Consider the following 487,587-nt stretch of genomic DNA (forward strand, 5'->3'; position numbering starts at 1 on the left):
GGTTAATCTGTTGGCTTTGCGGGCGCACTGGTAGATCCCAGAGAGTAGCCTTTGGATGGGTTCATCTAACAACAGGGCTTTAAATACTCACGCTAGAGCGTTTAAGAACTTTTGTTGAGAATACAGTCTTCAAGAACTAAGTTCGTTGTTGTTGTTAAGTTTGTTTATTTATTTTGAGAGCGAGAGAGAGTGTGCACGTGCGTGCACGAGATGGGAGGGAGCAGAGAGAGAATCCCAAGCAGGCTCCACACGGTCAGCACGCAGCCCGACACGGGGCTCGAACTCACAAAACTCTGAGATCGTGACCTGAGCCGAAACCAAGAGTCGGACCCTCCATCGATTGAACCAACCGGGTGTCCCTTCAAGAACTATGTTCTAGTCAGCATGTTTTTCTGGAAGCCTTGGTCTCTCTCGCTTTGCTTTGCTCAGCGCTGTTTTCCCGCCTTAGCGGCTAACTAGAAATGGCTCTTGTTGCTACAGCTGTCCCCCTGCCCTCGCTGACTCGTTTTGTATCTTTGCATTCTTAGGCCACTCACCTCTGCCAAGATAATTTTAGAATAGCATTTTTGGTGTGCTCTGGTAATGGGGAGGGCATTTAAATCTCCTCTGAGTGGAAAAATCCACTTTTTGTGGGAGTCAGAGGCCAAAACCCTCTCCCTCTTGGGTGGCCAATTGTACTTCCCCAAAGCACAAGCATCCAACCTTCCCTTGTCCTCACTCTTGTACTGCAGGTTGTATCTGCCTCATTACTCACTGTTTAATCTCCGAGCACATTAAGCTTTTCATGCTGACTGAAGAAAACTTGAAACAAGGCAAGAACAATAGAGATAAAGAAATCACTCTCCAAGGACAACATTGGTCACATTTCAGCGTGTTGCCTGCGAGTCCCTCAAGGTTCCTCCCCCCACCCGACTTTATTATTATTTTTTAATATGAAGTAGAGAAGCATACTGTTTACACAGTTTCCCTACTGATTTTTTTTTGTGCTGGACATTACAATAAACTTTCCTCTGTGACTTGTGGCATTCTTTGTAGACATAGCCAAAATGACCTTCACTGGGTTTTTGTGTATTACAAAAGTAAAACATGTTACTTATTAAATCTGAAAGCACAGACAAGCTTAAATAAAAGCCCACTGAGACCATGCATAATCCCCCCACTCAGAGACAATCTCTGCTAATATTTTGATGCATTTCCTTCTGTATTTAGGAATCTGTATGTCTGTGTTATAGATCTGCAGAGAGAACATGTTCTAGGTACCATTTTTAACCTGTGTTATTCACTTAAAAAGACTTTTGGCTTATCTTGTTAAATACTTACAATTGTGGGGTTGCGAGAATGGGTGAAGGTAGTCAAAAGGCACAAACCTCAAATTACAACATACGTAGGTTCTGGGCATGCCACATACAGGCTGGTGACTATAGTTGATAATACTCTATTGTCTATTTGGATGTAGCTAAGGGAGCACATCTTAAGTTCTCATCACAAGAAAAAAATTTGTAGCTACCTATAGTCATGGATGTTAACTAGCCTTATTGCAGTGATCATTTGGCAATATATACAAATATCCAGTCATTATGTTCGACACCTGAAACTAATACAATACATCAATTTGATCTCAGTTGGAATGCCTGGGTGTGCCTGGGCGGCTCAGTTGGTTAAGCATCCAACTCTTGGTTTTGGCTCAGGTCGTGATCTCGCAGTTTCATGAGTTCAAACCCCGCGTCGGGCTCTGTGCTGGCAGTGGGGAGCCTGCTTGGGATTCTCTCTCTTTCCCTTGCTTTCTGCCCTTCCCCTATTCATGTTTCTCTCTCCAAATGAATGAATGAATGAATGATATACAATTCTACAAATGTTTGCATAGAATCCCAACTTATGGATAATTTATTTATTCTGACATTTTCTTATTGTTGGACATTTAATCGGACTGTTGGACTCAGTGTGAAATGGTTGCCCCATGGGCTAATGCTTCGTGCTGGTAGCTGCTGTCTCTTCCTTTCTCTTCCATGAGCCTGGAGTGCCTACAGGTCAGAGAGAATCTGTGAGCCACCTTAGTCTCCAGCCTGTTGTCCCGTACTTGGCACATGGTCAACACTAAACGTTGGCTAGATGGGTGAATTCTTCCTGAACTCAGATGACCTGAGAGACACTACACCCAAAGTATAGAGTGTTTGAGGTACAGAACAGAAAATTTGCTGGCCTTGGAGGAGCTGTAGTCCCAGGCTTGAGTTTCAGTCTGTTCACCTCTTCTACCTCTGGTTGAGTGTCCTCCAGGACCATGCCGGTTAGCACATGTTTATTCTTTTTTTTTTTTTTAATGTTTGTTTATTTTTGAGAGACAGAGATAGAGCATAAGCGGGGGAGGGGCAGAAAGAGAGGGAGACACAGAATCCGAAGCCGACTCCAGGCTCCGAGCTGTCAGCACAGAGTCCGACATGGGGCTCGAACCCACAAGCTGTGAGATCGTGACCTGAGCCAAAATCGGACGCCGAACTGATTGAGCCACCCAGACGCCTCTGGCACCTGTTTATTCTTGAAGTACGCATCTCTAGGTGTTATCTGCATGTATCTAAAAATGAGAACCATAGCCCATTCTCATTATTTGGGGGGAAAGAAAGTACTTTAGAAGGGGTGACGTATGGCGTCCTAGTAGAGAAAACTCTGAATTTGAAATACATGGAGCGAGGTTTGGTTCCTTGCTCGGCCACTCAACTTTGCAATCATGGGAAATTCATTCAACCTTCCAGGCTTTAGCGTCCTTCATTATCAAGTGGGAAAATATGAATAATACACATTCTTCCTCCATATACAAGGTTATTGTGAAGAACAAGCATCCTATAGATGTGAGCAGGACGGGGTGGGTAGCAGGACTGGTGTGGGGGCAGGAGGCAAGGAAGCCTTTTGGCCTCATCTTCACACATAGTCTCAAATTTAGATTTTTAAAGACTATACACCCACGTGGACATATAATATCCGTGAAATATTGCCTTGCATTAGTTGCATTGGCACATGTGTGTTAAAAGCAGGAGTTAGCGAAGCATATGTCCCACGATTTTTGTAACTTTCTTTTGCTCTTGTCTTCACTTTGAGTATGTTGGCAGCCTCAGTCAAAGGAAGTGGCCGAGGCCTCCTGACTTGTGGGAAACCCTCCCAGCATGCCACAGCACCTCGTAAACCATACACCCCTCTGAAGGTGCTGGAAACAAAATTGGAAGAGGGAAGAGTTGGGCTGTGCTTTGGTGGAGAAAGTGATGATGGAGAGAAAGCTGGAGAACGGACAGGAAATTCCGGGGAATTGGCTCCCCCGGTGTCCTCTACCTCAGGCTTCTCCAACCAGAAGCAGAGTTGGTGAAGTGAGAGCAACAAAGAAAATCTCATTTGAAAGGTTGCCTTTCTTTCCTCAGAGAAAGTTACTTTTCCGTTTGGGGGCGTAACGGAGATTTCCAGCGTCAAAATTTTGGTCCAGAAAACCCAAAGGCAATTACCTGCCACTCCCAGGGAGTATCTGGGACCCCGTGAAGGTACTGATGGTAATGGTAACCAGGTCACTGTGTTCTAGGGGGCAAACCGCAGTGGGCCCAAGGTCCATGGTTTTCCATGTGACTTTCCGCCTAAAACTCATTTTTAGGCCATCGTTTGTTACAAGGAATAGTCTGTATCACAAAGCCCATAAAGTCCTTGCGATTCCAAGTTTAATCGTGCAGTCCGAAAGGAAGTTACCTCACAATTTAATAAGGCAAAGCCAAGCACTTTAGCGGTATATTGTGTCTTATAATTGGCTTGAGTTAAGAGTTCTTCCCTCTCATTTCTGGGAAAGTGGGGCCCGGCTGCCTCCCATTCAGAATTTTCCAGGGCGGTCCTGAGTTTGAATTGTCTACCAGCAGCTCTCTTACGGGGGCGTCTGGTTCTGATTTCTGGTTCTAGTGGTGGCTGTGTCGCTCTTCACATGAGGAAGCAGAGCGCAGTTACCTGAGCCTCTTCCCTCAGGTGACTGTCTCCCTCATCATCTATGTCACCGTTGCAAGGTTCTCAAACTTGTCACAGAGGAGGAGAACCCGGAACCCACGGTTCTCTTTGCAGAAATTCATCATAAGCTGCTGCTCTCTATTTTACGGCACAATTTGAACCAGAAGTGCTTTTAATGGTGGTAAGTGTGCATATTTCATGTGCAATATCTTATCGAAAAATAAGGCGCTGTGGCTCAGTCGGTTAACCTTCCGACTTCAGCTCAGGTCACCATCTCACAGTTCGGGAGTTCAAGCCCTGTATCGGCTCGGTCAGGGCAGAGTCTGCTTCGGATCCTCTGTCCCCCTAGCTCTCTGCCCCTCCCCCACTTGCGCATGCGCTCTCTCTCTCTCTCTCTCAAAATTAAACATCAAGAAAAATAAAAATAAAGCATATGCATGAATTCATGATATGTTACTACGAATAGTTTGACCCTCTTGACCAGCTCTTTTGGAAGTCCTACCAGGGCCCCCTCACTGGCCAGTCCTCTGAGCTAAGTTTCCTTAAATCACGGATTGAGTAGCAGTTGACACAGGTGAGGACTCTCTCCTGAAGTACTTTCTCTCCACGGCTCCCAGGACGCCACTCTACCTGGTCTCTCCCTGCCTCACTGGCTGCCCAAGCTGAGTAGGACGAGTCTGCTTCCCCAGTGCGCTGTGGGAAGGCCATGACCCAGGAAGCAGTTGTCTCCTTCCCTGAAAACAACCATGTCTGCTCTCCCCGCCCTCTGTGGTCCTTCCCTTCTCTTCCCTCCTCAGGATTCTGTAAATGAGACAAGAGAGGGTCCAAGCAGCACTTCTCCAGCCCCGAGGGCCCACGGGAGGCAGAATGGTCTCAGGTGGGGCCGGTTCCCACCTCCATTAAGTCACTTACCTGCTTCCTCAGCCTCCTCACTTGTAAGATGGCAATGACCGTTGTTCTAACCTCCCCCCTTTGCTGTGAATATATTTTTAAGGGTTTATTTTTTTTGGATCACTATATTTTATTTTTAATTATTATTTTTAAAATATAATTTACTGTCACGTTAGCTAACGTTCAATGTATACAGTGTGCTCTTGGCTTTGGAAGCAGGTTCCCATAATTCATCGCTTACATACAACAGCCAGTGCTCGTCCCAACAAGTGCCCTCCTCAATGCCCATTACCCTCAGTTTGTTCTCTGTATTTAAGTGTTTGTTTGTTCGTTTGTTTTGAGAGAGACAGAGAGAGTGAGAGCAGGGGAGGGGCAGAGAGAAAGTGAGAGAGAGAATCCCAAGCAGGTTCTGTGCTAGGTCAGCACAGAGCCTGATGTGGGGCTCGAGCTCACAAAACCGTGAGATCCTGACCCGACCCGAGATCAAGAGTTGAACACTTAACTGACTGAGCCATCCTGGCACCTCTAAATGTTTATTTTTGAGAGAGAAAGAGAGAGCACCAGAGCGCACACGTGTGAAAGCTGGGGAGGGGCAGAGAGAGCAAGACGGATGATCTGCCACGGGCTCTGAGCTGGCAGTGCAGAGCCTGATATGGGGCTCGAACCCATGAACTGTGAGATCATGAACTGACCCAACGTCTAACGCTTAAATGTCTGAGCCACCCGGGCATCCCTGTTTGTTGTCAACAGTAAACACGCTAAGGCAGCGGTTCTCCATGGGGGATGATTTCGTGCTCCAGTGTACATATGGCAACACCTAGAGACATTTTTTGGGAGACGGCACAAGTGAGGCGAGGTGGGTGGGGTGGAGAGGTTTGCAACAGGCATCTGGTGGGCAGGGGCCGGGGAGGCTGCCACGCAGCCTGTCGTGCATGGGACAGCCCCACGACAAAGAAGGATCTGGCCCAGCAGCTCAATAGTGCTGAGGTTGAGAAATTCTGGAATAAGGCATGAAAGCGCTCAGCTTGACGCGTAAGGAATGTCATTGTTGTCATTGTTGTTGCTCTTATTCATCTGTGCAGCTGCTCCGCTGTCGGAACCATGAATGTGCTTTCCATTACTGTCAGAAAGAAAATTTGTTTTAGCCGTTCGATCTGTATTGCGAGAATGCTACCCGAAAGCCCAGACGTTGGTGGAAAAACCGCACGTGTGCTGAAACAACATGGCTGGATGAAACCAGAAAAGACAGCAAATCGACTACCTATCTGAACCGCTAACTAGGGGAAGTGATACATTGTACAAATGACTACACTTTTTGCGAGTTACCGCCAATCATCCCTGCCAGTTAGGTGTGTTATGCTCCCTTTAGAGAAGAGAAAACAGGTTCACAGAAGTAACATGACTTGTCCCGGTGAAAAGAGCTGGTAAGTGATGGATCCGGGCTATGAACCCAGGTATTTTTTTACTCCACGAGTTTGCCACTAGACTGCTGCCCGTGCCCCCCTTTCCCAGGGCTGACCAGGCCTGGCTGTGCTCTGGAATCGGACCAGATAGAGCCTGTTCAGGTAATGTGTTTGACAACACGAAAAGAGTCGCTACCTTGAGGTGGTGGATTGGTTAGTGCTTATTTGAAGATTTTTATTTATTTATTTTTATGAAGGTCGTAACCAGCTTTAAAAAAGAGATACACACAGAGGCCCATGTCACAGTGACTTCCACGATCCTGGTGCCCATCCCAAACTCTTCAAGTCAAGAGTAAATTAAAACCACACGGGATTATGATCTAATTAAGCAGCTGGACTGGTGGCTCTTTGCTTTGTGAAAACACTGTCATGAATGTCATTCTGGGAGTGATATTCCTACCTCTTTTCTGCTGACCAGACCTAACGCATACACGGACAATCACGTGCATGCACACACACACACACACACACACACACACACACTCATACACACACGCACATGCGTGAATTCTTCACAATGTCTGGTTCTTTCTGAGTCCATTTACTCAGATATCCGCTTTTTCTCTCCTCTCTGAAACAGGTTAGCATCTTAATGGAGGGTAATTCCATTAAGGAGAGAGACTCTAGTTGGGTAGAGTAAGTGAGGAAAAAGTTTAGCAAGGAGAAAAGTCACAGTTCTGAAATGAGCTAGTGTTTGACATCGGAAACGGTCTTTTGCTTTCTTTTTCCTTTCTTTTCTTTAATTATTTTTTTGGAAAGAGAACAGCCACGTGGGGAGTTACAGAAAAATGCCTCAGACACTGGGCAGTCCGCACTGTTACTCTGGGCGAAGACAGTCATATAAGCAATAACATCTGGATGGGGTCAAGTCCCCTTTGAAATCCGAATATACCCTAACAGTGCTTATTTAAACATTGTTTGTGTTTGAATAATGGCAAGAGTTAGAGCTTGCGAGGGACTTTATTTTTCAGGCTTTTGGAATTGGGCACAGAGAATGTCTGACGGGGTGAAGGAATTTGGAGTTGAGTGGGGGGACTCTGCGGGGACATGGGACACTCATTTACAGTCCTTTTGGATTTTGGCTAAGTTTCTCTTTTCTTCACTCAGCCACTTTAAAACACACAGTCCCTGAAAAAGACGCAGACCAACCAATGGGGAAGTTGGTGGTTATGTAAGGATTTGTGGCTTTGGTGGCTGAGGGGCCGAGAAAGCTGGCGATGAGCTTTCTGCCGTGAGCCTGTGAGCTGGGCCCGCACTGACCATGGGCTGCCGCTGTGCCGTGGATGAGGTAAGGCCTTCCAGAGCATGGGACGCTGCTGGGCCCATGGAGAAGCCTTCAGGCTCGCTTCACGCTCTGTCAGTGCTCCCACCTTGTGCCAGGGCTAAAGGTTCTGAAAGCCCCAGAATGATCCCAGCAGACCAGTTCTCCCCCCCCCAGAATGCCAACCCCTGCTAGGCTGGGCTGCACACATGTCCCACTCTCAGGTGACCAGATGTCTTGGTCCAAAGGGCCACCCCAAATACTCATACAGGGAATCCCCAGACCCCCTTCCCCCATGTACCTGCACCTAGCTGGCCGCTTGATTTGTATTTCTCCTACCAGTTTGTACCCTTTTGAAGGTAGGCCACAGAAGGTGGTTGGCCAGAGCCAGATTCTGGAGTCAGACTGGGGTTCCCTCGTCACTAGCTCTGGGACTATGGGCAGGTCACCTAACTTCCTTGGTGGACTGAATGTTTATGGCCCCCTAAAATTCTTACGTTGAAACCCAATCCCCAATGTGATGGTTTGGGGAGGTGGGACCTTGGGGAGGTCAGGAAGTCATGCGGGTGGGGTCCTCATGATGAAATTAGTGTCCTTATAAAAGAGACCCCAGTGGGCCCCCTCAACCTCTTCAACCATATGAGGATACAGTGAGCAGATGGCTGTCTATGAAGCAGGAAGCGGCCCTCACTAGACCCCAGCACCTTGATCGTAGACTTTCCAGCCTCCAGAACTGTGAGAAGCAGATGTCTGTTAATTATGAGCCACTCGGCCTGTGATGTTTTGTTATAGCGGCCTGAACTAAGGTACCTGGGCTTTAATTTCTCACCGGAGTCAGGCACAGAGTTGACACATGCTCATGCTTCATCAGTGAAGCATGCTTCATCAATATTTGCTGGATGAATTTGCTGTCTCTTAGAATCACTATGAGAACTACATTAGAGAAGTTAAAACAGCATAGTGCTGGGCATGTCATCTGGGTTTAATACTTGCTACCGTCATATAATGATATGCAACGTATCGTAACTGATGCACATTATAAAAGAATATTTGCTTATGTAATAATAATATCTAATACATGTGTGTGTGTGTGTGTGTGTGTGTATATATATATATATATATAGTCTTACGTATAACAGGTTTTATTCCAAATGCTTTTATTAAGGAACTTATTCCTTTCAGCGACTTGATGCAGTAGGTGCTATTATTATCCCCATTTTACAAGTAGGAAAACTGAGTCATGAGAGGTTAAGTCATTTGTCTGAGGTCTCACGACTTGTTAGTGGCACCGCTGTGATTCGAATGGCCCAGAGTCTCTGCTCTTCTATCAAGCAGTATGTGTTTTTGAGAGCCAAGAGGCATCTTGCATGGAGGTCTAACTCAAGGGGTATGAGGTCCATGCAAGACATTCCACGAACTTGTTGGTGAGTTGGTGGACAAGACACAGAAAGATACCCAAGGGAGCAGGTTTAGAAGCTCTCCAACTGATTCCAAATTTCGGCCACGTATGCAATTGTATGACAACTGGTATGTCAGGGGCACCTGGGTGGCTCAGTCGGTGAAGCGTATGACTTTAATCTCACAGTTCGTGGGTTCAAGCCCCGCATCGGGCTCTCTGCCGTCAGCACGGAGCCCGCTTCGGATCCTCCGTCCCCCTCTGCTCAGCCCCTCCCCTGCTTGTGCTCTCTCTCTCTCTCTCTGTCTCTTTCAAAAATAAATAAATGAACTTAAAAAAAAAAAAAGGAAAAAAAGACCGGTGTGTTAGATTGATGCTTTTCAAAACTTAATGTGCATTCATATTAACTGAGGATCTCGTTCAAATGCAGATGTTGAGACAAGGAGTCTGGATGGAGGCCTAGGTTTTTCTGGTGTGTGTGATACAATTAACCGACCGTAAAATTCACCATTTTAAAGCGCACAATTCAGTGATTTTTAATATATTCGCAAGGTTACGCAACTATCACCACCATCTAACTTCAGAACCTTTATCACCCCCCAAAGAAACCTTGTGACCAATGGCAGTCATTCCTTGATTCCCCTCCCCCTAGCCTGACAAACTCTAAAATCACTTCTTATCTCCATGGATTTGTCAGTTTGGGACATTTCGTATACATCGGATGGTCCAACTTGTAGCCTTTGTGTCAAGTTTCTTTCACTAAGCATGATGTTTTTCAAGGTTCACGCATATTGTGGCACGTATCAGTACATCATTCCTTTTTTTTTCCCCTTCTTAAAAATTAAGTTTTTAATTTTGCTTCCAGTATAGTTAGCATAGTGTAATATTAGTTTCATGGCATACAGTATAGCGATTCAACAATTTCATACATCACCCAGTGCTCGTCATGATAAATGCGCTCCTTAATCCCCATCACCTATTTTACCCATCCCCCCACTCACCTCTCCTCTAGTGACTATCAGTTCTCTATAGTTAAGACTCTGTTTCTTGGTTTGTCTCTTTTTTCTTTGTTCGTTTGTTTTGTTTCTTAAATTCCACATATGAAACCATATGGTATTTGTCTTTCTCTGATTGACTTATTTTGCTTAGATACTACTCTACTCTATTTTGCTTAGATACTAGCTTCCAACCATGTTGTTGCAAATGGCAAGATTTCATTCTTTTTTATGGCTGAATAATATTCCATTGTACATATCCGCCATATCTTCTTTATCCATTGGTCTGTCGATGGACACTTGGGCTGCTTTCATAATTTGGCTATTGTAAATAATGCTGCCGTAAACATAGGGGTGCATCTATCCCTTTGAGTTCACGTTTTGGTATTTTTTGAGTAAATGCCCAGTAGTGCAATTACTGGATTATCGGTAGTTCTATTTTTAATTTTTTGAGGAGCCTCCATACTGTTTTCCTTGGTGGCTGTACCACTTTGCATTCCTACCAACAGTGTACAAGGGTTCCTTTTTTTCCACATCCTCGCCCACGTCTGCTGTTTCTTGTATTGTTGACTGTAGCCATTCTGACCAGTATGAGGTAATTTCTCACTGTAGTTTTGATTTCTTTTTCCTTTTGATGGCTGATTCCACTGTAGGTATATACCACATTTTGTGTAACCATCCATCAATTGATGAACAAATGGGTTACTTCCATTTTTTGTCTATTATAAACAATGTTGATACGAACCATTCTGTACAAGTTTTGTGTGGACACGTTTTCAATTCTAGTGGCTAGATACCTAGGAGTAGAATTGCTGAATCGGTTCTGTGTTAGCCGTTTTTGAGGAACTCCTAAACTGGTTTTCAGAATTGCTACCCTATGTTACATTCCCACCAGGTATATGAGAGGTCCAGTTTTTCATTCTCACCAACTCTTGTTATTGTCTGTTTTTTTAAAAAAGTTTATTTATTTATTTTGAGAGTGAGGGAGCACAAGCAGGGGAGAGGCAGAGAGAGAGGGAGGGAGAATCCCAAGCATGCTCCACGCCATCAGTGCAGAGCCCAGTGCAGGGCTTGATCTCACAAAACGTGAGATCATGACCCAGGGAGAAATCAAGAGGCGGACACTTAACCGACTGAATCGCCCAGGCACCCCTGTACTGTAGCCATTCTAGTGGCGTTAAATGGTATTTCATTGTGGTTTTGACTTGCATTTCTCTAATGACTCATAATGGTGAGCATCTTTTTCACGTACTAATTTGGCCATTTATACATGTTCTTTAGAGAAATGTCTATTTAAAGCCTTGGCACATTTTAAATGCATTTTTAGCAAAAAGTACAGCTACAAGTCATTATTAAAATAACATTAGCTTTGGGGCGCCTGGGTGGCTCAGTTGGTTAAGCGTCCGACTTCAGCTCGGGTCACGATCTCGCGGTCCGTGAGTTCGAGCCCTGCGTTGGGCTCTGGGCTGATGGCTCAGAGCCTGGAGCCTGCTTCCGATTCTGTGTCTCCCTCTCTCTCTGTCCCTCCCCTGTTCATGCTCTGTCTCTCTCTGTCTCAACATTAAATAAAAAAAAATAAAATAACATCAGCTTTAAAAAAGCCTAATCTCTGCACCCACTGTGGGGCTCATACTCATGACCCCGAGATTAAGAGTTGCTCACTCTACTAACTGAGCCAGCCAGGTGCCCCTCCTGGGCACATTGTAAAATGGGTGCTCTTTTTATGGTTGAGCTGTAAGTGTTCCGTATACATTCTGGATGCTAGATTTTTTTTTTTTCAAAGAGAGGATTTGCACATATTTTCTCTCAGTTTAGAGGCTGTTTTTACTTTCTTGGTAGTGCCTTCTGAAGCCCAAACTTGGTGATGCCTCCCTTTATCTATTTTTCCTTTTGTAGCTTGTGCTTGTGGTGTTATATCTAAAAAAAAAAAAAAAAAATCATTGCCTGATCTAGGGCGCCAAAGATTTTGCATTTCTAAAAATTCTCAAGTAATGCCAATGGTGCTGGTTCAAAATTCACAATTTGGGCAGCAAGAAACTAAAGCACTTCTTTTTCTTTTCAATGACCTGATGGAGTAGGAGCCAGGGCTCTCTTTGGATGGCTTAGTAATCAGCTCTGAATCAAACTGGAGTTTTCCTTAGTCTGTCAGGGCTCTCCCACGGGCTCCCGGCTGGGGCCGGAACATAGCAGTGGACTGTCTTCCCTTGTTGTTGGAAGCTCTGAACTTCAGAATTTGGATCAGTTCAAATCTAGTACCGCAAACTCTAGGTAAACAATGCTGTCACCAGGCTGGAATTTGATTTGTCGGAAGTGTCACTTGAAGAAGTGGGCCTTTGTCTGTAGCCCTGACTTCAGAGAAACTTCCACCCTAGCAGCATTTGCTGTAATGACCTTTGACACCTAAATGGCAGGCGGCACTGTGCGTCCCAAACAAAACTGCAGAGCATCTGAACAGGACAGTTTTTGTCATTCTCCCAGGCAAAGCTCAGTTTCAGAATGTAATGCTCCCTTTAATGAGAAGTTTATTAGCAAAAAGTTTAGCCTGGTGTCTTCTGCTTTGTTTTCTTTTTGTTCTTTAAATTTGGTTGCTGCTTAAACAAAACCGCTTTCAGATCCAGAGCTTCAAACGTAATCCCGGGTTATTGATGTCCTGTTCTCTGGCCTTTGTTCTCTGGACCCTTTTCTTTCATGTACTAAGTGAAGGTGACCCCCACTGCCTGCCCCGACTCCAGAAAGTCCTCCTCGGGAGGGTCTTTGGCCAAAGGCTCAGCCAGCCTGGCCACCAAACAGGAAACACTGGCTGTGGACATTTTGGGGCAGTCGTGGGAGTTAGTGGGTGACATTTTCCGGGCAAAGTCAGAATGAGTCCAACCCTAAGGCACTCGAAGGAAAGGGACCATGGGGTCTGTTCCCCTCCTTGCAATCTAGCTCCCACCAACTTGGCCTTCCGTCCACTGCTCCAGAACCATTTCTCAACAATCCTTCCCATGCAGCCTTCTCTGAGCTGCTTCTCCTTGGAATGTTTGCTATGTTCACTGTTTAGTAAGGAAATGTGGGTGGGATTCATGTATTCATCAGCCATTTGTTTGCTGCTTCTCACATATTCATTGAGCCCCTACTATGTGTAGGTCTCTGTGCTTGTCACTGGGAAGATTACAAAAATTGTCTTTGCCCTCACAACGTTTATAGTTATAGACTATACTACTATCAGTTGTTATAGAACAGCTGATGGAGACAGCTGTTCTAATTCGTTAGTTCAGCAGATATTTATTGAGTGCATACTATGTGTCAAGCACTATTCTGTGTGCTGTGGCTAAAGTAGTGACAAGGACAGGCCAGGCTTCTGCCCTCATGGTGCTTACAAGTGCAGCCAACAGGTAGCTTTAACACAGGGCAGTTCAGTTAAAAAAGGGTCAACTCTGCTGTTCTCATTCATTCATTGACTCGCTCACTCATTCACTTACTCCTTTCAGAAGTAGTTAGCAAACTCCTACCATACAACGGTCACCCTGGGAAATTCTGGTGAGTCCAGAAAGACCAGGTCCTTTCTCTCCGGGTACTTATAGTCTAGTGGGGGGAGTTTGGCCATGAATCAAATAATTATACTAACAAATCTATAATTACAAACCGAGATAAACTATTTGAGGAACACCTAAAGCAGAGCCATCCTTGACCAAGACACATCCCTGAACTTAACTGGTTGAGTGTACCCACTCAACCATTAGCATCTCTACCTTCTCCCTTGACATCAGCTTTCCCTCTTTTGTTAACCATCTTGTGGTAGAAACTTCCCGAAGTAATAGATGTACTTTTCTGCTTTTAAGAACGGTGTATGTTTTTTTTTTAAGTTTATTTATTTTGAGAGACAGAAAAAGAGCATGGGCAAGTGGAGAAGAGGTGGGGTGAGAGGGAGAGAGAGAACCCCAAGCAGGCTCTGCACCGTCAGCACAGATCTCACAAACCGGGAGATCATGACCTGAGCTGAAGCCAAGAGTCCGACGCTTAACAAACAGTCACCCAGATGCCTCAAGAACAGTGTGTGTTGAGTGTAATTTAATCGTATCTCAAAGAGTCGGCTAGTATTTATGGATCTGCTTTTATAGTATTTAGCATCAATTATCTGTCTTTACTGGAGTCGATTATTAATTTGGAGTTGGTAGGGATTTTCTAATTTTATCATTCCTTCTATATTTATTGGCTGGCATTCTTTTGTAAAGAGAGCCCCTTCATGTTTGCTCTCCACTCCTTTTTCTCTTTCTTTTCCTCTCTTTCTTAGGGTCTATGGACTCATGGATTATTTTCCTTATTCTGTCCATTGCCATCATTATTTCTTTTCATGCACAAATTGTCCTGAATTTGGTCAGTGAGAGCCTACTTTATTTATTTATTTTTTAAATATATGAAATTTATTGTCGAATTAGTTTCCATACAACAGCCAGTGCTCATCCCAAAAGATGCCCTCTTCAATACCCATCACCCACCTTCCCCTCCCTCCCACCCCCATCAGCCCTCAGTTTGTTCTCATTTTCCAAGAGTCTCTTATGTTTGGCTCTCTCCCACTCTAACCTCTTTTTTTTTTTTTTTCCTTCCCCTCCCCCATGGGTTTCTGTTAAGTTTCTCAGGATCCACATAAGAGTGAAACCATATGGTATATGTCTTTCTCTGTATGGCTTATTTCACTTAGCACCACACTCTCCAGTTCCATCCACGTTGCTACAAAGGGCCATATTTCATTCTTTCTCATTGCCACGTAGTATTCCATTGTGTATATAAACCACAATTTCTTTTTTTTTTTTTTTTTCAACGTTTTTTATTTATTTTGGGACAGAGAGAGACAGAGCATGAACGGGGGAGGGTCAGAGAGAGAGGGAGACACAGAATCGGAAACAGGCTCCAGGCTCCGAGCCATCAGCCCAGAGCCTGACGCGGGGCTCGAACTCACGGACCGCGAGATCGTGACCTGGCTGAAGTCGGAGGCTTAACCGACTGCGCCACCCAGGCGCCCCTAAACCACAATTTCTTTATCCATTCATCAGTTGATGGACATTTAGGCTCTTTCCATAATTTGGCTATTGTTGAAAGTGCTGCTATAAACATTGGGATACAAGGGCCCCTATGCATCAGTACTCCTGTATCCCTTGGGTAAATTCCTAGCAGTGCTATTGCTGGGTCATAGGGTAGGTCTATTTTTAATTTTTTGAGGAACCTCCACACTGTTTTCCAGAGTGGCTGCACCAGTTTGCATTCCCACCAACAGTGCAAGAGGCTTCCTGTTTCTCCACATCCTCTCCAGCATCTGTAGTCTCCTGACTTGTTCATTTTGGCCACTTTGGCATGAGGTGATATCTGAGTGTGGTTTTGATTTGTATTTCCCTGATGAGGAGCGACGTCGAGCATCTTTTCATGTGCCTGTTGGCCATCCGGATGTCTTCTTTAGAGAAGTGTCTATTCATGTTTTCTGCCCGTTTCTTCACTGGATTATTTGTTTTTCGGGTGTGGAGTTTGGTGAGCAGTGACAGCCTACTTTAAATCAACTCTTGTATTCTTTAAAAAAGAAAAAGTTTTTTTAGGGTATAACTGAAATACAGTAAACTGCACATATTTAAATTATACAGCTTGGTGCATTTTGCCATTTGCATACACCTATAAAATTATCATCACAATCAAGAGAATAAGCATGTCATCACTTCCCAAAGTTTCCTTATGCTCCTTTGCAATTCTTCCCTCTTCCTGCAGACTTCCCCCTTCCTCCCACCCCAGGCCCTCAGGGAAATATAGATCTCTTTTCTTTTACAATACAGTAGTTAATGTATTTTTGAATATGATCTAAATGGAATCATACAGGTTGTACTCTTATTTTGTCTGTTTTTTTTTTTAACTCAGCACAATTATTTTGAAGTCCGTTCAAGTTGTAGAGTGTATTTATGGTTTATTTCTTTTTATTGTTGGATAGTATTTCAACAATAGTATTTCAATGAATAGTATTTAAATGGCTAAGCACCATTTATTTATTCACCTGTGGATGGACATTTGTTTCCAATTTTGGGCTCTCACAAATAAAATGGCTGTGAACGTTCATGTATAAGTCTTTGTGGGACATATACACTCATTCCTTTCTCTTGGTAATTAGCTAGGAGTGGAATGGCTATATCTTATGCTATTCTAGGTGTCTGGTTAACATTTTAAGAAACTGCCAAACTGTTTGGCCAAGTGGCTGTACCCTTTTACATCCCCTAGCAGCATATGAGAATTCTTGTTCCTCCATATCCTTACCAACACTTGACATAGCCAGGTTTTAAAATTTTAGTCATTCTAATACATTTGTAGTGTCATCTTATCATGGTATTAATTTGCACTTCGCTAATAACTAATGACATTATGCACATTTTTATCTACTTATTTACCATTCATGTGTACACACACACACTCACACATACACACAGATCTGTCCACATGTTTTTCTCTTTTTAAAACTGTATTGTTTCCTTGTTTTTCATTTTTGTGTGTTCTTTAGTATACAGAAGAGTCTTGCCTTAACAGTAGGAAATACTTAGTCCTAAAATGAGTACTTCTCCACCACAATTAACTAATCTCAAAAGCAAGAGCCCAAAAGATCAAACTCTTTCTTACTGATTTGACTGTGCTCCAGAACAAAGCTCAAGGTATGTATAGGAATATAAGAATATTCAGCAACCAAAGTAAAAATTTGCAGTGTCTGGGATCATTCCACAATTACCACCTTACAAAGAAGCAGAAGAATATGGCCTCTAATGGAGAGAAAAAAATTAATTGCAATTGACCCAGAACTAACACAGATGTTAGAATGAACAGATAATGGTACTGAAGTAGTAATTATAACCATAAATGTATGTTGAAAAGTTAAGTAGGAACATGAATAAGAAAAATCCATACAGAATATTTAGAAATGAAAACTATAATGCATGATAAAAAAAAATCACTGGGAGTAACAACAGATTTGATATTGCAGAAGAAAATATTTGTGAACTTGAAGACATAGCAACAGAAACTGTTGGCAGTGAAACACTGAAAGATAAAAGAATTTTAAAAATAAAAAAATCATCAGTGAGCTGTGGGAAAGATTTAAATGGCCTAATATATATGTAATTGGAGTTCCCAAAGGAGAAGGGGGGGGAAGATATTTGAAGAAATATTGGCTCAAGAATTTCCAAATTTGATGACAAACCACAGATATAAGACTCTCAATAAACCCCAAGCATAAGAAACATGATGAAAACTGTACCAAAAGATATCAGAATCAAATTAACTAAAACCAGCCTTAAAGAAAAAATATTAAACATAGCCAAGGGAAAAAGAAATATGTACTAAGGAGCAAAGGTGGGAGTGACAGCAGATATCTTATCAGAAACATTGCAAAGGAGAAGATAATGAAGCAATATCTTTAAATTACTGAAAGGAAAAAGGAAGACCCTGCCAACCCAGAATTCTATACCTGGCAAAAAAATCTTTCAAAAACAAAGATGAAACACGGACTCTTAAAGAATTACAAAAGCTGAAAGAATTCATCACCTGTGTCCTTAGCACTATAAGAAATGTCAAAGGAACTCCTTCAGGTAGAAGGAATGATACCAGAAAGAAAAGGGATCTATACAAAAGAATGAAGAGCACTGGAAATGGTAGCCACATTGGTAAATATGTAGGAACTTTTTTCTTATTTAAATATCTTAAAAAGACAACTGACTGTTTGAAAAACACCAATGTTGGGTGGGGATTGTGACATAAGTAAAAGAATAATGAATGACAACAACTGTTTAAAGGTGGGGAAGGGAGAAATGAGCCATATAATTATATGCCGACTACAAAAAATGTACTTTAAATATGAAGAAAAAATAGATTAAAAGTAAAGATATACCATATTAACACCAAGCAGAAGAAAACTGGAATAGTTGTATTAATAGCCAATAGATTTCAGAACAAAGAATATTCCCAATGATAAAGGAAGTTGGTTGATAAAATGATAAAGGACTCAATTCATTAAGAGGACATAACAGTTCTAAATGTTTATTACAGCTTTGAAATACATGACACAGGAAGCTGGAGGGGAATTTTGAAATAATTTATCTAGTCAAACTGCTTTCTCTCTCTCTCTCATTCTCCCTTCCCTCCCTCCCCCCCCTTTTTTTTTAATTTCTCATCTTCTCCTCCTCCTCCTCCTCCTCCTCCTCCTCCTCCTCATTTTACAAATGAAGAAACCATGTCCTGAGGTAAAATAACTGCAGAGGTACACATCCAGTGAGAAACATCTTCACACTTTTTTTTTAAGTTTATTTATTTTGAGAGAGAGAGAGAGAAAGTGGGGGAAGGGCAGAGAAGGAGATAGAGATAGATAGATAGAGAGAGAGAGAGAGAGAGAGAGAGAGAATCCCAAGAAGGTTCTGCACTGTCAGCATGGAGCCTGATGTGGGGCTTGAACTCACGAACTGTGAGTTCATGACCTGAGTGGATGTCAAGAGTTGGACGCTTAACTGACTGAGCCATCCAGGCACCCCAGCTCTTCCTAATTCTTATCTAGGGCCTTTCCTTCTTCACTGCACTTTACTGAGCTTGAACAAACATTGTCTTTGAAACATTAACAACTCTTAAAGTGAAGGTATTAATGATGCATAAATAAACAGACCACTAGATAGAAAACAGAAGTGTGACCTAGACACTATTCCTCATTTGTTGACAGTTGATTGGCATCAGCCAGCACAGAAACCAAACAAAAGGGGAAACTCCTGTCTTGTAGTTTGAGAATTGTTCATTGAATTCCTGCTTTTAGGAGAAGTCTGAGGACCTTGGGATAGGAATCCTTTTTTAGTAGTCATCATAACTTTCTGGCACTGGGTGGGCAAGACCCCTTAAGTACATGACTTTTTTGACATGAATATACTGGTGAGGCTTCTCTAAAATAGTGGCTGCCATAGGCTGCCTCCTGCCTGTGCTGTCAACATACCCAATGGCCCAGTTCTGCCAGCTGGCCCATGAATTCGCATGGAAATCAATTACTAGCTGAGCAAGAGCTATGGGAGACTCTGAGTGCTGACCCGTGCACTGGGATAAAGACAATCAAATGCAGGGTCATCTGAGGTCAAGCCCATGGCTTTGGATAGCCATTTGTCATGTAGAATTGGTCAGAGAACCATAAACACAAGAAGCAATGAGTGAAGTTAACTAATTATACACAACTGTGGCCATAGCTTGGGCTGATCAGACAGGGCAAGGCAGAGGCAGTTAGAATGCAAAAGTTTGTTTAAAAACATAGCTTTTCCCAGCCAGAAATGGTGGAGTCAGCACTGGAAAGACATGAGTGGGAGTTAGAGCAGCCGTCTTCAATTTGGGGGCCATGGAACATGGGTTTGGAGAGGAGGGTAATTTCAAGGCTCCCCGACAATTAGACCAATGAGAACTGCATTGTGTCAGCCTAGGGTAACTACCATGACAGAGTCAAAAACAGAAGGTTATAAAAAAATGCTTCTCACTGAACAGTAACTCTGGGGTAATGTAATCCAGAGCTCCAAGGAAGAGAGGTTGGCTGCTGGACAGTCAGCCAGGTTAGTTTATCCATCTCATTTATTAGTATAAAGCAGCGTTCAAAAGAAAAAAAAAATCTCTACCATCAGTATGCCATAAAGACTTTGGAGTTAAACAGGTTTGAGTTCAAATCTCTTCTCAACTGCTAGCAACTATGTGACTAGGTCAAATTAATCAATTTTTCTGAACCTCAGTTTCCTCAGCCATAAGAGAAGGAGGATTCTATGTGCCTCATAGATTGTTGTAAGGATTAGGACTACTATACGCATGTACGTAAGGTCCTTCACCTGTAGCAGGAGTTGGTAAAATGGTCCTCTTCCTGCTCCCGCTCATTATCACATGGGTGACTTTGGGCAAGCTGACTTCTCCTTCCTTTGCCTTTTGTTTAGGTGGGGTTTTTTGTTTTTGTTTTTGTTTTGAAAGAGAGAGAGAGGGAGAGAGAATGCAAGCAGGGGAGAGGGGCAGAGGAAGAGAGGGACAGAATCTTAAGCAGGCTGGATGCTCAGTGTAGAGCCTGACACAAGGCTCAATCCCACAGCCCTGGGATCATGACCTGAGCTGGAACCAAGAGTTGGACACTCAACCAACTGAGCCACCCAGGTCCCCCTTTGCCTTTAGTTTAGTTTCGTTTAGTTTTGTCTCAGAGTAGAAAAACTAGGAACGTAACTCTGGTCACTAGACCAAGCTGTGCCACCTTGGGTGCTAAACCAGAGCTACCACCTGGGAATGAACACTAGAATCCTTTGTCCCCTGTGGAGTATATAATACTGCCTCCCCCTCCACCCAGGTGGTAAAGGTGGATTTAACCCTTGGGGTTTTGTTTTTTTTTTTTGAGATTAAATGTGAAATTGCAAAGGCCAGGTCTCTGCATTATATACATACTGAGCTAGTTCCTCTAACCCTAAACTGTGTACCTAAACTATGTAAACTATGGCCACGATTAAATATATTTAATTATCTATAAAAAGCAATAATATGTCAACTGTTCCACTGCAATTCAGTTAATTGATTTCATAATTATTATACATACATTCTATTTGATTTTGGCAATGGGCTTTAGGCAGTTAAGGATGTTTATAGAGGAATCCTGCCCAGCAGTGGTAGTTGCCCTGTTTATAATCCCATAGGACCCCATAGGATCCAACTCTCTGAACAACAAACATAAAAACAACAAGTCTCAAAGCAGACCCAAACTCCAAAATAAGAGACATAATCACCCCCTTCTCCACCTTTACTACTGTGTTTTTTCAAACTTCTGCTGGGTTAGGTAGAAACTCTTCTAATCTTGTCAGCTAAAATTTGGCCTGGGTATCTCTCTTTTTTTTAACATAAAAATAAAATAATAAAACCAGGGTTAATGCCTCAGTTTTTCCCCCTAAAAGGTATAAAGGAGTTGACATTGGAAATCTTGCCTTCTGCATACTGCTTCCTGACAGGGTCTTTGCAGAAGTCCCACAGTAGAACATACCATGTAGAGAGAATAAAAGCTTGAGGGTAATGTATTAGGATTCTTCAGAGAAAGAGAATCCATTAAAAAAAAAAGATTTATTATAAGGAGTTGGCTCATGTGATCATGGGGGCTAATAGATTCCAAGATTGCCCATTGGCAGGTTGGAGACCTGAGAGTAGTTTGAAGGCCAGAGAATCGGAAAAGACAATGGTGTGAATCCAGTCCAAAAGCCAGTGGGATTAAGACTCAAGAAGAGCCAGTGTTTTGGTACAAGTCTGAAGGCAGAAAACACCCGATACCCCAGCTCAAAGGCAGTCAGGCAAGATGAATTCCCTTTCATTCAGGAGAGGATCAGTCTTTTTGTTCTCTTTAGGTCTTTGACTGATTAGATGAGGCCCACCCATGTTAGCGTATAGCTGCACACCAGACTCTAAGCCAAGGGTGGGTGATGGCCCAGCAAGATTGAAGAAAAAACAGAGAGAGTGATTGAGGTTTATTGGAGGGATTTATGTCCAGGGAATCCAGGAGCAGCTGACTGGACAAAGCACCTGATTCTTGGATCGACAGGCAGCAAGCTCTTATAGTATAGCAGCTTAGCGTGGCAACTCTCTGTAGCCTTTCCCTTCCTTGCACAGCCAGCATTCCAAGGAGATGAAGGCCTACTCTCTGGACATTCTTGTTACAAGGGAGATGCTCTGGGTTGGCCCCTCCCAGAGCACCCAACCTTACATGCTGAACAACACATTTTTCTGTACATTCTGCATGGTGGGAATAGGGAGGGAGGAGAGGATCTCTATATTCTCAAGAGAGGGATGAGCAGGACATTCAGGATGTGCTTGCACAAACTAGCTATCCAGTATGTACCAGGAAGGGCAGTCTGCTTTATTCAGATCATTGATTTAAATGTTACATTCATGCAAAAACACCCTCATAGTCGTCTGGTTCAAGATGGCACCATAGGAAGATCCTGAACACACCTCTTCGCACAGACACACTGAGATTACAACTACACATGGAACAATTTTCTCTTAAAAAAGCCCTCAAAGACTGGCTGAGTGATGACTACACATTAGGTGAACAAGAAGAAAACCATATTGAAGTGGGTAGGAGATCCTGGACACACTGTCATCATAAACCCTACCCCTGGGATGGTGTCCCATGACTGGGAAGGAACTTGGAACCTGGAGCCTCTCTCTGAGAAGTGAGGGGTTCATACCCCACATTAAGCATCCCAACTTTTGAGATGTACACTTAGATAAACCTCCTGAACACCAGGCTTTGAGAACCCACAGGGCTCATATCCTGAGACCCACCGGACTCTAGCAATCTAAGAAGTCTCTCTTAGAGAGCTCACAGACTCGCCTGCCCCAGGCCCAGCTTAGAGGCAGCCAATCATGCCCAGACTTAAAGTGAAGGAGACTTGCCTTATATTAAAGCATCGGCCTGAAGGGCAGGCGTCTCATTTAACACTCATATCTAGGAACCTGCTGGAACACACTCTCCCAGGGATGGAGTCTTGAGTGCTATCTTCACACTTTCTTAGCCATTCTCCAGAGCATCAGTGTTTCTTGGTGGGGAGACTTTGTATGCATCTGGTGCTCCAATTCTTATGGCTGCCTCCAAGGAGACACCTCTTGATCGGGTGGTTCTGGAGACCAGAGGAGCTTGTGCTCCTGGTCACATGGGATTATAATACTCAGTGTTACCCAGAAAGGAGCTCATACACTAGTCTGGCATCCTCATTTTTTGCAGCTGGTGTCAGGGACACCTCTACATCACCAGACTCTGTTGGCCAGTAGGGTTTATGCTTGTGGGTCCCAAGGATTGTAACCCATGGACAAAGAGTTCTTAAATAGCTACAACCCTCAGGGCACAGCAAGCAGCGAGGGGCTCAAGAACTCCCATCTTTCCGTGAAGTAGGCCTATTAGCTAATCGTTTGCCCCAGGGGGAAGCCCCTTGATCACTTGTCTCTGGTGGCTATTGAAGGCTTACACACCTGGGCCCTACAGGCCTATGGCAATCAAAGAGATGGTTCTTGGCAGGCTACCACCTACAGGACACTGTGCAGTCTTTCTGTGAAGAAGCCTTCTTGGCTCCCTCTGGAACATCAGCCAGAGGGTACAAGCTTTGGGTTTGGCACACTTTAGTGGCCTGTGGAGCTGCTCTCAAGGAACATAGGTTGCGGATGCTATCTTGGCACTCTCCCTCTGCTTTGCTCCAACTTCCCAGTATCACCTAGAAAAGAACTTCCATATTTATCTGGAGATCTAATTTCTGCAACTGCCACTCAGAAGACACGTCCAGATGGCCTGGCTCTGGGGACCAGTGGGCATATTCATGCCCAGAGGACTGTTTTTATTTGCATACTTTTAAAAGCTGATGCCTGAGGGTCTGGCTTTCAGTCAGCCTGAATCTAAATGCCGAGATCCTCCCTTTTGGGACCCTGACAGGTCTTGGCAGTCCTCAACTACTGGGAGCTATTTAAAATATAATACATTGCTGGATAAGCACAGAGGCTTGAGAGACAGCCAAGAGCTGAGGCAGAGTTGAAGAAGGGTCATCTCCTACATGAGGCCACGCCTTCAAGACTGGGAGAGGTGGTTGTTACATTTCCTATATAGAAGCCAACACAGAGTCAAGCAAAATGAAGAAACAGAGAATATGTTCCAAGTGAAAGAACATGATAAAACCTCAGGAAAAAACCTTGATGAAACAGAGATAAGTAATTTACCTGATAAAGAGTTCAAAGTAATGGTCATAAAGATGCTTACTGATCTCGGAATAAGAATGGATGACCATAGGGAGGATTTCAACAACAACAAAAACAACAACAACAACAACAAAATAGAAAATATAAGAAAGTACCAAGTAGAAGTCACAGAGCTGAAGAATACAGTAGCTGAACTAAAAATATACACTATAGAATCTCAGCATCAGACTAGATGAGCAGAAGAAAGCATCTGTCAACTTGAAGACAAAGGCAGTGGAACTCAATCAGATAGGCAAGAGGCAAAAAGAATGAAGAAAAGTGAAGATAGCTTATAGGGCAACATGAAATGAACTAATGTTTGCATCATAGGGCTCCCAGGAGGAGAAGAGGGAAAGAAAGGGACAAAAACCTTACTTGAAGAAATAATGGCTGAAAAAATTCCCTAGCCTGAGAAAGGAAACAGACATCCAGATCCAGGAATCCCAGGGAGCTCCAAATAAGAAGAATGCGAAGAGACCCACATGAAGACACATTATAATTAAAATGTCAAATGTTAAAGACAAGGAAAGACTATTAAAATCAGTGAGAACAGGGGTGCCTGGGTGGCTCGGTTGGTTAAGTGTCGATTTTGGCTTAGGTCATGATCTCGTGGTTTGTGGGTTCGAGTCCCACGTTGGGCTCTGTGCTGACAGCTCAGAGCCTGGAGCCTCCTTTGGATTCTGTGTCTCTCTCTCTGTCCTTTCCCTGCTCACACTCTCTCTCTCTCTCTCTCAAAAATAAACATTAAAAATTAAAAAAATAAAATAAAATCATCAAGAACAAAGCAACTTGTTACATACAATGGAACCCCCCATAAGACTACCAGCAGATTTTTCAGCAGAAGCTTGGCAGACCAGAAGGGAGTAGCATGATATATTCAAAGTGCTGAAAGAAAAAAAAAAGGCGCTTCCAACCATGAATACTCTACGTGGCAAAGTTATTCAAAAGTGAAGAAGAGAGAAAAAGTTTTCTAGACAAGCAAAAGCTAAAGGAGTTCATCACCACTAAATCAGCCTTATAAGAAATGTGAAAGGAATATTTTTAAGCTAAAAGGAAAAGGTACTAATTAGTAATAAGAACACATATGAAAGAATAAATCTCACTGGAAAAGTAAATACATGGTAAAGGCACTGGATTAATCACATAGAGCTAGTATGAAGGTTAAAAGACAAAAGTAGTAAAAATAATTGATTACGATAAGTAGTTAAGGGATATACAAGGTAAAAAAGATATAAAATATGACATCAAAAACATAAAACACTGGGTGGAAAGGTAAGAATAATGTTGAGTTGTACACTAGGATCAAACTTAAGTTATCAACTTAAAATAGATTATTATAGATCTAAGTTGTTATACGTAAGCCTCATGGTAACCACAAAACAAAAAATTATAGTAAATACACAAAAGATAAAGAGAAAGGAATGTAAACATATCGCTAAAGAAAGTCATTAAACCACAAAGGAAGAGAGCGAGAGATGAAAACAACCGAAAGGAACTACAAAAAACAGCCAGAAAATAATTAACAAAAGGGCAATAGCGCATACTGTTCAATAATCACTTTAAATGTAATTTAAACACATACGGTGCCTGAATCATTGGCCTTAAATGGTACATTGGACCAGATGAGCTTAATGGATATTTACAGTACATTTCATCCCAAAGCAACAGAATATACTTTCTTCTCAAGTGCACATGGAACATTCTCCAGGACAGATCATATGTTAAGACTGCAGTCTTAATAAACTTAAGAGAATGGAAATCACGTCAAGCATCTTTTCTGACCACAGTGGTATGAAACTAGAAATTAATTACACAAAGAAAATTGGAAAAGTCACAAATATGTGGAGACTAAGCAACATGCTACTGAACAACCAAAAGGCCAAAGAAGAGATCAAAAGAAATAGAAAAAAAGCACTTTGAGACAAATAAAAATGGAAATGTAACATAGCAAAGTTTATGGGGTGCAACGAAAGCAGTTCTGAGAGGAAAGGTTATAGTGATAAATGCCTATGTTAAGAACCAAAAAAAAGTCTTAAACAACCTGCCTTTGTATCTCAGGGATCTAGAAAAAGAGCAAAGTTACTAGAAGGAAAGAAGCAACAAAGATTACACCAGAAATAAATAAAATAGAGATCAAAAAGACAAAAAAGAAATGAAACTAAGAGTTGGTTATTTGAAAAGCTAAACATAATTGACAGGTTTTTAGCTAGACTCACCAAGAAAAAAAAGGATGCAAATAAAATCAGAAAGGAAAAAGGAAGTGTAACAACTGATACCACAGAGATATAAAAGATCATAAAAGACTATTATGAACAATTATAGGCTAAAAAAATTGGACAACCCAGAAGAAATGGATAGATTCCTAGAAACAAATAATCCACCAAAGCTGAATCATGAGGAAATAGAAAACCTGAGGACTGATGACTAGTAAGGAGACTGAATCTGTAACAAAAATCTCCCAACAAGTAAAAGTCCCAGACCAGATGGCTTCACTGGTGAATTCTGCCAAACAGTCAAAGAAGAATTCAAACCAATCCTTCTCAAACACTTCCAAAAAATAGAAGAGGAAGAAACTCTTCCAAATTCATTTTATGAGGCCAGCATTACTCTGATACCAAAGCCAGACAAGGACACCACAGGAAAAAGAAATTATAGGCCAATACCCTTGATGAACAGAGATGCAAAAATCCTCAACAAAATATGGCAAATTGAATTCAGAAGTACATTAAAAGGGTCATAAACCATGATCAAGCGGATGTGAGGGGATGTGATCATAAACCATGATCAAGCAGATCCAGGGATGTGAGAATGATTCAATATTCACAAATCAGTCAGCGTGATACATCACATTAACACAATGAAGGGCAAACATCATATGGCCATCTCACTAGACGCAGAAAGAGCATCTGACAAAATTCAACATCCATTTATGATAAAAACGCAACAAAGCAGATACAGAGGGAACATATCTCAACATATAAAGGCCACATATGACAAACTCACAGCTAGCATCATACTCAACCATGAAAATGTAAAAGCTTTTTCTCCAAGACGAGAACAAGACAACAATGCCTAATCTCACACTTTTATTCAGCATAATATTAGAAGTCCTAGCCACAGCAATTAAGCAAAAAAACAAAACAAAACAAAAAACAAAATAAACCCAAACATCCAAATTGGAAAAGAAGAAGGAAAACTCACACTATTTGCAGATGACACGATATTATATATAGAAAACCCTACAGACTTCCTCAAAAAAAAATGTTTGAACTAATAAGTGAATTCAGTTAAGTTGCAGGATACAGAAATCAGTACACAAAAATCCGTTGCATTTCTGCACACTAATATCAGAAGGATAAATTAAGAAAACAGTCCCATTTACAACTGCATCAAAAAGAATGAAGTACCTAGGAATAAATTTAACCAAAGTGGCGAAAGACCTGTATATTGAAAGCTATAAGATATTAATGAAAGAAATTGAAGAAATTAAATAGATCTAAAATGTTCATGGATTGGAATAATTAATATTGTTAAAATGCCCAAACTACCCGAAGCAATCTACAGATCCAATGCAATCCCCATCAAAATTTCAATGGCACTTTTCATGGAAATAGAAGCAAAAAAAGAAAAAAATCCTAAAATTTGTATGGCACCCTAAAAGACCCCAAATAGAGAAAACAGTATTGAGAAAGAGCAAAGCTGGAGGAATCATGCTGCCTGATTTCAGACTAGATTATGAATCTTCAGTAATTAAAACATTATGATACCAGCATAAAAGCAGACACATATATCAGTGGAACAGAACAGAGCACCCAGAAATAAACCCACATATATACGGTTAATTTATGACAATAGAGCCAAGGATATGCAATGAAGAAAGTATAGTCTCTTCAACAAATGGTGTTGGAAAAATTGGACCACCACATGCAAAATAGTGAAACTAGACCATGGTCTTATACCATGCCTCTAAATTAACTCAAAACGCATTAAAGACTTGAATGTAAGACCTAGAACTCCTAGAGGGAAACAGGCTGTAAGCTCTTTGACAGTGGTGTTGGCAATGATGGTTTTCAACCTGACTCCAAAGGCAAGGGCAACAAAAGCAAAAATAAATAATGGGACTACATTAAACTAGGAAGCTTCTGCATAGCAAAGGAAACCATCAACAAATGAAAAGGTGACCACGGAATGGGACACAATAATTGCAAATCATATATCTGATAAGGGACTAATATCCTAAACAGAAAGAATTCATACAACTCCATAGCAAAAACAAAAAAACAAAAAACAACAACAACAAAAAAAATAGTCTGATTAAAAAATAGGTAGAAGATCAGACTAAGCTATACAAATGGCCAACCGACACATGAAAAATGCTCAATATCATTAACAATTAGAGAGTGCTAGTCAATACCACAATGAGATATCACTCCACACCCACAAAAATGGCTAGAAGACTGGAAAAAACAAGTGTTGGCACAGAGGTGGAGAAAAGTGAACCTTTGTTTATTGTTGGTGGGAAGGTGAACTGGTGAAGCCACCGTAGAAAACAGTATGGAGATTCATCAAAAAATTAAACATAGAACTAGCATCTGATCTGGCAATTCCACTTTTGGCGGTTTATCTGAAGAAAAAAACATTAATGAGAAAAGATATATGCACTCCTATGATCATAGCAGCATTATTTACAAAGCCAACATATGGTAACAACCTAAGTGTCCATGGATGAATGAATGGATAAAAAAGATCACCCCCCGCCCACACATACAATGTAATATTATTCAGTCTTAAAAAATTGCAATCTTGCCATTTGTGACACCATGGATGGGTCTTAAGGGCATTATGCTAAGTGAAAGAGGTCAGAGAAAGCAGAGAAAGACAAATACCATATGATTTCACACACACACACACACACACACACACACACACACACACACAAGCTCATAGATACAGAGAATAGATTGGTGGCTATCAGGCGGGGGTGGGGAGGAGGGGGAGGGGAGAAATGGGGGAAATGTTTTTGTTCAAATAAATTGAATTAAAAAAAAATAATATAAGAAAAACATCCTCACAGAAACACCCAGAATAATGTTTAACCAAATATCTGGGTACTTCATGACCCAGGCAAGTTGGGACTAAAATTAACCATCACAGGTACATATGGCCCTACCTAGTCCAATGATTGTAGTTAATACAAGAAAGTGCCAGACAGCATGGTGACACAGAAAATATGTCCTTTGAAGTCAGTTGGACGTAGGGTCAAATTTAAATGTACTTCTCATTACCCCATCAGTCTTCATTGTCTCATTAATAAAATATGGATCATATCTATTAAGGCTCTAAGTTTAGCTGAGATGATGTATGCAAAGCCTCCAGTAAACAGTAAATACTTAACAAGGGGTGGCTATTAGGATTAATAATATTTAATCTATGATGGTACTTACAGCATCAGATGTGTGATCTTTAGCTTATCAGTTGTGTTCTGTGCCTTACACATTTTCTTCAGTCTGTGATCAGCACAATCTCATAGGAAGCCCAACTTTCTATTTCCAAATGCACTGCTTAATTTCTCAGTGTGTGGGAGATTGGATCGCTTTCTAGCTACTATCCACTGCAGGCACAATATCTAGGACCTACGAGATTTTCAAAGGCCAGCAAAAATTTTATGTTGAGGAGTCCCTTCTAAAATATACAAAGAAAGCTACAAAATTGTAATTAAAATGTTTAACTAAATATCTATCAAGGGGGTCAGTCGGTTAAATGTCCAACTTCGGCGCAGGTCATGATGTCCCCGTTTGTGAGTGTGAGCCCCGCGTCGGGCTCTGTGCTGACGGCTCAGAGCCTGGAGCCTGCTTCGGATTCTGTGTCTCCCTCTTTCTCTGCCCCTCCCCCACTCGTGCTCTCTGTCTCTCAAAAATACATAAGCATTGAAAAAAATTTTTAAAAAGGTCTGTTAAAAGTAATCATATGTCAACTTGTCAACTGCAACTCAATCCACCTTTTATTACATGGAAATTCTCTTTGATGATGGACGCAGCCACAGTTTAGGATGTCTTCTTTGATGTGGGGGTGGGGCCTTCAACAGTAAGAATGCTTAGAGTCTATAAAGGTCTTAAACTAATCCTACCAAAGACCAGGGAATGTGCATTGGAATGTGCATGCAGAGCAAATGGAAGAGGCTTTGAGAGAGGAATACGGGAAGGACTGGGGACTGACCGGGTGTGCGGGCCACGGCCAGCGGGGCTGGGAAATGGATGGTTCTGGAGACGCAGTGTAGACAAAGGGGGAGTAACGGAAGCCCTCTGGAGGTTCCTACCACCTGCAGAGCACCCCCAGCCCTGCCACTTGAGCACTGAGGTCAATGGAGACAAAGATTCTCCGCCTGACCAGCTTTTAGCAAGCGGGTCAGGGAAAATGACCAGAGGGAGACGCAACAAATAACTGCTGACAGCTCGAACCCCAAGTAGGTCCAGCTAGGTAGGGACAATTAAGTCGGAGCTGATGCCAAGAGCTCGTCTAGCCCTCGTGGTCACTCGTCCTCTCGGATCACCGTTGACGGTCACCTTCTGCGTTCCCTTTCTCTGGCTCTCGTGCTGCCACCCGTCTTCACTGAGCAGAGGACTCAATGGGGGAGGCTTATCCTCCTCTCTTTAGACAAAATAAATAAGGGCCAATTGCTATAACTGACCCCAAACAACCATGACACAAGGGCCCTGCTTGATGATTTCCTTTGATCCTTTCCTCAGTGTCAAATGGCATGTAATTAGCTCAGCAAAGTTCATATTTGTTATTGTTTGTGGGTTTTTTTTTTGAGACTTTTCCTCTCTAGCCTAGACCTCAGTCTCCCGACATTTTCTTAAGGGAACCATTTATGATTTATTTTAACAAACCCTTATATATGAGCTTGTATATAGCTTATACATATGCTTGAAACATACCAAGCATGATTTTAGGTTCAAGTACCAAACTCTTTTATCCTCGTTAACCACTCTATGAGACAGGCACCTGTAGTTATCGTCTTCATCTTATAGAGGGGGTAAAAGTGGAACAGAGGTTAAGTAACTTTTCCAAGGTCACCCTGCCTACAAAAGGCAGAACGAGGCTTGCCCTGAGCCCTGGCAGTCCCTTAGCCAAGCACTATCCTGCCTCATTTCTTTCACTGTGGCTCTCCTCAGACTCTCTTGAGATTGTGAAAGGTAAAATTAGTCATGGCACTCTAATGACGATATGGGAAGGAGTCACCGCTCACCCCAGTTTTGTTCTCGTATTCTGGTAGCAGCTTTGCTTTTAAGTCTTGAATGTGTCCTACGCTCCTTCCTTTCCCATACTTCCCTGTTCAGAGGCTCACAGGTTCCTCAGGTTGTGTCAGAAAACCCAGAGGAGCAAGCAGGGTGGGACAGGGTGAGGAGAAGGTTGACACCACCAAGAACATCGGTGTGTAAGACATTCCTCCCCTGTCTGTGAGCCTAGAATTTAGGTAGATACCTTGATGGTTTGCATTTTTTGTTTGTGTATTTATAAGCATGGAAATGGATTCTGGTTAAGAAAAAGAGAAGAAAAGAAAAAAGGAAAAGAAAAAGGGAAGATATTGGAAGGATTCTGGGTGGCTCAAAGAATCAAGAAGGGTCGACTAATATGGCCAATTAGGCTTCAGAAAGGACTAGAACGCCTGGAAGATTTCAGTAGCTGGACTCATGAATGGGTTTTTAAAGGTCCTTTGAAGGACTGTATTCTCTCTAGAACCTTCCTGTCCTTGTGTCACTCCAGCAAAGATTTCATTCCTAGCAAAGAGAAGCTCCTTTCACAGGGAGGGCTGTTGGTCAGGCTGTGGGCATGGCACATGGAGCAAAGGATTGGGGAGCTCCTTACAGGGAAGGCAGGAAGGAGGAACAAAGTCTGGGCAGGCAAAACCAGCTGCCGTCCCCTCCAAACCCTGTGCCCTACATGGCCGAGCCCCAGCGTCTCTGTGGTTGAACACCTCTCCTCCCTATCCTACTACCTCCCACATCCGTCTGTTTCTGATTTCACCTTGTTTATCTGATCCTGAGTCCTCTCTGTCTCCTACCTTGATGGTTTGGGGCTGGTGCCCCCTGTCCCCCACTGCGCGCTGCTTACCGTCAGCTCAGCCCTAGTGCCGTGGGACGGGGGCCTTGCGCACACGTTATTTCTTTTCTTGTGTTTGTGCCTACAGATCACTGGCATTTTTATTCTATAATCATTAACATTGGACTGACATTTTCACTCCCGTCATCTCCTCTAATCTCAAAACCCCTATGGAGCTGGCAGAGCAGAAATTATTTCCACCGTCCTGCAGGCGAGCAAACTGGGGTCTAGACAGACTGGCTGGCTCAGTCACAGAGTAATTAAGAAGCAGGCTACTATACTTACACCTAGGGCTCCCAACTTTGTGATTCTGAATTGCTTCCCACTTCTCCAACTGTTACAGTTTCCAGCTTGCTGTGCATCTCCCCAGAAGGGAATCTGTGATTAATTTAATGAACATCCTCTTATTTTTGAGAGACGAAAGAGAATGAGCAAGGAGATGGAATGGCAAAGGGCAGGAGACCGTTTACTCTGGTGAACATCTCTGCTCGTGAAACAAGAATGATGTGTGTTCATCCCAGGGCGTTCAGGGTAGCCAGTGTTTTCGTCCACATGGCATTCATTTTTTTTTAATCCCTTGAAAAATAACAGTCACAATTCACTCGGTAGATAAATAAGATCCAGCTCTTGTTTTGGCTGTTCTTAGGCTGACACCCACAGCTACATCATATTTCCTTCAGCCTTCGTAGGAAAGTCCCCTTGCCATTTAGACCTCTGTCAACACCCGTGGAAAACTAAGCGCAAATGACAAATAGGTAGCTATTATCGGTCTTGTCAAACCTCAATCCCCGTTGAGTAGGCTCACATGTGCTGATTTTCCGAAACTCGTTTAGCAGATACCGCAGGGTGTCTGGGAGGCCAGTGGCCTGGCTGGAATGGGTGTTTAGCGATCCTTAACGCTACCCAGAGATTATCCTGGACATTCCTCTAGTGCCGAAGTCCTAGGGGTAGTGACCACCTCTAGGCTCCCTCTTAAGTTACTTGGGGAGACATCTGTGAATTCTTTCCCTCATTCAAAAGATATTTCTTAAGGGTCACCCGTGTGCCAGGTGCTGTTCTAGGGGCTAGAGCGAACAATTTACATTTCCTGCTCTCACTTAATAATCAAGTGCCTACATAGGTATGCATACGGGTGGGAGTGAGCGTATGTGTGCATATGGATGTGCAAAGGGTCTGCAGTGTCTTAAGGCAGGAGTCACAGCCTTACACGCTTTCATAATCCAGGAGCTGAGATACGTGAGTAAGACCAAGGGTGTGCGATCAGCATAACAAAACCCCTCAACATTTAGTGGCTTAAAACAACGCTCACTTAATAGTAGGATCCGGGGTGGGCTCAGCTGGCCAGTTTCTCCTCTGGTGTCACCTGGGCTCATTTATGTGGCCGCACTCAGTTGCCAGCTCAGGTCGGGCTAGGTAGCCTAGAATGGCCTCCCTGTCCGGGGTAATCCTGGGTTGCTGGGCAGAGTGCTTCGGTTCTCCTCCTCATGACCTTCCCCGCAGGCTAGCCTGGTTTGTGCATGGGGTGGCCTCAAGGTCCCCAGCAGCCAGAGAAGATAAGCTTCCTAGTGCAATCACTTTGCAGGCTTCTGCTTGTGTTTACATTTGCTAGGTCGACAGGCAAGCCCAGAGTCCTGGGGTTGTGGAAGATAACGATGACAGGGCAAGGATGCGGAGAGGCATGAACCCCCCGGGGGGCCATTACCCGAGAGATCTATGGAGGTATCACACAACGGGAAGGGGCCAGCAATACGAACACCTTGACGCATGCCTCTCCAACAGGGAGTGGCTACTTTCTGGGCTTGGTGAAAGCTCTACTTTCTCCGAGGGAAGGTAGGCCCTGGGGTAGCCAGATCTCTGGAATTTGATTTTACTTTTTCTAGCTTTTTGGGGAGACAATTGACATTACGGAAGTTTAAGCGGTCCCACATGATTGTTTAATGTATGCAGGTACTGCAAAATGATTCCCTGACGTTTGTTAACACATCCATTTCTTCGTGTAATTACATTTAATTATTATTATTTTGTGGTGAGAATATTTAAGATCTATTCTCTCAGCACCTTTCAAATATATAATACAATATTGTTAATTATAGTCATCATGCTGAATATTAGAGCCCCAGAATGTATTCCTCTTATAACCGGACGTTTATGTCCTTTGACAAACATCTTCCCTTTATCCCTGACACCCCCCCCCCACCACACACACACCCCTGCCCCCCTGGCAACCAGCATTCTGCAACCTGTTTCTTTGAATCCAGCTTTTTTTTCCCCCCCTTAGAGTCCACGTATGAGTGAGATCATACAGTATTTGTCCTTCTCTGACTTATTTCCCTTAGCGTCATGCCCTCAAGATCCATCCGTGTTGTCTCAAAGGGCAGGGTTTTCTTCCTAGATCTTCTCAATTTTAAAGAGAAGCCAGAAATCCAAGGTTGTGTATAAATTCTTGCATTTAAAATATTGCCAGTTAATTTTCAGCTAAAATTTTACAATCCTTTGTGGCCAAACCACAATCCCCTTCAATCCTTCACAATCCTCTGTGGGCTGAATTTGACTCACCAGCCTCCAGTCTGTGACCTTTGTCAGCAGGAGTGGGGACACCACGGTGCAGGGTGCATTGGTTCTCAAACATTTGGAGTTTTCAAATAGTAAATGAAAAACTGCAAAGAGTTCCGAGAGGATGATCAGTTTTTATTTTCGCCAACTAAGGGCTTTTTTAAAAGCCACTGTCATCTTTAATTCTCTAAAAGAGTCAAACACCCAGAACTAGTTGACATGAACTCAGAATAAATGCAGTGTTCCAGTTATGATGGAATCTCACACCAACGTATCCCTTTATTTCTTTAATTATCGCACATATCTTTATCATACACGAACAATTTTGAAATAACCATATATTTTCATTTCTTTTTTTTTTTAATTTTTTTTTAATGTTTATTTATTTTTGAGACAGAGAGAGACAGAGCATGAATGGGGGAGGGGCAGAGAGAGAGGGAGACACAGAATCGGAAGCAGGCTCCAGGCTCTGAGCCATCAGCCCAGAGCCTGACGCGGGGCTCGAACTCACTAACCGTGAGATTGCGACCTGAGCTGAAGTCGGACGCTCAACCAACTGAGCCACCCAGGCGCCCCTTCATTTCTTTAATCAACATATACATTTACTATAATGCTTTTTTCCTTCCCTTATATATTATTAAACAGTCATTTGTTTTATTAAAGATGGCATAGCATTATGAAACTTGCAATATTGCCCTTATGTTCCTCATTTTGCATGAACTGGAGAAGCTGTGTTAGGGCTGTGGTCCAGTGTTAGAAATTTCTGGTAATGGCACCAAGAGCGCTGGCTAAGGGATCAGAGGGGTCTGAGTTTTCATCCCAGTTTCACTTTTTGGGACTTTGGACAATTTTCTTAACCTTTTTGAGCCTCAGTGTTTTCATCTGTAAAATGAAAATAACAATAACGATAATAATATGTATTGATGAGTTAGGATAATACAAACTGCCTTGCAATAGCAGGTACATAATGAACATGGCAGCTATTGTCACTCTTTCTGTTCAAGGAGTCCGACTAGTTCGTACATTTATTTCCCTGTAATGCGGGTGGTTGTCCGCAAGTTCGGAATCCAGGGGCCAGTGCTGGCTGGGTCACTTCGTGGCAGCAAAGTCCCCTGGGAGCCGAGTTTGATTCTGCAGCAGGGGTCACACACACAGAGGGCATGGGGCATTCCTGCCACCACCTTCACCTCCGCAGACAGGGCGAAGTGACGTGCCACTGTTTGCCACCAGGATGCGCTGACTTTCAGAGTCCTTCTCAAGAACCGTTTCCACGGATTGGAGTTCTGCTAGCAGTGAGGCTTGTTTGCTCTTCCTCTTTCAGGTAAGTCAGGTGAGGCCGGCCCAGCTCTGCCTTGGTTTACAAGGTTATTTATCATGAGCAGCTGAAATTCTCTTTCTCTGCTTTTGAGGCAAGGCTGCATGCCCATGGGGATCCAGACTCTGCATTGAACACGCCTGTCCCCCACTCTTTGCTTCTTCTTAATTCGTTGGAGCTCGGGGGGAGTGAGCGGCACGAGGGTGGCACCAAGCCCGGGGACAGTCAGACGCTCACTGCACTGTGCAGCTCTTGACACAGCTAGGTATTGAAGGGGCCACCACCTTTTCTTTCTGTTGGTGACCTCCTTACCCGGTCCCTGCCCTGTTCCGGCAGGTGAACGTGAACAGGGATGCTAGACTTGCCTGTGCTCATCTTGAACCCTGGCGTTCCTGGTCCTCCCCTGAGAATTGCGCTGACTTCTTTGGATTCCTGACTGTGTCACGAGGGTTGGGATGCTTCATGTTCCTGATTTCTCTTCCTCTGTTCCCCACAGAGAGAAAGTGAGAAGAGCGGAGCAGACGTAGACTTTAGGGTTAGACAGACTTGGGCTCAGGTGCTGCTTACTAGCTTTGCGATAATGAGGAAGTTAGCTAGCTTTTCTGGACTTCATTTCACTCATCTGTAAAATGGGTCTGAGAGTGCCTGTCACGTAGCGTTTTCATGAGGATTAAATACGATGTTACTTTTTTCCCTGTTACAAACGAATTTATTAAATTGATTTAGACATACGTAGGTCAAATAATGCTTTCTGCAGACAACAATTACGAACTTTGAAGCCTTAAAATTAGTAGCTCTCAAGCATTATCACGTTCCTCAGCAACAGCATGATAAAATAATTCAACAATGTAGGAGTACAGAAGTCTAGAACTAGCTGAATGTCATATTATTACGGAAAGAGACTAGCAGAGTGCTCGGGTGCAGAGTAGGCATTTAATGAGCCCAACCAGTGTCCATCCCACTTTTGCTCCCTCCAGGCAGAGTTTTAGCAATGGGGATAAGGCAGGGAACAAAACACACAGCTCCCTGCTCCCATCAAACTTACTTTCTACAGCAAGTATTTGTAAGTGCGTAGTGCTCACTGTCTAGACAACAGACAGGTAAACAAAGGAACGGAATATGTCGGATATTGAAGTGCTCTGAAGACAACATATCGGCGGAAGTGAGGGAAAGGGGTTAGGATGATGGTGGGTGGGGGAGGGCTCTCCGGGAAGGATGCTCAGCAAAGACCTCGCAGAGGAGGAGATGGTTGGGCCAAGACCTAGTTAACAAGATGGAGCCACACATGCCAGATGTGAAAGAGGCACTTTCTGAGCAGAGGAGTCAGCAAATGCAAAGTCCCCGTGAACAAGCATGAGCCCGGGTGAATGTGGGTGAGAGGCCAGTGTGGCTGCAGTGAGGGGAAGACGGAAGAGAGGTGGGGAGGCAGGCGGTGCTTTGCAGACCGGGGTAAGGTGTTTAGAATTTATCTGAAGCAGTACTATTTCTCTCTCTACCCCTCCTTCCACATCCAACCTCAGCTTGAGGGATCTCAGCCCTGGACCAAATCCTGATTCCAGTTCCCCGCGTCTCAGTGGGAAGGACCTAAGGTTCTTTCCCTGATACAGTCAAGGTGCCATTCATTCCCAACAATTGAGACTCATTCACCTCACCTGAACTTGTCCTGATCACCGCCTTGTGTCTTGCACCTCAGCTTTGGGCTTCCAGGTTTGCACGTAGGTTTTGCATATTCATGATGTCTTCTGGACTCTTACATACTTCCTCTCTCCAGCTAAATATAAGGTCCTTCAAACAGAAATACCCCTCCTTTTATTTCTTTGGTAACCCTCCGTTGCCTACTTTCATGTTCAGTTGCTGAGCGAATAAAAGCTCTCCTCTTTCCGCTCTAAAGTAGCCCTTCCTTCATCACTGTTAATACCACCTTCCTGTTTTATGCTCTCTATAGCTTTATCGCCATCTTAACGTATCTGCTTTGTTTATTGGCTGCCTGCCCCAACAAAAATGTAAATGCCAGGAGAGCGGGGGCCCCACCTGTCTTTTCACTGGGCCAAGAGCAGTGCCTGCCCAGAGGAAAAGCTCGGCGAATGAATGAGTGAATCTGCACCAAAGACTTGGTCTCCAGTGGATGATGTTGGCCAAGTTAGAACCATTGATCAGGTGAGCCTAACTTCATCGTGCAGGGGAGAAAGTCTGGTCTGGAAAGTTATTTTATGCCTTTTCCCTAGGCTCTGATTCTTGGAACTCAGACTATAGGGGTCTGCCAAAGGCGTGTTGCTTTGGGCCAATGGCAAAGTCATTAGTGTCCTGTTGTGTTCCTGTAGGCTTTTTCTTGGTACTCGATCTAAAGGTGGAAAGTTTTAGAGGAGTAGGAGCAGCTATCCTGTGGTATACATGTTCTCTGAAACTGTGGCTTCATTTGTTTAATTCATTCTGACCATCTCCCTTCTAACTGACCATTTGCAATCTGCTGGGACTATAGCAATGACCTGGGGGTTAAGAGGAAAATAATGGCATGTCGATGAGGGAGCCAACTCTCTGAGCTCTGACACCCCACTCTGCCTCCCCCGTTGGCTCAGGGAAGATGTGGTTTATATTAGTGACCTGGAGAAAGTTCATGCCCTCTGGAAAAAGTATGTCCATGAAATGGCAGAGTGATTAATGGTTTATTTACAGCACTGACATCCAGCCTGTCAGGACCCTTCAGTGGCCTTTGATGTAAAACATACCGAGAGGCCTTGGGTCGTCCTTATCTCCTCAGAGGAGAGAAATCAGAAATGAAGAATGGTGGGCTGAGGCTCCGAATGCTGGGCTTCAGGGGTCTGAATGGTGAAAACAGACAGGGGCCAGGAATGGGGGTGGGCAGCACTCAGCAGGGTGCTCCAGTGTCTTTCTCCAGGCACTCGTTTTTCCTTTTCTTTCTTGTATCTTCTTCTTCCTTGGGCATCCCCATGTCAACTCAGATCTCTCAAGTCACACAGGATAATGATTTCACAAATTACACATGAATGTTCCCAGGAGTAATGTCATGCATGTTTGTATTTCTAAGGGTGGGTGGGTGGGCAATGGCTATGCCTCAGTATGAAACCATTAATGATCATTTAAAGCTCTCTGGCCTCTGGCTGAAGGAGCCATGTTTCTTTAAGAGAACAAAAGAACCCAAGATGATTCCCAATCGCCCAGGACAGAGGACAGGGTTTGCAAACAGGCAGCCTACAAACTGAATCCAGCCCACAGCTGTATTTTGTTTGGCTGCAGAGAGCTGAAAAACTTTTTAAATAGCTGCCAACATTTAACAATTAAGATTTCAATTTCACATAAAAATCTGGATTTCTGCATTCTCCTGGAAGACTGGAGACCTGGAAACACTGGGTTTCTGTTTCCTTACAGCAAAAGGGGCTAAAACTGAAGAGACATGGCTCCCTTTAACTGAGGCAAGGTCTCTTTTTATCGTCTTCCCAAATGTACTGTGTGTCCATCACCATTTATCACTCTGCTTGAGCTGTTGTTTCATTTACCCGTAGCCCACTGTATGGGTACTTTGGGTGAGTTATTTAATCCAAATTCTTCAGATCTCAGTGTTTTCACCAGTAAATGGGGATAGCAGAGCCACCCTGAGAGGGTCATTACAATCTTTACAAAGATTTTGCAAATAAAGAGCTTAGCGTAGCACCTGGCACATAAAACGTGTTCAGCGTTGTTCAGCCGTAAAGAAGAATGAGATCTTGGCATTCATGATAACATGGATGGACCCAGAGGGTGTTATGCTAAGTGAAGTAAGTCAGGCAGAGAAAGGCAAATACTGGTTTCATTTATATGTGGAATCTAAACAAACAAACAAACAAACAAATAGAAATAACTCATAGATACAGACACTGGTAGATGCCGGAGGGTAGGGAGATGGATTGATGGGCAAAATAGGTGAAAGGAATTGAGAGGTACAACTTCCAGTTATAAAATAAGTAAGTCGTGGGGATGAAAAGTACAGCATGGGGAATACAGTCAATATATAATAACTTTTGTATCGTGACAGGTGGTAACTACACTTCAAGTGGTGAGCTTTTCATATGTATATAGTTGCCAAATCATTATGTTGTACACTTAATGCTAGTATAATATTGTATGTCAACTACACCTCAATTAAAAAACAGTTTAAATCTGGGACTGGGAATAAGCCCAGCCATTTGTAATTTGAATAAATAGGCCCTCAAATAAAGTAAAAAAAAAATCAGCAAATGGTACTGATTATCTTACTGTAGACATGAATTTAAGCCTTCCACTCAGTAAAATCCCTCTGGTGGTCCCTTGTTGGTTCTGAAGCTAAATTATTCAAGTCGATGCTTTAGAAAAATGTTCTGCCTTACTTTATCTGTGAAGGCCCCTCTGAGGTCCATAATATTCCAAAGCAGCCTGGATTTTGGAACTTTCAAGCATTATTTGAGAACACTGCTTGCCAACAGTCACGTTCTGAGGTGAGAATTTCAGAAGCACCAAGTACCCTATCATTTCAGGGTAAGTTAGTATTGAGCTAACCAGAAATGCATCTTGCTAAGAAAGAAAAGATACAAGAGAAGAAAGAAATATCCCATAAAAAAGGATGTGAAGATATTCTCCAGAAGCTCTCTGGCTGCTAATTCTCTATTCTCCTGTGGAAAAAATGAGGCAAGGCAGAGCAGCAGTTGGTCTAATGAGTCATGACCCATAACGAGACACATGTGGCCTCAAACACTTGACTTCTAGCAGACTTTCTGTTTGCCTTCCTTATTTTGTAATTCTTCCCATGGTCCTTCCCAGGCCATTACCTACAGCATGGGAATCTGGAGGAAATGGTGCTTGGTACAGTTTGATATCTGACTACAAGTAATCCTGTCTATGGCCATGAAACTGCCCTTGGATGCAAGAGACAGGTTGGGTCCTTTGGAATTAGGTCTACACTAAAGAGATTACCAACTCTTAGTTATTGTTCCCACATTATTTCCTGAAGTGAAAGAGTGCTGTACTTCTGGATGTGTGGGTCCAAGATGTTGTTTTCCATCGTGGTAACTGTGGTGTGCTTACATTTGCATGAATTAGAAATGCTTTGGGCTGCAAGTAACAAACAAAGGTACTTTGTTGTCTCCCTCCACAGTAAGTCTGGTGTGGGTTCAGTTCTTTCCTACAAACAGGGGCTCAAGTTTTTGCATATGGTCAAGCTACACTTCCCAGTGGCACCCATAGGAGAAACCTAGAATAAAACTTCAGAAATAGAAAAAGAATACTCTAGCATTCTGTTCTGTGACAGAAAAAATCCTATGTTGAGAATCAGCTGGTAGCCTGTGGATGAACTCCACTGGGGCTTTATTTATGTTGTTTTGTTTTCTGCCTCAGGTGGGAGAAGAAACAAATATGTTGAGAGTTTGTTGACATCCATCAGTCTAAGGAAGGGAGTATCCATGAACTTGCATAACGTGGCAGACATCATCTGAGATTTCTGGCTGCAGGGGCAGTGGGCTGGCGACTGGATAAGCAAAGAATGCAGTGACATGCTCTCTGTTGGGTGGTTCAAGGCTGTGGTCGCTGGAGCAGTAGCTGGCACGTGGTGTCAGACCCCTTCCTGGGAAGGGCCCCTGGAGTGGTGTCAGAAGCCCCTCGGCAGCTAGCACAGCGCTCGCCTTGATAGCCGCAGTTGCAGAAGGTGCGAAGCAAATTCCCAGAGAGAGGTGATACTATGGGGAAGTGGTAGGCCAGGATCTAGGCCAGTATTTCTTGCCCTGAAATCCCTGGTCTGGCTGTACCAAATCACGTGGGCAGATTTCTGGACCCTGGTCACCAGCCCTACATTTAAGAATATTTGGGGAGCATGGCCTGAGAATATGCATCTTAATCAGGATCTTCTAGGGAATTTTAAGGCCTAAAGAGACGAAGGTGCGATATGAACTGTACAGCCAAGACTCCCGAGGGGGTCAATTCAGAGAAGCGAGCAGACTTATTCATCAGATTTAACCCTATAGGAGGAGGTGCCATTCCAGAGCTCAGGCTGGCAGGGAAGAATCTCAGGTTTGTACTTTAAGAGGGCTGCGTCTTTTAGAAGAGAGCTGAAGGCCTCAAGCTCAGGACAAACTCTTCCCTCAGGACTTTTGTGTAATTCGAGGGCTAAACTAGATGGGAGACCACAGACATAGGCAGCAAGCCTTCGAAAATCAGAATTTGCCAACCTTGCAAGACAAAAGTTAGTGGTGAGGACCTGCCAGGGACAGGGGCTGTGTGTAATACACCAGGCTCTCAATGGAAATTCGTAAAGGCCAGAGGAAAACAAGAAGTATATTAAAATTATGAGGGCAAAAAAGAGCTGTGATATAACACCTCATCTATTGACCCAAGAGAAGACAAGGGTACATCCTCTTTGAATGAACTTACCGTCATCTGGAGCCTCTACAGTTTTTTATATGCAATGTCCTTCATTAAAAAATCACTAGTCGGGGCGCCTGGGTGGCTCAGTCGGTTGAGCGCCGACTTCGGCTCAGGTCACGATCTCGCGGTCCGTGAGTTCGAGCCCCGCATCGGGCCCCTGTGCTGACAGCTCAGAGCCCGGAGCCTGTTTCAGATTCTGTGTCTCCGTCTCTCTGACCCTCCCCCATTTATGCTCTGTCTCTCTCTGTCTCAAAAATAAATAAACGTTAAAAAAAAAAAATTAAAAAAAAAAATAAAAAATCACTAGTCATGCCAAAGACAGGATGACAAGAATAAAAACCAAGTAATAAAATAGATCATAGAAATGGGTCAACACTGGACTTAGCTAACCAGAACTATAGCATAACTATAGCTACTATATTTAAGAAAACAGAGGCAAAGGTAGAGAAAATATATGATGAAAGAGAATGTCACTAACTAATAGGAATCTATAAGAAAGAATCAAATCAAAGTCTAGGAGCAAAGTATAATACCTGAAATTAAGAACTCGTTAGATAGACTCAACAGCAGATTAGGCACAGCAGAATGTGGGATTAGCGAACTAGAAAACAGCTTTATTGAAAATAACCAAACTGAGACACAGAGAGGAAAAAAAGAATGAGACTGAAGTAAAGATCATTGACATATGTGGGCATATGTGTAATTGGAGTCCTAGTAGAAGAGGACAGAGAAATAATAGGCTAAAAGAATATTTCCAACATTGATAAAAGATACTTACAGGTTCATGAAATTTTTGCAAACTCCAAGCAGAATTAACACAAAGAAAACTACATCTAGATTGATCACAGTAAGACTGTCGAAAATTAAAGACAGAAAAATCTCAAAAAGAGCTAGAAAAAAAACCCTACACATTATCCTCCAAGGAGCAAAAATTAGTCTAACTGACTTCAAGATAATGGGAAGACATTTTTAGTGCTAGGAGAAAAAAAAACTGTCAACCCAGAATTCTATATTTAGTGAAAGTATTCTTTAAAAAAAAAAAAAAAATTTAGACCAGAAACATGAAAAAATTCATTGCCAGAAAATCCTCAATAAGACAAATCCTAAGGAGAATTTTTGAGACAGATGGAAAGTGATTACAGAGGAAAACCCGGAATTGTAAGAAATAAAGAGCAACAGAAATGTTGTTATCCAAATGTGGATAAATACGAATGAATATTGACTGAATATTAATCACGTAATATATGTATAGAATTAAAATGCAGGATAACATGAATGTAAAACTTGGGGAGGGTGTAAATGGAGTTAAAGGTTTTCTAAAGTAGAAATGGTAAAAACAGTAATTTAGATTATAATAAGTTAGGGAAACATTTTAACCTATAGGTAAACACTAAATTAGGAGTAAAATGTATAAAAGAAAAATAGAATAATAAAAGGTTAATCAAAAGAGGGCAGAAAAAGAGGGAAAAGGGGAATATGGGTTACATATGAAATAAATGGTAAGATGGTAAATAAAACCCCCAATATAACATTAACTACCCTAAATATAAATGGACTAAATACTCAAATGACATTGTTTTAATAGTCAGATGGCAGACAGTGACATTGCAGGTTGGAAGATGGTCATCCATATATTGCAATGGGAAACACATTTGTTAAAACTGTGTCTGAGCTTATGTGGCAAGAGACCAAGTAGCTACCAGCCCTGTAAATTTAGAAAAAAAGTTTGGAAGACACAGAATGCTAATAGCGTGTGTTGGTTGTGACTGGCTGCATTTACCAAATTATCAGAAGAAAGAGATGAGTTCAGATAAGGATTTGTTGATTTGAAAGCATAAATAAAAAGGAGTCTAAGGAGTCCAGGGTTTGGGTATTGAAAGATTCGAAAAGCCATCTGGTTTTACATGCCAAATAATAGGAAATAAGGTGGAGAAACCCTTTAAGAAACAATGGCTCATTAAAATTCAGATTTATAGCAAGGATCAGATTAGGTATATGGCTTTCCTATCCAATCTGGATGGCCCAAAGTTGATTGCCTTTGAATTAAGTGAAAGTTATGAGGGCAAGAAAGCAAAGAAATCTATCAGGATTGAGAGTTACATCTAAGAACTGACATGCATGCAACTGGCTGGAAGGAGATAATTGAGAAACATGCTATAGGTTTGAAGAAATTTTATTACCAAATAAATATGAAGAAAGAATCATGAAGCTAGCCTGAAAAAGTCTTTTCTATTTGAAGCTTAAAACAATATTTAGGACCCTCAATTTGAACCTTCAGAAACAAGCTTTGACAGATGGGAAACCCCTAGGAGGGCATACTTTCCCATGACTGTTTCAGATATGTAGCCAAGGAGGTCATGATGGGCAAGGAAGAATGTCCCAAAGGGTAGACCCTGAGTGATTGAATAATAGATCTCGAATGTTTATCTTAAATAGCAGAAACACGATTTAATCAAGAAAATTGTCCTATTTAGAATAGAGATTTTCATAGTATTTGCCTAGCAAAATAATATCATTGCTAGGTGATAATTATACTGAGTATTAATTACCATGCTTCTTACTTAAGAATGGGAATTTTGGGGCGCCTGGGTGGCGCAGTCGGTTAAGCGTCCGACCAGCCAGGTCACAATCTCGCGGTCCGTGAGTTCGAGCCCCGCGTCAGGCTCTGGGCTGATGGCTCGGAGCCTGGAGCCTGTTTCCGATTCTGTGTCTCCCTCTCTCTCTGCCCCTCCCCCATTCATGCTCTGTCTCTCTCTGTCCCAAAAATAAATAAAAAACGTTGAAAAAAAAAATTAAAAAAAAAAAAAAAGAATGGGAATTTTTATTGTGGTTATTCCATATCCTCTCCCCACTGCATAGGGTGTGTGTGTGTGTGTGTGTGTGTGTGTGTGTGTGTGTGTGTGTGTAGGTGATTGGATCACATGTGGGTGTGATTGATAGGAAGGAATCTGTACCTCTTGGAGCTCCTGGACTCTGAAGTGTTTGGATGGGACTTTGGGTTTTCTCCCTTGGGAACCCCAAATGTTTGTTGTTGATGTGGGAGGACAGGTGAAATGGATATTTGGTGACTAAAGTGTTGGCCAGTGGCCAAGAATGGTATGTGCTCACCTAAACCTGTTTTCTTCCCGAGGCCAAAGCCACACCCTTTGCTCAGTTTCCCTGGTAGTTGCTTGAGGCCAAATGTCTGTGTTATATGGGAAAACTGCTTTACGCCACTTCTAGTCTTGGTCCATGGAAACCTCCCACAGGATTTTTCATATTCTGTCTTCATCCATAGGACAACTGGATGTCAATGCCCAGCGTGACTTTGGAAAGCGTAGGTTAAAGGTAGAGCCTCCATCAACCTAGGTCTCTGAATGACTTCATGGAGTCTCCCCACAGCCTCGCTCTCAGCTGATTGGTCTTTACAAACTTCCACTGTATTAAAGTCACCGAGATTTTTGAGTTTATTTGTTTCAGCAGCTAGTATTATCTTAGCTAATATACCGGCATTGCGTACGACTCGTTCGCCATATTCTTTGACATCTCTTAACTTCTAATACACACCAGCGGCACAGAGAACAAAGAATGAGCTTTGACAGCTTGGCAACTGATACTGCAGAACAAAGTACATTATTACCTTGCTGGGATTTAGACAACTCACAGAATTGTAAAGGGTAAAGCATATGGTCATGGATTACTCTGCAGCCGTTGGGCAAAAAGTCATTTTACAATTCTATTCCTGAGCCACCCCTCCCACCCCCCGATTGCCTTACAACTCTTTTCATAATTCTACCATGGAAATGGTTGCAGGGGTTGTGGAGACAACTTCCCCTTAATATTATTCAAAAGCTTTAGTCTGCAATGGATATACTTGCAACATGTCCCTCTTAAGGCAATTTTCTGCAATGGGGTCAACATATTTTTCCACAAAGCACAAATCCTGGAAATGTCTGACTAACTCTAGCATCATGTCTTAAGGGGGGTGAAATAGTTTTACTATCTGGCCCCAGGAATGTAGGCCTCCTAATTTCAAGTAATTCATCTCCTAGGGGTGTTTTTGTGTGTGTGTGTGTGTGTGTGTGTGTGTGTGTGTGTGTGTGTGTGTTTTGGTCAACTATACAGTCATCTTATTCTGCAGCCAGAAGCAATTTGTTTCTCTGAAACCATCCAGCTTACAAGTTTTGCTTTCCAACCAGGAAGGGCGTTGCGGTGAACAGTCCTGTGTGACACAGACTGATTCATTATTGCGTTAGGGAAATAGTTTCTGGTCATCCTATTAGAATATGAATTTGGCAGCTGGGTGAGACTGCAGTTTGCAAAAGAACAGTGGATAAAAGGGTGTTGTTGAGCCTGTGTGTGACCATGTGTATCTGTCTTTTATTATGCAATGCGACTAAAAAATATAAGCAAGATTCTCAGAGCCCTAACATGCATGATTTGTCATGCAAACGGGAAGCAGGTTTTCCAGCAAGGCTGAGTAGAGGCGCAATTAAACTGTGACGGGGAGGAAGCATCACCTAATTGGTTGACCTTCTCAAATATAGAAGAGCAGGCAATATGAGGTCGTACTCCACTTTTGTCAATTACAGGGAGCCCCCTGCCCCCTGGGCCCCACACCTTCCACATGCTGGAGGAAGATAACTTCAGAAAAACTGTGTAGTTGGATCATAATATGCCGTTCATTCGAAATATCCAGAAATGAGAGTGTGAGATTTGGGAATCCAGTGATAGAATCTTACTGTTCTACTTTGCCACGAGGCTGAGACTGATCTGCTGGCCGACTGATTCATTCATTCAGCATGTATTTATTGAACGGCTGCCATGTTAGAGGTTCTGAGCTCGGCCTGGGAATACAGTGGTGAGAAATATGGAGAGTTTCTGCCCCTGTGGAGTTTACAGTCCAACTGGGGGTACAGATCAATAGATAGGAAACACTCTGAAATGGGTAGTAGAATTGCTCAGGCAGGCCAGAGAAGGGTCAGCCAACCCAGCTTTATGGAAGGGTCAGGGAAGGTTTTTTGGAAGAAATGATGTCTAGACTGTGACATAAGCAATGAGGGGGAATCAGCTAGGCACCCGGCTGTGTTCAGGGTCAGGGTTGGAGAGAATTTGGTGGAGAGAGCTGGCTAGAGAGTTTGAGGCAGAAGGAATGAGAGAAAGTATAGTGTGGGAAGTGGGGCAAAAGTGACAAGTGACAGGATCCTAATATAGGAGGAAGGAAAAGTTGAAATCTGAGGGAAGGCAAGAGTCAGATCTCACTGAGCCTCATGGAACATTCTGAAGTAGGCTCGACTTCGTTTCAAGAGAGACGGGAGCTGTTGAACGAGGCTTAAATTAGCTTGCATTCTTAATGAGTCCTGTTTCTGCAGAGGAAAAGAGATAGAGGGAGGTAAAGACAAATGGGGAGCCTCACCAAATCCGCACAGTGGAGAATGCAGCACTTCCGTCAGGAGAGCCTTGGGGCTCACAGATCCCCAGGACCCATTTGTTGGAGTGTCTTTCTTCCAACATGAGCCATGTGCCAATTTTGTGCCATTTCCGGTCTCCAGCTATCTAACTTCTCTCGACGATCTGTGCTAACGAGGTGGAGATGAGAAGTAAATGCTGCTGAGTGATAGGTAATCCTGGATCATCCACTTGGTTTCAGAACACGAACAGGCACACGCATGAGCGTGCCCACACGCACGCTCATACTCATCTACACGCACACTTTCTTTACAAACAGCTTTCTTGGGTGTAATTGACACCCAAGTAGCTGCACAAACTACCATTCGACGAGTTTGGGCGTATGCGTATGCACGTGAAATTGTTACCACGATCAGGCCATAGACATCTATCAGCCGTGGACTTTTCTTTTGCATGCTTCTTTGGTTTTGTTTGTTTGCCCGTAGAACCCTCGACAGGAGATCTACCCTCTTAACAAATTTTGACGTGCACAATACAACATCGTTCACTACAGGCACAGTGCTGTACTGCTGACATCTACAACTTCGTCGCCTTGCGTGATGGAAACTTTATCCTCATTGAACAGCAACTCTTCATTTTCCCTCCCGGCCCCCGGCAACCGCCACTCTGCTCTCTGCTTCAGTGAGTCCTGTTCTTTCAGATGCATGTCAGAAGTATTTGTCCTTCTGCGTCAGGCTGGTTTTACTTAGCACAGTGTCCGCAAGGTTCATCTATGTTGTCACGAAGGCAAGATTTCCTTCTTTTTAAAGGCTGCATGATATTCTGTTGTTGCATATTCATTCTTAAGCCGTCGTGGCACAGGGCTTAGGAGTAGGACTCTCTACACCAGCACCCGGGAAGCGGAGAGGGGTTGTAATAACGATGGGAAAATGGGCACTGCCGGCTACTTCCTGGCACATTCGCTTGACACCCGCTAGCTTTGGGAGTCATAGCATTCTTTAATGCAAAACGGTGTTTCTCAGACTATCTTGCATGGAACCCCAAGTTCTCAGGCTTTCAGTATGCAATGTTGAAAAATGGGATCCCATGTTAAACAATTCTAGGTAGCATGAGGTGAAGGTATTTATTTCTAATAAGTAGTAAGTAATTTCTTTTCTAAGAAATGTAAGGCAAATTTAATATGCTAAGGTGCGTTGTGACTCTGAGGGAGGACAATTTCTTTCTTTTTATTTATTTATTTATTTAAAAAAATTTTTTTTAACATTTATTTATTTTTGAGACAGAGACAGAGCATGAACAGGGGAGGAGCAGAGAGAGAGGGAGACATAGAATCTGAAACAGGCTCCAGGCTCTGAGCTGTCAGCACAGAGCCCGACACGGGGCTCGAACTCACGGACCGTGAGATCATGACCTGAGCCGAAGTCAGACAATTAACCGACCAAGCCACCCAGGTGCCCCTCTTTCTTTTTTTTTTAATTTTTTAAAATGTTTTTATTTATTTTTGAAGGAGAGAGAGGGAGACTGAGCATGAGCGGGGAAGGAGCAGAGAGAGAGGGAGACACAGAATCTGAAGCAGGCTCCAGGTTCTGAGCTGGCAGCACAGAGCCCGACGCGGGGCTCGAACTCACGAACCATGAGATCATGACCTGAGCCGAAGTCAGATGCTCAACCGACAGAGCCACCCTGGTGCCCCAAGGAGGATGACAATTTCTAACACATTTTAAACTCTTCTCCAGAGGTTCTCCTAGCCTACTTGTCCACAGAAACCATTTCATTTTCTCGTGAGAGCTTTGTGTAGCACAGGACTGATTGCAAGGGGCTTCAAGAGAGGACATGCTTATCTCCAAGGCTGAGAGTGACTCTGGGACAGAGTGGTCCCAGGAGCCCAGAAGCTTGTGATTTGCATGTGTATCTGCGACAGAAACACGATGTGGCAAACACACTAACAGCCATTGGATTCTTCTCTCCAGGAGACACAGTTTGTCTGTTTGGTGATTCCACCAGGGAAATATTCACAGAGTGAAGTAACAGGACCAGAGGAACAGCCGTTCCTTTGTAAAAACAAATACAGGCACCCCTGCTCCAGCAAACCCCATGGAGAGTAACTTGCTCAATATTTTAATAGATTTTAAAGGAGGATTTGGGGTCTTAAACTTGACATTGGGAAGAAAAAAAATAATCTGTGTTAAGAAAGAACACGTGTGAGACAAATGTTGAGCAGCTGAAAATCATGGGTAATTTTGACACATTTAAATTTAAATTTTAATTGAAAAAATGATTTAGACAATGTCTCTTAAAAAGCTCCCCTCCCCCCACCCCAAATCCTTTTGAAAAAGGCAAGCAGCTCCCCGTGACATCTGCCTAATGGCGTGAAGTTCTGAAAACAACAGAAGTGTGAGAGAATCCTGAGACACATTTGTTGATAGGTCTTAAAGAGAAACAAACCAGATCTGTAGTATTTCCCCTGAAATGTACTTTCTCAAAATATTCTTACTGATCCGTGTAATTTTCACCAGCTCTTCGTATTTCACCAGTGTCATCGGAAGGGTGATTCAGATGAAGTGAACAGATAAAGAGTACTTATGAATAATATTACTAGTAACAGCACCCAAAGGATAGAAAGTTTCAACTGTTTACATCAGAAGACCACCTTCAAATTTACTATGAATCATTGAGCCAGGCTGTCAAAAATTGTAAAAGAACTAGTCGAATGCGGGGAGGTTAAAGCAAAAAGATAAAGCCTGGATTTTATCAGGAAGAGAACTTTTTTTTCTACTAGACTACATGCCAAGTACTTTCCATAATAACTTTTATTCATAACAGCTCTGGAAGTTTCATATTAGTGCCAATTTACTAACGACTATATTGAGTTCAGGGAAGTTAAGAAACTTTCTCAAGTCCTTATTATATAGTTAGTGTAGTGTTGAATTCCTATCTTAACCCAGATTCATCATTCAGTGAATGCATGATCTCTATCCAATGTTTCTGCTTCTTTTTATTTAAAAAAATTTTTTTTTAATGTTTATTTGTTTTTGAGAGACAGAGAGAGACAGAATGTGAGTGGGTTGGGGCAGAGAGAGAGGGAGGCACAGAAACTGAAGCAGGCTCCAGGCTCCGAGCTGGCAGCACAGAGCCCGACGCGGGGCTCGAACTCACAAGCTGTGAGATCATGACCTGAGCCGAAGTCGGACACTTAAACGACTGAGCCACCCAGGCACCCCCGATGTTTCTGCTTCTAATGGCAAAGTTATTCCCACCCAAATAAATTTAATTTGAAAATAAAGGATAAACAATCTTGGACAAGCAAGAAAAGTTCTGCTATTTTTAAGTCACGCAGAATCCCTGGGTGAAAACAGGTGAAAGCAGGAACGAAATAATTTCTGCAAATCTATTCATTTTATTCGGCGCACACTTATACAACCCTTACCAGGCATTGGTTTAAGCACTTTGCAAATGTGGACCTCCTAAGAACCCTGTGAGATAAGTACAATTAACATCTCTCTTTTACAGACAAATAAGCAGAGAGATTAAGTAACTTGCTCAAGGTTACCCAGGTAATAAGTGGCAGAGCAGAGTCCAATCCAGGCGGTCAGAGTCCAGAGTCCAGGTTTTGAATCTGTTAGGTTGCTTCTTTGCAGTACTAGGCGCGGGTCAGATGTGCAGGTTTACAGCGTGTTTACTTGCGTACTGTCAGATGCACTTTAGGCAAAAGCAGGTTTTCAAAGCTTTCCTGAATACTACCAGGTCAAGGAATATGAAGCCTGGATGTCTATATCCGATGTGGATCTCTTGACCCTGCACAACCTGCACGGGCTCTTCTCAGGGGTGGTCTAATTTCGTTGGCCATGGTGAATCAAATCGACACCAGCTTCCCACTTTGGTGGACAGTGAGTGGTGGGTTTGTCTTGCCTCCAGGGTCAGGACCATCTAAGTGGCAGAGTAATGAAGAGAATCACTTTGCGCTATTCCATCATTTAAGCCACATTTTGCACTGAGATACTAAGATGTTCCCCCAAAAAACCCAGGTTAGGAGTAAGCCTCACCACTACTAACACACACACTCACTCACTCTGTCTCTCACACACGACTGAGTCAGGATCCATATGAAGAAACACCTGTGCAGAGGCCCGATGGAGCAGAGTTGTGCTTGGGATATGGGCTGAGAGCCCTCCCAGAAATGGTTTTAGCAGAGTTGAGGCTGCAAATGGCCCTATAAATAACTATGGCATTGAAAACTAAGGAGGTGGATTATAACGTAGCACTTTCGAATAGGAGTCTATTGTTTGACAAAGTACTTCATGGTCTTAATATATTCCCCCTGAATTCCTTTTCCTCCGTCTAGGTCAAAGAATAAATAAATGTGTTTTTTTTTTTCATTTACCATAAGACAAGTTATATAAACTATGAAGCAAAAGATAGGGAAAAATATAGACATAGTTCTTTTTAAATCATGAAGTAGACACTTCTGTTTTCTTTGGCTGATCATTTTCTTTTATATAAAATAAAATGATAAAAACTTCCTTAGGGGTGCCTGGGTGGTTCATGGGCTTAGCGTCTGACTTCAGCTCAGGTCATGATCTCATGGTTCATGAGTTCGAGCCCCACATTGGGCTCTATGCTGTCAGTGTTTCACCTCGCATTGGATCTTCAGTCTCCCTCTCTCTGCCCCTCCCTTGCTCGCTCTCTTTCTCTGTCTCTCAGAAATAAAAATAGACATTAAAAAAAAACTTCCTTTAACTTCTATTTTCCATTGGTCTACTAACTTTGCAAAAATGTCCAGTTGTTTCTTTTTAACATTTTCCCCTCAGAAAGGTCTCAGGCACAGGATCTAAACCGCCAAATGTAAGCAATTCTTTTTTTTTTTTTTTAATTTTTTTTAACACTTATTTATTTTTGAGACAGAGAGAGACAGAGCATGAACACGGGAGGGGCAGAGAGAGAGGGAGACACAGAATCCGAAACAGGCTCCAGGCTCTGAGTGGTCAGCACCAGAGCCCGACGCGGGGCTCGAACTCACAGACCATGAGATCATGACCTGAGCCGAAGTCAGCTGCTCAACCGACTGAGCCACCCAGGTGCCCCCAAATGTAAGCAATTCTTAAAAGATGCATGAAGTCTTTGGAGAAAAAATATTTTCAAATAGTATGTTTAATCTGAAGAGTTTTATTTAATATATGTCTCCTCATGGCCCAAACCTAACAAGTATTAGATCTACACAGGTCTGGAATTTTCTAACCACAAACACCAGAAAACGTAATCGTGTGGCCTAAGCATTGAGACCCATTCAAAGAAAGTCAGTTTCTGGAACGCCCTGGGCGTCTGTAAACAAGAGTGCTTGCCTGTCGAAGTTCTGCTCAAGAAGAGAACGACCACAACGCTAGGAATCAGGACTGACCCTCAGCATTTCCAGATGTGGAACCAAGTGTCAGCATAAATTCTCCCAGATTTGTTTCGAGTCTGGGCTTGGCCGGTGGGGCTGCCCGGAACACACATGGAGAAGGTGCTGGGGTAGCCACCAACCTTTCGTGTGAAAAGGCTTTGTGTGAGTGCCACCCAGCATATATCTTCTGTGAAAGCCAGCTCATAAAGACAGAAAGCAAAGCCATGGTGCTGGCTGCTTTGGAAGACCCTAGCTACTCCCTATGCCAGAGTGGGAAACACCAAGAAAGTGAGAAGAATGGACACCCAGGAGAGAGAACCCCATCTCTCACTCCTGTACTGTAAGCTTTGTTTTCAAGACACAGAAATAGTTTTCTCACGAGTGTTTTCTTCTCCACGTTTCCATGTGTATATACGGTTATAGAACCTTTATAACCACAATTTAAATTGTTGATAACAGTCTCTTTTGTAGCTGTTATTTTAATTCATCATTCCCCTGCTATTGGAAATTGAGCACCTTCTAATTGTTTAACACAGTTAATAATCTGTAATTAGCATATCCATGGATATGATTGCTTTCAAGCCATTTTATGGTGTTTTCCTATTGTTCCAGAGTGTCTCTTTCACTGGGATCTACGTGAATCATTGGTATGCATACCCTGCTAGCTCTTTAGTCACACCGGCACTTGGAAATCCATTACCAAGAAAGCAAAAAAAAACAAAAAACAAAAAAACCAAAAACCCCCCCAAAACCAAAAATCTACAAAACTGTCCATTCAGTGAAATCTGAATACAAATCTGTAGTGAGATCTATGCAAGCCTTTAAAAATCAAAATGACTTCTTAAAATGTGAAAGTGTAAAAAGTAGACAAAAATGACCACAATGGCAACCATGCTAATAATTCCATAACCACATACACCAGAATAATACTCTTGTACTATTTTCGTCCAACCCTTCTGCGTTTGTAGGGATAAAACAGTACAGCAAAATTTAAAAGTGCTTACTTAGTACCAAGTGGTTTAGTAAGAGTTTTATGTGACGTATAACTCATTTAACCCTTGGAAACACCTATGAGAAGCCACTATTATTTTTCCTATTTTACAAATGAGGAAATTAGGCATCTGAGAGGTTAAGCTGGCAAGATCACAGCCAAAGGTGACAGTGTTGGGACATGAACCCAGGAAGCTGGGTTTTGGAATTTATGCTCTTAACCACTACACTTAGTACCTTTCCAGAGTGCACACATAAGTCTGTATTTGGCTTTCTTTAGGAACATTATATAAACATACTTCCTCGTGTATGTGTGGCTACATAGACTTTACAACAACCATTTGTGAATTATCGCATAATATTTCCCGTAATAATTCAACTAACCATTCTTCCACTCTTAGGAATGGAAATCCTCTAATTATTTAAAATTATTAATAATTTGGGGCACGGGGGTGGCTCAGTTGGTTAAGTGTCCAACTCTTCATATCAGCTCAAGTCACGATCTTGCATACGTGAGATTGAGCCCCTCATTGGGCTCTGTGCTGAGCTGAACGTGGGAGTCTCTCTTTCCCTCTCTCTCTCTGCCCCTCCCCCACTTGTGTATGCAAGCTCTCTCTTTCTGAAATAAATAAGCTTAAAAAATTTTAATAATCTATAATTCTTCTATGAACATCATTGTTTTCTAGCCATTTTTTCCAGAATTTCTTTGGCATAGATTCCCATAAATGGTATTTCTAGGTCAAAGGGTGACAATTTTGTGACTCTTGATACGCATTTTAAGAATGATTTCCAGGGGCACCCGGCTGGTTCAGTCAGTTGGAGCATATGACTCTTGATCTCAGGGTTGTGAATTCAAGCCCTAAGTTGAGTGTAGAGATTATTTAAAAATAAAATCTTAAAAAAAAGCGATTTCCAAAAGGGTCTTTCCAATTCACACCACCAACATGACTATATGAGAATATCAAGGGGCGCCTGGGTGGCTCAGTCGGTTAGGCGTCCGACTTCAGCTCAGGTCACGATCTCGCGGTCCGTGAGTTCGAGCCCCGCGTTGGGCTCTGGGCTGATGGCTCAGAGCCTGGAGCCTGCTTCAGATTCTGTGTCTCCCTCTCTCTCTGCCCCTCCACCGTTCATGCTCTGTCTCTCTCTGTCTCAAAAATAAATAAACGTTAAAAAAAAAAGAGAATACCAAATTCTTTGAAACTTACCCAGAATTGGATATTGTCAATTATATTTGTAAATCGCTAAACTTAAAAATGACCCTTTTTTTATGTTAACTTTCATTTATTTGATTACTTGTAATGTAAAACATGGTCTAATTGAATTTTGTTGAAGTAGAATTTATATACAGTAAAATTTGTCATTTTTAGGTATATGGTTTTGATAAAGGTTTATAATCGTGTAACCACCACCTTAGTCAAGATATAAAATATTTCCTTCACCCTGAAAAGTTCTCTTTGTAGTCAATCTCCTCCCTATTTCCCCAGCCCCTGGCGTCCTCAAATATGTTTTCTGTTCTTATAGTTTTTCTTTTTCCAGAATGTCATATAAATGGAATCATATCATAAGTATGATTCTCTTGTGTTTGGCTTCTATCAGTTAGCATAATGATCTTTAGATTTAGCTGTATTGTTACATGTATCAGTGGTATGTTCCTTTTTTTAGCAGAGTGGTACTCTATTACACAAATGTGTCATAATTTGTTTATGCATTTGTCAGTTGATGGACATTTGGGTTATTTCCTCTTTGGACAATTATGAATAAAGTGGTTATAAATATTTGCAAACAGGTTTTTATGTAAACTCTCACTTTTTTTTTCTAGTGTTTATTTTATTTTTGAAAGGAAGGGAGAGCACCAGTGGGAGTGGGGGGTGGGGGGAAGGACAGAGACAGAGGGAGACAGGGGATCCAAAGCAGACTCTGCACTGACAGCAGAGAGCCCAATGCAGGCCTCGAACTCACGAACCGTGAGATCATGACCTGAGCTGAAGCCTGATGCTTAACTGACTGAGCTACCCAGGCACCCCTCACCTTCTTTTGAGAAATTTTGTCTATCTAATTTTCTTTACCAGTATCTAGGGATTTGGATTTCTATTTTTATCAGCTCCAGCTTGAAAAAAAAATTTTTAACTCTTTCTCAAATGTACTTTCAACACTTGTTTATCCTGGTCTTTAAAATTGTTTGAAAACTGTAGTTCTAAACTCTAAAATGCAATGAAACCAGTCAATCTCTTCCCTTACTATTTATTCTATTATCCTTCTCTGCTTAGACAAGTATCCCTATGTTAGAATTGTGATATTATATTTTCTTCATTGGTAGGTGGTTTGAATTTTTGACATTGACTTTCCAAGTCACTTGGAATTAATTTTGATTCACAAGGTAACATCCTTCATGTTTATGAACATGTTTATCTATGTAATACTCTTTGCAAATATGATCCTATCACAGAAGTCCATAAAGGGCAGCAAGTAAAGTCAGTCTGTGTGCAAAAGACCCACCCAGTGTGTTCTTCGAGGCATTGAAGAGATGGAATTAGGATAGGATGCGGTTTCAGAGGAGTTAAAGATCAGATGATGTATTAGGGTTCTCCAGAGGAAAAAAATAACCAATAGGATATATCTCTGTGCATCTATGTATATATGTTTATTATAAGGAATTGGCTCATGTGATTATGAAGGCTGACAAGTCCTATCATCCGCCTTCTGCAAGCTGGAAGCCCAGGAAAGCTGGTGGTGTAGCTCCAGTCTGAAGCTGAAGATCTGAGAACCAGGTGTGAGTCCTAGTCCAGAGCAGTAGGAGACCAATTCTCCAGCCCAAGGAGTCAGGCAGAGAGCAGATCCTCTCTCCTTCATGTTTTAAAATTTTTTTTTAAATGTTTATTTATTTTTGAGACAGAAGGAGACAGAGCGTGAACGGGGGAGGGTCAGAGAGAGAGGGAGACACAGGATCCGAAACAGGTTCCAGGCTCTGAGTGGTCAGCACACAGCCCGACGTGGGGCTCGAACTCACGGACCGCGAGATCATGACCTGAGCTGAAGTCAGATGCTTAACCGACTGAGACACCCAGGTGCCCCTCTCCTTCGTGTTTTAATTCTATTTGGACCCTCCAAGGCTTGGCTGATGCCCACCCACCCTGGGGAGGGTGATCCACGTTACTCAGTCCACTGATTCACATATTGATCTCATTAGGGAAACAGCCTCACAGACACACCCAGACGTGATGTTTAGCCACATAGCTGGGCCCTTGTGACCCAGTCTAGATAACACACAAAATCGACCACTATAGATAGGTACTTTCAGTAGAAGGACGATTCAGGATAAGCATTTCTGTTTGTATCAGTAGTTATAGTTTCTGCAGCCCCAGGCTTTATGGCACCACCCGGAGGGCCAGAACGTCGATTTGGAATTTTAGGACTTATCCAAATCATGTACTAATTGGACTTATTGCCCGTCGGCCTGTATCAGGAGTAGCCAGGCCAAATCTGCCCTTGATGGCGGATCTTCTGAACGTGATCACAGTCCATCCAAAAAAGTCAGTTTAGAAAAGCTCCCTGTCTCATTTTACATCTCCAGCCACGGACATTCTTTCTGCCCTTTGTCCAGACTCACGGAGAAAGGAGGCCGTAGTTTGCCTCGTCCACTTGGGCTGTTAGAAGGGAGAGAGCTGGAGCAAGAGGGTGGAAGAAAGATAGTGTGCCAACAGTGGCTACTAATCAGCATGTGTTCAATGTCTTGGTCTGTCTCCAATCACGTTAGCAAAAAGCCCTTCTTTGTCTGGAGGTGGTGGGGGGGGGGAGGAAGTGAATAGAGAGGCAGGGAGAAGGGAACGGATATCTCCTCTCCTGTTGTGTGGTTGGCACTTGGGTATTCTGAACATAATATCCCTGTGGTTTGGCGTTCTCTCCTCAGAGGCTTCTTCATGAGGGTTCAGGAGTCAGCCCAGTTTCAAATCCTGGCTCTCCCACTTGTTAATGAGATTGCAACTTTGCAAATATACTTCTGTGTATCCATATATGTTCACAGATAAAAAAGAAACACTAGAAATCACTAAACGAGGAAGAATCGCCACCCTCCTGGGAATTAGTGTGGCAATGGCGTCATCAATAGTGATCGAACCCTAAGGAGAAGGTGATCCTGTCCTAATAATGCCGCTGACATCGCGTGGCCAGTTGCTATATGCTGACACAGTGAGAACATGTCATGACCTCCGCACTACAGCTCTGTAAGGGACATGATTATCAACTAATTTTACTAATGATGAAGCTGAGGCTCTGGGGATGTTGATAATTTTCCAAATAACCCTATAAACCTCTGAGGTAAGGGAGTTGGGATTTGAATCTAAATCTGTCACATTCTGGAACATGAGTTCTAACCTTCACACTATACTTAATAACACTAGCGGGGGCCACTAGGTCATTTCACCTTCCTCTCCTGGTACTTTTGCTTCCGGTGCTAAACCTTGGAGGGTTTGTGTTTTATTTTAATAAGGGTGGTCATTTCTCTAACATCTCCCCCCCCTCCAGTCCCTATGAATATGCATCCTCTCTGTATAGGCCCAGAAACAGTTTGCTCTCATTTTCTCAATCACGCGATGTCTTGTTATTTTCACTTACTCTTTACAAAGGAAACCAATCCAGGGGCATGGAGGAAAGGACTTTCTCAGGACTAACCCTTATATGGTTTTATAAGGCCGGCCCCAAGGGTGCCTCCAAGGCTCCATTTCAACCCCGCTTTTATAGTTGGTATCTCCCCTGTGACCTTGGATCTCATGCTTAAGAATCTTTCTTGACCCCATTTAGTGGTTGGACAAAGTGAAGGGCAGATCCCTTTCTCTATGAAGTCTTATAACTTTCTCTTGCCCAGGGCTGGCTTGTTCGTGGGAGAGGTGTTTAAGTGGACTGCTACAAAAGTAGCCTGGGGTGAAAGAGATGGAAAGTATTTGACATCTTCGATCTCTTGTCAGATTAGGGCAATGAGTGAGATGGGGCTGCCATCAGAGGGTAGAAACATAAATGGGGGTGGGTGAAGGGGATTAGGGAGTTTGCATGGAGGTTGGTGGGGTTACTTGAGGGGAAAGAGGAGACTGGACCTCTCTGGTGTCATTTGGTAATTTAATGTTGGCTGTGGAATCCACTGGCTATCAATCTTGATGAGCTGCCCTGGCCACACAGGTCATGTGGAAGCTCCCTGACCAGAGCTCTTCATTTGCTCTTTGTGCATGAAGCCAGGCAGCCTGTTGGTTTCACTGGGTTTTTTTTTTTCTCATTCCTGTTCTTGCCGGCCCAACCACTCCCTTCTACTTGGGGTAGAAAGATTCCAAGGCAGGCAGGGGTCTGGGTCTGCTGGTTTATATCAGCATCTGCTGTTTGCATTGAGTAATCCATGGATATCAGCTCTCATGAGAAGTATAACGACAGATTTAGAAATCTGTGGGAATATACTTCTCTTTGCATCTTTGCTATGCTTGCCTCGTTGTAAGGTGCAGATAATTTAAGACAAAAGAAATCTAGCCTTGGAATGTGTAGAAAGTAGGGGAATTCACCACTTCAGTGAATCTTCTAGTAAATTCCTCTGGTTAATCCAATGATTATATAGGTATATGTATGTAAGTGTGTATATACACACACACACACATACGTATATAAGAATTTTTAGCCAGTGGTCTTATTTGAATTGGAAAAGTGTTGGTCAGCTAGGCGATTCTCTTCTCTCCTGAGTACTCTCTAGTGATGCACCACTAGACATGAGCCTTCCCCACGGGGTGTCTCACATCTGTCACCTTTGGGATAACTTCCTTGGCCACCTCCTAGGAAAACAAAACAAAAAAAAAAGGTGCCTTCGAAACTCAGGGTTGAAGTTAGCATTCGTGCTTTTACATATACCTCCCGTTAGAGGACGTGACAATCAGCATTGCTCTCGCTATTTAGACTATCTGATCAAGTGTGAAAGAGACATAGGCCTCCATGTTTAGTGCTGAGCAAGTCTCAGTAACAGGATGACCCTCCAGAAAACCTGGGCAAAGAGGGTGAAGGGGTCAGAAAGAAAAAACACGGTAGCCTAGGTGTGTCGTGTGCAGCTGGCAGATTTGTGAGCCTGTGTGAAAACCCCCTCTGGAGGCGCCCGCCATGAGTGGAGGGGTAAGGGGTTTTGTGCTGAAAACAAGCAAATAGTGACTTCTAATTTGGTTCACAAGTTCTAATCAGTTCACACGTTGCTGAAACCCCAAATCTTCTGGCCTCTTCTCAATTTCCACCCAACTAGCAAGCTCCAGCTCTGACCCTGGGGCCAGGGTGCTTTTCGTCTTTATGCTTCCTTACTCCACCTCCTCCCTCTGGTTTGTAGTCAGCTTTTTCTCTCCAGCTACTGAGTTCCCTCGAGAAAAAAGTTTTCCCCCACCTGGGCTCCCAGCCAGCACCTGATCAAAACTTGCCCTCCTCACAGCGTTTTATTCCACAGTCTAGTTGGTCTCTTCTGGTATCTGTCCCTGGAGGCATTTACATTTTTTCCTGCAGTTTTAACAATCAAAGTTATACTGCACATCATTTAAAGAGTCAAATCCATCTATAACGTGTTCAGAAGACAGAGTAGCCTTTCCCACCCATTTATCTGTCCTCCAAGCTCCCACTGGCAACCCTCTTAGCCTTTCTTGTGGTCCTTCCCTTCATATCCTTAACATGGCTCTACTGTAACTTCTGGATTTTTCAGTGTGAAACATGATCTATGGACTTCCAACTCTGGAAGATGACCAGAGCTCTTCAGTGGCTTGTTTGCCCCTCTTTCCCACCCCTCTAAACTATGCCACACGTAAACTTTTTTTGTCCCCTGCCTTCTCAGTATATCATAATTTGGGTAATATTGATATGTAGCAGCAGATGACTTTACAAGTCCTATTTATACCCAAGTCATGTATGATGACTTTCCTGGCACAAATTTTTGTGGTCCTTCTAGTTAATGATGGTTTTGTGTTTACATTTGCTTGGTGTCTGTGCCCTTGTCACCACTGTATTCCTCAATTCTCCCTCCATTGTGTAACTCAATATCTTCACATCTCTTAGGTATTCTATCAATTTTGTATGTTCCAAAGGGATTTCTCCGGAAGCCCAACCGGTAGGCCTATTCACAGCTGTCATCTTGGATCTCCCTTCATCATTTTCCTGGATATTCTCTTTACCTCTCTTTTTTTGGGGGGGGTCTCCTATTTCCTATATCCTATGTCTGCCTCTTCCTTGGATTACTTCTTTGTTTTGGTGAAATATTTCTAAGAAAGATGCAAAGGAAGTTGCATTTTTGAGATCTTCAATTCTGAAAATGTCTTTGATTTCCTCTTTCCCTTCATTTATCTCAGCTACTCAACATTGAATCCTGTGTTAGTAATTGTTTTTCTTCAGCGTCTTTAAGGGATGACTCCGTTGTCTTCTGGCTTCCAGTATTGAGAAAGCTGATGCCCTTGTCGTTCTTGATCCTTTGTGTGAAGCCTGCTTTTTCTCTCTGGAAGCTTTTAGAATTCTCTCTTTGTTTCCTATCACTTTAGATAGGGTTTCCTAGAAACAGACTGAGGCAGGTTTTGAGTGCATGTGATTAATTGAGGGACAAGGTAAATGAAGAAAAGAGGATGGGGCTGGGGAAAGAGCTAAGGGTGTGGTCTCAACTGGAGTCTAGCTTTGGCCCAATACCATCGAGCACAAGTTGTGCCACATACTTGGTCTCCCTTTGGAGGCAAGGCCATTGATCTTTCAAACCTTTCAGTCAGTCATGTGGTGTGAGCTCTCCCGTGCAGAAGCTGGAGTCCTGGGTGGAAGCTCCCAGGAGATACAGCTGCCACTTGGTTGAGAGAAGTTCCCCAGAGAAGGGGGCTATGAGCCTCGAGAAGCCAACACTCACAGCTGGTGGATGTGCTGGCCCAGTACAGGGGTCTAAAGAAGACACCAACAATGTCTTCTAAACATGTGTTCTGAAAGTCACAAAGACGGTCTTTCACTTCAGAAAACTCACATGCTGCAGTTCGGGGAATTTTCTCCTATTATTTTGTTGATAACTTCATCATCTCTGGAACTCTTTTTATTCAGATGTTGAAGCTTCTGGAATAGTTCTCTGATATCTGTCCTCTCCTATTTTCCTTCTTTTCTTCAATTCGTTCTTCATTTATCTTTTTTTTTTCTTTCTTTTTGCTATCTTATTTTTAATTTTTGAGACCTCTTCTTTGAATTGTGTCTTGATTCAGGGCACCTGGGTGGCTCAGTCAGTTAAGCGTCCAACCGTTAGTTTCGGCTCACGTCGTGATCTCTCAGTTTCAAGCCCTGTGTCCGGCTCTGCGTTAGCATCGCAAAGCCTGATTGGGATTCTCTCTCTCTCATTTCCTGTCTCTCTGCCCCTCTCCAACTTGCACTGTCTCTGTCTCTCTCAAAATAAATAAATAAACTTAAAAAATTAATTGTCCCTTGATTCTTTTTCATATTCTTCTTGTTTCTGTTAAGAGACTAATAAATAGGGTTTCCCCCCAGTATTTTCCCCTGCCTTCATAGTCTCTGTTTCCCAGTTGTTTTCCTCTGTTTATTGATTTTTTTCTCCCCTAATCTTTTAAAATTGAGGCATTCCCACCATATGTCTGCCTGGCTGAATGCTCATATTTCAGAGTAGGACACTTAAAAGCTGAGTGGAAACTCCAAGTCATTGGCGTTATCAGCTGTGGGCTTCATGGTAGGGTGAGCTGGATGGGCCATTTTCTGGGGAACCCTAACCTTAGCTGTTTTCCTTTTTTAAAAAATATTTATTTTGGGAAAGAGAGAGAGAGAGAGAGAGAGAGAGAGAGAGAGAGAGAGCAAGTGGCGGAGGGGCAGGGAGAGAAGGAGAAAGAGAGAATCCCAGGCAGGCTCCACACTGTCAGCCCAAGCCTGATGTGGGGCTCGAACTCATAAACCACGAGATCATGACCAGAGCCAAAATCAAGAGTCAGATGCTTAACCTACTGAGCCACCCAGTCACCCCTAGCTCATTTCTTGTGAGTTAATCAGATTTCACAGAGAAGGATCTGCTAATGTTCTGCATGAAGGATATAAACCTGGTTTCCATAAACCTGATTTCCAGTGTTTTGTGAGCCAAATAGCAGCAGACAAACGGTTGAGTTTAACATTCAGGACATGTTCATTTGGTAATTTTTTGTTTGTTTATTTATTTTTTTTTACATATCATCTCCACCCTCAGCTGTGGCTGGTGTCCCCTAGTCTAGAGACTATGCTTTACCTTTTCCAGATAAACCCCCAACCTTCTTTCAGAGTCGGGGAGAGTTGGCCATGTGGCTCCATGGGATAGCGGAAAGGACACAAAGGGTCTAATTGCTTCTTAAACAGATTTTCCTTCAATACCACCTGTGTTGGCCTTACCCTCCCCCAACTTCTAGAAGTGACTGATTCGCCAATTCCTAAGACTTGTGGGTTCTTCGCTATAAATTGTGTCTCCACTTCCCTCACTTAGGGTTTATTTTTCTTGAGTGCACTAATCAGTCACTACTCATGCATCTATCTGCTTTTTAATTTCCAAAATTTTGTTTCTATTGTATCCTCTCTGGAATTCTTTGTCTTTATGTGCTTATGCCTTTTTTCATCCTTTTACTACTATTTAAGAGGAATTTCAGGAGGGAGTAGACATTAAAGCATGCTTTCAATTCAACATCATTAATTGAAATCCCCAGCAGGATCTTATAATCTTTCTGTCAGGGGAAAGAAATTTCCCAGGGAATTTCTTTCAGCTCCTTACTATTTATCTTAACCATGTTGAGCCTGGCTTCTTCATCAGGAGGGATTGTCCTCATAATACAAGCCCTCTTTCTAGTATGTACTTCATATCTGGGGCATAATAATAATTTATTTTTTGGTAAATATTTATGCAACATCCTACACCCAACATTATGGGTTCCCTCATGGGCTTGTCCTTGAGACAAGCCTCAAAGGGCTTGTCTGATTGAGGAGGGAAAAAAACAACAACATATTCACAGTACAACAATGGGTTGTTCTAATGTGTTAAAGAAGCAATGACCCATTCAGACATTCTACAATGAAATATTTTTGAAACAGCATATTCAATACTCCATATTAATGTTTCACTAATTCACATGCCTAATCTAAGTTCCCTCGAGCTACAAACACTTTATGAGCCATGGTGTTTTGATCATATGCCTCTAAGGTACATCGCAATGTTGAGGAGCTGGCTAGAGCTACGGCACCAGAAACAGCTGTGGGGGTGAAATGCAAAGCTATTCCCCCTTCCTTTCCCCTCTCTCCACTTCTGAAGGTCATGAAAAAGACCAGGGCCTGTAATCAGAAGAAAGAAATTTCAAAAGTTGGGAACTACAAATAAACGATCTTCTAGCATGCAGTGTTGGTGCTCTGCCCACATAGCCTTGGCATTCACCTCTACCCACCCCAGGCTGCTTGCTGTGAACATCTGGAGCTCTATTCCTGTAGAATTTTTTATCTGATTGCAGATTCAAACTTGTGCATGGGTCAGAAATACCAGAGTTAATACCCTTGGGAGTCACCCTCGACTAAGTGACAGACTGGGGAGGGGGGTGTTTTTGGTGGGCAAACTTCCCAGCTTTCTAGTCCCTCTTAGTTAGCTGGGTTAAGTCTGAGGCATATTCTATACTATTTCCCACAGCTCCTAGGAGGATTTGATTCCAGTTGCCCACCCTGGCAACTGGCTCAGAAATGCACTCTTCATGCCTTCCTTCCCTGTCCTGTTCCACTTCTCCGCCTCTCTATCAGTACTTCCCATGGTCACCCCATAAATAAAACACTTGAACTCAAATTTTTGCCTCTGGTGAAACCCAGACCAGATATTCCCTAAAGGCTAATGTATCTCCGAGTGGTCATATTCTTACTCTAAGCTTTACGCAAGTAAAACGAACTCAAGAGCTGTACAAGTAGAGTGCTACTCTAGGCACACAGAACATTAGAAGAACTCAACAGCCAACAGCTTACACAGGAAAATCTTGGATCTGGAAAGGATTCAGATGGTAATTTAGTTCAACCTCCCACTCAGAACTAGAGCAGCTCATTCTAAAAATCCCTGGCCAGTGATCACCCTCAAGTCCCTATTCAAATACTACAAAACACAACAGACTATCTAAAGAAACTCAGCCCTTCATGTTTAAGTACCTGCCTTGGGTTGACTGTGGTGGGCCCTAGAAAAGAACGAAGGTAACAAGTGATAACAAAAAAACATGGGTAGTTATCTACAATTTAGATGATCATCTATAAGAATACCAGGAAAAACCGCCTTTGATAAACATTCTCGAGCCATTAAGCCAAGCATTAAACTGAGCTGTTTCTTTGTCACTGAATTTCTAAAAGATTTTCTTCTTTACTTTCTAGCCCATCCCTATTTTCCCTAAATAGAAATTTTCCTTCCTCTCTCTCTCCCTCTCATTTTCTGTTCGAATGAGCATCTCTTGACAGCCACCCAGTAGACCCTCTTGACACTCAGTAGACGGTAAGCAATTTTCATAGCACATGTTCACTCCTAGTCACATAAGCCTCATTAGAGACTCCTTATCACAGAGTTGCACCCCCCAGGCAAACAAAAAAAGGCTAAGAAGTAGTGTGAATACACAACTTAGTGCGAAAAACAGGAGCTGCTTATACAAAGTGCAGCAGCGAACGCAGTCTTCTGTAGAGGATGCTAGAACGCTGGGCTGTTTGCCATTCTTCTCCTCCCCTTCCCCCCCACCCCAACAGGAGCTGCTTCCAGAAACGAGGGATATTGACATGCAAGTTACTAAACAGAAAGAAATCAACCAATCTAAGAAGTCCTAGAGGCCAGCCACAAAATTTTACAAGCTGAAAGCACACTGTAGTAGCATGGACGTGAATGTGAGGTAGGGTGGTGGGAAGAGCGTGTATTTGGGGCAGATTTGGGTTTCAGTCCCAAATTATGTGAGCCTAAGCCACTTACCTAGTCCCTCTCAATCCCAATTGCTTCAGTAAAATGGAGATAGTATGAGCATTTCAAGGGTCCTTTTTGAGAGTAAACAAACATTTAAGTATGTTTAGTAAAACATCAGGTTATAAGGTGATGTGCCGATGTTAGTTATCATTGCCTGTTCTTGAGGCTAGACTGCATCAGGTAACAACACCAACGATACCCTACTTCTGTTTAAACAACCCAGTCTGAGTCGGGTAGCCTTGGTCAATCCAAAGCAGCGATCAATTCTGATGAAAAAATAATCACTCTTATCATGGTTAAGACTATGACTTACAGGCACTTCCTGCATATCAGATACCATGAAGCACTTTTCGTTATGGTCTCGTTGAATTCTTAAAATACATGCATCGAATGAGATATTATTATTCCTGTTTTAAAAATGACAAAACTAAAGCTCAGAGAGGATAAATTGTTTGTATGAAGGCCACGATGACCGTGTGGTAGAGCCAGGACTAACGCTCGGCTCTGTCTGATCCAAAACCCATGCTGCAGACTGTCAATCCCTACTCGGGAAACCATAGCGGAGGAGGTGGGGTGGGGGCAGGGACACCCCCAAAGGGGAGGAAGTGGAGCAATTGGAGAAAAGGCATCGACCAGGGGCAGCCAGGGAGGCCAAACTTTGTACTCTGGTCCGGGTAAATGAAAAGTTTGGCCAAGGAACTGGGCGGGAGCCTATTGGGTCATGTTGTTAGATGTGTTCTGTTAAGGGGAAAAACACCACGAAATGTCTAGTTGCGAGGAAGTCAAGACTCAACCTGGAGTGGCCATGGCAGAATGGGCTTTATTATCTCATTGAATACACAGTCCAGAGAGAAAGTACTTACAAGGTTAACTGGGCCAATTGATGATGTCTTCAAGGATCCGGGTTATTTACATCCTATTGCCCTGCCATTCACAGAATGTCACCACACCTCTGCTTCAACCCTGCCAAGTTGGGTGCTGGTTGCAATGGTTCTGACATGTCATGAGGAAACTATATCCAGCGAAGAAGAGAGGTGTGTCTGTCTATGTGTCTGTCTCTTCTTACTCTGAAGAAAAACTGTTCCAGAAGCTACGAAGGACTACCCCTCAGGTTCCATTTGTCAGACGGGTTAGATGGTCATGCCCAAACCAGCCCATGGAAAGGGGGAAAGAATGACTATAATTTACTGAAACTGACCGGTATTCACCTTCTGGAACCAGGACTAGGATGAGGGGTTCCTTTCCCTGACCACATGGTGGTGAGGGCACCTAGACAAAATCAAGGCAGGCCACCCACCCCACAACACACACCCACGTGAGATTGCGTGTGTGCACGTGTTTGCATGTGCAAGTGTGAGCTCTTGGAGACAGGATCGCCACAGCAGGACAGGGTCATCACAGCGGGCAGCTTGTGTCTCTTCAATGTGTCTCCTGAAAGCAATGAGAAGGGAGTCAGCTTTCCTGTAATGAGACCAATAAAAATTCGTTTGCCCCCAAATCTCCAAGCCAGAGGTCTCTCCTTTCTCCCTGAGCATCTTCATTTTATTATTTGTTGATGCCTTTTGCCTGGAATGCACCCCCTTCTCCACCTGGTCTAAATCAGGCCTGGCTTAGTTACCACCACCTCCAAGACCACTGAAACCTCTCTCACCAGTGCCTATGGTTAGACACTTATTCTCTATAGAGCCCTTATTCTCCAGCTCTTTATTTTCCTTTTTTTTTTTTTTTTTTTAAATCATAGAACTCTCTACCTACATTTTTTAAAAGAAATATCCCGGGGCGCCCGGGTGGCTCCGCTGGTTGAGCATCTGACTTTGACTCAGGTCATGATCTCGCAGTTCATGAGTTCAAGCCCCACATGAGTTCAAGCCCCGCATCAGGCTCCGTGCTGACAGCTTGGAGCCTGGAGCCTGCTTCAGATTCTGTGTCTCCCTCTCTCTGCCCCTCCCATGCTCATGTTCTGTCTCTCCCTCTCTCTCTCTCTCTCTCTCTCAAAAATAAACATTAAAAAAATTTTTTTTAAAAGAAATATCTATTGACACCATAGAATCCAGTTGAGGAAATCCTAATGTCAACAATTCATCCAGCAATGAAATATTATTTAAAAGAAAAATGAAACAACAACAACAACAACAACCATTTTTGGGGAAACAGCATTCCTTCCTAAATATTTCCATATTTGTAGCTCCTACCAGAAAAGCTGCTCTCTGTCTTCCCTTAGACACCAGAGGAACAAAGTCCTCCTTGCTGCATCCCGACGACACCCCCCTGTGACCATCCCCAGCTGCTTCCTTGGTAGGCATTAAACATGGTGGAGCCCATCCTTTCTCATCAGAAGGGTGGGGGGCGGGGGCGGGGGAACGAGTGGCCTAATATTAAACAGAGCTATATCACGTCCTGAAATGAGCAGCGCAAGAAGCCCAGCATTAAAGACATAAATAAGCTGCAGGTTTTCAGAAACTCGCCAGCAACCCTCTGAAACAGGAAGAGCGTACTTAGAGCTGTCCGGCTAACTCTCAGCCGTGAGCCTTATGCTCAGGTCTGAGGCTCCATAGCTGCTGAAACCACTAGCCTTGGAGCGGACTCCAAGGGCACCGCACTGAGAAGCCGCCTGAGATCCCCAGGCGTGCGGATGGGGGAAATTTCAAGATAACCTCTCCATTTGCAGCAACAGAAGGGGGTTATAAATGTCATTCCTTTTCTGGGAGATGTGGTATCTGACTCCATTAGACTACCAGCAGGGCTAAAAACAAACAAACAGAAAATGAGAGGGCTTAGGATAATGGAATAGAATCAGGGCTGCTACTTTAGTCGGGACCCTTGCACCCTGCATTCCTGGACCCGAGCGTGACTGGGATTTGGAGCCATGCTGTTCAAACGTGGAAAACGCCGGAACAAGGTTGCAGGCACCACTACAGGCAGACTAGGCTTTGGGCCTCTCAAGTCTGAGAGCTTCTAGTTTTATGTGAACGGCTATTACAACCAGTAGAGTTAAAACAGATTCCTCATATGAAAATGAATGATGGTCAGGGCCCGGCTGATGGCCTATTTAGTCCAGCAGCGTCTGATACCGTAAAGTTCCCATCCCATGGAAGACGGGGGATCATTCCTTGGAGTTCACAGTGATGAGGATCAAGCCTGGGGCGTAGACCGCTGAACTTTATCAGCCAAGAGAGAAATGTTTATCAAGCACGATGTGCTCAAAGACACAGAAGATGTGTCTTCTTCAGAATTTATCTTGAAGAAAACTGTCGTTGTCAAAACCTTAACGTTGCCACAGGCGTGTATCAAGTTAAATAGTGATTTGGATGATAGAACAAGAACACACGACGCTATCTGAGCGGCTAGTGTGTGTAAGGCATCCCACCTGTGGGTGGGCAATGAGGTGGCGTGGCCCACGGAGGCTTCGTGGAGAAGGTGGGTGAAGGGGAAGAGAGAGGGGAGGCTTAGGAAAACTGCAAGGAATAGCCTTGTGGGAGCAGTGCGGTTTCATACTGGGGGTTTCATTTAGCCCCGTGCCCCTCCACGCATAATCATCTGCCTGAAAATCATTCTTACCATGATCTTCTTCTTTTTTTTTTTTTAATTTTTTTTTTTTTAACGTTTATTTATTTTTGAGACAGAGAGAGACAGAGCATGAACGGGGGAGGGTCACAGAGAGAGGGAGACACAGAATCTGAAACAGGCTCCAGGCTCTGAGCTGTCAGCACAGAGCCCGACGCGGGGCTCGAACCCACAGACCGCGAGATCGTGACCTGAGCCGAAGTCGGACGCCCAACCGACCAAGCCACCCAGGCGCCCCACCATGATCTTCTTTTTGTGGCTGTTCTAAAATTTAGTTGTTTCTATCTTTAAAACAGCTTTGTTGTTACAATGGAAATGCAGTAAGTTGTCCGTGTTGAAAGTATATAACTTAACGTTTTGACATACAAGTACGATTCTGTAGCCGGCTTAGTGAATGTACTCATCACCCCTAAAAAGTTGTAATCTGCTTTCAAATAGGAAGCCAGAAACGTGGCTTCAAGACCCTCATTCTATTCAGATTCTAAAAGCCAGTTCTTCTCCTGCTCTGATATGGGGCCCCTTCCTCTCCACCACGGAACACAGATTTCATGTTTTAATAAGAATCGCAAGAGTCATTTTTCACTGGAAACATTTGGCAGCCTGGGTTGGTGTTTATTACTTTATTATTCCGAAGGACAATCCCAGTGTGGTAAGTGTTCACTCTGTTCCCATTTCAGAGACAGAGGAAGCAAACCTAGGAGATCAGTTAATTGCCCGGGGCTGACAGTCGGCAGGTGGCAGAGATGTTATTGGATCTCCAGGCAGTCTCTCTCAGGCCTAGACTCATCTGTATATGCTCAGAGACCTTTATAAACCTTTTCTGGGGGTATAAGGATCCTTCCATCTTGCACACGGGGAAGGAGGATATTGAGGGTCGAGTCCATAATCATTGGATCGTGGAGTCGATAATACAGTGAGCTCAGTTTGGCTGATTCAGCTTTGAAAAGTTAGACACTGTCAAGTTACATTCCCTCCAAGGGTGCACATGGTTTACCTTTTCTGCACAGCCTCACCAACACGTGTTCTCTTTTGTCCTTCTGGGAACAGCCATCCTGGAAGATGTGAGATGATACCCCGTTGTGGTTTTGATTCGCAGTTCCCTGATGATTAATCTGGCCTCCCGTGTTCATTTCAGTATTCCCTATAATACCCAAGATGTGGAAACAACCTAAATGTCTTTCAATGGATGAATAAATGTGTGTGTGTGTGTGTGTGTGTGTGTGTGTGTGTGTATACACACATACATACGTAATGGAATATTTTTCAGCTTTAAAAAAGAAGGAAGTCCTTCCATTGTGACATGGATGAACCTGGAGGGCATTATGCTAAGTGAGACAAACCAGACCCAGAAAGACAAACACTGTATGATCTCACTTCCATGTGGAATCTAAGAGTCGAATTCATAGAAGCAGAGAGCACAGGGGTGATTACTAGGGACTGGGGATTGTCAGTTATACCTCCATAAAGCTGGGCAGGGCAGGGGGGGGGGCAGTTAGACCGTGACTTCTTCTCTTCTCCTTCCTATAAAAGAGCTTTGGTGGTCCTGCGTGGGAAGAAGGCAGAGGTTCCTTTATCCAGTGGTATCCTTGCCATCCCACTTTCCTGAAACTCAGCCAGGATCTTTCCTAATCAACAGAAGAAGCCCATCTCAGAGAGAAGAGAAAAGATGGGCATCTTCCTCTCACCATCTCCCCTCCTGGCCTCCACCACACATGGGAAGGAGGCCTCTGCTCTGCTCGCTGCTGTATAAATGTCCTGTCAAGCTGTTTATACTCGCAGTGCATTTTCTTGGCTTCCCCAGCTCTGTTAATTGCCCTCAGTTCAGGAACCTTTGAAGGATTGAGAGCCAGATTGCAGAAACATACCAGTGTTTATCATGAGTGACTTTCCAGGGGATCCCCATAACAGAAAAGGGCCGGTCCTTTTCTTCCGAAGCCAAAGCTTTGCTGCTTCAAGTCTGGGCCTAACTCTTGCTCCCTCACCGGCTCCCTTTGAGATGGGGGCCTCCAATGTGCAGGAGAGAGCGGATTCCTACTCGTAGGCTCCAGCCCCCAAAACTTGCATGAAGCCGCATCTCATGACGTGAAATGCCTGTGTTGGGCGAATGGTTTTCTGGCTGCATGTTTCTGCATCACCATAGGCCACCGTCAAGCCCTTCCAGGCAATGCCTCATGTGTCCTCTGGATACTAATCTCACCCCACTCCTCCTTCCCGGTGGTGTTCACTCGTGTGCTTCACTATTTCTTTGGTAACAAGGAATGCAAAGGTCTGCATATATACTCAAGGAGGGTGTTTAAGAGCACAGAAAAGCACCATGTCAGGAAGAGCCTTCTGTTGAGAGACTCAACAAAATATGGGTGCTGGAAGGACGGCAGGAAGGCACCCAGTGGTAACCCCAAGGTAACCCCATCGGGTAAGGAAGCTGAGGCTTAGAGAGATGGTGTGATTTAATCAAGTTTACACAGCCAGGGGTAGAGCAGGGATTTAGACTCTGGAAGCCTGACTCTTAACCACAAGGCCACACTGCAGAAGAGGTCCTGAAGCTGACCCCCTTGGGAGATGCATGGGATCAAGACTGGTGGGGCTCGGAGAGGGCATCCCAGTTTGGAGAACAGGAGGAAAATAGTAAAAGAAATGTAGTAAGAAAATCAATGAATGCATCCTTAGGGAAACTCATTCATTCAATAAATTATATAAATTGAGTTATTCATTCAATAAGTATTTATTGAACACTGTGAAGGCACTGTGCAGGCTCGTAGGATTCATCAGGGAGCAAGCAAAGATCCCTGCATTCATGGAGCTTGTATTCTAGCTCATGATACAAGTATAGTATAAGTTGCAGAAGTAGAGACACACAGCCTATAAGGAAGGATTAGGAGTGTGAGGTGGGATGGAGTCAGGGAGCGGTTAAAATCAGGTGGTGAGGGTCAGGTTCATCACTCGCTGCTCCAACTCTCCCTTCTCTTTTCATCCATCTGTTTATCCGTCTATCCACACCAGACTCAGAAACCATGGAATTCTTGAGGCAGTGTCTCGGGACAAATTCTTCCTGCTGCGTTGACAATCTCAAGCTGCTGGAACGATCTCTGAACCAGCCTGGAAAGTGCTACAAGCTCAGGAGGTTGTGATCTGGGCACAGGGCTGAGCACGGTCGCTGATGTTTCCTGCTCCCCAAGCCAAGCAGGGCTTGCTGTCTTCCTGTTTACCACATCCCACTTTGCTTCCTTCCCCACAAGAGGGTCAACTACTAGGACAAGGCTGGGTACAAGCCCTGTATGGTCTGTGCAGCCAATCGCTCTGCTGCAAAATGACCCTCCAGCTCAGAGGAGGCATCAAAGGAATGCAGAGTGTGACTCAGGAAGGGGAGTGTGGAAATCCACTGAAGAAATACAACCCATCCCCAGCACCCTGGCCTGGATTCCACAGTAAACAAGTCAGACAGAGAGTAGTACATGGAGAGATGTGTGGAGAGAGTCACTGTCTCAGAGCGGAGACACTGCCTTTAGAGTCCCATTAGGGAACTCAAAATGAACTAACGCTCTTTCTAACAGCTCTGTAACGGGGATGCAAAGGAGCTTAGTTTTGGTCTAGACAGGCAGCACATGATTGCACAAGGGGTTAAGGTGAGAAGGGAGGACTTCTTTAATCCTCCCTTTGTCACCTAGAGGGTGCTCCATCCCATTGTTGTACCACCCCACACTCTCAAACATCTCCTGACCTACAACGAAGTAGCGAATCAAATCACAGGCGTGTGTCCACGCAGGGTCCTCCCTTGCACAGTTCTTTCCTGTTGACCTCACCCCCGTGACTGTTAGCAAGACTTTTCAGGGGAAGGGGAATAGGAGACCACACAAGGATGTCATGAGCCGGTTGAGACAACGTGAAGGTCAGGTGTTGAAAACTTGCAGAAAACGAAGGGCCCTTCCTAGTCTAATATTGCTTAATTTCAAACACCTGAAAACCACTTGACTGGTTTCAATGACACACACACACACACACACACACACACACACACACACACACACACAAAGGTGGAGAGGAATGTGAGGACATATTGCTGGCACGTTATAGAGGCATCTCACACACCTGGGGGTTGGGGGGGGGGTGGGGGGGAAGAGTCAGGCTTCAGCAAGACCCGGAACAGGAAGCCATGAGCTGAGCCCGCTCTGAAGACCTCTCTCTGCTCATCTGTCTCTTCCTTCTTTCTCTGCACGCTGGCTTTCTCGCTTTCCCGGGTACCTGCAGAGGCACCCCTGGCTTCGCACGGCATCCAGTTCTTGAGAGGCACTGACCAGGGTCTCTGGACCCCAATTCTAAATGCCTCTGGGACAGATTTGGCCCACCTTAGGTCAGCTGTTTACCCAGGGGGGACCAGAGTTCTTTATCACAAAAATGGCACAGAGGTTACCAGCAAGGAGAGGTGTGGCAGCAGGGCAGGAAGGAGAAAATTTTCTGAGAAAGGGGGTTAGCTGGGCAATTATTTCAATGACGACGGTGGGTCCTCGATACCTGGAGAAATATTTCCAAGGATGAAACGAATTGGGCACCATTGATTAAAACACAAGCATGGCTACCTTAACGCAGATGGGTATTTATTTCAATTTCCCATAATGGTGGTGGCAAACGCAGTCCACCAGTGAGAGGGCAACTCCATGGTGTCAGGATCTATGGGAGGCAACCTCTAAAATGGCTCCCAACAATCCTCACCTCCCGGTTTTTATGCCCTTGGGTAATCACATCCCCTTGAGTGTGGGCCCAATGGACCCGGTGACTCCCTTCTAGCAAACAGTACACGGCAGAAGGGGTGGGATGTCAGTTTTGAGACTGGGATACGAAAGACCACCGTCCATTTTGCTAGTTCTGTCTCTCTCTTGCTTACTCTGGGAGAAGGCAACTTCCGTGTTGTGAGCTGTCCTATGGAGAGGCCCGTATTACGTGATGGCTTGGATCAACCTCCAGCTGGGACTGATGACTGCCAACAAGTACATAAGTGAGCTTGGATGCGGATCCCACCCCGGTCAAGCTCTGAGATACAGCAGCCCTGGACAAAACCTTGACCGCAGCCTTGTGAGAGAGCCTGACCCAGAGGATGCAGCAAAGCCATGGCCAGATTCCTGCCCCCAGAGAAACTGAGAGATCACAAATGTTTGTCATGTAAGCCACTATATTGTGGGATGAATTATTACAGAGAAACAGCTAATACAAGGTGCCAGGCTTCTCCCTTCTTGTGTCTCTGCCAGTTTTGGGTGTTGCCCTCATTCGCACGGTCCAAGATGACTCACTAGCATGCTTACTCCCAGCTGGCGGGAAGGGGGAAAGGGAATGGGAGGGCATTGCCTCTTATTTTTCAGGGCATAATTCAGAAGTCACACGCATTGCTTCCACTCCCCTCTCATTGGCCAGAGCTTAGTTGCGTGGCTTAGCTACCCAGGAGGATAGAGGAGATGGTCTTGTGCCCAAGTGAGAATCAGGGATTCTATTACAATGGAAGAACAGGAGAGTGGGTCCTGGGGGATAATTAACAGTCTCTGCCACAGGCACCAATGCCACAAATATTTGTTTGCTTTGTGTGTGTGATGAGGTTACAGCCATATCTCTGTGGTTCCTGGAGGCTGGGATACATAAAGCATCATGAAGAACCCAGGGAGGTGAGAGATCATGGAAACTATCTCCATTGACCTGGTGCAGAGTGTGCACAGCAGGTGACAGTTTGCTGATGAGATCCATGAGCCAGAAACCTAGTCCCTGTGTGTCATTTCCTCAGGGTCACATAACTATTTAGCAGCAGAGCCACTATGAGCCCCAGGGCTTCTGCCTCCCAGCTCCCAGCTCCCTCTACTTCTAAATGGCGACTCTGAAGTCACTATTTTGGGTAGGACTAAATGTGTGGTATGAAAATGGGGGGAGAATAACACACAGCAAGAGGCTCATGACAATCAAATGCCGACCTGGCATTTTTCCCCCTTTCCAAACCAAAATGGTTTGATTTTTTTTTTTAAATAAAAGTAATTTTATTTATTTTTTTTAATTCTGAAATTAAAAAAATTTTTTTTAAATGTTTGTTTGTTTATTTATTTATTTATTTATTTATTTATTTATTTTAATATATGAAATTTACTGTCAGATTGGTTTCCATACAACACCCAGTGCTCATCCCAAAAGGTGCCCTCCTCAATACCCATCACCCACCCTACCCTCCCTCCCACCCCCCCTCAACCCTCAGTTTGTTCTCAGTTTTTAACAGTCTCTTATGCTTTGGCTCTCTCCCACTCTAACCTCTTTTTTTTTTTTTCTTCCCCTCCCCCATGGGTTTCTGTTACGTTTCTCAAGATCCACATAAGAGTGAAACCATATGGAATCTGTCTTTCTCTGTATGGCTTATTTCACTTAGCATCACACTCTCCAGTTCCATCCACGTTGCTACAAAAGGCCATATTTCATTTTTTCTCATTGCCACATAGTATTCCATTGTGTATATAAACCACAGTTTCTTTATCCATTCATCAGTTGATGGACATTTAGGCTCTTTCCATAATTTGGCTATTGTTGAGAGTGCTGCTATAAACATTGGGGTACAAGTGCCTCTATGCATCAGTGCTCCTGTATCCCTTGGATAAATTCCTAGCAGTGCTATTGCTGGGTCATAGGGTAGGTCTATTTTTAATTTTCTGAGGAACCTCCACACTGCTTTCCAGAGCGGCTGCACCAATTTGCATTCCCACCAAAAGTGCAAGAGGGTTCCCGTTTCTCCACATCCTCTCCAGCATCTATAGTCTCCTGATTTGTTCATTTTGGCCACTCTGACTGGCATGAGGTGATATCTGAGTGTGGTTTTGATTTGTATTTCCCTGATGAGGAGCGACGTTGAACATCTTTTCATGTGCCTGTTGGCCATCTGGATGTCTTCTTTACAGAAGTGTCTATTCATGTTTTCTGCCCATTTCTTCACTGGGTTATTTGTTTTTCGGGTGTGGAGTTTGGTGAGCTCTTTATAGATTTTGGATACTAGCCCTTTGTCCGATATGTCATTTGCAAATATCTTTTCCCATTCCGTTGGTTGCCTTTTAGTTTTGTTGGTTGTTTCCTTTGCTGTGCAGAAGCTTTTTATCTTCATAAGGTCCCAGTAATTCACTTTTGCTTTTAATTCCCTTGCCTTTGGGGATGTGTCGAGTAAGAGATTGCTACGGCCGAGGTCAGAGAGGTCTTTTCCTGCTTTCTCCTCTAAGGTTTTGATGGTTTCCTGTCTCACATTCAGGTCCTTTATCCATTTTGAGTTTATTTTTGTGAATGGTGTGAGAAAGTGGTCTAGTTTCAACCTTCTGCATGTTGCTGTCCAGTTCTCCCAGCACCATTTGTTAAAGAGACTGTCTTTTTTCCATTGGATGTTCTTTCCTGCTTTGTCAAAGATGAGTTGGCCATACGTTTGTGGGTCTAGTTCTGGGGTTTCTATTCTATTCCATTGGTCTGTGTGTCTGTTTTTATGCCAATACCATGCTGTCTTGATGATTACAGCTTTGTAGTAGAGGCTAAAGTCTGGGATTGTGATGCCTCCTGCTTTGGTCTTCTTCTTCAAAATTACTTTGGCTATTCGGGGCCTTTTGTGGTTCCATATGAATTTTAGGATTGCTTGTTCTAGTTTCGAGAAGAATGCTGGTGCAATTTTGATTGGGATTGCATTGAATGTGTAGATAGCTTTGGGTAGTATTGACATTTTGACAATATTTATTCTTCCAATCCATGAGCAGGGAATGTCTTTCCATTTCTTTATATCTTCTTCAATTACCTTCATAAGCTTTCTATAGTTTTCAGCATACAGATCTTTTACATCTTTGGTTAGATTTATTCCTAGGTATTTTATGCTTCTTGGTGCAATTGTGAATGGGATCAGTTTCTTTATTTGTCTTTCTGTTGCTTCATTGTTAGTGTATAAGAATGCAACTGATTTCTGTACATTGATTTTGTATCCTGCAACTTTGCTGAATTCATGTATCAGTTCTAGCAGACTTTTGGTGGAGTCTATCGGATTTTCCATGTATAATATCATGTCATCTGCAAAAAGCGAAAGCTCGACTTCATCTTTGCCAATTTTGATGCCTTCGATTTCCTTTTGTTGTCTGATTGCTGAAGCTAGAACTTCCAGCACTATGTTAAACAACAGCGGTGAGAGTGGGCATCCCTGTCGTGTTCCTGATCTCAGGGAAAAAGCTCTCAGTTTTTCCCCGTTGAGGATGATGTTAGCTGTGGGCTTTTCATAAATGGCTTTTATGATCTTTAAGTATGTTCCTTCTATCCCAACTTTCTCAAGGGTTTTTATTAAGAAAGGGTGCTGGATTTTGTCAAAGGCCTTTTCTGCATCGATTGACAGGATCATATGGTTCTTCTCTTTTTTTTTTTTTTTGTTAATGTGATGTATCACGTTGATTGATTTGCGAATGTTGAACCAGCCCTGCATCCCAGGAATGAATCCCACTTGATCATGGTGAATAATTCTTTTTATATGCTGTTGAATTCGATTTGCTAGTATCTTATTGAGAATTTTTGCATCCATATTCATCAGGGATATTGGCCTGTAGTTCTCTTTTTTTACTGGGTCTCTGTCTGGTTTGGGAATCAAAGTAATACTGGCTTCATAGAATGAGTCTGGAAGTTTTCCTTCCCTTTCTATTTCTTGGAATAGCTTGAGAAGGATAGGTATTATCTCTGCTTTAAACGTCTGGTAGAACTCCCCTGGGAAGCCATCTGGTCCTGGACTCTTATTTGTTGGGAGATTTTTGATAACCGATTCAATTTCTTAGCTGGTTATGCGTCTGTTCAAGCTTTCTATTTCCTCCTGATTGAGTTTTGGAAGAGTGTGGGTGTTTAGGAATTTGTCCATTTCTTCCAGGTTGTCCAATTTGTTGGCATATAATTTTTCATAGTATTCCCTGATAATCGTTTGTATCTCTGAGGGATTGGTTGTAATAATTCCATTTTCATTCATGATTTTATCTATTTGGGTCATCTCCCTTTTCTTTTTGAGAAGCCTGGCTAGAGGTTTGTCAATTTTGTTTATTTTTTCAAAAAACCAACTCTTGGTTTCATTGATCTGCTCTACAGTTTTTTTAGATTCTATATTGTTTATTTCTGCTCTGATCTTTATTATTTCTCTTCTTCTGCTGGGTTTAGGCTGCCTTTGCTGTTCTGCTTCTATTTCCTTTAGGTGTGCTGTTAGATTTTGTATTTGGGATTTTTCTTGTTTCTTGAGATAGGCCTGGATTGCAATGTATTTTCCTCTCAGGACTGCCTTCGCTGCGTCCCAAAGCGTTTGGATTGTTGTATTTTCATTTTCGTTTGTTTCCATATATTTTTTAATTTCTTCTCTAATTGCCTGGTTGACCCACTCATTCGTTAGTAGGGTGCTCTTTAACCTCCATGCTTTTGGAGGTTTTCCAGACTTTTTCCTGTGGTTGATTTCAAGCTTCATAGCATTGTGGTCTGAAAGTATGCATGGTATAATTTCAATTCTTGTAAACTTATGAAGGGCTGTTTTGTGACCCAGTATGTGATCTATCTTGGAGAATGTTCCATGTGCACTCGAGAAGAAAGTATATTCTGTTGCTTTGGGATGCAGAGTTCTAAATATATCTGTCAAGTCCATCTGATCCAATGTATCATTCAGGGCCCTTGTTTCTTTATTGACCATGTGTCTAGATGATCTATCCATTTCTGTAAGTGGGGTGTTAAAGTCCCCTGCAATGACCACATTCTTATCAATAAGGTTGCTTATGTTTATGAGTAATTGTTTTATATATTTGGGGGCTCCGGTATTCGGTGCATAGACATTTATAATTGTTAGCTCTTCCTGATGGATAGACCCTGTAATTATTATATAATGCCCTTCTTCATCTCTTGTTACAGCCTTTAATTTAAAGTCTAGTTTGTCTGATATAAGTATGGCTACTCCAGCTTTCTTTTGGCTTCCAGTAGCATGATAAATAGTTCTCCATCCCCTCACTCTCAATCTAAAGGTGTCCTCAGATCTAAAATGAGTCTCTTGTAGACAGCAAATAGATGGGTCTTGTTTTTTTATCCATTCTGATACCCTATGTCTTTTGGTTGGCGCATTTAGTCCATTTACATTCAGTGTTATTATAGAAAGATTCGGGTTTAGAGTCATTGTGATGTCTGTATGTTTTATGCTTGTAGTGATGTCTCTGGTACTTTGTCTCACAGGGTCCCCCTTAGGATCTCTTGTAGGGCTGGTTTAGTGGTGACAAATTCCTTCAGTTTTTGTTTGTTTGGGAAGACCTTTATCTCTCCTTCTATTCTAAATGACAGACTTGCTGGATAAAGGATTCTCAGCTGCATATTTTTTCTGTTTAGCACACTGAAGATATCGTGCCAAGCCTTTCTGGCCTGCCAAGTTTCAAAGGAGAGATCAGTCACGAGCCTTATAGGTCTCCCTTTATATGTGAGGGCACGTTTATCCCTTGCTGCTTTCAGAATTTTCTCTTTATCCTTGTATTTTGCCAGTTTCACTATGATATGTTGTGCAGAAGATCGATTCAAGTTACGTCTGAAGGGAGTTCTCTGTGCCTCTTGGATTTCAATGCCTTTTTCCTTCCCCAGATCAGGGAAGTTCTCAGCTATAATTTCTTCAAGTACCCCTTCAGCACCTTTACCTCTCTCTTCCTCCTCTGGGATACCAATTATGCGTATATTATTTCTTTTTAGTGTATCACTTAGTTCTCTAATTTTTCCCTCATACTCCTGGATTTTTTTATCTCTCTTTCTCTCAGCTTCCTCTTTTTCCATAACTTTATCTTCTAGTTCACCTATTCTCTCCTCTGCCTCTTCAATCCGAGCCGTCGTCGTTTCCATTTTGTTTTGCATTTCGTTTAAAGCGCTTTTCAGCTCCTCGTGACTGTTCCTTAGTCCCTTGATCTCTGTGGCAAGAGATTCTCTGCTGTCCTCTATACTGTTTTCAAGCCCAGCGATTAGTTTTATGACTATTATTCTAAATTCACTTTCTGTTATATTATTTAAATCCTTTTTGATCAGCTCATTGGCTGTTGTTATTTCCTGGAGATTCTTCTGAGGGGAATTCTTCCATTTGGTCATTTTGGATAGTCCCTGGAGTGGTGAGGACCTGCAGGGCACTTCCCCTGTGCTGTGGTGTATAACTGGAGTTGGTGGGCGGGGCCTCAGTCTGACCTGATGTCTGCCCCCAGCCCACCGCTGGGGCCACAGTCAGACTGGTGTGTGCCTTCTCTTCCCCTCTCCTACGGGCGGGATTCACTGTGGGGTGGCGTCGCCCGTCTGGGCTACTTGCACACTGCCAGGCTTGTGGTGCTGGGGATCCGGCGTATTAGCTGGGGTGGGTAGGCAAGGTGTACGGGGGCAGGAGGGGCAGGCTTAGCTCGCTTCTCCTTAGGTGATCCACTTCAGGAGGGGCCCTGTGGCAGTGGGAGGGAGTCAGATCCGCTGCCGGAGGTTTGGCTCCGCAGAAGCACAGAGTTGGGTGTTTGCGTGGAGTGAGCAAGTTCCCTGGCAGGAACTGGTTCCCTTTGGGATTTTGGCTGGGGGATGGGCGGGGGAGATGGCGCTGGCGAGCGCCTTTGTTCCCTGCCAAGCTGAGCTCTGCCATCCGGGGGCTCAGCAGCTCTCCCTCCCTTTGTCCTCCAGCCTTCCCGCTTTTCGAGCAGAGCTGTTAACCTATGACCTCCCAGACGCTAAGTCGCGCTTGCTGTCGGAACACAGTCCGTCAGGCCCCTCCGCTTTTGCCAGCCAGACTCGGGGGCTCTGCTTGGCCGGCGAGCCGCCCCTCCACCCCGGCTCCCTCCCGCCAGTCCGTGGAGCGCGCACCGCCTCGCCGCCCTTCCTACCCTCTTCCGTGGGCCTCTCGTCTGCGCTTGGCTCTGGAGACTCCATTCTGTTAATCCTCTGGCTGTTTTCTGGGTTATTTAGGCAGGTGTAAGTGGAATCTAAGTGATTGGCGGGATGCGCAGTGAGCCCAGCGTCCTCCTACGCCGCCATCTTCCCTCCCTCCCAAAATGGTTTGATTTCTAACACCTAGTGAATATGATGCCAGCTCTTTCCATCACCATAAGCTCACCCAGTGCCATATCATCTGCGGGTGTTAATTTTTTTTTAATGTTTATTTATTTTTGACAGAGAGAGAGAGAGAGACAGAGCGTGAATGGGGGAGGGGCAGAGAGATGAGGGAGACACAGAATCTGAAGCAAGCTCCAGGCTCTGAGCCATCAGCACAGAGCCTGACGCGGGGCTCAAACTCACAGACTGCGAGATCATGACCTGAGGCGACGTCGGACGCTTAACCGACTGAGCCACTCAGGTGCCTCAAAACATTTTAATTTAACTGAAGCCAGGTGAGAAGAGAAAGGATTTGTCTCTGTTATAATTCCCCACAAAGAAATGAATATGTAAGGGACGGTCTTGTGAATTTTGTTTAAAAATGGTGGGGTTTCCCTTTCAAAAGCATCGTACTAATGAAATCCTTTTTCTTGGAAGATTATCTCCACAGCGAAATAGAATATTACACAAGAAAGCTTCCCATAAATGTTTGCTCAATGAAATTACAGGCTTGATTTCTTTCTAGCAATTAATGATGCATATAGAGGAAACTTCTGTCACTCCCTCCCACTCCCTGTATCCATTCGCTCATTTTTCAATTAGGAATAGAACCCCTGGGTTTCACTGGATACATTGGTGCCCAGCAACTGACTGTATTATCCACTTTCATTTGTGGCTTTGTGACCACGTTTGGGTCAGTGGCATGTGAATGGAAGTGATGCATGCAACGTCTGAGACTTGTGTGGCAGGGGCATTTGTGTGACAGTGGCATTTGGAGCAGCATTATTAGATCTAGAAACAGAAGCCACATATTGAGGAAGGTAGAGATTCTAAGTGCATGGATGAGTTCACGGATCAGGACCACCTGCTTCACGTTGGACTTTTGCATTAGAGGGAAATAAATTTCCATCTTATTTAAGGCTTTTTTTAGTTGGGGTCTCTTAGTTTGTACCTTAAGTAATACATAAAGTTATGTATTATTCCTAAGTTTGAGATATTGTCCAGTTGATAGCTTTTCCTTTCTTCTAAGACTGTGTGTTCTATTTAAAAATGTGTAACCTAAAATGTACGAAGTATTTTAAGAGTTGGCTAAGATTTCTCCAAGGCGATCCCTAAATAGGATGAAGGACAGCCCATCCCCCCCCCCCCCCCAGAGATCTACTCTTCTGTTTCTCCTCCATAGACAATGACATGGATTTTCGTCCATTACAGATATCTTTCCGCTTTGTCAACTAGAGACTCTACTAGAAAATTAGCGTTCTATGTCTACACAAAACGTTTTGTGTGAAGGGTAGGTCTTTAGAAAGAAGGCACCCTGATGTGCTGCTTAGGTGGCTCAGTGGGTTAAGACATCAGACTTTGGCTAAGGTCATGATCTCATGGTTCATGAGTTGGAGCCTCGCAACAGGCTCTCCGCTGTCAGCACAGAGGTGTCTTCAGATCAGAGGTTTCTTCAGATCCTCTGTCACCGTGCCCCTCTGCTTCTCCTCACCTCAAAAATAAATAAACATTTAAAAGAAGGCAACCCGATTATATTTTATGAGGTGAGGGTGTAAGAAATTCCACTTGGGTGATGGAAATACTTACTATTCGAAAAGAGAACACATGTGACATTGTGAGCACCCACAAAATATCCACTGAGAGTAAAGAAATGACTTATAAAATGGACGCATGGCCCTTCGGTGACTATATTGAGTTTTCAGCCTGAGCATCTATTCCCGAATACCATGTTCTCCCCACTGTCTTCTGTATATCTGTCATGTGTTGATTTTCAAGAAGTTTTTCTTATCGATTTAAGTATAGTTGACACACAACGATACATTAGTTTCAGGTGTATAACAATAGTGATTCAACATCTCTGTACATCATCCTGTGCTCCCCACAAGTGCAGCTTCCATCTGTCACCAGACTTTGTTATTACAATATCATTGTGTTGACTTTGTAATGACAAATCCTTGACGTAGGGTCGTGTTCTCTCTCTGAGGATCCAAGAAGTATCCTTGGCATTTGCTTCATCCTTTGTAGACCTGACTTGCTCCTACAACTATTATAAGGTACCATCTTGGAATCAGGTAACACCAGTCTGCCTTATACTTATGAACATACATGCAAGGAGAGTTGTGTGTATGTGTGTGCAGTGTATGAATAGGTATAATTGAATGAATTGAACATCAAAAACTCTAACTGGGATCCACCTTTTCTTTTCTTACCATTTTCTAACAGACACTCTGAGGCTTGAATTGTTCTTCGCTGCCCCTTGGGTGAAATCTCAGGCAGATCCAATAGCTTTTTTGGGTTAATTTCAGATCTTAAAGTCCAGTCTCACCCAGCATTAAAACTCTGAACCCAGTGAGAACTTTTTCTCGTCGTCCTCCAGCTCTGAGGTGCCTTGGGCCAAGTGCCTGCAGTGGAAGGGGCATGGCCATTTTTTTTCTCCCTTCCTCGTTGCCTCTCCTCCTCCTCTTCTAGGTGTCGTTTTTGCTCTCAGGCTCAGGATGGGGTCTGCGTGTCGGGTGGGAGGTCCGGTGAGTTAGGGAACGACAGCAAAGTTGTCACTGCAGGTTAGCATTGAAGCCCTCTGTGTTCTGCGTGCCCCAAAGCCTCCTCTTTCTCTGGGTTCCTTGGGACCCTCAGCACTGAGGATCTCATATCTGTGACTCCTTTGAGGCAACATCTCTCTTGGCTGGCCGCAATTACCCCCCACCCCAGTCTCTGGCTTCTGGTTCACTCTCCGTTGGACCTCCAGGAGGCCTCCTTGTGCAAGATCCCTTCAGAGTTGACCTATCAGCAGCTCCTTTCCTTAGGGGGCCACATCTGGCTTGAGAAACATGCGTGCATCCTTGCCCTCCCCATCCCAAACTCAGCAAGCTCCAGCCTCTCTCAGGCAAGCTGCCACTCCGCTCCACACTCGTGTTTACACATCTCAGCTGGGACTATCAGCCTCCCCAAATTCCAGGGAACACGGGCCATTTTGTCTAGCGGGTTGCTTTAAGGACCCCACTGCAGGGTCCTCATGAGCCTTTTCTCTTCACGTTGAACAAGAGAAGGATCTGGCTTAGATGCCCTACACACACAGTCCTGCTGAGGGCTGGCCTTTTGGTCCATTTCTGACCTGACCCCTCACTGCAGGAATTTCCATAACCCGGCCATGACTGTAAGAGCCATTTCCTTAAAACCCGTCTTTCTGGTGGTGGGTGGTCCGATGGGCAGTTGCCAGCCATCTTGTGTCCAGCTGCCTGAAGCCATGGGCAGGAGGCGGATGTGTTTTGGAAGACGCCTCCCAGCTGCCCCCCTGGACTAGGCCATCATCACATTAGCACCAGCAACGTGCCAGGCCCTGGGAGTTCTGCATGGCAGAGCCAGGCTCGCTCCGGCCTGGGGTGGGACAAACAGAGCTCAGTGAGGAGGCTCCACTAAGCCACCTGGGCTTGTTCTGATTGATGGTCCAGCAGACCCCCCACCAAACTGAGCACCCACGTAACCAGTGCTTGGTGATTCAGCCGCTGCTTCCCGGTTAAATAAACTTGGGTGACATTTTTTTTTTTGTTTTAAACGGAAGATCCTTGCTTAGTTCATCTGTTGATAACAACTCCTTTTCTGGGTCGTGGCTGAGGGCCAAACCAGACGATCTTCTGCGGCTCCTTTCAGATCAGGTTTCTGTTGGTGGCCGGGGTGGGGAGGACTCAGGGCACATTTGTCTCTGCAGCCAAACTCCATTTCGGCCTGCATTTGAGAGGTGGTACCGTTGCGGTTAAGGACCCAGACTCTGGAGCCAAACTGCCTGATTCAGTTACTAGTCGTGTGACCTAGAACAAACAAGATATGCATTGACCGATACACCTCCCCATTTCCTTTTCTGTGCAGTTAGGGCAAAAATCCATGGTGTTCAGAACAGGGCTTGGCACACAGCAAGTTCTCAATAAGATGCCTCTCTCTCTCTCTCTCTCTCTCTCTCTCTCTATATATATATATATATATATATGTATATATTTTTTTCTTTTTTCAACTTGTAGCAAGAATTACTACCAAACTCTGCTCGTTGGGCCAGAGACCCTTGCGGTGTTAGTGAAAGACTTGACCCTCGTGTAGCACACTACCTACACTTGTGAGTTCATCGGCCAGCCAGCGGCCTCAGCTCCGAGCTCTAACCACGTGCAGTCAGCTGTCCTCATTAAGCAGGAGATGGTTGAACTCTTCAGTTACACCCCTGTGTTGTGGTTCTGGGTCGGCTTGCGTGGCCACAGATGCCAAGAGACCAGCACAGTTGTGCGTATGATACGTGTTAAGCCGACACAGATGCCGACTGTGGACATACTACATCCGGATTGTGTCCCACAAAGACCCAGGAGCATTATTTTAGGGATCCTCGATTGTCTTAGCTCAGGCTGCTGGAACAAAATACCAAAACCTGGGTGCGCTTATGTAAGGTAATCATGCGTGTGAAGGCACTTAGCACAGTACCTGGCAAATAGAGCCGCTGAATTAGCATTCTGAAAGTCGGTAACGTGCTTACCGTTAGGATCAGTGTTGTGATGGTTTCAGGCAAGGCGCCGGTGACTTCGACCAGATTCCTCGTTCCTGTCCTGGGAGTTTCTGATTTAGTAGATCTGGGATGCGGCCTGAAATTTGCATTTCTAATGGGTTTCTGGGTTACCCATGCTGCTGGTCTGGGGACCTCGCTTTGAGAACCACTGACTAGATTGTACCCACCCCAGCCAAGTCCTCCCCTTTCCTGTTTCTTTCAAGAGAAATCAGGGGCGCACAGAATGGGCACCTTGACCTTGACCTTATGTGTTGAGCTGAGGTTTTCAAGGATGCTAAAGGAGTAGACATGCCTGTGGGGATCTGCCTGAATAGCAGAAGCTATTCACTGTGGAAAAAGAAGTTCCCACTCCTCAACTTTGGGGGAGGAGAGAAGGGGCCCCCACTCTACCCTTCCTCCCACTGACAGCCACATGTTCCCAGGCATGAAAGTTTGCCCAGTTTTGCCTGAACTTCAAAGGAAGGTCTGCCTGCCAAATGTCTGCACGTGCTGAGCAGCCACAGAGTCCAGGAGCCCCTGGAGTTGCTGCGGCATCGGGACAATTGTCTTACCTTGGCAGAGTGGGGCACCAGCATTTCTATGCTGCCCTGCGTCCCGGGCAGGACCTTGCGTGCAGTGGAACAAATGGCTGTGTTCCTTTTATGCAACCCGGCAATACAGCTGCAAGGGCTCAGTGCACGGCACGTCTGACCTGCATTTGAAGCACTTTGGGGGGCTTACAGACAAATATTTTCAGAATGACTGTGGGAAAGGCCCAGCTGGTGGGGTGCTGGGATTGCAGAACGGTTCCCGGTCACTGCTGTGCCCACTGTCGTCTTTCAGCCCCAGGGGGTGGGCTGGGCAGGAGGGGGCAGCCGATTTCTTTGTGGGGTTGGACTTCACTCGACTTAACCACTTTGCCTCATGGGCGGTTTGGAGATGATTGGCACCACGAGCGTTTGCTGAACGAAAGTCTATGGGGTCCACTTCCGATTCCACCCAGGACAGAACCCTCTGCTGGTGCTGTCTGGACGTGGGTTATGGGAGCTACCCTTCAGGGGACAGCAGGGCTAGCTTCCCGGGTGTGACCTGTGTAGCCTCAGTGGGTCACATGCTCAGAAGGGTCCATACCCACTTTTATATTCTAAGGTCACTGTCTTGAAATTCTGAGCAATTTTTGAAGGGGTCCTAAGTTTTCCTTTTGCACGGAACCCTGCATAATATGTAGCTCGTTCTGGGGAACAGCCTCAACCAGAGAGTAAGAACGGAGGCGTGAGGGAGGAAGCAGATTTTGATTACAGCTGCTACATCAAGTGAGATTTCAGGTCTACTCTCCTGAAACCCTGGAAGCTGTCTGTCAGGATGGACTACTCGGGTTCTCTAACCGCAAGTCAATCCATCCAACTCCTGGCTTCCTGGAAGCTTCTTTGAGGAATCTTATCGAGTGTGAAGACTAGCATGGTGGGTAGAATCGGGGAGAATTTTTTTCTCCGGTGAAGATCTCATTTCTCAATGAACAGGCTGTGAGAGAGATCTGGCCACTCTAAGTCAGTATATTCAGATGGAATTTCGACTGAGGTGTCGTCCTGTAGTGAGATCATCACTCTCCCAGAGCACTGGCCCTACCTTCTACCTCCTCCCCTCGCAGCACTTGGCATACGGTAGGTGCCCTCATATTTGTGGTCAATGATGATGGTACTGACCGTGAACTCAGGTTTCCTCTTCATCTCCTCTGGAGTCCCACAAAGCGAGAGCCATCTATCACCCTGAAAGATCCTTCCTAGTGATTGCAACTGCTTTCTTCAATTCAGGCAGGGAGTCAACCCCAAACAAACCAAACCAATCCTCCAGAGATATTTAGAGCCCCTAACTCTATGGGTTAGGGGCTGTTATTCCAACAGTGCTGTGCAGTCAACCACCCCAAAACTGCGTGACTTGGAACGACCATTGTTTTCTCTCATAAATCTATCAGTGAGCTTGGCTGATGGAGGTTTGGCTTGTCTTGGGAGGCTCTGCTTCAGGCTGTGGGTCCAGCTGGACTTCTTTGGGGAAGTTCTGCTCCTAAATGTGTTCTGGGCCAAATGTGTTCACTTGGGGCCCAGAATGAAAGGTGGCGATTACTTACGGGAAGCTTCTCTCAGGGCTTTGGCAAAGGTACAGAGGGCAAGTGGAGAAACTGAAGGTCTTTTAAGGCCTAGATTGAGAATTGTATCCCGTTACGCCCGTTCACATTTTATTGGCCAAAGTAGATATATGACGTAACTCAAAGAGGCAGGGAAGAATTCTCCACCAATATGAAGTCAAGGCAAGGATTCGACTGTGGAGGTAAATTCAATGTACCACACTAATTCCATTTTCTTTTTTCTTTTTTTTTTTTTAACATTTTTATTTATTTTTGAGACAGGGAGAGACAGAGCATGAACAGGGGAGGGTCAGAGAGAGGGAGACACAGAATCTGAAACAGGCTCCAGGCTCTGAGCCGTCAGCACAGAGCCCGACGCAGGGCTCGAACTCACGGACCGTGAGATCATGACCTGAGCCGAAGTCGGCCACTTAACCGACTGAGCCACCCAGGCGCCCCACTAATTCCATTTTCTAAAATACTCTCTCTGTATTTCAGTCATACCATGGGGCTATCATTTCTTGAGGACAGAACATCAACAAGATGTTAACTAACCAGGTGCCAAGCAAATACCAAATGGAATTAAATGGAAATACATACCCCATACTCTAAAATGCTTGGATTTTACCATGTAAACCAGTTCATTAAAATTTCCTGGAGAATATGGGGCACCTGGGTGGCTCAGTCAGTTAAGTGTCTGACTTTGGCTTCGGTCATGATCTCATGGTTCGTGAGTTTGAGTTCTTCATCGGGCTCTCTGCTCACAGCTCAGAGCCTGGAGCCTGTTTTGGATTCTGTGTCTCCTTCTTTCTCTAAAAATGAATATACATTAAAAAATTTTTTAAAAAATTTACTGGAGAATGGTATGAAAATGTAGATAGTCTATCCCAGACGACATGACAAAGAGGACTGGGTTCCAGGAATCTGCATTTTCATAAGCACATCAGGTGAAACAGGCCCACGTCTGGGAGCAACTGTCTTAGTCCTTAACTTTGCAATTAAGCTAATCCCTACTAGGATGCTAGTAAATGTGGTCAGAGCTGGTGAACTTTCTAGTGAAGGGAATTTAGTAAACTTCTATACAAATTACTTATTTTTCTGATCTCCCGTATCCTCTGAATTTCTGCACAAACTAAAGTCTTGGCTATGTCACTGACTACTGGTTTTGCAAATAGCTTCTCAGCACATTTATTTTGGTGTCATCTTTAGATTCTTAAAATGAGCCTCTTGTGGTTATGCATAACTGTAAAGGGATCCGTTATTTTTGCTCCTTCAGTAGTCATTCATTTTCTTTCGTTACGTCACTTGGATTTGCTTCCAGTAATCACACCTTCCCCTCTTTCAGTCAATGTCTTTACAGCATAGCTGACCCCAACCGTCAATGGCCAGCTCTGGTTCTAAAGGAAGACACATGAAGTCATTATGATTCTTGTGAAGGGCCATGTTTCTCAGTCTGGACCACATTTCTGTCTGCAGTTTGCTAAGCTGGTAGGAAAAAGTCTGGAGCTGCTGGTTCTTCTCTTGGCCCCCACAATAGCTAAAGCCTGCCCTAGAGTGAAGTCGGTACGAAGGAATGCAAGCAAAGGCTTTTAGCGACAACTCTGAGCACCTGAATCTAACTGTGCCTGAAGATGTACTTCCTGGACCTTTTCACTGTGTAAGCCGATGCATGGTCTGTGTTGGGGAAGCTAGTGTGAGTTTGGTCTCTTTCATTCGCAACTGATAGAGTCCTGACTGACATATCATAGTCTTGATGGTGTGAAAAAGAAGACCACCAGCAACTCAGACTGATCCGAGCTTAGCAAAGCCTAGAATTCACTCAGCAAGCCACACACACACACACACACACACACACACACACACACCCTACACGATATATTCTGGTAACTAGACCAGACTTGGGGACCAAACTTCATTAATAGTTATTGAGGACGTCTAAAGCAAAGTAGATTGAAAAATGAATGCAGCTATTAAATATATGGGTGTCTTCTAAGCCAGGCCTAATCACGTTATTAAAAATTACTCGCTCATATTTACATCTGCAACGACAGTTACGTTTTCTCTCCCCCTGCTCCCGCCGGTAACATTTGCGGTGGCTTCTTCCCAGGTATTGCATAGAAGGATCTCTCCAAGATAATTTCTTTTTTTTTTTTTTCTGTTTGGCTGTGATGAAAAGACAGAAGCCTAACTTTGGACAGCAGGAAATAATGCATCACTTTGAACACGTTGTCTTTCTATTATAAATATGATGATATGGTTAGGTGGGACAGTTTCAAAGAGACAGGATGTTACCTTAAACATTTATAAAGCTGTGGTTAAAATAGTCTCCTGAAACTACCTTTTCAACTCATGGAGCTTACATAAATATTTGGCTGCTGGTGACAGGCCTAATAAATCTGTTTAGAATGTTGCAGCAATATTTACTTACAAAGTAAAGGCATAAGCCCACATTGGCCAATAATTTTAAAAAGGAGAGATGCTACTTTTTAGCACCTTGCATAAATATTTGCAAGACCTATAAATCCAAGATAACCCTGCCTCTTCCCTAAAGCTATTTACCGCTTCCTACCATGTTCCCCCTAAATGCCCCTTTTAAGTGTCTCTCAGTTCAGTTGGAAAAGCTTGACATTTACTTGAGCTGTTTTGGAATATATCAACAATTCTGGGCTATAATGGAAGCATTCTTCAATTTCCTCATGGCCCAAAGTTCTGCAAGATCCTTTCAGGCTGGGGGGAGTGGGGGAAAGAACAGAATCTTCTGCCTCTAAAGCTTGCGAATCAGAACATGAGCATTTGAGGAATAAATCTTATTATGTCTGACCAGGAACTAAAGGATACAATTCTCTTTTTTTAAATTTTTATTTATTTATGTTCAGGTGGAGGAGAGAGAGAGAGGGGGAGAGAGGAGAAAAGAGAGAGAGGAAAGAGACAGAGAATCCCAAGCAGGCTCTGCACTGTCAGCACAGAGCCTGACGCAGGACTCCATCCCATGTACTGTGAGATCACGACCTGAGCTGAAATCAACAGATGCCCAAAAGACTGAGCCACCCAGGCACCCCAAAGGATTTGCTTCTTGTTTGTCCTTCCATGTTATAGGGATTATAGACAGTGCTTGAAACAAAAGAAAGAACGATGGCTCGTCAGAGCACTGTTTGCCCCAGAGAAGCGAAGATGTAACCTAAGCGTTTTGATCAAGGATGTTATGCAAACTGCAATTGGGTATTTAGAAAATAGAATGAGCTGCCATCTGACTTCTCTCTGGCTCTCCTCAAGAGCTGAGTTTTTTTCCTGATTTCAAGAGATGACTCCCCAAGGGGAAAGATACCAACAGTGGCAAACATCTCTTTACGAAGGTCAGACAAGAAAACAAGCTCTTGATTGCCCAAGGTATCCCTGTTTTTTTTCATGAGTGAGTTTTTCAGGAACTTTAAGAGGTATTTCCTGTTTATCGTGTGGTAGAGAAACAGGCTGTAGAAAACTCATGCTAAGCACAAATACCAGAGTTCTTAAGTATTTGATATTTGCACATTACAGTGATGTCATCAGGTTTAATTTCCAGTAAGAGGCAATAAGCAAATGGCCACAGTGTACAAGAAAAAAGAGTAATCGACTTATGAAAATAGTATTTCAGAGTAGTTCTAGACTTATGATGAGGCCTCCTGGTCTGAACATTCCTGAGGAGGAGAACAAAAGAACTTGGCTTTGGTATTTACATTATCTAGGGGTAGGAGAAAAGACTGACAGGACGACTTTGATGTTCTGAGGAGGATAGGAGGTGATTTGGTATTTATTCCTTTTTAGTATGTGAATGTATACCAGATGGCCCATTTGAAATAGACCCCATTTTAAACCATTTTGCATGACGTGGGGCCATACAGAAAGTCTTCATTTCCTCTCTGGCAGTAGCTGGTGTGAGATTCCACCCCACCCCCCACCCCGCCAACCCCTCCCCCCCCCAGAGTGGCAGGGCTGCTGGGCTTGAGTCCTCTGCCAGCCCCTAGGAACTCACCTACTGATGCACCACCACCTGCTAATGGCAGACTGCCACGAGGAACTCTAGTAAGAGAAGTCCAGGCCAGTGACTGCCATCTGGGTCACAACATTTTCTCCCGTCTCCGGGAATGGTAGGTGCCAACAGGACTTTCTCAGTGGGTTTCACTTATTCCTGGGAGAATTGGGAAAGGCCTCACAGAAGATTCAAGGAACGAATTAGTCAGATGGGCTACGTGCTATAGGAAGCTTCCCCAGACATGGCAGTGGACTCTCGGGGACACGAAGTAAGCAGACCAGCGTGCCGGGGGTTAGTGCGTATTCCAGTTTGACTTGAGTTGAAGCCCGAAAGAACATGGTGTCCGTGAGGCCTACGGAATTTGAGGGTGGCTGTGGGGTAGGAGGCCTCCGGTAAGAGATAGGGGTTGAGGATGGAAAGATGTCAGACGAGCCTAAAAGGAACTTTGGAACCAGATTGTGAAAGTTCTTCCGTGTTTCGTCTCTTCTAAGTGGTTTTCAACTCTGGCCCTGATGCACTGGACAGCCCATGAAAATATTTAAGAATCATTATCTTTACATATTGGAAAGGTCAGCCTGCCTGCAGTATGGAGTATAAATGTGTGAGAGAGAGGGGCTGGAGAAAGATTTGTTAGGAATTTATATATTTTTAAATGTTTGTTTGTTGTTTATTTATTTTGAGAGAGAGAGAGAGAGAGCAGGGGAGGGGCAGAGAGAGAGGGAGAGACAGAATCCCAAGCAGGCTCCGCGCTGCCAGCATGGAGCCTGACAAACTGGGAGATCATAACCTGAGCCAAAATCAAAAGTTGGACGCTTAACCGACTGAGCCATCCAAGCACCCCAGGAGTTTATATTTCTAAAAGTGTCATCGGTCCTCTTAATTCATGGAGATCACTTCGACTTTCTTTTTTATGATCGAGCAATGCTAAATGCACATCTAGGACCTGTGGGATCCTAAACATTATGGGGAATGGGTTCAAGGAGTTTTCAGTTAATGGGAGGGCATACCGCAGGTAACTTCCAGAAGTCACCCACGTCTTCAGCAAAAGGTGAAAGCCTAGGTCCTCACAGACCGAATGTTGGACGTAGATGAAACTACGTCACTCGTGATGTATCTGATACATTTCTAAGCATAGGGAAGATTCAGACGCTAGATGACCCAAAAGACAGACAGTGTCTAACACAATTATTGTCTATCAGTGTATTTGTTAATGTAAACATGTCCTTCAGAGGATTAGTTTCCTGTGGCTGCTAAAACAAATGACCTCAAACTGGGTGGCTTAAAACAGCAGAAATGTGTTCTCTCACAGTTCTGGAGAGAACTACAGAACCCAAAGGCAAGGCGTCCACAGGGCCACCCTCCCTCTGGAGGCTCTAGGGAACAGTCTGGGCTTTGCCGCTTCCAGCTTCTGGTGGCTGTGGGCTTCGCCTGACTCATGGCGGCATCACTGCGTCTCTGCCTCTGTGGTCACATTGCCTCCTCCCCTTCGGACTGTCTCCTCCTCTGGTGTCTCTCATAGGGATACTTGTCACTGGACTTAAGACCCATCATCCAGGATGATCTCCTCTCAAGAGCCTTCACTTAATTACATCTTCAGTATTTTCTAAATAAGGCAGCATTCACAGGTTCTAGGGATTAGGACACAGGTACATGTGTTTTTGGGACCATGATTCAGCCCAGTACAGAAGGCAATACATTCGTTTCTAGACAGAGGTTCATTCCCTCCTCCGTGTGAGTTGGGACAGCAGGCCATTTCCACTCTTTGTTGGCGCTGTTTTGGGGACTGACTGTATGTCCCCACTGGGCTGAGGGGGCTGACAGGGAGTGGGAGACACTGAGAGGGGTGGGAGAACACAAGGACACTGACTTCTCTTAAAATGTAAATCCGAGGGGCGCCTGGGTGGCGCAGTCGGTTAAGCGTCCGACTTCAGCCAGGTCACGATCTCACGGTCCGTGAGTTCGAGCCCCGCGTCAGGCTCTGAGCCCCGCGTCAGGCGCTGGGCTGATGGCTCGGAGCCTGGAGCCTGTTTCCGATTCTGTGTCTCCCTCTCTCTCTCTGCCCCTCCCCCGTTCATGCTCTGTCTCTCTCTGTCCCAAAAATAAATAAAAAACGTTGGAAAAAAAAATTAAAAAAAAAAAATGTAAATCCGAATACTATGGAAACAGGGACTAACTTTCAGACGAGGTCCCGCTTTTTCTTATTCTTTCTTTCTCTCTCTGTTGTTATGGGTGTGCTTTGTTACAGCTTTTTAACTACCGCTGCTCCGTTGTCAAGTTTCCCTTTTAGCGCATATTACATGCCGCCATGTTTCTCAGTGAGTTTGCAGGTTGACCTTTACTTCCTTACCATGAAATAAGGGCAGAAAGACCTTAGTCTTCTCTGTCTCCTCCCCTCCAGCACCTAGAAGAATCCCCGCAGCCTAGAGAACCCTTCAAATTGTAGTGAGGCTTTGTTTATGTGGTAGGAGTCGGACGTGAGATCTGTCAGGCTGTTTCAAAACACAGTCGCCTTTATTTTACCCACTTGAGTTGAAAACTTACGTCCACAAAAAAAAACTTGCACACAGATGTTTATAACGGTTTTTTTTTTTTGTAATTGCCAATATGGCTTCCCTTACTATGCAAAGTAGAATATTCCTATGAAAGCTCTCATAAGCTCATGAGAATATTCCTATGAAAGCTCCCACAAGTTCTCATGGCCTAAAGCAAGGAAACAATTATCATTAATTTGTATGGAAAAATTTTGAGCATTCCCAGACCCCCCCAAATAACGTCTCTTGGCTCTTCTGATACCTTAGGACACATCTTGCTAATGGATGCACAGAATGAATGGAGATAATGCACAGAAGCTTTATCGCAGACACAGTTCAAAGCTATGGCCGGCGGCTTGATGCTGAGATGTTCGGTGTAGTTCCCAGGGAAGAAGCTTGGGGGCGCCACTCCCACTGCTCAGTGCACAGCTGCCTCTGTATCTTGTAATCACAAAAAAAATGCTGGACACTATTTTTCCTTTTTGCCTTTTTTGTTTTTTGTTTTGTTTTGTTTTTGTATAAGTGGAAATTCTCTTCAGATTTCTTTTGGTTAGTGAAAACAGGTACTGATGTAGGTCTTTCATAAAAGCAAAACTTCTGGAAAGCAGGGGATACCTGTGCTTGGAGGCAACCAACGTGTGCTTTAGTAGGTGCACGGATAAACTGCTAAATCAGATGACGGAATCGTATTCCGCTCTGAAAGAAATGAGCTATACAAGCCACAAAGAGACATTGAGGAATCTTAAATGCATATTACTGAGTGAACGAAGCTAATCTGAAAAGGCTACATATTGTGTGGTTCCAACCATACGATATTCTGGAAAAGGCAAAACTGTGGAGATAGCCCAAAGCTCAGGGATTGCCAGGTGATGGGGCAGGGAGGGGTGAATAGATAGAGCGCAGAGAATTTTTAGGGCATTACAACTACTATAATGGTGAATGCATGTCATTATGCATTTGTCCAAACCCATAGAATGTGCACCACCAACAGTGAGCTGTAACATAAACTCTGGGTTTTGGTGATTATCACGTGCCACGTCGGCTCCCTGATTGTAACAAAAGTGCCGCTCTGGTGGGGATGTTGACGACAGGGCATGCGCGGCAGGGGGGAAGGGGATAAATGGGAGCTTTGTATTTTCTCCTCAACTTTGACTAAAGCTGCTCTAAAAAATAAAGTCCGTGTATTTTTAAAAATCAACCATCTTTTTTTTTTCCTCTCTGCCAGAAATGTCAGTGATTCATAGGGACAAGTCTCATTTTGGAAAGTATCTCTCAAGCAGATTTTGGGTATCTTATCTTTTCCCTCTTGAGGATGAAACCCAAGTTTGATATTCAGACCGTTAGATAAATAATGTTTTTGGATTCAAATTTGAGACTAAGAAGTCACTGAACCAGCCTTTCTTCTGAAAGGTTAGTTCTGGCCAATTCAAAATGTTGCCCTTTGGGGAGTGTTCATGGGACAGGAGAGGGTAATTCTAGAGCCCACCTCTTAGGGAGATCCCACGGAGGGAGGGAAATGTCTGGGCATGGGGGTTACAAAGAAGGCCGTGTTCCCCTCCAGGGCTTCCTTTCCCTGGCTGGGGGCAGAGTCCTCCAGGCTTATTCTATGGTGACAGAACTTGAGTGTTTGCTATCCAAAAGTGATGTCATACCCACCTAACTTGCGGTAAATCATGGGTTTGGTTGGATTGGTTGCATTTCAAGACTAAGAGGAAAATTGGAGGATGGAGTTGGTTCCTTTTGATCACACCCTGGCACACAGACAGAAATCAAATAGAAGAACCAGCTGTCATCAGGTAGGGAAAATATTGGGATAAAAAAGTAGACAGTGAGGCATCACAAGGAAATGCTGCAAGGCTGACTTAGCTTCGGTCAGCCACCAAGGTCTGTTGAAGGTCCACCAAACACTTCCTTCTGCTCTCTGCTAAGTATCCCAATCCTCACTAAGGTAGAGTCAGGGCTAAAGAATCTCTGAAACCATCTGAATGCTTGGGAATAGCCTGGCCTCTCGGGGCCCCAAACGGCCCCTGCATGCTTGCTAACTTAAGGCCATGCTAACCTGACGGTTCTGACGAACACACACACACACACACACACACACACACTAGACTCCCTCATCCTGTTCTTTAACATTTAAAAGCTTTAAACTTTTCAGATGCGTTTCAGAGGTGGAATCTTCATAATATAGGTAGAGTTAGGAAGTGATTTATATTAAATAAATTATTAATTTATCTGACTGATTATTGCTAAATCACTTAATAATTTATTAATAGCACATAGTAAATGGATAATATTGTTCACATAATAACCAGCCTTATCAGTGCCAGCCACAGTGGGAGGTGGAGGGACAGATCAGAGATGACTCAGGCACAGGTCATACCATATCCCCAGACACTCCTGGCCCAGGCAATTAATGGGACAAACTCCCAAGTAACAATAATGCCAGGCAGGCAGACAGTAAATGCCATCAGAGCAGCTCCAATGACAAGCCTTATCAGTGCCAGCCACAGTGCAAGGCAGAGGGACAGATCAGAGATGACTCAGGCACAGGTCATACCCCCAGACCCTTCTGACCCAGGCAACTAATGGGATGAACTTCCACGTAACAATAATGCCAGGCAGGCAGACAGTAAATGCCACCAGAACAGGTCCAATGACAAGCGGCAGGGGCTCAGAGGGAGGAGTGGGGATTACTTCCAGCTGAGACAATGGAGGAGGTAGGATTAGTGATATCAGCAGTGGGTTTGGAAGGCAGGATTGGGTCTGCAGACTGATGGGAGGACAAAGTATCTTAGGGAAACACTTGATTACCAGTTCTGTTGGAGGAGACATGCCTGCTCTGTGAGCGAGAGTGAAGAGGGCTGGGAGAGGGTCTCAGAGAGAGGGGGGCAGTCAAGACAGCCCCAGCAGGGCCAGGCCCAGAGCAGCACTCCCAGAGATGGAGTCTGGGAGGAAACCTGGGGAACAGAGGAAGGAGAGGGAAATGGTCTCCAGTTGGAAGATTTCTTAACATTGTCTCTTTCTTTTCTTTTCTGATAGGAGAGTTCTGGCCATGTGTGCAGACCGGGGTGGGGCGGGGGGGGGGGGGGGGAGAAGCGAGGGGTGAAGGAGGGGGATGGGTGAAGAGGACAGGAAGAGCTGGAACAGAGCATGCAAAGCAGCTTTATTTGCAATTGCCCCAAAGGGGGAGCTCAAGTCCTGCCCCCAACAGGGGAGCAGTTCAGTACATCATGGTGGATTCATTCATTCATTCAATGGGATGGTCGGCAGCAAAGAACAAGCGAAATACTGGTATGTTAGGAGCAACACGGATGAACATCAGACACAATGCTGAGGGAAGGAAGTGCAAAAGTGGAATAGTGCAGGCACAAAAGAGTTCCCATTGTATGACTGCATTTATAGGGAGTTCAAAGATAGTCGTAACTAACCTGTGGTGAAAGAGGTCAGAGTGGTGGTTACTGGAGGAGGGTATTAGCTGGGAAGGACTACAAAGCGGCCTCCTGGGGGCTGGCTGTGTCCCACATCTTGACTGGGTGGGGAGAGCACAGGTGTGCACCTGTGTAAAAACGTACTGCATTCTACCTGTAAGAAGTGTGCACCTCATGTAATTTATTCTTGAGAGAGACAGATGGACACAGAGAGGAGAAATTGGACAGAGCAAAGAGGCAGATGAGAACAGGATGGAGGCAGAGCAGAGGAAGGTGTAAACATGTGGGGACTTTAAGGTAGAGTGAAGACAAATTGAAGTATTATCTCTAGGTCCTGCAACCGTACAGGTGTGAGCAGGTACATGCTTTCCCTGGAGCGGTGGTCGTGATGGGGGTGAGAAACAGGATCTCCCTGGAGTGGTAGTCCTGATGGGGATGGGAAGACAGGATCTCCCTGGAGTGGTGGTCCTGATGGGGATGGGAAGACAGGATCTCCCTGGAGTGGTGGTCCTGATGGGGGTGAGAAGACAGGATCTCCCTGGAGTGGTGGTCCTGATGGGGGGTGAGAAAAAGGATCTCCCTGGAGTGGTGGTCATGATGGGGGTGAGAAGACAGGATCTCCCTGGAGTGGTGGTCCTGATGGGGGTGGGAAGACAGGATCTCCCTGGAGTGGTGGTCGTGATGGGGGTGAGAAACAGGATCTCCCTGGAGTGGTGGTCCTGATGGGGGTGGGAAGACAGGATCTCCCTGGAGTGGTGGTCCTGATGGGGGTGAGGACAGGATCTCTCTGGAGTGGTGGTCCTGATGGGGTGGGAAGACAGGATCTCCCTGGAGTGGTGGTCCTGATGGGGGGTGAGAAACAGGATCTCCCTGGAGTGGTGGTCATGATGGGGGTGAGAAGACAGGATCTCCCTGGAGTGGTGATCATCATGGGGGTGAGAAACAGGATCTCCCTGGAGTGGTGGTCCTGATGGGGGTGGAAGACAGGATCTCCCTGGAGTGGTGGTCCTGATGGGGGTGAGAAGACAGGATCTCCCTGGAGTGGTGGTCCTGATGGGGGTGGGAAGACAGGATCTCCCTGGAGTGGTGGTCCTGATGGGGGTGGGAAGACAGGATCTCCCTGGAGTGGTGGTCATGATGGGGGTGGGAAGACAGGATCTCCCTGGAGTGGTGGTCCTGATGGGGGGTGAGAAACAGGATCTCCCTGGAGTGGTGGTCCTGATGGGGGTGGGAAGACAGGATCTCCCTGGAGTGGTGGTCCTGATGGGGGTGGGAAGACAGGATCTCCCTGGAGTGGTGGTCATGATGGGGGTGAGAAGACAGGATCTCCCTGGAGTGGTGGTCCTGATGGGGGTGGGAAGACAGGATCTCCCTGGAGTGGTGGTCCTGATGGGGGTGAGAAGACAGGATCTCCCTGGAGTGGTGGTCCTGATGGGGGTGGGAAGACAGGATCTCCCTGGAGTGGTGGTCATGATGGGGGTGAGAAGACAGGATCTCCCTGGAGTGGTGGTCCTGATGGGGGGTGAGAAGACAGGATCTCCCTGGAGTGGTGGTCCTGATGGGGGTGAGAAACAGGATCTCCCTGGAGTGGTGGTCCTGATGGGGGTGGGAAGACAGGATCTCCCTGGAGTGGTGGTCCTGATGGGGGTGGGAAGACAGGATCTCCCTGGAGTGGTGGTCCTGATGGGGGGTGAGAAGACAGGATCTCCCTGGAGTGGTGGTCCTGATGGGGGTGGGAAGACAGGATCTCCCTGGAGTGGTGGTCCTGATGGGGGTGGGATGACAGGATCTCCCTGGAGTGGTGGTCATGATGGGGGTGAGGACAGGATCTCTCTGGAGTGGTGGTCCTGATGGGGATGGGAAGACAGGGATGGATTCTGCAAAGAGATACTCTACAACACTTGGTAACTGACTGTGGTGCTGAGGGAGCATCCAAAGGAGAGGAGGTGGTCTAAGATGCTTCCTGAGGCCCGGGGCCTAGATGCATGCCTGAGATACTGTTGTGTCCAGGAGAGTCATTGACTCACCTACCAAGGGCTCATCCCATTGGTGGAAAATGAGTACACATCTAATTCATGGGGCTCAGTCTTGTGCCAGTGTTATTTAGCTGTTGGCTCTAGCTGAATCACCAGGAGCATTTGGGGTATCAGCAAATATCTCCAGGAATATTTCAGTTTAACAGGAGCTCTCCGTCTTGCCCTTGATGAGACCGAGTGAAGCGGGATTTGGGGTTTGCAGTCTGTTAAATGCAGTCGCTCACAGTGGAGCCGATGCCGCTTTGAATCATGGGTTCAACAAAGAACACACAACGAAGGGCCTGTGCCTCCCCATCCTGATTGGTGAAGCCAAGTCAGCAGCCCGGGGCAGAAAGCAAAGGTAGGGAGATGGGGCAAGCCCACTGAGGGCATAAAGCTTCACCTCTCCCAGGCAGCATCAGAAGAGCCAGGGAAGCACAGAGTGCTTGGCCATGCTCTACCGTTGGCCTCATGTCCTTCCTACGGCACCTCGAGCTCCACTGGGATGGAGTCCTTTTCCTAGGTGACGGTGAGGTGCAGAAATGTCAGCCCCCTGGGAAAATTCAGGAAAATGGGCTCTCAGGAATGCTGGAGAGCTGGAGGCAGAGATGTTGTCCAGGGTCCACTGGGCAACTGCCTTCTCCCTGCAGATGAGGATGTGGTCTGGCTGCTTCCAAGTACAGGTCAGGTCCAGGAGAGCTTGTAAACAGTTCCGCAAATGCAAGCACATAGATTGTTAGCGTAAGTTCTTCCTGGGGGTGGGACGAGCCTGAGGCTAAAAGGACAGTAGTTGAGGGAGGCCTGGGCTGTTTTCTCAACTCTGGCAGAGTCCCATCTGCAGAGTGCGGCCGGCAGCTGTGCATTGTAAGGGAACCCGGGAGCAAAGAACTTCATCAAGATACACTGCACCTGCTCCTGCTCGATGTGACCACTTCCCTTCCCTTATGCTCTGTATCTTGGCTAAATAAACAGGACTGTAGCATGAACATCACACGCAACACGTGTATGAGAGCCCTTCAGTGAGTCCTAACTCACTAGACCTGTGCTCTAAGGTACAGTGGCTGCGTGTTGGGCTAGGGAGAGAGGGGGGCACGAAGGGATAGGGGTTTCAGGGGACTCAGGGAACACAGCAAGCATGAGATGCACCACTGGCCTTCAAAACACTTACAGTCTAAAATACAGACAGCTTAACATGGGCCCCAAAGACACAAACATGAGACAACTCAAGGCCAAGTGAGAGGTAAAGAAAAGAGGTGTTGAGAATTGACGGGTAGGGAGAGAAGAAGGGAAAGGAAAAGGGAGGCGATAGACCTGCCAGCAAGGGAGTCCTGGGAAGGAAGACCGCATGATGAGGGGACACTTGGTCTGGGTCTTAGGGGAAGCTGCTTAAATTTAGGACCAGCAGAGGGATGGGAGAACATTCCAGAAAAAAAGAACTGGTGAGTAGAAAAGCGTGGAGGTGGGAAAGCGGAAACAACGTTCAGGCGCAGGGAAGGAATAGTACGAACCTCAGAAGGTTGTTGAGGTTGTTGTCAGGTTTAATGAACCTAGAATGAATCAAGTTCAGTGTCTGGTACATGGTGGGCACTCAGCAAATGTTAGCTACTCTTATCGTTATTACAAGGCGGAGGTGACAGGGTTCTCTGCACTTGCCACATGAGTGACAGGACTTGCGTGACCTCACGGGGCCCCCACGGTAGAGAGTGCCGGTTGCCCACCCAATGTCTGTTCTCTCCCTCCTCCTTGCTACTCGACGCTTCATTTTATTTAATATAGCAGTGGGCCCAGATTCAACACACACACGTGTGCGCACACACCTATTTTTCTTAGCTTCCCTTGTAGCTACGGGTTATCATGTTCTGGACAATGAGAAGTGAGCGCTGGGTGTACCCTCTCTAAAGCTCTCTAACTGAGCTGACTCAACAAGCAGACGCTACTCTGGACTTCGTATTCTTCCTTCTTCTTCCTGCCTAAAATATAGATGTGATGGCTGAAGCTCCAGCAACCTGGTTGGACCATGCGTTGGTCTTAAGGGCAGAAGCCTTGGACTAAGGCTGGCTGGAGAGACAAGGAACAGAAGAGTAGGTGGCGCTTGGGGCTCAGAAGATGACGGAACTGTCTTAAAAGGTCTATCCCTTAACTTCTCATTACGTGATAAACATAAACACCTGCGCTGTTTAAGTCACTGTATCTCTGATACTCGCCCCAAATTGCAAATCGGAAATGGTGCATTTCCCCTTGACCAAAAAATTTGATTAGGAGCTAGAGCTGGTTGGACCGATGCCAGAATCCCTGGGGAGGCAACTGGTTCCTTCCATGCCCTGGCTGCTCTCCTTTTCTCTCTCTCCTGCTAGTACCTGCAATGGGCTGAATAATGGACTCGAAAAAGATACGTCTGTGTCCTAATCTGCAGAACCTGTGAATGTCACCCGATTTGGAAAAAGAGACGTAACTAAGTTAAGGATCTTGAGAGATCACCCTGGATTATCTGGATGGGTCCTCAATCCAGTGCCAAGGGTCCCTATCAGAGACGCACAGAGGAGAAGACGGACAAAAGAGGAGTAGGCAGTGTGACCACTGAGGGAGAGACGCAGTAAGGCAACCACAGAACAAGGAAGCTGACAGCCACCAGAAGCTGAAGGAGGCACAGCCCAGACTGCTCCCCAGAGCCTCCAGAGGGAGAGTGACGCTGCTTGAGACCTTGACTTTGGGCTTCTGTGTTTCTCCCCAGAACTGTGAGAGAAGACATTTCTGTCGTTGTAAGCCATCCAGTTTGTGTCGTTTGTCGTAGCGGCCACAGAAGACTCATACATACCCACCGGCAGGCTGCATCTCAGGCTCACTTGCATTGTGCAGGGCTGGGGCCGTGAGTCCTTTCCCACTCCTCAATCCTTCTTGGCCCAGATGGATATGCTCTCACGTAGAAGCATGGAGGCCAGGCTGCTCTCCCTTCCTGAGGGAGAAGAGAGGGAAGCAGGCCTACAGCCTTGACATTCCCTGCATATTCCCCTTCGCAGGCTCTGTAAACAGCTCTCTTCCAGTGGCAGCTGCAAACCTACCATCCACAGAAGAGTAAAACCATTTGGAGCCATCTGGAGGACACAGCCAGGCCCCCTCTGCTCTGAAATGTCTCCGAGTTTAGAAATCTAAACACATATTCCAGTTTGTCAGACTTCCTGAAGGACTGGGATGTATTATAAGGTTGCATAATGCCGCTAAATGGCTGCACCTCTTGGGCCTCCTCCTCCCCCACGCGGGGGCCAAAGTTAGGAGAGGAAGCAGGCTGGAGACGACTGGGGCCAGAGGGTGGGAAACAGAAGGGCTGAGAAACATGGGTAGGCTCGCCCAAGAACCAAGAAACTTCCGGTGGGCTGTGGAAAGAAAACCTGCCACGCTACCTTTGCCAGAACCGGAGACCGACGTAAGGTGCTGGTTGCGTGTTGCTGTCGATCACGAATTTGAGTCCAGGTGCTTTCTGCAGCCAGCTGTGTATCCTGGACCAAATTCACTTGTAAGATTTGTTTCCCTTATCCGCAAAATGGGGCTGGTAACTGGGCCTACCTCTTCGAGTTTCTGGGGAGACGAAGTGGGAGAAAAGCACCAAAAGTGTCTTTGGAAGCACCTAGTGCAAGGTACGTTTATAGTATTCCTAGAAACAGGGCTTGAGTTTCAACGGAATCCATGACAATAAAGGCACTAGGCGTTTCTGGTCATAGAAATCTATCAACAATACACCCGTTTCCTGTGGACAAATTGTTCAATCCCAGACTTTCAAGGACTTCTCTGTTTCCTTTTTTGTTTGTTTTGAAACAGAGCTGGCCCCAAGCCTTGTAGCCCAAAATTCCTCCCTGCCCTCCCTCCTGTCTCCAATGCCACTGGAAGAGCTTTACTTCTCTAGAATCCAGAGGGTTCAGCAAGCTACCTGTTGAGGACCAGAGAGTAAATACCGTAGGCTTTAGGTTTCACGCGGTGTCTGTTGTATATTCTTTTTAAAATTAAAAAAATATATATGTTTTATGTTTACTTGCTTTTGAGGGAGACAGCACGAGTGCGGAAGGGACAGAGAGAAAGGGAGACACAGAATCTGAGGCAAGGCCCAGGTTTTGAGCTGTCAGCACAGAGTCCGATGCGGGGCTCGAACTCCCAAACTGAGATCAAGACCTGAGCCAAAGTCGGACGCTTAACCGACTGAGCCACCCAGGTGCTCCTCCTTTAAAAAATGTTTAACTTGAGAGGACTCTGCAGGCTGGATTTGGCCCAACCCCTGTCAGCCCCTGCTGGCTGAAGTCTTAAAGAAACTTGGAGCTGGTCTGATTAGCTTGCTCATCTTCATAAATGAGGCTTTGGGAGGTATCTAAGAGGGAAAAGCATTTTTTGCCTTCTCTCTCTCTCTCTCTCGCTCGCTCGCTGTCAGGAAAGGAGGAGAGGGCAATGGTGGCTGCAGAGGGAAGGGACCCATCACAGAGATTAGCTGGCTGAGGGACAGAAAGTGGGACCTGGAAGTCTGCCTCACATCCCCACACTGCCTGATGCTGCCCGAGGCCAGCCTGCTTCCGACCATTCAGCCGCCAATGAAGAGCAGGTGAGAAGCAGACTCACATCTGTGCTTCAATGTGGCATTCATCCCACTACCCAGAAATGCTGTCATCTCTCGGCAGTCCAACCCAGGAAGACCCTCAGAAGTTAAATGCTAAAATCCGATTTCATCAATAATTCACTTCTGTTGATAGGTTCCCCTCATCTCGTAACTTTTCACTCCCAGCAGCAGAAGACAGGCCTGTAGTTTTGACCCCGACAGCAACAAAGAAGCTCTCAGGGTGATGGAATGAGATCATGAGTGTGAACCCCAGGGACAGGAGGTTTCCATCTGCATTGGGTGGAAAACCGGTTTGGGAAGGTGCTGGCCGTGGGATACAGCCTCACAGAGGGGAAAAGAAGGACGCTACAGATTGATGAAATTGAGCCTGGAAGGAATGCAGGCTACTCTTTGATCCAAAGGGAAATGGCGCCTATGTCAAGTTGGTCTGTATCCAAACTCTCAACAGGGAAAACAATTATGAACAGGCTCAACCAAATTTGGAATGATAATTCTTAATGGCTTCCACTAAGGTGTGTATTTCAAGGGATCTTTGCTTCCCACTAAAAGGTCATTCTTTCCCTGAGTTTCTTTATGCCCAATGTATTTGTGATGTTTCTCCAGAGCAACAAAACCAATAGAATACGTTGTGAGTGAGTGAGTGAGTGAGTGTGTGTGTGAGAGAGAGAGATTTATTTTAAGGAATGGGCTCACACAACTGTGGGGGCTGGCAAATTCACAATCTGTAAGGCAGACCACAGGCTAGAAGCCCAGGGCAGAGTTCAGCGTGTAGTTCAAATCCAAAGATAATCTGCAAGCAGAATTCTCTCTTCCTTGGGAAACTTCGGTCTTTCTCTCGTAAGACCTTCGACTGATTGGACGAGGCCCACCTGCATTATGGAGGGTGGTTTGCTTTACTCAAAGTCTACTGATTTAAATGTTAATTCCATCTAAAAATACCTCCACAGCAACGTCTAGACTGGTGTTTGGTCAAATAGCTGGATACAGTAGCCCAGCCAACTTGAAACATAAAATTAACCGTCACATCCATCATCCTATTTTTTTTCCTTTGGACTCCCCAAATTAGCCACAGGTACTGGATAATCTAATTGTGACTGTACCACACTTTATCTGGGATGATGAAAGGGAACAACAATAGATTATCCCCAAATGGCAGATTCTATCCATTAGGCACGCATTTGGCTGTAGGTGACGCAGAATTGGAAGAACAATAGCTCACAAGGAGAGTTTCTTTTTCTCCCATATCCAGAAATCCAGTGATGCCCTAAGAAGCCCATATTTTTTCTGTTCTTTACTTTGCTGCCTCAAATGCGTTGGGTTCTTTCCCTCACACTCATTGTTTCATGTGTGTTTCAGATAGCACACCGACATTCAAGGCGCAGAACAAGCAGAGTGGGGGAAAGGTGGTTTGGGGCTGCGGCTTGCCCCTCTACTGGAAAAGCAAAGGGGCGCCTTGGTGGTGCAGTCGGTTAGGCATCCGACTCTTGGTTTCGACTCAGGTCACGATCTCACTGTTCGAGAGTTTGAGCCCCACATCGGGCTCTGCGCTGATAGAGTGGAGGCTGCTTGGGATTCTCTCTCTCCCTCCCTCTGACCCTCCCCTGTGCTCTTTCTCTCTCTCTCAAAACAAATAAACGTTAAAAAAAAAAAAGAAAAGCTTTCCCAGAATCCTCCCCGGCAGTCTTCCGTTTGTTTCATCAGGTTGACTCCTTGATTGCCAGGAAGGCTGGAAAAGCAAGTACTTCCAGGGCCGGGAACAGTGCCGTTCCAAACAGAACCAGGGTTCTGCTCATAAGAAAAAAGGAGACATGACGGTTTGCAATTCTTTTTATCTGGATTTGCCAAGTGTTTCCCTACTTATGCATGCGGTCATTCCTTCCGTAAACACATCTTCTATATGGTGGATTTGAGATACCGTGTTGACAATGACACTGCCCTTGCTTTTAAGACAATTAAGTCTGCGGCCGTGGCCCAAAATAAACCACTCTTTATGCGAGAGATGGGTCGGAGGGGGGGATACCTGATTCACTGGTCAGGAAAAAGTGGGTGGAAAACTGGGAGAGCTTCAGAGAGATAGCGCTGGTTACAACCGGGTCTCCAAGGATGACCCAGAGCTGGCCTTGAGGATGAGCAGGCGGAAATACAGCACAAGCAGAGGCCTGTGGTGGGAGAGCGGGTTGTGTGGTTCCGTCAGGGTCTCTCTGGGAAAACAGACACCTCTTGGAGTTTATGCAACAGAGGGAATGTAAAGCAGGGGCGCGGCTATGCGGACGAGAGAACTCAACGGGATGACGGGGCAAGGCAGAAACGGGCATCGGCAGGAAGCCACAGCCACCCCTGCTAGAGGGAAAAAAGAAGAACCCAAACCCAGAGCTGAAACCACAGCGGGCCTGTTGGGGGAGAGCTGGAACTAGAGAAGACACATGGTTACTGCTGCACAAGTCCCCAGGGCAGCAAGGAGGGGAAGGCCCTGCCCTCTCCTTTCTTCTTAGCCTCCATCATTTTCTGGGACATCTGAAACACTGCCACTGCAGGGGTCAGTGGCGAAGGGTGAAAACAGAGCAGGGAAAGCGCGAGGCTGGATTCAGGGCAAACAGGCCCAGGACCGGTAATGCATCTTTGGGTAACTGTGAGTATCAGTAATGGACAGTAATGACAGCCAACATTTTTAAGCGCTTACTAAACGCTAGTAAGTAGGCTAAGCGTTTCATGTGTGTCGACCTATTAATGTAGGATAGGTATGTAGAGAAGAATGGCAGGAGACGGTGTTGCAGGATGGAATTAAAGGCAAGGCTTACAGGGGCGCCTGGGTGGCTCAGTTGGTTGGGCATCTGACTTCAGCTCAGGGCGTGATCTCATGTTCTGTGGGTTCGAGCCCCATGTGGGGCTCTGCGCTGACAGCTCAGAGCCTGGAGCCTGCTTTGGGTTCTGTGTCTCCCTCTCTCTGCCCCTCCCCGACTTGCACTCTGTCTCTCTCTCTCTCTCTCTCTCTCAAAAATAATAAACATTAAAAAAATTTTTTTTTTTTTAAAGCAAGGCTTACATCCCAAAGAGCTTTTATACCACACCAAGGGGTTTGGACTTAGTTCTGAAGGCACCAGGGAATCAATGACAGACTGAAAGCGGAGGAATTGTATAATTTTATTTGTATTTCTCAAAGATCATTCCGTGACCGTGTCTGAAGTTCTGAGCATTGCTAATTCGCCGAAGTAAATAGTGGGGCTATGACGAAGGCTCCTTGGGGGTGTGACCAGCTTCTCTTCCCGCCTTCTCTGTTCCTCTGCCTGGAGCGGACAGCATCACTTCTGAACACTTGTGTCATCTGTTGACATAGTAGGATCTTGGTTTACTTTAGCTCAGCAAAACTGGAGCAGTAGAACCTTTTTAGAGCAAAATATTTATTACTAATCTATACGATGGTTATAATAGCTAATGTGTTATTATAGTACCTCGTTAACACACTGCCAAGGGAATCTATATCCCAGCAATGGCTTAGAGATCGTCTTGCTCTACTCCTAGTCCCTTAGAGAATATTTGGTCCTTCTGCCTTGATTTTCAGCTTTTAAATAAACCAGTGTCATCTGTCACTGGCTGTGGAGGTGGCAGTTAGAGACAGCACCGCAGGTTGACTTGAAGTATGGACACAATGTTACCACAGAGCTAAGTCTGAGGGCCTTAGAAGATACATTTAGAGTTTCTCTCTTCCCAGAACCTCTTTTGCAGGTGAGAAAAGTGAGCCGCCGCGAACGAAGCGACTAGCCCAAGGATTTGAAAGTAGTTAGTGGAGGTAGGACTAACAATCCAGACTCGCAGACCAAAACTTCTTTCACACTTGGCTTCATTGCCAAGGTGTGTCGAGCTCTTGAGGGGCTTCTGTTTTCTGGGGTATCCCGGTGGCTCAGTGGGTTTAGCCTTTGACTCTTGATTTCCACTCAGGGCGTTTATCTCACAGTGAGTTTGAGCCCCACATCCGGCTCTGCACCGACAGCTCAGAACCTGCTTGGGATTCTCTGTCTCCTCTCTCTCTCTGCCCCTCCCCTGCTCACTCTCTCTCTCTCTCTCTCAAAAATAAATAAACATTCAAAGAGCCATTCAAGTATTTGTAATGCCACTAAAGTTTGAGAACCATTGCTCCAGACCCATTAAAAAAAAAAAAAAAAGCTGCCGTTTTCTTATTACTGAGAAATAGTGCTCAGGTGACTAAAATATCACCTCACCCGAAGGTAAGCAGAAGAGGGGGTTGGCTCAGGAACCAGTTTAGGAGGGGACTTCAATTTCAGGCATGGGTATGTCTAGGGGCTCACTGTAGTAGTCAGGCCTCCGCCCCCTTCTGTTTCTTGGATCTGCTTTCCTCTGGGCAGGTAGGTTTCCTGCAGACAGCCTCCTCCCATGAGACGACAAGGTGGCGACCAAGGTCCAGGCTCATAACCTGTCTGCTCAACGTCACTAGTGAAAAGAACACATCTCTTTCCCATTAATATCAATGAAAAGCCTAGGCACTGAATTGCACTGGTCAGCTGGAGTCATGTGCCTGTCCTTGAACCAATCACTGCAGCCAAGGAGAATGAAACACTCTGGCTAGGTCTGACTCCTATGCCTACACTGTGTCATAGAATGCGCTCAGCCCCTCTATTGTCAAATCATACATTTGGAGAGGGAAGGCAGTAAGATTCCTCAAAGCAAAACCGACGTGCCATCAATCCAAGAAGAGAGAATGGGTGCTGGGCAGGCACAAAACCGAGATGCGTTCTGGATGCCGAGATTTAGGTCCAATAACAGAGTGGATTTCTAGATAATATTGGATATCACCCTGTTGTACAAAATAATCCCCTTTTGGGAAACTGAACTTTCCGTGTGCAACACACATGTGCCCACCATGAAATTCAGAGAAGCCGATTGTTTCTTCAGATTTGAGTCTGGTTTTATAAAGGTTCTGAAGAATATTTAAGGTCATTCTGAGTAGAGGACTATGCCACTCCATCCTGTCCCACCCCCCATGGATTGTACCCGAGCAGTTCTCTGGGAGACACTCTCTTAACAAAGAGGCTCTCCCCTTGGCTCTACTTTAGAGGCGGCCATTCCAACTAGCTTAACAAATTCGTATTTAACAGGTCAGGTGCTCAAGGATGAGGAAGGAGCTTGAGGCAAGGTGAACGTGTCTGCTCAGAGCTCCAAAGACACAGGGTTCCAAATGAATGTGAGCATTCAAACAAAGAAGCAGCATCCCCTTGGGCATCATTGTGTATTTGGGGGCCTCACTGGACTTTTCATGCTCTGTGATAAGTTAGCCAAAGTAAGCCAACTCCAGTAAACAAAAATATGTAAGGTTTTATTCCACTGTAATACAAAATCTCATCGATCTACTCACTGCCTCTGTTCTTTTGGGGCCAAAAATACATAAAACGTAGCCATGGGGGTTTGATGAAGCATTGTCTAAAAACCACCATCTTCCTTCAGAGAGCAGAGATAAATGGAGAACTTTGTAAGCATGATCCCAAGGCAGAAACCTTTTTTTTTTTTTAATCTGAAACTTTTTTTGAGTATATGACGAAACAGTATACTACTAAAAAGTTAATGGTCGGCGCACCTGGGTGGCTCAGTCGGTTGAGCGTCGACTCTTGATTTCAGCTGAGGTCATGATCTCATGGTTCGTGGGTTCAAATCTCCAGTCCGACCCTGCTCTGACAGTGGGGAGCCTGCTTGGGATTCTCTCTCTCTCTGCCCCTCCCCAACTCATACGCTTTCCCTGTCTCTCTTTTCTCTCTCTCAAAAAAATAAACATTAAAAAAAGTTAAAAGGTCAAATAGTAAACTTTGAAGAAATATATAACTTGTATTAAAATCTGATAAAAATATCGTTTACATATAAAGAGTTCTTATGAAGAAAAAAAATGACTATCACAATAGAAAAATGGGCTGGGGCACCTGGGTGGCTCAGTCGGTTGGGCGTCTGACTTCAGCTCAGGTCATGATCTCACACTCCGTGGGTTTGAGCCCCGAGTCAGGCTCTGTGCTGACGGCTCAGAGCCTGGAGCCTGCTTTGGGTTCTGTGTCTCCCTCTCTCTCTGCCCCTCCCCTGCTCATGCTCTCTCTCTGTCTCAAAAATAAATAAAAACATTTAAAAAAAAAAAAAAAGAAAGAAAAATGGGCTAAGGGGATGAATAGCCAGTTAGCGAAAGAAAAACAAATGGACAAATGCATAAATGAAAACTAATCCATCTTACGAGTAATTAAAGAAATTAAACAGCTGGTGCCCCAGTCCTAGAGGTTGGCGTCTCTGTGCACCTGAGACCCGCCAACCCCCAGACTGCAGGGAGGCAACGGAGGGTGAATGTATTCAGTAAACCATCATTTCAAGTCTACTAAAAGTTTGTTGTTTTTTTTAATTTTATTTTTAGACCCGACTTTGAGACTATCAGGTTAGCAGAAGATTGACAGTCCCCGGAGTTAGCCCCAGGTGTAATAAGATGGCCCAGCAGACTGACAAAACTTGCAGCAGCCACAGGGGCTTGGGAAGGTTACAGTACGACAAGAAGCCACAAATCCACAAATCACACACAGCTTTGACTCACCACCTCCAGGAACTTCTCCTAAGGAAATAGGTTAGGAATTTGCACAGGTCGTTTTAGGACATTTAGGAATTTAGCTGCAGGTCGTTTATAATAACAAAATCCTGCAAACAACCAAGCTACCCAGGACAGGGGAATTAGTTAGACATATGATGACATAGTCATTGTATGTATTGTTAAGTGGGGGCAGCAAGTAAATCATAAAAAAATAAGAGTGATTTTTCATTTGGTTTTGAAAGGTTTTCTTTTATTTTTAAGTTTATTTATTTTGAGAGAGACGGAGCAAGCAGGGGAGAGGCAGAGAGAGGGAGGGAGGGAGGGAGGGAGGGAGGGAGAGAGAGAGAGAGAGAGAGAGAGAATTCCAAGCAGTCTCCACACTGCCAGTGCGAGGCCCGACTCAGGGCTCAAACCCATGAACCATGAGATCATACCTCAGCTAAAATCAAGAGTCAGTTGCTCAACTGACTGAACCACCCAGGTGCCCCTGGTTTTATAAAAGTTTGGGGGTTTAAAAAATTTTTTAAGTTAATTATTTATTTTGAGACAGAGAGAGCACAAGTGGGGGAGGAACTGAGACGGGGAGAGAGAGAGAATCCCAGGCAGACTCTGCACTGTCAGCACAGACACCGATGTGGGGTTCAAACCCACGAACCATGAGATCATGACCTGAGCTGAAATCAAGAGTTGGACGCTCAGCGGACTGAGCCACTCAGGAAGAGTAGTTGGGAAAATGTTAACAGGGGTTTTCTTCTTTTTTGCCCATCTGGACTTTTTATCTAAAATGAACACAAATGAATATTATTAATTTCAAATTATATTAAATTTTATGTTATTTCTTAAAAAAATTTGTTTAATATCCATTTATTTTTTTTTAATTTTTTTTTTTTTAACATTTATTTATTTTTGAGACAGAGAGTGACAGAGCATGAACGGGGGAGGGGCAGAGAGAGGGAGACACAGAATCAGAAACAGGCTCCAGGCTCCGAGCTGTCAGCACAGAGCCTGACGCCGGGCTCAAACTCACGGACCGCGAGATCGTGACCTGAGCTGAAGTCGGCCGCTCAACCGACGAGCCACCCAGGCGCCCCTTTAATATCCATTTATTTTGGGGGGACAGAGAGCGCGTGCGAGCAGGGGAGAGGCAGAGAGAGAGGGAGACACAGAATCCAGAATCCGAAGCAGGCTCCAGGCTCTGAGCTGTCAACACAGAGCCTGATGTGGGGCTGGAACCCACGGATGGTGAGATCATGACCTGAGCTGAAGTTGAATGCTTAACCGCCTGAGCCAACCAGGCTCCCCAATCTTTTTTTAATAAGAAAAAGAAAAGACTAAGGAATGTTAAACTGCTTAATTTAACAGGGGCCTTTCCTTGGGCACATCCTCCCTGCTGGAAGAGGTATAGAAACTTCTGCTTCCTTCCTGGGGTGGCCCTACAAATCCTTCAGAAAGATAGAACTGAAACACCCATTTGCCCTACTCACGGAGGCTTCTGATTTCATGGTGGGTATTCGTGCCTGGCTCCCCCTGGGTTCGAGAGAGCCCCTATAGCAGCAATAAACAAGCTTGGCCAACACAGAAGGCTTTTGATCTTTATGCCTAGACAAGAGATTCCAAGGCTTAGCTAAGGCTTGCTCGCCATGCCAGTGTGAAGAAGGAAAGGGGCCTTTTCACATGGACTTCGGTTGAGTTTTTCTTTTATTTTAAAAATACTGTGTTTCTTGAATTCCCCTCACTGCCTTTGCACACAGATATTTATCAGCTCTTACCAAAGAAGAAAAATGGAAGGAGAGACAAAGGGAATTCAGTCGATTCCATTTGTCTCCAGATCCTATCTTGTGTATGTTTTAAGTCGGCTACTTCATATCTCCTTCTGGATTCTAAAACCCCTTGATAAGATTTCCTTTTAGTATCTCTGCGCTTTTCAGGGAAAGAGGCTCAGAGCTGGTCAGACCCTTTCATCTCCAGCTGATAAAGCTGTATGTTTATTTAGATTCAGTCATATTGAATCCATTTCAACAATTACATATTACCACCCCCTGCCCCTGAACAATGGATGTTCCCCTCCACGGCCCCCCCCCCCCCCGCTCCCCTTAGGCCCACGGGGGAATTCCAAGGAATTTAAGAGATGGGAAGCAGAGGTCTGGGATGGAATGGGAGGGAAAACAATTTCTAAGGTCCAACTGGCATACGGTATTTCCAAATGCCGCTGCTCTTCCCAGCTCCTCCTCCAACCTCGCCTCACCTCGTTTGATTTCATATGCTTTTGTTTCATTTCTCAGCGCAGACCCTGCATTGTTCTGATCATGTCTCATCTGGACGGAATTGCAGTGTTCTCCTCTCCCACCTGATGGATAATTTCCTGCACACGTTTTGCAGGACAATCTGGTGAACACTCCTTCCTCCTACTGAGCCAAAACGTTTCATAATTCTTTAGGGCTTCATAGGAGGATCCAGCTCAGAAGCTCCAGTGACTCACTGAGGATGAATGTTTCCTCTGGTCTTATCTTTCTTTCTTTTTTTTCTTCTAGTTTCTTAGTACATGGCTTGAGCTCTACCTGGGATTGTTGGGTCTTGTGGGTTGAATTCTGCTTCAGAAATCGGGGGACTATATGGTTATGGCCATCTACCTCACTGGTGACTTTTTCAGCGCCTCCAAAAGGGTCACGGGGAGGCAACGTACTTTCTTTCCCATCTGTTTAAAATAAGACCTCCAAGAGCCACATCAGGCTGGATGAGCCTAGTTTATGGAGTGCTTAGAAATCCCTGAAGGACAACCCATTCCCCCCAAAGTCTCTTCATAGTTAGCAGACCGGCAGCTAGAAAGCAGACACTCTACTTAATGGGGTAACCAGTTCCTCTCCTGGTTCTAAAAGTCAGTTTGTAATGGAGTCGTACCACTTCTGGCTAGGTTCCACATACGTACTAAAATCTTTGCTTCTAACGATAAGTAAATAGTGTTTTTCTTTACCTTGGAAAAAATTAGACACACTTTAGAAGTAAGGAAAAGAGACATCCGAACTCCAGAGGGAATTTCTGGGGGTGATTTATATGGTATTTTCCTTGATTGTGGCGATGGCTTGACAGACGTAGACATATGTCAAAACTTATCAAAGTTGACACTTTATTTATTTATTATTTTAAAAAAATTTTTAATATGAAATTTATTGTCAAATTGGTTTCCATACAACACCCAGTGCTCATCCCAAAAGGTGCCCTCCTCAATGCCCATCACCCACCCTCCCCTCCCTCCCACCCCCCATCAACCCTCAGTTTGTTCTCAGTTCAAAGTTGACGCTTTAAATGTATATAGTTTATTGTGTGTCCATTATATATATTCAACGTTCCCCATTTCTGGTGCCAAGAGTCTGCTGTCCTGTCTTGTACTGTTACTAATAAATAGGTGTTGCAGTTGAAAACAAACTTCACGAGGAAATAAGGTTGGTGCGGGCAAAACTTTTTAAAGTGGCCCAGTGTCGCATTTGTATCCAACTGTTCTGCCTACTTTCAGAAATCTAAGAGAATTTAAAGTGAGATCCTATTTCTGGGAAGAGTTTTAAGGGGAAGATGCCATCAGAAAGAAAGAAAAGTGATAAAATCCCCCCAGAAATTATTTAGGGCAAGGCTGTATACAGGAGACAGCTGGGAATCCACTCTTAAACAAACTTTAACATTTCTAGCCTTAGCTCGGGCTATCTCAATTGTTTTCATATGGTTAACTTCTCACCCGTTTCGAGGCCTATGATTTAAGGCAATATTTACTGGTCATGTTTAAGGCTAAAATTTCAGACGAGGCTCTGTGGATTAGAACAGGAAGCGTGAGGCAGGAAAAGAGAAGAGTCAACTATCACCTAACAGGTGAGAAATTGCTTTTTCTCTTTCACTATCAAAAGTACACTGATTTTGCTAATTAGAGCAAATGTTAAAACTGTTTGTAGACTGGGAACAGACCAAGGGGGCACAGACCAGGAAGGTACTTGCAGTGACTTTTTAAGAGTAACACCTGATTACACGTGCTGAGAAAGAAATCAACAGCAAGGCTCTGCTCTACGTGGTTTTCTCTTGGTTTGCTCTCTCCACGGTGGGGATCCATGAGAGGGGTCAAGGGTTGTAAAGCAAGTACACGTCCCACCTGATGATGGCCAGGCTCGTTTGTGTGCAAAATGCTTGATGCTCTCTACATGTCGTGGTTACCTAAACTTCACACTTTGAAATAGGTGTATCATTCCCATTTTATAGAAGGACTTCCTAAAGCAGAGATGTGAAGCAACCTGTCCAGGGTCAAGTAATTCCAATACAAATATGGATAGCAATACTAAAAACAAGTACCTATATAGCATTTACCATGAGCCAGGGACAGAAAAGGGGATGGAAAAAGGACAGAGGGAAAAAGTGAGAGCAAATGACATCACTTGAGTCTTAGAGATTTTTCAGGTCCTCTTAATGTTTGTGTATTTTTGAGACAATGTGAGAGACAGAGTGCAAGTGGTGGAGGGGCAGACAGAGGGAGACAAAGAATCTGAAGCGGGCTCCAGGCTCTGAGCTGTCAGCACAGAGCCCGACTCGGGGCTCGAACTCATGAACCGTGAGATCATGACCTGAGCTGAAGTCAGACGTTAACCGACTGAGCCACCCAGGTGCCCCTCGGGCCCTCTTGACTGCTGAATTTCCTAGTTACATGAACTAATACATTTCCTTCATTATATAAGATGGTTTTATTTAAATTTCTTTCATTTGTTACCTTAAAAATACTGACACACGCAGAAAATATTCTTTTTTATTTTTTCTTAAACTAATAAAATTATATCCATTCCAAATTTACTTTTAATGATAGTACACATCACACTTATAATATTATGAAGGCAAATAATTGTGATTCTTTATACACTTACAGTTAGAATATTGTTCTATGTATTTTTAGGTGAGTCGTACTATGGAATATGGCATCATTAGAGAGAAAAGTAGGAATTTAAAAAATGAATATTATACTTCCTATTGTAATCAAGACAGAACTAAAGGAACAGAGACATGACTTGGATTGAAATCCACTAGATTTGAGAATAAAATTAGACTCCCTGTTGAAGATGGATCCCTTGCACAACACAAAAGATTCACCAGGATTGGTAAAAATTCAGGCGACATTCTAGAATTGCTCTTTAAACCAGAATGCATTTGAGTGTTTTCTTATAAAATATATTTCAATCAAATAGATTTCAAAGACTAATTTCTCTGGGGCAGGGGGGTTCCCATAGAGTCCTATTCACCCCCATATGCTTCCTTGGTCCCCAAATACCTGAGAGTTCGTCTTTAGGGGACCATCCTTTTGGATTAAATAGTCCCTCTTTCTCTGGTTTTCCTTGAAAGAGCTTCTTTGCAGGATGATATTACATGGCTTTCATCTTAAGACAGTAATTTTATAGCAGTTAAATTCGTGAATTTAAGCCAGAAAACTTGGGGTCCAATCCTGGCTTCACCATTTATCGGCTATGTGCCTTTATCTCTCTTTACTTGACCTCTCTCTTCCTGTACTTTATCACACCCCCCCATGTGGAATGAGGATAATAATAATATCTACCTGGAGCGTTGCTGTGGGATTAAAGAAGATAACACACATAAGGCTGTTAGCATGGTACCTGGCACATAGTATGTGCTCAGTAAATGTCAGCTGTCATCCTGAGCGTGAGACATCCTGGCTGTGTGAAAAGAGTATTGAGAAACGAGCCAGGAGCCCTCATGCTAAGTCTGCTTCTCCAAACACTGTCTGAGTGGCATTGACTGAGAGCCCTTCGATTTTCGTCACCTGATAAATAGCAATACTAATGCCCCCCATGCCAAGTTCTCAGTAGTGGCAAACCTGAGGCGAGTGTTTTGAGGATAAAACAAGCTAATGGAGATTAAAAAGAGGCTTGGAAAGAGTAAATGGGCTTCACAAATAATCAGTACCAGCAGGGAGAAAGAGTTTATTCATTCAATCACTTTTTACCAAGTGTCTACTGTATGCAAGGAGAAAATACAGTTTTATCTTTACACAGGTGGTAAATCCTGCTTTGCGATGGAGGACATTCAGAAGAAAGCGTGAAAACCCGATAAAATTAGGGAAAATATAAGAGGTGGGAGATGAAGGAAAGATGAAACTTACCTTCTTTACATTTTTGCAACACGCTAATTCCACAAAGTTTTCCTGAACCTTTTCCTGGTGCGGCCAACCCAGAGTCTGTCTTAATGCAATGTATTCTTCAAACGAGGCCCCACAGAAGCTAAGTTGGGCATGGATTTCGAAACTGGGAGAGAAGCCATTTCCATATGTCGTGCCCATGGCTTGGAATTAATGCAAGTTGCTCTCTGAGGAACAGTGCATATGTATATTTAATTGTGGCAAAATACACATACCGTAAAATCATTTTTATGAAGTTTATTTTTCATTTATTTGTGAGAGAGAGAAAGAGAGTGGGGAGAGGCAAGAGCGAGAAAGAGAGACAGAATCCCAAGCAGAGAATCCCGATGCTGAGCTCGATGCCACGAACTGTGAGATCATGACCTAAGCTAAAAACCAAGAGCCTAAAAACTCAACTAGCTAAAAACTCAGGAGCTAAAAACTCGACTGACTGAGCCATCGGGCACTGCCCATGTTAATCATTTTTCAGTGTACGTTTCAGTGGTATTAAGTACATTCATAATGTGCTAGCATTACCACCTCCCATCCCCAGAACTCTTTCCATCGTGTTCAGCTGAAACTGTACCCATTAAACACGAACTCCCCTGTCCCTCTCCCTCCAGCCCTGGCAACAGGCATTCTAGTTCTGGTCTCTGTGAATTTGACTACTCTAAGTTCTCCACATAAGGAAAATCATACAGTTGTTGTCTTTTTGTGACTGGCTTATTTCACACACAGCTCTGTTTGTTTGTTTGTTTGTTTGTTTGAAGGTCTAAGATCATTGTCCCTGAAAATTTGGGATTTGGTCACAGTATTATTATTATTATTTTTTTAATTTCTAGGCTCTCCAGTTTATGATGGGTTCTCTCTCTCTAGGTTTTAATGCACCCAGGCTTAAGTAAAAGGGCGGAAGTTGCCACTCTGTTTCTTATGACTTCTAATCAAAATGGCGGTGTCTTCTAATCAAAATCAATTGGCTGCTCTCCATTTTCGTCTACTAATTTTATTTTTTTTAATTTACATCCAAATTAGCATATAGTGCAACAATGATTTCAGGAGTAGATTTCTTAGTGCCCCTTACCCATTTAGACCATCCCCCCTCCCACAACCCCTCCAGTAACCCTCAGTTTGTTCTCCATATTTGAGTCTCTTCTGTTTTGTCCCCCTCCCTGTTTTTATATGATTTTTGTTTCCCTTCCCTTATGTTCATCCGTTTTGTCTCTTAAAGTCCTCATATGAGTGAAGTCATAAGATTTTTGTCTTTCTCTGACTAATCTCACTTAGCATAATACCCTCCAGTTCCATCCACATAGTTGGAAATGGCAAGATTTCATTCTTTTTGATTGCTGAGTAATACTCCAACATATATATGTGTGTGTGTGTGTGTGTGTGTGTGTCACACACACACACACACACACACATATATATATATAAATATATATATATAGTCCATCGATGGACATTTGGGCTCTTTCCATATTTTGGCTATTGTTGATAGGGCTGCTATAAACATGGGGGTGCATGTGTCCCTTTGAAACAGCACACCTGTATCCCTTGGATAAATGCCTAGTTGTGCAATTGCTGGGTTGTAGGGTAGTTCTATTTTTAGTTTCTTGAGGAACATCCATACTGTTTTCCAGAGGGGCTGCACCAGCTTTCATTCCCATCGTCTACTTTTCACATAAACAAAGCCTTTGGGAGAATGGGGCGGGCAGCGTCTGAGCTGTGGAGTTTGTCCAAGGAGTTTAATGGAGGCTCCTGAAGTCCGTATAGCAACGTGAGAAGCAGCAGCTGTTCACCCCCTCTGAGCATCCATTAATGATGTGAAGTGCATTTGTTGTCAAGGCAAACAAATTCTGAAATGGGAACATTGCAAAGAGGGTCCTGACAGAGGCTCATCAGCAGGGGGCAGAGGCCAAAGGTACATAAGGCCGGTGATCCTGGAGCCAACAGACAGAGGTAGAATGCCAGTGTTGCCTGAGGAACAGGCCTCCACACCCCAAACCCAGAAAGAACATGGGGTCTGTGTGTCCTTATCTGCTACATCTGGGCTCCCTATGTATTCTCTCAGTCCACCTCCTTGGTACAGATGACTTTTTAAAAAGCACACGTTCCAGAATTAAAAGCATGCCATTCCAAGTGGTGGTTGCCTTCCTCAAAGTTGCCATGCCTTGGGGATGTCATCTTGCCCACCAGGGTCATCCTGGAACGCTGCTTCGAACAGGCCTACAAGCAGAGACAAAGTCTGGTGAGCTTTCTCACTGGTGGCAAGTCAAGCTTCGGCTTGGATTTTGAGATAGATGCTTAAAATCTGATAAATGCAGCATGTGGTCAACCCGGTTATGTGGTGGGGGGTAGAAAAACCAGGCACAAGCTTAGCTGATGTTTCCTGAGGCAGGGCATGTACTTTTCTGAGTGTTCTGGATAGCTTATCTTAGTTCACTGTCACAATAACCCCATGGATGGGAGAATGCATCTCAGTTTTACAGAGTAGGAAACTGAGGTACAGAGAAGTAAAGTAACGTGCCCAATGTTACACAGCTACTGAGGGATGGAGTCCAGCTCCATGCAGTCTGATTCCAGAAGCCTTGCTCTTAACCATTCATTACACTGGCTCCCTGATTTACTTGAGTGGCCTAGAAACTGCTGAACGGAGAGGTTGCCAAAGGGACTTCCAGACTCAATCTCTTACTTTTCCCCAGGTCCACGAGGCCTGGAGTCTCAACATCACAGTTATTCCTTAGACATCTGTTTTCACAAAGGCTCCTGTTAAAATGCATGTGCATTGCTTTGGAGAACATTTATTCAGATGTGTTTAATAAATTAAAACACTCAGAGTTGAGAGGTGGAAAACAGGACAATGCATTTTGATGAAGCAAGAAGTGGTAAGAGATCCTAATCCTAGAATTCCATGGGATGAGAGAAGTCTGTGCACTCCATCCAAACATCCATCCATCCATCCATCCATCCATCCATCCATATTTAACAGATTATTTATTGAAGGCCCATAATATTCTAGGCATCATGCCAAAAGCTGGGATCCAATGTTAAGCAGAAACAGACCAAGCCCCTCCTAGAGTTCAGATTCCAGAAGGGGAGAAGTAAACCTTGAACTGTGATAGGATCTGGGAAAGAGAAGGACAAGATACTATGAGAAGAGATAACATAGGGCTGGAATAGAATGATCTGAGGACACTGTGTGTTTGGAGGGGAGGAAAAAAAAGATGCCAAAAGAGAGGCAGAGAGGGGGCTCAGCATGGCACATGGTGCTGAATGCTCACCAAAATTCAGCTCAATCTCCAAGTTACCGTTCCCTTGATGTTTGGTGATAGACAAGTACATATATATGCAGACTGCTTTATCCCTGTGAGGAAGTTATTATGATCATACAGTGTGCTGTTAATTAGAGGGAAAGAAATAATGACCAAGCATGCATTCAGCCTTGACTCTTTTTCTCCCTAACTTGCCTGCTAAGGCACTTGAATAACCTTGACTTCAGTTGCCTCAGAGAAAAAATGATGAGGTCAAACACTGCCTCCAGTCTCTCTTCAGAGTCTGTGTTGTGTGGTTATGGTAGGAGCCCAGAGGGCTACCACCATCTGTCTTCCATTCTCCTGGAGTTGCTGTGGAACCTGAGTGCCGTGAGAGGCATCCATAAAGCAGCATGGCGGCAAAGGCATATGGCACCAGGGAGTCCAAGATGGGGTGGGGAGAGGAGAGGACTTTCTTTGCTCTGTTCCTGGAGGGAGGAGAATCAGACAGAAAAGTCTCAACACTGTATACTATAATCTGCAAGCTGGGTTCTTTTAATGGCAACCGAATCAATTCATTTTGCAAACATCCCAGAAACAACCAATTTTATGAATCGGTTGGCAAATTCATAAAATAAAGAAGAGTGCAATCCCAACTACTGCCAAGAGCACACATTTCAAGCAGTCATTTACTAATAATGTTAATACTAATAACAACTGTTAACATTCATTTAGCATTTGCTATGTGCTAATTGCTTCACATTCATTTTCTCATTTACTTCTCACATTAACTCTAAGAACTAGGTACCGTGAGGGGCACCAGGGTAGCTCAGTCAGTTAAGTGTCCGACTTTGGCTCAGGTCATGATCTTACGGCTCATGGGTTTAAGCCCCATGTCAGGCTCTGTGCTGACAGCTCAGAGCCTGGAGCCTGCTTTGGATTCCATGTCTCCCTCTCTGCCCCTCCCTCGCTCGCTCTCTGTCTCTTTTTCTCTCTCAAAAATAAGTAAACATTAAAAAAAAAAGAAATAGATACTGTGCTATTATCCCCATTTTACAGATAAGGAAACAGAAGTCTAGAGATGCCATGTAACTTGTCCAGGGTCACCACCCTGTCAGTGACACAACCATGGTTGGGACTGAGGTCTGGCTAATCCCAAAGCCCATGCTCTTAAACAGTTCTCCCTATTGCTTCCACGGTAAAAGATGCTGACATCCAAATATTTACCAATCTCTTACTTATTCATTAAGAAAGTAGATCTCTACAGACCGTGAGCCCAATGTTGCTAGATTTCACAGGTGAATAAAATTTTTTAAATACTTGGGCGTGTGACAAAGGGGTGTCAAAGTTTTGCTTTGCTAAATCAGTAACTTTTTTTTTTTTTGTAAGTCTATTTCATCATCACATTAGAGAACGGATAACTTGAAAATCAAAAAATTAAGGAGGAACTAATCTCAGAATTTCAAAGCTGACTAGATTTAACTCAATGAACAAATCACTGCATGGTTCCTGCTTTTCTCATGTTGTTTTAAACCAGTGTGAGCAAGGGCCCCAAAGTACTGACTGGCATCAGTGCAAGAATTAATATTGAGAGTATCTATCCATTGGCAGCTTATTAGCAACAATTTGAGTGTGAATATAGCTTGGATAAAAAATAGGATGGTATTTTGTGTTTCTTAAAATCATTTGCAGCTCAAACTTCCCACTAACTTCATCTGGTTTCTATCCTCTCCCACCGCACAATTAGTCTGAATAGTTGAGGTTTCCCTATTGTCTCCAGAAAGGTTCTTGGAGACAAGGTCAAAGTAAGGGCAAGTCTCATAGGTCAGAGTATTCTGTTTTGAGCCATATAAATGTGTCTTCAAATAATTTTTTTTTAAGTAAAATCCCGTGTCTCTGAAGTTATTTGGTTTTCAAACCAAATGGGTGAGTAGGTCTTGGGTTCCAACCAGAGACCATTATTTTAAAGGTGACCAATGATTTTTAAACGATAATCAATCACAGTGCAAATGGACAAAGAGAGTTCACTTCAGCTATAGGGAAGGCAAGGCTCTAATCAATGAGTGGGTGGGTCTGATTTGTTTGGGGCCAGTGACCTTGCCCAGCTCTGGCATTTTTTCAGACCTTTTTTTTGACCATTCAACCCTACACAGTTCTTAGTTTATGAGTCACAGGTCACCTTGAGGGCAACATCTCCCTTTCCTGGGGGTTTGTATGAAAATTCTACCATGTAAGCTGAGTGCCATCATCTTTAAGATTCTTTCTTTTGACATTTCAGGGACAAGCTGTCAGAAGTGTATGAATCATCTTAGCCTCTTCCTTTTTAAATAAAGCAAAGCATCCTGTGAGGAAATGCCACTCAGTGAAATTATTTCACATTAAAAATAAAATGCTGTACTTGATACACTTATAAGATCAGTGAGAGTATCATCGGTCTTAAACTGGTCATAAGTCTCCATATCCTCAAGTCACTTGGATAGTTTGGACAGGATAGACAATTATTCAAATATTTCCAGATTTTGAGCTCGTATTTCGCCCTCAGTTTTCAGAGCGATTCTGAAGACAAATAAAAATCAAGATAAGGGCTTCAAAATTTTTAGTAAAAAATTTCCCATTAGTATAGCCTAGCGTCTATGGACTTCTGGAAATAGACACCCCTGAATCCCCATGTGGGTTCTATCACTTATATTTATAGGACCCTGGGCAACTTAACCTCTCTAAGTCTCTGTTTCCCTATGTATAAAAAGGAATGAAGTGAGGCACTACATGTGAAGTTCCTGGCACTATGGCTAATGCATAATGAAAGTTCAAAAAAATGTGATCTGAGTTCACCAAATAGTCACTCTGCCCCTCTGTATTTCCCAAATTCCCTTGATATTAGTTGGAACAGGTGGACCATGAACATACGTGTCATATTGGGTTGAAGCAGTAAAAGGCTGGTATGTCTCCTCTCTCTCTCCCTCTCCCCCTGCCCCGGTGACCGTCAAAGCCCCACGTCGAGATGGCCACATCACAGGACGGAGGGATCCTGGATCCCTGAGTTACCACTTGGAGGAGAACTCCTGCTGAGACACATCAGACTTTCTGGTAGAGACACAGCCGACTTTTTCATATAAATGCCCTGATGTTTTGAGGGTTGTCTGTGTGTTCACTTTTGTTCATTAGCCTAACACGGCTAGTGATTGAGATGCCTATGTACTTTCATTCAAATCACCAAACCACATTCCTTCTATCAGGAGCCCGCGTTGCGGGAGCTACCTCCGTTCCTCTGGGGAGGAAATTCAGAGAAGCCTTTCTAGCTCGTGCATAAGTCACCCCCTCCTGACTCCTAGGAGGAGAAGCTCATTTTCAGAGTGTGGCTTCCAACCATCCAGTTACTCAGTCACTGGGAAGAAACTGCCTACCTGATGGCTATGGGTTTGCAAGATTTCCAAACTCTCTTCTCAGATTATTTCTACTCATGACAAGCATCTATAACTTTCCATGGTCAAATGTATGACTCTTTTTTTTTTCTTTTAGCTTAAATAGCAAATTTAAGACCTGAGTGAAGGCTGGGGGTATTAGTTTCCTTCACCTGCCTCAACAAAGTACCACAGACAGGGTGGCTTAAACAACTGAAGTTTGTTTTCTCACAGTTCCGGAGGCTGGAAGTTCAAGATCAAGGTGTCATCAGAGTTGGTTTCTTCTGAGGCCTCTGTCCTTGGCTTGTAGATGGCCACCTTCTCCTTGTGTCTCTGTACATGTCTGTGTCCAAATTTCCTCTTCTTATAACACTAGTCATATTAGACTAAAGATAACACTAATGACCTCATTTTAACGTCATTACCTCTTTAGAGACCCTCTCTCTAAATATAGTCACATTTTGCGGTACTAAGGATTAGGACTTCAGCATATGGATGTGGGGGGAACATAATTCAGCCCATCACACTGGGCAACCAAGATATCAATAAGAAAGGAAGCCAGAACACTGGAGCTCTTCAACTTCCTCACTGCGTGCATCTGAGACAAAGGACTTGGACTTGGGGAGAGTGTGGCCCCAGCGACATTACTGGCTCCCATCACAAAGCAGTAGCAATCATTCTGCATAGTTGCTCATTTAGCTAATTTGAATGATCTCAAGATTGATCACTGATCTGCCTAGAGCCAGCTCAAAGGAGATAGCATTTAAAATATCATTTAAGATAGGGGCACCCGGGTGTCTCAGTCAGTTAAGCGTCTGGCTCTTGTTTCCAGACGCTTTCGGATCTGTGACAGCACAGATCCTGCTTGGGATTCTCTGTCTGCCTCTCTCTCTCTCTCTCTCTCTCTCTGCCCTTCCATCACTCGCATACGCTCTCAAAAATAAACAGGCATTTTTTAAAATGTCATGTAAGCTAGACATATGAGTGAGCTTTTCATTGGTTTCTCTTCCCCCAACTTAGCAAACAATAGCAGAACATATAAAGGCAAAAGAATATTCAGTTTCCAATTTGTTCTTTAGCTCTCAGGGTTTGGTTTAGTTTGTGTTTATCAGTCAGCTGGAACTGGGAGACCGGATCAGCCTATTTACTGATTTCGTCGAATGGCAGGTTAACGTGCCTCCCTCCGGGCACACTGCCAGTCCTGCTGGGGAGAGACTGTATCCAAATAAATAAAGCTTGGGCCATAATCTTTTCCAATCAGATGAAAATATTTCCTTCTAAATTGATTTTGCTGCAATTTTCGAACGTGTAAAAGACCAGTTTGGTGTTTCATACATACTTTAGGGTCATTTCACTCTTTCAAACTCATGCATTTGTGTAAAAACATAAAAGGAAGTTAAATAAAGACCCTTAGAGCAGGGAGATGTGATTAATTGCTGGCCTTTTTAAGACAAGCCACTACACAAAGCCATGTAATAAATTAATAATGCCTCAGATCATGAGTTAATAAAGACGGCTTGTCTAAAAGGCAGATAATAATTTGTAAAGGCCTGTGCAGGCAAAATGTCTCAAATAGCCCCTAGGAGAGAAAACGATTGGCAATAACATCCCCCATGATAGACCTTGCTTATTACTGTAAGAAATTTAACAAATCCTTCTCAGATTCCAGAGCTAATTCGAGTTTAGATTATAAAGGAGACTGTTTCTTTTGACTCGCCCAGACTCTGGGCAGGGATGGGGGGTGATTTCATGGTAGTGTTGGGGAGAGGGTGGGGAAAAGACCTAACAAAAACGTCAGTGGTCTGGGCTAACATACCAAATATTCACTGATGGCCCATAGGTCTGCAAACGAGCATCATGGGAAATAAAGCAGGTCAGGAAGTCGGTTATGCCAAAGGGGCTGCTGCTGTGCTTCCAGTGGGGGAGGGAGGGCCAGGCTGTGGATCTGCACTCTCCCAGGAGTCTGAGGGGCATCGGACTCCTGGGCAGGTTCAGCCCTAGGCTCAACCCCACTGACCCCTCCCCTGGGAGCACCCTCTCTGTGCTCCCAGACTCCCTCCTAGGAGCCTGGCCCTGGTCAAAGGGGCTCCACTCTGAGACTGGCAGCTGGTCAGCAAGACTGCTGAGAGCCTGCGATCAACCCAGAGGAGACCAGATTCAATAATTGAATCTGCCTGTTTCTCTGCATGCACCTGCATTCAGCACCAAAGAGAAAAAACAATCACGTTCCGTCTGAGCTGGGGGCCCAGACGTCAGTCCCTTTCTCATAGCTGCTCACTGCCTGAGGTTGATTTGTGCTCATCACAGACCCCACCCTTCTGTGCCCTGGCCACTCTGGTTGTTGTGAGGTTGAAGGAGGTAATTTTTACAAAATGCTTAGCGTATGCCTGGGACATGGTAAGGGCTATAGAGGATTTTGTTAAAGTAATAAGTCAGAGGCCAATAAAAACTACCTGTAATGGTACCAAGTTAGCTCACTCACTGACTTCACAATTCCTGAACAGAAGCCGCTCAAGAGCTGCTGAGGTCAGATTGTCTCAATATCTTGGCTCACATCCTGCTCTGGGCGAAGAAAATCTGTGGGCTGTTGGCAAAAAGGGACCAGGCGCTCATTACCGTTAGCAATATAACAAATCAATCTCTGATCCCAGAGCTGACTCCAGTTCCGGTTAGAAAGAAGACTGTTCCTTTCGACCCCCAGGAGTTTGCGCAGGGCTGGAGAGGCTGTTTCATTGCTCCGACAAGACCCATGGTGTTCCGGGGCCAGCATCCCCAGGATGAGCTGATGGCCAGAGTCTGCGACGAGGATCCCAGAAGGCAAAGCAGGTCAGAGTCTGTAGGCTGGGGGTGGGGGTGGGGGGGGTGGAAGGTTATGCCGCAGGGGTCTGCGGCCAAGCTCCCAGCGGTGGAACAGGGGCTGGCTGGAGTCTGTCAGTGCTCAGGGACAGCGGCAGCTGTCGTGTCCAGCCCCATCCAGGGTCTGAGGAAAACCAGCCCAGAGTGCTTGTGGGGAGAGCCCTGTGCTCAGGATGGGGGCTGTGGATTTGAGTCCCGACTATCATGAACGCGTCCTTGCATGTGGCAAGTCATGTACCCTCCAGCGGCCCCTGTTTACTCATTGGTAGACTGAGAACCGGAGAGGGCTTTTCAAGTGTTTTTAGCGGTCTCCCCTTTTCTTCAATCCAAAGCTCAAGTGGAAACTCAAGGAGCTGAGCGCTCTGGTTGGAGCAGACATGAAGGCAGCTTCCTCTCCATGCCCCATGCCACCCAGGGGCTCACCCAGACAGCAGAGCTTAAAATCCACACTTTGGAGCAGTGCTTCTCGCATTTTAATGCGCATTAACATCACCCAGACCCTGTTGAAACAGATTCTGATTCCGAAGTTCCAGGGGTTGAAGGATGGGGGGGGGGGGGGGGGGGGCTTGCAGAGGGTAGAGGGGTTGCGTGGGCAACCCCGTATCTCAGCCATGCCCGAGGCTTACTTACCAGGGTAAGCAGGTACATTTGGTCAGTGGACCCTGCTTTGAAAAGTGAGATCCTCGCTGATTAGCTCTAAAAGCCTATAAATTCTTTTGCCCCCTACCTCAGTGTACGTCACTACATGGGGTCACCTCCAGTGATGGTTCTCAACGGAGTAGGGAGACGCCAAACACAAGCTTGCTCTCTCCTTGCTCACTTTTGGACTTTACAGTGACTAAGCACAGTATTGGTTGAAACTCGGGAATGCTAGATGTTCTGGGAAGTTTGGGGCTGTCCCACATGACAAAGAACCGTCCCGTATCCTGCATATCTGCCTTTTATCTAAGCTCGGCAGCTAACAAAAAGCTTTCCCCCCACTTCCTCAACTTTTTATTTTGGAAAATATTCACACCTACAGAAAAGATGCAGGAATAAATAGTTCAAGGAGCACCCGGGTAGCTCTCACCTACAGTCTCCAATTGGCAATGTTTTTGGCATCTTTGCCTTATTACATTCTCTCTGTGTGTATTTATACAAAATCTCTCTCTCTCTTGCTAAATCATGTGAGATTTAATTACAAACATCATACTACTTTTTTTAAAAAAATTTTTTTAACGTTTATTTATTTTTGAGACAGAGAGAGACAGAGCATGAACGGGGGAGGGGCAGAGAGAGAGGGAGACACAGAATCGGAAGCAGGGAGCCATCAGCCCAGAGCCCGACAAGGGGCTCGAACTCAGGGGCCGCGAGATCGTGACCTGAGGCGAAGTCGGACGCCCAACCAACTGAGCCACCCAGGTGCCCCAACATCATACTACTTTAGACGCCTAAATATTTCAGCTTATCTTCCCTAACTAGGCATTCTCTTGCATAACTATAGGTATCACAGTCAGGAAATCTGTAATTGATACAATTTTACTTCAGTAATTAACAGTTCATATTTCTAAATTCCCCTAATCGTACCAATGGTCTCATTATACCAACAATGTCTCTTTAAAAAAATCCAGAATACAAAGATCTTGCCCACATGGATTCCTCATGTCCACTGGATGTCCGTGAGGGTAAAAAAAATCAATCAATCATCAATCAACCAATCTCTTTGTATCTGAACCTAGAATCTAACTTTATGAATAAACACAAAACCATTTTTCTCTGGTTTTAATAAACATTGACTCTTACACAAATGCAACTACTAGGAAAATTAAGGAAGAATGCACGTTGTTTTGTCTGGGCATTTAGTTGAAATTGTTTGCCATTTTAGAAAATCACACCCCTGTTGGCAATGCCGCCTATGGGGTTTGGGTTGCCAACACCACATCTGTGTCTGTGTTTGTCACTGGGACCCTCCGGTGTAAGCATTTGACTATGTTATCATGGCTTCTAGTTTATGCCCCCTTATTTACATACTGAGACACGTATTCTTTTATCAGAAGTTGTTTTTATTTCTCTTCCACTTGTTTTAATGAGGCATTATAGGTAGGTATGGTAACAATACATTTTATTTCAGGAAAATAGAGGAGGTGTTACAAAGCACTTATTTATGTATTAAAAAAATTTTTTTTAATCTTTATTTTTGAGAGAGACAGAGACAGAGACAGAGTTCAAGTCGGGGAGGAACAGAGAGAGAGGGAGGCACAGAATCCGAGGCAGGCTCCAGGCTCGGAGCCCTCAGCACAAAGCCCAATGCGGGGCCGAACTCATGACCCGTGAGATCATCACCTGGGCGGAAGTCGGACGCTCAACCGACTGAGCCGCCCAGGCGCCCCAGCACTTATTTATTTTTAAATTAAGGCAGCTACTTTCTTTTGAACAAAAAAGTGGCATAAGCAATTCCAAGTATCCCCCCACTAATATGAGAGCTCCCCCCGACCCCCGACAGCACTCCCCACCCAGTGTTGGGACAAAAGTGTCTTCTCTCTGGCCAGTCCTGTCCTCTCCTATGGCACCTTCTTTACAAGTCGGGCATGGAATCCACTGAATGGCATCTGCTTACGGTCGAAGAACCAGGTCCGGAGGGAGCAGCTCAGCACTCACTTTGGGGAGATGCTCTCATCCGGGTTAAAGTCAAATGCTTGCACTAACACAGGGCTGCTGACCGCTGCTCTTGAATTAGGTAAAATGAATGTGCTTTGTCCTCATTTCCAAGCTGCTTCCATGTAAAAGTCCTTTTACAACTTTTACAATAAAGCTCTTTTCATTAAAACATACTCCGTTCAAATAATCTTGAAAGGAAAGCTCACCTAGCCCCAAGTGTATGGGATAAACACAAAGAGAAAGGACAGGTTCTTTGCCGTGACCATGTCCAGGATATTCACAAGGGCGAAGGGTGAGCTCAGCCGGGGAGCACCGCTGTGCTGTCTGCACCCAAACTTCCACCTGCTGCCCGCCAGCCCGGGAATGGTCAGCTGGCCCCTGGTTCGCCGTCCACACCGGGTCTCCCGCAAACAGTGGGAGTCCTAACCTTCCTGTCCTCACCTTTCTGTGCTCCTCACAGAACATCTTAATCTTTTCTAAATTATTTGGTCTTTTATCCTTGCCTATGGTTATTCTGTCTGTCCAGCAGTAGTTTTTCTTTTTGGATCTTCTCTAATTCTGGATCGTTCTCCTATTCGTCAGCATCCAGCTTCCGGGAGAGAGCCCTGAGCCATGCAGCTGGTCCAGGCCAACGGGGTGGCTGGAGTGGGGCTGCCTGGGGGGTCGGTAGACTCATCCATGTACCGGTCCTGCACCACAGGCTGATCGAGGGCACCGCAAACACCCACCCGCAGACGGTCCCCCTGTCCCCCACCACCCCCCCCCCCCCGTGCCCGCCCACTGACCCTGCGCCTGAGGCGGCAGGAGGCAAAGGAAGATCCACTAAGCATTTATTACATAAAGGCATTGTTGACCCCCATTCGGAATGTCTAAAATTTGAAAGACTGACCGTACCAAGTGTTGGTGAAGATGTGCAACAGCTGAAAAGCTCAAACACAGCTGGTGGGGATGTAAAATAGTACAACCACTTTGGAAAACAGTATGACATTTTCTTAAAAAGTTACACATACGCCTCCCATATGATCCAGGCATTCTCCTCCTTGAAATTTGCTCAAGAGAAATAAAAGCATTTGTTCACACGTTTATTAAAAGGCCAGAAAAACGAAAGTAAGAATGGCACAAAAGCTCTCTTTGCAAAGAGGGGTCATTCGGAAGTGAATACCCCCAACTATGGGCAAGGGATGTTATTTTACAGGGTCCCCCCCCCTTTTATCCTTTGTGGTCCTCATAACTGTAGGGGCTGAGTTGTTGATTTCTGTGGGAAACATGAGTGGGGAGTTGATAGTGTTTGTTTCATTCTTAAGAAAAACTTTATGTTCAAGGGAGTTTCTCTCACGGTCAGGTGTTCCCAGCCCTGTTGCACAATATGTGTGCTTTCCTACAATCAGGGACTCAAGTCCTAACCTTTCCCTCTCTACCTACTTAACCGTATCTTTCCCTATCATAATGACCTCTGCCCAAATGTTCACAACAGTTTTACTTGTTTTTTTTAATTATTTTTAATTGCATCCAAGTTAGTTAACATATAGTATAATAATGATTTCAAGAATAGAATTTAGTGATTCATCACTCACATATGACACCCAGTGCTCATCCCAACAAGTGTCCTCCTTAATGCTCCTTGCCCATTTAGCCTATCCCCCTACTCAAAACCCCTCCAGCACCCCTCAGTTTGTTCTCTGTATTTAAGAGTCTCTTATGGTTTATCTCCCTCCCTGTTTTTATATTATTTTTGCTTACCTTCCTTTGTGTTCATCTGTTTTGGATCTTAAATTTCACATATGAGTGAAGTCATATATTTGTCTTACTCTGACTGAATTATTTCACTTAACATACTACATTCTAGTTCCATCTATGTTGTTGCAAATGGCAAGATTTCATTCTTTTTGATCGCCAAGTAATATTCCATCACACACACACACACACACACACACACACACACCACCTCTTCTTTATTCATTAATCACTTGGTGGACATTTGGGCTCTTTCCATACTTTGGCTCTTTGGCTCTTGTCAATAGAGCTGCTATAAAGATTGGGGTGCATGTGCCCCTTCAAATCAACATTTTTGTGTCCTTTGGATAAATACCTCGTAGTGGAATGCTGGGTCATAGGGTAGTTCTATTTTTAATTTTTTGAGGAACCTGCATACTGTTTTCCAGAGTGGCTGTACCAGTTTGCATTCCCACCAGCAGTGCATAAAGGTTCCTCTTTCTCTGCATCCTTGTCAACATCTGTTGTTGTCTGAGTTGTTCATGTTAGCCATTCTGACAGGTGTGAGGTGGTATCTGGGGTTTTGATTTGTATTTCCCTGATGATGAGTGATGTTGAGCATTTTTTCATGTGTCAGCCATCTGGATGTCTTCTTTGGAAAAGTGTCTATTCATGTCTTTTGCCCATTTCTTCACTGGATTATTATTTTTGGGGGGGTGTTGTGTTTGATAGGTTCTTCATAGATTTTGGATACTAGCCCTTTATCTGATATGTCATTTACAAATATCTTCTCCCATTCTGTTGGTTGTCTTTTAGTTTTGCTGATTGTTTCTTTTGCTGTGCAGAGGCTTTTTATCTTGATGAGGTCCCAATAGTTTTTTCTTTTGTTTCCTTTGCCTTCAGAGATGTGTTGAGTAAGAAGTTGCTGCAGCTGAGGTCAAAGAGGTCATTGCCTGTTTTCTCGTCTAGGATTTTGATGGCTTCCTGTCTTACAGTTAGGTCTTTCATTCATTTTGAGTTTATTTTTGTGTATGGTGTAAGAAAGTGGTCCAGGTTCATTCTTCTGCATGTCGTTGTCCAGTTTTCCCAGCACCACTTGCTGAAGAGACTGTCTTTATTCCATTGGATATTCTTTCCTGGCCAAATATTAGTTGGCCATATGTTTGTGGGTCCATTTCTGGGTTCTCTATTCCATTCCATTGATCTAAGTGTCTGCTTTTGTGCCAGTACCATCCTGTCTTGATGACTACGGTTTTCTTTTTTCTTTTTTTAATTTTTTTTTTAACGTTTTTATTTATTTTTGAGACAGAGAGAGACAGAGCATGAATGGGGAAGGGGCAGAGAGAGAGGGAGACACAGAATCGGAAGCAGGCTCCAGGCTCTGAGCCATCAGCCCAGAGCCCGACGGGGGGCTCGAACTCACAGACTGTGAGATCGTGACCTGAGCCGAAGACGGACACTTAACCGACTGAGCCACCCAGGCACCCCGATGACTACGGTTTTCTAATACAGCTTAAAGTCTGGAATTGTGATGCCTCTAGCTTTGGTTTTCTTTTTCAGGATTGCTTTGGCTATTCGGGGTCTTTTCTGGTTCCATACAAATTTTAGGACTATTTGTTCTAGCTCTGTGAAGAATGCTGGTGTTATTTTGAATATTTTGAATATGTAGATTGCTTTGTGTAGTATCAACATTTTAACAATATTTGTTCTTCCAGTCCATGAGCATGGAATGTTTTTCCATTTGTGTGTGTGTGTGTGTGTGTGTGTGTGTGTGTCTTATTCAATTCCTTTCACAAGTTTTCTATAGTTTTCAGTGTATAGATTTTTCACCTCTTTGGTTAAGTTTATTCGTAGGTATTTTATGGTTTTTGGTGCAATTGTAAATGGGATCGATTCCTTGATTTATCTTTCTGCTGCTTCATTATTTTTTTAAATGTTTTTATTTATTTTTGAGACAGAGTGAGATAGAGCATGAGCAGGGGAGGGGCAGAGAGAGAGGGAGACACAGAATCTGAAGCAGGCTCCAGGCTCTGAGCTGTCAGCATAGAGCTCGACGCGCAGCTCGAACTCATGGATTGTGAGATCATGACCTGAGCCGAAGTTGGATGCTTGACCGACTGAGTCGCCCAGGCGCCCCTGCTTCATTATTGATGTATAGAAATGCAACTGATTTCTGTTCATTGATTTTATATCCCACGACTTTGCTGAATTCGTGGATCAGTTCTAGAAGTTTTTGGGTGGAGTCTTTTGAACTTTCCATATAGAGTATCAAGTCATCTGCAAAGAATGAAAGTGTGACTTCCTCCTTGCTGATTTGGATGCCTTTTATTTCTTTGTGTTGTCTGATTGCTGAGGCCCCCAGCAGTTTTACTTGTAATAGCCCAAACAGGAAACAACCCAAATGTCTATCAACAGATGAATGGATGAACAAATTGTAGTGTATCCATACAATGGGCGAATACTAAACAATAGAAAGGAATGAAACTATTGACACACACAAAATCAGTGGCAAATTTCAAAATAATTTTGCCTGAGTGAAGGCAACCAGCAAGAAAAAGTACATGCTGCATGATTATTGAAAATTAAGCAATTAAAACTCTGGAAAAATATACACTAATCTACAGGAGTGGAAAGTCACATAGCAGTTGCCTGGGGGTAAAGGGATTGGGTGGGTGGGTAGGAGGTATTAGAAAAGGACAGGAGGCAACTTTTGGGGATGCTGGTTATATTCATTATATTGACTGCGGTGATGTTTTAGAAGTATATACATGTCAAAATATATCAACTTGTACATATATGTGAACTTCATATATCACTTATACTTACATAAAGCTATTAAAGAAAATAGAGTCGTTCCCTCTCTCTCCTTTCTCCTCTTCTCTGCCCTCCCCTCCACTTTCCTCTCTCCCTCTCCCTCCCCCCTCTCACCATTTCTTCCATATCTCCCTAGATTAGTGCTTAAGGGCACAGACTCTGGAGCCAGGCAACCCGGTTGGTGATCCTCATTCCGTCACCGAAGAGCTACATATTCTTGGGGGAGAAACTTAACCCATCACAGACCGTGAGATCATCACCTGAGCCAAAGTCGGACGCTCAACTGACTGAGCCACCCAGGCGTCCCCCCATTACTTAATTTTTACAACAAGCCTATGAGGTGGCTGCCACCAAGGTCCAGATGACAGAGATGATGAAACTGAGGCTTAGATTAAATGTCTTGCCAAAGTCGCCACAGTTATAAGTGGAGGAGTCAGGACTTGAATTCAAGTTTGTGCAAATCTGTGACCCCCAAACATTAGTATGCATCAAATTACCTGGGGGGCTTATTAAAACACAGATTGCCAGGCCCCGCCCAGCCTACACCCAGCAAGTTTCTAAATCTGGGGTGGGGCCTGAGGATTAGCATTTGTGGTAAATTCCCAGGTGGTGTTGACACTGCTAGTCTGGTGATCCTATTTTGGGGTCCATTGTATTTGTGATAGGCACTGGTTTATCCTTAGAAAGCATAATTCTTAAGTTGATGTCTTGAATTTCACTAATTTTAGTATATGTGCTGCCGAAGCGAGCGTGAATTTCGCTAAAAAAGTTAAGTAAAGTCGTATTTTTTATCAGAGGAATAGAGGGAACGTTTCACATTCATCATCCCACTGATAATGTTCTAGGGCCCATTATGACTTCAGCTCAAAATCTTACTTACAAGCTAGTGGTTTCAAGCTAGTGCTCAAGGAAACGGACTGTCACCTACATCCCATGCTCTGGTTAGGCTTCTTTCTTTGTTTAGATTGGTGTTATTTTGTTAATTTCTGTCTTTTCCCACAAAGGTCATTTATTTCAGAACTTTTCCTGCAAAGGAATCACGAATCTGAGCACTAGAGATATTGACATTGTAGATTTCAATTGCCAACAGGTGGGGAGGCACAGGAGACCATCAAGCATCAGCTTGGTAAACGGGTGTGACAGTTAATTTTGTGTGTTAATTTGACTGGGCCGTGGGGGTACCCAGATGACACATTATTTCTGGGAATGTCTATGAGTATTTCTGGATGAGATTAGCATTTGAATTGGTGGACTCAGGAAAATAGATTGCCCTCCTTAGTGTGGGTGGGCATCATCCTTTGAGGGCCTGAATAAATAAGAGATACAGGAAGAAAAAAAAATCACCCCTTTTTTCCTTGCCAAACTGCTTGAACTGGGACATATCTCATCTTCCTTGGCCATCAGACTCAGACTCATAGTTTTTGAGTTACGCCACCAGCGTTTCTGGGTTTCCAGCTTGCAGACAATCATGGGATTTCTCAGCCTCTATGATCACATGAGTCGACTCCTCATAATCTCCCGCTCTCTTTCTACATATTTATATAAACATACATACATACACACATATGGGTTTGGGTACAGTGAACAGTTCCTTGCCAATGGGGAAGAGATGCTAATTGCAGCATTCAGTGGCTTCCCAATTGATCAAGCTCAGGGGGCTGTGGTGAGGTGTGAGCCCCGAAGCAGGGCCTAGAGTGTTGGGTGGGTCCTTCCAGGTGCACCAGAGCATTTATGGAAAGCAAATGACAAGCTAAAGACCTTTCATTCTCAGTTAAAGTCATACTTCGAGAACCAGAAAGTTGCCATGGCAGCCCCAAAGAATCTTTTGTTTTATTGTAGCCACGGGCCCATACTGCTAAAAGTCAAGCACAAAATTTACTAGGGAAGGTTGCAGAATTGCAGTGTCATTAGAATTCACAGCCTTACCAAGTTTCTTATGTAAAAGTTAGAGACACAGCAGGGTGCCTGGGTGGCTCAGTCGGTTGAGCTTCTGACTTCAGTTCGGGTCGTGATCTCACAGCTCGTGGGTTCGAGCCCCGTGTCGGGCTCTGTGCTGACAGCTCAGAGCCTGGAGCCTGCTTCAGAATCTATGGCTCCCTCTCTCACTCTTTGTCCCTCCCCTGCTCATGCTCTGTCTCTCTCTCTCTCTCAAAAATAAATAAACATTAAAAAAATTTTGTTAAAGTTAGAGAATTGGTTGAGAAGGAATGAGACACTGAAATGTGGAGCGAGGCTATAACACTCCAACACGTTCAAGTCACTCTGGCCAGTGGATGTACATTTCTTCTGTGCCTGAGAAGACTAGCCTTCTTTGGGTGAAAACCCTGTGGTAACTTCCCCCACAGGATCCTTGCAAGGGGTGCCCATTTTCCTCAAGACACAACACAGCTACCCTTTGTTGCCATAGACCAATAACTAAACTCAAATATCAACATGCCCCAGGGTGGGGAACATGTGAGGAGAAGGTAGCCAAGACGCATTGCATTGCAAGATTTTACTAAGATAGAATGGCAGAAGCCTAAATAATATGTGTGATAGTGGATTTTGTAAAATATACTACGTCTTTTCTTTTTTGAAAAAACAAGGTTCATTTTATGGAAGAGTTATGGGGAGATTAGCCTCCATAGAAACTAAAAATGCATCGTAAAGCTACAATATTTGAAGAAGAATGATGGTAGTGCATCAGTGAACAGAACAATCAGTTGAACAGAGTCCAGAGACATACCTAAGTAATGAATATTAATTTGGTTTATGAAGATAGTAGTATTTCAAATAAGTGATCAAAGAACGAATCAACCAACCAACCAACCAACAGTGTTGAGACCATAGACTAGTGACCTGGGGGGAAATGAGAGGAGAAAGAGAAAGAGAGAAAGAGAGAAAGAAGGAAAGAAAGAAAGAAAGAAAGAAAGAAAGAAAGAAAGAAAGAGGAAGCTGCGTTCCTACATCATTCCTTACCTAAAGTAAATTCCATTTTGGTCTATTATTTGTGACACATAAAAAAATCCATAAGAACTTTGGAGTAAAAGGCAGATCCTATCCCCCTGGAATAGTGAGGATCTTTCAAAGCATGACATAAGACCCAGGGGGTATGAAGAATAGACTTATCAATGTGACTGCACACACACATTTTGGATAGCGAGACTCACAAAGCCAAGAGACAGACGACAAACTGGAAAATATAACTGCTACCCATTTTGCAGACTGAGATTCATTTGTTTAATTTACAAAGAAGTGCTACAAATCCAATAAAAAAAAAAAAGCAGTGAAAACCAAGCAGAAAACGCTCTGTCTTCCTCTCTCTCTGCCCCTTCCGCCCTGCCCCCCAAAAAGAAAAAAAGCAAGCAGCTCACACCAAGATAAATACAAATAGCTACCCACGACACAAACGGATGTTTAACTCCGCTCAGAATCCAAGAATATATGTAAACACAACACAAGGAAACAGCACAAAGATGGATGATGCCCAGTGTTGATGATATCTGATATCGATGACGGGGAACTGGCCTACTCTCTTGCTGGAAATACAAATCGATTCCATTTCTGAAAGTGTAGCTAGTTGAATCTATCAAAATTTAAAATGTCTATGCCCTGACCCAGCTCTAAAATATTTATGAGAGAGGTGCTCACACAGGTGCACAAGATACTTACTGCTGGCCTGTTTGTATTAGTGAGACTCATGCTGGAAATAATCCCAATGCCCCTCGTTAGAGAACCGGTAAATAAATCATGTTCTACGCAGGTGATAAAACGCCGCAGGGCTGCTTACAGCAACGAGGTAGAACTACACGCAACACCGAAAGACCTACATCGTATATGATTAAGTAGAAAAAGCAAATTGCCAAACCGGATGTATCGTATAATATCACTTATATTTTAAAAAGCGGACATACATATAAATGTATAGAAGAAGTCTGGAAGACATGCTAAGAATTGTTAACAGTTCTTACCAGTGGGGAGTGAGATGGGGAGGCTGTGTCTGACAAGGATTTTCCCGTTTTATTTCATACGGTTGTCATTTTAGAGAGCATATATGAATTTTCGATTAAAAAAACATATTTCTGAGGCGCCTGTGTGGCTCAGTTGGTTAAGTGTCCAACTCTTTATTTCAGCTCGGGTCATGATCTCATGGCTTGTGAGTTCGAGCCCCGTGTCCAGCTTTGTGCTGACGGCTCAGAGCCTGGGCCTGCTTTGGATTCTGTGTCTCCCTCTCTCTTTCTCTCTCTCTCTCTCTCTGCCCTTCCCCTGCTCATGCTCTGTCTCTTTCTCTCAAATAAATATTAAAAAATTTTTTTAAAAAAATTAAAAAAGAATCTTCCTAGGGCACTTAGGTGGCTCAGCAGGTTGAGCATGTGACTCTTGATTTCAGCTCAGGTCATGACCTTGAGGCTTGTGAGTTCTAGCCCTGCATTGGGCTCTACACTGACAGTGCAGAGCCTGCTTGGGCTTCTCCATCTCCCTCTCTCTCAGCCCCTTCCCTCCCCCTCTCGAAAATAAATAAACATTGGGGCGCCTGGGTGGCTCAGTCGGTTAAGCGTCCGACTTCGGCTCAGGTCACGATCTTGCAGTCCATGAGTTCGAGCCCTGCGTCGGGCTCTGGGCTGATGGCTCAGAGCCTGGAGCCTACTTCCGATTCTGTGTCTCCCTCTCTCTCTGCCCCTTCCCCGTTCATGCTCTGTCTCTCTCTGTCTCAAAAATAAATAAAACGTTTAAAAAAAAAAGAAAATAAATAAACATTTAAAAAAAGGAATCTTCCTTTCTCTTTCGTGTTTGGTGCTCCCCTCTTTAATAGATGCCTTCTTCTCCATCATTCTGATTGCTGCCTAGAACAATCACTGTTAAGCTCCAAGTGGGTACGAGGACCCAGGAAACTTGAGAGAAGTCACTGGCTGAGCGGAGAGGTAGGAGACCCGGGTCCTTCTTCTCAGTTCTGCCTCCACCTGAGGGTGTGACCTCGTGTATCTCACGTAAGCTCTCTGAGCCTCGTTTCCTTTGGGAGACGAGGCCGGAGGGAAGGTTTCTTCTAGGGTCTGTGTCATACCGATGGCCTGAGAAACGACCTTCTCCAGTCCAGCAGTTTTCCAACCCCCTCCCTCATCTCCTGGGGACACATCTTCTGCCTTATACGGGAAGCTTCCAGCGCTGGGAGCCTGGCAGCACCCACCTTTCACACGTAGGTGCCGCTCACACTGATGGACACCAGAGGGCTTTTATTGCACCTCAGATCTGCTCTATTTTGGGGTTGCTATCAGCCATTTCACATCTCAGACTTGCCTTTGTTATCTAAATGGCCTATTTGGGGCTGGAAAACAGATGCTTGAGCCATCAAGGGGAGCGGTCTTTGTCTAGGTTTGAAGTGTTTCTCTGAACAGTCCTGCCATTCAAATGCCTGGATGGCTCCCGAGTTGAGTCTAGAGACATTGTGGGTTGGATCTCCTGTATGTGGAAGGACTGCAGTCCCAGGCCTAAAATGCCATAAACAACTCCATAAACATGACATTGGGCATGTGTGTGTGTGTGTGTGTGTGTGTGTGTGTGTGTGTATGAGAGAGAGAGAGAGAGAGAGAGAGAGAGAGAGAGAGACTACCTTTCACTGAGCACTTCCTGCTTTCCCACCAGCTTGCTTAGTACTTTCCATAGGACCTACCACCTAATTTCCCCAAATCCTAGGAGCTACATGTTCTTAATCCCATCTCACAGGTGAGGAAAACTGAGACTCAGAGAGAGAAATTAACTTGTAACCATGTTTATAAGAGACCAGCTTTTTAAGAAGTTGAGTCAGGGGCACCTGGGTGGCTCAGTCAGTTAAGCGTCCAACTTTGATCTCGTGGTCCGTGAGTTCAAGCTCTGCATGAAGCTTTGTGTTGACATCTCAGAGCCTGGAGCCTGCTTCAGATTCTGTGTGTCCCTCTCTCTCTCTTCCCCTGCCCTGCTCTCACACACACACATACCCACTCTTTCTCAAAAATAAATAAACATTAAAATTTTTTTTTAAAAAAGAAGTTGAGTCAAAGGGTATACACAAAAACCTTCTTCACCCATAGGGCACCCAAAGACTGCCTTCTTCACCCAAAGGGCACCCAAAGACTGCCTTTTGTTTTGCTTTTAGCCAGGACAAAACAGGTCACCCAAAATACCCTAGTGAATACTGGAGGAGAAGGCAATTCATTGCTAGTCTTTTCTCTATTCTTTCCCCACCCTCACCCCCATCAACCACCACCAAAATATGATTATTTCCATTTTCTTTCTTTGCCGGATATTTGTTTAAATAAACAAAAGCCTTACGGTCAGCAGTATTTGCCAAGTCGTGGTGGCTGGGGGTGGGGGTGGGGGGGCAGCACTGAGGAGAAGGGGTACGCAGCGAATGTTTAAGTGTCCTTTAAACTATGGTCTGTGTCCGTGTCAGAGGTTTGCACAAAGCTCTGAATCAATTCACTGATTTGGACACATTCTGGAGGACAATCAATGTGTCCTGAAATACGGGGCAAGGAAACAACTTTACTAGAGTTCGTTTTTCAGTGACGAGTTCCCCCTTATCTCGAGTGGCTCCATTTCTAAAATGATAAGCACATGTCCTGCCACCGTTGAAAATAAATGTGTTGAGACAACACACTGCCATGGCGGGGGGTCCGTGTGCCAAACAGGAAGCCGCGGAAGTGCTTCCATACTTCTTCGGGAGACAAATTGCTCTGCCATTTTCATTAGCAGCAACTACAGAAGATAATATTTTACTTGCTGGACCTATAAAACCCTCACTGGGGCCCAAATGTCAGGGTAATATTTCTTCCAGCTCTGTACATTCTGCTGCAAGACTAGGACGGGGCGGGAGCAAGAATCATGGAGTTCTCTGGAGCATGAGATGACGTCCCCCAAAAAGGCCCAGACCCCACCTCTACACTGTTTGGGTATTGCCTTTACTGTTTGTTGGCTCCTCTGTTCGTCTCTTTCTCACCAGGAAAACCCTATCCAGCCTTTGCATCTTCCCCATGATGTAAAAGCCCCACATTGCTTTTTCATGAGCCTGAGAATTATTCTAGAGCCCCCTGGCAAGTTTGGTAATATCCCAGCAGACGATACACATAAGCTTTTTTTTTTTTTTAATTTTTTTTTTTAATGTTTATTTATTTTTGAGACAGAGAGAGACAGAGCATGAACGGGGGAGGGGCAGAGAGAGAGGGAGACACAGAATCGGAAGTAGGCTCCAGGCTCTGAGCCATCAGCCCAGAGCCCGACGCGGGGCTCGAACCCGCGGACCGCGAGATCGTGACCTGAGCCGAAGTCGGACGCTTAACCGACTGAGCCACCCAGGAGCCCCAATACACATAAGCTTTTTAAGAGGACACAAGAAACTGCTTCATCAGGATCAAATGTGAAAGGCCTCTTGGGAGGGCAGGGATTTTTTGTCTGTTGGCCTCGCTCCGCATCCCCATTACCGGCAACAAGGCAGGGCACCTCCTTGGTGTTGCAATAACTGTTTGTTGAATCAGGAAATAAATTGTAGCGGACATTTGCAGCTGTGGCCTGCTTGCATTCATTCTTTTTGTACTGCTAAGAGCACCTGGATGTTTCTTTGGAGACATTTCCCATTGTCGCTGCACCTGGCTCAGGTAGAGCTGGAACATGTCCAGCTCCAGGGGTGGTACATGTCCCAAGCCTGAGCCATGGTCCACAGCGATTGGTTCACGCGGGCACAGGATCTAATGAGAGTCGATCTGGAGGATTTTTAAAAAAGGTTTCTTTTATTTTTGAGAGACAGAGAGAGACGGAGTGTGAGCGGCGGAGGGGGAGAGTGAGAGGGAGACACAGAATCCGAAGCAGGCTCCAGGCTCTGAGCTGTCAGCACAGAGCCCAACACGGGGCCTGAACCCATGAATCACGAGATCATGACCTGAGCTGAAGTTCAATGCTCAACTGACTGAACCACCCTGGCACCCCAATCTTGAGTATTTTATGGGGAGTCTGGGGATAGGAAGTTTTTTGTTTCTTTGTTTGTTTTCCCCCACTGTAACTGCTACGTCTCAGGATATTGTGAGCCAGGAGCTTTCAGCCTTCACTTAACAGAGAGGTCCTGCCTGGGAGTTCACCCAATACACAGAAAACAGAGCCAAGAGATAGAGACAGAGACAGAGAGACTGACTTCTGTGAACATTGTTTAACCCTTGGATCTAATTATACCTGGAGCCCAAAGGCTCCTGGAGGTTTTAAACATAGGACCCAATAAATTCCCTCAAGCCAACTGAGTTTCTGGAAATCTAATATTAAAATAAAATAAAGAACCAAATTAAGGAATGTCGATGATTTAACCATCCTGGTAACTATGGTTTCTATTAGAGTGTCTCTATACTTCACTAATACTAGTCAAGAATCAGGCTCTGCTGTTTTTAAGAGACCCCAAAATACAGCAACTGAAACAAGAGACTCTTTTCTCCCATGCAGAAGCCTGAAGGGCAGTACAGGGCTGAAACTGTGGCTTCACTAGAATTCTGCCTTGTTTCTTTGTCACCCTCAAAATGTAGCTTCGTGCTCTCATGGCCCAAGGCAGCTGTTTGAGCTCCCTGTCATCATGCGTCTTCCCACCAGTGGGAAGAGAAAAGGAGGAAGGGGAAGACATGTAGGTCCCTTTAAAGCCACCATCAGCTTGGAGAAACAGGTGGGTGGATCAGAAGGGAAGCGGGAAAATAATCCCTCCTCCCTCCCTCTCTCCCTCCCTCCCTCCCTCTTTCCATCCATCCTTCCTTCCTCCCTTCCTTCCTTCCTTCCTTCCTTCCTTCCTTCCTTCCATTTCCTTCCTTCCTTCCTCCCTCCCTTCCTTCTTTCCTTCCTTCCGTTTCCTTCCTTCCTTCCATTTCCTCCTTCCTTCTGTTTCCTTCCTTCCTTCCTCCCTTCCTTCTTTCCTCCCTCCCTACATTCCTTCCTTCCTTCCTTCCTTCCTTCCTTCCTTCCTTCAGTTTCCTTCCTTCCTTCCTTCCTCCTTCCTTCCTTCTTTCCTCCCTCCCTACATTCCTTCCTTCCTTCCTTCCTTCCTTCCTTGCTCCCTCCCATTTCCTTCCTCCCTTCCACTTCCTTCCGTTTCCTTCCTTCCTTCCTTCCTTCCTTCCTTCCTTCCTTCCTTCCATTTCCTTCCTTCCTCCCTTCCTTCCATTTCCTTCCTTCCTTCCTTCCTTCCTTCCTTCCTTCCTTCCTCCCTCCCTTCCTTCCTTCCTTCCTTCCTTCCTTCCTTCCTTCCTTCCTTCCTTCAGTTTCCTTCCTTCCTTCCTTCCTTCCTTCCTCCTTCCTTCCTTCCTTCCTTCCTTCCTTCCTTCCTTCCTCCCTCCCTCCCGTCCTTCCTTCCTTCCTTCCATTTCCTTCCTTCCTTCCTCCCTCCCTTCCTTCTTTCCTTCCTTCCGTTTCCTTCCTTCCTTCCATTTCCTCCTTCCTTCTGTTTCCTTCCTTCCTTCCTCCCTTCCTTCTTTCCTCCCTCCCTCCCATCCTTCCTTCCTTCCTTCCTTCCTTCCTTCCTTCCTTCCTCCCATTTCCTTCCTTCCTTCCACTTCCTTCCGTTTCCTTCCTTCCTTCCTTCCATTTCCTTCCTCCCTTCCTTCCATTTCCTTCCTTCCTTCCTTCCTTCCTTCCTTCCTTCCTTCCTTCCTCCCTTCCTTCCTTCCTTCCTTCCTTCCTTCCTTCCTTCCTTCCTTCCTTCCTACAGTTTCCTTCCTTCCTTCCTTCCTCCTTCCTTCCTTCCTCCCTTCCTTCCTTCCTTCCATTTCCTTTCTCCCTTCCTTCCTTCTTTCCACTTCCTTCCATTTCCTTCCTCCCTCCCTCCCTTCCTTCTTTCCTTCCTTCCGTTTCCTTCCTTCCTTTTCCTCCTTCCTTTTGTTTCCTTCCTTCCGTTTCCTCCTTCCTTTTGTTTCCTTCCTTCCTTCCTCCCTTCCTTCTTTCCTCCCTCCCTGGATTCCTTCCTTCCTTCCTTCCTCCCTTCCTTCCATTTCCTTCCTTCCTTCCTCCCTTCCTTCCTTCCTTCCGTTTCCTTCTGTTTCCTTCCTTCCTCCTTCCTTCCTTCCTTCCTTCCTTCCTTCCTTCCTTCCTTCCTTTGGTTTCCTTCCTCCCTCCCTTCCTTCCTTCCTTCCTTCCTTTGGTTTCCTTCCTCCCTCCCTTCCTCCCTCCCTCCCTCCCTTCCTTCCTTCCTTCCTTCCTCCCTCCCTTCCTCCCTCCCTCCCTTCCTTCCTTCCTTCCGTTTCCTTCCTTCCTTCCTTCAGTTTCCTTCCTTCCTTCCTTCCTTCCTTCCTTCCTTCCTTCCTTCCTTCCTCCCTCCCTTCCTCCCTCCCTTCCTTCCTTCCTTCTGTTTCCTTCCTTCCTTCCTTCAGTTTCCTTCCTTCCTTCCTTCCTTCCTTCCTTCCTTCCTTCCTTCCTCCCTCCCTTCCTTCCTTCCTTCCTTCCACTTCCTTCCATTTCCTTCCTTCCTTCCTCCCTCCCTTCCTTCTTTCCTTCCTTCTGTTTCCTTCCTTCCTTCCATTTCCTCCTTCCTTCTGTTTCCTTCCTTCCTCCCTTCCTTCTTTCCTCCCTCCCTACCTTCCTTCCTTCCTTCCTTCCTTCCTCCCTCCCATTTCCTTCCTTCCTTCCCCTTCCTTCCTTCCTTCCTTCCTTCCTTCCTTCCTTCCTTCCTTCCATTTCCTTCCTCCCTTCCTTCCATTTCCTTCCTTCCTTCCTTCCTTCCTTCCTTCCTTCCTTCCTTCCTTCCATTTCCTTCCTTCCTTCCTTCCTTCCTTCCTTCCTTCCTTCCTTCCTTCTTCCTTCCTTCCTTCCTTCCTTCGGTTTCCTCCCTCCCTCCCTTCCTTCCTTTGGTTTCCTTCCTCCCTCCCTTCCTCCCTCCCTTCCTTCCTTCCTTCCTTCCTTCCTTCCTTCCGTTTCCTTCCTTCCTTCCTTCAGTTTCCTTCCTTCCTTCCTTCCTTCCTTCCTTCCTTCCTTCCTTCCTCCCTCCCTCCCTCCCTTCCTTCCTTCCTTCCACTTCCTTCCATTTCCTTCCTTCCTTCCTCCCTCCCTTCCTTCTGTTTCCTTCCTTCCTTCCATTTCCTCCTTCCTTCTCTTTCCTTCCTTCCTCCCTTCCTTCTTTCCTCCCTCCCTTCCTTCCTTCCTTGCTTCCTTCCTCCCTCCCTCCCATTTCCTTCCTTCCTTCCTCCCTTCCTTCTTTCCTCCCTCCCTACATTCCTTCCTTCCTTCCTTCCTTCCTTCCTTCCTTCCTTCCTTCCTTCCATTTCCTTCCTCCCTTCCTTCCGTTTCCTTCCTTCCTTCCTTCCTTCCTTCCTTCCTTCCTTCTTCCTTCCTTCCTTCCTCCCTCCCTCCCTCCCTCCCTCCCTTTCTTCCTTCCTTCCTTCCTTCCTTCCCTTTCCTTCCTCCCTTCCTTCCTTCCTTCCTCCCTCCCTTCCTTCCTTCCTTCCATTTCCTTTCTCCCTTCCTTCCTTCTTTCCACTTCCTTCCATTTCCTTCCTTCCTTCCTCCCTCCCTTCCTTCTTTCCTTCCTTCCGTTTCCTTCCTTCCTTCCGTTTCCTCCTTCCTTCTGTTTCCTTCCTTCCTTCCTCCCTTCCTTCTTTCCTCCCTCCCTACATTCCTTCCTTCCTTCCTTCCTCCCTTCCTTCCTTCTGTTTCCTTCCTTCCTTCCTTCTTCCTTCCTTCCTTCCTTCCTTCCTTCCTTCCTTCCTTCCTTCCTTCTTCCTTCCTTCCTTCCTTCCTTCCTTCCTTCCTTCCTCCCTCCCTCCTTCCCTCCCTTCCTTCCTTCCTTCCTTTGGTTTCCTTCCTCCCTCCCTTCCTCCCTCCCTTCCTTCCTTCCTTCCTTCCTTCCTTCCTCCCTCCCTCCCTTCCTCCCTCCCTCCCTTCCTTCCTTCCATTTCCTTCCTTCCTTCCTTCAGTTTCCTTCCTTCCTTCCTTCCTTCCTTCCTTCCTTCCTTCCCCCCTCCCTTTCTTCCTTCCTTCCTTCCTTCCTTCCTTCCTTCCTTCCTTCCTTTGGTTTCCTTCCTCCCTCCCTTCCTCCCTCCCTCCCTTCCTTCCTTCCGTTTCCTTCCTTCCTTCCTTCCTTCCTTCAGTTTCCTTCCTTCCTTCCTTCCTTCCTTCCTTCCTTCCTTCCTTCCCTACTTCCTCCCTCCCTTCCCTCCTTCCTCCCTCCCTTCCTTCCTTCTTTCCTTCCTTCCTTCCTTCCTTCCTTCCTTCCTTCCTTCCCCCCTTCCTTCTTCCCTTCATTGAGCACTATGTACCAGGTACTGTGTTGCGTGCTGAGCATACATACCACATTGAAAAAGACAGACTCAGCTCTCACATTCCTGGAGCTTATACTCCTGAGTAGATTATTTACAATGACAGGGGTCCAATTTTAGGTGGTGGCAGCTCTCAGAGTCATCTGGGACTTCATTTTTACAAGATAGAGAAAGCCCAGTCACCCCCAACTTCCAAAAGGCCAGAGACTTTCAATCTTCTCATCCCCGTGCTTCCACACCTGGACCAGATCTACTACCTTTATTTCCATTTTGAGTGACATTACTCACATGCACGTATTATTTTTCTCCACCATATGGATGGTATAAACCATTGATCTTTAAAACGCCCTTGAAGACTTTGTCTCTTTTCAAAGGAATTTCAGGCAATTGCAGAGAGATGAAAAAGGTACTTCTTTCTCTATAAAATGGAGACATTAACGTTACCTGCTTTATAGATGTGTTGTGAAAATTAAATGAGATACTACATGTAAACTTCTTAGCATAGTAAATATGTTAACTATTTCTAAAATCATGTTTATTATATTTTCTGATTAGAGAACATTCTTTCTCTTTCTAATTCTATTTGGGGCAGCTGGTAGAGAAAGTGTCTGGATGAGTTTTTTGTTTTTGTTTTTGCTTTGCAATGCGTATATATTGCTTTTATAGGCAGCGATTTCATATTCAAGCAGAACGACTTCTTACGTTTGTCAAATGAGATGCACTTATTATAAAGTATTTCGACAGTGGAGAAATGTACATTTTTGATGATAACTCCAAATGAATATCATTAGGTGAATGGTATTTCACAACTTTCTAAATAGATGTATCAATTACAATGTTTTCAGCATCAAAAAACATATAAAATTCAGGGGCACCTGGGTGGCTCAGTCAATTAAGCATCCAACTCCTGATTTCGTCTCAGGTCATGATCAAGGTTCATGAGTTCCAGCCCCGCATCAGGCTCTGTGTGCTGACAGTGCAGAGCCTGGTTGGGATTCTCTCTGTCTCCCTCTCTCTCTGCCCCTTCCCCACTTGTGCTTGCTCTTGCTCTCAAAATAAATAAATAAATAAATTATATATACATATACATATATATATGTATATATGTGTATATACATATATATATATATACATATATATATATGTATATATATGTATATATATATATACCTGATTCTAACTGGTTTTAGCACATATGAAAATGTATGGATTTCCATAATTGACATCCAGAGACAAGGTGGCCTGACATTGTTTCATTTCCCCGTGACTCTACCCTCTGTGGGTGGGGACATAAATCTCAGGATGGCTTTACTTGTGATAAAAATGGCTGTAGCAGCACCAGGCTTCTCACCTTACCACCACCAAGTCCAGAGGGAGAGAGTGTTCTGTGGTGAGTGTTCTCTTAAAGCTAGGAAGCCTCGGGAAGCCTGGGTGGCTCAGTCGGTTGAGCGTCTGACTTCGGCTCAGGTCATGATCTCACGGTCCGTGAGTTCGAGCCCCGCGTCAGGCTCTGTGCTGACAGCTCAGAGCCTGGAGCCTGTTCAGATTCTGTGTCTCCCTCTCTCTCTGCCCCTTCCCCGCTCATGATCCGTCTCTCAAAAGTAAATAAACATTAAAATAATAATAATTATAAAAAAAGTTAGGAAGCCAATTTCCGTTGGCCTTAGCTGGGTGACAAGCCCATGCCAGATTCTGTGCCTGGTTGCCTTTGCCCCAAGTTCTGTGGGATAAGGAGAAATGGGATTATCCTGGGACCAACCACCCATCCCAGAGCTGGAGCTGGAGCTGGGTTCCAAGTCCCCTGGAGAACACAGGTTGCCCTGTAGGGAAATGGATGTCTGAATGAAAATCCAGGCACTGTGTGGAAGGAAGAGGAGTAGAAAGGGGAATGTAGGCTAAAGAGAGATTGAAAGGGAAGCAGACATAGGTAGAAATATTTTTTACAAAAATAGGTATCATACACGCCATTTTAAAATGCCATAATAGATTTAATATCACTCGAATTTAGCATGAGAAAAATAAAGCTAAAGTAAATCTCAAGGAATTGCTGACCTTTAGTTAAATGCATCTTTACCACAAGAGATATTATTTCCTTAACAGTCCCACCTGGGGAAAGAAGGTTAAGAAAAGCAATGAAAAATGTTAAGAGGTTGGAGTCATTTTTTAGCTGCAGGTTTCAATTTCAGGCAGTATTGAATGACTCACGGATATGAAAGATGAGTCAATCCTGAGACATGTGCTTCCTCCCATCTCGTTGCCGCTCACCTCCCCATGTTGGCTCTATTACTATTTTTACAATATTCTGTTGTGGAAATACTACTCCTATAATCGCTTACTATCATTGGTTCTACGTTCAAAAGAATTGCATGTTCATGATGACTCCTTTTCACCCCAGCCTGTCCTTCCCCAAACACTTTGACTCATCTCTAAATTGCCTGGGCTTCATGACCATGAATATGTTTTTCAAAGAAGACCCATGGGTACATATTCTCTGAGTTCCTTCATGTGTCAGGATATTTGTCTCTGGCCTTCATTCTGGAACTTTTCTTGGATGGGTGGAATTGTCCTGAGTCACACTTTTCTTGGCAATTCTAGCTGATGCTTCATTATATTCTGGCATGGAATATAGATTAACCAGATAGAGGCCAATCTGATTGACTTCCCTTACTTTTTATGTCAGTATGCCACGAGACTTTTCTTTTTCTCAAGCCCTTGAAGTTCAGCAAGTGAAAAAGGCTATGTCTCAGTGTTGACCATTCAGTATCTGTCTTCCTGGGTCTTGGCGTGCTCTTTCAATCTGCAGATTCATTTTTTCATTTGTCAGAGCAATTTGCTTGTTTCATGTCTTTGTATATTTAGTCTGTCCTATTTGTGGGTTCTCTACTTTAGGAACAAAAAGGCTCAAATTGCCTATGCCTTTCACATGCATTCACTATGTTTATCTCAAGGGTTTTTTTTTTTTTTTTTTCCTGTGTCTGTAATTGTGCTTTAAGCTGTGTCTATTTGGCTTTTTGTTCTTGTTGTTATTTTTATATATTTATTAGCGCCATGGTAATGTTGTTTTGGTTTTTGCTTTGTTTCCATAGAACTGAAATCTCCATTTTTTCCCCCTAGATCATTATCTCATTGCATCATTTTCTCTCTGGGTCCCCGTATATTGAGTTCATGTTCTTATTAACCTGTTCTATACCTCAAAACACTCAGGGGAAACAATATGTTCTGCTAGTTTGCTTCTTAGATTTAGAGCTTATGATGAAAATTCTTAAGATTTTTAATAATTCAAGGATCCAGGGTGAGCACAGAGTTGGAAGTTACACTGCTCGAAAATCTCCTCTTTCTTGCTTGTCCTTCACTTTTTGAAGTATGTGACATTAGGCTGTACACATTTCCTTGTTTGCTTGCTACTGCTGACTTTCTTTTTTGCCTGGTTTTCATTATTTCTGCTTATATTTTATATTATATATTTATATTATATATATAATATATATATTATTTATATATTATATATTATTTATATATATATTTATATATATATTTATGCTCTCTATAAAGTCAGGAAAAAGTGATCTTCATTTTAAAAAAATCAATGAGATCATGTGAGGTTCATTAAAAACCTTGAAGTACTATGCAAATGCTATTTTTAAAAGGTGAAATCATGGATTTTTTTTTTTTTTAAGTTTATTTCTTTTGAGAGAGAGAGAGTTTGGGAAAGCAGGGTAGGGGTGGAGAGAGAGAGGGAGAGAGAGAATCCCAACCAGGCTCTGCACTGTCAGCACAGAGCCCGATGCAGGACTCGAATTCATGAACCGTGAGATCATGACCTGAACCCAAACCAAGAGGCAGACGCTCAACCGACTGAGCCACCCAGGCACCCTGAAATCATGACATCATAAGGTTGGAATAGACCTAGGATCTTGTGTTTTAATCCCACACCCAATTCAGAAACCCTCCAACGACATCCCCAGTGATGGCTTCCGCGGCCTTCTGTGAGAAGACTCATTTCTTGGCAAAGCCTGCTGTTCAGGGGATGGACAGCTCTCAGAAATTGTAAGTATGTCGATCTCTGAAGGCGAAGTGTGCTTTCCTGAACTTCGACCTATAGATTCTACCTCGGCTTAGCAGGTGGCATAATGGACAGCACTTGAAATTGTCACAATGGAGAGACACTGGCAGACTGAAAACAAAAAAGAATAATGAAAAAATGTATGCGCTTATATAGGAACAACACGGATCACAAAGACTGGTGTGAATTATTTTCTATTTGTACCCCAAAACCCGGCAGCGAAAGTGATTTTCGCTGTGAAACTGACGGGTTAACTTTGTAGCAAGTTTTTTTTTTTTTTTTTTAATCTGGATTTAACTGAATTCGACAAAATGTTGTTCCAAGTTCATAGATAGTTGCTCCCACAATCTTAAAAAAAATTAAAAGGAGTGTTGCTGATATCTGGCCATTTATTGCCTCTCTCTGCCTCTCAGGCTGCTGAATAAGCACTCGTTGAGTGAGAAACACCTTTCCCAGTGTTCAGACCGCTTCTCAGGAGGAAACAACTGGAGGACCACTTCCTAATCAACACACTTCTGCGTGGAACTGGCAAACGACCCATTTGAAACGTGGTTGGGATGAATAACTGTTCTTGTAGCCAAATGCTTTCAAAATACTTCAAGAAAAACCTGTCCAACGATGCTGATTCTAGCCTACTGCAGAAACGCATTTATATTTTATACACTTGTTTGTATTTTCGTCAGCTCCGATTTCTCTTAAAAAAGCTTAGGAGTCTCTGACGGTCTTTTGTTCTCCTCTCGAGAGTAAATGTTCCTAAGGAATTCGCGTGGTACTTCCATCCTGATGGCTTAAGGGGTTAGATAAGAAGCAGATGCGGGCACAGGGGTGGTGTAGCGACCCAAAGTGGCAAAGGTCAGGAGACCCCTGACTCTCTCCAGCCACACCCCCGCCTGCGCTGAAGGCAGACACATTTTGTTCATTCTTCCCACAGCCCCCACAATGAAGGGTGACGTCTCTGGGATTGGAAAAGCGCTTGAGACCCTCTGGTGGAGTTTTATTTTTATTGCTTATTTATTTTGAGAAAGAGAGAAAGTGGGGGAAAGAGGCAGAGGGAGAGATAGAGAATCTTAAGCAGGCTCTACACTCAGCACAGAGCCCCATGTGGGGCTCGATCCCATGACACTGGGATCACAACCTCCGCTGAAATCAAGAGTCAGACGCTCAACCGACTGAGCCACGCAGGTGCCCCTGGAGTTTCATTTTTAGATCAACGTACACAAACTAGGTCATCCTCATCCAATTCCACACTTTCAAAGAGCATTTCTTACAATCTTAAGTATTTTTCCCGAGTACTGGGTCAAATTGTCTTCAGTGACAAAGGTGATGACCTCAGGCTTTTTTTTTTTTATGCTTCTCCCTTTTTCACATCTGGGAAGGGGCAGGTCTCTTCCATGAGCTCTTGTCCCTCCATCACTGATCTTGTGTGTGAGAGCTCAGAGAAGACAGATCTCTTCCCCAGTGCAGGCCTCTCCCTTAACCTAACGAAGGCTCACCTTGTTGGAGAGCATAACACGTGCTAGGCCCTTGGCACACAACATGTCACTGAATGATCTTAGCAACCCCTGAGGTGGGTTCTATCTTATTTGTCCTTCACATGCTGGGAAATGAAGGTGGAGAGAGGTTAAACGACTTGCCCAAGGCTACTCATCTTAGAAGGAGAACTCAGATTTACATCTAGACAGTCTGATTCTAGAGTTTGTCCTCTTAAACCCTACACAATGCTGCTGCTTTACACATGAGTATAGGGAGTGCTGATGCATAAAACACATTGATATCTGCGAAGAGTGAAACGTTTGACTTCTTGCTGATTTGGATGCCTTTTATTTCTTTTTGTTGTGTGATTGCTGGGTCGAGGACTTCCAGTGCTATGTTGAACAACAGTGGTGAGAGTGGACATCCCTGTCATGTTATCCAAAATCTATGAAGAGCTAACCAAACTCAACACCCAAAAAACAAATAATCCAGTGAAGAAATGGGCAGAAGACATGAATAGACACTTTTCCAAAGAAGACATCCAGATGGCTAACAGACACATGAAAAGATGCTCAACATCACTCATCATCAGGGAAATACAGGTCAAAACCACAGTGAGATAACACCTCACACCTGTCCAAATGACTAAAAGTAACAACTCAGGAAACAACAGATGTTGGCAAGGATGCAGAGAAAAGGGAAACTTTTTGCACTGTTGGTGGGCATGAAAACTGGTGCAGCCACTCTGGAAAACAGTATCAAGGTTCCTCAAAAAAATAAAAAATTCTAACCTATGACCCAGCAATTGCACTACTAAGTATTTATCCAAAGGATACAAAGATGCTTATTCGAAGCGTACCAACAATAGCCAAGTTATGGAAAGACGCCAAATGTCCATTGACTGATGAATGGATAAAGAAGATGTCACACACACACACACACACACACGCACACGCACACACACACACCCATATATACACGATGGAATATTACTTGGCAATCAAAAAGAATGAAATCTTGCCATTTGCAACAACGTGGATGGAACTAGAGTGTAGTATGATAAGTGAAACAAGTCAGGCAGAGAAAGACAGATATATTTCACTCATATGGGATTTGAGAAGCACAACAGATGAACATAGGGGAAGGGAAGGAAAAATAAGATAAAAACAGAGAGGGAGGCAAACCATAAGAGACTCTTAAATACAGGAAACAAGCTGACGGTTGTGGAGGGGAGGTGGGTGGGGGGATGGGTTAAATGGGCAATGAGCATTAAGGAGGGCACTTGTTGGGATGAGCACTGGGTGTCATATGTAAGAGATGCATCACTGGGTTCTACTCCTGAAGCCAAGACTATACTCTGTGTTAACTAACTTGAATGTCACTTACACACACACACACACACACACACACACACACTGTCAGCAGGCTCTGCTGTTCTCTCTGGTAATTCACTCAAGTGATTACCTCCAGTGAACCTCTCATGAGCACCTCACCGGGTGCTATTCGAGGTGAGAAAAGTGGCTGGCACAGAAAGATATCTGCAGGTGGCTTATGACGCTGGCATAGTCTCACACAGGTTCACAGGCCTAATGGGATTTCCATTTCTGGCAATGTGGTGGATTGCATTACATAAAACCCTCCTGCTATGAAACACCTGGAAATGCAGTATAAAATAGAACCAGCGTCCCTTTAAATGTCCAACTGGGCTCAAAAGAAAGGAAAGGAAATCCCAGGAACCAAAAATGAAATGGAAGCTAAAAACCAGAGTACAATCTGCACACTAAAGCTGGGGCTGCCTGGGGATATTTGATGATCTCAGAAACCAGCGAGCTTGGGATTTAATGGTTACTCTGCGACAGAAGGAAAAATTGATATCCCACATAAAGCTGCTACCCTTAGTAAAAGGGTAAGAGAAAAAAAGACCCCCAAAAGACCAAAGGAAATGATAGGCGAGCTTGCGTTTCTTGGAGTGAGCTTTGGCAGGGTTGGGGTGGATTTGAACACTCAAACCTGCCCTCACTAGCTTTGGGATTCAAAGGTGCCCTTGCTATAGAGTACTGAGGACTGCTGGATGTTATATTAGCATAGAAATAGTTCTTACATGCTCCCAAATTTCCTGGCAAAAGCCGAGGTAAAGCTTCACTGGAGAGACACCCCCAATCCTGGAGCCCCAGGATTCCTGAGGATCAAATGCGACAAGATGAATTCATAGTCCAACATTTCAAAAACCCCAAACACATGAACAAATGCCAGCAGGCATATGAATAGAACATATAAATCTTTCTGAAACTCAGATATCATATACAGACTATAAAATAAGAAACTTACAAGCGATTAAAGGTAAGAAGGAAGTAATGAGAGAAAAAGAAACCATCAGAATGACCAGCAGACTGTGTTAAATAAAATTTTGAGAAATGAGCAAAGTTACAAACTCAAGGGCTCAAGAGAAGAGCAGTGGAGCCCTTGATCCAGCTCTCTCTGACATCAGACACAGATAGAAATGAGAAAACTTTCCACAAGGCAGCGCAGGAAAACAAGATGGTCCTAGGAAGGCAGTCTTGGGTCTTTCACTGGAAACAACGGACAAGAATAGTCCTTTCTGTGGTGAAACCAGATAATAATTATTTTTGGTTTTGTCGGCCATATGTCTCCACCGCATAGCCTTCTTTGCGTTTTTGGCAATCTTTAAAAATGTAAAGACTTTCCTGAGCTCCCAAGCTGCACAAAAACAAGCCTCGGGCAGGAGTTGGCCCTGGGGCTGTAGTTGTGGACTCCTGTGCTAAGCCATAAATCTGTAGCTGCTCGATGTGGGCATTTTCCATTGTCCAGGGAGATTCAGCCTGAGACTGAAATTGCGTTACCAGGAGGAGGACAGACAGAACAGATTCCCGATGACATGTTTTAGTATCTGGACCCACCATGGACAAAGATCCAACCCAGCAATTTTTAGTTATGTGGACCAATAAATATTCCTTTTTAAAAAGCCACTTTGCCTTGGTTTTATGCCACATACAAACAAAACAACATGCACATTTCACAAGGCACTCAGAGCTCACTGTAAAATCTCTCTGACCTCTTTGTGTGTGATTATCTGCCTGCCTACACAATATCCAAAGCGCGATCACTTTTGTTCGGGAATTACTTCAAACCAAGTGAATGAGATATTATTTTACAGTCAGTTCTGTGGAGGGAAAGAGAGGAAAAAGGAAAACAGTACTTTTGTGTGTGTTGACCACTGTATTGTTTTACGTGCGGTCTTGCTGGAAAGCCACAGCAGCTCGGGGAAATACACATCAACCCCATTTTCTAGGTGAGGAAACTAGCCTCAGAGGTGAAATAATAGTCCGATGCCACACTTAGGAAGTGACAGGTCTGCTGCTTGGATCTAAGACTATTTGGCTCCAAAATCCATGCTCTTTTACAACCCCACATTGCAAATGTCCTAGATCAGAAAAAGCAAACTTTTTCTGTAAAGGGCCAGATAGTAAATATTTTCGGCTTTGTGGGCTACAGCCTGTCAAAACAACTTTGAATGCCGGGGGAAAGCAGCCAGAGACAAAACGTAAATGAACAGGCGTGGTTATCCATTACACTTTTTTTTTTTTTTTTTAAGTTTCATGTATTTATTTTGAGAGAGAAAGCAAGCGAGCAGGGGTGGGGCAGAAGGAGAGAGAGAGAGAATCCCATACCATTAACGCAGAGCTTGACACAGGGCTTGATCCCATCAACTGCAAGATCATGACCTGAGCCCAAATCAACAGTCAGACACAAGCCGCTGAGCCACCCGGGTAACCCTAAGCTTTTTTCTTTTCTTTCTTTCTTTCTTCTTTCTTTCTTTCTTTCTTTCTTTCTTTCTTTCTTAACAAAAACAGGTGGTAGATGGGCTGAATTTGGCCTGTGGGCTGTAGATTGTTGATACCTGTGTCCGATGACCACTGTTCTCATAGCAAATGAGCCTCCCTGAAAGGAGCTCTTCCTCTCCAAACACTACCCCGAAATCAGCAGTGCTTTGTGTAATACTGCATTGAGAAATTCCATTAAAATGCCAACTTGGATGACCTAAATCATGCATCTGGAATTTATCAGTTACTGTCTCTCTTTTTTTTCTTTTTCTTTTTATGTTTATTTTTTGAGAGGGAGAGAGAGAGAGGCAGAGACCCAGAGCATGAGCGGGGAAGGAGCAGAGAGAGAGGGAGACAGAATCCGAAGCAGGTTCCAGGCTCTGAGCTTTCAGCGCAGAGCCTGATGCGGGGCCCGAACTCACCAATGGTGAGATCATGACCTGAGCCAAAGTTGGATCCTTAACCGACTGAGCCACCCAGGTGCTCCTCGTTTACTATCTCTTAAAAGTATTAGGAATCTATTCATGTTTCTGTCCTGTTTCCCAGACTAAATTGGAAGTTCTAGAAGGCTAGAGGTTGTTCATTCATTCTGCAGACGAGGGGTCAGGAACTATCATCTAGGAGTCAAATCCTGCCCATGGGCAAACTGTGGCCTGGGGACCAATCCTGCCCCCTTCCCAGTTCTTATAAATAGTTTTATTGGAACATAGCTAAACTCATTCATTTATATAGTGGCTGCTTTTGTGCTACAGTGGCAGAACTGAGTAATTGTGGCAGAGATCCTACAGCCTACAAAGTCAAAATTATTTGCCATGTAGACCTTTACAGAAAAAGTTTGCCAGCACTTTCTCTAGGCAGAAGTTATTATTCCCTTAACTGGTGTCTGAGATTTTTCTCAACAGGGAAACTGCCTTTGCTTGGGAAAAAATACCTTGCTTAGTGTGTGGGTTGCAGAATGGCCAGTACATAGGTATTTGAAGGAGCCCAAGCAGAAAGGAAAGGATGCACCATTCTACATGTGAACATGAGAGGAATTTTGTGTTTGGGCTCCTAAAAAAGATGGAGGGGGAAGCACAGCGGGTGGCAGAGAAAAGATTGGAGAGAGGAGCTGGGAAGTTTTGGGGGAGTGGGAATGTAATATGCCTGGTGGAGGGGGTGTGCACAGCAGGGATGTAGAAAGACCTAATACATGATTTTACGTGTTTCGTTCTGTCGTATTGGCCACTTCACCCCTCTCTGTGATCATTTGGTCGTTAGTAAAATGCTCTGTTTATATGGTTTACATGGTTGCTTTTGGGGTGGGGAGAGAGTAAGGGAGAAGCTGTATGTTGTATGGGGGCTGACACCAGAGAAGAATTGAAGAAATAGCTACCATAGAACAGAGCAAGTTTGGACAAAGTCAGGACGTACAAACAGAATGAATCATGAGACTGTAAGAACTTCTCCCCCAGTTTGGAGAATCCTGAGAAAGTGCTTTAGGTTTCCCTCATCTATAGAGCTGGAACTTGATTCAATCTGACATAGAGTGTAGGGACTGGGAGACCCTAGCGGATAGCTGAGTGAGACACATACCCAACAAGGGCTGAATCCATCATTCTCCTTGCTTCCAGGAACTTCTGGGACATGACTCAGAAACAAATGTGTAGTAAGTGCTCCGATAGAAAGATGCTGTGAACCCACGAAGGGCAAAATGATCTACTCTGTCTGTAGTGTCGGAGAGGGCTTCCTGTAGGAAGTGATGTTAGAGCCAGGTCTTGAGGGGTAAGAAGGAGTTAATGGCTCAGATTAAAGAAGGGAGAGTCTTCCACCAGAGGAAACAGGAGATGCACAAGTGTGAGTCAGAAAAAGGCATGTAAGGAAATAGGAAATTTCCTGTGAGAGAAAGTGAAGAGGGCAGAGCACGCAGAGGTGAGTTGGGTCAGGTAATTTTGTGTACTTTTCTTCTCCATAGTGCTTGTCACACAAGAAAGGTGCTTAGGGTGCCTGATGGTCTCAGTTGGTGGAGCAGGTGACTCTTGAACTCGGGGTTGTAAGTTCGAGCCCCACGTTGGGTGTAGCGATTACTTAAAAATAAAATCTTAAAGAGGCGCCTGGTGGCTCGGTTGGTTAAGCGTCGACTCATGATTTCTGCTCAGGTCGTGATCTCACAGTTCGTGATATCAAGCCCCGTGTTGGGCTCTGTGCTGACAGTGGGGAGCCTGCTTGGCATTCTCTCCCTCTCTCTCTCTGCCCTTCCCTCACACACACACTCTCTCTCTCAAAAATAAATAAATACACTTAAAAACTCACACACACACATAAAATCTTTTTTTTTAATTTTTTTAATGTTTATTTTTGACAGAGAGAGAGAGACAGGGCATGAGTGGGGGAGAGGTAGAAAGAGAGGGAGACACAAAATCTGAAGCAGGCTCCAGGCTCTGAGCTGTCAGCACAGAGCCCGACAGGGGGGCTTGAACTCACAAACCGTGAAATCATGACCTGAGCCGAAGTCGGATGCTCAACCGACTGAGCCACCCAGGCACCCCCAAATAAAATCTTAAAACAAAAACAAGGAAGGTGCTCGATAAAATTTGCACTCATATAAGTGAACGTCTATTATTTAATAAGAATTGCGATTTGATGGGGTATCCCTTTCCTTTCTTGTTGCTCTCCTAAGTTATTATTTTGTGGCCTGATAGCTGTTCTTACTGTGAACATGTGTCTTGAGTGAACATCACGATATATATCCAAGACATGATGATTGTAATTGACTATTTCTATGGCTAATTGTCGTATCTTAAGACAAGCACAGGATTGTTTAAAACCTGATCCTGACACTTAGTGGAACACATTCTGTCTAATGGCTCCGAGCCTTAGTTTCCCTCTCCATAAAAAGAGGAGAATGATATCTATGTGGCAGAATTATAGTGAGAAGTAAATGACACGACATATGTAAAATTGTCAGCCCGATGGCTGTCACGTAATAGGTGCTCAGTAAATAGGAGTTCCCCATATTTTAATTAGATGGATTATTTTGTACGTGATTCTTTGATGATTGTTTAAAGTCGGGTTGTCCAAGAAGGAACCACTAGTCACACATGGCTACTGAGCACTTGAAATGTGGCTAGCCAGAAATTGGGATGTGCTGTGTTAAATATGTACCAGGTTTCAAAGACTTAGTACGAACTAAAGAACGTTTGGGCACCGGGGTGGCTCAGTCGGTTAAGTGTCTGCCTTTAGCTCATGTCATAATCTCATGGCTCATGAGCTCGAGCCCCGCATTGGGCTCTGTGCTGACAGCTCAGAGCCTGGAGCCTGCTTTGGATTCTGTGTCTCCCTCTCTCTTTGCCCCTTCCCACTTGTGCTCTCTCTCTCTCTCAAAAATGAATAAATATTAAAAAAATTATAAAAATAAAGAACGTAAAATATTCCATGAATTCATGTGTATATTGAATGCATATTTAAATGATAATATTTTACATAGATTAGGATAAACAAAATAGATTCTTAAAAAAAACTCACCTGTTTCTTTTCAATTTTATGACATGGCTACAATAAAATTTAAATTTACATCTGTGGTTCACCTTATATTGCTACTGGACAGTTACTGGTCCAGAGAAATGATGAAATTCAATTGCACGGTCTCTCTAAAGCCCCGATGATCAATGAGATATTTCCTTTCTTTTTCATCTTTTGCTATAAAGATCTAGTTGCCTAAAATTCAATGGAGTTTTGAAAGTAGGGTTAGGTACTTAATCATTAGAGATTAGGTTAAATGTCTTTGATGTGAAAGAAATCCAGTTGTCAACATTTACTTTTTTTGCATCTCACCACCATCTGTGTAACCTGAATACCCTGTCCTCTAACATTACGAGTGCGTGGGAAGGTTCAGGAGCTGTCTCTTTCTCACTTCTGATGGGCAGAATCCGGAAGCCCAGCCGCGTGCTATGCTCTTGGTCCCTCCTGGATTGCACAGGGATTTGTTTTCTCTTTATGATTGACAGCACCTTCGCTTCTGAAACTCCTCAACCTTCTTAGAAACCACACAGGGATATCCCCGACTGGAGAGGAGATTTTTTTTTTTTAACTCTCAATCAGCAGTGGATCTTGGGTTTGATATTAAAATCATTGAAGCACACATATAAGTGAGGAAACCCAATATAGTATGTATGGTCTCTATCAAAAGAATCCAACGCACTAGCTATCTTTGGGCTACAAGAAAGGGCTGAGACACTTTTCCATACTTTGTATCTCCTCTTCCGCCCTACCATCTGTGGTTCCATCTGCTGGGGAAGCAGAGGGGTAAATGAGGTTCTTGTTAAGCACTTAGGCAGGTAGAGACAGAGAGACAAAGGAGGGTGAAGCCAGTTTTATTATGAGGCCACATCATTTTCAGTCTCCATTTCCTTCTCTTCCAATCCTCAACGCTCCCTCCCAACCCTAATACTCCCCCACAATGGCTGCCTTTCTCTACGGACACCCATGGCCTCCATATTGCTAGATCCATTAGATATTTTTAGTCATATCCCAAAGATGTCCTTGACGTCCACATCACATAATCCAGCATCGTTCCAGGGGGCCAGAGCTGTGCTCACTGTCTCCCTTGCCTCATCTCCCAACCAACACTCTTCAGCAGGCTTCCTCCCACCAGGCCAGCACTCTTCCAAATGGCTCCTTCAGAAGTGACCCATGACATACACAATGCTACATTAATGAGCGTTTCTCAGTTCTCTTCTTTCTTCTCCTTTCACTAACGTATCACTCCTTCTATCTTGTTCCTTGGCTTTCCAATGCAATCCTTATCTGATTTGCTCCTAGGTCTTTGGACAACCCCCCTCTACCTCCTTTGTAGGCTCAATTTCTTCTTCCTGGGTATAATGTGTTGGCTTCCCAAGACTTGGCCGTGAACCCTATTCTCTTCCTCTATACTACCTCATTTGGCCGTTAGCAGCCATAACCACATCCAGAGTTTTCAACAACTGATAATTCTGATAATTTCCAAATTTATAGCCTTAGCCCAGAATGCTTTTCTGACCTCTAAACCCATATACCTAACCCCTTACTTGACATCTTATAGTGAATGTCTCAAAGATCTTCAAAATCAGCAAGGCCCAAACTAGACCCCACAGGCTGGTTCTCTCTAAGTACTTTCTTTTTCAGGGAATGATAGCATTATTCATTTCTTACATGAGCCAGCAATCAGTCACCTTTGAAACCCACTCTTTCCTTTGACTTTACTATCTTTTCCATTAGACCGTCAAATCCTGATATTCTAATGTGCTGATAATCTCTCAGATCCCTTCACTTCTTTCATCCTTTCTGCCAACCCCCAAGCCCAAGTTACCATTATGTCTTGCTTCGACTGCTTCAGTAGCCCCCTATCTTCTTTTTCTCTTACTCCATTCCAAATCTAGTCACCAGACAAATTTGGCATATAACTTCCCAGGCCCATTGAGTCTTCTCCAACCTGGTTTCCTTCCAGAGTGTGGAAGCCTTGGGTGCTTTGGTATATGTCCTGGGAGCTCCATGATTCCTAAAAGCACTAGGATCTTGTAGGAGTTCAGAGAAGTTACTTCCAACAAGTGTGTCAGGGGAGGCTCACGAAGGAGGCTTCCTTTTTTTTTTTTTTTTAATGGTGCTGCTATGTAAAATATTTTTATTATTTTCTTTTTTTTAATGCTTGTTTCTTTGTTTATTTAACATCCAAATTAGTTAGCATATAGTGCAACAATGATTTGAGTAGAATCCTTAATTCCCCTTACCCATTTAGCCCATCCCCCCTCCCACAACTCCTCCAGTAACCCTCTGTTTGTTCTCCATATTTAAGAGTCTCTCATGTTTTGTCCCCCTCCCTGTTTTTATATGATTTTTGTTTCCCTTCCCTTACATTCATCTGTTTTGTCTCTTAAAGTCCTCCTATGAGTGAAGTCATATGATTTTTGTCTTTCTCTGACTAATTTCACTTAGCATAACACCTTCTAGTTCCATCCACATAGTTGCAAATGACAAGATTCCATTCTTTTTGATTGCCGAGTAATATTCCATTGTATATATATAACACGTCTTCTTTATCCATTCATCCATTGATGGACGTTTGGGCTCTTTCCATACTTTGGCTATTGTTGATAGTGCTGCTATAAACCTGGGGGTGCATGTGTCCCTTCGAAACAGCATACTTGTATCCATTGGATAAATACCTAGTAGTGCAATTGCCGAGTCATAGGGTAGTTCTGTTTTTAATTTTTTGAGGAACCTCCATACTGTTTCCCAGAGTGGCTGCACCAGTTTGCATTCCCACCAGCAGTGCAAAAGAGATCCTCTTTTTCCACATCCTCGCCAACATCTGTTGTTGCCTGAGTTGTTAATTTTAGCCATTCTGACAGGTGTAAGGTGATATCTCATTGTGCTTTTGATTTGTATTTCCCTGATGATGAGTGATGTTGAGCATTTTTTCATGTGTCGGTTAGCCATCTGGAGGTCTTCTTTGGAGAAGTGTCTATTCATGTCTTTTGCCCATTTCTTCACTGGATTATTTGTTTTTTGAGTGTTGAGTTTGATAAGTTCTTTATAGATACAAAGGAGGCTTCTTTTGACTCTGAAGGATGGTTAAGCCCCTATCATGTGGATATGAGAGAAGGCCATTTTAGGGAGTTGGGACCATGAGCATAAACAGGGAGATGACAAAAGACAAGTATTGATTAATTGAACAATTAATGATTGGGCATTCCTTACGAGCTAGGCACCATTATGAGTGCTGAGAATACACTGGTGAGCAAAACAGACATGGTCTCTGCCTTCATGGAGCTTATAGTCGGAGGTGCCATGTGGGGAGTGTTTGGAGCACAGAGCACATGAAGAGAATTGCTGAAAGAGTGAGGTAGGGCCAGATTATGGAAGGGTCTTGAACAAAAGACAAGTTTTAGCTTTCACTCTTTTGGTCAAGATCCATAAACTCAGATGCTTCCAGGGGATAGTCAGAAAATGTAAAGTAGGGACGCGGTCTGAGTGTGGTCTGGGAACAGGCAAGAGGAAGAACTGGGATTGGGGAAACTGGAAATCCCAGACTCTATCCAAAGCAGTGAGTGATTACTCAACCACAGCAAATTACTGCTATTCAGAACCTCTGCTATCAAAAGAAAGAAACTCAGGATTTTAGAGAAACTTTTGGTTTGGTAAATTTTGGTAAGTAGTTCAATTCATTGGTAAGTATTTCATTAAGTTTTGCAAGTACCGTAAAGGTCAATCAGAATGTGACTGTAGGCTGTATTCGGCTTGGGAATTACTAGTATGTGGGCTCTGTTTCAAGCAAATGGAAGCCCATAAAGACTGCTCGTGTGTAAAAGGGATTGAAAATTGGAACTTTTAGGCAGAGAGCCAATGAGAAGTGGCCTAAGAGATAAAGAATGAGGGTCTGGATTAGAGTCTGGGCAATGAGAAAGCAGATGGGCCTCTCCCAGTAGGATTCTTTCATAGTCACTGAACCCCAAGCAATGTACCAAGCTGGAAAAAAAACATTCACAAAGCTCTCTTCCAGCTAGATGTGGCCATATGGATAATTCTGGCCAATGAAATGACAGCAGGCTATTGGATAGGGCTTCAGGAATAGTTTCTAAAAAGGAGTATGCCATTTTTGCCCTTTCTTCCTTCTACCTTTTATCTTTCTGGGATATGGACATGATGACATCTGAAGCCCAAGGAACTATCTGAAGCCAGAGTCAAAGATGATGGAGAAGACAGATGGAAGGGGTAGGGTCTCTGATATCTCAGCCTGGACTTGTCTACCTCAGGATTTCTACTTGAAAGCAAAATAAGTTTCCTATGTTAAACCTGGTATAGATACCAGGTCTGTATAATGTATAGAATTAGTCAAACCTAATTTTAACTGAGAAAACAACTCACTGAATTAGAGAGCGAGAGAGTAGCAGGAGCCTGGGTTTGGGTGGCAGATACTGGAAAGACAAGAGTCCACAGTGTTTCAGGCACTGTTCTGAGTGCCTTCCACAATGTTAGCTCATTGGACGCTGACAGCCACTCTGTAAAGATTCTGTTCTATAACCATTTTAAAGACGGGAGAGCTAAGGCACAGAAGGATTAAGTAGCTTCTCCAAATCTCCCAGCTAGTAAGTGGTAGAACGATGGGCCGTCCAAGTGGTCTGCTCCAGAGCCCACACTTGTGACCTCCATGCTGTTCCACCTTCACCCGGCATGTGGTCTGTTCCTACCATTGCTGCCCTGACAGCTCTTCCCACTCACTCTCTACGTGTCGCCCTCCAGCCACAGGGCGTCCTCTTCTTGAAGATGCCAAGGCCCTTCTTGCCTCAACGCAAGGCCTTTGTCCTAGCTGCAGTTTCTGCCTAGAAGACCCATCCCTCTGATTTTTGCTTGACTAGCTCCTTCTCCTCATTCTGCTCTCAGTTCAAATATCACCTCTTCTACGAGGCCTCTGTATCAGTAGTTGGGTTGCAATGCATGCTTCCTGTGCATAATTATAACCATGTCCACATTTGCAGACATTTACGGTTGTGTTTCTACATTTAAGCTAACTAGAATGGTTGATTGAAAAAAAAAAAAAAACCACCAAAGCCTGGAACTTGAGTGCTAGTCAGTCACTCATGTGTGGGTGAGGGGCACACCAAGGGCAGAAAGGACACTTTCTACAAAGACCACTGCAAATACATGAGACTAAAAATATCAGAGTCGGGGCGCCTGGGTGGCTCAGTCGGTTAAGCGTCCGACTTCAGCTCAGGTCACGATCTCGCGGTCCGTGAGTTTGAGCCCCGCGTCGGGCTCTGTGCTGACAGCTCAGAGCCTGGAGCCTGCTTCCGATTCTGTGTCTCCCTTTGTCTCTGCCCCTCCCCCGTTCATGCTCTGTCTCTCTCTGTCTCAAAAATAAATAAAACGTTAAAAAAAAAATTAAAAAATAAAAAATCAGAGTCTTTTTTTTTTTGCCTGTATAAATGACTACCGAAAACAATAACTACATTTCCCGATTTCTTTTGCAGCAAATGTGGCCATGTGACAAAGTTATGTGAGACCTAAATGGAAGTTCCCAAGTGGAACTTCTTGGAAGGGATGATCAAGGCAAGGGCAAGGCCGTCTTTGGTCTTTCTTCCTCCTCGTGGGCTAAAATGTGGATCTGAGAGCTGGACCGCAATTAGCCATATTGGCCAGTAATGTGGAAGCTACATGATCAAGAAAGTGGAACAGTGATATAGAAAGAACTTGGGTTGGGGTGCCTGGGTGGCTCAGTTGGTTAAGCATCCCACTTCAGCTCAGGTCACGATCTTGTGGTTCATGAGTTCAAGCCACGTGTCAGGCTCTGTGCTGACAGCTCAGAGCCTGGAGCCTGCTCAGATTCCGTGTCTCCCTCTCTCTCTGCCCCTCCCCGCTCACACTCTGTCTCTCTCTCTCTCAAAAATAAATAAACATAAAAAAACTTAAAAAAAGAAAGAAAAAACTTGGGTTTTTGGATAATTGGAAAAACATACCTGTCACATGGAAAGGGAGGAAACAATCAGCTTTTTATAGTATATACCACTGTTAGTTTTAGTTTTCTGTCACTTGCAACCAAATATAATCCTAATCTAGGAGGTTATTATATACTAAATGAAGCTGGAAAGATAAAGCAAAAAAGTGAGGTCATTCTAAGGAACACTAAGAAATGTGAACTTCTTCCTGAAGCAATGAAAAGAGAGTGAGTGTTTTTAATAGTAGCTGAACAAGATTGGATTCACAATTTTTGAAAAATTACTCTGGGGAGTGAAAACATTCTCGGGAAGCATGGATTAGAGGTGAGAAGACTTGAGTCAGGGATGGCAGTTAGGAGGCTGTTGTAAGTATTTCCAACGAAATGGTGATTTCTGAACCACGGTAACAGATGTAGCGTCAGCTAAAGAAGGTAGATTGCAAGCAGATAGAAGGCGTAGAACTCCTGAACTCAATTTATTGATGTGCTGGCTGAGCAGAGGGAAGCACCTTACTTACTTCCAGGTTTCTGGCTCGGGCAACCACATCACTCATGAGTGGCAGGCAATAGAAGGAGCTGTTTCAGGACACCTGGGTGGCTCAGTGGGTTAAGCATCTGACTCTTGATTTTAGCTCATGATCTCACAGTTCCTGAGCCCAAGCCTCCTACTGGGCACTGTGCTGACAGCGTGGAGCCTGCTGGGATTCTCTCTTCCTCTCTCTCTCTCTCTCTGTCCCTTCCCCACTTGTGCTCTCTCTCTCAAAATAAATAAACATAAAAAAAGAAGAAGAAGGAGCTTTACGGAGCTGTGAAAGGGAGACCATCGCTCAAAAAAATGGAAACCAGGTAGTTGCAGATTCCGGAAACAGTGTTAACCTACTTTTAAGATTGCAAGTTCATATGTCAGGTCTTTTTGGCAATCAAAAACCTGAACCAAACAGATTTGGCTCAAATTTTGGACAGACGATGCCCATATGGCTTGACCGTGGATCCATTTTGTAACCTCCAGACCCTCAGTTACTTCATTTATAAAAGGGCCTGATCATAAAGACCTCACTGGGTTTTGTGGAGAATAAGTAAAATCCCCAGGAGAGCACCCAGACATAGTACCTGGCCGATAGGTGATAGCTGTTGTCATTTGCTGCCTGTTGAATATTCAGGTCATGCATGTGGGAGTATTTTTCCTTCTCCATGCTATCGTGTTCCCCCCAAATTCATGTGTTGAAGCCTTAAACGCCAATGTGATGTTGTTTGGAGGTGGGCCTTTTGGGAGGTAATTAGGTTCTGATGAAGTTACAAGGGAGAGCTCCCATGATGGCATTAGTGCCCTTATAAGAAAAGGAGGAAACCTGAGTGTTTTTCCTCTCTCCATTAGGTGGGGATACAATGAGAACATGGCCGTCTGCCAACCAGGAAGAGGGCTTTCATGAGGAACCTACCTGCCAGCACCTTGAACTTGGATTTCCCAGCATCCAGAACTGTGAGAAATACATTTCTGTTGTTTAAACCACTCTTAGAGTGTTGTTTAAGTTTATGGTGTTTTGTTACAGCACCTGGAGCTAAGAGACCCTAAAGGTCTTTTAAATTGTTACTACAAAGCCCACAGTGTGTTTCAGTAAAATCGCAATAGACAGTATATTCTCAGTAAAAAACAAAAGTAATAAAGGAGCATCTATGCCAGTCCAGAACTGGCATGAAGAACCTATTTAAGTTTATCTTCACTTTGATTCTCTTCCTGCCCTGAGATCTCTCTCTCTCTCTGCTTCTCCCGCTGGCTATATACTCCATCTAGAAGTTTTAGGAAAAGATTTTAAAAATTAAATGTCCCTGGGGCACCTGGGTGGCTCAGTCGGTTGAGTGTGAACTTTGGCTCAGGTCATGATCTCACAGCTCGTGAGTTCGAGCCCCTTATCGAGCCCACTGCTAACAGCACAGCGCCTGCTTTGGATCTTCTGTCTATCCCCCTCTCTGCCCCTCCCCTGCTTGCGCTCTCTCTGTCTCAAAAATAAATAAATCTTCAAAAAAAAATTAAATGTCCCTGATAGATTTTGGTAAATTCCTTAATGTCTTAATGTGGTATAAAAAATGATTCCTTCTCTTTTGCAAATCTTTTTTTTTTCTTTGAAAGAATCTCAGTTGACATTATTGAACCAAAAAAAAAAACCAAAAACCCAGCATGACATATATAATATTAACCAGCTATAAATCTGGAAGAAATTCAAAAACCAGACAGAAGTCTTTGATTTTTAAAGCATATTTAATCACGTTTTAAAGCAAAATGAAAGACCACAAATCTATTCAGACTTTCCAAACAGTAAAGAAATAATTTTTATCGAAACCTTGTAACCTTACTTATGCCAAAAGAAATTGTCCCTAAGCAGCGCTGACAGCCCTGTCTGAGACGTGAATCTGAAAACACTGTGTATTTTTTAAATTATACTTTGGAAGCATTGAATGTACTCAATGAAATTCCAGAATTAATCCACTCCAGTTTTGCAATAGGCACTGACTCATCCAAAACTCCTTCCCTCTTTCCTTTTGGGCAAAGTCCTCCCCTACCCCACTGCCCAACACACACACACACACACACACACACACACACACACACATTTACAGTTAGAACCAGTGACCATAACACATCAAAATAGTTACAGTTAATCCAATAGACTTTCATTTCTGTTTCCTGCCTCTGTTTTTCCATCCCAGATGGATGGAAAAAAATCTTATTTGCCACCTGGAATATCTCCCAGATGAACTGAGCTACAGAAAATCTCCCAATCTAAGGTGGTAGGTTGGCTCTTCGTGCCCACAAATCCAGGCTGCTCAGCAGTGTCTCACAGAACGCCAAGAGAACTGAGTGTTACCGATCCTCACAAATGCCAAAATTGCAGTGGGTCGACATTTATTGTGCAGTCATCATAGAACAAATGATTTATCTAGAAGGAGCACAGCCTTCCGGTGAGATGACAGTCCATTTTACTTCCAGTGCTGGAGAGGGAGGGAGAGTTCATGAAACAAATTAGCTTCAAAATCCATGGTTTTAGCTCATAATATAGTTCTTTATAAAAAGTTTAACTACCCTTGACATATAATTTACATACTTAAAATTCACCCCTTTAAAGTGTACAACTCAGCAAGTGTTAGTATATTCACAAATTTCCACAACCGTCACTATTATCTATTTCCAGAACATTTTTATTACCCCGAAAGAAACCCTGTACCCACCGAACCCACCCCCACTCCTCCAACCCTTCAGCCCTGGGCAATCACTAATTTACTTTCTGTCTCTACACATTTGCCTGTTGTTGACATTGCTTGTAAATGGCATCATGCAACACGTGGCCTTTTGTGTCTGGCTTCTTTCACTTAATACTTTTAAGATTCTAGATGAGAATTCTTGAGGATAATTTGAATTTCTCTTCTAATACCCAGTGTGTTTCTATGTTGAAGTGCTTTCCATTCATAATTTCACTTCACCCTCACATATGCAATTATATCCACTTTGCAGATGAAGAATGGGGGCTTTAGAGAAGCCAAGCAACTTGTCCAAGTTCAGACAGCTAATGAGCAATAGAGTAGGATTATGGTCCAGAGCAATTTGACTAGAAAGCTGGTTATCTTAAACCTCCAGGCTCCACTGCCAGAATCCTTATGGATGAGTTCTGATTTTGCTGGCCTTTCTAGTCTCATAAACAGGAAAAAGTACACGGTAAAAAAAAAAAAAAAATGCTTGAGCAGTAAGGCACTTCCCTAGGGGCTGGTCTTGGGTGAAATGGGTCTGTGAAATGCAGCATAGCCCATCAGTGAGCTGAGTATCAGTGAGCGGTGGCTGGACAGGTAGGGCCCCAGGGGTCCCAGGGGTCCCAGGGCCTTTGAGGAGAGTAACCCCAGAGCTCCCAGCCCAACTTCCAGATGGGCAAATAGTTTGGGGTGTCTGGTTGAAGCTTGGCATGCCATAACACGCCTCCTTGGGTCTTTAATTGGTGGGCTAATAGATTATTCACCAAAAGAAACTGGTCTTTTTTTTTTTTTAACGTTTATTCAGTTTTGAGAGACAGAGAGGGACAGAGCACAAGTGGGGGAGGGGCAGAGAGAGAGGGAGACACAGAATCCCAAGCAGGCTCCAGGCTTTGAGCTGTCAGCCCAGAGCCGGACGAGGGGCTCGAACTCACAAACCGTGAGATCATGACCTGATCCGAAGTCGGACGCTTAACTGATGGAGCCACCCAGGCGCCCCAAGAAACCGGTCTCCTTGATGAATCTGGAAGAAACATAAAAGAAGAGTCATCTTGCTCGTCACTATGTCTCCATAGCAAGGTTCATAACCCTAAGAACCTGGGGATGAGATTCACTTATTTCTGAAGACTGTCCGAGGAGTGCCAAAATATCCAAACAGAAATCTGTCGAAGGCTGTCGATTTTCATGTTCTTCCCCCCAGAAGAAGTGACATAAATTATAGCTGAAATCCACCGTTCAGTCTTCAACCTCATTTCGACTATCTGTTTCACCTCCTACCTGGAAATTTCGAGACGCCAAAAGGCCAGGAGTCACCAGCCTCTTTTCTCCTTGTTTCCACCCTCTTCACTCTGAGAGGTCTTGCTATCCACAAACTGGGATCCAGTTTGGAAGTGGCCGTACGGGTTGAGAAGAAGCAAAACAGAGGGGCTGAGTAATTCTTCCTTAAAATACTTGGCCCTGGATACATTCTGGATGCAGGTGCAGAGGAAATGATCTTTGGACGATGATGAATTATGAGGCACACGGTTAAAATGAAGTCAGCCAAGCTCAAATGCTCAGATCTTCATCCTGGTTCGATTTGAGGCTTGAGTTAAAGTCTTTCAAGGTAAGAAGAGAGCATCATTCTCCCCTCATGGCAGGGGGAGGGGCCGTCTGTCTGCCGTCTCTGTCAGCAGGAGGCTTTGCCTCAGATGAGCAGAATCTTCTCTGACGTTGCACCTGAGAGAGCTTCTCTAAGAAGATCTGAACTCACACGAAAGCAGGTCTGAAATGCTGGGCTGCCAATTCCCAGGTGCAAGGCAAATTATGTAACCTCTCCAAGCCTTGTTAAATGGGAATATCAATGCCAACCTCTTAGGGCCGTTAGAAGGATTCAAGGAGATAAAAACAGACAAAGCCCGTGGCAGAGTGTTGGACGTGTAGTGAGTCCCAGTGAACACTGGCTCTTGTTCTCGTAAATTTCTCTCAGGTATTTGGAAGTACATCCGGTGCGATATTACACCGTATCGCAGCCTACTGAACACGCATATATGGCTTAGAGAGGCTGGGAGGCCACAAAACGGTGAGCTGCCCTACATGCTTTCTCGCATGGACACTGCATCTGAAAGGGAGAAGCTTTCAGGGGGCTTAGAAATGGAAGTGTTTTTGAATTCAGCTCATCAGATCTCCTTGGAGGAGGAGGACGGGATTAGAGGTTGGGGTCAGGTAAGAAATCCAAAGAATGGCAGATGCTGAGGCACGATGCTGCTTCACTTCAGAGAAGGGGAGGGGGGTGAGGCAGGTCTAGGACCTGGGGGTAAGGGGGAGGGCAGCCTTGGCCACTGTCAGCCCCACGCCCCCTGGGAGCCTGTTAGGAACAGGTTCCCCTTCTCCCAAACAAAGCCGCCCTCCCCAGGACCCATGGTTTGGGGGCTGGAGCTCCGTCCCCACTCATGCCTTCCAGCAGGACCCCGACTTCATGGCTGTAAACAGTGGACTTGGGCCGGTCTGAGTCTGGATACGGCCCAAGAGTCGGGAACCGGGAAGGGAAGAGCAAGTAGGCTGGTGTCCTGGAGGGCAGGAGAGGAAGAAGGCATGATCCCAGCAGAGCATTTCTCGGCTTGGATTTGTGAACTGGAAGCGCAGGTTGGGCTCCTCGGGACCTACAGCTGATGATGAAGGTTGGGCTGGGAGATGTTAGTAATCAAAGCCTGTGAACGCCGGCGGGGGGGGGGGCAGAAACAGGGTCCGGCAGGGGGAGAGGCCTCCTGCAATGCACGGGGGGCCGGGGGGGGGGGGGGGGCGGGGTGGCGGGGAGCTGGGGCAGGTGTTGCCTGTTAGAGGGTCCAGGAAGGTGGGAGCCTCTATACCCCCACCAAACTTGGGCTGGTGGGGAAAGAGCGTGACCTTGGGCAGCGGCTGGCTCCTGGCAGCTGAGGCGGATCCTGAGGGAGCTGCCAGCTGCAGGCTATCTGCCCAGCACGGTGGTGTGGCCTGTGTCTACACAACCACTTCTTCCCGCTGTTCACAGCCCATTAGCACTGAATTAGCAAATACTGAAACGTGGCTCCTACCAGGTGAGGTTCTGCAACATTGTCACCCACAGATCAATACGTGACTGTTTCTTTTTGAAGACACCTTAAAAAAAAAAAAAAAAAAACATTCTGCGGATGCCTTAACCTTGGCCAACAGCACGATAATTCAGACGTGAACAAGCTTATCTAAGGCGCGTGTCTTCTCCGTGAGGCTCCTTGCAGCCTTCTCGAACTCGAGAGCGCTAGACAACGCATCAGCACTCTGCCTGGGGGGCCGTTTGAAAGGAATCACAGAAATGCAAAAAAGGTGGCACTAAATAGAGCACGAAAAAGGACACCTGTTTTAAGTATGGGAGTGGAAAGATGGCGGAGCCGTCCCCCCTCGTTCAGCCTCCGCTGGGAACGTGTGTTGGGCAACCCCAATTTTTTGTCACTCTGTGTATCTGCAAATGACCGGGAAAGCCCTGTGAGTATTGACTTTGGGGTCACAGCTACAGTTGAGCAAGTAGGCAAGTTCATAAACTCAGACTTCATGAATCATGAGGATCAATTGTACTTAATATTTTTAATTTAAATATTCTTTCTTGTCATTTAAATATTTACTTTCTGAGTAGTAGTATTAAATACCTATTTCCTAGGTAGTAGGATTGATGAAATCATGGTTTAATTGTATAGGATGTATTTTTTTCTGACGTATGTTAATTTCAATACATTACTGTTGAAATTAAATTGTTGGTCTTTCTACCTCCCCAAATCATCTCACGCATCCCCAGCAGTGCACAGACCTCAGGAGTCAGTGACCCTCTCGAGGCTGGGTTTTGTGGGCACCAGGGATTTGCTCTGCGGGTGGTGTGGCCCCACCAGATCTCAGGAACCCCTTCTCTCCTCAGGTTTCTGTTGGAATTATTCATTTGTTCCAGGATCGCTGGGCTAAGAGAGACTTCTCTTTAATATTCCACTCAGCATAAGTTATGTTTATCTTTGACTTGCTAATAAAGAAACAGCTTGTGTTTAATGTGGATCGATTCAAATAAGAGAATTCAGCAACTTTCCAAACCCACCAACTTCTTCCTGTGTGGTTAAATGTTCCCATATTTGATGAGCACGGAGACAGGAAATGACAAACAATCTGGATGTTACCCTGAAAGCTATTTTTTTGCTTTAAAAATCTTAATAAGAGATTTCTCCCATTTATTTTTCATAACTTTGTGGAGAGCAAGAATAATTTCTGTGACAGAGCTGGTTTTTAGGCAAAAACACCATTTAATCTTTAAGAATCAGGTTTTTTTTAAATTTTTTTTTTTTTACCGTTTATTTATTTTTGAGACAGAGACCGAGCATGAACGGGGGAGGGGCAGAGAATCGGAAGCAGGCTCCAGGCTCCGAGCCATCAGCCCAGAGCCCGACGCGGGGCTCGAACTCACAAACTGTCAGATTATGACCTGAGCCGAAGTCGGACGCTTAACCGACTGAGCCACTCCAGTGCCTCCCTCCCCGCCGACACACTTTTTTTTTTTTTATTTCAGCTTTATTGAGGAATAAATGACAGATAAAATTCGAAGATATTTAAGTGTGCATCACGATGATTTGCTAATATGTTCTGAAAGCATTCCTCCGTCTAGTTAACGAACGCATCCATCACCTCACATTGGTCTTTTTGTATGCGTGTGAGGACGTTCAAGTTCTACTCTCCTCGCACATTTCAATCGTGCCATACAGTGTTGTTAGCTAGATAAACTATGTGTTACCCTAGAGCCTCCCCTCACACCTGATTCAGCTTACAGCTGAAAGTTTGTCCCTTTTACGAGTCTCTTCCCATTTCTCCCACCTACAGCCCCTCCCATCCGCCTTCTTGCCCTGTTTCTGTGAGTTTGATTTTTCCTTTTAGAATCCGCATAGATGTATAATATGCAGCGCACTATTTGTCTTTCTGGGTCTGGCTTATTTAGCATAAGGCTGTCAAGGGCCATCCACGTTTCCGCAAATGGCAGAATTTTCTTCTTTCTCATAGCTGAATAATATTCTATGCATACGTGTACCACATCTTTATCCACTCATCCATTGACGGGCACCGTTGTGTCCATATCCTGGCCATTGTGCATAATAGCTGCAATGAATGTGGGAGTGTAGATACCTCTTTGATATCCTGTTTTCGTTTCCCTTGGGTGTATACGCGGAACTGGAATTACTGGGTCATCTGATAATTCTACTTTAAACACTTTGAGGAACCTCTACACTGTTGTCTACCAAGTAATGGCTCTGCCATTGTACATTTCCACCAACAAAGTACCAGAACTTATTGTCTCTTGTCTCTTTGATGACAGCCATTCTGACGGGTGTGAAGTAACATCTCATTGTGGGTTTGATTTTAATTTCCCTGATGATTCATAATGTTGAGCACTTTATCGGGTGCCTGTTGGCCATCTGTGTATCTTCTTTGGAAAATGTCTATTCAGTTCCTCTGCCAATGTTTTATGTGGTCTATTGTTGTTTTTGCTATTGAGTTGTATAAGTTCGATATATATTTGGTGTATTAATTCATTATCAGATAAAAAATTTGCAAGTATTTTTTCCCATTGGGTAGGTTGCCTTTTCATTTGTTAACGGTGTCCTTTGCTGTGCAAAGGATTTTTAGTTTGATATTGTCCCACTTGTTTATTTATTTTTGCTTTTGTTGCCTTTGCTTTTGGTGTCAAATTCAAAAAATGTCATTGCTAAGACCAGTGTCAAGGATCTTACCCCCTGTGTATTCTTTTAGAAGTTTCATGTTTTTAAGTGTTACATTCAATTCTTTAATTCATTTTTAAAAACTATATGGCTTTATTTTTTCAGCTTATTAATTTGTGAGAGAGAGAGAGAAAGAGAGAGTGAGAGAGTGTGTGTGTGTGCGAGAGAATGAATGGGGGAGGGGCAGAGAGAGAGGAGAAAGAGTATCCCAAGCAGGGTCTGCACCACCAGCATGGAGCCTGACATGGGGCTTGAATCCACAGACCGTGAGATCGTGACCTAAGTTGAAATCAAAAGTCAGACACTTAACCGACTGAGCCACCCAGGCAGCCCTCAATTCTTTAATCAATTTTGAGTTGATTTTTGTGTATGGTGTAAGATCGGGGCCCAGTTTTATGCTTTTGTATGTGGCTGTCCAGTTTTCTAACACCATTCATTGAAGAGACTGTCCTTTCCCTGGTGTTTATTCTTGGCTCCTTTGTCATAAATTAGTTGACCATATATGCGTGGGTTTATTTATGTCATTGCCCTTCACTGTGTTTTCTGATGGGTATTGATGCCCGTGTCTGGCTTTCTTTTGTAATGCTCCCCCAGTTAATTACTTCAGGAGAAGGAAAGAAAAGTTGCTAAAAATACAACATAATTGATAGTGTAACTCACTAGCCCTCCTCACCAGGAGGGACCCTCCCACTCTGAATGTGGATTGTAGATGAAGGGGCAGTCTGTGGTCCCAGCACTTCATCATCTGGTAGAGTCCTTCAGGGTAATTCTGTTCCCCTGGCTTCTGCAACACTTGGCTTCCCTTTCTGGTTTTACCCCATGATGGCGACAGTAGGTTTTAGTCTTCACGGAATACACATTGGATGTACATTTCCCTTGCTTTGCTCTCTAAACCACAACTTTCTCTCTAGTAAGGCACAGCATATCACTGTGTTCCAAACAGGTTACTGGTATATGATCCTCAGACATCAGTGATGGTCAGGTGGCCTCCTGGCCATCAGAGGTTCAAGTTGGAGCCTCCTGAACCTCTGAACTTGAATGCCTCACCCACAGTCTAATAGAGAGTATAAGAATCATCTCTTTCTCTGTGTGCCATGACATGACAAGGGTGGGGAGCACCACTCTTGACCAAGGTTCGTTGTGGCCTTGGGAACCTTGATGGGTCCCTTAGTGCCTTTATCCTTAGGCACGTTTGCCTGACTCTCTAGTACCTGGTGACCAGTCCTGAGAACAGCTGGCCCATCTTTAGACTTGAGACTGGCCAGACTTGCTTTATTCTCATGGCAGTGACTGACTAGCTCACTCCCCCTCTTGGGCTCAGACACAAACCACATTTCTCAGGCCCCTTTCACCTGGGTGGGCATGTTAAGACTAGCTGTTGTTGATGGAATGTCAGTGGAAGTGGAGTGTCACTTCTGGGTCAAGACCACTAAGAGCCGTGTGCCTTTTTCACACTTTGCTCCTACCGTCTCTCCCCACAGTGTCCTCGGACATGGCATATGTTGAAGATGGCAGCTAGGTCCCTAAATGACTGCCTTTTGTCCACTCATCCCACAGGCTCTGGGATGGGATCACATTGCTCTGATGTGGGCAATAAATGTTTTGTGTTAAACCTTAAGACTTGAGATTTATCTATTATAATAACTAGCATTATTTCCAGTAATCATTACACTTTCCTTGTCATAGACATGCATGGTCTTATGAGCTGAATTGTGTCCCCCCCCCCCACCCCCAACCCCGCCAAATTTATGTGTTGAAGCCGCAACCCTTACTACCTCAGACTGTGATCGTGTTTGGAGGTCAGGTGTTTAAGGAGGTGACGCGTGAGGTTACAGTGACGCTGTGAGGGTTGGCCCTAGTCTAACATGACTTGTGTCCTTATAAGGGGAGAAATACACGCGGGGGCCAGTGCACAAAGGGACAACCGTGTAGCGATGCCACAGGGTGGTCCTCTGCCAGCCAAGGCAAGAGGTCTGCGAGGAAACCAACCCTGCCAACATCTTGATCTTGACTTGCAGCCTCCGAGACCATGAGACAATAAGTTTCTGTTTCTTAAACCACCCAGTTTGTAGTGTTTGATTATGGTAGTCCTAGCAAACCAACGCACATGGTCAAGTCTTCTCACGTATCGCCCTTGTATGTCGTCCTGTTTCCTTCTTATTCCCCAAAAGATTTGCTTGTGCTTTTAACCTGTGAGCAACCGTGGGTCCTCAAAGATGCCAGTTGCCTCAGCTTTCCTGTCTCTGCCATAGGTATCTTTCATGACCCACTGTCCATTTTGCTAGTTCTCGTGTGAATCCAAATACACCCATATTGCTTGGGCCTGATATTTTCCACCTTTCTTAACTGTCTTGGTTGCAGAGGTTTATTCAGAAGTCTTTACCGAGGGCTGCTCCAGATCTGAATTTAGCCTATCCCTAGACCCCGCAGGAAGCTAGGTGGGTTGGGTGAACACAAGCTCCAAACATTTTTGCAAGATTCTCCTATGAATGCATCACTACTCTAAGCCTGTCACCAAGACACCCTCTCCACTAAAGGTTTCTCTGACATAGGATCTATCTCTGGAGACTGTGAACACAACCCTGCCTGGTGTGTGAGGGCAAGGTCAGCAGAATCATGCGTCTCCCTTACCGCGCTAAAGCTGGGACCTGCCTATGGAGTCTATGAGCCTGTCTAATTGTGGCAACTGTCACGTTGAGCCAAAACCAAGTACTGTGGATGGAAGCAAGAGGCATAATTCTGGGCAGCCCATAAAACCCAAGATACCACCTCGCAAAAGCTTTGCAAAAGCTCTGGCTCAGAGCTTTTGAATAGGCAACCACTCCCCTGATAGATGGGGCTTCCAAAGTACACACGGAGCCACCTGCTTGGCTGGTTGCAAGCATTTTACTGTTCAGCTTGGGCAATTCGTTTAATGCAGCTCCCTCTACTGGGCTATTAGTCACCCTGAAGTTTTCATGTCCTAAAACCATAGGAGAAAAGGACCTGACCCAGTTCCCTGTTGAGGAAACAGCTGATAGAATCAACAAGGAACGGCTCTTGCCTGATGTGAGAATACTGAGGGTGCCCTTGGAGGTTTTGCCAATCCTCTATGAGTGGTCTGGCACCTTAGATCCCACTTTGCATTTCAGTAACTTGACATCTGAGAAAAAAGAGGCAGGAATTCTGACTGGTCTTCTAAGAGTCAAGGGATAATATGGTTACAGCATTTTCTTCTAGGCACAAGTATGATCTCAAGTTCATTTCTACAGGAAGTAGACACGCATGAGGGACAACAGGGCAAAGGTGTTCCAGAAAGGCAAGCCAAAACATATTTACAAAAGTGGCCCTTCCAAAACAAAGAGGCCAAAAGGAAAGCAGGCAGCTATCCCGAGAATCTCATCTGGACCTCAGTGGGAGCTCCAGGCTTGGACCGACGACTGTGACCTTTGCAGAACTGTTACATACTCTTACAAAAGGACAATCCAGACTCCATCCTGTATGCTCTCCTTCTCTGGCTGCAGTTCTAGGTCAACAGGAAGTTCTAAAGCAGGGGAGGAGGTTGTGAAAGTCCCTGCGAATGTGTATCCTCTCTCTACACAGCCCGGGGCCATCCTGGTCCGAGTTCAGCACATGGAGTGAAGATTGCTCTCAGGTGAGCCACAGTGGCGAATCTACCCAGTTGCACACTCCTTTATGTCTGCATCTTAATGTAAGCGTCCGTGTCAGGGGTTGAGGGAATACAATTAATAGCACCTTTCTTCCCTGTCCCAGGAGTCAGGCAAATGGAGATCAAAATGACAGTCGTAATAAAAGCTGAGCTGGAGAATGTGGCTTGACACATCCAAGCCAAGTAGGCTTTCCAGTCTCTCCTCCTGTGCTGAACGTACTCACCCAACCGCAAGCAGCAACTTCCCGGCAAAGCCCTGCCTCTGTACAGTTTATGGCACAGAGGAGCAGAACGGAAGGGTCCCCACCAGGAAATGACTGAGTCACACTGTCACGATTCCTGAACTCAGTGATCGGATAAGTCCTCCCTCCTCCCCTGGGGAGATGAATAAAGGGCTGGCAAGAGCCCAGGAGTGATACTCCAGTGAAGGAACCATCAAGAGAAAGAAAGTGTCCACCAACCATCTCCTCTGGAAGCCTCTGTGTATCCTCACCCTCTTTCCCTCTGTGCAGGCACCACGGGCACACGTGGGCACACTCACACACATTGCCAGGACCTCCCACAAAGACGGAGTCAGGAGCTCCACCCTGGGCTTTCGAAGCTTGCGGTTACATCTATGACTTCCCTTATCATTCTGCACCATAATTATTTTTTTTTCGCCTCCTGCATGAGAGCCTGAACTCCCGGAAGGCAAGACGATACTGCATTACTTTCTGATGCATCTCAAGATCCCTAGTGCCTAGTACATAGTAGGTGTTCAAGAAATGTTTCTGGGATGCATGGACAAAACACATGAATAAAGAATAAAACAGTGGGAACCCAGAGATGTAGGGCTTTTTTTCCCCAGAAATAAGTGAAGGCTTTGGCTTGGTCTGCAGGCAAAGCTGCCTCAGGCCTGGCAGTTATCTTAGTAAAGCCCCCAGAACCGAGCAGCCCCACAAAGGCCACCGGAGCGAACCAAATTCCTCAGAATGCCGGTGTTTTGCAGGTTCCATCAGCATCCCCACTGGATCTCCACAGCCTGGCCCGGGCCCCTCAGCCTGAGTGCAGACATCTCCTGTGGGTCCTGTGAGGTCGCTGTCAGCTCTCCACCCACTCCCGCCGCTTCCCACCCTCCCTCCTCTAGGCTGCGGACCTTCTGGGTTCTGGCTGGAGACCCGGTTTGAGGATCTCCAACTTGGAGGAGTATGTAAGACACTCTCATGACTGAAGCACAGCTGTTAATAAAGTAAGAGCTAAATATTCACCTATTACACATCATACTGTTGTTTTTTGGGTTTTGGTTTTGGTTTTTGTTTTTGGCCTTGTATAGACTTGAGTAGCCTCTGGTCCAGAAAATGTACTCAGAAATACTGGTTGGATAATTACTTGTTCAAAAGCATATGTCCAATTACGTCAGTAACAGGTATAGTCGCTTAGACGTTGAAAGAAGGAAGACTGCGGAAAGGAGGTTCTGTAAGACCGACTGACTTTTTTTTCAGGGACTTGGGACACAGAGGTTAAGACATGAAAAGCAGCCCAACAGACTGGCGTCGGTGTTCCACCTCTGCCAAATCTCTGACAGGTCCTATAACTACTCTAAACTGTGGTTTGCTTTTCCGTAATCCGGAGATACTAATTGTATCTTGCTCATAGGACTCTTCAACGGGAATTAGATAAAATAAAACATTACATGCTTAGCATGCTATCAGGCACATAGTACATGTTTAACATAAATATTTTTTTTTCCCCAAACTGTAGATGTTGTTTTTGTTATTTTTATGAGTTAAGATTCTGGGGGCAGTGCAGGCGGCCAGCGGGGGAAAGATTATAATAGGTTTTCCGGGGCCTGTGTGGAAGGGGTAAAGCCCAGGCAGGGTGACCCCACGCTGTGCCCCAGATCTGTGAATCTCCAGATGTTCACAAATGGAATGGTTTTCTGCAAAATGAAGATGAGGTATGAATGGGGTCAAGGAAACTTATAGGACCTCACAGGGAGAGTTAGGGGCCGGGTGTTTAATCACCAAATCCAGCTCAAAAAGAAACCCTGACAAAGGAGACTTGTGCTCTTTCCTGGAAAGTTTGCTCTTGGGATCTCACACAAACTCCATCCTGCAAAGAACAGGAGAGAAAGAGACACCCAGCCGGCCCATCTCATGCCTCCTGCTGGCCAGCCCAGCTGTCCCTCAGAGCCTGCTTCCGGCCTCGCTGGTGACAGGAGACACATTCTTCGGCCCGGGAGCCATCAAAGGTCTTAGAGGGATGCCTTGTGTCTGACCTGTCCGGGAGAGTAAACACTAGGGGGAATGTTCTGGGGATGCTGCAGGGCGAGGTCCGCAAGTATGGCCATGGAGGGAAGCAGCTCGTCCACACTGGGGACCTTCAGGGGTTGCAGAGAAGCTGGGGCCCTCGGAATGCCCGTGGGCTATTTTAGGCCAGCCCCAGAACTGGAGTCAATGGAGGTTTTGTTTATGTAACATCTGCAGAAAGCCCTTTGGAGAAAATAACCCTGGGTCTGCAGGCCAGGCTGCAGCGAGCAGGGGTGCGGCTGGGAGCTTCCTGTTGTTCTTGGCCAGGCTGCCCAGCTGTTTGTTTGGCTCTTCTCTTGGAGCCATTAGCTTCCGTGCTGCCTGCTCCTTCCAGTGTCTTCAGCTCCCTTCCTACAGGGCAGCATGGCAGGGTTGTTCCCCGGAGGCGGTGACTCGGGCTCTGTGCCCAGAGCGTTGCCCCTCCCCTGCCCCAGGCTCCCCGGCCACTCCGCAACCTCGGGGTGTCCTTCCTGCACACTCCCTGAGCTGAGCGGGTTCACTTTCAGATCTAGTGTGGCGAGGGAAAGGCGCGCGGCCTGAGGTCAGCAGACGTGGGTCTGAATCCAGATCTGCCACTTGATTGCTGCTTAATCTAGAGCAAGTTGCAAAATCCCCAGAGTTGTTTATTACGTGCAAAAATGTATATAAATGCATAAGAGCTGAATAATATGCGTTCATTCCCCTCACACCAGGCTGGCTCAAAGGCGTTAAGACTATCTTATCTGTTTGAAGCCCAGATTCCCTTGGTGCTGTGGTCTGAATGTTTGTGTCCCTCCAAAATTCATATGTGGAAATCCTAACCCCCAAAGGTGATGGTACTGGGAGATGGGGCCTTCAGGAGGTGCCCAAGTCAGAGGGTGGAGCCCTCCTGAATGGGATTCGTGCCCTTTATACAAGAGGTTCCAGAGAGATCCTGGCCCTTTCCGCCATGTGAAGACAACGCAAGAAGTCTGCAACCCAGAAAAGGGCCCTCACCCCACCCTGCGGGCACCCGTCCGGTCCCCCGAACTGTGAGAATTAGCTTCCTGTTGTTTATGAGCCACCCAGAAGGTGGTAAAATTTGGGGCCCCTGGGTGGCTCAGTTGGTTAAGTGTCCAACTTCGGCTCAGGTCATGATCTCACAGTTTGTGAGTTCGAGCCCCGCGTCAGGCTCTGCGCTGACAGCTCAGAGCCTGGAGCCTGCTTTGGATTCTGTGTTCCCTCTCTCTCTGCCCCTCCCCCACTTGTGCTCTGTCTCTCTCTCTCTCTCTCAAAAATAAATAAAATGTTAAAAAAAAAAAAAAAGAATAGGTAAAATTTACATACATGAACATGTACCAATCTCAAATGGACAGTTTGATAAATCTGTTTACCTCTGTATCCACCCATGTAAACTACAACTCAGATCAAGATACAGACTATTTCCATCACCCTTGTGTGAAAAGTCCCCATGTGTCCCTTTCTAGTCTGTAATTTGCTTATGCCCAATCTACCTGTCTTAGTCTGCTAAGGCTGCCATTACAAAACACCACCGACTGGGTGGCTTCAACAACAGAAATCGATTCCACACAGTTCTGGAGGCTGGACGTCTGAGACAGTGTGTCAGCACGGTCTGGTTCTGGTGAGAACGCTTTTCCTGACTGCCTTCTCTCTGTGAGTTCACAGACCTCTTTGTGCATGTGGAGGGAGCAAGCTCTCTTGTGTCTCTTCTTCTTTTTTTTTTTTTTAAGTTTATTTTGAGAGAGAGAGAGAGCGAGAGAGCATGCGCACCAGTGGGGGAGGGGCAGAGAGAGAGAGAGATTGGGAGAGAGAATCCCAAGCAGGTGCAGAGCCCAATGAGGGGTTCGATCCCACCAACCGTGAGCTCGTGACCTGAGCCTAGATCAAGAGTCGGCCGCTTAACAGACTGAGGCACCCAGGTGCCTCTTTGGTGTCTCTTCTTATGTGAACACTAATCCTATCAGGTCAGAGCCCCATCCTTATGAAGTCATTTAACCTTAATTCCTTCTATAAAGGCTCTATCTCCCAGTACAGCCACACTGGAGGTTAGTGCTTTAACACGTGAATTTGGGGGAATCCCATTCTGTCCACGATGCTACCACATTATACCCTGGCTGATAGTTACTACGTCACTTACAATACAAAACTAGAACCAAATGCCCATCAGGACAAAACTAGATAAACAAATGTGGGTAATCTCATACAATACTGCAATGAAAAAGAACGGGCTGCTTATTCATAGGACCCATTCTGAGTATTCCTCCGAGCAAGTTACGAGTGAAACACAACAACAAACGGGGCTTCAAACTTGTAAACTCTGATCTCTGCCTGGACTTCCCCAAAGGTTGGTTCATTTAGACCAAGTTTAATTATACCCTCATGTCTGAAAGCAAAATTTCAAGTCTTTCAGGACTTTGCCTAGACACAGGCTCTCCTCCCACTTTGGGGTTGTGACAGAGACCCCAGCTCATTGCCTGAGTGGCTTCCAGTAGAGCCTTGTTAATATGAAACATAGCTTTCTTGGGGGACAAATTGACTTTGATTTTAGATTTTCTGGTGTTTGCATTGAAGAACACTAGGCTAGCCGGTTGGCTACGGAAAAAGCAGTTGTTTCAAATTAGTTGCAGTTTTGAATTAAGCCAATGTTGGCTTAACAGGTTTTACCCCAAGATGTTTTTCTATACGTAGGGTGTCTTGCAAAGTCACCTAGAAAGATCGTGGTAGACTTCCACATCCATCATTATTTGGCCTTACGCTTTGTAAGATACCAAAATAAATTTATTTTTATTCTCTTTTAAGTTTATTTATTTATTTTTGAGAGAGTGCGAGCAGAGGAGGGGGAGAGAGAGATCGGAGAGAGAGAATCCCACACAGGCTCCACCCTATCAGTACGGAGTCCAACATGAGGCTCAGTCTCACCAACTGTGAGATCATGACCTGAGCCGAAATCGAGAGTCAGACACTTAACTGACTGAGCCACCCAGGCTGCCCAAAGTAGGTTTATTTTTAACAGTTGTGCTGCCAGTTTGGGTTAAACTAACAGGCGGAAGTGTTTTTGCAAAAAATCATCTCGTTTTTAGGCAAGGGCTTTTAATTCACTCAAGTAAGAGATTTCAAAGTGAAGGCAGCTAGGACTTGAGATCTGAGGTAACTAAGCCAAATAGCTCACCACTCTGCAAAACGCAGCGTCTCCCAGGCCCTAGACCAGGTTTGCAGCCCCTGGAGGTTTCATCCCGGTCTCTGTGAGTCTGGTTTTCACCCAGGGGCCTTGCTTGCCTGCTGTCCCAATTTGCCTCTGGTTTTTGTACTGGCAGGCTATTAAAATGGACAAAAGCAGAGAAGCCAGTGAAGAGGAAGGGTCTGTTAACATCAGAAAGACCTGGGTTTGAGTCCTATATCCTTCCTGCCTGGCTGTGTGACCTCAGGCAGGTTCCTGAACTTTCCAAGCCTTAGTTTCATCACCTGTAAACTGGGGATGATAATGCCTACCTCTGAGCATTTATAAGAATTTAGAAGCAATATCTGTGGAGTATCTGGCATATAGCGGTTTACTCATTAAAAAAATATTTTTTTTGCATAAAATATCTCTTGACCGTGTGTCAGATACCACGTGTCCCACTTTAACAGTGGGAACAGAGTGGTAAATACAATGATCTCTGCCTTCACGGAGCTCAAGGTTATTCCATAAACAGTCACTCTTCCAGCTGGTACATGAAAAGACGCTCAACATCACTAATCATTAAGGAAATGCAAATCAAAACCATAATGAGACATCAACTCACACCTGTTAGGGGACTATATATATATATATGACTATATATATGAATATATATATATATACACATATGTATTTATATATAACACATAATGGCAAGAATGTGAAGAAATTGGGAGTCCTGCACACCATTGGTGGGAATGTAAAATGGTGCACCCACTATGGAAGACAGTATGGTGGTTTCTCAGAAAATTAACAATAGAGGGGTGCCTAGGTGGCTCACTTGGTTGAGCTGCCCAGTCAGTTGAGTAGCCGACTTCGGCTCAGGTCACGATCTCATGGTTTGTGAGTTCAAGCCTTGTTTCAGGCTCGTGAGTTCAGCCCACTTCGGTTCCTCTGTCCCCCCCCCCCCCCGCCAAAAAAAATAAATAAACATTAAGAAGAAAAAAAAGAAAATTAACAATAGAATTACCACATGATCCAGCAATCTCACTTCTGGGTATTTATTCAAATGAATTGAGATCAGGATCTTGAGGAGATATTTACACTCTCGTGTTCATTGCAGTGTTATTGACAATGGCCAAGATGGGAACACAATCTAAATGTCCATTGATGGGTGAATGGATAAAGAAAATGGGGTTAACGCATACAGTGGAATATTATACGGCCTTAAAAAGGAAGGCAATCCTGCAATATGCAATAACGTGGGTGAACCTTGAGGACATTATGCTAAGTGAAATAAGCCAGCCACAGAAGGACAAATATGACATGATACCACGTACATGAAGTATTAAAGTGGTCAAACTCAGAGAGAGAGCAGAATGATGGTTTCCAGGGGCTGAGGAGGGGTGGCAACAAGGAGTTGCTATTCAATAAATATAAAATTTCACTTAATACAAGATGAATAAATTCTGCAGATTTGCTGTCCAACATGGTACCTACAGTCAACACTACCTGTATAGTACATTTGAAAACCGTTAATAGGGTAAATCTCATCTGCAGTGTTCCTACCACAATAAAAAAAAAGATATGTGGATTATGATAATGTTTGCATAGCTTTGTAAATCTAAATTTATGAAAATGAATTGTGCTTCATGGTACATAAACTATACCTCAATAAAGCGTTTTTTTTTTTTTAAATAGTCTGCGGCATATTATTCGATGTTAAAAAGAATGAGCTATCGAGCCATGAAAACACATGGAGGAAATGTAAATGCGTATTACTAAGTGAAAGAAGCCAAATTGAAAGGCTATATAGTGTATAATTTCAACTCTATGACATTCTGGAAAAGGCAAAACTGTGGAGAGAATAAAAAGATCAAGGGTTTCCAGGGGTGGGACAGGGAATAGGGAGGAATAGGCAAGGCACAGGGGATTTCTAAGGCAGTGAAACTACTCTGTGTGATATTATAATGGTGGACACACGCCATTAAACATTTGCCGAAACCCACAGAATGTAAACCACCCAGAGTGAGCCCTGAGGTAAACCATGGACTTTGGACGATTAGGATGTATCCATGTAGGTTCATCCTTGGAACAAATGTACCACTGTGGTGAGTGGTGTTGGTATCTGGGAAGGCTATGCACATGGAGGGTGGGTGGTGCGGGAGGCACGTGGTAAATCTCTGTACCTTTCTGTCCATGTTATTGTAAGCCTGAAATTGCGATGACAAATGAAGCCTTAAAAATGTAAGGGCCCTGTCTCTTTCAAGTCAGCTCCATGTTGCCCCTCCCAAACCTCCTTTGCCTGTTCCACTTTTTTCCCTCATAATCGCCTTCTAACGTGCTGTATGATTTATTTACGACACCTCATCCATTCTAAGCTGTGTGGTTGTTTTTCACACTGTAACATGCATGAAATCAGGATGTGTTTTATAACCATAATGGTAAAGGTAGCATTCTTTCTACCTTTCTTCAGTGGCACATGGAATAATGGTGTATCTTCTATTACAGCCATCTTAGAGACGATGAGCTACAGTGTTGTTATTGTTTCTTGTCTGTATTCCCCCTCTAGAATGTCAGCTCCACAAAGGTAGGACTCTTTATTTTGTTTGTTGCCGTATTTTAGGTGCCCAGAATAGTGCTTGGTATGTAGTAGGTCCTCCATAAACACTTATTGAATGAATGAATGAATGAATGAATGAATGAATTGGTATTGTACCTACTGTTGAAAAACTGACAAAGGAGCTGAAATTAAAAGGCAAGATGAGCTATTAGAACAACCTATTTTCCGTTCTATCCCCCAGATACGGGGAAAAGAGGCTAGTTAAGAAGAATGTTAGTGGGTCACCAGGGCTCATCCTCCAGGGTAAGAAGAGACCTACAGAGACCTTTGGGAAGGTTGAAAAGAAGGTTACCATGGTTAGCTCAGTCCCAGAACCTTCTGTCCAAACTGTCTCTCCACTGAAACACTAATTGATGACATTCCCTAGAGATGCTGAGGATAGCCCAGACTTGCAGGAAAAATGGGTAGAGGACCCCCAGCCCCCCTCCCGTTGGCCAATTAATCTCTTTCAACATTCCCCAGCGGTCCAGGAATTACCTATCCCCAAAAGCAGGCTCAGCCTTTTTGGTGGTTTACAGATCTTTGCGTTGGCCCCCCTGAGCAGTGAGTGACTGGAGGCCCCTGAGTTGGGGGTGGGGGGCGTGGTTTCCTGGCCACTCTGGAGGGGCTGCTCAGCACTCATTACTGATGGCCCAAGGGCACGATTTACACTGGGCCTGGGAGGGCGTGCCTGGGAATACTTAATTTCCTTGTGAGACGGAGCCCGAGCTCTGGTCCACATTAGCCAACATTTACCGACCCTGCCACAGACTGCCTCTTTGTTTTCCTTTAGTTTCAGGGGACAAATCTGATATTGTCCCTTCTCTCGCCAGCCCTCTAGAAGGGATTGAAGGGTCAGGGAGCTGAGGAAACCCATTTGGGGGTCGAGTAAACTTCCCATAGAATGGAGACCCCTTTTTTCAAGGAATTTCCAGCAGCTCCCCCTTTTCTCTTTCTCCCTGGGCCACTCATCCATTAGGCACAGCACCTGGGGCCCAGGATACCCTTCAGGACCCACAAAAAATGTTTTCATTACTTTTAAAATCAGAAGGGAAACATAGACTCTTAGGATTAAAAATGCTTTTATTTTGGCCTCGCAGCAGAAAAAAAGAACCAGAAAATTCTTTTTTTTCAGCAGAAAAAAAGAACCAGAAAATTTTGCTTAAAATAACACATAAATAAAATGTTGAAGTATTTAAAGTTACACCAAAAATAATTTTTAAGTTGGACTTCATTTTTTTTTTTTAATGTTTATGTTTGAGAGACAGAGACAGAGTGTGGGGGGGCGGCGGGGTCAGAGAGGGAAGGACACAGAATCCGAAGCCGAATCCGAGCTGTCAGCACAGAGCCCGACGCAGGGCTGGAACTCATGGACTGCAAGATCATGAGCTGAGCCGAAGTTGGACGCTCAACCGACTGAGCCACCCAGGAGCCCCTAAGGTGGACATTATTATCAGGAAGAGGCCCACAAAAGTCACGTTGCCACCCTGCTTATTACCAGATTAGAAAAGTGATCTTCTAGGGCGCCTGGGTGGTTCAGTCATTAAGCATCTGACTTCGGCTCAGGTCACGCACGATCTCACGGTTCATGAGTTGCAGTCCTACATCGGGTGAACACGAGCACCGCTTCGGTTGAGCCCTGCTTCTCTCTCTCTTCCCCTCTCTCTCTCCCTCCCTCTGCTCCTCCTGGGATTTTCTCTCACTCTCTGCCCCTCCTTCACTTGCACCCTCTCTCTTTCAGAAAAGAAAAAAAGAAAAGTGATCTTGTCATTTGTGAGAGGTCTGATGGATGAGGAACATTCTGGACTGTGGCAAATGGGCCAGGGGAATTGTCACACTATGGTAAGCTTGGTGCTGGACGTTTTAAGTACATCATCTCACTGAGGCCTTACAACACTGGAAGGCCAAATTATCACCCAATCTTGCAGTGAGCTTAAGACACAACTCACTACTCAGCCCCCCAACAACTCACTGTATATTTCCCTTTCTTAAAAAAAAAAAAAAATTCATTCAGGGGCGCCTGGGTGGCTCAGTCAGTTGAGCATCCGACTTCGGCTTGGGTCATGATCTCGCGGTCTGTGAGTTCGAGCCCCGCGTCGGGCTCTGTGCTGAAAGCTCAGAGCCTGGAGCCTGTTTCAGATTCTGTGTCTCCCTCTTTCTCTCTCCACCCCCGCTCATGCTCTCTCTCTTCTCAAAAATAAATAAACGTTACCAAAAAAATCATTCATATATTCATTAATCTTTCTTAACTACTTGATCTAAATATTGTTTGGGGATCTTTTTTGAAATGTCTTTTCTTTTTTGATATTTAAACTAGAACTGGAAAGATGGATCTTGACAGCCAGAGGCCTAAATTAGGTTCTGAATAAGTTGTGACTGTATTCTAAGGTGCCCCTAGGCTCTCAGGGTGTTTGATTACCTAAGGCAGCCAGCCTTGAGAATGGATAGTTTCTATCTATCTATCCATCTATCCATCTATCTATCAATCTATCTCTCTATCTATTTTAAAAAAAAAAAACAAAACGTGTTTCCAATGCCCAAACATAATTTAAAAAACAATTTCACAATCAGAGTTTGGTTGCGTTGGCCTCCTTGCAAACACCCACGCTGTCCTCAAAATGTGGCCTACGGACCATTTAATTAGGGAAAACAGAAAACAAAGTTTGCCCACTGGAAACAAAATCCTGCAAAATCTGGCCCTGGGAAAACAAAGAGTGCTGACTTCAGGGGCTCTAGTTTCTTGATTGGACCACTTGGTGCCTTCGTTTATTCAATGCCTCTGAGGGCCTGCTGTGTTATGTGTTACATGTTGTTATGCGCTAGCAGCTGGGGCTGAAGGCATATATGGGATTTAGTCCCAGCTCTCAAGTCACTCCCAGTCGAGTGGAGACCACCATCCTGGACGAAACCACCACACTCTTCCGTGTGGACAGGTCCAGAGGCCTCCAGCCGTGTTCTCTGTTCTGCACACGTCGGACGGAGGGATCCCTTCAAGCACCTGTCAGATCGTGCTCTGTCTCTGCGAAGCGCTCTGTCACTATTCTCTGACCCGTCTCCTCCTCCTCTTCCCCTTGGTGGTGGTGCTGCCCGCATGCTGGCCTTCTTGCTCTTTCTAAAGCAGGCCAAGCCCTCTCCCACATGCGTGGCTCTCCGCTTGCGACTCTGTGGGCCGGGAATGCTCATCCACCAGAGATCCACGTGGCTCACCCCTCCGTCCAGCCTTGACTCAGGTGTCGTTTCAGTGACGCCCTCCCTGATTGTCCTGTTCCATACTGCAGCTCCCACGTGCCTCTTCCTGGAATCACTTCATTCCGCATTTACCAGCCTCTAACCATATTGTGCGTCTTACTAACGTTCACAGTCTGTCTTCCCTTTGCGCCTTAAGAGCAAATATTTGGTCTGTTTCACACCCGGCTGTATCCCTAGTGCTTGGAATAGTGCCTAGCGTATACCAGTTGCACAATAAGAATTAATTTATTTTTTGGCTAAATGAGGCATTGATGGAAAGAAAAGAAATGCCCCACAGGTATGGTATTTTGAGGGCACGGGAGAAAGTCCTGTCTGCTTACGGAAATCAGAAGACTCGCTCAAACAGTAACTATGCTTAATTCCAAAGGATAAGTAGCACTTAGCTAGGTGAAGAAAAAGGGATGGTCAAGTAGAGAGAACAGCGTAAGCAAAAGAATGTGCCTCTTTGGCAACTGCAGGTAGTTTTGGTTCAACAGAAGCTTGCGTATGGAAAGGGCAACAGCGCGAAACAAGGTTGCAAATGTAAACCAGTTCCAGCTTGTGTCCAGCTAAGGAGCGTTGACTTCCTCCTTCAGGTGATGGTAGCCATCGAAGGCTGTTACACAGAAGAGAGACACGATTGGATTTATGTTTCGAAAAGACCCCTTGGGAAGTCCTGTGGGGAAAGCACTGGGAAGAAGCTGGGAAGACGGGCTTCAGAGGTGGCTTCAGTGGAACTACGGAAGATGACTGAGCCATGCCGCGGTGACCAGGTATGACAAGGGGAGGGATTTAAGAGATACCGAGTAGCAGATTCTAGAGGACCTAACGACCGGTGATCAAGGAAGAGAGGGGAGCTGGCTTGAGAAAGCTAGCTTTTTCTTCCAGAAAAAGACTGGAATATGGGTCCCCGGGTGGCTCAGTTGGTTGAGCATCCAACTCTTAATTTTGCTCAGGTCATGATCCCAGGGTGGTCGGATCAAGCCCTGCTGAGCATGGAACCTACTTCAGATTCTCTGTCTCTCTCTCTCCCTTTGCCCCTCCCCCACTTGTAAGTTCTCTCTCTCTAAAAAAAAAAGAGAGAGAGAGAGAGAGAAAGACTGGAATGACTCCCCCAAGTGTCTTTTTTGGCATTTGAGGTAAATATATAAGTTCATCCAACAAATATTTATTGAGAACCTACTACATACCAGGTATAAATCTAGGCACTGGGAATACAGCTTTGAACCAAATAGAAAATGCCCAAGTGGAAGAGACTCTCAGTAAATAAATAAAGGGCTGCTATAGTTTTGGGTTGTAATAAACCTTAGGACAAGACATAAAAGCATGGTAAAAAGATGGAACGCAGTGTTAATTTCATGCAAGAGTCAGGGGACACTTCTCTGAGGAGGTGATGTCAGAGCCCAGGAAAGCCAGGTGAAGATCCAGAAGAAAAGATGCCCAGGCAGAGGGAGTAGTGGCTGAAACAAGGGATGCTTGTTTGACAAACAATGAGAATGTCAGTGTGGCTGAAGATCCTGCAGTTAGGTAATGGGATAAGGGGGGTAGGCAGGGGCTAGATTCTTACAGCTTCCACTATGACGGTGAGTGTGGCTTTCATTCACAGTGTGATGGGAAGCGATGGGATGTCTTTGAGTAAGGGGGAGACACCATTTGACTTTTGTTGTTGCTGCTTAAATCACTCTGGCTGTGGAGGGCAGAGTGCGTTCCGGAGACATGACAATGAAAGCAATAGTCTGGGCCAGAGAAACCGGTGGCTGAAAGTGGGGTCGCTGCAGTGAAAGTGTTGAGAAATAGATAGGCTTTTCTTTTTTCTTTCTGAGGATAGAAAAATCAGGATTTGATGATGGATTGAATATGGGGAAAACAGAAATCAAGAATCACTCCTACGTTCTTCACCTGAGGAAATAACATGCACGTTAGCACCCTTTACCGGGCTTGCGGAGCATTGGGCAGGATTAGGTTTTAAGGCAACTGAGGAGAGAATCAAAGGTTTTCTTTTGGGCATATTTCCCTTGGAAAGCCTATTCAACATCCAAGAGGAAATGTGGGAAGACGGCTAGAGACACAGGTCCAGAGCTAATAGGGAAGATGTAGGTTAAGATAAAAATGTCAAGGTCTTTGATGTCATGATTTTGAATGAGATCACCATACCAGGGAGTGAATGCAGACAGCCAAGAGAAGGTGGTCCAGGACTGATCCTAGTTCACTCAAGATAATAGTAGTTGCGTGGAGAAGGAAGAGTGGCCTTTGAAGAAGGAAGAGATGTCGGTGAGATAAATTTGAAAGGATGGTGTTCCGAATGCCAGTTGAAGAAATTGTTTCAAGGCGGAGGAATCTTCTGTGTCCGGTGCTGCTGGGAGGTCTCCTCAAATGCGATCTGAGAATTGACCACCGGACATGGAAAGATGGAGATCACTGGCAACCGTGACAAGGGTGGCTGTAGCACAGGGGTGGTGACAGAACACAAGGAGACCGGGAAGTGAGAGAGTGAACATAAGGACTATAGATGACTCTTACAAACGTCTTTGCTTTAAAGGGGTACAGAGAGACGGAGGAAGAGTTGGATGGGGCCGAGGGGCCAAGGGGATTTTACTTTGTTTTGTTTCCGCAGCATCTGTACGTGCCGATGGGAATTATTCAATAGAGAAGGGAAAGCTAACGATACAGGAGAAAGAGGGGTGAACTGTAGGAGTCAAACCCTTACGGAAGCAGGAGGGGAGAAATACAGTGCACAGGTGGAGGGAGTTGTCTGAGGAACAGGTACCATCCCACCGGCTGGAAGAGGAGGAATGGCAGGACCTAAGGGCACAGGTGCTTGGTCCTCCCAGGAGTCCTCTCTAGTTGTTTCTATGTTCTCCGGAAAATATTCAGCTGCGAGTGGGGAAGTGGGAGGGCTGTTGGAATTTTGAGAGGCCACGGGGTCAGGAGAATAAGTTGGATAGCAGATGCACTACGATTGCCAGACCACGGTGAGTGCTCACCTCAGATACACAGTCCTTAAATTTTGTCCAGCTTTATTGAGATATAACTGACACATAACATTGCAGAAGTTTAAAGTGTACGATGGGCTGATTTGATACACTTCTATATTGTGACATGATTACCGCAGTGGTGTTAGTTCACACCGTCGTCGTGGTCGTGTCCTAGAATTACCATTTCTTTGCTGTGGTGAGAGCATCTAGGAGAGGTCCTCTCGTAGCAGCATCCAAGTATATAACAGAATTGTCAACTATAATCACCAAGATGTAGGACAGATCGCCAGAACGGACTCATCTCATCACCGGAAGCTTGTACTCTTTGACGTCTCCCCCGCCCCGTCCTCTTCCCCTCAGCCACTGGTAGCCACCACCCTCCTCTCTCTGTCTTTCTTTTCTTTTCTTTTTTTTTTTTTTTAATGAGATATTTTATTACGTGACTTGCAAACTGGTGGTTCCAAATTTCCTCCAAAAACATTTATGGAGCATCAACAATAAATTCAGTGGGTAATGGAGCAAGACGACGACGAGGAAGGGCAGTTTAAACTAGATACGTTCCCATTTCCCCGAAAACCAAGATCGCTGTTCTGTATTCACATAGCGCTACGCACCTTCCTGTTCTTTTTCCATTATCTGATCGTCTTCCCCGAGTTCCGGAGTGTGCAAAATTAAAAGCCGGAAGGTAGTCACAAGTTTTAATACTCTCACTACCAACAGCTCTCGGGAGCTCCACACTCTGGTTTCTGCGAGTTTGGCTCTTTTCGGGCCCCCGTATAAGTCAGATCATACAGCATTTGCCTTTCTTTGTCTGACTTACCTCATTCAGCCTGATGCCCTCGAGATCTATCCGTGTTGTTGCAAATGGCGGGATTTCCTTCTTTCTCGTGGCCGAACGACATGGTTCTAAATTTCACGTGAGACCAGGCAGTGTGATTGTGTGTTTAACTTCACGAGTGTTGCCACGGGATGGCAGGTGTGAAGTAGGCAGAGAAGAACAAATGGTGTTGCTTGGGGAGAGGGTGGGGGTAAAACATCGCAGGGTAGGAAGACAGAGAGCTCAGCTTGGCACGTATTTGGTTTCAAATATCTAAGGCGATACAGATGAAGCCAGTAGAATGTTGGAGATGAGGAGTAAGGCTGTAAATAAAGGTTTGGGGATCACTCACTGGTCATTTATGCACAGTGTGTCCCATGTGGCAGACGCTATTGTAAACCCTGGGGTGCAGCAGTGAAGCAACGACAGAGCTCGCACGCTGATGAGGAAAGCCATTGCGTGTAGCTCAGAGGTTTCCACAGAGAGGGCTATGCAGGTCAGAGATGTGCAAGATAATCCTTGCGCATGCGGGAGGGAAATATTTGAACTTCCACTTACATATTTCGTATGCTCTTTAAAATCGTCTTTACAGGTGTCTTATTAATTTCATAACATGTGAATATAGTAGTACCTATATTATTAAATAATACATATGTATACGTTGAGAGATCTCCATGCTCCGACATGATTTACCGATGGAGGTGCGTGATAGAAAACATTTGGAAACCACTAGCCACATGTGAGATTGTAGAGAGAGACTGTAGTTAAGTGCCCCTAAAACTGACACTGTTGACGATATATAGAAGGGATTAGAGGAGCTTTCTTCAGGGCACAGGCCCAGGATTATCCCGTCCTGTGTTGGGAATTAAAATTCCTACATGATGAGCCTTCTATAAATGCAACAGGATAAGAATGTCAAGGAGAACTTTATCATGATTGTCTTGTTGAAAAACAGAACAAGCTGCCATTGGGCAGAAGAAAGATTAGGCTGGTGAGGCAAGCGGTGGAGGAGTGGGGTCCTTGCAGGACCCCACTGACTTGACAGAGAAGGTTGGACCATGAGACCCTGAAGTGACTTAGAACTCCAAACGTCAATGGGTGTGCGAAGAATGAGCCATGAAGTTGAAATTATAATAATCTCTTCAGGCAAGGAGTTGGAGAGAGGAAGGGTGAATCATAGCCTTGCATCTACAAACAGAGGGGTGATGGTCTGCCCAGATTGTGGCACAGGGGGAGCTGGACAGTGTGTCAGCATTTCCAGCTGGCTTCGTGGGAGACAGTGCCTGAGGAACAGCTGTGAACATTTTGGTTCCCGTGGTCGGTATTTTCCTGTAGTGGAGAAGAGTGACTCACAGGGTCCCCACAGGCCGATGAAAAATCACCCTGGAGAGGCAGCTCAGAATAGTGGAAAGTTACCCCACGTATCAATAGCACCAGTGTTTACAGGCTAAGACGCTGAAGGCCAGAGAGGCCAAGTTACCAGCTCAGAATCACCCAGCCGATACGTGGTGGAGCCAGAATTCAAAGATGGGGTTGTCTAACTTAAAATTCCATGTTTTCGATAGGATTGTGCTCATATGTGGAATTTAAGAAACAAACAAACAAGGGGAACAGAGAGAGAGAGAGAGAGAGAGAGAGAGAGAGAGACAGAAACCAAGAAACGTTCTCTTAACTAAAGAGAACCAGAGGGGTGGGGGTGGGGGGTGGGTGAAAAGGGTAATGGGAATTAAGGAGGGCACTAGTAATGAGCACCGGGTAATGTTTGGAATTGGTGAGTCACTATATTACACACCCGAAAGTAGTATTATTACACTGTATTTAACTAACCTTATGTTAACCAAGGCAGTCCCCGATGTGACCCATTATTGTACACCTTGCTTCTGCTCACAGACCCTTGTCCAGAACTCATCACAGGGCCATACCGAGTCATGAGAGGGGTTGGAGAATATCTTCCTCCCAGGGAGACAGGTGCCTAGCTAAAACCCAGAGATTCTGTTTTGTTTTTTTTAAGTTTTTTATGTATTTATTTATTTTAAGAGAGAAGGTCGGGGGAGAGGGGCAGAGAGAGAGGGAGAGAGAGAGAATCCTAAGCAGGCTCCGGCACTATCGGTGAGAGCAAACACCTGAGCCGAAGTCGGATGCTTAACTGACTGAGCCTCCCCAGGCACCCCCCAGAGATTCTACTTCTAAGAGAAGAAGAGGGGAATGGATATTGATAGGCAACCAGCGGCATCTGGCACAGAAAATTGTATCTGTTAGGACAAGAGAAAGTGCACAGCAGAAAGATTTAGACTATTCTAAAGCAAAGGTGGGGTGGGCAATCAAGGCGTGGAAAACAGTCTGGGCAAGGCAGATGAGACAGGCCTCTTGGAGAGAAGAGCTTGTAACCAAGTTTGGCTGGACAGTTTAGGAGTGCACACAAGGGAAGTCTAAAAAACAAGAGTAAACATTTTTGTCCCGGGCCTTCCATGTATCAGGTGAGGGATTTGTTCTGCCTCTTGGTAGGCAAGATATCGCAGGTGTGCAAACAGAGCGCTCTGATTAGGGCTGTACTTATCAGAAATGGTTCTAGAAGTTGTGTGCCTAGTGTGGACGGAGTAAAGCGAGGAAGAAAGTGGGCTGGGGTCATGGAAAACCACTGGATTGGGTTGAGGAGGCCTGGCTGCAAATCCCAGCCGGCCACTAAGCAACAACAGCATGGTGGTTAAGAGTCTGTCTCTGGAGTCATAGACCCTGTATTCCCATCTCAGTTCCAACACTTCCCAGCCATGTGAAAAAACCAGATAATATTCTATGGAGAGTGCTTAGCATGTGTCTGCTTCTTGGCGAGTGTTAGCTTGACTGTTACCTCAAATAAACTTTCTCTTCTTAGCTATATGTAAGGGTTCCTTAGTTAAATGAATTGGTCTCCAAAGACATGTTCAGCTCTAAAATTCCCTGGTTCTATGACTACGATACAAATGTTGAACACTGGCTGAAGAAATCTGAAAATAATATTTTAGAATGATTTTCTTTCCATTGGGTAACATATTGTTATGTCACGTTGTTAAATGCACCTTTGCTCCCCAGACCAAATTATAATGATTTGTTGTTGAAAAAGAGAACTATAGGGGCACGTAGGTGGCTCAGTCGGTTGAGCGTCCGACTTCGGCTCAGCTCACGATCTCGCGGTCCGTGAGTTCGAGCCCCGCGAGTTCGAGCCCCGCGTCGGGCTCTGGGCTGATGGCTCAGAGCCTGGAGTCTGCTTCCGATTCTGTGTCTCCCTCTCTCTCTGCCCCTCCCCCGTTCATGCTGTGTCTCTGTCTCAAAAATAAATAAGTGTTAAAAAAAATGTTTAAATAAAAAAAAAAAGAAAAAGAGAACTATATTCTATTTTATTTAATGTGAAAGAAAGAAAGAAAAGAAAAGAAAGAATGAAAGAGAGAAAAAAGAAAGAATGAACGAAAGGAAAGGAAAGGAAAGAAGGAAGGAAGGAAAAGAAAGAAAGAGAAAGAAAGAAAGAAAGAAAGAAAGAAAGAAAGAAAGAAAGAAAAAGAAAGAAATGATGTTAGCTTAGAGCATTGAGGCAATCCTGCTTCTATCTTCTAAGAAAGGAAATGGAAACTCCATGCAACCTGTTAGCTTCCTGAATCAAATAGGATGCAGGTTCTTTATCACAGTCTTGTGAGGAAGCTACTCCAGGAAGCCCTGGATGCAAATGTACCTCCTGGACAGATTTTCTACTTCCCGGGAGCATTACTGGGGATGCTTGGATCCCAGGTTTAAGGGAGCAGGGCTCTGCAAAGGAACTCCACCTCTGTAGCTACAAGGGATGGATAAAAGGGGCATAAGCAGCCGGTCTGACAGCGTTCAGCCCATGGTATGGGTGAGATTTTGTACGCCCCCAAATTCATTTCTTTAAGTCCTGACTCCCAGTACCCCAGAAGGTGACCTTAGTTTGGAGATAGGGTCTTTACAGAGGTAATCAAGTTAAAATGAAGCCATCAGAGTGGATCCTAATCCCATACAACTGCTGTCCTTATAAAAAGGGGAGATGTGGAGACAGAGGCACATGCAGGGAGAAAGTCATGTGAACATGAAGGCAGACGTCAGGGTAATGAACCAAAAGCTCACCAGAAACACCACCAGGAACTCTGAGAGAGGCACGGAACACAGCCCTCAGCAGGAGCCGGCCCTGCCCGTACCTTTGTCTTCTTCGGCTTCCTGCCCCCAGAACTGTGAGACGACGCATCTCTGTGATTTAAGCCATCCAGTGGGTGGGACTTGTTTGTGGTAGCCCCGGCAGTGATGCGGTCCACATCACACAGATGGCATGACCAGGACTTAGGAACAACAAATATCCGTTGGACGAATACGGGAATGCATGAAGAAACCGTTTTGAAGGGATGACTGACCTCTCACCTGCTTTCTCCAGGAATTCTCCCTCCGACGAGGGAACCACACATATTACACCCTACTGGAGAACAGAAGAGGGGAGAGGGGTTTCTGAGAGCAGGAGGAAGCTGCCAGCAACAACCTATAGTTCCAGAAATTCTCCCCAGGCTGCAGGTGCCCAGGCCTCGGACAGGCCTGTGAAGTCCAGGGAAATTCCCCTGGGAGGACCGTGTATTATTATTATTATTATTATTATTATTATTCATTATTAGAGCTAAGCACTCATGCAGGTCTATAGATTTACTTAGTTTTTAAAGTCAGCAAAATAGTTTCAAATATGTTTGGAAGGTTTGAGGACCCGGGATAACCTCTGATGTGTATTTTCTGAGCAGTTTTCCACTTCGTTGTGGAAGACATCTGAGGTCTGGGAAAATGGAATCCATATGTTTCTGGCCCATTTATCCCGAAAACCCTGGGAAAAATTTGCTTGGTAAGCAGCACGTGAGGGAGAACTGACGCTGGAGGAGAGTCAGCCCGCTCTCTTCCACTAATCTGCATTTCCTTTTGCCAGCTTCCCTTGCAATGTCCTTGGATTCTGTCCTAACCTGTTTCCCAACCTGCCTGTTGCAGCCCACCATTGACGTTTCTGGTGGTTTCTTTTTCAGAGCACAGACCAGCTCCCGGCCCCTAGACACGCCCAGAATGAAGCTCACACAGGCTGCCCAGCCAGCGTGGCTGGCCACGCTGCCATTCCTTACCCCTCTACCCATCTCTCCGGATGCACCTCTTCGTGGAAGGTGGTAGGTCATTTCTTCTAGAGTTCGGGGTAGAAAAAAAATCACGTGAAGCACGGATACCGAACAGTTGGACGAGCTGAGGACCTGCTCTGTGTTATTAGGAACAAAATGTTGGTCCCGTGTAGGTCAGGAGAGTTTCACAATAAGGGTTTATGTGTCTCCTGTTTGGAGAAGTGTGAGGCTCTTATCCAGGAAAACTCCAGAATATATGAACCACATGGGACTGAGCCCCTTCCATCCTTCCATTTGATGCTGCTTACAACTGGCCTCTTTATGTCAGGTTTTGTTTTACTCAGCTGTTTATTGTTTTATGTAGGAGGTAACTTTATAAACTCCAAAAGCACACTATTGTTCTTAAACAGGAAAAAAAAAAAAGCTAAAGGAGAATTTTGTCTTTGGAAACGTTTTGATAGAAGATATGAGGGAAAGAAACAGTTAATGCTGGGGTCAGGAAATCTATCAGTCTTAGGAAAAGAACTTGAACACATAAATTGCAGATTAGGCTGACGGCTACATCTCTGGACTGTCAGTCACTTACAGACAGGTGACATCACATCACTTAAAGCAGCACCCAGAGCGCTGCGGTCTTAGATCTTCTCAGTCTTAACTCCCGCATCATTGACTCACCTGATCCACAGGCTCCCCAACTGAGAGTGAAATCACAATAAATAAACCCTCTCTGTTCTGATTCATGGAGGTGAAGAACAGTCTGAGTTAGTAAAATTGCTGAAGTGCATTTTTTTTCTTTTTTTTTCCCCGTTCATTGTGTTAAGTGTACTCTTTGATTCCCATCACCTGCTTCTCCCATCCCCCAACCGCCACCTCTTTGGTAACCATCAGTTTGTTCTCTATAGTTAAGAGTGTGTTTCTTGGTTTGCCCCACTCCCTCTCTTTTTTCCTTTGCTTATTTGTTTTGTTTCTTAAATGCCACATATGAATGAAATCCTATGGTGTTCGTCTTTCTTTGACTTATTTCATTTAGCATTATACCGTGTAGATCCATCCAAATGCAAGATTTTATTCTTTTTTGTAAGGCCAAATAATATTTCATTGTGTATATATACCGCATCGTCTTTATCCGTTCATCCATCGATGGACATTTGGACTGCTTCCAGAGTTTGGCTATTGTAAATAATGCTGCAATAAACATAGGGGTACATGTATCCTTTGAATTCGTATTTTTATATTTTGGGGGTAAATACCCAGTACTGAGGTAAATAGATTATACAACAGTTCTATTTTTAACTTTTTGAGGGACCCCCCCCCATACTGTTTTCCACAGTGGCTGCACCAGTTTGCATTTCAAACAACAGTGCAGGAGGATTCCTTTTTCTCCATATCCTCGCCAATACCTGTTGTTTCTTGTGTATTTGATTTTAGCCATTCTGACAAGTATGAAGTTGATATCTCATTGTAGTTTTTGTTTGCATTTCCCATGATGATTAGTGATAAAAAGCATCTTTTCATGTGTCTGTTAGCCATCTGTATGTCTTCTTTGGAAAAATATCTATTCATGTCCTCTGCCCATATTTTAATTGGATTATTGGCTTCATTGGCTTTGAGTTGTATCAGTTCTTTATATATTTTGGATACTAATCCTTTATCAGATATTTCATTTGCAAATATTCTCCCATTCAGTAGGTTGTTTTTAGTTTTGCTAATTGTTTCCTTCACTGTGCAGAAGCTTTTTATTTTGATGAAGTCCCAATAGTTTATTTTTAGGTCTTGTTTCCCTTGCCTCAGGAGAAACATATAGAAAATTGTTGCTATGGCCACTGTCAGAGAGATTACTGCCTGTACTCTCTTCAAGGATTTTTATATTTTCAAATCTCACATTTAGGTCTTTAGTCCATTTTGAGTTTATTTTTGTGTATGGTGAAAGAAAGTGGTCCATTTGCTTGTGCATGTGGCTGGCCAGTTTTCCCAACACCATTTGTTGAAGAGACTGTATTTTCCCCATTGTATATCCATTCTTCCTTCGTTGAAGATTGAATTGGCCATGTAATTGTGGATTTATTTCTGGGTTTTCTGTTCTATGAGATTGATGTGCCTATTTTTATGACAAACCATACTATTTTAATTACTAGCACTTTGTAACATAACTTAAAATCTGGAATTGTGATACCTCCCGTTTTGCTTTTCTTTTTCAAGATTGCTTTGGCTATTTGAGGTCTTTTGTGATTCCATACAAATTTTAGGATTGCTTGTTCTAGTTCTGTGAAAAATACTGATGATATTTTGATAGGGATTGCATTAAATGTGTAGATTGCCTTGGGTAGTATAGACATTTTAACAATAGCTGTTCTTCCAACCCACGAGCATGGAATATCTTTCTATTTCTTTGCATAATCTTGAATCTCTTTCATCAGTGTTTTATAGTCTTCAGAATACAGGTCTTTCACTCACCTCTCTGGTTATCTGTTCCTAGATATTTTATTGTTTTGGTGCAATTGTAAATGGGAATGTTTTCTTAATTTCACTTTCTGCTTCTTCATTATTAGCGTATAAGAATGCAACAGATTTCTGTACATTGATTTTGTATCCTGTGACTTTAACTGAATTCATGAGTCAGTTCTAGTAATTTGTTGGTGGAGTCTTTAGGGTTTTCTATGTAGAGTATCACGTAGCGAGAGTTTTACTTCTTCATTACCAGTTTAGATGCCTTTTATTTCTTTATGTAATCTAATTGCTGAGGCTAGAACTTCCAATACTACGTTGAATAAAAGTGGTAAGAGTGGACATCTTGTCTTTTTCCTGACCTTACAGGAAAAGCTCTTCATTTTTCACCATTGAGTATGATGCTGGCTGTGGGGTTTACATACAAGGCCTTTCTTATGTTGAGGTATCTTCCTTCTGGACCTACTTTGTTGAAGGTTTTTATCATGAATGGATGTTTTACTTTGTCAAATGCTTTTTCCTGCATCTATTGAAATGATCATATGGTTTTTATTTTTTCTCTTTTTGATGTGACATATCACATCGATTGTTTGCAAATATTAAACCACCCTAGTATCCCCAGAATAAATCCCAGTTGATTGTGGTGTATGATTTTTAAAATATATTGTTGGATTCAATTTGCTAATGTTTTGTTGAGGATTTTTGCATCTATGTTCAGGAGAGATATTGGCCTTTGGTTCTCTTTTTTGGTAGTGTCTTTATCTGGCTTTGGTATCAAGGTGCTACTGGTCTCATAGAATGAATTGGGGAATTTTCCTTCCTCTTGTATTTTTTGGAAGATTTTAAATGTTTGGAGAATTCACCCCTGAAGTCTTCTGGTCCTGGACATTTGTTTTTTGGGAATTTTTTGTTTACTGATTCACTTTCATTACTGGTGATTGATCTGTTCAAATTTTGTATTTCTTCCTGCTTTTCGCTTTGGTAGGTTATATGTTTCTAGGAATTTATCATTTCTTCTAAGTTGTCTAATTTGTTGGCATATAGGTTTTCATAATATCCTATTATGAAATTTATATAAAAATATAATTTTTTATATTTTTGTGGTGTCAGTTATTTTTCCTCTTTCAGTGGTAATTTTGTTTATTTGGGTCCTGCCTCTTTTTTTTTTTTTTTTTAATGAGTCTTGCTAGAGGTTAAGCAATTTTGCTGATCTTTTCAGAAACCCAGTTTCTGGTTTCATTGATCTGTTCTATTACTTTTTTTTAGTTTCTGTCTGATTTATCTCTGCCATAATTTTTATGATTTCCTTTCTTTTGTTGGGTTTGGGTTTTGTTTGTTCTTTTTTTTCTAGCTCCTTTAAGTATAAGGTTAGGTTTTTTGAGATTTTTACTAGCTTCTTGAGGTAGGCCTGTGTTGTATAAACTTCCCTCTTAGAACAGCTTTCGTTGCATCCCAGATACTTTGGACCATTGTATTTTCATTTTCATTTGTTTTCATGTAATTTTTATTCTTCTTTGATTTCCTGATTGACCCATTCATTGCTTAATAGCCTGCCTTTTAACCTCCATGTATTTGTGCTCTTTCCAGATTTTTCTTGTGATATTTCTAAGAATTTTCATAGTGTTATGGCCGGAAAAGATACATGGTATGACTTTGATTTTTTTGAATTTGTTGAGATTTGTTTTGTGGCCTAATATATGATCTATTCTGGAAAATGTTCCGTGTGCACTTGAAAATAATGTGTGTTCTGCTGTGCTAGGGTAGAATATTCTGAATATGTCTTAAATCCATCTGATTCAGTATGTCATTCAAAGCCACTGTTCCTTATTGCTTTTTCTGTTTGGATGATCTGGCCATTGATGTAAGTAGGGTATTAAATTCCCCTACTATTATTGTATTATTATCACTTATTTCTTTTATGTGTGTTATTAATTGTTTTATGTATTTGGGTGTTTCCAAGTTGGGTGCATAAATATTTACAGTAAATAAATCCTCTCTGTCCCGTTTCATGGAGGAGAAGAACAATTTGAGTTCGTAAAAGTACTGAATGCATTATTTTTTTTAACTCCACATGCTTAGTGTTGAATTAATTCACATTCATCATTTCACGCTGCATTTTTATAATTTGTCCATGAGGAATTTCTTCAGTTCTTTTCTTTCCTACTTTCCATTTTTCTTTCTTTTTTTCTTACCTTTTATCTCTCTTCAGCACCAGTATCCATTCTAGTGTGTTTAATATGTATTTTGCGTGTATGCATGCTTGGAAATGAATGATGTGCTCTTGAGCACATGCACTCTACTTTTTACATACTGTGCTGTGTTATAAATCTTACGACTCACAACCTCAACCCTTAGTCATCAGCTGTCCCCATGGTGGACGTGCAGGGCTCCTTCAATATTGCAGTCCATAATATGCTGCTGCCATGAATTCGTTGATTCAACAAATACAAGTATAAGCAACCACCACCTTCTAGGTGTGATTTGAGCTACCTAGGATGTGTCAGAAAGCAGAGAGATAAAAATTCTTCCAACTTTTGGAGTTTACAATCTGGCAGAGAAAGAAAATAAATAAGCAGATAATAAATAAGTAATTACATTGTATGTTAGAAGGTGGTAAGTATGATATGGAAAAAGAGTAGATCAGAGTTAGCAAGTTTAGCACCGTGGGGAGGAGAGGGACAGCAATTGAAGGAGTTTGGCAGGGTAGTCATTTGAGTATAGACTTGAAGGAGACAAAGGGATGATGATGCAGGTACCTGGGGGAAGAGAGACAGGGAGAGGCAACAGCCATTGCAAAGCCTTAAGGCTAATACATGCCTGACATGTTCAAGGTACAGCAAGCAGGCCATAGTGACTAGAACAGGATGAGTAAAGAAGAGGGCGGTAGGAAATGAGGACAGATCAAGCAAGGCCTTGGAGGGCATTTCAAGGACTTCAATTTTCATTTTAGGTGTGGAACCTTTGGAGAGTTTTGAGCAAAGAAGTGCTATGGTCTGATTTAAGTTGTTTTTTTTTGTTTTTTGTTTTTTGTTTTTTTTTTTTTAACGTTTATTTATTTTTGAGGCAATGCGAGAGACAGAGTGCAAGCAGCAGAGGGGCAGACAGAGGGAGACACAGAATCCGAAGCAGGCTCCAGGCTCCGAGCTGTCAGCCCAGAGCCCGACGCAGGGCTCAAACTCACGAACCGTGAGACCATGACCTGAGCCGAAGTCGGACGCCCAACTGACTGAGCCACTCAGGCACCCCTGATTTAAGTTTTAAAAAGATCACTCTGGCCAGGGCCCCCAGGCGGCTCAGTTGGTTAAGTGTCCTGCTTTGGCTCAGGTCATGATCTTGCAGTTCATGAGTTTGAGCCCCACATCAGTCTCTGTGCTGACAGCTCAGAACTTGGAGCCTGCTTCAGATTCTGTGTCTCCCTCTCTCTCTGCCCCTCTCCTGCGCTCTCTCTCTCTCTCTCTCTCTCTTAAAAATAAATAAACATTAAAAAAATTTTTTTAAAGATGAAGAAAGGGAACTTCCCTGAGGTGGAAGGATGGAAGTTAGCCTGTATTTCAGAGGTCAGTTTCCCACACTGCAAGACTGACGAACTGGAAGTTGATACTTGATTTCATGAATCCTTAACATACCCAGCAAAGACATTGCCATCCATTTAAAGAACAGTATTAACATTTTAAGAGCCCTGTTTTAACAGTGCAGGGGGGAGGCTGTCCTTGTATCCTTAGCGGGTGGGATGGTTCTTGTAAATGAAGAGGAAAGAAACCGGGCCAGATACAGAGAAATAGCAAATGCAGCAGGAATTAAGCAAATGCAGAGGTAGCCTCACTTCTGAAGAGCACTTTTGAGACGTAGAAGACAGATAGCATACGGAGTCTGTAAGTGTATTGTATATACGTACATGTGCACTGTATAAATATTTCACTGGCCGCCAAGCCATCCTTCAGAATCATGATATAGAAGAGGTTTCCATACACAAAAACAAATGATCCCAACGTATCCCTTCTATCTGTTTTGCAAAGTTATTTCAAGAATATTCACATTGTTGCTTTTAAGAAACTCTAAGGGATAACTTGTAAAGTCTGTGAATGCACCACCTAATCAAAGAGAGGAACTGATGTAAGCTCTGAGTTCTTTAAAAATAGTAACCAACCAGCATCATGAATTTAAACTCCCCATAAAACCATCTCCATGATCATAAATCCTTGTTCTGACATGTCTGAGGGTATCAGGTGCAGAATATAATTTTCATGTCTCTGCTTAATTTCTGGAGGGTGCGTGAGACTAGAAATCAGCAACATCACAGACACGGTGGGTACCTGTCCTTTCTCTGAAAGCCCAAAGCCACCTCTTTTTGTATCTAATGGAAAATGTGAGTAGGGTCACTATAAAGAAGTCCCAGAACATCCCTGTAGGGAAAGCAGTTTGTAGAACATGTATTTAGTGGAGATCCTGTTGGTTCAAATAATTGTTTTCAATCAATATCCAGTTAGGGATCGTAATTAGGCTGTGAAACAAAAGGATACATTTGAAAATAATTTTCTTCACTATGGATGCATTATTAGCTGGCATTAGTGTCCAGTTAAGTCAAACATTGTAGCTAATTACAAACATACAACATAGGAAAGTTTCACTCCCTACGACAATCGTTTTTTACCTAGGAGGGCTGCTCGATCAGTTTCGATACAAACTTTGACGCTTTAACAAAGACCCCAGGAGGACAGTGATTTCATAGAAGTTTGTGCTCTCTTATACATACAGAAGATCAGGAAGGTGACCCAGGGCTGGGATGCCAACTTCACAATCACCACGAACCCAGGCTCCTTCTAATCTTATCGTTCTGTCATCCTCAACACACAGATTTTATCTCATGACCTATGTGAATCTACTAGGGCTGCTATAACAAAATATCACAGACTGAGGGGCTTACACGATAGAAATTTATTTTCTCCCAGTTTTGGAAGCTGGAAGTTCAAGATTAAGGTGCCAGCAAGGTTGGTTTCTGGGGAGGACTCTCTTCCCGTGTTGCAGACAACTATTCTCTCACTATGTCCTCACGTAAACTTTTCTCTGTGTATGCATGCCGTTGTTGTCTCTTCTTCCCATAAGGACACCAGTCCTATCAGATTAGGGCCTCACCCTATGGCCTCACGTAATCTTAATTACCTCCTTAAAGCCCCTATCTTCAAATTCAGTCCCATTGGGAGTTAAGGCTTCAGCATCTGAGTTTGAGGGGGATGCAGTTCAGTCCATAACATGGCCCAAGATAGCTGCTTTACCTCACACCTGCATATCCACCTTCCAGCCAGAAGGTGGAGGGGAAGAAAAAGGAGGACACAATGCTTCCATGTAAGACATGGTGAGAAATCTACACACATCAGTTTCACTAAAATTCCATTGGCCAGATCCTGGTCATGTGGCCACACCTAACAGCAAAGTAGGCTGGGAAATATATATACATATTGTGTGTGTGTGGAACTCCCATGTGCTTGCTTTAAATTTCTATTCTGAGGGACGAACAGAGAGTAGGAGACAACTAACAGTCTCAGCCACCATTGGAAATGTTCCATTGTCTAGTGTGATCATATATGTGTCTCCATTTTGTCCCTTCTCTCTTCTGCCACTGCCCTGTTGTATCCCTTGGTTTCCCCTCCAGAGTATTGATTCCATTGGTGCAACCTGGGAGGAGCACAGGGCAGGCATCCTTATAGCTGAAGGCTTCTTTCTGGCATCCGTTGGAGACTCGGATGCACGATTATATCAAAAGGTCCCCTTCCCACCAGGGGCAAGGATATAAAATATGGGGGGGAGGGGGGAGGTAACTAGCCATGTGAGGGTAATTAAGGGAAAATGTAGGGTCAAATGGAAACATCAGAGCCCTTTGTCTGCTGGTGGGAGTGATAACCCTTGGTCTTATTTTTAAATAGCTCGAACAAGAGCAGACCTTTTGAAAGGGAGAGGACACTTAGAGCCGGTTGACTTCTTACATTATTTTTCTCTGAGCAACAAATGGATCTTGCCTTCTGCTTCATGTCTTTTGAAAGTGGAATGTCTCCTTCCGTTAGCATTTTTAAGCTGGTTCCTCCAAAATTGTGCAATTTCCTGCTGTTTCTCCTGTGGTAATCTAGCCAAGCGCTATTTGGGGGACTCTCCTTTGTTGCTTGAAGGTTTCCCAAAAACCCTCCATTCATTCGTCTTTTGCTCTTCCACACCCTGTGGGAACACTTTGTTCTGGCACTCGTGGAACAGCTTTTAAAAACTGCATCCTGTTACCCTGGCTCCATTTCAATCAGCAAGTATTTGCTGAGTGCTGTCTTTGCTCCAACGCCATTCTAGATCCTATAGAATATAGACAGAAAGGACACAGAGGTCTGGAAAGCACCTCGGAGACGACCACTCATTTTCCAAACGAGAAAACTGAGGTCTAAACAATAACCAACCTGCCCCAGGGTCATGAGGCTGTTTAGAAGAATAACCTACTGCATTCCCGTTTCCTGGTCTCATTAGAATTCATGCTTTGACTGGGAAGATGAAAGAAAACATGTGAAATAATATGGCACCTCCTCTGAGCCACGCATCATGTTTTCAAAATGTTATGCAAATCGTATCATCCCTCAGAGGACTTAATGAGGTTATTCTGTGAGAATTCCACCAAAAAAATTTTTTTTACTAATTAAATTATGCACAAAAGCCCCGCCCACCGCAGGGCCTTATATGGATGAACTAATAATCCACACTCTGGGCATATAAAGCTACTGGCCAGATCCTGGACCATCAGGACACTGCGACTTTGCAGGGACTCTTGCAGAACAGTCAACCAGACATCGAGGGATCTCTCTTTGGGCCTTATCTAGACTTCTCCACATAGCTCATTCTACCTTCCCAACAATCCTGTGAAGTAGATATCGCTGTCCCCATTTTGCAGTTGAAAATGTCCAGGCAGACATCTGGCCTGATTGCCCAAAGATGGTGATAGAATTTTGTTTTATTGATGCCTCTTCCTATCCTCAAAGTTCTAGAATAAGTCACGTTCCCTTCTTCTTTGTACAGCTTCCCAATGCAGAATGGTACAAGTGTCGGGGGGCAGGGACATTTAGGTGGGCAAGATGAACTTCGTGGAGAACACCAGCCCTCCCAGCTGATCTCTGTGTGTTCTGGAGGCCTGTGCTCCTTCCTATAATACAGGAAAAAGAGCTGTTTAGAGATGAGGCAGGACAAGGCCCTGAACCTCCAGAATAGAGCTGGGTCCTCTAGGGGAGCAAGCAGGGGCTAGGAAAGATCGTGGGGATCGTGTAGGGAGGAGAAGAGAGAGGCAGGTCAGAGAAGGTGCTCAGGGCCAGGTGCCCCCCTCCATGGCTCTGTTTGACCTGAAATGGGATTTCAGGGGAAATGCATCGTTTCGTACCGTCTCCAGATCCATATGATTGCCTTCTTGATGGTAATGAGTTTTGCCTTTGCAGCCTTCCAGATGTTACTGGCCTGAGAATGGTGTAATATATTTGTGTATATTTGCAGGGGAAAATGTCTGAGCTAATACTCACCAAAAGTGTTATTAGTTGTGGATTTTTCAGTAGAAGGGTTAGGTGAATTTTGCTTTCTTCTTTCTACTTTCTGTGTGTTTTTTTTTTAAATTAAAATTAACTTTTAATCAGAAAAAAATGAGATTTTTTTTTTCACTGTTCATGGTCATTTGGGAAACAAAGAAACTGCCACATGTATCCACTAATTCCAAACACGATTGCAGCCTCAAGAATGCAAGTTTTAAAATGACCCCCCGTGCAAAATAGTATCCTCTGCCTACACAAACAAATTGAGAAGAGATAGAAGAAAATAAGATGCATACCCAGTTTGGGATCTAAGCGTGCATCTGTGTTATACCAGTCACAGATCATACCCTTTCTGGTTCCAAGAACAGGCTGTCTGCTTTCACATGTCTCCAGGCAGCATCACCTTCAACCTTTCCAGCTATTTGCTTACTGCCCCGTAGGGCAAAGGGAGCTGTTTACAATTCATTCTGATTGCCCAGGATCTAGTTTGAGAAGCTTACAAAACAAATAGGGAAACCAAGTGACGTTTTTTCTAAATTGAAATCCAAGAAGAAAGATGATGACCCTGCCACAGTGAGTACCAGGAAGCAGACAAGAATCAAAGTAGACAGGAATCAAAATGCCCCCTGAGTATTTTAGAGTGGGGCCAATTAAATGTTGGCCTGGGAAACTGAGGCAGACTGGGAATTTCCTTCTTTGGAGGCCTCTTAGCAATAATACATGAACATCTAACAGGAGTTGTTTATATGATTGCCCTCATAAAGGCAAAGGAATAGATTCCATTGATTTCCTAATCTGTGATTATAGAGAGTTCATATTTTACTTTCCTCCAAAAGGAAAACATCAACTGATGACCAACCGAATTCTCCCTCATTATCTTGACTTACAATGGGCGTGGCTTTTTTAAAATTCACCATCTGTATCTAACGGTGATAGTTTTCAGAGTCCAAGTTATAAATGGATCAGGGCTGGATCACTGACAAGGAGCCCAAGTAGAGGGAGGAGGGAGACACGGAGCGGATTCCTTCTATTTTAGGGAATTGGATCTCCTTTAGAGAAAGGTTACTATCTGTAGGCCTGTGCTGTCCAATATGGCAGCCACCGGCTACATGTGGCTATGTAAATTTCAGTTAATTCAATTAGGTATAGCAGTCTCAGGAGAACACATGGACGCACACGGGGAGCCCTGAGCACAGGACCATCTGCTACCTTTCATCTTTCTGAGATGTTCGAGAATGGGAACAGAGGTATTAGTCACCTCAAGAACATGTGGCAGTGGGCTTTCTTTTAAAATAGTTTATTTTCTTTACATGTGCCCAGAAAAAAGTTCAGAAGGATACATACCAAATGACTAACAGTGAGCCCAAGGGTGGGGCTGTCCCCTCCACAAGTGACAAAGAAGGGCCACAGGCAGAAGGGGAAGGCAGAGGCGGGAACGAGAGGCCAAGAAGCTTTCACTTGTTCCTTTATCCACTTCTGGGTCTTTGGGATTTTTTTCTTTGCTGAGGATGCTTTAATTTTTAATGTGAGAAAACCAATAAAGAGACTTAAAAATAAATAAGCAAGCAAAAAAAAAAAAAAAAACAACCCACGCGGATCCAAAATTCTAGCCAACTTCATTTTTCTTCTCTAAGAACAAAGATTGTAAAGATAACAAACAAATGTTTGGGAGGAAATGTTATCCGCTTTCACCTGCCATATGTTTGGCCTGGTCCAGAGCAGCCGGCATGGCATTGCTTACCCACAATGTTTGCGTGACTTTGGCTGGCTGGTGTCCTGGGCTCTGCAATTCTAAAATTAGCACAAGGCTGGCTTTCCTGTCCTTCGTCCTCAAATGCTGGAGGGGCAGAGATTTGAGTTCTTTGCTTTGTCTGGTGACCTTCCTGGCCTTCAAGGACTAACTCTTGATTTTATTTAGAGGCCAAAATCACCGAGATGCTGAGTTTCTTATTTTTTCTTTATTACTCGGGTCACTAGAAATTGCAATGAGTCCACCCTGTGAAGTGTTGCTAGCACATTCTGCTGCATACAGGTACTTAACACTAACTTCTAGCAATATGCCAGTGGGTTTTGCCATTCTCTTGGTCAAGCTGTCAATTTTCTGTCTTTATTTAAGGGAAATGCATGGTGTCGTTAAGCTCAGAAAAATGTTTTGAAGTGTCTTCTCAACTTTGTATCAACTTCCATTTGCATTTAGCTTTTGATGAATTATAATGTCCCATACACATTAGCTGGGACACATAGACTTATTTATCAGTAAAAAAGACTTTGATGGTGGAGAATAGATGGATGGATGGATGGATGGATAGATATACAGTGTGTCTGTATTATATATATAAAACATGTCAATATGTAAGGAGGTTGCTGGGAAAGATGCTAAGAGCCTCAGATAGCACAATTACAGTGTAAAATCTATGAAAGAAGAACTACATGGGAGGAGGATTGGGTAGGAAGAGTTTCATCTGCAGTACAGCTTTGAGAACATCTCTGCAAGGTCAGTGGAAGTCTTTGCCCAAAGACAACCCCTTAGAAGAGCCCACATTGGGCTGGAATAACCCAGCTCTAGTGTCCTCCCTTGCCACCCCACTGCACTCAGGCATCAGAAGGGAGCAGCCCAGGGAAGCGTGGCCGAGCGATTGCTGTAGTGGCTCTGATGGGGCCGCAGAAGGCTCTCCGTCAACGATGCTCCTCATGGCAGGTTCTCTCGAGGGAGATCTGAGTAGTGCGTTGTATGGGTCTGCTGGGGCTGCTGTAACAAATACCACGACCTGGTTGGCTTACACAACAGAAATTCCTTTCCTGATGGTCCTGGGGGTTAGAAGTCCAAGATCGAGATGTCAGCAGGGCTGATTTGAGGGCTGTGAGGGGAGGATCCGTTGTAGGCCTTTCTCCTTGGCTTATGATGGCCTTCTTCTCCGGTTTCTCACATCATCTGCCTCCTGGATGTGTCTGTTTCCACATTTCCTCTTTGAATAAGGACGCTAGTCTTACTGGATTAGGGCCCAAATGGGATAATGACCTCATTTTAACGCGGTTGTCTCCGTAAGGATCCTATCTCCAAATATGGTCACATTCTGAGGTACTAAGGGTTAAGGCTTCAGCATGTGAATTTGGGGGAGGAAACAGGGCAACCCGTCACTTGCACCTCCATGGCTACCACAGCCCGTCCCTTACACCACAAAGCTCGACTCTTTCATGTTGGTTCAGGGAACAGCTCCTCCATGGATCTCACTGGCCTCTCTCTTCCTGAGGAGAAGCTGAGAAGAGGGACATTAGCAGGACAAACAGCAGCTCATTTGGCTGCAGTGAGTTTCAGGGCAGCAACAGGTACACACACCTCCTCTCCCTCCATCACTATCCATCCAACCCCTTCTCCCCCACTACCAACAGCAATCACCCCAGCGGGTGTTGGCTTGCCTGCCTGGCAGGGTGAAATTTGCCCAGACTCAGTGAGGTTACCATGTAGGGCAATATAATCTGAAGCGAGAACTTTTTTATTGTCCACCAAAACTGCTTTCAAGACTTCGTTCCCCTGAATTATATCCTTTCTTGGAACATCCGAGAATGAGGATCCTGCTTTCTAGTGAAGACAAGAAGACTTTGGAGCCTTTTGAGTCTTTAAACTTTCAAAGTATACATACATAAGTGACCATTTCTTGGTGAATGGTTATGTGCATTTTTGAAAACTAGTCACAGTAAAAGAGCAGGGCAGAGTATAAGATTTCTGGTCCACAGTGGTGGGCAGGCACTTCCAATTCTCTTATTTCAACAAGTAGTACTAGGACTTTGCACAGCCGGCTAAGTTGGACAGCACTTTTTAAAACCAGGGTTCCCATCACTTAGAAAATGAATGCGTTTGGGACGCCTGGGTGGCTCAGTTGGTTGAGCGTCCGACTTCGGCTCAGGTCGAGATCTCCCGGTTGGTGAGTTTGAGCCCCACGTTGGATTTTGTGCTGACAGTGCAGATCCTGCTTAGGATGTTCTGTCTCCCTCTCTCTCTGCCCCTCCCTCGCTCTCTCTCAAAAATAAATAAACATGAAAAAAAATTTTTTAACCAATTAGCTTTTGTATTTTTCTTTTAGCATGAGTCATTTTAGAAGGATGAAGCTTGCCATTAATAACCTTTTCTGTGTTTGCTAAAAGAGCAGAATCAAGCAGGAGTCTGATTATTACATATGGAACCGGTGCTCTGGGTTCTTCTAGGATTTCTTAGTTCTGTTTAAAATACATTTTCAACATACTCAGGTTACGATTGATTAAATTCTCTGAGAGGCAGAGTAACATAGTAATGTTTTAGTTACGTTGTTTTCGGCTACAAGTAACAGAATACCTCCATTAAAAGTAGGAGAATTTAGTAATCTGACAAAACAAGAATTTGAGAGGGAAGCAGGCAAGGCTAGGGTTGGATCAATAGACCAACAGCATCATTAAGGATATAGGCTCTTTTCACCTCTCTACACTCCCATCTCAAAGTTGGCAGCATAGATTCAAAAAAGCTGCTACATTTATACCCCACATTTAGGCAACACGTTGATAGCCAACACTTTTATACCCCACAGTATCTGGGACAGAGGTGAGGGTGGAGAGAGAGAGGTTTCTTTCCACACATCTTCCTTTATTAGGGGGGGAAGGCTTCCCCAGAAGTCCCCAGCTGACTTTTCCTAAGGTCCCATTGGTCCAATATTGGGGAACATGTTCTAGCTGCAAGGGAAGCTGGGAAGGAAACACATCTCCAGTGTCTTCCAGGAAGGAAGAATGGTGGGAGTAGGCAGCTAAGAGGTCTACTGTGCAGAAGTGGATATGATCAGAGCCTCTGGAATCAAATGGATTAGAAGGCCAGCTTCCCTGCTTATTACTATGATAAACTTGAATAAGTTACTTGGTTGCTCAGTGCCTTAGTTTCTTCCTCTGCCATGTGAATTAAATGCAACAGTACATGGAAAGCCCTTAAAAAAAATTTTTTTTAAACATTTATTTATTATTGAGAGACAGAGAGCGACAGAGCATGAGCATGGGAGGGGCAGAGAGAGGAGACACAGAATCCAAAGCAGGCTCCAGGCCCTGAGCTGTCAGCACAGAGCCCGACGCGGGGCTCAAACCCACGAACTGCGAGATCATGACCTGAGTCAAAGTCCGACGCTCAACCGACTGAGCCACCCAGGCACCCTGGAAAGCCCTTTTAATAGTATCTGTCATATACTATATGTTAAGCATCATTATTTATGCACCTAGAAGCACAGAAAATCTCCTTGAACTTGGGGTTCATCCAAAAGCTTTGCCTAAAAATTTGACTAACAAGTTGTATTTAAGTTGTGTTAATGTTAAACTTTTACAGGACACTAACCACTATTGTAATCTTTAGTACTTCAAAATTAATGCCTATTATTGTGATAATCTTCTTAAAAAGCTTTTAGCTGGCAGCCTTGAATATTAAAGCTATTTCCAAAAAAGCTTTCAGAGATAGAAAAAGCATCTTTGGGTCCTATGGCAGGAGCCAGCTGCCTCCAACCTACTTTTCTTTCACAAACCCTTGGAATCTTCACATCGTGTTCCTTGGTCTGTTCTCACGACAGCTGGAGAGAAAGTACTGGTCCCACAAAGTCCTGATCCCTCACCTCAGCTCAGTTTCCCAATCCCCTGGCTTCGAACTTAAGCAACTTTAGGAACAGGGCATACGCTATCTATTGGGATTTTCCTTTAAAATTTGACACGCTGTGAGTGGGATGGAAACTGGCACAAACATTTTGAAGTAAAATTTGGCATATCAAATATTTAAGCACCTAACTCTCTTGACCCAGCAATTCTACTTCCATGAATTTAGGCAACAAATAAAGTTCATAAAGCGTTGTTTGCATTAGCAAAAATGTTGTCAACAACCTAAACGTCCATTAATAGTAAGTATGTTAAATAATGGTGGCAATTCTATATTATGACATTTCCCTATTGGAACATTTTTTTAAATTTTTTTTTTTTTAACATTTATTTATTTTTGAGACAGAGAGAGACAGAGCATGAACAGGGGAGGGGCAGAGAGAGGGAGACACAGAATCTGAAGCAGGCTCCAGGCTCTGAGCTGTCAGCACAGAGCTCGACGCGGGGCTCAAACTCACGGACCGTGAGATCGTGACCTGAGCTGAAGTCAGACGCTTAACTGACCAAGCCACCCAGGCGCCCCTGGAACATTTTTTTTTTTAAACATAGGAAGATCTGTACCTACTTAGGTGAAAGGAAGCCTATGATATATTCATGAGTTTAAAATCAACAAAATATATAGACTGCTGTTCGTCATATTGTATCAGTCTCCTATTGCTGCATAACAAACCATCCCAAAAGCTTTAGTGCCTTCAAACAGCAATCATTTATTTTTTCATGATTGTGTGCTTTGACAGTTTGAGTTGGGCTCAGCTCCAACAGCTTGTCTTTGCCATATGTTGTGTTGGCCGGGCTCACTCATGTATTTGAGGCTGAAACGAGGGTGCCGGGGACAGCCCCTCATCCCCAAGGGTGACTAGTACAGGCTGTTGACACGGCAGTGGCATTCCAAGAGGGTGACAGCCAAAAGGGCAAATCTTGCGGCTTGGGCTCAGGATCCCCACAATGTCATTTCTCTCAATTTCCACCGGTCACAGCAAATTGCGAGGCCAGATCAGAATCAAGGAACAAAGGAGATAGACCCCACCTCTTAATGGGAGCTGCTGTCCCACGGACGTCCTCCCAAATGTCCCCCACTTGTCCTCACTTCCTGGGGTTCGTGCCCGTGTGTAGTCCATATTGCAACTGGGCTGCACTCCTGTATGTGACAGTGTGTGACCTCTGAGGCTAGATTGTAACAGGCATTGCATCTTCCACCCCCTCCCCTGCACCTCTCCCTGCGGGGAAAGTCGGGTGCCATTCCTTGAGGAAATTCAAGCAGCCCGTGGAGAGGTCCACGTAAAGAGGAACTGAGGCCTCCTGTCAACAGCTGGCACCAAGGTGCCATCTGCTGGAGTGAGCGACCTTGGGAGCAGACCCACCAGCCCCAGGCAAATGTTCGGATGGCTGCAGCCCCAGCCAATCTCTGGCAACAACCTCATGAGAGCCCTAAGCCTCCCAGAACCACTCAGTCAAGCCACTTCCTAACTCCTGACCCATAGAAACTGAGAGATAAGAAATGATTCGTGTTATTTTGAGCCACTACGTTTTAGAGATTTGTTATGTAACATTAGATGATGAATAAAAGATGCAAATAAGTTGTGAGCTGTGTGTGTGCGTGCACATAAATATACACATACGCATACACACGGATCTATCTATATGTCTCTCTATATAATGATTATCCCTTGAGACGGGAAATAAGGGGTGTGTGTGTGTGTGCGTGTGTGTGTGTGTGTGTGTGTGTGTGTGTGCGCACGCGCATGTGTGTGTTGTTGATGATGAGTGCCAAGGGGCAGACAGACTTCTACTTTCTACTTGAGGCCCTTTTTTCTTTGTCGTTGAGTTTTTCCACTAAGAATATTTACTACTGTAATTTTTTAGCCAAAAAATAATTTCTCTTGGTATTTCAAAGCATTTTTATGTACACATGTATGTGAGCAGCTAGGGTGGAGAAGGAGGTACCAATCCATTTGAGAGTCTTCAGAGGCTATCTGGCATGATTGCCCTGGACATTTAAGTTCTAGTAACTGCACAACATGGCCCCAGGACACGAGCACAGGCTTGGTGTACCAAGATGAATGCCCTCTGACCAAGCATAGTTTTGAGACTGCAGTAATACAGCAACGACAATGACATTTCAGCGTCCGTTTTCCTTTTAAATGAGATTTTCCCCCAAAAAGACAACATCCAACCTAGTCGTTGGAATGCAATTAGTACATACAGATGGATCTAGTTTAGAACACCAAGAATCTGTTTGAAAAAACAAACACAAAATGCGGTCCAGCTGTCTGCACTAGTTTAGAGAACTCCACATTTAAAGACAAAATGCTCCTATATGTTTTCCAATCACTTTTTAATTGTAGTGTGGTTTTAAAAATCAAACGACCCAATCAATTAGTCAGTGCAATCAACTGGGCCTTTTCAAGCTAAAGGAACCGAAAGGCTTTTGTCCACTGAAATTAGAGATAAATGTCGCAGAATCTTGGGATTTTTCCTAAAGTCTGAGATAACTCCGCAAGTTTCCTCCTGGATTGTAAGAAATCTGAGTGCAACCTCACATTGTTATTTCCATTCATAATATTTATTATTGCCATTTTCATTTATTTATTAAGTGTTGACAGCATCCTCGGGGCTGGAAACAAAATCCTTGAGGGGACCGTAGTCTTTGCCTGATCGTGACGTTTGGTTCTCTTCTTCATGGCACTCCCAGAATGCACACTATTTGGTCTTGTGGCATTTCAGAGCCCTGAAAGAAATAGTTTCACCTCAAAGGGAAATAGCTCTAGTTTCAAAAATAAGAAGAAAAAAAAGCATCAAATAAAGAAATATAAGTGTAAAGATGACATCTTCTTAATCCCTGGGGATCATAAGCAGATGGCTTGGAATTTCTAATATTTGTGATTTAGTGGAAGAGTGTAAATTTACGTGTTCTTCCTACTCTGACTCAAAAACTCAGACCCAATTCAAATGAAATTTTATTTTCCTTGATGTGACAACTCATTTTATTTATCCTCACCACTTTTAGTCCCACCTCTGTCCCCAAATCCCCTTCAAGACAGTAATGTGGGGCACCTAGTGTGTATAAATGCGAAAAGACAGCATTTCCCAGAGATTGCACCCTGAGTTTTCGTGGGAAGCAGTTTGGAAAGACTATAGCCATTGCCAAGTCATTTAGAATTTATAGTGTGCAGGTTTGTGAGCTGGACATCTGATCCGCCTGCCCTGCTCCAAGACTCGCTGTGGTTTTGAGCAAGCCCTCAACATCCTTCGAGGCCTGTTCCCTTCAATGATGTGAGAGCAATTTGTGAGCAAAGCATCGCCCAACTATTATATGGATGGCCAAAGCCTAGAACAGAAATCCTAGATAAGGAAATGGGATGCATGGCTGGGCGTTTGATTGGGTTGACTCAAGGGCACAGCCACTTAATATAAAATTCCTCAGGGAGTTTGGGTAGGTTTTGTTGAAAAACCCAGAATGGAAGAAGACTGGTTTTGGAGACACGGGAAATGCCTGATTTACACACTTTCTAATTCCAGCGTGAAGTTTATCGTTCACACGCACTTTATGCCGAGGTGTGGAAAAGTTGTTTCCAAAAGAAACGGATTAGAATAAAACACAAACGGCTGAAGTTGGGGGGGGGGAACGTGCGTCCCTTCTCATTGAGGACAGAAATAAAGAGCCCAAAAGCGAGCTTAATGTCGTATCTACTTTCTGAGAAGCTGGATTGAGAAAAATGCACAGCTTCCTGCTGCCTTTCCTGAGCTATGAGAAAGAAATGTTTCCTGACTCTGCTTCGACACAAATAAATACAGCCCCTGGCAGAATGAATTATCTCATAGGCATCCCCAGTGTTGTCCAACGCATGCTCACCAGGACCTAAATTAAGGCGAGAAGTCAGGGAAGGTGTGGCTGGTGAGAAGTCACCGTGTATTTGAAAATTTATATAAAACGCAAAACAGGCAACTCCCACTTAGAATGTTTTTCTTCTGAGGGAGGTTTTTTGGGTTGGTTGTTTGTTTGGTATGTCGGTTGTTACAATTTGGAACACATTTCCCTCCATACACTGATGTTCTAAATCTAAATGGTATTTGGTTTCCCCAAACTGGCACCCAAAAGATTTTTTTTTAATTTAAATTCAAATTAGGTAACAGGCCATGTAGTATTGTTTTCAGGCGTAGAATTTAGCGATGCGTCACTTACATAAAACACCCAGTGCTCATCGCAAGTGCCCTCCTTAATGCGCATCCCCCTTTTAGCCTCACTCTCCTCCCCTCCAGCAACCCTCGGTTTGTTCTCTATATTTAAGAGTTTCTCATGGTTTGCCTCCCTCTCTGTTTTTATTTTTCCTTCCCTTCCCCTATGTTCATGTGTCTTGTTTCTTAGATTCCACGTGTGAATGAAATCATGTATTTGTCTTTCTTTGATTAACTTATATCACTCTAGTTCCAGAATATACTTTAGTGTCATCCACGCCGTTGGAAATGGCAAGATTTCACTCTTTTTGGTCATCGAGTAATATTCCACTATATATTCATCCGCCTCTTCTTTATCCATTCATCCGTCAATGGACATTTGGGCTCTTTCCATAATGTGGCTATTGTTAATAGCACTGCTATAAACATGGGGGTGCATGTGACCCTTTGAATCAGCACTCCTGTATCCTTTGGCTAAATACCTCATAGTGCAATGGCTGGGTCATAGAGTAGTTCTATTTTTAATTTTTGAGGAAACTCCATACTATTTTCCAGTGTGGCTGCACCTGTTTGCATTTCCACCAGCAGTGCAAAAGTGTTCCCCTTTCTCCACATCCTGGCCAACATCTGTTGTTTCCTGAGTTGTTAATTTTAGCCATTCCCCAAAGTCTTTATAACAGTACAGTTTCCACTCTGCCTTACTGTTTTCGTGGGGAATGAACTACAAAGTCTAACATGGAAAGCAAGAAACACCATCGGTCCTGGGTCCACTGCTGTCCACTGCCCCGCTTCCCTGGGCCGTGAAGCAGCCGTGCCAGAAGCAATAGAAAGTGCTTCCACGGAAGGGAGGACCTGGTTAGATTCTCTAAAACCACAGTTATTCGCTCGTTATCTGCACACAGGGAAAACTATATCTGCTTCTGAATAAGAACAAGCAAGTGCCTCTCAATAGCTATTTAAGAAACTCTCCCTTAAGCGACCTGAATTGAGAGAAAAAAATTTTTCTTTTTTTTATTATTATATTTTTATTAGGGTTTTAATCTTAATTCCAGCATCGTTCACACACGTTCTATTAGTTTCAGGTATACAATATAGCGATTCGACACGTCTCTCCATTACTCAGTGCTCATCCCAGCAAGTGCACTCCTGAATCCCCATCACCTGTTTCACTCCCTCGCTCCACCCCACCCCTCTGGTAATCACCAGTTTGTTCTCTATGGTTAAGGGAAATTGTCTTTTTCTTATTCAATTACTCATTCCTTCATTCAACTTAAAAAAAAACAAAAACAAAAACAAAACTTGGAACCTATTATGTACCAGGCCCTAGACATGTAGTTGCAAACAACAGAGACACAAGTCCCTGCTTTCAGGGAAGGAAAGAAACCCGGCTGCAGGCGTAGGGGTGGGTGTAGGGTAATAACTATAGAAGTTATATATTAAGCAAATCGGCAAGTAAAACAACGTACCTACACATCGTACCGACTACTACAAAGGAAAGGGCACGTGTGTGTGTGTTGGGGATGTCTCCAGAAGATAACACTTGAGTCATGAAGGATGAGGACGAGGCAGGAAGAGAGAGGGCGTTGGTGTGAATTTTCCTTGGGGAAGGGGGATGGTGGGGGGAAGAATGTGGATCAGTGCAAGCCAGCCCAGAAACGGCAAAGCTGTGAGACGGAGAAAATCTTGGCATGTTCGCGAAACTGACAGCAGGCTAGTGTGGCTGGAGTGTGCTGACACAAGGGTGTTGCCTGCCGAGGGCACACTGGAGAGAGGAGCAGGGGCCAAATAATGCCCAACCTAGAGGTCCCGGTCAGGGATTCTGTCATCCCTCATTAGTGCAGCAAAAAGCCTTCAGGCCTGTAGAAAGGCTAATGGCATAGTCTGAATTATGTTTTTCAGAGTCTAGTCTGGCTGGAATGTGGATGTGGTGGAGAGACGGGGGCAGGAAGGGAAGCAGGGAGGCCAGCTACGAGATTCCTGCCGTAATCCGGGTGAGAGCTAATGGAGGGCTGGGAACCGGTCGCGACAGCCGTGCACCACGGAGAACACATGGGAAGCCCAGAAGAGGGGTCTTGACACAGAGATGGCACTTAGAGCCTCAGGGTGGAGCTTTGGACTCCTCACGGCCTCCCCCATTTGTAGGCATGGGTGGAAAAACTACCCGTTATGTGCCAGGAGGAGGGAAGGGAGGGCCACGAGTTCCTAACCGTTCAAAGAAGCCATTTTCTGCCTCCCCATATGACAAATCCAGTTCAGCCTGAGCGCCTTGCGAGAGGGAAATAGGCCTGAGGGAGAGCTAGCTCAGATTCTGACTTCTTGGTCACAGAACACTGAAAAAGCGCTTCTGCAACTCTTCATTTCTCACATTGTGTATCCCTCCCTCAAAATACACCAGAAAAGGAAGACATTTCGTCTGCGTGCAACTGGGCGGGTTGATCTGGAGGACACTCTAAAAACGGGCCGTTTTCCTTGCCTGGTGAACTTGTGCTTGCTTTCCAACAATGAGCAGGCCTTCAGCTGCATCTGGACGTTTCTGCTGAGTTGTATCCTGTCACTCAGCTGGAATGTCCCACACCACATGGAAAGGACACTAAAGCCATGGGGTTTGAGCAGACTCAGGTCCCCACACGGTGAGCTGCCAGTGAGTGAGTAATTCTGGCTTTGGAAAGGGCACATTTGTAAAGCTAACTTAATATGTCCTGTTTTTCATCCGTGACTTCTCTCCATTTCCAGTTTTAGACACTGAGCGCCTCGGTTACATGACCGTGCAAAAAAACATTGTTTTGGAGGTATGTGTGTTTGTCGTTAATCCCGGAACGGACTTAACTATGGGAAGTAATTCAGTCAGCACTGATGCAGATGCTCACAGGAGGGGACGCTGAAATAAAACTCATCTACTTCTTTCGGAATGGAAAACCCCAAAGCTTCTGACAGTCCCCAAATCGGCTATCTTTATGCCCTGGTGGTGAAAAAGCTGGGAAGCAGATGACGAACATGAAAGCCTTCGTTACGTCAGCTCCTTTGCAACATTTTGAGTTTTTTGTTTCATATGATAAGGTTGAAAAGGCCCATTTGACTGTTATAAATTGCCTTTCCTCATCAAAGAACTCCAAGATCAGAGTCTATAAACATATCTGGACATGTGTTTAGTTGTAAACCGCTGGGAGAGACAAATGAAATGATATCTAAACTAAATGCCCAGCCCCTTTCCAATTTTCTTTATTGCCATAACTCCAATAAACAAATCTTTAGTCTTTGCTGGGAATGAAAAGCTGACCGACTTGAAGTTTAAAGGCTTATGTGGCCCCAGAGTAAAACACCCCAAAAGCTCCATCCAAAACAAATCCAAGGATAACAAGGAAGCAACGGCCCCAGTGTCGCAACTCCTGTATTTACAAAAACAGACAACTTGGACCCCACTGGGAGGCATCTCCTTGCCTCCTAATTAGCAGTTTTACTTTCCTTTGACCGGTGGCCAGCTGCCCTGGGTAACCGCCATGGCACCGGAACAATTGGAAGTAAAGATGAGGCCAATAAAACCGAAACACGGTGCGGTGTGACCTGAGGACTGAGAACACACATGCTGGTTTCTTTTCACCTGGCAGACGTTTCCAGCCTGTAAACTTCTTATCATTCATCCCTCAAATTATTGATTAAAAGGAGCTCGTAACGGTTAGGCTCCTAAAATCTAAATTTGTAAATGGGACCATGATCAAAGCACACAGAGAGGCCAAGAGATTGGTAGTGTGCTTTCTCGTTGGTAAATCAGAAGCCCAGTGGAGAGAGAGGTCTACCGCAGCCAGCTGGCTCATGGCGGACTGGAGAAGAAAGGGTCCCCGGCCACGTACGTCCCACATACAGGTTGTGTAAAGATAGCACCGAACTCACAGCCCCAGGGAGAGGCCACTTAACTAACTGATGATCCACGTTTCTATTTAGAATTCCAGGGCTGTTTATGTAAGCAAGCTCCTCGGCCATCACCAGAGATGTCAGTCCGCAGAAGGGCTTAAGCTGACTGGTGGGACAAGCGAGACCCGGAAAAGCGTATTTCCAGAAAGACAGTTTTTACATTTATAACCCTCTGGAGCACTTTGCAGGAGCACTTTGCCCTCTAATCCTTAGTTTCTTCATCTGCAAAAATGGGAATGATACCTGGAGGATTAGGTTGAGAATTAGATGAAATAATACAGGTCGGGTAACTGGCTCAGGACGGGGCAATCAGCACTCAGTTGACGTTAGCGAAGACACCGCTGCTGCTGATGTTGACCGTGATGTTGACGAGTAAGTAGAAGAAATCCTTCTTTAAACAACAGTCCTGAATCTTTAGAGTTAAAGGTCTTAACTAGTATGAGCCATAATCGTGCTCATTTTTTTTCTTTGTCTACAAACCTTAGCGAATGTTCAGTCATAAGAGACACTGCCTATGGAAAATCTTTGAAAGTTTTGGCAAGGCATCGGAACGACTCAGGATCGCTTGACATGCCCGATATCCATTTCAGTGCATACTTCTCTGCATAATTAAAAATAAAAAGATGCCCAGGGTTCTGAAGCCTGTCCAGGCAGTGGCCCCTGCCTGTTTAGGAATGGGCCCCAGCATGATGACCTGAAGGTGCGGTGACCCTGTGTTTATTTCCTTGTTGATTTCCCTTCCCTGGCTCCGAGCTCATTTTCCCATTGCCTGCAGGAAAATAACATCCAGGGGTGCGGTAGGACTGACTTGGCAGCTGTATAGGTGAACAAAAGGATCCTGGATTTAGCTAGAGCAGAAGGAAGCTCGAGGGAGCCTCAGCCTCATCCAGACCAGAACACATTTGTCACTGATGCTAATGAGTGCTGCTCCGGTCAGGGCTTCTCTCCGTGGAAGCTCCCCAGAGGCTGCTCTCAGGTTTATGGATCAGCATGAGACAAAGCCTTGAAAAGGGGGCAAGGGGTGAGCTGATTAATTCTGGGGCCAGTGGTTTGCATGCATGTCTGGAAGACAGGACACAGGAAAGAGAAAGAACATTTCCCTGGGCTACTACTGAGTCACAAAAGCTCAGCTCCCAAATGGACTGTCCCCTGAGGCCTCGCACAGCTGGGAACTGAGTCACGATGCAGCAAAGGTAAGAGGCCTGGTTCCCCCACCAGGTAACATCTCATGCAATTTGACAAACTTTGCCCCTGACTATCCCAGCCCAGCCTCCCCCACCCCTACTCCTAACACACACACACACACACACACACACACACACACACACACACACGGCAAGTTTTTGAGGAGAACCTAGAAGATAGAAATGTCTCATTATGTCTTTCTCAAGACACTCTAGAAAGGTCCTGAGGACATTTACTCTTTTAATATCTGATTTATTGATTGATTGATTTATTGTACTGGTCTTCGTGGGGAAACTTCTTCCTTCACTTTCAAAAATAAAAGCTGCTTTTTTTAATTTTATTTTTTCTGGCCAAACAGGTCAGTAAACACATAAACAATCCCACTAATGGTGACTGCATTTCTATGTTATTCTTCATCATTATTCAAAGCATTTTCACATTTTTTTTGGTTTCATTGCTATGGTAGAAATCAGCATTGTCATTGCAATTTGACCCATGAAGAGATTTAGATCCAGAGAAATTGTGACTTGCCTGGTAGCAAGTGGGTAGGTGAGTGACACACATTCTGTCTCTATTCCTGCCTCTTTGCAGTACTTTTTTTTAATGTTTATTTATTTATTTTGAGAAATAGAGCCAGGGAGGGGAAGAGAGAGAGAGTGAGAAAGAATCCCAACAGGCTCTATGCCATCAGCTCAGAGCTGGACGTGGGTCTCGAACTCACCAACCCTGAGATCATGACATGAGCTGAAATCAAGAGTTGGACGCTCAACCAACTGAGCCACCCAGGGCCCCTGGTGACTGTACTGTTTCAGCCAAATACCAGGCTATATTCTCTGCCACATACCGTGCAAGTGATCTGATGAGAGGATAGAATTTTAGCAATTGGAGCTCCCTAGAAAATCCAGAAATGGAGTATCCAGCATAATATGCCACCTTGTTATTTATCCCTGTTTACATCCATCCCTAGGCATTGAATCCAGTTCACCAAATGTTGATCAACTACCTTCGAGGTGCCCAGTACGCCAAGGTCACATTATGGGGCACGGTGCAAACTCTGCCCAAGGAGTGCTGAAGGAGGGCCGCATGGGGGCTGAGGGCAGAGGTTGTATGTGAGAGGACTCTCCACAGGACGTGAGCTTCACACTTGGGCTTGGTGTAAAGAGGGGCCTTGGATCGAGGGAGAGCATTTCAGATTGGCACAACTCCGCAGGGCAGGAATTGGCTCAGGGAACATTTACAGCAAGATGGTGGCAACAAAGCCGGGGTGAAGAGAGCATTCTGGGAATTAGACGTGAATCTTGGCTCCACCACCTACTGGCTCTATGCCCTGGGGTAATTCAGTGAACCCTTGTGACCTCAGTTTTCTGATATGTAAAATGGGAATAATGATCATACCTAGTCCACGGAGTTGTCTTAAGGTTTGCCATGGCAATTTTATGAGATAATGAGATAATGCATGTGAAGCCTTTGCGGGCACGCAAGTGCTCGATAAATACTATGGTGATTACCCCGCGCCTAGTTCCACGGGGGATACTGGGGATGCAGATAAGAGTAGCTCCACTCTCAATCTGATCAAACATTGTGAATTCGTTGTGTGCAACCAACTATCTGCAGTGCACTAAGTGCTCTGGGACCATGGGGGAGGGGTCGGGGGGGGGGTTGGGTGTGTGGTCTGTGCAGCCTATTGGGGGAAACAGGAGGAGGTTTCACAGTAGAGGCCCTATGTGTAGGGAGGTGGCATAGGACAGTGAAAAGCCCTGCACAGATGTGATTTTGGATCCCAGCTTCATCCTCAACCACATGCAAAGCACAAGTGTATTAATATGCTAGGGCTGCCATAACAAAACACAATAGCCTAGGGGGCTTATACAACAGAAATTTATTTTCTCACAGTTTTGGAGGCTAAAAGTCCAAGATCGAGGTGTTGACAGGTTTGGTTCTTTTGGGGCCACTCTTCTTGGCTTGCAGATGGCCACCTTCTTGCCGTGTCCTCATATGGTCGTCCCTCTATGGACGTGAACCCCTGGTGTCTCTCTGTGTGTCCAAGTTTCTTCTTCCTCTAAGTACCCCTGTCATACTAGACTAGGTCCCACACTAACAGCCTTATTTTAACTTAATAACCTCTTTAAAGGCTCTATCTCTAAATGCAGTCGTATTCTGAGATATTGGGGGATAGGGTTTCAACATGTGAATTTGGGGGGGACCCAATTCGGCCCATAACAACGATCAGGTTACTAAACCTCTCCGAATCTGTACTCCCTCATCTGCAAAATGGGGACAATACTTCCCAAGGAGAACCATTGTGAAGATTATAAAAAGGACACATAAAAGGGCGCTCTGGCCTACGGGAGGGGCCCAACAGGCTGTGGTTGTCACTATTAGCACTTTGGGCCAAACCTCAAATGATGGTGGAATCTCTTGCACAATCCACATTCCAGATAAACCCTGAAAAACTGGCCTTTTCGTTATCCCATGGACTTTTTTTTTTGGTAGAGAATATTTTTTTAAATATAATTTATCATCAAGTTGGCTGACATACAGCATATACGATGTGCTCTTGGTTTTGGGGTAGATTGCCATGATTCATTGCTTACATACAACACTCAGTGCTCATCCCAACAAGTTCGTGGACCTCCTAAGATGACAAAGGAGCCCTCAGTGTTTCTACTTCTTCGTTCTGGCAGATGAGCCCGTCATCAGATAAGTCAAGTGGCCAGCATGATCAGCTCTGTAGATACCACAGGACTCCCTCCGTTCATCACGAAACAAGAATACTTATCTCCTGCAACTGATCAGAGACCCAACTCGCAGCAGCCCTACCCTAATCCTGCTGCGGGAGCAGTTACTCCAAACTTCGTTCACCCACAGCAGCCTCTGGGTGCCTGTGCTCTGAAAAGTCTGGAAAACGTTATAATGCCAACCTAACATATTCACTACATGCAAATGTAGATGCAGATACAGATGTAGAATACAGGTATATATGCATGTATGTATTTAGAAAAACCTCAAGCTTATAGAAAATTGTAGATATCGTAGAGTAGGAAGAACTTTGCACTGTATTTTTCCTGAACCCTTTGAGAGTAAGCTACCAAAACAACACCTCATCTTCCCCATAGGCTTTGGTGTACATTGTCTATACACAAGGACGTCCCCCCACATAAACCACAAAGTCAGGAAATTAATGTTGATACATTCCTATGATCTGATCCTCAGACCCCACTAAATTTTCGTCAGTTGCCATTTGATGCTCAGACCAACTCATTTTCAGAATCAAGCGTTGCATCCAGTTGTCTTCATCATTTTTTTAATGTTTATTTATTTATTTACTTATTTATTGAGTGTTTGTTTATTTTTGAGAGGGAGAGAGACAGAGCGCAAGCAGCAGAGGAACAGAGAGGGAGACACAGAATCTGAAGCAGGTTCCAGGCTCTGAGCTGTCAGCACAGAGCTCAACATAGGGCTTGAATCCACAAACTGTGAGATCATGACTTGAGCTGAACGAAGTTGGATGCTTAACCGACTGAGCCACCCAGGCATCCCAATATTTGTATATTTCTGAGAGAGAGAGAGAGAGAAATAGAGCAGAGGAGGGGCAGAGAGAGAGAGAGAGAGAGAGGATCCAAAGCAGGCTCCATGCTGACAGCAGAGAGCCTGATGCGGGGCTCGAACTCATGAACCACGAGGTCATGACCTGAGCCGAAGTTGACGCTTAACCCACCGAGCCACCTAGGCATCCCTGTTTGCATCTTTTTAGTCCACTCCAATAGCAAACTTTCTTCAGTATTTCCTCCACTTTCATGACCTTGACACTTTTTAAAGGGGCGCCTGGGTGGCTTAGTCGGTTAAGCATCCGACTTCGGCTCAGGTCATGATCTCGCGGTTCGTGAGTTCAAGCCCCGCATCGGGCTCTGTGCTGACAACTCAGAGCCTGGAGCCTGTTTCAGATTCTGTGTCTCCCTCTCTCTCTCTGACCCTCCCCCATTCATGCTCTGTCTCTCTCTGTCTCAAAAATAAATAAACGTTAAAAAAAAAATTAAAAAAAAAAATGCAGGCCTGTCGTTCCGTAGAATGTTCCTCAATTTGGGTTTGTCTGAGTTTCCTTGTGCTTCCATTCAAGTTTTACAACCTTGACAAAAAATGTCACAGAGATGATGCTGTGTTCCTCCCTTGTCATCCAATCGGATGGCAGATGATTTTAAATGTCACTGGGATTGCTATATGATATCCCAGTGTCATAAAGACACGACTGCCAGGGCTCTCTGCTCTAAAGTTACTCTTCTTCCTTCTTTAATTCATAAGTTTCCTGTAGAAAAGTAGTTTGAAGTTACCTAAATGTCTCCTTCTTAATCGAACATGCCAACAATCCCTTTTGATATGTTCCCATATCCTCTGAGCCCTTCTGACGTCCTAGTGCAATGAGATGTTCCGGCCTTAAAATCAGCTCTCTCTCCAAGGAACTCTAGTTTCTTTCAGTAGAGAATTATTTAGAATCCAAAGCCTGACTGCTAGATGTGTTCATCATGAATTGGAGTGTTGCTGTTCTCAGAATCTCTCGATGGACAGAGCTAGGACCCGGGTGTGTGTTTCTATATTGACCTATATGCACTGAAAATTGTAAATTCACACGGTTACTTCCAATTCCAATCCAACACTCCGGGGTTTATTCTAGTTATCTCCCTTTCTGTATTTTATATTTGTAAGTCTCTTTACCACTAGTTCGAGCTGGCTCCCATTAGCCTTAATACATTCAATCAGTCCCCTGATTGGAACCAACTCCCATCACGACCACTGCCCGCTTCTCCATGCAGATGCCCGCCTCACCTTGCATGGATTCTAGAGTTCTGTGTCAAGCTGCCCTCCCTAGGGTGACCTTCCTCTGCTCATCTAGGCTCTGGCACCCGTTCTAGGCCGCCCTTCTTTGTGGCTAGCCCCCTCACTCCCTGGAGGTGCTGATGCCCTGTCTGGACCACCATATCTCCTCTACCCCCTACATGGGTAACTACCTTACTTGGCCCTGTATCATAGATTTTTTTTTAATTTTTTTAATGTTTATTTTTGAGAGAGAGAGAGAGATACAGAGTGTAAGCTGGGGAGGGGCAGAGAGAGAGGGGGACACAGGGTCTGAAGCAGGCTCTAGGCTCTGAGCCGTTAGCACAGAGCCCGCTGTGGGGCTCAGACTCATGAACGTGAGATCATGACCTGAGCCGAAGTCAGATGACCTGAACCACCCAGGTGTCCCACCCCATCTCATGGCTTTAAAGACTGAATTATTTAGGGAGAGAAAGGGAAGGAGAGAAGACATTCATTCAATTTTGACATTTCTGAGAAACTCAGAAGTTGCTCTGTGTCCCAGGATGCTCATTTGCGCACATATATTTGTTGTTACTCTTTGATTTGTGGGGAGCAGAGCAGCCTCCTCCACACAGATAGGACACACGTCCCCAGTATCAGGCCTAAGGGACTAACGTTCCCACCATTGATCCTATTCCATTCAATATTGCTCTAATGTACGTGGACGGTGGCTAGGGCACTAACAACATTTCCAGGGTGAAAACTATTTGGGCAATCACTGCTCCTTTTCCTCCTCAAATCCCATCCTAGGCTCTTCCTCACTTAGTTCCTCAAAACTAAATATTTCAGTGCTTACTGCATACCAGGTACTTGGCTGGGTTGGGACATAGAGCTTTGAACCTTGGTGTCCACCTTCAAGAAACTCTCAAGGCCTCTGTGGGAAGCAGACACGAGTGAGACAGTTACATTTCCCTGTGGCTGGGTGCAGTGTTAGCTGTCTCAGCAGCCTGCCAGGGGAGGGCCACCAACCCGGCTGGGACAGCAGAGAGCAGATACCCAGGGGAATTCCGACCTGGCAAGGCAAGGAGGGCTGGGGTGGAAAGCACAGGGATCGGCGTGCGAAGAGCTAGACGCAAGGGCAGGGCGGGAAAGACAGGTGCAGGCTGCTGGAGGGAGGCCACCTGACAATACAGCTGGAGTTTTCATTTGAGGACAAGAGGCTCCGCATCCAGATGTTCTGGGTTCAAACCCTGGCTCTCCCAGTAACAAGCTGTGCGATCTTAGGCAAGCTACTGTTCTGTGCCTCAGTTTCCTTGACTGTAAACCTGGAGATGACAATAGTCCTGACCTCACAAAATTGGAATAAGGATTAAATTAGTTCTTTTACGTAGTACATAGAAAACTGCACAGCATATAGGAAGTATATAATAAATATCAGATATTATTATTTCCCAAGAGGTGGATCAAAAAGGGATTAAGGCATTGGCAAGGCAGAGGCACAAAAAAATCATTAATTAAAACAGATAAATTTAAAAGAATGGATTTGGGCATTTCAACAGCAACTCTGAAGTCGTTACCTTGAGAAAAATCAGGACTTCCACGCACTTCTATGAGCATATTTTATTTATGGCTTACCGTTGTTTTTCTTTTGACATATTTTGGGGGATAGGAGTCCACTGTAATCTTCTCGTTGCTTTGGCCTCTGTAGGTCCCAATGTTACAAAAGAGACACGCTGTGGAAACCTCTTTTCTGTTGGTTTGCCAGGCATGGAGATCCATTAGGAGTGGCCATTGTACACACCCACTGAGTTCTAGGACCATAGTATTGGTTATGATTGTTCTGACACCAGCACCAACCAAGGCTACCCCACAGCTGAAGGGAGGCCGTCTTAAAATTCAGTTAGTGCTAAAGCATTTCTGTACCCTGACGAAGTAGAATAGAGAGTGGAGGCGGGGGTGGGGGAGGGCATTCTTGAAATCCATCCTAAAAGTCTTGTTGAGATAGGACTTGGCAGCCTTTCAGAAGTGACCTGCTAGGACTCTGTCATTGGAGCTGTCCTCCCCCACGGCACACTTCGCCTGAGAGCCAGGGGAACCAGAAATACAAGCTCAGAAGTGCACAGGGTGCCTCAAAATTTAAAACTTCTCTGCGTCAGACACAACACGGTGAAGTGCAACCTGTGGGATGGGAGCAAATGTTCGCAAGCCGTATCTCAGGGATTCATATCCAGAATATATAAAGAACTCCTACAAGTCAACAGTACAACACAGACAACCCCATTGAAAACTGAACAAAACAGACCCTTGTTCGAAGAAGATACACGAATGGAAATAAGCACATGAAAAGATGCTCAAAGTCAGTAATCATCAGGGAAATGCAAATCTCAGCCACAGTGAAATACTACCTCACACCCACGAGGGTGACCACTAAAAAAAAAAAAAAAAAAAAAAACGGTAAAATTAAAGAAAAAATCCAAACCCGCAAAATAACAAGTGTCGGTAAGAACTCTCGTGCACTGTTGCTAGAAATGTTGGCTGGTACAGCTGCCATGGAAAACAGTGTGGCGATTCCTCAAAAAATTGAACAGAGAATTATCACATGATCCAGCAATTCCACTTCTGGGTCTACACTCCAAAGAGCTGAAAGCAGGGACTCAAAGAGATATCTGTACACGCACCTTCACAGAAGCACTATTCACAATAGCCCAGGGCCGGAAGAAAGTCGGAAGCCCACGAACGGATGAATAAACAAAGTGTGGTGTATACATGCAACGAAACACCACTCAGCCTTCAGAAGGAAGGAAATTCTGACACGTGCTGCAGCACGGATGAACCTTGAGGACGTGATGTTAAGTAAAAGAAGCCACAAGACACATACTGTGTAATCCCACTTAACGTGAGTAGCCAGGGGCTGGGAGGAGGGGCAGTGGGGAGTCACTGTGTAATGGGCACAGCTTCGAGTTGGAAAGATGAAAAGAGTTCTGGAGATGGAGGGTGGTGATGACTGCACAACAGTGCAAAGTATACAACGATGCACATTACACCACCAAGCTGTGTACTTTAAAGCGGTTAAAATGGTGACTTTATTTTTTTTTAAATTTTTTTAATGTTTATTTTTGAGACAGAGAGGGACAGAGCATGAATGGGGGAGCGGCAGAGAGAGAGGGAGACACAGAATCTGAAACAGGCTCCAGGCTCTGAGCGGTCAGCACAGAGCCCGACACGGGGCTCGAACTCACGGACCGCGAGATTGTGACCTGAGCCGAAGTCGACCGCTTAACCGACTGAGCCACCCAGGCGCCCCAATGGTAACTTTATATTTTTGGTATTTACCACATTTAAAACTAGTGATTGAGAAATGCCAATCAAGCTGGGCTGCTTCCCACCCCCCCCACCCCCCTTAGGCAGTTCATTCTGGAAAAAAATGGTTAGGAGAACTGTGGAAGGAAAAGAATAATTTATAGACAAATGTTTCACATCTCAGGGTTTCCTAAGAAATGTCAGTGACGCAAACTTTAATACCCGTATTTTGTTTTCAAGTTCTTCTCTGGGGAAAGAAGGAAATAAATATTGGCCAGATCTCAGTCACCTCAAAGACTTGCTGAGATACTCTCTGCCATGTCACAACCTACCAGTCTTCCAATGATGTAAGGAGATCGCTTCCCAAAACAAAGAAGATCAGCATCATTTTGCAGCTACAGACGTGAAAGAGACGCTATACAATATGATGATTGCTCAGTGGTCTCTGGGTGCTGCTAAAACATTTAAAGCTTGCAATTTTTGCCCAGCGATAGACGAGCCAAAGGTGCCCTGTAAGAGGGCTTTGAAAGACATTCACCCTGATGTCTCAGGCTGGTTCCCTCTGCACTGAAAGGTACAGAAACAGACCCAGCGTGAGGCTGACTCTGAAGTTGAGGGCGCTGTGTCGGGGGAAGTATCCGCCTAACTTTCCTGAGCACCCGACCGGAGGGCCAGTTCCGACTCCCAGAGCGAGTCCTGCCTTCTAACGCTTCCTCCACCTCTAACCTTGCAGGTTTGCTTCACCTCTGTGGGGCCTTAATGCACTTATGCCAAATTGGAAAAATAACGAAACGCCAGTGGGCCACGGTGCGTTTGGCCACACTGGTCCCACGTTTCTATCTGCCAATTCACTCACTCAGCAAAGTACGGTGGGGGTGAGAATTCTGTGTCAGGTGCTCTTGTGGGTGCTGGGATGTAGCAGAGGTGAGGCAGCCTGTGCTTAAGTCAACAGATCAATAGGATCATTACAGAAAATGATAAAGGCTACGAATAAAGCAGGGTCGGAGGATAGAGACTGATGGTGGCAAGTGGGGACGATGCTATCTTTGTAGAATGTCCCAGTTTGCCACAGGCCACACCGTGCCATATTGCCCCACTCACTACAGTCATTTACTGCCACCTTCTTGGCAGTTGGGGGCATCTGAGGTTGTGGGCTCTGCAATAAAATGGGGGAAAATATCATCAAGAATTTAAATTAGGGGCAGGGGAAATATAAAAAAGAATAGAATGACAAGGCCCAAAGAAATAGGAAGCAGGTATGGATGCCACACGAGCCTACATGATTGGTACTGTTGAGCATCAGATTTAACGCTGAGCTTCCTGGAACTCAGAGCCAAGGGAGATATATTCAATGACATCATTCTCATTTTCAGAAAGACAGAGAAATATTCCTTTCTGGGTACAAAACCTTTGTCACCTGAACTTGGAATAGAAATCGATCCTGTTAGGCTTTCTAAAGGGACCTCTGAGTGATAAAGTAAGCCACAGTCTCACCAACACAGGCACAAAATTAGGGTATTTTCCACCGTTTCAGCCATTCATCCAAAACACAATTATGAAGGCACTAACATAAGCACGAAAGATGCAAAAATGCCTGTTTGTTTTTGTTTTGCCTTAGTGTCCACAGATAACGGACAAGGGCATACCTCATCTAAACTAAACTCGATGAAGGTTGTAGGAGAGGTCAGGCTAACGCCATGCAGACCCCTTGTTCTGGCTGATCTCAATTCACAGAGTGTTCAGCAGAATGAGCAGAATGCCTGTCACTCAAACTGTCTTCCTTCCATAAATCTGTCTTCTCTCAGCTGGTGAGACAGAATTAACAGCTCTTCGGGACATTTCTACTCTTAATACTAAAGGGCAATTTCTGTGGCCTTTTCGACCTTTTGATGGAAGTAAGTAAAATCTCCTTCCCTTTTCTGCGATAGCCCGGTGGGGAAACATGGATGGTTATGCACACTGACTCCTTAATGCGGAGAACAGCCCATCTAAGGGAAGAAAATTCCTAAATCCATTTGCTCTCTGGACAAGAAGACTCTGCCACATTCCTGGGCTGGCAGGAGATCTAGCCTGTTTTCTGGAATGTTCCTAGGGAGCTTTTTCATGGCGCTAGGGTCCAAAGTCTTATTAGAGTTCCCTTGCCAAAGGAGGCCAAGGGCTTCTTTGTGTTAGCTCCACTGTGAATCCCCAAGAGCAGAAGCTATCTGTACCTTTAAATGCATCAAATGCATCTCCTGCCCGGTGAGAAAACACACAGGCAGAAATGCAGTTGAGTCAAATTTTCTGTCCTTATTTTTTGGGCCAGATGCCGCCTGGCTGAGTCCTTATCACCTGGATTATCTCTTGGCTCACTGGTGATTTTGTGGGCTCACTCTCCCGCACTTGGCAAAGAATCGGGGTGTTGTCTGAGGGCCAGAACCAAAACATTACTTCTCCCCCCACTCTTTTGAAAACCGAGAAGAGCCTTTTGACTGCCGGTTGTAATCCTTACCCAGACTTCCTCCACTCCATTACCACACCTCTCTGTACTCTGATTAAATATCCCTTTTGAGCCAACCTCACAGAACTGGTTCTCTGGGTTTGCAACAATGACCTTCCAGAAACACCCTGAGCTCAGTCTGGCACGAGCCTCACAGCCTCTGCTTGGCCGTCTGGCAATGAAGCCCTCTGGTGCTGAAGTAACCGACCCTACCTGAGATGTTATCTAAGTCACTGGACACGGGGCCCTGCTCCGTCCTGGGACGGGAGAGCCCTAGAGTTCCCAAGGACTTGCTGTGTGAGTCCCAGTTAGCGCTGTGTTTTCTGACAAAGCTCATTGTGTAAATTTCTTTGCACAGACTGTAAACAAATATACACACATTCACAAATACCTCAATATATGACACAGTTTTAACTCAACTCCCTTTTCATTCATTTCTGTCATCACTGCAATGAAGCACAAAACACAGTGAGTTCAACATATCCATCAGGTTTTGTTTCTGAGGGGTGAGGGTTATCATTAAGGCTTTTAGAGGCAATGTCTTTTCGCAGACTAACGAAAACTTGTCACCAACTGGCACTGAGTGGTTAAGAAAGACACCTGACAAGGTGCTCTGTGTCCAACTGGGGCTCAGTTCATGAAGGGATAATAACCACAGCCACTTTGGGCCAGCCACTGTCGAACCCTACATGGCCTGGCTTGTTTCATAATTCTAAAAAATACTAAGGGTCTTCCATTTTTCAGGTGGAGACACTGAGGTTTAGAGAAATTAGGTAGATTGCCCAGTCACCATGCAGTAGGACGGGGTTTAAAAGCAGAACTCCTGGAGGGAGAAGAGAAGGGGGAGAAAGGCCGTGAGAGCATGAGAGGCCTTGGGCAACCTGTTCCTCCCATCCTCTCACGCTTCCGGACCAAAGCTCTATGTGGGTATTGCAGCACTCATCTGCTTAATGAACAAAGAACCGCTTTCCCAGAACCTGTGTCAGTTGTTTTCTCTGTCCATTCTGGTGGACACCTGGGGAAATCATCAAGATCAAGGTTTCTCAGCCTCACCGACACTGACATTTGGGGCCGGATAATTCTTGGTTGTGGGGAGCTGTCTTGTGCACTGTAGGATCGACAGCAGCATCCCTGGCTTCAACCCACCGAAGGCCAGTAAGAGCTCCCAAGTTCTGACCATCAAAAATGTCTGCAAATGACTCCAGAAGTTCCGTGGAGGCCAAGACCACCCCCTACAGAGAACCACGGCACTAGGTGCAACCAGCCGTGAAAGGAGATTGAGGTTCCTCAGAAACGATGGTGAACAAGCCCAGAGGGTGGGAGCTTCTGTGTGCGTGCCTGGGAGGTCTCTGGGATCCTTCGAGTGAAGCACGCCGCTCATAGCACAGTTCTGACTCAGACGAAGTGGGAAAGGCCAAGACTCTACCAGCCCGAAGGAAGCCTTTGGTCCCAAAGGCTCTCAAGTGGGTTGAGCAAGGGGTCCCTCCAAAGGGCCCTAAAGGGCCATGATTGGCGTTCCCCATGTTACCATCATGGCAGGAAATGGTTGTATACCTGGGAAATGGTCCTTTCTTATAGAGCCATCTCTGTAGCATTCATTTAGCCCCAAGCATAAGTGGGTATACCGAGGTGTATCAGAAGTCCTCCAACGTGGTGCTGGTCTTGCGTGGCCTATCATAAGATGGCCAGTGGCCAGGAGAGCCCTTTATCTCAGTCCCCACATCAGGCCTCAAATGTAAAATCTTGACATCAGGGTCACCTGGGTGGCTCTGTTGGTTGAGTGTCCGACTTCGGCTCAGGTCATGATCCCACAGTTCGCGAGTACAAGCCCCACATTGGGCTTGCTTCTGTCAGCCCAGAGCCTCCTTTGGATCCTTTGTGCCCCTCTCTCTGCCCCTGCCCTGCTTGCTCTCTCTCTCAAAAATAAATAAACATTAAAAACCTTTTTTTAAAAAATCTTGACATCATCTCCAGTGTTATACTCATGCTGAATTTTCACATATGGTCAAAAGCACTAATGTGTTCAATATATACATTTAAAATATACCATGCTTTTCATATGTCTATTTTGAAATTTATTTCATTTTTAATATCCCAAGAGCCTCCAAAAGTAGATGTGGGCTAGGCCTGTCTGGATTTCTGGCAAGACCTGCTTTCATCATTATAAGGCAGAATACGGCACGTAAAGAGTATTATCTCTAGGGGCTAGAAGGCCCTGAGCCCCCAAATTGTTCCCCACATGCTCTGATTAGTGCTGAAAATTCTATGAAATTTTTCTTTGCAGTGTCTTACATTCCAGGATAATTCTTGAAATAAAAAATATCCCTGGGAAAAATTGTATAATGACCTCTCCAAACGCAATCATGAGAAAATAGACAAGCCAATTTAAGAAAGGCTCAAAAGATTTGAACAGTCACTTAGCCAAAAGAAGATATACAGATAACAAGTAAACACATGGAAAAGAAGCTCAACATCATTAGTCATTAGGAAAAAGCAAATTAAAACCAGAATGAGATATCATTCCGTATCTGTTAGAATGGCTTAGCCTTAAAAAAAGACTGACCTTAGCAAATGTTGGTAAGGGTATGTAGGAATCGGAACTGCTAATGGGATGGTGAAACAGTACAACCACTTTGGAAAACACATTGGCAGTTTCATAAAAAGTTAAGTGTAGGGGTGTCTGGGCGACTCAGTCGGTTAAGTGTCCAACTCTTGGTTTTGGCTCGGGTCGTGATCTTGCGGTTTGTGAGTTCGAGCCCCGCGTTGGGCTCTGCACTGACAGTGCAAAGACTTTTTGGGATTCTCCCTCTCCCCCACTCCTCCTTGCCCCTCCCCCACTCACGCGTTCTCGCTCTCACAATAAACTTTAAAAAAAAAATGCTTCAAAAACTTAAAAAAAATTTAGATGTCCACCTACCATTTCATCCAGCCATTGCGCCCTTAAGCATTTACCCAAGAGACATGAAAGCTTATACCCATACAAAGATGTGTGCACATACCTTCCTAGTAGTTCTTTTTGTAATCGGCCCAAACTAGAAACAACCCAAATGCCCATCAACAGGTGCATGAAGAGACAGGCAGTGGTACGTCCACCCAGTGGAATGCCATCCAGCAGTAAAAACAAATGAGCTGTTGATACACACAACATAAATGAATCTCAAAATTATCGAGGCTGAGTGGGAAAGGCCTGACAAAACAGAATACATACTGCCCGACTCCACCTGCATAGAATTCTAGAAAAGGCAACTAATCTATAGTTACAGACAGCAGATCCAGGCTTGCCTGGGGACGGAGATGGAGGGGGAAGTGGGAGGGAGAGATTACCAAGGGGCACGAGGAACCCTCTGGGGGTGATGGACGTGTCCATTAGCTCAGTTGTGGTGATATTTGTATGGCCGTCTCATCTCCAGATGCCGAAATTGATCAGACTGGACACACGAAATATGGGCATTAGGAAGGAGCCCTGGAGATAGGGAGCTGTGTGGGGCACCGAGGCACGGTCATCGGTTAGACGCACTTGGGTGGTTTCTCCACTTGCTTCTCATTGGCCTGAGCACAGAGGTTGTAGTCATTGCTCTTCAGCACTGCCTGGATGGTGTTACTGGAGTGAAGTGTGAGAAACTCCTAACGCAGCAACTTATGGGTGGGTGAAGCCCAGCCGTGGCACCCTCTCGTACAGCCTGAAGGGCACCTCTTATCTGGGTAAGCCCTCTTGGAGCCAGAAGAGATTAGACCAAAATACACTGGATATAATCGCATGGCAAAATCCCTTCTTCTTAGAGAGCAGAGAAGAGAGAGTGCCTCCCCACACAGAACCGAGAAAGCGACGGAGTGGCTTGGATCCCCTCCAGTGTATTCAGGCCAAAAAACTGAGCAGGATCCCAGTGTGCATTGAGGCAATCAACTGTGCGTGCACACACAGCAACAGCGGCCCCCCGAGCGAGCCGCCCCCGAGGCCGGGGTCTGCAGGTGCAACTCCAATTAGAGCAGCCGGCCTTCCAGCACCTTTTCATATCGAACAACGGCTGGGCCTCAGCCCCCGCCAGGGATTGAGGAAGGCCCCGGAAGGACTGCCGACCAGACTGGGGAAAACAAAGACCGTCCAAATAAAGGCAGCTCATGCGAGTCAGACCTGAAACCCTAGCTTCATTTCTGAAACCTCTTGTGAGAATCAGCCCATGCACAATTTTGTGGAGAATCAGCCACTGTCCACAAGGACACAAACTGTCGTCCAAGGTCATCCACTTCCTCTGTAAGTTAATGTGAGGAGTTCTGTTTTGCAGACCAGCCAGGCGCAGTGTTTCCATAATGGCACCATCTCCTTGGTCGCTCCCAAGGTTGACAACAGCTCCCCCTAAACGCACGGATTTTTCAGGACGACAGATGCAAGGTGGTCCCTCTGTAACTGGTGGCTCTTCATCATTTATATTACATCAAGGCTTAAAACAAAAGACTCGGACTCTTAATTTTAGCAAGGAGGTGTGCCTTCAACCTGCTTGCCAATACCCTATCTTCAGCAGAAAAACACTAAGATCACAGACTCATTTTCTCCATCCCCCTCTTCCTCCTCCCCTTCCACCCCCCTCCTCCTCGTCTCCCTCCTCAGGTTTCTTTTATTGACTTTTTAAAGAGGAGGGTAGAAAGGTCGAGAAGCTTATACAGAGTTCTGTGTTCCTCTAGAATCAAGTGAGCTTATTCCACAGCCAAGGAAACACTCCGAGGACAAGGAAATCCTGCAGGCATCACCCCCTGGGGGGCTTCCTGGGCTGCTCTGCCCCCCACCACCACCCTCTGTCTGGGGCTGCCTCCTCCCTTCCTGACAGTCTTTATGGTTTGTAACACAAAGCTCTAAAGAAGTGCCAACAATTAGAAATGTTAACAAAATAATGTTAAAAACCCCTATCTTCTCACCACTGCTGTCATACTATTGTTCTGTGTTTCCCTCCAGATCTTGTCATTGGGCATCCTTTTTTTTTTTTTAAGTGTTTATTTATGTATTTTGAAAGAGACACATGCTCCATGAGCATGAGTAGGGGAGGGGCAGAGAGAGAGGGAGAGAAAGAGAATCAATCCCAAGCAGGCTCTGCACTATCAGCAGAGAGTCCGATGCAGGGCTTGAACCCACGAACCGTGAGATTGTGACCTGACCCAAAATCGAGAGCTGGATGCTTACCCATCTGAGTCACCCAAGCACCCCGGGCATACTTTTTTGCCTACTTAATATGTGTGTGTGTATTTACATATATGCATTTATGTGTGGGTATGTATATGTATATATATGCATGTACATATACAGGTACGTATATATATGTGTATATACACACACATAAATGCATATATATAAAACTCCTGATTATTCCTGTAACTTGACCTCTCCACGGGACTCACGGCCATGAGATGTGAATAGTGGGAAAGTTAGCAAGAGAAGAAATAGTCCTATTGACGGTTTAACATGCAAAACAGTCAATTCCCATTAGTGAATACTAAGCACTCACAGGGGAAATACAGAGTTAGGTTCCTGTGAGCCTCTGGTTGAAACGGTCTCATCAATGGATCAATCCATAACCTTGTTTTATGTGTGTTTCTGTATAAAGACATCTTATTTAATATGTATTGTGTACTTATTAACATTGAACTCATGGCCAGCGGCCCAAGTAACACGTGCTTCTGTATAAAGACATCTTATTTAATATGTATTGTGTACTTATTAACATTGAACTCATGGCCAGCGGCCCAAGTAACACGTGCCTGAATGAACTGTATCTAACACACCTGCATTCTCTGTAAAGGCACAGCACAGCCTTCTCGTGCATAGGACCCTGGACGGCACATCTGAACGACATTCGGGTACCAAATGTTAAATACCAAAAGCCCCAAGAAAAGTCACAAAAATGCGAAAAATGTGGCACTAACTAGACCATAAAAAGGACACTTGTTTCAGTACAAGTGCTGAAATAAGCACTTTGTTTGACCTCAGCTGGTAACTCATATTTTCGCTGTCTTCAAATGACTGTGACCACGCAATGAGCGTTGATTTGGGGGTTGCAGATGAATTTCAGTGCATAGGTGCATTTGCAAATATGGAATTCAGGAAGAATGAGCATTGACTGTACCTACGTGATATCAATGCCGCGTATTGGGAAGACAGAGGTGGTTGGCCCTTCCTACTTCCCTTTGAAAAAAAAATCGGTCATTTCTTGCGAAAAGTGCTCTCGTGATGACTGCCACCTATCATGACAGATCCTTTCCTTCTAAAGTGGCACTTTTAGGAGTACCTGGTAAGAACCTTCTATCTTGGTTCCAAGATGATCTGCAAAACCGTAGGTGTGTTTGCACGGAGCCCATTCAGGTGGAAGGTCAGGAGGTCTGAGTGCGAGTGGGGTTTCACGCTTCAGTCTCCGGGAGCAGCCTGACCTTGAGTAAGGCTTATGTTCCCTCATCTGCAGAAGGGAAAGTCCATAGCTCATTGGTTCCAAGCACTCATTCTTTCACATTTTTAACGTATCTAAATGGTCTCTTTGCTTTATCGCTGATGATGTGTTGTGGTTTCATTGGCAGCACTGTTTTCTTTCTGGGTGGTTCATCAAATAAAGGTGCATATTTCCACCCTTTGGCATCTTAGAAGTGATGAACTACAGTAATAAGGGTACCTACTTCCGGGTATTGTACGGATTGAGCAATGCTACAATGTCACAGGTGGTTGTGAAAAAAGTGTACATGACAGGACAGCCATGGTGCAACCACTCGCAAACTAGGGAATTATTATCATGACTGGGAGTGTTTCCTTGCTCCTGGAATAGGTCAATCTCTTTACTTTTGCAGTTCCTCAGGAAATTTCATAAAAGTTGTACCATGGCTCTCTATGACCCTGATTACATTTTTCATGCGATGGTGATACAAACAGATTGGTTTGGGGGGGGGGGGGGGCGTCATTACATTTTTTGTCATTGGAAATAGATTCCAAAAAGAGTCTGAGAACTACCGCCCTGAGGAAAGCAAAACACAAGTTTCATGGAGGCTGGAGGGGTCCTTGTTCCATGTTTATAATATGGCAGCTGTGGGGTTGTATGTGATCCAATGATGGGGATTGTCTCGTTTGCATCACGAGGTTTTTGACAGTACAGGTTGGACTTCCTCTCATTAAACGGCTTTGGCATATGTTCTGTCCTTTCAGTAGTAAAAGGAAAGTGAAACCCTTGAGGCAATAATTCAGTCCTAAGTTCTTTTTTTTTTTTTAATTTTTAAAAAATGTTTATTTTTTGAGACAGAGACAGAGATAGAGCGCAAGCAGGGGAGGTGCGGGGGGGTGGTGGGTGGGGGGTGTGTACAGAATCCAAAACAGGCTCCAGGCTCCGAGCTGTCAGCACAGAGCCCCACGTGGGGCTCGAATTCACAAACTGAGATCATGACCTGAGTCGAAGTCAGATGCTTAACCGACTGAGCCACCCAGGCGCCCCAGTCCTAAATTCATAATATAACCCAAGATTCTTCCGTCTGATCATCCACAGCATCACTTCAATTGCTCTTTTCGTGAGGGAGGGAGGTTACCTAGATTCTGTGTACAAGCAAAAGCTTATAATATCTTCACTTCAAAAAGATGCTTTAAATGTGGATTTTGACCACGTTTCCTTGGATATGTTTGTTTGTTCCTTGAGGCAAAGGGTCAATATAAATCCGAGAAATCTGTCTGGAGTCTGGATAGGGGCCTATGATGGGAACAGCTAATTGGGTATTAGGGCTGAACGCCTGCCTCCCTGACAGCAAAACACGGACATGCTTTATCTGCTGTCCTCTTGCCAAACTCCTAGCAAAATAAGTGAGTAAATGGAAGAGGGTAGAAAACCAGGATCCATCAAGCTGCTTCTATGTGCCTTTTGTCAGGTGCTTGTGTAGAAGTGTTTCAACACACCTAAATATGGGCGCTATCATTTCCAGTTTGCTGTTATCAGCACCTCACACACCAAGGTGAAATAATTTGTTTAGGTCACAGGAGTAAGGAACAGAATCACCTGAACACCCAAGTCTTGCCTCAAAGCCCTGTTCGTTCTATTCTAAGGGGCCAGTCAATGCCTCAGAGATGCTGTTACCATTGCTCTGCCGTCCACTTTTCCCGTGATCTTTGAGAGGAACTGCAAAACCGGCTACTTTATTCACACTGTTGTCTTCTTACCACAGTGACACGCATCGACAGGTACTTGCTAATGTATTTTTGGGGGGACAATGAAGCTTTGTTTCCCCTCAAGCCAGGGAAGGATACATCCCTTCGGCTTCACCATGCCTCCTCCCTTACAAAAATAAAAAGAAAGAAAGAGAAAAAGTAATGGATGGGCGGTCTCAGTGAGACTGCTCTTTGATTTCCATTCTGAATAGCAGGTATTGTGCTCAGTAATGATTACTTTTGGGGTGCTGGCCAATAAAGATTAGTATCTCCTTTTCTTTTTTTTTAAATTTTTTTAAATGTGTATTTATTTTTGAGGCAGAGACAGAGCATGAACGGGGGAGGGGCAGAGAGAGAGGGAGACACAGAATCGGAAGCAGGCTCCAGGCTCCGAGCCATCAGCCCAGAGCCGGATGCGGGGCTCGAACTTACGGACCGTGAGATCGTGACCTGAACTGAAGTCGGACGCTTAACCGACTGAGCCACCCAGGCGCCCCCATAGTATCTCTTTTTCTTAAATGTAGTGCTGGAACACGGATATTTTAATTGACCTGCCCAGACTCACGCAGGAATTAGCAGTGGAGCCAAAAGTGGGGCCCAATACTCTAGTTCCCCTTCATTGGCCCGTCAGCCCACACTGCCGTCTTATGCACACTTAATAAATATTTACAGCTTTACATAGCTTCCCAGCCACAGTTAGGACAAGAAGTACTTGCATATATATGTGTACATGCATGTGAAACAGATGTGAGAAATGAAAAAGTGAATGAAATGGACACAACACCCCTGATAGTTAAAGCACTAGACTAAAACCAGGGAGACCCAAGATTTAGGACTTCTACTTTCTTTTCTCAGTCTCTTGGTTGTTCTTTAATGCTCTGGGCGGAGAGTACAACCCGATCTAAAGGGCTGTGGCCACTTAGAAGCACACCCGTGAGAAAGGAGGAGGAAAATGCTCACGCTGACAACTCTCCCGAGTTTCTGATGCTCTGAAACACCCTGTCCTGGAAAAAGTCGTAAAAGCCTGCTACAAGTAGGCTTGTTTTTAATGCAAGATCAATAGAATATTGATCAAATCATGCCCCCGCTTCCCGGTAGACGTGTTTCATATTAAATCATATATAACGTACGCCAAGATATTGCCTCTGTTTCTCTTTATGATGATATTGTAATAATTGAATGGACTCGGTCTATTCTAAATTTTTTTTTTTTAACGTTTATTTATTTTTGAGACAGAGAGAGACAGAGCATGAACGGGGGAGGGTCAGAGAGAGGGAGACACAGAATCTGAAACAGGCTCCAGGCTCTGAGCTGTCAGCACAGAGCCCGACGCGGGGCTCGAACTCACGGACCGCGAGATCGTGACCTGAGCCGAAGTCGGCCGCTTAACCGACTGAGCCACCCAGGCGCCCCTGGACTCGGTCTATTCTAAATCACACATATTCTTTAATATAAGATACTTGAGGAAGGAAAACACCTACCTAAATGGAAATTTATATTTCTTAAGCAAGTAAATTCTTTAAACATTGTAGTGAGTTATGTAAAATGACAGCAATTCAGACTTACTAGAGAAAAAGAGGGGCTTCATTGGCTCGCAAAACTCAGGAAGCCCAGAGTGGGGACCCAGCTCAAACAATGTTGGTGCCCTCTTTCTCTCCCCACTTCTGGCCTCTGCCCTCTTCTGCTGTATACTGTATTGCCAGCATTCTTTCCGCATGCCCTCCCACCCCAAGTGACTAGAAAGATTGATGGCAGGCCTCAAGCTCACTGCTTGTTTTCAGAAAGGTGGAGGGCTCTACCTTTCTCCCTCCTATTCCAGAATGCTAGTGAACAATTCTGATCGACCTGATAAATCAGCCACCCCTTGGACCGATCCCTGTGACCAGAGAAGGGTGGACTATGACCAGCAGGGCTGGGTCTCGCGCCCACCCTTCCTGCAGGGGTGTAGTAGTGAGTCAATTGGGCAATGACGGGCTATGGTTACAACCCCGCTAGGACCAGGGAGTGTAGAAGGAGGTCCCCAGAGGGAAGGGCATACCAATGCCAGAAGAAGGATAGAAAAATGAGCCAGGCAGACAAGAAAGTATTAATTAGCTCAGCCTGTCTCACTGGGCTTAGGATAACAATGGTTATTGTAAAAATCTAGTTGAGCGGCTAGTATTGGGTGCTCAAGGCCAAGGTATGACTTTCAGATTTCCCACCATCTTCAATGTAGAATGTTACCGTGACACATATTGTGATTTACAATATACTCCATGCCCTACTGAGTTACTTTGCAATGGTTTCAATGTTATTAACAAGAACATTGATAACTAACTACATTGCTCTCAGTCGGTTTCTGCACAGGGTTCCAGTGTTTCCCACATAATATTTTATGAATTCTAGGAGGCCCCATGTGAAGTAGCTGGCACATGTTTTGCTTTATAGCCTTTCTGGTGATGGAGAAACTGGACCCTAAGGAGGTTATGCAACCTCCCCAAAGTCCCATGACCAGTTTGTGGCTGAGCCAGTAAACTCTTGCCTCATGTCCCAACTGTGGGGATCAGCTCCCCTCTGGTCCACCATTTGGCCCAGATGAGGAAGATTGATGGTGATGAGGGTTCTTATGTCAAGTACTAGTGTGATTGGTTTTTAATGGTCATTATTTTCACCTTACAAGGAAAATAGCATATCCTTCTCTGGCTAAACGTTGTTTTAGTAAAAGCCACAAAGCAGCCCCCGGAGTCCTGTTTACAGAACTGAGCCCAACCTAACTCTGCTGAACTGGCAAAAACTGATAACCTCACTCCGGCTTCCAGCTTCCCTGGCCCTGGTCCACAGAACGAGGATCTGTGTTTCTGGGTATTGCTATGCATCTTTCTTCATTTATCATGGCTGGGGGAACTGAAAAGCAGTGCAGAAAACAAAGAAAAGAGATGAAAACCCTGGGGAAAGGAGATGGTAAAAAGAATATATAAAAGGGGAGAAAGAGAAAGGAGAGACTAGGAAAACTGTAATGCACAGATGACCAAAGAGAACAGCGGAGAAATAAGTTCGGAGGAAGGTGGAGCCACAGTTCCAGGAGGCAAGGGAAGCGGACGTTAGCGAATCTCTATCATGTGCCATGGACATTCACACCCATTCTCTTATACTTGTGACCTCCTTGCAAGCAATGTGTGGCCACCCCACGTTATATAGAGAAGGAAACAAAGGATCATGCGAATTGATGGGTTCATGCAGCTAAGAAGTGATAAAGTTGAGGATGAACCCAGATATGGCTGACATTCTTTCCACCCCACATTCCCATCATCCACATACTGTGTAATCACTACTTGTCTTAGGACAGGTTATTTAGAAGCAGAGCCTGAGACAAGGATTCTTGTACTTCCTGAGGAAGTGTTCTCAGGAGAAGGGGAGTGAGGGAAGTGGGGGAGGGCAGGGGAAAACCCTAAGCAGGGATATGACTCAATTACTCCAGCTTTAGCTTGTCCAGCAAGGAACATGCATGCCCTTCGGAATGCATCCCATCCCAAGGCAGGGGAGTCAGACTTCGGCACCCCTGCCAATCAGTCATGATCTGTGGGCCATCCCTCTCGGCCAGGGTGGATGTGAGACATGTAACATCTCAAGGGAGTGGCTGTTTAGAAGAAGGCAGGTCTCTGGAGGAGGAGGTGGCTGTATGCCTTTAACTGTTGGAAGATGGGTAGACAGCCCAAGCAAGGCAATCTGCACCAGGGCAACAATATCTTCTCTGCATTCTGCTACCAGTCTCTGACTGTGCAAGGGAAGAGAGAAGGGACATTCAGAAGAGAAGTAACCACTGCCCTTGTGGTCACTGAAGAGCCCGTTCTGAGTGCCAGTGTCAGTTCTGAAGGCCCGGCCCCCATGGTAGCTGGTCTCACAGTCAATCTGCAGGCAGCAGACCTCACACACCGGGAGGTTTCTGTGATAATGTGGTCCTATATCTGCCCCCAAGCCATATTGCTCCCTTCAACGGCCCCCTGCCTCCCCACCAGGTCAAGGTTCAATGGTTTCTGAAAATCAGAGGACCCAGGATCCTTGACCTCCCCTTCACCACATTCATATAGTTGTCACCAACTCTCTCTCCACATTCTTCTTTGCTTTTCTCCAGCAGATATTTTTTAATGTTTATTTATTTTTGAGAGAGAGACAGAGACAGAGACAGAGACAGAGTGCAAGTGGGGGAGAGGCAGAGAGAGAGGGAGACACAGAATCCCAAGCAGGCTCCAGGCTTCAAGTTGTCAGCACAGAGCCTGACGCGGGGCTCGAACTCATGGACCATGAGATCATGACCTGAGCCGAAGTCGGACGCTTAACTGACTGAGCCAACCAGGCGCCCCTCTCCAGCAGATTTTATCTTAAAATTTCAAACACATAACTACAGAATCTCACTAAGCCAAAAATTCTCGAGGACTTTTAAAAATACATGTATCAATGCCAAGGCTCCCTCTGCCTCCCGGGAGATTCTGAATCTATTAACTTGGGATTTCTTTGAAGTCCCTGGGTGATTCTGACTGCAGCCAGGATTGAGAATCACTATACCAGGCATTCCTCAGTCACTTTGGGCCTGTGTGCTAGAATCACGTAGAGCATTTAAAAAAATACCCACGCTCAAATCCCATCCCCCAGAAATTCTGATCTGTTGGGTCACAGTAGGTATCCGACATGAAGGGTTTTTTAACGCTCCCCAGATACTTTTCACACGTAGCCAAGGTGGGGAAACACTGGCTTGGGGATTTATTCAAATTGTTCCATGGGGAGGCATGCCAGGATAGGGAGATTTGGAACTGTGTTGGGATCAGAGTCCTGTTAAAAGGACCAGAAGCCTCCAGGGACAGTAGCAGCAGAGGTGAAAGGGGAGATGCTCACTATTAATTTGACAATGAGCAGTCAGTTGGATCACATTTGCCACCGAATGTAAAGTGGCACTACATTTTTCAGGGATCTTTGTTTCTTCAGGTGTTCCTCGGCATCTCTCTGCTGGAGATCTGCTAAGCGGCTTCTCCCACAACTGGTGAGTGGAAAAGGAGATCACTGTGCCTGAGATTCAACCCAGAATTAATTTACCCAGTTAAGACAGCTCGGGTATTATCCTATCCCACTCCTGATCCTCCCCCTGCAATTGTGTCCCATAAAGTCAACTGCAAACACTAAATTAGCAAATACTGAACCATGGCTCCTAGGGGACACATAGGGTTAAGCTCCCTGCTAGCTTCTGGTCACATTTTCAGCAAACAATCAATATACAACCTTGTTTCATATGTGTTTCTGTTTTCAGACACCTTATTTAAATATATATCATTGAACCATTAACATTGAACCCACGGCTAACGCACTATCACCCATGCCTGAACAAAGCTTAATCCAAGACGCTGATGTTCTCTGTAAGGCACATCACAGCTTCCTTGTCCTTAGGGACACTAGAGAGCACTTCACAATGCTTAGGGGCCATTTTAGACAGGAAATTACCAACAGAAAGCACAAAAACTGTGGCACTAAATAGACCATGAAAAGGACACTTGTTGAGCTGAAACAGGAAGGAAGATATAGCTGAACATGTGCATGAAAGAGTGTTCAAGTACCACAGATATTGAGTTCGGGTTGCAAATAAATTTTAGCAAGTAGGGAAATTCACAACTATGGGATCCACAAATAATGAGGATTGACTAAGCATCCAGTTCTGAGTGACAAGATGTTTTCACGCCTTACTATTAATTTAAAAGCCTCTGTTTTAAGCTAGCGCTCCTGAAATACTGTATAGTCAATTAGATTTAAAACAAAACAAAACAAAAAAACAAAACAAAACTACAGTGCTGCTACCCCACTTTTTTTTTTTTTTTTTTTTTAGCCAAGTAACTATTTTCATGGGAAAATATTTGTTTCCAAAAATAATTGAAGATTTTTTATTTGTTTGTCGCCCGGACCAATGGAACATAATAGACAAAATCAGACTAGGTGCGTTATGTAGATTCTTGCTTTTCAGTAGAACGTGGTTTGGAGGAATGACAGAAATAGACATATTTATGGTCTTTATCTTGGATACACAGAGAGGGGCTTCTTTTTCTTTTTTTCACAAATGGTATCATCCATTTAAAAAATTAAGCAAGGTGTGCCTATAATGTAAAACAAAACAAAACAAATAGCTCTGTTCAAGCCAGGGGTGTGGCCTCAGGGCTGTCTAGCTGAGATGTGCTGGGAAGAGTCACAGACTATTACCACTCTGATCAACCCACGGATTAAGCAAACATGGTGAATGGGTGTCTTTTCTCCCAGCTCCCAGGTCTGAGCCTCTCTCCTACCTACCGTCAAGCTTTGTTGCTACACCCCTAGGGCAAATAACTTGGCTGTTGGTTCAGAGCACCCTTGGGCAGGGTTGCAGCCTATGTGCTGACAAACCATTCGGAAGGGAGACTTTGTCTTTTACAACACACTTTCTTTCCAGATCTTAGAGGGAACCCATGCTTTGGCACAGCCTGGGACATTTCTGAAAGGGCCAAAACAAGGGCGGAAGGAGCCAGGGAGCTCTTGGCACTGAAAGCCTACTCCTCTCTAGAGTTGGCATGAATTTGGTCTGTCTCTTGGTGGGGAGGACCTTGTGGCCCTCATTCTGGCTTCTGCTAAGGACAGTTTCTGGTCCTGTTTTTGTTTGTGGATGCACCGAGGGAGGGCTAGAGGCAAGGAGGAGGGGGCTTTGCCCACACCCCCATTTCAAGTAGCCCCTTAGTCAGCCCAAAGAAACATTCTGTACCTGCGTGCTTGCCATGTGGATACAGCTTTAAGAAAAGTCTTCTGTTTGCCCCATTCTTCCGGCTCCGTGGCTGTCCTCAAGCTTTGCCTAACAGAAATCCTGGAGATGATCCTGTTTCCAGTGAGTTTAATTTTCACTCCCACTTGACAAGAATAGCCTCAAGTTGGAGTGTTATAAATTGATAGCCATGGTCTGTCTTCGTTGCTTCCTAAATGCAGTTTTCCTCAGAGACTTGTCAGGTCAGAATGATATAAACCACAGGTCCACTTGACCTGAGCTGAGCGCTCCCACTGAACACCCATCCTGGAATAATCCCGTGGGAAGTGCAGGGGGGGAGGACTGGCTCACGAGGAGGGTGCAGGACTTCTCGACAGAAGCACCTCCAGATCCTTGAGAGAAGGAGCAAAGGCAGCGGAGGCTTAACAGGTTCTGGTTCCACTCAAAGCATGAAATCTGAACAGATTATGGCAACCATCTTCAGAGGTGGGCTAACTCAAGACCGACCTACCCATAAGCACATTTAAAGAAGCGAAATCAATTACCGCACGTCCATGCATTCATTCAACCATTGTTTGGCTTTTTTTATATTTAAATTGTATTTTCTTTAGCATGGGAGAATCCAGTTTGGGATTATTTCATTTATCATTTATTGGAGTCAGGGTGCATCAATTCAAAGCAGAAAATCTTGTGTTGTTGATCTGTGATTATTACTTTCAACATAAGCGGTCACTGTTAGAAGGAGTTTTCATGGAAATGCTAATGTGAGAGGCAACCCAAGTTATTTGGAAGGGAATTAAACTTTCAACAAGATTGCTCAACTCTGTTGGAACCTGGTTTTTTCAATTTGTTTTTAATTTATTTTAATTTTTTTATTCTTTTATGAAATTTATTGTCAAATTGGTTTCCATACAAGACCCAGTGCTCATCCCAACAGGTGCCTGCCTCAATGCCCATCACCCACTTTCCTCTCCCCCCCACCCCCCATCAACCCTCAGTTTATTCTCAATATTTAAGAGTCTCTTATGGATTGCCTCCTTCCCTCTCTGTAACTTTTTTCCCCCCTTCTCCCCGCCCCTGGTCTTCTGTTGAGTTTCTCAGGATCCACATGTGGGTGAAAACGTATGGTATCTGTCTTTCTCTGCCTGACTTATCTTACTAGCATTACACTCTCCAGTTCCATCCACATTGCTACAAATGGCCAGATTTCATTCTTTCTCATTGCCAAGTAGTATTCCATTGTGTATATAAACCACATCTTCTTTATCCATTCGTCAGTTGATGGACATTTAGGCTCTTGCCATAATTTGGCTATTGTTGACAGTGCTGCTGTAAACATTGGGGTACAAGTGCCCCTATGCATCAGCACTCCTGTATCCCTTGCATAAATTCCTAGCAGTGCTTGGCACAAAAACAGACACATAGACCAATGGAATAGAATAGAGACTCCAGGGGTGCCTGGGTGGCTCAGTTGGTTGAGCGTCTGACTTCAGCTCAGGTCATGATCTCGTCATCCATGAGTTCAGCCCCACATCAGGCTCTGTGCTGACAGCTCAGTCTGGAGCCTATTTGGGATTCTGTATCTCCCATTCTCTCTGCCCCTTCCCTGCTCACGCTCTCTCTTTGTCTCTGAAAAATGAATAAACCTTAAAAATTAAAAAAAAAAAAAAAAAAAAAGAATAGAGACTCCAGAATTGGACCCACAAATGTATGGCCAACTAGGCTTTCACAAAGCAGGAAAGACTATCCAATGGAAAAAAGACAGTCTCTTTAACAAATGGTGTTGGGAGAACGAGACAGCAACATGCAGAAGAATGAAACTAGACCACTTTCTTACACCATTCACAAAAATAAACTCAAAATGGATGAAGGACCTGAATGTGAGACTGGAACCTGTTAATGTAACAGGTTAGGGCTTTTCTTATAAATGTTAATGAGCCATTTACATGGGAAAGGATGATAAATATATCTGCAGGACTCCTCTGGACCATCAAGGACCATGATAAGAGAGTCAGGAGGATGGGGAAGCTCCTGCATAATCAAAAATTCCAAACCTGATGTCCTTCACAGCATTCAGGGAAGTCTTATTACACGAGTAAAATCTTCCTTCTCCCTGAAGACACCACTGGCCTGTGAGACAAAACCAGACACAGAGCTTCAACTCTTCCCTACCAAAACCATCTTAAACCCAGTGAGCGTACGTGGGGCATTTGTAGCTGATTTCAAGAGCTCCCGTTGGAGGTTGTGGTGATCCTACATCCCACTCTCGTCTAACCAAAGTAGCCTCAGATCCTTGGCCAATCTTTATATAGTGTTTTTTGTTTGTTTGTTTTTGTTTTTTGGGTTTTTTTTTTTTGGTTTTGTTTATTTTTTTTTAATTTTATGTATGTATGTATGTATGTATGTATGTATGTATCGTCAAAGATGTCTGAAGAATGAAGGCTCAGTCTTCCAGACCACTTGCTATTCTTCTAGCTTCACTTTCCATTTCAGACTCTTGGCAAAGATGAGTGTATGGTATGTTTTTCATTAGATTTCAAAAGTAAAATTAATACTCGAGTCTTTGGCTTTTATGACTGTCAAGCTCTTTTCTGAAGTCCTTAAGAAACCTTGGAGCATTCTTTGGATCAGAATGAGCTGAAGAAGAGCTTGTTTCCTGTCCTTGGTTTGTCGATTTATGATGAAAAGAATGTAAAGACGGGACTTTTTTTTTTTTAATGTTTATTTATTTTTGAGACAGAGAGAGACAGAGCATAAGTGGGGGAGGGGCAGAGAGAGAGGCAGACACAGAATCCGAAGCAGGCTCCAGGCTCCGAGCTGTCAGCACAGAGCCTGACGCGGGCTTGAACTCACGAACCATGAGATCATGGCCTGGGCCGAGGTCAGACACTTAACAGACTGAGCCACCCAGGCGCCCCAAGATGGGACTTTTAACTGAGAAGACATACGATTCTCTCTTTTGGCTAGCTCCCAATTTTGTCAACTGTCCACGTGGCTTCTGGTTCCCTTCCAATCTGATCTCCACGTCGAGCCTGGGTGATCTTTGCAAAATGCTGTTATGCCTAGCACCTAATGTTGTCCCTGGCTCAAAGCATGTTCCACAAAGATTTGGTGAAACAAATGACTGCAGAAATGAATACTAGCTTTCAGGTAGCTAATCTCTACTTATTTTTAAAAAGCTTTTTGAGTTATAATTCACATCTCAAAAAATTCACCCTTCTAAAGGGTAGACTGCACCGTCTTTTAGTATATTTGCAAGGTTGTGCCATCATCACCAGCATCAAATTTCAGAACACCTCCATCACCCCGAAATGGAACCCCAGAACCAGTCACAGTCCCCATTTCCCTGCTGCTCAGGCCCCGAAAACTACTAATCTGTCTTCTATCTTTATGGATGGGCCTATTCTGGACATTTCTTTTTAAAGGACCATATGATATGTGGCCTTTTGGGTCATATGTCTTTCATATAACATAATGTTGTCAAGGTTCATTCATTTTGTAGCACAGATCAGTACTTCATTCTTTTTTGTTGGAGAATAATATTCCATTTTGTGCATATACACCACACCGTTAATCCATTCATCAGTTCATGGAAATTTAAGTTATTTCTTTTTTTTTTTTTTTTTTGGCTATTAATTAGAAAGCTGATATGAACTCTTGTGCAAAGTATAGACATATATTTTGTATAGACATATATTCTCTTGGGAATGCATATACCTAGGAGCAGAATTGCTAGGTCATATGGTAATTCTGTTTAACATTTTTTTTAAATTTTTTTTTCAACGTTTTTTATTTATTTTTGGGACAGAGAGAGACAGAGCATGAACGGGGGAGGGGCAGAGAGAGAGGGAGACACAGAATCGGAAACAGGCTCCAGGCTCCGAGCCATCAGCCCAGAGCCTGACGCGGGGCTCGAACTCACGGACCGTGAGATCGTGACCTGGCTGAAGTCAGACACTTAACCGACTGCGCCACCCAGGCGCCCCTCTGTTTAACATTTTGAGGAACTACCAAACTAAACAATGGCTGCACTATTTTACAACAATAGATAACGGTTCCAATTTCTTTCCGTCCTCACCAGCACGTTTTGTCTGTTCGTCGGCTTGCTAACGTGGTTTTGTTTATTTAAAAAATTTTTTTTTACCATTTCCACAGTTCAGTAGCATTAAGTACATCAACTAGTTGTACAGCCATCACCACCATCCCTCTCCAGAACCTATTTATCTCCCCAAACTAAAATTATTTATTCATTAAATAGAACCTTTCCATTCCTCCTTCCCTCAGCCTCTGAAAACCACCGTTGCACATGCTATCTCTGTGAATTTGACTACCCTAGAGACCTCACCTACGTGGAACCACACAGGATTTGGGTTTTTGTGACTGGCTTACTTCACAGAGCATAATATCTTCGAGGTTCATCCATATGATAGCATGTGTCAGAACGTCCTTTTGAAGGGTGAATAATATTCCATTGCATGACTATGCTGCATTCAGTTTATCCATTCATCCATTTATGGACACGTGGGTTGCTTCCACCTTTTGGGGATTGTGAACGATGCTATGCACCTGAGTGTACAAATGCCTGTTTGAGTCCTGATTGCAATTCTTCTACAAATATACCCAGAAGTGGATTTCCTGGACCATATAGTAATTCGATGTTTAATTGTTTTGAGGGACTGCCATACTGTTTTCCACCGCAGCTGTACCATTGGACATTCCCATCACCAAGGCTTCTAATTTTGCCCCATCCCAAGCAATCCTAGTTATTTTCTGTTTCGTAAAAAGAATAACCATCTAAATTGATGTGAAGTGATACCTCATTGTGGACCAACATCTGTATTGTCTTTTTTATTTTAGCTATCCTAGTGGGTACGAAGTGGTTTATCATGGTTTTGGTTTGACTTTCTTCTAATAATAATGTGAACATCTTTTCCTGTGCTGTTGACCATTTATAGATTTTCTTTGGAGAAGTGTCTATCCAAATCGTTTGCCCAGTGTTTCTTTTATTGTTTGTCTTTTTACTGTTGAGTTGTAAGAACTCTTTGCATATTCTAAATACAAGTCCCTTATCTAATACATGAGTTGCCAATATTTTCTCACATGGGTGTCTTTTCATTTCCTTGATGGCATCCTTTACACAGAGACAGAGGGAAACAGAGCATGAGTTTTTAGTTTTTAGTTTTGATGAAGACCCATTTATTTTTTTCCTTTGTTGCCTTTACTTTTTGTGTCATTTCTATGGAACTATTGGCCTAATGCAAGGTCAGGAAGATTGACTGTTATGTTTTCTTCTAAGAGTTTTATAGCTTTTGCTCTTACATTTAGGCGGATTCTTTTTCTATTGAGATATAATTAACATAGGGGAGCCTGGGTGGCTCAGTTAATGAAGCATCCAACTTCAGCTCAGGTCATGATCTCACAGTCTGTGAGTTTTAGCCCTTTGTTGGGCTCTATGCTGACAGCTCAGAGCCTGGAGCCTGCTTCCGATTCTGTGTCTCCTTCTCTCTCTGCCCCTCCCCCACTCATGCTCTGTCCCTCTCAAAAATAAATAAACATCTTTTTAAATTTAGAACTATAACATATAACATTATATTAATTTAGGTATATAACATAATGATTTGATATGTATGTATATTGTAAAATGATTACCAGAATAAGTTTCATTAACATGTATCACTGCTCACAGTTATACATTTTTTCTTATAATAAGTACTTTTAAGATCTACTCTCTTAGCAACTTTTGAATATATAATGCAGTATTATTAACTGTAGTCATGCCCGTGATCCATTTTGAGTTAATTTTTATATATGGTATGCCTATACTTTTAAAAAATATTAGTCTAAAAATTTATCAGTCTTTATAAAAACAATTAAATACATTCATTACTCTGCAAAAGAGGGCAGTTGCTGCAGTGTTGAGCAGTTTCCTTAACCAAAGTCATTTTCTTATGAATTCTTTAAAAATATGCAAGAATGTTCATATGTAGAAAAAAGTTCTTCTCTTTAGCCATATATAGATTGTATTTATAAATTCAGAAGATGTTTGAATATTTTATTTACCCAATCATTTAGTAAATTTTTGTGTCTAACGTGTACATGTAGCTCTCCAAGAGGTGGATAGTCTTCAGAGTGAAACAGTATAGAAACGTCAAGGTGAAGGACAACTAGGAGAGGCCTTTGGGCCTTAGATCATAAGTGGCCTGTGAGAGTAAAACTCCAGCAGACTGGGAGGGTGGCAGTGAGGGCTATGAAGTCACCGCTAAGAGGCTGTATATTATAGAAAGGACAAAAATGGGATAATTATTAAAAGGTACAAAAGAAGAAGAAATTACCCAATATAAGGGAAACCTGAGCAGGTGTGCATTGAGAAGAGATAACTGATAAGGAGATCCCGAAGGAGCCAAGAGAAGGAGGGACTGAGCCCAGTCCTCAGGGGCAAGCACAAGGGACCGCATGACTTAATTGATCAATGCGAGATTGTGGTTTAAACTAGAGAAGTTCAAAACCTTCAAAACTGGAGCTCCACGTGCAGACGGACCCAGATTTAAATTCTGGCTTTGCTTCTTAGCAGCTGTGCAGTCCTGGGCAAGCTGTGTAACCCGTCTATCCTTCACTGCCCTCTTCCATAAAGTGGCATCAGTAATAGACCCACCTCATCAGGTAGTTTGAGTGAGGATTACACGAGCACTACCCGTAAATCTCTTGGTAGTTACAAATTCTCAGGAGCTCTAACAAAAGTAAAACACATCCATAGTACTGCAACTGAGAACTCAATCGGTTAAAGTTGTGTTCCATTGTAACCCTCTTCCTACCACTTGGTCTTGAGAAATACCTGAGAAGCCCATATGGTTTGTATGAGAATTGTTGGTGACTTCTCTTCCTCCTGTTAGGCGGAGTTGAAGCTCTTTCCTCTCCCATCCTCTGGTGTAAAATGCATGAAATTAGCATGCCTTTTAGCGCAGCCATTCACATTGGCGATCCTGAATGATGACATTAGCGCACCATTTTGAAATCTCCAGCTCTGAGCTAGGATAAGTGATTGAAGCTCCAGATGACTGAATATCTCCATACAATGTTTTCCTAATCTCTGGGTAATAAAAGGCAAGATGTTTCCATCTTTCTTGTGCAACCGAATTCACTCTGGGCAAAACTCATTAACGCTCCCCTCCCAAAGAATATTTTACAACCAAGAGAGACAACATGGTGAAAGAAAACGCTGCTGACTTCCAGCTCTATCGGTTAGCTTTTAAAGCCCTGTGACACAGACAATGATGAGCCACCTTTCCGGTGACATAGACGTCAGCCTCACTCCCATACCCGAGTCTCTCCGGCAGTGCTGGGTTTTCCCCGGGAAATACAAGCAAATGTGACTGGTGGCTTGTTTTCCTCAGAATGTTTTTCTTTTACACTTAAACCTTCTCCCTCTCATGAGCTTCCGTTTTTGTGTTCTTTACTGTATCCTGTTGTAATAAGAGGATTTTGTTTTTATACCGATTTGGAAAACTTCCTTCCTGGCATTCAGATTCTCGCTTCAGATGTCAGACTGAGAGATAATGGTCCATTGCTAGCCCTGGGGTTGGGGATGGCGGAGGAACAAGGACAACTGTAGTCTCCATGGGCCGATCAGGTTGACACGCTTCGTGTGTGAGAGGGGCCCAGTGTGCACCAACACTGCAGCACTGTTCACGTTCACGACACCGGGGCATTAACATGCAAGGCTGGTATTTTGAAAATTGTCAGTCTTTTCTAATCTACGCACTCTTTGAAACGTCAGGAGGTTTTCTAAAGAACTTAACCACTCGGAACAAGGTTGGATTTATTGCGAATGCCAACTCTTGTGCTCAAAACCCGCCATTCCTGGCTTACGACGTACCTACGGCTTTCTGAAGCAGATTCCATTCAATAGCTGCCTTCTTGTGAAAAACTGCAAATATACAATAAGTAACGTTTTTAAGAATACCCAGGCAAAGAGGGGAAAACATATAAGTGAGTGTAACTCGCCTGTAAAAGCGATTCTGAAAACCTTATTACCCTCCAGAGCCCCATTTGAATAAAACCCTAATTTCCAAAACTTGCCTACATACCGACAAATAGTAGAATTCTAGTGGTTAAAAAGATCTCTGGTGGGGCCGGGGGGAGACCTATGGGATTGCTTTGTCCAACTCCCTCATTTATTAGTGAGGAGACAGAGCCCAAGGATGTGAAAGGAGAGGCCCAAAGCAAGGTAGCAAGGAACTGAATTTAGCACCCAGCTCTCAACCCGGTGCTCATTTCACATCACTTCCTTCTGTCTTCTGAGGTGAGATCTGGTAAATAAAATATAACAAGAAACCATAATGTAATTCTTTTTTTTTTTAGAGAGAGAATGTGAGGGAGGGGCAGAGAGAGAAAGAAAGAGAGAATCCCAAGCAGCCTCCACACCCAGTGTGGAGACCAACGCAGGGCTCTAGTCCACAACCCTGAGATCATGACCCAAGCTGAAATCAAGAGTTGGACACTCAACCCGCTGAGCTACCCAAGTGCCCCAATATAAACTTTTTAAAAGTAGAAACTAGATCTTCTTTTTAACCTCTAGCCATTTCCCCATCCCCCCCCCCCCCTGCTTTCCCTAGCTCTGTCTGATTCTTGCAGGTACCAGTGAGACTGACCAGTGTCTAGAATCGTGTGATGTAGTATCTACCGTGGGTAATTGGCACATCTCATTCGTCCACACAGTGTTCTATCAAACGAGCATCGACTAGACATCCATTACATGCAGGGTAGCAAGTAGGTCCTGAAGCCCTGCAAATTATATAGTAAAATGAAACAGTCTCCCCGTCCTTAAGAAGCTCATGAACTAGTACTGCAGACAAACAGGTAAAAAAAAAAAAAACAACCCTCAGCCAGCGTGCTGTCTTGAAAGGATGTCCAACTTCTCCGGGGGGGGGGGGGGGGGGGGGGTGGTGGTGCAGAGAAGGCCAAGGAGGGAAGGGCATTCTGGGCAGAGGGTACTACGTAGAGAATATAATTTGGCAGTTTGGGAGAATTGCGAGGTCCTTCACAGTAGCTGAAGCCAGGCTTCTGAAACTTTAACATGCATACAAATCACAGAGGGCTCTTGTTAAGATGCAGACTCGGGTTGTGCGGGTCAGGAGTGAGCTCTGAGATTCTGCAATGGTAGCAAGCTCCCAAGTGATTTCAATGTACTCCACGGCCCCTACTCTGAGTAGCGAGTTGCTAAAGAAGAGATAAAGATGGGGTCATAAGCAGGAGCCGGTGAATAGTGTTCTGAAGGTGATGCTATAGAATTTGGATTCTCTCTAAAAAAGAACAGGGGTAACAACGATGCTTGGATAACTTGAAACTGACGTTGGCTTCCTAAGTTTATCGGAAGCTTGAAAGTCATTCCCACCAGACAGCTTTCTCACCATCCCTGGGCAGAGCATCACATGCATATCTTAGTGTAGAGCCTGTTGCCCTGGAAGGTAATGCTGATTCACCCATCTATCTATCAGATTCCCTTGACTTTAAGCACTGGGAGACCAGTTATGTCTTTTTCGCACTGAATCCTCAAACTGTATGCACCCCACACCTACCGCTGTACCTGACCTATACAACCTTTTTCCATAAACCTTGGTCACACGATATCTTCATTCTAGATCAGTGATTTTCAAATGTTAGCGTGTGTCCCAATCACCTGGATGGCTTTTTAAGGCAGATTGCTGGATCCCACGCTCACGGTTTGTGATTCCGTACGTCTGGGATGGAGATTGAGAGTTTGCAGTTACAACATGCTCCCAGGTGACGCAGATGCCACTGGTCTGGGGACCACACTTTGAGAACCACTGGTCTAGAAGAATCACTGGTTACTTCCTACGAAGTGGTGTTAACAAAAGAGATAAAGTAAGTGAACGACAAAAAGCATGTCCTCGAAGCTGTGGAATCGTGGGCAAATTAGTTAACCTCTCCAGGCCTCAGAGTGCCCATGCACAATGAAAATGATGATAGCACCTACCCCCTAGAGCCAATGTGAGGGGTCCTACTGAGCGAATGGACAGAAAACACGCAGGAGTTGCAAATACGTATTAATTATCACTGCAAAAGGAACACAACTCACTTGCTCATAGAACAGAGAGAAGAAAACAGCTTCTTAACAAAGCCACGGTATGTTCTTTACAAGTAAACTTGGCAAAGGTAAGCTTAATCCCCAATCCTTTAAATCTGTAGGAATGTCATAGCCCCTGCTGCATTTTTTGTATCCACAGTTTTTATACGTTCTTCATCAGTGAAAACACTAGCTGATCCCTGGGTTTGTTCAGAAGTTTTACACTTCACACCCCTTGGGATGGCTATAATAAAAAAGACAATGATAACAAATGTTGGAGAAATTGGAACCTTTGTCTATCGCTGGTGGGAACGTAAAATGGTGCCACCACTTGAGAAAACAGTTGGGCAGTTCCTGTCAAACGTGGAGTTCCCATATACCTGGCACGTCCAGGTATACCCCCTGGAGAATTGAAAATGTGTGTTCTTACAAAAACTTTTACATGAATGTTCATAGCAGCCTGGCTTATAGTGGCCAAAATGTGGAAAGAACCCAAAGGCTTGTCGGTTGATGAAGAGCTAAAGAGAATGTGGTATATATCCATACAGTGGAACAGCCCTCAACCATAAGAAGGAAGGACTGATCCGATGTCTGGTACAAAGGCCACATGTTGTATGACTCCATTTATAAAAAGATGTCCAAAATAGGCAAATCCATAATCCACAGGCAGATTAGTGGTCTTGCCAGAGCTGGGGTAAAAGGGAAATAGAGAGTGACTGATAATGGGATGGGATTTCTTCTGGAGATGATGAACATGTTCCGGAATTAGATAATAGTGATACATGTACAGTCTTGTGAATATACTAAAAACCACTGAACTTTACATTTTAAAAGGTGAACATCATAGTTTGTGAATTATATCTCAATGTAAAAAAAATTTAAGACCCTAGAATCCTACTTGGTGAGAATAACATTTTCATCTTAGGGTTGTACTATCTAATAAGGTAGCCACTGGCCACATGGGGCTTTTGAGCTCACGAAGTGTCGTTAGTCCAAAGTGAGCTTTGCTATAAGTGAAAATACAGACTAGAACTCAAAGACTTAGTTTAAAAAGAAAAAAAAAAAAAGGACATACTTAAATTCATAATTACATTTTTGATATTGAAATGAATATATTTTGAATATATTTGGTTAAATAAAATATAATGTTAAGATTAACTTACCTATTTACTTTTTAATTTTAATTTTATTTTTTAGATTTATTTATTGTACTTTTACTTTTTTAGATGTACTTTTACTTTTTTCTAGAAAATTTAAAATTCTGTATGTGACTCACATTATCTTTCCACTGGCCAGCTCTGCCTTCAAGTTCACCCACAGCAGGTTGGTGTCTTTGCAGAGGCACGTGAAAGTGTTTGCATCTGGAGGTTAGTGAATCTGAAGCTGGTCCTTTTCCTTTACATAAAGGGCTTTGTCCCAAGGACTTGATTAGCTCTGTTTCATTAGCATGACTCAACACATGTACACAGGGCAATTCAATGGATGTTTCCAGTTTTTGTTCTTTGAGTAGAAGGCCACCTGCAAAAACAGAACCTTGTTATCTCAAAGAACAAGGTTCTGGGCCATTATTATTTTAGAAAGTACTTTTTGTGTCTCTTGCTAATGAACTACACAGCAAATCATCTGAAAAAGGAATTTTTTAAGGCATCGTTTCTTTCCTGCTCCCAGTGACTTATTTCCAAGACTCAAGTTCTGTGTCAAAATACTCTTAGCCTTCATGTGCGTTTCTAGATATAAGTGAAAACAGATCATAGGAATTCTCCTCAAAGGGAAATTGGTTTTAAATGAACTGAACACAAGTATTTATTTAGTAGGCGCAGTAGTTAAGAGCAAAATATTTAAGTAGTGTAGGACTGTCCATCATTGAGCAAGTTAAGTAAGCTGATTGCTTTTTAAAAAATCATAGTATCTTTTTATTATGAAAATAATGTATGTTATTTTGAAAAATTCCAAAACCACCAAACAACAGAAGTAAATAACCAGCACTCCTAATCGCACAGCCAGAGACAATCATTGTTAATACGTAAATGTCTGTCCCTCCCTTGGAAAAAATGGCCTTGAGGAGTCAAAATTATTCTATATAGAGTAAAGCTGACAAAAAATGTTGTTGTTGACTATTGGATGACACATAGTAGAACATTTATTTTTCAACCAATCAAAAACAATTCTATTGGCATTCTGAATTTTCAGAAGAAAACTCCAGTTTGTATAGGTCTGGTATATAACATCCCTGTGTTACAATTTTGTGGCTGAGCTAAATGTAAGCCTTCGGTCCTTACTTCAGTAAAACAAGAAAGATATTTACACTGCACATGTAGAAGATATGGGTGGGCCTATCTCTGTACACCTTTTTTTTCTATTCACCAACAAGACTATATAAAAATATTTACTGCTTTCCTATAGGTTCATGTGTGTGGTGTTGTGTCCACGTCATGAGACAGAAGGATGGATTATTCACTGGAGTTTTTATGGACCCACATTCAAGTGTTTCCCCAGCTGTGTTTACAGCTTTGGGTTTCTAAGCCTCTTGAGAAGTAATCAGTTTTGATTATCTTAAATCCCAAAGTAAATTTTCTTTTTTTTGGAGATTATTCTAGTTGCTAACACAGGTTAGCCTGGCCCATTAAACCATCTTTTAGTGCCATGACCTTCAAAAAGAAGGCTGTGGTTTTGCTTCGAGGAGAAAGGACGATTTGAAATATGACTCAGATTCTTCCTTGTAAGAGGTGAGGTCTCAAAACTCCTTTGCTTTTTTTTTTTTTTTTTTTTTTAAGTCTTGTCCTACTCTTTTGTCACTTCATTGAAGAAGTCTGGTCTCTTTAAAATAGTGTTAAGGACTTGTAGAGCCAAGATTCTTATAGGATATTGTTTTTTGTTAATTGACAGGTTTATGACTTTCTGTGTACAAGCACAGACATATATTATGCTCTCAGTAATAACTTGGTTCTTGGCTAACGACAAGTACAAGTGATATCTAAAAGTTTTGGAGATTATAACTCATTGGTGATTCCTTGTTAGGTAACTTTTACAAATGGTTGTGTTTAAAGGTCCTTAGTTTAAACCTTAGCTAAATATTCCTTAGCTATAACCATATAATTAGCCACATTAAGAGCCAGAGCATTTGCTAAGAGCTAAGGCTCTGCCTTTTAACTGTCAGCTTGGATAGAACAGATAACACATCTGTGCCTCAGTTTCCTTACGGGTGTGACAGATAACTAATTAAATTAGGTCAATTCATAGGAAGTGAATGGCATAAATACTGGCATATGGATAGGGTGTCAGTAAACGTTAGCTGGTGCTCCTGTCACCCCTCCCACAAATGGATCCGTGCCACTACACTCTTTCTTGACCAGCACCCCCGGGAGCTTCCACCCCCTGGAGAGATGCTCTCCACTTCCAGGCTGGGATCTTTGGGAACGACCTATTGTTTGGAAAAGCGAGGCAACAAGGGTATATCTGCAGGGCCGGCCAGGGAAGCCAAACCGACCAGACATTTGTTTTGTGACACGTGCAAGTACTAAGAAAACGAGGTGAAAGCAGGATCAGGTATCCCACGAGATACTTCATTTGCTCAACATATGCTGATCTCCCCCTGGCCATCCGGTGCTTTCTGGCTGCGGGGTCCTGAAGACTAGACAGAAGATCCAGCGCGTGCACAGTCTTGTCTTCGGGGAACTTTTTTTTTTTTCTTCAATATATGAAATTTATTGTCAAATTGGTTTCCATACAACACCCAGTGCTCATCCCAAAAGGTGCCCTCCTCAATACCCATCACCCACCCTCCCCTCCCTCCCACCCCCCATCAACCCGCCTTCTGGGAACTTTTTAAAGTGGGTAGTACTTGGGAATTGCTTGCGTCCACGTGGGGAATGTGTTTTCCGAGATTTCTCAGGAAAAAAAATAGAAAAGGAGTCTCATTATACACAGAAAAGAGAAAGATAGATACTGAATTAAAAGGTCCAAGCCTCTGTATTAATCGACTATTACTGTGGGATGAACCACTCCAAAACCCAGTGACTAAACCAACCACCAATTGTTATTTGTCATAATTCTGGAGGTTGGCTGACCTATTTCTCTGCCGGTTCTGTCTGGGATCCATCGTGAGACTGCCTTTCGCTGGAAGGTCCAACAGCCCCACTCCTGTATCTGGGAGTTGGTGCTGGCTAAAGGCAAGAGGCTCTTTTCCTCCCAAGGTCTCTTGCTCACCAGTAGGCTGCCCTGAGCTTCTTTACAGCACGGCTGCCTCAGCGTCCGAGAGGGCAAGAGAGGAAGCTGCAAAGCCTCTCAGTGTCCAGTCTCTGGAACTCCCACAGAGTCCTCCGCCAGCCCAGGCAGATTCCCAGGGGTGGGCAAACGGTCCCCTACTTCAGTTCACTACTGCTGCGTTAAAATATATATGTATATAATAGCTTAGGGGTGCCTGGGTGGCTCAGTTGGTTGAGTGTCCAACTCTTGATTTCAGCTCAGGTCATGACCCCAGGGTGATGGGATTGAGCCCCACATTGGACTCCATGCTTAACATGGAGCCTGCTTAAGATTCTCTCTCTCTCTCTCTCTCTCTCTCTCTGTTTCTCTTTCTCTGTCTCTGTTTCTCTCTCTCTCTGCCCCCTGCCCTTCTCCTGCATCCAGCTCCCACTCTAAAAAATATAGAGCTTAAAAGAATCTTTTTAAAATTTCTCCATAATTCATTGGGGGCCATCATCGTACTAATCTCCCACAGCCTATTTACCACTCTTTAAATTGTGACATTTTCTCTGTGGTGGCATCTTTATCCCTCCTCTTTCCTTCTGCAGTTACTCAGTTTGAAGTGTCTGTGATTTGAGGAAAAAGGAAAACTGCATTTCTGTCTCACTCTCAGAGTTCAAAAACAGATGAATGAACTTAGGAAGGGCTCCAAAAGTCATCTTGGGATAAGATGAAGAGAGTACATGTTTTAGGAGAGAAAAGGAGCCAGATTCTGAGGCGGGACCACACCCCTCGAGCCTTCCCTGCACCTGGAGTTTCCTTTGAAGTGAAGGAAATTGCTGTACCACAAGGAGGCTGAAGGAGGCCGACAGATGTGAGCATGAAATGTAAGACCAGTAAACGTTCTATAAACACAAGGAGGCGAGGGACTCATGAGCAGTAAACAGCGTGGCTGACTAAAGGTATCTCAAGTTAGTGTTCTTCTTATATTTACCTCATACCGGATCCTGAGGAAGTTCACAATGTAGACAAGGCTATAATTCCAAGATGGATGACCTAAAGAATTGGTCATTTCCCCAGGTACCCATGGTGGAACCCTTCACCTTCCGCCTGGAATTGTGTGATCCTCCTTACTTAGAAAGGTAACCTGGCAGTCAAGAATGGAAGTGTGGACAAGAAGGAACAGAGGTAGAAACACCTTCATTACTAGAAGGATGATGGAGACTTTGTGAGTGCTATTTCTGAGAGGAAACACTCTGTCATAGCAGAGGAAGTCTTAGAATTAAATATGGGAATCCCAGAATCAGAAAATCTTTCCTGGAGAATGTGTTGGTGCAGGGGTACAAATGGAATAGCAAATTTGTATTTGGCCAGATGAGTGCTTTATGTCCAATAGCACACATTCATACATTTTCACAAACAAATGTATGTGATTCAGTTCAATCATAGGTACAAGTGTGTGGTCATGTGTGGGTGGTCTTTGTGTTTGTTTTCTCCTTTTTGGCTTGGTGCTTCCTTTTCCCTTCCACACATGTTAATTCCCAATCCACCCACCTACCCAGATAACCCATATAAATAGTCTAATGTGTATCTTTCCTATTTTACCAATGGCTATGCAACCATATACATATGCACACACACGTACACACCCAAGTGCTTTCTGATAATCATTTGTTTTATAAAAATAAAACCATAGTACACATTTTTTTGGTCTGCATTGTAGTTTACTCAGTCCATAACATGTTCTGAAGTTCTTCCTGTACATTCTTTGTGATGGCTATATTATTCCATCCTATGGATATCCCATAGTTCAGTCAACCATTCCCTGTTGCTGGAAACACACAAATAATTTGCAAAAAAAACCAAAAAACAAAAAACAAAAAAACCCGAACTTTAAACACCTAAAATAACCCCTCGTTTACCAAAAGAGTGCCTTTCTATGAATCCTTTAGTTCTGGCGATTTCATTTCTGTGGGAGAGGTTCCCAGGAAAAGAACTGTTGACCCAAAGAATATATGTATTTTCAATTTTAATACATACCACCATACTGCTTCCCCGAGAGGCTGTAACATTTTTCATTCCATTCACACTGCATGAAGTGTTTCCTTTCTTACAGTGCCTCCAAACGATAAGCATTATAGATCTTTTAAATTTTAGACAATCTGATATCTCAGATTAGTTAGTTTAATTTGCATTCCCTTCACTTGTGGGAAATTTGAGGATATTTCTGTGTTTCTTGGCATTCGGATTTGCTTTTCTGTGTATTGCCCATTCATATTCTTCACCCATTTTCCTATTGGTTTGTTCTTGTCTCTCTTGTCAAATTATAATAAATCTTTGTAAATTATAAAAATTAAATACATTATCTGCATTATATATATTTCTGCAAATCTGTCATGGTCAATGATATTTTTATGACACCTTTGCCTTAAAAAATATATTTTTTATAGTTAAATATGTCCATCTTTTCTCTTGTACCTTTTGACTTCTCAGTTTTTATCAGGAAAGTTTTCCTGTACAATATAGTACATAAAATCTACTAGACTTTCTTGCAAGAGTTTTGCTTTATCTTTGGGGCACCTGGGTGGCTCAGCTGGTTAAACGTCTGATTTCGGCTCGGGTCATGATCTCATAGTTTGTGGGCTCAAGCTCCGTGTCCGGCTCTGTGCTGACAGCTCAGAGCCTGGAGCCTTCTTCAGATTCTGTGTCTCCCTCTCTCTCTCCCCCTCCCCCACTCATGCTCTGTCTCTCTCTCTCTCAATAATAAATAAATGTTAAAAATTTTTTTTTTAAGTTTGCTTTAACTTTATATTTTTCATTCATATATTTGTATTATGTCCTTGGAGGTGCCATAAAATTTGGATCCAGTAAGGTTCCAACTTGAATATAATGGCTTTATAGAGGGTTCAAATAACTGGTGAAGAAGTCCCCTGCCCCACCCCCATTTTTCCGAAATTATTTGTCTTGCCTTTGGTATTTATTTTTCTCTAGAAACTTTAGGATCACTTTATCCAATTGCCAAAACAAACAAACAAGAAATACCCACATCATTGAAATTTGGGGGAATTTTTATGATATTGAGTCTTCTCATCTAAGAATTTAGTACATCTTTCTTTCCATTTCTTCACTTCTCCTTTTACGTATTTTAGTATGACCTTGTTGTTTATTTCCTTTTTTGTTATATCTATTTCTAAGTATTTCACAGGGGTTTCTTTTTCAATGTTTTAAATGGATTTCTTCCATTCCTATTCTTATTGCCAGAGTAAAGAAAAGCTACAGAATTTTTTTTTTTTTTTGCATATTTTTTATATCCATCTACTTTACCAAATTCTCTTCTTAATTCTGGGAGATTTTTACTAGATTCCTTTGGGTTTTCTAGGTTTACAATCATGTCATCTGCAACAAATAGATCATTTTTCCTCTTCTTTGCCAATGTTTTTTCCAGTTTTAAAATTTGGTGCCATAAAGTTTCATATTCTATTCTCTTTTAATACTTTCAGTCACTTTAATCTTTCTACTTCTTGATCTTTTATAATTTTGCTTTTTATTCATTTTAAAAATCAAAACTTGTTTAGCAAATGTATACATTTTTAATATAACAAGATTTTAAATTTATTTACCTATTTTACTGCTTTTTTCTTTTCACTTCATTAATTTAAGATTTTAACTTTATTAATCACTCTATTGTTTTTTTCTTTTTTTGCTAATTTTTTTTCTATCTTTTTAATTTTTATGAGAGAGAGAGAGAGAGAGAGAGAGAGCGCATGAGTGGGGAAGAGGGATAGAGGAGAAAAAGAAAATCCCAAGCAGGATCCACACTGTCAGCACAGAGCCTGACCAGGGGCCCAATCCCATGACCCTGGGATCATGACCTGAGCTGAAATCAAGCTCAACCAACTGAGCCACCCAGAAGCCTCTTTTTTTTTTGCTAATTTCTTAGAATGTGGTTTTAGTTTCTTTAGCTCTCATCTTCATTATTTCACAAGGACAGATTTTGACTATAACATTTTTGATACAATCTTTGTAGTGTCTTAGAGCATATTATAAAGTTCTCTTTTTTTGTAGCTTTCAAAATGATCAGTGATTTCTCTTGATTTCTTCTTTGAACCAAATTATTTTCTAAGTATCTCTTAATTTCCAAGTAGTCAACTTTTTTGGTCATTTTAAAATATTTTTTTTTTCTTAGTGAATTAGGATCAGATCACATAACCTATAACATTTTTACTCTTTAAATTTGCTGAAGTTTTCTTTGTAGCCAGGCATAAATGTTTATGAATGTTCTACAAACATATGAAAATTCTCTTTACCAGGAATGTAGGGTTTCATCCAATTATGGTGTTGGGAGGCAGCATGGCATGGAGGTTAAAAGCAAAGACTTCAGAGAAAAATATGTCTACTTCCAAATCTTTACATTACATATGACCTTGAGCATATCTGTAAGAGGTGAATCATAATAGTGTCTACCTCATAGAGTTCTTATGGGAATTACATTATTTCATATTTATAACGTGTTTAGAATAGAAATTAGAACATAGTAAATGCCATATAATTAGTTGTTATATTAATAAAAAATACTTAGACAATTCATTTGTGTCCTTATCGCTTTCTTTCTGCAGAATTGCCCAACACAGTCCAAAGAGATTTACCCAGTGAATATAAGGTTTTTTTGGTGTTTTTGAGGGTGGCTTGTGGGTTAAAACATTACTCTGGTGCACTTTTATTTTTTATTAAATTTTAAAATGTAATACTTCTTTAGTCTTTTATAAAAACTATGTATTTTCAATGCTCACCTTACTTTCTTGGATTTTTCTTATCTTTACTACTTATTTGTTTATTTATTTTTGACACTTGACCACACTTAAATTAAAAACTTTGCCCTTTCAGGATGCTTGGGTGGCTCAGTTGGTTAAGCATCCTATTCTTGGTTTCGGCTCAGGTCATGATCTCACAGTGTCATGATTTCAAGCCCCATGTCGGGCTCTGCCCTGGCAGGGTGGAGCCTGCTTGGGATTCCCTCTCTCTCCCTCCCTCTTTTTCTGCCCCTCCCCCACTTGCACTGTCTCTGTTTCTCTCAAAATAAACTTAATTTTTTTTTTCTTTGCCCTTTCATAAACTGAATTCCAATCTCGTTTTTCCTTAACAGGTTGCCTTTCCCTGCACATAGCACATAAAGAATCATTCTTGTTATACTTTAGAATGCTAGATTTTCTTCAGGGTATTTTGTGCCAGATAAAGGAGCCTACAAAATCAGATCGGATTAGAGGTGTGCTCCCGGAATGGCGTTAAGTGTACCAACCTCCACAGTCCATTTATTTTTACCATTTCTAGTGCCTTTCATTTTTTTATGTGTAAATCCAGCTTTCTGTCCCCTATCATATTCCTTCTGCCTAAAGAAATTTCCTTTAAGACTTCTTATAGTTCATGTCTATTGGTAATGAATACTTTCAATCGTGGTGTATCTGAAAAAGTCTTCATTTCTCTTCATACTTGAAAAAACTTTTTCACTCGGTATAGAAATTTGGGTTTACAATATTTCCTTTTCAGTACTTTAGAGATGCTCCTTCATACTCTTCAGCTTTCATAGTTTCTGATGAGAAGTCTGCTAACATTCTTATCTTCTTTCCCGTCTTTCTCCCATCTTCTACCCTGCCCCAGTCTTTCTCATGAGTACCTGCTGTGGTCTGTGGAGAAGAGCCTGTGAGTGAGTGCGAATCTTCCTTTTATCTCTGACTCCCAGGATTTCTAGACTTTCATGATAGCCCACACTTGACTCTAGAAATTCTTTACAGGGACGCATGGGTGGCTCAGTAGGTTAAGCGGCTGACTGCGGCTCAGGTCATGATCTCGCAGTTTGTGGGTTCGATCTCTGCATGGGGCTCTGTGCCGACAGCTCTGTGTCTCCCTCTCTCTGCTCCTCCTCTACTCACCCTCTCTTTCTCTGTCTCTCTCTTTCTCTCTCTCTCAAAAATAAATAAATTTTTAAAAGAAATTCTTTACAAATTTTAGCTGGAGTTTTCTTACCTGCTTTTATGCAAAATCTGTCTTCCTTCCATACTTGGCTTCACATTAGCTAATACTCATATTACATTTCTCCTTGGAGGTGCCTATTTTTTGCTTAGATTTCAGGCTAGTTGGTTTCCCTACAACCTCAAGTCTTGAATGGACCCCAGAAAAACTATAATTTTATAGATTATCCTGCTTTTATTTTTCGTAGGGTGTGAGTGATGCTCTTTCCAGATTTTTACATTGTAAGAGAAATCCGTTTACTGAGATTTTTAAGTTTAATTTACAAATATTTAATCTATAAATCTAGTAAAAACAAAAAGCAGTTCCTTCTTAGGGTACTTTTGTAAATGAATTTATTAAATGCCTTTAAAATCTTCAACTACGGGCGCCCGGGTGGCTCAGTTAGTTAAATGTCTGACTCGATTTCTGCTCAGGTCTTGATCTCACAGTTGATGAGTTTGAGCCCCATGTCAGGCTCTGTGCTGATGATGCAGAGCCTGCTTGGGATTCCCTGTCTCCCTCTCTCTATGCCCCTCCCCTGCTTGTGGGCACTCTCTCTCTCTCAAAATAAATAGGCATTTTTTAAAAGAATTAAAAAAAAAAAAGAAAGTCTATGGGAGCAAACAATAAACAATACACATAATAAATAAACAATCAAGGGGCGCCTGGGTGGCTCAGTCGGTTAAGCGGCCGACTTCGGCTCAGGTCATGATCTTGCGGTCTGTGGGTTCGAGCCCCGCGTCGGGCTCTGTGCTGACCGCTCAGAGCCTGCAGCCCGTTTCAGATTCTGTGTCTCCCTCTCTCTGACCCTCCCCCGTTCATGCTCTGTCTGTCTCTGTCTCAAAAATAAAAAAATAAATAAATAAACAATCAACAGAGCAATTTAGAAATACTAAATGCCATGGAATAAAATAAAAATGGAGCAGGGTATGTAGGATCAAGAGTGTAAGGGGAGGTTTGCAACTGTACATAGAATGGTTACGAAAGGCCCCACTGAGAAAATGGCATTTGAGTAAAAATCAAAGGAGGGACAGAGCTGGCCATGTGGACATCTGGAGGAAGAGTATTCCAGGGCAGAAAGAATAGCTAATGTCAAGTTGTAGGATAGAGTCATGCTTAGCGTGTACAAGGGAAAGCAAGGAAGCCAGTGTAGCTGGAGTGGGGTAAAGGGGAAAGTAATAGATGAGGGCTGAGAATTGTTGTGGATTGGGCAATATGGATGTCATTGGCTGAATATGCACAGTTTTGGAGAAATGGGAAGGAAATGCCATGTTCTTCGTTCAGCACAGTGGTGGATATACTTAATTCCGTTATTTCTCTCTAATTTTTTTAATTTTTTTTTTTACGTTTTTTTACACTTTTTCTTTTTCCTAATTTTCAAAAGTTTGACCATTCTCAGAGGCAAGATATCTCCAGTCTGAATTTCTTGAGTTTTCTGGTCTCTAGCCTCGTCTCATTTCTGCCTCTACCTGCTACAAGGAGAGGCGGGGAATTTCAGCTATTTTTTCCAGTAGGCCCTGGGCACGGAAAGAGGAAAAGGGCTGTGTGTGATTTGGGGCCACTGTGGCAGTCTGGGTAGGAAACAGGTGTCATTGTCATTAGAGGTCATCAAAAACAGCTTACTGAAGGGGCCACTCGGAAGGTGTGCACAGTGATGGTGCGGTACTCCGTGCAAGTGAGAGTGTGTGTTTCAGTGGCAGGGGTGGAGCCATTACCACATAGGAGAATAAAAGCAATGACTTAGAACTCTGAGGGTTTGTGCCCTATGTTGGAAAATCAACCACTACATTAATCTGGGAGGGGAGTTTAAATGCACATAAGATAGCATGTCACTGCCTTTGGAATCCTCTGCATTCATAGCGTTGTCTTCTTTGGTTTCCGGTCCCTGCATCCCTATTTTCTTGGACGGGAAGATTACAACCTGCCATCCTCACCCAAGAAGTTCAACCCACCCTAGACATGAGAACAAATCTTTAATCTTGGAGAATTTACTTTCTAGTTCATTAGAGGAAAGACAGGTTAATCTGTCTCAGACTTTGGATTGCTATTCGTAATGCACTTTTGGTTACAAAAAAAAAAAAAAAAAATCCAGGTAGCCTAAGTATATTCCAGATATCAGGTGTGCCCCCTTGCACATGGAGATTTAGTTAAACGTGGTCTGAATCCCAGTACCACTGCCTGTGAGAATTCAGCCCTCACCACCATCTCCATGGGTTCCCGGGTCACTTTCTCTTGTTTCTTCCTGCCTCCACACTCCCACATGGGCACGGGCTGTGCCAGTTCTGCTTCTTGTCTATCTGGCCGTTAAGTCTAGATTTTTCACCAGTCTCCCCAAATATGCTCATTACTTCAGCATTTTGTGAGGATAGAAACTTTAATGACAGGTCACTTTTCACTGTCTCAGTTCATTTTACCTTCAATTACCTTTCCTGTTTAAGGAGGACGTACAGTGCTTATGAAAAAAAGAACAAATAGGAAGTGCACCAGATTTAGTTGCTAGGATATTTTTAGTGGGGCAAGGGGAAAAGAGTAATATACTTTCTTTTCTAGGAAGAATAGAACAAAAGTGACTTTGAATATGGGCATACCATCAGTTTCATAAACCTCCCTCCAACAAATCCACAGAACAATAAATAAATTCTGGCAGTTCCCTTTGTTTCATAGTTCTCATCTATGAGAATTTTTTTTAAGTTTTATTTATTTATTTTAACAGAGAGAGAGAGAGCATGAGCAGGGGAGGGGCAGAGAGAGAGAGAGAGAGAAGGAGAGAGAGAGAATCCTAAGCAGGCTGTGTGCTGTCAGCACATAGCCCGATGCAAGGCTGGATCTCATGAACTGGGAGATCATGACCTGAGCCAAAGCCAAGAGTCAGACACTTCATGGACAGAGCCACCCAGGCGCCCCTCTATGAGAATTGCTAATATATATGAGAGTCCTATGTTGCAATGAAAAGGCCATCAGAAATAAATTTCTCCATTTGTGAAACCATAGCCAAATATTCCAGCCAATATGATAGCTTGTATAACTTGGGGTCATTTTCAAAATATTTGACAATCAGTACAGGACAGGCATCGACCAGCAATAGACCAGACCAGTTGGACGAGGTGTCAGGAGTCAATACCTAGTACAGCCCCGTGGTAAATACCAGCTGAATATCTACCTTCACTACAACCCAACAGCAACTTTGCTAATTCACATCATTTTGTTCCCAGATGTTCCTTTTCTCTTTCCATTCCCAAACCAAACTTTGTTCATCACTTATGCAACAAAGACATTGTTAAACTTCTTCATGTGCCCTCCCAACATTTCTCAGCTCCTGTCCCATTGTTGCCCCCGTAGGTATTATCCCTAATAAAGTCCATGTTTCATCATACCTTGGCATCTGTTTCTCCCAGGACCCAGACAAACCCTCTAATGGTTGTATCAAAATCACAGACAGCAGAGCTCACTTGTTACATCTGGATTTATCCCTGGGTCACTGCAGAGGTTGATTTCATTTCCATTACTTTTGGTATGTACCTTGGCAGACTCTGAGTTTATTTCTCACTTTATCCCTCTTTCCATCAACCAGCAAAATCCTAAGACTTCCTGATGAGGATCTACTTTTGCTCTTCCATAAAATCTCATGGGATCATTTCCAGGGGAGAACAATGGTAGGAACACAAGTCAGCCATTTAAGCAGGGGTAAAGAGGGTGGATGGTGTATGGACTCTATAGAATGGGGAGATTTGGGGGAGAGGGCATGGGGGACAGGGAGAAATAATGATAATCAGTCTAGAGAGTTTGGCTTTGAGAAGACTGACACTTGGGACTAACCCACTGGCGACCCCTGGCATGTGGTTCCTGATTTCTTTATCCTGGAGGAGATGCCACCTTGAAATGGGCTGAAGGTAGGCCAGGAACGTCACGAATCTTCTTCTGACTTCAAGTTCAAAGGAGTTAGTGCGTGCAGCAGGCCCTAGGGGCAGAGATGAGGAAGGGACATCCCATCACCACTGCTGTCCCTCTGCCCAAACTTCCCAACTCCATGACATTGAAGAACGAGCATCTCACAGTACCTGGCTTACTGCCATTCTCACGCTGTAGTCACAGCTGTGAGTTTAATGGGCAGAAGGAACATGAACAGTGTTGATCCAGGTGCAGCCAGATCACCTGGAAGGACTGGCCACCCTGGGGAGACACTTCAGTGAGAGTCACCCAACACGGGGGTGTGAGTATGCCTGTGGCACAACATGTCAAAGCTGCACATCCAGTCCACCTCCTGGGGCAACTCAGAGAAAGTGGGATTGGACTGGAAGGGTGGCCTCTCCTCTTGCCAGATGGACCGCACCACTCCAGGGGGACAACCTGAACTGGAAGAACCAGCCTGGCCACCCTGAGCTGATGGCCAGCACTGATATCGACAAAGCCTCAAATTAAGACGGTACAAACAGGGAACTTGGCAATCTGGGGCCTCTATTACCCAGACCAGTTAATAACGCTGCTTCTGGCTCTGAACTCTTCATAAATGTTCAGTGGACTGACATGAAGGGATCTGAATACAAAATGCAGGCCTCTTCTCAGCCGTTCTCACATCCCAGCAGGAATGATTTCCTGCTGCCTCACCTGTACCTTGGCCCCTGGCTTGCAGTCGAGTCAACATTTCCAACTCAGGATCGGTTGAGCTACTCAGTAATGGAGGACTCCAGGAAAGGTCTGTGATGATAACTACACCCCCCCCCCCACCCCCCAGTCTTGCAGTTGGCAAAGGACAGGTGGTCAAAGTATTCATTACTCAGTGATCATCTACACTTTGGACGGGAAGGACAGCTTCCACACTGACTTTGGGAGGAGATGGCTGCTCCTGGGGCAGAGTTCCCGGAACTGGACCTGAAGAACCCTCCCTCCACATAGCCCAAACCCGTGTCCACTGCCCTGCTTCGCTGTGGCTTCATGACCACCAGGAGGTCTACCCTTGTTTAGTCTAAGCAGCTTGTCATGGAGAAGTGACAGGTAGCCATGGAATTCAGCTCTAAGAAAGACCTGAAAAGGCACCCATCCAGATTCATCATCCACCCTGAAAAGGAGTATCTTCACCTGCTCAGGATTCAAGAAAAGTCAAAGGAACTTTCCTTTGCTATTAGCCAGAATCTGACCGAGAGGCCATCTCCTCGTTGATGGTGAGTGGTCTTCATGATATTCTCTTTCTTATATTCTTTGACTTAGGAGAAGTAAAGGACAGGCTTCTTGGCAGTGATCCCCATTTTTGAGGACCTGCCCTTTCTTGGACAGAAGTGAAAGTTCACTGAGAAGGAAAACACAGCCCCACCTAGAAAGTTGGCTTCCTCTATACTTCTCGCACCAAGGAGGCCAGCAACGTGATCCCCCTCTCGATTTTGCCTTTTCCACTCCATCTCACTGGGACATTTTTGTGGGTGTGTCTGTAAGTCATTGTAAGTTACTAGTTATTATGAATTTTCTACTCCCTCCGGAAAAAGTTTGAAGAAGTCAGGCTCTTAGGCCTAAACAAGGCTCTCAGGCCTGAACTCTATAATACAGCAGAAAAGATAGCAAATATAATGGAGAGTTGTGGGGAGGAAAATGCTAATTTGTTCTCCACTGAGGACTGACAGCACAGAAAATAGAATTAAATGGGAATTTAGATATGTGACACTTAAAAAGCTTATGAGGTTTGAGGTGGGGATCTTTAAAAATGGTTTACTGAAGTAAGCCGACTCCACTTTCAAGGAATTTCAATTCTACTGATGTGAATATCTACAGATGTTTCTGTCGCCTGTAAAGAACGGGCCTTTTTCAAATTCTGCCCAAGGTGCCAGCAATTCTGACAGTGGGCGGGAAACCCAGAGGCCACATTTGAGAATTAGTCTTTCTACCCTCTCGGAGAACCCGCCCCTACAATGTGAAATTTGTAAAGCTGTAAGAGGCCACGAGTTCTCTGGGGTAACATACATAGACTCTAGAAGCAGGCTAGGCTCCCTTTCTTGTGGACTCACTTCTCTGCATGGCCCTACAGAGCTAAGGGCCACCACGAGGCTGTGTGGGCACCCGGGAAGACTATGAACCCTAAAATCAAGAGGAACTGCACTCCAGTGTTGGCTCTGCCATTTATTAGCTGGGCAAACTGGAGCAGGTACTTTTTAACTGGGAGCCTCTAGATGAGAAGAAAAAGCCCACCCCCTCCTTCGTCCAAGTGCCCCTGCGCTACTCCTCTGTTATGGTGATTCCCACCTTTAGTTGTTTAATCACTGGCCTTAAACTCTACTTCTCCTTTGATTATGAGTTCCTGAAAATACTCTTGTTCTCCTTGACCTTGCCTCACATATTAATGGTGTTTCATAAGTTTGCTGAAGAAGCGAGTGAAAGAATTAATGAGTGAACAAGGAATGTCTAGACTGTAGCATTATTGTAAAATTGAAATGGAATACAATCAGCTCCCTGTCCAAAGTCAACAGGCCTAGACTCCTGGGAAAGGAAGGGAAACCTCAAGATTTAATTTGATGTGAATTCCTCCATCCTCTCGTCCTTTCCTTATTTTAGATTCAACTTTTATTTATTTTTTTTAATTTTTTTTTTGTTTTTAATGTTTATTTATTTTTGAGACAGAGAGAGACAGCATGAACGGGGGAGGGTCAGAGAGAGAGGGAGACACAGAATCCAAAGCAGGCTCCAGGCTCTGAGCTGTCAGCACAGAGCCCGACTCGGGGCTCGAACCCACAGACCGTGAGATCACGACTTGAGCCGAAGTTGGAGGCTCAACTAACTGAGCCACCCAGGCGCCCCTCAACTTTTATTTTTAATGTTTATTTATTTTTGAAAGAGAGAGAGAGAGGGTGAGTGGGGGAGGAGACAGAAAAGGAGACACAGAATCCGAAGCAGGCTCCAGGCTCTGGGCTGTCAGCACAGAGCCCAACACGGGGCTTGAACCCACAGACTGCGAGAGCATGACCTGAGCTGAAGTTGGACACTTAACCGACTGAGCCACCCAGGCGCCCTGTCTTAGATTCTTGTTTAGTTCTTTGAACTAATATTTATCACAGGCATTGGGCAATGGGCTGAGGCCTGGGCATCTATGAAAAGCCATGTTCCCTACTTGGCTGTCTAGAGAGGAGAGAGTCTTTAAGAACTGACAATCAGTGACAGAACCGCTGAGTAGAGTGTGTGGTAAGCACAAGGCAGGCACAGATATCCACTCAGGGAGGTCACAGAAGTTTCTGTGAAGGAGATGGCATTTGAGCTGAGCCCTATGGATGGAGGAGGAGTTTCCCAGGCTGAGGGAGGAGTAACACCTGAGTCTCGGGTCTGCCTGTCATCATTTGGGCATGTCGCACAAGTTACGTCACCTTCCAGAGACTCAGTTTCTTCATCTGTTAAGTAGAGTCAGCTCATGGGATTTCTGCCAGGAATCTGTGAGAGAACACAGACAGCGTGCATACCATCCATCCAGGCAATGGCAAATGAACAATGACTGTTACATGGCCTCGCAGGGGTGAGAGCCTAGACGTGAGAGACCTTGGTTGTTAAGGGAACCACAAGCAAGTTTTGGGGGTATGCAAGGAGAACCGCCGTAAACAGTGCCTCTTTCCAAACTCGGGTCTGGGATAATCTGGAAAATATTCAAAAGAATAATGATGGAGGCAAAAATATCACCTTTTTTTTTTTTTAATTTTTTTTTTTTTAACATTTATTTGTTTTTGAGACAGAGAGAGACAGAGCATGAACAGGGGAGGGGCAGAGAGAGAGGGAGACACAGAATCTGAAACAGGCTCCAGGCCCTGAGCTGTCAGCACAGAGCCCGACGCGCCAAACCCACGGACCGTGAGATCATGACCTGAGCCGAAGTCGGACGCTTAACCGACCAAGCCACCCAGGCGCCCCAAAAATATCACCTTTTAAATGGTAGTGGCTAAATTGGAGAACACCCGGGACAAGGGAAAACAGAGCTTGAAGACACCCGGACCAGGCAGACCTGGGAGTGGCGGTTTCTCAAACAGAAGGCCGGCCAGAGAAAACTCAGAGCACGGCAGCGCAGCACAGGGAAAGTCTGCCTTGCTCCCAACACAGAAAAGGGAGGAGCAAAGCCGAGGTTACCTGGTTGTTCTTTCCCGTATTTCCAGTCGGGGACTCCCAGAGGCAGAGGGGGGAAAAGTGTGGAGCTAGTCAGGGCCTGCTTTGGAAACCACTTTCCCGTGGAAGTGGGGGTGTGAGGGAGTGCTCCCCTCTGACACAGAGTTACTCGGGCCTGGGGTCTGGGAGGTGGATGGTGTTCTGCGGATGGAAAAGATAAGAAAGATCTTGACGAGTTTTGATAGGCAGGCAGGGGCCAGATCGTGAAAAACCTCAAGTGCCAGGCAAGGCGAATAAGCTGAAGGTGGGGTGACCACCAAGAGGGAAGGGAGAGACACTGAGCAGAAGTGTCAAGCTTAGTGACCAGGACAGCAGGACATATCTAAATAGTGGGTCTAGGCTTCATGCTTATAGGAGGAGGGAAGGTGGTGCCATGGTCCTGCCAGGTCACCAGGAAGTCGAAGAGGCTGGCAAGGAAGTTGAATCTGGACCAGATAAGCTTGAAGTAAAACCTAGGGAGCAGGTATTCTTGGGCAGCCTCCAGGAAGCAGGGATCACAATCAGTGCAGAGAAGAAAGTGAAGTTTGAATAAGGGAGTGAAAAACCTGGAGGGTTGAGAATAGCATTCTCTGATTTTTTGAAATGGAAGATTTGGGGGTGATAAGAAGATCCAACGGGTAGCCCTCAGAAAGGGTAGCCTAAGAGGAGTCGAGGTCAATGTCCTTATAGTTGAGGGGGTCAAGGATGCTGGAGGGGTCATCTACAGTGCCATGAAAGCCCTCAGAATGAAGCCAAAGTTAGCAAAGAGAAGAGACATTTTCCATTTTCCATTTTCCATATATGGTACTAGGTCAATCATTAGAGCTGTGTATGAAGGAACCAGTAAAGAAACAAAGACATGATAGCCTCCAAAATAGTAATAATCATCACCCAAAAATGGAGTAACCCACCTGGTTTATGCAGGGGTGGAGTCATATACACATAAAGGTATTTACAGTTCCGGAATATAGGCCTTGTGATAATTATAGTTGTGTATATGTGCTGAAGCAGAGTATGCTGGCCACAAATATGTGCCAAGTTCACAAAATACGTGCCACATCCAATACCTGATGCACTACCTCTCCCCCAAATAGCACGCAAAGCAGAGAAATGTCTGCTCCTAACCTGTAGATCCATAGCGTGTCCTAGAAGCTCATCTGCCAACCAGGCAATACACAGGCTGTGAGTTTGTGGGAGAACCAGAATCTCTTGCACATACACAGAACCAGATGGCATCTATCACATCAGCTGATAGTTGTGATTATTACTATTATTTTCCATAATTGCCCTTGTGGGATCTGCTTATTTGCATCATGCTAAGCACTTGTAATTAGCCAATGAAAGATTTGGGGCTAAGCTAGTTTAAAAAAAAAAACAAAAAAAAACCTGAGGCCAATTTGATGGAATGTATACAGCAATTCCATCTCATAATGCTGAGCACTTTCAGCCAAAGAAGCTTTTTCTAGAGATGTGTTTATTAAAATCAGATGGGATATGTTTTTGTTGTGGCATTTAGTCATCTTAGACAACTCTACAAATATGCCATGAGAAAAAAAAAGGAAGCAAACAGGGGCAAAGTAATTCTGACGAATCACGAGGCATGGTCTTAGCAATGGGTCCATTGCCAGGAGGAATCCTTGAGGATGCCAACCTTCATTGTGTTGATCTAGAAGGAAAGAGCTTTGAAAACAGACCTCCTTTCCCCCCCTTAGATTTCCCTGTCAAGACACATAAAAGAATTCAAACTAATCAAAAAGCCCAAGTGAGCTGGCTGGTTAACTAGGACAGGCCCAACCTTGAGTTCAGAGGGATTTCTAATGTGTTCCACCTGCCCTTCCAGACAAAGATGTTTACGGGCTATAACGACTGCAAAGGAGACGTGCTTCTAAAGAGAAAGAAGACCATAAAGTAGCCAAAATGGCACATCCTGGAAGTTTAGCTCAACACTGAAAACATTGTCACTCTTTATTTTTTCTAGATAAGTGTACTCTTGATCCCCTTTATCTATTTCATCCCCTTCACCCGCCCCCCCCCCCCACTCCCCACATACACACCTACCTTCTGGCAACCTTCAGTTCGTTCTATGTATTCAAGAGTCTGTCTTCTGGTTCGTCTCTTAAAACATTGTCACTCTTGATAAATTACCCTGTGCATAAGATGCTGAATTTCTTTCTTCCTTTTTTTTTTTTTTTCAATTAAAAAAGCTGTTTATTCATCATGAGAGTAGTAGCCAGCAATACCATGGAGACCGGAAGCAGTCAGCCTTCATAATCTGGTCCTACAGTACCCATCCAAACTTAGCATGTGATGGATCCTCTTCCCCTGCTTCCACCTGCTCCCCCACCACACCTTCCTCCCCACCACACACAGGCTGTGATCATTCCTGCCTCCATCTACACGGCCACCCTGTTTAGAACTGTGTGCCCTTCTCACCATCTTGCCAGATCCTTCAAGGTTCAATACGTTCTCCATGAAATCTTCCCTGATGGCAGCAGCCAACACCATTCTTTTCCTTTCCTGACTGTCTTGCCGTCTTCTGTGAAACTAGGCATAGAAATTACATTGTCCTTGGACTTACATCTTGAAGATTCTAAGGTTACCTCTCAGCTCGAGGGCACCATGGCCCTTTAGCAAGGACTAGAGACTACTCCGTATGGTATGGGGGAGAAGAATGGAGCAGTGTGCATCTGGTATTTGCCAACCCAGGTCTCCATCATCCGTCATGGCGGTGGTGGTATTGGAACTTAATTTTACATGGTCTCATATTACCCAATGGCATGTTGTTCCTTCCATGTTCTTAGGGCTGCCCTGATAAGATTTTCAGATTTTATTTATTTATTTAAAAAAAAAAATTTTTTTTTAATGTTTATTTATTTATTTATTTATTTTTTTTTTAATTTTTTTTTTTTTCAACGTTTTTTATTTATTTTTGGGACAGAGAGAGACAGAGCATGAACGGGGGAGGGGCAGAGAGAGAGGGAGACACAGAATCGGAAACAGGCTCCAGGCTCCGAGCCATCAGCCCGGAGCCTGACGCGGGGCTCGAACTCACGGACCGCGAGATCGTGACCTGGCTGAAGTCGGACGCTTAACCGACTGCGCCACCCAGGCGCCCCAATGTTTATTTATTTTTGAGACAGAGAGAGACAGAGAATGAACGAGGGAGGGTCAGAGAAAGAGGGAGACACAGAATCCGAAGCAGGCTCCAGGCTCTGAGCTGTCAGCACAGAGCCCGATGCAGGGCTTGAACTCACAGACGGTGAGATCATGACCTGAGCCGAAGTCGGACGCTTAACCGACTGAGCCACCCAGGTGCCCCGATTTTCAGATTTTAAAGGCACTGACTGTTGAAGTTATAGAGAGAAATAACCATAAAAGGTGCCATAGACTTACAACTGATTGTTCTAAAGGGATCCATCAAGTTGATCTTCCATTCTCCAGTTGATTTGACGGGCTTCGAAAAGATGATTTCATACTTCAAAAGTACGATTTCATGGATTTCCTGGTGCGTTTCGCATAACTGTATGTAGAAATACATGCACGTGTGTATATGTTCTATGCGTATATACTGTACGTATAAACCAGATTAGTAATTCATCTGTAACTGAAGACACTCCTTCCCAGAAACTACACTCCCCCAGGGCTACTTCCACAAGATACTTCCTTCTGAATAGGGAACGGGTGAGAAGCTTCATTAGTGTCCACGAAGTTGCCCCATGAGCATGAAATTAGAAACTTTCCTCCCCTTCTTTCCGCTGGTTAAAACTGCTCTGGGCCTGCTGCTTGCGGGCTGGTCCGTCCTTAAGTAACTTCTCAGCCTTTCTATATGCCTGGGTTTCCCCAGCTTTGAATGCACATAGCACCTAACTTAAAGGGTTGTTGTAAAAAAAATACTTAGAACAGTAAGTAGCACCCGCTAAGTGCCTATTCAATGTTAGTTTCTTACGTTTCTGATTTATATCTTTTCCACAACACTTTAGAAATGTCATTTCCTGAATAATGCAACGACAGCCCCAATGGAATAATGAAACCCATATTGATTTTTTTTTTTGTAACCGTGAGAGATTATTCTAAATCCAGGAGTACCAAGATGCCTCTTACTTGGGATGGCTGATTGTGTGAAATACATCTACTTTTGTCTCTTTCTCTTCGTGTATACACCATACTAGGGTGTGAACTCCACTCCTGCTTCAACTCTTTTTCTTAATGTTTATTCATCAGGCCATATATGTAGATGGCCGAGTGTATGTGACTATAGCAAGGGAAGCCCCATAGCCTGGGAGTCTTTGGATAAAGCTTTGTGCCTGATCACTTCCTACCAATTCTTTTCCCCTGCAACTCCCCCACCAAAACCAAAACAAAACAAACAAACAAAAAAAAAAACTGTGATTCTGCCCTCCGAGGACAGATTTGGTGGCCCTAGCAAAAAAAGGTGAGGCATGACTGACACACAGGAAAGGCAGGTAGCTTCAAGACTGCCAGAGGCTCGGCCTTCTAGATGACTCATGGGGTTGGCCACTCGCCCTGCCCTTCTCAGGGACAAGGGGACACCCTGTCAAAGTGAAGGAGAAGTCTTTCTTTTGTTGTTTCTCAGTTGAGTCTCAGCTGGCGGACCAGGTCTTTTCCTGAAAGACCTAAGTGGCGGAAAAGTGTTTGCAGAGTTGTTTTGTTGTTAATACGACAGGGGAGGCCACGCCTACCTTAGTTTCTATTGGATAAAAATGTGAGTGGGGATTTTTTTTTTTTTTTTTTTTTTTTTTTTTTTTTAAGGCTTTTCATTCTCTTCAGAGCGCACCCAGCTCCCAGGTGGGGAAGGTGTAACACAGCAGTCTGGGATGGCTGGGGGAGGGTGGCCAGGGAAGTATCCAGAGTCTGCTCTGTACCTCAGGCACTTAACTAGAATTTCTCCTCCTTCCCTGGCTGATCCTTTTACAAGGTATTGAATGACCGGCTGCGCTCAGTTAAAGTGGAGGCCAAGAGAGCAGAATCAAGACCTCCTTCCCTCCCTCCTCCCTCCTCCCTCCTCCCCCTCTCCTCGATTCCTCTTCCTCCACCCCTCCCCCAGTCAGGACGCCAACCTACCCATCGCAGGACCTACCGAAACCCGCTAAAGTAGTCCAATGTTAGAATGTGTGGAACCAAAGCGTTTCCAATATCAGGAGAGAGAGACAGAATGGGGGGGGGGGGGCAGGGAGGGATAGGAATTTCAACGCTTTTTTCTTAAGGGGTGGGGGGAGGAGGAAATGTCTCTCTGAGGACATGTCTCTGCCATCTCTTGGAGTGAGAACGGACAGTATCCCCAGGTAGCGCTCCAGAGAGTGAATAAATTGTTGAGAGATGCTGGATGGGGACCACAGACATATAGGACGTTTAAATACAATGAAGGGAGTTGTTTACAATCTTCTGGAAGATGCCAAAGCGTTTAACAGTCAGTCCTAATAGCTCCCAGCTGCGGCTGTGGTGCTGGCAGAGCTGAGCTGTGGAGTTACTATCTTTTCCTGCTGGAAAAACTGAAGCAACACAGCGACTTGCCCAGGGTCACACACCAGGCTTGGGACAGAAATAATCCTGACTCCTTCCTGGCTGTAACCAGCAGACAAAGCCACCTTATTACTGTACTATCATTCAAATCTGAATCATTTAAATTGTTCCTAATTGCAGGCCTACAAGTGAACTGTCAACTCCATGTGACTAAGACGCCAGGCAAGCCGAGGTAGGAATGACCTTGAAGTTTTACAAACTCCTGAATAAGGGCTTAAAACGCTGCCCTCCCACTGGGGCGGGGGTAGGGAAAAAGCATTTGAAAACGTGACCTTGAAAATGCCAACAAATATCATATTAAGATTTTTTTTGAATTTGAAGGGGTGCCTGGGTGGCTCAGTCAGTTAAGTGTCCCAACTTCGGTTCTGGTCATGATCTCATCATTCGTGAGTTCGAGCCCAGCATCGGGCTCTGTCCCGACAGCCAGAGCCCGGAGCCTGCTTCGGATTCTGTGTCTCCCTCTCTCTGCCCCTCCTCCGCTTGCACTCTGTGTCTCTCTCTCTCTCTCTCTCTCTGTCTCTCGAAAATAAAGTGACATTTAAAAAATTTTTAAAAAGATGTATTTGGAGAGTCACCTCCAATTTTTTTAAAATTAGAACACAGAAACACGTGGGATTCAAATGGATGCCATTCAAAAAGGCATTTGAGGGTGACTCTCAAATATTTTCCAAAAAGTCAGTCTTCACACTCTTCTTTTTATGCCCACGAATTTACTGTCTTGATTTGGTGGTTCAGTGTCTTTTTTAAGTCTTTTAGGGACAGCTACTTGGGACGGGGTGGGAGGAGGGGGCTGAGGAAACAACCAGGCTTTTAAGTTCCAATCTGTCCACGGGGCTGGACACGTGCCGTGCTCAGGAAAGAAAGTAAATTCCAACCGGCAAATTGCTCTAACTGATTCATTTGTCCGAACCGAGACGCCACCTACCTGCTCACAGGTATTCAGGTAAATGACAGGTGGGCGGGACCTATTGACTGTTTCAGTAGCTAAGGTCCCAGCAATGTTTTATCTGTGAGGCTCCCTGTGATGTCACACATTTCCTGCTCTCAACCAACCAATGCCTTCCTCCTTCCTTTAGGCACCTGTACGCTGAGGTTGAGCCTGGTCACTGCTCAGGCAGCCCCACGAGCTGCTGGATTCACCCACAAGGCATGGAAACTTTGGGGCTGCTGCTGCTTTGAGAGCCCCAGACACACACTTGAAAAGGTGAGTTGAAACTCTCCATTTTTCTCCTTTGACGTTCAGCCCCATGGCCCCTGAGGGATCTGAATGAGGAATTTGAATGAAAAAAATACATAAGCTGAATGGCTTAGCTCTGAGTTTGTCCCACAGGGAGAAGCCCTTTTGAGAGGGAAGAGCAGAGAGATGCCTTTGACATTTTGGTTGCACAGGAAAATTCTCCCAGGCCAGATATTTAATCCTTTTTGTTTCTCTTAATCATTAAGCCAGCCTCTGCTTGTCTGGGAAGTTGATCTGATTTTTTTTTTTTTTTTTTTTTTAAAACCCTGCAGTGGAGACTTTTTTGAAACTGAACTCAAAGGTTCAGACCTGTCCGGCCCGTTTAATGGGGGTTGGGAGGCCAGTGCCGACTGAATTCACGGTTGCCTTATTTTTGCCTTACTTTCTGCATTTGTCTCCCCAGAGGTAATTTCCATCTGAACCTAACATGTCCCCCCCACCACCAGAAGTCTGTTTCTCAGGTGAATCTTGCTGCCCCCCTCAGAAGCCCTGGACTCCTTTTCCTTCCTCTTTCTTCTCTAAAAACTTCTTCTGTTTTCTTTGTTCTTTGTTGACGCTCTTAAAATCCACTTTGCAGTCTGGATTAGAATTGTTTACATCCAGACCTGGCCTGGCTGCCTGCTGACCTTTGATTTAAAGAAAAGATCATTTCCTCAGTGCTTACAAGAATGTAACTTCAGGTCTGATCTTTAATTGTTGTTGTTGGTTTTTTTTAATCCTTCCACTTTTTTCCCCCTTTAACAGCAAATCTTTATTTAATATTTTTAATAGCAAATATATGGAGGAGATTGTTCTCCCTGGGACCTGACTTTTTTTTTTTTTTTTTTTTTTTTTGAAGTAATTTTACTCCTAGGATCCATTTTTGTTTTCTTACTCCTGATCCCACAGCCTATACTCCTTCTGTTCTTGACAGCCCAAGAGCCCCACTCTACATCCAGCAGAGAAAGGAAAATACATCCCGTTTTCCTGCTGAGCTGAGCTGGAAAACATGGAGGGGAGAAATCAGCCTGTGAGGGGACCTTTCATTCTGGATTCCTTCATGGCTGCTTTTCTGAGATTTCAGTCAGCCAGTACCTTTGCAAAGGAATAGCCTGTTAGGGGTTATGCTCATATTCACCCCCCCGAAATTCAAAGTGCATGTCAATTCTCCAGAAGTCGAAATTGAAACAAGCTGAGAAGAGTTTTGTCGGACCGCTGCTTCTCACTACTGACATTCTGCCCTGGCCTTGTTGCCACTTTCTCGCTTATTCGGTGGAGGCTTGTACTGTTCTTGAACTGACCTTCGTGGGTTCTTTTCCCGAGTGGTATGTCTGGATGGTGGTACCTTACCCGTGTGTTTTCTCACTTGATTCGGAGCTTTGTCAGCAGAGGACAGAAAAAGAGCTCTCAGGTCCTGAATCTTCTGGAACAAAATATGTCTTTAACGTCAGAAACCTCTCCACGAGACGCGTTCCTTCTGGATTACCATGGTCTGTTAGATCTTTGCACCGTAATTTATGATTAAGTACCCCATTTCATCGCTACATGTCAGGGTCTCTGGCTACTAAAGGAACAAAGCTGTGGGTGCCATGCCCCCAGATATAAGAAAGGAAAGAAATTACAGAGGCTGGAATTCAGAGTCAGGTTATCTAGACTGCAGTTGGCCTCTTGGATAATTTGTGCACAAATATTGTCCGAAGGGATCAACGCCCCACGGTGGCTCCCTACGTGTGGTAACTTCATCTCTTGGTTCAAGTGGCAATAAGACCTGTCTGGAAAACATACGGTGTCTCTCCACTTACATCCTTGAGCAAGTGACTTAGCCGCTCAGGCCCTCAAGTGTCTTCATCTGTAAAACAGGAGCTAATCCCTGTGATACGAAGTGATGGTGAGAAGTAGTTGAGGTAACAGAGAGAGAGGGTCATGTGGCCAGTGTCTAGGGCCACGTGGGTGCCAAACAAAGGCAAGATCCGCTCTTGAAGGCATTCTCCTGGGTGCTTGGCAGAGATAGTCTGACCCTAGCAAGATAAGAGATCTTCCCTGGCTGCCATCGTTAGAAACTCTGATGGTTCTTGTAATGGTTATTAATTGTACATAATTAACTCCAACGTTAACAGTTCAGAGAAAGAAAACAGGCAGGAGGCAGGAGGACACTACTTCAACCATGTCATACAAGCTGGGGCAATCTGGCCTCTGCCAGCTCCCAGACATGCTTAGGAGCCAGCGGCGGCAGCTGTTCCTCCGGCCTTTCCCGCCTCAAAGCTGTCGCTGCACCACAGACCCAGCAAACGTGGTTCTCCGCAGGCCTACGGGGGACATGTCCTGTTGTCGTTTGCTGTAATCTGACTTGGCAGGCAGCCCTTTCTGCTTTCCACTGTGCTCTCTCCAGGGCAGACTGGGTGCTTGGTTTCCTCCAATCTTGCTGATAAACACCCTGTGCCGCTGTGCCTCGCCCCCCCCCCCCCCCCCGGGGCGGGGGAGGGGGGTGTGGGGGCGGGGGCGGCCGGAGGAAGGAGGAAACCCGTTTCAAGCCTGCACTGTCCTGGGAAAGGGGGCTTGGGGATCCCTTGGATATGATTGCCTCACTAATGGATTATCCTGTACCCTTCGATGACCTTGAGTCATTGCCTAAGAGGCTCCTGGGCCTTCTCTAGATCTCACCCTATCCTGAAAAGCTAAGGCAGGTTTTCATCATTCACGAGCAAGGTAACCGCCTAGCGGATGGAGGACAGGGGTTCATAACCTTGACCTTACTACTGGTGTGATTCGGAGATCCTGGGGGAAAGCCTCAACTTCCCTGCCCATCAGTTTCCTTGTTTACCTTTCCCCAAAAAGGGACGCTAACATGGTATACCTCACGAGCGGCCGGGTCCTCTAGCAGAAGCTAGGGGGGCAGCATACCTCGGTAAATCAGACTGACTGCAGGGGAGTGGGTGATGCCTCACCGGGAAATGCTCCTCTTGGATAGTTCTTGGTGGAGCAGGGCTACTGCTTTAGAATAGTGGTTTGGCCTCTGCCATCAGGTTGCCTGGGTTCAAAACCCAGCTCTACCTTATACTAGCCAGCTGGGGGGGGGTGGGGGGTGGGGCTGGGACAGGTTATTTAACCCCGCTTTACCTCAGCTGGAAAATAGGCTTCTTATGAAGAAGAAACAACTGAAATGTGTAAACTCTTGGAATTCTACCTGCACAATGTGAGCTATTGCTAGTAGTGGGGTTTTTTTTTTTAATTTTTTCAGTTTATTTATTTATTTTGAGAGAAAGAGAAGAAAGGGAGAGAGAAGGAGTGAGAGCGAGAATGCCAAGCAGACTGCACTGTCAGCCCAGGGCCCAAGGCAGAACTCGAGTTCATGAACTGTGAGATCATGACCTGAGCCAAAATCAAGAGTTGGACGCTTAATGGACTGAGCCACCCAGACAACCCCCTCCCCTGAATACTGTTTTTTAAAAGGAAAGTAGAATCAGATCTGGGTTCGAGGCCTGGTTCCACCAAGTAATTACTAGGCACTCAGTACCTCTTTGTCTTATGTACCAAACCCCATGCTATTGTGAAGAATAACTGACATGGTTTCGTGTAAAATGCCTGATGTATAATATAGCAGGTGCCCAATAAATGGTAACTCTTGTTCTATTATTACAGGCATATATCTCTTGTTATATTATACACAGGCATATATCTCTTGTTATATTATATACAGGCCTATATCTCTTGTTATATTATACACAGGCATATATCTCTTGTTATACACAGGCATATATCTCTTGTTATATTATATACAAGCCTATATCTCTTGTTATACACGGGCATATATCTCTTGTTATATACAGGCCTATATCTCTTGTTATACACGGGCATATATCTCTTGTTATATTATATACAGGCCTATATCTCTTGTTATATTATACACAGGCATATATCTCTTGTTATACACAGGCATATATCTCTTGTTATATTATATACAGGCCTATATCTCTTGTTATACACGGGCATGTATCTCTTGTTATATACAGGCCTATATCTCTTGTTATACACGGGCATATATCTCTTGTTATATTATATACAGGCCTATATCTCTTGTTATACACGGGCATATATCTCTTGTTATATGATACACAGGCATATCTCTCTTGTTATATTATACACAGGCATATATCTCTTGTTATATGATACACAGGCATACTTAGCTTTATTGCATTTTGCAGATATTGCATTTTTTACAAATTACAGGGTCGTGGCAAGCCTCCCTCCAGCAAGTTTTTCGGTGCCGTTTTTCCAACAGCATTTATTCCCTTCATGTTGCTGTGTCACATTTTGGTAATTCTCACAGTATTTCAGACTTTTCATCACTATCGGATTTGTTATGGTGATCTGTGATCAATGATTACGACTCACTGGAAGCTCAGATGACAGCATTATTTAGCAGTAAAGTTTTTTATTTTGAGAGAGAGAGGGAGAGCACAGGTGCATGCAAGCGTGAGTGGGGGAGGGGCAGAGAGAAAGGGAGAGAGAATACGGAGCAGGCTCCACAATGTCAGTGCAGAGCCCCACGTGGGGCTCGATCCCACAAACCGTGAGATCACGACCTGAGCAGAAATCAAGAGTCAGAAGCTTAACTGACTGAGCCACCCAGGAGCCCCTAGCAATAAAGTATTTTTAAATTAAGGTATATACATCATTTTTTTTTTTTTAGACATAATGCTATTGCACACTTAATAGACTGTGGTGTAGTGCAAACATAACTCCTATATGCACTGGGAAACCAAAAAATTCATTTGACTCGCTTTATTACAATATTTGCTTTATTGCGATACTCGCTTTTTTGTGGTGGTCTGGAACGGAACCCACACTGTCTCCGAGGTGTGCCCGTGTGGAAAACAATTATTATATTGGCTAAAGTTAGACTTCTTGGGTCGTGCTACAGTTTGGACATAATAATGTTGGAAACAGTAGTAAGTTGAGGGCCAAAGGCTCTTTGAGAAAAACAGATTTCCCGAAAGCCCCCTCCCTCCCCGAAGGTTTGGAAAGAAACCCTGTTAACAAAGATTATCTTGTTTATCTTGGAGCTCCAGGGTGGGGTGGCTGCCCGTTGAAATGCCTGGTCTTTTGCAGACCTGTGGCAGTAGGACTCTGTGAGGTAAATAAACAATGGATTCTCCTGGAGCAGTGATTCCTAGCTTCCTGGCCTCCGGTGTCTCCCTACTGGATGTGAATTCCTCACTTGGAGTGCAGAAAATAGGGTCTGCTGGGATTCTGACTTCTTGAAAGGCCATGTAAAATGCCTGCCAAGAGAGCACGTACAAGGGAGGCTCTGAAATGTGTCTGCCTCATCACGTCAGTATTCATGGAGCTCATCTATTCACGGATCTCCTGGTGATGACACAGAACTATGCCTGATATTTATGCGCTGGCATCGTGTAGACTCACTTTTATGTGGGTGGCATATTTATGGTCCTCTGACAGTGCCTCTAAACTATCAAGGGCTTTTCAAAACTATCTGGAAGGAAGACCACATCTCTCTTCCTGGGTTAATGGGATTTAGCTATCTGCTCTCCCCAGGGACTAAGGGTCAACATGAAAACCATGCAAGTTGGTAAGTATAAAAAGTGCACTTAGCTGAAATCAGAAACAGAAAATGTTGGTCGCCTCCTGTGAACCTCTTACATTCACCATTTCCTCTAATCTCATTTTGTTCCGAGTGAACAATGACACCATAGTGACCTATTGCTTAGTTATCTGGAGACACACAGCTGATCAATATAAGAAAGAATTTTCTTAAGAATTAGAGCTGTCCAAAAATCCAGGAGGTTGCCTTTTGGGGTACTGAGATCTCCGTCACTGATGGTGATCGTTTTTTGGTGCATTTGTTTACTTGGCATATTTATATGTGCCTGGTGTGTGTTGCTAAAAGAATGAATGAATACCAGAGAGAATTCGTGTTTCTTCAGCAGATCCTATATTCATCTCTAAAGTGAAGGTTATCGTTGATCTCGTAGCATTACTCCAACAATTAAGTGAGAAAATACATGTAAAGCACCCAGCACAGTATCTTGCATCTAGTGAACTACTCATTACGTAGTAATAATGATTATGTTGAATTTTCTACCGTATTCTAAAAAGGAGGCGGAAGAAGCGAATCCTGCTTCAGGTAGGGAGTAGACAAGATGGCCTCCAGATTTGAGATTTGTAGTTTTTATGAGAATCCCTTCATTTCTATCCTTTTCATCCCTGATCTTCTTCCTCTGCCTTTCTAAAAGAAAGGCGCTTGCTCGTGGGAGCCATGCTCTTTGACATAGTAGGTTAACTAGTACACTTTTAACCGTGGCAGTAGGTTCTGTCCCAGTTAACCAGGGATGTTGTTGTTGTTGTTGTTGTTATTGTTCTGTTTTGTTTTTTACATCATTCATTTGTGCCTTGGAATGTGTGGATTCAAATTCCACCATGATTTTCCAGTGACTCTTATTTGCTTCTTATGTTTGATGCGTTTGTCACAGGCACACAAAAGACTTCACCAACAGCAGAATGGAAACTCTCCAAGAATTTTCTTTAATAGCCTCTTGGCACAGCGCATGGCAACAGCACTGCATGATGGTGAGGTGGAAACATGCCATTGCTATCTGGGAGATGATTTGCATAGCTGGCTTATGACTGCGTTTGTCAGTCACGTGGCCTTTTTTGACTAGAACGCTGCACGTTTTGGCTCCTGCGTTAATACATGAGTCACCTCGTGTTTTCAAACTCCTCATTAAGTATTGTTGTTATGTGTGTACTATGTTTTCTACAACACACACAAACTCAGCTATTCCATCTGTAGTCTTGGGGCCCTGGCAAATTTGGTGTAATTGTCATCGCAGAAGACATCAGTATTCCAGCTTAGTAGTGGATTGAAAGAAGTTGTTACATTTTTATACTAGGGCAGAACTGCCATCCCTAAGCACAGAGCAGTCTAGGGGCGCCCGGGTGGCTCAGTCAGTTGAGCATCTGACTTCAGCTCAGGTCATGATCTCACGTTTCGTGAGTTCGAGCCCCGCGATGGGCTCAGTGCTGACAGCTCAGAGCCTGGAGCCTGCTTCAGATTCTGTGTCTCCCTCTCCCTCTGCCCCTCCCCTGATCTCACTCTGTCTCTCTCTCTCTCAATAATAAATAAACGTTAAGAAAAAAGAAAAAAGAAAAAAGAATGGAGCAGTCTAAATGGCTGCCATCCCAGCCTATTTTCCATTTCCTTAAGCTACGGAGAGAAGTGTTGGTGTGGATCTTTGGGGATATTTCCCTCAGTCCTGGGAGAATGCCCCTAGAAATACATAGCCTTCTGGGTTACTTTCCCAAGGCTGCTGTAACAAATCACCATAAACCCGGTGGCTTAAAACAACAAAATATATTCTCTTGCATTTCTGCATTCAGAAGTTTGAAATGAAGGTATTGGCAGAAACTCACTTCCTCAAAAGGCTTCAGGGAAGAATCCTCCCTTGCTTCTTCCAGCTTCTGGTACCTCCAGGCATTCCAAGGCCTGTGGCTGCATAACCGTGATCTCTGCCTCTGTCTTCCTATCACCGTCTCCTGTGTGTGTCCTCTTCATCTGTGTCTTATGAAGACACTTGTCATAGGATTTAAGGTAATTTAGATAATCCAGGATGATCTCATCTCAAGGTTCTTAACTTAATGACATCTTCAAAGACCTTTATTTAATTAAAGTCATATTCAAAGCTTTTGCAGGTTAGGACAGTGCCATATCTTTTGGGGGGGGGAGCCATCATTCTACCTGCTATACCCCCTAACTGGCACTTACATATGCAGGCTCCTCCCACTACTCATGGAGTGATTCCCTGTCTGTGTGGAGGCTGAAATATTGGTCATTAAATAGGTAAGGAGAGTTAGAATTGACACTACTTACCACCATTTATTTCTACGTTCAAGGCACAGTAGTGTTTTATGTTTTAAAGACCTATTGAGTGTTTTTGGTCAATAGCCTGATGTATCTACAAAAGCAAATCAGCAACGGCTGTCCTCCATTGCTTTTAAAGACAAGTAGTATCCTGGTTAAGAAACAACCGCTCCACTGAACCACTAAACCACAACTGGATAAGTGTCCACTTCCCGCTGTCATGTTTTCAAAGGGACTTTAACAAACTAGCGAGTATCCTGGGCGGACCCTTTACCCTGGGTCGACTCCCCAGGAAGACAACGGAAAGAACCAGAGACAAAAAGGAGACAGGAGAGAAACCACCCATCCTCTCTTTAATTCGGGGTGGCTGCCATGTTTAGAGGGAGTGACTGTGATCTGTGTCACACGGCAAGGTCAAGGTAACAAAGGAAAGCAATCGGCTGTTGGGAAGCTGATGAGCTCCCCATCACTGTAGGTGTTTCAGGCAGAAGCTGGTAGGCCAGCTCACAGCCACGTTGTAAAGAGGATTCCTATACTTGGGGAGAAGCTAAGATTCTTACCCAACTCAAAGTCCTGTGATTTCTTCAAAGGTAATTCTAAAATCTCAGAGACAGATCATCATGTGACCAAACACTAGCGTGTGTATTTCTCTTCCTCGACTGGGGATTTGCTCACGTTCTTCCCCTACCTTGATTTCCTCCCACTTGTCCATATACCATGAAGCTTTGATGATGTGCCCTGAGGCCCAACTATTCCATGAACTTTCCTGGCCATTCCGGGTCACATTATACTGTTCTCTTGTCTCTTTGTCTCCAAAACTTGTCCCTGGCTCCTATTTGGGGGGGATCATACCCCTTGCCATACTCAATATGTTCTTTTTTTGCAGTGCTTTCGAATATTTCTTCTATATGTAAGCTCCATTTTTCTAATTAGACTTACACTCGCAGAGGATAACATTGAATTCCCTATGGTGTAGCAGGATTCTCGCACAGAGAGTCGGGACGCTGAGGCTTTTCTTTCCAGGAAACAACTTTATTCCTGCCGGCACCGCTCCGTTGGGTTCGTGCCCGAAGAACTGAGCCCTGAACGCCACATGGCATAGTTTTTTATATATTTTCTGTTTCTTTGTCTCCCATAATGGTAACATACAAACATGTAGTCTGATTAACTGGTCGCATGACACAGGGTCCTGAGGGATGTTGTCACGTACGTGTATAACCAGGTGGCCTTGAGGTGTTTTTTCCTTTTGCTTTCCTTAGGGAGGGGAACCCTACCACAGTGGGAGCTCCCCCAGAATCTAAGACAAATGCCAGGCATATAATAGGTGATCAACGAACATACATAGAATTGAAAAACAGCAGAAACAATGGTGAGAATTCAAATATCTTCCTTCACCTTGTCTTTCACTCTGTAAAACTTGGTTATCTGTTTTAATTTTTTTTTTTTTTTAACGTTTATTTATTTTTGACACAGAGAGAGACAGAGCATGAACGGGGGAGGGTCAGAGAGAGGGAGACACAGAATTGAAACAGGCTCCAGGCTCTGAGCTGTCAGCACAGAGCCCGATGCGGGGCTCAAACTCACAGACCGTGAGATCGTGACCTGAGCCGAAGTCGGACGCCCAACCGACTGAGCCACCCAGGCGCCCCATGGTTATCTGTTTTAAAAAAAATCCCGAATATGTTTTTCAGCCTTGGGTGGAAGAATGTCAGCTTGCTTCCCCACATTTCTCCTCTGAAATTATCTCTTCCCAGGATCCTATGGCGCTTCTTTGCATGAACAGAACCCTTGGTTAACACAAAATACTCTGCCTTCATTTTTGTTGTTGGCAGGGGGTCAGCTCCATCTCACCATGTTGATAGACCAGGAAACGAAAGGACATCTTTTCTGGGACAGAGTTCTTACAAAGAAACCCAAGTATGAAAGGGGTGCCATGACACCCAGGGGAAAAACAGTAAATCTTTAGTCAAGGGAGACAAAGCTCTTCTCCAACCAGCTTGTAAAAATCTTCCCTGGGCTTCTAGAACTTGTATCTGATTGGCTAGCCACTTGGGACGCTTTTCACTTAACTGCTTTTCTTGTTCTTCCCACTTCCTGACTATCTACATTCTCAGTCATTGACTCCAGACATGGTCTCCTTTTAGTTCAATTCTCCTTTAATTTCCTGAAGATATTTTGACCTCTTTAAAGACCACTTTATATATTTGTCCTTTCTAGTGGTGGCAACACTATGCAGGCAAGTATCTTTCAGTGATCCAATTAATGAATTGCTTGCTCCCTCTTGGGGATCGTTGATTTAGATATTAAGTAGATTCAGAACCAACCCTGACCTTTGCAACAGTCCATAAGCACCTGCCTTCTTTGTGTTCTCTCTCCTTTTCCTCTGCAAGGTATATGACTCCCCTGCCTCCTCAGCCCCCACTTCAAACCCTCGTAAGTTAAAAGACAGTTTTTATTTCATGTGTGACCGTTTTAATTCAGGTCACTAAAGCACTTAATGCCTCCCTATTACTGATGTGTCTGTAAGCTAAGGAATAGCCCACGGAGCATTCGTCCATCCTCTTAGTTCACAGTTGGTATTTATAAAAAAATTGATGGCACGTTATTGCTATCTCCAAGTTGCACACAGTTTATCTATAAAGTGTAATTATAAATGTACTTTGTTTAATAGACAAAGAGCTTGCCCTAACTGACAATTGCTTTCCCTCCAATAATCTAATTTAGGAGTTCCAGCCAGTGCCAGGGCAATGGTTAGACAAATACGCCCACAGATAATTGTTTAGAAAGAGAATGAGGCCATCGACGTGAAGAATTTTCCAGCACTATTCCATTTGATTCCCACATGAGTTTATTTCTGGTGTCCACAGTCCAGGATGAGGTTCCTGAATGACTGTGATCTCTGTGCTGAGGTATGGCCTCAGTGACCAGTGTGAACCAAGTTCTGAACCAGCCTGCATAGCTTCATCCAAATTGCAAAGCATCATCAACGATGAAACACCTTCAGCTCAGTTTCTAGAACCTAAAAGTTACTTCAGAAATCATCTGGTATAGGGGTTCTCAGTCCTTATGTGTTTTTTTTTTTTTAATTTTTATTTATTTTGAGAGAGAGAGCGAGAGCGTGCGTGAGCGGGGGAGGGGCACAGAAAGAGGGAGACACAGAATCTGAAGCAGTCTCCAGGCTCTGAGCTGTCGGCACAGAGCCCAACGCGGGGCTCGAACTCGGGAACAGTGAGATCATGACCTAGGCCAAAGTCAGATGCTTAACCAACCAAGCCCCCCAGGCGCCCCCTCAGTCTTTATGTGTTTGTGTAAAACATTAGGGTTGGGGAAAGGGATTAGGAGATTTTGAAAAAAAACATGAAATAAACCAGCAAAAATTAGGAAGCAAACACAGCGAGGGTAGGGCAGAGCCCCACGCTGTTTATATAGTGGTGGTGGCCTTGCTGGAGAGACTGTTTGTGTCACTTGACTGATAGGCACTCGAAACAGTGCTCTTTCGGGATCCAGTCATCCAGTGATCATTTTGGGGCCTGGCTTCAGATTACACTTTTTTCTTCTTGTTTGAAATCTTCCTCCTTTGTATGAGCCCTCAGTGACTGCTCAGCTAACGGTGCCAGGTGACTAGGACACCACCTCAGACACTTTTCCTTTTCTGGTACTTGTGCACCAGAAGTTCTTTTCGCTTTTCTTTTCTTTTCTTTTTTCTTTTCTTTTCTTTTCTTTTCTTTTCTTTTCTTTTCTTTTCTTTTCTCTTCTTTTCTCTTTTCTCTTCTCTTCTCTTCTCTTTCCTTTCTTCTTTCTTCCTTCCTTCCTTTCTCCTTCCTTCCTTCCTTCCTTCCTTTCTTTCCTTTCTGAGGATCATCCAGAGCTTTAGGACTTTCAGTTCATCTCATGGCCCTCCCATTGGCTGCCCGTGGCCTGTCGCTTTTTTAACTTTTTCATTTATTACTGAATATCAGTGACAGTTAATCGATGTTGTGTTCTGGATGGGAAAAAAAAAATTGTCTCCGATTTGCCATTTGTTTAAATGGTTTCCATGTCTCTTTTCTCGTGTTCATTTTGTCAGTACATTCTAGATCACCATTTATCAAAATATAGGAATGCTTATAAACAAATGGGAGACTCCCAAACCTCAAATACCACTCATTCTTGGGATTGGGTTATACACTGAGGATTCCAATACCAAACTGTTTAGCCACGGAGGAATTTCTGTTTATATAAATCCACCTAATACCACTAAATATCTTTGCATTTTCTAAACTGTGTCCCTAGCTGCTACTTTTATACTTTATTACCCTGGATTTTTTTTTTTTTTTTCCTTCTCGGTGCTCAAGAATTGCTAATAGCTTTCTCCAGGCCTCAGGGCGGTGTCTCAGTCTTGCAGCAGGGCAGATCAGCAATGACAGCAATGGCCTTCTACTGCCACCAAGAAAGCAGACACAGTCCTAGGCTCTGAGTGCCGTTACTCCATTCCACTATATCCTAGAGTTTGGGGGCTCATTCTACCCATACCTCGTAGGAGGGACACTGAATAATCTGGAAAGTTGCAGAGGATGGTCAGCTTCGCAGAGTATATGGAAACTTGAAGGAATGCCACATAGCCCAAGGCCGCTGGCCCCGGGGGAGGAAAAAGGTGTCATCCAACAATTAAAGGACTTAAGGAATTTGATATATTCTAAGTAGCTCCCGGGATACATCTGGCACCCATGGAGGGGTTGGTGAGTTCTAGAGAGGGATTTTTTTTTTCTTTTTAGAGAGGCGAATTTTTGCTCTGTATATGGACTGTCCCCCCTAGTAGTTAGAGCTCTCCAAAGCAGGATGATCTATTTTATAAGGTAATAAAGGCCTGTTTCATTTAGGGAGCTTCTCTCAAGGCTCCCTTTCAACACCAAGAATCTATGGCTCAATGTTTCGTCTTTCTCAAGGTTAAGGTCCCGATGTGGGGCACGCTGCCATGGACTATAAGATGAATTCTTTTTGATAATATGAAGTCCCATTACTATTGTTGTAAAAGTGTGACTCATGCAGCCATCCAGGAGAAGCTCTGGAGTCAAGTCTTGTCCTTGGAGTGAGAAGAAACTGTGACATTGTCAGCGCAGCCTGCCAAGGGATATGGTTATCCATTGCCTTTCCAGTGCATTATATGGTTTATCAAGGTCACCTTGGGTAACCATCTTTTATAAAGCCAGCGTGCATTTAAAGGAGAATTAGCAGAATAGTAGCACACCAGGGACTCCATTGTTCTGGTAGGTTATTTCATGCAGACAATTTTCCGTTTCCAAACAGGTTGTACCCCAAGGGCTGTTCTTAAGACTATTGGATTTTTAGTGCAGGTGACCGTATACATATGACCTCTAACGACCTTCTTTGCGTGCAGACAGCGCCGACTCACTTTGCTCTGGAATGCATCTCTGTTGTCAGCCACCGAAGTTTTAGAATTTGAAAGTTAGGTCGAAGAACTTCTGTACAAGTGTCGGGCATGACCACAAAGTGGCGGAAGAAAGGAAGCAGGGATTAAGGAGAGAGATGGAGATTTTGAGTTTTCCTGGCACTTTTCACCACTGCGTTGGTAGGCCACCTGTATGTCTAAAAGTCATCTTGGGCCTCTATTGCACCCCAAATCACAGGAAAGACAGAAAAGATGGTTCCTAAGCCACCATAGGGGTCTACTGAGGAAGTGTAAGATTTTCATCCCCACTCCTACCCAGCCCCCCATATACACCCAAGGAGGAAATCTACTTCCCTTCTCTTTCTCCAAACTGCAAAAACGCCAGGGCCAGAAGTGCCGAGGGCTGGTACACTCGATAACAGATGGACTCAGCTAACAAGCCCTCTCGCTGACATTTGGAAGGAAAAATCGTTTACCTTTCAAGCCTTAATGATCTTTGATCATTTCTTCTCAGTTCATGTCTTAAAAACATGATACATCATACAGGTTTATAAGATGTAAACTGGAAACAAGAAACCTTGCATAAATAATGTTCATGGTATTTTTTTATTTTTAAAAATTTGTTTAAGTCTATTTTGAGAGAGACGGGGGCAGCACAAGTGGGGGAGGGGCAGAGACAGAGGGTGAGAGAGAGGATCCCAAGCAGGCTCCACACTGTCAGCTCAGAGCCCAAGGCAGGGCTTGAACCCATGAAGCCATGAGATTATGACCTGAGCCAAAACCAAGAGTCAGACACTCAACCAACTGAGCCACCCAGGTGCCCATTAATCATAATTTTTCTTTTTTTTTTTTTTAAGTGTATTTATTTTTGAGAGAGAAAGAGAAAGAGGGGACAGGGGAGGGGAAGAGAGAGGGAGAGAGGACAGAAAAATCCCCGGCAGGCTCTGCACCATCGGCTCAGAGCCCAAGGTGAGGCTCAAACCCACGAACCGTGAGATCATGACCTGAGCCGAAACCACGAACGGGACACTTGACCAACTGAACCATCCAAGCACCCCATTAGTCATATTTTTAAAAGCCTACCTAGTTCTTTCTTTAGAGCCCAGACTGCTTTTTTGCTTTTTTTGGCCAATTATCTCATAATCTGTGTCTATTCATATAGGCTTTATTTAGTCTAAAGCAAAGTTGGAAAATACCAACAGCAGTGTTTACACTAATATTATGTTAAGGATCTGGTGTACTCGTATGGGCAAGTGCCAGGGAATTCAAATTTCTCTCAGAAAAACAGGAAAGGAAAGAAAAAAGAATTGGGGCTGGAGCTAGAACCTTGCCGGTTTTGTTTACCTGTTCCATTCATTTAGTGTCCACCATTTTGGCACTCAGTAAAGTCAAAGAATATTTTTAATCAGAGCCTTGGAAAAACCTATTCGCAATGGTTCTAAAGAGATTTTTAAACCCAATTTCCTGGGGCTCTTCTATTTGCTTAGTTGCATTCCAAGGAAGTCATGATGATGGGGGTGGGGGGAGATGTGTGGCCACAATGTAGCAAAATAGGAACAGAAACTAGAATCAGCACCATTTCTTGGTTTGTTTCTTTTTTGGTGTAACTGGCAAGTTACTTACATGTCACACACTTCAACTTCCTCATCTGTTAAATGAAAACAAACAAAGGGCACCTGGGTGGCTCAGTCAGTCCAGCATCAGACTACGGCTCTGGTCATGCTCTTGCGGTCTGTGAGTTCAAGCTCTGCGTCGGGCTCTGTGCTGACAGCTTGGAGCCTGGCACCTGCTTCAGATTCTGTGTCTCCCTCTCTCTCTGCCCCTCCCCTGCTCATGCTCTGTGTCTCTCTCTCTGTCAAAAATAAACACTAAAACAGAATTTTTTTTTAAATGAAAACGAACAAAACCGAACAACCCTGGGGATTTGTGTGGATTAAATAACATACTGTATATAAGGCCACCAAGTACAGTGCCGGGCACATGGTAAATGCTCAAAACTTGTCAGAAAGCAAAGAAAAAAAGATTCTCCCAAAAGCCAACTGCCCAAAACAAAGCAAAACCCTCTGCTTTATTAGCAAAGAATCCTCTGTGCTGAAACTCTGTTTCTGAAAGAGATTTTATAGTATCGATCTGGTGGCTTGCTTTTTTTTTGTTTTTGTTTTTTTGTTTTTAAGCTAGGGCTCTTCTACCAATAAGGAAATTGATGTGTCAGAGACATAAAAATGGAGCTGGGACTGGGTGGGGTGGAGAAGTGGGCAAATCTCTACCCCACCTGCCTTCCTTCCGTCCCTCCCATGGAAGGCTCTCAGGCACCTGCCACTTTCTAGAACACAGTCTGAAAACCAAACATCTGGTCCAGTCACACCATTTCACCCATAAAGGCATGGCCCAGAAATGGGAAGCTGTTTTTTCAGTGGTAAGACCAGAGCGACAGCTGCATTCCTATCACTTTTCAGTATAGCACAGGGAGGAGGAATGGAGAGGACCCAAACACGTGGGAAGATTTGACAAAACTCTTGTCAAAGTTCAAAATATGTGAACTTTTTTTTTTTTTCCTCTAGTGGATGATAATCTTTCGGGTGGCCCGTTTCCGTTTTCATGTTTATTTTTGGACTGTTTTTCATGCCACTTAAAGCATTTCCTGTGTGGTTCCAGTACCTTCTATCAGCCTGAGGACGAATAGCAGCTGTGTATGTTTCCATGAAATTTGACTAGAAACCACTTCACCCCCTTCTGCACTCTCTACCTTAGTCTTCTGTGTTCTCTTTTGATGCTAAATCAAATGCTATGATCTAAGTGTTTTCACATTCAGGGCATTTTATTTCAACCTTCTGACCAGAGTGTTCTTTCAGGCACATTAGCACAGGACAGAAATGTAAACACGAAGCTGACCCACTGAAAGCTTGAAGTCCATGTATTTTCTTTTGGAGATAAGGCTGTACTCCTACAAACAACCTTGGACTTAATTTGGAAAAGAAAAAAGATACAACACAGTTTATGACTCTGGTGTGCCATATTTCCAAATGCAGCTAGTTTCCTGTTAGGTTACTCATGTGTCTTTATGTCTTGTGGAACGCTTGATGTCTTTTCGTTTACTTCCCAAAATGAAGAATGTTGAAGGGGGTTGGGGGAGGGTGCAGGATTTTTATTTTTATTTTTAAGTAGGCTTCACGGCCAGCGCAGAGCCCAACGCGGGGCCTGAACTCAGGACCCTGAGATCAAGACTCAGACGCTTCATTCACTGAACCACAAGGGGACCCCATGGGGTTCTTAATTCTCATGAGAGATGACCCAGGGTCACCTCGCGCACACTTCCGGTTACTTGTGCCGTCTGTGTCCCCTGGACTGGTGACCCCACGAGAGCAGCAGTGTGTTTTTAAAGCTCTCTTGAAGGTCTCCTCCACACCCAGCTTACTACCTAGCTCAGAGCTGGCGCTCAAAAAACATTTATGGAATGATTCCAAGAGACATCCTAGATGTTAATCGGGAACGTTAAAAACTCCATCATTTAGACACCTATACGAGAGGAAAATCCATAGTGTGATAGTATTCTGCTTTGAAATATATATATGATTAAATAAAAGAGTACTGTTAAAATGAAACAAAAAGACCCCTTGTAGGAACTATAGCTTTCAATTTCTAGGTCAAGGGAGCTAGACTGGAATGAATGCAGTAACAAATGCATGTAAAAATAGTAACTAATATTGGGGCACCTGGGTGGCTGAGTCGGTTAAGTGTCAGACCGCGGCTCGGGTCGTGATTCAAGCCCCGTGGGTTCAAGCCCGGCGTAGGGCTCTGTGCTGACAGCTCAGAGCCTGGAGCCTACTTTGGATTCTGTGTCTCCCTCTCTCTCTCTGCCTCTCCCCCAGTCGTCTCTCAAAAATGAATAAAAGTCAACAAATTAAAAAAAAAATAGTAGCTAATATTGACTGAGCATGTACTATATTCCAGATATGATGCTGAGAGCTCTCTGTCGCGTATCTTGTGCAATCCTCACAATAGTCCTATGAGGCCGGCTACTGTTATCCTCATTTTCCAGCTATGGATTAAATGGCTGGCCCACAGCGGTGGTGGGATTTGAACCCAGGCGGTACAGCTGGAGAGCCCACATAACTGCCAAATGCCCGATTGAATGAATGAAATGCATATGGAGGGAAACATGCTCTCACCACAGTAAAAACGCTACAGACTCCCCAGTTCTCGGTTCTTCTGACGAGAGTTGAAGGCTCTGATGTCCTACCTTCTCTGAGTTTTAGAGAAAGTTGGGAGGAAAGATAAGAAAAAGCCATTAGAGTGTTCACTGTTTTTCTTCTTGTCCCGATCTGACAGAGCAACTTCTAAATCTCTAATTTATAGTCTATATAATTTATGGTCTAATTTAATTTTACTAACAATTTATATCTCTGGGGATTTCCCGGATAGTCCCCGATGGTTTTTACCACCCAGCGCGAGGATGTTAAAGGCCAACGTTATTCCCACCAGGATGGATGGTAAACTGAGGCATAAGGAGGCCAAGTCACTTGCCCAAGGTCATGTCAGTCACCAGAGGGGGCAGTGAGCCCTGGCCTTCTGAATCCCAGCTCAGTCCCCCGCCCGCGGGCGGCAGGGTGTCAAGTCCATTGCTTAGTCTCCAGTCTCATGGAAACGAAGATCAGCTGTCTTGTTCTCTTTTAGGTCTGTGGATGGCTCCTGGAAGATCGTGATTTTCTCCGGAGGAAATACTGTTGCCCTGGGCTGGTTTCCTGCCATACTGTGTCCCGAGTTGACCATGAGCCAGCCAGACCCTGCCTGTCCCCCTGACCCCAGCTCTGCACCCCTGTGTGTGGTGTGTGGCCAAGCCCACTCCCCTGAGGAAAACCACTTCTACACCTACGCAGAAGATGTGGACGATGACCTCGTGTGCCACATCTGCCTGCAGGCTTTGCTGGACCCTCTGGACACTCCCTGTGGACACACCTATTGCACGCTCTGCCTCACCTGCTTCCTGGTGGAGAAGGACTTCTGCCCCGTGGATCGTAAGCCTGTGGTGCTGCAGCATTGCAAGAAGTCCAGCATCCTGGTCAACAAGCTTCTCAACAAGCTGCTGGTGACCTGCCCGTTCCCGGAGTACTGCACCGAGGTCCTGCAGCGCTGTGATCTCGAGCAGCACTTTCAGACAAGGTAGGGCCTCCCTGGTTGGCCGGCTCCGAGCCGCCCGCCCTCCCTCCCGGGGGCAGCTGGCCTCACCTGCCTCCCAAGAGCAGGGCCGTCCTTGGGGCTGGGTGCTCCGCAAGATGCCGTTTCTCTGTCTTCTTTTTTTGCAGCCAGGGCAAGCATCCGCTCAAAGGAAACCTTTTAGGTGTTTATAACCGTGGTTCAGGGTGAGAGAACAGCCCGTGATAGAGTTGGGGTGTGCAGGTGTGTGTGTGTGTGGTGGGGGCGGGGGGAGGGGGGGAATGTTTTCTCGTGGTAACATATGCATGACATTCGCCATTTTAACCAGTTTTAAGAGTACGGTTCAGTGGTATTTAAGTGCATTCACACAGTTGTGCAGCCATCACCACAATCCATTACCAGAACTTTGCTCACCTTCCAGAATCAAAACCGTACCTATTAACCCCAGATTCGCCATTCCCTCCTGTCCGGCCCCTGATGACCACCATGCTGCTTTCTGTCTCGATGAATCTGACTGCTCTGGGAGCCTAAGAGAAGAGGAATTGTACGATATTTGTCCTTTTGTGGACTGGCTTGTTTCATATGGGCGTGTTCTGAAATGTCAGAGATCCTGGAAAGGTCTGATGAGCAGCTTTCTCTGAGGCTCGTGGCCCCCAGAAGATTTCCTGATGGGCATTGCTTACCTTTTCACATCAGAAAAAAAATGTCTCCCAGTTTGGTGCATGATTCTTAAGATTTCTTCTGTATGGGAATTGACAAAGCCCACTGTTCTTTAAGGAGATGTGAGGTATTGCCAACTGACTTTTAAAAGGAGAAACGTACAGGGGCACCTGGGTGGCTCAGTCGGTTAAGCGTCCGACTTGGGCTCGGGTCATGATCTCGTGGTCTGTGAGTTCAAGCCCTGCATCAGGCTCTGTGCTGCCAGCTCAGAGCCTGGAGCCTGCTTTGCATTCTGTGTCTCCCTCTCTCTCTGCCCCTCCCCTGCTCACGCTCTCTCTCTCTCTCTCTCTCTCTCTCTCTCTCAAAAATGAATAAACATTGAAAAAAATAAGAATATTAAGGAGAAATGTAGGAAACTTCTGTCTTCCGGAGAATTTCTGCTGAATTTTCAGCCAGGGTACACACCGGTGGCAGACCAATGGTGTGACCGCCCCTGCTGGTGGCGAGCAACAGGTCCACTCCACTTATCTGCCTCTCATTTTGTCCACTTACATTGTCACATTCCTGGGCATTCCTGTGCGGATGGCCTCAGGGCAGCCCCGGGTCTTGCTCCGCAATGAGGTGCTCAGAACATTTCAGATGGTTACGGGAGGATGAACAGTAATACCACAATTATTTTGTACGAGGAAATTTGGAAGCTGGTGTTTATCTTGGTTCCTTGGTCATGATGAGGGCAAGAGGTAGGTGCCGGTGTTTTTTTCTAAAGGTCACATACTTGAGGTTGTGAATCTGAGTGTTTTTCAGGACAGGCAGATTCTCTAACATAGAAGTTTGCATCGAGGGGGGCACCTGGGTGGCTCAGTCGGTTAAGCGTTTGACTTCAGCTCAGATCATGATCTCGCGGTTTGTGAGTTCGAGCCCCGTGTCAGGCTCTGTGCTGACAGCTCCTGGATCCCGCTTTGGATTCTGTGTCTCCCTCTCTCTCTGCCCCTCCCTGCTCTCTCTCTCTCTCTCTCTCTCAAAAATAAATAAACATTAAAAAAAAAAAAGTTTGCATCCAGGGCAATGGCCTGGGTGTGATGCTTAGCATTTGGTTTCCGTGGTAATTATGTCAGCAAACTCGCTTTTCTTCCCAACACGTTGAGTGAAAGACATCTAACTCGGGTTTGCGGGTTGCCTCTGACCCTCTGTTGTTGCCATCTATTGTTGTTGCCTCTGTGGTTGGCATCTGAACTAGGGTGCCCTTCTCATTGCCCAGAAGGAGGTGTGGCCAGAGGAGAAGAGGGTGCGGGGGTCTATTTGTGGCCTTTGCTGGAAGTTTGACCTGGGGAGGAGAGGCCCTGTCTGGAGGGAAGGGGTCTGGGATAGGTCAAAGTGAGGCAGATGCTGACAGATGCTGGCACAGAGTCAGGGGCCAAGGCTGGGGCCATACTGGCTGAGGGAGGTGAGAAGCGGTGGAGAAAGGGGAGAGCTCCCTCTACACATCACATTCCCATGCTCCCGACATTTGCACCCCTTACCTTTGTGTTTGAGAGCTGTATGAGTTTCCTATCGCTGCTGTAACAAGTGATCACCAACCCAGGGGCTTCAAGCCATGCGAATGTCTTATCTTAAGGTTCTGAGAGCCAGAAGTCCAGTGAGAGGTGCATTGGACTGACATCAGGTCAGAGAGGGCCAATTCTCTCTGGTTCTAGGAGAGAATCCCCTCCCTTTTGCCTAGCTTCTGGAGGCTGCCTGCCTTCCCTGACCTGTGGCCTCATTCCCTACCTTCAAAGCCAGCAGTGTAGAATCTTCCAGTCTCTCTGCCTGCCTGTCTCTGCCTTTCGTCTCTTTCTCTCTCTCTCCGTGTCTCTTTCTTTCTGTCGATCTCTTTGTCTCTCTCTCTCTCTCTGTCTCTCCCTTTCTCTCTCACCCCTCTCCCTCTTTCTCCCTTTCTCCCTTTCTCTCTTTCTTTCTTTTCCTTTCTTTCTTTTCTTTTCTTTCTTTCTTTCTTTCTTTCTTTCTTTCTTTCTTTCTTTCTTTCTTTCTTTCTTTCTCCCTTTCCCTCTCTCTCCCTCTTTCTTGCTTGCTTGCTTGCTTGCTTGCTTTCTGCCTCTCTCTCTCTCCCCCTGTCTCCTCTTTCTGTCTGTCTGTCTGCCTGCCTGTCTGCCTCTCGCTCCTCTGCTTCCATCATCACATCTCCCTCTGTGGCTTTGGCCTTCCTGCCTCCCTCTTCCAAGGACACTTGGCGACTACATTGGGCCCAGTTGGATAATCTACAATCATTTCTTCACCTGAAGATCCTTAAGTTAGTCAAATCTACAAAGTCCCTTTTGCCATGTTAAGGTAACATATCCCCGGGTTCTGAGGATTGGGAGACGGCCGTCTGTGGGGAGAGGCCTTGTTCTGCTCCCCACGGGGGCTCCACAGGGGAGGGGTAAGAGAGTGGAGAGAGAAGGAAGGAAATGGAGGTGGTCTCTTGAAGGAACATGAACACACAGCAGCTCTTCCTCACCTCCTCATCAAGAACTGGTTTCGGGCCAAGAGTACCCCCAAAACACTGGGTGAGATGGCATATGGATAGGAGGGTGAGTTCACAACAGAAGTGGGGCAGCAGAAGGGCTGGGAAGGGGCAGGTGGGTCCTACGGGGCCTCTGGGAGCCCCTCAGCTTCCCAGACTGGGAATGGCCTTCACCTGCCCACACAGGCCGTGTGACCCCCACACCACAAGAAGCCCAGGAAAAGGTCTGGACGAACCCTCGGCCGATAATGCTATGCACAGTTGGAAAACAACAGGAGGAAAGAACGCAAAACTAATTGAAATCACCTCTTCACACGGAGGCCTCAGAGTTTTTCACAGGCAGCCATCTGCAGCTCCCTGGGGAGAGGAAAACTCCCACGTGAGGGAGGTGAGGGCCTCAACACCCGTTCTTGATCTTCCCCCACACGTCGGCTCTCTAAGTAGGTTGAAACCAACGTTTCCAAAAATATGTTGTATATATTAGTCATCAAATGCTTAATATACACTTCCGCCCCTCCCGCCCTCTGGCCGTCTGATTGGCAAGGATTCGAAACTTGGAGCTAATCCAGGACTTGACTCTGGAGCCCTGTTAGGCGTTGGGCCAGCAACTGGGCTAGTGGACTATCTCTTCCTCTCCTCAGAAGGGATATTAAGATTAAGTCATTACTACTCTGGAGTCCTCCCCCTTTTTAAAAATTTTTTTAATGTTTATTTATTTTTGAGAGAGACAGAGTGCGAGCCAGGGAGGGGCAGAGAGAGAGGGAGACCAGAATCGGAAGCAGGGTCCAGGCTCTGAGCTGGCAGCACAGAGCCCCACGCGGGGCTCAAACTCACGAACCATGAGATCATGACCTGCGCCGCAATGGGACGCTTAACCCGCTGAGCCACCCAGGCGCCCCTGGAGTCCCTTCAATTGGGAAAAACCAAGAGGTGACCAGGAAGCAAATGTTTTCCTTATATATCCATAGGAGACCTCCAGGTTGGTGGCTGTAGCTGCTTCACCCATTGGTCCTAGAAGATAGCTTTGCTTATCAATTTTGCATCTCAATTTCAAGATTTCACATGCAATGAGTTTTAAAAAAATATTATTTGGCCTGTGGCGTTGTAATGAATATGAACGAGGCAGGCTCAGATCCTACCTCGTACGGAGAACTTAACCATAAATCTGGCTGAGGATTGCCGTATGACAGATGTGGACCCACACATTCCCTACCAGCGGGTCCCAGTATGCTAACAGTCCCAGGCTTCATGGGCGAATCCAGACTTAGGTTTCTCTACCTACAAAATGGGCATTTATTTCAATTAGCTCCTTGAACACAAAGCTCTTCAGAAATGAGTCACATTTAGAATGTCACCCATTGTCCCTCCGGAAAAGAAGATATGGTAGAGAAATACTTCCAAATACTTCCCCTCCCCCCCCCCCCCACCCGAGCTGAGGTCTCTGTTCATGACCTGTCCAGAGGACCACTAATAATAGCAGGTGACCTGAGTCAGGAATGCAGGCAGGCAGCATCATGTCTTTAAACAAACGCTGCCTGTTTTCTCCAAAATTCGTGTCCTTTGTAAACATTATTATCCAGCCGCTTCAGACCCCGAGTTGAATGTAAATCCTTAAGCAAAACATTTCGGATTGACTGTGGTTGTACACGGTTGCCTGCACCAGTAACTCCTTGGACAGCTGTTCCTGACTTCAGACGAGAGGGTTCTTCCATGAGAGTAAGCCCGAACCTGTGAGCTAATGTCTGGAATCTTCGGGCTAATTCCGTTGACCTCTGTCCTCTTAGACGCTTGCAGACTCCCCTCGCATGGGTCTGCTGCAAAGAATTCCCCCGCGGGTGATATAGGCTTATGTTGAGTCAAGAGACAGCCTTCCTAACCAAGGACATTGACAGTGGATGTGGTAGAGGTGATGCAGGGGCCAGTCCACTGCGTCTCTCTTGACCTGGATCAGTGACGGGGTGTGTGGGAATATAGCTGTTACTTCCTTGATGCTCGGTGGGTGTCGTCTTAGGCTCCAGACCACATCTTCCTTGTGTAATATCGTCATCTGCATGCATCATATTTATCAACGATCCACTGTAGGACAGGCCCGGAATGAGAGAAAAATCTATACACACTGTGATTTCTGCCTTAGGAAATGACCCTTTAAGAGTAGAGAAGTCGAAACCACACACACACACACACACACACACACACACACATTGAATTGTTTCACGGGATAAGTGCCACTGGCCTTTAGCTTCCTTCTTATGGAAGATAATAACAATGGGAGATAAGAAAGCTGACCCTACTGGCAGGAACAAAGAGATCATTGTTGGATGTTTTGAAAACAGCCCTGCATGAAAATGCATATTTGGCCCAAGACTCACCTGACTGAAGGCTCCCTGGGTTTATTGTTGTTGCTTTTGTTGTCGTTTTTAATTAAATTTGCACCCAGAGTCCTGGAGTTTCTTCTCCAAAGACCAACCCTGCAGGTTCTCTTGACCTTTCCTCCTCTCAGGTGGCTCTTTTCTGTAGTTCGCCCGTGGAGCGTGTGCACAGTGACTGTCTGTAGTGTCCAGAAGATGGTGCTGCTGGAGGGAAGGTCTAGGGGAGTCTTACCCTACGGAAAGATGGGGAGGTTACGAGTCTCGTTGGTCATGTCAGCCAGGCTTGACCTATTCACCATAACTGTTTTGACATTCATTCTTCAAGTGACATCCTAGTCTTGAACCCAACTGTTGCCTGGCTCCTACCTGGCTGAGAGCTGCTCTCTTCACTCTCCCGGGCATGGAAGAAATGAGGCAATTGTCCTGCATTGCTCCCTGAGGGACCCATTGCTTTTCCATTACGCTCCAAGCAATCTGCTAAAGAAACAACATTCTCCTGGGCGCTCGTGCCCAGAAATCTTCTTTACATATTTCCTTTATTCCTGGACATTTATTATCTCTCTGTACAAACGCTTGACCCCTCCCGTGGCTCTTGGCACGTTTGAAGTCCTGAGATCCTTTTGTTTTGTTTTGCTGCTTTGCCTCTGATCAAGAAAGGTTGGTCTCAAAGTTGACTCTGTAACCATGTTCAATTTTATGTCATGCAGTATTTATTGAGCATCTATTGTGTTCTAGGCACTATGGCGAGGCTATAATAGAGAACAAGACCAGTAGACTTCTGCCTTCAAGCAGTTCCTGGTTTAGTGAAGAGAAAAGAGACAAGAAAACAGGAGCTTCTGGGTGATATCTGAGATGACATTTAAGGATAACTTAGCTGGGCAAAGGGGACAAAGATTAGGGTTAGGGCTATTTACTGGCAAGGTAGCTACAGAATATGGCCATTTGAAGGTGAGATTTCATCTGCGGGGGGGTGTATTAGGATTGTAGCTAATGGCAGGTATCAGAAAATTGAAGTTACATTGGTTTCACTTTGTAAAAGTTTTATTTTTCTTATATCACAGAAACTATGGGTGTATGAAGTCCATGATTTGTATGATGTTATCGTGATGCCATCAATAATCCAGGCTCTTTCAGCTTTGGGGATTAGCTTTCAGCCTCAACTTGTCACCTCTTGGTTCCCAAATGGCTGCCTAATCGCCAACATCATATCCAAGTTCCAGGCAGAAATAACCAGCTAGGAAGAACCAGGCAGGGAGGGCAAATTGACAATATGCATACTGAGACTTTTCCTTTAAAAAGCTTTCTGGGATGCCTCACCCAGTAATTTCTGCTTATGCCTCATTAGCCAGTATTGTGTTGTATGGCCACCCATCTGTGAGACAGGCTAACGTGCATTACCACCGTGAGCTAAATGTAGGCTCCGTGAAAAGGAAGAAGAGAAGGTGAGATACTGGATAGGCAACCAGCAGTTTTTGCAGTAGTGACATAGACAACCTCAAAAAACAATTCCTTTGTTTTTATATTGCATTCCTTTCCATTAATGGATTTTATTCTCTTGAAATGCAAGGAGGTAAAAGGGCAGACATCCTTCTTTTGTCATAGAGACTTGGAGGAACAATCTGACATGTCCAAAGTTATCAGAAATACAATCTAGCACACTATGAAACCCACAGCATTTATTATTTTCCAGGCTGTTCAGGAGCTGTGATCTATACAGCAGATCCCGGGCACTCCAGAAAAGCATGTCCCAGGACTCTGTGAAACTCCATATTCAGGAACAGACTGTAACATTTCATGCCCCTAATAGTGCAGAAGGGAAGAAAGGACGAGAAGAACAAAGCCTCTGGGAGGTGGGCGCTGAGCTGCCGGCAAGGCTCATTCACTGCTCTTAGTGGTTATTAATAACAATTTTTATAACAATAGCTAACGCTCATTGAGCCCTTTGTTCTTTATAGGCATTATCTCATTCCACCTTCATAACAGCACTATGAGTTAAGCACTATTGTTATTGTCTTTCTTTTACAGAGGAAGATAGAGCGGTTCAGAGAGGTTGAACAACATGCCCAGTGTCACACAGCCATCATGTGGCAGAGCTAGGGTTCAAAGTCATCTGTTTGACTCCAGGAACTAAATGCCAAACCTAACTTCCGTTTTACTGCTATTTCATGGTACTTCCTTCTCACCAGCCCTGACTCACTCTTGCATACCAGACTGACAGGGAATAGAATTCAAATTAGAGTCTCAACAAAACTATAAAGTAATACAGGTCCTGCTTTACCGGGATTGCTTATCTCTGATCTCAACTGTAGCAGTTAAGCCTGTACATTCGAAGGATCTACCGTATGTAAACTCTTTCAGTCCTGCCTCAGGTAAATGCACCTTCTCTGAGGCCAAACCCCGCTTACTACATAGCTCATTGCACTTGGTCTCATTCCGCAGACTTTTCCCTGGTCTCTTTCCCGTCGAGTCTAGTTTGCTGTAATTGCTTGGTTGCATTAGTGGGACAATCCTTTTAAGCCGTGTCTGTTAAGATTTAGGCCTTGAGTTGCAAGGTCCACATGGATTTTAGACTTCTTGAAGATGGGGTAGAAGGAGAGGAGTCCCGGGGGCTTCTGGCACATCACGGGGCTTAGGCATGCTAGAAGTCCTGTGAAGACTGATAGCATAGGCTGGAATCACAGATCTTAAAGCTGGAAGCAATGATGTCCAGCGCCTGCTGGACCCAGCAGGTAAGACATGAATAGAGCTCCATTTCAGAGATGACGTAGCTGAGGCTCGGGAGCTTCAATGAAATGCCCAGGGTCCTACGACTAGCATCAGAGCTTAGTTCTGCCACTCGGGGGAGGAGGAGGAACGGAGTGACTTCTTTCGTGGCGGAACAGGAATTTGTGCATCATTTGGACAGAATCTTACGTCTGTCTATCAAGGCTCTTTATTCTCAAAGAGAACGACGCAGTCTATTCTTGTAAAGGGCCAGTTGTCCAAATTAGTGGAGAAGCCATCACTTTGCTTACATCTGCCAGTGTAGTCAGGACAGGGATAGGTAAAATATCTGCCTATTCTAAATATGCATCGAGACGTGGAGTTGGTTCATAATTAACCCTCGTCTGTCTCAATGTCTGAAGACTCACTTGGAGCTCAGATCCCCAGGCTGTGTTCCAAGGATGCTGATTTCTTACAGTGTCTTCCTCTAGCAGACTGTGGGACAGCTTTTGATGATTTGCGCATCCACACCGCGGGGTCTGACTGTGCCATGCTCCTGCCCTCTTCCAACACAGTTCAGCTTCCAGCCCATCTGCTCCCGGCCGGTGATGTAAACGTACCAGCTGCTTCCCAAGAACCAGTCGGCATCCTGCAGGAGGGGCAGGTCCCTTTCCCGGGCATCAGCCTGCTTGCTCTCAGCCTGAGCCCTCTTGCCAACCATGGTGGGTCCCTCCAGTCTCCTATCTCCCCATCCGAGAAGCAGAGGGCACGATCCTCTTACGAGCCCATGATTTATCAGCGTGGCTCCATCTAAGGGCTCCAAATCAGGTGCCATTGTGGGGATATGGCAAGGTTTGTTTAAGGGAACTGAGCTGGGCTGGGCCCCTGCAGCGGACAGAGAGAAGGTGGCCAGGAAGAAAGCAGCACCCTGCTCGGAAAATGAAGGCGCTTCTGCTGCTGGTCCTGCCGTGGCTCAGCCCTGCCAACTACATTGATAATGTGGGCAATCTGCACTTCCTGTACTCAGAACTGTGAGTCCCTCTATAACGCTGCCTGCCTGTGTCTGTGTGTTGGGGCTGTTGGGGGTGGAACCGGAGTCAGTTCCCTGGCTGGGGTGTCTGCTTAGAGGAGTCAGCCCCACAGGAGCTAGATGCACTTGGACAAAGCACCCTGCCAGCAGTCTGAAGCTGCATGCTTAGGTCTGTGACTTAACAAAAAAACACCATCTTCCTGATGCAATGCTTTCCCAGCAAGGCATATTTTTTCCTGCTTCTATGCCAACCCTGCCCTTTTTTTTTTTTTTTTTTTTTTTTTGGTACTCTACTTTTTCTCGATAGATGTGTCTTCTCTTCCTTCCGTAAATAGAACCAAAGAGCAATTACGAACCGAGCTTGCGGGCACAAATCTGCAGCCTGTCAGGCATTTCTAATTGGGAGAAGACAACTCCCTCTATTCAGACCATCAGCCTTCATACCTGCAAACACAGATAGCATCAGTACAGCAGACAGATAACCCTAAATGGAAAAAATATGCATCCATCCTATTTTTGGTTTTGACCCTTTTCAAACGTATGGGCGAGCAGAAAGAACTGTGCAGCGAGCTCCCATAACTCCGTCACCTCGGTCTCGTGATTACTATTTTGCCACATTTGCTTCACTTCGTTTATTTTTGTTGTTATTGAAGTGGCCTGGAGTAGACTGCAGTCATGACATTTCGCCACCAAATACTTCACTGTGCATCTCTGAAAAATAGACGTTTTCCTATATGACCCATGTCCATTTTGTAAGAGGAAATCATTCATGCATCCAAACTCTCCAGTGACAATTTTCTGGCTCCTCTTGTTAGTAAGCTTTAAAAGAGTATTGCAGGTAGGGTGCCTGGGTGGCTCAGTTGGTTAAGCGTCCGACTTCGGCTCAGGTCATGATCTCACGGTTCGTGGGTTCAAGCCCCACGTCGGGCTCTGTGCTGACGGCTCGGAGCCCGGAGCCTGCTTCGGATTCTGTGTCTCCCTCTCTCTCTCTCTGACCCTCCCGTGCTCATGCTCTGTCTCTCTCTCTCTCTCTCCAAAATAAATAAACATCAAAAAAAATTTTAAAAAAAACCAAGAGTATTGCAGGTGAATGTGAACAGCCTCTAGCAAACATATAAAAAGTGCTGTGGTGTGTGCCTCAGTGTTTGGAGCATTTACAAAAATGTATTCTTCTGGGGGCACCTGGGTGGCTTAGTCGGTTGAGCGTCTGACTTGGGCTCAGGTCATGATCTTGCGGTTCGTGAGTTCAAGCCCCACGTTGGGCTCTCTGCTGTCAGTGCAGAGCCTGCTTTAAGTCCTTTGTCTCCCTCTCTCTCTGCCCCACCCCCTGCTTGCGCTCTCTCTCTCTCTCAAAAATAAATAAAACATTAAAAAAAAAAAAAAAGAGGGGCACCTGGGTGGATCAGTCAGTTAAACATCCGACTTCGGCTCAGGTCATGATCTCATGGTTCATGGGTTTGAGCCCAGCATCAGGCTCTGGGCTGACAGCTTGGAGCCTGGAGCCTGCTTCAGATTCTGTCTACCTCTCTCCCTTCTCTGCCCCAGCTTGCTTGTTCTCTCTCTCTCTCTCTCTTTCTGTCAAAAATAAATAAACATTAAAAAAAATTAAAACAAACCAAAAAAAGAATTCATAGAGCCCAGACTAGAAAGCTCAGCTAGTCATATTTAGGTAGAAGTAACCTTGCCCCCCAAATGTGTACGGTAATAATCAGGGTCTGTTTTATAATTAGCCAGACTAACCAATTTGTATAGCATAGCAGATACTCAACAAATTCTTAATAGAGGAGAGAACAAATGACCTAGGTCCGTGGAGGCAGATGATGCATCCTGAGGACCCTGCATTTCAGGGTTAGCTGGGCCCATCCTTTTGGAATGTAAGCCCTGTCCTCCTTAGATGCGAAGGTTCAGTGGGGAAATATCAGGCTTAAGCCTGCATGGTGAGCATCTCTGAGGTAATAATGGCATGTGGACGTTTTCTAGAAAAATATGCAACAGCGGGGCTACTTGGGATTGTGGCAAGTCTCCTCCCTGGATGGTGTCTCTGAAATCCAGTGCCTAAGCGCTCCTCCCCACCCTCGCCGCCCCCACCTGCTATCCTTGTTGGTTACTGTGTTCATTTCCTGGGGCTGTGGGGACAGTGACCGCAGATTTGTAAGTTAAGACAACAGAGGTCTATTCTCTCACAGTTCTGGGGGCCAGAGGCTTGAAATCAAGGTGTCGACAGGACCACACTCCCTATGAAGGCTGTAAGGGAGAATCCTCCTTTGCCCCTTCCGGGTCCTGGTGACCCCTTTCTTGGCTTGTGGCCTCGTAACTCCAATCTCTGCCTTTGTCTTCAAGTGACCTTCCATGTGTGTCCTTTCCAGTTCCCTTGTCTTTCCCTCCTCTTACAAGGATGCTTCTTATTGGGTTTAGGGCCCACCTGCATAATCCAGGATGATCTCATCTCGAGATCTTTAACTGATCTTTTTCTAAATAAGGTGAATGTTCACAGGTTCCAGGTGCACATCAGTGAGGGACCACCACTCAACCCCACTGCAGGTGCTCCTGAGGAGGCTTTCCACCAAGTTACTTTCAGTTTTGCAGCCTAATTAAAGGAAGGCTCTTCCTACTGGCTTATCAGTTTTCTTTCCTACAAGTACGTGCATCAAGGTAAATTTTCTGTTGAATAACTGGACACAAGTTCCACAACGTGAAGCAATTGAGGAAGCCTAATGCCAGGAAATTGCCAAGACGGTGTTCCCAGACTAATTTGCTGGAACTTTCTGGAAGTTTCCAGTCGCTGGGGATGATGATTTATGAGAGAATTCTATGTAGCTGTTAGCTGGCACTAGTGTGATAATGAACTAATCAGGAAATTAGTGACACATTTCAGGTGCTGTGGCAGTGCTTTGAGCAATACAGGTGGTAAGAAATGAGGCAGGGTACCCACCCTCAAGGAGCTGACAATTCAGTTGAGATGATGAAATTTATACACATAAGAAATATTAACAATGATTCAAGGCAACAGGGGCTATGTCATTAAAAAGTAAGGTAGGGAGTAAGTTGAGAGGAGGTGGAGGTCGCCCATTTCCGTGAAATTGGTCAGGGAATACAACTCGGGGAGTTGGGGGTTTGAGCTGGATTTTTGAAGTAGTTAGGGAAGGATTAAGCAGCAACGTGGATGGAAAGAGAAAGCATTTCAGGCAGAGTAAATGGCACTGCAGAAAGGTTGCAAGGTGGCTGTGGTTGTCACCAATAAATAGGACTCCTGGGCCCCTTCACTGTTCGTGGAAGGTGGGGGGCATGGGGTGGTGGCTGCATGTTCTTGAGGTGAAAAGACGCTTCTCTCACTACCACAGGCCGCTGGGATCTTGAAGGCAGGCCGTGCTGGGTGGATTCACTAGAAAGCACTGGGAAGCCAGGCTTCCTCCTGCTACCCTTGTCTGGGCTTTGGTGTCCTGGCCTTGGGTGAGCTTGACCTGTGTTCCCGCACTTCCAGCTGCAGAGGCCCTCCCGGATTGGCCAGGGCTCTCTCAGTCTGAGTCCTGCTCCCTCAGAACCCAGCTGGAAACTTGGATCTAATCCAGTAAACAGTGTCGATTACAGCATGTGGCCCTGAGGGTCGCAAACTCAAATGCCTACAGGAACCAGGCAGGAGTTATGTAAACATGTGACTCATTCATGTATAAGACAGAAGGAAGGGGTGAGACCTCTGATCAACTGCAGTGTGTGTGTGTGTGTGTGTGTGTATAATTTGAATGTTTTTAGACACTATAATAAAATATATATTATTATACATATGTATATAATATAGCATATATCATAGTATATGTTTTTACTATATTATATACAGTACATATTATATACGTAGAATGTCTACAAGTATTCTAATTCAATTTAAAACAAAATAAAACAAAAACACTTGGTCGAGCCCAGCAGGTCACTTCTGCCTGCCCAGTTTGGCCTTGAAGTCAACAGTTTATGACCCTGAGCAGCTCCATCTTTAAACATGTCCATGGTCACCTATTGCCTTGACCCAGAGGACAGTGAATTCCACAGAAGAAGCCCCAAACCAGGGCATGTGATGTGGAATCCCAGTCCACAGGTCAGGGGCAGGGCGTGTAGGACGGTTCTCAGGCCCTGCAGAGGGCACAGCATGACATTGAAGGGCATACACGGGCACTGCAAAACACACTCCTGACAAACTGCACCGCCTTCCTGCAGCAAAAACATCCACTTTGGGGCTTGCAGGCCAAAGAACATCTTAAATCCCTCCCAGCTGGGCATTCCGGGCGCTCAAGTGAAGATTGTCGCCCTTAGTCTTGGGCGGCACTCATTGCGCCCTTGGTTCAGCTCTTCGAGTTCCCCTTCCCCAAGAGCCCTCACCTTCACACTTCCGCCAACTCTCTGAATTGCCTAGACCCCGAAGTGAATGTAGGAAATAGACTCTAACCCTCAGGCATGAGCATCGATACGGCCTTCTCACCTTTCCGGGCCTAAGTGCAGCCCCACACGTGGGGAGACGTAGGTGAAGTCTTAAGAGCAGCGTCAGTTCTGAGCACCGCTCACGTGAGAGCCGAGGGCTGTTTTTTTTAAAATGCATGGGCTCTAAAACCTGCAAAAACAAAAACATTTGGCAGGGGGCATCTGTTTCCATTCTTACGCTCCACAGGTGACCCTCTTCATGCTGAACACGCTCCTCAGGTGATCCTTGTGGCCACTACAGTACACGCAAGCGCTCTTAGCTCCCCACCTTCCCCTGTGGAGAACCAGCCCTCCACTCTCCGGCTCTGCTCCCTATCTCCGGCAGCTTTCCTGTCTGTCTCCTCTACCTGGTGAGTCCTCAGAGGGAGAGCTTGAGAGGTGTTCATTTCTGCATGCTTCAGGCTTCCGTGAAGCTGAGTGACGTGAATTTGGTTCTTATCCTGGCCAATTCCTAAATACGGCAAGGCCTGACGAAGGATGACCCTGGTTTGGCTTCCGTGGAAGGGAGTATCAATGCAAGACAGCCTCACCCCAGGTGTTGCACAAAGCGGAGCCGTGCTGGCATAACAGAAATGGACACCGCTCTGGTCATTGGTCTCCCGTGGCTGCTGTAACATTTCTCTACATATTTCGTTTGGCAAGAATCCCAGGAAGAAACCTTAGGCTCCGGTGGGTGGTGAGATGTGGTTTATGATACATGCCCAACTCTCAAAAGCCGTTTACAGAAAACTGAAAAGCTGTGTTCATCTTCCCCCCCCCCCCCACCTTTACAACTTGTAGCTCCTGTCACCCTCAGAAATACTTCCTACTGGCACGTCCTGGGGGTGGCGGGTGTGGTGTTCGTGCCCTTGGTGTTAAGTCTGGGTGCGTCTTGAGTCCTACCTTTCAAAGCAGGAAACTGCCCTCTGTTTTAGGGATGCGGTTACCAGTAAGGCAGGTAGGCATGGTCACTGCAGGCTAGTGCTGCTGCCATAGCGGTGTGACTTCTCAGGAAGTCAGGAAATGTTGGCACTCTTTTTAGCGCATGTAAGAGGATTTGGGGTGTGTATGTGGCATATCTGTGAACGGTGTTTGTGCCAGCATCTGGAGGGTGAAACTCCACTCTGACCCATGATGGAGATAGCAGTTCTAAGCAGGAAAAGTTTATTCCCCCTGGGGTTCTGTGCTTGGGAAATTAAGGTGAGCGACTCTGATCCCATAACTTGAACCATGTAGGGCTATGGACAGATGAGGTCTCCTGGGGAAGCTGCCAGGAGCAGCAGGAGTTTTAAGGAGCCTTGTGTGCATCCTTCCTGGGCAGTGGGGTAGGGCCTGGCATTCAGAGATGGAGAACACCCACCAAATGTCTTAAGTCCAAGGACTCTAACCACCCACCACCTCCCTAGCAGAACTTTCTCAAGCCAACCTGTAAAACACACTCCTGACAAACTGTACCGCCTTCCTGCAGCAAAAACATCCACTTTGGGGCTTGCAGGCCAAAGAGCATCTTAAATCCCTCCCAGCTGGGCATTCTGGGCACTTAAGTGAAGACATTTCGCCTTAATCTTGGACGGCACTCATTTGGCCCTTGGTCCAGCTCCTCGAGTTCCCTTTCTCTAGGTCAAGGCTATGCAGAGGCCCTGGCCTTAGTAACTTCTCTTCTCCCTGCTGACTTCAGCTAGACATGGGCTGGGTATTGGGCCCTGAGCCGCAGAGCTGGGGAGAGCATCCTCTTCTAAAGCTGTGTACCACGTGGAGCTCTGCATGAGGTCCATCTATATGGTTGCAGTCAGAGTCTTTCTTGCAAGAGTGAGGAGGGAGGGGAGCATACGGGGATTACCTCAGCCCCCATTTCCTCTGCACTTAGCTGTGTTAACTACTCCCAACACTTTCCAAGTTTAAACCAACGGAGTGAGCTTTATGGATTTGCCAGTAAACACTTTCCAAGTTGAGTCTCCAAGTATTTGCTGGTTTTTCTTCAGAACGGAAAAGGAAAAAAAAAATATTGCTGATCTCTGGATTTTTCTTGTCCTATGTTTTGAGAATCTGAAGTCAAGTTTGGATTAGACCTGGAAGGAAGGAGGTGGGGTTTACAGAGGAAATGGAGTGAGATCGAGAAGTTCCTATTCCAAGGGAGAGGAACAACATCCAATGTGAGGGAGCAAAGCCAGGGCCCATTCGGGTTCAATGACTCTCCATGTCTTTTGAAGCATTACAGTTTAGCACATGTTTAATAGAACACTTTTCCTTAAATCTACAAGTGTGTGTATTTGGAAGGAAATTGAAGCTGCATGTTCCTGGTTCCTTTACACTTAACTCCTCAAAATGTTGCTTTGTAACTGTTCTTTGATGTCCAAATTTCACAGGGATCCTACCTAATGGTCTTATTTTGTTCTCATTGAGAATCAGCAAATTCTCTTTTGCCAGCAGTAAAGCAACTCCAGTCCCAAACCATGCGCTCTCTGGTCTAAAATGCGAACCCTGGGAGTTTCAAGATCTCACTCTAATGCTTGGCAAATTGTGCTTGCCTTTCTTTGGGTCACATGTCAGGTCCATGACCAGCAAAGTGAGGGTTTCTTTCACCTCAGGACTCCTTGATTGCTTCATGCTTGGTTGATTTTTACTTTCTTCATTTTAACTTCCAATGAAAACCTCAAAGCAAACACAGAAAAGTATAATGAATCCCCATGTACCCTATTCCCCATCTTAAATAATAAGTCAAGGGTATCTTGTTTCACCTGTATCCTTGAGTTGTTTTGAAGCAAATCACAAACACCATATTTGTAGACCTTTTAGTATTTCTCTCCAAAGGGTAAAGCTTCTTAACCGTAACACTAATATCACACGAGAAACCATCAGTTTGTTCATTAATATCAAATATCCAGGAAGCTCAAATTTCCCCCATTTGTCTGTCTTTTCGTCTTACAGGCTGTTTGAATCATGAGCTAAATAAGGTCTACACATTGCAATTGGTTGCCCTGTCTCTTAATCCCCCGCCCCTTCCACCTCCATCAACATAAAAAGGAGTTCTTGAAATAAAATTTGAAGAAGATAGCTTTGGCAAACTCCTAGTACTAGGTAGTAGCTGGAAAAAGAGAAAAGGTAATTAATTTACTATCAGGTTGAAAGGAAATGTAAAGGCAAGATCCGAGGCAATCTTTCACCGAAATGAGTGGTCTTTTGATAATCTTGTCACCCAGAGCTTTGAGGTGAATTTAAAGAGCATGGAGTATCTTCTCCCCAGGGTGACAATCTTACAACTTCTTGATCACAGACTTTTATCAATGAAGAAATGTGTCCATATGCCCATCTGATGTATAATTGTCTGCTTACCCCTGGATTACTGTATTCTACCCGTTAGAAACCCTAACACAAACACTGGTAAAGGATTTACTACATAAGAATTCTCTTAAATCCTCCCACATTCCTTATGGGTATCTGCACTCGGGAGACCACGGCAGAGTTACAGGCTCTCGGGCCTTGTTGGCATTAGAACACCACCCCTTCAAAGTAAACAGAGTAAATTGCCCACTGCCAGTCTGTGGGATTGGCCTTGGAAGGAATAGGGCAGGAAATGGCCCGTTCTTGCAGGCCAATGAAAACTTGTGGGCCAAAGAACCAGACCTCTTTTCTTCGTCATCTTTCCCGTTTTGGGGCCATCACTTCTTTGTGTGGCCCATGTGGACTCGACTCTCCCAGCTTCCTCCACTCTCAACCATACCTGCTTTCATAAACCTCAAGAGCAAGGCTTGGGGCTGGGGTGTGGGGGTGGCCAGGGTTGTGAAACCTGAAGGATTTAAGAGTTTGAGGAGTCTTCTTTTTAAGACACACGCATGAATTCATACTGGCTAGGTCTCCAGTCAAGTCCTGGGAAGGCTTCTGCATGCCTTGGGGTGTAATCATCAGTCTTACAGTAACCCCCCTCCCTGTATGAACAAAGACATCCAGTCTGTGTGCCCCCATTTCTCTGTTTCCATATAGAACCAACTCTGGGAATTCTGGTGCCCGCTTTTCTTGTGTCTAACTCTTCTGTGTCCAGAGTTAAGAGTTTTGCAAATGCTCCATGGGCCAAGGAGGTACCTGTGGCCACTTCTCCATCCTCTTCTTCATTAGCCTCTCTACCTAGAGTGAGAGAAGGAGAAGGTGGGGCCCCAAGACAATGACTGAGTCCCTTCATCTTCCTGAGAACCATAGCCAAACGGGCCACCACTGGAAGGTCGGAGGTGAGAGAACTTGGGGACTAAAGGCAAGTGCTTTGGAGTCAAGCTGACTCAGGTTCCTATTCCGTCTCTTCCAGCTGGGCAACCTCGCGGAATTACTTTAGCCTCTCTGAGCTTTCCTCATCTATAAATGGGGATAATAAACCCTACCTCACAGGTTGTAGTAACTATTGAATGAGATTGTATAAAGCATGTATGCAGTTCCTGGTACATGGCAAACCCTTAAATTATAGGTTTTATTAATAGTAGTCATAAGAGCATACTTTATCAATTCTAAAATAGTTAATATTCTGAGAGCAGGCTGCGTCTTCTCGATGGTGCCGTACAAAGATAACGGGCAGTGTTTTTCTTGGTAATCTGTCAAATAATGGTGCACCTACAGTAGAGATGGAGTCTTTGATTTAATGAAATTTGATAGTAAAACCCCATCTACAGTGAGCACAGATGGGCTGAAATCAAGAAAATGGAATTGCTAAAACCACGCAGTCCCTTTTCTCTTCTCTCCCTCACTGGAGAGGCTGGTGGGTGACTTGGCTGAGCTGAGAAAGCATGTCCGGTGTCTCAGGGTGAAGCTTGGGAGAGGACTGAGCCATTTGTTGGTGGATGAGAGCCACTCCTCCTTTGGGCGGGTCCTTTACCGCACCCCCTTCTCTCTACTGTCTCCCACTCTTCTTCCTGGTGTCTCCCTCAGCCACTTAGTGCCCTTGCTTGTTACCTTGACACCACAGCTCCTACTTCCTTCCCGTTTCCTGTCCATCTTCCCCCTTCCCCACTGTGAAGAGGAAGGCCTAATCCAGCATGTCACTCGGCTGGTAGAGTCTGTGGTCCAGAACCACCCTTTTTTCAGGGCCAAAGGAGGCAACAGAGATGGTCTGGCCCAATCTTCCCATTTTTATGGAAGAAACTGAGGCACAGTAATTTATCTGAATGCCTTGGCCCTGTCAGTAATAAACCATGTAGACCTTGAACATGTCATGACACTTTTGGGGGGAAAATGGTAACTCGCTTATTTTCATGTAGCCTCAGGAAACAATAAAGCTAGATCTAATTAACATTTTAAACTAACTGCTTTGGGCAAAGCAATGGCATTGATGTGCACCTGACCACACACATCGCCTATTAGGGATTGAGTGTCCTCTGAGGGGAGATGACCAGATGGGCATGCTCAGAACGCTCTCCTGGGACTTCCTTGACCAATTTTGTACAAATGCAAACTGGGGCCACTTGATAGCAATAAGGTTTTATATTTGAATAGGGCATTCCAAGGATTTCATTTACAGCGAATGGCAGCAGAGAGGCAGGGCTGAACCCAATCATGAACCAGTTACAAGCTTCAGCTTGCAGTAATTAAAAAGGTAACCTCTGAAGTCCCTTGGATCTGAGTTCAAATACTGCTGCCTCCCTTCCCAGCTATGTAACCTCGGAGGGGTGAATTAATTCCCCTCAGCTGGGCTGCAAGTTTCTCATCCTTAAATCTGAGCTTTTATTGATAGCACCTACCTGATGGGGTAAGAATGAAATCTACAGATGGAGCATTTATGGACCCCTGGAATATCGCCAAGTGCACTGTAAACACTAGGTGTGGTAATGGTAGGTAATGACCTAATGACCTCATTTGAACTTCACAGTAAATGCGGTAAATCCCCATCTTACTGATGAGAGAACTAAGATCCATTGAGGTTAGGATGTGCCCCTAGAGGATCCAGCCAGCCTGGGACACAGGCATCCTGATTCTAGGACCAGGGCTTTTTTTTTTCCCCTACCACATGTCCCTTTGTTGCTGTGACGATGGTGTTGCTGGGGGTGGGTGTTGAGTTGCTGTGGGTCCTTATGATTCACTAGGGCCAGGTTGGGGGACTGAAATGGATTCTGCACCAAAACAAGTAAGTTGCTGTATAGATGCAATTTTTCTGGGCAAAACATTCATGTAGTTTCTCTGGCTAGTTAAAATTATGCTGAAGATGGAGCTTTCTAGAATGTATGTATTTTTTTCCCACTGAAATAGAAGAGAGCTTAGCCAAAAAACATCGTTGGCCTCCTGAGCTAATCGATGAATGAAGGGGCTGTTGGAGGGATTCTGTGGCGAATGCATCTGTGATAACCCTTTCCTCCAAAATGCTGCAGTTTTTGTAGAAAAACATCTGGGCGACCATCAAAAGTAGAAGCCCCGGGGGTGCCTGGGTGGCTCAGTCGGTTGAGCATCTGGCTCTTGACTTCAGCTCAGGTCATGATCCCACGGTTTGTGGGTTGGGGCTCCGTGTCAGTTTCTGTACTGACAGGGTGGAGCCTGCTTGGGGTTCTCTCTCTCTGTCCCTCCCCCACTCACGTGCTCTGTCTCTCTATCAAATACACTTAAAAAAGTAGAAGTCCCTTCCCCCCCCCCCCCCCCCCCCATGACACAAACCCTGTGAGGATCTGAGGGGTATGCAGGTCATGTAGTGTTATGATCATGAACATGGGCTCCACAGCCAGCCAGCCGCTGGTTCGGTCACTTACTAGAGATGAATGTCCTCAGCTGCTGTAACCTCTCTGAGCTCAGCCTTGTGGTGTTAGTGAGGGCCACCCGAGCTCCTGCGTATGTAGTCTCCGTACTAAGCCTGGCACATGGGCATTGTTGACCGATGTTCGCTATTTTTGCTTCCTCCTTTGCGACTCTACAAGCCAACGTCCTCTTTAGAAAAGATACCCAAGTGGTATTAGGTGGCGGCGGAGCTAGAAGCTCTTTGCTGATTATCCCTCTTTTGGCCACCTCTGGCTCTATTCAAGAGGGCAGCCCAGCCCCATCAGAGAATTAGAATTCCTTTAACGTCGCAAAAGAACGATTAAACACTTGAGATGCTGACTCTCCATAAAAAGCCTCCAAATACTTATGACCTGTTTCAGAGAATTTAAAACTCTAAATGGCAGCTAGACAGGAATGGTGTCTAGGGCTCAAACATGGAACAAGGGAGGGTAAGTGAGACGAAGAAACAGTGCGCGCTCTAACCTAGGCATTGTTTCTTTCATTACAAAACGGCCAGATGATTTAGGTTATTCTGTGAGAAGTGTGGTCAGTTTGGTTTTTCTTTCAAATCCCTCATCAGCTGCTTTAGTGTCATCAAAGAAAACATGACGACTTCTCCACTTCTCTGTTGGCTTCTTTGTACGTAGATCCATCTTTCCTCTTACTTTCACGGTGGGGTTCGTGGGGTTGGGTTGAGACACGGACCCCAAAGGAGTTCAGTGGTTTGGTTCTCCTTCAGATTCTTTGTCTACTACTTAACAAATGAAGGGTATTTCTATTCATAAAGTCAGTATGTTACAGAAACAGATTGTGTCGTCCAGTAGAAATAAATCCATGTTCTGGAAAAAATCCAGGAAGACCTTTCCCACTCCTTACAATTCTTCCCCTCTGAGTGTTTTATAAGTGATTCCCCCCCCCCTCAACTAGGCAACTCACTGGTAGATGAATTAGTAAAAAGAAAGCACTTATTCCTGAGGAGTGTATAATTTAATCGGTATTTATCAAGTACCAATGAAACCTGTAGCACGTTCTAAGGCTCTGAGGATCCTGCAGTGAGTGTATATTCCGATGAGAGGGCAATAAACAAGCAAACATCTAGCATATCAGATGAAAATAAGTGGTATGAAGTAAAACAGCATCCCCTGACCCTGGCTTACTTCTACAAGAAGGCTTCTGAGAAGGTGCCATTTGAGCAGGAACTTGAAGGAGGGGGCTGTGAGGGTGCCTGATATCAGAGAGCAGGAGTTTGGACTTGGGGTCCTCTCTGAAGACCCCAGATCTCACACCGTCTTGTTCCATGTCTCCTTATGTGGCCTTAACCCCCCTGAGCCTCAGCTGTCTCCTCTGTGGAGCAGAAATGAGGATTCAGACATCACAGGACTCCCTTGAGTAGTGAGACCCCTGGAAAAGGAGCTGGTGCCTGGCCAGGCTGGGTGAAGGGGAGTTCCTGCCACTTCTGTTTTCACCCTGGCTGGATTATTTCTGAAGGAGGATCGGGGAGGACTTTCACCTGGTTACACATCGCTCTGGGTCACACTCCCAGCATAGTTCTAAAATGCTTTCTAAGTTTCTCCAGCCTGTTCATCTCTGTTTCCGGTAAATTCTGTTTGCAGATGTGTGTAACCTGGTTTTCTTGCTTCCTCTGGTCTTGGGTCTTCTGTGGTGCTCCCCACCTGAGCATCCTCCATAAATTTCATGACACCCTGTCCTGGGTCCTCCGTCAGGGTTTTGAGTCAAGGTATTGGTAGGTCAGAGTATTGAGTCAAGGCAGATTAAGATCAGCTTTGGAACACCTCTCCGTAACTGGGCCTAATACCTTGTTTGTTTGGGATTCCCATCCATTTTCAGCCTCCGTTTGGAATCTTCGGACCGATGGAAAATAAAATCTTTCCCAAGACCCACGCGCATTCAGCTCAGTGCCCTCTTCCCCATACCTTTATGTTCTCAACTATAAAGAGAACCGTACTTAAGTCCTCAAGATCCTCTCCTAAACATGTCTATGGGGCTTTAAATGCAGATCACTCTTTGTTTATCCATCTCTGGTATTCTGACCCTTCTGAATTTTGCTGCCCTGATCTTTATTCCACAACCAACAATGGCATATATCCTACATGAATCTCTCCCTGCCCTTTCTGTTTTCTTTCTATATCACTATCATATGTTGTTGGTCTTTTTCCAATCTTCTGACATCCCCCTGTGTGCAAGGTAATTTTTCAGAAATAATTATTCACCTCTGCTGCACCATTGTTCGGTAAGCATGTTAGTCAAATTCCCTTATTCCCTGAGGGCATATGTCATCTGGAGCAGCTGATTTATGTATGTTTGTGTTTGCCAAATAGGCCCGTACCTATTTTTTGTCTGAACTTCCCCACGTGAGTTTATAACTCTCGGAATTTCACTTATTCTTACATTTTTAAAGGAGTTTAGCATTTCATGTCTTCATGTTTTTATTTCAGCGTTTGCCTCTTTTAAAAACCTAGTAGATCTGTGTTCTTTCAAGATTCTTGGCCTATGCTTTATGACTCAGGGTAAGCTTACAGATTTTAAAGCTATTGCAGAGTGTTAAGTTCTTTTGTTTCAACTTGTTTTGTTTGGTTTTTCCTCTGAGCTTAATTGATATGGTCCGTTGTCTGGGCATCTTTTCTTGTCTCAGGTATTCAGAACTGTTTGGTGACCCTAAGTTTCTGACATGGCTGAATAGGTGTCCCCCCCCTTTTTTTTTTTCTTAATTTGATCTAGAGACTGGAATTAAAGAATTATGAACTATAAATTTCAGGGGAAAAAATAGCAATGGAATATGCTGATCTGCTTTTTAGAAACCACCAAGTCGCTCCTCTTGCCAAAGTGTACAAGTTTCCACTATGTGAATAGTTTGGCACTAATTATTCACTCTTTTCCTCAGGGAAATAATTTTCTTCCACCCAGCCTATCTTCGTAAGATGGCCTTGCCAAATCAACATGATTTTAGAGAACATTTTTCTGAAGTTTATTCAATTGCTATCTGTATCCTGACTTGGTCGATCCCTCCACCCTCCCACTAGAGACTTCTGAAGTCACAGCACACATTCCTGCCACTTATTTTTAGACTATAATCCAACGCCCTTGTTTTACTAAAGACAAATGTTTGACCTCAATAAGCAAGGACATGTAAATCTGTAACCACTCTGTGCCAATGACTACTCCAACAGAAAGCTCTGTTTATAATGCAATAACCCTCGTTCTTAACAAGCTTTACAAGCAATAACCCTTATTCTTAACAAACTTCACGAGCTGGTGTGGCACTTGACTTTGAAGCTGGTATTGAAGTACGTTCAAGTGAAGCCCCATTGTCATTTGGAGCTGTTAGCAAGGACCATGTAGTTACTGTGCCAATTTTATTTTATTCAAGCGGCATTAGATTTGGTATTGATTAGTAACTTGAGCAAAAATGAGCGCTGAAAACTAAATTTCCAGTCTTAACCGCATGGCCATGTCCACCTTTGTCATGGATGCCCCATGCCAGGATGGCAAAAATTAAACTCTGATGGCAGCTGGTTGCAAAGAGGGACCAGCCTTGCTCTGGTGGCCTCCCCCTGCAGCTTACAAGACGCGGGTGCTGTTTTCTGAAAGCAGACTTTGAATCTTAAAACCCGCAGTAAGCAATGTTTTTGATAGCATCCGTTGAGGTCCCCGCCGTCCCGGTATCTGGAGACATATGTATACATTTTCTCTAAAGAGCTCAGAGCAGAAGTTAAACCAGTTGGAACGGAACCATTTTCTGCAGGCGAAAGAATGTATGAATCATAGGCTATGAGAAGAGAAATTCCAAAGTTCTAAAATCTTCAGAGCCATGGGAAGAGGAGGCACTAGGAAACACTGGAGTATTTTGTCAGTACAGACCACTCGGTGGGTGAATCTACATATGATGCCACTCTGTACGGAGGATCAAATCCCTTCCCTACTTCTTGAGGTTTCTGCATGATTAGAGGACCCGAAGGGTAGGAAATCTTGCTGGAGACCTTCTGGGAAGGGAGCAATGGACATTTCTCTAGTCCAGACCCTGGTCTTGGGCATCTGACAGCTCCACTTGGCAGAGGGCCCTTGTGGTCCCCTTGGTACCGGAGGGAGCCCTTGATTTCTGTAAAGCACCAAGGACTCCTTTGATGTTGCAGGATGGCTACATGGCTGATCCAATTTTAGTCAGGAAATCTACCTTATTTAAAGTGTGGCTTTAAAAACCTTTAAGACAGATTAAGCCCTTGGAACGGACCCCACTTTCAGTGGGACTGAGTTGATTTAGTCCTCTTTCTGGACCCCCTTCAACTGCTCGGATGTCCCGGACTTGGCCAGGTGGAACTGTCTGTGCACGGATGGTAATGGGCTGTTTGGCTCGCTCCCTCTGATTACTTCCAGAAGTTGCAGAACATCTTGTCCCCGTTGAGGGTCTTCAGTTACCTTTTTCTTTTTTCTTCCTCTCTACCCCCAAAAGGGCCCTTGTTTCAATGCGTTCACGTCCAGCCTTTCCTGGCCATGAAAATTACGAGACTGGACACTAATGGCCGCTGCATTTTAAATCTGTGTGTAGCGTCCCCAGCGAGCCGCACACCTGCAACTTTGAAGGCTCTTTCAATCACAGCTTTTGAGTCCCAGATGCATCACATGAGATGCGGGCTGTGTGGGGAAGAGTTTTTAACCACACACGTGCCGGGATATGAGGCTTAAGCCATGTGGCAGAAGGAGCAGATTGACTGCCTTTTCTAAAATGTAAAGCCTTCTTCAGATCGATTGGACCTGAGTTGTAATGTAGTGGTTTTCCAGAGCTGAACCCTAATCCATTCAGAAAAGAAGCATCAGGGTTCTGATCTCTCACCCCCACCTCCTCCACGCATTCCCCTGGAGTTAGGCGCCTCAAACGCAACACAACTGCATCCGGCTGGCATTCTAGGGCCGGCAGCAGTGTTTTTCTCTCGCTGCCAATCTTGGCCCTTAGGTCTCGAGACTAGGTCCCACTCAACCCAGGGGTTTTGTGGGCAGTGTAGTAGAAAGTACGGATGAGACACAGGCACGGTGGCTTCCCACCCAGGGGCGAGCCAGACACCCACCCTTCAGGCTTGTGTTAAGCATGTTCTCTCGCGATGTGTTCCGAGTGCCAGGCTTGGAAGTGGGTTTTCGGTGGCATTTTGCTGGTGGTGGTGGTGGTGGTGGATTTTTAGGAGACCTTTGTATTTAGCCAAGAGCTGATTGAAACGAATTGCCATGAAATTTCTTCACATACTTCGCGTCCTCTGATAGCTCACGTTCCAACTGAGAGTAATTAGGGAAGCACTTAAGAACAGTAGACAAGCCCCACCCAGCCTCAGGAGACTCTGTCCCAGCTCACCCAGGTCACTGACTCCCCCACACCATCATCCCCAAAGAAGGAACTGGAGGCACCAGGTTGTGTGTTTAATGAGAAAGGAGAATGTTGTTCACTGAAAGCTCCCATCACCCACCCACCCCCCATCCCCCCCATTTTTCAAAGACTTTCTCTTCCTTGGCTGTGTGGTCCTAGGCTTTTGTCAGGTGGAGGGGAATAGTACAAGGGAGGGTGCCCGGGACTGCCCACGGGTGTGGGGCTCAGGCAGATCTGAGAGTCTCTTGAGTCTGACGGCAGAGTGAGTGTTGGGTACAAAGTTGGGTTAGAGAAAACGGAGAGAGGGAGAGGGTGCGTGAATACTAAAGGAAGCTGAAAAGTGACCACTCCTTTGTAACTACTCACTGTGTACGTGTGTTTGTACGCATGAGGCCGCTGGCTACCTGTTGATACAAGCACTGCAGTGTGCCTCCCTTTTCTATCCAGGTACAAGGCTGGACATGGGGAGGGCTAGAACTCCGCCCTCGGACAAAAGATTCAGTTGATTAAGAAAGGGCGGACTTCTGGCCAATGTACGCCTGTGACTTCAAGGGTGGTGGTTACCGTTTCAAAGCTTTTATAAGCACGCTCGTAATTCCTCCACAGTTTGCTGGCTCTTTGACTCCACTAAAAAGCACCGGGTATTCATGCAAGTTGGCTGCCTTTAAAAAATTATACACCTTGTCTGCCTGTTTTGAGGCAAATCACTTTTTGTTTAAAATTTTTTTAATGTTTTTATTTACTTTTGAGACAGCAGGAGCTGGGGAGGGGCAGAGAGAGAGGGAGACAGGAACCGCAGCAGGCTCCGCACTGTCAGCAGAGAGCCCGATGCGGGGCCCGAACCCATGAGTGATGAGATCGTGACCTGAGCTGACGTTGGACACTTAGCTGGCAGAGCCACCCAGGTGCCCCTAAGGCAAATCACTTTCGACAGGAAAGGCTGTATACTTTGCCCACCACCGCCTTCAAATGTAAAGAAAATAAACCTGGAAGTGAGTCTCTTCACCTCATAACGTGCCAGGATGACAGCTGGTTTGGGATATAAACAAAGCAATAAACAAAATGTAGATTTTCCTAGGAAATCTAAAGCCACGTGGGAGACCGTTCGATTTTGCTACCAACAGTGAAAAGAATGATCCCTTGGTTAGAGTGGAAAGTCTGCATTGATGCTATTAGTTGTGTTCTCACGTCATAAATGCAGCCTACCGCATCTTCTTGGTGTTTTTTAACCAAGTCACTGCATCACTAGGTGTAGAAACAAGCAGAGGAAGAGAACCAGCTACTTCTAGAAAAACAAAGAAGTGATTTTTTTTTTTTTCATGAACACTTTATGCTTCCTCCGTGTAATCAAAGGGTCTCGAGGGGCATTTAGAGCCTTCATCCAAGGAAGCTGTGTCCCAGCAGGATCTGTGGAACTCTTTGTAAATAAGCGATGTGGGAGCAGAGGTGCTGCATTGGGAATGGAGTGGCTCTGAGATCTACCCCCCGAGTTGGTAAATCGGTCCTGCTGAACAAGTTTTTATAAGGCGCATTTGTAGAATCCGCTGTGTTCTTGGACGAAGATTTAGGAGAATGGGGGAAACCTGAGGTCAGGAGCTGGCTGTGGTCCAGGCACCATTCCACTTAGTAACATTTCTAGATACTTGACTGTGACCGTTTTTGTGCTTGCCCTCCACAGGAAGAGTCCCTCAGGGGACAGCTTTGGTGGCTGTGCCCTTTGTGTTGGGATCATCCTCTGAAGGAGGCAAGCAGTGACAATCTCCTCACAGGGTGATAGAAGGCTTCAGTTATGGGAGAAAATCCCTGTTAGGCATTTCCCAAGAGATTCCCACGAGTGTTGGACTTGAACTTGAATATAGGAGGTACATTCGCAGATGAAGGGCATCCTGTTAATGTGGTTCTCCCTACCCATTTCTTTATGGTTAAATAAGGAAAATCGTGCTACCTTGTTATGTGGAATAACCAAGAAAACCATGATAAGATCGTTACAGGGTGTTGTAAAATGCTTGTTTAAAAATAGGTGCAAAGACTTCAGCTCAGGGGCAAGGGATTGACCCACAGAGCTTACACTGGTGCAGTCCCTGAAAATCTCTCAGAAGTAGTGACCTTGATAAAGTCTAATACTTTGGCATTGGAGCTTCTCCATGTGTAAAATGGGGTAATGGTGCCTTTGTCAGCAGTTATCAGATGCCATGCCAAGTGTAGAAGGTAAAATAGTCCCAGCCCTGTGTGCTTCATGAACGAAGCCAATAGATGAAGGAGGAATAATCAAGGAAATGAAAGCAGGAGGGAAAGAGCATAAAGAGGGGAGATTTTTTAGGGAGTACCTGGCATCCTCATGGCACTGGGTTTGGGGAGCCGATTCAGGATCTGGGACTGATCATTGAGTCGACTCCTCCTTTCTTGGCTCTTGCCCCCTCCCCCCAATTTCTATAAAGAGAGCACCATGGTTCTTGTTATAACTGATAGTAACATTTACCTCTGAGGACATAAATATGGTGTCTGAAAGTTATCTGTGAATAGAGCCGGAAGAAATTAACATTTCGCTCACAAGGCAACAGGCCAATTTATTTTATTAGATTGATTTCTTGCGTGCCCTTGCCGGTAATCAGAATTAAAGATTTCTGTTCTGGATGGAGGGGGCAATATTTCACTTGTAGCTACATCAGGATGCAGGGTTTGTGTCACGGAAATAGCATTTCGGGAGAAAGACCCCGATTGCAACAGAATTTGCAAAAAGGACCAAAAGAATCATGCTCTCACCAACCAAACAACAAAGCCTGGTCTGTTGTTTATGGAGTGTAAATAACCTAATGAAATAGGCTTAGTTTCTAATGGAAACAGCAATATTGGTGAGTATCATGTAACTTGGATGATATCCTTTGTGTTCCTTAAAGTCGAAACCTTTGAGTTATGCAGAAAGAAAATTCTATTTCTCTTCTGACTCAACCATGAGGATTCATTATATTCCAAGATTGACAAACACCTTTTCCATCCATGACTTAATAGAAAACCATTTTCATTTACAGCAGGTTAACACTACTGGTTTCTTACCTTCCACACTGAAGCACAATCTTTTCTTTCCACTATAATGTTTTTAAAGGCCATTTCTTGGTCATTTGCTTAGCAATCCTTACAGCATTGCAGCGAGTTAGGTCAAGCATCGTCATGGGCAAGGACACCGAGGCCCCCAGAGAGAGCAGCCTGGCCAAAGCATATGGCTGATGAGTAGAGACCAAAAGAGCCCAAATCATTTCACTCTTGATATACCGCTGTCTTGAGCTCTAGAAGACAGTTGAGATGCTTCTCCTGAACTTTTTCACCTCTTTTTCTAAAGACCGGTTCTCTTAGCCTTCGGTTGCACACCAAGTGGCCAAAAGACAAGGCCTGCTCTCCCCTTTTATCAACTTCTGACACTTAAGGTTGAAGGTCGGACCTTACCCAGAAGCATAGTGCACTTGGAAAAGGCCTTGCGAACACTCTCAAAGAATCCACAAAGTCATGAAGGAAACGATGGGGTGATGGGGGCTGTCCTGGGCTCTGTAAGATGTTTACTAGCCTCCTGGCTCCTACCCACTAGATGCCAAGAGCAACCTCCCCAGCCGTGGCCATCAAAAATACCTTTTAGATATTGTCAAATGTCTCTTGGGAACAAAACTGCCCCTGGTCGAGAATTACTCTTATGGACCCTAATTCCTAAGGGGAGAGTGGGGCCCAGGTTCTATTTTTAATAAGCTGCTCTGGCAAATCTGTTTCCTGTGTGCACTTTATTGGGCCCTTTCCTTTCAATACCCCATGTCCTCCAGCCCCTGCTTCCACAGCCACCTAGAGTATTAAAAGTAAGTCTCATTTCTTCCTTTGCCAGGCTTAACTGTGCAACCCAGAAAGCAATACACTAAATAAACAAAATCCCGCCCTGAGCTCATGAGTGATCCTCTTTGCATCTAGGGAGCATATGTGCTCAATAACAGTCTTTGGGGGAGAATGTTCCTGCTGTTCTTTTATAAGCCGGGAAAGCAATAAATGAGCTCCCCTGCTGGGACTTTTACCCCCAAAGGAAGAAGAGAAGGTCAGTGTAGCAGGCTGCCGGAGGGGGGTGGGTGGAAATGTTGGGAGCAGAGGATGCCTGGCAGCTTTCCATGAGCAAAGGCTGCACCTGAACTTGCCCGCAGTAGGGCATCCTCAGCAGAGACCCACCAGCCTGCAGTCCGGCACAAGCTGGGCACTGGCAAGACTGACTCTGATACCTGTGTTCCAGCATGAATGACGTGGAGGCTTTCGAGAATTCCACTGTTTATTCTGTCCCCTGTGGCCAGAACTTCCTCCCCAAGTGGTCTTATCGGGGATATTATTCCCCAGCTGGCATGAGGAAAATTTCCTCCGGGGACTGTCACGGTGCTGTGCTGTGGAAGAGCTGGCCCTTGTGTGGGGATCTTTATGGAAAGCAAACGTTTTGTTTCAAAAGAAGCCTGGTGGCAGTCTGGCAGCTCAAGGGCTTCCGGTCTGTGAGTTTCCTTGGGGCTTTCAGCTCCGGTGGCTGATGGCCTTGTCGCAACAGGTGCTTTCTTGAAGAGGACACTGAATGTGTTCATGGTATTCGTATCCTGCATCCATCCCTTCCCTAAGTCCTTGCACAGTCATATTTAGAAATAACATTGCCTTTGTTTTCTCATTCGAAGACATCCCTGGGTGCTGGGGGTGTCAGCATGTGGCTTGTATATTTCCTCAGCACAGCGGCCAAGCCCTTTAACTCCTTTGCAGCAAAAAGAACAACTGAGACAGAAAGGGGTTTCCAGTCCTCAAAGACACTGCACTGTGTCTGTTCCCTAAACATTCCTGAAGAGAGAGAAATAAATACATCACCAGGATGTTGTGATAGAACAAAGAGCAGCAACACCCGTGTCTGGAAGGACTTGTCCTAAGATCTCTTAGAACTCCAAGCGTTCGTTCTGGTCCAACATCAAGAAAAATGAAGTGCAGAAATTGTGGATCACCAGCAGTTTGGTTCAAACGGATTACAAATGTGGGGCATTTCAGCCTCACGTTTAACCCTTGCTCACGGTTTACACAACAATTAGGAGTTCTTTCACCTCCCTTTACACTGTCTCCGGGCTTATATGTTTACATGGCGGGGAAACATCAGAGCAGGCAAAACCAAACAACCAGCGTCAAGCTAAAATAATTTATACTAAACATTTTTTTTTTGAAAACGAAATATTATCCCAGCCACCGTCCGTTCTGTGTGCCTCATCCAGGGGGCTATGGGTATAGAAGGTGAGGTGGAGCCTGTGTCTGAGCCAGGCTGAGCCACAGAATCTTAAGATTTTCTTAGAGCCATTGAAGATGGTCCCATTGAAGCCTCTCACTTTATAGGGGAGATGCCCTGAAACATTACGTGGTTTGCTTAGGAGAAAACAACAAGCTGGTGCAGAAAAAGGGCAGGTGGCATATCTTACTTTCTGACCTCGTTTTCTGCAAATACTAGAATTCTGTTGCCCACAAAGTGTTCCCTACCTCATGTCCACAGCGTTTCCTTGCTGGACAGAAGTGCAGAAGTTCTTGACGGGTGCCAGTTGAGTTTAACTTCTTCGAAGAAAGAGTAAGAAGGCTGAAAGCTCTGTGTGTTGTGATGGGGGGTGGTTGGAGGGGACCATGACCTAGTCCCACAGACTAGGGGGAGTAAATATCAGAAATGTACTTCCTCACAGTTCTGGAGGTAGAAGTCCATGATCAATGTGCAGGCAAGCTTGGTTTCTTCTGAGGGCCATGAGGAAGGGATTTATTCTAGGTTTTTCTCCTTGGCTTATAGATGGCTATCTCCTTTCTGTGGTTCACATGGTCTTGCCTCTGTTCCTTTCTGTGTCCTAATTTTCCTTCCTTATAAGGTCACCAGTCACATTGGATTAGAGACACCTGAGTGACCTCTTTTAACTTCTTAAAAATTTTTTTTTACATTTATTTTTGAAAAACAGAGTGAGACAAAGCATGAGCGGGGGAGGGGCAGAGAGAGAAGGAGACACAGAATCTGAAGCAGGATCCAGGCTCTGAGCAAGCGGTCAGCACAGAGCCCAACGTGGGGCTCGAACCCACAAACTGTGAGAGCGTGACCTGAGCCGAAGTCGGATGCTCAACCCACTAAGCCACCCAGGCGCCCCTAACTTTCCTTCTTCAAAGGTCCTATCTCCACACAGAGTCCTATTCTGAGGTACTGGCGGTTAGAACTTTCACATCAATTTTGGGGGGGTACAACTTAGTCCATACAGCGTATGTACATGCACATTTTTGTGCAAAATAGGAAATGAGAGCAACGGAAGGAGGGAGAGAAAACAAGAACAAGAGTCCCTCAGAGACCTGTCGAGAAGCCGTAAATTCATGCCAAGACCGTGGCAGGAGATTGGAGAAAGAAAAAGTGAGGAAAGAAGATGGGGCTTGTACCTGGCCAGATCCTGGGACCCTTAGAACTTCCTGTCCTCGCCCGACGGGGCTTCGGGTCTTCCGAGAGGCCAGGCTGAGGGTTAGGGCATCTTTGTGTGCCCCAGTTTGTTTGGTTTGAAACTAGACTGCCCAGGAGCCCGTTACATAAGGAGAGGGGTTGAAGAGGGCTGGCGCTGGATTGTCTGTCCATCCTGGTAGCCACTAGCTTCACGGGGCCACTACACAGTTGAAACCTGCTGCTTCCGGGCGGAGATGTGCTCCAGCATAAGACATACGGTAGATTCCAAGGATTTAAAAAAAAAAAAAAAAAAAAATGTGAATTATCTCCACTTTTGCTCAGATGGTGAAATAGTAATATTTTGGGGGCTGCTGGGTGGCTCAGTCAGTTAAGTGTCCGACTCTTGATTTCGGCTCAGATCCAGATCTCCTGGTTTGTCGGGCTCTGTGCTGACAGGCTGGAGCCTGCTTGGGCTTCTCGGTCTCCCTCGCTCTCTCTGCCCCTCCCCCACCTGTGTGTGCATGCACTCTCAAAACTGAACAAAAATAATAGTAATATTTTATATACTGCGTTAAACTATATTAAAATACCTGCTTTTAAAAATTTACGGAACGTGGTTGCTAGAAAACTTTACTTATTGGCTCTTACTAAACTTCTACTGGACAGCTCTATGCTCTAAACTATGCGTGGAAAAAGATGGGAGGGAGTTAGGCTTGAACTATTTTGAAAGGTTAGAAACTATACAAACGTGTGTGTATATAGATAGACAATTTTTCTATCTTGCATTTATTCATAATCACATTTCTCTTATTTGCTTTTTTTTTTACAAATATGTTTTTAAACATGCAGGGTAGGATTTTGCAAACGTACACAATAGTAGAAGAGTAGAATAACTTTCCCATTTTAACAGTTGCAAACATTTGATAGTTTTACTTCCTCTGCAACCCCACCCCTCCCTTTTTTTGCTGGAATATTCTTAAAATTTTTGGTGTTTATTTATTTTTGACACACAGAGCGAGTGCAGGCGGGGGAGAGGCAGAGAAAAAGGGAGACGCAGAATCTGAAGCAGGATCCAGGCTCTGAGCTGTCAGCACAGAACCTGACGTGGGGCTTGAACTCACGAACCACGAGGTCATGACCTGAGCCAAAGTCCAACGCTTAACTGAGCCACCCAGGCGCTCCTGGAATATTTCTAAAATAAATTCCAGAAATTATGTAATTTTACTCAAATACCTCAACAAAATGTTTTTCATGTACTGCATATTATTCTGACTTTGGCATGTCTTACTCGATTAAACTATTCTCTAGACATAGGGACATTTTTCTTCAACATAAATTTGCAGATTTTCTCTATCGTGAGTAATCTGTGATGAAGATTTTTTTTTTTTTTACCATAAATCATTTTTAGGCTGAATTCTTAGATTGAGAATTTCTTATTCAAAGTAGATCTTTTAAAAAAATATTTGATACTAAGGCCAAATTGTTTTCTCAAACATTTATACTCTCATCTGCTTTTGGTCAACATGTTTCATTATAAACCCATCTACCAGCCCTGGATATGATCCCTGCTAATTTGATACATCAAATACTAGGTCAGCGTTGTTTCTTTAATGGTAACATTTCAGGGCGCCTGGGTGGTTCAGTTGGTTAAGTGTCTGACTTTGGCTCAGGTCATGATCTTACAGTTTGTGAGTTTAAGCCCTGTATCGGGCTCTGTGCTGACAGCTCAGAGCCCGGAGCCTGCTTCAGATTCTGTGTCTCCCTCTCTCTCTCTGCCCCTTCCCTGCTTTCAGTCTGTCTCTCTCTCAAAAATAAACATTAAAAAGAGAATTTTAATCATAACATTTCACTTTAATTTACAACTGAGGTGAACAATTTTTTCTTATTTTCTTTTGTCACGTGCATTTCAATATTAGCCATTTTTTGGTGGAACTTTTGGTGATTTTAATGTATTTTATATTAAAGAATCTTTTGATTATATATGTTGAAATTGTTCCATTACTCTTTTATTTATTTTGGGGGGTAATGTTTAAAGATATGTTTAAAGATTAATGATTATAATTATATTATAATTAAAGATTAATTAAAGATTAATGTTTAAAGATATATGGAAAGAGGGGAACGTGGGTGGCTCAGTTGGCTGAGCGTCTGACTCTTGATTTCATCTCAGGTCATGATCTCACGGTTCCTGAGATCAAGCCCTGCATCAGGCTCTGTGCTGACAGTGCAGAGCCTATTTGGGATTCTGTCTCTCCCTCTCTCGGCCCCTCCACCCCTTTCCCTTTCTCTCTCTCTCTCTCTCTCTCTCTCTCTCTCTCAAAAATATTTTAGGGGCACCTGGGTGGCTTGGTCGGTTAAGCGTCTGACTTCGGCTCAGGTCATGATCTCACGGTCTGTGAGTTCAAGCCCCGCGTCGGGCTCTGTGCTGACAGCTCAGAGCCTGGAGCCTGTTTCAGATTCTGTGTCTCCCTCTCTCTCTGCCCCTCCCCTGTTCATGCTCTGTCTCTCTCTGTCTCAAAAATAAATAAACGTTAAAAAAAAAATTTTTTTTTTAAATATTTTAAAAATCTATGGAAAGCCAACCATAAAACACATTTGGAAAATAGGGAGCACAAATATTGTTTCTAACCAGATTGCACTAATACAGCTATTGTTATTTTCCTGTTTTGCATATGAAAGCAGGTATTTTGCATAATTCTAATCAGCTTAGAATATTTGTGGATGGAGTGTTTAATCTTGTTCAAACATATCAACCTTTGCCTCTTACATTTCTTTGAGGTTTGGAAAGTTCTTCAGGCTGAGGTCTGAAAAGCATTTACGTTTTCTTCTAGGCTTTGCAGCATTTTCCACAGCCCCATGTTCATGTCTTTCTTTCTCCATCCTGGAATGAGGGGTGCTCTTCCAAGAGCCCTTGTTCGCCCTGGTCAGTGTATGTCCATTACTCTCAGCCCTGGTCACCGTACTTTTGGCAACGAGGCCAATGCTCTCTGAGTCACAGCTCCTGACTAAGTTAGGCCCAGGGCTCTCCCTACCAGGTAATAAGGTCTGTCCAGCAAGGACGCTCCGCCACGCTCTGGTGACAGCTTGTGCAACCAACCCTCCAGCTTCTCACACTCTGGCAGCCCACGGTGGACACCGACCCGTCACATGCCAGCTTGCTCTGCACCCAGCATCTCCCTGCAACTGTCTCTGCCCAGAGCTTCATGCATTACCGAACAACTGTCTCTCTCAGGATACAACGTGCCCGTCCTCCCTTCTCCCTTGACTTTTGTTCTCTCGCTTCTTGGGAATCCCAATCTCCACATGGATGTAAAAATAAGTGAATGTGATAATGGCAGCTTGTTTGTCTCAAAATCGTAGCACCCACAGTACTCTACTTTTCACCAGGAATAACCTCTCTGTACCAGAGAGCAGACAGAGGCACAGGAGACGTGCCTCCTCCACTCCTGGAAGATTCTATAGATTCTGTCCTGTTCCATGAGTCCAGCGTGGAGCAAGGGTAGAGCTGTTGGGTTTCTCAGTTGGCTCCAGTGGCCCTGTCTCCTAGATTGTGTTAGTTCATTGCCTGCCCTTCTAAGTTCTCTTCTTCTTCCTCTTCTCCCCCCTCTGTCTCCCCCCTCTGCCTCCCCCCTCTGCCTCCCCCCTCTGCCTCCCCCCTCTGCCTCCCCCCTCTGCCTCCCCCCTCTGTCTCCCCCCTCTGTCTCCCCCCTCTGTCTCCCCCCTCTGTCTGTCCCGTCTGTCGGGACTCTTTAGGTGCCAATGTCAGTAAACCAGCAAAAACAGAATGGGTCATGAACTGAAACCCCAGGCATCACTGGATCTCGTGCCTTTCTCCCCTGGCTGTTTTTTCCTCAGTGATTGCTTCTTCCACAGGCAGCTTCTTGCCACAGTCACGCACAGTCCCAACTCGGATCTGACATGGGTCACGTGTGCACTCTGGAACCAAGCCTTTTGACTATGGATATCCTGACTGGCTAGGTTAGCTCATGTGCCTCACCCTCCCCCCCTCTAAGGGAGGCTGTGCCCAGGGCAGGCAAAGGCAGCCGGTCCACTTAGTCTGGGTTTGGTTCACGCTAGTCAATCATGTCCACTCATGGGTTGCTGTGTAGACTGTACTTGATTTTTAAATGTTTTGGCTCTCCTCTCTGGGTGAGTTCACATAATTGATTGGCAGGCCCTGCCACTCTCAAAGGGAACATGCTGAACAGACACAAGAGGTTAGACAATGACTTTTGTGTTCTAAAGAATTTTAGGAGACAGAATGGCAAAGCAATTGAACATGGGTGCTAAGTTTAGATCAACTTAGAAAACATAAAACTTTATTCCCAGGACTTGGCACATAGTGGGCTCAAAATTAATATTTCTTGGGGGGATAAGTGAATGAAAGAAAAAGTGAACTATATTAGACCATAAACATCACTTAATTGTAGGGGGGAGTTTTGCTCATGTAATGGGCTTAGAATCCCTCCACTTCCTCTCTTGATTATTGGGGAACATCTAAATCTGTCAGTGAGGGGTGTCAGCTTTCACAAGAGATCTGTCTTCGCAGAGTCTGGTAGCTGACAGCCCTGGGTGCCCCCTACCCCTGCTGAGGCTCTCTGTTGCACTGTATATTACCCTCCACGATGGATCCGTGGCCATGGGTTTTACCACTGATCCAGTGGGGAATAAGGTTTCAGGCTTACTGAGTAAAGGGAACAATGCTGATGAACATAAAAACACACGATACGTACAGAGAAGGCCAAGCATTTCCTATGAGTAATGAAGTGTATGGAAGCGAGCGTGCCTCCAAAACAAAGCCAAGAAATGTTCTGGAACTAAGAACCTTTATAATAATTGAGCCAGCACAAGACTTGTGGAAACGGATATTGGGTGTGGGGAATTCATGCAGACCCACTCTCGAAAAAGATTTTGAAGCCATCAGATAGTACCACACCAAGGTAGGAAAACGCATTTAAGTCAACAAATTCCTAAAAGAGAAGAACGTTAGTTATGGTGGATAATTAAATAAGTTATTTTTCTGAGTCACAGGTTCTTTGCACCATGAATCTGGGAATTAGCTAGTCCATTACACATACAGAATTAAAACTATACTCATTCACTGAAATTCTGTCTCGATTTATAAAGATGAAATGAAGTTGACCTTGCTGCTGAGAATATAGAACTGGATTTTTAAATTCCCGATGATGTATTTCAGTTGCTGCTAATGTCTATAAACACACTGGATTTTTTGGGGGGAGGGCCCAGGGAGGGGAGTTGGGGTGCCGAAAGAAGAAACCTTACTGACCCAGTGTGTATTTAGCCCCTAATTCATGCATTCTCTATCCCTTATTTGGCTTTTATTTTTTTCCTTCTTTTTAATTGATGTACAGTGTTAGTGTCAGATGTGCAACACAGAGTTTCAACGTACATGTACATTATGAAATGATCACCATGATAAATTTAGCTTCTGAAATCTATACAAAGTTGTTATATGCTGCACATTACAACTGAATGAATTATTTCTTTTATAACTAGCACATTGTATCTTTTAATCCCCTTCCCCTATTTTGCCCGTCCTCCACCCCCTCCCCACTTGCAACTACCAGATTCTTCTCTGAATCTATAAATCTGTTTTTGTTTGTTGTTTTGTTTTTTTTTTTAGATTTCTCATATAAGTAAAATCATATGGTATTTCTTTTTTTTTTTTTTTTTTTTTACTTGTTTCACTTAGCATAATAATCCCTAGGTCTATCCATGTTGATGTTGCCACAATGGCAAGATTTCATTCTTTTTTTATGGCTGAGTAATATTCCATACTGTGTGTGTGTGTGTGTGTGTGTGTGTGTGTGTGTACATATATATATACCATATCTTTATCTATTCCTATGTTGATATACACTTAGGGTGTCATAGCTTGACTGTTGTAAATAATGCTGTATTAAGATAGGGGTGCATATATTTTTTTGAAATAGTGTTTTTGTTTTGTTTGGATAAATCCCTAGAAATGGAACTCCTGGATCATAGGATAGTTCTATTTTTAATTTTTTGAGGAAACGTCATACGGTCTTCCGTAGTGGCTGCACCATTTTGCATTCCTACCAACAGTGCAAGAGGGTTCCCTTTTCTCTGTATCCTCACTAACACTTGTTATTTCTTATGTTTTTGATTATAGCCACTCTGACTGCTATGAGATGGTATTTCATTGTGGTTTTGATTTGCATCTTCCTGATTAGTGAATTGACCATCTTTTCATGTGTCAGTTGGCCATCTGTATGTCCTTGGAGAAATGTGTATTCACGTCCTCTGCCCATTTTTAAACTTGGATATTTTTTTGATGTTGAGTTGTTTGTGTTCTTTATCTATTTTGGATACTAATCCCTTGTCAGTTATATTGCTTGAAAATATTTTCTCCCACTCAGTAATTTGCCTTTATGTTTTGTTGATGGCTTCCTTTGGTCTGCAAAAGTTTTTTAGTCTGATGTAATCTCACTTATTTTTGCTTTTGTTGCCCTTGCCTGAGTAGACAGACCCCAAAAATATGACATCAAAGACTGGCATCAAAGAGTTCACTGACAGGGAACATGGGTGGCTCTGTCAGTTGACCATCTGACTCGATTTCAGCTCAGGTCATGATCCCAGAGTTGTGGACTGAGTCCCACATCAGGTGCCACACCGTGTGTGGAGCCTGCTTCAGATTCTCTCTCTCTTCCTCTGTCCCCACCCCTGCTTGCACATGTGTTCACTCTCTCAAAACAAAAAACAAAACAAAACAAAACACTCACTTCCTGTGTTTTCTTCTAGGAGTTTTATGGTTTAGTCTTACATTTAAACCTTTAACCATTTTGAGTGTATTTTTGTGTATACTATAAGAAAGTGGTCCAGATTCATTCTTTTGCATATTGTTGCTTAGTTTTCCCAGCACCATTTATTGAAGAGACCGTCTTTTCCCCATTGTATACTCTTGTCTCCTTTGTCAAAGATTAATTGAATGTAGAAGCTTAGGTCTATTTCTGGGCTATTTTGTTACATTGATCCATGTGTCTATTTTTGTGCCAGTATCATACTGTTTTATTATAGTTTGTAGTATAGTTTGAAATCAGGGAGGGGCACCTGGATGGCTCAGTCGGCTAAATGTCCGACTTCGGTTCAGGTCATGATCTCATTGTTCGTGAGTTCAAGCCCCACATCAGGCTGTGTGCTGACAGCTGAGAGCCTGGAGCCTGGTTCGAATTCCGTGTCTCCCTCTCTCTCCCCCTCCCCCACTTGTGCTCTCCCTCTCTCTCCCAAAAATAAATAAACATAAAAAAAAAAAAAAACGTTAAAAAAAAATAAAAAAGGAAATCAGGGAGCCTGAAACCTCCAGCTTTGTTCTTTCTCCAGATCGCTTTTGCTGTCTGAGGTCTTTTGTGGCTTTGAATAAGTTTTAGGATTTGTTCTAGTTCTGTGGGAAAAAAAATGCCATTGTAATTTTGAAGGGGATTGTATGGAAGCTGTAGATTGTTTTGGGTAGTATGAACATTTTAATGATAATAATTCTTCCATGAACACAGACTGTCTTTCCATTAATTTGTGTCTTCTTCAATCTCTTCCATCAGTGTTTTAAAGTTTTCAGAGTACAGGTCTTTCATCTCCTTGGTTAAATTTATTCCCAAATATTTTATTCTTTTTACTGCAATTATAAGTGGTATTATTTTCTTTTTTTAATTTTTTTTTTAACGTTTATTTATTTTTGAGACAGAGACAGAGCATGAACAGGGGAGGAGCAGAGAGAGAGGGAGACACAGAATCTGAAACAGGCTCCAGGCTCTGAGCTGTCAGCACAGAGCCCGACACGGGGCTTGAACTCACGGACCGTGAGATCATGACCTGAGCCGAAGTCAGACGCTTAACCGACCAAGCCACCCAGGCGCCCCTAAGTGGTATTATTTTCTTAATATATCTGATAGCTTGTTATTAGTGTATAAAAATGCAACAGATTTATGTATATTAATTTTGATTCTTGCAATTTTATTGAATTCACTAGTTCTAATAGTTTTGGGGTGGAGTCTTTAGGGTTTTTTATATATAGTATCATATCATCTGGAAATAGTGACAGCTTTGCTTCTTTTCCAATTTGGATGCCTTTTATTTGTTGTCTGATTGCTTTGGCTAGGATTTCCAATTCAATGTTGCATGAAAGTAGTGAGCATAGGCATCCTTGTCTTGTTCCTGATCTTAAAGGAAAAACGTTCAGCTTTTCACCTTTGAGTATGCTGTTAGCTGTGGGTTGGTCTTATATGGCCTTTATTATATGGAGGTATGTTACCTCCATACCCCCTTTGTTGAAAGTTTTATCGTAAATGGATGTTAAACTTTATCAGATGATTTTTCGGCATCTGAAATTATATAATTTTTACCCTTTGTTATTTTTAATATGTATCACACTGATTGATTTTTGTGGCTATTGAACCATCCTTGCTTCCCTGGAATAAATCCTACTTGATCATAATGTATAATCCTTTTAATGTATCGTTGAATTCAGTTTGCTAATATTTTGAGGATTTTTGCATCTCTGTTCATCAGGGATATTGACCTGCAATTTTGTTGTTGTTGTTGTTATGTCTTTGGTTTTAGTTGTCAGGGTAACGGTGGCTTTGTAGAATGAATTTGAATAGTTTTTTTTGAATAGTTTGAGAAGAATTAGATATTAACTCTTCTTTAAATATTTCATGATTTTCACCTATAAAGCTCTATGATTCTGGACTTTGGGAGTTTGGTTACTGATTTCATTTCATTCATTGTAATTGGTCTGTTCAGATTTCCTATTTCTTCATTATTTAGTCTTAGAAAATTGCATGTTTCTAGGAATTTATCCATTTCTTCTAGGTTTGTCTTATTTGTTGGCATATAATTGTTCTTTGTAACTCTTATCCTTTGTATATCTGTTGTATCAATTATAACTTCCTTTTTATTTCTAATTTTGCTTATTTGGGCCCTCTTTTTTTGTTTTTCTCAATGAGTCTGCCTAAAACTTTCTCAAGTTTATCTTTTCAAAGACCCAGCTCTTAGTTTCACTGATCTTTTCTGTCATCTTTTTAGTCTCTCTTTCTTCTCTGATCTTTATCTTCTAACTTTTGTCTTTGTTCTTTTTCTAGTTCTTTTAGATGTAAGATTCGATTGTTTGAGATTTTTGTTTCCTGTAGTAGGTCTGTTATCACTATAAACTTCCTTCTTAGACTGTTTCTGCTTCATCCCATAGATTTTGGAACATTGCGTTTCCATTTTTGTCTGTCTGTTACTTTTTTTTTCTTTGATCTCTTCATTTACCCAATGGTTGTTTAGTAGCGTGTTGTTTAGCCTCCACGTGTTTGGGTTTTTTTGGTTGTTTTTCCCAGTTTTATTCTTGTAATTGATTTCTAGCTTAAGACTGTTGAGTTGGGAAAAGATGCTTGATATGATTTCAGTCTTTTTAAATTTATTGAGACCTTTTTTGTGGCCTAACATGATTTATCCTGGATGAAGGATGTTCTATGTGCACTTGAGAAGAATGTGGATTCTGCTGTTTTTTGATAGAATGCTCTGTATATGAAGTCCATCTGGTCTAACGTGTCCTTTAAGGCCAGTGTTTTCTTATTTTCTGTCTAGATGATCTATTCATTGATCCAAGGGAGATGTTAAAGTTCCCTATTAGTATTGCCAATTCTCCCTTTATATCTGTTATTTGCTTTATGCATTTGGGTGTCCTTATGTTGGGAGTGGTGTGTGTGTGTATGTGTGTGTATTTACAATTATTATGTCCTTTTGTTAGACTGACACCTTTATTATCACGTAATGCTCGTCTTTTCTCTTGTGGTAGCCTTTGTTTTAAAGTCTATTTTATCTGCTATAAGTGTTGCTACCCCAGTTTTTTGTTTTTGTTTTTTATTGCTTCCATTTGCATGAGATATCTTTTTCCATCCCCTCACTTTGTATGTTTTTTTAGGACTAAACAGAGTCTCTTATAGGAAGCATATAGATAAGTCTTGTTTTTTATGCATTCAGTCACCTAATGGTTTTTTTTTGTTTTGTTTTTTTAAATTTTTTTAAATGTTTGTTTATTTTTGAGACAGAGACAGAGCATGAGCAGGGAAGGGGCAGAAAGAGAGGGAGACACAGAATCTGAAGCAGGCTCCAGGCTCCGAGCTGTCAGCACAGAGCCCGACGCGGGGCTCAAACTCACAGACTGTGAGATCATGACCTGAGCCGAAGTCGGACGCTTAACCGACTGAGCCACCCAGGCGCCCCACCCAATGGTTTTTTATTAGAGCATTCAGTCCATTTACATTTAAAGTAATTATTGATAGGTATGTATGTATTGCCATTTTGTTTATTATTTTCTGGTAGTTTTGTAGTTCTTTGCTGCTCCTTCCTTCTCTTGCTCTTTTCCCCTGTGACTTGGTGACTTTCCTTAGTGCTATGTAAGAATTTTTTTCTCTTTACTTTTGAAGTATCTGTTCTAGGTATTTGGTTATTGATTACCATAAGATTCATATATAATATCCTATGTATATGGGAATTTACGTTGATGGGTGTTTAAGTTATACTATATTTTTTACTATGCTCCCCATGATTTCTGTTTCTGATGTTCTATCTTACGCTTTTTTTAAAAGGTGGGCTCCATACTCAGTACAGAGCCAAACATGGGGCTTGAACTCACGACCCTGAGATCATGAGTCAGTTAATTGACTGAGCAACCCGGATGTCCCCATTTTTTTACATCCCTTAACTAATTATTGTAGGTCTAGATGATTTTACCACATTTGTCTTTAAAGTTCATATTAGCTATGTGGGGGTTGATCTACTACCTTTATCATATGTTTACCTTTACCAGTGATTTTCATAATTTTCTTATTTCTACTTATAGCCTGTTCTTTTCCATTTAAAGAAGTCCTTTTAATATTTCTTGTAAGGCCAGTATAGCAATGAACTCCTTTATCTTTTGCTTGTCTGGGTAACTCCCTGTCTTCTTCAGTTCTGAGAAATAAACTTGCTGGGTAGAATACTCTTGATTGTAAGTTTTTTTCCTTTTGGCACTTAACTATATTGTGCCACCTCTGGCCCTTCTGGCCTGTAAAGTTTCTGCTAAAAAATCAGCTGACAGTCCTTTGGGGATTCCCTTGTATATAACCAGTTTTTCTCTTGCTGTTTTTTAAGATTCTCTTTATCTTTCACTGGTGACACTTTGATTATAATGTGTGTTGGTGGGAGTCTTTTGGGGTTTATCTTACTTGAGAGACTCTGCTTCTTGGGCTTGGATGTCAGTTTCTTTCACCAGGTTAGGGAAGTTTTCAACCATTATTTCTTCAAATAGATTTTCTGTCCCTTGTTCTCTCTCTCCCAGTGTCTCAGAAATGTTAGTGTGGCTTAGTTGTCCCTTAAACTATTCTTTTTACATTATTTTTGCTGGGGTTCCTGGGTGATTCCATCGGTTACCCTCAGTCTTGATTTGGGTTCAGGTCATAATCTTACGGTTTGTGAAATCAAGCCCCCTATCAGGCTCTGTGCTGATGGTGTGAAGAGCTGCTTGAGATTCTTTCTCTCTCCATGTCCCTCCCTTGCTCGTGTTCGCTCTTTCTTTCTCTCGAAATAAACAAACATGAAAAAAATTATATTTTTTCTTTTTCTGTTTTGATCGTGTGAAACATTAATTGCTGCTATCTTCCAGATCACCAATCCATTCTTCGCCACTTAATCTGGTCTTGCTTCCCTCTAGTGTATTTTTCATTTCAGTTATTGCTTTCTTCAGCTCTGATTCTTTTTTTTTTTTTCTGTCTTTTTGTTGAAGTTCTCACTGTATTCATCCATTACTCTCCTGAGTTCAAAGAGCATCTTTAGGACCATTACTTTGAACTCTTTATCTGGCACATTGCTTATCTCTGTTTTGTTCTTTTGAGTTTTTGTCTCGTTCTTTACTTGGAACGTTTCCCTCTGTCCCCTCACTTTACCGAATTGTGTTTCCATATATTAGGTAGATCAGTTACATCTCCCCATCTTAAAGAAGTGGCTCTATGTAGAAGGTGTCCTGTGGGGCCCAGTAGTGCAAAAGCTCCTAGTCACCCAAGCTGGGGGTTCCCAGGTTATCCCCTGTGCAGACTGCATGCACTCTTCTGTGGATGGGCCACAACGGTTATGGGTGCACTAGTGAGCTGGGCTGGCTGAGAGACCCAGTCGTGACTGCTGGTGAGCACAGCTGGCTGTGAGGTCTGGCTGTGACAGTTGTAGGTGCTCTAGTGTGTGGGGATGTCCCCCCAACACCCCCCCCCCAACCTCCCCATACTGCTTGGAGGGGGCTCCAGTGATGGCTGAGGCTGCCTGCCAGGTGTGGTGGGATGGGGATCACTCAGGAGGGGCTCTGGCTGGGGCAGGTGGGTTGAGTACGGTGAGTTCTCAGGGGGACACTGGGGGTGGGACAGGTGTTGCTAGCACAGTAGATAGAGGGCATCAGAAATGGCTCTGCGAGTGCCAACCTAGGTAGAAGGGGAGTTAAAAAGAAAAAAAGTGATGCCCGCCAGCACTTCATTCCCCAGAGAATGTTCCGGTAGATCCCTCCCCCTCTGGCACATGCCCTAAAATTAGTCAATGGATCTCCTTCATGTGTACCCCAGGTGCTTTTCAAACTGCTGCCTCTGTGCTGGGACCGGAGTGGTGAGACTGTGTGTGTGCCCTTTGAGGCCAGAGTCTCGGCTTCCTACTAACGTCCGGCTCTCTTGGACCTGAGCGCCACTGGTTTCCAAAGCCACACGTTATGGGGGTTCATCTTCCCGGTGTGGAAGGCTCTTCGTTGCTCAGGGAAGGCCTCTATGGTTTGATAGCCCTCCCGTGCGCAGTTAGCTGGGTCTAGGCTATGGTCCTGACTAGACTGCATCTCTGCCCTCCAACCTGTTTCAGTGTGGTGTTTTCTTTATATCCTTGGTTGCGTAAAACAATTTCCTGTGAGTCTTCTCATTTTCAGAGATAGTTGTTCTAAATGTAGTTGTAGTGCTGGCTTGTCTGTCAGAGGAGGTGAGCTCAGGATCTTTCTCCTTGGCCCATCTGGATTCTGCCCCCAGCTGCGTTTCATTTTCTTTCTTTTGTCTTTTCTTTTTTTTCCTTTGTCTTTTCTTTCCTTTCTTTCTTTTCTTTCTTTCTCCCCCCACCCCACCTCTCTCTTTCTCTCTCTCTTTCCTTATCTCTCTCTCTCTCTCTTTCTCTTGGTCTCTCTCTCTTTCTCTCTCTCTTGCTCTCTTGGTCTCTCTTTCTCTCGGTCTCTCTCTCTTTCTCTCGGTCTCTGTCTCTGTTTCTGTCTCTCTCTCTGTCTTTTTCTTTTTCTTTCTTTTTTTTTTTTAATTATTTTTAGGGAGAGCACAGGTGGGGGAAGTAGAGGGGGACAGAGAATCTGAACCAGGTTCTGCCCTGACAGGCTGACAGCAGCGAGCCCGATGTGGGACTCGAACTTGCCAACTGCCAGATGGTGACCTGAGCTGAAGTCAGACGCTCGACCGACTGAGTCACCCACGTGCCCCTAAGTTTCATTTTCTATTACTTTAGAATGATGAGTTATCTAGTTTACAAAGAAGAACTTGCTCTGGATATTAATTTATTCCACAAACATTGGCAGCCTTCTATGGAGCCAGCTGCCGTAGAAGCAAAGATGTTAAGCTGGACCCTTTACTGTTAAAATGCTCACAATTTAACTGGGGACGTTGAGGAATTTCCAACTGAGAAGTGCCAGAAGCTCCAAAGGTTCAAAAGAGAAGGATAATTTTATCCTGGGGCTTACGAAAACCTTTTAAGAAATGACCTTTAAGCTGGATCTTGAAGTGGAGTAGGACTTTGTTGGGCAGGGGAAAGAGGGGAAAGGGAATTTCGAGCAGAGACTAGTGCAGATAGAAAGGCACAGAGATGGTTGCAATTCCTGTCCTGAGCAGGACAGGTCGGGTGGGGCTGTGATCGCTGAAGCCTGGGGCCGGTTTGTACTGTATCTTTACCAGCTGCTTGGCCAACGCTTTCCATTAGGCTTTAAATTTCATTCTGAAAGTAGTCCTTCTAATATGAACTTGCAGTATTTGGTTTCCCCACTTAGTGCCAGGGATTGGGGGGTTGATTATTGGGTAATTCAGACACAAGAATTCAGGAATATGGAAATCGCTCCCAAGTAGCTGTTGTGTCTTGCTTACATAGCAACCAGTACTCATCGTTTTACATCAACATGTGCAAATTCCCCAAATTGGATTTCTGATATAAACAAGGGGATGAACACTTAAGAATATGTCCAGTGACTGGGTTCTTTGTTTGTTCATGTTACCATTGATTAGAAGAAGTTTCTTGCCCAACAGGACTTAAATTATCCTGGAATCTTTATTAAATTTTTGTTTGTTTCCTAAAAAGTCTCCAAACATGCTATATAATGCTTTTCCTTCAGGCAACTTGCAAACAAATGACCTATATTTTAAAAATCAAATGTCAATAACCAAGCAATTATTTTGATTAAATAATAATTGGATACTGGCAATTTGCACGGTCCAATTTGCAAATTACCCCTTACCCATTTTATTAAATGATAGGGTACAAGCTAACCCTGATCAGGTGGTATTTCCTAAAAATGTGAATGCTAACAAAGAACTTCATTATTTTAACCATCAGATCAGCTTGCCATTGTCTTCCCCCAGACACCCCCTTTCCTGGCATTCCACATACTCTCCCAGAGAGGGAGAAGCTTTCAGCGACAGGATAATAGCATCGCCTACCATGCTTTTTAATTTATTTTTTTTTAACATTTATTTATTTTTGGGAGAGAGAGAGAGCACGAGCAGGGGAGGGGCACAGAGGGCGACAGAATCCGAAACAGGCTCCAGGCTCTGAGCTGTCAGCACAGAGCCCGATTCTGGGCTCAAACCCACAAACCACGAGATCATGACCTGAGCTGAAGTCGGACGCTTAACGCACTGAGCCACCCAGGTGCCCCAACCTGCCATGTTTTTGATTCAAGAAACTTCCTGATTCCATCCATCATTAAGAACTTAAGAACACTGGAGCTTTCTCCATTCATCAGCCTGACTGACTGTTCTCTCCCCATGGTGATGGCCAGGAAACTTTGACTGGGGGTCAGAAATATTTCTGTGATTTGCTGAGGTCAAAACAGAGCTGGAATTGCAGCCAGGAAGTCAAGCATCTTTGTGTGTGGTTTGCTCGATAGGCTAGTTTGGGCTGAAAGCAGGTACTGCAAAAATAGGAGGTGGGAAAAGACGTCTGTTTGACTCTTCTTGGCTTACCAGCTGTATGGTTTTGGGCAAGAGACAGAGCTTTTAATTCATTTTCTTCAGTGTGTAAGAAAGGGGAATCACATCCCACACTGAGTGGCTATGGAAGTTTGAAATGAGCGTGAAAGAAGAATGAGGGCGTGTGAAGGCCCTGTGGCTGCAAACAGCTCTAAAGCGTAGATTCCTATTTGCGCAACACAGGAGAGCTTTCTGGAAACATCCAAATCCAGCACAGATCCCACCTGTACACCCTAAGAGTCCTTCCACGTGAGACCTTTAGATCACGCATAGATAAGAAGAAAGCACCCCCTTGGCAAGTGGACAGAGCTTCCCCCTCCCAAAGAAAGGGCCCCTTTCTCTTGGCCGTTGTATCCTCTGCTGACACTCAGCTCAGAAAGCAGAGCACTAGCTGAATGTCAGCCCCCTGAACCCTCCATTGACCCCCTTTGTGCAGGAGCCAAACTGTCCAACTTTGTTTATTTCCCCTAAACCTTATAATCTCCTCAGAAATGCAATTAACTTTCCAGGAATTGGATTGGTCCTAGAAGTAACGTTTACTGATAGAAAGACATGGGCGTAAAGCCAGACAGACATTTTTCATGTTTTAATCTGCCATTTACTAATCGTGTTAGAATGAATGACTTCAAGGAAAAGCATCTTGGTGGTCTTGTTATGTGACCTTGGATGCGTGACTTAGCATCTCTAAATCGGTTTCCTTATCTGTACAATAGAGAACACCCACACGTGCGTCTCCAGAGTTAGTGATGAGTATTAAATGTGAACGATACCATGGATGAAAGGGTAGCATAGGGCTCAATAAATGTTCTTTTCCTGGAGTGCCGTTTCTTCTGCCACTTCCAGATTTGGCTCTTTGGTTATTTCTGGGACAGGAGATCTCACTCTTGATCACTAGCTCTTCAAATCACAATTTCAACAAGATCATGGTTTCAGTGCTAACAAGGTCCGATGAAAACCTTGTTGACTGTCATTTCAAAACAGGGATAAAAACACACTTCAGCTTAAACCTTAGGACTGTTATCAAACCATGTCTTCTCAAAACAAAGCAATACTATTGACATTAAGGGAGTAGACATTAGCCAAATCTGGTTTTCTGGTGGAGCAAAGACCCTTATCCAAAACGGCAGTATTATGTAATCTAATTGATGGTCAATTTAAGAATAGGCTGGCCAGCCGGATTACAATTAAGTTGCTAGAAAAAGTTGTCCTCTGAAAAGCAGTTCTCAGTATCCTAATTAACAAAATCCTCTGCTATAATCGGCCAAATCCTCTGTCATCGACAGGCAAGCAGGAAGATGGGGAAACGTGTGTCAATGTATTTTGGGACAATTGGCAGAGTAAAGTGAGGCACTAATTGTTTCGAGAATCTGAAACTGCCTGAATCCACAGTGATTTCTGCAATGTTTTGGGGTCTGTCCTCATTCAAAGAGGCCAAAACTAACCTTCCAAGTTCACCTATGAAGCAGAAAATTAATGGTCTCCTTCTAGTAGACCACTGATGTTATGAGATGTGCATATTTTTATTTGAAAACTCACTGTACCGCTTGAGATCCTAAATCTCAAAGTTCAAAGTATAGGGGTCTTTCTCTATAATAATACTTTTTCTTTGCTAGGAACATAAACCCATGACAAGGTGGGTATTTCCTTGGAAGATTTCTAGAGGGTCCTGTTGTTTAGTCTAGCTGGAGGTCTACTTGATTATTTATCTGCATATTATGACAAAAACTCCTATTATTTACATCTTAATACAAATATAAAATATCTAGAAGAGTTCAGATCCAAAGGATGTTAGCACCAAATTCCATCACATAAAGTTGTAGGTCCTTGCATTTTGTGATAATACTCTGTAGCTTCACTTCTAAATCTCTTGCTTCTATTTTTGGTAGATGGGCAAAAGCTTGATTTGAACAACCTGAAGTCCACATTGTCTTAATAAATCTGGGAGCTCCATTTATTCCCTCTAGAATAATTGGACAGATTAAAATGTTTGACCTCAGTGGTTTCAGTGCAGTTCTTTGGTGATAGATTTTAGTCGTGAATAGGTTGAGTGATAAATTGGATGGTTGGCAAGTGGCCAAAGTTTAAGTTTCATTTATGGGTTTTTTTTTTCCTATTCCCTTTCTTTGCTTTCTCTTCCCTAGGGATGGTTGAATTCCTAGAGAGGTAAAATGAATAGGAATCAAATGGATTGAAACCCAAAAGGCAACCTTAGAGCCCACAAGTGACAAAAAGTAGGAGCTAGGGCCAGGTTCAGGATTCAGTACGGGTAAGAGGAGTCAAAACTAAACACTGACGTTTTGAAGGGTCAGTAGTAACGACAGAACCTTTAACATGTAGGCAAACCCTAAACTCTGTTTATCAAAAATCACTAAGAACACATGGTGAGCAAAGTAGTACTTTAAGACATTGACTCACCTCAAGGATCTTAGAATCTTAGCATTCATGGTCTGTGAGTGTGTTGGAGAAGCAAGTATGGAAATGAATGATAAAGTAGGGGACGTTATTAAAATTATTTCAATTTTTACATAAAAGTGCCAAGCCAAAATGTATCCAGCTTTATTAAAGATACTTTTGATAAACAGTCATGGTATTTCAGGTAGGATGTAGGCAGAGGATTGTTAACAGTATACAACCTTCCAACTTCCTTCTTCAATGAACTACCAAAATCAGAAATGCTATAAAACCCATGGAATAGGGTAACATTTTTACATAAGTAGTTGGAATCAAGAATTTACTTGTTGAAATCTTCCTGCTTCATTATTCAATAAGTGTTCATCAAGAGCCTCCTATTTACCACACACTCAACATAACTCCCAGTAGAGATTTATCATTTTAGGCTTACAGTTAGAGCTAAAAGAGAATCTAGTAGGTTCTATTTAAAGGTTTTAGCCACTTAAGGTAATAGGAAAAAAAAAAAACAAACTTGAATGGCTTGTTGAAATTCCTAGGAATCCATCATTGTGTTTATTGAAGTGGTATCTCAACTGATCCCTTGAGTTACTTATAAGTTTTGGGAATATTTCATGATCATGTTGGCTAGCCTTTGAGGGCTGGTTTGCCTGGTTATACCTTAATTATATCATGCAAGGAAACAAAACTAATAATTCAACTGCTAGCATTTCAGATGCAACTTATTTGTGCCTCCTTATGCTACTTATGGTAGCCTCCCACACATACTATGGATAAGCGAGTACTGTCCAGGGGAGGAGATGGCAGTGAGTCAATTTCTCCCCTTATCCAAGTCCAGATGATTTCAGCACAGAAAGAAACCCTATGGTACCTCATCCCCTGGGGGGACAACACAACCAAGTTCTACTACCCCAGACTTTATCCTAGACCATTCTCTGCACAGCACTTAAGGAGGGATGAGGGAGAGGACTCAGCTACCCTGCAGACAAGGACACCTGGCCACCCAGCCATCAACGATGAAATGGCTTCAAGAATTCACATGGCAGTGATTGGTCAGTGGGCAGATTGAATTACACAATCTGCTTTGCACAATCAATTAAAATTTGTGAGACAGGAAGGATTGGGCTAGTAGTTCTCAACCGTGGCCACACATTGGGCTTGCCTGGGGAGATTAATGAAAACACCAATGTTTAGTAGACCCACCCCAGAGGTTGATTTAAGGGGTCTGGAGTACCTGATAGGCTGGATTTTAAAAATCTTCTCCGGTCATTCCATCGTTCAGCTAAGGTTGAGAACCACTAGGGGAGTAAGCATGTTGATGCACCAATGGTAGGGTTATTTAACAATCTATCTCAAAAACCTTAAATGTGCATCTACTTGGTCTTGGCCCAGCTATGGAAAAGCAGCACAAAAGCAAATACATACGTACTTGCACGTCTGTGCACTGAAAAGAAATTGGAAGGATAAACCGATTAGCACGAGTTTTAATTGGGGATAGAGTTAAGAGGTTGTTCTCTCTTTTCTCTATTGTCAAAAATATCTTCCATGAACCTCTGTTGTCTTTTGAAATTAAAGACCATTTACATTTGATTCTAGTAACACGAAGAAGCATTTCATGAATGCATCCTGTCTTCACCCCCGTATGCAACACATGATCTCAGGAAGTGTTGATCTAGTCAGAGAAACACATCACTCCGTGTCGATATGTAGTAAAACACTGAGGTCCTGGGGTAAAACTAGTTCCTACTATACTTGTTTGCCTGCCTGTCTTCCTTCTGTGCTAGATTGCTAAGAGGGAAGTCTTACGAGCACCTAGCCTTGTGCCTTACATTTGGTGGACTTAAGCCATCGCTCGCATATTTGTGGAACGAATGAATGAGAGAAGAGAGATTCCCCTGACACCTCAATGGAGAAAGTGGGATTAGGGGCAGGTCTTGGGGAAATGAGTTGGATTTGTTTGAACGGCAGCCACTCCAGGTGGGGAGCCAGCTCAAACAAAAACCTGTGGGAGAGGCCCGTGTGACGCGAGGAGGGACAGTTTGTAGTGTGCTGGACTGCAGAGAGCCTTGTCTAGAGCAGCGACTGTGCCCAAACAGAGGAATCGAGCAGAGTGATAATCAGAGGGGGGCCTGGAAAGAGAGATGGAGAAAGGAGAGGCTTTCCGTGACCCTAGAAGTAAATAGTAGAGTCCCTCACTTTCCCTTCCTTCCATTTGCATAACACAATTTGGGGGAAAGGAAATCTGATTCACAGGAGAGGAAAGGTGATTTCCTTCCAATATGTTGAAAGGGAAGAGGAAGCTCAATTAGCAAATAGAAACTGGCTGATAAAGTAGAATTTTTGCGTGTGTTTCATGCAAAACGATTTGTCACAAGAGTGCCAAATATCTTTGCATGACACGTTCTCAAACAGAATGAGGGAGAACACACTTCCTCAACATCCGAGTGCCCAGTCGTATGTCCAGGAGGCCTCCTGACACCCAGCTCAGAAGGGGCTCGGAGAAAGTCCAGCATTTCATAGTTTCCCTAAGAACCGGAATGGAATGCACATTGAGGAATGAAGGAAATGCTTTAACATGTCGTCTGGCAATGATTTCCACTCGCATGCCATGCCGTCTTCTCCCGCCCCCACCTGCATGCCAAGCGGTCACCTCTGGACAGGCGCTGGGGTTGTGCAGGCTTCACAAAAACTCGAGGTGTTCAAAAAAGACTCCTCGAGCAAGTGGAAAGCTAGGCTGCTTTCAAAGCCAGCCTGAAAACCTCACTGGGCAGCAGCGATATTTACAAATCCTCACCACTATGAAATCCACCCTTTCCCAGTTACCCTAAAAACATTTCCTAGTCGATCCTGAAATAGAAAGTACAGTTGATCCATAGCCCGCTTTCCCGAAAATGAGAAGCTAACCTTTAGTTAGTTCCAAGTGTTTTAAAGGTAAAGATGATCATTCTGAATGGAACCGAGAATGGCACAGACCAAATGTTAACCAAAAAAGACAACCTCCCCCTTCACCACCACCCCCACCCCCGCCACCACACACACACCCTTAATCCATGGACAGAAAGCTCAAATCATCTGTGGCATGAGAACTGTCTGTTCCCTCCCCCAAAGTGTCCAGGAAAACAACTCTGTGACCCCGAAGATGCAGGAGACTCAGGGAATGGATAAACTATTCTGACGTCTCTGTGAGGAATTGACCTGGCATCTGGACTGTGCCCGAGCCCTCAGCCATCCCTCATTAAGCACTGTCAAGTTCACATCTGGCTGTGGCTTTAGAACCCTGAGCATCACCCCAGGGAGCAGCACTGGTATTTATCAGGCACTGCTGGCTATCAGCTGGGCTCCTCCTAACTGAACAGTGGAGTCGATTCTCCTGGTGACTGGAAGCTCTGGAATTTCACGCGGTTTGGACGTGCAAGGTGCTGTACCAAGTCAGCAGTGAGGGTGGCCCTGTGGACCCCCTTCTAAGAGGGTGTCATGTGAGTACGTGCGGGGAGGCACCCGAAACCACAGAAGCCCCACCCAACTCGCTTCTGTTTCTGTGAAATCGTGGCAAAAATCGATGACGGTGACTAGCGTATTATTTGGAGTCAGAGCTCTGACTTTATGTTCTGTCTCTGCTACTTGCAGGGTGAGTGGCTCATCCTGGTTTACTTGGGGGGCTCACCTGATTTTAAAACTGGAACCCCCTTATCCCAGGACCCCAGTCAGTCCTAGGCAAACTGGGATCACTGGCCACCTTAGCGACTAACTGCTTAACCATGGGCAAGTGAACTTCTGGATTAAGTTTCCACATTCGCAGCATGGGGATGATACTATTCTCTACCCCATTATGTTGTTGGGAGGGTTGAATGAAAGCGGGTGAAGGGCTTAGGGCTGCCTGGCCCGTGTCAAGGGCTATGTGTTTTAGTTATTCCAAGAATAAAAACTGGACAGCTACAGGGTTTAAATTGACGACACAGGGGCGCCTGGGTGGCTCAGTCGGTTAAGCGTCCGACTTCAGCTCAGGTCACGATCTCGCGGTCCGTGAGTTTGAGCCCCACGTCGGGCTCTGGGCTGATGGCTCAGAGCCTGGAACCTGCTTCGGATTCTGTGTCTCCTCTCTCTGCCCCTCCCCCGTTCATGCTCTGTCTCTCTCTGTCTCAAAAATAAATAAACGTTAAAAAAATTAAAAAAAAAAAATTGATGACACAATCCCAGACAGAAGAAATATGTTTGACTTTCAGCTCCTTGGTTTACTGCTGTGTCCTCTTGGATAAGTTACTTAACTTCTCTGAGCCTCCTTTTCCCCATTTGTAAAATGGGACAACTATCATCCAGCCGGGGCGGTATCTTGACGGCGTAAGCCACAATACCGTGCCTGGTGAAAAAGACCAAGCACACAACAAATAACCCCTCAGGTGGTTGCTGTTCTGGCTTGCTCTCAGCAGAGGAGAAGATGTGCTCCCAGCCAGCGTGGGCTGCGTGGGTCTGCCTCTTTTCTCCTTCTGGTAGTACCCGCTACCTGCCGGGGATCCATTCCCAAACCCGGAGTGGAAGCCTGAGATTGCTGGTGGTACCAAACCCTCTCTGGGCTGTGTTCTCCTGACATCCATACCTAGGAGGAAGTTTCACTGCTACATCAGGCCCCAGTTAGAGCTCAACAACTGATCATAACAGAATTGAATTGTAACCACCTACTGTCATTTATGTGAATGGCCTCTCAGATTCTTGTACTCCACTCCCCCTTGTTCTTCGTGCGACGATGTCCGATGGCGAAATGCCTCTGGCACCGTGAGGTGAATGGCGTGGGCGTGGTGGCCTAGCATTAGGCCACTGCTAACCTTGTAACTATATGCCGGAAGGGGGGTTCTGCTTCCTGGCTGCAACGACGAGTGCTGTGTCTTTATACTGCACATTTGAATCTGAGTGCCTGGACGAAGGGGCTCTCTCTAGAAAAGGAGTGAATCCCTTAGAGGTGCTCACATACCCTGACAAGATCCTTTTAAGCCTCTGCCTCCTGGGATGCTGGGGGCCACACCTATTCTCAGAAACAACTAGGTCTTTTTAGAGAGGAAGAATGGCAGGGAGACAGCACGTCCAAGGGCATGTGGGGACCACCGTACCTGCTCCCCCCACACGCTAACCCACCGAGAGTACCCTACAGACACGGCCTGTTGATGTGGCGGAAGTGAAGCCATATGGCGACGCGAAGCTCCCTGCTCCTCCTGTCAACTGTAGGCCTGAAGATGACCGCAGGGCCACACTTGCCAGCTCCTGCTGTTTCTATCGGTCATAGCCCGCTCAGCAGCTGACCGTGAACAGTATCTGCAGTAAAGAATATAAGGTTGTAAATAACCTGCTCCTAAGGTTCCTTGCTTTCTCCCTTCCTCCTACGTTGCCGTCACTCCGAATCCTCAGCCACCAGGGGGCATGGTATCTTCTAGCAATAGGGTGCATGCCTCAGTTAAAAGTCTTGGGTTAGAATGTCAGTGCCTCTACTTACCAGCTGTGTGACCTTAGGAAAGTTACTTAATCTCTCTGTGCCTTAATTTCTCACTAGCAAATGACGGTGGGGATCTTCCTCACTGACATGACGGGAGGACTACGTGGGCCTACTGGTCCACGGTAGGGATACTGTAGGTGCTGGCTGTGATTATGTTATTCACCTGTGAGTTGAGAATTGAAGCCACAGATGGTCTTCCAGACCTAACGCTGTAAACAAATAGAAAAAATAGAAAAGGAGAGCCATTCGCATGAGGTTACAGAATATCTACTTCTCGCCTGCCTCCCCCAAAACAAAAACTGAGCCCGTGCAGAGACTGGACAACTGTTTCTAACGTCTGCAGGCAGTGGGTGATCTCCCCCATAGGTCAGTGTAGGAACATATCAGCATCTTGGGTAAACTGAGTCAAGCGTGCTTGCTTAAGTTGTCGCTCGGGCACGTGTGTTTCCTGAGCCAGTTCTACCTTAAAAGCACCCTGCACCTCTCCCCACTTCCCCGTGCCCAAGAGGCCGGCGTTACAGCTGCCCAAAGCTTGGCCTGCGTTTCCCTGTTGCTTTCCAGTGTGTTTTTAATTTTCCCTTTCTGGTATTCATTAACAAGTGAGGCAGGGGTGGTTGGAATTGCTGGGGACATTTTCCCTAGTGGTTTGGAGGCAGACGAAAGGGACTAATGAGAGGAAGGAGTATGTGGTTGGTGGTGATGTAAGAAGTCCATGGGCTCCCCAGGGTAAGGGCCTTTCAGGCTCAAGTTCATACTCAGGGTCTAAACGAACTCCCAGAGGGTGGGCTTGACCAACTGCTGACCTCTTTTACTTATTAACTGATGTTTACTTCACTCGTGGCTACACAAAAGTGCTAATGACTTTTTTTCACTTATGGTTTCTGATAGCTTTGTGAGCGACCACGTAATTTGATCCCAGGGAACGTGGGTTTTAACTTCAAGGAGGAGAAAAAGTCATCCAAAGAAGGAAAAATGACTTTACCTAGCATTCTTAGACCAAAGAGAGATTATTTAAGAAGCTACGGGTATACTGAAAGAAATACAGAAAATTTCCAGTCTGAATTCAGGAAGGAAGTTCCCTAAGGAAGTCCTGTGCTCAGGACCAGGCTGCCTGAAAACCAGAGGAATCATATTAATAGAAGTTGTGTTACTGTTACTTGAGTCTCTTCCAAGTAACATGATCAGGATTAATTCGCAAGGGTGGGTCCTGCTCGAGGGTGGGCTCAGGGAGCTCAGATGGGACTGTTTTGGAAGCTGATGACTGATGCATTTATTTTTATCTTGAGCACAAAGATTTCTAGTGCTGTGCATTAAGAGGATCATGAAATATTAGTTATCATGTATTTAAAATATACAGCCCGCCTTCTTCGAAGAATAGAAGGCAGCCTGCAATGAATAAAACACATCTGGGCCAGCACAATTAAAAAGTATAAACAGAAAGCATCAAATAAAAGGAGCAAGGAAAAACACAGTGCAGGGCACTATGCTAAGTGAAATAAGTCTGACAAACACAAATACCGTGTGATCTCGCTCACATGTGGAATATTAAAAAATAGAGATAGAACAGATTGGTGGTGGACAGGAGGGGGTGGGTGGGTGTGTTAAATGGACAAAGGGTGTGAAAAGGTGCAAACTTCCAGTTATAAAATAAGCATGGGGATTCACTGTAAAGCATGGGGACTATAGTTAATAATGCCGTATCGCATACTTAAAAGTTGCTCGGAGTAGGTCTTAAAAGTTCTCATTACAAGGGAAGAATTGTAACTGTGTAGGTGATGGAAGTTAGTAGACTTATTATCATTTGATCACTTAAGAGATCATTTTGAAATGCAAACACATATCAAATCATGTACACCTGAAACTAATGCTATTTGTCAATTACACCTCAATAAAACCCATCAAAAGAAAAAAAGCCATCTGGGCTAGCACAATTGAAAGTATGAATAGAAAGCATCTAATGAAAAGAATAAGAAAAAACTGTTGTTCCCCAAATCTCTCAGGCTGCTGACCCAGCCACATCCATGAGAGCTGTTAGCGCAGTATTGAAAGCTCATGGTGAGCGAGACGAGCCAGACTTTTACTCTCGTGGAATCTGTCTTCTTTGGGGGGAGACACGTATTTGGAAAGGAGGCGAGTAAACCTACAAAATAACTTCCAAAGATGTTAAGGTGCCAGGAAGTGAAAGCAGGTGCTGCTGGGAGAGGTGGTCTGTTTTAGATTGACGGGGTCTCTGAGGAGGTGACTTTGAGCCTTCCACTGTCAACTTCGTGCCTCTGGCTCCCTCCTACCCTCTCCTGTGTTGGCATCAGGTCCCTCGCTTGTGGGCATGGTGTAACCCTGGTGGACCTCAACAGTGGTTTATGGACTGGTAGTCAGGCGTCTTGGGTTTTATCCCCAGCTCACTCCTAGCTTCTGCCCTCCTCATTGGTCTCACTTCAGCTCTGCTTTTTTCCCTGTAAGTGTCACTTGGGAGAAAGTCTACATCGAACCCCATGAGGCTGGTACCTGTCAGGTACTTGCATCCTTGGGGCCTTTGAAGGTAGCATTTGTATCTAGACTGCTAGATCAATGTCCTTCATTTTTCTAGACTCGTTTCCAAGTTCACCTCTTCTGGGGAACCTTCCCTGATTACCTCCAAGCAGAATGCACGGCCTCATTCCTCTGATCTCTCAGCACCTGGCTTGTACTTCTGTCTCTCTCAGATAACGTGGCCTGATGGTTTTTCTGTTTCCATGTTCATTTCCTCGGGTGCATACACTGTAGAGGGTGTTTTTGGTTTTGCCTGTTACACAATAATTATGTTAGTTACTGTTTATTGCCACTGTATTCCAGGTCCTGTTAGGCACTTTGCATGAATCTTTAAATCTTACACTAAACATCATTGTGCCCATTTTATACCTGGGAAATGAGGCTCAGGGATTAAGGAACTTGTTCGAAGTCATGGAACAGGAAGGTAGCAGACCTAGGGTTCCCGCCCATATGTTTTAAACTTGAAAGCCTGGGCTTTTTCCACCTCGCTGTGTCATCTTTCTCAGGAAGCACTCCATGAGTGTTCATTGAATGAAAAAAAAAAGTATTTTAAAATCAGCCCACTCTACCAGCATAATCCATCAAAGGAAGATGTATGGTAACTATTACTTCTATGTGTGTAATAGTTTTAAAATCTATATCAAATGAAATCCTATTAAAGTTACTAGGGAAAAAGAAAAGAGGAATTAAAAAAATGTCTTCCCTCCTCCCTCTCCTTTTTTGCCTCTTCAGTTGGGATGAGGGGAAGGGAAAGGAACATCATGAGCTTGCTGAGGGAAAAAGACTGGGATGCTATTGCAATCAACCACGATAATTATGTGTTATCAGGGCCACGGGGGTGAGTCCATCCATTCCCAGTTTGATAATTTCAATAAATAGAATGCCAGAAGGGTGACTGTTCAGTTCAACTCAACAAATGTTTGTTGCGTGCCTGCCCTAGGAAATGTACATGCTATTCAGACCTTCCGAGAGGCACCTCGGTAAGCAAGACTTTGTCCCTTTAAAGCCTCTGAAACAAGACTTGCCCAGAGCTAACTGGTCAACCAAGGCCGAGCTAATGTGCCTGGAACATAGGCAGGCGGCGGGGGAGGGGTGGTGATGTGGGAATCCACAAGCTAACTTCCCCCAGCACCAACATGAGTACCAACGAGGAAGTCATCACTCATTGAGGGACCGAGATTTCAGAGTTTGGCTCTATTGGCTGAATTATGCAACTAGACTCTTTCCACCTCCCTTTGGAGCTTGCATTCTGTAAAGAAAAAAAAAAATAATAAGCAGGATGATCCAGAGAAAGCTGCTTTAAATAATAGGGTAGTTATGGGGCGCCTGGGTGGCTCAGTCGGTTAAGCGTCTGACTTCGGCTCAGGTCACGATCTCGCGGTATGTGAGTTCGAGCCCCGCGTCGGGTTCTGTGCTGACTGCTCAGAGCCTGGAACCAGTTTCAGATTCTGTGTCTCCCTCTCTCTCTGACCCTCCCCCGTTCATGCTCTGTCTCTCTCTGTCTCAAAAATAAATAAACGTTAAAAAAAAAAAATAATAGGGTAGTTGGGGAAGGTGGATTTTAATCACAGACCTGAAGATAAAGGAGCAGACCAGGTGGGAATCTGAAGAAAGTGTTCCAGACAGGGGCAACAGGATGCAAAGCAGGAATGTGCTGGGCCTGGTGAGGACCAGCAGGGGGTGAATGAGTGAGGGGTGGGGTAACCGGACAGAGAACACAGGCTCTGTGAGCCATTGCAAGCACCTTACGCAAATAGATGGGGAAGGGAGAAATGTGTAGAAGCAGGGATGCCTCTTAGGAGGCTGTTACGATAACCCAGGCATGGAGGGTGGCCGTGGAAGTGATGAGAAGTAGTTGGATTCTGGATATCTTGTTGGTTGTATTTGGAGTGTTGAGAGAAAGAAAGGAATCAGGGATGGCGCTGAGGGTCTTGGCCTGAACACCAGGAAGATATATGGTGTTGTTCAATAAAACAGGGAAGATGTGGGAAGAGCTGATTTGGCAGGGAACCTTAGGGTGTTTGGATATGTTAAGTCCAAGGTGCCTATGAGATGAGGAGGTGAAAACATGGAGGAAGCAGGTTGATATATGAGCCTGGAGTGCAGGGGGAAGTTCTGGGCTAGAGGCCAGGCCACGGGAAGGGTGAAAGCATAGAACCCCACAGCCTGGATTCAAATCCCAGCTGCACTCGGGGAACCCAGACAAGGCTTCCTTCCCTTCTGGCTTCCACATCCTCATCTGTGAGGAGTGGAGGCGGCCTAGTGAATGTTCCCTTCAACCATTGGGAAGGTTGAAGAAGGCCGTGTATGTAGAGCCTAACACAGTACGTAGCAGATCGATAGGTAATAGCGGTCTTCTTTCCAGCCCCCTCCTGGGCTGCCAGACCCTGTAGTGAGCCCAATGACCCACACAGATGAGGCAAGGCCCAGAATGTCGGCCCGAGGAATTGAGACAATCCGATAAGCAGTGGGAAATATTTCTATGGGAAATTTTTTGAGTAAAAAGAAATTGTGTGGGTGAAGTTAGGATGGAGTGGGCGGGGGGAAAGACTGGTAGGAGGGGGATGGGCCGGGTTTGTTGCAGAACAATGGAGGTACAGGGTCAGGAGGGCCAGGGTGATGGCACAAGAGAGGGAGTACATGTGACTGAGGGCCACCAAGCACCTTGACAAAGGCTGTCTCTGAGGATGCACTGTGGCTTCACTCATGCACTGAGGATGCACTGTGGCTTGGAATCTCGGTAGCCTGTCCAAGGACACAACAGGGAACAATGGAGGTACAGGGTCAGGAGGGCCAGAGTGATGGCACAAGAGAGGGAGTACATGTGACTGAGGGCCACCAAGCACCTTGACAAAGGCTGTCTCTGAGGATGCACTGTGGCATCCTCATGCACTGAGGATGCACTGAGGATGCACTGTGGCTTGGAATCTCGGTAGCCTGTCCAAGGACACAACAGGGAGAGCCTGTCACTATGTCATGGTGACCAAGTCTCTTGCAGCAGTCTCCAGGCCTAGCCCCGAGGACCTTGAGCAAAGTTTGAGTCACTCATCCTGTTCAGTGGAGCAGCTGAAGCCTAAGACCCAGCTGTGGGCGGGGGAACTCACTTCCCTCCAGAGCTTTCTGATCTTGGTTCTCCTTGCCTGAAAGAGTGAGTACATCCATTAGGGTTGAATGGCTCCCTTTCCCATTATGTAACGACTTAGGGCAAGTAATTAGCTCTCCCAGGAGTGAAAGGCCAACAGTTGAGAATTCAATGTCTTTCTCCAACTTGGATCAGAAATAGGGCTGGGGCAAATGATGAAAGGGAAGCCCCTTTGAGAGCCATCTCCCCTACGCATGCCAAACACAGACCGTCACTCAAGTGGGGAGAGAGGGAGATTGGGGAGACGGTAAAAGGAGAGCCCTGCCTCAAAGAGGACTGATAAGAGAGAAATGGGTCTGACCTACTGACGTTGACAGGGTTATTATTTTTTTTTATTTCCAGGGGGAGAAATTGTCATCCCTTAAGATACATCTGACCTTCAGATGTATTTTGGCTCACGCAACGTTCGTTAAAGTGGTGAATTTGTTGTCAACTTAAAAAAAAAAATCAAGAGACTGTACATTTAAAACTGGATTTCAGCTTATGAAGTTTTCACCCCAGCCACACTGGGCTTTTATTTTTTTCTTAAGGTACAGTTGACATAGATTAGTGACGAATTTCCGGTGTACAACATAACGATTTGATATTGTGAAATGATTTCCACAATACGTCTAGTTAACATCTATCTCCTGCATAGTTACAACATGTTACTTTGGAGACGAGAAGTTGTAAGATTTACTCTTACCCACCTTCAACTATGCAATGCATTATTATGAACTATAGTCACCCTGCTGTACATCACATCCCTATGACTTCTTTTATAACGGATATTTGTATCCTTTGATCCCCTTTACCCATTTTACCCACCTCCACATTCCCCTCTCTGGAAACCCCCAATCTGTTTCTATTACTTTTGGGTTCTCTTGTTTTGCTTTTGCTACTGTTGTTTTATTTCTTTTTTTTTTTTTTAAGTTTATTTATTTATTTTTGAGAGAGACAGAACAGGAGTGGGGGAGGAGGGAGAGACAGAGACACAAAATCCGAAGCAGGCTCCAGGCTCTGAGCTGTCAGCACAGGACCCAACGTGGGCTTCAAACTCCCCAACCATGAGATCATGACCTAAGCCAAAGTCAGACGCTTAATCTACTGAGCCACCCAGGCCCCCCACTACTGTTGTTTCAGATTCCACAGATCATATGATATTTGTCTTTCTTTGACTTACTTCCCTTAGCATAATGCGCTCAAGGTCCATCCATGTCACAAATGGTGAGATATCCTTCGTTTTTCTGGTTCCGTAATATTTTATCATATTGTATATGCCACATTTTCTTTATCCATTCATTCATTGATGGACACTTGTTTCCATATCTTGGCTTTTGTGAATAATGCTGCAGTGAACGTGGGGTGCAGATGTTTTTTGAACTGGTGTTTTTGTTTTCTTCCGAAAAATCCCAGAAGTGAATTGTCGGATCATATGGTATTTCTATTTTAGTTTTTTTGAGGAACCTCAAAACCTAGAGTGCCTGCAGCAACTTACATTCCCACCAACAGCACACAAGGTTACCTTTTCTCCACATCCTCACCAACACTTCTTTCTTGGTCTTTAATAATAGCCATTCTAACGGGTGTGACATGATATCTCATGATGGTTTTCATTTGCATTTCCCTGATGTTTGGAGATGGTGAGCATATTTTCATGTACCTGTTGGCCATCTGTATATGTTCTTTGGGGGAAAAAAGCCTATCGAAATCTTTGGCCCATTGTTAATTGTTTTCTGTTATTGTATGAATTCTTTCGATGTTTTGGAGATTAACCCTTTATGAGATAATATGATTTGCAAATATCTTCTTTCATTTGGTAGGTGCCTTTTCAATTTGGTGATGGTTTCCTGTGCTGTGCAGCAGCTTGTTAGTTTGAGGTAGTCCCACCAGTCTAGTTTTGTTTTTACTGCCTTTGTTTTCGGTGTCAGACCCAAAAAGTCATCCTCAAGACCAATGCCAAGGAGCTTACTGCTTATGCTTTTTTCTACGAGTTTTATAGTTTCATGTCTTACATTTAAGTCTTTAATCCATTTTTCATTAGTTTTAAGGCTTTTTTTTTAATGTTTATTTTTGAGAGAGAGAGAGAGAGAGAGCATGAGCAGAGGAAGGGCAGAGAGAAAGAGAGAGAGACAGAGACAGAATCCGAAGCAGGCCCCAAGCTCCAAGCTGTTAGCACAGAGCCCAACGTGGGGTTCGAACTCATGCACCATGAGATCATGACCACAGCCAAAGTCAGACGCTTAACCAACTGAGCCACCCAGGTGCCCCAAGTCTTTAATACGTTTTGAGTTAATTTTGGCATATGGTGTAAGACAGGGGTCCAATTTTATTCTTTTGCATGTGGCTGTCCAGTTTTCCCGGCACCATTTATTGAAGAGACCACCCTTTCTCATCGTATGCTATTGACTCCTTTATCATAAATTGACCACATATGTGTGGGTTTATTTCTGACTCCATGCTGTTTCCTAGATCCACATGTCTGTTTTTATGACAATACTGTACTGTTTTGAAATCGGGCAGCACAAGGTCTCCAGGTTTGTTCTTTCTCGAGATTGCTTTGGCTATTAGAAGTCTCTTGTGGTTGCATACAAATTTTAGGATTGCTTATTTTATTTCTGTGAAAACTGGCATTGGAATTTTGATAGCGATCGCTTTGAATCTAGATTACTTTTAGATATTTTAACAATATTCTTCTAATCCATGAGCACAGAATGTCTTTATTAGCATCTTCTTCAATTTCTTTCATCAATGTTTTACAGTTTTCAATGTATAGGTCTTTTGCCAATTTGGTTAAATTTATTCAGAAGTATTTTCTTTCTTTTGATACAATTATAAATGGAATTTTCTCAATGAATTATCAGAAAACGTTCATGTATAGAAACACAACAGAATTCTGCATATTTTGTATCCTGCAACTTTACTGAATTCGTTGCTTAGTTCTAATAGTCTTTTGGTGGAGTCTTTAGGGTTTTCTACAATATCCTGTCATTTGCAAATAGTGACAGGTTTACTTCCTCCTTCCCAATTTGGATGCGCTTTATTTCTTTTTCTTACCCCATTGATCTTAGGCTGGTCTTCCTGAGACCTAGATGAGTGAAGTCCTATGACGGCTGCTGTACCCTTGAAATGGAGCAGAGCTGTTCGCCATGGACCCCAGCTGGCCTGACCTTCCCCATTTCCTCACCTCACTTCGCTAGCATATGAGTTCACAAGTCTCGGTTTAAAGTAGGCTCACACTGGGCAATTAATGAACTTGATGTGAAGAGCAGACTTGATGCTTACCTAGTTCAGAAGTAAACCAAGATAGAACATGAGGGAAGTTAGATCAAAGGGAGGTTGTGTAGTTAGCCAGACTATTATGATGAGGGCACTGAGGCTCTCTTTCTTACAACTTCTGCTATCACAAGTGGGTAAGTTCCCTGTCAGAAGGTCCACTGCAAAGCAGCTCATGTCTCCTTGTTGGCTGAATTTAGCAGGACACCCCTTTAGAGCCTCTGTGAATTATGTTGGGGCCTATCCTGCTTCAGGTCAACTCTTGTTAGCAGCAAACTCATGGACTCAGGAATTTTTGCAAGAAGGGAGTTCATTTTCTCCCCATGCCCCTGCAAAAAAAAAAAAAAAAAAAAAAAAAAAAAAAAAAATTCCATGGAACATCCATTGTCCACATTTTTATATTTAGACTGATTTGCCTTTCAGTCAGTTAAGTGTCTAACTCTTGATTTCAGCTCAGGTCATGAGATCAAGTCCCATGTCTGGCTCTGCACTGACAGTGTGGAACACGCTTGTGATTCTCTCTGCCTCTCTGTGTGTCTCTCTCTCTCTCTCTCTCTCTCTCTCTCTCTCTCTCTCTCTGTCAAAAATAAATAAACTTACACACACACACTGATTTGCTTCTGCTAACTGTGATATGGGAGCTCAGGATCCCAACTCCATTATTACCAAAACAATTTGATTTTCAGAGTTCTTTTGAACAGATAGCATATCCAAAATGAGTGATTTGGTTGAAATATGTTTTTTGTTGTTTTTTTTTTTTATGTTCCCTGTATTCATTCTTCAAGTTCATGGCCATCACCCATCACCACCTGAGAGTACTTAGTTCTCAGGATAACTAAAAGGGAGAATAAATCCTGCTTGCTTTGAACACAACCCAGGGTTCACCATATGTTCCTGTCCTGGCCAATGCTAATCAGCTCTTCCCCACTCCTCCCCTCTTTTGTCCTTATAAATCAAGAGCCCTCAGTGTTAGTCACCACAAAAGAGATAATTAGTGAGTACAAGCTGCTACCTTCATAGATCATTCCGTGCCTCGGATTCCAGCTAAGCCAAGAAACTGGAACGAGCACCATCACATAATTATGAGTTGCTTTAGCAGAACATTTTTTATACAAGGCTATGAGTCTGAACGTTTAAATCTGGATTCTATACACCGCCCCCTGGCTGTTGTAAGGATAGCTATGATGTGGGGCCAAAGGGAAGTTTACTTACCCATTTTATAAGGTTTTTCTTTCCTAGACTAAAAACTGTCTCTAGAACCCCAAGGATTTGGAACAGCAGGCGTTTCTTAATGTCATAGCCTTCAGATTTGGATATTTTAAATACCTTGACCCTCCACGTGGATGTGGCAGCAAAAGATATCGTCCCTTTGTTCCACTGGGGATATGCTGTATCCCCCCAGAAAGCCATGGCTTGTGCCCTTACCAGCCATTTGTCCAACTGGAAAATTCATTTCATGCTCTGGCAGGACCCATGGTCAAGGGCATTGCTGCCCCAAGAAAAGAAAGACTGTTTCCCGTCCAACTAAATAGTCTAGGAACTTCCTTCCCATGCGTTGCTAACCAAATATCGCTGGCTTGCATAGCAGTGTTCCGCTCATGTATTTATGACTTTGGAGCTGTTCAAATGCATGCTGGCTTTTATTTTTTCCATCACACGGTGGTTCTTCCAATTTTTTAGTTTCCCATATCAACCACTTTGCTATTTTTAAGCAGAACCATTTCAAGCCTGAGTAGCTAATCCGAACAGTGAAACCTTACCAATTCAAGCAGAGAGCTTGTATTCTTCCAGTGAGGGAAAGACTAACATTTAAAATTGGAAGCCTATTTCATTTTCTATAAGATAAGGGTATAGGATTGTATAATCCAAGTTCTTCCTACTAATATTAAAACCACATTTCATCAAATCTAAGATGCCATTGATCATAAGGAACATATTTTCTATACCAACAGTTTTAAAACTTGTCACTGGTTAAATTATTCCAAAACACTTTTAAAGATTTCCCTGCAATGTGTGGACTGGTCCCATCAGACTCCTGTGGCTTTGAAATCCGTTCAGACAAATCTGGTGACCTCTCCTGCCCTCTAGTTGTATCGTTTGGCACGAAATAGGCCAATCCTTTTGAGTGATCTCAGTAAGGAAATGTAACACCACTTTTTATCTCCTTGGGAGTATCTGTGTTTCTGAGCAAATAAAGCATTTGCTGATCTCTTTGCAAGAAAATACAGAATTGCTGTCCTCCTACTAAAGATTAACATTTGCTTCATCAACATCAAACATTTACATGCCGCTGCTCTGTTTTTGAGACTTTTTACGTGTATGCTAACTTTCCAGACCAATGCTGAATCCTAATGTAATCTTTTCTAAGACATTTAATGGCAGTGAAATTCAATGGTGTAGTCCCAAGAACGGACACTTGTGACTGTTTGCCACGCTCGTACAATGGCATTTGCATCATGACTGCAGCTTGGCAACAGAAGCTGCATGACCCCTCAATCATCTGTGCATTCTAATCTCAGGAGATGTTAAAGTTTGCAAAAACAGGCATCCTAGGATGGATCCGTTATGGAAGTAGCTACAGTCTATTGATAACTTACTGCATGTCTGGTAGGGTATTAAAATCTGGACAAGACTTAATATTGACCTGACCTCACCACTGCCCGAAATGTATGTCTGGATCAGGAAATTTAACCAGGTTCACAAAATTGCCCCCGACTACACCGGTAAACTTCAGAGCAAGGATTCTGATTCAGACAATAAGCCATCCTATCCACCAGCTGTATTTCTTCCGGCTCTATAAATCGTGTACTCATCAACTGTAGACTGCTGTTTGATTCCATTTACTTTCAAGAACGTGAACCATTGTTCCAAATAAGCGCTCAACCTACATTCGTTTAAAATAGTTACTTAAAATAGCTCAACCACGGGGAGCCTGGGTGGCTCAGTTGGTTAAGCGTCCGACTTCAGCTCAGGTCATGATCTCACGGTTTGTGAATTTGAGCCCCGCGTTGGGCTCTGTGCTGACAGCTCGGAGCCTGAAGCCTGCTTTGGATTCTGTATCTCCCTCTCTCTCTGCCCCACCCCTGCTCTTGCTCTGTCTCTCTCAAAAACAAAAATTTTTAAAAAGCTCAACCACATAAGATTTTTCTGTAATGAATTGATAAAAATATCTTATAATTAGCATATCCGTTATGAGCAAAATGGCCATTTCTTAAAGGGGCTCCCCCACGTGATTTCTGCCTTCACAACCGCTGTGGGAGCTGATGTGGCCGTCTGCAGCTACTTCTCACCAGAGTGCAAGGAGATAGTTAACTCATCACCATTTTCTGACCAAAACCCCACTTAAGAGCTGGAATGACTTGTTCAATAGCACATGGGCACACACAGCAAACTATGGACCGAGATCAGCTTATATCTTGGTCTCTTGGCCCTTGGGCCCGCTCCTTTTTTTTTTTTTAATTTTTTTTAATATTTGTTTATTTTTGACAAAATAATTGAGAGAGACAGAGCATGAGTGGGGGAGGGGCAGAGAGAGAGGAAGACACAGAATCCGAAGCAGGCTTCAGGCTCTGAGCTGTCAGCACAGAGCCCGACACGGGGCTCGAACTCACAGACCACAAGATCATGATCTGAGCCAAAGTTGGACACTCAACCGACTGAGCCACCCAGGTGCCCTTGGGTCTGCTCTTTAACACGGACGGTGAATGGTTATAGGCAATTACGGCTTTAGTGTTTTTTTAAAGACCTTTAATGTAGTTTTACTTTCCCAATGTTAGAAGACCAGACAACAAATGACATTTTTAGTGGACAGGAGTCCCCAGCCCCTGATGCTGGCTACCAGCCCAGCGGTAGAGAATGGAAGCCGGGAGCCAGCTTGCCTCTAGGGAATAGTGCTGCTAAGCAAATCCCCGTGGCTTTGTGGTGATGGCGATTCTGTTTCCACAGACAGTTAAATACGGAATCTGGGAGGAGCTTTGTATTTATGTTCAGTGCTTTGGGAACCAAACCCAAAAGAAAGGACTGAGTGTGACTAAGGGCTTTCGTGGTCAAAATAAACACCAACAAGAGGGAATTACCAAGTCCAAACAGTTGAGGAGTGCCAACCTCAAGCTCTGGTCTTGTAGATACCATGACCACTATATAAATTTGCATTCCAGGGACTAGTGGAGTGTTTTAAGAGAATGCAAAAAGCATCTTTTAAAAGTTGTTTTCTCAAATCACTAATTCACTCGGTTGGTGACTGCATATTGAGTACATACACATGATACAGGGAGGGGGACATAGGAGTGAACAAATCACGTTCTGAGTGTAGCAAGCATGTGGACTTGAAGAGGCCCAGTTGAACAATAAGCAAAGCCGGAGACTTTTCTGACCTCCCGCTGGTTTTGTGACAGCTGTAAAGGCGCTTCCCACTACGGCCTGACCAAAGACAGGAAGAGGCGCTCTCAAGATGGCTTCCCGGATGGCTGTGCGAGCCTCACGGCAACAGCACTCTCCCCAGAAGTCTCTGCAGCTGCCACCGTCTCCTTAATGACAAACGAGCCTGGCCTAGACAACCCTGCCTACGTGTCCACAGCCGAGGATGGTCAGCCAGCAGACGGCCCACTGGACTCTGGCCGGAGCAACCGAACTAGGGGTGAGTCAAATGGGTGGTTTTCTGGGAATGGGCTCCTTGCCTTGAAATCGCCCTCCATGGAATATTTACTGTAGAAGGTTCTAGCAAATTTTTTTTTTTTGTTTTAAGGGGAAATCATTCTGGTAGTTTCGGCAGCAATCCAACGTCCAATTCTCTAAAGTGAAATGAAACCACAAGTACCTCAGATTGTTAAAAATGTGTAATTGGACTTGGTGGAAGGGGCGAAGTTAGGCCTGATGATTCACCACCCCTTCCCATCCTTCTATCCATGCTGCCCAAGAAAAGTGCTTCCACATTCAGTCCAGCCCAGCGAGAAAGAAAAGCAGATTTTTCAACAAGCCATACATAGTTCATGGTAGAAAACAGAGACAGTACAGGGAAGCAAATCCCATGTTCCTACCACCTAGAAGTAATCACTTCATGTTATTGTATATATCTGACCAGACACATACATAAAAGAGGATTTCTGTGAGTGAGTAGCTACTGTTTCTCCCTTCTCACTTGTCCTCAGCACGGCCTTTTGAGCGATCCAGTATCAGGAGCAGATCTTTTAAAAAAATAAATCGAGCTTTGAGTGTTCTTCGAAGGACAAAGAGTGGAAGTGTAGTTGCCAACCAAGCTGACCAGGGCAGAGAAAATTCCGAAGGCACCGCTGCCTCCGAAGGTAAGTGAGCTCCCTGTGAGAGTGGACGTGGTGCTGGGCTTCCAGAATGACTTCAGGGGTGATGACACCTGACCACCACCCGCTTTCTAGGACACCTCCCCTCACGAGGGCATAAAATATTTTTTACCTTGATTAGCTTACTTCTTACATAAGTAACTAAAGGCAGAAGTGATTGTTCTCTTTTCACGGAAGTTGAACACACAGGTTTTGGAACCCTTACCTCCAGGTGCTAGCTTAACACATACAGAACATAATAATTATTAAGTAAAAAGCATTTAGAATAGTGGCTGGCATATAGTAAACACCATGTAAATATTTTATCTTATTGCAGCTATGTATAACGTGTGGTTCTGAGTGTGTTTTTCATGCATTTACTTAATTCTCACAACAAACCTATGAAGTAGCTGCTATTATTACCCCTCTTTTACAGATAAGAAAACTGAGGCACAGGGAGATTACTTAGGGTGTTTAACTTTAAATCCAAACTTGAATGTGGCTCCAGAATCCGGGCAAAGGAAGTTATTGGCTCTTAGATCTTATGTGGTTTTGCCAATATTAGTGAAGCTGAGGAAATACTTCCTATCTTACGTTAGAGCTTTAGAGCAGTCGCAGTAACTTTTCTTTAAAAAATGAAGCTTTCTCATGTTCCAGGTAGTGTGTGCCCTAAGTCATTTAGATGTCGCAATGCTAAGGGACAGGGATTATTATTCTCATTTCACAGATGAAGAAACTGAGACCCAGAGAGTAAACTAGCCCAGAGTCACCCAGCTAGAAAGTGACAGACACAGGAGCTAAACTCAGGTCCTCTGGCTCCAGAACCCACCCATTAACCACTGGGTGAAGTGCCCTCCACTCCTGGGGGGTTGAGAGGTAAATCCCAAGCCACTGTCTTTATCCTGCCTTCAGAGAATCCATGAGCAGTCCTAGAAAATCCCTCTTGTCTCCTTATCACCTCTCCCGCTATGCGCACCTGTACTGGCACATGCACGCACCCATACACACACACCCACACACCCACCCCCCCCACACACACCCACCCCCCCCCCCCCCACACACACACACACTCTACATCCTCTAACTACTCTGAACTCATTACAGTCCTGCGAATACTGTGTCTTTCTCTCCCTTCCATGCTACTATACAACCTTCACGCCCGTACTCCTTCAGCAGGCATTCTGATTCCTCCTTGCAAGCTGTGCATGGGCTTTGCCTCCTCTTGGAAGCCCTCCCTGACTTCCTCAGTCCCCTTTCCTTTGTGTTCTCCATGCACCTGCATCTTGATTACAGTGGTGTCACCTTTCATTGTAACCGCATCCAGAAGGGCAGGGCTTCTTTTGATGAGTCTTTGTATTCTCAAGATGATGTGCAATATCCAGCACATATGATAGTGTTCACTGAATGTTTGTGCAGTGAAAATGGGATTACAACTTCCCTTCTGCCATTTCTCTCTCTTATTAAAGCATCCTGAGTTCTCCAGGTAAAGTCTTCTCCTGCCTGAATAACACTTTTTTGCATGTTTATAGCAGAAACCTTTTTAATAAGAGATACTATGCGTAAGGTACTGGCCTAGGCTCTGTGATATTATGTAAAGATTACAAAATCCAGTTTCTGGCTTCAAGAGGCTCATTCATAACTGAAAGAAAAGAAAGCATCATGAAGAGTGAGATATAAATAAATGGCAGCGGCAGCCACAGGGAAAAGAGCATCATTTGCAGGTAGGGTGGCAAAATCTGTGTTTAAGGGGCGGTTTATGACCTGGATGGGCACTGGGATCTTGGCTGTGTTAGAAAGTAGCAGAAGCCAAGGTTAAGGCTAGATTAGGAGGGTCTTGGATGCCATTTGGGCGTCTTGATTTGGGGCAGTGAACACACCTGGGAGCTTTTGCAGACTGTTATTGCCGGATCTGTGCTATGATCCAGGAACACGAAGACAGCTGCCATGTGAGGTGTGCAGGGGGCTTAGAGGGGGAGAGAATGGATTTCTTCAGATGCTCCAGGAAGCTATTACCCAGAATGGGAGGAGGTGTTAAGACTGAGCAAGCCTGGTAGTGATGTCTTTACAGGACTTGTGAGGCAACAAAACTTTCAAAAATGGCCTTCGAGTCTCACTGCTCCAGCAACTTGTGGCTGGTCTGGTGACCCTCGTGGCGTGACTTATCCATCCTTTTCACGTGGGTAAAGAGGCTCCACTTTTGGTTGGCTGGGTGGCCCTGGCCTGGTTATTTAACGTCTCTGAGCTCCAGCATTCTGTCATCTAAAAACAAGGATAATAATAATCTACTTCATGGGCACCCAGGTGGCTCAGTCAATTAAGCATCCAACTCTTGATTTTGGCTCAGGCCATGATCTCATGGTTTGTGAGTTCAAGCCCCACATCAGGCTCTGTGCTGACTGTGCAGATCCTGCTTGAGATTCTCTGTCCCTCCCCGACTGGCTGAAATATGGCCTTTTGTAGCAACATGGATGGAACTGGAGAGTGTTAGGTGAAGTGAAATAAGTCAGGTAAAGAAAGACAGATACCATATGTTTTCACTCCTGTGTGGATCCTGAGAAACTTAACAGAAGACCATGGGGGAGGGGAAGAAAAAAAAAAGGGAGGGACCCAAACCATAAGAGACTCTTAAAAACTGAGAATAAACTGAGGGTTGATGAGGGGGTGGGAGAGGGGGGAAGGTGGATGATGGGCATTGAGGAGGGCACCTGTTGGGATGAGCACTGGGTGTTGTATGGAAACCAATTTGACAATAAATTTAATATTAAAAAAAATAAAAAAAAATTTAAAAAACAAAAACAAAAGCCAAAACAAAAAGTAATAATCTGCTTCATAGGGTTGTTGTAAGGACTAAATGCAAAAAAACATGCACACAACTGGCTGGCTTGTAACACCCTTAGGTGAGGACATAATTTTGAACAACCCTGTTTCATTCCAGACCAGCACAAATTTGGCAGTTGAAAAATTATTTTAACTCTTCAAGGTCACTATGGTCTCATTGGCGTGGTTCTAATTAGCATTATGTACAAAAGTGACTGGGCGTGTCTTTTCAGACTCTCAAATGCCCTGAATAGTCCAGGTTTGGGAAGACAGTTTTTATAAATCGGTTGGGGAAGTGGGGGATGGACAGGGAGGGGGAGGGAAGCATGAATCAGCAACTTGGATGATTTATTTCTAAATCTTTCTTTGTTCGAAGTGGTTTTTTAAAAATCACCATTCCCTGTCCCCAAACCTGTTCCAACAAACGCTTGTGGTAGAACCTATTTAATGTAATCAAAGTAGTTTAAACATCCATTGAACTCAATCACCCAAGTACTTCGAGCACCAAAAACTGACAGATTAAGGCTGTTGCCTGTAGCCTTACAGCAAAGCCAGCCGCTTACATTAAATTACATCCCAGTGGACGTTAAGGACCCCCATTTGCAATGTCTCAGGCTTCCTCTGACTGCTCAATTGCCTTGTTTATCCTATTCTATGCTTCGAAGTAATTTTAATTCTTTCTGTATTGTTCCTGGAGAGTTGAGCCCTTCTTAATGAACTCAGAGTTCATTAGGGAAAATGGACGAAGGTCATGGGTTTTGAAAACGGTGCCTTGTGCAGAACCAGACCTGCAGAGGACTTTCCCAGATGACTTAACGAAGAGAGAATCTTAGGGCAAAGGCAGCTGTCAGCAGCTACGGGAGACAAAAGCGTTTCCGCCCTCCACGTCCAAACTCCAGTAACCCGGGAGGACCTGCTATCAGCAAACTAGGTGTAGGTTGGGCAGTATTTCACGGCGTCCCTTCCGCACACTTTTCCCATTAACGGGTCTATATGGCAAGTCCCCCGTGGACCTGTTGTGAATCCCTGGCTCTACAGAAAACCCGAGGGAGGACACAACTGTCTCTGTCGAGCCAGGCAACTAGGGAAGCTCTTGTGTGGGCGCAGTGGTGGTGGGGTGGTGAAGGGACCTGTGAAAGATTTCATACAGAAAGAAGAGCCTTCAGTTAAAAGTTAGAGTCTGAGGCATCTGCCTAGGTCTCTGGGCCTCCTGTTAGCTCCGAATTCAGCTAGATCAGGGACGAGGTTCTGGAAGCCACATCCATCTCTTTGTGGTCATGGATCAGGCTGCTTGACTTCCCTTTATCGACCACAATGTCTGGTAGAGAGGACTGGTAATTCTCTAAGCCTGAAAAAGCAGGGACTTCCAGGCAGAAATCTTCAAAAGGGACAGAGAAGAGCAGGTTCGTTCTGTTGTGTTCGTGGATAAGTGATAAAACTGCGGTTGATTCCATCACGACCCTTCATTCATTTTCATTCACTCCTCCACCCTCGGGAGGCCCTGCCCAATGCTTGCGATCTGTGCACGCAACCACGGAACAGTCAGAAGTGATGTCCTCAAGGATTTTAGAGTCCAGGAGAGGCTGTAAGAAATGAGCATGACTAATGAAGGCTCAGTGCTGTGAGAAACAAGTTTTGGGGAGAAATGGGATGTTTAGACAAAACAAGGAAAGTGGGATCGGGGTAGCGTTTAATTGAAAGGGATCATTTCATGCAAGTCTTGAAGAAAAAAATTGGGCCGAGGCCTAGAATGAAAACCATTCCAAGCAGAGAAACTTATCCTGGCACAGAGGCAGGAAAATGGAAAACATGTATGAGGAACGATGAATAGTTTAGTTTGGCTGAAACCAAAGTTTGGCAAGAAGGAGAGTGGTTGGAAATGTCCGTTGGGTCGGTGTCTTAAGTAAATACTGTCTTTGTCCATTTTAGTCTTTCCAAGGTTGTATCACCTGATTCCAGATGGTGAAATTACGAGCGTCAAGATCAATCGAGTGGATCCCAACGAAAGCCTCTCCATTAGGCTTGTGGGAGGCAGCGAAACCCCACTGGTCCATATCATTATCCAGCACATTTACCGTGATGGGGTGATTGCCAGGGACGGCCGGCTCCTGCCAGGAGACATCATCCTGAAGGTAGAGCCCGTCTGTGGGGCCGTGAAAAGGGCTTAATAAAAATCACTTTGGAGCAAGTAATTGGATGGATGAAATGCTGAATCAATATGGAGCGGCCACTTTCCATATTTATTATGTTGATAGGACTCTTCATCTGAGATTTGTCATTTAATTGAGATAGGTCTTTGTCCCCCTCTGTCTTGTTCTTCTGGTCTGTCCCTCTTTCTGTATATAAGTATCTCTCTGTGTCTCTGTATCATTTTGTCTTTTCCCCTCCACCTTTCATCCCCCCTGCCCCTTCTCTACCTCCTTTCTTCTACCTCTCTCCTCCTTTCTGCCCCCTCCTCCTACTTTAAGTAACAATAGCCTAAAATAATATCAAACTGGAGCATATATCTTCTTATATTGTTTTTAGAGCAGATTAATGGAACATTTTGTATTTTATCTAATCACTCCCATTCACACAACCCTCTAAAGTAAATTTCCCGTAGCTTAATGGCCCTCCGTGAGAAAACCCAAAAAGTATTCCTAAGCTATTCCCACCAACCCATAGGCATTCCAGGGAAGGCAGGTGATAGAACAGCACACCCTGGGCATTTCTGTCCCCTGAGGCTTGGGTGAGAGGAAGGACATTAGGGAAGAATGTTGAGAAGAAAAGAAAAGGTCAAGGAAGAGTTGCTTATCAGAAGTCAGACGTGTGGCAGAAGTGACAAGAAAACCCTCCCTGGTCACACATTTCCTGTCTGATGCCCGGATGGGGGTTTCATTCCATTCCTTCTAGGTCATTGAGGGGCGGGCACCTGACACATCATGAGCTATTTCTCTAACAGAAATTCTTATTTTGGGGGTGATAAGAGGTGAAAGAATTTAAAGCAGGTGTCATTGCAATACTGAAAGTCCCGCTGGTCCCTGAGGTGGAGCACGAGGCGAGGCCCATCCCCCTCCAGAGATGGTCCACGGCGCAGTCAGCGACAGTGCGCGTGGCTCCCCTCCAGCGGAAACTGCTGCCGGTGAGGGTTGTATAATACGCAGTTGTGATTCTTACAGTCTTCAAGTGGCCCTGGCAGGCAAAATGCTGCCAGAACTGTCTAGGAGATGACCCCGGCCTTCTCTCGGCCTGGGTGCGATGGGACGACCAGACGCAGACGTGACAGAGCAGAGCAAGGGCTTTGAGCTCACCTGTGCTTGGACAAAGGTGGTGAGGCTTGTCTGTGCATGAGAGCCCCCCTCCATCCCTGGAGAGGCAGCAAAAAACTGATGACTGTACGTGCAGGAGGGCCTCTTAAAATCTCACGTCACGCCTCCACTAATAATCGACTGCGAGTACGAGAAATCTTACCAAACCATAGACATTCAAGAAGGCTGTCTCTCTTCTGTGGGGCCCCTGTCCTTCAGACACTGCACAGCGGGGTGCCAGAGCGGTGACTACCATTAGGAGCTGTAGCCTCCAGGCTGGGCCTGCTTAGCCAGAGTAATTAAAACCAGAGAGCCCCATGTGGCATCGGCCCTACAGATAATTAACGAGGCACAAATGAGAGGGTTGAGCTTGAGAACATTTAAGTAGCATAATAAAGTGATCCAGCCTTTCAGTAAGAGCCTAGAAACGCAGTCACATCCATTTGTTTGACACTATACAGAGGTTGTTTTTCTCACACACACACACACACACACACACACACACAGTGATGGGGCCTGGAAGTTCAAGTTCCAGGATGGAGGCCCCAGGGAGAACAATTCATCTGGAGCTCTTTGGAAAGAAAAGTGTCAGCTCAGTTTGATCTGAAGAGTTTAGTATAATCATTTGAACTTCATGGGAAATGTTCTTCTTTTGCCTTTTCCTACTTTTTCTTCCTTTTTTCTCCACCCTCCTCTCCACCTCCACCCCTTCGGCTGAACACTAAGTTTGGCAAGCAACAGGAATGAGGGTTGGGACTTGTACAGATAAATCCAGGGGCCTGTCCAAGAACGAGCCTGAAGAAAGATGGCGTCCAGCGAGACAGATCTGAACTGGAGGTGCGAGTGATGCTGAAGGAAAGCAGGGTTAGGAGTAATGTTGGAAGGCGGGTGTATGCAGGTATTTGGACAGAGGAGGAGGTGGGAAACCAGAGCAGTCTTTAAGGAAGGATGCTGCTGATGCTGTGGGCCCGGGGCCTTTTAGGAAGTGTTGTGGCAAGTGGAGCTGGTTGATTTGTTCTGACTTCCGGTCTCCCCCCGCCAGGTCAATGGGATGGACATCAGCAACGTTCCTCACAACTACGCCCTTCGCCTCCTGCGGCAGCCCTGTCGCGTGCTGCGGCTCACTGTGCTGCGAGAGCAGAAGTTCCAAAGCAGGAGCAATGGACAGGCACTGGATGCCTATGGACCCCGCGATGACAGTTTCCATGTGATTCTCAACAAAAGCAGCCCTGAGGAGCAGCTTGGAATAAAACTGGTGCGCAGGGTGGACGAGCCCGGGGTTTTCATCTTCAACGTGTTGGATGGTGGGGTAGCAGACCGACATGGTCAGCTGGAGGAGAACGACCGTGTGTTGGCCATCAATGGACATGACCTTCGGTACGGCAGTCCCGAAAGCGCAGCTCATCTGATTCAGGTGAGTCACAGGGCATTGCCAAGATCTCGGCTGGAAACTGCCATCAGGAGTGGTATGCTCATTAACCTGCCCTACCTGCCATGTTACTACCACATGTAACGTGTAGTGCCCCCCTTCCCAGGAATCAAGATTGAAGGGCCAGGTAAGAACATTACTCAAGCAAATGATGTGTCTCAGGTTCATGGACATTCCCTAAGTGTCGCCAACCATGACTGCCTATAAACCAATGACTGCCAACCAATATGACTGCCTGTAAACACTTAGGGTTATGTGCTGCAACCTGACCAGGTGAAGATCACTTAAGGTCATCCTTATAGCCCGTATGTTGTTTGCAGACCGAAGGGTCGTTCAGATACATTCTGGACATACCCAAGACCTCTAGTTGTACTAACTCCCATGAGAAGCGGTGCCATATGCCCTCCAGGAATCCTGTGGACAGAGACCACTAGGGAATTAGCTAATAATCCCCGTCTCCATGGCTGAGTCCAGCCACTTTGGAAAACCCACGGAACTCAAGTATGAACCTTTAGGAAGGCCTCTCAAAAGAGAGGCAGGCAAGTTATGTTCCCAATAACCTGATGTTGGTACAAATTAATTCACTTTCCTGACTGGTATACCATCATCAAGCCCCAGCATGTATCCTGTTGGCTCTCCCTGGGTCACCATGGTTTTCTAATGCATGATGAGCTGCCATCTTTATTCTTCGAAGGACAGGCTTTGTTCTGTGCTCTTGTACTCCTAATCCATTTATTTATTTCATTTAGCCAAAACACGTTAAGTTTCTGCTGCTTGCCTAGCCATGCATCAGGTACAGGGAACACAGAGATGATGACCTCTTAGGCTGCTCTCTCAAAGGAGCCCACAGTGTAGTATGGGGGATGGACTTTTTGTAAATAATTCCCATATGGTGTGTTAGTACTATAACGGAGAAATTAATAACAGTGCTGTTTCACGTGAAGGAGAGATTATTGCTTGCATGGGCCTAGGAATTCTTAATAGAGGAGAAGACCTTGAACTGGGGCTTGGACGAATCAGTAGAAGGCCTCTAAGTAGACAAGGAAGGAAGGGTCATTTGAAGGGGCTACAACACAAAAGAACATTTCCCGAAAAGCTGGTTAGGAAAAGGGTTAATACCAGGAACATGGAGTACATTAAAAAAAACAGCCATAGACGAGGCAGGAGTGGCAGGCAAGGACCAGACCCTAAGAAGCTCAGACTGTATCCTCAAGGCCATGGGGTGTCATTGGAAGGGTTTAAGAAAGGAGGTGACATGATTTTCTTGATTCCTCTAGAGGCAGTGGAGAGCGGATAGGAGAGGGGACAGATTAGAGGACTTATCTTATGAAGCATTTGCAATTACCTGGCATACCACGTCAGCTTCTAGTTAGTGACTAAAGTATTAATACTTCAAGAATAGACAGTGAGTCAGCAGTATATATTTGGCTGAACCTTGTACCAAGTTCCACTGAAGATGACAGAAGATTGAGCCTGCTTTCAAGAATTGGTCACCTAAGCACACACTGACCTCCCTACCCGGGGTTCCGGCCATGGACTTCTTCCGGGTGTCGGCAGCTCTCTTCACTGTCGTGTGGAGCATCTTCTGCCTCTTCCTTGGGGAGAAGCAAGTGGTAGATGACACTGTCCTTTTGTACGTGGACAGCATGAGGCAGAGGGGGCAAGGGGACTCTCCCTCCGTCCCCTGTCCACCGGGAAAGGAAGCACATGTGCTGTCTTGGCCCCGAGCTGTGGACCTTGGTGGTGTTCCACTTTCAAGGTGATTAACAACCTGATGGATGTTTATCTCCCTAAACAGGGCCTAAGGCCATGGCCTGTGGATCAGGTGGAGAACAGAATCAGAGTGACAGGAGGCATTTCCCTTCTGGAGTTTGTGCCATCTAGTTTCCGAATTCATATGTCCAGCCTCGACTTCTCCTCTGAACGCCACCCTTCTAGAACCGACTGCCTGCTTGGTATCTCCATTTAAAGGCATCTCAAACTTAATGTCTAAAATCAAATCCTTGACTTCTCCCTACTCTATTCCTTGTCAAACCTGCTCTTTCCTCAGCTTTTGCCGGCCTCTAGAAATGGCACCATTTGCCCAGTAATTTGGGCCAGAAGAATCCCTTATTCCCTTCCACGTGCTCTTTCTGTGATCCGTTCCTCACTATGTCCATGGCTCCCATCAGGCAAGCTACCATCAGTGTTCGGTCTCCACCAGAGACCTTCCAACTGGTCTCCTTGCTTCTGCGCCCGATTCTCTACCTCTGCTCTCTACATGGCAGTTAGATGGCCACTTTACAATGTCAGTCCCATCATGTCACTCCTGTGGTCAGCTCTCTGATGCTTCCCAAGACACTTAGATTAAAATTTCCAAGTCTTGGGGTACCTGTGTGGCTCAGTCAATTGAGCGTCTGGCTCATGATTTTGGCTCAGATCATGATTCCCCAGGGTCCTGGATTGAGTCCCATAAGGGGTTCCATGCTGAGTGTGGAGCCTAACTTAAGTTTCATTTTCTCTCTCTCCCCTTCTCCCCCCTCTCCCCACCCCTCTCCCTCTCCCCCCCCACCTCTTTCTCTCCCCCCCTACCTCTTTCTCTCCCCCCCTACCTCTTTCTCTCCCCCCCCACCTCTTTCTCTCCCCCCCCTACCTCTTTCTCTCCCCCCCTACCTCTTTCTCTCTCTCCCCCCCTACCTCTTTCTCTCCCCCCCTACCTCTTTCTCTCCCCCCCTACCTCTTTCTCTCCCCCCCACCTCTTTCTCTCCCCCCCTACCTCTTTCTCTCCCCCCCACCTCTTTCTCTCCCCCCCTACCTCTTTCTCTCCCCCCCTACCTCTTTCTCTCCCCCCCTACCTCTTTCTCTCCCCCCCTACCTCTTTCTCTCCCCCCCTACCTCTTTCTCTCCCCCCCACCTCTTTCTCTCCCCCCCACCTCTTTCTCTCCCCCCACCTCTTTCTCTCCCCCCCACCTCTTTCTCTCCCCCCCACCTCTTTCTCTCCCCCCCCACCTCTTTCTCTCCCCCCCACCTCTTTCTCTCCCCCCCTACCTCTTTCTCTCCCCCCCCTACCTCTTTCTCTCCCCCCCTACCTCTTTCTCTCCCCCCCTACCTCTTTCTCTCCCCCCCACCTCTTTCTCTCCCCCCACCTCTTTCTCTCCCCCCCACCTCTTTCTCTCCCCCCCACCTCTTTCTCTCCCCCCCACCTCTTTCTCTCCCCCCCACCTCTTTCTCTCCCCCCCTACCTCTTTCTCTCCCCCCCTACCTCTTTCTCTCCCCCCTACCTCTTTCTCTCCCCCCCACCTCTTTCTCTCCCCCCCACCTCTTTCTCTCCCCCCCACCTCTTTCTCTCCCCCCACCTCTTTCTCTCCCCCCCACCTCTTTCTCTCCCCCCCTACCTCTTTCTCTCCCCCGCTACCTCTTTCTCTCCCCCCCCACCTCTTTCTCTCCCCCCCACCTCTTTCTCTCCCCCCCACCTCTTTCTCTCCCCCCCACCTCTTTCTCTCCCCCCCACCTCTTTCTCTCCCCCCCACCTCTTTCTCTCCCCCCCCACCTCTTTCTCTCCCCCCCACCTCTTTCTCTCCCCCCCACCTCTTTCTCTCCCCCCCCACCTCTTTCTCTCCCCCCCACCTCTCTCTCTCCCCCCCTACCTCTTTCTCTCCCCCCCACCTCTCTCTCTCCCCCCCACCTCTCTCTCTCCCCCCCCACCTCTCTCTCTCCCCCCCACCTCTCTCTCTCCCCCCCACCTCTCTCTCTCCCCCCCACCTCTCTCTCTCCCCCCCCACCTCTCTCTCTCCCCCCCACCTCTCTCTCTCCCCCCCACCTCTCTCTCTCCCTCCCTCCCTCTTTCTCCCTCCCTCTTTCTCCCTCCCTCTCTTTCTCCCCCCTCCCCCTCTCTCTTACTCTCCCTCCTTCCCTCTCTCCCTCCCCCTCCCTCTCACCCCCCTCCCTCTCTCTCCCTCTCTTCTTCTGTCTCCCCAGCACATGCGTGTGCGCTCTCTCTCTCTCTCTCAAATAAAATAAAGTATTTTTTAAAATTTTCTAAATCTTAACAACGGCCCACAGAGCCATACATAATCTGGCCTTTAGTTATCCTTCCAAATTAATTTCTTAAGCAAAGTAGAAGATCTCTGGTATTCTCACCCTTGCCCGGCCATCCTCAGTCACATTGCCTTCTTGCTACTACTTCTCAAACATTTCAAGACCTTTTTCACCTCAAAGCTGGCATTCTCGCTCTCCAACTGGAAGAATCTTCCAAATAACTGTATAACTGCCATGCTTCATTCAGGTGTTTCCTCAGACCTCACCTCAGGGAGGCCTTCACTGACAGGCCCACTTAAAATAGCTTCTCCCACCCCAAGCTCTAGATCCCTTATTTAATCAGCTTTATTTCTTCCCACCAACGAATTATTACCTGTCAACATAGTATAGAAGAATACAATATGGTATCTCAAGCACTTAGAGAAATGCCTGGCAAGAACAGACACTCGATAGTTGTTGAATGGATACATTGAGCCAAGTTCTAAAATTGTAAATATATAGAAGACCGGATTTATACATTCATCCCATCTCCTAGGGATTTTTCATCAAACCATTTACCGAAGAACAAACACCAAATCGACGTTTACATGCTGTTTGTCCCCAAGATGGAATTTCTACATTTTGTCCTTTTGAATTTGTTCAGTTATTACTGGTGGAGCACCTTCTATGTGCCGAGAGGTGTAGGTTACAGTGGAAAGCGAGACTGACGCAGTTCCTGGCCTTCTAGAGCTTGGAATGTATTCCTATCTCTGATCTCCAATAGAATGAAGTCCACGTTTGGCAGGTGGGTGTAGCCTGTTGTGTCAATGGGTGAGAACAGAAAATAAGACAGTATTTCCGAAAACATTAACCCATGGACAAGGAAGAGCCTTTTTCCTCATCACGAAGAAACTGCACACTAAGCGTGATTTTTTCTTCTTTGAAACTAGACTTTTAGGTGATCGTCAATTTTCGTGCACGTTGTGTTTGTCAACTTCCTCTGCAGGTCTGTCTGTGCAGCTCATGTTCTAGAGGTAATCTGCCAACTACACTTGGCAATAGGCAAAAGAAAAACGGTCTTACTCATGCCATTTGGACAAATTTTTGATTACATATGGCATTCTACTTTTGTAGATTAATAGCAGAAGAGGAAAAAATTTTTTCCCTGAGAAATTTATGAAGTAAAATCTTGCTTAACAGGGGGACTTCCTAAAGAGTCTTCTCACAAAGCCAATGTGCTTTATAAGCAGGGGAAAGGGGAAAAAAAGATCTTTTAAAGGCTTGGGCAAAGCTAGTTGGAAAAGAAATGGAAAAAGTAGAGTGCTGGGAAAACCCAGTTAAGCAATCTCAAGAGTGGATTTTATTTATGTGATACTTGTAACGCACACCAGGCTGGGGGAATTAAACGTAATACCCTTCAAAGGTTGAGACTCAAATTACCAAGCGATCCTTAGCTGCATGGCCCTTGTGTATCTACCCCATGAATCATACTTGCCTGAGAAAGAAATTCCCAGACAACATGTCCTGTTGGTCATGTTTTCTCCCACAGTACCACACTTTTGCCTTTTTTCTCCATTATTTCAGGGAAAAGTTATTACAGAGAAGCCACAACTGTTTTAAATTTGACCAACTGACATATGCGGAGTCCTAACCCCCACTTACTCAGCAGCCCCGGGTGCCAGACCCCAGGAGTTAGTCGGCAACTCTAGGAAGAGAAACCCTAAGGACACAGAAGTTTCACGTAGGGAGGAGTTGACTGACTGAACAACAGGACGACTTTATCCCCCCCCCCCCGTTGTCAGTTTCGTAATTCTTTGAGCGCCATATCTAGAATAATCGTAGGAAGGAGACAGCTTTGTGAAACTGTCTGGTGTCCTACCTAAAATCTGAGAACCAAGAAATACAGAGCGAAGATTTGAGACCCTGGGAGAAAAAAGAGATCTCGACTTCCCTCACCATGGCGATTCAGCATCTCTCAACCCACCAATCAGTGTGCAAATGGATTAGGCTGACAGATGTACCTATTTTGAGATGCTCTCCTCTATCTGCAATTCTGGAACAGTGAGTTACGAACGTATGTGGGAGATCAAATATATGCAATTCATAAACGAAGTAATTATGGATTTCAAATTTGAGTATTGCTCTCGTGCCTTTTGTTTCTAGGCAACCCCCCCCAGACTTGAGGCAGAAGCTGAAAAACAATTTGAAGCCATTTGTAGAGGTGGTGACACACAGGTTTTCCTTAATACTAATTTCATAATGCACACATGTGTGATTTTTTTTTTCCCTTTGCATGAATTAATATTTAAATGAGAAGTGATTTTATCAAGAACAACCAACAACTAGGCTCTACAGACTTTTAAAAAGAATGTGAGAGGCCTCTGGACAGAGCCAGAAAGCAAATAATGGACTGCTCATATTACCGACATTTGTTCTGAATACGTGATTCCAGCTCGTGCGTTCTGCGTAACTGGGGAAAAAAAAAAAAAGAGCACTTCTGTCCCTTGAAACCAGGAAGAACTGCCAATGAAATAAGACCTGATAGGTCAATGTGCTTTTTACAGATCAGCACAATACAGCACTAATACAGAATCAAATCCCCATTTCAACATATTTTCTTACCACGGCATTGTAATAAATGTAATACAATGGCTAAAGAATGCGCAGATTTAGTAACAGTCTTCTTGAGCTGAATTCTTAAAGTCCAGATAAGTTTTATATACAGCTCTAAATCTCATGCATTCCTGATAAAGCATGACTTGGTAAACTGTACAGCTTTTCAGCTTTGAATTCTTGGAGTGAATCTCCTACATCGCCACATGCTGCAAATATTAGAGAATCTTGGAACTTTACTGCCCTTCCTCCAACTCCATACCCCCCCCCCACATGAATTTTTTTTTTTAACACCATGGAACAACATTAACCACGAGAGTAACTTCTAGATACCATAAAAGAGGGGCGCCTGGGTGGCTCAGTCGGTTGAGCATCTGACTTCAGCTCAGGTCATGATCTCGTGGTCTGTGAGTTCGAGCCCTGCATCGGGCTCTGTGCTGATGGCTCAGAGCCTGGAGCCTGCTTCCGATTCTGTGTCTCCCTCTCTCTCTGCCCCTCCCCACTCATGCTCTGTCTCTCTCTGTCAAAAATAAACATACATTTAAAAAAAAAATTAGATACCATAAAAGAAGTGATGTTTGAGGCAAAGGACTTGGGTCATTCTGCCAACTCAGCAAGCAGCAGCCACAAGAACTAAATTCTTATTTTGACCTTGTCGCTGACCTCTGTATGATCCCATGTACACCAGACTGTCGTTAATATCTTAGCGCTTAAAGGAGGTGCTTCTGGAAGCCTAAGGATGAATATGGAGCTATGGTCAAGAGGGAAAAAGAGACCAAATTGCTGTCTCAAATCTCTTTTTCTACCTCGGTCTAGTCCTAAGGTCCTATTTCACCACTTTCCCTCAACCCCTCCTTAATTTTCTTTTTCCTTGGTCAGACTCCTGCTCTTTGCCCACTAAAATAGCTGCTGCCGCCCCCATAGAAGATATTCTTGAAGTCTTCTTTTAAAATTGTGGAGCACCTGGGTGACTCAGTCAGTTGAGCATCTGACCCTTGATTTCAGCTCGGGTCATGATCTCGTGGTTTTGTGGGATCGAGCCCCGTGTCCAGCTCTGCGCTGATGGCGAAGAGCCTGTTTGGGATTCTCTGGCTCCTCCTCTCTCTCTGCTGCTCCCTACATATGTGCGCACTCTTGCTCTCTCCCCCCAAATAAATACGCATTTTAAAAAAATGCATCAGGCTCTATGCTGCTAACTCTCTTCTGATGCCTCCTGTTGTCTGTATTGCCACGTATGGTCTGTGTGCCATACGTGATCTCAGAGTTAGGTTTCATTGATGTAATGTGTCCCTTAGTGAGGGCATCTTTTAATCCATCATCTTTTAATTAATCAGTAATCTTTTAATTAGTAATAATGAAGACAGACCTCTATGGAGTTCTTGGCTTCATAGGGCACAGAGATAATCGCGTCTGCATATATGACATGGCCAAGTGGGCCCATCATGGAGGTCCTGGGGGCAGCTGGTCCATCAGCAAAAAGACTACTCTGTATTGGATCTTCCAGGTCCAATTCTGCAGATACACGCCCCACTCAGCTTTATTAGAGTGAGTCCAGACTTTGTCAAGCTTTTGAGATGACTTGAAAACATATGAAATATTAAAGAAACTAGAAATACTTGACCTGGAAAGGAAAGGAGCCAAGGGAGAACAGTGAATCTTATCTTCAAATAAGTTTGTTACATGGAAATTGATTTGGGGCTGCCCGAGAGAGCATCACTGGAGCCAATGGGTAAGCAAGAAAATGGTACATTTAGCTCAGCCTGAGGACAGACTTTCTAATTAACGCCAAGTATGGCGCAAGCAGCCTGGGGACGCAGTGAGTTCACTGTCCTTGGAGGCACCGAAGCATGAGATGGGTGACAACGTGACAGGGATTTTGTGGGGGAATTAGAATATGGGTTACAGAGAACGTGTTGGATTAGATGATGCCTGACATCTCTTCTGTATATGTGACTTTTTTAAAATATGAAATGTATTGTCAAATTGGTTTCCTTACAACACCCAGTGCTCATCCCAAAAGGTGCCCTCCTCAATACCCATCACCCACCCTCCCCACTCTCCCACCCTCCCCAGTCTCCCACCCCCCATCAAGCCTCAGTTTATTCTCAGTTTTTAAGAGTGTCTTATGGTTTGCCTCCCTCCCTCCCTTTTTTTTCCCCCTTCCCCTCCCCCATGGTCTTCTGTTAAGTTTCTCAGGATCCACATAAGAGTGAAAACATATGGTATCTTTCTCTGTATGACTTATTCCACTTTGCATAACACTCTCCAGTTCCACGTTGCTACAGAAGGCTATATTGCATTCTTTCTCATTGCCACGTAGTATTCCATTGTGTATATAAACCACAACTTCTTTATCCATTCATCAGTTGATGGACATTTAGGCTCTTTCCATAATTTGGCTATTGTTGAGAGTGCTGCTATAAACATTGGGGTACAAGTGCCCCTATGCATCAGCACTCCTGTATCCCTTGGGTAAATTCCTAGCAGTGCTATATGTGACTTTTTAATTACATGGAACCAGTGGTCCCCAATTTCCCAAGGCATTGTGAGCCCAGGATAGATGAACTGACCATGATACTTGAACAATTGGTGGAAGGGAGCCCAAGAGGGGGCAACCCCAAACGGTATAGAGAGAACCATCCCCATGACTATACGTTGAAACCCAAAGCTAGACTGCCTAACTCTGGGATCCTTGGAAAAGAAGCTGGTGGGGAATGTGGATGCAGGATGAATTATTTTTAAAGAAATTCTCATTAAAATCTTTGTTGATGGAGCACTAAGTACAGGCAAGTTCACGTTATTATAAATGCAACTATAGCTCTCACTTGTCTCTCTAACAAGGGCTGTTTCTCAACACTGCACCCAGCTGCTGCTGAGGCGAGAGCCAGTACAAACACATTAGCCTAGTTTCCACCTCACAACTTCAAACACTGGGAGAGAAAGTGCAGCCAGTAGTCTCCCTGAGAACAATTTGTAAGGTGGCCGGTAAGAGCCACAGATCCAGCCTTGCGGAGAATTTATTTCCAAGCAAATGGATACCAGGCTCGTTTATTGGAGGGTTGTTCCTGCCGGCAACTTAATGCCAAAGTCGACATTTGAAAATCCAGTGAGAAATTTGTGTTTGCAAATGTGAATTAAACAGCTCTTGCAGGCTGCTCCTTGGCATTTTGAATTTTGCCTGGCAAGTTGATTTGATATGAAAAGCTCAGATTTTCTCCATTCTTAGGAGATGCTTAGCACACATGACTGCTCACGTTCACAAAGTGAACGTGATGGCGATGTGCGGGCCAAAGACAAACCCCCTGCTGAGATCCTTCAAAACATTGGACTTTCCCTGGAGATAAAGAGCAAATTTGGGCTCAGCAGTTGGAGTTTTGACTTGAGTGTTTTGCTGCTTATCACTAGGAATTTTTGCTTCAGAAAGTTCCTAGCGATAACCTCATTAGGAAAAGTGAGGCTTACAGGATAAAGAAACATTATTACAAAATACTCTTCCAAGAATTGCATTTAGTTGGCTAATACCATAGTTCTTCATGTCAGCTTGCCGCATTATTGTTTCCTGAGCTTGTTAGTTTTTGTTCTGATGCAAGCTTTTTATGTGATGAGAAATACCAAGGGATTCAAGAGAGGCAAGGAACAGAGGAAAGGTGTAGAAATACTGATTACGTAGACCAGCAAAAGTGATGACTGGGCTTTATGGGAAGGAAAATGAAGAACTTGAACTTGCTTTTTGGGCCCGTTCAGTAGGATTTTTGTAATTTATTTGAGATGAGTCAACTCAACTGGCCCACCATCCACCTTGACGTTCACCATAGCCACATTTAGTGGACTTTAGCAGCTGTTTTTAAAAGTTCATCTGACTTACAGCTACCCAGTTGATGATCCCTAAGTTTCAAGAGAGCCCTGAGAAGAAATGTTTATTAATACAAGCATGCAAAATCATGAAGGTTTGGGCTGGGCAGTGTTGGACAACCGTGGGGATTTCACTGACGAGGTTTTGATTGCTTCAGGTTTTAAAAACAAGGTCCTCCTGGGGCACCTGGGTTGCTCAGTCGGTTAGAGTGTTCGACTTCGGCTCAGGTCATGATCTCACAGTGAGTTCGAGCCCCGCGTCGGGCTCTGTGCTGACAGCTCAGAGCTTGGAGCCTGCATAGGATTCTGTGTTTCCCTCTCTCTGCCCCTCCCCCACTCACATTCTGTCTCTGTCTCTCTCAAAAATAAACGTTAAAAAAAAAAAATTAAAAACAAGGTCCTCCTTCACGACCAGATTTTTCCACAGTCTGGCAGCCATACCTGTAAATGGAGAAGGCAGGCAGGCAATGTCCGTCTCTGCAGAGGTGAAGGGTGGTCAGCGGATGACATGAAGAGAGGAACCCCCAAAACGTACTCCTCTCTCCTCCTCGTGCCCAATCCTAGTCCTTCCTGGGGACCTTTCTAATCCACTCCGGGCCATCAGGGAGCTTTGTTTATCTGCACTTCACAGGGCTAATTAATGTCTCCTCTATCTGCCCCGCGGATCTGGGGTCTCAGTAGTCAGCAGTTTGCGAATAACGCTGAATGCTCTCAAGCGGATCTGAAATTCATCTGTGGCACAAATCCAATTTGTAAATTTACGATGTGGAATAGACTCTCCCCAGTAAGCAACGTACTTGCTCTCCGGAATGCTGTGTGCAAGCATCGATGTTGATAGCTGAGGGGAATAGTAGTCAGAACTGGGGATAGCCACATGAAAGATAAAGGCTCAGGGTAAAGGCCCTTAAGCGGGTTGCATTTGCACTATGACTCATCCCTGTATTTCTAAAGTGTTCCTCCTTTCCTGTGCCCAAATGTTGAATTCTGTACATGCAGGATTTCTACTCTTACGTTGGTAGCATTGCCACCACCAACTCTGTTCCTTTTTCTGTCCTGCTCACCTTTGGCCTGGGTTTTAGACTGAGCTGCAACTTTACACCATATACTCGGTTCTATCTGGAAGGCCCTTCAGACGTGGCTTGTGTGCAAAGGAGCCATCTCTGAAAAATAACCATGTTCGATGATGTCTTTTCAAAAACTGTTGGATGCATCAAACCTTCCCTAGTTTTTCCCTTGAAGTAGGTTTCCTTACCTGATTTAAAGCTAAAGGAAGGGCACCTGGGTGGCTCAGTGGGTTGAGCATCCAACTGTCAGTTTCGTCTCGGGTCATGATCCCAGGGTTGTGGGATCAAGCCCCGAGTCAGGCTCCATGCTGAGTGTGGGGTCTGCTTAAGATTCTCCCTCCCCCTCCCCCTCTCTCCCCCATTCATTCTCCCTCCCTCCCTCCCTCCCTCCCTCCCTCCCCTCTCCTCCTCTCCCCATTCTCTCTCTCTTAAACAAAAATTTTAAAAAAGTAAAGGAAATGAGTCTCATGCTCTTGCCAAATTATAAAATGGGCACTGCCATGAGAAATACTAGACACCATTTTTTTTTTTCCCTCTCTAAAAAAAGGTAGAGTAAAATTTGCATCCTGGTAAGCCCCTGGTGCCCAGTGCTTTGGATGGAAGCTCTGAGGGTGGCTAACGTCTGTGTCTTCTTACCCAGGCCAGTGAAAGGCGCGTTCACCTCGTCGTGTCCCGCCAGGTTCGTCTGCAGAGTCCTGACATCTTTCAGGAAGCCGGCTGGGACAGCAACGGGAGCCAGTCTCCGGGGCCGGGGGACAGGAGCAATACTCCCAAGGTGAGCCCCAGCCAGGCTATGTCCACTCCTTCTGCAGGAAGCAATTGCTTGGGAAGGCTGAACACTTTAACATTTCTAAGCGTACTCTCTGGACTTCATCACTTAAACACTGTTTGACTTGCCTTGTGAAACAAAAAGCCCGAGGTCCCATCTTCAAGACCCAGTGAGATAACAGGTGTCTCCCATCCAAACAAGAGAGAAGAAGGTGCAGGCAAGTTTTGAAACCTGATCTTGCAGACTCCATATGGGGACCTAATTTCTAGTCTAAGCCAAAGAGATGTCATGTTTTTCCAACAGTCGCGTTGCTTGAGGACCGTTTTCATTCGTTTTGAAATGAAACAAGAGATTCGCTTGGTTTTTGGTTTTTGAAGTTCCCAATCTGCCTGAAAATTAAAATAACAATTCCCCTGCTAATTTTAGTACGTTCGTTTTTTTGTTTTTTTGTTTTTTTGTTTTTTGTTTTTTCAGAAGAACTGGGAAGATCATATATACACTTGGAGTTCATGTAACATTAGGGAGTGGTGGGGAATGGGGCGAATGAGAAAGCATATGCCCTGTGTTGTGGCATTTAAAGTCAGAGAAAAATGTAGGACGATGTGAATGAAGCAGAGTGCACCTACGGGCTGCTTGCGTCCTTCAGGTCAGCAATGTGCAGCTTCTCTTTCAATGAGGTGACTCAGCCCAGTTTGTACTCCTGTCGGTCTCTTCTGTCAGAGGCAATGCCATCACCTCTCCATTTGGGTGGGTATCGAAAGCAACACAAACCTTGCTTAGCCCAAATTCAGAGTCCTATAGCCTTGGGTTGGCATCCTATTGTGATGGCAATGGATTTCTAGCCAGTTCTCCTAAATCTGATTGCATTCAATCACTTGTAATTAAAACAAGTCTATAGGTAGCCTGCTCTTGTTGTAACAGAGATTAGGGAGTGCCTGTCTGAGCAATCGTATCAGACTATGCTTCAGTTTGGGATAACTCACAAGTCTGGGTTTTTGAGTAATGTATGCAGAAACAATACTCAAAATCTTGACTTCTTTTTTTTTTTTTAATTTTTTGTTTGTTTATTTTTGGGTGAGACACAGAGCACAAGCAGGGGAGGGCCAGAGAGAGAGGGAGACACAGAATCCGAAGCAGACTCCAGGCTCTGAGCTGTCAGCACAGAGCCTGACGCCGGGCTTGAACCCACAAACTGTGAGATCGTGACCTGGGCTGAAGTCAGACGCTTAACTGACTGAGCCACCCAGACGCCTCTCAGAATCCTGACTTTTAATAACATAGCCTACAAGGCTACAACCCTCTCTTTCCCCAGCCAGCCAGCCGTACCCCATATATCCATAAATTCCAGGCTTTTTTTTTTTTTTTTTTTTACAATAAGCAACCTAGACAGACCAGGTGCCTCCTGCTAACACATTTTATGGGTAAGGGCTTCCTGGTATCTTTTCACTAGTAAATAGCATTAGTGTGTTTAAATTAAACTAATGGTAAATAAATAAATAAACTAATGGTGTTTACTAATAGAAAACTAGTTTATTAGCTTAGTTAAGGTTTAATCTAATTAACTAATTATAGTTGGGTTACCCAGACCATATTGTAGTCTAGTCATTAAGCCACCAAGAATGAGGCTTCCACCAGCTCTGTGGGTCCGTAGTCCCTTTCACCTAACTGCTACGAATCACGGAAACAACCGAGATGAGCTGATCAAAGTTTTGCTGCAGTCTCTGTCATGTATTTAATTCCTGGGAAACGCACCGAACAAACTGGCCTGGTGGGAAATTATAATAGTCTCATTTTAATTTGCAGGTGTGTCTGCCTTTTGAGATGAGATGCGCGCGTGCACACACACACACGCGCACACACACGCACACACACACAGCCTATTTAAAACAATACTAAGACATGCGTGGCTCTTCGATTAGTTTTTTTATGATCCTAAGCCTTGCTTTATCTAGGAAACAACATGGGTTTTTAAAGTAGGAGCTTAAATGAGACAAAGCTCAGAGAAGGCAAACCAAGACTCGGGAGACAGAAATGTTTGTAGCCAACTGAAAAGCAAAGATGGAAAGGCATCAGATGGAGGCGCGCGGCTGCCTCTGTGGGACAGGAAAGGGAAAGTGACCAGAAAGAAATCACAGAGGGACTCCACCTGTACTGGAGCACGTATTTCCTACGCTGGGTGGCAAGGTACGTGGGAGGTCATTATGTTCATCCTTATACTTGTTTTTATGTCTAAACTGTTTTAAAGTATTTTTATAGCTGAGTGATGAGTAGACTAGTGCTCACAATGCCTTTCAGCCAGCTTGAATTAGTTCGTACCAAATTATGTTTTCGAACATCAGGGAACATCCTCAGGTCTCTGAAGCAGGGAAGGCGTTTGGGAGAAAACACAGATGGAAAAGAGGATCTCTGTTGTATTTCATTTTCCTTCTCCTCAATGAGGATTAGGCAACTCTGGGTGTGAAGGGTTCGTGGCGGTACTTGGTTTTTTCCATTGTTAACGTGAGTCTCTCTCCCTCTGGTGTGGAAGGCAGATGGCTGTCCAAAATACAAGGGACACGTTTCCTATTTAGGGGGTGCCCAGTCATGTGTGTTGAGCCCATAGGTGCTTGAAACATCTCTTTGCTCAGTACAGCAAGGCTGTTGGGTAAGCACTGATGACGTGTGGAGGAAGATGCTGCTCTCCAGGAACTTGGATCTAAAAGCATAAATAACCTACCTGTGCAGCCAAGAGAACATAGGTTTCAGCAGTCAGATCTTATATGTCAGGTCTTTTATTTGACAGGATTGGATTTGAGTTCTCTAGTCAATGAGATAAACCTTTCATTCTTGGGTAACTGATTCTTTCATGTGTTTTTTCTGACAGGCACCTGAAAATTAATAGGTTAATTTTTTTTTTATCACGTGTTAAAATATTGCCTCTGAAAGCAGAGTAGTGTGGGCAGGGAGACCATGGATTTACTCAGATCTCTTGGGTGTCAGTCCTCAGTTTCCCCCGGCCAGCTGTGCTTCCTTGATCAGAATTGTTTTAAGGTTGAGTCTCAGTTTTTCTGCCCAAACACATTTAAGTAGATAACCAACTGTATTTCTTTCTTTTTTCTTCAAAGAGTATCTGGCCAATCTGTGCATTGTTCAAAGAATATTTATTCACAACAAAATAATCACAGCCTCACTTATTTATTTATTTATTTATTTATTTATTTAGAGAGGGAGACAGAGACAGAGACAGAGAGAGACAGCCAGCACGGGTGTGGGAGGGGCAGAGAAAGAGAGAGACACAGAATCCCAAGCAGGCTCTGTGTTGTCAGCTGTGGAACCTGATGCGGGGCTTAAACTCATGAACTATGAGATCGTGACCCACGTCGAAACCAAGATCCAGTCACTTAAGTGACTGAGCCACCCAGGCGCCCGCAGCCTCACTTATTTCTATTATCTGGTGTGGCAGGTGAGAAACCATTTCTGGAATCTTTCATGAGATAAGTAAGTTTTCTACTTTCAAATGAATTTAGTGACCCATTTTTTTTTTTTTTTAACTAAAGGATTCTCAGGTCAAAGGCATATCTTCCATTCCAGATGCATTTCTTCCCATCACAGGGCTGCCCCAATGGGCATGCTTACCCTCTTCATAAATGAAGTTGGGGGAGCTTGAGTGATGACGGTATTACAAGATCGAAAATGCTGTTACTGTTAGAAGTTTAACAATAAAACGTGTTTAAGCTTATTACCTAGAAAGGCAATTATTTGCAATCTTCTGTTCATCTGGGCAAATGTTGTAAATACTGATAAAACCCGGTGTTGGCAGAATTGTGGGAAATCAGCATTTTCACAAGGTATTGGTGAGATTATAGATGATAGAGCTGTGTCGTATGTATCAAAATGTAAAATGCTCAGGTTCTTTGATTTAGCAGTTGTACTGTTAGGATATTAGCCTAAAGAAATATTTACACAAGCGTACGAGATATGTGTTGTCTAAGGATGTTCGCAGTGACACTGTTTAATTTTTCACGAGACTTATAAACAACCAGAATGGTCATCAATGGGGGATATGACATATACACATGATGAAGTACTAGGAAGCTGTTCAAGAATGCAATACAGTGTGTATGTGTGTGTACATATATATATGTTAATTTTTAATGTTCATTTATTTTTGAAGGAGAGAGAGCGTGAGAGGGGAGAGGCAGAGAGAGAGAGAGAGAGAGAGAGAGAGAGAGAGAGACAGAATCCCAAGCAGGTTCCAGGCTCTGAGCTATCAGCACAGAGCCCAATGCGGAGCTCAAACTCATGAGCCATGAGATCACGACCTGAGCCGTAGTCGGACGCCCAATGACTGAGCCACCCAGGCACCCCTGTGTGTACATATATTTTTTTAATGTGAAAAGAGGTCCTTGTTTTCCAGAGCATTCCATACTGTGTTTTAGTCATCACCTTGGGAGATTGATCAGCTGTCCCAGCAGCATGCCTGGCTTCCATGTGGAAACAATGGAGGAAAGACCTTATTTGTGATTTGGGAGTGAATGTTGTACGACTGTCCCCAAGAATGAGCTGAAGAAACAGAGCAGCCAGTAGGAGTCTCCAGGTTTAGAACTTAGCCCTGAGTTGGGTGCATTTCAGAACTGTATGCATCTCCAAACAGGGCTCTTTTGAGAGATGTCTGTGATTAAAGGCAGAGACATCCTACATCTCATTGCTTTGTGGACGAGAAAAGTTACATACTGAGAACGGATCTTGAGAGCACCTCCAGATCTACTCTGGAATGCTAGAGCCACTGTGTGCACACTGTTACTTCTCTGTTTTATTTTGAAACTTTGCCCTGAAGAAGGTCCCATTTCCGTTTTGTAACCCGCGTCTGATAACCAGTCTCTTCAAGGTTCTGGGGGTTTAGAGAAACACACAACCCAGACCTTGTAAGCACTAATTGTAACGAATACCTTGCCATAATAATTTGCAATCCCTATTTTAGTGTTTCATCACTGCCAAAAACAATTTGTGTCAGCCGTAATTTATCACCTGTTTATTCGACAAACACATAGTTACCATCTTGAATATGCCAAATGCTATGTTCAGTGCTAGGGATACAGTCAACAGGCCGTTACTGGATACAATAAGGCCATTAGAACAGAGGTGGGTAATTTTATACCATAGAAAATTGTGAGATAATAAATACACACACAAAAAAAACCCCTAAGCTTATCTTCATAATGAAGCATTAAAAATGGACTCATGCATTCAGGCAGTAATTCTATATGATGTTAACCATCAACTTTACAGAAGTTTAATTATCATTCAGTGGATTTGTTGGACAGATAATCTATTCCCAGGTTTCAGAAAATGGAGATGATACAGGAAGGAGCCCCTCACCCATGCTTGATCTGTCCAGTTCCCCTCTCCATGCCCAAAAAACCTCTTTGTTTCCAGAGTTTCTTCATGAAAATGCAAATATTAATACAAATTCTCATTCCTACACCATTTTAAACAAAAGGTAGTGTGCTTACACTGTCTTTTGTACCCTGATTTTTTTTTTTTTTTTTTTTTTTTTTTTTTTTTTTTTTTTTTTTTTACCAGATGTGTTTTCTAATTTTCTTCCTTTAGATACAACTGTAAACTCTCTCTTGAACCAGAGACTTCTCTGAGGTCTGATCAAGTATTATAAATATTTATTTGCAGGGCACATTCCCGTTTAGTTCCCAAGTCATTGCACAAGCAGGGAGGAGAATACATTTTTAGGAAAGTATGTGTTGAGGGGCACCTGGGTGGCTCAGTCAGTTGAGCTTCTGACTTCAGCTCAGGACATGATCTTGTGGTTCATGAGTTCAAGCCCTGCACCAGGCTCTGGGCTGACAGCTCAGAGCCTGGAGCCTGCTTCAGATTCTGTGTCTCACTGGCTCTCTGCCCCTCCCCTGCTCACACTTTGTCTCTTTATCTCTCTCAAAAATAAATAAACATTAAAAATGTTTTTAAAAAATAAAAGTACATGCTGATCTGTATTCATTGGTAAACAGTGCCCTTGACCAACTCTTACTGCTTTAAGATAACACTGCATGCAGCTTTGACTGTTTTTGGTCTAGAGTTGTTGAATCAAAATCACAGTTCTCTCATTTTTCAAAAGTTGGTCTTCAATGTATGCTATACAATGTTTATGCTATATTTTTACATAATATCATTCAAGGGTAGAACTGCGTATTTTTCAGAGATATGTGAAGAGTGAAGATGCCAACTGGGGAGAACCCAGTTATCCATTGAATGGGATATCTATGAAATCCATTATTTTTTTTCTTTAAGGAGTTCTATAATTGACTTCCTCTACCTAAGTTAAACTGAAGACTATTTAATTACAGTTCCTTTTTTCAATTAATTTTTAAATTTCATTTAAATCCAAATTAGTTAACCTACAGTGTAATAATGATTTTCAGGAGTAGAACCCAGTGATTCGTCACTTTCATATAACACCGAGTACTCATCCCAACGAGTGTCCTCCTTAATGCCCATCACCCCTTTAGCCCATCCCTCCAACCCACCTCCCCTCCAGCAGCCCTCAGTTTGTTCTCTGAATTTAAAAGCCTCTTATGGTTTGTCTCCCTCTCTGTTTTTATCTTAATTTTGCTTCCTTTCCCTTATGTTTATCTGTTTTGTTTCTTAAATTCCCCATATGAGTGAAATCGTATATTTGTCTTTCTCTGACTTATTTCACTTAGCATAATACACTCTAGTTCCATTCATGTTGTTGCAAATACTTTTTTCTAATTTAGAAAAAAATCCTGATTCTCATGAATGACAAGAGTTTTAGGAAATACTCCCTGCTATCAGGAATTAATGAGTCACTTGGAATATTTGGGATGTAGTTCACTTTGTGTGCTTAATATTTCTGCAGCGGTTTCCAACCTGTTCCTCTTCCTTTTTTTTTTTTTTTTTTCCATTTCTATTTGAAATGTAAACTTTCTCTGAGCCTATAGAGTTTGGGATAATGCAACTCTGTTGAGGGTGGAGGCAAAGTGTGGGGGGTCTGAGCGCGTCTTTCTCTGTGAGGGCAAGGACTACCATCCTGTATTTATCCAGCTTTGGTAGCTTTTGTATGTAGGAAATGCAAACCCGCTTGTGAACAGATATGCCGTGTTTGTTTTTCTGTGCCTTTAGCCCCTCCATCCTGTGGTCACTTGCCACGAGAAGGTGGTAAGTGTCCGAAAAGACCCCAGCGAATCTCTCGGCATGACCGTTGCAGGGGGAGCATCACATAGGGAATGGGATTTGCCTATCTATGTCATCAGTGTGGAGCCCGGAGGAGTCATAAGCAGAGATGGAAGAATAAAAACAGGTAAAAAGAGACTTAAAGTACCGGGGCAGCAGAGGGTTAAAAATGAATTAGCAGCTTGCTGGGTTAGGTAACTGCTTCCAGAATTAACAAGAGAATGAGATGTTGATCTGCTCAGGACCTCTGTTACCCGTCGATCTTGACTGGTTTGGGTTTAGTTGCTGGACTGGGTTTCACCCCTCTTAGTTTACGTGGGCCTATGTGGGCCCCTTGGCTTGCTAATAAAGTGGGCACCTGCAAACTATGCCAAGAAGTGATGGAGAAGTTCTACAGTTATGAGCAAGTGGCCTCGACTAAATGGCATAATTTGGTTCCATTCTTTCTAACTGATTCTTTTGCCGGATTGATCCTGTGATGAACCTATTCATGAATTGTTCCATTTCGTGGGTTGGATGGGAGAAATGCTTTCATGGATTTTGAGCCAATGAATATTTACCATTTACATTATTTACCATGAAGTAATATTTATCATGAAAGTACCATGCTAGATTCTTTTCCACTGGTAAAAAAAAAAAAAAAAAAAAGAAAAAAGTTTCATTATCTAAAAAAATTTTTTAACGTTTATTTTTGAGACAGAGAGAGACAGAGCGCAAGTAGGGGAGGGACAGGGAGAGTGGGAGACACAGAATCCAAAGCAGGCTCCAGGCTCTGAGCTGTCAGCACAGAGCCCGACGCGGGGCTCAAACTCACAGACTGCGAGCTCATGACCCGAGTCGAAGCGGCACACTCAACCGACTGAGCCACCCAGGCGCCCCTAATTATTTTAATCTTATGTGTCCTGGGTTACTCTGAATGAAGGAAGGTGATGCCAAGTATGTATCTTTAATAATATTGTCAATTCCCACGAAGGGGTAGCTCAGATGGTTGAGCAATTAAGTCGTTGAAGGAGATTCAGACTCAGGAGATCATGTGAAGTTCCTGAAGTACAGCTGTTCAGCCTGAGGAGCCACGGGTGGGGGCGGGGCGGGGGGGGGCACGGTAAGGGATTTCTTTGGCCAACCTAACAGTGCTTCTTTTGGGGTCAGGCAGGGCTTGGCCTGGTGGTCAAGCCTTTCCCATCTGTCTCTTCCTATCTTTTTACTCTTGCTATGGTTATTCTGTGTGAAAAAGATGAGAGTCAAAGGAGGCAGGAGATTAGGAGAGAGATCAAAGAATAGAAATTGGAGGTAGGAGAAGTATGTCTTTTGGTTTCTCTTGCTCTTTTGCACCCAAGCACCTGGGTGGAGAGTGATGAGGTCCGCCAAGAAGTGGCTTGTTAGCGAGAGAATGCGAGCAGAGGACTGTGCGGGATGGTGTGTGGAAATGGCCCTGCACATAGTAGGTGCTTAGCCGATGGAAGTTACTATCACCTTTGCAGTGAACCACAATGTTAACTCCTTTCCCCTCTTTAAGAGCATCGCTCCAGCTCGTTTTTCTTAACTGCTGTGTTCTCCTCTGCCAGACCCTTTCAGGGGTGGTCTCTTCTTCAGGCAGTCCACATTTGTTGGGTGCCCACCGCATGCCAGGCTCCATGCGGGTACTTGGAGCTTTTGCCAAATGCTCTCTCTTGTGCTAAAACCAAGAAACAAGAAGTGAAGAAGTAGGTTTTCTTTGATTGAATGGTAAACGAAGCTAATTTATCTACCTGCTTTCCCTTTTTGTTTTTTAAATTTTTTTTTTAATGTTTATTTTATTTTTTGAGACAGAGCATGAGCAGGGAAGGGGCAGAGAGAGAGGGAGGCACAGAATGTGAAGCAGGCTCCAGGCTCTGAGCTGTCAGCACAGAGCCCAACGCGGGGCTCAAACTCACAAACTGTGAGATCGTGACCTGAGCCGAAGTCGGACGCTTAGCCGACTGAGCCACCCAGGTGCCCCTGCTTTTTGTTTTTTAAAGGCAAGAACCAAACACTAATGAGTATGCTTTAGAAACCTCCAAACATAACTTCCCAGAGCCGTGAAACACCCACATGCTATCCATTTTGCTGTTGGAGAACTCAGCCTCACGTCAGTGCAGGAGGCTAATGACATGGCCCTTCACCCTCCTCACCTCCCCACATCGCAGTCAGCCCCTGCCCCTTTGCACTTTTCTAGAAGTTCCTATTTGTGCTCTCACTAAAGATAGCTTCTGCTTCTCTGGCCATCAGGTGACATTTTGCTAAACGTGAACGGGATTGAACTAACAGAGGTCAGCCGGAGTGAGGCAGTTGCATTATTGAAAAGCACATCCTCCTTGGTGGTCCTGAAAGCTTTGGAAGTCAAAGAATGTGAACCCGAGGAAGCGAGCAGCAGCCCAGCAGCCCTGGACTCCAACCACAATGTAGCCCCGGCCAGAGACTGGTCCCCGTCCTGGATCATGTGGCTGGAATTACCACGGTGAGTCCCAACTTGACATCCTTGCGGAGATGTGGGAGGAAACCGTTGCATTTCCCGGACCACTCTTACTCTCTCGGCACTAGCCACGTTCGTGGCACTAGCATCCTTGTGAGCCCCACGTTTGATTGTGAGACCATTTGAAAGAAGTCTGTCCTCCCTTCTGTTACTGAAAATGCATGCGGAAATCCCAGAGCAGGATGAAAGTCCGGATGTGGAAACATTGTTAGACACTCACGTTGAGGAGCTCCTGGGCTGCTGCCCTTGTACGTTGTATGGCTCATGCAGCAGAGAGAGCTCAGCTGACGGGGGCAGAGGGCTAAAACCCAACCAGGCTCCTCCACTCTGGAACCTTCCCTTACTTTGCTAGTGGAATCCTCAGAACTCGCAGAGGTAAAACCCTTCAGCAGAACATCTTGCGTGTACCCAGATGTTGAAGCATGTGCTGGTTGAGGGGCATGTCTCAAGACTCTCTAGTTCCTACTCTTGTAAAGTTCTAGAAAACTTCAGGGAGCAGCCGGGTTGTCATTTCAGTGAGACGTAACCGGAGCCTTATGTGAAGCCAGTAAATTGTCTCGCACAGACACGTCAGGACAGTTTTTAAGGACATTGTAAATGGCTAGATGCAGAAGTTAAATTTTTGAAGAACAGATAAATTGGGGTTTGCACACCTGCAGCAGAGCACAAACTCTTGACCTTCAAAGGATTGCCTTACAAATTCCAACTGCGTGATGTAAATGTTAAATATTAGAGTCACCGAAGATGAAATGCTGCCGTTGGATTTAATGAATAAAAGTAGGATGTTTGGTTTTAGGACATTTTTCTTGAGGGTGGAGATAGGACGGTCTCTTTGTCTTTTTTTTTTTTTTTTTTTTTCTTCAAATTTCAAATGAGGTTTTTTTTTTTTTTTTTTTTTTTATTTTTTTTTTTTTAATTTTTTTTTTTTTTTCAACGTTTTTTATTTATTTTTGGGACAGAGAGAGACAGAGCATGAACGGGGGAGGGGCAGAGAGAGAGGGAGACACAGAATCGGAAACAGGCTCCAGGCTCCGAGCCATCAGCCCAGAGCCTGACGCGGGGCTCGAACTCACGGACCGCGAGATCGTGACCTGGCTGAAGTCGGACGCTCAACCGACTGCGCCACCCAGGCGCCCCTCAAATGAGGTTTTAAAAAACATCCCTGCCTCAGATACACTGACCTAGATTCCTTTTTGAGCCTTTCCTAGTTGATTATTTTTAAAATAAGGACATTTTTAAACAGTTGAAAATTGAGCATTGAGGCAGTTTGAAAACCTGCAAGCATTTTGGACTGAGCCTGAGTGGAAGAAGAGTTACTAACATTTTTTAATCTTTCTGAAACTGGAGTCTATGAAAGCAGGGTTTTTTTTTGTTTGTTTTTTGTTTTTGCGTGCTTGAAAGCTATTCATCATCTATCAGAGTTCCTCATTCGTGGTAGACAGGACAAATGCGAGATGCTTTTACTCCAAATATAACCAACCGAGTGGCTTTCTCTCCATTTTTTTGTCACCTGGCCTGAGGCAGCGATTCTCTGCTCCTGCCAGAAGTGGAGTCTGGATTTGGTTCATTTCCTTTAAAAGGAGTAGACAGGAAGTGCGAAATGATGCCAGCACAGACAACGCTGGTCTTCGGTCACCCTGGCAGCCCTTAGTTTCCTTTGGCCCCTCGTCCCCTCACAGTAATATAATCACAGAAGAAATTCTGAGGCACCCAAGGGGAGAAGGGTGCAGGGTGAGTCTCTCATGCCTGTCCCCTCAGATCCACTCCCCTGAGGTCATCACGGTGACCAGTTCCTTGTGTGTTTTTCTAGGAAAAGTCAAAGTCAGGGGTTGGCGAACATTCTCTGCAAAGCGCCGGAGTTGAGGCTTTGAGGGTCACACCATAGGCAGCAACTCCAGGATTGCCCCTCAGCTTTACAACTTATCAGATGCTCTTCAACTCAAGGGGACTCAGAAATCACCAAAGACCTTCTGCTTCGTTTTCTGTTGGCTCCCAGGGCCACACTCCACATCTGGAAGTCTTTCAAAACATGCTCTCATCTGGACCAGTAGGATAGGGGAGAAATGAGTTAATGTGTGTTACTATTCTACAGGCACAGGGTGCTGTGGGAACCCAGAAAAGACTTCTGGGTGAGATAGTGAGAAGAGTAGCAGTATTTTTTGCCAACCTCTTTACTCTTTGGCTTGAACAGAAGATAACTGGACTCTCACATCTACCTCTGCATTCACTCTGTTGCCAGATCACCCATCCTGTGTTCTCTGAGCTTAATAAGCTCATGAGAAAAATGAGAGTTTTTAAAACGGCAAATAATGTCTATTACGATAAAATTATTTTGTGATCTCTGGACTCCCTGAAAGGCAAAAGGAGTTTTTGATCTCCAGACACTTTGAGAACCACCCTTTGGTAGTGTAGGGGCTCAGCGAAACACTGAGGTCTGCTGAGAAAAGGGGAATCCTTGGAGACTGAGAAGGAACAGCCAGTGTAACAAAATTTTACAGCTTCTTGAGCAACCCAAGACTTCACCATGGTCCTTAACATGGAGTTTATTTTTTAAGGTAACCGTAATTTTCTCACTGGGAGAAAATTACTAAACTCGTTGCTATTTTTTTAAATTATCCAACTCTTCAATGAGCCCTAAATTTAGAGAGTTTCAGAATAGGAAAACTCACATTTATAGAATTTAAAGTCGCTTAATATTTCAGAGGTAAATCCTCAGCATCATTGATCAAAGCCAGCTTCCACATTTCCCAATGGGGACTGAAATCATTTAACTTGAGAAAAAAAATGCCCAGTACTCCTCAGTTCCAACTAACCAAGGTCTGATTTTGAAGGGGTTTACAGTACTGAGTTCTTATGCTACAAAGTTAAACTACTCAACACAAAAGTAAGGAGAGTACTTAGTGAAAAATCTCTCAGTCACATTGCCATCTATGTGAATGCACGGCAGAGTGGTCAGGGGTTTTTGTCTGTTCACTGATACCCCAAGTGCCCAGAATGTGGTACACTCCATAAACATCTGCTAAAAGATGATCCCGATACTTTCTCTCCAGCATCAAAACAAGGGTCTAGAAAAATAGACACAATTCATTCACGTTATGTTGAAACTTTTACACTAGAACAGAATTTTTAGATGGTGAGGTTTATAGCTTGTCCACATGAAATCAAATATTCAATAAAAATTAAAGATCCAAGGTGATACTCCATGAAAAAATCCAGTAGTCAAAGAATGAGAAATACTGTTTCAAGTATTGCTCTAGGAAGGAATGATGGCTGGGAAATGGTAACAGATACTTGCTGATGACCTTGGGTAGGAATCACCAAATTCTTCATCTGCTTTCTCCCCAGTACTGGGCATAGGTAGGAATGTAATGCCGTGGGGTGTCTGGAGAACTGTTACCTGCGTTGTGTATGAGCTAGTCAGTGAACCGCTAAGCAAATGTGGTATCTAACGCGCCACGGATCCTACAGGGTGAATATTTAACACCAGAGGTCTTCCTGTGAAATACAGCAGATGAATATTTTACAATCAAAATATGGTTGTTTTATTAAAATTGTTATTTTTCAGCTATCAGTGAAAGAAATTACTGTAAATTATGTGTGACAACAGATACAACATGAAACAGAGTTGAATTTTACCACTACATTTTAAAGTTATCCACCAAAGTCAAAGCTTATTTTAAGTTGGAATCAGCAACGTCATGAAGTCACATTTACACTGATTAGCAAGGTCAGTAACAAATAGAATGACCAACGTCATCACTTAACAAAACCTTTCACATGAGACAGTTTATTGGTTTTCCAAAAGGCAGTTAATATTTTAAGGTACAGCTTATAAACAAAACAATCATATCTTGATTTTTACCAATATGAAAATGCTTTCTTTTAAACCAGTTCCTCAACTGGGGGGTTTTAGTCCAATCCAGTTCCTGACACACAACCTGTCACAACTGTAACACAGTTTGCACTTGCTTTGCACCTGTGTCAACACTGGTCCAGCTGCCACCAAATAGTTCCTTCCCTCTAACCTCTATGAGGATTGCGCCCATTCACAGAAGACCTGTGCCCTCTCCTCCTCCCATTCCTTCTGTACCTTGCTATTCAGTTTACTTTTTCTCCTCCCTTATGAATCATTCTTCTAATCTCTAGAAGTACGTTGATTTCCATTCACTTTATGCCTGCATACTTCTCTGTAACCTGTCAAGCATGTAGAACTACATTTAAACTGGTATTATTTCAAGAGTCAAACTTTGGCAAGTTAGGGTTAGGTTTAAATTTTTTTTTCACCGAGATTAATCATTTAAAGGATTTTTGTCTGCATTAAAATTATATCCACAAGTAAATAAAAATATGTCGCTAAGTAGGCTTGAATTGGCTCATCAATAAGGATTTAGGCATTTCCAACTTTTTAATATAAATTGAGACATTGAATCTTTAAGCCAAAAATAGGCTTATTTTTCCCACTAAACATGTAAACAGAACATAATAGTATTTTTTAAGGGGTGTTTAGCAACAGAAAACAGTTCAATTGGAAAAAGCCAGCTAACAGCACAAAAGGTCGCTGGGCTATGACAATTTTGAGTAAGACCCATCCAATGCTAGTCTGAAAAATGCCAATAAAGGGCATGGGAGATGAATCCTAATTATTACTAAGAGTTCAACTGATCTGTGCAGATAAATTGCTTACATTCTATTTCAGGTACCTGTATAACTGTAAAGATGTCATATTACGAAGAAACACAGCCGGGAGTCTGGGCTTCTGCATTGTAGGAGGTTACGAAGAATACAACGGGGACAAACCTTTTTTTATTAAGTCCATTGTTGAAGGAACACCAGCATACAATGATGGAAGAATTAGGTAATAATGATGGCTTATTTCCAGTGTTTTATATATGCAAAAGCATGGCCCCATTAGAAATATCGCATGTATTACATACCTTGTTTTATTGGTAAGAAAAATTTACATAGCATTCAATTTCTAAGAATTCCCTGGTCCCATACAGCAACTTCCCATACTTTTAGCATCCTTTCTAACAGAAGCTGAATGGAGAGAGTGTGCAGAATTCAAGTGAGGAGGGGGAAAAGCCTTCATTAGAAGGTTTTTTTAGAATTTTATATAATTAAGATTGACAGATGTAGCAAGAGCTAGGACCACCAGATACACTTGCATTAATTAACCTTAGCTACAGACCAAAATGTTAATCATGGGTTGTTTTATGTTTTTTAGATGCGGTGACATTCTTCTGGCTGTCAACGGTAGAAGTACATCAGGAATGATTCATGCTTGCTTGGCAAGGATGCTGAAGGAACTTAAAGGAAAAATTACTCTTACTCTGGTTTCTTGGCCTGGCACTTTTTTATAGAACCAATGATGGGTCGTAGGAAAACAGAAAACCACAAATAAGCTAAGTTGAAACAATATATTTATCTTGTCAATTTTTATATTTAAAGGATAGACTGTAAAAATGTAAACTAATGTCAGGAAAGTGTGATCTGATGAAAGTCCATTACACCTCAGAAAATGTAATTCTCAAAATATAAACATTAGTAATAGTTCTTATTCAGCGTGGAGGATTTCACATTACAACTCTGTTTATATTTTTCTATTCATTAAAAAGCTCTTACATGGCTAATTTGTATGCCCCCACTGAATTCAAATCCTATCATTAAAAATTTGGTATATGCTGAGGTGTGTAAAGTGTACATTATGGACATTTAAAAACCAATTTACAGCCAGAGGATTTTAAAAGTGCACTGGTGAAGAAACTGTTCATCAAATGAGAAATAAATATTTTTCAAATTATAGTTGTCTTTTACTATGTGATATTAAGTTCATTTCTACCACCACTACTTACAGGATCCTAGTAACGGATTCTCTCAAAACCATGTTGTTACCATGACTGACAAATACATCCTAAGGCTTATCCCTAAAAATGCTCACAGACTAGTATAAACCTGTATTCTTAGATTCAATAGGAAATGACTAATGCAAAGCTCTTGTCTTTTCATTCACAATCAGCTAGTAACTATGTAAAAACTCCACGTGCTGCTCAACCAATGAGCCTTGGAAAAAGCATCAAGAAAGGCCAAACCAGCTTGACCCTGGCTCCTGCAGATAGCCGTGAAGCAGTTCAACTTTGTGTCACAGTGACGGGTATCTGTCCACGTGCCTGCTCTAGAAACTACACTTCGGGCAGGTTATTTCAGACACCACCCAAAGGCCTGTAGATTTTACTAATTTGGATATAAAAGTTCCCCATTTAGTTCCACTGAAAACCCATCAAAAAGTTGTGACATCAAGACCGTGTCTTGAGGTCTTCAGCCGCAGCAGTGCTGACAAAGACTGCCCTTAACTTTTGGACTCAGAGGTGCCTGTTGTAGCGCCATCTCTTAAGAGACTGGTATTTGATTAACTCAAGAAAATGATGGCCAAGGTGGAACCCTGACCTTCATCAGATACTGTGTACGTACACAGCTCTTTAAAATTCCCTGCTGAGTGACTCATTCACATTACTTTCTTGGATACAAAGTCATTGCTGTCTTTATTTTTTTTTAAATATTACAAGACAAAGATTTTTAACTTAACATGAAAAATTCACTCTTTTATTTTGAGAAAAAGTTAACTTTTCATACTAACAGAACAAGATTAAAGGTAAATTTCTTAAACATCATCCAGAAAAATAACAAGATTTATGGTACACTTCTGGCCCTGGCAGACACACAAGGCCTTAGCCACGCCTATTCGGCAGGTGCAGCTTCGGTGCTCTCCTGTTCGGGGGCAGGCTCGCTGCCAGCTTCCTTTCCTTCTTTGCTTCTTTTAGATTTTTTGTGCTTGTGTCTCCTGTGACTGTCTCCTTCTTCACTTTCATGGCGACGTCTACTATTACTGAAGGAAAAAAAGGTGTGTTCTTAAGTAGTGAGAAAAAAACCCCACTTTGTCTAGGTAAATTCTAGGTAAATTCTCAATATAATAATGGGTTTTAAACCATTCTTTTTCTCAAGCACATTTTGAGGAGTAATCAGTTTCTGTGATTTTTATACAGATTATATTTACATTACAAGCTCCCCTTCCTGATATTATCCTAGAGTCTCAGAGCCCATATACTTTATTCAGAAAAACTATTACAAATTAGAAATGGAAGCACTAAATCATAAAAGGAAATTATTTCTAGGGTTGACTTCTATGCCTATTTGCCCAAAGAATTTTTTAAGACTATTACTGGTTCACATGCTAAACCAAACCCTCTCCCAACAAGACAATGCATCAAGCCTATGGGTATTAAATGCAGTCTTGTTAGATTTCAAAACCTCTGTTGAGCCTGTAAGAACCAACTGTTTCAACACCCTATTCTTAATCCTCCAACGAGGAACACATATGGTCTACCAGTTATTTGGAAATGTTTAACTTTCCAACGTCACACCAACATCTCTTCGCTTCCAAGTGAGTCACTATAAGAGAACAAACCTGCGAGATGACTTGTGTCTGGTGTCCTCCTTCTCTCTGTGTCGTCTCTCTCTGTGTCGTTCTTCTTTCTCTCGACTTGCTCTGTGACGCTCATACCCTCTTTCCGCATACTCCCTGTATCTGTATCGTTCTTCGTCACTGAAATTGGAATAAAAACTTTTCATGACAACTGGACTAATTGAGTCTAAACCAGAAGCCTCCATGTTGTTGTTATTAGCATCTTATACAGAATAGATGCAAAATACATTTGTTGAACTGAGGAAAATGATGCCATTCCCCAATTATTACTAGATCTAATATAAAACAATTACATGTTAAAGGTCCAATTTTGTGCTTTCACAGTTATTGAGTAGAAATTTTATGTAACAATGAGGGTTTTTTCCCCCAAAAAACTGGGAGCAATAACAGATTTAAAATTTCATTGGCTTCATTTTCTTTTGTTCCTTTTAAAATTAACAGCATGTTTGTGTATCTTAGCTTTCCAACCAAAACTCATATTTTTAGAATCTCTGTGTGCCTAAGATTTTATAAGTAAAAATACCTGGCTCACAATGGCTACAAGTGGAAAGTAGATGAAAGTGCTTAAGTCCTTCAATCACATGAAGAATACATTCATCTCATGAAGAAGTATGTAAGCCTGAAGAACAGAAGGACATCAAAGCAGCTTCCACAATATCCACACACAATGCAGGCAGAACTGCTTGTGGACACACAGTCTGACATCCCAATTGCTTAATACTGTGGGTACGTGTGTGGCTGGGGACGGGCAGAGTCCCCTGGATGACAGCAAGTGCACACACCTCTGCTGCCGCTCCATTTCCTGACTTTAGCTCGAACAGACTGGTGAAGCTAGGACTCATGGCTAGAGTTGGATGGTAGTCTCTCTTTTTTTTTTAACCTCTCTAGACTGGTCCTCTTTTTGTGTCTTCTCACTTACGGTCTTCCCTCCAGCTTTCTCTTAATCTTTCCAATCTTTTTTTGGTTGTTGTTCACAGAGGTCAACACTTTCTACAACCTATTATCAGTAAACTCCCTTAGAATAAAAGTATCTTCTAGAACACTACACACTAAAGGGCTCTGGTTTCTAGAAAGGTCTAATACAAATTATTAAATCAGTAACTTGCATGACGCATCGAGATGTTAAGGCATATAAGTAAAAGTAATAGGACACAGAATCAGTTAAAAGTATGAGCCACATGAAAGAAAAAGTCAACTTAATTACGGTCTCCTACCAAAAGTAATGATTCAGTAGTGCTACAACTAACAACTCCTATTATTGACCAAGTTCTTCCTGCCTGAGATACAGTAAACATTTCAAAAACTTACTAAAAAAAGTATACTGTATGTACCCACATGGATCCACATTTTCTGACCATAAACATATACTCTGTATTTGGACAGTGGAAGCATGGGGCCTGAAATGCAATGCTGCGCTGCATTAAGACGGGAAGTGCAGAACAGACCAAGGACCACATCTTGATCCTGCTACTGACTAAATGTGTGACCCAGGGTAAATTAGTTAACCTCTCTGGACCTGTTTTCTCATCTGTAAAACTGGCAAGTGTCATTTTCAAGGTTGTCGGAGAACTGGCACAACAGTGGGTCCTCAATAAATGGCAGCTAACATGCAGGCTCTCCCCATCTTCAGTCAATTCAGTGCTCAATTTTTTAGAAGCAGAGCCTTTTTCATAAAAGTGACGGACTCTCTTGTAATGTTTCTGAAGGGGAATTACCATGACAAACGATTATCATAAATAGTATCCTCCATAAAAATGAGGCCTTCTTTGTATTGGGTTTACATAAAAATAACTAAGGTCAATTATCGCAATTTGTCATTTGTAACCTTCTTTTCTCTCTCATCCTAACACCAACTCTTGTTAGCTGTGAGGCCCCTAAGATGCTGAAGACAGCCACAGGATGTGGTGACGGAAGATTCGGCCTCACACACAGAACATAATGAGGATCTGTCCTTCCGTCCCCTTCTCTGATAAGCAGCTGTGGCGCAAAGGTTTCTCTAGGCCTGGAAATCATTACAGCTCACTTCAAACACCCTAAAATGACCAGCCTTCTTTCGGGCCCACACTTAAGCGGCCTAAAAAACAGATGTTGAGACTGGTCTATAATTTTCAAAACAATGACCCTGTAATTTGTAAGATAACACACACTACATGCCTTATTTCAAAATGTCAGTCTTTAGGAAAAATGGCCCTTTTATACTTCACTGGGGTTTTCCAGAGAACACTATTCCTGGGATAATCCAGAACACAAAATTCCTCTATCTTTCGCTGCTCTGTCCTTGAACTTTTAGTCAGATTTTGGTAAACACTGACTCCTGACGCCCTACAGCTTACCAATATGAAAATCAAATGTGGTTTAACTATTAACCGTTTTAAGTTTCCATAAAAACTCAGTAACATCTGTGCATGCGTGTATTTGAAACTGAAGAATCAGAGAATTTAGCCTCTATAAATGTATTATTTACACAAAGAATTTATGAACTCTAGCAAAGCAATTCAATTTAGTCTTCTTACGTATATCAAGTTTACATTCAGCACCTTGTGAACATGTACATTCCAGAAATAACTGTGCTATCTCAAATATATCCATTTGAATTACATAAGAAAAAATTCAGCTTCTGGGGCGCCTGGGTGGCTCAGTCAGTTGAGCGTCCGACTTCAACTCAGGTCATGATCTCACATTTTATGAGTTCGATCCCCACATCAGGCTCTGTGCTGACAGCTCAGAGCCTGGAGCCTGCTCCGGATTCTGTGTCTCCCTCTCTCTCTGCCCTCCTCCTGCTCATGCTCTCCCTCTCCCTCTCCCTCTCTCTCTCTCTCTCAAATAAACAAAAAAAATTTTTTTAAAAAAGGGAAACAATTCATTGCCTGAAAGTAATGCTCTTGAATTTAACAGAATTACGCACTATGTGGTCAAGGTTAACAGCACATATCCCATCACACTATATTCATACCGAAACACAAAACCTACACACATACTTATGGTATCAACCTTTACTTATTTATACTTAATAAAATGTTATCAGCTCCTACAGTCACTATTAGGAGCTATAGGAAGGAAAAAGATGAATAAATAAAAGATGAATAAATCCTATTATTTCTTATGGCACTTTTTTTTTTTAGGTAACGCTTAAAACTACTAACCCGTCCTAGTCCCCTTGACAACATTACATGCTTAAATCTGTAAGGATAGTGTGTGAGTATTTCTGTATCTTTAGCACATAGCTCTGTTCCTGGCATGTAACAGGGATCAGAAAATGTCAGTTACATGAATGAATGAATCACCTCCACCCACTGATAAAGAAAGTGCATACAGAGTAATAAGAAAAATAAAAAGTAACAGAATTTCTTAACTAATTTCAACACTAAAAAGGATTTTAAGTAATATCTCAACCACTTTTTTCAGTAGCCCGTATAGCTCTCTACCGTTGTCTTAATTTCTTCACACATCCATTTCCTCATCTGCCAAGTCAAAATTTAGATTAGATAATCGCTAAGGACCTTTCTGGAGTAAGAAGTCTATAATTACATGATCACATCTAACAAAACAAATGATGCCTGAATCAAGTATATGCTCACATCCTTAACTGATCTAGCAAAATCAGAAAACTGTCTATGTACATTTATCCCATTCATAAAAATAGCTGGTATAAAAAAAGTTATTTTGACTCATTTCATTCTATATTGTGATGGTACCAAGACTGTATATATATTTTTTTAATGTTTATTTTTGAGAGACAGAGTGTGTGTGTGCATGCATATGCAGGGGGCACAGAAGGGGTGGAGGGACAGAGGATCTGAAGCGGGCTCTGTGCTGACAGTAGACAGTTCCATGCAGGGCTTTAACTCTAAACTGTGAGATCATGACCTGTGCCAAAGTCGGATGCTTAACTGACTAAGCTGCCCAGGCACCCCACCAAGACTGATATTTTAACGAGATGCTAAAATCAATGCTTTCCTAATGATAAAGTTTGATTTTTCTTAATTTCAAAATCTGCCTAGCTAAAACAGAGTTTCACACAACAGCTTTCAAAACTGTCTTTACTATATTCATCTTCCTCCCCTGCAACGTATGGCATTTTATCATTGCATGTTAGGCATTAACTATACAAAGTACTGAGAATACAGAAATGGAAGATGGTGGCCAACACCCTTAGACAGGCTTGCTAAGAAAGACATGCTTTAAAGAAGATACGCTAAATACTTAGAGAGCAAGTGAAGGAAATAATTCCATTTTTGGGGGGATTCAGAAAAGCTCACAGAAGCCAGGAACAACATGAACGAGTATGGAACTATGGGGGATTTCCAAAATACCATCTAGTTCAGCATAGCTAAAACATGGGATATACTGGCTTGAGAGAGAACTGGGTGTTCTAAAATGTAGGAAGGTGTACTGGCCTGGGACCTGTGGATCATTAGGAGAATTCTGAATTATTCTCTAGACCAGCACACGTGCCAGTACCACGTCAGCGTATGAATTCTTTCCAGTGGCACAAAACGTTCTGAGGCATCGACTGCCACCCACAACTTCCAGAAACTTTCCTAAACGTGAACTGCGTAATGATACATACCAGCGGGTAAAGCATCATGCCGCTTATCCAATCTCTTCTCTCACAATCAACTTCCTAGCCCTTTACAAAAGGCATTCCTTTTACCGATTTTACTCTGATACATTGACTCAGGGTGCAAACACAATCATGGCATTAAAAATATCTAATTTAAGGGGTGCCTGGGTGGCTGAGTCGGTGGAGCGTCCGACTTCAGCTCAGGTCGTGATCTCATGTTCTGTGAGTTCAAGCCCTGCGTCGGGCTCTGTGCTGACAGCTAGGAGCCTGGAGCCTGCTTCGGATTCTCTGTCTCCCTCTCTCTGACCCTCCCCCATTCATGATCTTTGTCTCAAAAATAAACATGAAAAATTTTTTTTTAGATATCTAATTTAAAATATTAATGTCAGATCTATTTTATTCAAGGAATAACAAAGCTTCTATAAGGCTTTCAGTCTTCCTATCTGACACATTTTTCTGTCAAGGATAAAATACGGAGTAAGAAATGGGAGTATTCTGTCTTCTGGGATGTCCTAACTTCAGATATACTGTATGTAAAGTAGTGTGGTGGAAGTCATAAACAATTTTCCTTGACCTAGTTAAAACAACAAACAAACAAAATCCATTGAAGTCCCTCTGAAGAAAAGCAAATCAAAAGTGTTGAGGGGCAGCATCTTATACTCATTTAAAGTGAACAAAAAAATGAAATCAGACTTCTTTTCTGATAAAAACTTGTGATTTGGCTGTCAGGATTGATGAGAGCTGTCTTTTACCAATTAAGTTATACGGTAGCTATTTTCCATAAATGGAATGAGGAAAAATTGCAACTCCAAAGTTTGCATGAAAATATTTAACAAAGTCTGTTTTAAAGGCTATCTGCAAAGATGTATTAAAATGAGCAATTCTTTCTGAGCATATTAAGTTTGAAAAGATGCATCTGGGGCGCATAGGTGGCTCAGTTGGTTGGGCCTCCGACTTTGGCTCAGGCCGTGATCTCGCGGTTTGTGAGTTCAAGTCCCGCGTGGGGGCTCTGTGCTGAGAGCTCAGAGCCTGGAGCCTGCTTCGGATTCCATGTCTCCCTCTCTCTCTGCCCTTCTCCCACTTACACTCTGTCTGTCCGTCTCTCTCTCTCTCTCGAAATAAATAAACATTGAAAAAATTAAAAAAAAAAAAAAGATGCATCTAAAAGAAACTTTAAACGGGTATAACTGGAAGTTTTTTGAGAAGTCTTAGTAAAGCCCTTTTGGTGTTCTTTCATAAATTCTAGTTTTCTCAGTTTAAATTCCTGAATGTACTGGGTTGAATTGTGTCTCCTCCCGCCCCCTGAAAAAGATGAGTTCAAGCCCTAACCCCTATATCTGCGAATGTGACTATTTTGGGAAACAGGGCCTTTGCAGATGTAATTAAGTCAAGGTGAGGTCATACTGGATTTGGTTGCACCCTAATCCAATGACTGATATCCTTATAAACAGAAATTTGGACAGAGACACAGAAGGGAAGATGAGACATGAAGACAGAAACACAAACTGGGGTGACGCATCTCAGAACCAAAAACACCGAGGACTGCTAACAACCACCAGAAATTACAAGAAATGGAACAGATCATTCCTCAGAGCCTATGAAAATGAGGAAGATAGGCTGGCACCTTGGTATCAGACCTGTAGTCTCCAGAACTGCAGAAAGGATACACTGTTGTTGTAGTCCACCAGTGTGTCGGACTTGGTAATGGCAGCCCAAGGAAACAGTTACACTGAGTAACAAGTACTTTCACAAGCCAGGAGGTTTCCAATTCTCTGCTTTCAAAAAAGTTGAATAGCTGATAGAGCCGACAGATCCTTAAAAATAATTTTGATGAGGGGCACCTGGGTGCCTGCTGACAGCTCAGAGCCTGGAGCCCGCTTCAGATTCTGTGTCTCCCTCTCTCTCTGCCCCTCCCCTGCTCGTGCTGTCTCTCTCTCTCAAAAATAAATAAACATTAAAAAAAATAATAATAGTTTTGATGACAGGTTACCTATGTAAATCTGGCATATCACTGAATCTACAGGTGCTCAATTAATTAAACGACAGAGCCACAACAAAACTCCATCAATTCTCATTTAAGTATTTTATGTGAACAAGGCTTATATATATATGTGTGTGTGTGTGTGTGTGTGTATATATATATATAATTTTTTTTTAGAAGAAACATAATTAATGGAAAAGTCTGTTTTTTCCTAGCCACAGTAATATTCACTCATGAATACATATACTTAATTGGGGATGGGTTTTGGAAAGTCCTCCATAACATTAGGGGATGTAGTTCCACTAAATTATTTTCAAAGGTTGCTCTATCTATATATATTTAAATAAGTACTAATTAAAATGAGGGGAAAATTTTTTTAAATACTTAATCTTACAGTCATAAATTTTTTAGACGTTTAAACTTACCATAGGTATGCTGCAAGAAAAATGGATAGAATGATCCATTTTTAAAAACTTATTCAAGAATAAAAATATTTTACAGAGGAATAAAATTCTTTGGGGAAAGTTGCTCAGAAATAAGAGTTCAAACAGAGAAATGTGAAATTTCCAACTGTTAAAAGAGAGTCTGTTACATGCATTTTTACAAAATATGATGACGAGGTTTAGCAAATCACTATAATGCTCTTAACCCACTGGGTATGTTTAAAATTTGAGTGATTTTATTTTAAAATTGTAATGTTTATAATATACTGGAAATTATCTCTTGCCAACTATTTAAACTTAAGATAAAAATCTTAGATGAAAAGATAAAAATATTTTCAAATTCCTTTAAGGAAGAAGTGAACAAATTGAAGATTATTATTTTGCATAATGGAAAGCATCTAGGAATTTAAAAAGCCTTAACACTTTTCATTGGTTATACTAACTACTCTTAAAGCAATCCTTTCCCAAGTGAATTAGATTTTCCATCCTTGCACCAAATATAAATTCTAAAGTGTACATGAAACACATGTGTACGAATTCCTGCACGTTCAACAAACCTGTTAAAAACACTTGGTGTAGGACTGTGATCACGCTCCCGCTCTCTCTCTCTGGTGCGCTCTCTTTCTCTGTCTCGATCGCGGTCTCGCTCCCGGTCTCGGTCTCTGTCTCTATCTCGGTCTTTCTCTCTTCTTGCATAATAGTCCCACTGCTTGCTGGTATCCACAAGACTAGGCCATGAAGGAGCAGAACCAGGAAGGTGGGGAAAGGCAACTAAAGAAAAAGACAAAAACATTTCAAAACAAAAGTTATGGCACTTAAACGAGACAGACAAAACTCTACTGAAAAACAAGACAAAACTCCCACCAAAAATGTTTCATCTATAGATTATAATGGAAACCTAGGTTATAAATAGAAAAGAGAAATAATGCATGGTAAATACCCATAGTTTGGGGTAACATCCAGAAACAAACCTTAAAGCCCTAACATACAAAGACAGGAACCAGAATTAGATACACCACAAACTTTCCAATACTAAAAACATAAACCAGACATCTTCAAAGTGTTGAGAGAAAGTAATGGTCAACCTAGAAAGATATCCTAAACAAAATTAAATCTCAAGAATAAGAATAAAAGACATTCACAGATTCAAAAATGAGCAAAAGTGGGGGCGCCTGGGTGGCTCAGTCGATTAAGCAGCTGACACTTGATTGCGGCTTAGGTCATGATCTCATGTTTCACTGAGTTTGAACCCAGCATCAAGCTCTGCACTCACAGCACGGAGCCGGCTTCGGATCCTCTGTCTTCCTCACTGCCCTTTCCCCTTCACACGCATGCTCTCTCCCTCTCAAAAGTGAATACACGTTAAAAAAAATTTTTTTTTAAATGACCAGAAGTTTTAACAGACTTCACCAAAAGAACTTCGATGAAATATATACATAATACATTCCAAAAATAACCACTAAAATAATAGAAACAAAATGTATAATTTCAAAACACTACAAGGAAAAATAGAATTTAAAAAAATATCTGAAAAACTCAGTTCAAAAAGACCTGGAAAGGATGAGGGTTAGAGAAGACAAGTTTGATCAGTTCAATAATCACAGTAATTCAAGAGACTGAATTCACTAGTTAAACGAAAGAGTTTGATTAGTACTTTGAAAAACTATGAAAACAAAAAAACAAAACCTCTAATATTCTGAACATAAAGGACATAAAAACAACAAAATGGTTGAAAGCAGAAAGATGGGAGGAACAGGAAAATACCAATCCCCCTAATCTCTGTAGCTCTTCAGAAACAGCTAGATTAACAACAAAGCAGACTCACAAAGAAGGATTACCTGGACAGAAAGGGCCACGAAAAGGGAATAGACGATGCATCTCACCAAGAGACAGAACTAAACTTCCAGGTGGCTAACAAACAAGCTTAAATTTTTAGAGAGTAAAATAGCTTGAATATATAGAAATAAAAAAATCCACCTTGATCATGGAAGATTAACACAACTGCTCTCAATTACTGCCAGTATAAGCAGACAAAACAATTTCACTACAGATAATAGAAGATTTGAGCAAAACACTGTTAACAGGCTTGATTTAATGAATATAATAGAATACTGCCCAAAACAGCTAAATAATAATCATTCTTCTCAAGCACATATGAAACACTTATAAAAGTACATTATGTACTTTCATAAGTAAAATAGACAACCTAATCTCTATACATTTCAAATTAAAGACACATTTCTGAAAATGCAGGGGTAAAAAAAAATAAATTTTAAATCATTTAGGAACTGAACATAAAAATATGACATCAAAAGTATAGGGATGCAAACTGTTCTGGAGAGAAATTTAATCTTAAAAAACATTAGATGCATTAGAAAAGATGGAAGTCTAAAGCTTAAGAACTTAGACACAAACAGAATAATCATACAAAAAGGAGATAATAAAGATAAAGTAGAATAGAAAAGAACCATACAATAAGAAAAAAAACTGAAAGGTGGTTTTTGAAGACTAGACAAAACATAACAATATTCTGACAAGATTAAGAAAAAAAGAGGCCACATAATCAAAACCAAAAAAAACCACAATTACAGATGTTACAGAGATTAAGAATACAGAGGATATACTTTATACCTATGCATTTAAAAACTTAGCTGAAATGGACTAATTTCAAATGATCAATCAATAATTTACCAAAACGTGACTCAAGAATGGAAAGAAATCTTCACTGCTCCCCTAACTATGAAAGACATTGATCAGTAACTTGAAACCTTCCCAAGAGACTAGATCATTTTTACAGTTGAGTTTTACTAATTTATAAGGTACAGACCATTCTAATGTATAAACTTCAAAGAATAGAAAAAAAAGATTATTCTCTAACTTATCCCACGTGGCTTGTTAATACCCAAACCAGTTAAAGACAATACAAATAAAGAAAAATTATAGGCTAATCTTACATGTGAACACAGATGTCAAAATCCTAAATCAATCAATGTTTATTATTATTTTTTTAAAGATAACTAATCATGACCATGTTAGGTTTATCTTAGCAAATAAACAGTGACTTAATGTTAGAAAAATTTAGAAATTTACCACATTAGCAGATTAGAGAAGAAAAACGGTATGGTTATCTCAGAAAGCATTTGATTAAAACTCAAAATCCATTCAGTTTAAAGGCTCTTGAAAACTTTCCTTGATCTGATATAGGACTCCATCAAAAACCAAATAGCAAAAAAAGCCTGGTAGTAAAAATGTAAAAGCATTTTCCTTAAAAATAAAGGGCGGGGGGGAGGGGGGTTATAAGACAAGAACTCCACTTTCAGTACTCCAACATTATAAAGAGATGCTGGTCAGAACAGTTAAGAACCCTCCCACAAAGCAAACAAACAAACAAAAAACAGGGAGGGAAGCAAGAATCTGAAAAGTAACAAAATCATTATCTGCAGATATGTATTACAGGCTAAAAAGCCTTTATAGACAAATTATACTGAGTTCAACAGATAACTGGCTACAAGATCAATATACATATTGATTACTATATACATACTATATGTATAAATAGAACAAATACCAATCCTATTTCTAAATACAAGCAAATACAAAACAGGAAGTTCGAATGAATATATCACTTAAAACAACAAAAACATTAGATACCAATGACTAAATCTAACCAAAGATGTGCAAAAATTGTGTAAAGATAATTATAGCACTTGACTGAAATGTATTAAAGAACATCTCCATAAATAAAGAGAGTCCTTGTTCGTTGATGGACTCAATGCTGTAAAATACAAATTCCACACAAAATGATCTAAGCATCAATGTAATTCCAATCTAGTTTACAAACAGCAAGGACTCTGGAGCCAGGCTGCCTGGTTTCAGCTCCTGATTCTGCCACTTATTCTGTGGTACCAGGGAAACCACTTAATCTGGCTGTTCTTCAATTACTTCATCCATAAAATGGGAATAGTAACAGTACACCTGCTTTAAAAGCTGTCAGGACTACACGAGTTAACAGCGTTTTGTCTAAAGTAAGCATAATATAAATGTCACTAATCTAAATCTCAAAACAGTTGTTCATGGAACTTCCAAAGCTGATTTCAGAATGGATATGTAAGAGCAATGGCACCAGAATACTTCTGAAGCAGAATAAGTAGGTAGATTTTGCTGAACCAGATAGGAGATTTACTATAAAACTCAGTAATTAAGCTAATGTGGCATTATTAGCAAAGGAGAGTTAGTCAAGTCTAAGAAGCCATGAAACAGATTCAAGCGTACATGGAAACCTGATGGATGGGACATTATAAATCCCTCAAGGAGGATAAACTATTCAACAAATGACACTGGGACAATTATATCATTACCTTATAACACAGGCAAAAATGAACACCAGATGGCTTAAGGACATACATGAAAAACAAAATCTGAAAACATTTTTGGGGAAAAAAACCTTGAGATGGAGAAAGTCACAGTTCAAATGTGAATCCAATTATATTTTTTTAAGTTTATTTATTTGAGCAAGTACAAGCAGGGTAGGGACCGAGAGAGAGGGGAGAGAGAGAATCCCAAGCAGGCTCCACACTGTCAGTGCAGAGCCTGATGCGGTGCTTGAACCTACAAACTGAGATCATGACCTGAGCTGAAACCAAGAGTTGGATGCTTAACCGACAGAAACCACCCAGGCACCCCAAATATGAACCCAATTAAAATGTAGTATGATTTTACAGTTGATGAAGTCTAAGAAAAAAAAAGGTAATTTCAATTTGCCATTGGAACTTTCTCCTTTACAGGGCTTGAGTGTTATAATTATCTCTATACAATATTTTTATAGTCCTAATAATGTAAATATGGTTTATTGTTTAGCTTTCAGAATAAAAAATTTGTCAGGGCACAGACAGTTTGGGTTATAGGACAGAATATAAATGTTCCTAAGCAGAAGTATGGCTGACCAAAGCTGGCAGGCAGAGGGGGAAGAGGTGAAGGCCTGGAAATTTGCCTGGTGATAGGTACTTGATAGTACATGAAACCAAGGACATGTAGATAACAGAAAGAGGTACAAAAATAGTCATAACTTCACTGGTGGGGAAAAGAGAGGGGTAGTGATGGTAAGTGAGCAAAGTACACATCTATCATAAGAGGATGATAACAGATGGTATCTATAGTTATATAAATCAAGAAATAGAGTGATAAGCTTATATACAAATGCTATGCAGACCATCAGAAGAACTAAAAAGCATCAAAAATGCTGGTCTCTGCAGTTCTTTGATACTTCTCCCAAATACTTTTTAACTGGGTCTTACTTTATAAGCACAATATATTTATTCATTTTGAGAGAGAGTGTGTGTGAATGTGCATGAGCAGGGGAGGGGAGGAGGGAAGGGGGGGGGGAGAGAGAGAGAGAGAGAGAGAGAGAGAGAGAGAGAGAGAGACAGACAGACAATCCCAAGCAGGCTCTGTGCTTTTACCGCACAGCCTGACATGGGGCTCAATCCCATGAACCATGAGATCATGACCTGAGCCAAAATTAAGAGTCAGACGCTCAATCGACTGAGCTACCCAGGTGCCATGAGCACATTCTTAATATATTAATATGCACATCAAGAAAAATTAGTAAGCAGTGTTTGAGGATAAATTACAAAATCCTAAAATAAATTAACAAAGGTAAAACAGAATTACCAACATAGAGGAAGATGGATCATCATCTTCATTCCAAAGCTTTGTTTGATTAGGATGAAGAAAACTCCTTTCTTCTCATTAATTTTTGCAATATGCTTTATAACTGTTATTACTAAAGAAGTCCTTCATATTTTAAAAAAATGCTTCTGAGAGAGGTGTTGGGGTTGGAAAGAGTGAAAAGAAAACTCTTGCTAATATACTGATTAAAAATTTGCATGTATTACTTTGAGAAAAAGCTAAATGCTTAATAAATACTAAATAATGAAATCTTCCACAAGGAAACTGTATAGGTAACCTCAAGAATGAAGTCTTACTCCTTCTGATATGGGCTATTCCTCATGTTTATGTGTACGGAAACAAATATACAAGGAATCTCACGAAAAAGAAAATGACAAGTGCCTTAAAAAAAGGTAAAAATAAAATTTTAAATAATTAAACAAGTAATGGGTGCCAAGGCCTTACATATTATGGGCATTGTGCTGAGCCCTTTATGCTCAAACTTTATTTTACAGAGGAGGAAAAGGATTTAGGTTATTTAAGTTATCCCAAGTTACAAGGATAAGATAGATGCAGGACCCACCCCCAGGCTAACTGAAGGGCCTGTGCTTTAACAATCAAGCTACCCTGCCTCAAACTGCAGAAAAGAGAGAGAACTCGGAGCTTGCTGGAGATGGTGGGGATCATCATAAAAATCACAGCTAATATTTGAGGGTTTATTAAATGGTAGGATGAAGGTGCTTTAATGTAGTCTCACTAAGTTTAATAGCTGAAGATCTATGAAAGTCACATAAATAATGAGAGGGAAAAGTAAGACTCCAACCTAAGGAGCAGGACTTCCTGGGAGCCCAGCAAGAACTAATAAACAAACCAACAAACCAATAAAAGGCTGTATAATCACTGAGACAAGTCAACAGAAACAACCACCTTTTGATGTGAATAAAGGGCATACATGTAGTCTGGACAAGGTGGGTCTGAAGGACAGTACAACACCCCGGTACAGATACCTACCTGGTAAATGGATGTAGATGACTGACACTTGACCTACTACCAAGATTTATAACTTCTACTGTGCAAATGCCTTTGGGGGATTTCAATGTTCTCCATCCCCAGTGGTACTACCTGAATACAAGACACCATCATCATTTCTTCCCCGGATTATTCCAGTAGGTTCTTGTTCCCCAAATCAAGCAGCATTTTTGCCATTCCTCCTTCCATCCACCCTACAAATCCACAATTTCCTCACAGTAAGTAGCCAACATGGACCTTTTTCAAATGTAAGTCTAGCAATTTCATAGCTCAGCATAGAATAAATGGCTCCACACAGCCCTCTGAATAAGGTTGAAAATCTATACAGCATGGCTATCACACCTTGCACAACCTCCTATCTCCTCTCTAAACATTCATCATGCAATCTCTACACTCCAGCCACACCAGACTTCTTTCAGTTCATGCCTACCAGGTTCTCTCTCACCCCTATGCCTCTGAACATGATTTCAATCTCAAATAACATTATCTCCCTCTCCACCCCTTCTGGAGTGGGAGACCCCCTCCACTATGCTCCCATAACACCTTCTTCTGTCACCTGGCTGTTCCTCACCAGGCTATAAATTTGATAAGTGTTTATAGCTTACTGTATCCCTAAAATTAGTGCAGTGCATAGCACTTTTAAAATAAATGAATGGATGATCAAGAGATCTAAGCAGAAGGCGGTATCAGAAGCCCCTAGAATGGATTACTTTGCAAAGAGTGAACAGGAAAGAAGACCTAGCCAAAAGATCTAGAAGAAAAAAACAGGGGAAGAGGAGAACAAGGTTAGCTGGATGACCTGAAGCAAGAAACAAAAAGATTATGAACGAAGTTTGAGACAATTTGCTGACAAATCCTAAATCCTTTTAGGAAAAGGCAAGGTACAAATATCCATGCTGTCACCATTTACTAATTTTTAAGAGTACAGTTGATAAAAAATGAAAATTCTTCTGTAAAGTAACCTAGAATGTAAGACATAGTTATTCTTTTAGTTAATATTTTTTAATTGCTCTATAAGATAGTACTTTAAACCATAGAAGTATGTTTTTATTGCTTTAAAAATATTTAAATACTGGTTCAGACTGAATCTGGGCAGCTAAAAATAACACTTACCATTGCCATATGGAAAAGCACGTGCAGAACGACTATCGTAACCAGAGGAATGTCCACTGTTGAAGAAAAATGTATTTTTATGTGTTGCAAATAAGTTCTAAATTTTAACAGTTTGGTGCAAATGCAAAACATCAAGGCAGAATTATGTCTTTCATTTAACTACCATATAATGATAAACCTTAATTCTGTAATTTAACTTTATAATACAAAAACAGGCTTTTAACCTGAAAACATATTAAACCTAATACCCACTTGTAAAAAAAATATAGCTTCCTAGTACTTTTAATGTGAACACAATTCAGCTTGATTCCCAAGATAAAAGAAAACTTTGAGACTAACAGAGTACTTGAGACTTTGCTAAAATTTAATCTTAAAAAAAGAAAACAACAGGTTTTGGGGGCACCTGGGTGGCTCAGTCGGTTAAGCATCCGACTTTGGCCCAGGTCATGATCTCACGGTTTGTGAGTTCGAGCCCCACGTCGGGCTCTGTGCTGACAGCTTGGAGTCTGGAGCCTGCTTCAGATTCTGTGTCTCCCTCTCTTTCTGCCCCTCCCCAGCTCATGCTCGCACTCTGTCTCTGTCAAAAATAAATAAACTTAAACAACAGGTTTTAGGGTGCCTGAGTGGCTCAGTCGATTAAATGTCTGTCTCTTGATTTCAGCTCAGGCCACTGTCTCGAGGTTCATGAGACTGAGTCCTGCAACAGTCTCCATGCTGAACCTGCTTCAGATTCTCTCTCTCCCTCTCTCTCTGCCCCTTCCCCACTTGTACTCTCTCTCAAAAAAAAAAAAAAAAAAAAAAAAGGGTTTTAATGATTCAGAAATTCAGCCCCACTGACAGGATAAACAAATAATACTTTTTAACATTTGTTGATTGAGAAAAATATTTAACAAGGACGTAATAAAATTAAATCCTTATATTCTCACAATTAAGACTGGGCTTTATCATTTCCTTTTTGAAAATTATGCGTGGTTTGATGCTATTGATGTAAAGTTCTCACAATTTTTCTATTAATAGAATTTGGATCATTTTTCAGAAATACACTATTTTCATCAAATTTACTTGGTACTTTAGAGGAAATAGTAATGGCTACCATTTTTTATTGATTTCTATCTGCCAAGAATGTGCTGATTGTTCTATTCACTCGCTGTTTTAATCTTCACAACTCTATCTAAACACCATTTGGCAAAAGGGGAAACTGAGTCTCAAAGAATAGTTATGAACCTTGCCTAGCAGCACAAAACTAGGGAATTCTGAAGCCAAACTCTGAGCCAGATCGGAGACTTCCAAAACCTATATTGTTCAACACCATATTGCCATCTATGTAAATAAATGGCATCTCTGTAAAGAGGTAAATACTCTCTAGTACAGTACTCCTAGTGCTGCAGGGCATAAAAAATAAGGCTACTGCCATGTAGAATGGATCCAATCTTCCTTTGTGAAAGCTGAGTTCCTGCAGGCTCATAAAGAATCGGGCAGCTTTTATTATGGTCCCCATTAAGAACTGTTCTTACTTAATCATAAAAGAGACGTGCATTATTCATGATTACTAGTCATCTGTAGACACCACAAAAATGACTACAGCCACGTTTTTACCAATCTAGGAATTTCTTTCATCAGTGTGTCATAAATCAAACCAAGATATTTCAAAATACTATCATTCGGTTTTCTCTGTGCTGTGTTGTTACGGGACTATAGGTCCAACGTCTTACATAAAAGTAGCTAACCCAGATCTAGACTCAGGCACTACTTCATGTTTACAAAATTAAATCTCTGAAAATATCACCAAGATACGTATGTGACTTTTCTGTCAAAAGTCTACAAGTGATAAAAAAGTTTTATACTATCCATACTGATTTACCTTTCTATTGTTGGGATAAGAGATGGAGGTGGAGCGCCTGGTGGAGGAGGAAAACCTGAAACATTCAATCATAAGATAAAAAAAGTTAATAGAAAGTCCATTTAATGTCAAGTATGAAACAAAGTTGCTGCGTATCACTAAATTTCTCTGGGGACATAACGTGCTTCTCTATGTTATAATGGACAGAAAAAATGAAGCTTAAACTTATAAACAGATTTTTTGAGCAAGAAAACTTTAAATGAACAGTCTGGTCTAATACACAGAGCACAAACTGGGAGTCAGGACACCCGGTCATATTTTCAGCACCACACACAGCCCATTTTGTGAGTATGAGAAAGTTAATCTCAATGCCTTACCTTATCCATATATAAACAGTAGTAGTGTTGCCACCAGATATGTTATACTTGAAATACTTTTGAAGAAAAGCAAATAAAATAGCATTTACCTCTTTCAAAAAATATTTTGTTTTAGATGTATAGAAATTTCCTTAAAATTATAATTTTTAAATAAAATCTTACCAGTAAATATATAAATGCTTAAGGCTGAGAACATCCATCATAAAATATGTTTTAGATAGCACGACCCTGAAGAACTATTTTACAAAGAAGGGCACATAATATAGTTTCTGGATTAGTTTGGAAGGAAAATAATTTGTATCTTTATATCATGAGGTCTGCATTCTCAGTAATTCATAATACCTAAATGAAATACCACAGAATATGGCTAAAAGGGACCTTAACAGTTCATCTACTCTGCACTTGCAAGTTCAGATGGTCAATAAAGCATCCCAACAAAAGACTTTAAGATTCTACAACTTATGATACCAATTCCTTCCAAGTTCTAACAACCCTCACTGTCAGGAAATGATCTAAATTACGTGACTTACATCTCTCACACTACAATTCATATGCTGTCCTGAATGACAACAAGAAGCAATCCATCGTCATATACTCTCTATCGCCCTCTACATATTTGAAAACACTTCCACTAAGCCTCCTTCTTCAGTCATTGATGTAAAAATGAATCCCAGTTCTCTTAACCCTTCTCAAAGTCCATTTAAATCCATTTTCGGCCCTGCTGCAAGTTGTTTCAAATTCACCATGCTCATCTTCACTGCACCCAGTGTCAGGATCTGTAACTTCTCTATTAAACATCTCAGAACTGTGAAGTTTAGCAATTAATGCAGGAAAAAGCCTATCTTATACACCCTTTCAACCACATTTCTTTGTAAACTAGACACACCAATGGCTCCTTTAGATGACTTTTCCTGATAAGCCTTTTTCAGCCACACTGATATACAATCAGTGACTCACTATCCCACAACTACATATGCATACTATCCTCTGCTACCTAAACTTCCACGATTTCTGTTTATCAAGGTCATTGTGAATCCAGACCCACCCTTCCGAGCAATGTCATCTCTTCTTTTTATATTCCTTGGCCTGTAATACTGAACTCAGTAAAACACTTGCTATCACATTTGCATCACACTCCAAAAAAATATTTTTAAAAAGGCAACACTGACAAAGTATCAAAAAACAACCCTTGGTCACATACAAACTATTGATCACACCATTACAACAATCAACAATTTAATGACCACCCTAAGAACAATCATCTGACCAGTTGTCAATCTACCTAATTGTAAGGTTCAGAACGTATTTTCTCAAGATACTGAGTTATGCCAGCAGGGTAAAAAAAATCAGAAACCATGAAAAAGTCAAGATAAATGATCCTTCTCTTCTCTTTGCAGTTGCTTTAGCATATAAAAAATTCATTGGTCTGAAAAAACTTTTTCATACAAATATTTTTTTATATCCCATACTGTTTTCTTCAACAAATTGATATGGTGAGAATTTTCTCAGACTCTCTATTTCTACAAAAAGTGGGTAAGACAGGTATAAGAAAACTAAATATCTTAATCAAAACTGGAATGAAGCAAAGGCAGAGCTGAAAATAGGACCTTGAAATCCCAATAGCCTATTCCATAGTCTAACCACATCGACACTGTCCCTCCTGGAACTGTAAGCTTGAAATTTCATGTTTATTAACAATGATGGAGAAAACATGAAAAAAGTTTTACCTGGAGGTGGTACAGTTATTGGAATACCTAAAAAACAAGTGATGAAATTTAATATAGTAATTGGATTTTATAACCTGTTATGTATTTATGCCATCACCAAAAAAAAAAAACCTTTGAAATAAACCCCTCGCCTCATTTCCTGGCTTATTCGCTCAAAAGAAGCATTCTGTTTTCTTGCAGAGGACCAACAATTCCAGTATAACATCCGACTTCCTGATGAAACCCCAGTCTAACAACTTGGTAACAAGATTTCCCCCACTAGGTGTAATCACAAAGTTAGACATCAGTTAAAAAAGCACACTTGTGCATTTTTTGTGCACAAACATCAAACTCCATGAAATTAACACTAAGTTTGATAATCAACATCTGATCTTGTTATTTTAATAGAAAAATTGATCAACAGGCTCTTTAATACTGTACTTAATATGAGATAACTCTGAAGATGATGAATATTCACTTTAGTAAAGCTTTGTGGGACCTTCAAATGTTGCTGTGGATTGTTTTACTGCTGTTGACAGGATTGGGGAAAGGTTATTATTTCCTTTGATATGTGGGAGTAGAAAAGGGGGATATAGCCAATTCATATAGGTATGTGTGTGTGTGTGTGTGTGTGTGTGTGTGTATACATACATACACACACACACACACACACACCCAGGGCACATTAAGATAAATGTGGACAATTTACTTCTATAGGAGTCAGTATATACTAATCTGAATGACTCTCATTCATTTGCACATTATAAACTTTAAGAAATAAACTATGCATAAATAAACATTCCTAATTTACACTGGTCAAATGTGCCCTTAAATCCTAATGTAAAACTTATGTGGCATACAAATTCTATTTTTTGTATGAAGAATAATGACATTTCTAATTAGGAAAATAGAAAAATTTTTCATGAAAAATTTTATACCATAATTTCAACAGTCAGAATGGTTTACTAAATCCTATCTTAAAAACTGCATCAAAATTCGTCCAAAAGAGGGAGGGGGGGGGATGTCAAATTCATTAATTAAATGCATGGGGAAAAATAATGAAAACAATCCCTTTCAAATGTTTTCTTGTCAATGGAAACATCTGCTAATAATTTAATTTTTTTCTGCACATTTTACCAGAATGAGAGGTTTATATAAAAAAAAATCTAAAGGTAGCCAGAGGCTACCTTTAGAAATGGAGAATGAAGCACCTGATTTAACTGCCCACACAATAAAAGGATATGCTAAACTTACAAAACCAACAAGACTGAAAAAGATATATAAAAGACATGTAAGCCGTTATGTTTCGAAAATTGTTAGACCTCCAAATGTCTACTAACTTCATCTACACCTCATGGCAATTCTGGTCCATCCTGAAGTTACCTTGCTGCTTCCTACATTACTAACAGAATCCAGCAAACAATACAAGCTAGCAGAGTCCCAGACACCATACTAAATGGGAAAAGTAAGAAAGGCAGAGCATATTAAGTGTTCTCAATATCCATTATTACCTGATTTTCTTTAGAACAGTATGAAGTCTTCAGAGCACTGTTTAACTTCACTATGTGGCCTAGTTTTTACATTTAACTACATGATTGCTTTCTTAGGGGTATAGTAGTCCCTCCTCAGCCATGCTTTCTAGTCTCAGCCACAGTCAACCACGTCTGGAAGCAGGTGATTCTCCTGACATACTGTCTGAAGGTCAATAGTAGCCTAATGCTATGTATGTCACAGTGCCTATGCCCTTCACCTCACTTCATCTCATGACGCAGGCACTGTATCATCTCACATCATCACGAGAAAGGTAAGCACAATACAGTAAGATATTTTGAGAGGGAGAGATCACATTCAAATAACATTTTACAGTATATTATTACAACTGTTCTACTTTATTATTGTTGTTAATCTCTTGCTGTGTCTAATTTCTATATTAAGCTTTATCACAGGCATGTAAAAGTGGGGAAAAAACACCGAAGATATAGGGTTCAGTACTATCTACCATTTCAGGTACTCACTGGGGGTCCTGGAATATATCCCTTGCAGATAAGGGGACGGCTACTGTATAAGACAAAGAAAAAAACTGTATGCCAACTAGGCAAAGAACTCTGTAATCCTACTAAAACTACTTAAATGGATACATGAGCAACATGCATCACTTTGGCTAACACTCACTACAATGTACTAAAACGTGAATTCATGCAAAATAACTAAGAAATTACTAGTCAGCCCTCTCAAAATTTAGAATTTGAAAACATCAAAGTTGTCAAATTTTCACAAAACATAAAGATAAAAGTTATAAACAAATTATTAATTATGCTATGAAGGTTGTTAAAATTAGTCTTTTTTTCTAATGTTTGAGAGAGAGGGGCGCCTGGGTGGCTCAGTCGGTTAAGTATCTGACTTCAGCTCAGGTCATGATCTCACAGTCCGTGAGTTCGAGCCCCATGTCAGGCTCTGTGCTGACAGCTCAGAGCCTGGAGCGTGCTTTGGATTCTGTGTCTTCCTCTCTCTCTGCCCTTCCCCTGCTTGTGCTCTGTCTCTGTCGGTCTCAAAAATAAATAAAAACATTAAAAAAATCGAATGTTTGAGAGAGAGAGAGAGAGAGAGAGAGAGAGAGAGAACACGAGTGGGGGAAGGGTAGCGAGAGAGGGGGACAGAGAATCCTAAGCAGGCTCTGCATTGACAGCAGCAAGCCCAATGTGGGGCTCAAACTCACAAACCATGAGATCATGACCTGAACCAAAATGGGACTCTCAACCGACTGAGCCACTCAGGCGCCCCAAATTACAATCTGCTTTTAATTTTAATCTTTCTATAATAGTATCATAGGGCGGGCTTTTAAACAATCAACTGTAAAGAATTAAGAACAAAAAGAAAAATCATGCCATATCTAGATATAGATATAGATACAGATATAGATATAGATATAGATATAGGTCTTTCTAGTCAATATCTACTCATCACAATGTTAGTATGAGAACCAGAAAAGGCCCTTGTGAGACCTCTAAGATATTTCAATGCAAATCTTTATTGGTTAATGTTTACTGAACCAGAACCACAAGGTTGATAAAACACAATACAAATCAATTCTTTGGTGTTATCAGGTATATTTTCAAAATGCAACTACAAAAGTTTAATATGTGATATAATGTTAGGTCAATAGAATTCTCATATAAAAATCACTATTTAGTATTTGAGTTTTGATAACAAGAGAAACAGTAAAGAAAGAGATAACTGGCCTCCAAAATTACTGTCCTCATCTTCAACACTCCCACCTTCCTGGCTACACACACACTACCTAAGCAACAGATATGAATTACACAGGCAAGTATTGTGTTTTACTGTTTCCTTTAACTGTAAAATGAGTATGAAAAAAGTTTATTATTTCCCTGGAAAGCCTCGCATAACAGTAATAAAAGTAAGATTTCTAGTACTATAGGCCAAAGCTTTTAGAAAACTAATATTCAAGTTCTAATAGGACTGAGTAGATTAGGTTTTGAAACTTTAGTGACCACCAGAAAAACCTGGAGAGTTTGTTAAAACACAGATTGTTGGGTCTTGCCCCTAGAATTTCTGATTCAGTAGGTCTGCGGTATGGCCAGAGAATTTGCATTCCTATCAAGGAAATGATGATGATGCTGAGCAGAGACCATACTTTGAGAATCAATGCATCAGATCCTAAACTTCTCTATGGATTGCTGCTCAACAGCTCAATATTCAATACACATGAAATAAATTCCATTCCAAATTTTTATGAAACAAACAGAACATGTGACACTTTGAAGTAAAATAATATAGCTGTAGGACAGCCTATACGATCTAGCATCCTCAAAAGAAAGAGAATCGGATATAAGTTTTCCTGTAACGCATACTCTTCCATGTAAAGCATGGGGGTGGGGATCCCGAAATCCTATTTGGGAACTGAAGAAATCGAGACAAAGAAATAGAAAAGCAGCAGCCCTGTGATACTTATTTAAAGGAATTTACTATATTTTTAGTATTCGCACAAAATTAATAGAGGCTCTGTACTCAACAACAATAACAATGAAAACTGTGCATGAACTCATTCTCAATGTAGCCCATCATTATTTTTCTAAGGCAGAAAAAAGTTACATGCTAGATAGCCTGACATGGCTTCTAATGATCCCTGCCTCTTGCTGATTTACGCCTTTTTTTACATTTGGTATTCATACCCTCCCCTGGGTGTGGACTAGATAAATGACTTATTTCTACAAAAAAGATCTAGCAAAAATGACAGGATGTCACTTCTGTGTCTAGGTTAAAAAAGACAGTGACTTCTATTTTGCCGGTATCCTCTACTGTCTTCTCAACATTCATGCTTTCATGAACCAAGTTGCAACATAGGAAATGAAATGAATCTTGATTTCAACAAAGAGGTGACTGATCTTGAAAGAGTAATTTCTCAGTCAAGCCTTTGAGATGACCATCTCAAAGTCTGTGGCAGACTCTGAAGCAGAGACCCAGCTAAGCTGTCCCCACTCCTAACCCACAATAACTATTTAATAATAAATGTATGTTGTTTGAAGCCACTACTTTCTGAAGTGACTTGCTACTCTGCAACAGCTAACCAATATGTATAACTACCTATCATTTCTCTATTAAGTTCAAGTGAAAGAAAAAAAAAAGCATGGCAGAAGTATGCAAATTAGGCTTCCAAGTTCCCACCAACTTCTAAATTTCACTGGCACTATTACGTTACAAACAGATAAATTTGATTATTTTCCTTAACACTCACTGATTTCTACTTCTAAGTCATCAAGCTTGTAAGTAAATTCTGCACAAAGAAACTGAGTACCTAGAGTCAAGGTTTATAAAAATTTTTAAGTATTACCTTCCACACTACATGCTTTTCTATGCATCAGTATTTTTAAGATTATATATACACACAAATTGTCTACCATCTACCCTGTAAGAAAAGAAACAGATGTAGAATACCATACAACTATTTAATGATGAAGTAAAACAGTTCGTTACAGGGTGCAAAAAAGGATGGAGTAATGTTTTTAAAAATTTGTTAAAAGGTGCTATGGTCACAAAACTTAAAGCAACAAAGTTATCAGTCTATGCCATACCTAAAAGGTAAACAAGACAATTTTATGTTAAGTATAAAGTGAACTATTTTATCCTTATTAGGAATACTTAATCCTCTAATTTATAAAATAATCTAAAGCCTACTGAACACGAAAATCCTACATTAGACAAATAAAAATATCTCTGAATAGAAATGTCAGTATTTTTACAAAGGAACTGGTCTCTATAAGCTCCAATGTAATCACAAAATGATTGGAAGAGTGGCACAAACAAAAGGCAAATATTAAACCATGATTAAATTCTATAAAATGTAGCATCCACAGTACATTCAAAATGTAACTATTATAAAGGGAACACCCATGAGAAAAAAGGACATTCAAAAATCATCATTGTAGAGAAGGTTTTAATATCCATGAAGCTTACATTTAAATTAATTGTGCCAGAAATGTTCAAATGGAAAATAATTACAGATAATTAGCATTATTCCCTATTTTTAGTTCACTGAAAATATTAACCGGCTGTTGGGGGTTTTCTAATATAAAAAAAAAAACTTAAGAGAAAATGAGTACAGTTCTCAAAAACTTCGAGGAATATATTTTTAAAGGTACTTCTGGAAAAATTATTTTGGGCAAACAGCGTCAGTTAATAGGCAGACTTACTGTATAAGACCAAAAATCTTACAGAACTATAAAAATTAGCCTAATAAACATCATATTCGTAAAACAGCTTCTCAAAATTGTACCTTCTCAAGGGTACAGATAATATTCACCCAGTATAGGCCAAGCTTTTGCCAAAGCAGCAATTCTTCAAGTGCTATCTGGAGATTCCCAGGGGTCTCTACCCTTCTAAGGAATCTGCAAGGTCAAAACTACTCTCATAAAAATACTAAGACGTTATTTGCCATTTTCATGCTCATTCTCTTACAAGTGTCCAATGAAGTTTTCTAGAGGCTACACAATGTGTGAAACCACAGAAAGATTTAAGGCAGAAACAAACAGGAGAATTCAGCTTTTTTCTATTAAGCCACACAGTAATATTTGCAAAAGTATAGAATAAGGCCACTCTTTGCACTAAATGGTTTTTTGTTTTGAAAAAAGTATTTTTCATACAAATGTTGTCTGAATGCTAATATGTAATAGACTTACTAAGAATATTTTTTTAATGATATTTCTCAGTTTTAATTTCTAATACAAAAAACAGATAAACCATGCATAAATAAAAGCTCTTTGGGGGGCTGTATTAAGTTTAAGAGCCACTGTGCTGGAACCAGACTGCTAACAGAAAGCTAATCCAAAATGCAGACCTCAGAAGAAATGCAGCAAGACTCCAGAGGTGAGCTGCCTTTCTCCCTAATTCCCTGTATCATGGCTAACCCAAAATCAAGATATTTAAGGAATTCACACAACCTTTAAGTTCATATAATTCACGGTACTACGTGACTAGTGATACACTAAGGTACTTGACCACAGTCTTTCAGAATGAATTTAGGAAACCCTTCTTAACTGCAGAACCCTATGCGTTTTCAAATCTAGATAAACAGGTAAACCTTATATACAATTTTAAAAGCAGGGATGATTTTTCTCTGTGGTCTGAACTAGTTGGACTACAGTATTTCAGTAAAGCAAAAAGCCTTTTTCAACTTAACAGAATTCTACTCCTGAGAGTTTCAATTGTTCTGAAGACTTACAGAACCATAGTCACATGACCCTTAATTTTGATTAATGTAACAAGAAATTAGTTAAAATGAATCTGCCTTCTTTCAATAAACTCTATTTTCAAAAATGAAGATAAAATAGGATGACACTAAAGTTAATCAACATTTAAAATTTTAAATTAAAAGTCTACAATAAAATGTAATATAGTTTGAACATAGTTTAAAAAAATATTTTACAAACATTAATTAAATTATTTTAAAAACAAGATAAGCCAGACACAGGACAAATACTGTATGATTTCACTTACATAAAGTACCTACAATAGACAAATTCATAGAGAAAGAAAGAAAGAGAGGCTACCAGGAGCTGGGGTAGGAGGTAAGAGTTATTGTCTACTGAGTACAGTTTTGTTATCAATAATGAAGAAGTTTTAGGTATAGACAGTAGCGATGGTTACACAACACAATGTATTTAATGCCAGTGAACCATGCACTTATAAATGGTTAGAATAATAAATACTATGTACATTTTACCACAATAAAAAGTACCATAAAAATCAACTGTACTATATAGCATTAATCCTTCCAATGTTACAATTTTTCTTCCAATAAACAAGTACATCACAAGTATATATTCACTAGACTTAACACAAATCAGGAAACACAAAACAGCAAAACCTCAGTTAACTAGATTTACAAAAAAAAAATCTGGTTCCTCAACCTCCCTAACTTCTCTATCCACAAATATATATGCATGCACTTCAACATGAGGGAAATACAAAAAAAAAAAAAAAAAAAAAAAAAAAAAAAAGAAAGAAAATAATAAAAATTAAAAATTAAAAAAAAAAAGCTTTTCAAAGACATGATATTGAGGTAAATACACACAATGCCATACATAATACAGTTTTCTCGACACAGGTCATGATTCATTTCAACACAGGTAACAAAACAGGCTTTCAAGCAAAACTGCCTACTGGTTCTGCTATTTTCTTTTCTTTTTTTTTTTTAATTTTTTTTTAATGTTTATTTATTTTTGGGAGAGACAGAGACAGAATGCGAGTGGGTTAGGGGCAGAGAGAGAGGAAGACACAGAATCCAAAGCAGGCTCCAGGCTCCAAGCTGTCAGCACAGAGCCCAACACGGGGCTCAAACCCACGAGCTGTGAGATCATGACCTGAGCCAAAGTCAGTCGCTCAACCGACTGAGCCAACCAGGTACCCCTGGTTCTGCTATTTTCTAGGTACTACTTAAATGCCTTAAACCCCAGTTTCCTCTTCTATAAAATTAGAATAATATCTACTTCAGATGTTGTCAAGAATCATATAGAGTTAATACATGAAATGTGCTCAGAAAAGTGCCATCAATAGTAAATAAGCATTCAAGAAATATTAGCTATTATTAGCTATTACAAGTGACCCTTAAACAACATGGGTTTGAACTGCACAGGTGCACTTACATGTGGATTTTTTTATAGTACAGACCTATAAATTCATTTTCTCTTCCTTATGATGTTAACATATTCTTTTCTCTAGCTTACTTTACTGTAAGAATATAGTACATAATACATATAACATAAAAAAACGTGTTGACTGTTTATGTTATGAGTAAGGCTTCCAGTCAACAATGGGCTATCAGTAGAAGTTTCCAGGAGGTCAAGTTATATGCAGATTTTTGACTGCTTAGGAGGTTGGTGCCGATAACCCCAGTATTATTTAAGAGTCAAATGAATTTCTACTATTACTCCGTGAAACCATGAAGCTGTACTAATGCATTTCTGAGAAATGTAACACAATAGAAAGTAGTGGGTGGTTCAATAAAAGTAACAGACTTTCTGAAAGTTAAGATGCTGAATAATCAGTGTTTTCAAGCTACTGTTAGTATGGTAGCAGGAAACCACATTAAATACGTTTTCATGTAAAAAAGCTAGTCCAAATGTCATGACATTCATTTAGGACCAGAGGTCCCTTACATATTTGCTATACTCTCCCATTCAAAACGTTCTCCACTGTTCTTACAAATCAATTGTGGCAAATATTTTATTGTTACTAACAAGGTTTCATGTATGTTTGTTGATGTGTGTTTCAGGAGGGTAGGAGGCAATACACGTTTCCTTCTCTGCTATTTGACAGTAAAAATCCCTTGAATACATGCGACGTCTATCACCTCATCTTTGTTAAGGAGCCCACTTAATGTGATGAGTCATGCCTGGAAACCTCCAAAAACTGACCATAATTTTTTTTCTTCAAACCAAGGCATTTCTGAGAGTGAATAGAAATAGTTATGCTGAAATAAAAGGTATAAAAGTAAGACCCATTCCAGGGAAATCTGGATATACAGTCACCCTATTTATGAAAAAAATCAGCATCTGAAAATATAGGCATTATAAAATGATTACTATCTTTGTCCCATCATATACAGGCCTATAGTCTTTAAAACTTCTGCATTTCAAAACAAATGTTAACAAAGAAAACATTAAAATATGTTTAAAGTTTCAAGGGATAGTTTTTCCTTTCTTCCTTTAGTATTTCTCCAGAAAATCCAAGGTTTCTCTAAAAAAAATGGAGTAATTTTTAAGGCAAACATGAAAAGACTCCTGGGCCACAGGTTTCTTCCATTAACTGCTTTTAATTCTTAAGGTGATCTAAATTACAGTGAGCTCTATAGAATGTACTCTAATCATGTGGTTCTGTGGTAAATGGTAACTGAAAATGTGGCTTTAATCAAGGCCAATATTCAGTTGGTATACATCCATATGTAGCCATACTGTTATTGAAAGCTAGTACCCACTCTGACTGGTAAGTGTCTGACTGTATCAACTGTCAATCTGAAAATCTCTCTGGTGTTATGGATACATAAGCATGTTAACTCAATCAGCTATCTTATTTAAGGAATGTCAAGTATACACAAGATCTTTGTGATTAGCATTGTTGAGAAACACAGGTGGAAATGTGAGCTATGTTCTCTCCCAACAGCTCATGAGCTGGTACAATTAAATAGTAATTCAGATAGTCTCAATTTACAAATATTTGGTTTTAGTATCAATTGGTATCTCCCAGCCACCAGCAAATATACCAGTTAGGTACTGCTTTAACAAGCATCAGAATTCATCTAAATTAGTATTCTTAAATGCTGACAGGACAGCATGGCAATTCTAAGAATAAGCCATCAAAGGAAATCCAGACAGGTGTTTAAAATATGGAAAGCATGTAGCTGAAAATTAACATTACAGGCATACCTCATTTTACTGCACCCACTTTACAGCACTCCGTAGTTACCGTGCTTTTGTTTTTAACAAACTGAAGGCCTGTGGCAACACTGCATCAGCAAGTCTACTAGAGTCCTTTCCCAATAGTGTTTGCACATTTCATGTCTCTGTGTCACATTTAAGGTAACTGTCACAATATTTCAAACTTTTCATTATTTTATTTGTTATGGCCATTTGTGATCAATGATCTTCTGATGTTACTGTTTTAACTGTTTTGGGTCACCACAACCTCAATCACATATAAGATGGCAAACTTAAATGATAAATGTTGTTTGTGTTCTCTCTCTCTCCTTCTCCCCTGAGACACAACAATAATGAAATTAGGCCAGTTAATAGCCCTACAATGGCCTTGAAATGTTCAAGTGAAAGGAAGAGTTATAGGTCTCTCACTTTAAATCAAAAGCTAGAAATGATTAAGCTTAGTGAGGAAGGCATGCCAAAAGCTGATAGGCCTCTTGTGCCAGTCAAGTTGTGAATGCAAAGGAAAAGTTCTTGAAAGAAATTAAAAGTGCTACTCCAGTGAACACACACTGATAAGAAAGCAAACTAGCTTTACTGCCAATATGGAGAAACTCTGAGTGGTCTGGATAGAAGACCAAACCAGCCACAACATTCCCTTAAGCCAAAGGCTAATCCAGGGCAAAGCCCTTATAACTCTCTTCAATTCTGTAAAGGTTGACAGAGGTGAGGAAGCTGCAAGAAAAAAAGTTTAAAGCTACCAGAGGTTGGTTCGTGAGGTTTAAGGAAAGAAGCCATCTCCGTAACGTAAAGTGCAAGGCAAGGCAGCAAGTGCTGATACAGAAGCTGCAGCAAGTTACCCAGAAGGTCTCACTCAGATAATTCATAAAGGTGGCTACACTAAACAGATTTGCAATGCAGATAAAACAGCCTCCTATTAGAAGAAGATGCCATCTGGGACTTTCACAGCTCAAGAAAAGTCAAGGCCTGGCTTCAAAGTTTCAAAGGACAGGCTGACTCTTTTCTTGTCAGGGGCTAATGCAGCTGGTGACTTATGCTCATTTACCATTCTGAAATCCTAGGGCCCTTACGAATTATGCTAAATCCACTCTGCCTGTGCTCTGCCCTAAAGTGGAACAACAAAGCCTGGATGACAGCACATCTGTTGACAACATGGTTTACTGAATATTTTAAGCCACTGTTGAGACTACTGCTCAGAAAAAAAGATTCCTTTCAAAATATTACTGCCCATCGACAATGTGCCTGGTCACTCAAAAGCTCTCTGTTGGAGACACACAAGGAGATTAATGTTTCCATGCCCCATAACAAATATCCATTCTGCAGCCCATGGATCAAGGAGTCATTTGACTTTCAAGTCTTATTACTGAAGAAACACATTTCATAAGCATACAGTGGTCAGAGACCATGATTCCAGTTGTCTGGCAGATCTGGGCAAAGTAAACTGAAAACATTCTGGCAAGGATTCATGATTCGAGATGCCATTAAAAACATTCATCCATGATTCATGGGGAGAGATCCAAATATCAATATGAAGAGGAGTTTGGAAGAAGTTGATTCTGAGCCTCGTGGATGACTGGGAGGGGTTCAGGACTTCAGTGGAGGAAGTCACTGCAGATGTGGTGGAAATAACAAGAGAACTAGAAGGAGAAGTGGGGCCTGACGTTGTGACAGAATTTCTACAATCTCAGGGCAAAACATGAACAGATGAGGGGCTGCTTCTCATGGATGAGCAAAGAAAGTGGTTTCCTGAGATGGAGTCTACTCCTGGTGAAGATGCTGTGAAGTTTGTGGAAATGACAGCAAAGGAGTTAGAATACAGAATATTACATAATCCTAGCTGATAAAAGCAGAAGCAGGGTTTGAAAGGATTGACTCCAAGTTTGAAAGTTCTACTTTGGCTAAGATGCTATCAAACAGCATCACATCCAAAAGAGAAATCACTTGTGAAAGGAACAGTCCACGGATGAGGCAAACTTCATTGCTGTCTTATTGTAAGAAATTGCCACAGCCACCTTAACCTTCAGCCACCACCACCCTGGTTAGTCAGCAGCCTTCAACATCAAAAGACACCAAGATCAGCAAAAAGATTATACTCACTTAACGCTCAGATGATGATAAACATTTTTTTAGCAATAAAGTACTTTTCAGTTAAGGTATGTACACTGAGTTTTAGACATAATGCTATTATTGCACTCTTTAATAGACTATAGCATAGTATAAACATTAACTTGTACATGCACCAAGAAACCCCCCAAAAACATAATTTGATTCATTTTATTGCAGTGGTCTAGAAGTGTAATATCTCCGAGGTAAGCCTGTAAATAAATAACTTAAACAACAGAAAAATAATCAGTGTTACTCTATGGTGTAATGCTATAGATGACCTAAATATTATTAAAAGATACTAATCCTTATAAATAGAAGTTATATGGCAAAGAAATGGAGTAGTTTTATGATTTTGGAAAAAGTCATACTTCCAGATAATGCCAGTGCCTATGAAGAATATCCTACAGAGATTGTAAATATTGTATCAATAAGGTATTTATATTTTCACCATTTTTCATACCACTTACTCTCTCACAATAGCTAGTGTTGACTATATAAACTATATAAAGCAATCTGGGGATATACTGTATTAGCTTAGCAATAAAAAAAAATTCTTTCAAATCACCATTAATACCTAGTAAAATTAAGATTATCAAGCAATATAGCATAAGGACTATTATAATGTACACTGATTATCTTGTAATGTCACTAAATCAAGTGTGTTCAGAATTAACTATTTATACATTTTATCTTTTTCGGTAGACAAAGGACTCATCAATGAATCACTACATCCTCATTCCTTTCCCTTTTCCTTTAATTAATTCTCACCATATTAAAGACCTAAGAATCCTGGGTCCCATCACAACTTCTGAATGGTTTATGCTCCAAAACAAGAAATTTGTTGAATTTTAGAAACAACGTTGTCTGGAGTAAGCACTTCCAACCTATCCAGTCTTCTCTTTCCTCTATTTCTGAGACAACAGAATCTCTAAAACCAGACGTTTTTCATAATTCTTATCCTTTTTTTTTCTTGTTTTTTTTTCAACGTGTTTTATTTATTTTTGGGACAGAGAGAGACAGAGCATGAACGGGGGAGGGGCAGAGAGAGAGGGAGACACAGAATCGGAAACAGGCTCCAGGCTCCAAGCCATCAGCCCAGAGCCTGACGCGGGGCTCGAACTCACGGACCGCGAGATCGTGACCTGGCTGAAGTCGGCCGCTTAACCGACTGCGCCACCCAGGCGCCCCCCCTTTTTTTTTTTTTTTTTTTTAATTAATTCTTATCCTTTTAGAAGACAGAAGTGACAATGGAAGGGAATCAAAGTTGTTGTGGCTTTTGGGCCAATTAAACAGTTGATATTTAGAGACCAAAAATGAATACTATAGGGAAGGACTATTCAGACCCTTAATGTGCCTTGGTACTCTTATCAAAACTGGTACCTTAAAACGAGTACGGCTCTCTTGAATTGCCAAGTAACTGAGTGGACGTGGCTCTTTAGTATAAGTTAACTTTATTATTTAGTATAAATTGATATTAACTTATTTATAAATTTAAGAAAACTTTATCTCACATATGTAGTTATAATTATGAGCAGGAGCTAGTTTTTATCATTTACTGCTGGTATTCTCCCTAGGAAGAAAGTAATTATTATCTCAATCAGTCTTGCTGTTTCATCCAAAACTGATTAAGGGGAATAAATACCAGAAGCTTAATGGAAATAAAATAACAAATGCCACTGGATGTAAGGTTGAAAATCTAAAAATCTGGGGATTATTCATGAATTTTTTTCTATTGCCACCGATTACACAAATAATCAAAGTGGCTCAAATATGATAAAACTAATTTTCTGACTTTTTAAAAGAAGTAAATACCAGGTATCTGGCACCCAGAAGAGGTCTACTAAAAGGAAATCAGGATACAAAAAAACGACCAGAGATTTTCACTTCAATCTCTTCACAGGATATATTTTTTTGAACCTACTCCAATTCTGAAAGTATCTTTAAACCTTTTCAGAACAAGTTAACATGGTTAATGTATACATAAGCTATGTATACAATTAGCAATTTTAGTGATCACTATCATACCTTGGATCACAATTTTCATATCTGTCCAGTCTTCTCTATTAGTATATTCTTTGCTGTGCTGACATAGCACATACAGATTTGTTTTCACTCCGAATCTATTGAAGATTTAACATAAGTTTCCTATCTATTAATTATAATGCAGTGCAATCAGTGAAGACTTTATTTTCAAATATATATTTTAATTATTAGAATTCAAAATAGAAGAAACACTCATGGTTATTTTTCTCTCAAAATCAAATGTCTTATTTACTATTTACCTGGTGGTGGAATCAGAGGTGGAGCAGTGCTGACAGTTGGAGGAGGTGGAAGAAATGGAGGAGGTGGAAGGTGGGTGGGAGGAGCTCCTGGAGGGAAAAATGGAGGTGGTTTGCTAAAATTGTTGTCTACTTCAGTAGCAGATCTTTCAGAAAGGACCTAAAATTAAAATATAGTTAATTTTAAAAACATATCTAAGATTAAAAACTCAGTAAATTTATTTCACTTAAGAAACAAAGTAAAAAGTTTTATTCACATAACACATATTTTGAAGCAAATTTTCCATGTCTGTGATTTATGTGTATGTGTACAGATGTGAGTATATACTCACACACACTATTTAAGATGTCCACATAAAGCCTGGAATAAATGATTAAATCATTACCAAAAAAACTTAGTAAGAATAAAAACATTCTGGGGCGCCTGGGTGGCTCAGTCAATTAAGCGTCCAACTTCAGATCAGGTCATGATCTCATGGTTCATGAATTTGAGCCCCATGTCAGGCTCTGTGCCGACAGCTCAGGGCCTGGAGCCTGCTTTGGATTCTGTCTCCCTCTCTCTATGCCCCTCCCCTGCTCACGCCCTCTCTGTCCCTCTCTCTCAAAAATAAGCATTAAAAAAAACTTCAGAAAAGAATAAAAACATTCTCAATGAGAGTATTCATAAATTAAGTACTTTAAATTTTTTTTTTTTTTTTAACGTTTATTTATTTTTGGGACAGAAAGAGACAGAGCATGAACGGAGGAGGGGCAGAGAGAGAGGGAGACACAGAATCGGAAGCAGGCTCCAGGCTCTGAGCCATCAGCCCAGAGCCTGACGCGGGGCTCGAACTCACGGACTGTGAGATGGTGACCTGAGCTGAAGTCGGATGTTTAACCGACTGAGCCACCCAGGCGCCCCTAAATTAAGTACTTTATAAATATAATGTAATAAGTATTATCTTTGTTACCCAACCAAGTTACTGTACTCGCATTAAGGCAATGTAATCATTAGTCACAGATAGTAGCATTAAGAAATCAACATGGCAACAGAAGAGATCTTCACTGTACCAGGGCCTATCAGCAGGTGGTATGCATTAACAGGGTGCAAATAATAGGCAGCCCGATATATAAATAACTTTTTCATGTGAGCCTTGTAAATTTAAGAACAAGGGTTCATACTTGAAAAGTGGAAGTGTTTACAAAATAGTGATTTGTGTAAAAAGGTAAGGGACAGGCAGCAAACCTACAGGAGTGACACACAGAAATCTGGATTTTTGTCAGGCCTCCCTGAGGGATTCTGATGTGCAAACACATTTAAGAAAACAGCAGAAACAGACAACATAATGTGCTTTTAATGTACACTTCTAAAAATCCTTGCTGGCTGAAGGGTATCTTTTAAACATAATCCCTCTTTTCATTAACTTCTTCATTTTTAAGTATAGCAATTTTTGTAACACTTATGCTGATAAGCTATTTTTTAAAGTAGGGAACAGAATTATTCTAAGAAATCCAGGCATTTTAATGGTGGGGAAAAGAAGAGAGAACTATCTACCAGCTTAGAAATGATTTACCCTCAAGCATGCTAAAAACAAGATTAATTTATTAAAAGTAATGAGGATCAAAACACTTTGACATTTTTTAAAGCACTGATAAAAAGGAAATAATTTTTAAAAACGTATGATCAAGCTAATAGCTGAAAATCTGTTACTAAAGTTCTAACTTGAATTATCCAAGTTACTAATAACTCATCTCCTTTCATTATTTCACTTGAAAACAAAGAAAATCTACTTCCCCCCAAAATGTCACATTTAATAAATTATGTATGTCCGTACAATGAAACTATCATAAAGAAATTTTACATATTTTTAAGAATATGGAAAAATGCAAATGATAATTTTTTTTAAAGGATACACAAAAAAGAATCATAATAGTATATCATAATCTTGCTTGGTGACAAAGAGAAGTAAGTACCAGAGTGTTAAGAGTGGTTATCTTTAGATGCTAGAATTATTGGTAGTTTTATTTCCTTCTTTAAACTTTTCCAATATTTCCCTTTTTTAGTCCAATTAGCCTATATATTATGCTTACAGCAAAAAAAAAAAAAAAAAAGAGAAAGAAATCTTACTGAAAAAGATCTAAAGGTAATAACTTCTAAATAGAATAGCTTTTGTAATAAAAGTGATTAATTCCATATTTTAAATCTAAAATACCTAACATATAACATTGCACTATAAATGTATATCGAATAATTAAATTAGAACATGGATGTAATTCTTCAGTTTCAAAATTAATTAATTTTTAAAATACGAAACCTGTATGTTGCTGTTTTCGTTTGCCCGTCGTCTTCCTTCTACTCGGCTAATTGTTATAGTCTGACCAATAACATCGATTGCCCCAGGTAATCTCCTGTAACATAGAAATTGAAATCAATTCAGTTTCACCTAATTAGATGTTTGAAAAATAACACAAATATTAAGTGAGAAATAAAGTCTAAAACCTTTTGCAATGTACTTTATAAAATAAAATCAGAGGATAGTACACATTGAAAAAAACTTCACTAAGTTAATTAGATCTCACTATTTCATACTGTCATAAAGACTAAGCTTTATTTAGTAAGCTGGAACCTATATACCCAATGACGATCATGTTAAATTCACAGATTTTCTTTTAAATTTACTTTTTTAACAGTTTCCAACTGAATTTATCTTTGTGGAACTGAATCAGGTAGCAAATGCTAAGCAAATGGAAATAAAATTTTTTTGGCCACTGTAATTGTAACACGTATCATAGTTCTATTACAGAAACTTAAAAATTCCCCCAGAAGACTTGAAATGAAATAATGCTCATTTTGATACACACTGTATTTTCCTTAGTGATTTATTCCAAGCATTAGAAAGCATACAATGGGATCCAGTTTTCCATTTCTGATAACTTGCCTTTAAATAGAAAAAATTAAATATTTAAATGCCTACTCCACCTCCAGTTGTATTTATAATCCATTAAAGAAGTATATGAATACATTAAAAACAGTCTACCAGAAAATGATGCTATAAATTTATCTAGGAAAAGCAAGTAAGTTAAATTTTAAAAAATAAGGTTAAAAGCCATTTAGTTAGTAGTTAAGGATTTTATGAAAGTATATATGCTTAACAAGTTACAGAAATCACTTGTAGGAAGAGGCAATGAACAATGGATGCAAATTAGATGAATTTCTCTTCATCTCTACTTTAGTTCTGAACAATTCTGCCTTTAAAACTTTGTAGAAGTAAAACAACCAAGTACCATGGATCTTTCCACAGTCACAACAGTTAGGTTCCCAAAATGACTAACAGCAGCTACCATTTGCCAAATGTCTACACATCATACCTAAACCTCACAATAAAAGTCTGCACTTACTGAATTACCGTATAATTGTGTTAGAGATGTTAAAGCCAGGGCCCACGGGGAGGTCACTGGCATCAGTAATAACTAAATGGCAAAACTCAACTTTCAAATCTGAGTCTTTCTGATTCCAAAGCCTACATACAGATCCCTTCCCTTGAGCTACACTGCCTTCTAGCAAGATAACTGGCTTTTGAGAAATTTAAGACTTCTGAAAACCAACACTGGTGAAAGTTTGCCTCAAGGGAACCTTGAGACGCCCCATGATTATGTGCTCACAAAAACAAAGACCCTAGAAACAGTATATAATGGCATCTGAAATGTCTTCAACTACATAGTCAGCTCCTACTTATCATCTTGCCCACTTCGAACTTCTATTCTATATAATTCTAATATAATTTTTAAAAAGTTCAAGCTTTTCTGATTTTATGCCCAGGTCATTGACTTTCCGGATTTCTTCATGATCTCAAGGAGCGAAAGTGATTTTATTTACTTAACTTGTACCCCTTCAATATAGCTGGAAACTATCCTAACATTCACACATTAGAAAAAATCCAAATATCTCAGACATAAAACAAGTATCTCTCCAATTTTTTCCCCTAAAACTTAATTACAAAGCTATGACCACTGTAACTTTGTATCAAAACAGATGCCATCAGCCCTCTAATATCCACACACAACTCAGATTCCAACATCCCAACAGATACAGGTGCATATTCTGAGGCCAGAATTTCCCTTCACCATTTATTGCTACCAAGGTTTCATTGTAAAAATCTTTACCTCTACTATTTCCTTTTCCACTCTTTTCTATTCCCGATTGCTGGATTCTCCCTTCTAAAACTTATTCCACCTGAAGAACAAATTCTCACACGTTTGTTTGGATTTTCAACTTCTCCAAACTGCTGAAGTAGGAAAACTTAAATCTAGATCTAACACTCTAATGTCTTTCTATATACCATGGATTTGTAAAGACTTCTGCTTTCAAAAATTCTGGGACACATGAGAGTACTCACTTCTTAAAGTTTATCTTAAATATGGTCAATCTAATTTTTTCAGCTTTAAGTGAATTACTGAAGATTCAAAATGGCAAATACTAAGTTTCTAAAAACACACGTGGAAAATTAGCCTTAACAAATGTCCATCACTAAAAGAAATCCAGAAAACTACAATTTCTTACACATTATTTCCACAACAATACCTCTTTACCCAGGCATTTTTACCACACAGACTGATATATCTTAGAAATGTGAAGTTTACCATTTTGTTCAGAAATATTTTAGGACAAATGCATAAGCATATACCGAAGTAACAAACAGCACATAATATTTAACAGACATGATTAACTATCCAATGTTATTCTGATGTCACATTATGAAAAAATGACACTGAACTATATTATTCTGAAAATTTTTAATGACACATTTCTATTTCAATGCATAAAAAGATTTAGTAGAGCTTTACTATGAGGATCTATTATAACTTGAGTTTCCACATAGCACAAGTTTATCTTTTTTAACTTTTTTTTAATGTAACTTATTGTCAAATTGGCTAATACACAATGTGTACAGTGTGCTCTTGGTTTTGGGAGTAGATTCCCATGGTTCGTTGCTTACATACAACACCCAATGCTCATCCCAATAAGTACCCTCCTCAATGCCCATCACCCATTTTCCCCTCTCCCCCACCATCCCCCCCATCAATCCTCAGTTTATTCTCTGTATTTAAGAGTCTTTCATGGTTTGTCTCCCTCCCTCTCTGTTTGTAACTATTTTTTCCCCCTTTCCCTCCCCCACGGTCTTCTGTTAAGTTTCTCCAGATCCACATATGAGTGAAAACATATGGTATCTGTCTTTCTCTGACTGACTTATTTCACTTAGCATAATACCTTCCAGTTCCATCCACGTTGCTACAAATGCCAGATTTCATTCTTTCTCATTGCCAAGTAGTATTCCATTGTATATATAAACCACATCTTCTTTATCCATTTGTCAGCTGATGGGCATTTAGGCTCGTTCCATAATTTGGCTATTGTTGAAAGCGCTGCTTCCACATAGCACAAGTTTAACTGGGCTTACACGTTTGTTCAGTAAGGCAGATAGCTAATATAGCTACCAAGATTCTCTTCTGTGTTGGACTAAACCATATAGCTAAAGAGAGACAGAAACTAACCATGATGGAGATCTGAAGTTTCATTAATCTACAAGCTTAATACAGGCAGTGGATGTTCACAAGAGCCTCTATCTTTCGTGAAAATGAAAATATCTCTGAAATTATAATGGAATTAAATTAAAATTAAAATGGCGTATTTTGATGATTCTGACATAAACTGCTTACAAAGATAAAACAAAATTTTTAAAGTGACAGAATTAGGGCCCAGGGAAGACAAAGAATTAATTATTAATCTTTTGCCACAAATTTATCTCTGAGCTTCTCATTTTTTACCAGCCAAAATAAAGGACATCTTTAATAACAAGTCTTTTAATGTAAGATAAAAACAAAGCATTAACTCTGAAGACTGCTCTTCCCAGTAACAAGAGCACCACCTACAATGTGCTAGGAAGCACTGTTCTAAGCACTTTAGATACATTTACTCTTCACTACTTCCCTATGAAGTAGCAATTATTATTATTATTATTCCCACTTTACAGAAGAGAATAAAGAGAAAAAAAATTTCTCCTGAGTCCATGTTAAGAGAAAGTATGATAGAGTACAGTTTTCAAACTTTTTTGACCCCAAAATATATTTAAGAAACACATTTTACACAGTAATCCAGTAAACACATATAAAAAACTAAAAGCTTCATGAAATAATACTTACACTTATTAAAAAGGAAAGAGTAACATTAAAATCAAATACGAATTATTAGTATTAAATATCACACACACACAAAAAACAATACAAACCCCAGAAATATTTGGTGGTTGAGACCACAAAATTCATTTCACACCCCACTAATGGACTGCAATCTCATGCTGTGAAAAACTGAAATAGGGACAAAGTCTCCAATTACTACAATGAAAACATAAGTGAATTTCACAGAACCGTTTCTCAAAATGTTCCTCAATATCGAGTGAAGCATAACAATGTACGATCCAATAAAAGCAATTCAAATCAGGGAGAGTAAAACCACGTGGTCTGAGTACATAGCCCTTTTGATGCAGGCTTTATCTAAAGATTTAACTGTACTTTTGAGCAAGGGTCCTTACCTAGCATACATGGGATACTGAGGGACCAAGAGGATCCTGAACTTAAATATATGCATGTGTACAAATGCATTTTTCAGTCAAGAGTCCACAGTTTGCAGGAAATTTTCAAAGAGGTTACTGCTTTAAGTACAGAACCACTACTCTAAAAGAATAAATGAATCATGTCCTTGAGAAACCCATGAATGTTGCCTTCTCACAATAGAACTTCTAATAAGAACTGAGGAGCAATAATTCATGAATGCATTCTCTAGGAAAAAACGTAGATGTGACAGTTTCATATTCCCAAGTTAAGACACATGCAGTAGTATGATTGCCTAACTCAGGTCAAACATCTAAAAAGATGGCTATAACAGTTTTGCATGGAAGTTGGTATAACATCTTTTTTATTTTACGAGTTTTTTGTTTTGTTTTAGTTTATTTTGAGAGAGAGAGAGAGAGAGAGAGAGAGCGAGCAAGCACAGGGGGTGGGGGAGAGACAGGGAGAGAGGGAGAGAGGGAGAGAGGGAGAGAGGGAGAGAGGGAGAGAGGGAGAGAGAGAGAGAAAATCCCAAGCTGGCTCCTCACTGTCAGCACAGAGCCTGATGTGGGGCTCAAACTCACAAACCATGAGATCATGACTTGAGCCAAAACCAAGAGTCGGACACATAGCAACGGAGCCAGCCAGGCACCCTGGTATAACATCTTTTAAGCTACTTTAGGAAAGAGAAGCATTGAAAGACATGAGGAATGAATTTAGCCACACAGGATGGGGAAGGGAGGACATTTTAAATGGAGGGAATAACATAAGAGGAAAATAATATTTGCAGGATTCCAATTTCCAATTTTACAAATATACTATCTACCAATCTATATGCAAAAGAAAAAGCATGATATACCTTTGATACTGGTTACCAACAAAAAGACTTTCAAAGAGGCAAAATATAATAAATTAAATGAGACTCACAAAAAAGAAAGTTCTATGAGGTTGTAAAATGCAATGCAAATGTTAGTGCCCATCAAAGCAAACTCTATCATTTTACCTCAAATTCCAAGGTGGTCACTAAACATTTCATTTTAATCTTTATGTCAAGCCAGAATCCGATCTCTCAATCAATGGTTCTCAATGTTTCCTACACATCAGAATCATCCGGGAGTTTTTTTTTTTTCATTTTTTTTTAATGTTTATTTTTGAGAGAGAGAGAGACAGAGCACGAGTTGGGGAGGGGCAGAGAGAGAGAGGGAGACACAGAATCTGAAGCAGGCTCCAGGTTCTTAGCTGTCAGCAGAGCCCAATGCAGAGCTCGAATCCACGAAATGCAAGATCATGACCTGAGCTGAAGTTAGATGCTTAACTGACTGAGCCACCCAGGCGCCCTTGGGAGCTTTCAAGAATCCCAATGCCCAGAGTACATACCAGACAATTTAATTTCGTCTCTAGGGCTTAAGCATCCATAATTTTTTTGAAGCTCCCTAGGTAATTCCAACACATAGCCAAAGTTGAGGACCACAACTAAAGACATGCCCAAGGAAGACACTTACATTGTATTCTCTCTAGAAAGAATTTATAGTTGATAAAAACCAATACTTATCTCCTTATTACTGAATAAATATAAAGTCGCACTGACCAAGGCCTGATAATTAAGGCAAGACTATCATTTGTTGCATATATATTTTTATACTGATATTGTGAGTTTCGTGGACTCACACAGTACTACTTCAATACTTTTTCCAACCGTTACAAGAATAATCTTCTCTAAAGCATATACAGTTTATGAAGAAAATGTAATCTATTTTTCAAGTGAAGATTAATCAAACATCCTGTGTTGAAAAATAATGTATGTTCAAAATAAAAATTAGAGAATTTAAAACTGTTTTCAGAGCACATAATTTATTGTCTAACAGTACTACAGTGAAAGAGACTACAGTGGGAGCAGAGATGCAAAAGGAACTAACATTATTGGGTGCCCCGCAACAGGTTCTTTTGCAGCCTTAGAAGCCATTTAATACACAAGTACTTGGTATAAGTCCAATTAGTTTCATTTTCACAGCTGTGGAAAAAGGCTCTTTTGTGAGTAAAGTGCCGCACCAAGATTCAGGCTCAGGTATGACTCCAAATTCTACTTCTTCTACTAAGTGTTTTCCATGCTAATTCTCTGGGGACTGAATTCTTAAAACGTTGTTACTTTTCAAGCTATCTTAAAAACAAAGACTTTGAACGCTTAAAGATGAACTACGCTAAACTTTGACTCAGTAGAGCACATAAATGTGTTCATTAGGAAAGCCAAATTTACTCACTTTTGTGCAGAGCTTGAAATAATAAAGCTTTCCCTACCATATTTATGTTTAATTTTATTTTTTAAATGTAGGGAAAGATATTCTACAGGGGATTTTTAAAAATAAAAGCCTTCATATGTCCAATCACATAAACTTACAAGCTACATAATACAAGCAATACACATTCAAAGTGCTCAAATGCCATGAAGGTACAGGTACGTCTTTCCAGTACATTATTTCACCAAGACATAATAAGCAGTGCAAGAACAAATGAAGAGGTCAATCTTAGACTGAATGTCCATTTAACATTCAGTTTTATTGTACATTTTATGTTTGACTATTGTAAGAAGTGCAAGGTTTAAATATTTTAGTAATTCTGCATTAAGCAATTTTTACTTTTCCTCTTTCAAGAGTCTGAATCAGTTAAAAAGCCATGATATGAAAAAACGAGCTAAGACAACCTAGAATATGCAACTACTTACCTAACAGATTTTAATATTATAAAATGAAAACAAAACACACAAACTGGACATTAGGATAAGATTACAGCAATCATCCTTATTGCCAATTTCAATTTTCTGTGTTCATTAAAACTGCTTCATTCTTCTAGCTGGCCTAATAAGTGTCACAAATTTTAATTTATAAAACAAAACTCACACCCAACAAAATGCCCTTGCTACATACAGTTATGAAGACTACTATTAACCAAAGTTGGAAAAATACTGTATTAACAGGAATATATGTGAGATAAGAAGTCCTGAGCCTCCAAATACAGTAACTTATAAAAAGGATTTCAATCATCGTTTAAGTGCTCTTACAAAGAGATTTATGCCATGTTTCAAAAACAAAACAAAGCAAAACACATTCCTCAGTTACACTAACTACAACGGGTAGAATCTCATTTTTTTATCTTATGCTGTAAAGTGTGTGTATGTATGTGTACATATATATACATACACACATACACCATTCAAAAGGAGAGCAGTAGCTTTAACTAGAGTTTTTTTTTCTTTTGAATTTTCAAAGGCACAAAACATGTAGTGAAAATAGTGTCAAATTTCCTATTACCTATATTCCCTAAGACTGATCACAGAGTCAGAATGGGATTTTTCTGTGTTTCCAAAGCATCTTTTATTGGGGGGTGGGGGTGGGCAAGTAAAAGTATAAACACTGAACTGTATTATTTCAGATATGAGAACTATTATTTTCTCTATAAACTACTTATCTTAATAAACCATTATATCAAAAGTACAACTATTTTAAGCAAAACATTCTGTCAAATGACTGATATAAAAGGAATTTTAGATACTAAAGTAGCAAAAGAAACAAAAGCAAAGTTTTAAATTACACTAAAACTAAGTGACTTAACTATATCTATGCCTTTGCTTATGAAAATCAAGCTGCCTGAATTGCAAGTATTAAAAGGCAGAAAACCAGGGATTCTAGCCCTGACTTTGCCTCTTAATTAGCCATAAATTTGGGGAGATTTCCTACTTTCTTAGATCTCCTTTTCCATGTAAACCAGGGACTAGCCAGAAAAAAAGAATTTCATGATTAAAAGGGACCTTCCTGATAACACAGTCTAGCCCTGTCATATTAAAAATGTAGACACAGAGGCCTAGAGATTTTAGGGAACTTTCCTAAATTCACACAGGCACAAAACTAAACCTAATACCCAAATCCAGTACTTATGCCATGAAACTGCTGTTAAGTTTAAGAATACAGCTATTCTTTATATACAAAGATGGCTACTGATTCGTTTCAATAGTACAATGATGAAAATTAAAGCTCTTATCATCTGGCCTTTTGGGGATCAGTAAGCAGACTGCCAAGATTGCTGACCAGGTTAAATAAGTATAAATCTAGAGTTTCTCTATGCACTGTGTGCTATAATAACCAAGTTTGTTATTATACAGAAATTATATTAGCAGCACTCTTCTTACACTATGGGATTTCACAGAAATAGTAAATGTGAAAAGATTCATAGACTCCACGCCACACTGATCAGATCTAACTTTTCTTTATTTAAAGTAACTCTTTTGAAATTTCTACTGGTTCTTCAAGAATGCCAGTTTTAAAAAATAAGACTGGGGCACCAGAGTGGCTCAGTTAAGCATCCGACTCTTGATTTCAGCTCGGGTCATGATCTCACGGTTCATGAGATCAAGCCCTGGGTTGGGCTATGCACTGTCAGCACCTGCTTGGGATTTTTTCTCTCCCTCTCTGCCCACCTGTGCACACACACGCTCTCTCTCTCTCTCTCTCTCAAAATAAACAAACATCAGAAAAAAACTCCTAAGATTAATAACATATAATCCTATGAAAAAGGTCAATAAGCACTTAATAACAGGAAGATATGCAAATTTTCATTCTATAACCTGCAACACATGCAATTGATACTATTCTAAGAATATAGGTAATATATTTCTATCTGCATCAATTACTATACTTACATTTTGGATATTCTTTAAAAAAGTCAAAATATTTTTGACTTTGAGATGAATAGCCACTTTTGAGAATGACTAAGCTTATTCTCTCCTAACAAGAGATCCTATCAAAGCCAAGCTGACTAGAAATTCTTACTATTCATGAAGAATATATAATGGAGTCCCCAAAGAAAAGGAAATCTGAAAAAATAAAAATTTGATTGTTTCCTCCCTTTGCTTTTCTTTTAGGTGTTATGATCAAAGATATCTGACCATAACTTACATATTTAAAAGTTTATAAATGAAAATAACTAAAAGCACATTAAGGTAAGAGCATCAACCTGCCTAGGAAGAAAGTTTAAAATGCTGGAACAACAAAAACCAACAAAATACCACCCCCACACCATTGTTTAAAACTTTAAATAGTAAATGAGGGAGGTATCTAACTCTGTATTTCTAAGTCAAGCAAACTGTAATTGCTCAGATTGATTACTATTGGCAATGCACTGTCATACCCTGACATAACTGCTTCTTACTACATCCCTTCAGATAGAAATTATGATTCCCATTTTACAGGCTCAGAGAGTATGCAGTATCCATCCAAAGGTGCACGCTTTGTAAGTGTAAGATTTAGAATACAGACCAGAATTCTGCAGAGGGGGATCAGGAGTAAAAGCATAGCAACAATAAGGGAAATACTAACACGTCCTAAGACAGCTGGTAGACTCAATGAAATGGCTGCTTTATGCACTATAGTTGAGATAAAACGTTTGGAAAGATTCAATGCAGTTCAATTTTACAGGTTCTAAATACTAGCTCAGAAGGCTAAATTTTATTCAACAAAGAGAAACACCCAGCGATTTTTTAATAGGGTGTGATATGAGAAAGAATTAAACCTGCAGCAGTGGGGAGGAAAAAAACGCTTATTGAGCTATTAGATGGTTCCACGCAATTTATAATGTAGTATAAAAGTCAGAGAGAGAAGAGGGAAGGTGTGAGCTGATGGGGCCTGACTCATGATTTTTAAAACCCTCAATTTCTGTAATAAAAAAGCATAATTGAGGGGGAAAAAATATGGTACAATCCAATCAAAATTTATCATCTTAGTAATAAACAAAACAACACTGATGACCTAAACATCAGGGAGTAGCCAATGTTTAAAAACAGCCTTACCTTAGGTCAGGTGATTCGGCCCTCCCATATCGGTCCTGCCACTTCCCAACGCTGGAATTGGCTTTTCTGGAGGCAGTACTTGTCTGAGACTGAGAGGAGGTGCTGTTTCTGGTGAGATAAATTTTCTATGTTTTTTCTTACATATTGTTGTCTCTGACCCCCCTTGTTCTGTCTTTTTTTTTTTTCCTTTTTTTTTGACATGCTTTTTCTAAAGTCCTTTAGCATGTTCCTATCGTATCATTTTCTTCAAGTCTCTGTGGTACTAAAATCACTAGTAGGTATTTAAATATTAACGTGTTATCAACATTTTAGTAACTCTAGAATATTTTCAGAAATCTTTTTCAAAATAGTATGTCAAAATGCAGAAATAAGAAAAGAACCAAGGGCTTATCAGGTTATTATCAAGAAATAAATTTCTGTGCTTTTATGAGTGACATAAACTTCCACGGTTTCACAAAACCTTATTCAAAACTTTTGAGATTTTTTTCCCCTACACTCTTCAATAGGTACAAATATTGTTAGCGTAGCAGTTAAAAGTAACACTCTGATGTGTCTTATAAAAACCTACACTAAATAAATGTATTTCATAAAAATTCCATTTCAAAGTAACTTTCAAAATAACATTCTAAAGAAAGTTAATTATATCCCTAGTGCAATACTCCATAGAAAGTTCAGCTATTTACACTCTTGCCAGTCCTTTAAAAGACTAATAAGACACTCTTTCAATAGCAAAGTTTTCTATAGGAAAAAAATGTATGCTTATGTATCTGTTTATTTTTGTAAAAAGAAACAAAGGAAGAATAAACTAGAAACTAGACACAATGAAGTTAATTATTAACAGGAGTGAAAGAAGCAGGGGAAAGAATGTACTTGGGACTCTCTTCAAAGTTTTACATTGGCAAAAAAAAAAATGTCAATAAACATGGAGAAAAAGAAAAGCTAATATTGAATACAAACAGAAACAATGAATGTAATACTTTAAGTGATTAATATAACCACTCTAAAGGAAACTTCTGACTATTTTAACTACATACTCTCATCTTAAAAAAAAAAAAAAAAAAAAGAATTCCAAAGAAATCTTGAATTCTATTTAATAGGTTTGGTTTTTGTAATGGTAAGTGCAGAAGTCCTAATCTGTTCTGAGTGTATTTTAGGATGAAGCGAAGAGTATATATACTGAAATTGTTGGGAAATAGGTTCTCAATGTGGTAAAACAGGGATGTAATCTGGATTAAGGAAAGGGAAGTAGAAACCTGTGATGTCAAATGTGAAGTAAAAGAAGGATGAATGATTAAATTCATACATAAGGCAATTTTATATTGAAATTGGCTGTTTTCTCCCAGCCATGAGTGCGGAAAAAGCCTAGAAACAGTGACACTCCAACAGCAATGAGGATAACTGGTGCCAAGATCTTGGTTTCTAATCATCATTTCCCATTAAAAGTCATCAAGGTGCTTTCAAGTCCCTGGCTGCTCCCAAGGAGGGGCAGAGGAAGTACAAGATAAGCATGGAACATTTGGTAAAGCTAGAAAGTAAAAAAATCCTCAAAAACAAAACAAAACAAAACAAAAAACATGATGGGGACATGTCAAAAGGGCACAGGAGCCACTCTGAAGAGGCTCCCATGAAGCAAGTCTGAAACAATTTGAGCATCGATATGAATTACAGTATATAAGTAGTATATATAGTTTATATACTACATATACAAATAAACCATATTTATAAGCAACAAATACACTCTCTCACATATAAAATAAAAATTAATGAGTCTAGATGATAATAAATAAGTGGAGGAGGTGGGAAAGCCCATTTTTAAAGAAGAATGCCAGCTAATTAATGTAAGAGAAATAACAGAGTTAGATAATCAGTATTTTACAGTCATTACAGTAGTAACGGGAAAAAGCAAAAATCAACAATGGGATTTTAAAGTTTGGGAAGTTTAAAAAAGAAACAGGATATTTACCATCTCCTCACATATTATTTATTAAATACAAACAGTAAAAACAATAACTTTGCAGTGCAGAAACCCAAAGAACACCATTACAACTAAGTGATTAAAGTTATCATCTCTAAAAATGGGGAAAATGACATCATGTACCTCAAGGCTGATGCACTGAGGACAGAACATCACATATGTAGTTTCCTGCCCAAAAAAGCAAAACCTGAACCTAATAAAGAGGAAACATCAGGCAAACTCAGATTGAGGGAGATGACTTACAAAACAACCAGACTGCACTCTTCAAAATTCAGAGTCAACAAATACAAAGAATGTCTGAGAAACTGTCTCAGATGATAAAATAATGAGATAAAAGAGTTAATTATAAAGAATGACCCTGGACTGAACCCGAAATCAAGGAAAGAACTGCCATTAAAGACATCATTGAAATAATCAGCAAAATTTATGACTTGTATATTAACATACTGGCTCATTGTAAGATTTTCTCACTTTAAGATTACATAACAGAATGTCCTTGTTCTTAAAAAATGATGTTTACAATTAACAAATGATTCAAAAAGGAAAATATTTTGGGCAAATTATAAAGCAAATATGGCAAAATGTTAATAAATGATAAATTTGGGTGAATAATATTCAATGTTCATGAGTGTTCAGTTTGTGAAAATTTATCAAGCTGTACATTCTTGACATAATATGAAAAATTTTAAAGATATAGGAAAACGTTCTGATATATTAAATATTAACATTTTACTTAAGTATGCCAATTTGCTGGGCAACACAGAAAGTTAGAAACCCAGCATTTCCATTGATAAAGTACAAAGATCCATTTAAAAAAATTCTGTGCAAACATACCAATAGTCATCTACACATTAGTAAGGCAATCGAAGATTTTAAACAAAAGCAATACAGTGGTTAGGTCAGTAAGTAGTACAGCTCATTACTATTTGTTGGGCAGTCTCTATTATGTCTTAAATAGCATTCCTGTCTACTCCCTAAAGTCAGTAAAATTTTACTTTCACACAGGTCCTTCTAATCTCCATAAATACAAAGACCAAAACAGAAAAAAACAAGTATTTATTTTGGGAAATACTTCACAATGAACAAAAGTGTGCTTTTGATCAAGTGAAGAGGAACCCAGAAAACAAACTTTCTTAATGAAAAACAGGTATTGTTCTCTGTATCAAGAAAGTGACAACATTGACATGTTGGGTATGTTTCTATAGGTTATGGTAGCAATTATCCACTTTTTTTGGTAGTAGTGATAGATCGACTAACTTTTCTGTCATTTCTTTACCTTTTTACCGACCCTTTCCTGCCACTATTCTCCATCTCTCCTTCAGTCCATGGCCGTCCATCATTATAATCACTTTCTCAAGGACCCTCTCACCTTCCTTGCACCTTTGTCATTATTTGCCTGGTATAACCACAACTCATATTAAATCCCACTCTAGCTAGTCTTCATAAACATACAAATACCTGGCAAGGGCAAGACAAACACATCCAAGCAAGCTGACTACTGGTCTCATTTTAAACACATAACCATCAACTTCAAGAAAAGTTGGAAATGTACAGTCTCTCTCCCTTTGTCAATTTTTTTGCTCTACTAATTCATTCCCACCAGCATATAAAAATGTTGCAATTTTTATCTTGAAAAAAAAAGTCTTCTTTTGACAGCACACTTCCCTCCAAGTACTGGCTACAATCTGACTCATTTCCCCCTAAGTTTATTCACACACCTCTAAATGACTATTTCAGAATTTCTCCTCTTGTCAAATGTTCAACACCCACTTCTACATCCTCACATCCACCAGGTAAGTCAGCATCCTGTGTTGTTGGGAAAAACCGACTCCCATCATTATCTTACCTACCCACCCCCCCTTCTCTCCTGTTATTGAGTGAACTGCCCATCTCCTTTTTAAGGCTAACTGTGCCGCTTCCCTTCCCCCCCCATTATATCCCGTCCCCTCTGATCTTAAGGACATTGTTCTAACAACTGTCCCTTCTTGCTTCTTGAATCATCAACTTCCCCTCTAGTAACTCATTCTCGTAAGTATACAAGCATGCTGTAATTTTCATTTTAGAAAAAAACAGCCTCCTGACCCCACATTTCCCTTCAGATACTGTTCCATTTTTCTGCCCCTCTCAAAAGTAAAAAGAAAAAAATTCTCCAAGAAGTTATACGTATTTTCTCATTCTAATTCCTCTCCTATTCTCTCTTGAATCCATTCCAAAAAGTCTTTTTTCAATCTTCACCTTATACCACTAAAAAGGATCCTGGTCAGGACCAGCAACTTTTATGTTTTAAAATCCAAAAGCCAGGGCGCCTCACTGGCTCTGTCAGTAGGGCATACGACTCTTGATCTTGGGGTTGTGAGGTCAAGTCCCACATTGGGTGTAGAGATTACTTAAAAATAAAATCTTAAAAAAGTAACTAAAATAAAATCCAAAAGTCATCCTCAGCCCTCTTCTTCTTGGCCAATCAGTATTATTTGGTAGTTAATTGTTCTTCTACTTTGAAACTACACTGGGTGTTCTTCCTATGTCAGTAGTAATTCTTCTGTATGGATCTCCTCTTCCCTCATTCTTATTTTTCTGACCTGCAAGGAAATGCCCCAAGGCTCTGTCCCTCTTACCACTTCTTTGGATACTTACCTCTTTTACAATCAAATTCAGTTTCACAACTTCATTTAAATACTACTTAAACACTGATCACTCCCAAATTTCTATCTCCGGCCCATACCTTTTCCCTCTATTGCAGATCCATAGATCTACTTCCTATGCAAATTTTCCACTTATATGTCTAATAGACAACTCAATTTTAGTGTATCCTAAACTGAACTCTTGGTCTTCTCCCTCCAAAAAAAGCATTCCTCCCGTAGTCTCTTCTATTTCAGATGTAAAAGACCTTTTACATCTTTTGAAATGTATCCAATATCTGTCTTCTCCTCACCATCTGCACCACAACCACTTTGTCCAAGTTACCATTATCTCTTGACTAGATCACTGTTACGACCTCTTAACTGGCTTCTCAGCTTCTGCCCTTAATCTCTCTGTAGTCTGATCTTAAATAAAGCAATGAAGACTTACGAAACCTACAGTAGATAATTTCATTCCTCTGCACAAACTCTGACAGTGGCACCCCATTTACTTTACTTATAGGAAAAGCCAAAGCCTGTATAACAGTACAATGCCCTACAAATCTGGCCCAAGGTTGGTAGGTTGGTTGGTTGGTTGGTTGGTTGATGGAGGGGGCAGTCCTGCTACTAATTCCTAAATAGTTTATTAGCAAATATCTATAGAGTATTACTTCTGTATTATTTTTCCAGAATATTTCACATAAATGAAGTCATTTAATATACATAACTACCCTGTGAGGGATGTCTTATTATTATTACATTTTACAGATCAGGAAATGAAAACAAGATTAGGGTATGTGCTCAAGGACACAGAGCTAGTAAGCAACAGAGCCAGAATTTGAACCCCAGAAGTCTGGCTCTAGAGTCCAAGCTCTTCACATCCTTCTCTACTGCAGAACACGATAAACTCAATGAGTAAGAGTGACCTCTTTTAAAATAGGAAAAAAAAAAAGCAAAAGAAGACTACATAATAAAGGAATCAGTATTTCTCAGCTATCATAACTTCTTAGCCAAACATTTTATGAGACTGCATTTATTTAAATAATATTTGAAAATGTCCATGACTAATAACTGTTAGGATGAGAAGAGAGTCAAAATCCAAGATGGCTTTGTGACATTTAATTTTGGCTGAAAGTTTCAAGAATCTTTATCTTAAGGCTAAACCACATGTTCCCATATGGGCTCTTCCTGCATTTGTATATTATAAAATATAATCTCTTATAGCAATTCAAAATTGCAGAATAACAAAACCAGAAAACTGTATAAAATAAATTTAAGCAAGTAACGCAAAAGGTAAATGATCTGGCTGAGAACGAGTAACAGCTTGGTGACTGACTTGTTTCAGGCCCAGAGAAATACCTGATTTAAGTCATCTTTACCTAACTCAAAATTAAACTGCTAACATCAAACTTCCTTAGTCTCAGTTTATCCTTTACCATTTTCCTGGTAACAGGCTAACCATTTGTCATGTTTAAATTAAAAGGACATTTGCCAGCACATTTGTTTCTTACAATTGGTACCTCGTGGAACTTAAAGTTAGGTATTATCAAAATAAACCAAAGAAAGAAAAGAAAGTGGTTTTAATTGGAAAGACTGCCCAGGCTGAAATGCCTACCATCTTTTACTAAAATCTGTAAAACACATTTAGGCCAATAGATCTAGACTTAGGAAGTCCAATAATTCTTTATGTAAGAATAATAAGCACAGAAAACAGCAAGACCATTGTTATTGCCATCTCTCCTGAATGTAAGATTGTCTTTTTTACGGACACGTAACTATATACCATGCTTCATTTCTTGCTCACCTAAATGTTTTTTAAATGGGAAGGCACCAAGAAGAGTTTTTCACAAAGAACTCGTTTTGTATTAAAACAACGTGGAATGTTCTTTGACAGAATATTCAGCGCTTTTACATTTTATAGCACTAATACAAGATGAAGATACCAATGCCTTCAATAAATGGAGTTATTAATTGTCTAACTAACCTGCTTGGTGGGAGTCCAGTCTTGAACAAAGAAGGAGGAGAAGTAAACTCAGCTTTTGTAGATGGAAGTGCTGCTTCCTTCTCTGAATTTCCAGTTCGTCCTTGCTGTACCTTAAAAAAAAGGGTTATTAGCTTATTTAATAGAACACTCAAATATACTACAAGTAGTAAAATAAATTTGTAACATCTAATTTTAAATTAAATATGAAGAATGTTTTGTTGCTGAATATTTAATAAAATTACCTTATCTTAGAACAGCATTATGAGAAAGGCACCAAAGATGGATTATGGAATCAAAATGTTCCCAACTATTAACAAGTTCACATTAATGTTACTTAAAAGTCTAGTAAGCTCTAACTCTTTAGTCCTTTCATAAATTCCCTCAAACTGCCACAAATGAGCCCAAGATACATGGTTATGACCCCACATTTCAAAGTTCAAGAAAGGCCTTGAAGAATTTTCCCCTTCTATGTTTACTACCATTCTAAGAAAACAACCAGTGGCCATTTTCGCCATTCTGACCATTTTCTATTCAGACTGTGATTTGCTCCAACATGAGTATTAACAACTTTCCATACCATTTGTTTCCCCATCATCAACAGTACACTCTCCTGCCAGTTCAGCACACTTAAAAGCTTGATGGCTGTTTCCTTAATAACCTCTATTCCCTCCTTTATATTGACTTTCAAATCAGTTATCTACTTACTCCATAATTTCTCCCATATTGAGCCATCCTTTCTACTCCTATCAGATCTTTTGAGTATGGTCCAGTCATACTCCTTTAGACTGGTGAAATTTTTCCTTTATGTTCTTTTGCTTTTATACTCACCTGCCTATCTTAAATCATCATTTATTTATTAAATCTAAACAAACTACATTTACCCTACACTTGAAGAACATCACACCATATTTTATGCCCTACTTAAATTCTACTGTTCAGTCTAAATTCAGCATCATTCTCTTTCCCCAGGAGACAAAGGCCAAGAAACCCTCAGACACTTTGATATACTCAAACCACTGATTCAATTCCAGAAACTATCTACCTTTCACGTAATCATTACATGAGAAAAAGAATGTATTTGAGTCATTAAAATCAGATCTCTTATTAATACCACAGAACCTAATCCACAATTGGTGTCTTCATACAATTAGGGTTTTACACGGACATTTTACTTGAAAATGAGTTCCACTCATTAAAAAAACTCATTTAAAAGGCCCAGATCCTAATGAGGTATGACTGAGGATCAGCACTAAGACAATGAGGATAGAAAGAAATGGATTTGATAGACACTTGACAGGTAAACTGACAGAATGTGGTGACAAGAGAAATAAAACATGGTTCACTCATCAAACATTAAATATCTATTGTTATCTAAAAATCTTTCACCAGAAGCTGAGATTACAGAGAGAAATAGAACAAAATCTCAGGCCATGGGACAAGACAGACACATAAACAACCAGAGCAATACAATAAATGCTATGAAAAAAGTATCTATGAGATAAAAATGCTATGAGAACACAGAAAAAGAAATGTATTATTCTTCCTGCATGTCAGGAATATTGAGAGTTGACAGTATAGTCTCAACTGTTCCCCTGAGCTCCAGTAATTTATATCCAACATCTTATCTATCTAATAAGCAACCCAAACTTACTGTGGTCAAAACAAAACTACTGATTTCCTACTATCCCCCATTCTGATTCTCCCCAATAGATATGACAATCCTATGTCAGCTGTACCTTTACAATATATACCAAATTCAACCATTTATTATGTCCACCCCTAAAACCCAGGTTAAACTTACCACTTCTCAACTGTTCTACTGAATTGTCTCTGCTTTGACCTTACCTCTAAAAAATCTATCCCCTGTATACAGCCAAGCACTGTTATTAAAAGTGTAAATCACCTCATGTCTCTCTCCTGCTCAAAATTCTCTAATAGTTTCCCAACACAAACAGAATGAAACCTAAATTTCTTATCATGGACTACAAGGATTTATACTGCATGTAGGTTTTATTCAAATCTGTATCCCAATACCTAAAAACAGTGCCTGGAATAAGTGTTCAGTATATATTTTTATTTGACTGACTTTGGGATTCACCTTAAATGTCACTTCAAAGTCTTTCACAGGACATGGAGTTTTGGCCCAATTATCTAATCAATCACGACTTTTCCCATTAAGTCAGAAAAACCCTAAGATCACAAAGTCTAGGTCTATAATGCTCACCTCCCCTCCCTACTTAAGTCAGAGCTGCTTCCTAACATAGTCAATGCTCAATTAAAAACTGGGGAGGGGAATGGGAAGAGAGTTGAAGAAGTAAAAGAGGAGGGAAAAAAAGAGCAAAGATAAAAAAAAAGAAAGAGCAAAGATGAAAAATTATTTACAACAGGGGAAAAGACATCAGGAAGACAGTACATTTTTAAACATGTAAAATTTGCTTCCGTTTCCTTAGTTTTCTTTTCTCCTTTATTTCCTTGTAAAATACTCTTACTAATTCTGAAAGTCCTCGCCATTTTAGCAAGTCTCCTAATCAACTTGCATCCACTTGTTTTTCTTCAGATGTTGCACTCAGGGTTACAGATAGAATTTGTTTAACCAGAATGAGATAATTTTTTAATATGACCTAATATTTTAAGAAATGACTATAAGATACCATGACAGGTTCTCTAAACAAAGTCATGTCAAGTCTTACATATCAAAACAAAAGTTTGACTGAAGTCTGTAACCTTGAGAAGCTCAATATTTACCCAAATTATGCTACCAATGTACCAAAACTTAAATTATTTTATGAAATTTCCTTCAGCTACCCTTCACAGGTTAACCTTCCAAACAAAATATCTAAAAAGAAATTTGTTGTGTGTTACACCCAAATAATGCATCATGCAACTATTTAAAATGTTATCAAAAAACTTTAATAACCTAGAAAAGCATCTGCCACATAAATGTTAAGGTAAAAAAGGAAAAGTAGCAAACCATATAAATTACCAAAATTTTGTTTCAACCCACAAGAACAAAAAGACTGCAAACACAATAAAATTTGGGACTCTGAAAACAGATGAAAAGATAGTAACTGACTGAGAATAAAGAAACCTGAATCCTAAGTCAGCAATAAGAAAATAAAGATACTATGATTCTCATGGCAGAACCCCAAAAGGTTCAGCAACTGGACAACTCCAGTTTCCAGAACATTTGAATCAGGTAAGTATAAACCCTCTAGGCAGGCCACTGGAATCTATTCCCTAAAAAATCAAATCACCACAAAAACAAAAAACAAAACAACCTAAAGATAGTGACGTGTGGGACTATTAAAAAAGCTTAGCCCTACAGAAAAGCCTATAGCAAATTTTATTCATATTCAGAGTTCCCAATCACCTTTTGAGTGGCCCATTCCCTTATGAGTGAATGGCCAAGGACCCACAAACATTTGAGAAAAGTCAGTCAAAGGCCAAAAACAACAAACACACTATGCAGGAAAATAAAACCTAAATGAAACAAACAACGTATCATCAACACAAATATCTTTTGAGAGACAGATGAGAAAAAAATCACTATATCACTGCATGCATGAACAACAGCAGGACACTAAGGTTAAATACTAAAGAAAAATTTTCTTGAATATTAACAATATAACCACAGAAATGACAGTGAACAGAAGGGTTATAAGGTGGAAAAAATTTCCCAGATAATGGAAGACAAAGAGGTGGAAAGTAAAAGAGAAAAGAAAATTAAAGGACTGGTATAAGAAGTCCGATATTTAATTAAAAAGGAATTTTAAAAAAGGCGGGGGGGGGGGGGGGGAGAGGGCGGTGGTGCCTGGGTGGCTCAGTAGGTTGAGCATCCGACTTTGGCTCAGGTCATGATCTCAAGGTTCGTGAGTCTGAGCCCCACATCGGGCTCTGTGATGACAACTCAGAGCCTGGAGCCTGCTGCAAGTTTTGTGTCTCCTCTCTCTCTCCCTCAAAAATAAACAAACATTAAAAAAAAAATTAAAAAAAAAAAAAAAAAAAAAAGGAGTCTGATACTTGAATAGGAGGCCCAGAAGACATTAGAAAGCAGAGAGAAAGTAAAAAACATAATAGAAGAAAATATCCCAGAAATGAAAGATACGTGCTTCCAAATTAAAAGGGTACAAATGAATGCTTGGTATAATGGACAATAACAGACACATAGTTGTGAAATTTCAAAACACAGCTTATATATACACAGAGGAAAAAAAAAATCATCTATGAATGTGTGTGCACATACAGACATAAAAATATTTTAAGAGAAGGTTGTGGTCAATTTTTTTTTCACACATACTATGTAACCCATTCCCACTAGTCACTCTTCCCTTGCCCCTCACTACGAATTATAAAATTACACAACTGCTTTTATAACCAATTAAGTGACTTTATTTTTCTATTAAACTTCATCTCCTTTCATTTCACTGAAAACAAAAACAAAAATTAAGCCAAAAAAGGGGTCCCTAGGTGGCTCAGTCAGTTAAGTGTCTGACTCTTGATTTTGGCTCAGGTCATGATCTCACAATTCATGGTTCATGGGATTGAGCCCCACTCGGGTTCTGCACTGTTGGCATGGAGCCGGGCTGGGATTCTCTCTCCCTCTCTCTCTGCCCCTCCTCCACTTTCATGTGGTGCTGTCTCTCTCTCTCTCTCAAATATGAACTTAAACTAACAAGTTCATTTGTACTATTTTATCTACTTGTTGGTTCATTTGTACTTACTTGGTTCATTTGTACTATTTTATCTACTTGTTAATGTTTGAGAATTTACTTAACAAGAAAGTAAAAAAAAAAAAAAAAAACCAACAAAAATTTAAAGGGGCTGGTAGGTTGCTTATTTCTCAGTTGATCAAGGATGAAACAAGTATCTTTGCAGTAGACATGAAAAGAATTTAAATTATGATTCATAAATCTGTCCCCTTTGTTCATTCACTACTTTAAGATCTGGTCCTTATTCATTTCATTTCTACAGTACTGCAAATGCTCTGTATGTGGTCTCTGACTTCCTTTTCTCCTCCTTACATTCTAGAGAACACTTGTAAGTTCTTTTTCTAAAAACCAAATTTGCTCACACTATTCTACTCAAGAACTTTCAAATGGCTTCCTATTGTCTATACAAATGTCTGTAGACTAGTTTCAGATTAAGGTCTTTCCCATCATGGCCCCATTTCTGCCATTTCTAGGCTTCTCTCCTGTAATACCTCTCATCTACCCCAACTCTCCATTCATGCTATCTGGTTTTGCTCATACTGCTCTTTCTGCCTACAATGTTCTACACCCCGTCTTCTAATGAAAACTCACTCATCTTCCGGTTATCATGTTTGAATCCTTCTAGACTCTGTATCATAGGACAACCCACTCTATCCTCTCAACTCCCTACTGCACTTTGATAATACCACTAACATAACATTTCTCACAATATATCATGGTTAGTTCATACGTACACATCGCTTAGACCATGAGCTCCTTAAATACAGAGTCTGTTTTCCCACGGTATCTAGCACAGTGCTGTGCACATTAGAGGTGCTCAGACCTAACGGGAAAATTGGGGAAGTCCTTTTCCTTCTCAATCACCAATCCTTATAACTGTAGTTCAAACAGTGGATTAATGGGTAAGAGCTTAGACTTCCTTTTTTCAACCTTACACTGCTGCCAGAATTGTTACTTATTAGGTCACTTCCAAAATTATATTACTTGTATGTCACTTTCATGCTCACAAACAGGGAATAATTCCTCCAACTCATCCTCCTTGTTTCTAGGCCTTCTAGAATTGAACCACACCTCACAAAGCAATCTCTCTTCTATTCCATTCCGAAAAGAACTCATCCAATCAGGCTAACTTCTTAAATACTACTCTCATCCACTTCTACTCAACTGAGTTTCTTTCTTTGCCCAAGCCATTTCCTCATCCGCAATACTTTTTTGTGTGTGTTCTCCACACTCACAAGGCTCTGATCAAAATGGCATATGCTTTGGGGCACCTGGGTGGCTCAGTCGGTTAAGTGTCCAACTTCAGCTCAGGTGATGATTTCATGGTTCGTGAGTTCCAGCTCCACATCGGGCTCTGTGCTGCCAGAGCAGAGCCCGCTTCAGATCCTGTCTCCCTCTTTTCTTGCTCCTCCCCAACTCGTTCACACGTGCACCCACTCTCCCTCTCAAAAATAAACATTAAAAAAAAAAGCAGGTAACTTTAAAAAATAAATAAAATAAAATGGAATGGCAAATGCTTCTCTAACACTGCATCTTTACCCTTTTAAGAAAACACAGAAACAGAATGGAACTATATATAAACACTTAATGTTAATAATACCTAAGAAATTTGCCTCTGCATATTTGGGATACCAATTACATCCTTGTAATATTTTTTGTATTCTCCAGAGTTGCAGGATAGATAATGAAAGACAACTCATACTTTTTCAAGAATAACAGTCCTACAAAAACCTGAACAACGATATTTCTTTATTTAAGGTGACAGCAATTCGTCTGAAATTTAATGTCAAGTAAATTGTGGCCTGAAAATGCCAAACACTCACATATAACCAGTAGTTGCAGATCCTGAGCAACATCAATAAAATATATCCTACAGACCACAATATGCATAAAAAATGTGAGCCATACACATTATTAAAATATACACCCTGTTCCCAAATCAGTATTTCTAACAGATGAATAATATTTAATGCCCATTATCAAGGCAAATAAAACCATGAAAGTATACTCATCAAATTCAAACGCTTATTCCTTTGGAAGCAAATGAATGAGAATGGAACAATGACCTCCCTCCCTCTCATATAACCCAAAGAAACTTCAAAACAATGTTGATAGCCCATATGTATATAAAAAACTCATTCATGGTGACACTTCCAAGAAGAGACCAGCCTCTAGTGCTCACTTCAGCAGCACATATACTTAAAAACAAAACAAAACAAAAAACAGAGAGAACTTGGGGTGCATGGGTGGCTCAGTAGGTTAAGTATCCAACTCAATTTTGGCTCAGGTCGTGATCTCACGGTGGTGAGACTGAGCCCAGAGTCAGGCTCTGTGCTGGGCATGAAGCCTACATAAGATTCATTCTCTCTCCCTCCTTCTCTCTCAAAAAAAAGAGAGACCAGCCCCTAGGAATTTCTTTTTATTCCTTAGTTTTAGAAGTCTACTGCAAAAAGACAAAGTATACAGAACTTGGCAGATTTACAAAGGCACCTTGTTTTCATTTGTTAGAAAAAAATAAAAAGCACCACTGCAAACTATTTCATCATCAAGACAACTAGCTTTTCTATCTATTCATTGGAATCAAGTACAATATATTCAATCCCTGAAGAAGAGAGCACCAAAAAGAACCGGATGGCCATTTAAAATAGAATAGACATCATCACACACTTTCAAAAGATTTACAGCAGAACAAGAACCAAATACTTACCCAAAGTAGGATGTAAATTAAAATTAAATTCTCTACACAGAACTGTGTCCAGCAGAGCGGCTACATCTGCGGATATAGCACATGTATTGCATAAGGCAGTATTTTGGTGCCAGGGCTGCAGTCCCAAAAGGATCACAGGAAAGTTCCTGCCCACAAAGTTCCCTGAGTACACAACCCAATCTAAAAGCCACTCCCAGTCTTCATTCCAGTGTCGTTCAATACAAGAATCAAGAACTAAGAATTAAGGTAAAGGAAAAAGAGTACACAATCAGGTATTTTAGAGAAAAGGTTGTAGGTTGCTGTGTATTGCAGAAGTATGAAAATACGGTATTATTCTTTGGACTGGGTCTGTGATCATATGGAATGGAGAAGCCAGAATTCAGACTTGATACCCAAGTGGTAATAACAACCTGCAAGTCCCTACCTAAACCTAATCCTTTTAAGTTATTAATTTTACACATCAATGGCTTTATCCTATTCTGTTGAGTCTTTCTTAGAGACTCTCAAAAACGGCCAAGCTTTTTGAGACATCTCAAACTCTAAGACACATTACACCAATGATTTTAGTGTCATAAAGATAATAAGCAGTATGCCATCTTCCTTATCATTTTTTAAAAGAAAATTAGGAAAATAATTTCCCATTCTGATAAAGCATGATCTAAACTGAGAGCTTAGCCTATCGGCATGAACTTTTATGTCCCACAAGCAAACACATACTATAATTCAAAATAAAATCACAACATACAGCAAGAATAGTTTTACTTGGCATTTGTTAGTATAATAGGCTATAAATTCACATGCTTGCAAAGTGGAGATAAAACAACAATCAGCAAATTTGTAAGTCACCAGGAAGCTGAAGATTTGGAAAAAAGGTAGCTATTTCCACTTTAACCTCATCCCTTGAGTAGTGGTATGGGAGCAGACTCAAGAACAAAAAAATGAGAGCAACCAAGGATAATTTACTAAAATTCACCTTAAAAAGATTGAATCTGCCATCTTGGATCTCTGCACCTGGTGTAACTTCCATAGTACAGTCTTCGGCCTAAGTTAAATAACATATTCCCCATTAAGATACCACATAATTTTTAATTGATAGGCCACATAAAGACAAACTAGCTGTAGCTAGTCTGTGACTTGAAACTAAGAACATCAGATAATCATTAATATGAAACTCTGAAAGGGAAGGAAGGGAAAAAAAACAAACATGATAAAAAGAATGAAAATTTTAAACTATCTTATAGCATTTAACCACCTTTATGGGGAAAAAATGATTTATCTGGGGGAGTTTATTTGGGACTGTAGAAAAGGCTGGGGTATTCTGGAATATTTACTAATTACCGTAATTTTATTTGTAGTAGAGGTAACTGGTATAACTTCAAGTCCCATTCGTATCCTCTTTTGTTTTTCACAGTAAGCTTTCCAGGTATCTTCATTAAACCCGTAATTAAAATAATCAGAAAGATCAGCACCTAAAGATAAAACACAGTATTAGTGTATAAATATTTCAATTCTATTTTTATGCAGCATACAAAATATAAACTATAAAAACAAAAATTTAGTGTTCCGTCAGTTTTATCACCCCTTCTAATTTTCCCAATTACTAATATAAAGCAATAGGACTATAAAAATTTTTGATCACAAGTATCTCCTTTAAGCTAGAGAATATTATGCTAAGTGAAATAAGTTAGTCAAAGACAAATACTATATGTCACTCATGTGGAACTTAAGAAACAAATGATCATGGTGGGGGAACGTATTTCCTTTAGAAATGGTGTCATGATAAAATAATATGCAAATAATAAGATTTAATAATATAGGTCATTTTACTCTTGTAATTAAGACAATAAAAATGACATTAAAAAATACTCTTCTAGTGACTGTTGATACTAAAAATCTTTCGAAACAGATACAGTCCACAGGAATCTTACCGGGTTTACGCCATGGTTTATCTTCAAAGGAATCCAAATCTACCTCCAAGAGTGGAACTCCGTTAATGCTTCCAGGTGCATCAAGGTCCACTCCCTTGACTTTTGTTCCTATTTTATACAATTACAAAATGGTGAAGGAGCTATTATCAGCACAAAACTGAGAGACACCACAGGTAAACAGAAATCATTGACACCTTTTTACCACTGATACCACTAAATATGGCAGAGGTTCCAAACACAGCATTTAGAGTAATATTAGCATAAATAAAAAGCGAGATCAAACTTTATGGAGTAGCTGTAAAATAAACTGGATTGAGAGATTAGGGACTTGTTACTTATAAGGAATTCCTGTACCAATAGGAAGTTGCTAACTTCCATGTTTTAAATCACTTTTTTTGTACTGCCTGTGAGCTAAGAAAAGTCTACTTTTTTAAAGGGCTGTAAAACAAGTAAACCAACCATGTGACAGGAGCCCTGTGACCCACACAGCCTAAATATTTATTATGTAGCCCTTTCCGGAAAAAGTTTGTCCACCTCTATGATGTATGGTGAAAAACTGCTCTTTTTAACTGAGGTATAATACCTCAACTTATGACCTATTCATACATTCGACTTATTTTCCTATTGATACAGCTGCAAATACAAGTTTTACCTGTAGTTCCATAAACTCTTCCCCCTGTTTTGATGTTAAGATTTACAGGTGCTGTACCATAACTCCTAAAAACAAAATAAAAATTATCCTGAGAAATGTAAACAAACAGCAATATATTCAACATGTACAAACTATACACCCACATAGTAACTAAACAGACTAATGACTGACACATTTTAGAAAATGTTCTAAACTAATTTTAAAAGTCTGTCACTTGCTCAATAAGAGAAAAAAATATTTTTTAAAAGTCTCAACTTGCTTTTCATCTGAAAACCTATCAGCCACTAAGTATCTCACTGTAACAAACTTCACAAGAAACGTGGCTAAGAGGAAATCCATCTCTATCACTTTCCTCACCTACAACATAACAGCAATCATGCAAGAATGAAATTTCTCCACTTTGTTCCCGAATCCAGTGACCTCCTTATAGTCCTTCCTACATTTGATATTGTTGATAATTCCTTTTCCAAATATCCACAGAATACTTTTACCCATAAAATGAATTCATTTATATTACACTTAAAAATAAATCTAGGGTGAAAGCAGAACAGTGTTTGGTGGTAGTCAGTGTTTAAGGACTGGGGAAACAAAGGCAAATTTCTAGAATGCTAATAATGTTCCATATCTTGACCTGGGTTGTGGGTTCATGAATGTATACATTTGAAAAAATTATTGAGCTATACTTTTTAAATGTAATATACACATGTAAAGGAAAAAAATACAAAATCTGCAGTCAGACCCCAGGCTCAAATATAAGTTTTGTCAATTATTAGTTGTGTAACCTTGGCTAAGTAACTTAAGACCTCATGGACTTTGTATAAATTTTCTGTAATATGGGTTTACAGACAGTTCCCTAACTTTTCCATATAATGCATTCTTGCATGAGGAGGAAAATCAAATATAATAACAGAGACTTACATAATTAGTAAGACGTAAAATAATAGACAATGTTCTCAATGATATATTTCTCACATAATATTCATGTTATTTAATTTGCTTCTTTACCCTCCCAAGTTCAGGCAACTGGGCTTGTAAAGATTCACTGTTTCTGATCTGCCTAATAAGTTCCATTTTTTTTCCCTCCAATGTACTAAATTTATGAGACTTAGGTTATTTACATTAGCACTATGATTTTTGTTTTCTGCTTAAAAATAAAATGATAAGGAAGCGTAATAAAATATTCAAGTAACTGTATGAAGCTCCACTGCTATAAATGCAAAAAGTATGAAATAGCCCGAATTAAACTGTTACAGTCAGGTGGTGCTACCATTACAATCTTGAAACGCTTCAATCACCTCATTGATATTAATTCCCATAGTAAATGATTAAACACCAACAATACATCAAATATGGCTCTAGGCTAAAGAAAGAGAATGAGGAACTGAACAAATATGCCTCCTGCCCCATGCTGCTTACATTTCAACAATCTAAATTCAGCACAGCAAAAGCACCTTTTGGTTATCTATATATGATGTACAAAAGTTCCAGCTGTTTACAAGTTAAATGCACAAAAATCAAGTACTATCTCTCCATGGTCTTCTTACAGAATTGCTAAGCATAAAACAAAATAGTATTTATAAAAGGCTTAACCTTAAGTTCAATAAATGAATTTCTTTGCTCCCTACCTAACTACTTTCCCTTCCACATTTGCCTTTAAAACATCACTTTTGTTTTTAAAACTACTAAGGCTTTGTATTCATTGTGTTCAAAGAAGCTTAGCTGTTTGGAAAATTACACTTAAGCTAATATGATACCTTCCATGAGCCTCCCATGAGGTGTCAGGCTTCTCTAGGTGCTAGATCCTACATACTTGGATATCGAAAGGAACTTCAAAATTAATGCATAAAAAAAAAAATGTGTTTTAACCTACTCCTCCTACATTACCCACACATGCTAATATACGGTAAGGTACTCAATTAAGGGCTCTAAAACCTCTAAGTCATTGAGTCCTTTATCTCACTCTGCATCCACAACCATGTTATTTCTATTTATTATGCACTCAAGTATCTTTTTCCATCCATCCCTATACTACTGCCACTGGCTTAGTCTGCATTATCATCTCATGTGGACAACTCAAATATATCAACCAATTTCTATTTAATCCATCTCAACTACTGCTGCTAGTTATCTTTTCACATAACCTAACCTGCCTATAAACCTTCAAAGGTTCTAATTCCTGCCTATAAACCTGCCTATAAACTTTTAAAGGTTCTAATTCCCTAAAGTGGTTTTAACCATTTTTTCCCATCTATTGTATCCTCCAGCCATGTTCCTCTAAGCCAGGCTTCCACCACATCGCAGTAGTGTCCCTGCTAAATCATCAGTCCTCTTCTGTCTCAAGAATCATTCAAACAAGTTCAAATATTACCGCCTCTAGGATTTTTTCTTCAATACGTAGGCTTTTTAGCAACTCTCCTCTCAAAGCTTTCAAATCACCTTGTACATTCTATTCTAGCACTTAAACTGCACCAAAAGTATTTGCTCACATGTCTGTCTTCCTCACTATTTCTAATAAGGACTATATTAGTACTTTTCATATTCTCATCATCAATTAATGCAGTGCCAAACTTTTTAAAAACTGTTTATTAAATGGATGGATGAATCTCAAAGGTAAGAAACTACTTCTCTATATGACTTAAATTATTCCTACTCTAGGGGCCCTGGGTGGCTCAGTCGGTTGGGCGTCCGACTTCAGCTCAGGTCATGATCCCGTGGTCCCTGAGTTCGAGCCCCGCGTCGGGCTCTGTGCTAACCGCTCAGAGCCTGGAGCCTGTTTCAGATTCTGTGTCTCTCTCTCTCTCTGACCTTCCCCCATTCATGCTCTGTCTCTCTCTGTCTCAAAAATGAATAAATGTGAAGAAAAAAAAAAATTATTCCTACTCTAAATTTTGCTTTCTGGGGAGCCTGGGTGGCTCAGTCGGTTAAGCATCTGACTTCGGCTCAGGTCATGATCTCTCGGTTTGGGAGTCTGAGCCCCTCGTCAGGCTCTGTGCCTGACAGCTCAGAGCCTGGAGCCTGCTTCGCATTCTGTGTCTCCCTCTCTCTCTGCCCCTCCCCTGCTTGCACTTTGTCTCTCTCTCTCAGAAATAAGTAAACATTAAAAAAAAATTTTTAATTTGCTTTCCTTCATACCTTATAGAGAAAATGAACTTCATAACAAAAGTATGTTACCTAAAAAAATGCTATTTTGTACTTTCTAACAGCTTACAATAAATCCATTTAGTATTGTTCCCGGAATACAATTTGCTCTTTAAACTTGCTTCTGAAAATTCTGTGCACAAAATGTTCATCAAACTTCATTTTCTCACAAGATCTTTCAGTTTTCAAGGGACAGATCTTGAAATATCAAGGTTAAGTAAATTCTATACCCTTCAGAAAGACCTATAAAAGTTACTTTGAAATGCATAAAAAACATAAAAAGTAGATCAACTGAAGAATGGGTGTAAGCATAGACAGATGGAGATATACACATTTACCCATACAAATGATAAAGCAGACCTAGCAAAATGTAAATTGTATAATCCAGATGATGGGTAAAATAACCATATTTCATGAAACCGGAAATTGCTATAAGAAATAAAGTTCAGAAAAAGTACTGTGGGAGTCTATATACATTTAACATTTGATTGCAATTCCTAACAAAAATTTGATATTAATAAAAAAAAAAACACCTCACCATTTGCTTTAATTGTTCTATAGATGCAGATACAAATAATTTTACATAACAGTATTTACTAAACACAATGATTACAGCGTTCCTTTTGCATAATGCAGATGGCAAAGGCCTATCAGCATTATACAGAAGCCCAACACTACGTGGAGATGGAACACCAATCTACCCCTCATATGAAGAAGTCTCTTCTCAACCCTGCTCCCTAGAGTTTTAAGATTACACAGGCAGTGCTGATAATGTGAAACCGACCACAACAACAACTGAGTTACCTTTAAGCTCCTAAAATAACTGAACAAAATGGCTCTGCTATAGAAATAAAATACTCAAAAGTATTTATGTATATATTGCTTGATTCCAGATAAGGCTGCTTACTGAATTACAGTGTAATTAATGAAAAGTTCTATGTTCCTAATGCATAAGTACCACATTATACATCCAATCTGAAAAAAACACAGAAAAAATATGGACTCTTATTCTACCACCATAACAAAATCACATTCTGTACTTTAATATATTCCCTTCCAACTTTTCTGGAAGATTCTTTATGTGCTCAACGAGCTAATGACAGTCGATTCACTTGATCTAGTTTTATAGACTATAAAACTTGATACAACATATTGGCTTAAAAAGCCTACAGGACAATGAACAACTTCAAAAATACATTATGAGGAGCAAAAAGAAACACTTTTGATACCATTTTTACTGGACAATAAATTAAAAACCCAAACACGGTTGTGGATAATATAATGGAAGAACAATGTAGGTGAATACTGTAATTCAAGGTTTTTTAACTCTAACTAAAGAATGTGTAGTATTCATTTATAAAAACACTTTAATTTCAGAAATCAAAAACAGCTGCTTCCACGTAATTTGCCTAATAAATTAACTTTATCTTTAAGAAAGATTTTCATGGTGAAATCTCTTTTTATCATGATAAAACTGACACAACACTGTATTAATTTTAGGTGTACAATATAATAATTTGATACTATATATTGAAAAATGATTAGTTAACATCCATCACCAGACAGTAATATATTTTTTTTCTTGTGACAAGAACTTTTAAGATCTGCTCTTTTAGAAACTCATGGTGAAATTTTAACAAGAGTTCTTTCATTGCACGGTAAGACGGAAAAATGTAAAAAATATGGAATCAACCATTACTGGTTTGAGATAAGCACACTACCTTGCATTGAGGCACATAATCGCTAGTTAAAAATAACTTACCCATACTGTGGTGCTCCCGTTTTAATGTCTCCTATAGTGACATGAACATCATCCTCATCGTCATCACTGTCACTATCACTATCATCTTCAGTCTCGGTCACTTTCTATACCAACATAAACAATTACAGAATACATTCAATAATCCATCTCAACACCTAATATGAATAAGTGAAAAAGTAATCATTTTGTGTTTTTTGACGTAGTTTTAGAGAAAAAAAGTTATAATCTCATAGCACTGCTACCTCATTTATAACTTTTGTTTTACATGATAAAATGGGATAAGAATGTGAAATAAAATCTGTTTTCAGCATCTTTTTGTAAATAACACCTCATATATTTTTTCCTGTTATTTATAAATGCTTCTCTGCAAAACAAATCTAAGGCATTGTACTAAAATATCTAGAACATAAATTATAAAAAAAATCGAGTGAGAAATTTTTGGCAAGAATATGAAGAGGATACTGTTAAGAGTCACAGCGTCATGGTTAAAAAGCACCAAATCGTTATGGAGCAGCTCACTTAATTCTTGTTATTCATTTATAGCTAGACGAGGCCCAGGGTGCAAGTGACTGAGGAAATACTTGTTTCTAGGAGTAAAAAGTAGGACCATTTATGAAGGTTGTATTTTGGCTCCAAAAGGCTATTTTGTGGTCAGTCACATAACAGTAAATAAAAAAGTAGATCACCTCAGGCAAAATATTTTTTTTGTATTCAATTCAAGCCTGCAGAGTAAGGATTTCTTTCTTTCTTTTTTATACAGGAACAGAATGTTAAAATATTCGTAAGACCAAGAATACATGTTCAATCCAAAACACATCACTTTTAACAGTGATAACAGAGACTATCACTTATATAAAGAATTGTCTTGCTAAAAATTATGGCACTCAAACTTGTGCTGTGGGACTTAAAGTCTTCCTTCAAAATGAGTCTCATTATAATCTTTAGTTGAGCTACAATCATTCAGTTCCTTGAAAGGATTAAACTTCACGTCTTTGCACATGCTCCATTTCATCTGAAGTCTCTTCCCACTATTCTCATCACTATGTTTTTGATGGCAACAGATGAGGCTGGAGATATAAACGGGGCCAGATCATGCCGGACACTGAAAGTCATCTTAAATTTTTGGCTTTCTTCCTTAGTGAACGGGAAACTACTGATAAAGACTTCACATAGGGAAGTAACTGGACTTCAAAGCCTTGTGTTACCGGTTTAGGTACGCCGTTTTCAGCAGTTTCATCTTCAATTCCAGATGGAGGATTAGCACTATGAATAATAAAGATAAGCACATAAGTCTGGTATTACTTTTCAGAGGTACAGACAGGATATACTAGTATTCTTAAGCTATGTCTGATAATTTCCTAAAATTACGGTCTCCACTGGATAAGAAAAAGGATGGCAAAAACTGCCTGTGTTATTCCACCATTCCTGCTGCCTTGCATAAAATCCAGACTCAACACTGAAAGTAGAATGGAACTGCCTCTACAATTTTTTAATGATATGAAATTTGCAACTTGACAGTGGGGTATAGTTCAAGTTTTTTAATATTTAAAAAATCTTCATCACACTTAATTTTACTTATCCTAACTCTTTACAACATCCACCATGTGCCAGGGACTACTAAAATTGCCTAAGGCTACAGAATGCACAGTTTCCTCCGTTCCTGCCGCCCGAGGAACTGAAGAACTTTAATATGACCACATTAACTCTACCAGTATTCAGTTAACACACATGCTTCGTTCTGGTTTTGTTTCACCTATCTTATTGGACACACGTTCTTTGTTGCGTGAAAAATACATTTTAGGATTAAAGAAAAGCTTATCTTCCTAGAAGACTATCTTCCAATTTGGTGCCAATAAAGAGCTCCAGACCTAATTCTGATGCATTAAAAAAACCACTTTTTTTTTTTTTTTAATGTTTATTTATTTTTGAGACAGAGAATGAGAAGGGGAGGGGCAGAGAGAAGGAGACACATAATTCTTAGCAGGCTCCAGGCTGTCAGGTGTCAGCACAGAGCCCTACACAGGGCTCGAACCCACAAACTGTGAGCTCATGACCTGAGCCAAAGTCGGTCACTTAACCAACTGAGCCACCCAGGCATGGCCAAAACTAATAACTTTTTAAAGTCCAGTTAATACCTGTATTTGCCTTATTAAAGCAAAACTGATAAAAAAATAAACCCCTCTTTTCTCATGAGACTCAAGCATCTGGTCATTAACCATCAAATAAAACTTATAGTATTATAGTGTAACTGGCTTCCTTTTTTTTTAATGATTCATTTATTTTGAGAGAGAGAGAGAACACATGTGCTCACAAGAAGGGAGAGGGGCAGAGAGAGGAGAGAGAGAATCCCAAGCTGGATCTCATAAACCTTGAGATCATGACCTAGGCCAAAATCAAGAGTCGGATGCTTAGCAATCTGAGCCACCCAGGCGCCCCTGTAATTGGTTTCTTATATTTCAATAATTAGAATTTTGATAGTGGGAATTAACCATTAAACTCATTTTACAAATAAAGGCACTGAAGTACAAAGCAACTAACTCACATTTAGTAGGATTTCTGAGAACGATATCCAGATGTTGATATAGCTCAAACCTCTTTTCATTACATTTGTTTATCTCTTCTACGTTTTGTCAAGCAGTTTTATAGAAGTCAATGCAATCTCTATAGTGGTATTTTACAGTAGTACAATCCTCATATAAAGCAAAATAAAGATAATAATTGAAAATTTGAATGTGAAGTTTTCATTGTTTTACTGCTTGACCCAAGAAAATATGTAACTATAATTTTTCAGTACATTTACCTCCTGCTTAAGTAAGTTCCTAGGTAGCCAGAAACAAGTTTAGCATGCTTTTTATGCCATGGAACAGTGTAGTTAGCCAAACCTTGGACTAAACAACATGACAAAATTGGACACAGCATAATACAGTGGTTAAGAAGTTGTAACAATGAACTGGTCACAAAGAAGCTGGGGAGAACTCTAATAGCAAGGACTCTGATCAGTCCAAGCTGAATACCAGAACACGGGTTTGGTGAACATGCCTTACCCAATACTTCTAAAAGTTTTAATTCCCTATCAACATTAAAATGCTACAAATATAAAATTACAAGCTTTTTCTAGAAAAATTAAGCTTTAAGAGTAGAACTTTCCCACAGAATGAAATAAACTTAATAGCTCTCCAAATAAATTTTTAATAAAGAATATAAAGACATTTTGACAGTAATGCTCAAGGAAGGTAGAGGCTTTCCTCCAATACATTTAATCACGCTAAGGGGCGTCTGGGTGGCTCAGTCAGTTGAGCCTCCAACTTCAGCTCAGGTCATGATCTCACAGCTCGTGAGTTTGTGGCCCACATTGGGCTCTGTGCTGACGGCTCGGAGCCTGGAGTCTGCTTCGGATTCTGTGTCTCCCTCTCTCTCTGCCCCTAACCCACTCACAGTCTGTCTCTGTCTCTCTCAAAAGTAAACAAACATTTAAGAAAAAAAAAAATCACACTGAGTATAAAAAAAATTAAAGGACATTCATTCAATCAAAAAATAGGCTTCAAGGATTGTAACCAAGAACCAATACTAACAAAATTAATGGAATAAAGATTAGCTCATAAAAAAAGGTATTTAATTGTGAATCTGTAGCATTATCCATTGATTCTTCACCAATTAAAAAGCACTATGAAGAAGTTTTCAATTACTGTCATAACTATAAGCTACACAAATCAACTTTGTGAGTAACTGAGATTAGGGTTAGGAACTGGGTTGGACCAAATTTCAAAACTGAATGATAAAATTTCACATGATATAGCAATGAGTGAAAAAAAAGTCTTCCAATAAAGGGGATATTTTTAAGTGAGGAAATATAATTTCAGCATCCCTTAAGGTAGTTCTATTTCTATGCCTTACTTCTTCCCTTCATTCACTTTTTAACAAGTGCATACGTACCTCCTTTTATCATGCTTGGCTCCATTACACCTCACTTTACTGCACTTCCCAGATAAATTTTTTACAAACTGAGGTTTGTGGCAACACTGTGTCACCTAGCAGTGCAATTTTTCCAATAGCATTCGCTTACCTTGTGTCTCTGTCACATTTTGGTGAGTCTGGTAATATTTTACACTTTTTCACTATTGTATTTAGTATGGTGGTCTGTGATCAGTGCTCCTTGATGTTACTATTATAATTGTTTTGGGGAGCTATGAATCACAACCATTTAAGATGGTGAACTTAATAAATATTTTGTGTGTTCTGACCACTCTACTGACCAACCATCACCTCTTCTTTCTCTCCTGCTCCTTAGGCTGCCTATTCCCTGAACCACAACAATATCCACACTGGGTCAATTTACAACCCTCTAATGGCCTCTAAGTGTCCAAGTGAAAGAGTCCACAGGTCTCTCACTTTAATTCAAAAGCTAGAAATGATTAAGCTTAGTAGGAAGTCATGTCAAAAACCAAAACCTAGGCCTCTGCCACTGGTTGGCAAAGGTGTGAACACAAAAGAAAAATTCTTGAAGAAGATTAAAAGAGCTAAACTCTAGTGAAGCCACGAATGATAAGAAAGTAAAAATACCTTACTGCTGATATAAAGTTTGAGTGGTCTGGGCAGAAGACCAAACCAGTCACAACATTCCCTTAAGCCAAAGGCTAATCCAGGGCAAAGCCCTTATAACTCTCTTCAATTCTGTAAAGGTTGACAGAGGTGAGGAAGCTGCAAGAAAAAAGTTCAAAGCTAACAGAGGTTGGTTCGTGAGGTTTAAGGAAAGAAGCCATCTCTGTAACGTAAAGTGCAAGGCAAGGCAGCAAGTGCTGATATAGAAGCTGCAGCAAGTTACCCAGAAGGTCTCACTCAGATAATTCATAAAGGTGGCTACACTAAACAGATTTGCAATGTAGATAAAACAGCCCCCTATTAGAAGAAGATGCCATCTGGGACTTTCACAGCTCAAGAAAAGTCAAGGCCTGGCTTCAAAGTTTCAAAGGACAGGCTGACTCTTTTCTTGTCAGGGGCTAATGCAGCTGGTGACTTATGCTCATTTACCATTCTGAAATCCTAGGGCCCTTACGAATTATGCTAAATCCACTCTGCCTGTGCTCTGCCCTAAAAGTGGAACAACAAAGCCTGGATGACAGCACATCTGTTGACAACATGGTTTACTGAATATTTTAAGCCACTGTTGAGACTACTGCTCAGAAAAAAAAATTCCTTTCAAAATATTACTGCCCATCGACAATGTGCCTGGTCACTCAAGAGCTCTCTGTTGGAGACACACAAGGAGATTAATGTTTCCATGCCCCATAAAACAAATATCCATTCTGCAGCCCATGGATCAAGGAGTCATTTGACTTTCAAGTCTTATTACTGAAGAAACACATTTCATAAGCATATAGTTGTTAGAGACCATGATTCCAGTTGTCTGGAAGATCTGGGCAAAATAATCTGAATACATTCTGGCAAGGATTCATAATTCGAGATGCCATTAAAAACATCCATCCTGGGGCGCCTGGGTGGCGCAGTCGGTTAAGCGTCCGACTTCAGCCAGGTCACGATCTCGCGGTCTGTGAGTTCGAGCCCTGCGTCAGGCTCTGGGCTGATGGCTCAGAGCCTGGAGCCTGTTTCCGATTCTGTGTCTCCCTCTCTCTCTGTCCCTCCCCCGTTCATGCTCTGTCTCTCTCTGTCCCAAAAATAAATAAACGTTGGGAAAAAAAAAAAAAAAATCCATCCATTATGAATGGATAAAGAAGACGTAGTGCGTATATACATATATATATGTATATACACACACAACACACACACATACACACACAATGGAGTATTACTCGGCAATCAAACAGAATGAAATCTTGCCATTTGCAACTACGTGGATGGAACTAGAGGGTATTATGCTAAGAGAAATTAGTCAGAGAAAGACAAATATCATATGACTTAATTCATATGAGGACTTTAAGACACAAAACAGATGGGGGCACCTGGGTGGCTCAGTCAGTTAAGATACGAAACAGATGAACATAAGGGAAGGAAAATAATATAAAAACAGGAATGGGGACAAAACATAAGACACTCTTAAATATGCAGAACAGAGAGTTATTGGAGGGGTTGTGGCAGGGGAGATGGGCTAAATGGGTAAGAGACATTAAGGAATGTACCCCTGAAATCATTGTTGTACTATATGCTAACTAACTTGGATGTAAATTTAAAAAATTAAAAATAAATAAGAAAAAAAAGAAAAAAAAACAAAAAACAAAAAAACATTCATCCATTGAATGGATAAGGAAGATATGGTGTATATATATATATATACACAATGTATATATTGTGTGTGTGTGTGTGTGTATATATATATATATATATATATATATACACAATGGAGTATTACTCGACAATCAAAAAGAATGAAATCTTGCCATTTGCAACTACGTGGAAGGAACTAGAGAGTATTATGCTAAGTGAAATTACTCAGAGAAAAGTATATGACTTTACTCATGTGAGAAATTTAAGATACAAAACAGATGAACATAAGGGAAGCAAAAATAATATAAAAACATAAGAAACAAATATATAGAGAACAAAAAGAGGACTACTAGAGGGGTTGTGGGGGGGGGGGATGGGCTAAATGGGTAAGGGGCATTAAGGAATATACTCCTGAAATCAGTGTTGCACTATATGCTAACTTAGATGTAAATTAAAAAATAAATTTAAAAAAAATCCATGCATGATTCATGGGGAGAGGTCCAAATACCAAATATGAAGAAGAGTTTGGAAGTTGATTCCGAGCCTCGTGGATGACTGGGAGGGGTTCAGGACTTCAGTGGAGGAAGTCACTGCAGACGTGGTGGAAATAACAAGAGAACTAGAATGAGAAGTGGGGCCTGATGATATGACAGAATTACTGCAATCTCAGGACAAAACATGAACAGATGAGGGGCTGCTTCTCATGGATGACCAAAGAAAGTGGTTTCTTGAGACGGAATCTACTCCTGGTGAAGACGCTGTGAAGATTGTGGAAATGACAGCAAAGGAGTTAGAATATAGAATATTACATAAACTTAGCTGATAAAGCAGCAGCGTCTGAGAGGATTGACTTCAATTTGGAAAGAAGTTCTACTATCAAAATGCTAACAAACAGCATCATGTGCTACCGAGAAGTCGTTCATGAAAGGAAAAGTCCGTGCATGTGGCAGAGGTCATTGTCTTATACTGCCACAGCCACCTCAACCTTCAGCCGCCACCACCCTGATCAGTCAGCAGAGTTCAATTTCAAAGACCCTCCAACCAGCAAAAACGTTATGACTTGCCAAAAGCTCAGATGATGGTTAGGATTTTTTTTTTTTTTAGCATAAAAATAGTTTTTAATTAAGGTACGTATATTGTCTTTTAGGCATAGTACCACTTAAGAGACTACAGTATAGTGGCGTCCTGGGTGGCTCAGTCAGTTGAGTGTCCAACTTCCACTCAGGTAATGATCTCGAAGTTTGTGCGTTTGAGTCCTGCATCAGGCTTGCTGCTGTCAGAGCAGAGCCCACTTTGGATCTTCTGTCCCTATCTCTGCCTTCCTCTTTCTCTCTCAAAAAAAAAAAAAAAAAAAAGTTGAAACTATTTAAAAAAAAAGAGAGACAACATTATAAACATAACTTTTATAGGCACCAGGAAACCAAAAAATTCATCTGACTCACTTTATTGGAGTGGTGTGGAACTGAACCCACAGTATCTCCAAGGTATAACCCTGCCAGCTTGAAACAGATTCATATGCACACAAACCATTCGTTTAAAGCAATCAACGGAATGACTTTTCATATGTTTACAAAATAGTGCAACCATTACAACTACCTAATTCCAGGACATTCTCATCACCCCAAAAAGAAACACTGCGTATATTAATAGTCACTCCCCATTTTCCCGACCTCGGTCCTGCCAACCACTCTATGCATTTACCTATTCTCTACTTTTAATATAAACAGAATCATACCATATGTAGTCCTTGGGGACTGGCTTCTTTAAATTAGCATAATGTTCTCTAGATTCATCCATGTTGTTACAGGTATCAGCACTTCATTTTTCACTGCTATATAGTATTCCACTGTATGAATATACCATATTTTGTCCATCCATTCATCATTTGATGGGCACTTATATCCATTTTTTGGCTATTATAAATAACGCTATGAACATTCATGTACAAGTTTTTGTGTGGATATGTATCATTTTTCTAAAGCATCTATGTAGAACTGGAATTCTTGGATCATATAGTAACTGTGCTTAGCCTTTTGAGGAACTGCCTGTTCTCCAAAGTAGCCGAACCTTTTTACAGTTCCACGATCAGTGTATGAGAGTTCCAATTTCTGCATGTCCTCACCAACACCTGTTACTTTCTTTTTGAGTACAGCCATCCTAGCAGGTGTAAAATGGTATTTTCTCTACTTTTTAAACCCAAATAATCTTTCAAAGCTCTTTTTTTTAACCATGCCTTCATTATGGGACATCAAGGCATTGATACTACATTTGATCAGTAATGTAAGCATGTCAACGGACTCCCATGTGTGAGTTGTTTCGAAATTTGGAGAAGTTTCAAGCTGCTTTTATGTGTTCTATAAACGATAGTCATGTATTTCTAGTAGTCTAACAAAGGGAATCAATCTTATAACAAATTCATTAAATATCTGACTTTAAATATTTTAAAACATGGAAATGATAACCAAAGTGCACTACACCATCAAAGGTATTGTGAAACTAGTAATTTAAAGGATTCTTTTTTTTTTTATCAAAAACATTTTTTAAAGTTTTTTCTTATTAGTCTAATGGTTATAATCGTATATTCCACTTCTGAACTCACTTAAGAGTACAAAGTACTTAATAGTGAGGAGTATTCAAACCCTTACCTCAAACACTTTGTCCCCTACACTAGCAAATAAACACAGAACTGATTAGGTCCTGAAATAGAAAACTCTAACGGATTCAACGCCTGCGAACTTTAAGTCAGTGTGCTGTAATTAAGCCAAAGACTATGAAATAAATTTGACAATGTGTTGACAGAACCACTGTTACCACACAATCTGCAGAAGTATCGACAACAAGTTCCACTAACCTGGCATTTTCTTCTTCTGGCCTTTCAACTTCATTTTCATCTACCAAAAAAAATACATAAATAAATAAATAAAATTAACAAACAAACCACTCTTAAAGAAACCAGTATTATGAAAATCTGAAGTGATCATCACAAGCACTAACCTAGGTCCTTTGCCAAATCACTGTGCACATGCACGTCCCATGGGCCTATAAGCACATCCAAAGTTAGATCACCTTATAATGACTTAACAAGATATGTCTTTTATGAAAAAAAAAAGACTTTACTTTTATAAAAGTAAGCTTAATTTAAGAGGCATTAAAAATTTCTAGATCTTTGTTAAGGAAACCCTACACATTTACATTCCAAAGAATATTACTAATGCTGAATCTTGCCACCAAAGACAATTTTACAGGTTTGTCAAAGCCACAGCATCAAGGAGCTGCATGGTGCTCAAACGTGCACTTTTACTACACTAAAGAATACATATTTTAGGTAAGGAATAAATAATTAACTTTCAAATCTACTTATCATTAACAGACAAGAGACTGTGACTTAATGAAAAGTTAAAAGATAGATGTCAAGTCCCTTTCAAGAGGGGAGTACAAAGTGCACTGAACCTATTTTGGGGGAAAAAGATATATACGAGATAACTGAAAACTATAAGGCTAAGGGACATGAGATACTTCTAATGATGTGGGTTAAAGAGCAGTCTCTTAAAAAAGAAAAACTTCACCTTAATACAGGAGACATTCGGGGTTTTCTTTATGGGCCATAATGTATTCCATCTCTTTCTCTCTCTCTCTCTCTTTTAATTAATTATTTTTAAAGCACGACTTTCAGACAAGGAGGTACCCTTGCAGGTGCATTCCATACAAACTGACCATCAAGAAACAAGACGTTAGTTTTACAGCATCAACTTTATTTAGCTATTATTACAGAAAGACTGTTTCTGAAAGAAAGGGGCAGGGAGGGCATCCTACAGCCAAGGGACAAGAACAGACACACCAACAGAGCTCAGAATCGAGATAGAACAGTAGGGGAAAGAGCGCGGAAGCGAGGCGGCCGGGAATCCCCGGCGGGGAGGACCGGGGGACGGGGTCCGGCCCGGTGCCCAGCCCCCGGCCCAGCCCGGCGGCCGCGGGGTGGCTGCGTGATGGGGGCGTGGGCTGGGCGGGAGGAGGCTGGGGGCGGGGAGGCGGGAACGCGCACGCCGCACTCGGCCTAACTCTCAGGCCGGAGGAGGCTCCGTACCAGAGGCCCCAGGGGCGGCATGAGGGGCCCAGGACGCCGGCCGTTGACGGGCCGGGAGGGCAGGCCTGAGAGAACCCGGGAGTGAGAGAAGGGACAGGAAGTTCCGTACCGCCATAGAGCCACTCTTCCTCCTCATCCCCTCCGGTCCCGCCGCTCAGCTCCGACACTAGGCGCTCGACCTCGCCGGCCGACATGGCCGCCCCGAGCACAACTTAAAGGCGGCGATCAACAGCCCCCTCCAACCCCTTCCCAGCCTCGCTGCCCGGGGGCGCGAGAGGGGCGCGAACCCGCCGGCGAGCAAACGAAGAAAGCGCGAGACTCAAATCCAGGAAAGGCGGCCGCGGCGTTCAGCCTGCAAACAAGACGACTCCGGCGGCGATCCGCCTGCGCAGGCGCAGCAGCAGCACCAGCGCGCGGCGTCTTTAGGAGGCTTCGCTTCCGCGGCGCCGGCCACCTGGACCTGGTTGCGCATGCGCGCCGTGGTTGGCCCCGCCCCTGTGGAATCCCGTTTTGCCTTTTTAGCGTGGCCTTCTCCCCTGGCGTCCTGCGTCGGGGAGGTTTCCCCTCCCCCACCCTTTCCTCTGATAAACTGCCTATGCCGGCCAGCGTACTTTTGTTCCCTTGTCCTTTAACGCTTTCTTTCTCAACTTTTTTGGCTGTGTTTTAATCTTATTAAAGGCCTTGTATCGTTCTTCACATGTTGTATCACTCGACACAGAATTGTTACCTTATCACTCGTTTCTCATTAGAGAGGAAAACAATGCCTACTTTATTGAATATTTAATTTTAACAGCAAACGAAAGCCGAGCTCGTGAATGAATAATGCATTCTCTTTGTTAAAATAGAACATTACACATAAGGTCGAAGACCCCCCTCATCCACTACCGTCCTTTGCACAAGTATCCCTCGTTTTCTGTTTGGTGTGAATCCTCGGATTTTCTATATGTTTACTTCACGTGTATTGTTTTGGTGGAAGAACCTGAGATTAACGAATCTTAAAGGGTGCGATACTGTGTATCATTCTGCGGATTGCTTTTTTTTTTTTTAATTTTTATGAAGGGTCTTGGAGATCCTTCCCATGTTAGTATACATCAAACTATTTCCATTTTTAAGTGCTTCCCAATATTCCATAGCATGGCTATCACAAAATGTATATAGCTATTTCCCTAGTGGTGTACATTTAGGTTGGTTTCAACTTTTCACTTTAACCACCCTCCCTAAAAACACTACAAACGTTTACAAAAGCCTTGTAAATGACTTCTTGCAGATTTTTACAAGTATTTCTCCAAGATCATAATGTTCAGTTTTTTAGTAAATAATGCCACATCATCAGGCTACTTTGAACACATCTTTTAAGGAGAAGGTCATCTATGATGGGTCGAAATTAGTGTTCTAGTTCTTAACTATAACTACTTAGTTGCATGACCTCAGGTAATTAACCTTTCTTTGCTTCAGTTTTCTCATCTACAAAATGGGAAAGCTGAATTTAATGGTCTCTAAGGTTTCTTTTGGTCCAAAAGTTTTCGAATAGGACACTCCGTTTTCAACAGGAAGTCATTCTAGTTTACAAATCAATCATGGGTTTACTCGCTGTCTGGTCAATAAATATTGTTCTTCATTTAACAATTATTGAATATCTGCTGTTTAAGAACTTGGAAAACAAAAATATGAATAAAGCATAGTCTATGCTCTTAAAATGCTATCAATTTATTAAGAAAGTCAGAAGTGTCTTAATTAGTTCCCCTACAAGGGAAAAAAGATGGATATGCTTTAATAGAAACACAAATGAAATGTTTACATCCCAACAATGCCACACCATCTCCCCTTATTTAAACAAATCATGTGGTTTTAATCTCCCCTTACCTTTGAAGACTCAAAGGCTATTCCCAGTCTCCCTTATCTGTTTAGGATAATCCCTTGCAGTCTTCTAAACTCTGTTGAG

The 487,587-nt window shown here is 43.0% G+C and overlaps 2 protein-coding genes and 1 non-coding gene across 28 annotated transcripts; 1 reads left to right on the top strand and 2 right to left on the bottom strand.

Moving 5' to 3' along the window:
* Nucleotides 1–85,419: 85,419 nt before the first annotated feature.
* LOC128776818 (small nucleolar RNA SNORA62/SNORA6 family) lies at nt 85,420–85,573 on the bottom strand. Its single transcript, XR_008421978.1, has one exon. It is a non-coding gene; the product is annotated as a small nucleolar RNA SNORA62/SNORA6 family (small nucleolar RNA).
* Nucleotides 85,574–222,500: 136,927 nt separating this feature from the next.
* Nucleotides 222,501–406,713, top strand: LNX1 (ligand of numb-protein X 1). 3 transcript variants are annotated; one of them, XM_019469835.2, is made up of 13 exons: nt 222,501–222,788; nt 282,293–282,344; nt 283,249–283,376; nt 301,331–301,816; nt 370,514–370,755; nt 371,267–371,419; nt 376,160–376,362; nt 378,560–378,931; nt 391,112–391,246; nt 398,372–398,549; nt 400,670–400,898; nt 405,610–405,768; nt 406,138–406,713. In XM_019469835.2, exons 4-13 carry the CDS (start codon nt 301,425–301,427, stop codon nt 406,271–406,273), a joined length of 2,199 nt encoding a protein of 732 aa, XP_019325380.2. In that variant the 5' UTR covers nt 222,501–222,788; nt 282,293–282,344; nt 283,249–283,376; nt 301,331–301,424; the 3' UTR covers nt 406,274–406,713. The 3 variants fall into 3 exon arrangements, with proteins under 3 accessions (XP_019325380.2, XP_019325371.2, XP_019325382.2); XM_019469826.2 differs by lacking the exon at nt 222,501–222,788 and adding an exon at nt 273,454–273,687; XM_019469837.2 differs by lacking the exons at nt 222,501–222,788; nt 282,293–282,344; nt 283,249–283,376; nt 301,331–301,816 and adding an exon at nt 310,470–311,073.
* Nucleotides 404,670–486,052, bottom strand: FIP1L1 (factor interacting with PAPOLA and CPSF1). 24 transcript variants are annotated; one of them, XM_019469863.2, is made up of 19 exons: nt 485,755–486,052; nt 484,556–484,600; nt 484,413–484,452; nt 476,548–476,605; nt 475,343–475,446; nt 470,443–470,507; nt 469,791–469,898; nt 469,201–469,331; nt 468,836–468,904; nt 460,447–460,550; nt 453,870–453,977; nt 443,743–443,836; nt 441,452–441,608; nt 427,135–427,161; nt 425,052–425,106; nt 423,191–423,246; nt 415,939–416,152; nt 408,376–408,513; nt 404,670–407,796 (listed from the first exon to the last, which is right to left on the bottom strand). In XM_019469863.2, the coding sequence occupies exons 1-19, from the start codon at nt 485,837–485,839 to the stop codon at nt 407,649–407,651; spliced, it is 1,806 nt and encodes a 601-aa protein (XP_019325408.1). In that variant the 5' UTR covers nt 485,840–486,052; the 3' UTR covers nt 404,670–407,648. The 24 variants fall into 24 exon arrangements, with proteins under 24 accessions (XP_019325408.1, XP_019325398.1, XP_053757554.1 ...); XM_019469853.2 differs by having other exon boundaries at nt 460,447–460,556; nt 485,755–486,051; XM_053901579.1 differs by lacking the exon at nt 453,870–453,977.
* Nucleotides 486,053–487,587: the final 1,535 nt, after the last annotated feature.

The sequence above is a fragment of the Panthera pardus genome, unplaced genomic scaffold (genome assembly GCF_024362965.1).
Source record: "Panthera pardus isolate Hobbes unplaced genomic scaffold, ASM2436296v1 HiC_scaffold_13, whole genome shotgun sequence".
In the NCBI taxonomy this organism is placed as follows: domain Eukaryota; kingdom Metazoa; phylum Chordata; class Mammalia; order Carnivora; family Felidae; genus Panthera; species Panthera pardus.

Bases quoted from the DNA above. Each gene is read 5' to 3' on its own strand.
- LNX1 (XM_019469835.2), top strand. From the start codon at position 301,425: ATGAGCCAGCCAGACCCTGCCTGTCCCCCTGACCCCAGCTCTGCACCC. The intron at 376,363-378,559 runs GTAGAGCCCGTC...TCCCCCCGCCAG, and splicing joins CAGGAGACATCATCCTGAAG to GTCAATGGGATGGACATCAG. The intron at 378,932-391,111 runs GTGAGTCACAGG...CTTCTTACCCAG, and splicing joins GCGCAGCTCATCTGATTCAG to GCCAGTGAAAGGCGCGTTCA.
- FIP1L1 (XM_019469853.2), bottom strand. From the start codon at position 485,839: ATGTCGGCCGGCGAGGTCGAGCGCCTAGTGTCGGAGCTGAGCGGCGGG. The intron at 460,557-468,835 runs GTGAATTTTAGT...CTTTTTTTTAAG, and splicing joins GCAGATTCAATCTTTTTAAG to GTACAGCAAGGACGAACTGG. The intron at 425,107-427,134 runs GTAAAACTTTTT...TGAATGTTTCAG, and splicing joins AATAACTGTACCACCTCCAG to GTTTTCCTCCTCCACCAGGC.